General features: G+C 43.6%; 2 protein-coding genes across 25 annotated transcripts; one reads left to right on the forward strand and one right to left on the reverse strand.

The window, feature by feature from the left end:
• Positions 1-32285: 32285 nt before the first annotated feature.
• CDH20 (cadherin 20) lies at positions 32286-310476 on the forward strand. 10 transcript variants are annotated; one of them, XM_053248507.1, is made up of 13 exons: positions 32286-33050; positions 170796-170950; positions 219874-220248; positions 243843-244137; positions 254776-254895; positions 265639-265806; positions 270219-270406; positions 280431-280684; positions 287779-287915; positions 292265-292386; positions 293120-293237; positions 305933-306184; positions 308898-310476. In XM_053248507.1, the coding sequence occupies exons 3-13, from the start codon at positions 220000-220002 to the stop codon at positions 309395-309397; spliced, it is 2403 nt and encodes an 800-aa protein (XP_053104482.1). In that variant the 5' UTR covers positions 32286-33050; positions 170796-170950; positions 219874-219999; the 3' UTR covers positions 309398-310476. The 10 variants fall into 10 exon arrangements, with proteins under 10 accessions (XP_053104482.1, XP_053104481.1, XP_053104487.1 ...); XM_053248508.1 differs by lacking the exons at positions 32286-33050; positions 170796-170950 and adding exons at positions 191076-191123; positions 194052-194130; XM_053248506.1 differs by lacking the exon at positions 170796-170950.
• A 165317-nt stretch (positions 310477-475793) lies between these two features.
• RNF152 (ring finger protein 152) lies at positions 475794-543703 on the reverse strand. 15 transcript variants are annotated; one of them, XM_053247229.1, is made up of 5 exons: positions 535940-536193; positions 534208-534332; positions 524154-524252; positions 523068-523204; positions 475794-477184 (listed from the first exon to the last, which is right to left on the reverse strand). In XM_053247229.1, exon 5 carries the CDS (start codon positions 477010-477012, stop codon positions 476401-476403), a length of 612 nt encoding a protein of 203 aa, XP_053103204.1. In that variant the 5' UTR covers positions 477013-477184; positions 523068-523204; positions 524154-524252; positions 534208-534332; positions 535940-536193; the 3' UTR covers positions 475794-476400. The 15 variants fall into 15 exon arrangements, 12 of the variants coding, with proteins under 12 accessions (XP_053103204.1, XP_053103206.1, XP_053103202.1 ...); XR_008306424.1 differs by lacking the exons at positions 475794-477184; positions 523068-523204 and adding exons at positions 511543-511901; positions 514738-514832 and having other exon boundaries at positions 535940-536271; XR_008306423.1 differs by lacking the exon at positions 475794-477184 and adding an exon at positions 520435-520626 and having other exon boundaries at positions 535940-536271.
• Between the last annotated feature and the right edge of the window lie 33013 nt (positions 543704-576716).

Genomic DNA, 576716 nt, shown 5'->3' on the forward strand with positions numbered 1-576716 from the left:
CAGTTTTGTATAAAGGCATTATAATATTAGCAGTTTTATTTTCAGTCCCCTTCCTAATGATCCCTAGCATGGAATTGGCCTTTTTCACAGCTGCCACACACTGAATTGACACTTCCAACGAGCTATCCACCATGAGGCCAAGATCCCTCTCCTGGTCAGTCACCTGGTCAGATCCCATCAACATATACTTGAAGCTGGGGGGTTTCATCCCAATGTGTATCACTTTACACTTTACAACATAGAACTGCATTTGCCTTTTTTTTTTCTTTTTTTTTTTGCCCACTCACACAGTTTGGAGAGATCCTTTTGGAGCTCCTCACAATCTGTTTTGGATTTCACTACCCAAAAGTGAAATCATGGTGTGGGACCACTTTGCACTCTGCCCTGGTGACCCAAACCATGCTGTCTGCACCCACTGCTGGACACAGGTCAGTAGGGGTAAGGACGCCTAGCATGGGAATGCTGCAGCACCTGCAGTGGTGTCACCTGGGGGGCCCTGCTCCTGCTGGCAGCAATAGGCCTGATGAGTGGGGGCACGATGCTCCTGCTCCCAAGCAGGGGATGTTGCCTGCACAGTGCGTGCAGTCAGTGGGAAAGCTGTCTGGTTGCCCAGAGTCTCATCTCATCACCTGGGCCATTGGGGAGATGAACGCTTTGGACAACCAGCCATTGCAGGTGGTGGAGAATGCTGGCTTCTGCCAGCTGCTCTGACTGCTTGCCCCAACTACCAAATCCCTTCCTGAAAATCCTGACTACTCCCAACGACCAAATCCCCTTTAGCAGGCAGGTGTTGCAGTCCCTGTACCGGTCATGCAGGAAGGCAGTTTTAGGGCTGCTGCATGAACCTGAACCTGACAACAGCATGCACTTCATGCTGGTCCACTGTGGATCTGTGGACCAGCCCCAGTGGGGGTCATGCTGCTTTCCTGTCTCTCATGGTGCACTGGTGGGGACAGGAGAGCAAGGGGACATCTGTTGTTGGTGACATGGCCAGCTATTCCCATTCAGTGAAGCACAGGTGGGCTGTGCTGCATGTGGGGGTGCTGGACACCAACTACATTGCAAGTGAGCTGTCAGTGGCCATGGAGTGCCAGGTGGGGGAATGGCTGTCCGGGCAGCCAAACCTTTGCTGAAGCTTTATGGTCAGTGACAATGCCGCCAACATAACAAAAGCAGCTGAGCAGGGTCAGTTTGTGCCCATCCATTGTGTGGTGCACACTCTGAACCTGGCCCTTCTTGGACTGTGGCCAGGCAAGACATCTCTGCTGCAGGCTCTTGGATCTTGCTGCCGCACTTCTTTTGAAGTGCCACAAGATAGCAGCTTACTTCCACCAGAGTGAAAAGGGTAGGCATATGCTCAGGGAGAGGCAGCTTGAGCTGGGCCTACCTGGACCCCTGATCCCTCAGGATGTTACAACTTGGTGGAACTCTACTTTTCTTTTGCTTCAGCATCCACAAGAGCAAGAGTCAGTCAGCCATGCCCTGGCATGGAGGTGTGCCTTATATGTGTGTGACCTGTCCAGTCAGAGGTTGCTTGGCACTTGAGCCATGCCTTGTGGCCACAAACAGCTTGTGTGTCAAGACAGCAAGACTGAGCCAGGCTTTGCCCACCACTCTTCTCTTTGAGAAGAGAATGGTTGATCTCCGGACCACACTCACCTCTGAGGAAGCAATCGCCTTGGCAGGTCGGCTGAGGACTGGAGCGGTGGATCAGAGCAGGACACCCTTTGGTAAATCAGCAGAGCATGTTTTGTCCTACCGATGTGACCCAAGCATGAAGGGCGAAGTGGTCACCCCTGACCAGCTGCGCAGGTGAAGCCTCCTGGTTGTGGAGGCTAGGCAAGCTGAGGATAGGAGGCTGGGGTGTAGGCAGGAGAAGGGTGCTGGAGAATCTACTGCTAGTGTGCAGTCCCTAGCAGTCCCTAGCACTGCCCATTCTCGGTCCAGCAATGGGGTGTCCCTAGCAAGGCCAAGTGAGCTGGCAGTGCTGCCTCCACGTGGTTCATGGAGGGGTTCCTTGGCACCTTGCCAAGGGGACACAAGGAGCCCACCAAGTCCTACAGCAGTGCTGAGCTGTGTGTGCTACAGTACCTGCAGGAGCCAGTGGCAGACCAGGAGATGGAGCCAATCCAGTTTTGAGCAACACATCACCAAGTCTAGCTGGATTTGGGAGTGGTTGCTGGATGGTTCCTCTCATGCCTGCTAACCACAATGTGAGGGTGTTTTCCATGGCCAGGGGCATAGTGACACCCCATCATTCACACTTAGCTGCTGAAATGGTGGAGTGGCTGGTCTTCCTGAACACCATCCTCCCCCTGCTAGTCTATCCAGAGCTGGCCATGGAGGGTGAATGACTCATGGTCACCCCCACACACTGCAACTCCACTAGCAGATCACCCCACCCTGGGCAACCCCAAACCCAGATTTGTCACAGTCTGCCCATTAGTATGGCTGACACATGCAAGCACACACACATGGCACTGCCATGGCCAATAAGATGATGGACTGGTGCCCTGACCCATGTGTCAGGCTGTCAGCCGGGGCCCAGCACCAATCTGAGGTCATGGTATTGTCTGGATGCAGGCAGGCAAAGATGTACACTAGTCAGAGAAGAAAGAATACTTCTCATGGTAAGACTCTAGAAGCTCTATTACTTTCTTGTCAGACCATTGGTCCATCAGGCCATGACTGCTCTGTCCTCTCTCTCTGTGGCAGAAGGCATGATGAAAGGAAGGAAGGTTTGATTTTGTGGTTTTCTCAGTGAGTAACTAAGTGTAATATGCTTGCTGTGCTATTGCTTGCTGCTATAACTATCTGGTTTTGCTGGATCTCAGATTGACAAAAGCAGCACTTCTGCCTGCCATCCTTGAGTTGTGGTTTGGTCTGTTTGTGAGATGGTGTTGCAGTGAAAAATTGACAGTGGCAGCTCAGCACGCACGCTCTCTCTCTCTCCCTCTCTCTCTCAGTACTATTTTCTTGATGATTGCTGTGAGATGAGCTCCATGTCTGGTCTTGAGAGTAACTTTACTCACTGCTCTGGTCTGTTCTTCAATCTGCATTCTACATTGCAAGGTGTACTCACTCAGTCAAAATGTGGCTGAAGACATTGCTGTAGTTTTGCTTACGGCTGTGCTTGCTGGCTGCTAAGGGTGATGCTGTGGCAGCTGTTGCACGTGGGGACAGAGTCATAATTGTGTGAGGGAGAGCAGCTTGTGTCAGTGATGTTCTTTGTTGGGAGGAGCTGTGTGTGCTTCTGTTCTACACAGTTGTTTTTCAAGAGAGGGTTGCAAAATGTGTACACTACACTCTGTTTGTTTCACCCATAGGGAACAATAGGGAATTTGAATCACTTCATTGTCCCCCATGGGTAGCTCCTAGAGACACCAGTGGTTTGGGTAATATGGCATAATGGGTGCTACCTAACACCAATCCACACAAAAAATGGGCAAGCGAGCAACTGTACAATTTTTAAACTTAAACCCCCATAGGATTCTATGGATTATTTTTTGTGAAAGTTTTTTTTTAAAAAAATTGCCCGCTTGCTCATTTATTTGGGGGGTTGGGGAGTAGGTAGCACCCATCATGCCCTAACACCCAAACCACTTTGGTGCCCCCAGGACCTAGCCATGGGGAACAATGGAGTGATTCAAGTCCTCCATTGTTCCCTTTGGGCAAATGTTAGCCGTTTCATATATACGTATGCATTTGTTTTCTACTTTCTCCTTTGGCCTACCTCTTGTTTAATTTTAGTGTTTTGGAATCTTCTTTGGCATGGAATGGGCAATTGGAAGCAGTAATGGAGAGGATTACATTTTCCTTGTTCACAGAACATGTAAGAGACAACCTACTTCTATTAGTTTTTGTAAGAAAAGTTCTGTGGCATGATTAATGATATATTTTCATACTGTAATTTGTACTGACTCTCCAAATCAAAAGTTAATAAAGTGAAGGGTGTGTGAAAATGGTTACAAAAATGGCAAGAACATGTAAGTAAAGGTTAAGATGAAATGTTAATCATGATGATTTCCCCAAGCATTTTAGCTCCCGTCGACTGGGCTTAGAAGACGAAGAAGAAGAAGAAAAGCCTGGTACTGTATTACATTTCCAGATAATGTATACATTTTAGTGGCTCAAAAATACCACAACACAGTTTTTTCAAGCACAAGACACACCAGCCCTCTTGCTTTTGCAGGTATGAAGCTGAAGCAGTTAAAATGGAATGCTGAGGTTTGATGGGGCAGGTTGGATGGCAGAAAACAAATAACACAATTGGAAACATCAAACCCCAGCCTGAAATCAAATGAGTTGAGTACATACATGAAACAGCTGAGTACATACATAAAATACTATGTATGAGTAGATACATAAAATAGTTGTAACTGAGCTTTCTTCTCTGTTGTTTCTTGAGTTTTGTTATTTAAATAACCTTTAACTCATCCGTCATTTTAGTACTCCAGGAAGAGACAAGTATATTGAAGAGATAAGCCAGTTTTATATATAAATGCTCTTCCTAGCAAAGTTTTCATTGTAGGGGAATGTGTAAATAGCTTGAAGCATACCAAATTCTCTTGTTCAAACAGTAATAGCAAAACAATGTTGCTTTCATCTTTCCCCCAAGCCTCTAAATTTTAAAACTACTCAGCATGGTCTTTATTATTTACTCAGTTTTGCATGGATTTAAATATCTGTGGATTCAGTGGCAGAAAGCACTTCAAGAAGCATTAGAAGGATATTTCATTCAAAGTGGAAGTTTCTCTTAGCAAGGTGCCAAGTCAATTTTGAAAACTGGCATGAAAGAGCCCCCCAATTCATGATAATATTTTTTTCTAAAGAAAAATGTGAGGTGGGAATTAGATCCCAATACATCTGTATCTAATGCATGTATATGAATAACACAGGGATAAGAGCCAGCATGGTGTAGTGGTTAGAGTGCTGGACTAGGACCGGGGAGACCCGAGTTCAAATCCCCATTCAGTCATGACACTAGCTGGGTGACTCTGGGCCAGTCACTTCTCTCTCAGCCTAACCTACTTCACAGGGTTGTTGTGAGGAGAAACTTAAGTATGTAGTACACCGCTCTGGGCTCCTTGGAGGAAGAACGGGATATATATGCAAAACAACAACAACAACAATAATAATAATATAATAATATATACTTTTCCAAGGGGACTCACTATCCCCTCTGTTGTTTGTAATCGCCATGACTCCACTTTCACAAATACTAAAACAAAACAGGCCTCAGATACCAAACATCTAAAACATCAAGTAAAATAAATCATCTGCTGTACATGGATGATCTGAAGTTGCATGGAAAGTCCCAGTCAGAAATCGAATCACTGCTAAACACTGTCTGTATATTCAGTAGTGATATAGCAATGGAGTTTGGACTAGACAAGTGTGCTGCATTAATAATCAACAGAGGAAAAATAACAAAAACAGAAGGAATAGAACTGCCCAATGGAAGCTAGATCAAGAACCTGGAAGAGAAAGAACATTACAAATACTTAGGCATTCTCCAGGCTGATAACATTGCACACACTGAAGTTAAAAGAAAAATTGGAAGTGAATACATCAGGAGAGTTCGAAAAATCCTCAAGTCCAAACTCAATTGTGGGAACACCATACAAGCCATCAACACCTGGGCTATACCTGTTATCAGATACACTGCAGGAATAATAGACTGGACCCAGGCAGAGCTAGAGACACTAGATCGTAAGACCAGGAAAATCATGATCATCAATCATGCTCTGCACCCCCGCAGTGATGTCGATAGGCTATAACTCCCTCGCAGCTCAGGTGGAAGAGGAATGCTGCAAGTCCATCAAACAGTAGAGGAGGAGAAAAGAGGCCTTGCAGAATATATCAAGGACAGTAAAGAAGATGCACTTCAAATGGTCAATAATGAGAAACTATTCAACACCAATGAAAGAAAGCAGGCCTACAAGAAAGAACAAGTCAAGAACCGAGCAGAAAAATGGAAAAATAAGCCACTGCATGGTCAATATTTGCACAATATAAGTGGAAAATCAGACATCACCAAGATCTGGCAATGGCTTAAGAATGGCAACTTGAAGAAAGAAACAGAGGGTTTAATACTGGCTGCACAAGAACAGGTACTAAGAACAAATGCAATAAGAGCAAAAGTGGAAAAATCAACCACAAACAGCAAGTGCCGCCTTCGTAAAGAAGCAGATGAAACCGTGGACCACCTAATCAGCTGTTGTAAAAAGATCGCAAAGACTGACTACAAACAAAGGCATGACAAGGTAGCAGGGATGATACACTTGAACATCTGCAAAAAATACAAGCTACCTGTAGCCAAACATTGGTGGGACCATAAAATTGAAAAAGTGGTAGAAAATGAAAATGCAAAAATATTATGGGACTTCCGACTACAAAAAGAAAAACATCTGCCATGCAATACACCAGATATAACTGTAGTCGAGAAGAAAGAAAAACAAGTCAAAATAATCGACATAGCAATACCAGGTGATAGCAGAATAGAAGAAATAGAAATAGAAAAAATCACCAAATACAAAGATCTACAAATTGAAATTGAAAGGCTGTGGCAGAAAAAGACCAAAATAATCCCGGTGGTAATTGGTGCCCTATGTGCAATTCCAAAACAACTTGAAGAGCACCTCAACACCATAGGGGCACAGAAATCACCATCAGCCAATTACAAAAAGCAACTTTACTGGGAACAGCCTATATTTTGTGACAATATCTATAATAACCAACAGTATTGATGATAAAATTCAGCCACCCCAGGTCCTTGGGAGGGACCCGATGTCTGGATGAAACAAACCAGTCAGTAGCACCTGTCTGACTGTGTAAACAAGTAATAGTAGTAGTAGTAGTAGTAGTAGTAGTACAACACCGTTCTGGGGTCCTTGGAGGAAGAGCAGGATATAAAATGTAAATAATAATAATATTAATTGATAAAACATCCATATAAATGAGAGTACTTTCACACATGAATTACAACAATTTCACACATGAATCACAACATGTGATCTACACAACATGTCCATGTACAAGAAACATAATGGAGCTTGCTAATCAACAGTCCAATACTCTACAGATGAGTGCTGTAGTAAATGTAATTATCTTTACTCATCATGTTCACAACATGGACCTAGTCAGCATTTTTCAATCCATGAACCATTTGCCACAACACAGGCGATTCCCACCAGGCATAGGCAATAATGCCACAACATGCCACAACACAGGCGATTCTCTCATAGACGATCGCCAGGATGCACCTGCATGTGGGGGCAGGAAAGACAGGGTAAACCTTACCTTCCCCACAGATGAACAAGTTGAGAGTAGTGGGAGAATGCTCCACACTCCCACACGAGCAGCCCTGCTCCGTGAAGCTCTGTGAAGCACAGAGCAGGGTGGAGGGATCTGCGGCTGGAATTTGTTGTTCCAGCCTCCAGGCATCCCACAATGCATCGGGCGGCACAAGCATTGCATGGGGGGGGTGTCTCCCATCAGATGGGCACTCTATGCACCCATCTCTGTGTTTCATTGGACTTAACTCAGCCCGAGGAGACACACAATACCTGGCAGCCAGGTTAAGGGTTTGAGCGCACCTGGGTTATTTAGGAGGGTTAGGCAGGAAGGAAGTGGAGGGATTCACAAGGATCCCACCGCTTCTCATAACTAGCCTAACCCAGGCTGGGCTAGGCTGGTTGTGAAAACAGCCTCTTAGTATGTCCAAGAGCTGGTTCAAAGTTCTGTTCAAAAGTTCTAATCTGGGTTCAGATCCCTGTTCAGTCATGAAATTCACTGTGTGCCTCTAGGCAAGTCCTTGTTGCAGAACCCAAGGTACTTTATACGGAGCTTATAATGATAAAGTGAGAACGATATAACTTAACCTACATTGAATCTTTTGAATAGGGTAGGAAGAACCCAGAATCAAGATTCTACGCAGATAAATCCTTTGCCTGGAGTGCTCTAAGTCCCAATGTATACTAATTATGCCATTGATGCATATGAGGAAACAGAGGATTCTGCACAGGAGTAGCTTGCATGGCACAGATCGATCTCCCAATGCTGCACCCATAGAGCGATCTGGGGCACATAATTAGTGGGGAGGGTCTAAGCCACACCATTCAGGATGCAGTTTACAGCAAGGCATTTAGACTTTAGTGTGTGCTGATATCAGCAGTGCTTCCCAGAGGCCTGCCAGAACCTACTACAATGGAGATCTTCCAGAACTATATGGAACTGACAGCAGAACTAGGCAAATCCACTCAAAATTTTGCAACAGAATTCTACTCCTGTGAACTTTCCAAAATGGCTATCAAATTTCCTCTGGGGTAAAATTTGGTGTGACTCCTAGAGGAATATCACAATATATATAATTTCTGTATTCATGCTTTCACTGCCCTTTTTTGTTCACTCCTCTCCTGTACACTGGCCAATCCCTGTTCTCACAAATGTGCTATAGAAAAAGCATAGGGTCAGCAATGAGTGCCACTTGGGTTGCCAACTCTGACTGGAGCTATGCCTTGTTGGAAATTTTCTGTGGTGAGAGAATCCCTTTCTCAATATAGCAGAGTGCACAGAGGCACAACACAGCGGTAGATTAGTTAGGCATGCATATGTGCTGAGAGTAAAGTAACTTGGAGCCAATTCATAGTTTCAAATCAATATAAAAGGCATTTATTAAGGAACTCCATTCTAGATAGGAAAGTGAGGATTTAGGATCTCTAATCTATCTATCTAACTAGATGCAGATGGATTCTGCATCCTCTCTGCACATTTGGTGCAGGGAGAGAGACTTGCCATGTTGCAAGGTAGGCGGGCAGGTAGCGAGAGAGAGAAGGAGGAAGGAAGTTGAATCCCCTAAGATTAGCAATCTACATTTCAAAGGGATAGCATCAGAGCAGTGGAGAAGGGATGACAAATATCTTGACCCTCTAGCCCTCTGACTTACTAGTCTGTCCTTCACTGTCTGAGGCAAAGAGGCAGCGTAAAGTCCTTTACCTTTCCAACACCCCCTCTTGATGTCTCGTGACTCAGCTCACAAGATTCATGTTCTCTCTCAGCTTTTCAAAGCAGGGTCTTGGTAGTGGCTTAGTGAGTATGTCTGCAAACATTTCATTTGTCGGGCAGTAGATCAGCTTGATTAGTCCATCCTTCTGCAGACTTCTCACTACATGGTACTTCACATCAATATGTCTGGTACTCCTCTTTTCATCTTCTTGTTTGGAGAGTTGAATGCAGCTTTGGTTGTCTTCATGCACTGGTATGGGCTGTGGTACCTCTGTACCTAGGTCCTTCAGTAGTTGACACAGCCATTGTATCTCGTGACAGCCCTGTGCAGCTGATACATATTCCGCTTCAGTGGTTGATGATGCTACTATGTCTTGTTTTCTGCTTGACCAGCTTATGGCTCCATCTCCATAGAAAATTATGTAACCACTGGTGGATTTCCTGTCTGTTATATCTCCACCCCAGTCTGCATCTACATATGCTTCTAGTTTTGGTTGACTGTTAGCTGGCAGCTTGAGCTTAAAGTGTGCAGTACCCTTTAGGTACCTAACAAGTCTCTTAATTGCATTCCAGTCCTTGACTGTTGGTGATGCAGTCTTTCTACAAAGTAAGCCAACTGCAGTGCTAATATCTGGCCTAGTGAGTGTACTAATGTATAAAAGCTTACCCAATGCTTCACGATATCTATGGTTGTCAGATAGTGGCTCCGTTTGATCTTCTTGCTTTATGTAGTTCACTTCCATTGGAGTTGGTGTAGGATTTGCATTTTCCAGTCTTAGCAAATTTATCAAATCTTTAATTTTCTGTTCTTGGTTGATCAGGAAACTTCCATCTTTCTCTCTTTGTACTTGAATGCCCAAGTAGTGTGCAGTGTTGCCAAGTTGCTTGACTTCCACTTCTCTGTTCAGATGATGCATTATTTCCTTGCTGTCATCTGGATTTTCATAGGCAAGAATCAAATCATCAACAAATGCCAAAATGTAAATCCACTTGCCATCTATGCATCTTGTGTATAGACAGGGATCCGCGTTGCTTCTTTTGAAGTTTTCTTGAAGCAGCATATCATTCAGTTTTATATTCCATGCACTGGCAGCCTGTTTTAAACCATAAATGCTCTTTTGCAGTTTGCATACATTGTCCTCTTTGTCTTTCTCTAAGAAACCTGGTGGCTGTTGCATGTAAATATCTTCTTCCAGTTCACCATGTAAGAATGCAGTCTTCACGTCTAGGTGTTCAACATGCATTCCTTTGCTAGCAGCAATACTTAACAGAGTCCTTACTGTGGTATGTTTAACCACTGGTGCAAAGGTTTCATCATTATCTTCTCCATATTTCTGTGAATATCCCTTTGCTACTAATCTGGCTTTGTAGCGCTGAATCTCACCATCAGCATCATGTTTGAGTTTGAAAACCCATTTGCAGCCTATAACTTTCCTTCCTTGAGGTAACTTAGTAAGAGTCCAGGTTTTGTTTTTCTGTAGAGCCTCAAGCTCTTCAATTGCAGCTTGTTTCCACTTCTGGGCTTCTGGTTGTGGTAGCTAGGATATTTCCTCCCATGATGAAGGTTCTGGTTGTTCCGCTGTTCTTGTGAGGTAGGACAGCCTTGGAGCTGGAACACCTCTGTTTGAGCACGTTGATCGCCTCACCTCACCCTCTGTGGTCTCTTCCATTACCTCAGGTGCGTCTGGTGGATCGCTGGGGGTCTCTGTGTCGAGTGTGGTTGGTTCTGGATCTGCTGTCTCCTCCTCCTCAATTCCTCTGCGATCAGGAAGCATAATCCAGTCATCAGGGTGCTTGGTCTGGTTGCTTGCTTCGGTATAGGCCCCCTCTGAAGGTGTAGCTCTTTCATTCTCATCAAAACACACCGCTCTGCTTATGGTTATCCTGCTGGTGTCAGGATCCAGAATTCTGTAGGCTTTGGATTGTGCTGCGTAGCCTACAAAAATCCCTTTTGTGGCCCTAGCCCCTAACTTAGTCCTTTTTTCCTTTGGGATGTATGAGTAAGCCGTGCTCCCAAAGACACGCAAATGCATCATGGACAGCTTATGATCATGCCAAAGTTCATAAGGTGTTGTTCCTATAGGCTTTGTGTGCATTCTGTTTTGTATGTATGTAGCAGTCATGATGCCATCTCCCCAGAATTTCTGTGGGAGGTGTGCATCAGCAAGCATGCATCTTACCATGTCCAGTAGAGTTCTGTTCTTTCTTTCTGCAATTCCATTTTGGGACAGGCAGTAACGTACCGTAGTTTGATGCATGATTCCATGTTCTCTCAGGAACTGCTGTGTGGCATTGGACATATATTCTCCTCCATTGCCTGTGTGTAGGATCTTTGGCTTACAGCCAAATTTATTGCTTGCCATCACCACATATTCTTTTAATTTCTCCAGCATTTGTGATTTTTCCTTTATTAGAAACACACACGTGTATTGTGAGAAATCATCTGTTATAGTTAGAAAATATTTTTGATCACCTATGGTTGCTGGTAGTGGTCCAGATATGTCGCTGGGGATCAATTCCAAGGGTTTTTCCATCTTCCTTTCACTCTGCTTTGAATATGGCTTGTTTACTGCCTTGAACTCAAGACAAGAAACACAGTTAGTTACAATGTCACATGGTACAAAATCAATGCCATTAGCTAATCCCTGTTCCTTCATGTTCTGGATTGATTCAAAACCTCTGTGTCCTAGCCGTCTATGCCACAGTTGCGAACAGTTTTCATGCAGGCACGACTTGGCAAGGTTCACTTCATTAGGCTTGTATGCCTCAGGTCTTTCTCTGTTTGTAGAGTGCTCTTCCACACAATAAAGCCCTTGAGATTCAGAGCCTACAAGGCAAATTTCTCCATTCTGGGTAACAACACATTGTCCATTTTTAATATACAGTTCACAGCCTTGTTTCTCTTGCTTGGATATAGAAATCAAGGAGCTTGAGAAGTCCGGGATATACAAAACATCTTTAAGAAAAAATGGTTTAACAGATCCATCCAGCAATTTGCAATACAAAATTCCTTTGCCTGTCTTATTGGCTTTAATGTAGTATTATTGCCCAAATAAACAGTCTCTTCAGGAATATCAAACAATTCAGTATAGAAACTTAGATTTTTAGAGATATGCACAGACGACCCAGAATCCAAAATGAACTTTTCATCACCTTGCATTTCATCACCTTGCATTTCATCACCTTGCATTTCTGTTTAAATTCTCCTTAGTAGAATCTGTAAACTTGAAATCGTTATCCACATTCTCTTTAGTAAAGTCAGCCCTTCTTGTCTGATTAGAATCCTTTGTCTGATTCTTGGGACAGTTCACCACCCTGTGGCCAAATTCGTTACATAGAAAACATCTAAAGGCATTACTCCCAGTTGGCCTCATTTTTGCAGTCTCTCTACTGGCGGTCATGTGACCTCTCTCTCTGGGCTGAGTTACTTTGGTGGCAACGTAATCAGATCTCTTTGTATGTAAATGTGGGGGCCCCATGCAGTTTCCTCTTGCAGCATTCCCTCCCCATCTCGGGTTACGTCTGGAATGATCAATTGTTGCTTTAAGAGCAAAGTTACTTGCCAATTCACTCTCATAGCATGAGTTCAAAATCTCTTCTGTTTGCCTCTGAACACAGTGTTTCCACAGCCTTTTCAAAGCTTAGATTGGTGTGGGTTTCCAATTGGCCGATTATACTGCTATAGCTGGGAGGCATGCTCAGGAACAGAGATTCCAGCTTCTGACTATCTGTAAATTGTTCCCCTGCCTCTCTAAATTGAAAAAAGAAATCTTCCAACATTCCTACAAAAGTAGAAAAACAGTCCCCCTCTTTATATTGAAGATCCTGCATTTTCTTTCGTAAATTAAAAGTGTATGCCCACCCTTTTTTCATATGCAAGGAATCTAGCTTGCTTAGCATTTCCTTTGAGGTTCCAAGTTCACAAATAGAATAAAGGTAATTTTTACTCACAGAAGCTGTAATCATCGCTCCAGCTTTTGCATCTTGGCGCAACCATTTCTCTTTGAGAGTTTTCTCAGCATTTGTGGATCCATCTGGCGGGGGGGGGGGTGGGTCTCCTCAATAACTTGGTGGAGTCCTTCTGCTTTCAGTGCAATCCTCAGTCTGGTTTTCCATTCCAAACAGTTGTCTGCATCCAGGATAGTTAGCCTGAGTTTTCCCTCCAGGTAAGTAGCCATTCTCACCGGCTCCAAAAGGCAGTTGCTGTAGATTAGCAATTCAAAGTGTCCATGCTAGATCTCAATGGATCTCCTGGAACAAACCTAACTCTCTAGTTGCAGCACATGCAGCTCAAAATACTGGGCTCCCATAACCTGTTGGAAATTCTCTGTGGTGAGAGAATCCCTTTCTCAATATAGCAGAGTGCACAGAGGCACAACACAGCGGTAGATTAGTTAGGCATGCGTATGTGCTGAGAGTAAAGTAACTTGGAGCCAATTCATAGTTTCAAATCAATATAAAAGGCATATATTAAGGAACTCCATTCTAGATAGGAAAGTGAGGATTTAGGATCTCTAATCTATCTATCTAACTAGATGCAGATGGATTCTGCATCCTCTCTGCACATTTGGTGCAGGGAGAGAGACTTGCCATGTTGCAAGGTAGGCGGGCAGGTAGCGAGAGAGAGAAGGAGGAAGGAAGTTGAATCCCCTAAGATTAGCAATCTACATTTCAAAGGGATAGCATCAGAGCAGTGGAGAAGGGATGACAAATATCTTGACCCTCTAGACCTCTGACTTACTAGTCTGTCCTCCACTGTCTGAGGCAAAGAGACAGCGTAAAGTCCTTTAACTTTCCAACATGCCTTGAGATATTTTTCTTCATATTTTTCAGAATATCAAGCCACTAGAATCTATAAGATTGCTTTCAATAGTCACCTGGTCATTGATGTTAACCCTGATGTCAGATTGACACATTGATGTCAAGCCCTGCTAAATGAGCAATGAGGCACCTATTAAAGTCATGATTTGCTTGTATGTAGCAGGGGGAGAGTAACTGGCCTTATCCAATCCCAGCACAGCATCCTTCCTTTGGCTGCCATTGGTATCTACCTAATGTTTATTTTTAGACTGTGAGCCCTTTGGGGACAGGGAACTATTTTATTTATTTATTTTTCTATGTAAACTGCTTTGTAAACTTTTGTTAAATAGCAATATATAAATAATAGTAGCAGTAGTATATAAATAGTAAGTAGTATACGTTAATTCCTGGAGACTCTGGCCAATCCTGGAAGGTTGGCAACCCTAGCACCACTACTTAGCCCTATAGACCTACTTTCCCTATAGGAGGAGAGCAGGTCTTGTGGTAGTACGCATGACTTGTCCCCATAGCTAGGCAGGCTCTGCCCTGGTTGCATATGAAAGGGAGACTTGATGTGTGAGCACTACAGGATATTCCCCTCAGGGGATGAAGCCACTCTGGGAAAAGCATAAGGTTTCAAGTTCCCTCCCTGGCTTCTCCAAGATAGGGCTGAGAGAGATTCCTGCCTGCAACCTTGGAGAAGCCGCTGCCAGTCCGTGAAGACAATACTGAGCTAGATAGACCATTGGTCTGACTCAGTATATGGCAGTTTCCTATGTTCCTATGACCATTGATTTTGAAGTCTGAGAGTGTCATAAATCTGTTAGCTCGGCTAACCAGACAGGATTTACAACCCCCCTTCAGCACTCCGTGTTCAGCACTAACTTCTGTGAGTTAACACAAAGTGGCTGCAGAACTACACAAGTGAAAAATAAAAGGCTCACAAAGAAAAACAGTAAATGAATTAAGTCCCCTGAACTGAATTAGGTAACCCCCTCTAACAATAACTGAGTAATAAGTGAACAGAAAACACAGAGCAAGGAATGAAAATAGCGAAAGACAACAGAAGCAAGAAATTAACAGAACAAAGCAGGAAAGCATAAACAAGGCAAACTGGAACTCGGACAAAGGTTTGGAATTCAATAGCATACTGTCTGCGGACCAGTGAAAGTTGCAAACAGCACCTGAGCAATTGAGAGACTGCCAAATATATATGGCTCAAGAGAACCAGCAGCCAATCAGGCTTCCCTGAGTCAGCACTTCGGCTTCCTCTCTAGTGATCTCCTGCACCTGCGTGACTTCCACTGAGCCTCCCTCTTGAGCCGTCTTCTCAAGACAGGTGAAATCCCAGGCTCCTCCTCATCAGAAATCATGTCTGGCAGCTGTTGCAAATCCTCAGCTCCAGAGACTGGTCTCCCAGCCAACTCCTGTTGCTGTGCCTCTGAGCCCTCACTAGCAGGCAAATCCTCCTGTTCCTGCTCTGACTCTTCTGAGTTAGAAGTCTGAGCCATGACAGATAGACAAGGAAGCTGAATGTATTTGTGTTACATTTCTTCCGTGGAACTCAAGATTAGGGTTGTCATATTCTGGCTTTCCAAATCCTGGTGCCTAATTTGCATATTATGCAAATTGGCTTGAAAATAATTTTTGAGCAGAATAGTGACTACATGCTTTGTTCTATAACTCTGCTTCTACAAGGACTAGAGCATAGCGGGGTTTTTTTGTTTCTAATGAAAGCTGAAATCTGGGTGAATCCAGGTGGGCTAAGCAATCTGGGTGAGATGCTTAAAATCTGGGTGAAACCCGGAATTCTGGGGGGCATGGCAAATCTACTCAAGGTAGTATACCAAGGGGGGAGCATCCAGACAGAGCACCCGTTTAAGTGTTTAATTAGATTAAGGTGAAGTGCTCTTCAGTACCTTGCCAAATTCCTTGGAAAATGGTATAGAGAAAGGCTTATTTTAACCTCAACACTAGAGCTGGCATTTAGACCCTGAACCACCATTTCAGGCAGGCCTATTCCTCACTTCTCAGCCTATCTCCTTACAAACACTTACACATCACACCTTGTGTATTTCCTGCCTGTGGCATATCACCAAATGGTGTCAATGAAGGAGCTATCATGCAAATTAGTTTCCCCTTGTCTGCCATCAGCCATCGGAAAGCAATGGTTAAGTCACTGGCTTCAAACTACACAGCAAGCACACCTTTTGGGACCTGGATGGAGCGTAGATGGAGGGGTAAATTCTCCTTAACATAGCTCTACGATCTTCCCATGTCAGAAAGGGAAAACACGTTTCCTTATAAAAGCTGAGAGAGATCATACAAGAAGTTTTAGTTTTTGGTTCTTAGTTTCTTGTGTGGGGACTCCTGGGAAGAAGGAGTCCAACTCGCAAGCTCCAGAGTTCTTGAAACTGTGCAGAGTTCTTTGCCATGCTGGGCAGGGATTGTTGCAGCCCTGCAGCTATCCTTGCAACTAAGATTAACCAACCTCCTGGATGATAGCAAACATCATCAGCCAGGAAAACAGAGACAGTAAAATGCTTTTGCCTCTTGAATATTTTGTTCTTTACATTCTCATTGCCTGTAAATTGCTCCTTTACTCTTTTATCAAATAAACTATATTTTTAAATTATTGCTGTATCATAAGGCTGACTGTGCTGAGTTAAATACTGGGAAGAACCTTTTGGGAGGATTACTCCCTTTGGGGCTAAAAGGGGAATCTCCTGCACTAACACACTGAACGTTTCCTAGTGTGCTCTGGGAGAGCTGGGTTATGAATTTCCAGGTAACCTGCTTCCCTGGCAAGTAAATGGCTGATGGTGGCAGTGTAAAAACCTGTTTAACAAAGGAATTTAGAGGTGCCTAGTCAAGGTGTGACTCACCTCAGGCCTCCCCCTTTCTCTACAGATGGTGAGTAGTGTCAAATTGAACATCAGCAGCTACTAGGTGTACCCACAACTTTCCAACTTAGTCCACTTCTAACATATTTTCCTCTGCATTCTCTTCTTTGCATGTATAAAGCAACGTTTCTTTAGAAAGGCAATCATAAACACATTACTCAAAGTTCTTGCTATAAAAAATGACCCAGTTGAAAGGCAAACTCTAAATTGTTGTATGCCAGCAGCATTTTTTATTAAAAAATCCTTATATAGACCTCACTTTTGAATATACAAAATATATGCTAGTGTAGACGTTAGAAACTTGTATTATATGAAGTTATGTTTTTAAAAAACCCTTCATGCTATAGATTATAAAATTCTCTAGGGTGTTCTGTATTGTATATATAAGCATTGCTTTAGGTACTACAGATTATTCTAAATTATAACCTAGAGCAGTAGACAGTATCTGCATTTTATTTTCATGGTGCTATGACGTACAGAATAATCAAAGCACATTCACAGCAGCCTCGACTCTATTAAAGCTGTCATATATATTTTATTCTGGCTCATTACTCCCACCCTTGCTACAATGTAACTTTTTAAAAATTGAGATTCAGAGATTTGACAGTAATGTGGCTTTTATTAATTTACTAGTGAAATATCTGTAATTTTAATAAGTAGTGGGTGGGTGGGTAGAAGAGGACCTGCATTTTGCAGGGACCATGTGCGTGCGTGTGCGCACACACTCATGCATGTGTGTATGCATATTTGAGTGTGCAATTAATCACATTACACATTGCACCCACTGACATCTTTCTGCATAACTAGAACTCAAGTAGTTTTTGTTTTTCGGTCACACTATAGTTTGAAGAAAAGATGAAACACATACCTTCCCATATTTATGACTTGCAAAATGCTCAACATTACAGCATACAAGTAAGTAAAAGTAAAGTGTGCCGTCAAGTCAATTTCGATTCCTGGCGCCCACAGAGCCCTGTGGTTTTCCTTGGTAGAATACAGGAGGGGTTTACCATTGCCTCCTTCTGCACAGTATGAGATGATGCCTTTCAGCATCTTCCTATATTGCTGCTTCCAGATATAGTACCAGCAGGGATTTGAACCGGCAACCTTCTGTTTGTTAGTCAAGTATTTACCCGCTGCGCCACTTAAGTAGATGCCCTTATATCACTGAGATCCCAGGGAAGGAGAAACATATGTGATAGCTCTGCTCACAAAGTCTCTGTCAGCAAAGCCTGGGCAACTCAGTGTTGCAAGGAAGGGTAAGTCCCCCCCCCCCCCCCATTACACTGGAATCCTCAAGTGCAGCCCCTGGTGGCGCAGTGGTAAAACTGCCGCCCTGTAACCAGAATGTTACAAGTTTGATCCTGACCAGGGGCTCAAGGTTGACTCAGCCTTCCATCGTTCCGAGGTCGGTAAAATGAGTACCCAGAATGTTGGGGGCAATATGCTAAATCATTGTAAACCGCTTAGAGAGCTCCGGCTATAGAGCGGTATATAAATGTAAGTGCTATTGCTATTATTTTCCATAGGAATGAATGGCAGTCCTTCACTAAGCTGGGAAAAAGTAAATAGGTGACTTAGGTAACTCTTTGGGGCAGAAACTAAATATCATTCAGTTTTATTTTTTATTTGTCCCCTAGATTGGGAGCCATTAGCCCATTTCAGACATTAGAAAAATGGGACAATGGCTGATATCCAGAGAAATGGAGCAAGGCTGCAATGGGAACTGCATCCTTGCAGTGAAAGGCCACTCTTAATGCTGCTGGAGGCTTTCCCACTGCCACTGTACTCATGCGTGCAGGAGTAAAGTGATTTTGGGTGATCTTCTCCGCTTCTAGAAGTGCTCTGTGCCTTCTGAAACTATGTCCCTGGGGACTGCATGACTCTTGGATATATTTTCAGAAAGGGCAGAGCACTTCCAGAGGCAGAGAAGATCACCCCAAAATCACTCTCCCTTTGCATGTATGGGCATAGCAGCAGTGGGTAAGCCTTTTGCTGTGACGAACTCAGCTTCCATTGTGCCCTTGTTCTGTTGTGTTGGATGTTAACCACTGTACACATGTACAGAGTCCCTAAGAGTGTGCTCAGAAGCCTCATCCTCCACTGCTGATGCGGTGCCCAAGCATTTCAATCACAGGATGAATCTGACCAGATGAACAAGATTTGTCTCTGCAGACAAAAACTGTGGACAGTGCAGGTCTGAGCATGTCAAAGCAGGGTTGTAGATTAAAAGCATATGCTTGGGGATGCTGGCCATGAGTCCAGAATCTCCAGTTTTCATCCCCATCTGAAAATGGCCATTGAGGACTGACATTCCCCAATGCATAATTATTCTACCTGGCATTCTAGTTGTTGGTCATATTGTAATATGAAAAGAAATGGAATTGATTTGTACATATATTGGCTACAATTCTGCTAAAGTTAGTTCATAATTATTTCCCACCAAAACTAATGAAAGATTAGCTACAACTCACTTAAATCTCATTGCTTGCAGTGGTAGTTTAACTTATTTTTATTGCTATCAGTCATAGGCCATTACAAAAAGTAAAATTAGCAAAGACTTACATAATTAAAATAGAATCAATGCAAATCAAATTTACAAACATTTGTAGCAGTAATTTAACAGAAGACATCTGTATAAAAATTATTTTCTTCTGCCAGAGAGCAAAAGTAAAGTATCATTAAAACAAAAATGATCTCCACAGCTTATTGCAGCTTCAGAAGAACAATCTTAATGAACTTTGCTTGGGTTCCAAATGCAGCTGAATGCAAAGGATATAATTAAACTACTCTTTTGTCCTTTCTATTTAAAGATTATATGCTTAAACTTCCACAACAAACTTCTTGCCTAGCAAGAGTAGAGCCAGTAAGCTTTCTGAAAGATATAACTAGCTTTACCTGGATTGGGGCCATAATGTGTATGTATATCCAGGATCTTTAATTCATGGGTCAACAGCCAGACTAAAGAAGGACTGGTACAGTGATGGGGTGTGTGCACTATGAGGTGTGTATGCTAATTTTCATCGATCTCCCCTTCCCTCTGAAACCAACTGTGACTCCTGGTCAAAAACAGAACTCACAGTCAGCTTCAGAGGGCAGGCTAATAACATAAGTTAAAACACAGCTCTGATAAATGAAAAACATAGCAAAGAAACAAAAGCAACAGAAAGATGGCAAAAGCCAGGTTTAAAGCTGTTTTTAAAACATAGCATCTAAAAATTATGGGCCAAATAAAAGAGTTTTTGCTTGGAGCTGGAAAGACATCAGACTTGGCACCAGGTGATAAGGATGTGCAAACAGGTTCAACGTTGAATCTGTTCGATTTGATGGTTCGGGATCGAACCGAACTATCCCCTGTTCAGTCCAGCCCCGGACAAACACCCCCTGACTGCTCGGGGGAGTTCACAGACTTTTAAAAAAATGTGTGTGTGTGTGTGTGTTACTTACCCCCACGGGGGAGTTGTTGGAGGCAGCAGGGGGGGTCCACAGAGGTCCCCCCCCCGCTGGCCTCCTGTGCAGCCCAAACTGGCCCATTCAGCCAGCTTTTCAGCCTGTTCAGGCCTTCCACCTCCGATGCGGCAACCATTTTGGAGGCTGCCACGCCTGCACAATTGGCCTCTGAGTGGCCTGGGTCACGCAGAGGCAAATTGCAGGTGCTGCAGCCTCCAAAATGTTTGCTGTGCCAGATGGGGGCTGAAGAGCCAGCCAAATGGGCCGGTTTGGGCTGCAAGGGAGGCCGGCGGAGGGAGGGGGAACCTCTGCAGTCCCCCCCCCCCACGCCACCTCTAACAACTCCCCTGAAGGGGGTAAATAACCAAAAAAACTGTTCATGAACACTCATACCCCAGACTGAACTGAACTGGGGGGGGGGGTTCAAGGGGGTGCTGGACTGAACTGGCCTGATCCAGTTCAAGTCCAATCCAGACTCAAACCGAACCGGGCCAGCCGGTTCCATGCACACCCCTACCAGGTGAACCTCTCCTGGGAAAAGAATTCCAAAGCTAGGACACTAATTGTTAAGGTGCTCTTTCAGTTGCCTGCTTGCCTAACTTCTGAATGTGTAGGAATCCAAAGAAGGGCTTTTGAGGAAAGTCTTAACCAGGAAAGTTCATGAATGTGATCTTTGAGGCAATCTGTTCTAAGCTATTTCAGGCTTTAAAAGTTAAAAACAGCACCTTGAATTGGGCTCAGAAATGGACCAGGAGTCAGTTTCTTAGCTGTGGTATTTTTACTAATCACAGTTTCTGAGCCATCTTCATGGGAAGCCCTATATAGAGTCCATTGCTGTAATCCATAAAGTATGATACCAAAGCATAAATAACTGACATATTCATGCATATTATTTTCCTACTCTTTTATTCTAGGTGTCTCTCTCACCTTCCAGTATTTAGATCCTTGTAGGAGCACAGTGAAAAAATGGGACTACGACTAAATGTAAAGAAATCTAAACTAATGACAACATGTACAGCAACCAGCCTCAGAATTGACAATGAAGACATTGAAGTGGTGCATAGCTTCTGCCTTTTCGGATCAACCATCAACAGTAAAGGATCCAGCAGACAAGAAATATGCCACAGACTAGCACTTGGTAGGGTTGCAATGAAGGCCTTGGAAAGGATATTTAGATGCTGTGAAGTGTCTATACCTACAAAGATTAGCACAATAGTTTTTCCCGTGACACTCTATGGATATGAAAGCTGGACTTTGAAGAAGGAAGAAAAAGCATCGATGCTTTTGAACTTTGGTGCTAGAGAAGACTTTTGAGGATACCATGGACAGCCAGGAAAACAAACAAATGGATCATAGAACAAATCAATCCAGAATTTTCACTTGAGGCACAAATGACCAGGCTCAAACTACCATACTTTGGACACTTTATGCGAAGATCCAGATCTCTTGAGAAGTCCATAATGCTGGGAAAGGTCGAAGGAAAGAGAAGAAGAGGACGACCAGCAGCATGGTGGATGGACTCGATTACTACAGCAATGAATGCACTACTGAGAGAGAGGGCAAGTTGAAGACAGATCATCCTGGAGATAATCTATCTATGTGGTCACTAAGAGTCGACACCGACTTGAGGGCACTTAATCAATCAATCAAAAGACATTATCACATAACATAGCAGTTCCTGATTAATATCATTTCTAGTTTTCATATAAGTTCACAGAAAATTAAAGATTCCAAACTCACATTCATTCATAGTGTTCTCTTAATTGCTGTATTGATATCAGACCAATATTTCTTTGCAATGGGTCAAGTCCATCATAAACTGTGGAATTTCCATATGTTGCTTTCTCTTATTTATTTTGCCAGTATAAAAGATCATAAGTACCAGATATTTTATAGAATTTTTGACATGTAGTATGCTATTTAGTCATGACTCTTGTTGCAATTTTCTCTTAAATTAGTGTAGAGTGAAAAGTTGGCACTGCATATATTTTCCCAGATATGAAAATTTAGCCCGTCAGCTTATAATACAACTTTTCACTCATTCAGTATTTCAGTGTAATTCATATGTATTAAAAAGAAGGTATTTTCTCAATCATCATCAATTCTCTCACTTGAAAACACTGTTCCTGTATTTGCCCTATATAGCTTGTTATCTGCAGATCTTCAACCCAATGTGATCTCTGCTTGGTCATAACTCTAGGCAACATCCAGACTAAGTTAGTCATGACTAAGTCCCATTGAAATTAATGTCATGACTAACTTGTCTCATTGATTTCGATGGTGCTTGATTATAATGTTTGTCTCAAAGAAGGGGCAAGCATTGGAAAACCTTGAATTCTTCTCCAGCTCACACTAAAAATCCAAACAGGAGAAAACTTCCTGGTTTTTCCCTCCACTGAAGAGCTACCCTTGTGAAAACTGTAGGGAGCAAAAGCCCTCCCCCACGAGGGACTCCTTTACACCAATGGTCCAATGTTATGAGAGGGCTTTTGCCCTTGCCAGCCCAAGTTTCTCTGGGGGGACCTCTTTAAGAAATACTGTAGCAAAGCAACAGAAAGATGTCACTGTTGCCTTGCCAATGACTGATGTTTGAACTATGCCTGAAAAAACAAGGAGAGAGACTCAAAGGGCCAATACCAAGAGACCCTTGGTGTAAGGGCCTTGGAGGGCTCATCCTCCAGTGTTTCCAAAAGTATTCCTTCATAGCAGTCTTTTAGCAAAGCAATGGTGAAACTCTCCACAGCTCTGTCAGGTGGCTGGGGCAGTAGCTGAATGTCACATTGACTCGGAAAAATGAATTTATTTCCCTTTTTAGCCTACTTTCCAGTAGGCTTATGAGATCACCCAGCATTCTGTGAGTGTGTCCGTATGTCCCCCCCCCCATTAACTTTGCAATGCCTGGACCAATATGAACCAAATCGGGTAAGTTGTAGGGACACATAAAGACACCTTATCAGTGTAGTTTGTGATGATATCATCCACCCCAATCCAAGATGGTGGATGCGTAAACTTTTGAAGAGCAAGTGGGCTAACTTGTGAACCGCTTAACTGATTTGAACCAAATTTGCTACAGCTGTTGGGATACATAGGGAAACCTCAACAGCATAGTTTGCAATAATATCACCTACCCCAATCCAAGATGGCAGACACATAAAGTTTTGAGGTGCAAGTGGGCTGACTTGTGAACCGCTTAACCGATTTGAACCAAATTTGCTACAGCTGTAGTGACACATAAGGATGCCCAAATGGCATGATGTGTGGTGATGTCATCCACTCCAATTCAAGATGGCAGCCACGTGAACATCCAAGGTGCAAGCAGGCTAATTTCTGGACTGTCTAACCAGTTTAAACCAAATTGCGTACAGATGCACTAAGTGACACACAGGGACACCTCAATGGCATAATTTGTGATGATGCCATCCACCCCGATCCAAGATGGTGGACGCATACACTTTGGAGGCTCAAGTGGGCTAACTTGTGAACCACTTAACTGATTTGAAACAAATTTGCTACAGCTGTAGGGACACATAGGGACACCTCAATGGCATAGATTGTGACAATGTCATCTAACATGATTCAAGATGGAGGACATGCAAACTTTTGAGGCACAAGTGCACTAACTTCTGGACAGTCTAACTGATTTGAACCAAATTTGCTACAGCTGTATGGACACATAGAGATGTCCCAATGGTGTAATTTTTGATGATGTCATCCACCTTGATCTAATATGGTTGATGTGTGAACTTTTGAGGCTTAAGTTCACTAACTTGAGGACTGTCTAACCCATTTGAACCAAATTTGATACAGTTGTAGTGAGTGACACACGGGGACACCTCAATGGTCTGTAATAATGTCATCCACCCTGATCCAAAATGGTGGATGCATGAACATTTGAGGTGCAAGAGATCTAACTTGTGAACCTCAATTTGAATCAAATTTAGTCCAGTTGTAGAGATAGTGAAAGGAAAGTAGGTTGATTAGTTCTTACTAGAACAACTTGTTCTTAAATAATTGGATTCATTCCCAAATTTATCCAAGGTGGGCAGGAAAAAGCTTGGCCATCTCTAGCTGAGACCCTAAAATGCAAATGTGAGCTTTACTTGCAGAGAGTCAAACTATTAATATGTTGGGTTCAGCTCTGCTTCAGGCCCATCAGTATTTTTTAACTTTTAAATTTCAGTTCAGATTTTATTTTTTAAAAGTGCTTCCAGTTCAGATACATTTCATATAGATTAAGGTCTGGAGAACTTTCAGCCCACCAAACAGAAGGCAGGTCATTGGCCAAGGTATTGTGATCTGCCAAATGTTTAAAATGTCCCTCATTTTTTCAGTCTCAGGCACCAAAAACAAGAAGCTTATTTAATGGCTGGAAGCTTTTCACATAGGGCTTTTGAAGCCCTTTAACTCACATTTCCTTCGGAATGGCGCAAGTGCATTCACATATCGGCTAGATTTACCCTGAAGTCCCTGCAAGTTATCAGGGAGCACTTCACAAAAAATTCAGGTTTTTCACTGTGCATAGTGTAACTTGATTTATATCCATGGTTTAAAAAATCCACTATTTCTGTTGATTTTTGGGGACAATTTCGAGTTCGCAGTAAAGCCTCTCCATAAACTCGTGGTAAAACCCGCTGTGTGTAAAAGCCACAGATGGGGCTGCATTTGGCTTGGCAGGTCACAAGTTGTGCAGGCTTGGATTAAAATCAAAATTGCAATGCAACTAATAAAATTAATACAATGATAAATATAACCTGAGAAAAAATGTTGATATGCTATTTGTACTAATACTACATCCTCCAGAAATCTGTCAATCATATTTGCCCACTGAGAGGACAGGGTGGCTTTCTTTTTACATTGACTTGCATAGTAGAACAAACAAAAACCACAATTTAGCTCTCTTCAGTTTTGTCCCTCCCAGCAGCAAACAGCAATCAGATTGTCATTATATAAGTCTGTGGCACAGTCACATTCAGAATGCAGTGTATAGGTTTTGTTCACTCACAACTAATAGAAACAGGGAACTGAAAAGAATACGCAGATCAACTAAAATGACCAGGGGTGGTACACATTAATAGGAAGAATGTGAAAAATTTGACACTTCCTTAGCTTGAAAAAATAAATCCAAATAAGTGGAGATATGACAAAGGTTTATAAAATTATGGGCAGAGGAGATTTTTGCTTCTGTTGGTGTCTGAATCTTTGGGGGCTCCCAATGAAGTTCATAAAGTTTCTGGACTGACAAAAGGAACTACTTTTCATGTAGTGCATAATTAACTTAAGGAAGTACAAGATGGCCACTGTCTTAGACAGTTTTAAATAAGGATTACATAAAGTCTTTGGCAGACCTATCCTGCTGGAATATTAACTATAAGGGGTTCACTTGAAGGGGGTTTGTTCAAACTGCCCCTCTCACTTTCAGTTTCAAATACTACTTTTATATAGTATTTAAATAATGTGTGAGGGGGCAGTTTGAATGAACCTCCTTCATGTGATTACCAAATGTGCAAAGTACACCAGGAGGAGGAGCAGGACATGTATGTTCTTATTTCTAATTACATATGGGTGGGAAAGGTGCAGACATACTGGCTGAATTCCAGTGTAACATGAAACTGGAGGCTGGCAAAACCATGGTTTCAATTCTAAACTATAAATTGCACCACAGACATCCGTCCAGCTGCGGTCTGTCAACTTCCAGTTCCAGGAGACGGGAGCCCCTCCCTGCTGCCCCAAGGCCGATCCCAGTTCCATGGCCAGACTGTGGGCAAAGTGTCAGCACGTCAGTGGAGCGGCTGCAATTGGGAATCCAAGGGGGGCCCATTCTAGTCCAACATCTGCCAAGACTGGGAAAGGTGTTGCTGCAGTACCCTTCCCCAGGGCTTGCAGGGACATAGTATCCTGGCTGGGTGTCTGCGGCCCTCTGGCCCGCATGTGTGCCTCCATGCCCTGTCACTCTCATGAGAGAGCAGTCCTAATCTGTAATGGAAGGGAACTATCTAGAAGCCACAGGAAAATTCTGATTGCTTCCCTGGATGGTTCTTCTCATGAGTCAGACTTGGAGAGCAAAAATCCCCCCTGGAAAGGGCTGGGCCTCCCTTCCCCAGCCTTTCCTTGTGAACAATAGAACTTGGCTGCTTCAGCTTCCTGCTTGGGTCTGCCTCTCTGCTTCCCCCTCTTGTTCTCCTGCTTATGCTTCTACTTGGGGTGTTTGTGCTTGTGGACACCTATGACTGCTCAACCCAAGCAGCTGGGTGGCTTGACAGGATGACTGGTCTGGGATGGGGCATGTTGGCATCCCTGTAGCCTGGCAACTCCAAAGTTGCATGGCTGACAGGACCCTGCATATGATATTATTCGTCAATATATCAAAATTATGTGCATTTGTAATTATAGGGGGGGCGGAATTTTGTACCAATAACTTTGGTACAAGAACCAATAACTTTGGTACAGAAGCAATAACTTTTCAGTGGATACTAATAAAAGATGGAGCCCCAAATCTTTTATCGTACCTTTATTTCTGTTTAGTAAGAACCCCTGCAAATCTTAAAGTCTATATTATACTGTGCTTATGGTGATGAAGCCTCTCACTGGTAGGTTGAGCTCCTGTGTGGTATTCACAAGTATTCCAGTTGCTCTGAGAACAAAGCTATCAGAATATTTGCAGTCCAACTTCTGGAAAAGTTGTCAGTGGGGAAAATTGTTAGTTTAGCTGTGTTGGGCCTTCCCACTGGCAATGGGAGGGCCCAGTTATTCACCCAGTAACAGGGCCAAGAAGATGGAGGCCGCACCGCTCCTGGGTATAGTAAAAGTTGACCAGGACCTTCCCCAGTTGCTGGAAGAGCCAGGAGACCCAAGAACTGATGAACCATGGGTGGGCCAGCATGGCCCAGCAGGTTGCCTCCTGGTGGCGAAGAGGAGAAGGCAGGTAGATTGGAAAGGGCAGAGTCAGAGGGTGATTGGGATTGCCCTGATTGCAGGGCTCTGTTTCAAGTTTGGATGGCAAGGGATGAGGACATCTGGAGAGATGGGAGTGCTCTGGCCCTAGAGACTCCTGGTGAGGAGTGGGCTGACCCCTCTCCCTGATGGAATAAGAATAGGGTGACAATTAACCCTCTCCCTGGCATTTCTGAGGCTACTTCAATAAACTTTGAACAGGAGCAGAGGATAGGAGGTAGTTGGAAACAGTGGACACAGGCAAGTGTGTGACAAACTGGGATTAAATGTGATAAGAATCCCTAAGGACAGAAGTAGCTTATTAAAGCAAACTGATGACTAGGAAGATGTCCCAGGAGATAAGGAAGCTAAACTATTGAAGCAAGATAGTTGAAGAAAGGGTGCAAAGTAGGTGATAGACCGAGAAATAGGAATCTGAGGGAAGCAGAAGTGAAAGAGAAAGTTTGAAGAAAGTGGAAGATAAAGAACTAAGACAATAGAAGGCTAATAGGGTGCTCTGAAGGAGAAAATCTCACTGTTCTTAAATTGAGGGGTACAGTATAATATGGCAGAATTGCTAGGGTGGCTGGTGATGGTCATTGCCCCATTAATTTCAATGGAACTATTACAAAGTAATTTAGTCCGGATGTCAGCCAGGGTTGCAAAAAGGCAATGAGACAAGATAGGTAGTGAAAGACCGGAGGAAACAATGAAGGTATTCTCACAATCAGTGGAAAACGGGCTAAGGGAGCTTAGCCCGCTTTCCACGGATTGTGGGAACCACTGGGCTCGCAGGCGAGGCCGGTTTCCCCCAAAGCAGGTAACCCACTCAAATACCCCCTCCCCATAAATGGGATTAGCAGAGCGAGTGCTCCGCTAAACCCGTTTTTTGATCATGTATTGCCACAGTGCGGCTCTGCACCACAGCAACACATGAGGACACCCCTGGCCAGGAGGCTGCAAGCTCAGGGGTCTCTCTGGTATGCTCCATGCACTCACGGGGGGCATCCTGGAACTTCCAGGGGGCACACGGCCCCCGATCCCTGCAGCCCCTGCCGGCTCTGTGACAGAGCTGGCAGTCGTGTGGGTGGCCAATTGTCTGCAGGTAGAGTGGGCCAAGCCCATTCTCCCTGCAGACCTCATTTCGGCAAGTCTCACTGACTATGAGACTTGCCTCAATGACTAGTGAAGAGAGGAGGACTTGATAAAATAGGAGTCAAGGGGAAAGGAGGGACTTACATTCAACTTAGAGACAGGAGTGGCTGTGCAATATTAGCAGGAAGGAAGTGGGCAGGAAAGGGAAGTTCGGTGGTCTGCGAATTATGCCCTAAAGGGACAAGGATCCATTACATCTAGGTCCTGATAGAGTTGCTGCACAGGAATGCTGTGCTTTTAAAAAGTTATGTTGAAAGGGAATTCTTCCATTTGTTACTTCCATTGTCACTTCAACATTGTGACCTGGTGAGCACAAAGAATAGTGAGGGCCAAGAAGCACTGGTGAAGGAGGAGATGACTGAATTTCCACCAATTCTTTCACTGTAGGCATTTTTTCTCTTTCAGCCCTAGGAAAAAAATGGAAATATGAATCTAATAATTTGGATTCAAACTTCATCCTCTAACACAGAAATATTTATAAGTAGTATGACATAGGGAGTCTAGGATCAGGGATTCTCAACGTTGAGTCCCCAGATGTTATTGGACTTCAACTCCCAGAATTCCCAACCAAAGGCCACTGTTGAGAATCCTTGTGATTCACAATGTTGGATGGCATGTTTACTTAGGGTACGAAAACAGTAAAATATATAAAGATTTTTTGAATTATTATGTAAGAAGGGGCTTAATGAGGGTATGGTTAAAATATAAAAATTGGTTAGAATTGTTTGTATATTAGAACAAAAAATTTCGTTATGGTTACCTTTGATTGAAGCTTTATTGCGTAAAGAATCAAATATGTATAGTAGATGTGTTGAGGTATTTACAGAGATTCTTAGTATTTTTATGGGAAGGATTGTAAGTTAAAAAGCTTAATTGAAATATAAAATTTGCTTAGAGACTGGTTTTAGTATAGATGTTGGACATAATTACAGAAAGGGCAGCCTGGGAAAAATTATGGAAGAATCATTTAAAACTTATTGTTTGCTATGCTTTGAAGGTGAATTATTATAAAATGATTTATATGGTATCTGACATTAAAAAATTGGCATTAATGTATAAAAATGTTTTAAACAAACGTTGGAAGTGTGGGCATACGGAAGGTATTTGGACCTGTAGGAAGGCTAAGGCCTATTGGGACATGATATATAATGAATTAAAGAAAGTGATTTTTCCCAAGAAGCCAGAATCCTTCCTGCTGGGAATAACACAAGGAGTAATTTTTACAAATGGTTTGACTTTCTTCATGTATGCATCGACGGTGGACAGAATGATATATGCATAGAAATGGAAGAGTGTTGTAGTTAAAGAATTATTTTCCTATTATTGATCTTACAGCAGGATTTGTTTTGAAACGCAGGTTGGGTAGAATAATGATTTTTTTTCTTTGAACTTTAAAGGTTTAAATTTATGTTTTTTATTACTATTATAATAAGGGTAAATTTTATAGTTGTAATTTCACGAAGAGAGGTGAGCGGGAAGTCCATTTTTGTTTATTATGATGGTTATTATTGTTGAAAATGAATAAAAATTGAATTTGGAGAATCCCTGGTCTAGATGGTTGTCATAAGAAATTATTACTATCTGACTTTAGAAAAAAGTTGGCCACAGGTGCCTATAATGCAAACATACATGTCTTGCCATGATATTTTGAACTTTGCACTAATGAATATCCTTCCAGAACTCAGTGGTCAGGAGATGCAAACTTTGCTATTAGTATATTTAAGTGTTCAGTCTACAAACAGTATTGGGTTTTCAAAAAAATAAATCTTAAGAATTATATAGCATCAGGTGCCTAGGAAGTCCCATTCATGCCTTTTCTCTCTTTCTGAAGAATAAGAGGAGAAGGGAAATTACATGAGCAGGGCTTCCAGAGGACTGGGTGTAGTCACAGATGCCACAGCTCATATCTTACTTCAAAGACACACCTGGGGCAACAGGGCTGCTTCATGCAGAGATTTTTAAACATATGAACCAGGTGCTGTAGCACTTTTAAAAGCCATTTTGTCTTCCTTCACATTATATTTATGCAAAGTGCTCAAAGTCCTCACACCATGGCCCCATTATTGCAACCCAATCCATTTTTACAAATACCTAATCCCCTCTTTGTGTGTGTGACTTTGATGCATCCCTCCCCCTTGATATTAATGTAATTATTTCATACATATAAAAGCTGCATGAACAAACTTATCTACATCTAGATATCAATCAAATCCTATACTACAAGTCTTTTAAAGTGTCTAGTTTTCATTTTCAGAAGACAGATATCAATGATGCTGTCATTATACTGATTAATGAATTAATGCTGATTTAAATAGCAGTTATTGTATCCCCAAAATGCTCTGTAATCAGCAGCAGAAAGTGGTGACAGACACTTCTCACTTTAGCACAGCAGTAGCACTGAAAAGGGGCATCCTCTACTGAACCCTTGCAGGTTTATTGTGCAATACTCCTTGTTTTCAGCACAGCAGTGGCACTGAAAACCAGAAATGCCTACTGCCACTGACCCATAAGCCTGTCAGGCCCTGACAGGTCTACCAGACAGTGTAGGATGGCAGGGTCCACTCTTTGCTTTCAGCAGCTCTGAAAGCAAGGAACACCCATCATTGCTGCTGATATCTGCTGCCTGGTGAGCTTGCCGGTGCCAAGGAAAGCACCAAACCACCATTGACTGGTAAATGGGTGGCCACCCTACCTGCCAACTGCAGTAGCAGTGCCATGACCACTACCATGTCTACTCGTCCCATGGCCATTCATCTCTCTCTTTCTGTGCCTTTCAAAAAGATTGTACATGGGACACAGAGTGGAAGTGTGCAGGAGGGGGGAACAGAGGCACTCTTACCTCTGGACTTCCAGGCCGAGGTCCAGGGCTTCCACAGCCCCTGCCCCCCTCCAATCCTCTTTAGTCTGTCCCTGGTGGTATGGTCACCTGGCTGAGCATGATGATGCTTAGTTTTCAGGAGAGAGGGGCCTCCAAAGGCCTTTAGGTCCAGGCTCCAAAATTACCTAGGTGCACCTCTGGGGGCGGGGGGAGAAGGAGGAGGGCAGCTGTTGACACCAGGTAAGGAAATAAGAGTGTGGGGGAAATTAGCTGGTGGAGTTGGTTTTTTGGGACAACTTCAAGTTCGCAGTAAAGCCTCCCAGTAAACATGTGGTAAAGCCTACTGTGTGTAAACGTCCCTTGAAATATTTTAATGGTCAGCTCATTTGCTTATTTCCATAGTCCCTGCTTTGCTTTCCCAAGATTAGCAGAGCAGTGTCTGTTCCTATACCAGGTGAATAGTACTGAATATACAGCTAACTTTAATCCCCTTGATTGGGTAACAATTTCTCTAGGGGCCTCTTTATTTACGGGGGCACATTCCCACACAGACCCTCTTCTGGGTGTGAAGGAAAACTGCTCCAAGCTTCTGGAAAAAAAAAAGAGTAGGATATACATGAAATAAGCAAATAATTGGAAGTACTGTCATAAGAGACTGAATCATGCTACAGAGCTAAGTATGACTGAATAGTTCTTTGAACAAAACAGTTTTGCAAAGGGAAATGGTAAAAAGAAATCAAAAATATTTCATTTGGAGTTGAGAGCAGAAGCTTGCATTTCTGGACCGTACTGTGGAAAGATGCAACCATCAGCCTTTTTAATTTAATTCAGCCTAGAATTTCTGTATTGCAGAATTAGCAACTTTCCAGTGATGGAAAGACCTCAACCACAGTCACTTTACATGGTATACATATCAAAATATGATGGGGTGCTATTTTTGGCAGCCAGGCCAACTGTAAGTATACACACATACACAGACACACACAAAGGGTTCTTTGGCACTGCACGGGCTCTGTCTGCTCCTCAAGGTGCCAACTGGCCATTAATTACTTTCAGCTGGTGGGGTTCCAGACAGCTCCTCCAGGAGGAAAGAGTGCACATTCCTGGCATCAATTGGCTAATTCAATTTACTTCAGCAGCGTTCGCTTCTGTCAGAATATTCATGAGCAGCGGAATGAGTACCACTGGCTCAGGCAGACAGCAGCCACTTAGAACATGGGCAAGCCGGGAGAAAAGAGGACGGGAAATAACAATGATTGAAAGAGCGAGAGAGAGATGCTTCGCTCCTATTTCAAACTAGCTTGAGCTAAAGGAGGCTTCCTCATCCTTCTCCCGCCTTCCTAAGGCAAGCTTTTTCGGAAGCCAAGGGAAGAAACTAAACAACACTCACCTCGGCAGAAGCCGCATCTCTGAGGCAGAGAACTAGAGAGGGGAAAACCTGCGCTACTTTTTCAAGAGGCGATGGAGGGAAACGGGCCTGTCCAGAATTCAACTTGACTCCCCCCGCCCCCCCGCACTCCGCCGGGAGCAACAGAAAGCGGTTTCTTTTGGGAAGCTCACTTAGTCCAGCGACAGAAGGCACCGAGAAGAGGGATAGATTCTCTAGCCGCGCGGCTGCTACAAGGTTTATTGGAGGGCAGGAGGAGGAAGGAACCCGCCGAAACTCAACCTGCCTCTGCTTGGAGGGAAAAGGGGAGGCGTCTGCGGTGGTCAAAGAAGTGCCTGTCCGCAGAAGGGAGCTGCGTAAGGCGCGCGCCTATTGCGGCTCGAGGCTGCGCTGCGCTGGAGTTTTTGCCGGGACCTCGTGAAGTCAGCCTCGCGGCTTGGCGCGCTGAGGTGAATGAGAACGAGGCGTCGCTGCGACTGCGGTGAGGTGACCGGCTTCGTGGGGAAGCAAGCAAAGCTGGAAGAGAGGCGTGCGGGTGGAGGCTCGCTCTGCCTCCTCTCACCAACTCAGCTTGGGGCAGGAGGGGACGCTGGCTCGACAGGTAAGGAAGGGGCGGGTGGGCGCGCGCGCGCAAGGGCTTTGAAGGGGCAGGCTCGTGTCCTGAGGAAGGATGTGCGTTGGGTGGCGCCCGATGAGTGCGGGCGGTTGTGGGGGACGTCGGTTACCGAGCATCCAGCGCGCAAGGGAAACCTGCGCAAGGCGAGATTGGAAGTGGAGGGTCGTATCGTAGGTCGAGGGAGCGCGCGCGCACACGAGCACACTTCCAGATTGGTCCCCGTTGTATTTTTTACGAAGTAAAAGTACAATGCAGATTAGTTAACCCTGAATGCCCTTTGTCCGGTTGTATTCTTCTTAATAAGGGGAATAGCCAAAGGTGTACTTTTGAAGCCATGTTCATGGGAGGATTTTAATCCGCACTAGTGATTGTTCTGTGGGTGATGATTTACTCCGACTTACTGAGCATGGTGTCTGGAGTGGAAACTAGGTATTTAGGTATTACCGCTGTGCTTTGAAATGGGTGCTGTTTGGAGCCCTTGCTAAAAGGGGGTTTCCCCTTAAGAACTTTGAGGACTTCTACTGGGAAAGGCGTATTTAAGTGCTCAATCCTATGCATGTTTACTCAAAAGTAAGCTAGTTGAGTTCAATGAGGATTTTTCTCCAGTAAGTGTATAAAGGGTTATACTGTAGATTCTGGAGACCAGCACATGGGAAATTGTGTGTGGAGGAAGAGTCTAACTTGATATTATTGTTAAGAATATTTATATGTGTTTCCACCACCACCCCTTCCCACCAGATCACATAATAAAAGTGAGAAGATAGTCCCCTGTCTTAGAGAGGCTCACAGTCTAAGAAGAAACACAAGGGGGACACAGTAACAGCCACTGGGAGGGATGTTCTGTTGGGTTGCATAGGGACAGTTGCTCTCCCCCTACTAAAAGATCTTTCTTTGCCCAGTTAGCAGGGGTAACCAGATAATGGGATTCCATAAAAGTGGGAGTTCTGTGAACATGTCTGTCTGGAATGCAGAATTAAGTATATAGGGGTCTTCTAGTGTGACTGCAGTGTAGTGACTATTGATTAAATAAAGCTGTATGTCTGGTATTTTCTAATGCAAGGACAAAGGTATGGAAGTCCTATATAGAACAATGGAGAACTTGTTTTGAGAACATGGGATTTGAGTTCTGCATACTGGAAAAAGAATGTAGCTGAGGTGATCAGGAAAGACTTGAAGAGGGGATCCATATCTCTAGAAGGTGGTCTGTTCCACAGATCAGTGGCTGGTCTACTATGGTTGGTGGTGCCATCTTGTATGAGGATCTTTGTAGGTCAAAAGAGAGAGAGAGTACGCATAGGGAAGCTTTATATAGAAGGGAAACCCCTTTGTGCACACTGAGCATCTCTAAAAAGGAATGAAGATGATAGGACAGTTAATTTTTAAAGATCACTGAGCAAGGCAGGATAAAGTGATGAGTCGTCTATAGAGTGAGCATCAGTAGGAGGTTGGGTTTCTGTTCAGAGAAACTCTAGGGAGGTGGCTCTGTATAAGAAGCCACCTAAATAAACGTACAAATAAACATCATCTTGTCTCCTGTCCTGACCTCTTCAATAAAAGAGCAGGAAAAGTTATGTGGACAAAATTCCTACAGAAATCTGTGATAGAACATTATTTCTAAGAGGAGTGAGGGTCAGTGTTTAAAAGAGTTGGGTGGGGGTTGGATGGGGTGGCATATTCAGGAAGGAATATGCATCCTCATGACAGAAAGTACCTCTAGTTCTTAAACTAGATAAATAACTCTAGTTCAGTGTAAACTTGTGAAAATTAGTGAATTTTTGGTGCTTTAAACAAAACCAAGGAACTCCTCCCCTGCCCCACACACCTTTGTCTTTTCCTTGTTCCCAGAATAAGTTTATATTCTTTTCAGTCCATTTGAATTGGTGACAATAGCTGATCATGGCCAGATGGTTCTTCAGATTTGGGGATATGCTTCCTCACCCCCAAGCCCCTCCCCCCCATGTATGAAGGGAGGAAGGTAGTGGAGAGGAGGGGGTTGAAGTAGAAGAAAATAAATGTTTAAAAGATACGGAAGGAAGAAACCCAGTGGCTGGGGTATAAATCAAGAAGAATATATGGGGCATTGATGAGAATAGTTCTTTTCACCCTTAAAAAAAAAAAGTGCCCACTTTAGAAAGAAAGAAAAAGAAGGCCGATTATTGGCATCCAACTCTGAAACCAAGGCAGCTGATGCCGAGAGGAGCCAAAGGGTGCAGTTCTTCTTAGTTTAAAAACAGCAAGGCATTCTTTGCCAAAGATTGCTGTAAACACTGAATAAAGATTTCATTGTGAGTTGGTGTGACTAGAATAATTAGTCGGTTAATTGTTCATTCTGATTCAAAGGTGCAGTAATCAGTGAGACATAGTTAAAAAACCAGCAACAAGTGAAAGAGAGAGGCAAGCCAATTACTTGTAATATTTATCACCTGTCATTACACTTATCATCTCCTTAGTGTTACAGAACCAAGAAAACTGAACTTGTTTTTCTTTCAGAGGCAAAACTTGGTGTGTAATGTGATTTTTGTTTTTTATATGTCTTGCTTCTGTTGCTCTCTTTCAGTTTGATGTGACATTTCATGGGTGTGTTCTCTCTCTCTCTCTCTCTCACACACACACACACACACACACACACACATGGAGAAAAATGTAAAGGTGGCTATAGAATGAGCATCTTAAATGGATTGACTAATACCAATTAATATATTCTTCTTCTATGCTCACTTTATTGCCAACTCAGCAGGGATGAAAGCTAATGGTGCCAGCTTTTGTGCTGCTCTGACACTCTTCAGGCAGACTTGCAAGATTCAAGCAGTAAACTGTTGGGTGTTTTTTTAACACTGTAATTATTGTGTCTGAAACAAAGAGATTGCTCTATCAAACACCCAACTAGCATTCTAAAAAGTTCTTACAGCATTAGTTATCCTATATTACTTTAAAGGAGGGTGAATGCATGTTTATTAATGCCTTAGGAGGATGACTTTAAACCATCAAAGAAATTAATGTTATGTATACAGTACCATCAATGAATATAGTGCTTTAAAGCATACTTTTTAATATAAAAAAGGCAGGCCCGAGCCCCAATAAGATTACAATTTAAAATTAATTTAAACTGTAGGGAATTTCAAAGGGAAAACAAAAAGAGAGGGGAGAGGCAAGAGTTATGGGGAATGAGTGGGAATGAATGCAGATACATATAGACTTCATTGGGGATGAAGTTGGCTGTTAAAATAGGACATTGTGCAAAACGTGGGTTTGGATAAGCAATTTGACTGAAAAGAAATTGCACTCTAGACAGCAGGCTGTAGCTTCCTGACATTTACTAAAAAGAAAAGAAACAGAAATGTAAGTGAAATGTGACTGTAACCCCATCTACCTTAAGCAGCAACTGTCATCTGTCTGTGGACATCAGCAGGGCACTACAAGGCTCTGGGAGAATCATTCAAACAATTTGCAGCAAGAAGGTGTCACTCAAAAGTTCATGGGCTGCAGGCAATTCTCAACTGAATACCCAACTCTTCTGAAAAGCATCTGTCATTAAGAACATTTATGTTAAAATGCACTACAAATATAAATTTCAACCAATACATCAACATTAATTAACAATTAACAAAAGCATTAATTTAAATTAATAAAAATTAATTTAATAAAATTAAATTAATAAAAGTAATTTAATTAAAATCATTAATTGATATAAGGCTTGAAAAGAGTTTTATTTGTGGGCTTCTGCTATATTGTACTTTCCAAGGAGAATGAACTGCAAAGGAGTAGGACCATGTCAGAAAAGGCCATGCTATTGTTTAATATTACTCAGCAATGGAATCTGAAGCTGGTCTTTCTCAGACGGTATTAATGAGCAGGAAAGCCTGCATGTGGCGAAGCAGTTCGTAAGAGTCACTAACCGTTTAGGGCATTAAAGGTTAAATCCAGCATCATAACCCAATAACCTAGAGGCAGCCAGAATAGTGCTATCAAAATATGGCTCATTTTTGTGATGTACAGCTCCCACCAACAGATTGTATTGGTTTATTTGACCATATACAGGTGGACTTCATCACTCTCTGTCCTGACATGGACACTGAGCCTCGGTATATGTGGTTAAATAAAGGGTTAAGATCTGAATATCCATGGTTCCTAGGTGGCCGGAATGTTCTCAGAGGTCATTTCAGGCCACCATTTTGCTGAACAGAGCGATTTTGTGGCTCTTTCCTTTAAACACATGATTTTTCACAAAAAATCAGCTGAATTGGGGATTTTGTGGTGCATTGCTGGACAGCTGGAGATCATGGCACAGTACATTGTATCACTTTTTTCTGCCTTTTAAAGCTTTTCTTTTCTCTCTCTTTTGGGGCCTCTTTTGCCCTCCAGAAACCTAAGCCCTCCCCCACTGTGTTTTAAAAGCCTCATTGAGTCACTCCTCTACTCCAGCCCAGAACAAGAAGCAGAAGCCAAACCAGCCAGGGGAGTTAGGGGACATCTCCAGCCTTCCAGGAGCAAGGCTAAATTCCTAGCTGCCTTCCTGACCAGGAAATGGGTTAGGTGTGACCATGTGTACAGTGGAGGTCTTGTCCCCTGCAGATTTCAGCTGGGCTGGTACTGACCTCTCTCCTCATCTCACTTTTTCTGGCCACATGGTCTTTGACGTGAAGCAAAATATTAGTCTGGAAAGCAGACTAGAAGGTTTGACTTAATCTAAAAGCCAGTATTTTCAAAGAGGAATCTGGCCTATTTTCTGAATGTTTGAAATTATCAAGCAAGCTGCATTAATAAGGTAAATAAACTAACTGCATTATTCATAAGTATTTAATGTATAGAAAAATCCTTACTCCCCTGATAACGTTCTTTGCCACCCCTTTGCTCCCCCAAGATAGTTGATCTAGAGTTGCCCCGGTGTACTTTGAGGGTAGCCTTACATTGGACATCAAACTATTTGCCATGTAATTTAGTTTAACAAAATTACTTGTGGACCTTAGAATTCAAATTTTTGGATGCTGTTTTCTGATGTCACAGTGGGCCTGCATAGGCAGAAGTGTTGTGATCCCTCTGGGACATCAAAGCAACTAAGCCATTGGCATCCAGAGATGCCATGACCCATCTGCCAACTCAAGGCCCATTGTGACATCCAACTAGATCAGCGAAAGGCAAAGCAGGAAGAGAGGTCATGGAGGAGATTTTATGAGAATGAAAATAAAATACAGCTCACTATTTTATTGATGGGCTCTTTCCTATTTTATAATAAGCATATACAAAGTAAGACATGGGTGGAACTGGATGCATCTAATCACAGAACACCATTCAATGAAGTTTAGTCTTTGTTTGTTTTTAATTACATGATTATTTCACATCCATTTTTGAAAACTCGGCCAATTAATCTTTGGTATAACTCTAGTGACAGAGAAGATTTCCTGCCAGAGATTAATGTGGCTTTCATTTTGCAGTGCAAATTCAGGGAGCTCATCCACAATGCTGTGTCATGCTTAATGGTGTGGTAGTTCACAGGTTTTAAAAAGAGCCACAGTTGTCATACTTGTCAGTTTTATGCGTAGAAAATTGGGAAGTTGCTAGCGAGGAAAAGAAAGCAGGAGGGCTGCAGGCACACATCCATCTTGCAGCCTGAAAGTAAGTTTTCTTATTATTTGAGTGTGGCTGAACTTTGACACTATTCAGTATGTTGGAGAAGGGGAAGTCACAAATTGTCTCAGGAATAACTCAATTGTTTTCTTTAGGCTTTTTGGCCTGAAGCAAGCCAAATAACAATAACATGTACTGTATATAATCCAGATTCCACAAAGCACATGAAGTTTTCCCAAGACAGCAGGTTGCATGATTATGAGAAGAGATATGAAGCACGTAGGGCTGCAGTCCTTTGGTAAAGCACTACACTGCCTTTTATTTGAACTTCTGTGCCCAAATGCTAAAAAATGTAGTGCAGTGATAAGGCATAAAAATAAAATGCAACTCTTCAAAGAAACCTCAACCCCCCCCCCTCGCCCAACAACGTATTTTGAGGGAAAGCTTTGGGTTTCTTGTTCATTTTGTTGGCACAAAGTGTTTTAAGACAGTCTTCTACTCTTTATCATCCAAACAAGCTGAGCAGATTGAATCAACCCAGTTAGAATAAAAGTGCAATAGACCACACACCTTAAAGCCTATTTATGTCCTTATTCTGGACATGTTACACACTGTACATGCCCATCAGCTATAGAAATATATTTCTAGTAGGTTTCCCCCCCTTTTTAAAAAAGTGAGGATGTATATCTAATGAAAGTATATTTAATCTTAGTTTGTAAAAATTAAATTATATTCTAGATATGTTTCCTCTCAGCTGTGGAAAAGAGTAGAGGCAGTTGGGGGGAGAAAAACCCCAAGGAGGTCTTCCTCCCGTCCTTACTTATGAGTTTATAATCTGAGGTGGGAAGGGGTTACTGTCTTCTTTAGCCTAACAGAAAAAGATGTCCAGAGAATTCCACCAAATGTTGTATCAGAGGTTCAGCATCCACAGCAGGTTGCTAGCCCAGAAGCATCCAGCAGCGAAGGGCAGAGGCAGCAAGGAGAGCAAGTGTGAGGGTGATGGGTACTGCCCACCCACTTGCTCTCCTCACCGCTGCCTCCTACTGCTCCTGCTGCCACCTGCTTTGGTACATTATTATAATGTTTCCGCGCCATGCAGTGACATCATTATAATGTGCTATGGCAGGCTGGCTGTGGCAGGAGCAGTGGGCAAAGGGGGCAAGGCAGGTAGCAGTGACTATTTGCCTGCCTACCTGCCACCCACCCATCAGAAGGCACCTGCCTGCATGAGGTGAAGGGGCCGGGGCAGGTACCAAATCCTCAGACTGGCCCTGTCTTTCATCTTGGTTGATGTTCCACACTTGGAGCTAGACTATGGAATTCCCTCTCCCAATCTGCCTATTAGTGACTTTGCTCAGTACCTACAGGGTTAAGAACTTCCTTTTTCACCAGCCCTTTGAACTGGGCTATGTGCTCTGCTGTAATGTGGTGATTTGTAATGTGTTATGGGTTTTTATTCTCTCTTCTGGTTTGTTGTTGTTGTTAATGTTTTTTGTTGGTTTTTTCATTTTGTTTTTGTAACTTTTATTGTTATTGTAAACTGCTTTGGAGAGAGCAGAGCCCATCCACTGTTTCATAACAAAGAAGCTTCTATTAAGGCTTTTATAGATAAGGAGTCACAAATTCTATGAAGTCATAGAATTCATAGGTGATTCTCTTTATTTAGCAAGGGGAGAGTAACTGGCCCTATCCACCCCCAGCACAGTACCTCCGGTGACTGTTGCTGGCGCCTATGTTATGTTTCTTTTTAGATTGTGAGCCTTTTGGGGTGGGGACAGGGGTTCATTTTATTTATTTATTTCCCTGAGCCATTTTTGGAAGGGCGTTGTAGAAATTGAATGAATGAATAAATAAAATAAAATACATCTGTGGTGTCATGCTATGAACTGCTGTGCTGGTAGAATAAGGTTTGGCTTACAGATGTGCAAAACATTTTAACACTGAAACATTTCTCAATGAAATGGGCCATTTTGAGTGTTCCAAGCTTGAAACAAAATATCCTTTAAATAAAGGGCCTATTCTGATCCAGAAACAAAGCAAACACATTTTGAATCAAAACATTTCACCTTTTCGAGTGCCATTTTGGAGACCTGTTTTTTCCTTGCTGATTGGTTTTCCAGCACTGGCTTCTGATCGGTTTCCAATCTCCTTGCTTCTTGGCTTGTTATCATGTTAATCAAAAGTGTTGACCTGGGCAACTGTGCCCCCATTGGCTTGGGGGGAGGGGGAGCAAAGGCAGGAGTTTCAAAATTTATTTAAAGGGACTGGGAGGCAGAGAGAGCCCTTATAGTGTGCCTGTCTTGAAGAGGATACATCAGGAGAGGAGGAAGGATCAGAGACTGCAGCAGCAGAGAGCAGACTGGTGGTGGTAGCTGGGCCTGCTTGGCCTGGTAGAGAGAAAGACAGAGAGTACCTGGTGGCTTATTTATCTCCCCGCTCCGCCGCCCACTTTTCATCTTCTTCTGTGGATTTCTTCTTCTTGTAGCCAGCAACCGGTGGCTTTAATAACTAAGATGCAGTGCTCACTGCTTCCTGCCCCCCTTTTGCAGCCCCAAGCTGCACCTTTGCTGTTGCTGTGTGCCCGGATTGGACTTCATTTTTAAAAATTTTTGTAACCTGGTGTGTTCTGTGATTTGTGTCTGGTGCCCAAGCCTGCCAGGTGCTCTCTTTCCCTGGTGGTTCCCCCCCCCTTCCCAGCTTCTTTAATTTTATTTTTTTGAGTTGGTTGGTGGGTGCCTGCCTGGTGCCCTCCTGCCCTACCCCCAACTGTCTGCTTGGCTTGAGTACCACTGAGAGCAGCACCTGGCCAGACTCCAGCAGGGGACCCTGGAAAGTAAGCCCCCCCCCCGCACCAGTTTTGGTTAGGGTTCTTTAAATAGGGCCTATTTTGGTGAAGGGATTAGGTACTAGGCAAGACTGTAGTACAGGAGGGGTGGGTTAGGAGAGGCCCCAGTAATTCCCTTTCCCTTCCCTTTGACATACCCTATTATTACTTGCTCCCCTCCACCGCCACCACCCCCATAAAGCCTACTTCTTTATTTGAGATGATTTGTTTTCCCCCCTAGCTTCTTTGTGTGCACTACAGTGCTATAGATAGCGCTGTGTTTGGCACACAGAGCATAAATAGGCCACCCTTGACCCCATACCCCTTTTAAAAATACCTGCCTTAAAGGTGCTTCTTCCACCACCCCCATCAGAGTTAGGGCTTTAATTTTAAAAACCACAAGATGTCCAGGAGGGTGCAAGGCAGGAGCAGAGTGACAGTCAGAGGGAAGGGTGATGCTGGTCATATAGCAAGAGGGGCCTACTCCCCAAGTAATCCACAGTGCTGTGGCTGTGCGCAGGCTCACCTTTCTGGAGAAGGGTAGTACTGCAGCTGAGCTACCTGTGGTGGCTGAGCTAGAATTAGGAGGGAGGTCCTCCCCTGTCAAGGAAGAAACTCTTCCTATGGCAGTAGAGGAGACTATTGTGTCAACTGCTAGCCCAGCTAGATCAGTCTCATGATCCTCCCCAATCTCCCTTGGCAGTGCACCCCGCCCCCCGTCTGAGACTTAGGAGGAGCAGGAAGAAACCATTTCACTTCCTGGACCTTCTCAGCCCTGGACCTTGGTTGGTGGTGGTGGCCCCCAGAAAGAATCAGCAGCCCCAGTATCAACTGAAACAGAGCCAGACCAGCTCGTATGGCAACATGGTGTGGGACCACTTTGAGCTTTGCCCTTGTGACTCAACCCATGCTGTCTGCACCCACTACAGGGCACAGGTCAGCAGAGAAGGGCCCTAAGCATCTTGTGGCATTGGGGATACTGAAGCACCTGCAATAGCATTACTGGGGAAGGGGCTGCTCCTCCTGGCAGCAGTAGGACTGGTATGCTCATAATTAGCAGCACGGTACCTGCTCCTGCTCCCAAGCAGGGGAAGTTGCCTGCATGGTGGGTGCAGTCTGATCACCCAAAGCCTCATCTCATCACCTGTGTCATTGAGGAGATGATCACTTTGGATGACCAGCCGTTCCACACGGAAGAGAATGCCAGCTTCTGCCAGCGGGGCTACTGCTTGCCCCCAACTACAAGATCCCCTCATGTACCACCTTTAGCCAGTCTGCTGCTGCCATGGCTACTCTTGTGGACAGGTGCTGCAGGATAGCAGCTTACTTCCACCGGAGTGAAAAAGATAGGTGAATTATCCTGGAGAGGCAGCTTGAGCATGGCCTACCTGCACACCTAATCTCTCAGGATGCTCTGACCAGGTCAAACTCCACCTTTCTCTTGCTCCAGTATCTGCAGGAGCAAGAGCTGGCTATTCATGGCCTGGCAAGGAGGTGTGCCTTGGAAGTATGCGACCCATCCACCCAGGATTAGGTGCTCTTTTCCAAAGTTGTCTTGGCACTCAATCCATCCTTCGTTGCCCTGAACAGCTTGTGTGCCAAGACAGCAACGCTGAGCCAGGCTTTGCCCGCTGCTCTTCTCAAGAAGACATTGGGTTAGCTCCAGTCCATGCTGAACACTGAGGAAGCAATCACCTTCGCAGGTCAGCTGTGGACTGGAGTGGTAGATTGGCTCAGGACACATTTGGGTCCATCGGCAGAGCCTGTTTTTGCCTACCTATGTGACCCAAGGATAAAAGGCAAAGCACTCTCCTGTGACCAGCTGCCTAAGGTAGGGCCCTCCTGATTAAAAAATTTAGGCAAGCCCAGGAGAGGTGGATTCAAGAGTGCCTACAGCTAGTGCCTACCATCTCTTCCCGGCCCAGCAGCTTGGTGTCCCTGGCAGGGCCAAGAGCTGGTAATTCCACCTCAATGTTCCACCCAGTGGTTCACTGAGGGCTTCCTTGGCACCTTGCCTGGGGTACAGGAGGAGCCCACAAAGCCCTGAAGCAGTGCTGAGCAGTGTGTTCTGCAGTACCTGCAGGAGCTGGTGACAGGCCAGGAGATGGAGCCAATCTAGTTTTAGGTAATACCACCAAGGCTGGCCAGACTTGGTGATGGTTGCTGGATGGTTCCTTTCATGCCTGCCAAACAGTGTTCAGAGTGAGAGGGTATTCTCCGTGGCCAGGGATGTGGTGATACCCCATCGTTCACACTTTGCGGATCACTTGGTGGAGCAGCTGGTCTTCTTGAAGGCCAACCTCCTGCTGCTGGGCTATCCCATGCTGGCCATGGAGAGTGAGTGACTCATGGTCACCCCCACCCACTGCAACACCACTGGCAGTTTGCCCCAACCCTGGCCAACCCCAAAATCAGATGTGTCACAGTCTGCCTACTAGTTCTGCTGATACATGCAGACACACACAAACACCACCGCCATGGCCCATTATGAGATGGACTAGTGTCCTGATCCATATGTCACTCTGTTTGCTGGGGCTCAGCACCAATATGAGGCCTTGGTGTTATCCAGACACAGGCAGGCAGCAGTGTTGTGGGATATACACTCGAGGAGAAGAAAATATAGAGGAGTTCTTCTCATGGTGAGTGTCTAGAAGCTTTGTTTCTTGTCAGGTCATTGGTCCATCTTGCTCAGTATTGTCTACAGTACACAGAATCAGATTTCTCCCAGGTTACAGGCAGGAGTCTCTCCCCCAGTCCTATTTCTGGAGATGCCAGGGAGGAAACCTGGAATCTTCTGCACTCAAGTAAGCATGCAGATGCTCTTCCAGAGCAGCCCCATCCCCCGGGGGATATTTTAGAGTGCTGTTCACATTTCTTCCTGTTTGGAGTCTTCAGACAGCTGAGCTCAGAGCTGAGCAGCCCAGGACATGACCTCTGTCCTCCTGTCTCTCTGTGGCAGGCAGGATGGAAGGAAGGAAGGTTTGAGTTTGTGGTTTTCTCAGCTCTGACTATAATATGCTGTGCTATTGAAGCTATAACAATCTATGAACAAAACAAACAAACAAACACATTTAACAAATGTTTAACCTTTCCCCCCCAAACCCCCTATGAGCGTTAAACATTTGTTTAAAATCCTGCTTGTACATTTATTTTGTGGGTTGGGTGGTGGGTAGCATCTATCATGCCCTAGCACCCAACCCACTTTGGTGTCCCTAGGAGCGAACCATGGGGATCAATGGGGTGTTTCGGGTTTCCCCCATTGTTCCCTATGGCGGAAACATTCAAAATGTTTTGAGTTTTGTTCCATCGAAACAACTGGTTCGAATGCTGTTTTGATGAAACTTTTTGGCCATCTGTGTGTTTTTCCACACTCAACACAAAACAGGGACATTTGCACAGTTGTGAGATGACATAGCAAATAATGCAAATTATGTTGTAAGTAATTTTAGCTCTTTGAATCTGTAGGATCAAAAGAAAGATTGACTAGCCTTACATTACTCTTTTCTAATAGAAAACTCAGTGATGGTGATTTTCTTTGGCAGTGGTTGATGTTTTGCAGTTTTCATGGTGCAAGTTTCCACATTGCCTATCAAGAATAGGCTACATTTCACTGCACAATTAGCCACTGCTTGCCCTGCTGTGGTCCCCTTGCTTTATTAGCTTATGCTGTTTGGTGTAACAGAGAAGCAGTCAATCCAATACGGATAATCTGCTCGAAGGCTGTATCATGTGCACGGGAGGAGGGAGTAAAATCAGATGTGTAAAAAGTCACCCAGGCCCTGTCATCCTAACCATGCCCCCTGCATCTGATGTCAGATGCAGGGGCATGGCCTTATGTGGAAATGGAGCCATGCAGCCCTGTTCACAAGGTGTTTCAGCCAGCTCTGGCTTTGCAGTATGACTGGGAGCTCCTCTCTCTACCTGGAAAGACAGAGAGATGCATTGTCAGCCAGTCTAGGAACCCAGTGCTGGCTGAAGCTTTTCACAAACTGCTCCATTTGTGAGATGCTTCAGCCAGCACTGGGTTCCCAGCCTGGCTAGGAAACATCTCTCTGCCTTTCCAGAAAGGGAAAGGTGCTCCCTGCCAGGCTGGAAACCCTGCGCTGGCTGAAGCACCTTGTAAACAGGGCTGTGTGGCTTCATTTCCACATATGGCCACACCCCTGCATCTGACTTCAGATGCAGGGGGCATGGCTAGGGTGCCAGGGGAGGCTCCAGAGAAAAGGCGGCCCAGATTTTTTGGGCCTGTCTGCACAGTGGTGGCTCTGCCCCTGGGTAAAATCCTCACATTTAGAACTTGGGGTTGTGTGCACTGCTCTCCTGTGCTACAAGTTACAGTTGTCAGTGGATAAACTGACCCTGTACCCTCAAACTAACCCTGCACTCATGCAAACATGGTGCACTAGCTAGTCAGGAGCCTGCACTCCACTAGTGTTGAGCTGATGCAACATGGGTTAACCTTTGGAGTACCTTCTGCTGTGAAACTTCTTCCTCAACTGCATATGTTGCAGAGAATGATGCAGAATTATCCACTGTCTTTGTGAGCATTTACATACTGCTTTTCAGGTGAACTTCCCAAAGTGGTTTACATAAAAGCTTAAATAAAGAACAATACATCAAGCAACATATTTAGATCTTATATGGTGAGCTCTTAAGGATCATTTCTTTCTCTCCTCCCCTCAGAGCAAGTTGGTCCCTGGTTGTTCTGTGGTGGCAGTTGTGGGAGGGAGCGGCCATCTCTACTGGAACATGGGATCTGGATGGTGGCAGCCCCCAACCTGTGTCTATTCTTTTCTTTCTGTGTTCTCTCCTCAGAGCAAGATGGCTCCTGGTCCATCTTGGTGGCAGGGGCAAGGGAAGTACAACACTTGTGCAAGCAGACCAAGAGCACAAGAAATTGAGCAACTGAGCATCCTCTAAGAACATAAAAACAGCCCAGCTGGATCAGGCCCGAGACCCATCTAGTCCAGCATCTTGTTTCACACAGTGGCCCACCAGGCTATGTTATTTTTTTGCATGTGTATATCTTTGGTCATTGATGGTGCCATCAGCTCTGACAGAACTGATGATCTATTGAAGCTGATTCCGTGCTCTTCCTTCCTCCCCGCCTTGCTGGCCAATGATCAGTGCAGTAAGCAAAGATCTGAAGTTGGGCCAAAGGGCATTCCCATCACATATCAGATACAAATAGTGCCCTTGGCTCAAGCATTCTTTAATATTAACAAATAAAATATATTTTAAAGTCAATGTAGGTTGTAATCTTGTCTCCTCCAGGCAAACTGACTGATTTTTGGAAGAGTTAATAGCCAACCATGGGTTCAGGATTGTCCAGAGCAAAGGGAGGTGTAGCCCCTGAAACTCCTCAACTACATTTTATTTATTTATTTTTATTTATTGTTAAATTTATATATCGCCTTTCATTAAAAACAATCACAAGGCTGTTCACATAGAAAAAATTAAAACAAGACTATAAAAATTACACAACTAAAAATGTCATGCCATGGGGGTTTCACATGTGTGCCTAGGTAAACGGAGAGTTCTCTCAATTTTCTCCAATTGAGGTAACTGTAATAACACAGTGGCTGCCTTCAGACATCACATTTAGACATGTTCCAATAGACCCACAGTCATGCCATGGGGGTTTCACATGTGTACCTAGGTAAACGGAGAGTTCTCTCAATTTTCTCCAATTGAGGTAACTGTAATAACACAGTGGCTGCCTTCAGACATCACATTCAGACATGTTCCAATAGACCTACAGTTCCATGCACCACCTACCTGCCTCCCCCCGCCCGCTTTCCTGCCCACTTTCAGGTATTTGGGAGAGCTGCCTTTCTGCAGTCAGTTCACATTTGCTGAAATAAGGAGGAATATGGGAAGAGGGATATACTTATAGAGGATGATTTGTGGACAGAAGGGAAGAATGCTTAATTTCTCCAATGCATGGCCATTCTCCTCTGCAGTCCCCTTGCTGGTTTCCCCCTAACTGGACTCGCTTCCAGGTTTGCAACCTGACTGAGGGAAAACACTTTTAAAATAACTTGGGGGCATTTGCAGGAGAATAATTGGAGGACAGAAGGAATTAACTGCCCCCATTTTGTTGACCAATTCTTGGTGCAAGTACCCCTCAGCTTTCACATTTGTGTTATAAGGGGGCAATGGTGCCAAGAACCTCACGTTTCCTTCATAACATGTAAATTTGGTCTTCCTTTGGGGAGGGGCCTTAGCTTAGTGATAGAGCAGGGTTTCTTAACCTTGGCCCCCCGATGTTGTTGGACTACAACTCCCATCATCCCCAGACATGGCCTTTGTGGCTGAAGATGATGGGAGTTGTAGTCCAACATCATCTGGGGGGCCAAGGTTAAGAAACTGTGTGATAGAGCATATGATTTTTCAATGCCTGCAGAAGGTCCAAAATTCCTGGCATTTCTGAGTAGTATTGGGAAAGACCCCTGTCTGAAATCTCGGAATGCCTCTACCAGTCAGCATAGATAATACTGATCTCGATGGAGCAATGGTCTGATCTCGATGGAGCAATGGTCTGAGGCAGCTTCATATGTCCAACAGGAAATTATTGCAGATCTAGTTCTGAGCGATTCTTTGCATGTCAAGGCCTTTTGTATTTACCAACAGCATGTGGTTTGGAGGAATAATGGTACCAACCCCAGTTTGAAATCTTGGATCTCTGAGTAAATTATTACTTAATATACTACTACTACTACTACTATGAATATTTATTAATATGAAACACTTCACTAAAATTACTTCAAAAACCAGTTGAAAGAGCAAATACTGCCTTTTCTAACAGCTTAAGCTGCTCCCCACCCTCATGGTAAAGGTGGTGGAAAGCTGATCTCACATGACGTGCACCAGCAGATTGGCACAGAGGCAGAGGTGGCATCTGCCTACGGCTGCAAAATTTGAGGAGTGGCGGCTCCTCAAATTTTGCCATGCCTCTGCCTCTATCAAAAGCAGCAGGCAGCAAGAGGAAAGTCTCCCTCCTGCCTCCTTTACTTCATTTTTTTTTTTTTAGCCGTGGCAGTAGCTGCGGGGAGGGGAGAGGAAAGTCCCCCTCCTTTACTTCACTTTTTTATTTAAAGGCAGGGCAGTGGCAGCAGTAGCTGATGTGGGGAGGGGGAGTGACTGGGTGAGGGGGAAGTTCTCTTTTGTCCCCTAAAATCAGTGGCAGGATGGGGCATGGTGGCGGCCGCTGGCTTCAGGGAGGGTGAGGGTGGGTGTGAGGAGAGGAGAGTTCCCAGGCTTTTAAAGGTAAAGGAGGGAGGACTCTGCTCTCGAATGAATGAATGAATGAATGATTACGGTCAGTGACCGATATCAAAAGCAAGACTATACAATTCGTTTTGCAAAATACAGAAAACAAGGGGCAGAATTAGTGAACCAATAATTCTAATACCATTTACGCAAACAATTTAGATCTAATCTTGACTGCTGCTGCACAAAATTTAGCCACATTCAGTGTTATACATTCACTACAGTCTGCTAACAGAAAAGAAACATACCCGTCCCCAGTTCTACCAAGGATATTCAGTAAAAGAGGGGCAATCAGTTCAGAACGAATATCCTTATAGAATAAACAATGTAACAAAACATGAGTCACCGTTTCTACACCTTGGCCACAAGGACAAATCCGATTGTTAACAGGAATTTTCTTATACCTGCCCTCTACTACAGCTGATGGACTCTCCTCTCCTCTCCTCACACCCACACTCGCCCTCCCTGAAGCCAGCGGCCTCCACCATCACCCATCCCGCTGCCAACTGTAGCGGCCATCTTTTAGGGGACAAAAGGGTAGAACTTTCTACTTACCCGGCCACTCCCCCTCTGTGCAGCAGCTACTGCCACCGCTTCCCTGCCTTTAAAAAAAAGAGAGAGAGAGAAGTAAAGGAGGGGGACTTTCCTCTTGCCCTCCCTCCCCGCAGCTATAGCCACTGCGGCGGCTTTTTTAAAAAATGAAGTGAAGGAGACAGGAGGGGGACTTTCCTCTTACCCCCCCCCCCCGCAGTACTTCCTTTTTCCTTTTTCTTTTTGAAGGGCAGCAAAACCCTTTTTGCCCATAGGCGGCAAAAAGGTTAATCTGCTCCAGGACATGTGGATGGTATTGTTAAGAAGGCATTATTTGTCAGGGTGACGTGGCACAGGAGAGTTGTCCCTTTGGTATGTTTATTAGTTAAATTGATATCGCAGTCAGGTCTTTTCCTCCTTGCCCAGTTACAGAAATAGTACAAAAGACCAGTTAAATCCATATAGGGTAGTTTTGGAAGAATTCTAATGCGTGTTTCTTAAACAACCATACTTAAATAGTAACAGATGTGCGTGGCTTGCTTAAAACCAATAAGGATCCATTCCTGGCAAAACCTCATTTCACATAAATTATGTAGACACTGCACACATGCAAGCTGTATCTGCATTTATGTATGCCAATAAATTTCAGCATTTAGCTCAATATTATCTTGTGGAAAGGAGAGGTTTGAAATGTTCAGTACATCTTCATAATGAGATTGCTTTGTCAAAGGCATAATTGTTATTCATGACAAGCAAATTCACAATCACATTCCATCCCTGTAAGTATACCGTCTCAGGCCAATTATGGCTAAAATACTGCATGTGTCAACTAATTAAAGGGTAATTAATAAAATGATAATTTCATTCCATAGCAATGTCTACATCTGATTGTTGTAGCAGAATATGTTGGGCAGATGGCTGAATGGTCAAACACAGCAAATTATTATTGCAGCAGTTGTACAGAACATCTGGGAAGAGTATTGGCCATTAACCCATAAGCCTTTGATGGCTGATTCACAATTTACTTTTTGTACTTGGGTATGGATAACTGAATACAAAATACATTTGCACTGGGTCAATCATGAATCATGCAGGCATGCCTGAATAGTCACTTTTCTCCTCAAAATGCACAGAAGCATGGGTCAGATCGTTTCTGATTGATGCTTCCATTTATATTGCTGGGGAAAGCACCCATTTATAGATACATGCATCATTCACAATTTAGGTCTGCTTAGGTCTCCAGGGTTGGACAACCTTGCTCTTTCTATGGCCAGAAAAAGGGAGCTAGCAGGAAGAAACCCCTTCTCTCCTCCACTATGTCATTTTCCATCAGCAGCAAATCCCAAGTTGGGTGGAGGCAATGCAACACACTGCTTCCTCACCAGCCCAAACTGGTTCTCAGCATTTCCTTGACATAATCTGTCTTCCTCCTTCTCCAAGTCTTGATCTGTTCCTTCTGTCATGTTGCTCCATATGCCTACAATATGTAATTGACACAATGTGAGTTCATTTTGTATTCAGTTATCCATGAATTTGTTGCTACACTACACAGCAGAATAAATAAAAGTTCCTGGATCAGGAGTGGACAGATTTGAGGGCTGGAGGGCTACATACCTGCAAGAATTTGAATTGTGGGCTGGCTCCACCATCCTTGTCACCATCCCCTGGCCAATGTAACACACTGTTTCCACACCAGTCCAGGCTGGTTCTCAGCATTTACTTGACATAATCTATCTCTGCCTCCTTCTCCAAGTCCTGATCGGTTACTTCTGTCATATTGCTCCATATACTTACAATATGTCTTTGAAACATCATGAGCTTATTTTGTATTTAGTTATCCATAAATTTGTTGCTACACTACACAAAAGAATAAATAAAAGGTCCTAGATCAAGGGTGGTATATAAATATTGGTTGAAGAACTGTATATAAATGGTTGTCATCATCGTAATAGTAGATCAGGAGTGGGCAAACTTTTGGGCTGGAGGGCTACATTCTAGGGTTATGCATGACTAATGTTCGCAGTGTGGTCCAAATTCAGACCAAACTTCCGGTCTGTGAACTGGTTTTGCTCCGGCACACACCTGGGCTCTATGCATGCATGGAGCCCATTTGCTTGGTCAGCATGGTGTTGCTGACCATGAACATGGCCCCCATGCACACGCAGAATCCAGGTGTGTGCCAGAGCCACCATGCTGCACCACAGGCTGATGGGGGGAGCACCACTGCACCTGGAAGCTTCCTCGAGCGGCAGCACCACCAGCTCAGTACCATGAGCCGGCGTGATGTAGTGGTTAGAGTGCTGGACTAGGACCGGGGAGACTTGAATTCAACTCCCCATTCAGCCATGGGACTTGCTGGGTGATTCTGGGCCAGTCACTTCTCCCTCAGCCTAACTTACTTAAGTATGTAGTACACCGCTCTGGGCTCCTTGGAGGAAGATTGTGATTGAACAGGAAGCCAACATTAACTAAAGAGTTTGATACTTTTTACTTACTAATCTTATCTTCTTTCTTACTTACTTATCTACTTAGTTACTTATCTTCTTTGGAGGCCTTCAGGAAAGCCTTAAAGACCCATCTTTTTAGCCTGGCTTTTAATGATATCTAGTTTTAATTTTAATATGGTTTAATATGTGAGTGCATAACCTATGAATATTTCTTCTTCACTTCTGCAATCTAATTTTTCTCTTAGTTGTTTAAAAATATATGCATATGATTTGCATCGAATACCCTAATATGCTTTAAGTTAGGTTTTGTACAATTTCACAGTTCAAAGGTGTTACTCATTTAGTTTTAGCTGAAAGTCTATTCTGCAAATAGGTTGCAGTCATTATAGCTTCTCCCCAGTATTTGCTTTTCAAACCTGAGTCAAGAAGCATACTTCTAGAAGCATAGTTCAATCAAAATTCTGTTATTGCTCTCTGACACTCCATTTTCCTTTGGAGTATAAGGTATTGTTCTCTCATGTTTAATTCCTTGTTCCTTTAAGTATTGCTCAATATCTTTCCCAGTATATTCCCCACAATTATCAGTGTGCAAAGTCTTAGCTTTTCTCCCAGTGTTTTTCACACACTCTAGCCACAGATCCTTTAAGTTTTAGCAACACTTAACTTTTCTCTATGAGTAGGTAAGTGTAAGTATAGTGAGAAAAATCATCTATGAAAGTCAGGAAATAGATATTCTTTACTGGGAAGGGCCCACAAATATCACTGTGAATAGAATACAAAACCTCACTGGATTGCCTTTCTGTGGTTGATCAATATGTGCCCCTTTTGCTTTTGCTTTGAGGCTCTAGACATGATCAATGTGTAGGAGGGTTCACCTACACATAAGCAGAGAGCCATCCCTGGAGCCTGCCCCTCCAGCGTCACGGAACCAGTAGAGGCAGCAGAGATCAGGTGTCACCCAGCCCCCAGAAGTCTCAGGATGCCCCGCGCAAGTGTGCGGGGCATTCTCAGGAGACCCCGAGGCTGGGAGGCTTTTTGTAACTTCCCAGTCAGGGATCTGCTCTGAGGTGCTCTTACCCCTGGACTTTGGGGCCAAAGTCCAGGGCCTCCACACCCCCTGGGCCCCTCAAATAATCTTTAGTCTGTCCTGGGTGGTGTGGTTTATACCCTCAAGAACCTACATGTTAAAAATGATGCTTAATATGCATCATGTGGGGTGGCCCTCCAAAGGCCTATAGGTCCAGCCTCCAAAATTACCGAGGTGCACCTCTGGGTCTACTTGTGTGTCACTGTGGCATGGAGCCATGCTGCAGCAGCACACAATCAGTAAAATGGGGTTAGTGGAGTGCTCACTTCACTAACCTCATTTTAGGGGAGAGGTTCTTAGGCGGGCTAGCTGCTGTTGAACCTCCGGGCTTGCCTGGAAGCCCAAATCCGGAATGCTCAAGCATTCCTTGCTTGGGTGCCCAAATCAGTGATGCCATAAACTTATGGAATCTTTGCACACTCACTTGCAACATTAGCTTCCTCTCTTTTGCAATCTATTTCATACAGTTGATCATCTTTCAACATGCCTTTCATTAGAAGTTTTCTTCCTTTGAAAATAAAGCAATGGTCCTTTCTGAAAAGAACTCTACATCTATGCCTTGTAGCTGTTTTTACACTCATTAAACTGTTTTGCAAACTTGGAACAAATTATGCCTCTGGAATACATACTTCATTCACTCTATTTGTACTAAGATTACACTTCATATAAACTGTCACTTTTCCTTCTGCAAAAATTTGCTGCCCATTACCATGTTATATAGGTCTTTTATGTTCCATGCTTATCTGAGAGAAATCTTGCAAATTATTAAAGAAATTTGAAGTAGTTCCACTATCCAAATATATTTTGTTTTTACACAGACTTGCATCAATTCTGCAGATGATTTCTTTTGCAGCACACAGTTTTTCATCATTCTCAGAATTATTTTCACTGCTTTCACTTTTGCATAGGCAAATTTGTTTAAGAGAGTCAGTTTTTTCTGGAATTTAGCCTTGTTCTCTTTTCTTTATTGAGAATAATTCCCTTGCTTTTTATTAGGACATTCATTCCTTAAATGCAAGGTGCTTTCACATATAAAACATTGCCTACCATCAGCATCTTTATAGGCTTTTAAACTGATTCCTCCCTTCCTGTTCGCTATTTCAAATTAAACTCTAGCAAATGTTCCTGCACAAAACAGAAAGTCACATTTTCTTTAATTTGCAGAAAAATGACAATATTCTCATATTTTTTAGGTTATTAAAACTTTTTTGCTGGTTGAGGTATATTTATCTCTTTCAGTTCCAACTCTCTCAATGTGAAAGAGAGCATATGTGCTCTCCAAAAACGAGCATATGTGCTCCTGTAGACACTCTCCCTCTTTGAATCTTCACCACCACCACTACTAATACTATTACTACTACTACAAATATTTATATACTGCTCTTCCACCAAAGTTCTCAAAGAACTTTACATAGATCTACCTTTAGGCAAGATATTTAAGTCCATTTGTTGCTGTTTCAGGCATATTTATCTCCTGCAGTTCCAATTTGTTTAGTATTCCCCAAAATGAGTCCATGTCCTTCTGCAAACATGCTCCCTCTCTGAATCTTTTATTACACAACAGCAGCATAAGAGAAACTTGACTATTCGTGGTTCTTTGTTGAAATACATCCTTTAATCTTTCCCAATCTCTCTTACTGTATTTTTGTCATCTATATGATAGATTAACTGATCACTTACAGCCAGAGACCATCTTCAGTTATGTGGTTGTTTCTATCTAAGCACCCTCCATACAATAGGACATTACCTTGAAAAAAAGATGTTTGGCTTCTAGTGTGTGTTGAATTAGGAGAACCATATATCAACCTCTGCAACGTTTCATGGGAGCCATTTGGACCTCTTCCTTTTATTCCTAAATAGTCACAGGAATTTGCCACTCTAAACAGAGTTTGGATTGGCAGAAATTTCACTGCACTCTTTTGTGTATTCTTTGTATATTGCTGTGGTGCTTGCCTAGGAGAGTTCTCTCTCTCTCTCTCTCAAACATTCATCTCTTTTCCTGGCAGCTTTGCTGTCCAGCAAAACAGTCCTTAGAATTGGAGGCCAATTTACCACATTGGCACTTCCCTTGTAGACTGATGGAATAATTAAGCCCTGGAGCTAAGGTGTGAATGCCTCAGGCCTGACAGTTTTTACTGCATGATTTCCCTTTTCATATAACATATTTTATCAGTATCGAATCCTACCCACACAGTGCTGCTGTAGGTCTGCTGATCTAGTCACATGAGCAAGACCTATATGATACTCATGTGACTAGATCAGCTGACCATGTGGGTAAATTGTATGACCCTTACTACTGTGTGCATGTAACCACTAGGTAAGCCAATTATCAGGACTCATTTAGAAGACCAAACTCTGCTGGGGTGGGGCTCCCACTGGTAGTTTAGTTGTTTCTAGCATCCTGCCAAGTGGTATGGAGGAGTTTAGCATACTTCAGGTTCAGGAGTGGTAAAATACTTGCTGGTATCAGTCCTCCTGCCCACTCCACCACGAATGTATATAATGACAATCTTAACCAAGCTGTAGTTGACTGCACAGCATGAACAACTCAATGAGAGGCCAGTCACCTGTAATGTCTGCCCACATGCTGAAAAGAACTTTACCATGCCCACTCCCCTGCATTCCCATTCCATAGTGGGGACATGATCAAATTATCTGCAGGTTGATGGGCACTACAGATAATTAGCTCCTCATGTGGTTGTATGTAGCCCATGGAGAGTTAATGCTATGTAAATGTTTATCTCTATTCACCCTCAGAAATGAGGGGGTGGTTTCAGAACTTCTTATTCATAGGGATGTACACGAACTGGTCCGGAGGCCATTGTAGAGGTCTCCAAACCAGTATGAATGTGGTGCAGTTTGAAGGTTCGGTGCCGGGCGGGGGTGGTTCTTTAAGGGTGGGGGGTGCACTTCCCCACCACCACCACTTTCCCCCCGCCGGCACTCCTTTAAAAAAAAAAACTTCTTGGAGCGGGGGCATACCTCCCTGCAGGCAGGGGGAAAGCAGCGGGAGAGGTAAGTGCACCCCCCAGCGCCAGACCACAGAGTGTTCCATGCACACCACTACTTATTCATTTTAAGCTGAACCCTTTGATTTGTGCCTGTAGTGAGAATGGTTATTCCACATGCCCCAAAGCGACACTCATTTGTGGCTTTAAAAAAAACTGTTCTAAAACTTTACCAACTTGGCTAAGTGCCATGAGCGTTTCAATATGTTAATCCACTGATACAGATCACCGAGTACATATTGACATGATAGATCATACCAGCAAAAGAAGCAATGTGGTTTCTCATTTCAAGGCTCTGTGGATGAAAGGAACATTTCGCACAATTCCAATAACAATTCAGTCTAGACATATCTTTTATGCTGTAATTCAAATACTTTTTTGTAGCTTCAAATATTTGAGATCAAGGTACACAGGCAAATGTGTTTTTAAGCTTAAAATTTCCTTCCCACTGCTTCTTAGAAGCTTATTTATTTTCATTCATTTAAATAAGCAAGTCCTCTCCAAGGGGCTTCCAAACACACTTAAAACAAATGAAAATGTCTGACCCCAAACATACAGATCAGAATGTTCTTATATTCTTTGTAAATCACAGTAACTCTGCTATTATAAAGAACAAAGTTTTGAATGAAGAAGAGGGGAGGGGATGCCAACATAATTTACTGTTTAACTGATTTTAAGGTTTTAAAATGTAATTTTAATGGAGCTTTATTGTATCTTAACTTTTGTAAACCACCTTGGGATGCCTTTTGAAAGGCGGTATAAAAATTGAACGATAAATTAAAAAAAAAATTCTAAAAAGGCACTGCAATATCACATCATTTCAGGGGTAAAACCAACCTGCCTCTCAATGGTCTAACTCTAAAAAGGCTTCACAGCTTTCCTGAAAGAATGTAAAACTAAGAGCAGCTTCACACAGAAGTGAAAATCAAGAGCTCAATGTCAATATGAAATGAAATTCCAATTGACATTTCTTGGGCAGTGCTCGCATTTAAATGTTAATTACTTTTCCTTGGAAAAAGTCTGCTGAAATTATTTAATTTCCAGTTCTTTGTTTTGATAATGTATTTGGCTAACATCCTAACTAGTGCAGTACACACACACACACACACACACACCACTAATCACCATGTTTCCAATGTGTGGGCAATGCCTTGGGCAAAGGTGCAACTATTTCAATGCATTCCTCAAACTCCAGAAGTATTTTGTTACAGCAGAAACACATCCCTGACCTTCATTTGTGCTCTAGAAGCTTTGAAAGCACAGGGGCTAGCACTGTGTGCATGCTATTAGAAGCATGCAGTGTTAGGAGGTCAACTTTGTTTTCTGTAATCTGACACTGCAAGTTTTGGTTTATCCTCTCATTTGGTTGTAAGCCATGGCCATAGTTAGAAATTGGGACCACAGTGGTTTAGTTGTTGATAGGACCAGCAGAGTGCACACAAGGCTTTGGCTGAGTAGCACCTTTTGAATTAATTTTGTCTCGTATACGTTTGGAAGCTACAAACAAATAGTTACCAAAAGTCTTGAACACATCAGTGAACACTTGAACTACTATCTAACAAGTGAGAATAGATTGGAATAAGGCCTGAGTCAGCACTATGAAAATCATACTTCTGCTACTCACTTCAAAGGACCTGAAATCAGGTGATAAAAAATGTTGCTGTATTTGTACAGTGGCTGAGATGGTCACTCTCAGAAAACCTATTTCCTCTTTAGAACACTTTCTGCATTATATTTTCTAGCAGCATTTGTGGCTAAAGCCTCCCTTCTAATGAGTGCATGGTTATTTCATCTAGTTCCTGGAAATAGCAGGCTGTAGCAGTGGTAAACATTTTAATCGCAGAATTAGATACTTCCATCATCTAATTAAAATCTAGAGCATGATATATGAACAAGTTTTCCTAGCATAAATGAGGCCTGCAGACCTTCTAACTTTAGCACTCAATGAACATACGACAGGAGGGAAACCTCCCTTCCTCCCCACTCCCACCACAATTGGATCTTCATTTTAATATTCTATGGATGTCCAACCATCACAAGCAAGCCAGAGTCCTACTCAGCCTTCTTCCCCCACCCCACCTTCTGCATGTTTTCATGTAACTGAAGAAGAAAGCAGGTGATACACATGTAAGGGATGGGATAAAGAAATATTTAGGAAAAAGTGATATTGTAACCATTAAATATATAAAAATGGCCCAGCAAATATCAAGCATTCAGTTCCACTGGTCTCACTGCTCCTAAATACAATCAATGGAACTCAGTCAGCCTAGCTTAACATTGGCTAGATTCCATGCTCCATTTAACTATTTAAGAAGTGAGTTTTTCAGACCTATGGTGAATAGAAGTAAGACTCACCTCCGCCCCACCATACATGTTTATCAGGTAGAGCTTAACAAAACTGCTACTCTGGTAGGTCTTACAAATAGCAAAGATTAACTCTATGCACAGGTACAATCTACAGGAAATAAATGGTAAAACTCTCAGTGATATTAATAGATTTAGACTGTACATCAAAACACCACTGTTGAAGATTAAGTATCCTTTCCTTTGTATGTGATTTCCATGCAAGTCTCATTGAAATATCATAGCATTGTGCCAAGGGAGAGCTATGAATGACCAAGTCTCTGGTTCAGCTCTCACTTCTGCTATGAACTCATCACCTGGCCTTAGGCAAGCCACTCTTTCAGTCTTAGTTCCATGCCCCCACCTTAGTAATATGGGAATGATACTGGGCTACCTTTCAGGGTGGTTGTAGAATTACCAAGAGGGTTAGTGAAGCACTTTCAACACATTAAAGCGCTATATAAATCTTATTAATGTTGGGCTTTCAAACAACAAAGAAGGTTTCAAGCAAAATAACATTTAGACTCTTTAGGATTCCCTTAAGTCAATATCAGAACCAATCTGTATCTTAAAATGACAATTCATATAACATTCCAGTAAGTGCCCTGCAATAACTGATGTAGTAATAATGAGCAATGAACCATTTGACAAGGTGTGATAAGAAAGCAGCTGCATATTATTGCATTCAAGAGAAAAACAATATTATTCAGAGATGCTCATCTTTGTACAAATATAAAAAAGATAGTTTGGCCTCCTAAACATGTTAAAAATCCAGTGAGGTAATAGTGCCAGGGGTGTGTGTGTGTGTGTGTGTGTGTGTGTTTGTGAGAGAGAGAGAGAGAGAGAGAGAGAGAGAGAGAGAGAGAGAGATTCTGCCTCATGATGAATAAAATTAGCCATTCTGTATCCTTTTCAGTTCTATACACATGTAGCACTGTAGTATGCCAACATCTGCATGATTGATCTTGAGAATCTTCTGATTAGCTACCATTTAATCTCATCTGTGTATGTTTGGTACACTGATGATATGTTCTTTATTTGGTTTGATGATGTGGAATCTCTCAAGAACTTTCATCAGTCCTACAATCGACTTGAGTCTGACTGCTACACTAGCCTCCATGTCATGAGCCATTTCCTGTAACTATGAGGTCCACTATCTTATAGGGATGTGCATGGAACCGGCAGGGGCCGGTTCAAAGGCAGGGGTGGGACAACTTTAAGGGCAGGGAGGGTGCACTTACCCCTCCCTACGCTTCCCACCCACCAGCGCTCTGTTAATAAAGGCTCCATCGGGGTGGCAGCATAACTTCCTGTCGTCCCATTCCCTCTTTGTCCGGAAGTGGCGTGTGTGCATGCATGCTTGTTGGATGCATGAGCGAGTGAGACATGCAAGTGCCAGGCATGTGCATATGCACCCAGAACTTCCGGGCACTTCCAGCCAAAGAGGGAATGGGGTGGCAGGGACGTATGCTGCCACCCCGGCAAAGCCTTACTAATGGAGCGCCGGGGGGGAGGGGTAAGTGCACCCTCCCCTTCCTTTAAAGTTGCCTTCCCCCCTGCCTTCGAGCCTCCGAATCACCCGGTGTTCGAACCTGTTTGGAAGCCCATAAAAGGGCAGGTTTGTGCATATCCCTACTATATTACAGTCAAGCAGTGAGATACAAACTTTGCAGGTCAGAACCAAATGTCTGCAAAACAAGCTACATAAGAAAACAACAGGACTCCCCTTGTTATTTACAACTTGAAATTAAAGGTAGTGCAGCAAATCATCATTGACCTGCAGCCTGTCTCTCAGAGAGATGGCACCTGAGAGAAGCAGTATATGGAAGATCCATGATAACCAGCAAATAGCCCCCACAACTTGAAACGACTGTTCACTGGTAAAAATGACTGCAGTATACATCATCAAAAAGACACAATAATTTGCAGTAAACCAGTGCCAGCTTGTATCCTTGTAGTTGTAGTGTCTTCCCAATTTGTTTTTCTGAAGTTTGTTCTTAGAGTGTTCTGACAGAATGGAGAAAGGGAAAGAGGCAGGAGGATAGGGTAGAATGGAGAGGAAACAGAAAAGAGAAAGAAGACCAAAACTGGAAGAAAGGGTCTAAGAAACAACTTAATGACCAAGTTTTGCCCCTTTGTCCTTCTTATCAGGAGCAAGATACAAACACCAGTTATGACCTTAGAATATTGTTACAGGACCTAACAATGCAATCTACAACATCCAAGTCTACTACATAGGGGTGTGTGTGTGTATACACACACACACTCATATAGATATAAATATAGATATATATCCATCAGTGGTTATGTATGCGAGAGCAGTTCATCTGTAAGAAATAGTTTTTGTTATGTTAATATTTGGGTCCTTTATAAATAGCTTCATAAGAAAATTATTGGATCTAATAAAGCAGTAGATACAGGCCAAGCTAACAGATGACATTCCCTGCTACCACATCCTGGCTCAATGGTCAGAATTAGTCTTTTAAAACCTCCTTTTCTCAGTTAGAACTAGTACAAGAGGCCCTCTTAATTCACAGGGGTTCTGTTCTTGTCTATAGGTATGAATACGGAAACTGCAAACAAAGAAACTGTACCCCTATGGAAGTTCCTTACACCAAATAAAGGGGCCAAAAATAAGAGTGGCAAAAATAAGAGGAGAAAAGCACAGCATCTTGCTCTCCAGCAATGCCCCCCAACCCGCACCCCCCCCATTGGCTGAATTTTGGTTGAATACTCGCCAAAATAATTGTTTTTAAAGAGCCCCAAAATCACTCCGCGCTGTAAAATGGTGACCAGAAATTACACCGGAAGTCATTTCGGGGTCATTTCCAGCCATTTAGGAACCGCAAATAGATGGATTTCTCCTGTGTTTTATACCATGGATAAATAAACCAGATCTCTAAGACCCATCTGTGGATATGCGGAATCGTGTTGTTGAAACTGTGGATAACGAGGGCTTCCTGTATAGCACCTGTTCACCTCATTTACTTATTCAAATTTAAAAACTGCTTTGCATCTTCCCTAACTGCTGCAGGAATTCTCACCCAGCAGTCGTGAGGCAATCCCTTACAGTGCTTTTTGTGGGTCCAGAGTCCATGTGTGTGTAATTCCATTTGTATTTAATTAATAGGTAGAAATATTAGTAGCAAAAGAAAGCAGACATTAGTGGAAATAATGATAAGAAATTAAATATATCTACCTCCTAAATTGAGGGAGCTAATTCCCACTGTTATTCCCTCACTTACTTACTTACTTACTTACTTATTTATTTTATATTTTTTTATATCCCGCTCTTCCTCCAAGGAATCCAGAGCAGTGTACTACATACTTGTGTTTCTCCTCACAACAACCCTGTGATGTAGGTTAGGCTGAGAGAGAAGTGACTGGCCCAGAGTCACCCAGCTAGTTTCATGGCTGAATGGGGATTGGAACTCGAATCTCCCCGGTCCTAGTCCAGCACTCTAACCACTACACCACACTGGCTCTCTTTTGCCACCTACTCGTTCAATAACAGAAATATATGAACGGAATTGTAATGCAATACAGTTTGGTTAAGGGTTTGCTGGTAGTAATTGTTAATATGGTACTGTCGCTTTAAAAAGGAAAGCCTAGTGGAACTCTGGGGAAAGGGAGGGAACCCCCTCCCCCCCACACACACTAGTTCTAGGGTTGGCCTAGACAGAGAACAACAAGCTTGTAAAACTATCTGCCGAGATGTGAAGCAATAAAAGTTTGACTCCGCACCCCCCACCCCCAATAATCTTGCACTATGGTGTAACAAAGACAATCTTCAGGCAAAAAATGACAATTAAAGGAAGAGAATGAGATAACGATCAGGGACTTCTCTAATCATTTTAAAGTGAATAGCCTGCTCTCTAAGACTATTTGAAGAACTTCAGCAAGTACTTATTTGAAGACATTTAAGCGAAAAGTCTCTAAAGGTCTGGACAATAAAATGCTGTATGCTATTTCCCAACTGAGTGCTGCTTGGCATTTCCTAACAAAGCTGAAATTACAACTGCAAACAAAGGGAAAGAATTCACTTGTTAATTCAGTTTAAACATTTATCCAGAGAAGCTTGTTATTACTGAATCAACTTCATATTTACATAAGTGTTTATGATCTGTAGAATTCTTTATCTCTTTAAAACTTGCATCACAAGATGACTGTAAAATGCTTCTCAGTAGCTTTGCAGTTGATGATCTGAGACTGAAACTAATTAAACCAAACACAATTTCACCTTTCTTGTTTTTGGAGACAATACCAAGCTATTTTTAGTATATATGCTAAGATCATGCTGCGCACCAGAAACCTGGTCCATGACAAGCACAAATTGATCAAATAGAATGACGACATCGTATGTAGAAGAGAATGTCTTAAAATCTGTAACTTTTGAATGTGTCTTGGTGAATTCTATTCTTGGTGTAAGCATTACATTTCATAGAAGCATTAATCACGAAAAGTGAACAATAGGATTTTATTTTTATTTATTTGGGTTAATGTAATAATATGCTGGCAAATATTAATGAGGCTTAAATTGGCACCTGCCCCCCCATTTCTTTGTAATATGGGGAACATAAGAACAGGTTCATATCAAATGTTTAGCTAATCTAAACAATCCAGGATGTGTGTTTGTGAAACTAATCTTGAAATCACATACTTTTAGTCACAGAAAATATCTTCTCTATATAGAAAATGCACAGGTAGTACATGGCAAGCCCCACCCCTACTGCAGCCGTGACCAATGAAAACACAGGCCCGTGCCCGCAGGAGAAGGAGACAAAGTTAGGAAGTGGCCGTAGTGGACGGGATTGCAGTGGTGGGGATGTGGCTGGTGGGGCATGGAGCTCCAGTGGCACAGGCGGCAGAGAGGGGAGACTGAAGCAGGCATGGTGGAGGAGATGATGGTGGGGATGTGGCCAGCAGGGCACAGTGCTGGTGGCGGAGAGGGGAGATCGAGGCAGGGATGGCAACAGAGATGGTGAAAGCTCCTTCCGTGGCCTCTCCTGTCACCCAAATTATAGGTAGGGCCATTTTTGGCCCATTGGGGGGGGGGTCTGCATGCATGTGAAGAGAGCCCCCAAATGGGCCAAAACCCGCTCGACCTGTCATTTGGGCAGCAGGAGGGCCCATGGAAGGAGATTTTGCCGCCTCCGCCACCATCCCTGGTGGCAGGGGGCAATTTAAGGTGGGGGGAGAAGGCAGAGCAGGGGGCCAAATCGACCCCTGGGGATTAGAGGCAGGGAAAACTAGCATTCAGATGCTCTGCGCTGGCCCAGCTAGTTAAATCATATTTTATACCACCTGATACATACATCTCTAGGTAGTGATGTCTGTCATTGGAGAGATGAATGGTGTTGTGTATCCCCCCACTTCCCCTGCCATGTTCGTGGGATGGGGTGGATTCAGGGCTCTAGTGAACAAGATGGGCTAATGACAAGCAAAATAATGAACCAAAAGAAAGAAGCACTTGGAGCCAAACTAGACATGACAAGGGAGCACAAATGCATCTCTACCTATTTAAATTTATCCTGTGACTACAAATAGTAGTCATGGGAGAATGCAGTTAGGGTTGGCAATTCTAACTGAAGCTACTCTTGGAAATTTCTCTGCCCCCAATATTTTTCACAATATCAAGCCATTAACTTCTCAAGGTTAATTGTTGTAACCTGCTCTGAGACCATGGGGTGTAGGGCAGGATATAAATGCAAATAAATAATCTCAGTTGTGATTATGGCATGGGAAGAGAGGGGAGAGGGTTAGCTCTTTACTCCATGCTGGTTTCCTGATGAAAATAGCACACGCTATGTACCCTAGTAGAATAACATGACTATGCATATATGATTTTCCCACAAGAGCAAACAGCAGCTTGGGGGTACAGATTTCATCAAGAAAATGGCATGGGGAGACAGGTAGAAAACAAAACACTCTCACTCCTGCACTGTTGTCCTAATCTGTATTTTATTCCCTCATAGTGGCTACTGGAGACAGAGATGCATTCATGTATTATCTAATTTGGTCCTTCAAAGTTTAGCCATGGGAGTTGTGATGACCAACCAAGAGGTGGATCTCCCAAGTTCTTTCTTGCTTCTCACTAATAACAGTGGCACAGATAATGTGAAATGCATTGCAGGTGCTGTGTGTTAGTTAACTCTGTCATGATAGTTGCACCTCTGGGCAATTCTGCTCTAGTGAAACGTTGCACAAATGAATTTGTGCAATGCAACACCCTTTGGAAATAGGCTTCCTTTTTTGCAACTGCATTCGTGCAATATTATGCCAGAGCAGAGCTGTCCTAGGTCACAATTCCACTAATGGAGTTAACATGCACACAGCAGTGTGGGTGTTGGATTGGCTAGCTTGGATGACTTTAAAAGGGGCTTAGACAAATTCATGGATGACAGGTCTATCACTGGCAATTAATCTGATGGCTATAGGCCACCTCAAGCAGAGGCAAGATACTTCTAAATACCAGTTGCAGTGGAGCAACAGCAAGAGAGAGGGTATGCCCTCACCTCTTACCTATGGGCTTCTAAGAGGCATCTGGTGGGCCACTGTATGAAACAAGATTCTAGACTAGATGGGCCTGATCCAGCAGGTCTGTTCTTATGGTGGTGCTCCAACCACCCACATTGCATTATGCAGTATGTGAGTCAGTGTGTGTGTGTGTGTGTGTGTGTGTGTGTGTGTGTGTATGTGACGGAAATAATTTTTTCCGTGTCCTCTATGGTTACTTCTGTAGTTTTATCAAGAGAGGTCTTTTTCCTTAGCAAGTGGTTTTGAAACTGTGTTTACGGGATCCCTTAGAAGCTTCTCTAGGGTTCCTGAAGGAGAACAACAACATTTCCTCAATGAGCATCTCTACCAAATACGTTCTGCACTTTGCAGGCACACTAGCATTAGGTATTTCCTAAGGTGCACTCTTGGTTAGAAGAGTGTGACACTCTGCTGTCTGTACATCCTCTGTAACTTGCAGAGTTTTGTAGTAGATAAGTAGCTGTCAGAAAGGTTTCATGAAAAGAGGAAGTTTGAAAATCAGTTATTTAATGCAATGAACTGAACTGGTCATCTGAACTGACCTTTGCAATGCCAGGTCAGATCAGAATAAGACCAAAATTGTCCATGACTTGATCGTGGATGAGGGAGCTGACCTGGCATGTATAACTGAGACCTGGTTGGGGGAGACAAGTGGTCCAGCGTGGGCTTAGCTTCTCCTTCTAGATTACTCTGTTGTGGAGCAAGCTAGGGGAAGTGGGCAGGGGCAGGGTGGAGTGGCTGTGGTCCATAAGAATACCAACTTCCTTACCAGTGCCCCTGTGAGACAGTTGACTTATATCAAGTGTGTATTCTGAGGCTGGGATCTAGGGGATAGATTGGGTATTCTGTTGGTGTACAGAATACACCTATGCTGGCCTTGGGCCGAAATAAACCAATACAGTATACAGAATACACCAGTCAAGCCAGGCCCAAAGTGGATATTGAAGTCCCCCCTCTTAAAGCCATCCAGGTAGTTTGCTGTCACCACATCTTGTTGCAGAGAATTCCACAAGTTGATTATGCATTGTGTGAAAAAGTACTTCCGTTTGTTGGTCCTAAATTTCGTGGCAATCAATTTCATGGGATTACCCCTGGTTCTAGTGTTATGGGAGAGGGAGAAGAATTTCTCTCTATCCACTTTCTCCACACCATGCATGATTTTATAGACCTCTATCATGTCTACCCACAGTCATTTTCCCCCCTAAACTAAATACAGGGGAAACTCGGAAAATTAGAATATCGTGCAAAAGTCCATTAATTTCAGTAATGCAAATTAAAAGGTGAAACTGATATATGAGACAGACGCATTACATGCAAAGCGAGATAAGTCAAGCCTTAATTTGTTATAATTGTGATGATCATGGCGTACAGCTCATGAAAACCCCAAATCCACAATCCCAGAAAATTAGAATATTACATGGAACCAAGAAGACAAGGATAGTAGAATAGAACAATATCAGACCTCTGAAAAGTATAAGCATGCATATGTATTCAGTACTTGGTTTGGGCCCCTTTTGCAGCAATTACTGCCTCAATGCGGCGTGGCATGGATGCTATCAGCCTGTGGCACTGATGAGGTGTTATGGAAGACCAGGATGCTTCATTAGTGGTCTTCAGCAATTCTGCATTGTTTGGTCTCATGTCTCTCATCCTTCTCTTGGCAATGCCCCAAAGATTCTCTATGGGGTCAGGTCAGGCGAGTTTGCTGGCCAGTCAAGCACAGTACACTGTATACTTTTCAGAGGTCTGATATTGTTCTATTCTACAATCCTTGTCTTCTTGGTTCCATGTAATATTCTAATTTTCTGGGATTGTGGATTTGGGGTTTTCATGAGCTGTACGCCATGATCATCACAATTATAACAAATTAAGGCTTGACTTATCTCGCTTTGCATGTAATGCGTCTGTCTCATATATCAGTTTCACCTTTTAATTTGCATTACTGAAATTAATGGACTTTTGCACGATATTCTAATTTTCCGAGTTTCACCTGTATCCCCAGGTGTTGTAGCCTTGCCTCATAAGGAAGGTGCTCTAGGCCCCTGATCATCTTGGTTGCCCACTTCTGCACCTTTTCCAGATCTACAATGTCCTTTTTTTAGATGTGGTGACCAGAATTGTACGCAATACTCCAGGTGTGGCCGCACCATAGTTTTGTATAAGGGCATTTTAATATTAGCAGTTTTATTTTCAATCCCCTTCCTAATGATCCCTAGCGTGGAATTGGCCTTTTTCACAGCTGCCGCACATTGAGTCGACACTTTAAATGAGCTGTCCACCACAAACCCAAGATCCCTCTCCTGGTCAGTCACAGACAGCTCAGATCCCATCACTGTACACTTGAAGCTAGGATTTTTCATTCCGATGTGCATTACTTTACACTTGCCCAAATAACCCAAAGTGAACTCTCTTACACTGTGGTTATTGAGTTGTAGGGATGCGCGAGTTGTAGGGATGCGTCATGACCCAGCCATGCAAATGGCTAGTGCACATGTACGGTGGCCTCCAAAATGGCCACCGTCAGCATCGAGAGGCCAAGAATGAGCTGAAAGCGGCCTGAAACGGGCTGTTTGAGATAGGGGTGGAAGCCAGTGTGGGGAGGGGGAACCTCAGGAGAGCTCCCTGCAGCTATGGCATCCCTGAAGCCCCTGCAATGGCGGTAAGTCCACCATTTTTAAATTTAAAAATATTTTTCATTCTCCCACACACACAGAGCCAGGCCCGAACTGGTTCATACTCAAGCTGAACCAGGCCTGGCTATAGTGTGCACAAAACTGGACTGGACCCGGTTCCATTCAAATCCGGTTCTACTTAAACCAAACCAGGTTTTCCAGGGTTTTGCATACCCCTACTGTTATCTATATCATCCTTACAAACAGGAAAAAAGCCCAAGTGAGTGTGGCCAAATGGATCTCTTTAGCAAGCCAGATGATGGGCTTATCAAGTGGTTATTAAATGCACACTGTGGTAAATTGCATCTTGGTAAATTGTCTGTACATCCAAGGATGAGGAGGGTGTGAAATAATTAAGTATAACAGCAATGAATGCCTCTAAAGCTAATAGAAAAGCTTTTGGGGTGGGGGTGGGATTTCATAAATCCAAGCAAACATAGTAAGCAAACTATTTGTAAACCATTTTATAAGCATCTGCAAATTGACTCTTTGCTGAACACCACATTTCTTTTGAGCATTTTTCAGAAGTTGAGATGAGCTGTACAGTGCAACATGATGCTGTCTTAGCATTTCACTCTGTCCTCCTTTGCTCCCAATATTGTTTTATATGGCTTGCATTACAAGTTTTGGAATTACAAAAAGTGCTGTTTGATCTTCTTTTCAAAACAAGGGATTTTTAAAAAAGAACTTAACATATTGTCATATTTCTATTCAAATAACATTTTAAAAACATCCTACAAAGCAAAAAGATCCTGTTTCAAAAATAAAGTAGTACAAAGTGGTCTAGACAAAACTGATTGTATTACAAGGTGATGGGTTTATATGGCTTCTGTAAAATGTTGCTTTCTATCGTAAGGATGATTTCTGCAGTGAATAGGAAATACTACACTCATGTACGCATTAACCCAAGTCACAGGAATAATAAAAAAAAAAGATAAGCAGAATCCTTAGTTTCCTGCAGAACAGAAACTGCAGTTCACAATCTAGGTAAAATCCTACAAAGTGAACTGCGAGTATGGTAAACATTATAACTGATTGCATTGACTATGGAAACCTTTGATTGCCTCTCCATCTGTAATGGAGACAGGAAGTGCTGCCAGCCCTCGCTGGGTACCAAAGACTGTTCTATAGTTGGGGGCCTATGCTATGCCTATAGTTACTGATCACCTTCTGCCCTATAGTTGGGGTCCTATGTTACTGATCACCTCCTGCTATCACCAAGTAACACTTGTCAGTATGGACATGGGCCCCTTTACCCACTCAGGGCTGGTTACCACATTCCTTTCTTCAGGTTAGACCTCCTACCCAATGTGTGGGTGTGCAATGTATAAATAAAGTGCATGAACAAAGATTGTAAGCACCTTCATTCTAATCTTAAACCAAAGGCAGTTTAATATTTTAATTTTGTTGGTGTATGTTTTTTTTAAACACACTGAGGTGATTCTCACGATGGAGAGAAATGGGGCTAATGGAGCCCAACTCAGTTTCCCCTCATAATAGGAACCACTGGGCTCTCAGGTGAGCCTGGTAGTTGAATGGCGGTTAACCTGCCTACAAACCCCTCCCCTAAACCAAGGTTAGCGGAGTGAGTGCTCCGCTAACTGTGTTCTGTGGATTGTGTGCCACCGCAGCGTGGCTCTGCGGTGTGGCACCACATGAGTAGTCCCCCTGCCAGGAGGCTACAAACATCCTCCTGGCACGGGGGTCTTCCCAGAATGCCCCATGAGCTTCTGCAGGGCATCCTGGGACTTTTGGGGGCCAAGCGGCCCCCGATTCCCACCTCCCCTACCAACTCTGTGACAGAGCCAGTGGTCATGTGAGCGGCTGATCCAGCCACCCAAGACTCAACATTTGATAGTGTGTGTGGAAGTGGGTCAAGCCTGCTCTCCCAGCACAAGCTCTGCGGGCTCTACACACCAATTGTGTGTAGAGCCTCACTATCTTCTGTTGCTGGTGTGTGTGTGTGTGATTTTACTTCTATAATTTTACAGAACATTACGACGCTCAATCCACATCATCTTATCCATCATGCCCAACATTGTGTTCTGTAGCTTAACACAAGTTTTAAGAGATGGTTGTTTGTCAGAATTAAACAATAAGGCTATTCTCACGATCGGTCAAAATCGGGCTAAGGGAGCCTAGCCCAATTTTGGCAGAAGGTGAGAATCACCGGGCTTGCAGGCGAGCCTAGTTTCTCCAAAGTGGGTAACCTGCTAACTTACTCCTCCCCTTAGACGAGGTTAGCAGAGCGGCAACACACAAGGAGTCTCCTGCCGCGGCAATGAGCCACAGCAACACATGAGGAGATCCCCACCGGGAGGCTGAAACAAGCCTTCCAGCCCTGGGGGATCTCTCGAGGATGTCCCGTGCACTTGTGCAGGGCATCCTGGAACTTCCATGGGCCACACGGCCCCTGATCCCCGCAGCCCCCATCAGCACAGTGATGGAGCCGGCAGTCGTGTGGGAAGCCGATCTGGCCACCCAGGGTTGCAGCCTGGATCATCTGCTGACCTCATTTCAGCGAGTCTCACCAATCATGAGACTCGCCTCACTAACTGACAAAAGTAAGTAGGAGGCTAATCTTTCAGAGGAGCTATTCAATAAATGAAATTTCCGTAGACAAGCAGTGTACCTCACAATAATGGATTTTGAGGAAGCACAATGGGAAAAGCATTGCAATAATCCTACAATGTACAGATTCCTGTACAGATCCCTGGGGGACCCAACTTCTTACTTCCCTCCATTGTGAAAACTCTCCATTTATCCCTACCCTCTGGGACTGTACTGGGACCGGTGCTTTTTAATTTATTAATCAATGATCTAGAAGCTGGGGTAAGTAGCGAGGTGGCCAAATTTGCAGATGATACCAAACTCTTCCGGGTAGTGAAATCCAAAACGGATTGTGAGCAGCTCCAAAAGGATCTCTCCAAACTGGGTGAGTGGGCAACAAAATGGCAAATGCAGTTCAATGTTAGCAAGTGTAAAGTGATGCACATTGGGACGAAAAACTCCAACTTCAAGTATATGCTGATGGGATCCGAGCTGTCGGTGACTGACCAGGAGAGGGATCTTGGGGTCATGGTGGACAGCTTGTTGAAACTGTTGACTCAATGTGCGGCAGTTGTGAAAAAGGCAAATTCAATGCTAGGGATCATTAGGAAGGGGATTGGAAATAAAACGGCTAATATTATAATGCCCTTATACAAAACTATGGTGCAACCACACTTGGAGTACTGCGTACAATTCTGGTCACCACATCTTAAAAAGGACATTGTTGAACTGGAAAAGGTGCAGAAGAGGGCAACCCAGATGATCAGGGGCCTAGAGCACCTTTCTTATGAGGCAAGACTACAACACCTGGGGCTTTATAGTTTAGAAAAAAGACGACCGCGGGGAGACATGATAGAGGTCTATAAAATCATGCACGGTTTGGAGAAAGTGGAGAGAGAGAAATTCTTTTCCCTCTCACACAACACTAGAACCAGGGGTCACTCCATGAAATTGATTGCCAGGAGGTCTAGGACCAACAAACGGAAGTACTTTTTCACACAACGTGTGATCCACTTGTGGAACTCTCTGCCACAGGTCGTGGTGACAGCCAACAACCTTGATGGCTTTAAGAGGGGTTTGGATAACTTCATGGAGGAGAGGTCCATCAATGGCTACTAGTCAGAGGGCTGTGGGCCACCTCCGGTCTCAAAGGCAGGATGGCTCTGAGAACCAGTTGCAGGGGAGTTATGGCAGGAGAGAAGGCATGCCCTCTACTTCTGCCTGTGGCTTCCAGCAGCATCTGGTGGGCCACTGTGCGAAACAGGATGCTGGACTAGATGGGCCTTGGGCCTGATCCAGCAGGGCTGTTCTTATGTTCTTATATTCTTAATGTACTCCACTCTGTTCTCAGAGGTTTCATATTAGTGCTCAGAGTAAGTTGAAAGTGAAACATGACAAAGGAGGGTAAGAGCACTCCACCAATATCAGTACACAAATTTTTGCAATAGGCTTGAGATGCTGTTCACTAAAAGTATTAATCGGTTCTACTTAATTTATATGAAAAGCAACTTTCCTCTCCTTAGAAGGAAAATAAATTAGCCATTCAAAAGATATAAACTGGGTTCAGAGGACTAATGCCAGGTATACTTCAGATAGCTATCAGTTTCTCCTGTACACTCTATTAGATTGCTACATTTATGTCATTTTTAGCCTACTTTCCAGTAGGCTTTTGAGATCACCCAGCATTCTGTGTGTGTGTCTTTGTGTCCCCTACTATCAACTTCGCAACACATGAACCAAATTTGGTACAGTTGTAGGAACACATAGGGACACCTCAGCGGCCTAGTTTGTGATGATGTCATCCACCCCGATCCAAGATAGTGGATGTGTAAACCTTTGAGGTGCAAGTGGGCTAACGTGAACCCAGAGGCGTAACTAGGGAAAATAGCGCCTAGGGCAAGCACTAAAATTGCGCCCCTGTCCAAACAGGAATGATGGGACTTGTTGTCAACAATATTTGGAAATCCTTGTTGAAAGGAACACTGTACCATCTAGACACGGTTGTTGATCAAAACCTGAAAACATGAGCCATCTCTGTAAAAGACTTAGAACAACAGTCAGGAGTTATGCGAGGATTCCAAGTGTCATTTTCTCTGTCTCATCTCATTCTTTTTTAAAAAACATGACTTTGTCCTAGAGGATCACCTGCCCAAATAGCCACTAGCAAAATAGGGGAAGAAGGTGGTGGTGGGGGGGCGTAAATGATTCCTGCCAGCCTTTGTCTTATGATGACTGTTGGCTCATGGTGGGGTATATGTGCATTCACCACACTAGTGCTTACTTTGACATCAAGAGGTAGGAGGATACATTAGTTTGCCACACTAGACAGAGGCAGTTGAAACAGGAGCAAGACAGCCAAGTTCTGCCAGGGCCAAAACCAGCCCCTGCCAGACTAAGAAATCATTGTAATTTGCCCCTTCCTGTCACAAGCAGTGTGCTGTTCTTTTATTATTGACTAACTCTCAAATATCCCAGTCATGGATGGAAAATTCACGGTCAATTTACAAGAGACACATTTTCTACTGTGCAGGTGTTTCTTCTGTGCAGGTGTTTCTTCTGTGCAGGTGTTGTGTAGTGACCGCCAGGGGCATAGCAAGGTTGGAATGGGCCAAGATGAGAATTTAAAATGGGCCCCCAGCCCCTCAAAGTCCAGGGCCTCCACATACCCCAGGCCCCCAAGATTTAAGTCTGATCTTTCAAAATAAGTATGCTGCCTGGAAATACATTTCACTGAATACACACATGCACACTTCACAGTATATAGTGATATACACTGTGTACTATATATTTGTACTACTTTTAATGCCTAGAACACACTAGCAACACTAATTATTAAAATTACCCCCTCGCTGCAGATTAGCAAAGGAGCCTTTCAACCATGCAGGGTGAGCCTATGTTTGTTTTCTCAGAATTCTGAACAAATTCAGTCAAGTTTGATTCCAGGAGGTTTTTCACATGAGGCTTTTAAAGCCCTTTAACACACATCTCCTCTGGAATGGAGGTGCTGCATTCACATGTTGGCCAGATTTACTCTGAAGTCCCTGCAAGTTATTGGAGAGCAGTTCACACACAAGAAAAATAAAATAAAAGCACAACACATGCTTCACAGTTCTCACTCAGACCTTCTGAGTTGCAAAACAACTTGAACATAAGTGCATTTATAAATGAATGAAAGAATGAATGAATAAATAAATATTTGTTCCAGAAGTTTTTGTAATTTTCTGACATGAAACAAGCCACTTATAGGCCTTTTTAGATCGTTTTTGTTTTTAAAGCCAGCACATTTTTCAGCCTGTTTTAAATTAAATATTCAGAGACTTCTCAGTCTCGCCCCACCACCCATATCAAAGCCCTATGGCAAGCAGATCCCTATATATGGGGGTAACCACAAAAAGGAATTTACAGCCTACCTTGCAAAATCTGTGCTGGATAGTCTGGTCTGCTACAGGGAGGGTCTGCTGCAGGGAGCTCTGCCAGCCTCCTTCCTGGCTTGCTGGGGCCTGCCGAGTTCAGGCTTCAGGGAGGCCTACTGGGAGGCCTCTCTGGAAGCCCCGCCCACCTGCCGATCAGCTGAGAGGCGGGGAGAGAAGAGCTCTGCAGTTTGCAGGCTGCTCCGATCCTAGGCCTCGCCGATCCTAGGCCGGAGCTGGAGGCAAGTGGCTGAGTGGCCCTGGGGCTGGGCAGGTGGGCAATGGGGTGGGGGTGGCAGGAACTGGCATGGTGCCCCCCCCCAGTGGCGCCTAGGGCACGTGCCCTGCCTGGCCACCCTAGTTCCACCTATGCGTGAACCGCCTAACCGATTTGAATCAAATTTGCTACCGCTGTAGTGACACATAGGAATGCCCTAATGGTGTGGTTCCCTAATGGTGCCCTAATGGTGTGGCCACCAGTACAAGATGGTGGCTGCGTGAACATCTGAGGCACAGCAGGCTAATTTGTGGACTGTCTAACCAACTTTAACCAAATTTGGTACAGTTCCGTGGAGTGACACACACACAGACATTTCAATGGCATAGCCTGTGATGATGTCATCCACCCCAATTTAAGATGGCAGATGCATAAACCTTTGAGTGACACACAGGGACACCTCAATGGCATAGTTTGTGATGTCATCCACCCTGATTCAAGATGGCAAATGTGTAAACTTTTGAGGCGCAAGTGGGCTAACTTATGAACCATTTAACTGGGTTTATTTCCCCCTTTTTAGCAATAGCAATAGCAATAGCACTTACATTTATATACCGCTCTATAGCCGGAGCTCTCTAAGCGGTTTACAATGATTTAGCATATTGCCCCCAACATTCTGGGTACTCATTTTACCGACCTCGGAAGGATGGAAGGCTGAGTCAACCTTGAGCCCCTGGTCAGGATCGAACTTGTAACCTTCTGGTTACAGGGCGGCAGTTTTACCACTGCGCCACCAGGGGCTCAGAGATTGTCCCATTACTCATTCCCTTTTTTTTCTTTTAAAGATCTTTCCATCCCACCCTCTACATTTTAAAATAATCTTTCCATTATCTGCCCCCCCCCCATCAACTGCATACTACTGTACTTTTAGGCAGCTACTGCAGACACAGAAGAGGTACAGCAAGGTCACAATCCCTGCTCTGACTAAACGTCAAATTAGACACATAGCTATGCTCAGTTTGCTATGGTGGCTTGACTGGTCCAGCAGGTAAGGAGAAATGCAGGTGGCAGCCATCTTTGCTATTGGGAGAAGCCTATTTTCCCCCCTCAGTAATCAGGCTATTTGACATCTGCTGTGATGTATGTGAGTCTTCAGTTGATTACCCTCTTATAGTGGTGCTTCAAAGGTTAATAATTCAAAAAATACTGAATTTTCCCCCAAAACAACAAAAGCACATCATGCTCTATGGTCCTGAATGTGATGCCTTTTAAAAGACAACGGGGTTGGGGAGAGAACATAGATTACTCCTTGCTGAAAACAGGTTGCTTACACTTGCTGACGTCCTGACTAACAATGCATGCACATACTTCGAGGGACTTCAAGGATGCTCTGGGTGCCCTCACACAAATCACAGGAACATAGGAAGATACCCTATACTGAATCAGATCATTGGTACATCAAGCTCAGTACTGTCTTGTGCTTAATTGGTTTGTGGATCAGACTGCCTGTTAGCCATCAACCTTAGCTTTCTATTCCCCATCATCACCACGACCCCAACACACACTTACACACAGAAGTCCCCACATATGTCAGCCCTCCTGCAGTATCACCTCTGCTTTTGTAGCCCCCATCCCAGCTTGGATTGCATGCTCATTTTCTGCAAGGAAATTCTCATTTCTGCAAAAGACTGAAAACCCTCTCTCCTTCCCACATCTTCCGCCTGAAAAGCCTGAAAACTGGTATTTCCACTCTTTGCCTCTGCGTTGAAGGAAAGGCAGCTTCCTCTTTGCATTTGAATTGCTTCCATCATGTTAATGTGAAGACTTACATCAGTGCTTCACTGCAGATCTTGCATGGACTTTGGGGTAAATCTGGCCAATGTACAAACACACTCACTCCCTTTCAGTGGGGATTGAAAGTAACAGTCCTGTGTGGGGAAACTACTGGAGATGTCAGGGATTGAACTTGAGACCTCCTGCATGCAAGCAGATGCTCTACCGTTAAACTATGACCCACCATTCCCTAAGGGAAATATCTTACAACAGACAGTGCTCACATGTTTTCATACGTCCAAATTCAAAACAAGGTGAACCCTGCTTAGCAAAGGGGACAATTCATGCTTGCTACCACAAGTCCAGTTCTCCACCCCCAATCACCCTCCAGTTCTCCACCCCCAATCACCCCCAATCACCCTATGTGTTGCACAAGACCTTTAGTGCTTATAACTGAGAGAATGTGTTCAGGGCTAATATTGGTGGGATACAGTTTTTACACTTTTCATACTATGTACCTGAATAATATATTATATACATATACACACAAAAGATATATGCATGCACACAAATACAGAATGGGGAGGAAGCTTTTTAAATGATGTTGCCAAAAAGCAAAGAAAATGTAAGAGATTATACCAGATATAAATCCTGAATTCAGTCAGGATTTAGGTATGCTTTGCTTCCCTTGCAGCCAAAGGACATAGGGTACATCGCAATGAACTGTATTTTGTCACAGTAAAAGTCATTATAGCAAGATATTCATAACCTGAAAGTCCTTGTTAGGTATTCATAGCTTACATTATTTAGATAAGTAGGCTCAGTGGCGGCCAGTGAGGGCAATGCTGGGGCGGGGGCAGCGTGGAGTACATTTTAAAAGTCATTGAGGCAGGTCTCACGATTAGTGAGATCCGCTTTTACAGGGAGAGCGGACTAAGCCTGCTCTCTCCGCAGATGATCCCGGCGGGAGCCCTGGGTGGCCGGATCAGCTGCCTCACGATTGCCGGCTCCGTGACAGAGCCGGCAGGGGCTGGGGAGCTTGGGGGCTGCGTGCTCGCACAGGGCATACTGGGGAGACCCTCAGAGCCGGGAGGCGGCTTTTTGCCTCCCCTCCACGGGTCTCCTCGTGAGTAGGCATGGCGCGGAGCTGCACCATGGCTACTCACAATCTTGAAAACCAGGTTTGTGGAGCACTCGCTCCGCAAACCTGGTTTTAGGACAGGGGTACTTGAGCAGGTTACCCTCTCTAGAACCACTGGGCTTGTAGCCAAGCCCGGTGGTTCTCACAATTATAGAAAATCCACTAGCCCGATTTTCTGCAATCATGAGAATAGCCCCATTATCTGTGATACGCCAGCACCTGCCAGCTGCTGCAAGCAGTGCCGCCCTACCTGGCATGCCACAATCCTGGCACTCACCTGGCCCTGCACATACGCCCATGCTAGTCATGCAAATGACCACTGCATATGCGCAGAGGCCAGGTGAGTGCCAGAGCCACTGCAGCCACCGCATGGGATGTCGGGTGGGGTGCTGCTGCTCACAGCAGCTTGCAGGTGTCAGCGGTATCTCAGGTGATAACTTTTTAAAGGTACCTCTCATCCCCACCCGAGCGCCACCCTCACTGGCCACCATTGGCTGACATCCAGACTGATGATGTGGTCGCGTGATGAACAAAGATGCACCCATGCAAGAAGGTCATGTATCTGAGCAGATTTCATAGTTTCATAGTTCATAGCCTTTTGGAAGGGCGGTATAAAAGTTTTAATAATAAATAAATTAAATAAATAGTTGCACCATTTCTTGAACTCTCAGTCCATTTCCATAAGCATTGCACATGCACAACAAGGATAGTGGATACTTTTGCATAACTCCCTGCAACATATATGGACTGAAGAAGACATTTCACAGCAGGAGACATTCTGCACCTTGAGCAAGCACACCCTCGTGTTAAACTGGTGCTACACTAGTCTGGAACACTTTTTTCTATCAGTCAGTGCAGTACCACCAGGCAGTGCAGTATCAGTCTGTATGTCAGCCATAGTTCTCAGAAAATGAAGCATGCCTCAGTAAAGGGGTGTGAGCACTTGCAAGCACAGCACACATCAGGAATGTTAAAGGATTCCAAGAACCAATATGTGCCATTCTTGGAAAAGAGTGTGAGCCTTACAAATCGTCTTTCATAATCCTACCTCAGTGACATTTCAGTAGGCTGAAACCCCTTGTTCCTGATTTAAGGTGGTTTGCTGTGACTGAGAATTTTTGAACTAGCTTATCTTCTGCAAGTCAATTCAGCTGAATGTGAGGCAACCCATTAGAAAAGTGAAATGGGTGGCAAGAAAAGAGGCTTGCAAACTTGTCTGTCTTTTAATTTGGCACATTGGACTAAGTGGCCCTATGTTTGGGATGCCTTTCCTTTATGTAGGGAATGCTCCCTCATTTGCCCTGTGAGACTATGAACAAAAGCCATGGCAAATGGTGCCCTTTGCATTTTCTCACTGAAGCTGGGGGTGGGGGTGGGTTGGCTGCAAGCACACTGTAACAGGGTAGCAAACAAATGAAACAGAAAACTCGGGATCTTTTCTGGGCTGGCTGGATTATCTGCATTGTGGTGGATAAAAGATAAATGCAGATGTGCAGTATAGGCAAATTCACCCTGCAAAATGGTGCCAACTGTCACAGCTTCTAATTTAAGGAGTGGCTTTCATTCTGCAGCACAATATGCATGCCACATACATGAGCACCAATGCAATCACCATCCAATATGATTCCTTGGAATGTAGACGTGTACTGTGGTGGGTACACATGTGCAATAACACCAGAAAAAAAATCAAATTTTTCTGGCTTTGTATTGTTCAGTGCTCATCTGTAAAACTCTGTCCATTGGCAACCTTGCATTGAAACTTCAAATAATGCATCTGAAACATAGCCGTGTTAAACAAGTCCATACAACATTTCTAAGTGGCTGCAATTTTGGACTGTAAACACAAAGACTATACTTCTCTTATTGCAGTATGCTAAACCTCACCTTTACAGATATGACAAATATTTATATTCCACTTTTCAACAAAAGTTCCCAACGTGGTTTACATAGATATAAATAAATAAATAAAATAAAATGGCTCCCTGTCCCCAAAGGTCTCACAATCTTAAAAAGAAACGTAAGACAGACACCAGCAACAACCCCTGGAGGGATGCTGGCTGGGGATGGATATCTTTGCTTTATTAATCAAACCTGTTGATCATAACAAAGTTTTTTATTTTTGTAATGTTTTTCTTTTTTTAGAAGTCACAGACATCCTTGTACTATTTAGACACACTTTTAATAATCAAGAAATATTTGAAAAATGAAAGATGCCTTCATTGCCAAGCAAGGGAAAGTTCTTTCTCTTCCTCTCTCATTTAATATGGAATGAAAAAGCCCTCTTACTTCACTTCCTAATATTTTACCATCTGCTTTACTATATAATACTTGACCAAGCTGGTTAGAAGCAATGACTGCATTGTGACAGTGCAGAGCATGATGGTGACGAATATTTATATACTGCTTTTCAACAAAAGTTCCCAAAGCGGTTTACATAGAGAAATAAAAATAAATAAAGATGGCTCTGTCCCCAAAGAGCTCACAATCTACAAAGAAACATAAGATAGACACCAGCAACAGCCACTGGAGGAATGATGTGCTGAGGCTGGATAGGGCTAATTGCTCTCCTCCTGCTACATAAAGAGAATCACCACTTTAAAAAGGTGCCTCTTTGCTGTCCGGTTCCTGGCATTTGCTCGGCCATTCAGCCATGCAAATGTCCATGCCTAGTTCCAGGCCTTCTGTACTTAGATTCAGCAAACTAATCCCTGCCAGTAGCCTGACTGGTTGCTGTTTTCTCACTTCCTATTGGCTTCTCCTCCTTCAGTGTAATGTCTCAGCAGGCACCAGATGGTGCTTACTCTTTGCAGTTGAGCTTGGTAGGTGTCCTTTGTGCTTTAGACCTAACCCAGCTTCGTGTCCCCTGGCTCAAACCCAGTTACCAGTTTCTTTTTCTTAGACTGAAATCTAATATCTACTGGTTTCCTGACCTGGATCCAGTCCCAGGTCTTCAAGAACTGACTTTAGCTTGTCTTTCCTGATTTCATCTGTTGTTTACTGAGTTCATAATGTGTTTTGCAGTGTGTCACACAATGACTCAAGCTGTTGCAGCACATGTTGGACAGCATGGATAGAAAAGCAACATTGCCAATTCAGCAATGTCCATATAATGAGGTCAAAATAGTGCAAACCTATACTCTCAAATAATTAGATTCTTTGCTGACCTGCCCATTAAAAATATTTTAACTAATCTGCTATAGAAGCATTTAAAAGAAAAGCATAATCTGCTGAAGTGGTATGAAGAGCACCAAGTCATTAATGAGAAAGAAAGAAGCCAGAAAGACTGAGTTAAACAAGAATCTGTTTTGTTTTAATTCATATGTGATTGATTAATCAATATTTGAGGGGGTTATGAAAACCTAACTTGCATGAGAGAAGATTCAACACAGGATAGTGTAAAAATAATATTGCAGTGAGCAAGGATAGGCAACTTGTTTAGCACTGAGGGCTGCTGTGGAAAGTATCATGAACATCTGCATTTGCTTTTTGGGGCAAATGCTGTTTAAAGACTAGCATCAGCAGTCTGCATGGTTGCACTTGCCCCACCTGTAAAGGTAAAGTGTGCCGTCGAGTCGGTGTCAACTCCTGGTGACCACAGAGCCCTGTGGTTGTCTTTGGTAGAATACAGGAGGAGTTTACCATTGTCTACTCCCGTGCAGTATGAGATGATGCCTTTCAGCATCTTCCTTTATTGCTGCTGCCCAATATAGGTGTTTCCCATAGTCTGGGAAACATACCAGTGGGAATTCAAAATGGCAACCTCTGGCTTCAGGGATGGATCCACCATTGGGCAAACAGGTTCAAAGAACCCGGGTCACCACCAATCAGGGGCCGCAACTACATGTCCCCCGGGTTTGACATCAGACGCAGGGGCATTATTTTGGTCCCACATGGGGCCGTGCAGCCCCGTTTGGAGCTGAAATCAGCCCACACTGTGTTGTCAGTGTGGCCAGAGTGACTCTCCCTGTCTTAAAGGCAGTGAGAGCCGCTCCTGGTCTTGCTGCCAACGCAGAAGGGCTGATTGATCTCCCTCCCAAATGGGGCAGCGCGGCCCCATTTAGGAAAGAGATTGGCAGGGAGAGTCGCTCCTCTCCTCTCACCTTGACAAGGCAGAGAGAGTTGCTTCGGCCCCCACTGCCCAATGCAGCACGGGCCAATCTTCTTTCCAAACAGGGCCACACAGTCCTGTTTGGAAGGGAGACTGTGCCCCCGCATCTGACGTCAGGTGCAGGGATGTGGTTAGCTGGGCCCCACATCTGACGTCAGATATGGGGGCGGGGCCAGGGGGCCACAGCGGCAGCTGCACACAGGCCATTGCCAGCCTTGCTCCGCTCCTGTCTGGCTTGATAGTCAAGTCATTTCCCCACTATGCCATTAGGTGGCTGCCCCACCTGTACCTTTGTAATAAACAGTTCTGATTACATAGGGGGCCACAAATTTGCAGTCCTCTCAAGGAAACTGCCTGGGTTGGAACTTCCTACCACTTGGGGAAATGGGAAACATGAAGCAACACTGATTCCTTTTCCTTGCTTTCTGTCTGCTTCTGATTTTAACTCCTTTAAAAGATTGGCACTACATTTATTTTGAACAGCTTTCTTCTGCAATGTATGTGTGTCTGTGCGTCTGTGTGTCTCTGTGTGTGTGTTTTATGTTCCTCTTGCACCATCCATTGTGCTTATATATAGCACACATCTTCACAAGCCATAATAGGAGTAAGAGTTGAAGGGAATAACTGGATAAACTCTGCAGCTGTCGTTTCTGGTTGTGGCAGCAAATTGGTGTTTCATTGTAAGAAGATGTTAATTTCAATCGGAGCTGTGGCTGTGTTGAGAGGAGCATGAAAGGAATTCTTCATTATCTGTATCAGTTCTGCTGTCCCCAGGGACAAGCTCAGAATCTTCAGATCACATATGGCAAGAGTGCTGTGATAAAATATGCATCAATAAAAAAAAGTTTGTGATTTACAATAATAAAAGAGGGGGAAAGTTTTAGAGCCTGCAATAATTATCTCAGACTTGGCAGTGCCTCTTCTCTCCTCACTCCCCCACCCCATCCCCTTCTTTTGCTGTTCTGTAATTTGTTAGTTTTATGTACTGATAGATACAGGCATGGTAAACAGGGATGGGAGTGACATTGCTATGCTTGACTGGTGAAAATGGAGGGTCCCTTGTTCTTCCCTATGAATTCCATCCCAATACAGCTCAATCCACACATCATTTTAAGCCAGAGTAGGAAGGGTAGCTCCAGAGGAGGGTATGGGTGGGCAAATAACCCACACACAGACATGGCAAGTGCCATTTCTGTTTCAGAACTCTAATATGTGGACATAGCTTCCCACCCAATAAATGCAATTTGCTAGGGGTGTGCATGGTCCGGAGTCCCCCCCATCCGGCACGGGGGGGGGACTGTTACTTTAAGCGGGGGGTGGTAGTACTCCCCCACCCGCCGCTCTTCCCCCTCCAGCGCTGTTCCTTTGAAGAATCTTCTTGGGGCGGCAGAGTTCCTCCCCGCCGCCCCTGCCCCCGTTGTCGTTGCTTAAGGTGCAAAAGAGACGAGCAAAAGCGGCGCACATGCATCCTGTGTGGTGCATGCGCTCGTCTCTTTTGCACCTTAAGCAACAACGACGGGGCAGGGGCGGCGGGGAGGAACTCTGCCTCCCCAAGAAGATTTTTCAAAGGAACAGTGCCGGAGGGGGAAGAGCGGCGGGTGGGGGGGTAAGTACTATACCCCCCCCGCTTAAAGTAACACTCCCCCGCCCAACCGAACCTCCAGACCGCCGGACCGGTCTGGAGGTCATTCCAATGGCGCCGGACCAAAACCATGCACACTACTACAATTTGCCCCTTCTATAACCCCTCCCCGAATTTATTTTCTGGTGCTGCCACTACAGAGTAGAAATGATTTTCTTTACATTAATCCCATTGAAGTCCATAAAGCTAAACTGCCATGAACTGGAATACCCCGACTCATGGTTTGGGTTATAGCATGATTATACAAAGGCAGCACCAAGATGTGCATTGCTGCCCTCTTCATTGAGGAATTGTCCTGTGATGGGGGACCAGCAAGGACAGTGGCGGCCCCCCACCCCCAAGAATTGGTCTGCGGGCCACAGGTGTACCACTCATTTGCTATATAGCACAGGGGTGAGCAGAACAATCCTAACAGCTTCATTTGGAAGGATATCCAGCGGCACTTTCATTTTATTTTGTACATATTTTAACTTGAAAGGATGAAGTTCAACACAACTAAATTATAATTATTGTAATTATATTATTACAATTATTACAATCACTCAATTATAGCTTCACCCCTGTGTTATTGTGAGAATCCCATTTACATCCTCTAGCTCCTTCAAATAAGGGTAAGATGCAAATGTGACAAATGATCTGGATTCCTTTTGGTTGCCTCATCTTGCTGCTCTCTGAATTTAATAGGCATTTTGAAACTGAAAGCTACCTGGATGTTGTTCTTAATGCCCCTGCGTTTTGTTGGATGACACTAATGATAATAGGCTGTCAGTTTATTTTATTTTTTGCTGACCATTCAGGCTCCAGTTCTAATGATTATGACAAAGTGGAAGGAGGGAGAGATTTACTTGGGTAATGAAAAGACAGGCCAGGCAAGAAACAATGTGAATAACCACTGATTAATTTGTATAGCTATTTAAAACAAACAAACCAAAAAACCCCTCTGCAGTCTGAAAGTTGTTCTGTTTTTGCTACGATATGCATATCATCTTAGACCACATGTGAGGTCTAAAGATATACCAGTTGCATAGGCTCCCAACTGTCCCTATGAGCCACGGACTGTCCCCATTTTCTGGATTCTGTCCCTGGTAAATCACTGTCTTTATTTTGTCCCTTGGCCAGTTCAGACAATGCTTTCAACATGTGATTAGATTCCTCTACATGTGAACACCTGAATGGAAAAACATTCATTCTCTACCTTGGATTTAAATACTAGATGTGATATAGGATTTAGTATGGTGCGGGTCTCACAAACGTGTGATTAGAAGTCCTATCCTATCCACCAAGGTCCTATCCACCAAGGAAAAGCATGGAAGTCACCCCAGGGGTGTAGCTATAATTGAGTGGGTGGGTTCAAAGAACTAGTGGGCCCCAGCTCCAGAGGGCCCCCCAGATCCACCCCTCCCTATTTTCTTCATTACCTCCCTCACTTCGAGGGGCTGCTGGGGAGAGGGGCGGACATGGACCCCCTCTCCCCTAGCTATGCCTCTGAGTTCATCCCCTAGTCTCTTGTCTTGATTCCTCCACCGTCCAGTGCACTACTAACAGCCTCTTGGGTCACGCTCCCCAACCACACTTCATTTCTGCCTGCTAGAATCTGAGAGAGCCTTTTGCCCAGGAAGATCCCAGCCAGGTTGGGGGTGAAGGATTGAAACAGAGAGGTTACAAGAGGAGATACCCCAGGATGCGAGGGGTGGAGGAACCAGACCACCAGGTAGATCCTCTAGAACATAGGGGTCACCCCTGGTCCCTTTCCTTCTCTTCACCACCTTCCAGCACTCCACTTACAACTGCAAAACATTGTCTTTTAACTCTCCAGCAGAAATATGGGGTTGTGGGCTTAGGAACTGTGAGGATCTTTTTCTGTAAAAGGGGTTTCCCCAGTTTGGAGCTCACAATTATCTAATATGCTGCATAAAGCTGCTTGGGCCTCACTCACTCACTGATATGAAATTCCCAGACCAAATCACAAAAGATAGAAACATGCTGTTTTTTGCATGTAGGTTTCAGACCTCGGCTAGACTACAAAAAAAAAAATCAAAAAAAAAAAAAATCCCAAACCCCAGAAAAATTCCTTACTTTTCAATTGAAAAGCATGGAGAATGGAAGCTCATAGAGAAAGGAAAATACTAGAGTCACAGAAAGAGATAAGGTGTTCATATTTGGAGGAATGCTTGCAAACTGTAAGCCCTTTTACTAATCTCTCTCTCTCTCTCTCTCTCTCTCTCTCTCTCTCTCTCTCTCTCTCTCTCTCTCTGGGCTGCACAATTTGATCTCCAAACATGCCCTTTTAATTTGTGTACTTCAAGCTAGCAGGCAGGTAAACATGTCTCCAGAGAAGACAAAGGAGTGAAAGCTCTCAATTCTGCCTTAGAAAAGAATTGCATCTCATCAGCTGATTATTGTGCAAGACACTATTGTTTTACATAGACTGGGTAGCCCAGTTTTTTTAAAAAAAACCCTAGGCTAAAAGTGAGGTGCATCCTTCTGCCCCACCTCTCCCAGTCGTGTGTATGCTCGGGCTGCCTGCAGCCCAAGTGTCCATAGAACCAAGCAGCAGGAGCACCCAGCAGCAGGGAAATCCCCCAATACACTATGTTCCTTGCTCAGTGCATTGTGGGATGTGGGAAGCCGTACCCTGCTTTCCTCCCCGCCCCCTCACCGTTCATTGATTGCTCATGTGCCAGATGTGTGGGTGTTTAGCACAAGTGATCGAATAGTGAGTTGCGGGCTTGGACACAATCCTTGATATGAAAATTGGTTTGTACATGTGCACCCCTGTTTTCATCTGAAAATGTTAGAGGGTATGGGTTTGGTTCATCTGCCTTGTGATAATCTGGAATAATGTGCTCTGCGTGCTCTTTATTACCTGCTTTCAATTCGTAGCATGCTTACAGTCAGAATTGTACACTCCCAACTTGCTTGTCCACACCCCCTGCACATTCAGAGGCATATCCTATTTTTCATTAGTGAAATATTGGAGGGATATACAGTTGCAGATTCTTTCTCTCTTGTAGGCCCGTGTCACAGAGCACGTTTAACTAGACAGTGAAATATCAATTTTCCAAAGTTGAAAGTAAGCCAAAGCAGGTTTATTAAAATGAACATTTTCCAACAACAGAATGCATGATCTGTGCTCCAGTTTTAAATTAATCCTAATTTATTTTTATGATGACCCTAAGCCAAATAACCTCAATAACCATAATTAATAATCACTCTAATGGCTGTTTCTGCCCTTCATTTTTCAGTATAGTCCAGAAATAGTACTAATTTCTTTTTAGATTTTCACTCCCATCTCTATTCCTGCTTGAATTTCCCTGTTGTGTTTGGGTGGCTTGTAAAACAAGCGTGGCTTGTCCTTGGATTCCTTGGGGAGAAGTTGAAGCCAAAACATGCATATGGCCTTGGAAATCCATGTCAAATTAGGATCTGCATCTCTGCTTCTGACCAACTGGAAGGCTTTGTTTTCTGACACAAAGGACCAATTTCTGTCTTTAGTTCTATCAGGGAAATCAAGCTGATGACTGCACAGGATGCTTCTAGTTATGTATGATTTTGTTTTCTGGGGCAGTGAGGAGGTGTTATTTTTTTTTCAGCACAGTGGGAAAGTACTTTTATTGTTCTTTGTACAATTCCTGTTCTATTTCTTTGTATAGTCATCTTTGAACAACATACACTACTTACTTCCATATCTTGAATCCTAGCATCACATAAAAATAAACTGCAGCACTAACCATTTATATTGTCAGATATGGTATGCAGAAGTGTCAACAAATCTTTAAAACCCAACTACAGACACTGACCTTAGTTTGTCTTTCCTTGTTTCATCTACCGCTTGCATTCAAAGTAATATATTTTGTAACATGTCGCAGAGACTCAAGTTCTTTTTCCACAGAGACCGAAATGGATTATACCTGAATTATGTAATCGCTGGGGGGCTCCGTGAACATTTATGCAGAAAAGTGGAAACAAATAACAGAAGGCTGTGCAAAGGATATAAATGTGTGATGTTTAGATCCCTAGCTTGAATAACTTTGGCTCCTAGGCAATCTCATGGCAAGACGTGTGTGTGTGTTTCAATCAACATTTCTAATTAGTCCAGATGAAATTATCCCTAAACTTTCAAATCTCAACTCTCATTGGGAAAAATTATATGTTTAAAGTTAACCCCTGCTAAGTTGTGACTCTCTTATATTTAGCAGACGGAGGGCAACTATCCCTTCTCAACCCAGCACAGCATCTTTCCAGTGGTTGTTGCTGGTGGCTGGTGAACTCTGCATGAGGCTGCCATTCTCAGTAGTCCCATGTTTCTTGTATTATTATACCCTTGAATAGTTCCATTCATCTATCGGGCCATTCTTAAGCACCGGCTCTACAGCCCAATCCACTACTTCAATTGATGAATGCAATTTCTATTTACATATCTTGCTTCTGTAACTGCATGTTACAGACATTGAATAATGAGTAATAGGTCAATGTATATGTGAGAATAAAACATGCATGGAGAAAAATCCAAGCAATGCAGTAGGTAGAATGCTTTCTCAGAAGCAGTTGGTGATAGGTAATACCACAGTTGGTGATAGCAATTGGTAAGCTTGCTCCTAAATAGTTAAACTTTAATATGCTGGTGAGGCAGCCTGCTCTAATCATTAGCAGACTGGAAAACATACATGTTTGCAACCCTTGAGTGTGAAATTATAGCCCCTTTCAGATATTATAAGAACAAAGGGATGCAAGGAGTGGTATTGTTCATGCATGACCTCCATATGTTCATAACAAGATCTGAAAATAGCTCACCCTACCAAATACAGCCGTATGTGCATAAGTCTCACTCCATACAACTGGGACTCCTGAATAAAAGGGTTCTGATCATGCAAATAATCTCTACATGCATACAGTTGTATTTTCCCTCATGCATTAATTTATGTTTATTTATAGTTCAAATTCTATACCGCCTTTCATAAAGCTCACCCCAAAGAAGTTTACAAAAATTAAAATACATAAAACCCCATAACAATCACATTAAAACATTAAAATCAGTTAAAACAATAAGAACCATAAAAACACCAAAAAGCAGCAGCCATTAAAAAGACAGACAGAATAGCAGGAGAGCTGAAAAACCTGGCAGCGCCTAAGGAGTAAAAGCCTGAACAAATAAAAAGGTCTATAGTTTTTTTAAAAGCAGACACAGATGTCAAAGAGCGGACACTCACTGGGAGATCATTCCAGAGCCTAGGGGAAAGAACAGAGAAGGCCCTGTCCTGCATGCATGACAATTTAGCCTATCTCAGTGTTGGCATGCAGAGCAAAGCCCCTTCTGATGACCTTGTTCGATGGGCAGAAACCCATGGGAGCAGGCAGTCCTCCAGGTATCCAAAACCCAAACCATTAAGGGCTTTAAAGGTAATAAGCAGCACCTTGAATTGCCTAACTACCTAGTGCCTTTGGAGTCAGGAGGTATATAAATTAAACAAATAAATGAAATAAATTTGATCCAGAAACAAATTGGCAGTCAGTGCCACTTTTTCAAAATAGGTATAAAATGCTCCAAGAGAGGATTCCAGAAAGTACTCTGGCAGCTTCATTCTGCACCAACTGAAGCTTCCAAATATACCAAGGGCAGCCCCACATAATTGCATGCATTGGTTATAGTTTCTGGTGTTTTTCTAGAAACTTTTATACAGATGAATTGGAGAGGGGAGGGGTTTAAAGCCTATGTCCAGTCCCAGAATGTAGCAGGAAGATAGTGGACTTCAGAAATTCCTATTAAGTAACAGAGGAGTTGAAAGAGGAGAAAGGAAAGGTGATCGAAGTATCAGAATGCAAGAAGAGGTTTGGTTTTATGCCTGGCTCTAATACAAAGTCTCTCCTTAAGTTAATAAAATGTGTCAAATCTCATGCATACTATTGTTTTATATTCAATTGTAGAAGTCTCAGAGTAATTTCACTTTAATTTCACTTTAATTTAATTTCGCAATTGAAGAACCCCCACCGAAAGTGTACCTCTCAATAACATTATAGTAGGTTGTGAGCCAGTGACCGTTTTTGTTCACTTTAAAAATTACTATGCATGGACTCTTGTTTGAGGCCCTTTATAAATAATAAATATTATTATTTTAAATGCAGCTAGAGGTCCTATTCTTTCTCAACAGGAGGAAGCTTGCTCATACCTCTTACTTGCTAACCAACTATGATGTGCTACTCTGACACTTAATGTAAAGTGTGTGCTCTAATTTTTATTTGGTGGATGTCCAAATATATGCCTGATTTTAATCTTAAACCCTGTAATTTAGCAACGGCCTGAATTTAGTGATGGAATTCTAAAATCAACTGATTATCCATAAGTTGTTCTCCCCCCCTCCCCACTCCCTTCCTGTTACAAAACTGTTTCCAATAATCCCAAGTTTTCTATCTGATCTACAGCACTTCTTCTGTTTGTTGCCTATGTGAATTATAGCAGGAAGGGGTCAGTCTTAGAAACTGATAGACATACAAGCACTGGCCATACACCTTAGTTCAATTCTTCCATAAGTCTTTCACTCCCTTTCTCAGTTTACATTGGCCATCTTCAAACACCATGCCAAACCAGAGGCAACCATGCCAGAGGTTCAGGTTTCTGGTCGTCCGAATGTGGGAACCCGCGGTTGCACAAGAACAGTGATCCAAGGTTAACTACCACAAACCTGAATTTGAACCCTCAGTTGCTCTTCGGTTTTGGGTTGAGGATAGGAAGCTCCTCCCTCTCTCCATCCCTGATTGGCTGTTCTTCATGAGAAGGAGGAAGCCGATGCAGCCAGGTCTCCCCCCGCCCCATTTCCCAGACTCGAGATCGGATTGTCTGGAAGCACAGCAGGGGGAATGGGGTCATGGACCCATGGTTTCCCATTATGTGCAAGGGTGCCCATAGTGATAACCATTACATTAATATGCTGTTGCTCACTGATCTCTTCACTTTGATCACTTTATCTTCATGTATTCTAAAACCACAATATTTTCATGGAAATATTCATTTAACAAAGGGCCAGTTCAGACAAATTTCTAAGCTATCCCTCATAAAAGCTTACCAGGGTGGTGTACAATAAAAGGTAAAAGCAACAACAGAACTAGCACAAATAAACACATGATGCATGCTCATGTGCCTGTAGAAAGTGAGACTGTAACAATTTCCACAATTTCAACAGCTCCAAAGTGCAATTACAGGGAGGTGTGATCCCCAAACTGCTTCATGGAAGGACGTTGGCAGTTGTACCATAGATATGAACATGCTCAAATACAATCTGCAAAAATGAGCAAAGTCTTTAAACAAATTATATACACATATGCATAAACTGTACCATCTCATATACCATGTACTGAATTTTAACCTGAGTACACTCTGTTGTTATACTGGAAAATTTATTTGTTTATTGTTCAGTCTATTTTTCTGACTGACTGAAACACTCATGATTATGGCTACAGATGTTGTAGTCTGCTTGTGTAAGCAAACTCCAGGAACCTAAAATAGATTCAATTAAAGCAAAATGCCTTTGGTATACAGGATATTTATCAAACCTCCCAACATGTCCCTATTTTCCCATTCAGGTGAATGGGAAAACAGGGACATGTTGGCAGGTATGAATTATGGGTGTGGCAGCTCCAACTGAGCTCCAAATAGTGAGGAGATTCAATGGCCCATTATGTTCATTCCATGGGGGCATGATTTCCAGTCTGAGATACTGTATTGGCTTACAAAATCATGACCATGGAAACACAATTTGGCTAGGTCCTCCATGCTCTAGTCCACTACCTATGTAGACTGATGGCAACAGAAAAATCTGTGGATTAGCATGACAGCTGTGTTTAAGAAGAATTTGGTAATGTATGCCTCTGAGCATATGGTGAGTGATGTTACCTGCACAACACTTGGAAACATTAGCTAGTGGAGCAGCAGCATGCACACATGAGGATTGGGGCTGTCGTGTGAGGACTCCCAGCGTGTCCCCTCAGAGCCTCTTCACAAACGTGTTTCATTAGTCAGGATGTCTGCCATTAAATATTATTTTTATTGATATTTGCCTGGATCTCAGAAATTAATAGCCTATATATTTAAAACCAATAAAATATAATGTACATATGATTTAAAAGATAAGCAGTTATTATATATATATGTGCAAAAAATGTTAGAGTGGGGAAAATGTTCATTTTCTGAACATGCCCCTGCTTCTTACTTTTCCAGACACTGCTTCTCTTGGATTCTCTTGGAGCTCAAGAAATGATGAAAGTGGGGCATTACAGTTGGAGTTTGTATCTCCCTCACCCCCACATCAAGACCCTAAACTACTGGGCACACCTCTGCATATCCTAGAGGTATTGCAACTTGTGTTCTCACTGGCAAGCCATTCTCCTGCAGTGGTTCGGAATGTGCAATTAACGCTCTGCAAAATGGCTCCTTTTTCATTGGTGGTTTTGCAGATTGGAGGGCCAGTCGCCATCAAAGGATATGGGAGGGAATTTTTATCATTAGAACAAGCAGCAACTGTTACCACAGTCAAGTTGTAAAAGCTCAGACTAAATCCCGTTGTTGACCTCTAAAGGGACCTACTATAGTTGTTCTAAGCAGCTATGATAGTGGGGAGCAGAAAGCATAACAGGAAGTACCTTGGTGGAAGACATACTTTGTCCTGCCAACATGTCCCTGTTTTCAGATTCACCAGAATGGGAAAATAGGGACAGGTTGGCAGGTATGCGTTTTTTGGAAGGGGAGCATTTCAAGTTAATATTGCTATTCTGATACAATGGTAGCTACTTTAACGTAGTCTGTTTGGATTGTGGATGATCACTTCCATGTCTGGAAACAGCCTAATCTTTGGTGTTAGGAAAATATTGTTGCAGTTCAGATATCATGCAGAACCATGGTTTAATCCTGATTCCATGCAACATTCCTGAGACTCAAGTTCATGAATTCTCCACTCCCCTTGGTGCACAAGGAAAGGTTCTACTTTCAAAGTTGGTTTCTGGGTTTGCCACGATGGCTGAACTCAGCAAATCTTGGCTTCTTTTAACTAGATTTTGAAAACACACCAGAGAGCTAGAATTTGCCAAGTTCAGACATCATGGCGAATCCTAACTTGTTTAAACCCAGAATTGGAACAATAGGTGTACTGTTAATGAGACAAAGGGAGATGAATGTCTCCTGGCCCACAGCCTCTGAGGGGTCCACTGAGGGGCCCCCAAGGCCAATCCTTGCCCTCTCTCCAGTCTCGTAGCCAGGTGTGTGAGTTGCAGTCTCCCCAAGCAGGTTCTCTGTGACTCTCAATTTCCCTTTTATCAATGGGAGCGGAGGAAAGTGGCATCAGCAGCAGCAGAAAGGCTCCTTGAGCTCCTCCCACACTCAGCAACTGAGTGCTGTTAGGACAGAGCTGGCACTGGAAGCTAGCAAGCTGTTCAAGTGGAAAGGAAAGTCAAACAACTATTATCTGTGTGGTTTTTGTGTGTGATTTGGTTTTTTCCCCTTCTGCTTCCCACATTTATGGAGGGTGTTTGTGTGAAAGAGAATGTTTGTGCCTGAGCTATTTTTAACTTTTTAAAAAATGATTTTAAATGGTTGGGTTCTTCCCTCTAAGTCCTGATGACCCATGTGAAGTGATCTTCTTCCAACTTGCAATGAGTCTTTTACCTCTCTGTGGAAAGAAAAGAGGGGGTGGTGGCAGGGGTTTTTAAGAGCAGAGCTAGCCTAGCATCCTTCCTGATCATTTGCTAATTTTAAACTGGTTTGCCTGGATATCCCTTCATCAGCCTTTTCCAAATGAAAAATATTGCTGTTGTGTTTTTTTAAATCCCACCATGCTACAGCCCTGAGTAAAATTGTTAATCTTGGAACAGAAGCTTCTTTTGGAACCCACAGGAGGAGAGCTGGTCTTGTGGTAGAAAGCATGAATTGCCCTCTTGTAAGCTGATACTGTTGTATTATTTGGTTACACCTTGTAAGTGTTGTCTCCTGTCCTCGGTTAATCTGCTGCACTATATTACTAGTGTCCTTAATGTTCTTCTGCAGCAGAGATATGGGGCCAGGAGAAGGAGAGGAAGGCAGTGAGGGGCCCATTTTAAAATCTCATCTCCAGGCCCACTCCAACCTTGGTACACCCCTGATTGGAACCAGAAACCTTCTCCCTTCATGCACATGTTTCAGGCTCAGGAATGTTGCACACAACCATGATTAAACCTTGGTTCTATGTGACATCTAAACAGGTCTATCATGACCTATATTTTCAGCTCCCTGTGTTGGGGAGATGCACAGTCTGTGGGAGATTGTAAGGACAGCCTTTCTCAGATCAAAGTATATGTAGTTATCTCAGATAAATTACTTTTAGTAGCATTCAAATGTTAAACCGTAAACATATGTAAACATGGCATTGAGGTTAGGGACCTCTGGTTCGTATGGATAATATGGATGAACAATTAAGACAATATCTTGTTTTGTCATCACAAGCTTCAAATCCCAATTTAGTTAAAATAAATATACTTTTTCTTTGCAAGATCAATACTCTGAGAATGATGGTTCAGTGCTGAATGTTGATTTCATTTGTAAGAAAGGTCTATAAAATTTCATTCAACTGTGCTTGAAGCATGTTGGGTGTTTTCTTTTCCCCCCAACCACTGAGAACATCCCAGTGGAAACTATTAAAGATATTTTATTGAGTAAAAGGAAGTCTGTAGTTAACACAGTAAAGAATATGCCTTTCTACTATGTCATGTCTTATATAAAATGGTCTCATGGACATTCTACAAGCCTTATAACTTGTAATAGATTAGATGGATTGCTCTATTTTATAACAATTGACAATATCAACAAAAGATAAACTGAACTATTTTTTCTCGAATGGGAAGAGTGCAAAAGGTAGGGCTACCAACTCTGAAGCTATTTTTGGAGATTATTTCCCCTTGGTATTTTTCACAACATCAAGCCATTAAAATCTCCAGGACTGCTTTCAGTAGTCATCTGGAGCTTTCCTAGACAGCAGGCTTTTCTGTGGCTTTTCTGCAAGGCTTTACTGCGAGTTCGAAGTTGCCCAAAAAATCTGACACAAAAAGTGGATTTTTTTTTTACCCTGGATATAAATTGGGCTACACTCTAACGCATGATGAAATAACCCAGGTGTGTGAAGTGCTCCCCAATCGCTTGCAGTGACTTCAGGGTAAAATTGGCTGATAGGTGAACGCATCTTCTCCATTCTGGAGGAGATGTGAGCTAAAAGTCGGATGTGAAAATCTTCCTGGAGGTTGGTGCTGATTCTTAGAGTCTAAGACAAAAATAGTTGGATTATTTCACGAAAAAGAACCTTGAAAAGAGTGGAATAGTATCAAGTTGTTTGATCTTGCTGGTCAGAAAGATGTGAGTCTTTGGACATTTGGACATTTTTCATTTTGGACATTTCATTTTGGACATTTTTCACTCCGGATTTCCACAAGGGTCTTTATACAACAACCATTTTAGGGATGTGGTTCGGCACTGGTTTGGCTCTGGTGGGAGAGGAGTGGCAAGCAGGATCTTTAAAGAAAAGGAGAGCAGGTCCTTGCCTGCCCTTTGCTGCCACATGCAGCTTCCTGTGGCAGTGATGCTGCCCCAAGAACTAGCGCATGGTGCCAACACACACTTGGCATCCGAGAATGTGTGGGTGCCATTTGCATGGTCAGCATGGTGGTGCTGACCATACAAATGACACATGCATGGATGCTATGTGCATGCCGGCACCACATGCAAGTTCTTGGGCACAGCGCCATCACAGCACAACTTGCTCTCCTTTTTTTTAAAGATCCCGCTCACCACTCCCCATGGCACCAAACCAGTTCAGACCTCATCCAAATCAATTCACCACCAAACCAGTGTATGAACTTTGGTTCATCCACATGGCTAATCCATTTTCATTCATTGTTCACTTATTTCAACTAAGTTACCAGGAACCAGTTAATATTATCAGTTAGGACAATAGAATTTTAAAGATTTCTACAATAAACTGCTGCTTTCATATGAACAAGATATATAATATCTTGTTTGTGCATGATGCAGCTGCCAGATTGATTTCTGGGACTGCTCGGAGTGCACATATTACTTGAAGGCATTGCACTTGAAGGCACTGCACTGACTGCCAGTCTGTTTCTGGGTACAATTCATGGAACTGATAATTACCTTAAAAACCCTAAATGACTTGGCACCTGGGTACCTAACGGACCACCTGCTCCCAACTGAATCTACCCACCTGACTAGCTTGGCTGGGAGGGCTCTGCTCTTGTGCTGACACCTGCTGAGGTCCATTTGTCAAGCATGCAGAATTGGGCCTTCTCGGTAATTGTCCCCAGGCTATAGAACTCACTTGTGGCTGAGATCTGCATGGTTCTCTCTCTCCCAGCCTTTAGCAGGAAATGGAAGATTGCCCTTTTTATTCAGGCTTTTGGTCAAAGAGTTGTCCCCTGCAATCTTTTTAAATTGTACCTGTTCCATTTTGAGGTTGTATTTATATATATATATATATATATATATATATATATATATATATATATATATATATAGTTTTTATCTTTTTGTTAACTACCCTGAGGTCTTAGGATGAAAGGTGGTATGAATCTCTCTCTGTCTCTGTCTCTGTCTCTGTCTCTCTCTCTCTCTCTCTCTCTCTCTCTCCATCATTCAGACACTCGTGTAAATTGCCCCAATTTGTCATGATTGCTATTAACAGTATTTTGTAATTCATAGTGTTACATTACACTTTTTTATTGTTTATTCCACTATATTCAATGGGACTTACTGTCAGGAACATCTGCTTAGGATTGCAGCCTTGTGTATGTATATTCAACTTTGCAAAAGTTTATTGTCAAAAATTTCAGACATGTCAATGAAAGTTTGTAGGGTTTGTGGTTTTAGTCAAAGGTGGTCAAAGCTATACATTTTGTCAAAATAATGCTTCCCAGGGATCAGTGGAATCACCTGGATATGCTCTCTAAAATGTTTTGCAGAGCCAGATCTTGTAGCTGGATATCCATCAACTTCATATCCCAATTCCAGAATTTTATTTTAGATTTTGAAGACTGGCATTATGATTAATAAGGCAGTTGGTTTCACCTGAAGTTTACATCCTTACCAAATTGTGCTTAAAGTGAAGTTTGAAGGCATGTTTGCAAGTCTTTGCTCAGGTAAAACATCTGAGGAATTTTGAAGGAAGCAAAAAGAGACTCAATAAGATGAGCAAATTGTCACAAAGCGAGAGAAACATTCCACAAAATCCTACTTGAAGTATGCCTTGGTTTACTGTGTGGGACTAAATCATAGCAGAATGCTAGTGGGTCTACAGGTGAGATTCATAAAAATGCTGAATAAATTTATCAGACTCAAATGCAAGTACAGTAAAATCAATTCCTAATTTTTATATGCTAAGAGCTCTATGACATAAAAGGTTCATTTGGGATTTATGTCAAATAATTTCCAAGTGAGAGGTGAATGTGAATAATAAGAGAGCTTCGTGATGTTTAATTTGGGAAAAAATGGTTTTTGCCTTCTAATTCTAAACAGTCATGTGTGCCTTGGAGAATTCACCTGTTATATTTGGTTGGGGAGATTCACCTTAGAAGAAAAGTGCATGACAAAAATTAGTTCAGGTATAGCAAAAACACTGCCTAAAGTGCAGCTGAACTTTTTGCATGAATTCTCTTTCAAAAAGTGAGCAAATTCAGCATACTTCAGTTAAAACTGACCCAAGGCAACTCCTAATATATGCAGAAAAACTTCTGAGACAAACTTCAGGAACAAATCTTCCCCTCCAGGATCACTTGTGCCAAAGAATTGCTACATATTTTAAGTTTGCTCACTACAGACAACCCATCACTTTTTTGAAAATCTCATCCGCTATTGTAGAAATTCCCTGGTCATTAAACAGAAAAACCCTTTCAAAAGACTTTGCATATAAAGTCTAAGGATGCATTCAGAAGTCATAGGTCCCATGTTAAATACATTGGCTTTGTTACTCAATACCTATATGTTTAATGCTTAATAGCTTTTGAGGAGTACCTCTACTCTTTTGGGGCAGAAGCAATATTCAAACTAGGATCTGATTCTCAAACAGTAAGGATCCTGCATGGTCTAAATGAGACCCACATTTGTTACAGGAGCCATTTGCCAATTTGCCTAGAACAGACGTTAAGCTAACCAGCCTGTAATTTCCCAGATTGCCCCTGGATCCCTTTTTGAAAATCGGTGTTACATTTGCTACTTTCCAGTCCTCCAGTACAGAGCCTGATTGCAGGGATAAGTTACATATTTTAGCAAGGAGGTCGGCAATTTCACATTTAAGTTGTTTGAGGACTATTGGATGAATGCCATCCAGCCCTGGTGATTTGTTAGTTTTCAGTTTTTCCATAGAGTTTAGAACATCATCTCTTGTCTCTTCTATCTGACTCAGTTCTTTAGCCTCCATCCCGAAAAAGCCTGGTTCAGGAACAGGTATGTGCTCAGTATCCTCTGCTGTGAAGACGGACACAAAGAACTCATTTAGCTTCTCTGCAGCCTCCATTTCCTCCTTAATAATCCCTTTCACTCCCTCATTGTCTAATGGTCCAACAGCCTCCCTGGCAGTTTTCCTGCTAAAGATGTATATAAAGAAGTTTTTGTTATCCCACTTTTAGCTAAATGTTCCTCAAACTCTCTTTTTGCCTCCCTTATTGTCACCTTGCATTTCTTTTGCCAGAGTTTGTGTTCCTTTCTGTTCTCTTCATTTGGACAGGCCTTCCAATTTCAGAAGGAAGTCTTCTTCCCTTTTATGGCTTCCTTGACATTACCTGTTAGCCATGCTGGCATCCTCCTGGACTTAGTTAGCCCCTGCTAACCTAGCAAAGAGGCACCTTTTAACATGGTGATTATCTTTATTTAGCAGGGGGAGAGTAACTGGCTCTATTCACCCCTACTTTCCAGTCCTCCAGTAAAGAGCCTGATTTCCCTCTTCCTCAGACCGATGTCCTCCTTCCCCAAGACCTTCATTCTCCCCAACAGCAGAGAAACTATCAACCCTGGAGTGGGATGCCTCTACCATGACCCTGAAGGTCACATTCACATGCCTCTCTGAGCATGTGCACATGTGCACGTCTTAGAGGGAGCACTGTCCCTAAGGGGAATATCTTACAGCACACAGTGCTCACATGTAGTCACCCATCCAGATGTAAACTCTGCTTAGCAAAGGGGACATTTCATGCTTGCTACTGCAAGACCTGCTCTCCACTTAGGATTGCCACCATCTAAAAATGCCACAATTCTGGGTGTTTTTTTCTGGTGGGGCAGAAAACAAAGTGGCTGCAACACTACTTGCATTAGTTGTACAAGTTGAGCCAGGGAACCACTGTGGTTTAACATTGACTGTGTTACCTGCATAGTAAGGTAGTGTATATGACATTTTAGAGTGCCAGGGAGGGGGGAAGGCAGGATAGTACCTTCTTTCCCCCAGGCGATCTGGCGTGGTCCTGTGCTGCGTGGTGCTTTTGCAAGCCGTGTGGCATTCTGACGGCCAGGAAAATGCATCCTGGCCTCCAGATATCCCACAAATCACCACACAGTGAGTGCAGCACATTGAAGGATTCCACCATGGTAAACATTCCAGGTAAATGGTCAGGTAAAAATCCCAGGCTACCCAGGAGGCCAGCTCCAGGATTGGCCTCAATCCTGGTGCTACACACAAACAGCCCTACACAGGTAGGGCTGCTCAAGCCTGGGTAGGGCTACTCGTGTGAACAGCTTCACTGTATCATTTCCCTGCCCTAAGGATGATTCCTCCACCAGCATAAATTCTCTAGTAGATGCAGAACTGAAGTGGGAGTGGAAATGTTGGTTTTACACAATTCATGGGTGTGTCCATGTAAGGGACAGCAGGATTTTGGAGTTTTGCTGCAGTTTCCTAAAATTACTATTTACCACAGAAAGGGACTAGCTCTACTTCTTTTGAAATTTTATGCAGTGATTAACCCAGATACTGCTTGTAAAGATGGCTCCTGTAGAATCTTGGTTGTTTCTGCTGGTAATGAGGACTGGGCTGGAGCCAGAAATGTGGGGAGAGGGGCTAAGTGAATGTCCTTTTTAGCCATGGCCTCATCACCCCACCCCCTTGACTCCAGTAGAGTATCCCACTGGTCCCTGGGAAAAACGTTCTCTGGATATAATTAGGCCTTTTGATAACCAACCCACAAAACAAAGGTTATGGTCATGGTGGATTACTATTCCAGGTGGCCAAAAGTTTCATTTGCTGACATCATTGCTGCAAACAAGGTGGTCCAGTTCATGACTGCAGGTTTTGCGAGGGAAGGTCCTCCTAAAGAACTAGTGACTGACAATGGGCTACCTTGTTTGAAATGGAGCAATACTTGCATAACCATGGGAGAACACACAAGACTGTTCCCTTGTACCATCCTTGAGGGAATGCCTTAGTGGAAAGACTGAACAGATTAGTGAAAGTTTACAACTGGCTACTACACAACAATAACCCAGGAAAGAGGCAATCCATGGAACTCTGTTTACTTATTGAACTATACCCCATTCTACTACAGGGAAATCACCTGAAAAGGATTTGATCTTGCCTCCAGTTTTGACCTTGCCGATGAGGCTGATGAAAGTGATGGGCAATCCTCAGTATCAGAAGAACAGCTCTGGTGCCAGAGAACCCAAGACTTAGGAGAAGTGTGCATGAGAGGAGACCACCTAAAAGCCTTCAAGACTTTGTCGCTAGATTTTTTGTTGTTATAAAGGGAATTTTTGTTGTTGTTCTAAAGGGAAGGAATGTGTTGTATTCTATCCAGTAATCTTTTGCAGTTTGTTTGGACATTTGTCCCAGTGGGGATCCTGTAGAAAGTATCAGGGAGGAGTCAGAAATGAAAAGGAAGGAGGAGGAGGAAAATAGAGTTGTTGCTGAAAAAACCTTTAGTTAAATCTACATAAGATTTCCTTGTGTGTATGAGGAAATTTTTATAGAGACAGCAAGATGAAGATGCTTATGGTGGCTGACATAATGCACAAGCCTGACAGAGACAGGATGGACTTGCACTGCCACTGCTGTAGTTCCAGAAGCAGTGATGCCACCGCAGAGAACTGTGGTTGTACTACAAGAGTTACTGTAGTTTTTCTTGTTTGTGACAATGGAAAAAAATACGGTAATGCTTGTAGTGCAACTGCAGTTCTCAACAACAGCACTGGATCTACAGCAGCAGTACCTCTTGTCTTTGTAGGGCTTGTGCATCATGTCAGCCCCTGTTTTTTTAAAACAATGAAGTCTTCACTCTGTAATGCTCCACAAAGGGCCGTCTTTGCTCTGCCTCATCCTCCACTTATGAACAGCAGCAGCAGGAAGCTCAGCATGCTTTCTTGAAGTTACCACTTGCCTTGTGGTGGTGAGGAGAACAGAAAAAGGAGAGTGCTACTGCCTGCCATTCAGCATCACACACGGGTGCTGCAGGAACTTCCTGCATGATAAGAGTACACATACTACAGTAAGAAGGCTGCTGCCTGCTGCTATCATACCATAATGTAGGAGGTGACTGCAGAGTGATCTAGGGATGTGCATGGAACTGGTTTGGACGTTTCAGTTGGAATCCAGATTCTGGGTTCAGACAAGTAAAAGAGGATACCCTAGTCTAAGGATATGGGGTGTGGGGGAGGAGTGAAAAGATCCTTAGTACTTTTTATTTCCAGGCCACTTTGGCACCGGAGACATCAGGGGGGTGGCAGCGGGGACTCATCCAAGCCCCCCACCAGCCTCTCAAATGGCAGCCTGGGCTGGCTGTGGTCCGGTTCTGGCCTCCAAACAAACACAGAGGCCTGAACCGGGCCACAGCCAACCTGGGCTATCTTTGGGGAGGCTTGGAGGAGTCCCCGCCACCGCCCCCCACTGCCTCCAATGTCTCTGGAAACGCGCTGCCACCGCAGCCTGAAGATAAAAGGTACTAAGGACCCTTTTGCCTGCCCCCTGGCCTTAGGCTAGAGAATCCCTTATTACTTGTATACCCCAAACCAGCCCGTGAACCGGTTCTTAGAACTGAGGCTGGTCTGGTTCGAATTGAGCCAGCTCACACATCCCTAGAGTGTGCCCAGGATAGATGATAAGAAGACAAGCAAAATATGTGATGATTGTGGAAGAGTGGCCTGTAAAATGCACTTGACCAGCTCCCGGGCCTGTGATGATTGCCTTTAGGTCAGTCATAGTGTATCCTTTCAGCTGAAATGCTGAGAACTGAGATGTTGCAGTATGGATCCTCATTAGCGTGGGGCTGAAATGTTCATTTTTCTTACCTCACAACTGATGTTCTCAGTGAGTTGTGCAGGGCACCATGTTTGGGATGGGCGGGGTGTCACTGCTGCACTCCCCTCAGTGAAATGTTAAATTATTGTGGGATCTGTGGTCTGAAAAATTTGGGGGACATCTAGTGTAAACAATGAGACTATTTGGAAATAGGTAATCCTGCTCGTGTGTAAAAAATCATGTGTCTGGATGAGGGTTAAATACCTGGAAGGCCACAATACCTGTGTTTAGCATGGGTGGTTTGTACAAATCATGTAGACTTGACCTAGATCCAGCTATGATATATGAGTGCATGAACAGTGAACAAGACTCATTCAAAATAATGATAATAAATAATAATAAACTGTATTTGTTAGCCACCCCATAACAAATTGTTCTCTGGGCAGCTCACAATATAACATTAAAACATCCAATAAAACACATATAACACATCAAATCACAACACACCAAAAAACCCAACAACAATACAAAACAATTTAAAACCTTGTTTTTTAAAAATCCGTTCTAAAAAACCCGAGTGAGCAGAAAGGTCTTCCACCTGGCATCTAAAAGAACAAAGTGATGGTGCCAGGCAAACCTGTGGAGGCTCTTCCATAAACAGGGTGTGATCACCAAAAAGGCACTTTCTCTAGTAGCCCCCTGGCTCACCTCTTTTGGCAGAGACACTAGAAGCAGGGCCTCTGAAGAAGATCTTAAGGTCCAGGTTGGATCATATGGGGCAAGGCACTCTCTCAGGTAACCCAGTCCTAAGCCATTTAGGACTTTAAACGTTAAAAGGAGCACTTTGAATCGGGCCCAGAAATGGACTGAGAGCCCATGAAGCTGACAAAGCATTGGTGTAATATGATCAAAGTAGCCAGTCCCAGTTAATAATCTTGCAGGCTTATTTTGTACCAACTGCTGTTTCCGGACCATTTTCAAAGGCAGCCCCAAGTACAATGCATTGCAGTAATCCAAGTGAGAGGTTACCAGAGCATGAGTAACTGTGGCCAGTCTATCTCTATCTAGGTAAGGTCACAGTTGGCATATCAGCCGAAGCTGATAAAAGGCGCTCTGTGCCACAGAGGCCACTTGAGCCTCTAGCAACAATGCTGGATCGATGAGCAGCCCCAAAGTGTGAACCTGGTCCTTCAGGGAGGAGTGCAACCTCATCTAGAACAGCCTGAACATCATTCACCTGGGCAGAGGAACCACTAACCAACCATACTTCTGTCTTGTCTGGACTGAGTCTCTAGTTCAGAAGCATGGGATGAAGGGAGATAAGTCACAGATCCCAGCATGGTAGCTCCTGGCATGACTATAGGAATAGTATGAGGTACAAGTATGGTGAGTTGTTCTCTCTGTTCCAGTTTGTAATTTTTCCACGGCTTGGCTCTGCCAGTATTCTGATTTCATGTGGAAGTTTCCTGTCATCTTTTTCAGAAGTGACACATATACAATTAGCTCTTGCCAGAGTTTGTTGCATAAATTTGTTTTGCTTTTAAGTAAGCCATGCATGCATATGAGTAATTGTGCAGAGAAGACATGGAATGGGGGATTAGATGCATATTAACATGTTGAGGAAGAATGCTAGCAACCATACAAGCAGTTTTCCAGGTGGCTAACAACATGATTGAAAATGGCTCAATAAAATTTCTGCAAAGCGCAAAAGCTGGTTCAATGCTACCTGCAGCCTTTCTTTATATATAAGTGTGGTCTCTTCATGTGAACAGTGTAATGTATGTTCCAGGAACATGTAGGTCTCAATTACAGTGAATTCTGCCATCACCAAAGTTTCAGCAAGTGTCTTACTGTAGCATTTGCAGAAGTTGCTGTGCTGGGTGTTTTCCAGATTATGGGATTTGCGCGGCTTAACATGTTGCCAAGTGCAATAGTATTAGGCAGCAGCTGGTAGGGATATGCATGGAACTGGCTCCCTTTGAGCTGATGGTGAGGTGGGGGTGGCTTTAAGGACGGGGGTTGCACTTACACCACCACCACCCGTTGCGCTTCCCCCTCTGGCACTCTGTGTATAAATAGTCCAGCAGTGTGTCAGCATACCTCCTTGCTGCCCAATTGTTTCACTAACCGGAAGTGCTATGCATGTGTCGTCCGTGCGCAGGGGTGGCACTTACGATCACTTACAGTCAGTGAAACAAAGGGGCGGCAAGAAGGTACACTGCCGCCCCGCCGGACTATTTATACACAGAGCACTGGAGGGGGAAGCATGGCTGGGGTGTGTGTGTACCCTCCCCCATCCTTAAAGCCACCCCCACCCCCACATTCGAACCGTTTCAAATACAGGGCTTCCAAACCTGTTTGGTGTTGTAAGAATAGAACACCGAACAGGTTCGTGCACATCCCTAGCGGCCAGAAACCGTGAGCACAGCATTTTTCAGTGTGTTTCCCAATGCATCATGACAGGGTTGTGGCCATTCAAATAGCCCACCACTGCAGTGGGTTTTCCGGGCAGGGGGTGTCCATATTCCACCGGAATCGCATTCACTGCCCTCTCCTCCTCCTCCATTTCAGGCCAGTGGGGTCACAGAGCGGGAATGACATGACAACTTTTTAAAAAATATATAATTTTTCTCTAGGCTTTTTTTTTTTTTTTTTTTTGGCAAAACGGCCACTGGGGGAGCACCATGGCACAAAGTACAATCCCTTGATTGCCTCTGTATTAAGGAAACAGAAAGGGATTGTGCATTTGCACAAGAACCCGAGCAAAAAAAAAAAAATTAAATCATATAGGGAGAGAGGCTTTAGATATTAACAAACCCTTGAATTGAAGAATGAGCCTCCATACCACATAGCACTGAGAATAGTTTGCAGGGCTTCCTTGTAGTAAACAAGGGGTGGGGGAGTCTGTTGCCTTGCAGTAAGCAAATGTTAAAGATTAACCACCAGTCAGCCACTCACCTTGACAGGGCCTCGCTGCCTCCTTCTCTTTCCATGCCCCAGCATCACATCCCGTCCCCTGGCTGTCTCCTCTCCTGGCTGTACCCCACCCTATCCCCCAAGGGAGGCGTTGGGCCAGCAGCACTGGCAGCGGGGCAAGAAGGCAAAGGGAGGTGGCAGCAGTGACTCTTGGGATCCTGCAGCAAGTGGGTGGAGAAGGCAAGCACAGCTGGGGGCCAAAAAGACATCCACTACATTGCAACGCACAAACTATGGGGCAAGCCTCCTAAAAATGGGAAAATACAGCTACTTTCCTGCAATGCATTTACAACGTTATAATGCTAAAACGCATCAAAAATATTCAGAACAAGGCATCAGAATATGAGCAGCACCCTGCTGACAGTGCAGCGACCACGATGTCGAAACACTGGCAATACAGAGGGGTACTTCATGGACATGTTGCGAACCTGTTGCAGGGAGTAACCTGGAAAACACCCAAGAGACCCAGGAGTTCCTGGAAAGAATGGTAGTTCTTGTTTAAATGGCAAATGGATTCACTCTTCTTCCAATATCTCAAAAAGGCATCTATAAATGAATTGTTGGTAGTAAACATAGTTAGTTTAGATTGATCATTTTAAAAAACTGATGTTTATTGATTAATGTAAACCACTTTGAGAACTTTTGTTGAAAAACGATATATAAATATCCATAGTAGCAGAAATAAAGGAAACTTTCTTCATGCAGTTGAATATTCCTGAGTGGGGGTGGGGAAAGGGAATGTCCAAAACCAATATCTGAACTGGCCCTAAACAGTGGATTTTCCTCTTTAGAGGAAACATAAGTATGAGCTATCTCTTGATGTTCTCCATTGGTGAAAACAAGGTTTGGAGTTTCCTGATATTACATGTGAGCTTAAATACCAGAAAGAGAAAGGTGCCCAGAGATAGGATGTTTCTCATAATTTCTGCAAGAATGAAATTATTTCGGACATGTTCCTCAATGGGTGTCAAAAAGTACACAATTTCCTTGCAATATTAGTAGGTAGGGACATTATTAGCATGATAATTTTAAAGGAGACATGGAAGCTCTACTCACGATCTGTGGGAAGAGCTTGCCAGTGGTCTGCGGGGAGAGCGGGTTTGCCCTGTAGACGAGCACTCACCTGTTGCTGGGCAGCTGGATTGGCCGCCCAGATGAGTGACGGCTGTCCCACGGGCACCTGTGCCTCGCCACACCTCATTCGGGCAGTCCGGGTGTCGGGTGCAGGGAAGTGCTGCTGAACGGCACCCCACCCCCGGAGCCCCAGTAATGCACCGTGCGAGTGTGCAGTGCATTTCTGGGATCCTCCCTGCATCCCTGTGTGTGCACCACAGCTGCAAGCAGCCACAGCTGACACACGATCAATTAACCCGATGTTTGGGTGCACTTGCACCCCAAACCTGGGTTAAATGGTGGGCTACTTAAGAGGGCCTGCCACCATGCTGCCACTGGGAGCCATGCAGCTCCCGGTTGTTCTCATGTGCAGCAGAAACCAGGCTGGACTCCCTTAGCCCAATTTCTGCTGCGCATGTGAATAGCCTCTAGGTGTTATATCTGGAGATTTGGTGCAGAATGCTTAGAACATTGGCATTAGCATTGTATACAAAGGTATGTGTTCTTAGCTTTATATAGGAATTGTAATTAGCAAGAAAGAACACATTGTACTCAAGACCATCACAAATCACCAACTCTGACTTAAGATGGTACTCTTGTGTGTACATCAAATCCCTTTCATTATATCAGCTTCACAAAGAAGTTTTAACAGCGAGTGATCAAACGGTTCTTAAGGGTGTGCCCACTTCTGAGTTGGATAGCAATTAACTGGCTTTGTTGTAATGTGCAGCAGCTATCTCATACAATCTTCATTGTGATTTTGCTTTTGGCTGTCTACTCTACCCTGTCCATCCTGCAGACAGGTGCAATCACTCCTGTGATCGAGTTCCTGGCTTCTGTGCATGTTTGGAAGCAGTGTCCTTAATCTACCCTCTCCCCAAAGTACAAAATACTCATCATCATTCCATCTGGTTCTTGCTGTATTCAGAATGGTAGAAATAGACACAGCCTGAGATTTCAGTTGATAGCAATGTAGGCTGTCTGAACCTGAAAGTTTTTGAAAAGACTTTGCGATGTCATGTTCAGGCAGCTCTGTTTTATATACTGTGTTTGATTCTGTGTCTTCAGGCCTCCCCTTTATTAATCATTAGCTTGAGGGTTTAGCTTTCAGCCTGGCTTCTTCCCTCTTATTCCTTGTAGCTGTAGGCATGGGGCTATTATTGCTTTCCACTTCCAGGCTTGGCCTTCTTGGCCTTCTTTCCTGTAACTGTTGGATTAGGCAGTTCCTCTTTCATCTTTTTTAGACTTTGCCCTTCTCTTTTCCTTTAGGCTTTGACTTATTCTAACATTTAAGGCTTTCATCTTCACGGGCTGGCCACATTTCACATGCCACCTAGTGGAAGTCTCAGAATCTTCTGTTACAAACACACAACTTTTTTTCTTTCCTGATACAGCCAACATTGCAACAGACACTCTTGCCTCCTAGACTTTTCCCCTCTGGCTAGATTGGATAGCTGTTTGCTCCCTTAATTAGAGGCAAGCCTTTCAAGGCAAGGTATAATCCGCATTTGACAAAGTAAAATGTCTTGAAGTTGGCAGATACAAGCAAGGAGGTGGAAATGGGACATCTTAAAAGAAACCAAGGTCTTTTCGGTTGTGGCCCCTCAGCTTTGGAACACCCTCCCTGAAGAGCTTCACCATGCTCCCTCCCTCACTGTTTTTAAAAAACAACTAAAAACACATCTTTTTAAAGAGGCTTTTTAATGCTCCATCTTTGCTTATATCTGGTAGATTCTATAGTTTTTAGTTATTTATAATTCTCAATTTTAGCTTTTAAAATAACTTTCAATTTGAAATTTAATACTGATTGTGGTTTTTAGCCTGACTTTTAACTTGTTTACTTAATCTGGTTAATTTTATTACTTTTATTTTACATTGTATCTATTTTATTATTGTGAGCTGCCCCAAGCAGTAGTGTACTGGAGGGGTGGGGTATAAATATTTTAAATAAATAAATCGCAAAGGAAGCATCTGAGAAGTTCATAGGAACATCGGAAGCTCCCTTATACCAAGCCAGACCACTGATCTATGTAGCTCAGTATTGTCTACACAGACTGGCAGCAGCATCTCCACAGTTGCAGACAGGAGACTCTCTCAGCCCTATATTGGAGGTGCCAGGGAGAGAACTTGGAACCTTCTGCATGCAACCATGCAGATACTCTTCCCCGAGTGGCCCCATCTCCTAAGGCAAGCAAAAAAGGAGACAAAGCCTCAAGGTGCTGTGAAGCATTTATTGAAGCCCAATGCATTTCAGCCTAGAGGCATTCTTCAGGGGCATTAATTTCTTACAAACTTGTAAGAAGACAAAGGCTACTGGTTCAAGGTCTCTTTGAAATATCACAAATTATTGCCCCTGAAGAAGACCTCTAGGCTGAGATTTAGTGGGCTTCAATAAATGCCTCACAGCACTGTGAGGCTATTCCCACGATCAGGAGAAATCGGGCTAGGGGAGCCTAGCCCAATTTCTCCTGACCATGAGAACCACCGGGCTCTCAGGTGAGCCAGGTGGCCTCCAGGCGGTTAACCCATAACCCTCCCCTTAAACCGAGTTTGCAGACCGAGCGCTCCGCAAACCTGGTTTTTAAAATCGTGAGTAGCTGCAGCATGGCTACTCACGAGTAGACCCCCAACAGGGAGGCTGAAAAGCAACCTCCCAGCCCGGGGGTCTCTCCAGGATGCCCTGCGGACATTCACACAGTGCCTGCTGGAGCTTCTGGGGGCCACGCAGCCCCCAAACTCCCCAGCCCTGGCCGGCTCCATGACAGAGCTGACAGTTGTGTAGGTGGCCACTGCGGCCACCCAGAGCAGACTGTCTGCTCGTCTGCGGGCTCTTCTCACAAACCCCCTAGAGGCTCTTCACACTAATCATGAGAAGAGCCTCTGTGTCTCCTTTTTTGCTTGTCTGGTTGGGAGCTTCCTGTATGTTTCATCTGCCCATCCCCTAAGGGGAATATCTGGCAGTGCTCACACATGTCTCCCATTCAAATGCAAACCAGGACAGACCCTGCTTAGCAAAGGGGACACTTCATTCTTGCTACCACAAGACTGGCTATGTTCTCCTGGGGTTCAATCAAACAATTGAACTACTGCATTTCACGTGAGGCAAATTATCCACAAGAAACTTTGCAGAGACATCATGATTATTATCCTCAGAGAATTATCTAAGAATTATCCTCAGAGAATTATCCTCAGAGTCCAATTATCCAGTGAAATTTGCATGCCAAACTCCTATGTTCTATCTAGGTCATCCAGAATATCAGAAAGTAAAACATGTTCCTTTGGGGCCTGAGGTGCAAAGCACATCTTCCTTTTCTCATGTGGATGCTGCTGAAAACACCCTCTCCTGATGACTGATCCCACTACCTGTAGTAGCATTCTGGAGTACACCCTGGGTTGGAGAAATAATGTTGTGAATCTCCACTGGGTACGTATTTCATGTTCACAGTAGCCACTAGGGAAGACCCAGATACTCATAACAAGATGGCCCCATTAGACATGGAGAGCATAGGTACATAATGGTGAGGGGGACCTCAGTTGCTGTGGAGAAGCCATCAGGTTAGCATTTCCCAAGCAAAAGTGCCATGTGCTTCCACTCTAAAACTTGATATGTGCTTAGGATGTGGCAAAAATGTGACTTTCTGCTATAATGACAATTAGCTGGGCTGGGCACAGAGCATCTCTGCCTTTAGTTTTGCCTGCCTGCCACTGCTGATTTCGTTCCTAGCCCACCCACCACTGCTGTTTTCTTCCCCCGCCTGCCCGCTGCTGCTGCTGTTTTCTCCCCCCACCAGCCCCCTGCCTGCCGTTTTCTCCCTCCCCCGCCTAACCCCCACCACTGCCACCGCTATTTTGTCCCCCCACCCCACACCACCGTTTTGTTTCCTGCCTCACCTCTGGCACTGCCGCTTTCCTCTTCCCCTGCTGGCAGCTTGCTCGCGGATTCTCGCAAGAGCTGCCATGCATGGGATTAGCAACGGGTATGCCTAAGAGAAATATATATATAAAGAAGATTATATTACCTCAATATTGGAGTCATATAGGCAAATTTAACTTATGCATTCCTATGAGAAGGCCACAAAGCCAGATGCCCTTAGGTAAAACAATTTCTATAATGTAACATGCTGTCTTACTTCTGATTATGTTTTTTTTTTTTCCTTTTAAGTAGATGTGCAATTTATTATAAGGGAATATCTTGTACCAGTTCTGTAAGTCCTCTTGCAGATGTTCTTTGCTTATTTCAAGGGTCTGTTGGTGCTGTTAGCTTCTTGTCATGTCAGAATCTGTAATCTGGTTTGCATGCAGTATTAAATTATGGGTGACATGTGGACAGTGAAATACTTGCTTTTGCAAAATTAATGTGGATGTTTACCACTTGACAGCTTTTTCTGATACATGTGCCACACTTCTCTCATGGTAGTCCTGTAGATGTATCAACTGATGCTATTCAATGTATTTAAAAAAAGACACAGAACACTTCCTGTAATTCCCCAGTCTCTAACATAATAGCATGTAGTGTCTTGTTTGGTTTTTTTTAGTTGCACATTTTGCAGCATTTGATGCTGAAACTTGCACTATAGTAGCAGTGAAACCAGATAGTGCGGGGGCAAATTCTAAAATTGTTTTGGGGGGATATTAAACATATGCAGAGCACCAAGGAACGCAAGCCGTTACCATGGCCACATTCTCATGTAATGGCAAACTGGAGTTAAATGTGGCCAAGGTTTCAATTCGTAATTCCAAATAATGCTGCAGACGTTCGCCAAACCGCAGCCTGCCAAACTCCAGTTACAGGAGAGGGGAGCTCCTCTCTTCTGCTCAGCCTCTGAGGCAGATCCTAGCAAGCTCCATGGACTGACTGTGGGCAAAGTGCCACTACTTTGTCACCCAGTGGGGCAGCTGCATTTGACCAAGATATTGAAGGGGCCAATTTCGGAGTGCTCTGCCCACCTTCAGCATGGAGAGGGCATTTAAAACCATTTAAGTGCCCTGCCATGCCATGGCAGCACTTCTTATGCAAGCAGTGGCACCATTGCCCCCTCAAGTAGCCCCACACCCCAAATTCTTGGGGGAGGGGGTCTAGGGGGGTAGTTATTCCACTTTAATTAAGGGAGGGAAGGGAAACATTGAAACTTCCTAGGAGGAGATATGGAAATAAGGGAGGGCAAAGGATGCTGGGGATGCTGCAGGCTATGGCCACCATAACCTTAGATGATGTTGCGAGGGGTGACACCAACAAAATAGTCCATGTGGACCTAACTGAAATCTGCTCTCTGACAGTTTGCTGGAAAGCAGGTTAGCCCTCTTAAGAGAGGGCCAGTCTACTGGGGAAGGCTGTGCCCATATAACAGAGCCTGCAGTCGTGTGGGCAGCTTATTGGGCCGCCCAGCCACGAGCGGCTGCTTGTCTGCGGGAGTGCTCTCCCTGCAGTTAGCCCCAAAGCTCTTCTCACTGATCGTGAGAAGAGCTTCATTATCTGCAACCTTCTCCCAAATCCCCCTAAAGCCTTGCATGCACCCGGAGGACATCTAGTTGCACCATGTGCAGATGAATGCACGGAGGGGAGGGAGGAGACACTGGGAAGGACCTTTAAACCCATTCAGAATCCAAGGTCCCAGTCCGGTATTGCACTGTATGCAGACCTGTGGGTGCAGGGAATCGTGTGAGAAGGGAGCCCCCATTCTCCAGCCAGCCCAGGACAGCAGAGTGGCCATTCCAAGGCACAGACAAGGGTGCACATGTCAACATGGGCGGTTAGGCTGGCATGGGGCACATTTACACAGCAGCTTGAACCCAGTCCACAAGGAAAACAGTCTCTGGGGTACCCCTCCCCACAGCTTTGCTCCACACAGCTACCTTGCTTTATTTAGAGTCCCCATGGCCTGACACTCTCATGAGGGAGGTGTCCATGGGAGAAGGGGATGTATTGCCATCAGGCATCATATCTGAATTTGCTTGGCAATTCTCTCCCTTCCCCTCTGATGGTCCTTCTCATGGGTTGTGTGGGAGTGTCCCCATAGCCTGGCACTCTCATGCCTGGGCAGTGCGCCCCAGGTCAGGTGGCTGTATCTTTGAAGAAGGATTTCAGTTTACCCATACCAATCCTGGTGACCAGCCTAGGTCATGAGTAAGCCTTGGGAGCAAGAACCCCTAATAGGGGAAGGGGCTGGGAGCCCCCTTCCTCAACCTTTGTGTTGTGTCTGAATGCAGCCTTTGAGTACTTTACCTTGTGTTCCCTTATTAATTCTATTACTTCACATGTACAGTTTATAGTGCTTCTTAAGTGCTCAAAGCATTTCACATACTTTATCTCAGCAATCTTTACAAGACAATATTATTCCCATATTGCTTATCAAGGGCTGAGGCTGAGAAATGGTGGCTTGCCTAAAGCCACCTAGTGAATTCACAGCTAGAGGGAGATTAGAAGTGGAGACTTCCTGACTCATATTCTACACCAACACTCTTTTTGTGTTTTCTTCTCCCAGCCGAATTAAAGCAAAGCTGATTGAATTGACTGTGTGGAAAAGGCCTGAAACTTTCCCTCATGTGGACTGTTCTTTTCATGGTTGTTCAGCAGTCCCTTGTGACTGCAGGCAACTAGCTGAAAGATCCATGGCCTTGGATCAGCTTCTGGAGCTATGTTTGGCTCGGTGCTCCAACAAAAAGCTAAGCTTAGAGATCTCTGCTGGAGGGAAGCATGGGCAAATAGTCTGTCGGATATTCAGGGCACTGGTAAAGGCAAGCAATATTTCTCTGGGACAGATTTTGAAAAAATGGAACTATTTTGGAAAATGCAGGAGTTACTACCAGGAGATATTTCCTACAAGGTGGGGGGGGGGAATCTATCTCTCTGTAATCTAGATATGGAGCATAAGTACTTAGGTCTACTAACCTCAGTTTCTTCTCTTCCAACCATATTATGCTTTTCCCCCATTTGGCACAAATCAGTGTAAAACAGATGTTGCTTTATACACACTTGAAAACCATCCAGCTATGGTTTGTGTGAGCATAAGGCACTGTTGTGCACAGGGACACTAATGGGAATTTCTTGTGCAGTTGCTGCAGAATGGATGGAGTTTCCTGCAGCCATACCCTGCTCCAGCACATTCACCTATCACCAGGTATAATATCTATCTAGGTACATCTACACTGCAAATGGTGATTTGGGTTCCCTAAGGAAAAGTGCTATTTTAAATAGTATAAATAACCTCATAGATCCTTCTTTCACAAAGTAATGCTCAACAGTTTGGGAACAACTTACTAGTTACATAATCCTGTTATTTCCAGAGTACTGTGACTACCTTAGGAAAGGAGGAACTATGAAGTTATTTACCTGTATTGGAGATTATGATAATGGTATTAGTAGAAGTCTGAGAATCAATTTTTAAAAATTGTGGTTCTACTTTATACATGTTTGTTTGTGATCACATTCAAAAGGACTAATCCTGTAGTCTTCATAAAGCTGCAATTTTAGAGCCATTTGCTTTAACCTTTTGCAATAAGGCCATGATTTCTCTGGATTTTAAACTATATAATAAAAATATTTTGAGCCATTTATCAGTATGCAGTTTTAATTCGTTGTTACTCTCAACAACTGCAGTTGAAATTCAATTTGTATTGATGGTGCCAATACTTTTGCAGTTTAGATGTACGCCACCATTGTGGTTTAGCTATATTATCTGGTGACCAGCAAATATTTATTTTGAATTCTGGACAGACATAAAAATGTAATGTATAAAGCTGAAAATCCAGACTGTGCAGTCTGAGACTTACCATATTTTGGATTATTCATATGCAGTCATGGCAAGTTACATTTTGAGGGTTTTGAATGCACGATGTTGAAAACTGATCAAGATAGTTCTTCTGAGTGGATTCTATAAGTGAGATAACAATCACCAGTGAGAATAAAGCAAACAATGAGAAGAGGGTAAAAAAGTAAGCCATCTGAGGCTTCAGAGAATTCACTTAGAGTCTTACGTGTCAGGAACCATTGTGCTTATCATTTGAAATCAGACTCCCCGCTTTATCTCTGCTCTCTATCAGCCGTTAGACCTTGGCAATGAGCAAACAGCTTCTGAAGGATTGTCGGTTTGTAGCCAGTGCAGGCAAAGCGTCCCTGTCAGGAATGGTAATATGTGTCGACAAGCGCACATTAATTTTAGATTATTCCTTCTGACAAGGCTGTTGATTTGGAGTTTTGCTGCAACTGTTGGTTTAGGCAGGCACAGAAGGAAGCTGGAGGCATTAACAAAACTCAGAAGGGCTCTTCTTGAGTGGGGTGGGGAGGCACATCAATATCCTGATGAAGAGTCCTCCTAAATTTGTCTAGAGTTCAGCTTTGTACTTGGAAAATGGAAGTTAGATAGAGATGTGTTTCAGGGTCTAACAAAATGGAATAGGTAACCATGGCAATTTAACCTATTCAAAGGGAGAAAACAGGAAGGGCAATATAGTGTGCCCCCTCCACCCTACAAATTTTAAAACAGAAGCTGCTTCACTTATCTGAACTTGCATGTGTATGTTATTTTGTATGTGACAGGGCAACAAGGAAAAGTTACACATACACATAAATATTGATAATAAGTGTTTAATCAGAATATACATGAGTGTTGGATTGTCTTCAGATTGCAGTTCCAGTTTCATTCTACACTTGAAACAAGAAAGAAACGAACTAACTTCCATTCTTCTGTATTATCATGATGCTCTCTAAAGGGAAGATGTGATGGCAGAAGTCATGGAGACTGGCCCATATCTGGCTCTAGTTGTACTGTTTTGTGTGGCTAATGGCTTTCAGCGAGGATACATACATCCTCATCTGCATCATGCATATCCCTGAAGTTCAATGGGGATTACCACTGCAATGCACATCGTAGCCAGAGGCACATGCAGATTCCCTTTGCTGGAGTAGATTTATTGTCTGATAAGTTCCTAGTAGTAATAGTGCACATACTGAGATTAGCAGCCAAAATCCAAAAAGCTATTTCAGGTCCAATTATCTGGGTGTCCCCAGGAGATTTTTGACTTTTTCTCTTTGAACAACAGAGTACCATGCAGAACCATCTCATAAGATGCATTTCAAGAATGGCTTGATATGCGGTATGGAGGAGGCAATAGTTTGAGAAAAGCAAACCCCATTGGGCTCATGGAACTAGTTGAATGGTTCTTTGGATCCTGACTAGTATTTTGCATTCAGGCTTTTTCTAATATTTGGATCAGAATTTCAAATGCAAATAGAGCTTTCTCCCAGTCAGAAACCGGGAATCAGGTTTTTTTCAGAAGGCTGAGGGAACAATCAAGTATCCCCAACACCTTCCTGAGCCTGATACTCAGACTCTAGATCCTGGTGCTAAACTTGAAGCTTCAGCCAGTCTCTACGAGTTCAGTGGTCAATTGGGAGTCTCAGGACCTTACACCCTTCAGTGTTTCATGATATGAGCTTCCCTGTTAGTACCCATTCCTACTGAGCCTGTTTAAGGTTCCTCTTATTGATTCACTTTAGCAGCTTTCCTAAAATTAAATAACAACCTCTGGGTTTTTCTGGCATTTAGGTATTTGGCAGTTTTACCAGTCATCTTTAATCGCTTCTTTTTCCCAGTGCAGCTCTTTCTTCATCAGCTCGATATTTCAGCTGGAATTCATTTTAATGCCCTAATATGCAAACACATTTGTGACAAAATTGACTCAATATTTAAACTTGTTCAATTTCAAACACATTTTATGCTTCAGCTGTTTCAACTTGTAGATTATTTGAAATGTGGAGATGATTCCAAAATTAAACAGGTTTAAGCATTCATCCAATTTACTTAAATATTGTGTGGCATTTGTTATTCAAAAGTTTTCTCAGTTTCTTTTTCCTTACTTTCATTCTTCTGATTTTGTACCCATGGCTGTCAGAGCCAGACCTGAAAACTGGAATGCTAGAGGTGGTTCCAGCTGAAATCTACCTATAGACTTAAAAAGGCGCTTGGCCCTTGCAAGCTTCACTTTTCTGTACTAACTAGTGACCATAAGGAGGACCAGATTGAGACTGTAGCAGGGAAAGGGGGGCTTTAAACCTTTGGCCCTACTGTGGTCCTGATCCAGATTGTCCCCCCACTCCTGGCTGCTATTTGATCCAGGAGAAAAGTTCCCACTGTATTATTATTATTATTATTATTATTATTATTATTATTTTACATTTATATCCCGCTCTTCCTCCAAGGAGCCCAGAGCAGTGTACTACATACTTGAATTTCTCTTTCACAACAACCCTGTGAAGTAGGTTGGGCTGAGAGAGAAGTGACTGGCCCAGAGTCACCCAGCTAGTTTCATGGCTAAATGGGGATTTGAACTCGGGTCTCCCCGGTCCTAGTCCAGCACTCTAACCACTACACCACGCTGGCTCTCAGCTTCCCTCCCAGGGCAAAGAACTGTGGAGGACCCTGACCTGGACTGGGACTATGGCAGGTACAAAGTGTTAAATTCCCCCTCCCCACACACCATAGTCCAAATAGGGCCTCCCTTAGCTGCTGCTTAACTCTGGGAAAACTAAACCCCAGGACCAAGCACCTCTGTTACATTAATAAACATATAGTTTGACCCTGAGCTCTCTGGGTTCTTTCAAGGGTCAACATAGTTGCTGGGCCTCTGAAAATCCTGCCCCTGTGCTGCAATCACATGCCCAGTTTTTCCTAGATGGAACACCTATCAAAGGTCCCTTCTTGTGTAGCATGCCCTGCTAGGCAAACATTCACCTGCTCTTCACAAACTGAGAGGAGGAGGTAAACATTTGCTCAGTCCGTGAGAAACAGAGGGGTAGGTTAAATTTTTAGTGCTCCCTTAACCCCATTTAATTGACCATGTGTCAGCACCGACTGCTTTCAGCCGGTGCTACAACACTGACAGTTGCCTGCCTATCGCTGAGGGGATTCCCACAATGCACAGCACACTCACACAATGCATTGTGGGATTTCCAGGGGCCAGGACAACGCGTCCTGACCAGTGCAGTTCCGCGCTGCCTGGGGCAGCAGCAAATTGTCTGGGTGAACGATTTGTGGACCCAGCAACAACATGAGGGTCATCTGCATGGAAAGCGAGCTTCTGCTGCCTTCCTCACTGCCTGCCCTCACGCCTTCACACACCACCAAACAACAAGGAAGAACCACCAAAGCAAACAAAAAGAAATGAATTGGTATGTTTTGAAATGAATTTTTGGATTCTTGCATATGGCTCTTAAGCTGAGGGCAGAATATGACTTCATGCACATTTGCCTATATTCCACATTGACCAAAACATACATTTAAAATATACTTTTCAATAAGGAAAGTTCCTTGGAAAACTAATACAAACCATATTGCTCAGGAAAGCTGCAACAGGCCACCTTCTGCCTTATAACTCCTTTTGGTACCCACAAGGTGGTCAACCAACATATATCCATATACAGAGAGCAATATAGTAGCGAGTCAATTTTTCTTTTTCTTTTTTTAAAAAATGACAAATATGGAGATACGAATACAATGAATATTTATATACCACTTTTCAACCAAAGTCCCCAAAGTAGTTTACACAGACATAAAGAAAAAAAGAAAATGGAAACATAAGATAGACACCAGCAACAGTCACTGGGGGTGGATATGGCCAGTTGCTCTCCCTCTGCTAAATAAAGAGAATCACCACTTTTAAAAGGTGCCTCTTTGCTCTCTTAGCATGGGTAAAAAACGATGGAGAAGAACAGAAAACTAGTCTTACTACCAATTTTCTGTATATGGAAATGGCTTTCATGAGCACATGCATTTCTTGAAATAACAAGTAAATTTTTATTTTATAATGCAATAGATCATCTAATGTAGTTTGCTCATTTATTTGATAAGTGCTGTGTAGTGTTAAGTATTTACATCAATAATTTATTGCATATTAAATTATGTGCAATGATGAAGTCTGACAGAGTGTGTGTTATGTTACCATTATGTGTGGTGTGTAGCTTTATAAAGCAGACTGAATTAGAACAATTACACTGTTTAACATTTCCCCTCCAAAATAAGCAATATCCCTCTGGGATCTACTGTTTGCCTATGCGATCTGACAGATTAGAAGAAAGGTAAAGTTGATGATTATTGCTTTCAGAGGAGGTACAGATATAGAAACATAGTGACTCATTAAGTGCCTGTGTTCACCCAATAATGGGCAGGGGTTTGTTTTACGTTAAGGAGACAATCAGAATGAGGGCAGGGGAAGCCTACTAGCCCATGAAACAATAAATAAATATTCTCATTTATATTTCATGCAGAATTGTAGTTTATAAATATGGTAGTTTAAAATGTGTATCAGAATTTAGTGGAATAACTGTAGATTCTATATCAATTTGGCCCCCTCTTCTTCTAGACCTTTAAAAATAATTTCTCAGTGGCCTTGCTCCTGAGTTGTAACCCCCACCCTCACCCCCAAGTGCCCTATAATTACTAGAAACTCAATCAATTCTGAATAGTGAAGAATTAACCATTCGTTTACAATGGGCAATTCTGTTCACATTGCAGCTAAAAGTTGTTTCCCACTGTACTGGGCAGCACAGAGTACACTAGTTTTCTGCAAGAGTGATGTAGTGATTAGGGTATTGGACTAGGACTGGGGAGTCCCAAGTTCCAGTCTCCACTTAGCTATCAAGCTCACTGAGCTAACCAGTTGCCTTCTTTCAGATTAACCTACCTCACAGGGATGTTGTGAGCATAAAATGGAGGGGATCATATATGCTGGCCTGAATTCCTTGGCAAAAGGATGGGATACAAGTGCAATAAATATATAAAATAATCATTAACATCTGAAAGGCAGGTGTATGTTCCCAAACTCTCAGTGACCAAATGCAGACTTCATAATCCCAGTCCAACATACCATGGTGTTTTGTGCTGATATCAAGTGCTGATATGTGCTCCCTCCTCCATTTTCACATCTAGCTGCAGAGGCGTAACTAGGGAAAACGGCGCCCGGGGCAAGCACTGAAATTGCGCCCCCCCGCCGCCGCCCCCCAACATACATCTGACTGACACACATGTTTCAGAAAACTTTTATTTTAAAAATTTAAAAAATTACAAAAATTACCAAAAATTTCAAAATGCACTACATACTTAGGTTTTTCCTCACAACAACCCTGTGAAGTTGGCTTGTATCTCAAACATCAGAATTATGATGCAATGATGATGATTATGATTATGATGCCCCTCCCTCACGCCCTGGTTCTGTTCCTGACTTTCCCTTGTGAGTGACTGTATTTTAACAAAACGAAAACCAAGGACTCCAAAGTAATTTGAGGGACTAGGGTGATAGTGCTAAAGACTCCTTATTCTCCCGCTGTTAAAGAAAGACTCCCCTTTTCCAAAACCGCGCGCTATCTACACCAGAAAAGGTTTCAAATGGAGGGGGAAGCATTTATGCATTTATGCTTTGTTTTATGTTACGATTTCAAAGTTAGAAAAACTATAAAAGGGCCATTTTAGAGAAGATACGCACTGCCTTAGTTGCAAATCCTGCTTTTTTGAGATTCCCTGCAATTGAATAAAGCGATAATATACACCTTTGCTATTTAAATTGGTTGGAGAGTATTTATGACAATAAAAAATGAAATGGCATTTCAGATGCAACATTGGTTGCCTAAGACCACTCAGATTTAACTAATCTTCATCACATTGACAAAAAGAGCAATTAAAATTAAAATCCATGACTAAAACCAAACCACTTTGGGGTTGTTTTTAATGAAAGGTGGTATATAAATTTAACAATAAATGTTTAGAAGTATATACTTTCACCCCCTGCCCATCCTACAATTAATTCCAGCTTATTTTCAAAGGGCTTCAAGTTTTATTTACAAATTGCTTGGCAGCACCAATGTTTATGTAATCACTAATTGCTCCTAATGATAGTTTTACTTATTGTTAAATTTATATACCACCTTTCATTAAAACATTCTCTGTTCATCTGATTTTCAGTCTGGTTAATTAAATCGGTGGAGGTTTAGACTTTCCTAATGGGCTGAAACAGCTAATCCATTTTGATGATGACATATAATTAAATTAGCTTGCATTACATAGTGAAAAAGTCCAGGAAGGGAGAGATGGGGGGATGTGGACAGAGGCGTAACTAGGGAAAACGGCGCCCGGGGCAAGCACTGAAATGGCGCCCCCCGCCCCCCCCCCCAACATACTACATTATACTTAGGTTTTTCCTCACAAGCGCCTGCCGCTGCCGCAAAGCCAGGCCACTGACTGGCCGCCAGGTGCCAGAAAAGCAATGGGGGGGCGCGGGCGGCGCAGAAGGGACCGCTCGTGGGGGAGGGGGCACCGACGCGCCCCCTTGACTGCTGCAGCGCTGCTGCACTGAGCAGGAAACATTTGTATTAACAAAAAATTAAAAAAATATTTTTTTGTCATGGCGGCGCCCCCCACGTGACCAGAAAAGATGGCGCCCGGGGCACGTGCCCCCCCTGCCCCCCCTATAGTTACGCCTCTGGATGTGGAATCCAAGGTTCCACATCCCCCCATCTCCCCCTCCCTGAACCTTTTCAGTTAAAACATGGTTAGATTATAGGGGAGGAAGGACTTGAATGAGCAAAAAGGGGAACTGGTTTGGGCATTCAGGAAGTTGTTCAGAAGAGGGAGTTGTTCAGGAAGTTTGCTCTGGTGCATCTCCTCTCGACGCATGCGCGACTGGTGGCGGGGCGGCGGGGCGCGCCGGGGAGTGAGAGTCAGAGACTTGGACTACGAAGACGCCGCAGCACCCAGTGCTGGATGAGCAATGCTGGGGGGGGGGCGCCGGGACTGGGGGCGGGGGACTGCTCTGAAAAAAAAAATCGAAAAAAAATTTTTTTTCCTTTTTGGCGCCCCCTGCCAAGTGGCGCCTGGGGCACGTGCCCCCCCTGCCCCCCTATAGTTACGCCTATGTCTAGCTGTAAGGAAGGAATCTTGGTGTTCTTTAAATCGTTTTTCCTCAAAACATCTTGAGGAACTATGTTCCATACAAACCAGGATATCAAACCATGGTTTGAGTCTGGTTTAGTTATCCTGGTTTATGAAATGCATAAACCACAGCACATTGATTTGGATGTGACATGGCACTGTGGTTTAAAGAACTAGGACTTCTTCCTTTCAGCTGGGTAAGTGAGGGTAGGAGGTAGAGTGAAGGCTTGTGTGAAGGTAGAATGAAGGTAGAGTGCAGTTTGTTGGCCTGGGATTGTGATGTCTGCATTCAGCCAGTGACATGCATGAGGGAGCTGCAATTGGCTATGGTTGCTTAGCATGAGTTTATTGCAGGTATGGAGATGTGCACTTCTATATTCAGTTTTAGAATGACAAAAGAATATTATGCGAGTATAAGTCACTCTGAAACTGTTTCTTTCTGATTATATAGTCTCTGTCACTATACCTGATATATTTTATGTTGGACATTGCATTCAATTTACTCATTATTTTCTGGAATTAATTCCTTGCATCCTGTCCTTTGCTCTCTGCAGTAATATCTTATTCAAAGATATGGATTCACTCTGCTTCACTCCCATTCTTGACCCCAGAAAAGCATGCATGAGGGTGTAAAAAAAACCCATTCGTGTTTCAAATAATTCTTGAACTGCGGACAAAGGAAATGCATGGCTGATAGGATGTTAAATTTTGTTCTGTTCTTAAAAGTTACATCATTGTATAGAGAGAAATTAATTTTTTATATGTTCGCTGCAAACAAACAAAAATAGTATTGAAGCTAAAAACATGTTGGATACAATCACAAGATATATTTCTACACATTCACCCTCTCCACTCCTGCCCCATAGCTAGTTACATCCCCTGCCCCGCAGTTCCTGATGCCAATTTTTACTATGAAAATTAAAGTTAAAACAAACATCATGTCTGGGTGGCTTAGTGTCACCCAAACACTAAGTGTGTGTGCAAACATTACAATATGCACACTGGAGTTTGTTTTTTTCTTTGTGTGATACCATACATCAGGATGCACATCTATATTCAGTATCATGTAGTACCAGATGCAGGTAACACATCAGCAAAAGATGTACCAGTACCACAGTATATCAGAAGCAGATGTGCAGCTGAATTTATTGTACTGGTACTAGACACACACATACAAAATATTTCCATTTTCAAGATCAGTGTAAACCAACCTTTCAAATAGGTGTTTCTGCTTCAGACTTCCTGGCTGAGACGGATATATAGGGAATATGGTTAGAACAAGCTAAAACTCACATACAATGAAATAGAAAATGTTATCATTGTTAACCACCAAATAAAACCATTGATTCCCTTGCATTATCCTGTCATGTTTAATTGAATTGCATTTTCCCTGTTTCATCCTTAATCAGTTCATGCTGAATCTTTATGTTGGTGAAAAGAATGGGATAATGTGCTATCTCCTTGCCAGAGTCTTAAACACAAGCTGCCTGAGCCAAGACATGTCTTTATTGGACTTAATTAAAGCAAAGCACACTCAGAATACCCGATAAAAGTAGGTTTTTCAGTATTGATCAGACTGCATGATGAAAGAATAGACCTGCTTCCTGTAAGGTGTCTGTTTTTCTAACCTGTGAACAGGCATTCTTTATCAATTTCTGTCTGAATGGACATAATTTATAATCCAGTGAGGTAATAAGATAAGTGAATGGGCATCTTACTAAAGAGTGATTTAAAAAGGGGGGAAACGTTTTTTAAAGCACAATGATAATAAAAACATAAGGGTAAAAAAACCTGTTGCTTGCAGTTTTGCTCCAACTGTTAAATGAGAGGAGAGAGAGAAAATGGAAGTTAAAGGGAGATGCCCTATCTGTAACAACAACAACAACAACAACAAATATTTATATACCGCTTTTCAACAAGTTTCCAAAGCGGTTTACAGGTGAAACTCGGAAAATTAGAATATCATGCAAAAGTCCATTAATTTCAGTAATGCAAATTAAAAGGTGAAACTGATATATGAGACAGACGCATTACATGCAAAGCGAGATAAGTCAAGCCTTAATTTGTTATAATTGTGATGATCATGGCGTACAGCTCATGAAAACCCCAAATCCACAATCCCAGAAAATTAGAATATTACATGGAACCAAGAAGACAAGGATTGTAGAATAGAACAATATCGGACCTCTGAAAAGTATACAGTGTACTGTGCTTGATTGGCCAGCAAACCCGCCTGACCTGACCCCATAGAGAATCTATGGGGCATTGCCAAGAGAAGGATGAGAGACATGAGACCAAACAATGCAGAATTGCTGAAGGCCGCTAATGAAGCATCCTGGTCTTCCATAACACCTCATCAGTGCCACAGGCTGATAGCATCCATGCCACGCCGCATTGAGGCAGTAATTGCTGAAAAAGGGGCCCAAACCAAGTACTGAATACATATGCATGCTTATACTTTTCGGAGGTCCGATATTGTTCTATTCTACAATCCTTGTCTTCTTGGTTCCATGTAATATTCTAATTTTCTGAGATTGTGGATTTGGGGTTTTCATGAGCTGTACGCCATGATCATCACAACTATAACAAATTAAGGCTTGACTTATCTCACTTTGCATGTAATGCGTCTGTCTCATATATCAGTTTCACCTTTTAATTTGCATTACTGAAATTAATGGACTTTTGCACGATATTCTAATTTTCCGAGTTTCACCTGTACATGGAGAAATATTAATTAAATAAATAAGATGGCTCCCTTTCCCCCAAAGGGCTCACAATCTAAACAGAAACACAAAACAGGCACCAGCAACAGTCACTGGAAGTGACCCCAAGGGTGAGTGAGCCCTTCCACAAATATAACTTAATAAGAACATTTAAAGACCTTCTGTCCCAGCTCAGAAAAATGTCATTTCTACCCACAGGGCATTGGGATTTTTGTTGCTTTTCTGTTTGCTGATAATTATAGGGATTGTATCTTTGCCAGAAGTGTGAAATCCATAATCATTTTTTAAACAAAGCCCTATGATTAGGTCTTAATGATTAGACCTTGTAGAGCCTAACCTACAAACTGATTTCTCTCCATTTGGTTTTGCTTTCATATGGACTTTAATTACTTTGTACTTCACTATATATAATAGTAGTACCACTGAAAATCCTTGGACTCTCCATGATGTACTGCTACACAACTAGTGTGATGTAATGGGCAAAGTGCTGGGCCTGGACAAACCCAAAGCTCAGATCTACACCAACCAGAAAGCTCACTAGAAGTTGAACCTCTTTGCCTTTCTTGGCTTACCTATCTCACAGAATCACAATGAGAATAAACTCCATTTATACCACTCCTTGGATGAAAGCGGTGTGCAAACACAGTAATAAAATTATGACTGAATCAAGAACCTTTTGACACCTTGTGGCCTTTTTGTGCCATGCTTAAAGATACTTGAGCAAAGACTGTTAAATATGTTATTGTTGCGGTTCTGCTTCTGGTAATGTGCAGATCAGCTCAGATCAATCTGCTTCACGTTTCAGATTTAAAGACCTGGGGGTCCTGGATGAACTATTTTATGCTGTTAATACGTGTTTATCAACAATTGATATTTTTTCACTTGAAATTGACACAGTAATCTAATGTATGCCAAGTAATATAGTCAGTGGTGTAGGGAGGACATATGCTGCTCGTGTTTGGCCCCCCACCCCACCCCGTGCAGCTTCCTTTCTTTGTCAGATGTGTGCATGCAGTGGCAGCAGCCTCCCTGACTGAGCAGTCTGAGGTGGGCTGCTTTGCCCCCACCACTGTGGACGAAAAACCAGCCAAGTGCTGTGCTGGCCACTCAGAAGGCCACTGCACATGTGTGGAGGCCTGTGGAGTGGTGGGAGAAGGGCAGCCTAAACTGGGCTGCTCCGTCAGGGAGACTGCCACCACCACATGGGGGGAGGGATGCTGATGGATACCTACTGCAGCAGCAAATAGAAAAGGACACCATGCGGCAGCCTCACTGGCAGCTGCACACGGGTTCTTGGAACCCGCACATGTAATAACAGCTCTGCCACTGAACATGCAATAACATTGGACCCAGTGTGTCTCTGAGGGCATATGATACAGCACATGCTATTGCTGATACTAAGCAGGTCTATATGTAACTGGTCAGTGTCTGGATGGATGACTGCATGGCAACCTCATGTAGCCTACCTTGAGTTCCACAGTAGAAGAAAGATGGTCTATAAATGCAATAAATATATACATGTATCTTTGCTCAGATTTTGTTTTAAACCCGAATGTAACTTCTAAGGAATTGAGCAAGGAAAAGAGACTGCTGGACTTAATTTCTGTTCAAGATGCCTCCCCGCCAAAAGTAATAATATATTTTCCTCCACCAGAAGGAAGGTTGCTTAGGGTACAGTTTTGAGCAGCAAAACAGCAGGAGGGAAAGGGTTAAATAACATCCACACTGTTCACCTGATAAAACATGCATTATCCTAAGGCCCATCTGTCTCTGTCTCAATATAGATATAGATACACACACTATTAAAATGACTTGCAATTTGCAAGCATGTTTCTTGTTCCACAAAGTCCAGACTTTCAGTGTGTAGAAGTGTTCAACAAACCTGCCAAAATGTGTTCAAACCCTGACTCCAACCCTAGTGCTAACCCTCACGCTTATGATAACCCACACACTAACCCTAATTTAATGCTAACCCATGCTTTTCCAGTGGAAGAGTTTTTACACATTTTCCAGTAAATTAATGGATTTTTCCAGACTTTTCGATTTCTTTTGGTAGTCTGGGCAAGATCTGGAACCTACCTGTGAAAATGGCATGTGGGAAAGTTATGGTAGCATGTCATGTTGAGTTCAGGCTTCAGAATTCGATGATACAAGGGAGCCTCTACAATTTCTGACAGTTTCCCCTCACAACTGCAGCGCTGCATTGCATACCATTCCAGAAGGTTCCTCCCACCCAGCCATCAAGAATGGCTTTTGGTGGGCATAAAAGACTGCAGTAGGAAAGGGTTGATGGAAAGCCCCTTTGCTTATGCAGAATTCTGCTCATTCTTCTTGAGTTGCAAACCAAGCAGGGTACGTCCTGGTTGCTTATGAATGGAAGACTACATGTCTTGAGCATTGCATCCCCCTGAGGGGATGGAGCCAAAGAAATTCAAGTTTTGTTGAATTTCCCTTCCCTTTCAAGCCAACAGAGACTCTTAAAATTTGTTCCTGTTGCTCAGGAAGTGCGCAGGAGCAAAAAGAAAAAGGAAAAAAAAGGCGGGGGGAGTGCTTCTCTTTGGAAAATCAAAATTTATCTCCCAAATTCATATTTATAGAAGCTGTAATACCTCCAGTGAAAATATTGCCAAAGGTCAATTAAAAACAAAGTTTTTCAAACAGTGATCCCTTTCCTTCTACTTTTTGAAAATTCTAAATCTTCCATGTTTTCACTTACTGAAACTAAAATACCCTGATGTAAATGAAGTTTGATGAAAATCTGGATAATGTTATCAATATAGAGGGCTATGCCCCCTCTTAAGAGTAATTTTTTAAAAAAAAAATCTACCTGTGGATAAAACTCTTCCATGTTTAGTCTGCCTGGATTATCTGGAATATGGCTATAATTCATGTATATTGTTTATAAAATCTCTCATTCTTATATGTATGAGGCAGCCATCTATTTTTTGTGGTGAATCCAAATGACAGAATTGCAAATATTTGTCACTTGATCAAGGCCAAGCTGGATGTTGTTGCTTTGGATGGCTATGCCCTTATTGTTTTTTTGGGGAAATGTTTCGAGATGTGTTTGGAACAGTGTTCAATATGATATCTATCCAGTGTATTTGGGGCAAACATTTATTCTCAATTTTTCATAGGGATGTTTAGGTAGAAACAGTACATTTGTGAATATACTGCATTGCACTGCATTGCAAGAGGTCAGATTCTGATCACCATAAAAAAAGCATACAATAGCAGAAATGGTATAATAGCTTTAGTTTCTTTAATACTGGGGAGTAAAGTACCGATCACTATGAACAGAGGTGTCATAATTTATTTTTAGAAAATGTTATTAACTTGCTAAAACATGACATGTTTGAGCAATGTTGTAGGTTTTCCCCCAACTGAGTCTCAGTGGCCTTAAGTATCATTATGAAGCAAGTTAGGAATTCCCATCAAGAAAGGTTTTAAGAAATAATTTTCTTCTACTTCTCAGATATGGGAAATCATAAAATAAAGAGATTAACTAAATCCTTTGGCATAAATTCAGGCAAAGTGTACCTGTCAGTGTCTTAATTAAAGAGAACATGAAGGCTTATAAAGCCTTATCAGATGGAGGGAAACAGTGACTGAAGGTGAAAATATCAGATTAGAGTAATGCACCTCTGTTCCAGAGCTCCATGTGCTCTCTCAGTGCACATATGGATCTCCTGTGCAAACAGACTTTCCCATTCATTGGAAAGGAAGCCAATGGCTAAGTGCACCAAGCTGCTGCTCGGTGAACTGACGGATAAAAAAATGTGTATGCAGAAAAGTTCTGTATGTGTTGGAGCAAAGCAGGCACAACAGTCTTAGCTTTTGCTGAACTTCCCTGATCTAAATTCAAAAGAAGTTTGTTTTTATACTTGATAGTGGGCTGGTTCAGCCATCTTACTTGGTTAAAGCAGGGCTCCACTTGATGTCTGAACCGCAAGGGTGCACACTTCCTTCTCCCATGCCCACACGAGCATCTACTTTTGCTCTTGGTTAAAGTAAACCAAGTTTGGTCATGATGTCTGAACCCATTGATTCTGATTATTCTAGCCTACTTACTTCAGATGTCACCTTAAGTGGTGCAGTGGGGAAATGCTTGACTAACAAGCAGAAGGTTCTCAGCGAATTCTCACTGGTATGTTTCCCAGACTATAGGAAACACCTATATCAGGCAGCAGCGATATAGGAAGATGCTGAAAGGCATCATCTCATACTGTGTGGGAGGAGGCAATGGTAAACCCCTCACGTATTCTACCAAAAGAAAAGCACAGGGCTCTGTGGGCACCAGGAGTTGAAGTCAACTTGACAGCACACTTCACTTACTTCAGATAAGCCAAGATTTATCTAAGGTTTGCAGTAAGTTGCAGATCTCAGCTTATTTGGCTAGAATAGATTGAGATCAGTGGGCTCAGATGTCATGATAGATCTTGATTTACTTTATCCTAGAGCAGAAGTGGATGCTTGCACAGGCATGGGAGGGGTTCTCATGCACTCTCGAAGTGTAGAGAAGTTGCTCAGAGCCTGGTTTTGACTGAGGTCACATGTAACATATGAAGCAGCCCATAGGTGTCATTTACTAGATCCTTCCAACTAATAGGATCAAAGCTCATGCAAACTGACTTGCACAACCAAGCATACACATGCATGCAAACCACTAGATAAGTCTACACTTATGTGTAGATCCCCACACACACAAACACACTTTGAAACGTATTTGTGAGATCATGCAGCATGATATGGAAGCTTTGTGGTGGTTGGTGTGTTTTGTACGTGCAACTCACCACTTGATGCCACAGCAATGAAGCATTGGTAGCATTAGAATAGTAAAAGACAACAAAAACTATTTATTCTGCCATGTACAAAAGCCATAAATATTGCAGGTGGTGCAGAGGGCTGAGAGACAGTGGTTGGCTTTTAAGGCCATCTAGTGCACTTATAGTTGAGGAGAAATTTAAATCATGGATTTCACTGATCATGCCTTTAGCCAATATTCCATGTCACCCTCTCATAAACTCTACTTTTTATAGGAATTGATACATTTCATAAGTTGTTCTAAAGTATGTCTGTAGGGTTTGAGGCTCTCCAGTCTGCAGAATAGTGTTTTGTTTGAATAATTTCACTAAGTTCATTTCCAGAATCAGTTCTATAATGGATCAGTGTAACCTTCCCCTGGAAGTATGAATATTGGTATTAGAATAATTAAAATACAGATGACTAGTGACTTTTAAAAATGTGTATATACCTGCTTCATGCTTGTATGTGCCTTTGTTAGTAATGGAAATTACAGAGAAACTCTTTTTTCTCTGCCCTGTTCTTTATTCTGTCTATCATGTTGTTGAAAGCGCAGGAAAATGAAGAAGGCATATTGATTTGGGATTTCTCTTGTGGATTAGCAGGGTTTATGTCCACCCAGGCTTGACCTTAATCCAGAAAGGCCATAATGCTGAAGAATTCATGAAATGAATTATGAGTAGTCTATCACCTCAGTGGTTTCTCGCAAAAGCAAAACTAAATACGTATGAGGTTCCTATTTGTGGGAATGTGTTATTTCCCCAATTTGTTAGACAGCCTATTGCAATATATAAAGTATAGTCTGCTTTAAGACTATGTAATCCCAGGGGGCTGCCTAGAACAACATTCTGAAGTGGGCAGGCCGTGCTTTTCCTGAAATATTGAATGGAAGGTATGACGTTTTGTTTTTTAATCCTTCCCAGTTTCATCTTGGTATGTGTATTTCTATGCTCAGGAAGAGCAAAGGGCAAAGCCAAGATACAGGTTCCATGTGACGTCTGAAACAGGCCATTGTTTTACACCTTTTGCCTCTTCAGCTTCCTGTACACTTCTTCCTCAAGCAACAGATGCAGAAGTGGTCCTCAAATGGCAATAATAAAGCGCCATCTCCTCTGAAGAGGTGTCAGTCTGCTTTCCTGATCTCATCTGCCCACAACAATTCACACACATCCTGTGAACATGCACTTCAAAAACCCACTTTTCCACAGACCAGTCAAAATTTACAAATGATGCTAAGCTACATTTTCATACCTGATTAGACAATATTCTCCACAGAGAAAAAAATCCTTCCCAAAATAAGCTTTTGCTGATGGGGGCGGGTATCTCAGTCATTATGCATCCAGGAAAGAATGCTGTCCATAGCATTAAATATCTATTTATTTATAATGCTTATTAGGGATGTGCACGGTCCGGAGAAGTCCGGACCGGCACCGAAGGGGGGCCTTGTTTTTAGGGCGGGGAGGGCTTGCTTAGCCCTCCCGCCTCCTTGCCCCCGCCAGCGCCCGTATTTAACATTATAGGGGCGCTGGAAACCAGCCGCCCCCCCCCCCCCGCCGCCGCCACCGCCGCCGCCGCGAAATCACTCTTAAAAACATCCAGCCCTCCCTCCCTCCCAGCTAGCTGCCCGCCCGCCCCCCCACCCACCCACCCAGTCGCTCACCCGGTCGGTAGATACTAAGCGAGAGGAGCTCCGGCACAGAGCTCCTCTCGCTAGGAAGGCCTCCGGGAGAATGGTGGCTTGCGTGCGCGCGCATGTGCGCGCCGCAAACCACGCCGTTCTCCGGAGGCCCGGTCTACCCGCCGGGAAAGGGCCGGGTAGACCGGGCCTCCGATCGCTGGGTAGACCGGCCCTCCCTCCGGCAGCTAGCTGGGAGGGAGGGAGGGCTGGATGTTTTTAAGAGTGATTTCGCGGCGGCGGCGGCGGCGGCGGCGGGGGGGGGGCGGCTGGTTTCCAGCGCCCCTATAATGTTAAATACGGGCGCTGGCGGGGGCAAGGAGGCGGGAGGGCTAAGCAAGCCCTCCCCGCCCTTAAAGATATACCCCCCACCCGGACCCGAACCAGCCCAGTCCGAACCGGTCCGGCAGTTCGGCCATTCTTTGGAATGGCCGCCGGACCGGTTCGGGCACACCACTAATGCTTATATCCTGCCTTTCACCTAGATAGCCTAGACACCTAGACAGGTGGCTTCCTATTATTATTCCAGCATGTGAGTATCTGAGTCATAGGACCTGTCTACATTTTAAAGTTCTGGTTCTGCACAACCTTCATCAGTGTAGAATTTGAATAGAAAAAAATAGAAGTATGTTTATGGTTTTCATTTCCCTTTTTGAACTGCCTGTCTGTTGATGTTTCTATTTCTTTTTATTTCTGATAAACTACAACTCAACAATAAACCCATGTGCCCAGATGCTCTGTAGATATATTGTGCTGACTAGAAGTGGGCAATAGAAACACTGGAAATATCCACCTCCTAGGGAGAGAAAGGCTTGCTCATATAATGTACCCTCCTAAGCCATATCCCGAATGATATCCTCTAATTTTGGAGAAGCTGATGACAACAACCTGCCTCTAAGGCTTGGTATCATAGGCGGCCTGCTGCTTCTCTCATTGTGATGTTTCCATACAGCTATGCAGCAATGGACACTGGAATGAGAAGCCATATGCCTCATTGTCATCTCCATCCTAGCCTGATGGAAGATTAAAGTCCAGCAACCAGAACTGGAATTCAGCCCTGGCACCCCAAAAAAACAGCTTTCACAACAACAAATATATTTTTTTCATGTTCCTTATCAAGTATCATCATCTCTAAGTATGACCCCACCCCTCATCTGAGAAAGACCCCGAGGTTGACACCCTATTGTCCAAGACAGCCCCTCAGCCTGACACTGAGAAGATGCTGAGGATGCAGCAGAAGCACTATGCAAGGACCCCCTGCTCTAGGACTCAGAGAAACCTGTATTAACAACAACAACAACAACAGCAACAACATATTTATATTTATATATGTCAGCTACCCACATAACTGGGTAAAAGTGTAAGCTGAACATTTACAAAGAGTTTCTTTTAATTGCTTTGCTTATAGTTAATTTAAGCTGAACTTTCCAGCATCTTTGGTAAAAATTGATCTGTTATATCACGCAGGAATTCTAAGTAGCCATAACAAAAAATTCTTTTAGTGTTTGATAGGATTCCAGAAACTATAAAGAGTAGATGGATACACATTTAAAGTTGTACATGATTTTTTCCCTACTCCATCCCAAACATAGAGAATCATTAATCATATTTTATAATGTGAATTAAGATTCTTTGAAAGATCACCTCACTGTAGGATGCCTATAAAATTATATAAAAAGATCTTTTCTCATGGGTAATTATTCAAAATGTCTTTTAGAGCTGTCACTACTAAAAGGTCATAATCAGAAACCACACAGGGATATCTGGCTTGCTGGAATTGTGAAAAGAAATTGTGGCATAGCTCATATGCCTCCATATGAGAATGGCTGCTTGTTATGTATTATTTACATGCACATATTACAACTGTACAGAGAAACCCCGTTCAGGCTCAAGGACCCTATTTTGCTATTAAAAACATAAATTTGGAGTAGATGGTAGGGCAAGACAGAGGCCACAGCCTCAAGGACCCTATTTTGCTATTAAGTATATAAATTTGGAATAGGTGGTGGGGCAAGACAGGGGCCACAAGACAGGGCCACAGTTAATTGTGGCTGGGGTTAAGAACATAAGAACAGCCCTGCTGGATCAGGCCCAAGGCCCATCTAGTCCAGCATCCTGTTTCACACAGTGGCCCACCAGATGCCACTGGAAGCCTACAGGCAGCAGTTGAGGGCGTGCCCTCTCTCCTGCTGCTACTACCCTGCAACTGTTACTCAGAAGCATCCTGCCTTTGAGGTGGCCTATAGCCCTCCAGCTAGTAGCCGTTGATAGACCTTCCCAATTCTTAACTCCAATTCATGCCGCAGATGTTCATCAAACCATGACCAGCCAACCTCCAGTCACAGGAGAGGGTAGCCCCTCCCTGCTGCTCAGTGAGGCTGATGCCAGCCAGCTCCATGGCCCAACTGTGGGCAAAGTGCCACTGGCTCGGCTGCAATTGGCCACAATCTAGAAGGGGCATGCTAAGCATGATGATTGTGCATTTTTTGAGCACTCCACTCGCCATCAGTAGGGAAAAGGCATTGGAAACCCTTTAAATGCTCTGCAATGCCAGCACTGCTTTTGCCAGCCATGGCACCACCACCCACCCACCCCAAGTAGCCCCAGACTCCAAAAGCACCACACAAGCATGAATTCCCCAGTGGTTTGGTGGCTGGGGGGGAATTCCACTTTCATTGTGGGAGGGGAGGGGGAATCCACATTTGCTAGAAATGGGATATGCATATGGGGAAGGGCAAAGGATTCTGGGGAATCTATCTCATCATAACCTGGAAGATGTCACGAGGGGTGAGCCCAGCAAAGCAGTCCTGGCAGACCCAGGTGAGTTGCTGCTGGGTGGGCTGGCAGTCGCATGAAAGAGCCAGTCTACTGGGGATGTAGACTGGTCTTGCCCATAAAAAGGCAAATCCCCGCCTGTGGAGTGTGAGCTCATGAGTATAGACGGCCCACTTAACCACCAGGGAATCAAAGGGGGGTCCCACTTTAGTGGGGCCCCCAACTTACTTTGTTAAAAAATATAAATGATTCTACACTAAATTCTCCCAGCCCCAGGGCAGCGGGGTCAACTGCAGGGGCCACAGGCAAGGGAGCATCTGTACACTGGTGTGGATGACCAGGCAGGGGGCTTGTTTCCATGGCACCTTGGCTGCTGTCTCTGGGATCAGGAAAGCAGTGTCTTGGATACCCCTGCCGACCACTTTCCAACACATAGCAGCACAGCACAGCTCTCCTTAGGGCACCCATGGCCTGACGCTTGTGAGTGGGTGTAATCCTCATGGACTATCACATTGAAAGAATCATTCCAAAAACTGGATTGATCCTGATCCTGCTGGCCCTGCTCATGAGTAAGCCTGCGTTGTAAACCCACCACCATCCAGGGGACGTGGCTGGGCCCCACTTCCCCACCCTTTCTTTGTTTTTTAAAAAATAGAACAGGTCCCCCTTAAACCTCCCCACCCTGTTCCCCTGTGCAGACTTTTGTGCATTCAAAGGCCATCAAGATGCTCCCTTTGTCCTTGCTCGGGCGCATGCGTGGAGGGGAAGGAAAGGTTGACACTGGGATGGACCTATAAACCCATTCAAAATTCCCGGGCCATGGTCCCTCATCATGCCATATGCAGACATCCCACAATGGGGATTCCCAGGAGAGGAGAGCCCTTGTTCCCCAGCTACCACCCAACATCAGGGTGGCCATTTCAGGGCACTGGCAGGGGTGCACATGTACACATGGGCAGGCGGGCGGGCGGCCTGGCTGGCAGGCAGACAAGGGCAAGAAAAGTAAAGCAGTCTCTGGGGTAGCTCTCCCTGTGGCTCACCTACACACAGAAACCTGGCTCTCTTTTGAGTGTCCGTGGCCTGACACTCTCATGAGAGAAGGGGATGTTTTGCCATCTGTATTCATTTCAGATTTGTCTGGGCAATTCTCTCCTCCCCTCTGATGGTCCTTCTCATGAGTTGTCTGGGGCTGTCCCCGTGACCTTTCACTCTCATGCCCTGGGAGACTGGATCTTTGATCATGGCTGGCCATGGTCATGAGTAAGCCTGCGGGGCATGTACCCCCCCAAAAGGGGAAGGGGCTGGCTGTCCCTTCCCCAACCTCTCTGTGAAGAAGATAGAACTTGGCTGCTAGGGAATTCCTGCCAGTGAGCTGCCTTTCAAAGCCTGCCAATAGCAACCCCACCCAAAGCATTTGCATGGATGGTGCGGACAAGGGACTACAGCGCAGAGCCTTAAACCCATTCAGAATTCCTGGGTCCAGCCTGGCATGGCGCTGTTTGCAGATCTCCAGGCAAGAGGATTCCCGGGAGGAGAGAGCACCTGTATCCAGCTTCCCTGGGAGGGCGGTGTCACCCATGGAGGGCACAGGCAAGGTTGCACATCTCCACATGGCTAGGCAGGCTGGCAGGGGGGATGCTTTTGCAGCAGCTTGGCCATGGTACCCAAGACGTAGAAAGCTGTCTCCGGTGCACCACTCCCAACAGCCGCCATCCAGAAAGTAGCCCCAAAGGCCTTACACTCTCGTGAGAGGGCTGTCCATGGGAGGAGTGGATGTTTTGCTATCAGTACAGTTTTTTGCTCATCAGTTCTCCCCCCTCCCCTCTGATGATCCTTCTCATGAGTTTTCTGGGGCTGTCCCCGTGGCCTGACACTCTCTTGAGCTGTGGTTTTTGGTGCAGGCTCTGATGGTGAAGCATTGCTAATCCAGATGCCTGGCCCTGCTCATGAGTAAGCCTGGAGGCACGAATCCCAAAAAAGAGGAAGGGGCAAGAGGGGCCTTCCCTAACCTACATGTAAAAAATAAAATTTTGCTGCTCCTGAATCCCTGCTTGTGGCAGCCCCTCAAAGGTGAACAGGAGTGCCACCCCCCTGAAATATTTGTTCCCCGGTCAGAGAAGGTGTGCCCTGCACATGCTGGCTGTCCCTGCCATGAGGGGGCCATTTGCCAGGGCATACCCACTTGCATGGATGGTGTGTGCATAGGGCATGGGCACTGACCTTTAAACTTGTTCAAATCTCCCGGACCGGGTCTGACCTGGCACCATATGCAGATCTCCTGGCACATGGATTCCCTAGAGAGGAGAGCCCTGGTTTCCAGCTGGCCAAGAACAGTGGGCTTGCCTTATGTGGACCACAGGTAGCCCACATAGGTGTGCGGGCTGTGAGGGCACAGGGTTTGACAGCAGTTTAGCGGCAGTCACCGAGACCAGGACAACACTAACCCAAGTGCCTGTCCCTACAGCTTCACATAGCATCCTCCCTCCCTCCCTAGGCTTCCACTCTTGTGAGAAAGCATTCTGTGGGGTGATGGGCTAGGTCTCCATCACGATGATGTCTGAGATGGGACATCACTGGTGGCTTTTCTCATGAGCAAATCTTAGAAAACCAATCTTCCCACCTGAAGAAGGGGCTGGCCGCCCCTACCCCAACCTTTATGTGCAAAAAGTAGGACTTTTCTGCTCTGACTTTGCTGCTTGACTATACCCAACCCCATGGATCCCTCCCTCCCCCCAGGTATTCACTCTCACCCTGGTGCTGTGATGGGGTGGCCTGCTCATGTTGCCACTTGGAATGTTAGTGGTTAGCATACATGACCATTACTCCCTACTTGGGGAGCAAAGCACTTCTTGCCCATCTTGTTATCCTGCCCGCTTTCCCCCCTGCTTGCCAGGTGGGGTTTGCAAGCGACTGAGTGGGAATTGGGGCTGCCCCTGAGCAACTGTGCAGCTTGACAGGCTGGCCAGTCTGGGATGGGTCATGGTAGCGTGTCCTTGTAGCCTAGCAACTCCATAGCCACATAGTTGACAAGTGGGGCATGGTTGATTTTCCAAGAAGCTTCCAGTTAGAAGTGCCAAAAACATGGAGCAGCCACATCCTCGGTCAGGTCTGTCGTGCCGCCTCTATGGTTGGCATTTGGAAATCAGTGCAAAACTGTAGTTATAACTGTGCAAGGAGTCGGCAGCAAAGTAATGCCTCAGTGGCAAAACCTCAGTTGTCAGCAGCAAACCTTATAGATAACTGAAGGTTCCAGTTGGAGTTGGGCGAGGCAAAACAAAGTTAACTTTGGGGCCATAACCATGGTTTATAACCGTTATATGCATTTGGGCATAACAGAGTTACAATCTTTGCCAGGTTTAACTGCAGTTATCTGTTACATCTGAATGCAGCCAGGGATTAACGTGCATTTTTTACTTTAAAAAAAACAAACCCAAGGAAAGGAAACTGTTCTCTTTCAGGTCTAACTAGATTTTCTGCAGCCTGAGAATTAAACAGATGGTGTGCAGCTGAGCAAGCAGTGTGAACAAGCTCTACCATGATTCCTGCTTACAATTTTCTGTCAATTGACATATGCACTGCAAGTGAATAAGGGAAAGCCCAAGAGATTGTGATTCCATCCTACTACTTCTCTGCCCATCCTGTTTTTCCCCATTTGTCAATTTTATGATTTCACCACATCTTAAATGAAAAGGTAACCTTACCCACACTAGCTACTAATGTTGAAGCCTCAAGGCCAGTGTATAACAATGTGAAGGCTCCCTTACTGGCACTGTACCAAGTTCCTGGTATCTGCACTAAGCTTGCAAATGGTCTCATGCAAATGGTCTCAGACCTCTGCTCTGTTCTTCTCCTTCCAATTTTATTTATTTTTTAAGAGGTGGCTCACAGCAACAAAATCAACCCAACAAATAATGAGCTAAAATGTAATGTAAAACAACCGCAACACTAAAACAAACTCCACCTTCTTCCAAAAAAACAAACAGAATCACTGCTCAAAGGTCCTTCTAAAATGGAAAGTCTTTGCCAGATTTCTGAAAGTTTGGTTCTGTTCCACTTATTGTTCTGTGGCTTTACTTGGTCCAGTGTTCACTCCTCCTTCCTTCCAGATGAACATGGACAAATTGTCAATACTGACATACATGCAGTTTCCCACTACTTTAATTTCCTTCCACTTAAAAAAAAAAGTCTTTCCTTACATGTGTGATCACTGATGAGTATGAGCACACACAATTATGATCAGATGAGCAGCTTAAAATTCCTTTCTTTTTTTCATTTTTTCAAATTTTAAGACAAATGTACATATATTGAAATAAGATTCCTTTCTGTACTATACTTTACACACTGGTGTAAAATCATGCACACAACCAAACAGGGGAAGTTTAACATGAATGGACAGAAATAATAGCAAACTGTGTATGTGCTATGGTCTCTACAAAGTCAGAACATCAAAAAAAATTATTTTTAGTGGTTCACATGCTGTGTAGTGAGTCACTGAACTCAGCAACAAGCACACTGGCTGCTTCCAAACCCCTTTAAACCCCACTGGCACAGCTAGAGTGCATGAATGCATTCTGCTGCTCATTCTCAATGAAAGTAGCAGCAGAAGTGCAAGTACATACTCCTTAGTAACCATGGAGCCTCCCTGCCTTTGCAAGGAGAGCCAGCAGTGCTTAAAGAAGCTCAGAAACAGCAAGCACACCTGTCACTTATTCATTCATTCGATTTCTACACTGCTCTTCCAAAAACGGCTCAGGGCGGTTTATGCAAAGAAATAATAAATAAATAAGGTGGATCCCTGTCCCCAAAGGGCTCACAATCTAAAAAGAAACCTAAGACAGACACCAGCAACAGTTACTGGAGATACTGTGCTGGGGGTGGATAGGGCCAGTTACTCTTCCCCTGCTAAATAAAAGACACCTTCTTGGGAACTCATCATGCAGTATGTGAGCCAATACCTTTATATACCACTTTTCATCAAAGCAATTTACATAGCAAAATGAATGGGAATATGGAAATTGATGAATTATGAGTTTCTGATGAATAGAGATGTCTATAGAGAAGGCAAAGTAATTCAGAACCTCAAAATCTGGATGGAAATTTGGATGAGGGCAATGACTGTGAAGGCTCTGTCCCATGTGCTCGACAGCCAAGCCCATTCCTTGAAACTTCAGTTAGTTCAAAATGCGGCATCCAGATTGGTCTCTGGGCCGGGGCAACCCAGAGAGACCATATTATGCCTGTCTTGAAACAGTTACACTGGCTGCCAATATGTATCCAAGCAAAATGCAAAGTGCTGGTTATTACCTTTAAAGCCCTGAATGGCTTAGGTCCGAGTTATCTTAGAGAGCTCCTTCTTCTGCATGATCCCCACCGCACATTAACGTCATTTGAGGACGTCCATCTCCAGTTACCACCGGTTTGTCTGGTGGTGACAGAGGCGGGCCTTCTCTGTAGGTGCTCCTGGGCTAGGTAATGCACTCTCAGCAGAAATCTGTAATTTGAGTTCATTACTGTCTACAGCTCCACCCAGGCAACCCCAAATTGGTAGGGTTTACTGGGTTTTTTAAAATGTTTTTTTTAAAAGATTATATCCTGTTTCAATGCAATGAATAGGAATCCCTCCCCTATTCATATAAGTACAACAGTGTGTGACCTGACCTACTGACCTTAATTGCTGTGAATGAACTCAGAGTTCACAGTGTTCATTGCACTGAAACAGCTATAATCTTTTAAATATATATATTTAAAAACCCGTAAACCCTACCAACTTGGGGTTGCCTGGGGGGAGTTGTGCCCATACCTGCTATGCCTCCAAACGCACTTTGGGGTGCCAAGGCACCCCACAAAGGGGGGATGGGGCTGCCTCAAATCCCCATTACTCCCTATGGGAGAAATGCAAAAACTGAAAAAATCTTCAAAAAATCATTAATAATTGCAGGAATGTCCAATTGCTTTGGGGTTTGGTAGGTGGTAGGCACCCCTGGAACATAAGCAGCTGCCATATACTGAGTCACATAGGCCCATCTAGCTCAATCTTGTCTACACAGACTGGCAGTGGCTTCTCCAAGGTTGCAGGCAGGAATCTCTCTTATCCCTATCTTGGAGAATATCTGGGAACTTGAAAACTTCTGCTCTTCCCAGAGCAGCTCCATCCCTCGAGGGGAATATCTTAAAGTGTTCACACATCAAGTCTCCCATTGATATGCAACCAGGGCAGACCCTGCTTAGTTAAGGGGACAAGTCATGCTTGCTACCACAAGACCAGCTCTCCTCCTAAGAGACCTTAAACAAGCCACTGCTGACCACACATTTCCAAATAGCCAACCTCGATGAAAAAACCACTCTGGGTGGCTGATCTATTGGTGTTAACACCAGGCTGCTGCTCTTGTCTGCATACAAAGTTGCTGCTGATAACTGTCTCTTAATGCTCTGTATTAGCCCACTTTGTCAAATCTGCAGGGAATATCTAAATGTTCTTACTGCTGGTGGGGCCTCAGTCTGCTCACCACAAGGCTGAGAGACACAAGGACAAGAGCCCTTGTGCTCTTGCCCTCAGGCTCACACCTCTGGCATGAGCAGCAATTTTCTAATAGTCACCTGGAAAGGGAAGGAAGCAGCGACAAACAGTCAAGCCTCCACCCAGCAGAACTTCTTCCTTTCCTTCCTCCAGGCTCTGGTATGAGTAGCTCTTATCTAATAATCACTTGGAGTGGGGAGGAGCAGAGACAAATAGTCAGGGCCTGTTTTCCCCCTAAGGTTGTGTGTGTGTGTGCATGCATGCGCTCACATGCTTTTTTAATGTCCGCTCAGCAAATTTAAGATCCTGCTTGGGTTTAATCAGGAAGGTCCCACTTGCACATGCACATGCACACACATGGCTTTGATACTGCCGCCCAGAACAAAACCCATTCCTCACACAGATGAAAAAAATTAGAGAGAATACTGGTCAGGGCCCCACCCAGCAGAACTTCTTCCTTCCCTTCCCCTGTACTTTTTGCAACAATACAGTATCAGGAATCTAAAGAAAGGCCTTAGGAATTTAGTGGGTTCCTACAATAGAAAGTGGTCCTTCAAACTACTTGGGCACTAGGCCATATAGGGCTTTAAAAGTAAGTACAATATCTCGAATTAAATCCAGAAACAAAGTGGAAATGAGTGGAGCTCTTGTGAGATTGGTGTTATATGCTCCCCGCATTGGACACTATTTGGTCAACTATTTGGCCACTTCTTTCTGAATCAAATGCAGTCAGCTCCACTTCCAATCAAACTCTTGATTGGATTGGTAGTCCAATCAAGGGTTTACCAGAGCATACATGTGGCCAGGTTACCATATGTCAGAGAGTATAGCTGACAAACTATGGCTTGTTTCAAGGAAGAAAATTACAAAAATGTCTGGAACTGAAGCCCCCTTGGACCATCGTTCCACCCCCATGTGGAAGGGCTTATTTGGCTTTCCCTGCTCAGCAATGCACACACTCGCAGAGGAAGCTTCAAAGACCACTTCACCACTCCTACCCTATGTAGGGATGTGCAAAATGATTTGAGAACAAAATGATTTGAGCTTGAAACAGCACTTTAAAGCTCAAAATGAAATGCCCTTAAAATAAAGGGCCTATTTTGAGCTCAAAACAAAACAACATTTCAAGTGTTTTGAGCACCAGTTTGGAGGGCTGTTTTTCCCTTGCTGGTTGGTTTTCTGGCACTGGCTTCTGAATCTCCTTACTTCTTAGTTGAGTTGTGTGGAGGAATGAGGCCTAGACCTTTTGGTTTTATAAAGAAGCCCTTGTACTGAAAAGTGCATTAATATTCCTAAACTACTTTTTTGTATAAATAGGATTTTTGCGTAGAAATGCTTGATATTCTCTGTGTAAAGAGAGCTGACAAGGTCAAACGTTCATGGCTTCTGTGAAGCAATTTCCATTTGTGGATGATGAAATATACTGGTTTGATTTTTGTGGGAATGAGAGGTTTGATTTGATTGGTTACATTGTAAAAGAATGGAGAGAATTTGAGTTATGCTGATTGGGTTGTTTAAAAATAGTTAAGGACAATTTTTGTATATACTGTATAGGAGGCTGCTTTAGCAGAGAGTTTGTCAGAGTCAGAAGAAGAGAAGTGTGCCATTCAGTGGAAAGTTGAGAAAGAGAATCCAAGATTTACGTCCTGGAGTTGTCTGCAGCAGTCAGAGTTGGACAAATTGAGGAACAGAGCTGGGCAAGGAGACAGAATGAGACGAAAATCTATTTTATTATGTTTTTACTCATCAAGGTTTTTTACTTGTTTTATGAATTTTAACTGTTTTGTATTGTTTTTATATTATGTTTTAACTGGTAGTTTGTATACCAGGTGATATAGAAATATGACAAATAAATAGATAAATAAATAATAAGTTGGTGAGTGTGGTGTGCGGATCAGTGAAGAATTCAAGGAAGGAATTACACAGTACGAAGAACTGGTGCTGTAACCACAGTGGTTAAAACAATTGCAGAAGAGTGTCGTCTCTCTGCAGAGCTGAAACTACCCACAAAAAGAACCAGACTGGGCTGAACCTCAGAACTGTGAAAAAGAACAGGATCTGAGCAGTAGCTGAGCCAGGCCAGCAGCGGCACATGTCCAGCTGCCGCTGCAGCCCCACACCCCCTGCCCCCTACATCTGATGTCAGACTCGGGGGCTAGCCAAGCCCCTGTGTTTGACGTCAGATGCGGGCAGTGTGGTCTGGCTCCCACACGGGGCCTCCCGGCCCCATTCTGGAGTTAGATCCAGACCAGCGCTGCATTCACATTGCAGCCAGGAGCTGCTTTCCCCTGCCTTAAAGGCATGGAGAGCCTCTCCTGGCCATGCTGCGAATGTGGCGCCAGCCATATAACTCCCGAATGGGGCTGCGCAGCCCAGCCTGCGCAGCTAGATCAGGGCCAATGCTGCATTCGCAGTGCAGCCAGAAGTAGCTCTCCCCGAGGGAGAGCCACTCCTGGCCACACTGCAAATGCAGCGCTGCCCATTTAACTCCCAAATGGGGCCATCTGGCCCCGTTTGGGAGCTAAACCTGCCCACTCCCGCGCGCATCTGACGTCAGACATAGGGAACGTGTCGGGCCCACGAGGCCCATTATGCATCTGTTTTATTTTTGCTTGCAACGTGGTACATACTGAGGCTGTTCACATGAGCATGCAAAACTGGGCTAAGGGAGCCCAGCCTGATTTTGCACACTTGTGTGAACCACTGGGATCACAGCCAATCCTGGTGGCTACACAGCAGCAAACCCACCTGTGAAGCCTCCCAGTTAAATGAGGTTAAGGGAGCAAGCACTCCCTCAACCTTGTTTTTTTATTGTGTGGCAGCAGCGGCTGGCACACTTCTGGGGGGACAGGATCCCAGTAATGCACCATACACTTGCATGGTGCATTATTGGTGCTCCAGGGAGCGGGGCAATGCACAGCGGCGCATCTCGCCACCCCAACCCCAGGAGCTGCAGTGGGAGCTGCTACTCATCTGGGCGGGCAATCCACCCACCCAGGGACTTAGAGGAGATTGCAGGGAAGGTACGTTAAACCCGCCTTCTCCACAGACCAGCCGTGAGCTCTTCTCATGGATTGTGAGAAGAGCTCTACTGTATTCTGTGTGAACTAGATGACTAGTGCATGATGTTGATGTGAATGAATGTGGGTCAAGGTGTGGTGGATCCATCCTAATATTTTGCTGTTAAATAATATCCTAAGTTATTGAATAACTCCCCAGCCTAATATATGTCTATGATTTGAAGCCTCACTGAAGGCAACTTGTTGAGTCCAAGAGACAAATAAGGTTTGAAATGGGAGCTGGAAGGTAAATAGCACCATGGGGTGGGGATCATTTTCTGTGTGAGATTGACTAGTCACAACATATTTTTCAAGGTCAACAGATTTTACTCAAGTATTGGTAAGGTTAAGATGTGATCATACACTTCCTCTTATTGGTTTACAGGTTTCCTGCTGAATGTGCATACGTGTGTGTGTGTGCGTGTGTGCGTGTGTGTGTGTGTGTCTGTGTCTGTGTGTCTTTTTCCAGAGGCAATCTTTTTTGCTTTTTGGTGATACTAGAGTATGACTGCAGAAAAGACACCTCTGTAGGTGTCAGTTCTGTGTAACAGAACTGGATGCAACATGTACAGAAGAAATAAAACAACAAAGAGTCTTGTGGCACCTTAAAGATGAGCACATTTATTATAGCATATGTGAATTACAGCCCACTTATCAGATGTGTGAAATGTAAGTAGGCAGGTATATACATCGGCACAGAGGGGCGAAATAAAAATCGGTGTCAAATTATAGGAAGTGCAAGGGAAAAAGGCTTATGATAAGCTTAAAAGTGTACAAGATAAGCCTGGTGATAATTCACAGCAACACTAATTGGTTATGACAACATCTTTCTAGCAGTACTAAATTAATTAACTGTGTAACATGATAGAAAGGTTGGTTCTTATTCAGACTAACGACAATAGAATCAAACATTGTTATACGCTCTAAATTCTAATAATCAAAAATTTAATAATTCATTGAAAACACTTTAATCAGAATAAACTGAAGTGTGAACTCATAGCCAGCACTAAACACAGGGAAACAGCTTGAGGCTGGTTTAGCTATTTCTGACCTTATGTGAATGTCATCAAGATACTCTTCCTTGTGGTTATAACCTCATGGTTTGAATGCTCAACACATGAAACTTCCAAATGTTTATGTACACCAGTATAACATATACCGGCAGTGGAGGGGTGTCTGTGTGTGTGTGTGTGTGTGTGTGTGTGTGTGTGTGTGTGTGTAAAAGCCACATGTGGTTGTGCATTACGCATGGTGAGGTGCATTTTAACATTACAATTCCATATAAAGGAGTAGTTTATTGACTGCAGTTACTTACTAGATCGACTTTCTGCCCCGGCTGTTAACCACGGTTAATTGAACCTCAGATTTCTGGGTGGTTGCCGCCAATTCAGAAAGCGTCCCCACGGCCTGCCAGCCATTTCTGTCAGCAAGCCGGGGGTGGGGAGGAGAGGCCGTGCTCGTGGTGTGGGGCACCCTGGGCGGGGGGGGGTTCTTCCCGCTCCCAGCTCTTGCCTTTTCTGTGCCACCACTCCTGTGAGCATGAGGCACATTTGAAGGCAAGAATGACTGCCACTTACCTGCCAGAAAGGAAGGCGAGCTTCTGCCTTCCCTGCACCCCTCCAGAGCTGCAGACGGAAGGTCATGCGTACAACCTCAATTTATATTGAAGAAGTAACTTCTTAACTGGTAACATTTAAATCAAACTGTAGTTACAGACTGTCTCTGGTGAGAGAAGGCTTCTATTTATCCTGTTCTGCTGAAATTATCATCACCTGTGTATGACACTGTTATTAAGGTTTGGAAGCAATCATCCTATGTTGATGCCTCGTGATATCTCTATTTACAAACAGAATAGTCATTTCCTGCAATGTTACTTCAGAAATAGCCCACAGTTTACCTTTTATATATGTTCTCCAGTAAAGCCTATTGAAATGAGAGGGGGTCTTCTTTCACTAACATCAAGTGGATGTGTTGCTGGGGCTTGTGATGCACTGAAAGGTTGGAGCCAATTTGTGAGGCTACTAGACTCTTGTTCATTGTGGGATCTTGAGTACTGCCGATCCAGGAATGTGAAATGGTGACAGTATATGGCACTGATTATTGATTATTAATCATATACACACTTATGTGGGAGTATTATATTGATTAGAGTGGAACTTATTTCTGAGTAAAAATGCATTGGACTGGACTGTAGAAGTTTTATTGGCCAGATGGGAGTTTTGGTGAGCCAGTTGATAATGCTTGCTGCTGCCAGGATTTTGGCTTGGAAGCAAGGGTGGTGTGGTATTTACTGGAAGCAGTTTTCCAATCACAGGAAAAACTAGTTAGTCCCAGTTTAAGGCTAGCAAGGATGACTTCAAGGGGTTGCAGGTGTCCCCCCCCCCCCCCCCCGCCACACCACCACAATATTTCCCGTTTTCCCCATCCACCAGACTGGAACTTTATAGCAAAATGCCAAACAAGACAATCATAATATATTATGGTCCGCCCTATATCTTGAATTGGGATCAGTTTTATGAAAGGCAGTATATAAATTTTAATAAATAATTTTAACTTGGCAAAGAGGCACCTTTTACCGTGGTGATTCTCTGTATTTAGCAGGGGGAGAGTAACTGGCCCTATCCACCCCCAGTACAGTACTTCCAGTGACTGTTGCTGGTGTGTGTCTTATGTTTCTTTTTAGAATGTGAGCCCTTTGGGGACAGGGAGCCATCTTATTTGTTTGTTATTTCTCTTTGTAAACCGCCCTGGGCCATTTTTAGAAGAGCGGTATAGAAATTGAATAATAATAATAATAATTATTATTATTATTATTATGCCTCCGTTTTTTAACGCTGCCTCATTCACTCACTCCTATACCCCAGAACAAACAGCAGCTCCTCCAGCCTCCCAGGAGCCAGACCAACTGCTTTGCTTCCTTTCTTGCTAGGAACTGTAGCCAAAGATTGGTGGGACCATAAAATTGAAAAAGTGGTAGAAAATGAAAATGCAAAAATATTATGGAACTTCTGACTACAAACAGACAAACATCTGCCACACAATACACCAGATATCACTGTAGTCGAGAAGAAACAAAAACAAGTTAAAATAATCGACATAGCAATACCAGGTGATCGCAGAATAGAAGAAAAAGAAATAGAAAAAATCACAAAATACAAAGATCTACAAATTGAAATTGAAAGGCTGTGGCAGAAGAATACCAAAATAATCCCAGTGGTAATTGGCGCCCTAAGTGCAATCCCAAAACAACTTGAAAAGCACCTCAACACCATAGGGGCCACAGAAATCACCATCAGCCAATTACAAAAAGCAACTTTACTGGGAACAGCCTATATTCTACGACGATATCTATAATAATAACAGCAACAATAGTGATAATAAAATTCAGCCATCTCAGGTCCTTGGGAAAGACTTGATGTCTGGATAAAACAAACCAGTCAATAACACCTGTCTGACTGTGTAAACAAGAAATAATGAATGAATGAATGAATGACTGTTATTTGTTAGCCATCCAATGACAAATTGTTCTTTGGGTGGCTTACAACGCAACATTAAACATGAGATAAAAACACACCAAAAATTAAATCATAACAGACCAAAAATGGCTGGGGAGGGAGAAACAACACAAAACAATTTAAAAGACATTGTTCAAACAATCAGTTAAAATCAGATCAAAATTTAAAAGGCCTGAGTGAACAAAAAGGTCTTCATTTGGCATGTAAAAGAACAGAGTGATGAAGCCAGGTGAACCTCACTGGGGAGGCTATTCCATAAACAGGGTGCAACCACTGAAAAGGTCTTCTCCCTAGTAGCCACCTGTCTCACCTCGTTTGGCAGGGGCACTCGGAGAGGGCCTCCAAAAAGATCTTAAGTTCCAGGTTGGGACATATGGGCAACACTGTCTCAGGTAATCTGGTTCCAAGCCATTTAGGACTTTAAAGGTTAACACTAGCACTTTGAATTGGCCCAGAAACGGCCTGGGAGCCAGTGTAGCTGACAAAACACTGGCATCATAACCCCTGCTAACTTGGCAAAGAGGCACCTTTTAATGTGGTGATTCTCTTTATTTAGCAGGGGGAGAGTAACTGGCCCTGTCCACCCCCAGCAAAGTACCTCCAGTGACTGTTGCTGGTGTCTATCTTGTGTTTCTTTTAGATTGTGAGCCCTTTGGGGATGCACTTAAAATGGTCAATAACGAGAAACTATTCAACACCAATGCAAGAAAGCAGGCCTACAAGAAAGAACAAGTCAAGAAACGAGCAGAAAAATGGAAAAATAAGCCCCTGCATGCTCAATATTTGCACAATATAAGTGGAAAATCAGACATCACCAAGACCTGGCAATGGCTTAAGAATGACAACTTGAAGAAAGAAACAGAGGGTTTAATACTGGCTGCACAAGAACAGGCACTAAGAACAAATGCAATAAGAGCAAAAGTAGAAAAGTCAACAACAAACAGCAAGTGCCACCTTTGTCAAGAAGCAGATGAAACAGTGGACCTCCTAATCAGCTGTTGTAAAAAGATCGCACAGACTGACTACAAAGGCATGACAAGGTAGCAGGGACGATACACTGGAACATCTACAAAAAATACAAGCTACCAGTAGCCAAGAATTGGTGGGACCATCAAATTGAAAAAGTTGTAGAAAATGAAGATGTAAAAATATTATGGGACTTCCAACTACAAACAGACAAACATCTGGCACACAATACACCAGATAGACAGTAACTGTAGTCGAGAAGAAAGAAAAACAAGTGAAAATAATCGACATAGCAATACCAGGGGATAGCCGAATAGAAGAAAAAGAAATAGAAAAAATCACCAAATACAAAGATCTACAGATTGAAATTGAAAGGCTGTGGCAGAAAAAGACCAAAATAATCCCAGTGGTAATTGGCGCCCTGGGTGCAGTTCCAAAAGACCTTGAAGAGCACCTCAACACCATAGGGGCCACAGAAATCACCATCAGCCAACTACAAAAAGCAACTTTACTTGGAACAGCCTATATTCTGCGATGATATCTATAACAACAGCAACAACATTGACAATAAAATTCTGGCATCCCAGGTCCTTGGGAAGGACTCAATGTCTGGATAAAACAAACCAGTCAATAACACCTGTCTGACTGTGTAAACAAATAATAATAATAATAATAATAATAATAATAATAATAATAATAATAATAATAATAATATGCTCAAAATGTCCAGTCCCAGTTAATAATCTTTCAGCCCTATTTTGTACCAGCTGCAGTTTCCAGACCATTTTCAAACACAGCCCCACATACAGCACATTGCAAGAATCCAAGTGTGAGATTCTCAGAGCATGAGTAACTGTGGCCAAGCTATCTCTGACCAGGTATGGTCATAGTTGGCATATCTGCCAAAACTGATAAAAGGCGGTCTGAGCCACAGAGGCTACTTGATTGACAGTACTGCATCAATGAGCACCCACAAACTGTGAACCTGTTCCTTCAGGGGGAATCCAACCCCATCTAGAACAGGCTGAATGATAAATAAATAAATTCACCTGCGCAGAGGAATCACTGACCAGCAGTACTTCTGTTTTGTCTGGACTGAGTCTCAACTAGTTCACCCTCATCCAATCCATTACTGCATCCAGGGCACCAATTCAGGGCAGTCACCACCTCACCTGCATCTGCTGAAAAAAAGAAATACAACTGAGTGTCATTCGCATACTGATGACACCTCAAGCCAAATTTCTGGATGACTTCTCCCAGCAGTTTCATATAGATGTTAAACAGCATAGGGGAAAGAATGGAACCCTGTGGAACCCAAAGCACAACTGCCAAGGAACCCCCCAGCACCATCTTTTGGGAATGGGCCTCAAGGTAGGAGCAGAACCATCTCCAAGCAATGCCACCCACATCCAACTTGGCCAGCCTGTCCCAAAGGATAACATGGTCAATGGTATCGAAAACCCCTGAGAGATCCAAGAGAATTAACAATGTTGCACTCCCACCGTGTATCTCTCGCTCTGCAGAGGTCATAGGGTGACGAAAGCAGTGTCTGTTCCAAAGCCAGGCCTGAAACCTGATTGAAATGGATCTAGATAGTCTGTTTTCCTCCAAGAGTGCCTGGAGCTGGTCAGCCACTACACACTCAAGCACCTTGCCCAGCAAGGGAATATTGGCCACAGGACTATAGTTTACTTCATCTGAGCCCAGACTGGGTTTGTTTAGGAATGGCCGAATAATAGCTTCCTTCAATGGAACTGGGACCACTCCCTCTCTCAATGAGACATTTAGAACCTGCTGGACGCAGCTAAAAATTCCCTCCCTACTAGATTTAATAAGCCATGAAGGGCAAGGGTCAAGCATGCACGTGGTTGTCCAAACTTGACTAAACACCTTGTCCACATTCTCAGGCACCAATAATTGAAACTCCACCAGCAAAACTGGATCAGGTGTTACTCTGGACACCTCTCCCAAAGATCCTGTCTCAGCCATAGTGTCCAATTCATAGTGAATGCAAGCAACATTTCTCTCAAAGTGCTGTGCAAATGCATCACAGCATGCTACTGAGTGTTCTAATAAAACTTGCCCGGGGCCAGATTTCAAAAGGCCACCCATAAAAGCCCTGCTGGAAGACATTGTGAGGATGCAATGGTGGACGAAAAAATATTTATTCTGTTCTAGTGATGTGCCCGGACCAGTCCGGAGGCCATTCTACAGGCCTCCGGACTGGTCCGGACATGGGCGGTTCGGGGTTCAGATGGATTGGGGTGAGGGGTTCCTTTCAGGGTGGAGGAGGGTTTACTTACCCCTCCCGCCGCTTTCCCCCCTCTGGCAGAAGGCGGAGACGTGAAGCGTGCGTGTGACGTGCGCACGCGCAAAAGGCTTCTTGAAGCCTTTTGCAGCCAAGCAGGGAAAGGGGTGGCAGGGAGGTATCCTGCCGCACCGATTACTAACGAGAATACATGTGCCAGAGGGGGGAAAGTGGAAGGAGGGGTAAGTAAACCCTCCCCTGCCCTTAAAGGAACCCCCCACCCCAGCGCCGGACCACATTTCCACGGTTCCATGCACACCCCTATTCTGTTCCATCATTGCCACAGAGTAGGCTTGATAATGAACTCTAACCTGTGTTCACTCAGACTCGCCCCAGGTTTTCATCCACTTGTGTTAGTTTGTTTTGCTTAAACAGTAACTGAAACATAATTTTTGCACCTGAGTATTCCCATTCATTGCTTAGCTAATATATCATTAAACAAACTGTTCACTCCCTCAGATATTAATTTTCATTTTGTTTGATGTACTCAGATCAACAATGTACAGGTTCAGTTATGGCCGTCTTGTTTAAATGAAACCTATAACTTCAACATTATTGCCAAATTTCAAAATACATTTTGGCCATTTACATTAGCCTACAATAAAAATTTTATATTATTTTTCACTAGATAATAGGAAAGACCTGATAAAAGCCAGTAGTTATCAGCATCCTGACCAACGCTAGGGAACTTCTTCCTGGGAAATGTTCAGTTGCTTGGAAGTAATGAAGCCATGGACCATTTTCCTTCAGTTATAATTAGCATTGGTTTGATCACTTAATAGTAAGAAAACCCATCTTGAAACTAATTTCATTAGTTTCATTAATAGTATAAACTAATGGTCATTTTTTTTAAAAAAATCATTTTTTTAAATCAATGCAAATGTTTTATTTCACTGGCTGGAAAAAGAATTCCCCAAATAGATTATGCATTAAACACATTATAAATCTCTCAACCATAAATTAATAAAAGTATGTACTTTAAACATTGTAGATTGCTAGCTAGATAGAAAGCACTTAATAATGTCATAATAGTGCTTAATATCACAGTGTCATTAAAGCACTAAGATTATGCCTAAAATTTGTCATGTGTTGATGTGGAGGGCTGTGGCTGGGATCAAATTCTCAGTTTAATTAATGTTATCTATTTCTCTCTTCAAAAACCTTTTATCATAACTATGTTGAGTTTCATTTCTTTATTTTTCATCCAGTACACAAACAGATATGATGGAGTTCCCCTTTTGTTTCTCTTATTGGGATTTTGTATAATTTTGTTTTATGTTTGATCTTCTGTTTTCTGATCAATGATCAAAATAAACGATTCATTCAGATATGATAGAGGTGGCAAATTGAATGTCCATAAGGAATTGTAAATTATAGAGAAAGGAAGAATTTGTCCATTTTCAAAGTTATGCTGTGGACTACAGTGACGGAGGGACTACCTCTCACAACCACCATCCCATGTTGCTTCAGGAAGGATGAGCAAAGCCAGTGTAAGCAAGCCCCACTAATTCATAATGTCCTGTGAGAAACAGATTATATTTCATTGTCCACACTTTGAACTAGATGGCACCAAGGTCAGAGCAATGCGGATGTCTTACCATCAGGATTCAGCCAATGCCAGCTGTTCCCAGCTGCAGGCCACTGAGAGGTTGTGAAAAGGGGGTGGGGCGGGGCAGGTGGGTTCAATAAATGGAGCTATACATGGCCCACAGTGGCAGGGTGAGACGGGGAAAGCAAGAGCACATTTCACTACAACACCTGGGGCTATTTCGTTTAGAAAAAAGATGTCTGCGGGGAGACATGATAGAGGTCTATAAAATCATGCATGGTGTGGAGAAAGTGGAGAGAGAGAAATTCTTCTCCCTCTCACATAACACTAAAACCAGGGGTCATCCCATGAAAATGATTGCCACGAAATTTAGGACCAACAAACAGAGGTACTTTTTCACATAATGCATAATCAACTTGTGGTAGTAAGTTTATTGCCATCACAGACCAGATTAACAATTAATAACAATTAATAGCATTAATAAGAAAATTCAAGAAATTTCAAAGTTTACAAAATTACAAACTGTTCAAATTACTAATACAGTCTTTACGGAGCTTCGACACCACAAAACAGAACTTTGCCACATTATCTGAAATTACAGGTTAAAAATTCATCAGCATAATTTCCAAATAAAATTGGTCTGTGTGACCAGGATAAATGGCTAAAATAGGAACAATAAATTTGGTGCGAGCGTTCTTATAAAATTGGCAATAAAGAATAACATGGGTGATAGACTCTATATCCCCTGAGCCACAGGGACAACAGCGCTGATCATAAGGAAGTCGTTTGAATTTACCATCAAGTACTGCCAAAGGGAGAACGTTCAATCGTGCGAGGGTCAGAAATCTCCTAGATTTTGGTATCAAGATCTGGTCTAAATATTCAGTCGGTTTATAATTAAAAGTTTGAAAACCTAAGTATATTCCCTTGGGTAGCCGTGCGGACTTCTCCTGCAAATGTATATCTTGGAGCCGTTGCTTCACAAAGCAAAGCGCCTGCTCTAATCCTCACCCAATAATAGCTTCTTGAGACATGCCCAAGTGATGCAATTTTAATTTCAGAGCTAATTTCCATTTGGAAACAAAACTGTCTGATAACACTAAAGGGGCAATACCAGCCGGAAAGAAGACCAGGCTTAACCAAAATTTAATTATGCAAAACCATACCTTTGCTTTCAGAGTGGTGACCCCTGCTTCCCTACAAAGGATGGCATTTGCTATACCCCTGGGTACTTGAAAAATAGCCCTCAGGAATTTAGTTTGTACTGTTTCAAGCTGAGAGAAATTTTCCAGAGGACCAATCTGCCCCCCATAAAGAATTTGGGATATATCTTGGCCCTCAACAATTTTATAACCGCTGTTATGAAAAAGGCACCCCTAGAGTAATAGAAGGACTTAATCAAATTTGCCGTCTGTTGAGCACCTTGGGAAATATAATCAAGATGAGCTTTACGTGTTCCAGCTTGGTGGAATACCACCCACAAATACTTAAAGACACCCTTTCAATACTATGCCTGTTTATCGTCCATTTAAAGATTTTGGGGTGCTTTGAAAACACCATTATCTTGGTCTTAGAATAATTGATCTCTAAAGCCTCCTTCTCAGTATACTTACCTAAGGAAGTAAAAGAACGACTGAGACCTATCCTGGTTTGAGTAAAAGGGGCAATATCATCCACAAAGCAATAATGAAACATGTTGCCAACAAGTTTGGGGAGGGTGCAAATCCATTAAAATGCAAAACTATTGAGCTTATGTAAAAATTAAACAAAACTGGGGCAAGGATGCATCCTTGCCAAACTCCATTATAGTTTGGAATCTCAGTCGAGAGGTGCCATTTTCTAGAGCATTGTATTCTGAGACAGGTATTACGATGGAAATTGTAAATTAATGAAAGTAAACGGCGGTCTATAGATAATTCCTTTAACTTCAGCCAGAGTTTGTCCCTAGATATGGAATAATCAACTTGTGGAATTCTCTGCCACAAGATGTGGTGATAGCCAACAACCTGGATGGTTTTAAGAGCGGTTTGGATAACGTCCTGGAGGAGAGGTCTATCATCGGCTACTAGTTGGAGGGCTATAGGCCACCTCCAGCCTCAAAGGTAGGATGCCTCTGAGTCCAGTTGCAGGGGAGTAACAGCAGGAGAGAGGGCATGCCCTCAACTCCTGCCTGCAGGCTTCCAGTGGCATCTGGTGGGCCACTGTGTGAAACAGGATGCAGGACTAGATAGGCCTTGGGCCTGATCTAGCAGGACTGTTCTTATGTTCTTAAGAGCAAACATGGGTTCTGCTAGCCAATGTGAACTCTAAGCGGAACTGAACACAGTCTCATGGGAAGCAGAGAGATTCCCATAGAACTGTCAACATTGCATGGATATATTTAAGCTAGGGAAGGGAAGCACCGAAGTTGAGAGAGGCATTCTTGGAGATGACCCTAGATCCTGGAGAGGAGCAAGGTCAAGTGATGAAGGAGCCCAGAGAAGGAAGGTTAGGATGGAATAAAAACCCCTTCCCTTCATTTCTGAAGTCTGTGGTGGAGGAAGAAGATAGGAGCCTCATAGCTAGACTCTTAAATTCATGATGAAATTTGTCAAGTACTCTTATTTAGTGTGCATATTGCCTATTGTCAACAAAAGGTTGTCCAGCAATAGGACCAGAGGCGTATCTAGGGAAAATAGTGCCTAGGGCAAACACTGAAATTGCACCCCCTGTCCACACATCTGACACCCATCTTTCAGATAACTTCACCGTAATATCAGCTGAAAAATACAAGTCAAGCTCGTTAATCTTTTAATATTTCAAAAACTATTTAGCAGTGGACATAGCCAGACCAAAAAAAATGCTCGAAAACTACAAATTTCAGTATGCTGGGACTCATGAAATACCCAAATACAATGTGGAGGTGTACTTGGAAAACTAAACGGAAGTGCCTGTCTAATTCTATACTATCCATTGTAGCATCACTATTACATAAGTTTTAAAAATAAATGAAGATTTTGACTTTTCCCAGATACTCTGAAAATAATTAAAGGATATGCAGAGTAAACTGTGTCACTGCTTGGAATATATTCTAATATTTCAGAAAGACAGTTAAAATGAGAGAAAGAGAGCAAGAAACTCCCAGTGGCCTTAATACTAAGGATTTCACATGGATTCAAAGACAAACTCACAATTAATAGCCATATTATTAAGACATCACATTTAACTCACTTATCACAAGAAGCAGAGTAAGAGCAAATGAATACAATCCTAGCTCATAAACTTCAGCCCAGTATTCACAAGCCCTGATTCTCTTTACATAGTGCCAAACTAAATATGTGTACAGTGACTTATATTATATTATATTATTTATTTATTTTTTAACCTGTAGCCCCTTTGGGGGGCTTCCTAAAAGCCATGGGAGGGGTGTCTGCAAAGGTTCCCCCTCCCCCTGCTGGCCTCTAGGGCCTCGCAGGGACCATCTGAGCATGTCCGGTGGCCATTTTTTAGTGTTTTTAAAAAATGGCCACTGAAAACAAAATGGTCACCGTGCATGCTCAAATGGCCTCTGTGAGGCCTGGCATGGCCTAGGGCCTCACAGAGGCCATTTGAGCATGCATGGTGGCCATTTTGTTTTTGGTGGCCATTTTTTTTAAAAAAATTAATTTTAAAAAATAGCGCCCCCCTTCAAGTGGCTCCCAGGCACATGCCCCACCTGCCCTTCTCTAGATACGCCCCTGAATAGGACTTTCCCTCTATCAGAGACCTGGTCTACACCTCAATTAGAATGAGATGATAGAGTACTGAGGTAGTAGAAGGGACTGTACCACTTCAGGAACTCCACATTATAAACTCTTTGAAAATAGACCAGCACAACAAGCAAAGTGCTGAGCTAGATTATTTCTTCCTGGTGTGACATGTTTCTGTTTGTAGGGAGTTAGTATTCAAAAGTGATATCCTCCCACATGTGGTCTGAATTGGTTGGATCTGTAGATCCATCTGTGGTTGCACAGCCCTCAAGGAATATTTTTGGGTGGTGCAGGTTCTGGGGAAAGAAGAGATCAATGATCAACTCCATGGAAATCTGGAAGGTTTCTGCAGCAGGGACATTTCTTTCCTTTGCATGACTGCATAGTTAGTGAGAATGTCGGCCAGTATCTAGAATGTTGGCCAATATCTAAGACATAGATACCATTTCGATTTGGGAAGGTCTTGATTTCTAAATTGAGATGCCTTTTTGATTTTAGAAGATGAAGTAATATCCTAATCTCAAGTGTGATGTCTAATTTTAGTTATTCTGTGATTGGAGAACTATACCGAGCAAGAATTGACAAGTAGCTGGTACAGCCCCTGCCCCCACCAACCTCCAAACTTGAGAATTCCCAAAATTGTTGTAATTGGGGAAAAGGAAAACGTAATGGTGATAGATATAATGTGAGAGAAGGTGTGGCACATGGCACTAGCACTGGATACTTTTTTTTTACTGCTATGCAACTATTGTATTTGTTGAGAGGTGTGAGGAAAAATATTAAAACCCTCACACAGCAGAGTATGCTCTGGTGGTAAAGAAGTTTAGCCAAGAGATTATCATGAGACAGTAGGTTGAGTTCAAAAAACAAATAAAGGTTTATATTAATAAATTAAAACATCATATGCTGAGACATAAAACAATATATCCAAACAGGCACTAACCTTCAACAAAAACAGAACACTTCTAACTCCAAGTGACCAAGACAGACCTATTAACATCTCATCATGCCTCTAGTGGCCAGGAAAGGTTATGGCAGTGCTAAGAGCAATGCTTTAAGAACATAAGAACATAAGCACAGCCCTGCTGGATCAGGCTCAAGGCCCATCTAGTCCAGCATCCTGTTTCGCACAGTGGCCCACCAGATGCCGCTTGAAGCCACAGGCAGGAGTTGAGGGCGTGCCCTCTCTCCTGCCATTACTCCCCTGCAACTGGTACTCAGAGGCACCCTGCCCTTGAGGCTGGAGGTGGCCCACAGCCCTCTGACTAGTAGCCATTGATGGACCTCTCCTCCATGAAGTCATCCAAACCCCTCTTAAAGCAATCCAGGTTGTTGGCCATCACCACATCCTGTGGCAGAGAGTTTCACAAGTGGATCACGCGTTGTGTGAAAAAGTACTTCCGTTTGTTGGCCCTAGACCTCCTGGCAATCAATTTCATGGAGTGACCCCTGGTTCTAGTGTTGTGTGAGAGGGAAAAGAATCTCTCTTTCTCCACTTTCTCTACACCATGCATGATTTTATAGACCTCTATCATGTCTCCCCACAGTCATCTTTTTTCTAAACTAAAAAGCCCCAGGTGTTGTAGTCTTGCCTCATAAGAAAGGTGCTCTAGGCCCCTGATCATCTTGGTTGCTCTCTTCTGTACCTTCTCCAGTTCAACAATGTCCTTTTAAAGATGTGGTGACCAGAATTGTACGCAGTACTCCAAGTGTGGTCGCACCATAGTTTTGTATAAGGGCATTATAATGTTAGCCGTTTTATTTTCAATCCCCTTCCTAATGATCCCTAGCATGGAATTTACCTTTTTCACAGCTGCCGCACATTGAATCGACACTTTCAACGAGCTGTCAACCACAACCCCAAGATCCCTTTCCTGGTCCGTCACCGACAGCTCAGATCCCATCAGCATATACTTGAAGTTGGGATTTTTTGTCCCAATGTGCATCACTTTACACTTGCCTACATTGAACCACATTTGCCATTTTGTCGCCCACTCCCCCAGTTTGGAGAGATCCTTTTGGAGCTGCTCACAATCCGTTTTGGATTTCACTACCCGGAAGAGTTTGGTATCATCTGCAAATTTGGCCACATCGCTGCTTACCCCTAGATCATTTATGAATAAATTAAAAAGCACCGGTTCCAGTACAGATCCCTGGGGGACCCCACTTCTTACTTCCCTCCATTGTGAAAACTCTCCATTTATACCTACCCTCTGTTTTCTGTCTTTCAACCAGTTAGCAATCCACACATGTACTTGTCCCTTTATCCCATGACAGCTAAGTTTCCTCAGGAGTCTTTGATGTCAAAAGCTTTTTGGAAGTCCAGGTAGACTATGTCAACTGGATCACCTTTATCCACATACTTGTTGACACTCTCAAAGAAGTCCAAAAGGTTGGTGAGGCAAGATTTACCTTTGCGGAAGCCATGCTGGCTCACTCCCAGCAGGGCCTGCTCTTCTAGGTGCTTTACAATTTTATCCTTGAGAATGCTTTCCATCAATTTGCCTGGAACGGACGTTAGGCTAACCGGCCTGTAATTTCCCGGATCGCCCCTGGATCCCTTTTTGAAAATCGGTGTTACATTTGCTACTCTCCAGTCCTCTGGTACAGAGCCCGATTTCAGGAATAAGTTAAATATTTTAGCAAGGAGGTCGGCAATTTCACATTTGAGTTCTTTGAGGACTCTTGGATGGATGCCATCCGGCCCTGGTGATTTGCTAGCTTTCAGTTTTTCCAGACAGTTTAGAACATTATCCCTTGTCACTTCTATCAGACTCAGCTCTCTAGCCTCCATCCCTAAAAAGCCTGGTTCAGGAACAGGTATATGCTCAGTATCCTCTGCCGTGAAGACAGATGCAAAGAACTCATTCAGTTTCTCTGCAACCTCCATATCCTCCTTAATAATCCCTTTCACTCCCTCATTGTCTAATGGCCCAACCGCCTCCCTTGCAGGTTTCCTGCTTCTGATGTACTTAAAGAAGTTTTTGTTATTCCCCTTGATACTTTTGGCTAAATGTTCCTCAAACTCTCTTTTTGCCTCCCTTATTGTCACCTTGCATTTCTTTTGCCAGAGTTTGTGTTCCTTTCTGTTCTTTTCGTTTGGACAGCCTTCCAATTTTGGAAGGAAGTCTTCTTCCCTTTTATGGCTTCCTTGACGGTACCCGTTAGCCATGCTGGCATCCTCCTGGACTTAGTGGTACCTTTCCTCCTTTTGGGTATACAATCTAACTGGGCTTCTAGTATTGTGGTTTTGAGCAAACGCCATGCACTCTGGAGCAAAGTGACTCTCCTGATTTCCCCCCTCAGCTTTCTTTTCACCATACTCCTCATTTTGGAGAAGTTTCCTCTTTTGAAATTTAAAATGTCTGTGTTTGACATCCTTGGTAATTCTCTCCCCGCATGTATGCTGAATTTGATGGCACTGTGGTCACTGTTCCCTAAAGGGTCGATGACACTGACATCACGCACCAGGTCCTGGGTGTCACTCAGAATTAGATCCAAGGTCACCTTCTCTCTGGTCGGTTCCATGACCAACTGTTCTAAGGCACAGTCATTTAGCGTATCTAGAAATTTGACCTCTTTGTCCTGACTTGAATGTGAATTTACCCAGTCTATGTGTGGGTAGTTGAAATCACCCATAATTACAGCCCTGCCTCTCCTTGATGCCTCCCTGATTTCCTCCTGCAACTCCCAGTCACTGTTGGCATTTTGATCCGGAGGGCGATAGCATGTCCCCAGTAGCACGATTCCTTTCCGGCCTTGTATAGTCACCCACAGGGTTTCTGTGGAGGACTCCAGTCCACTTAGGTTTTCTAGCTTGTTAGATTCTATCCCTTCTCTAACATACAGTGCTACCCCTCCTCCAAGGCGTCCCTCCCTGTACTTCCTATAGAGTTTATACCCAGGGATAACAGTGTCCCACCGGTTCTCACTGTTCCACCATGTTTCTGTTATGCCCACTATGTCTATTTCTGCGTTAGCAACCAAGCACTCCATCTTGGCTCGGAGGCTTCTGGCATTGGCATACAAGCACCTATATACTGAATCTTTCCCCTGATGTATGCTATTCCTTTGACTCTTTGACCTGCTGGCACAGCCTCCCATCTGCTCTTTATGAGGTTCTGCTCTGTCCCCATCTGTTTTATTTGAATTCTTTGCAGCCTCACACTTTAAAGGATGGCTTTTGCCAAACGGGATACTGCCCAGCTCCCATCGGCTATTCCCCAGGTGTCATTTTAAAAGCTGCTCTGCAACCTTTTTGATTTTAAGCGCCAGCAGTCTGGTTCCATCTTGGTTCAAGTGCAGCCCGTCCCTTTTGTAGAGGCCTTGCTTGCCCCAAAATGTGTCCCAGTGCCTAACAAATCTAAACCCCTCCTCCGGGCACCAACGTCTCATCCACACATTGAAACCCCTCAGCTCTGCCTGTCTCACTGTACTTGCGCGTGGAACAGGTAGCATTTCTGAGAATGCTACCTTGGGGGATTTCAAAATGCTACCTATCAGCCTAAATTTGGCTTCCAGGACCTCCCGACTGCATTTCCCCGCATCATTGGTGCCAACGTGCACCACGACAGCTGTCTCCTCCCCAGCACTGCCTAGGAGCCTGTCTAGATGCTGCGTAATGTCCGTAACCTTCGCACCAGGCAGGCAAGTCACCGTGCGGTCAACACGCGGGTCACAAACCCATCTCTCTATCCCCCTAATGATCGAATCACCAACTACAAGGAGGCCCCCACCCCCCAGAGGAGTATCCCCTGTGCGAGAGGATATGGGCTCATCATCCATAGAAGGGGTCCCTTTTAAAGGAGCATTTCCCTCTTCCGCAGACCAATGTCCTCCTTGCCCAAGACCTTCATTCTCCCTGACAGCAGAGAAGCTACCAGCCCTGGAGTGGGATGCCTCTATCACATCCCTGAAGGTCTCATCCACATGCCTCTCTGTCTCCCTGAGCTTCTCCAGATCCGCCACCTTGGTCTCAAGGGAACGGATTTGTTCCCTGAGAGCCAGGAGCTCCTTGCACCGAGCACACACTCATGACTTCTGCCCATGGAGCAAATAGTCACACATGTGGCACTCTGTGCAATACACTGGGAAGTGCCCCTTCCCCTGCTGACTTTCTATCTTCATACTGTCTTGTTGGCTGTTTACAGTATTCAGAGATAGTTTATTGTAAGTCATTTAATATCTGTTTATTAGAAGGATAGGTCTCAGCTGTAATGGTTAGCTATTTAACTGTCCAAACAGCCTTTCCAAAGAATATGGAAGGAGGGAGGGATATGGAGGGAGGGCTATGTACTTACGTTCTCTTCTCCACCAGGCTCCTTGTGATCCTTGTGATCGCGGGGGCTTGTTCCAGGCTCCCCCGCACACTTCCCGCAAAACTCCTGCAAAACTCCTATGTCCTGTTTGCTATCCCTGTTCACTATATTCTGTTTGCTATGCTCTCGGGCCTACACCTCATATGTAGAGTAGGCTTCCAACTGTCACACAGGATGTGAGTCAAAGGAAGGAATGTGGGGCACCTCCCAGCCCTAGCTGACTCCACCCCCACTACTAAGTAAACACTGCCTTTAGGTAACCCTAAGAACTCCTAGCCCTGTGATATGTTAACCCTAACAAGTAACCCTAACAAGTAACACACACAGAGATAGAGAGACTAAGACCTACCCCTTAGAGAGAAACAGCCCCTGCAAAACTCCCCTCTTAGTTTGTTTGAAGTGGAAAAGGCTAGATGTTTAGAAGGGCTTGCTCAGCTTCTCAGCTGTGTCTGCTCTTCCCAGAGCTGCCCTCCAACTTTAAAATCCCCACTTCTAACACTGCTTCTCATTTCTCGAGCATTGATCAACAACTCCCAGGGATGGATTAAGCGTTTTGCTGCCAGTAGGTAGCCAAAGATTTGCCACACCAGTGGCAAGGGTTCTCCTTCCCTTTGCAAGTACAAGGGCTTGAAGGGGAAGAGTTGAGAAATCTATATTTTTAACCTTTAAAACTGCCACCTCACAGAGGCAGTGCTGCAGCGAGAGCTCCTTGTGGACCCACCCACCTCCCAAATTATGATGGTGTGGGTGCAGGATGAGATTGGTGGCAGAGAGGACAGCAAGAGAGATCCTGACAGGGGCCCGCCTGCCTCCCAAATGATAGAGATCTGCGCGTGCACAGAGGCCTCAAATTGGCCCAATCTCTGTCATTTGGAGGCAGGCAGGCCCATGTTAGGAGCTCTCTTGCCACCCTTTCTGTCATGGATGGTTGACAGGGAGGCGATACTTTTTTAAAAGTTAAAAAAAAATTTAACTATCCCCTGCCCCACAAGATCTGCTGCTCCCAAAGATCTGCCGCCATAGAGAAACCAGAACAGAAAAATAATGCTGCCCATAGCCACGGCAGACACACACACCCCCTTTCAGGCTGCTTGGTTCCTTCCTGCCCAACCAGTCTCAACTAGTTTTCATGTCACCACCATCCTGTCCGTCCACCCCATCCCTGTGTGCATTCTACACACACACACAAATCTCAGACACTCAGGCACACTGATTCTTATTTATGTTTCTAAAATTTGCTGCCTGGGGAATTTTGCCTCCGTAGGCAGCCGCCTCTACTGCTTCTCCTTTAATCCACCAGTGACAACTCCCATCATCTCTTGCAATACTAGAAAATGATCTCTTGGCAATGGCTTTGTGAGTCCATCAGCAATCATATTTTCTGTTGGACAGTATTTTAACTCCATAAAACCCTTTTCATGTACATCATGGACATAATGGTATTTTATTCTGGATTTTGTCTTCTTCATTTGTGAAAGTGAAATACAACCTTGATTGTCCTCAAACAATTCAGTTTGGTTCATCAGCTCCAAAGTCTTGCAACAATTTATGTATCCATGCCATTTCCTGGTAAGCCTGAGTGGCTGACACATATTCTTCCGTAGAGGAAAGAGCAACAATGCTTTGCTTCCAACTGCACCAATTAATCATTCCACCTTCATAAAAGAACAGGTATCCACTTGTGGATTTATGATCTGTTCTGACTTCTGCCCAGTCTGCATCCACATAACCCACTAGGCTAGGATTAATACTTGCTGGCAACCTCAGCTTTAGATGAGTTGTACCTTTTAAGGTACCTACCAGTATTGTAATTGCAATCCAGTCATTTTTGGTAAGTGCATTCACTTTCCTGCTTAAAATTCCCACAGCTCCTGCAGTGTCTGGTCTTGTTACTGTGGCAATATATAGAAGTTTCCCATTGCTTTCCTATATTGCTCATTGTCTGGAAGAAGCTCGCTGTTTGCATCTTGCTTCAAGAAGTTAGCTTCCATTAGAGTGCTGACTTCCTTGGCATCCGTAAGACCTAGAGAGTCTCACAAGTCTTTTAGTTTTGTTTCTGATTAAGAAGATAACCTCCATTTTGTTCTTTCTATTTGTATTCCAAGATAATAGGAAATGTTACTCAGTTCTATTTGTTTTTTTAAATGCTTTACAATTTCATCACTATCTTCTCTGTTTTGACAATCAAATCATCAACACATATTAATATATAAGTCCATCTATTGTTTCTTACTACTACCACTACTACTACTACTACTACTACTTTGATGAATATTTATATACTGCTTTTCAGCAAAAATTTTCCATAAGGGTTTACATAAAGAAAGAAATAAAGATGGATCCCTGTCCCCACAGGGCTCACAATCTAAAAAGAAACATAAAATAGACACCAGCAACAGCCACTGGAGGGATGCTGTGCTGGGGGTGTATAGGGACAGATGCTCTTCCACTGCACAATAAAGAGAAGCACCACTTTAAAAAGGTGCCTTGTTGCACACATCAGGGTATGCTCTGATGGTAAAGAAGTTTAGCCCAAGAGATTATCTGAAGACACTAGGTTGTGTGTTGTTGTTTTTTAAGGTTTATTAAGAAACTAAAACACCACATACTGAGAGAGACATAGAATAACATACCCCAACAGGCACTAGCCTTCAACAATAGAACAGTTCTAACTTACTCTGACTGACCAAGACAGACCAATTAACAACTCATCATGCTTCTAGTGGACAGAAGAGGCAGTGCTAAGAACAAAGCTTTAGAAGTCTCACCTCTAACCTTATTATCTACATATACTGTCTTTATATAGAATTCAGCGAACGTGTTTAACTACTCAAGTAGTAAGTCTCCATGATATCAATATAAACTTATGATTACTGAAAAGGAACAGTAATCATGCTATTTTTCTAATATTTCCTCATCTATTCTTTATTAAACCCCCATTTTCCCAACTACACAAAAACCTAGTTCCTACTGTACAAAATGTCTCCTGCTAGTCTTTAAAGACGTATCTATTCACCCAGACTTTTAATTAAATATTGTTTTAATACTTTTAACATTGTATTAAAATATTGTTGTAAAATTTTTAATTGTGGTAATGTTTTAACTTTTTCTCTATCATTTATTTTGTTTTAACTAATGTTTTAATTCTTCTGTTATTTATTTTAACTAATGTTTTAACTTTTTCTGTTGTTTGCTTTGTTGTAAACCACTAAGAGGCATAAGTTTTGGATGTATATTTTTGGTATAAAAATATGTTAAATAAATAAAATAAAAATTATCTCCAGCCACTATTGATAAATCAATCAATCCTGTTTCCCAGGCCAATACATGCTTGGGCACTCTGTCCCTAATAATTACTTAGCATGACCATGCTGAGTGTAGGCACGGAAGGGCTAGTTGAGTTCTAGGGCTGCTTCAAATCAAAAAGATTATAAAAGGTTACTTATGCTTAAGTCCCATGAAAAATCATGGGATTTAAGTTAATCATACAACTAACTTCAGTGCCATTAATTTCAGCAGGGAGAACAGCAAACTTTTGATTGTAGCCCTAGTTTTCTACTTGCAATAAAAAATAATAAAGAGCATGGAGAAAGCTCTGAAACATGCTGTATTTTCTATAAAAGGTTCCAAGAACAGTTCACAATAGAGTAATTAGATCTTAATTAATTCTGGCTCAACAATGTTATTTGTTTCTTCATATTCTATATTTTTAATATATCTTTAGAGAGAGGCAAATGAATGCTTACAGCAATTCCATAAAAAATAATGAATTAGGTCTAAGGAGAGGAGAGCTGGTCTTGTGGTAGCAACCATGACTTGTTCCCTTAGCTAAGCAGGGTCTGCCCTGGTTGCATATGAATAGGAGACTTGATGTGTGAGCACGGCAAGATATTCCCCTCACGGGATGAAGCCGCTCTGGGAAGAGCAGAAGGTTTCAAGTTCCCTCCCTGGCTTCTCCAAGATAGGGCTGAGAGAGATTCTTGCCTGAAACCTTGGAGAAGCCGCTGCCAGTCTGTGAAGACAATACTGAGCTAGATAGACCAATGGTCTGACTCAGTATATGGCAGTTTCCTATGTTCCTAGGTCTGTTTTTCCTTTCCATGTATTTTAATATAAATGTGTGATATTAAGCTCTTCAGACTCACTGCATTTCTTGGGAAAAGATGACCTGTTCGTGCTGAACATTATATCCCTCTAATATAGTTCTTTGAGAAGTGATTAATTCTGGTTACCCAACACTCACCATTCTATGTCCAAAAAATACCTCTTATTTATACTTAATTCCATACCACATAGGCTATTCCACACCAAATAGAAACATTTGTTGCACAAGCAGAAGTAAGCCAATCTTAACTGACTTATGGATTAGAGCAGTGTTTCTCAATCACCGGTCCCTGGACCGCTGCCAGTCCCCAAAGGGTTGAGTGCCGGTCCCTGACTGGGAGTCAAACCCCCCCCCCCAACAACTATAATCAAGGCACTCACTTCCTCAGTTTTGCACATGGCACGGAAGAGGAAGAGTATCACCTTCTTGTGCCTTGCATCCACGTGCTGCTGAGATCTTCCTACAGCTATCTTATTCCCTATCTTTACAGCTTCAAACTGTATGCGGTGCAGGGGCATGGAGGAAAATGTATGGCAGTGGGTGCCACTTGAAGGGCTGCTGGTTCTTGCATGCTCATTGTTTGCAGCCAAAGGTTGATTGATTGAAACCCAGCTGCCTGTTGTGGTCGAGGCGCCTTGAGAGGGAATGCTGTTTCCCTCTTGCATCGGTGGGGTGTTGTGGTCCCTCTGCCCCCTGTAACCCCCTGGTCTGCACCGCCGATGGAAGATGGCGGTTCCCTTTGTGACCTCGCCGGGGGTGGAACCTCTGGCCGGGATCATGCCGTGGTGAGGGCTAAGTGGTGGAGGGAGGGAGGAGGGCCGCCTTGGCTCGGGCTTTGCAGAAAGGGAGTCCAGGTGGACCTTCCTCGGGGGAGGGGAAGCAAGCATGCGTACCAAGGATGGCTAAGCGGCGGAGGGAGGTGGCAGGGTGTGGGGAAGAGGCAAATTAACCATTTTGTGCGTTAATGCAAAAGGGTCATTGGTTGAATGGCACTGGAATGAAGTGATCCTGGATATTTGATGCCCAGCACGGTTCGTGTCTGATCCAAACCGATTTGAAAACCAGCTGCCTGTTGCGGCCAAGGCACCTTGAGAGGAAACGCTGTTTCCCTCTTGCATTGGTGGAGTGTTGTGGTCCCTCGGCCCCCTATAACCCACTGGTCTGCACCGCCGGTGGAAGATGGCGGTCCCCTTTATGACCTCACCGGGTGTGGGGGACAACCTCTGGCCAGGATCATGCCACGGTGAGGGCTAAGCAGAGGAGGGAGGGAGGAGGGCTGCCTTGGCTCACCTCGCAGGTATGCACGGGCAGCATGTGGGACCACATGAGCTGCGTGGCCCCAAAGGCAGGCTGGTGTGATTGGCACACGCAGGGGAGTTGGGAGGGGGGCACAGAAGCACGTGTTGTGAGAGAGGATGGGGGAACACCTGCTACACTCTGGTGTGCAAGCACAGTGGCGGCAGCTCTTGGATCCAGGCGACCTTCCGAGTGCGGTCCGTGCACCATTGCCTCACCCACCCTGAACAGTGCCTCGTCTCCCCAGCAAGGAAAATGAGGCATCCACCACTACAACGCCCCACGCCCTCCGCCATCTCAGAATCACCCCCTTCCCTTTAATGCCAGGTCCCCACTGCTCTTCTTCACATTTTCTTTCACCGTTAAAAAAAACCCCATTCCCAGCACCTGCCATGTAACCATTTTTAAGGAGTTTTGGAGGAGCTGCACGGGTTTCATTAGGTCCGCCTCACAAAGTGCACATCTAAGAGCAGGATCCAGATTAAGTCAGGTGATCATGACCAAGCAGCATTGACACAAATGAGAGATGACTAAATTAATCTCAGTGGGTGGTCGTGACTAACGTCGTCTGGATCCGGCCCTGTGACTACACAACTCCTGCTAAAACTCCACCTCCATCATGAGAGGGTTAAACTGTAGATTTCCGGCTCTACTGAACTTGCCCAGCTCTCCTCTCCTCACCTCCTTTTTGCTTTGCTTGACATCCAGCCTGATGAAGCATTTTGGGGAATTCAAAAGCTTGCTTGTGTGTTGTTTTCATTGGCCCCATATAGCTTTTGAATTTTTCTAATGGCCCAACATCCCCTCTCCATTGAGTAATCACAACCACCTCCACCCCCACCCTGCACATACTGAAGACATACTGGAGACCCAGGCTTTTAGATTCAGGGGTTCTCAACCTTGGGTACCCAGACATTGGTGGACTTCTATTCCCATAATCCCCAGCCATAATGGCCAAATGCCATTGTGGTTAGGGGTTATGGGAGTTTAACTGAGGGACCCAAGGTTGAGAACCCCTAATATTGCGTGTTTGCAAAAGATTCCAAATTTAATTATTTTAATGGTTATATTATTTTAATTGTAGACTGCCCAGAGATGCAAGTTTTGGACAGTATAGAAGTCTGATAGATAGATAGACAGACTTGAAACCCCTTTACTAACTGCTGGTCCGGGAAACTGCGCATGAAGAATGTAGTGGTCCTTGAAACTCTGCACGAAGAATTTAGCGGTCCTTGACTCCAAAAAGGTTGAGAAACACTGGATTAGAGGAACTATACTCACAAAATTGTTTTGAAAGATACCACGTGCTACAACATTTCTGAAATAATATAACCATCTTTGACAGTTTGCTCTGCCCTCTACACAATTCCAGTGCTACAAAAAGATAGGCTATGAACACTATAGACCACAACACAGCACTCTATACATCATGATACTTCAGCACCATACAGGTGAAACTCGGAAAATTAGAATATCATGCAAAAGTCCATTAATTTCAGTAATGCAAATTAAAAGGTGAAACTGATATATGAGACAGACGCATTACATGCAAAGCGAGATAAGTCAAGCCTTAATTTGTTATAATTGTGATGATCATGGCGTACAGCTCATGAAAACCCCCAATCCACAATCTCAGTAAATTAGAATATTACATGGAACCAAGAAGACAAGGATTGAAGAATAGAACAATATCGGACCTCTGAAAAGTATAAGCATGCATATGTATTCAGTACTTGGTTTGGGCCCCTTTTGCAGCAATTACTGCCTCAATGCGGCGTGGCATGGATGCTATCAGCCTGTGGCACTGATGAGGTATTATGGAAGACCAGGATGCTTCATTAGTGGCCTTCAGCAATTCTGCATTGTTTGGTCTCATGTCTCTCATCCTTCTCTTGGCAATGCCCCATAGATTCTCTATGGGGTCAGGTCAGGCAAGTTTGCTGGCCAATCAAGCACAGTACACTGTATACTTTTCAGAGGTCCGATATTGTTCTATTCTACAATCCTTGTCTTCTTGGTTCCATGTAATATTCTAATTTTCTGAGATTGTGGATTTGGGGTTTTCATGAGCTGTACGCCATGATCATCACAATTATAACAAATTAAGGCTTGACTTATCTCGCTTTGCATGTAATGCATCTGTCTCATATATCAGTTTCACCTTTTAATTTGCATTACTGAAATTAATGGACTTTTGCACAATATTCTAATTTTCCGAGTTTCACCTGTAGACCATGATACTTCAGTTTAGCAAACTCTTTAAACTCCTATAGTGTTCTCAAAGTGTTCCAGGAGAAAAGGTAAACAGAGTCCTGATGGATCAAGCTAAAGATTCATCTGTTTTGGCATCCGGTTTCAACAATGACCAGTGAGATGCCCCTGAAGTTCACAAGCAGGGCAAAAAGTCAATAACACTCCCATGCCCCCCAGCAACTGGTATTTAGAGCTTTACTGCCTTTGAGTTTCTGTTGAAGGCCATTTGACTGTCATAACTAACAGTTAAAGGTAGAGCTGTCCTCTTCCTCACCACATTGAGATGATGAATTCCAGAAGTTAGAGTTCTTCAAAAAAAGGTATACATTTCTGTCTGTGCCAAACTACTGCCAAATAATTCCATCTGGTGAACCTGCATTCTAATATTGTAGGAGAGGGAGAACAAAGAGGATTCTACTGTATTTATTCTCACAATTCTAACACTTCTGTAACTCTAGGTCATGTGTGTCCTTCACTTAAGCAACTATTTTCCAAACTTAAACATCTCAAACATTTTTTGCCATTCCTCATAAGGAAAGGGAGAGTCTCCAGCCCCTTGATCACAATAGTCCCCCTTTTCTGTAGCTTTTTCCAGCACTATGATGTTCTTTTTGAGACCAGAACAGCACACTAAATGTGACAATATCTAAGATTTATCTAAAGGCATTTTGATTCTTGCAATAATACCACTACAAGAGAAACATACACAGTTCTCTTTAAAGAAGAATATATTTTTCAAGTCCTGGACTATTTATTTGTATGATTATGACTAGAAAAAGCAACTCTTCATTCATAGCTGAGGAACCCTTATCAATCTCATCTTTCTGCAAGTATGCAAACAGTTTCTTCCAGTGCAGCAGTGTGATCTATTTGGAGAGGATGGCAGTGCAGAACTCTGATATGCTTTATCCCTTGCAGAAAGAAAGATGTGATCCTGCCATTGTACCCCCAGGCCCCCAATGAAGACAGGACACGCTTAGTTGGAGTAAATAAGGCCCACTTTTATTATTGTACAGAGGTAACGAAACTTGCAACGGGGTCCCAATTAACCAGATTGCGGGTACTCATCTCGCGTGGTGGCCCTTCCTAGTGAAGGGCACCCCACACCAGGGCAAAGGGCTGGGTCCTGATTTGATCAGGCTCCAAGTCCTGACCTCCTCTCACCATGGGGCTCCACCCTGCCAAGGGGGTGGTGGTCCGACACCCCCCCCCCAACCCAAGCCATCAAAGCTCTGGTGAGTCGCGCCCACCCCCTGATTGGGGGCCATTCCCAACCTTACGGGCCGTAGGCTGTTCCTTGACCCCGCCCCCCTTACCCAACTGGCCTTCCAGCCAAACACTGATCCCTGAATCTACCTACCCAACACCCGCACTCTCCTGTAAAGTGACCAATCGATTCCCTGTGCCTACCTGCCACACGGTGTCCATCGGTAACTATGGCTACCAATGGCTCAGCTCCTAAGCCAGAGGACCAGGAAGTGCCATTATCAAGAAAAGAGTAAATGCTGTATCTTGAGCTGGCAAAATGTTCTAGGAAAACACACCAGGAAAGAAAATTCTAGGAGAACTTCACATGATGCCAATGTTTATCCTTGTGGGGTGGAGAAGAGTGTGTTCACTGTGCATTTAAATATGTGAACCGAAAAGAGAAATAAAGAATTCATCAGTAACCTCTACAGAAGTACCAAATATCTTTGTTCGTGGGAGTATAGCAGCACTGATTTTGCCAGACCCACCCCAAAGTCTATATATATTCCTAATATTTCTCATAAGTGGGCCCTAGTTCTAATGTAATTATGTTATCTAGCTCTGTCCCTCTTTGGCCTTTATGTTGTTATGCTTCCAGAATAAAATATTTGCATGTGTCAAGCCCTTGAGTGCCCTGCGTGCAGTCACATGCTGCATGAAATAAGAGTATATTCTTTGTTACTGCCTTACACAATTCTGAATGGGCAGATTTTTGGTTAACCTACAAGAACACTTCAACATTCTTCATCAGATTGGGAAGACTGTTTCAAAGTGTTCATGATGCAATATCATTTCACCCATGAAAAGCAGCATGTCCATGACATGACTCTGCACTGGCTGTATCCAATCTATTTCTACGCTATATTGTCACCAGTTAAAATTGGTCTTGTTCTTTAGTTCCTTCCATTTTCCAGCTGAAAGGGGAAGGGAAGAGATAAGCTACAGTTTAATTTGTTCTGGCAATTATTAGAAAGTTCCCACTGTGAGGGAAGCCATTGCCTACTGGTGTGGAAGGACACTCACCCATACAGGACCCAAACAAAAGGAGAAGCTGCTTTTCTACATGTGTATTCAGGCTTGTGTCGACATATTGGCTAAAGAACCAGCCCATTCGACTCCTAATGGGGAAGAAAGAGAGAGAGAGAGAGAGAGAGAGAGAGAGAGAGAGAGAGAGAGAGCAGAACCTAACAAAGAAAATAATATAAACTATCAAATGAGATGTAAAACTGAAGAAGTTAGCAGAAATTGTGAAATGGTGAGAAGAGAGTGGAACCTGTTTATGTATTTACTTCAGTAGATCACTATAGTGATTTTATATGTGATTTAGAGCTATATTAGTCAATCTTTCATTACTGATAAAGGTTACTGTAAGATTAATTTGAAAGTGTGAATAGATGAAAAAATGTGTTTGGAGGCAGGGTACAAGTTAAGACTTTCCACCTCTTTTTCCGCAAATCAAAAATCCACATTAATTCAGCCTTTTTAAAGAGGCATGTAAGGATAATATATTTCTGAGAAGCTTTCTAAAATATAATTTTGGCAAATCCCAAGTATTTTACTTTATTAAAAAGCCTTGAAATAGTGAAAAGGTGAAGGAAATATATTGGATGATTATGAAGAAAGGAACAGGTTATTTAAGAAATTGCTGAAGTTGCAGTTCTTTTTAAATTGGCATGCGAGTGCTTTTAAAAGTGTGATGACAAGGGTAGCTTTTTCCTTTTTTCTTTATTCTCAGCTCCTGACCAAAATAGGGGAGAGAACTTTTCCAATGAAATCACTTTAAATTCTTGGTTTGTTCTGTTTCTGCATGAATTTCCTGACTCTCCCCCCGCCCTTAACTAGTTGCGGTTCTTTTTAAATTGGCATGCGAGCGCTTTTAAAAGTGTGATGACAAGGGTAGCTTTTCGCTTTTTTCCCTTTTTTCTTTATTCTCAGCTCCTGACCAAAATAGGGGAGAGAACTTTTCCAGTGAAATCACTTTAAATTCTTGGTTTGTTTTGTTTCTGCATGAATTTCCTGACTCTCCCCCCTTAACTAGTTTGACAATTGTTTTAGCCATATGACATCCCAAAAACGGTTTTTAGGAAGAGCTATCAAAGTTAAGTTCATGACATACAAGCAGCAGACCCCCATTGTGCTAATAACATACATTTCAAAGAGAAAGCAGTGATGTGAATTGAAAACTAACAAACAGAATCTACCTTTCTAGGAAACAGTGACCTCCTCCAAAAGCGGTTGAAGTGACAAGTAAAACTTCGATCAGTCATCTTGTTTAGAATGAAAAGCCTTGCAGCCTTATGCCTTTGGGAGGATAAACTGCACATGTTTAAAAACTGTACAGTGTTTTACATTATGCTTAGTATAGTCTGCCCTTTGTTCCTGCAAACAAGCTTAGTTCCATGAGAAATCACCAGGATCTATCCACCCTCTGACAATTTCTCAGTCTAGTGGTCCAAAATTTAAAAAAAAGGTTTTGGCTAGGCAGAAAAGCAAAGAATGTTATGAACCACTTCCAAAAATGCAAGAAGGAACCCAGCCGAAATAAGTTGATACTGCATTTAGCAACCAATTTGCTTAAGCTTTCAGACCCTGAGGAGAACTTAATAAACTGGCTCCACACTGCTCTTAATGAGATATTTTTCAGGAAGCATTACTTAATTAACAATACTTTGAAAGGGCAGTGCAACTGAGATGCAACTTTTTGTGAAGTGGACGAGCTGGACAAGCATGGAATTTAGAGGATGTAGCAGCCAGCCACAGTTTCAGATTCAGATTGTGTGTTATGTGTGTAGACCTAACTTCTGCTTAGTTTTCACATCAAAGCATGAATAGATTGGCCAGAAGCAGCAGAGGGCTGGGCTTGTTTTTTCAGTAGTGGAGACGATGAATTTTTTACATGCACAGCTTCTCAAAAAGGAGTGAGATAAGCTTCATGAGCTGAAATTCTCTCTTTTGCACTACTATGAAAGGTGCAGGAATGCTTCCCTTTGTAGCATCTGGTCACCTCTATTGCATGAACTATTTTCTGTTTTACTGAATGCAAACCTAACTTCTGCTTAGTTTTCACATCAAAGTTTGCAAGTGCTTTCGCATCATGAGCTATGTATATATTGTTACAAATTATTTTAACTGGCATTGCAGGCTTGAATTAAAAAATGATAGGGACATCCTGTTTTCATCAAAACAGGGTGACCGTTAACCCCATACATGCATTATTCATTTCTGATCCTCTTAGCATAAAATGGTATCCTATTGTTCTCACCATCCATCCAAGTGGCTTGTGTTCCATCAGCATCTTCCTCATGAATGGCTTCTGTATACCTTGCCTCATGGACTGCTGTATTCATTCAGTATCTATGGCTTCAGTGGAAAGGGAGGCAAAAGCTTCAGATTAAGAATTCTCTTGTAGGTTTAAGATGATGCTTCCTGCCTGAAAGTTGATGGACTCTTAAATTACAAACGAATCTCTCTCTCTCTCTCTCTCTCGCGCTCTCTCTTGCTCTCTCTCTCTTTCTGAAGCTATGGTGTGATGATAAAAAGAAAGAAGTGCTGAAGTTCCTGTCAGATAAGCTGTCGAATGAAGTATCTACTTAAAATAACCCTAGTTGAAGCAATAAGTGACAGGAGCACAGAGAAAAGGCCAACATAGTGACATCAGTAAAAGAAACAGAAAGGTATGATGCAATGCAATTTTTTGTATGCACATCTTCTGAATCTCTCCTTTTCCAGCAGACAATTTGCTAAAATCCTTTCAGTCATTCAGAAATAAATGTATTATTGACATTTATAAGATCCAAATGCAGAAATAGGGCTTTTAAAGTCTGTTTCATCCAGCTTGATCCTAAGTACGTTTACTCAGAAGTAACTCTTACTGTAGTCATTGGGACTGAATTGCATAAGATTGCAATCTTAACTCATTTAAAGGGCTTAAGAATAGAAGTGTAAAATTTCTGGACTTTGGGACAAGAGGATTTTTTTAAAAATCCTATTCCTTTTCTCATGGAAAAAATGGAATGGGGGGATGGAAATATTTTCAGTGTTGCTTGGTTGTCAATTATCAGTTGATATAATGTCCTTTGAGCTCAGAAATAATATGCAAAATACAAAAAAGTGTCATAAATACAAGAGTGTCATATGTGTAAAAAAGAAATTGGGATAGTAATATGTTCTGCTGTATATTTAAAACAGACAATACTACCAGATTATTTTCATAAGATATACATTAGTGTAATAATAGTGTGCCCAAACTTAGCTCTATAGAAACTATAAACCAATAGAGCCAGCAGTTACCATTACAGTCTGAGAAGGTAAATGTGGATTCTAGTTTCAACAGTATCTTGAACTCTTGTTTTATGATCACATTAATCTGAAATTTAAAGATTTGAGTAATTGACACTATTTATTCAGTTATTTTATTTGTCAGCCTGTGTGTTTTCCACAGTTTTAGTTCACATATTGCAGATGGAGGAGTTTGAGTCAATTAGAAGAGGAATCAATTACTGTGTCGTACATATACCTCCTACTATGCTATGCAGGCTATATAAGAATCGAATTAGATATGTCTATGTCATATATAAACTGTTTGAATTTTTTAAAGATATCTGTATTGATTTAATTATATTTAAATTCCAGCATTAAATTCAACATTCAGTTGAAATATCCCTGCAGTAGATCAAATGTTATCAACATAAAAATAAAACACAATATAAATATAAATAATTTAAAATGAGATTGGGTGGTGGCATCAAATCCTTGGCAAAGTGGTGTTCCATTGTCAGAAGCTTGTTCCATCAACAGAAAGAGACTTGCACTTATGGAAGGGGTTCTTGTGTCAGCACAACACTCCTTCTGCCAGCAAACACAGCCCATTACAAACATACCTCACAGTACATACTAGATATAATAGCAAGCAGGTTAAAAGAGGATACACAATCTACTTCAACAACCCGAGGAATTTGAAGGGGCAATGGAAATATTGGCAGCATTACATGATTATCAGTTATTACTTAGTAATGTCCTTTGTGTTCAGAAATGCTACTGCAACCTCTACTACAAATATTTCTATACTGCTTTTCAACAAAGGTTCTCAATGGAGTTTACAGTAGCACATAATAAGTAATAAATAAGGTGGTTCCCTGTTTCAAAATTACCTCACAATCTAAAAAGAAACATAAGGTAGACACCAGCAACAACCACTGGATGGATACTGTGCTGGGGGTGGATAAGGACAAAGTATGAAATAATATCATTTGCATGCAAGGAATTGGGATGATATTATGTATATACTAGTATCATTCCCAGCAGGATAGTCTCATTCCCAGCAGTCTCCCAGCCTTGACAGCAGCAGAGCAGCTCAGGAGCCAGGGGAAGAGTTGGTGGCGCACCCACCCCTGGTCCCACAGCAGTGCACCACCTCACCACCTCTCCCCTGCCTGCTCATTCACCAGGGCCAGCTCCTGGCCCTGACAGCAGCAGAGGGGCTCAGGAGCAAGAATGAGTGGTAGCAGGGAGGCGGCAGGTGGTGCATGGCAGCAGTGCCCATGCCCCTGACCCCACAGGGGTGCCTTGCCACAACTCCTGCCACCCCACACCCACCCGCTCATCAGGGCTCCACCACACACCCTCATTCCCAGCAGGCTCCAGGCCCTGATGGCAGCAAAGGGAATCAGGAGCTGGTGGAGTGATAGCAGCAAAGAGGTGGTGGCGCATCCACCCCGGTCTCACAGCAGCACTCCACCTTGCCACCGCATCTGTTGCTCTTTCCCCTCACCCTCTCCTAGCTATAAAATATAAATTAAATAAAAAATTAATTAATTATTATTAAATTATATTTGAATATTGAAAACTTAATTATTTAAAATTAATTGATTTTAAACTAGACTTTGGCCCCCCACACACACCAAATTATGGTTGGTTTTGGCCCATCAGCGCAATATATATATATATTTTTTAAAAAAAACATTTTTTATATGGAGCCCAGAGCAGTGTACTACATACTTAAGTTTCTCCTCACAACAACCCTGTGAAGTAGGTTAGGCTGAGAGAGAAGTGACTGGCCCAGAGTCACCCAGCTAGTATCATGGCTGAATGGGGATTTGAACTCAGGTCTACCCGGTCCTAGTCCAGCATTCTAACCACCACACCACGCCTGTTCTTCTGTATATCTAAAACATATAGAGCCACCAGACTTTTATCTGGTTACTTGACTATCCTTTTTAAGTAAATAATATTAAAAGGTTACTTACTTATTGGCTAATCTTTGGGTAATTGCAAGGAAGTCATCCAGGTGCCCTTCTCTAGGGAAAGAGTTCCATTGTTTGGGGGACAGCAAAGATGGGCTCTTTGCAAGTCTCCATTAGTGGTGGTGGGAGGAGGGGCATAAGGGACCTTAGAAACTGCCTTATACCAAGTCATACCATTGGTCCACCTAGCTCAATATTGTCTTCACTGACTGACAGTGGCTTCTCCAAGGTTTCAGGCAGGAGTCTTGGGACTAGTGATTCATGAGTACAGCTCAAGTCAGGGATTAATTCTTTAGACACACCGGTAGTTGGGGAGTGAAGGCAGGAAAAACAGTATGCATGTTGCTTGCCCTAAGCTAGCCTTCCTCCCTAGATTCCCCAGCAGATGGGCTGGAGATACTATTGGCAGCAGTTGGGCTATCAGACGCTTGATAGCCCATGCCAAGACTTGTAAACAGTGATCAATAAAGCTATGGCTATTGCAGTCCAAGTAGTTGTCAAGTCTCATCTTTCCTCCCCCTTGTCTTGCCTTGGTCCCCACTGTGGTCACAAAGCATTCCAGAGATAAGGCATCACCACAAAGAACACCCAAGGTCTAACCACTCTTGTTTATCCCTCCAAGACTGAGGGGACTGTAAGCAGGACCTTCTTTGAAGATCATAATGCAAGAGAGGGAACATAAGGAGGAGGGATTCCTTCAGATCTAAACATTTACATTATAAAGAATTATGGAAGTATTAAGAGCAGTGGTAACAGTATGAAAATTAAGTAAATTTATCTTATGCTTATGTGAGCTTTTCTTTAAGCCCCTAGAACATTTCATTATTTTAAATTTAGCAGGCTATGAGAGAGGAACACATTTCCGCCCCAAATAAAGTTTTATGGAGTGGTTTCCTACATCTCCAATTAAGGCTATTATTTTTAAATCTATTAATCTAATTTTTTAATTTAGATTTAGATAAGACTTATAGCTCAAGGCTCCTCCCAGGAGCATGTTGTTTCTTATGCAAACTTTACTCAGCCTAAAACTTACTTAAAATTACATTTCTGAGTCACATAATGACATCAAAAAGTCAATTTATAGAGTGACTGCCCCTTAAGATGTTACCTGAGTTGGCACAGGAGCCACAGCAGCATGAGCCCCTCTTGCACCACTCTGTTAAGGTTGAGTGGTGTAGGTGACATGGAAGGAGCCTAAAAATGTAACGACTCCTCACACCACTGTTGCTTCACCCAGATGTTAGTGGAGAAAGGAGTCACAATGTGGACTTTTCCCTTGTGACTTGGATATTTTGTTATTACTGCAACAATGTAAAAACAATCACTGCAGCAACTACCATACTACTGAGATAACATGGGAAGGAGCCTTGAACTTCAGATACCATGAATCAAATCTAAAGCAGTGGCAGGTACATGAATGTGGTTTATGAATATGGTACAGCTTCTCTGCCAAAGAGTGGTGTTCATTCTGACAGCACCCTTCACTTCTTTGGGCAGAGAAAGGAGTGTGAAGAATTAGCTCTCACACAGGTGTTGGTGCCAGTGCCCCACTACACGCAGTATCCTTCTTTTGGATAAGGAGACTACATCCCCAAAAGCAAGCCATATGTAGAATCCTCTATCTAGGTACAGGTCATCCTTGTATGTTCAGAAGAGGGCACATGCTTTTAAAAAATACCTTGTTCAAAACCATAAATTCTCATGTAGAACGCCCACTGACACCATGTGTGAGAGTTGCACAAGGGTAGGGTGATGTGCTTGCACAACTTTCCTTTACTGAGACTAGACACCGGAAGAGCCCACCTGGATTATGTTGTGCAACACTACTTATACAGCGGATTGACTTCCACTGTATATTTAGATTGCAATGAAACAGAAATACTTTGTCTTTTCTTTTGTGTTAAAGAATTCTTCAGCTCACTTAACATCAAAGTTGTCCCTCTAAATAAATATTGGAGTGTCATTTTATCTTGGGTCATGCCTTATTATGAAGTATATAATCAGATTGATATGGTACTGCATATGGAAGTATGCCTGTTCTTCTGAAATATGCCTCATAGCGAAATAAAATCGGGATATATAACAATGTGTGTATTTCTTTGAAGAAAGAAGCAAATTACAAGGGCTCAATGGAGCCCTGCTATGCTAATTAAATGGTAGACACCAGTCTTGTCTTGAAATACTGAATAAATATAAAACAGTGAAGAAAAAAGTTTTACTTCTTGATAACTCTTTTTAGTTCATAATACATTCTTTGTGTTAATTCCCATACAGTCCCATTCAGCACTTGTAACATTAAATATATAACTATTAAAACTTGATTAAAATATACACATAACTTGCAACTGAACTTTTAAAAAAAGTTGTGTATGTATGCTTAAAGGTAAAGTTGTGCCGTCGAGTCGGTGTCAACTCCTGGTGACCACAGAGCCCTGTGGGTTTTTTTGTTAGAATACAGGAGGGGTTTACCATTGCCTCTATGAGACGATGCCTTTCAGCACCTTCCTATATCGCTGTTGCCTAATATAGGTGGTATGTTTAACTGGTAGATTTTCAGGGTTAGACTTTGGGAATGAGAGAATTTCAGAGCTGGGAAGCAGCCACCAATAGTGGCTGACATACTGAGGAAATTTTCTCAAAGTAATCCCATCAAAATTAAAAGGACACGTTAGGCGATACCCTTTTAATTTCACTCAGACTGCTTTGAGAAATTTTCCTCTGTATGTCAGCCCTCGTCATTAATTGTACCTTTTTATTTACTTACTTATTTATTTATTTATTTATTTATTTATACATTTTATACCCCACTCTTCCTCCAAGGAGCCCCGAGCGGTGTACTACATACTTAAGTAGCTTAGGCTGAGAGAGAAGTGACTGGTCCAGAGTCACCCAGCAAGTATCATGGCTGAATGGGGATATGAACTTGGGTCTCCCCAGTCCTAGTCCAGTACTCTAACCACTACACCATGCTGGCGATAGTTAATAATAGTCAAACAAAGATGTCAGTCAAGGGACCAAGCCTCATTTGACTACAAAAACAGTGGGATGCACAGGAGTTAGTCACTAAAGGCTTACTCATCTATGCACTCACTTGATTGCTCAAAATTCAGATTTAAAGATTCAGACAAGCATTGTTAATACATGCAAGTTTAGGATGATTTAAGGGAGTCTGACAAAAGAATCCAGTAGGTGTGTGTATGTATAAAGGGCTATTAAATAACCTGTGTATATAAATGTCTCATTACAGATCAGACAATCACAAAAAATATTCAGGGCACTTCAAACCACCTCAAACAGAATGGCCCAGTTCAGATGTAATTAAGAGCCAGGATTGACTCCTGGCCAGAGGTACACCTAGGAAATTTTGAAGCCTGGACCTAAAAGCCTTTGGATCCACCACACCACCCCCTGCAAGTTAGGCCCCACATATTTCTTCCCCCACTCTGTGTCTAAAGCAGAGGTTACACCCGGCACAGGTCACAGTCATGCTCGGCCTCCCGGTGTAGCATGGGCCGGCAGTGCAGCGTGGATTAAAGACTAAAGAAGATTTGGACACACACACACCCCAGGGGTTGTGGAGGCCCTGGACTTCCACCCAGAAGTCCAGGGGTAAGAGCATCTCTGATCCTGGCTTTGTGTGATGTCCCCTAGCCTTTTATTTTAAGGATTTTATCTGAAATGTGTTGGGCCTATTACAAGGTGAGACTTCAAAGGTTCCCCTCTTGTTTTTGTTACCAGATGCAGGTAATATGTAGAAGTCCAGATCAAAAGGTCACCCTAATCACATTATTACTTACCTACATCCAGGTTGCCAAAATCCAGCACAAAAAAGTAGCAAGTGTAGAATAGCATGTCAGAGACTGAGCTGTGAGCCAGGGAGCCCTCACACTGCACATCTCATCTCAACCACAAACTCACTAGGTGGCCTAAAGGAAGTCAATGTTTTCTCAGCCTCAGCTGCTATATACAATACAGAAATAATAGTACTCACAATACAGGACTGTTTTAAAGGCCAGGGAGATCATATATTTCAAGCATTTTGAACATTTTTTTAAAGTACCATGTCAATGCTAAGCATTATTGCCACAACAGTGTCGGCAACTACTTGGGAAAGATGGCTATGGCACAGAACATAACACAGGACTGCAGGACCCTGTGTGATCCAACCTTCCACAGGTTCTAAAGCTCTGGACCATGCAAGGAGAGTTTTATATGTGTGTCTCCCACTGCTGCATTAACAATTAAACTGGGCCAAAGGCAAAATTTGTCAAAACCCACAACCTGACATGGTTAAGGCACACCAGTTCCAACTCCTGATAAAATGTGAGCATCATAACTAGAACTGTGTTCAGTCACATTAGTTTATTCCAACTCAGTGGATTACATAACTGTTTGCCTCAGGGTGGCAGTTCTTTGGTGTACAAGGCAGGAAAAATGAAAACTTCTATTCCATATGGCGTTTAAATTGAAACTTCAACCACCATATGATCCTCATGAGACACTGAGTAATACAGAGGGCCATTTTCCTAGTACTAACCTATATTAGTGTGCATGAAACTACTTTGTATGCTAGTCCTCTGTATAAATCCTGTCAAAGTCGAGGAAAATTTTATAACTTCTGCTGTTCAGAAATAAGGGAAAGTGGTAACATACCACTAAACATGATGATTTCAATGGCAATTTACTGAATGTTTACATTTACACTGCAGTAACTTAACACCAGGGCATTTTTCCCACAGCAGGCTTTACCATGGGTTTACTGAGTGTTTGAAGTTGCCAAAAAAAACCAATTCAAAAATGGAATTTTTTTTACCCTAGATATAAATCGGGCTACACTCTAACACTCAATGAAAAACCTGAATCATGTGTGAAGTGCTCCCCAATAGCTCACAGGGACTTTGGGGTAAGTCTGGCTGATATGTGAACACACACTCTCCATTCCAGAGGAGATGCACGCTAAAAGCCCTGTGTGAAAAACACTCTGATGGAAAAGGTTGATCCAGTACTCTGGATTAGGGATGTGCGAAACGTTTCAGATACAAAATGTTTTGTACCCAAAACAGCCTGTTTCGGGTGTTTTGTAGACAAAACAAAACACCCATTTTTCCAGATCCAAAAGTTTTGTATACAAAACAAAACGTCCCTGTTTCGGCTACAAAACGTTTTGTTGTTTCGGACCTCCATTTTGTGGTGATCTCTGAGTCAGTCTCCATTTTGTGTTTGACATCTCTTTGAATTTCCCACCCTTCCAGCCTTCTGATCGGTGACCTAAATCATGGGCTGACCTGCTGACAATTCCCTCCTTGTTCCCCATTGGTTCTTTTGCTTCTTGCCACTCTTTACTGACCCCACATTGGCCAGGGGAAGGATTGCTAACCCATGGGGTGCTGGGTTCTGTTGTTTCTGTGGTGTTCTGAGTGTAGATTCTCTGGTAGCATATGAGAGTGGATTCTTGTTTTTCACTGAAAATCTCATATGCTACCAGAGAATCTACAATGAACACCTCCGAAACAACAAAACCCAGTACCACACAGACTTGTGGGTATAGGGGTGGTTGGCACCCTATGTGCACTACACAGCCCCTCACTCTGGGCAACCCCAGTGCCCCCTAAGTGGAATTATGGGTCTGCTGAAACCTAAACCTCCATTATTCCCTATGGGAGAAATCTTAGACACGTAAACTTCATCAAATCACAAAAGATCAGCCCTTTTCCCAATTTCTTTGAAATAATTCTGGAAGTTTCCTTGCCCCCATTGGGCACTACCACCCACCACACTCTGCTCTAGGTCATCCCTTTCCCCTTGATTTGAAGTGATACATTTGCTGGAATCTCCATTATTCCCTATGGGAAAATTCTTAAAGATGTGTAAACTTAAAAAATTCACAAAAAACCAACCCTTTGCCTAATTCCTTTGAAATTTGGCTGCTAGCTTCCACCCATTGGACACTACCACCACCACCCACTCTTTTTGCCCTGGGACCCTTTTTAAAAATCCAAATAGATTCGGATTCGTATTTGGAAAATTTGGCTACAAAACAAAACAGGGCTGATTCGGATTCAGAAAATTTGGGTACCAAACAAAACGGGGGTGTTTCAATTTGGATACAAATCGAAACAAGAAAATTCCAAAATGCACACCCCTACTCTGGATATGTTTGGGCTTCCTTGCTCACTTCTGTGGACACACACAGAAACATACATACACTTCATCCCCTCCAGTGGAGTGAATTAGGAGCCTTGAAAAACAGAGGACTAATATTTGCATAGTGAAACTTTTACAGCTGCAAGGAGTCACTGGTTTGAGACATATGTGTCTAACTGGCAAACAGTTTGTATTTTACTGAAAATACTAGCTGACCCCACACAGAGCATCTGTGCAGTTGTGCACTGAGCCTGTGGCATCCCCCCCGCAGCTCCCCTTACAGTTCTCTCGCTTGCTCGCTCTCCCCCCGCAGCTTGCTCGCTCACTCTCTCCCACGCAGCTCACTCGTTCGCTTTCCCCCCACAGCTCGCTCACTCTCCCCCACAGCTGACTCTCCCCCAGCAGCTCGCTCACGCGCTCTCCCCCCCTCAGCTCGCTCACACGCTCTCCCCCCACAGCTCGCTCGCTCGCTCTCCCCTGCAGCTTGTTCGCTCTCTCTCCCCCCGCAGCTCGCTCACTCTCCCCCCACATTTTGCTCACTCTCCCCCCACAGCTCGCTCGCATGCTTCCCCCGCAGCTCGCTCACACACTCTCCCCCCCTCAGCTTGCTCGCACGCTCTTCCCCCCCCACAGCTCACTCTTTTGCTCTCTCTCCGTCCACTCTCCCTCTCATAGCTCGCTCGCTCACTCTTCCCCCGCAGCTCACTCGTGCACTCTCCCCCGCAGCTCACTTGCTCTCTCCCCCCCAGCTCGCTCGCTCGTGCTCTCCCCCTGCAGCTTGTTCGCTCTCTCTCCCCCCCGCAGCTCGCTCACTCCCCCCCCAGTTTGCTCACTCTCCCCCCACAGCTCGCTCGCATGCTTCCCCCGCAGCTCGCTCGCACACTCTCCCCCCCGCAGCTTGCTCACACGCTCTTCCCCCCAGCTCACTCATTTGCTCTCTCTCCGTCCACTCTCCCTCACATAGCTCGCTCGCTCACTCTTCCCCCGCAGCTCACTCGTGCACTCTCCCCCGCAGCTCACTCGCTCTCTCCCCCCACAGCTCGCTCGCTCGTGCTCTCCCCCCGCAGCTTGCTCATTCGCCCCCCCCACAGCTCGCTCACTCGCTCGCTCACTCGCTCACTCTCTCCCCCCTCAGCTCGCTCGCTGTCTCCCCCCGCATCTCGCTCGCGCTCTCTCCCCCCTGCAGCTCGCCCCCCCCGCAGCTTTCCCCATTGGGTGGGCCACCTCCTTCTCCCGACTGGTAGGGCTTTGCCTGCTGTCTGCCCACCTCTTCTGGCCAGAGGGGCTTCACCTGCTGGCCCTCCACTTCTGCCTCCTGGCCGCCATTATTTCTCTCTGCTTCAATGCTGGAACTCTTGCACACTTCCCATTGCTTCCATCCTCCTCACCCTTCTTGGTTGTGGCTGCAGCATTGCTGCTGCCTATTGGCCAAGCTGCAGCCCCCTATTCCCAGAGACCTCCGCACCTTCACCCGAGCCCCGCTCTTGCTCCTCCCTCCAGGAGCAGCAGCAGTGGTTGACCGGGCCGTTCCTCACTGCTGGCACCACCATGGCCGCTCATTCTCCTCAGGCCGCTGAGAGGCCCGGGTCCATCCCTTGCCTCCTTGCCTCCCTCTGACAATGGCCTCGGTAGCCCCAAACAGCAGCAGTGGTTGACTGGGCCCTTCCTTGCTGCTAGTGCTGCCATGGCCGCTCATTCCCCTCAGGCTGCTGACAGGCTCAGGCCTGTCCCTTGCCCTTCCTTCTGTCTCTCTTTCCCCCTCCCTTCTTTTTCTTTCTCTCTCCTCCACTTGCTCTTCCCCACTCTTTCTTCCTCCTCCCTTCATATTTTTTCTCTCCCTCCCACCCTCCCTCCCTCCCTGAGTGAGTTAACAGATTTTGTTCATCTTGTTTCCTCATCTAATTCACACAACGGCAGCCGCCTCCTCCTGAAGGGGCTCTTTCCTCCCTTACAACTCGTCTTTTTGCAGACCACTGCTTGCTATCCTTTTATATATATAGATTCCTCTCCTCTACAATCAAGAACATCTTCCGACCAGTAACAGTTGCATTCCAACTGACCTTAACCATCACGGGCTCCTCCTCCTTATCTGCATAGGGAATCCCCACTGCCCAGTCACCACAGTGCCATAGGCTGCTCCTCCCTATCTGCATATGGAATCCCCACTGCCCAATCACCATGGTGCTTCTGCTCTCACAGGCTCCTTCTCCCTATCTGCATATGGAATCCCCACTGCCCAGTCAGGTGCTTCTGCTTGCAAACTCTGTCAGTCAATCGCCTCCTTTCTACCACGTCCCCACGCATGGCCCTGGCCCATCTTGGAGAATTAATAATATAGATTAATACAGGGGTTCTCATCCTTGGATCCCCAGGTGTTGTTGGACTAAATCTTCTATCATCCCCTGACACAATGGCCAAACGTTTATACATTATTTTCATGGATTATGTGTAGCATACTTCAAAGTAGAAATTAACCAGGGAGAAAACTATGTGCATGCCAACAAGGATTTTAAAAGCAACTAGCTGGCCCAGGCACAGAGAATCTGTGCCTCTAGTTCTCCCTCCCCCGGGTGCTGCTGCCACTTGCTCTCCTGTCGTCATTGCCATTTTCTTTTTCCCCCCATGGCCGCTGTTTTCTTCTCCCCCTCGCCATTTTCTCCCCACCATCATTTTCTTTTTCCCTCGCCGCCGCTGTTGTTTTCTTTTCCCCACTGCCACTGCCATTTTCTTTCCCTCCTCCGCCCGCATGCCTGTCTGCTGCTGCCTTCCTCTGCAGCAGCTAGAGCTGCCACACATGAGATTAGTTGAAAGAATAGAGGATACACGGACCAAAGGAATAAAACGTATATTAGGTAGTATATATACCATGTATAAGAGTCTATTCACACACACAACTTTCAAGAAACATGGATAAAATAAACATATATAATGAAACACACAATTACTAAAGAAAATGTCTGTGTTCTAGACCCCAAAAGGTATGGCTGAAGGTCAATTTGCTCTTAGTCCTTGTACACAGAGATATATAAAGTCCTTCCAGATCTTTTCTCTTACTAGTTCTTGTTCAAGTTGTTGCTAGGAGCAACAACTTGAACAAGAACTAGTAAGAGAAAAGATTTGGAAGGACTTTATATATCTCCATGTACAAGGAGCAACAACTTGAACAAGAACTAGTAAGAGAAAAGATCTGGAAGGACTTTATATATCTACATGTACAAGGACTAAGGGCAAATTGACCTTCAGCCATACTTTTTGGAGTCTAGAACACAGACATTTTCTTTAGTAATTGTGTGTTAAATTATATATGTTTATTTTATCCATGTTTTTTGAAAGTTGTGTGTGTGAATAGACTATTACACATGGGATTAGTGATGGGTACGTCTTGGAGAATTATATATATAGATGCTACCACATACTTACCTTGAAATGTTGACAGAAGACTCAAACACCTGACTCTGATGAAGGTAACCTACTTTATTTTTCAACCTGGAACAAACAAGGTGATTTAAAGCCAATTAGCATCAGATGTAGTGTAGTTCCCATGCCACATCCCATGCCCTATTGTCTTCCTATTCCTCATTAGGGATGTGCACGAACCAGTCCAGAGGCCATGACAGAGGCCTCCGAACCAGTTTGAATGTGGCCCGGTCTGGCGGTCCAGCATTGGCAGGGGGTGGTTCTTTAAAGGCGAGGGGGTTGCACTTATCCCTCCTGATGCCCCCCCCCCCACAGCTGCCAGTGCTCCATTTTTTGGAAGTGATTTTGGAGCGGCAGCATTCCTCCCTGCCGCCCCTGCCCCCGTCGTTTGCAGGAAATAACTGAAGTAGCAATTGTGCGTGCACCCACCGTGCACATTGCACGTCATGTGTGCACGTCACATGCGTGACGTGCGCATGCAGCGTGAGATGTGTGCAGTGGACACTCACGCATGTGGAGGCAGGCACATGCGTGATTGCTACTTCCGGTATTTCCTGCAAATGACAAGAGCAGGGGAGGCAGGGAGGAACATTGGCGCTCCAAAATCATTTCCAAAAAATGGAGCACTGGCAGGGGAAGAGCGGCGGGAGGGGTAAGTGCAAACCCCACACCCTTAAAGAACCACCCTTCACCAGCACCAGACCTCACCTCCGCAGTTCCATGCACATCCCTGTTCCTGATCCCAAAATTCTTGTCCTTTATTCAGTTTCCTCTTCTCACTTGATCCCAGTTTGTCCGACTTTCTCCCTCTTCCCATTTTGGTTTACATTGATAAGCAGTTTAATTTAAAGTTGTATTGCTTAGAAAAGGAGACATATATAAACACCAAATGAAATAATAATTTTAAAAAGCAGTGCTGTGGTAATGTGCTGTCATAATGTCAATTAGCAACCCTGCAGGCACTTTTTAAAGTGGTGACTCCCTAATATATATTAGCAGGGAGAGAGAACTGCCTGTACCAACTCAGCATAGCATCCCTCCAGTGGTTGCTGCTGGTGTCTACTCTTGTTTCTTTTCAGATTTTGAAGCCCTTGGGGACGAGAAACCATTTTATTTCTTTTTCTGTGTAAACCACTTCGGAAGCTTCTTTGAAGAGCAGTGCATACGTATTTATTATAATAATAATATAGTTTCATATAGCTGTAAGGAAAAGGCAATGCTTCAGAGTCCTGTGTTTTCAGCGTAGCTTTAAAAGAGGTACTAATCAGCACTTGCAGCTGAAAGACTCCTTTCTGAATCAATGATACATCTCTCTGATAAAGATTATCACACTCTGGATTAATGTAATACTCTGTTAAGGTACCTTACCATGATCTAGATATTAGAATCACTTGTCTAGTGTGTATTCCACTAGGGACAGTTATGATAATCTTAAACTCTGGCATTTGACAACTCATGTTGTCAAACTAACTGAGCAAGTCACAGAATTATCATCCTTCATCATCCTTCATGTAGTGTCATTTTCAAATCTCCATTCATCCACTTATTCACAAGTAATGTGTATATGTTGAGAAAACAGAATTCCAACTCACAAAAAAAAAGTATTAGAAATAAAGGTAGTCCAATACTAGCAAATAAGCTGTATTGGGTTGCATTTGAACTATATTCCCTGCCAGAGGTGCCCTTTGGACTGGACTTCCAGGAGGAAGTCTGATCCTCCACACTGGAGGGGTGGAGCCAAAATGCATCAGATAGTGAGGGTGGCTAGCCTGCAGCCCAATCATGGATCTCCTGTCATGTGCAGCTGCAGGGTGGGGGCTGAGGGCTGAGCCTCAATGCTTGCAAGTCACACTGCAAAGGTGTGTGGAAGCAGCTTGCCTGCTCCAGGCCTGTCCAGGCCCAGCCTGGGCCCTCTGCCTTAGCTGCTGGTGCCACAGAAGCAGATGGCCATGGGCTAGATGCAGGCAGGCCCACTCGGATCGCAGCCCCACTTTGGCGGCGCATCACAGGAGATCGGCAGGCGGGCTGTGAGCTAGCAGCAACTGCCCTCAGTGTTGTGTACTCCGCCGCCTGCTGCAGGCCAGCAGGCCCCCGTGGGACATTTGGGGGGCCGCAACCAAAGAAAACCACAGGGCTCTGTGGGCGCCCGGAGTTGAAATTGACTTGACGGCACACTTTACCTTTACCAGACTACAGCCCATGCCCACTGCAGACATGATTCAGCTAATTTAAGTGGCAGGACTGTCCGTGCCAAATGTGGTATGTGAAGATCAGTGGGAAGTATCTTATTCATGATTTCTTCTAAAAATACCCCCTCCCCCCAAAAAAGGTTTCCATCTTTCCTTGAGCATGTTGTGGTGTAAGAAATAGTGCATTGCAGCTTATATTGTGGCGATGACAGGGGCTCCCCACAAATGCCTTTAGGTCCAGGCTCCAAAATTACCTAGCTACAGCTCTGGTCCCTGTTGACAACCAAATACTGTTGCATCATCTGTTACTTTCACCAAAAATCTGCTTGGCCCAGGTTGAGAATGAACCTAGAATTCCCAAGATCAATGACTGATTAGTTAGATTATGGGTTATTGAACTTATGGGGAAACTGGCATATCAACTTGAAACAGATGAGGATGCAGACAAACTTATTTTTAAAAAGATGACCTTTATCTGTTAACTTTTGGAAGACTCGTGGACAAGAATATAGTTTTGTAGCAGCTGAACAAGTTGCTCAGCATATGTTTCAAATGTGATTTATTTGAAAACAATTCAACTTTTTTTAAAAAAGCAAGTCCGGGAACTAATGCTTTTGAAAAGGTATCAAAGATACCATTGCTGTAATTAATTTAAAGGCAAAAGAAGGCCATGGCATATAATTACAGATTACAGAAATCAGGGTATTTTACCTTGCAAACAAAGAAGCTTTTGTACAGTGTCCATTGTAGTCTTTTCCATTATTTTCTATTGGCAGTACATTGTGTCCTTAGTGAAGATTATGGCAATTAGGAAGGGGTCTGTTTATGTACTATCCATTCCTTTATAATGAATAAAAGAAGCTCCTATCACATCAGCCACATGCCTGACAAAATTTCAGAATGAGAAAAAGGGATAATGGTGAAAAGGGGTTAAAGCGCTGAGCTGGCATTCTGTGCATTGGTAGTAGATGGCAAGAAGCCACAGCAACCATCTGATCTCAGAAGCCAAGGAGGGTCAGAACTGATATCAGGTGCTGTAGGCTTGTAGATTCCTGCTCTAGCCAGGGGGGTTGGACTTGATGATCTCTGTGCTCCCTTCCAAATCATGAGATTCTATTATTCTAGTTCTAAAGGGGTAATCTTCATATAGGTCATATAGGTCCAACAAAACAAGACATCTAAAGGATGGGACCAAAGCAGTATTTATAATAGTCATCTTACAAGCCCAAACATAAAATAGTGAGCCGAGCTTGTCACTGACCAGTGCCACTTAAGAAAGAGCTTCTTTCCTTGCCTGCAAATTTTTTATATGTAGCAGATTTTGCTTTTTGGATTAGGTCAGTGGTTGGTGACCAATCAGTACAGCTGCAGATTTTGAAAATATTGATTTTAGATGTCATAACTGCACAGAGACCAGGGGACAATGCTTAATTTTTTCATTGTGCCTTAATTTACAAGGAATTTAAGTAAGGGGAAAACCCCATTCAGGTTCTCCAAATTTCAGTTTTGCATTGTGAAATCTGGATCTCAAGATCCATTTTAAAAATTGCAATGTTGAAATGTATTCCAAATTCCACTTCAAACAGTGTATTTTGCAATAGGATTTTAATAAAATGAATTGGAGCATATGCTGTAGCACCAAGCCCAACGTGAGTCCCAGAGACTGGTTTGCAATCCCTATGTGATCTGGTGGTTAAGATGGGCACTGAGTAACATTTGGGGCTTCAATAAACCAGATGTTGAAAGACCTCCCTTCTTTGCCTTGGAGAATTCTCACTGTTTGAGTCATCATAGGGACTTTTCAGATATTTATTTCAATTTTTTAACATAATTTTTCTGCATGGCTGAGCATTCATCCATCTTTCTGGTTCTTTTCCACTTAACAAGTCTTTTTTAAAGTGGATTTTTCCTTCCTCATCACCAAAAGCCTGAATGCAGGGAGAGAGAGAAATCAGGAGCCTTGGCCATCATACATTTGTCTAACATTAGATTTTCACCATCTCACTTAAAGCAAACAACATACAAGCTGCTAGTATGGCCAAAGTTGACCCTGGAGACCCATGAAGGAGCTGCTAAGAGAATCTCTCCAGTTACTGAAAACAATAGGTCTGGGACCATTTTAGCAGCCTGAAAGGGGAAGGCAAATAAAAGTCCACAGTGCACAGCCTCTGGACTTGGCTGATCAATGCCAGCTGCCCCCAGCCTCTTTCAGATCGCACAGCTCCTGGAGTCTCCATCATATCTGAGAAATGTAACAGCCCTAAAAGCTCTAAGAAACACCTTTCCTCCTGCCAAACCAAAGTGAAAGAGGGCAGGGATTGATATATACAGAGTACCAGAAAATACATTTAAGACTTCCGGGGGGGGAAATCCACCCACATTCCTCGCTGTGCTTAGAATATCAGTATAACTTCCGGGAAATGCAAGAAAAATAATCCGTTGCCACACACTCCATAATCTCAACCAACCACAGTAGAGGCAATTAGAAATAAAATGCACCAAAGATAGAAACAGGAATATGACAAATCATTTTTGAGAGCCCAAACAAAAAATACATCCAAATAACGAGTGACAGCCAATTGGGGCTTAGGCAGAGCTTGTCACTGACCAGTACAACTTAAGAAGAAGCTTCTCCCTTGCCTGAAAGTTTTTATATGTAGTAGATTCGGTTCCAGTTGGAGAACAATCAGTACAGTACAGTTCTTGAAGATATTGATTTTAGATGTCATCACAGCACAGAGACTGTTTCTCATACCTGTTTGTTCTTCATACACTCTGGTTGAAGCATGTCCTTCTGCAGACTTTCCTAAGGAGCTTCTAACAGCACTTGTATTATTCTTAAGCAGGAGGAGGAACCATGCTGCTGCAACCGCCCTCCTCAGACTACAGGTACCCTTTTGCCCACCCCATTTGGATTTTTTTAAAGGTAGGCAGGGTTTCTTCCTCCCCTCCCCCGCTTGTAAAGGGGAATCCTCACCAGAGTCCCCTTTACAGGCATGCCCCGTCAAACCTTTGAACCAGTTCTGAACCAGATTGCCCGGTTTGACCCGTGGCACACCTAGGTGATACTGGTGTCTGGACTGCACTTCCGTGAGCCCCACACACACACACACTGCCAGGCTCCCTGCTGTGAGCCCCCTCCCCTGCTGCCAGCTTCCTCCCGCCACAAGGCCGAACCACTGATTTTTTCAATAATCCTAGCCGCCGCGGTGGGGGCTGAGCCAAGCAGGCTTCCCTTTCCTTCCCCTGTGGCAGCAGCAGTAGTGGGAAGAGTGGGAGCGGCCTCTGGGCCTGACCGGCCCAGTGGCCCCTGAGAACTGCGAGGCGCACCAGCGCGCCTGCACAGTTGCAATAGAGCATTGCGACGCTCAAAGGCAATCGGACCCTATTCTGTATAAACCGGAGATAGCTCTGAAAAGCAAAGTTTGTTAAATCAGACCCTAAATCAGACCCCCAAAGTTTGTTAAATCAGACTAAACTGGAGAAGAGATCACTCTAAAAAGCAAATTTGCTCTCAAATGAAATCAGTCCGTATTCTACAGGGAATATAGGAGAAATAGCTCTGAAAAGCAAGGTCAGCACTCTCTCAATCAGTCTCAGAAAACAGAAGAAATCAAGCAACAGCTCTCTCACAGTCTTTCCACTCTCACTTTGCTCACTCAAATGCAGCGTGCCTAGTGGGCAGGGGTTTTATGGGGCCAGATCTGGCCACACACACACACACACCCTTGGGAGGAAGCTCTGGGCTGCCCATTGCCAGAGCCACCACCTCTTCCCTTCTCCTCCTTCCTCTTCCAGCTCTGTCTAAGTTTGAGGTCACAGATCTCGTCAGAAGTCTCACAAGAGGGGAGTCTTTCTTGGACTCTCATGAGATTTCTGATAAGATCTGAGATCTCATTGGCAGACGGAGCCAGAGGGGGAAGGAGGAAGAGGAGACAGCCTGGCCAGGGAGAAGGAAGTGGTGTTGGCAGGAGTGGGGGGGAGACGGGATTTTTTAAGGCCTTCGCATGAGACTGGGAACCAAAACAATACCCAGGGCAGTTGGCAGGTATGCAGCCATAAAAGAAGCATACTAAGTTTTCCCCCGCCACACACACACCCTTCTTCTTCTCTAGTCCACATTTAAAATACAGTTTGGTAATATGTTTCACATTGTGGGAAACAAAATAAGAATATTGTATACTTCATGATTGTATTAAATCTCAGGGAAACTGGTGGGTTAGAAGAGTAAGAATGAGAATATTCAGTAATTAACGTCAGATTTCAAACTTTCATCCATTGCCATTTTCTTTTCTTATCCCCAATACAACTGATATTATTTCTATATACAGTACCCAAATAAATTCCTCCTTTCTATAACTGGTGTTTCTGTTAGATTCCAGTATAGTCTTTCTGAAAGCATGTGGACTGGAGTGAGCTGAAGATTGAATGGACAAACCCTAACATGACCCACAGTCTGCACAGTCTACTATAATGTGTGCCGAGTCAGGTTTTATGTGTTATAATGCTTCAAAAACCTGCAAGCCCTATTTGATCAAAGGTGACAATGGGGCAAAAGAAATGAGTGTGTACACTGGAGATCGTAACAGCCTTATCATGCCACCTTCAACTGCCCTTTAAGCAGCAGCAAGAGAAGTAGCAAACAACAAGACAAACGGCTGTCATCACCACCTTCACCTACTGCAGCTTCACTAACTGGGACTGCACAACATCTCTCTTCCCTCACAGAGGCCAGAAGGTCCAGCTGCCCTGTGAGCAGGAGGAGGAGTGTCATCATGGCTGCTCTGGGAGCTTTGCTGGCTGAAGAGCAGGATGATAATGTGTAAATAGTAATAATAAGTTCATTCACATGATGATGATTATTAGGATAGGAGAAGTCTCCCACTCTCGATAGAGATCTGCACGCACCCCCGTTTTCTGATCATCTGTGATTTAGAAACAAGGTTGGAGACACCAGCTGTGATTGTATGCTAAGCAGCAGCTGGGTCAGATCGCTTTTCCTCCTACCTCATTAAAGACCTGGATACAGCTGCTGGGTAGGAGGGAGCTCTCCGATCCAGCTGCTGCTTAGCACACAATGAGGTCATGCACACAGCCTCGCCAGGGTGGGCAGGCAGGCTGCAGGGAAGGTAGGAACTCACCTGCCTTCTCTGGCAGGCAAGTGACCACCACCCTTGCCTCTGCTGCACCACACACCCATACGAGCGGTGGTGTGACAAAGGGAAAGGCTGAGAGCAGAAGGACTTCTCCCTCACACATCCCAGGGCATGAGCGCAGCTTGAGTGTGGCTGCTTCTTCCCCTTAGCTTGCTGCTGGAGATGGCGGCAGGCCAGGGGAAAGCTGTCTAACCCAGCGGCGCTGGCTCAGACAATCGAGGTTCACTTAACCTCAGCTACATGCAAGGTTAAGAAGTGGGGCTTGGCACAGGGGCAGCACCAGGAGCAACCTTGCTCTCAGCACCTCGCACATGCCACCTCAACCAGACTGGGCTGCCCTAGCCTGGGTTAGGCTGCATGTGTTAATACCCTTATTCATTGCTGGCACCTCCAACCTTGTTTCTAACTCGAAGACAATCAGAAAACAAAAGGGCATGCTTCTCCTACCCTAACTGTAATCATGTGAATGAGCCTCCTCCCTTTATAAACCATAATCTGTCTCCAGCCTTTGAAAACCCTTTCATTATAGTTTCAGGAGTACTGTCTTCCTAGATTCTCATTGGAATCCTTCTCACCATTGTGACATACATCTTCATCTTCACTTCTACAATATCATTCTGTTCTATGTTTAGAGTGGAATCCTCTATGCAACAGTGCATCTTCTCCAGGCCATTCTCAAAGCTGTTTAATAGTTCTCAGGTAGGTAGAATAACGTGCAAAAAAAAAGAGGGACCATGTACACTGCCCTTGGAGGAAGGACCAGATATTATGTTAAAAAAAAAAAAGATGATGATGATGATAGTAATAATAATAATAATAATACTCGATGTCTGGATAAAACAAACCAGTCAATAACACCTGTCTGACTGTGTAAACAAGAAATAATAATAATAATAGAAAAAGACCAAAATAATCCCAGTGGTAATTGGCGCCCTGGGTGCAGTTCCAAAAGACCTTGAAGAGCACCTCAACACCATAGGGGCCACAGAAATCACCATCAGCCAATTACAAAAAGCAGCTTTACTGGGAACAGCCTATATTCTGCGACGATATCTATAACCATTGACAATAAAATTCAGCCATCCCAGGACCCTGGGAAGGACTCGATGTCTGGATAAAACAAACCAGTGTAAACAAGAAATAATACTAACTAGGTGAACCCGCACAGAGCATCTGTGTGGTAGTTCACTTCCTTTTTGGGGTTAGTTGGGAAAATTTGTTTGGCTGGTCCTCCCACGGCTCACTCACTCGTTCTGTACCCCCAACAACAGCTCTCTTGCTCGCTCTGCCCCCCCCACCGCCTATCTCGCGCTGTCTCTCCCCCCGTGCCTCTCTCGCACGCGCTGTCTCTCCCCCCCGTGCCTCTCTCGCACATGCTGTCTCTCCCCCCACGCCTCTCTAGCTGGCGTTGTCTCCCCTTCCCCGCGCGCCTCTCTCGCTTGCTCTGTCTCCCCTTCCCCGTGCGCCGCTCTTGCTCGCTCTGTCTCCCCTTCCCCACGGGCCTCTCTCGCTAACTCGCTCTGTCTCCCCTACCCCGCACACCTCTCTCGCTCACTCTGTCTCTCCCCCCGCACACCTCTCTCGCTCTCTCTCTCTCCCCTTCCCCGCGTGCCTCTCTTGCTCGCTCTGTCTCCCCTTCCCCACGCGCCTCTCTTGCTCGCTCTGTCTCTCCTCCACGCGCCTCTCTCGCTTGCACTGTCTCCCCCTCCCCGCCCGCCTCTCTCGCTCGCTCTGTCTCCCCTTCCCCGCACGCCTCTCTCGCTCGCTCTGTCTCCCCTTCCCCGCACGCCTCTCTCGCTCGCTCTGTCTCCCCTTCCCCGCGCGCCTCTCTCACTCACTCTGTCTCCCCTTCCCCGCGTGCCTCTCTCGCTCGCTCTGTCTCCCCTTTCCCGCACGCCTCTCTCGCCCGCTCTGTCTCCCCTTCCCCGCGCGCCTCTCTCGCTCGCTCTGTTTCTGCCCCGCACGCCTCTCTCGCACGCTCTGTCTCTCCCCCGCCCGCCTCTCTCACTCGCATTGTCTCCCCCTCCCCGCCCACCTCTCTCGCTCGCTCTGTCTCCCCTCCCCCGCGCGCCTCTCTCGCTCGCTCTGTCTCCCCTTCCCCGCGTGCCTCTCTCGCACACTCTGTCTCTCCCCCGCATGCCTCTCTCGCTCACTCTGTCTCCCCCCCATGCGCCTCTCCCGCTTGCTCTGTCTCTCCCCACCGCGCGCCTCTCTCGCTCGCTCTGTCTCCCCTTCCCTGCACGCCTCTCTCGCTCGCTCTGTCTCCCCCTCCCCGTGCGCCTCTCTCGCTTGGCCTCCCCCCGTGCCTCTCTCGCTCGCTCTGTCTCTCCCCCCCCCACCCCGCGTGACTCTCTCGCTCACTCTGTCTCCCCCACACACACACCTGCCTCTCTCGCTCGCTAAAGTCTGGGCTGCGGAGGCGCCTGATTGGCTGTCACACCAAGGAGGAGGAGAATTGTCCGGCCCACGCTGCGGCCAGGCCAATCAGGCGCCTCCGCAGCCCAGCCAATCAGCTGGGCTGCCTGGACGCATTTTCCCCAGGCACACCTAGGAGAAATATATATATAGATAATACTAAAAGTACCAAATCCAGTCAATAACATCTGGTAGACTGTGTAAATAGATGATGATGGTGATGATGATGATGATACAATGACAACAACAATTTTATTTGTTAGTCGCCTCATAACAAATTATTCTCTGGGTGGATCACATTCACATTAATTTTAAAAAGAAATCTATACTGCCTTTCATTAAAATAATCTCAAGGTGATGTACAAAACATTTAACAATATAAAACCATTAAAACTACACAATGAGAATTAAAATGGAATATAAAAATACAAATCTAATCAAAAGTTTAAAACATCCAATGAAAAAAAGTTTAAAACATCCAATGAAAATACATAAAACATGACAAATCACAAAACAAAACAACAAATACAAAATACAGTAGAAAACATTTTAAAATATTGTCTGGAGGAATAACAATAATCCAGATAATGCTGGGTAACAATTCATGAGGCTAGCATTCAGATATGTACTAGGTTAACACTGGCAGTCTATGCACTCTGTATTGCTTTTATATTTCATGTTCTTGTAGAGCTGGTTGAACATAAGTACCTTATTTGCACAAGGATACAGATATACTGGGGCTCTGTTCTATTGAGAGCACTTTTTATTGTGCACAAATTCCATGTAATCCCAACATGCTCTTGGGATATGAAAAGTACAGGGTGATTTCAGAAATATAAGTGATCTCTTTTTTCTCTCTGTCTGTTCCAAATATATTTATACAATATAAAATTTGACTGAGCTTTGGGAAAGAAGAGAGGCTGTGTAAAACCATCTTCTGAAAAGAAAATAAGCCTAGGTTACAGCATACTTGCCTTGGAACATATCATTAGAGATTATAATTCACAATCCTGGCTATGTCAGTTGCATGGTATCTCCACGCCTTTCCTCTAGTGAGGCTGCCACTGAGCTAAAAAAAATAAAATCTGGCAGGTTTTCATGCAAAAATTCTGAGGTGACATTTGAAGCTTGAAAAAAACCAATTTCTTCAGTATTAGGACCGTTTTGGGACAGATGGGGTCGACGTCATTTCCTTCTGCTTTATTCTTTTAGCCTGAAAGACTGCTGAAAAGGCCATGGACTCCTATTTCATATTCCCAGAAGCTCTTTGAAGCCTGGATATAAGAATGAGGTAGATAGTTCTGTAGCACCTCAGATAGTTATACATACACTCTAAGACTCTTATTCTCCCCCTCCCCCCCCCCCCCCCAGGTTTGATTTCACAGGTAGCTGAAAATGTTCTCTATCTTGCTGGCTAATAGTATTCCTTCATGGAGCTGAGGCAATCAGCAAGGTCAGGACCAGATAGTATAGATGTCACTTCTGGCCAGCAGTTATAAATGTCAGTTTCAAGAAAAGATAAATTAGCCCTTCGGTTACTACATATTGCAGCACTACAAGATGAACTAGCAGCAAAGCTTGGATTTTGTTCCTAGACCTACCCTACATATAAATGTAAATGCATAAAATAAAAAGTCAGTACGTATGAACAACTTGAATGCTTGCTTGTACCTGGAGGTTATGAGAAGGAGATAAACTGCAGACAGGTTGACAATTTTGGAAATAAAATAATCTCCCCCCGCCCCCACCTTTTCAAAAAACTATTGGCAGACAGTGGATTTGGGACTAAGGTTGCTAGTGCCACCTTGAGACCCATCCTGTTTTTTAAGCAGCCATACAGCTATGAAGGAGGGTGCCACATGGCAACAACCCTATTTAGCCCAAATGTGAATGTGCTAAACAGGGCTGTGCATCACATTGAACCAAGAGTTGGTTCCAAGATGACACAAGTCCTATTGGAGCATTTTGTTCCCCCTGGAAGCAATTCTGGCAAAAAACCAAAGCCCAAACCCTCCTGTAGCAACAATAGATTTGATGCAGTGTCACACTGAATTAGCATTGCATCCGATAGGAGAACTGGGGTGCTCACTTTTCAAGAAGATCCGGAGGTCCATGAAGAAAATAGCTGCCCAGAAGGCAGCCACAGCAGCAGCAATTCAAATAGCCACCTTTCCCTCCACTGATCTACCCAGAATGCACCAAGACAGGAAGCAACATCATTACATTGTGTCCTTTTCCCAGTACGTTACTGGAGTGGGGGGTGATATTGGCTGTGCTTTGGAAATGTAGGGTGCAGCCATCCCCCCCCCACCCCACATTTATGCACCAGGAAAAGGACACAACATCATTATACTGCTTCTTGGCCTGGTGCATTCTAGGACGCAAAGCTGGAGGGAAAGGTGGCATTTTGAAATGCCGCTACTGTGGTTGCCAAAAAGGCAGCCACTTTTTTCAACGAAGCCAGCTCTTTACCTTCCTCAAACCAATCCATAACCATAATCCATAACCAATTCAGTAACCATTATCAACTCAATGCAGTCGTCTCCATTCTCTGCATTGTTAACATGATGTGAGATTGGTTAGAATCAGGCTGATAATTTGACTCATGCTCTACTGCCCCTACTATGCATCCCTCTGGGTGGGTTTCTTAGAGCTAATGTAAGTTTCACAGTGGCAAAACCATGCAGACTGTGCAGGGCTGTGCAGTTGTATCAGTCTGATAGGAATGTCAGACTGATTTGCCCACTATCAGGCACTATCAGAAGGACTTCAGACACGACAGCAAGGAGCCCCAACAGTCAGAACTCCAACTAAAATCCCTGTTGTTGTCGGAACATCTTCTACATCTAACATTCCTGTCAGGCTGCCTACATTTTAGGAACTGCATGGTAGAAATCCAGGGAAGGAGGGTGAGGTAACCCACTTCAGGAGACACCCCCCCCCCAAAAAAATGGTCAGAGGGTCCCCTACAGGGGAATTTCTGGTTACCCCTTCCCTGCATTTCTGGCATGCAGCCCTTCAAAAGCACCTCTGCTGCTGATTCAGCAATAAATAACATTTGATTCAGCAGCAGCAGTTGAAAGGCTACATTCTGGAAATGGGAGGAAAGCAACCTTCATGAGGCACCCCCAGGATCAGACAGTCCTCTGTGGGGGCTGCCTTCACCCTCTCCCCAGTTTCCAAGGTGCAGTCCCTTTAAATCCACCCAGAAGCTGGCTTTGAGAGAAAGTTTCTCCAAGCTAGCCCCTGGGCTGCTTTAAAGGGACTGTTCCCCCAAAATTGGGTGGTGGGGGTAAAGGCAGTCCCCTGCCAGGGACCCTCTGGCACTGGGTATCCCCCATGGAAGCTGCTTTTGCAACCCCACCTCCTGGTTTTGTGGATTCAGTCTTTAAAAATCACTCCGGGATCCAGCTTGGAGAGCAAGTCTCCCAACTGCACTCTTGAAATTGGAGGGTGGGGGCAAAGGCAATACCCACCACAGGGGGCCATCTTGCCACCACCACCCCAAGTTTCAGGGGTGCAGTCCTCAAAAATGAGCCTGGGCAGGGGCATAGCCACCATTGTGTGACCTCAGGGAGATCCGCTTCTGGCCACACTGCAAACGCAGGGCTGGCCTGGATCTAACACCCGGATGGGGCCTGGGAGCTAGATCACACACACCCCTGCATCTGTCATCAGTCGTGGGTGTGTGGCTAACCTCCAAATCTAATGTCAGACGCAGTGGGCAGAGTGAGCGGGGCCACCACTGGTCTGGCTCCACTAGTGACCTTGGGAATTGACTGGGAACTACTTTCTTTCTAAGCTGCCTTCCGGGCTGCTTTAGAAAACTGGGGGAGGGGGACAAAGGTAGCCCTGTGCTGGGGAACCTCTGTGGTCTGCCAATTTCTAGAGTGCAGACCATGAAAATCATCAATGTAATGTCAGTAAAATGTCAGAATTCTGATCCAAATCTGACCAAACAGTTTTGCTGGGTGTATTTCTCTTTCCAGTCAGGTCAGGTCAGGTCAGATTGGATCCAATATTTTTAATGGTGCACAGGCCTAACCAGTATAATGAATGTTTTATTTATTATCTTAGTGTGAGGTATATAAGGGTTTGTTTGTTTTTCCTGTTAGAGAAGTTGATTGCTAATCATCATGTGCAGCACAAAGCTATGCATATTTACTAGGAAGAAAATCCCAGTATCTTTTTGGGCTTTGGGGGCTTTCTCTTCTATCTATCTATCCATCTATCTATCTATCATATTTATATACTGCCTTATATATGTATCTCTAGGTAGTGTACATAATCCAAAATATAACAAAGACAAAACAGAATAAAAACAAATAAATCACTTTCACAAAATAAAAGCAATTAAAATACTTTCACAGAACAAAAGCAATAAAAACAAAACACTTTGACAGAATAAAAAAAAATTAAACAAATTAGTTTTTGTTAAGAGCCTGAAAAAACAGGTATGTCTTAAGGGTCTTTTTAAAAACAATCACAGATGGAGAAGCTCTTATTTCAACAGGGAGTGCATTCCAAAGCCTTGGGGCAGCCAGAGAAGGACCAGACGAACCTGTGGCAATGATAACCCAGATAATAGGCGGCAGGGTTCACGACAAAGGAGGCTCTCTCTTATGTACCCTTCCTTATGTGCTTAGGATTGCAGCCCTAGATGTTTACTGATGCTAGCCATAGCTAAAGCTAACCAAGCTCCTTCAGAACTACTGCTAGAGAGAAATTCACTTTGAAGTGAGAAGGGGAGTGAATGCTCATCTCCAAAGCTGGTTCCTGATTTGCAAACCAAGATTTCCAGGGAGCTAGTGTTTTGTCTGGCACAACGGGGAAATGACTTGATTATCAAGCCAGAGGTTGCCAGTTTGAATCCCCGCTGGTATGTTTCCCAAACACCTATCTTGGGCAGCAGCAATATAGGAAGATGCTGAAAGGCATCATCTCATACTGCATGGGAGGCGGCAATAGTAAATCCCTCCTGTATTCTACCAAAGACAATCACAGGGCTCTGTGGTCGCCAGGAGTAGAAAATGACTTGACGGCACACTTTACTTCAGTTTTTTTACTATCCTGGACCACTCTTAAAACAAACATCCCCGTGCAGCCTTGCATTTACATCTGCCAAGGATACTAGTCTACCTGCTCACACATACCTGTTTTATTTGTAACACACTGGCAACCTGAAATGGAAAAAGAATTAGCTGTCTTCTAGGGGACAAAATAAACCCTGCCTAGTCCCCTGGAATCAGTTCTTACTCATCACAGACTACCAGGCAAGGGGTTATTTGCAAAGCCTGTCCTGCTGTATCAAGATGCCTATACAGTCTGAAATGCCACTGAACTGTCAAAATGACACCAACTCTCCTGCTTATTTGTTTGCTTGTTTTTTAAAGGAAACACAGAATGAGGTTGGAGGCAGAGAAAGGGCAGCCCCTCTAGAATTTGCCACCCAAAACACCTACTTCATTTTGCTTCGAGGTGAAGGCAGAAGTTACTTCAGCACTTTGATTCTTATACATTTATAATCTATTCTTATAAGCCTATATTGGAGCTAGTGTAGCATAGTAGCTGAGACTGAGATATGAATCTTACCTTGCTGTGAACTTACTGGAGGCCTTAGATATGCTACTCTATCTCAGCTTCAGGCTCTAATATGGGGGATAATCTAGGAATAATAATATTGGCCTGCTTTACAGGATTGTCATAAGGATTACAAGATAATGTACATGAAGTGCTTTATACATGCTAAAGTGCTGGATGCATACTAAGTATTACAATTATTAATGTGGATTTGAAAGTTAAAACTGACTTCACTTTTAAGAATTATAAGGTCAACTGAATTGCTAGCGTGTGGACTGTACGTGATATGTGTTTGGCAACTCTCTACCTTTTAAAGGAAGTTTGTTGAAACACTCTCGGCTGGTAAAAGTAATTGATAAGGCCCTTTATAGAGAACTTAGAAACAAAACACCAGATACCATGCATATGGGTCTGTCAGTATTCTTCGGGGGCTTATAGGACATAACTTTTCTGTCATTCTGTAAGAGGTGTTGGTTGTGGTGTTGTGTTCGGGGTTTTTTGTTTGTTTATTTTTTTAAAGGAGATGAAATACTTTGGATTTTGAGTGAAATGGGTTGCTGATATGTCCCAAGATAATCTTTTGACTTATCTGTGGTTATAATTTTTTGACATTGGATTGTATTCTCAGTTAATGTGTATGCACTATATGGCACATTGTCAAGTTTCATTGTATTTTTCCAATATCTTAATAAAAGAAAAAGTAGTTAAAAACCTAAAACCAGTCTCTTTCAATAATGAAAACATTCTCTTTCCATAATTAAAACAAATGCCTCAGGATATGATCTTTAAAGAAACTTGCACTATCATCCATTCATCCAGCCAAGATAATAACCTCCAATATTTATCCAGTATCCAAGGACATTGAAGCATCATGCAGTTCCTGCCATACATTATTGACTGCCTTCTTCCCAGTGCATTCTTCTGCTTTTTGCAGGTGTGTGGGTTGCTTCCACAATGCAAAGCGACAAATGACTTGTGGGTAGAACATGGAAAGCAGTGGGCAGAACACCTTACTCAAGAGTGCTGGCAGGGAAGGCTCCAGCCTCCCATTTAAAACTGAAACCTTCTCATCAATTGAAGGACTGTTGTGGATCTGTCAGATGCAGAGGGCTTAGGTTAAAGCAGGAAGTTAAAGGCATCTCAGTTTGTGAATCACATATTCCTATTATATCTGTTCAGACTCCACATGAAATATCATAGGGAAATGAGATCCTCACTTCAGTTAGGGCCAAATCAGACATAATACCTGACTAGATATCTCATATTCAACCACAGGGGAGGAGGGGTGGGCTTCAGATCAGGGCCATGGTACTATTTTAACAAACCTTCCCTCAGGCTCATCAGGGGGAAACTTGCAGGTATCATTTTATATCTATATGTTTCCCATCATTGGGTAAATAGCAGCTCTGGTAGAGGACAAATCAAATTAGGAAACCTATCCAGGAAAGAAAAGTTAACATATCCTTTCATAGCCCTGATCTGAAGCAGGGGCACATGGCTACAGTGACCAATTTTTTAAAGTGCGAAATTCACTCAGAAATATCTAATATCACTTTGACCTTTCGGTATAGCCATAAATCCTATTGAACAAATGGAATAAATGAGTGACATCTAATTGAAGACCCATTCATTTCAGTGAAACTGTCACAAGTAACTTTAGTTAGAAAGTGAAACATACAGGTACTAGAGGTGCACATTTGTTTCATGAAAATTGAAACAAATGTGGTCCATTCATTTCTGCTAAATCAAATGCCCGAGGGTCATATAAGTCATCCTTCACTTTTGGTTTGGGTGTGGGGAAGTGAGTTCCACATTACAGATGAGAAAGATTTGGGGAAGAGTTTGCAAATTATCTTCCTTCTAAACAGATGATGGAGTCCATATCATTTGGTTCAGTTTCTATATCAACTGAATTGAAATATCAACAGTTTATTATATCAACTGATAAACAGGGGGTTCTTTTCTGTGGAGGGGTGGATAGCGAATCTGTAAATAAGGGGCATTAGGTCTATGGGAATTTAGGGATTAGGTTCCTGGGCTGCTCAAAATGGCCAGAAATCAGCCAAAAACTTCTGGTTTTGTCCCCCACCCCCAAAGACCCCTACCATGCTGCAGAGTGGTCCAGGGCATCCAGGGGGCCAAAAATCAGCCAGAAACCAACTAAAAATAGCAAACTTGCCCCATTTTTTCAACTAAATGAGCCATAAAACGGCTCCCAAACAACATGGTGGCCGGAAATGACCTCCAAGGTAACTTCCAGCCGCCTCCAACCCACGTATATACAGGTCTAAACCTTCCCCCCCTCCACTTTTTCGCACATTCCAAGGTCAGGTGCGAATTACCCGACTGCAGATACATGAAACCACGAGTGCTAAACCTGCGATTAACAAGGTCCTCCTGTAACTGAATTATATTGATTGATAGACTTGAATTCTGTCAATTGAAATATAAACAGTTTATTATAAATCTGTTCCTTGCTACTAAAATCACTATGTTCAGGAGCTGGAAAACTCCTAAACCACAATCTCTTTTTTAGTTTACACAATATGGACCGCCCTCCCTTTTACTTGAATGTAGTAATGCTAAAAAATTTAAAAGTACTACATTTTTTAATGTAGTAGCAGCTGCAGGGGCCCCTGAATCACAGCGGCCATGGCACTGAGAGAAAGCTAACCCCTTTCCCCTATGCAATTTTTCCAATCAAAATCCCTGAAGCTTATAAATCCATGTAGGAAAAACATAAAGGTACTAAACAGGTGCAAAAAAAAATTTTTTTAAATTATTTTCAATTTTTTATTGTTCTGTTCCTTTCGTTCTTGAAAACTTATTTTTCAGTTATTAAGTCACCCAACCAAATTTGTTTTGTTATTTAATTCATTTTCGTTATCCATTTTTGCTTTCAGTGGGGGAATCAGATGATGATGATTATTGGCTGACATAATCCACAGCCCTATAGCAACAGAGGGGCTGAGAATCCACAAGAAGCCTTCAACATCCTTGCACTGAAGGCATCTTTGTGCAGCAGACAAGGAATGGAGGGAGAGCAATGTTCGTGTCTCTCCCTTCCCACCCAAAACAACAACAACAAATATTTATATACTGCTTTTTAACAAAAGTGTCCAAAGCGGTTTACATAGAGAAATAATTAAATAAATAAGATGGATTCCTGTCCCCACAAAGGGCTCACAATCTAAAAAGAAACACAAGATCGACACCAGCAACAGCCACTGGAGGGATGCTGTGCTGGGGGTGGATATCGCCAGTTGCTCTCCCCCTGCTCCATAAAGAGAATCACAACATTTAAAAAGGTGCCTCTTTGCATAGTTAGCAGGGGGCCTTTCCAGTGGTATAAATATATTTCTGAGGGCTGCACAGCCCTTAGGAACATATTTATATCACTGGGAAGGGCTATCGAAGGAAACAGAGAGAGGTGAAAATCACTCCCTGCTACCCCTCCATGCCTTGTCCACTGTGCAAAGAAGCCTTCAGTGCAGGGATGCTGAAGGCTTCTTTCAAATCCACGGGGCTGTGGATCATATCAAACATTATTTATTATTGTTGTTGTTGTTATACACTTTTCAACAAAGACATTCTCAAAGCTGCTTATATAGCAAAAGAAATAAAAGTAAGAAAATGGTTCTCTGTCCCAAAACGGCTCATAGTCTAAAAAGAAACCCAAGGTAGACACCAGCAAAAGGCACTGGAGGTATGCTCTGCTGGTGCAACAGATGTAATTCCTCTCAATTCTGTATTTTACACCTAACTGACATGAAATTTTCAGGTTCTCTACCATTCCTCCTAGGGATCAGACCTACAGTATCACCCTTCAGACACATGAGGAAATGAGTCTCTGTTTTATAAGCAACAAGACCATGTGCAGCTCACCTAATCCTCCTGCATGCATGCTGTTGCACCACAGGACTATGACTTCTGAGCACTTCTCGCACTCTGGAAGTTTTCTGCTGATCGAAAACACATCACTTAGTACTCGGAGGTCTTAGTCCTGTGGGCTGTGGGTGCATCCCCATAGAGCCTCTTTACATGTAGTCTTCATTAGAATATCAGACAGTGTCTGGAGGTCATGGAAGTTTGCTCCCTGATTTTGTAAGAGAAGGACTTCCACTATAGGGAAGGTGTACAATTGGCCATGGCCCAGATAAATCTGTTCGGTAAACAAGAGCTGGGAGAACCAAGAGGAAGTATAGGATTGGCCCCATTGCTCCAGCCAATGAGCCACTTTGGTAAAGTAGAACCTGCTTTGGGAAAGTCTCCTGCCTGACCTATAGTGGATCCAATAGTGTAACATCATCTGCTGCTGTACCCCATCTCTGCTTCTCCCATGTCATCCACTGGTACTAGAAGACTTTGTTCTAGCTGGTACTAGCAGATTTTCAGCAGCAGACTTGGGTACATTTCTGAACAATGTTTTTATTAATCAATAATTAAAATTGTAAGTTTAAGATGAAACACACACAGGGACCATATGCTTTAATATTATAGTCACTCAGCATAACTGAGTGACTATACTCAGCAGCAGAATGAAAGGCAGGGATTTGGAGATCACCAGACACTATTGTAGTTCAGTGTCATCAGTCATGATGCACCATGCTTAATAATGATCTGGCAACATTATAACTCATTGGCGCTTGGATGTTCCAGGTTTCTAAACTGCATAGAAGGAATGTCCCCAAGTTTAGTGCTGCCCTCCTCAAACAATCACTGAAGCCAGGGACAGCAGGAGGTGTGGCTAAGGAGTGTGTTTGCTAGCCTGAGCACTCCTATTTGTCCTCTGTGGGGATCAGCATGCCCAATTTTCAAAAAGGGCATACATTCTCACCTTTAAATATTAACCTGTGTGTGATGCTAGCACACACACACACACACACACACACACACACACACACACACACTTCTAATGAATAAAGAATACAGATGCAGTGACTGAGCACAGAGATTCACAGAGTCAGGCCTAACTATTAATATATCTTTCTAACTACAAATAACTGAACCAACCACATGGGAATGGGGAAGGTAGGGAAACACAATGTAGAATGAACTGAAAATATTTAAGAAGCAACTGATTGGAACCTGGCTTTGCTCTAAGGCAAACAGACTAACAGGGAACATATTACTTTTCCTCTAAAAGATCTACACTGTCTACCAATAGGTTTCCAGGCAAAATACAAAGTGCTAGTTATTATCTATAAAGCCCTTAATGGCTTGGACCCATGGTATTTAAGAGAATGTCTTCTTTGTTATGAACCCCATTGCCTATTAAGATCTTCAGGGGTTAGGGTCATCTGAGGGTGCCGCCAGCTCGTCTGGTGGCGACTCAAAGATGTGCCTTTTCTGTGGTTGCTCTGGGACTGTGGGATGCACATCCTGCTGAGATTAGAGCTGCTCCATCCCTGTTGACTTTTAGGAAACAACTGAAGACACATCTTTTCAGCCAAGCTTTTTAGTTTAGTTAGCTTTTATGGGTATTTTAATCTGATTTTATGTTTTAACTGTTAAATTCTTTGGTTTGGTTTGTTCTTGGTTTGTGTTATGCTGTAAACTGCCTAGAGACTTTGGTAGTGGGCGGTATACTAATTAATTAATTAATTAATTAATTAACAGTCTCCAAAGAGAAAGAATTCACAAAAAAACAAGCTTCTGGCTCTTTCTTTTACAGACTTTCAGCCCCAACCCCCAGCCTCTCTGATTGAAGGTTTCTTTGCAGAAAGAAGACCAATCATAATGTTGGACACATTTGCTAAAATGTATTTGAGCTGAATATTCTAAACTGCCTAATCTCCCTTCCCCTCTCTGCAATCTCTATCTGATAAATCTGGCTACTGAAGGAAACTAAAAATGTATGAACAACAAATGACAAAAAACACCAGGTTTTTCTATGGTACACTTAGAAAAAAGGCTAATGGAGACATACCTCTACTTGCTGGGGATGACACATAATATACAATAGCTATCCTGATTTGGATGGGCTGTACTGATGGTATTCAAAAGCATGTGGTATTGCCATTGATCCATTTACCTTTCCAGTCACATCCAGTGCTCATGTGGGGCTGCTAGGTAAGAATTATAGGACAATGGTTTGACCATTAAAGTCAGGGGCGTAACAAGGCTGGAGTGGGCCCAGAGACAAAAAATTTTAATGGGCCCCTCGCTGATACACACACACACACACACACATACACTTCATATGTGACTTGCCTCTGGGGGGGGGGGTTCGAGGTGTGGGGGCCCCCAGGCAGCCGCCTCCCCTTGCCTAATAGTAGTTATGCCCCTGATTAAAGTATATATATAGGATTAACAGCAAAGGAGAGTTAGGAAAGCATGAAAAGTAAGCTCTTTAATGAAGAAAAGTACTTACCCCCTGCTCTCAGTTTTAAATATTGCAACAAATTAAAGAGCAAAATAAACAGTTCACTTAAAGCATACTCTGCACTCTGCTTTAATTTCTTCCCACTGTGTTCATTACCAAGCTGTTTGCTTTCTTGGAGGCAGGATAAGGATGAGAGAGGGAAAACCTTTTAAAAAGAAGTCATTACATATGGAAGTCAATCTCCACTAATGTATTCCTACAACAGGGTATGTGCTGCTACAAACTGCTTACTATGTAAATATATATATAAATCAAATCTAAGTATAGATACATACATATGCAATTTTATAAATTTGATTACATCCCTCTTTCTCCTTCTCACTGCCTCTTGACTCAGCTAAGCACATGGTGTTGCAAAATACTTCTCCCTGCTGCTTATGCCCTGTGGAGACTTCCTGAAGTCCATAAAGTTCTGCAGGCAGATCTAGGCAAAGTATTCAAAATTAAGACTTAAGATAGGCCTGACAGCTGTAACTGTCATATCAAATATTCAAAGGCGGTTAATGATCCTGATTAGAGAAAGTTCAGCTCTTGGAAAATCTAAAACCTGTCTAAACAGAATCCCTCTGAGTCCCCACAACCAACAATTCATTACCATTTTGCTTTACAGCTCCCATTGTTCAAAACACAAAGACCAGGTTAGAATTTCCTATTTGTCAAGGTGAGGGAGAAAGATTCTGTATAAAGACACCACCTGATGGTGCAGCGGGAAAATGACTTGACTAGCAAGCCAGAGGTTGCTGGTTTGAATCCCTGCTGGTATGTTTCCCAGACTATGGGAAACACCTATATTGGGCAGCTGCGATATAGGAAGATGCTGAAAGGCAGCATCTCATACTGCACGGGAGATGGCAATGGTAAACCCCTCCTGTGTTCTACCAAAGACAACCACAGTCACCAGGAGTCGAAAACAACTCGACAGCACACTTTACCTTTACCTCTATAAAGGTATAGAATGAGAATGAAATCCTTAAAAATAAGGAGGGGGCCCCAACAGTCACAAAAAGTCTTCTGAAAGGGGTTATTAATAATTAATAATAAACAACTTTAATTGTTAGCTCCCCCATAACAAATTGTTCTCTGGGTGGCTTACTACACAACATTAAAACATGTGATAAAAACACACAACATATTAAATCATCACATGCAAAAAGCGGGGGGGGGGACAAAGTACAGTACAAAACAATTTAAAAGATTTTTTAAAGATAGTTGAAATCAGAACAAAATTTAAAAGGTCTTTACCTGGCGACTAAAAGAACAAAGTGATGAAATCAGGTGAACTTCACTGGGAAGGCTAATCCATAAATGGAAAGCAACCACTGAAAAGGCCCTCTCCCTTGTAGGAACATAGGAAGCTGCCAGTCAGATCATTCATCCATCTAGCTCAGTATTGTGTTCACAGACTTGCAGGGGCTTCTCCAAGGTTGCAGGCAGGAATCTCTCTCAGCTCTATCTTGGAGATGCCAGGAAGAGAACTTGGAACCTAGATGCTCTTCCCAGAGTGTCTCCATCCCCTAAGGGGAATATCTTACAGTGCTCACAGTTCTAGTCTCCCTTTCAAATGCAACCAGGGTGGACCTGCTTAGCTAAGGGAACAAGTCATGCTTGCTCCCACAAGACCAATTCTCTTCCCTTGTAGTATTTCCAATACTTGTACTCCCTTTAGTAGCTCTTCAAATACATGAAGGGCTATCACAAAGAAGAGAACAAAGACTTGTTCTATACTACCCTGGAAGGCAGAGTAGATCTAATGGCTTAAGTTATTGGAGGGTAGTTTTTGGCTGAACATTAGGGGAAACCTCTTAATGGTGAGAACAATACGACACTAGAACCAATTACCTAAGCCTGGCCATTGTGGCTGGGGATGATAGGAATTGTAGACCAACAACATCCAGTGACCCAAGTTTGAGAAGCTGACCTAAGAGGTAATGGGCTCCCATCTTCAAGGAGAGCTGGATAGCCTTCTGCTGGGGATGCTCTAGATCTGGATTTCCTGCACTAAGCAGAGAACTGGGCAAGTGTGCTACAAGTCTTCCTCTTCCCCTATGATTCTGACTTTAGCAGTGCAACAGTCAAGGGGCATTGGTCAGTAGAAAAGAGAGGGTATTTCCAGGGGGATTTTATTGCATATTATGGCATGTGAAAGATTTGGGTTTGTAGCCATTTTAAAGAGACTACTTGGGTTTTTTTTTAATGTATTTTTCAAGACTCATGTAAAACAGTCACTGATGAAAGTGATTCATGGCATGATTAGAACTTTGTAAAACCTTTGATGCAGACACTAAAGGTGATCTTCTGATCATGTCAGAATGAGCTTGCCTTTGATTACAATCAATCTAAAATTTCCACCAATCTCTTAATAAGTTCAGATGTGTCTCTAGTGAAAAGCCATTGTGACTCAATTTCTCAATATTACTTTGAGGTAAAAATTAGATAAGAGTAGCCACAATCCAGAAAGATCCTTTGGTGTGTACAAGCATTTGCATGTACCCAGCTGGACAGTATTTCTAGGAGTGTGAAAGCATGTTTTTTCCATCTTGTTTCTCCTTTCATTTTCCTTAATTAAGTCCCCATTCTTTAAGTTATTCTTTCATTTATTTTCTGTTCATTTTATTACCCCCATCTGTCTTCATGAATATTATTTTTAATCGGTCTTCTAAAGCTGTTTTTCCCCCACTGCTACAGCAATTCTCTGCACAGCATTTCCTGGTAGGTATCATTTTGATTTTCTCAATATGGTTAAGAGATGCTATGTGGTTCCAGAGCATTGTCGAATAAAAATGTGGCTGCCATCACACACACACACACACACACACACACACACACACACATGCACACCCCACCCCCAGTGCCCCAGAAGTCCACTGCATCCAAGGCACTGTGGAAAAATAAAAATGGCAGCTGTTTCCAGAGGAATTCCCTGGAAAGAGAAAGCTCCCATGTATGAATGGGGTTCCAAAACCCCATTTGTATCTAATTGCACTTCATTCATTTGGAGGTACATTCGGTTCAGAAAGAAAGAAATAGGGCCCCAATTTGGTTCAGTTTTTTACTAGTTCCAAACAAATACACACCGCTATGCATTCTTTACCATGAAGTTCTTTGAATTTCAAGTGTGGCATATGATGTGGTGTTAAGGGCATTGGTGTTAAGGTCATTACCAACACCCTACTTGCAAGAACCTTTAGTACAGGAAGATGAAGTTAGATCAGCACTCTGGTCATTACCAAGTCGGAAGGCTACAGGAATCAATGGAATAGCGACAGAAATATGTCAGGCAACAGAAGAAGAATCAGTCAAGGCTCTAACTAAACTATGCCAGCAAATTTGGAGAACAACAGAGTGGCCAACAGACTGGAAGAGGTCAGTTTACATACCCATACCAAAGAAAGGAGACTTAAAAGATTGCGCAAACCATCGCACAATATCCTTAATTTCACATGCTACCAAAATATTCTTCAGGATCATCCAACACAGATAAGAGCCCTATGTGGAAAGGGAAATGCCGGATGTTCAAGCTGGTTTCAGAAAAGGCTGAGGAACAAGAAACATCATTGCTGATGCACGCTGGATAATTGAGAAAGCCAAAGAATACCAAAAAGAAGTCAGTATGTGCTTTATTGACTACAGAAAAGCCTTCGATTGTGTCAACCATGTCAAGTTGTGAAATATCTTTAAGAAAATGGGCGTCCCAGAACATCTAATTGTTCTCATGAGAAACCTATACACAGGGCAGGAAGCTACAGTCGAGACAGAACATGGTGGAACAGACTAGCTCCAGATTGGCAAAAGAGGAAGACAAGGCTGTATACTTTCTCCTTATTTATCCAATTTATATGCTGAACATATACTGAGAGAAACTGGATTGGAAGAAGATGAGCATGGTTTTAAAGCTGGAGGAAAAAACATCAATAACCTGTGCTATGCTGATGACACCACTCTGATAGCTGAGAATGCAGATGATCTGCAAGCTCTAGTAATGAAGGCCAAGGAGCACAGTGGGAAAAAAGGACTACAACTAAATGTAAAGAAGACTAAACTAGTGACAGTGGGTACAGCAACCAGCCTCATAACTGGCAATGAAGACACTGAAGTGGTGGATAGCTTCTGCCTTTTACGATCGACCATCAACAGTAAAGGATCCAGCAGTCAAAAAATACACTGCAGACTAGCACTTGGTAGGCTGCAATGAAGGCCTTGAAAAGGATATTTAGATGCCGTGACGTGTCTATATCTACAAAGATTACAATTGTTCGGACCATGGTTTTCCCCGTGACATTCTATGGATGCGAAAGCTGGACCTTGAAGAAACAAGTTAGAAAAAGTATTGATGCTTTTGAACACTGGTGCTGCAGAAGACTTTTGAGGATACTATGGACAGCCAGGAAAACAAACAAATGGATCATAGAACAAATCAATACAGAATTTTCACTCGAGGCACAAATGACCAAGCTCATACTAACGTACTTCGGACACACTATGTGAAGATCCAGCTCCCTTGAGAAGTCCATTATGCTGGGAAAGGTTGAAGGAAAGAGAAGAAGAGGACGACCAGCAGCAAGGTGGATGAACTCGATTACGACAGCAATGAATGCACCACTGAGACACCTTAAAGGGCAAGTTGAAGACAGATCATCCTGGAAAGAATCTATCTAGGTGGTCGCTAAGACACCAACTTGACGGCACTTAATCAATCAATCAATCAATCAAAAATATGTTAAATATATAAAATATATACCCACACAAGAAGGTCATGTAGCTGAGTGGATGCTTGTACTCTTGGTCTGCTTACACAAGTGGTGCAGCTACACAATAAGGGTAGCTGCTAGCTTTCATTTCCTGCAACATATATGGACTGAAAAAGAACACATATGAAAAAAGCAGGTGTGCCACAGGTTGCTCAAGCATACCTTGTTGCACCAGAGCAACACTAATCTGGAACACAAGCTTCCAACCTAGTGGAACTAGCTAGCACAACATCTATCTATGTGGTTGCTAAGAGTCAACACCGACTTCATGGCACTTAATTAATCAAGAGCTACTAGTTGGACGCTGATTGCATCATTTTTTTAAAAAATGGACTTTTATCCAAAGATTACAAATCTGTTTTTGCTCTTTAAATGGATTTATTATTCTCAGAAGAACAGGCCTTTTGCAGAAACTGTGAGTTTTGTTCCTGCAGCTCCAAATCTACTGAACCATACAGAGTCTGTCATAGTAAATAATGTAATACAAGGGTATGTACACAGTGTAGAATCAGCTGTTGATAAATAACACATTACAGTCAGTTTAATAAATACGTTATGCTGATGAGGTTATTTTAACAATATATATCTAGGTCACTATAACAATGCCCAACTTGGCGTGCAGAAACTCACACTGCACACCCCTTTGCAGCCAGTTATCTTGTGGTTCCCTGTATTGATTCATACCTCCCAAATGTCCTCAGTATGAGAAACACTAGAAATTATTTTTATTTTAAAATTATTTTTGCACAGCAACATTGTGCTTAATTGTTCTTCTTTAATGTATGGGAAGACCTATCATCCCATGCATGTAGGCAGAAGCAGGGAATACTTTTGCTTCTGCCTTACAGCCTTTGAATAGTTGGTAAGGATATCCCAGGGTGGGAGGGCCTCCATTTTTGAAATACACCTAAACATAACTATGTTGCTAGTTAGAGGGGGGGAGCCCGTTTTCTTTATTAAATCGCACATGGATTATCGTTAATGGCAAAGTTCGGTTCTATACAATTGCAGACCTCCCAAAACCCAAAGATTTGTTATAACAATCAGCTGGATACTGGCATATAGGAAATGTTGCTAGGGTAAATACTGCTACCCCCACTTCTCTTCCTCTAGTGAAGCTCTAATGCATCCCCTACATACCACACAAATAAAAAGTCAATGCAAAGGGTGTTTTGTTTTTAGTTTTGTTTTTTTAATTGACTATAAGAGTATGTGGATTGGACTGTAATTGCTTTTTACTACCTAACTAAATGGCCACATTAATCATGCATGCATACATACTGCATCTTACCTTTGCTCTGCTAATTAATCAAAACAACTAAAAAAAAATCATCCTGATGTGGGAGCTTGATCCTGTAAATCTGATGAGTACTCTCTGCATCCAATCTACCAAGGCACTAGAAGTTTCTCCTCAAGTTAATGCTCCCATTCACATTAACATGCAAGGTACAGACTGCTTGATGTTTGGCAGGAATAAGCAAATACTGCACACACGAGACAGATGATTTTCAAAAGGCTTGTGTAATCCAGTTAATCAAAACCAATGTGTACTTATGCCCTTCTCAATGAAATCTCTTCTCATGACGAATGTCAAAAGATGTTATGCAGCTGGTTTTGTGTAAAAAGCAGATTTTATTTTTAGGGACACTCGAGGTTTTTATTATAACTGGGTGCAAAATATTTTTACTGTATTTTAAATCTTGGTAGGCTCTGAGACAATTGAAAGTTTGCCTTCCCTTTCTGAGCAATATTTGTTCAATATTAGTCATAATTTGACACTTTTCAGTGTACAGTCCTGGTAGGTGGAAAACTAGATTCATGGCCCTTTTGTTAATGGAGTCAAGGAAAGAGGGCCAAGATCACAATCTCCGCCTGCCCCACCCCCAGCGTAGCCTTCTGGCAAATCCTGTTGCCATAGATTCTATCCCTTTCACACATTTGGACTGGCAGAACCCACAACTTGGCTAGGGAAGAAAGTCTTCAGGAGGGCCAGATTTGGCCCAGGGGCCTCCCTGGTGTATGGAATACTTTAGAATTATTTTTCCATATTTATCTTAACTGGTGCTTTCTGCATACCTTCCTTAGTACAATATGGCCCCTTTGGTTGTATCTAAGCTAGAGAGTTGCTGAAGGAAGGGTGATTTTTGCTGATCCCCTTTACCCTCTCAAGCCCCCCATGCTTCAATCCACCCCTCAACCCTTTGCAGCGGGGTTTGGGAGAGTGCAAGGGGGCTGGAGAGGGAGGGGAAGATTGGCAACAAACAATCAAAAAGGCAACCCTTGTGATCATAAGATCTTCTGCTGCTCATAGAAGACAACATTTGGATACAGTCTCTTGTCTCCACAAATCCATAGTGGTGCATAAATGAATGGCAGCTACATTGGTTTTAGCTAAAAGATGAGTGTAACTTCTCCTCAGAGAAGTTCCAGAAGAGAAAGGTTGGAAAGTGTATTTCCATGGAAATCTAGCCACAACCACTTATCTCTACACTTGCTCCCCAACATTTTTCAGCAGTAAAAATAGAGGCATACCTGGGAATGTGTAAAGGCCAAAGGGCATGGCCAAGCAACACGGAAGGTGTGGTGTACGATTTTCAGGGAGCATGGCCAAGCAAGCTGGGAGATGTGGTGTACCATTTGGACTTCAAGCATGCTGCAAATGAAAATAGCAAGTAATAAAGCGTGTGCAGAGTACAGTATTTCAGATAATAAAAAGAGATGAGCCAAGGCCATATCTTCCAATGTTTTACAGATGAAAATAGAGATACGTAGGTGTAACAAACAATCCTTTACCAAGGATTGCTGCCCAGCTTCCCCAGCCATTATTACATATTGCTGAAGACTAGATTTCACCCCACTTTATGCTGTGCACTGCATAATGCCTTCGTGTTGTGCATGCTGTTTCATGTGGGTGCACTAGAAAAACAATGCGTCCACGCACCAACAGAGATTTAATCAATAATCTAAAAACCTTTGGTTTAAAATGAGAGTTAAGCTGCTTTACATTTCCATTCATGCTCTAAAAATAATGGAAATCGCAAGTTAAGGTGCCCATCTTAACTTCCATGCTGTATATGCTGTAAAGACTTTGTACAGTCTGGTAAATGCTGATAAAAATGGGGCTCCATGCACCCACACTTTGCCTTGATCTTTCATTTGGACATTGGGCTGGGGAGGAATGCATCCAGGCAGACATTTAGCAGGTGCAAGTTTCCCTAATCACTTCCTAGAGATGTCCCTGATGAATTTCTGCCTGATGCATCTCTGATCAAAGCAAAGTGTGGGTGCATGGAAGCCTCATTTCTAAAGACATCATTATATACCAGACTGTACAAAGTCTTTACAGCTTATAAAGTATTGAACCCCAATGACTCATATCCCAAGATTACTGTACCATGAGAATAGTAGAACGGTTATTTCATAACTTTGAATGTATGTCTGTTGGAAGCTCAGTAGGAATAGCCCATATTAGGCTGAGAATTGAATACAGGGGTGCGCAACTAGATGAGAGCCAGCACAGTGTAGTGGTGAGAGTGTTGGACGAGGACCGGGAAGACCTGAGTTCGAATCCCCATTCAACCATGAAACTCACTGGGTGACTTTCGGCCAGTCATGTATCTTTCAGCCTAACCTACCTCACAGGGTTGTTGTGAGGATGAAAATAACCATGTACACCATTCCGAGCTCCTCAGAGGAAGAGCGGGATATAAATGTGAAAATAAACAAACAAACCAACGGTCCTGCTTGAATTTAAGCAAGGAAAATCAAAGGAGGTATAGCCCACAACAATCAGGTCCCCACTGTGATTCTTCTCACACACCCCTTACACAAAAATGTTACCTTGGAGAAGCTAAAGGTTGAAGAGTCAGTGGAAGAGATGGAAGAGGCAGCAGAGGTAACGGGACGCCCATAGTCATGCAGAGCATCTTTTCCCCACCAAGGCTCCTGAGAGTTGACTACAAGTCAAGCAATTCAAACATAATTTGCCACTTCTTGCAAACAAGAATGCCCTACAGGGCCTCCTGTCTGTCAGGAAATGATGGATGAAGCATCATGCCAATACATATAATTTCATGTAGATAATTTCAGCTTTCTGTCTGTTGTGGAAATAGCTTAAGAATGTTGATGCATCTGTCAGTAACTGAGTCAGTGAGGTTCATGGACTCAAAACTAAAATCCTATGCAGTTATCTGGGAGAGAACACCACTGAATACAGTGGGGCTTACTTCTGAGGCGACATGCATAGGCTTGATCTGCACAACAAGAGGAGTATCACAAATCTTAAGCTTCTTCTACACACCTCTTACTCAAAATCTGAACATCATTCATGTTTGCCTTTCTCCCTCAAAATCTAAAATGTGTATGCTGCCTTATAACAGCAGCTAGCATGCCAGTACAACTCAATCCAGAGGCGCTCTACTGTGACGCTTTTAGTGGGTTCTTTGCGGACAAAATATCCTGTATTCGGGCTGACTTGGACCCCACTATTTCTGCAGGGTCTATGAAGGAGGTGTCCAGTGATCCCTCTTGCAGTGTTAGGTTGGATCAGTTTAATCTGTAACTCCTGAGGATGTGGACAAGCTGTTTGGGGCTATGCGGCCTGCCACTTGTTCTCTTGACCCTTGCCCGACTTGGCTGCTTCAATCTAGCAAGGAGATCATTGGAGGTGGCCTAGTTAATATCATAAATGCATTGCTGAGGGAGGGTAGGGTACCTCCATGTTTGAAGGAGGCAATAGTTAGACCTCTTCTTAAGATGCCTTCCCTGGATCCCTCAGCGATGGATAGTTATAGGCCAATCTCCAATCTCCCTTGGTTGGGCAAGGTGATCGAGAGGGTGGTGGTCAACCAGCTCCAGGCAGTCTTAGAGGAAACTGATTATCTAGATTATCATTTCAAACTGGCTTTAGAATGGGCTATGGGGTTGAGACAGCCTTGGTCAGCCTGCCAGATGACCTTTACCGGGGAATTGACAGAGGGAGTGTGACTCTGTTGGTTCTTTGGATCTCTCAGCAGTGTTAGATACCATCGACCATGGTATCCTTCTGGGTCGCCTGGAGGAGTTGGGGATAGAAGGCACTGCTTTGCAGTGGTTCCACTCTTATCTCTCGGGTAGATTCCAGATGGTGGAGCTTGGTGACAGTTGCTCCTCAAAACAGGAGCTGTTATATGGAGTCCCTCAGGACTCCATTCTGTCACCAATGCTTTTTAACATCTACATGAAACCGCTGGGTGAGGTCATCAGGAGGTTTGGTGCTGGGTGTTATCAGTATGCTGATGACACCCAAATCTACTTCTCTTTTTCATCTGCATCATCAGGAAATGGTGTTCATTCCCTAAATGCCTGCCTACAGGCAGTAATGGGCTGGATGAGGGATAACAAATTGAAGCTGAATCCAAGCAAGATGGAGGTGCTCATTGTAGGGGCTCAGAATCTTAGGAATGAGTTAAATATCCCTGTGCTGGATGGGGTTACACTCCCCCGGAAGGAGCAGGTACACAGCTTGGGAGTACTTCTGGACCCAGGCCTCACCCAGTATCTCAGGTGGAGGCTATGGCCAGGAGTGCTTTCTACCAGCTTCCTTGAAGAGGACAACCTCAAAACAGTGATGCACCAGCTGGTAACCTCCAGGCTTGACTACTGCAATGCGCTCTACAAGGGGCTGCCTTTGTACGTAGTTCAGAAATTTCAGTTAGTTCAAAATGCGGCAGCCAGACTGGTCCCTGGGGCAACTCGGAGAGATCATATTATGCCTGTTTTGAAACAGTTGCACTGGCTGCCGATATGTTTCCAGGGAAAATACAAAGTGCTGGTTATTACTTTTAAAGTCCTGAACAGCTTAGTCCCAGGTTACCTTAGAGAGCACCTTCTTCTGTATGATCCCCACGCTAAGGTCATCGTTGCTGCTCCTGGACTGTGGAATGCACTTCCTGCAGAAATCCATAATTTGAACTCTTTATTGGCTTTTAGAGGAGCCCTTAAAATCTGTTTGGCCTAGCCTTCCAGGGCTTTTAAATTGTTGTAAAGGGTTTTTAATGTACCTGGTTTTTCAGGGTTTTTAAACTGGTTTTATTGTTTAACTGTTGTTTTATGGTATTTTAAAATCTTTGTTTTAATTGTAGATTGGTTTTAACTGTTTTTGATTTATTTGTAAATTGCCCTGAGCCATTCTGGAAGGGTGGTATAGAAACTGAATAAATAAGTAAATAATAAATAATAAATCCAAGACACAACTGGCATGAAATGTTACATTACGGGAATTATTTCCCTCAAACTTAAGAACATATTAAAATATAACAACAGCCATGCTGGGTCAGGCCCAAGGACTATCTAATCCCACATCCTGTTTCACACAGTGGCCAGGGGCGTATCTAGGGTGGGGCAGGCAGGGCACGTGCCCCAGGTGCCACTTGAAGGGGGGGCACCATTTTGTTAAAAAAAATTAAAAAAATTAAATGGTTGCTGAAAACAAAATGGACACTGCACATGCTCCAATGGCCTCTGTGAGGGCCTAGGCCATGCCAGGCCTTGCAGAGGCCATTTGAGCATGCACAGTGGCCATTCTGTTTTCAGCTGCCATTTTTTAAAAAAGATTATTTTTAAAAATGGCCACCGCACATGCTCAAATGGTCCCTGTGAGGTCCTAGAGGCCAGCGGGGTGAGGGGGAACCTTTGCAGACACCCCCATGGCATTTAGGAAGACCCCCGAAGGGGCTACAGGTAAACAAAAATAAAATATATATAATATAGCACTTAGCACTTACATTTATATACCGCTCTATAGCCGGAGCTCTCTAAGCGGTTTACAATGATTTAGCATATTGCCCCCAACATTCTGGGTACTCATTTTACTGACCTCGGAAGGATGGAAGGCAGAGTCAACCTTGAGCCCCTGGTCAGGATCGAACTTGTAACCTTCTGGTTACAGGGCAGCAGTTTTACCACTGTGCCACCAGGGGCTCAGATACTGCAGTAACTGTGGGGTCTAAATCCAAGTCGGCCCGAATATGACACTGTACACATATTCAGATTGGCACTATGTACAGAGAATCAGGGCTTGTGAATACTGAGCTGAAGCTTATGAGCTAGGATTGCATTCATTTGCTCTTACTTTGCTTCTTGTGATAAGTGAGTTAAATGTGATGTCTTAATATTATGGCTATTAATGGTGAGTTTGTCTTTAAATCAGTGTGAAATCCTTAGTATTAAGACCCACTGGGAGTTTCTTGCTCTCTTTCTCTCATTTTAACTGTCTTTCTGAAAGACTAGAATATATTCCAAGCAGTGACCCAGTTTACTCTGAATATCCTTTAATTATTTTCAGAGTATCTAGGAAAAGTCAAATTCTCCATTGATTTTTAAAACTTATGTAGTAGTGATGCTACAATGCATAGTAGAGAATTAGACAGGCACTTCTGTTTAATTTTCCAAGTACACCTCCACATAGTATTTGGATATTCCATGAGCCCCAGCATACTGAAATGTGTAGTTTTCCAGCATTTTTTGGTCTGGCTACATCCACTGCTAAATAGTTTTTGAAATATTAAAAGATTAACGAGCTTGACTTGTATTTTTCAGCTGATATTATGGTGAAGTTATCTGAAAGATGGGTGTCAGATGTTTGGACAGGGGTCGCAATTTCAGTGTTTGCCCTAGGCGCTATTTCCCCTAGATATGCCTCTGACAGTGGCCCACCAGTTGCTTCTGGGAAACCCACAGGTTGGAGCTGAGGGCATGCCCCTGGCAACTGGTATTTAGAGGCATCTTGTCTCTTAGGCTGGAGATGGCCTATAGCCCTCAGACTAGTATCCATTGATATACTTGCCCACGTGAAGCACCCTTAGAGTGGGTAAGGATTCCCGTGTGGCATCTAGAAATGTTTCTGTACAATACAAGCTCTACTTACTAGTTCTGAAATTACTTCCTTTTACAAAACAAAAGCAGCCATGCTTGCTATTAATTGGTTGCAATGCCTTTCTCCCTGCTCATTGTACCTGACCAGGGGCATAACTACTATTAGGCAAGGGGAGGCGGCTGCCTGGGGGCCCCCATGCCTTGAGGCCCCCCCCCCCGAGGCAAGTCACATGAGGCAAGTCACATGACTATATATTGTGAAGTAAGTGTGTGTGTGTGTGTGTGTGTGTGTGTGTGTGTGTGTGTGTGTGTGTGTGTGTCAGCGAGGGGCCCATTTTAAAATTTTGTCTCTGGGCCCACTCCCGCCTTGTTACGCCCCTTTACCTGACTATCACTTTAGCCAGAAAGCAACATTTGGATTCCCTGCAAACTTCTGCCTCATCAAGAAGTGGCTTCTGGACATTTTCTGAGCCCCTCTCTAGACAGGGTGCCTCCTCTGTTTCTAGCAGTGATGACAGAATGTCTAGAGCCAATAAGACTAGTCATCTGTGCCTGAGGTGCTGTGTAATTGTGGGAGTGAATATGTGTGGGATGAATGTGTGAGGAGTGTGAGAGAAAACACAATAATGTCCCTGCTGGACTAGATGATGAGACCTGCATTATTTCCAACAGCAGTTAGCAAGATGCCTCTGGGTACTCACAAGAAGAGCATGGAGGTGATTTCATTATTTGTAGTTTCCCCCCAGTTACTCAGGTATGCTACCTCTTATGGAGGCTAATCATGGATGACTTTGTCTAAATCTTCCTTAGAGCATGCTAAGCCAGTGGTTTTCACTATCTCTTGTGCTAGTGAATTCTATAAGCTAATTATGCATTGTGTGAAGAAGTATTTCCTTTCTTGAGCTTACTGCCAGTCAGTTTAATTGGGTGACCCTGAACATCTTTCTCTCTCCAAATCCATAATTTGAAGAACCTCTATTATGTCTCCCCCACTTAGTTGCATTTTTTTCAAATGGAAAACACATTAGCATTTCCTCATGGTCTAATACCATGAGACCCAAAACATTTTTGAAAGGGATATTAGTATATGTGTGGGATGAGATAAATGGATACAGAGGAAAGGTATGTTTTTTAAAATATATATATATGTATGTGAATATTCATAGGTTTTCACTTGTATTTCCTTTTTTTCCTGTACAGCAGTACAAAGTAATTTCATAACAGTTTTGCTTCTTTGCAGGGATTTGGTTATGAGCATGATGAGGCAGGCAACTCCTGCTGTTTTTTCTTATCATCTTCTCTGGATAAAACAATTAAGTGGTCAGTCAAACCAGTAACCCAATTTTATAATGGAAGGTAGAGTGAAATCTCAGTAAACTTCAAAGACTTTTTAAAAAGATCAGTATTAAACTTTCTAAAGAATGTACTTGCCCTGAGAGGTCTCAAAGACACCTTCCGACCTGCCCCCCACCACCCAAAAAGCATCTGAAACAGAGAAGATCCTCTGTGTGCTTCAGCTTGTGCTTCATCAGAGTAGGGAACTGCCGTGTCACCTCATTAAACCCAGAAATACAGTGAAAGAAAAGACTGCTACAAAGCATGGCCTGGAGTGAGGTCACCAGCTAATCTAACTTCATGACAACAAAAGGTCTTTGACTGATGAGAAAGTGTCCTCTGATGGAGGTCGGCATTCCTTGGCCCAAAGGAGTCTTTCAGGCTCAAGGAGGTACAAATTTGTTAGCTTGACTCTCTGAGGCATATGCCACAATAGCATGTGACTCTCCACAATTCTGAGACCTTTTGTGGATGATATAATGATTAACTCACCATTCAAAGTTCTAGAAATGTCACATTAGCTGCAGTGGCCAACTCCTCAGAGAGCAGGCAGCAGAGTATGAAGCCTGACTGGAAGCAGCTGTAGGTTGGGTGCTGAAAGAATAATTCAAGTCAGAAATAATTTACAGCTGCTAAAATTAAATCAAAGTATTTCAATATTTCAGTAATATCCATGTGCATGTATACATGTGTGAAGCGACAAGGATAATTTTGCAAAATTTGAAAAAACAGAGAGGTGGACCAAATTGATACAGGGTATTAGTTATCTATTATAAATTTTATGAGGTGAATCCCTCTAAATATTATCAAAGGATTCTGGTCATAAATATTTCTTTTAAGATGTTCTGTTAACTCAAGCCAATCAATATTACAGTGAAATCCAGTAGCTGCCTTAGCAATGTGGCAAAGTTTTCCTTTCCTGCTTCTCAATCATTGCCTTCATTTGAGAGAGCAGTACTGCAGGCTATTGAGAAAGAGACTTTCCTTTTTATGGAACAGGACTATCTTGTTATCACATTTTTATGAGATATCAAATACTCCATGACACATCTTTTTGAGTCTTCTCTCTTTTAAACTATGCTCAGCATTCCTTGTTAGAAAATTGAACGATAGCTTTTATTTTACTTTACAGGAGGTCATTATTCTTAGAGTGGACAGCTTCAGATTCCTAAGAGACGACTCCTGGAAGTTTCAGAGGTCCACCCATTGGATTCTTTAAAGGACCAGCATTAAGTTTGGAAACAATCCTGGTCTGGCAATGTGGATTTCACACAGAATGGGCAGTGCAAAGACTTGGCTTGGACTCAGTATGTCCTTATGTGTTTGCTTAATGATGAACCTCATCACAATGGTATTATCTGAGAGCACCAGACCACCCAGCAAAAGCCAGGGAGATAGCCTGTCAGACAACTTGCTTCTGCATCAGCGAATGAAAAGGAGCTGGGTATGGAACCAATTCTTTGTTTTGGAAGAATACACCGGCACGGATCCTTTGTATGTGGGAAAGGTAAGTGGCTTGGCATGGGGTGGGGTATTAGAACGTTGCCATATTACACAAATAAATGCATATCTATATGGTTTATAAGCTATGTGTTATTCCTATAGCACCATTGGTAAAATTTGTTTGTTTATTTGTTATTTAACATGTTAACGTTAAATAACAAAACTCACATCTCTGGGTGGTTTACAACAAGCAAACAAACAAAAAGTTAAACATTAGTTAAAATAAATGACAACAGAAAACTTAAAATGGTAGTTAAAACAAAATAAATGATATAGTAAAAGTTAAAACATTACAACAATTCAAATTTTAAAATAACATTTTAAAACAATGTTAAAACTGTTCAAACAATATTTAATTAAAAGCCTGGGTGAATAGATGTGTCTTTTTAAAAGTTGTCAGAGATAGGGAGGCTTTTATTTCAGCAGGAAGCTCATTCCAAAGCTCTGGGGCAGCAGTGGAGAAGGCCCGTCCCCAAGTAGCCACCAGACGAGCCGGTGGCAACTGCAGACAGACCTCTCCTGATTATCTCAATGGGTGGTGGGGTTCATAACGAAGAAGACGTTCTCTTAAATACCCAGGGCCGAAGCCATTTAGGGCTTTATAGGTTAGAACCCAAACCTTATATTTTGCCCAGAAACCTATCGGCAGCCAGTGTCGATCTTTCAATATGGGAGTAATATGGTCTCTCCGAGATGACCCAGAGACCAACTTGGCTGCTGCATTCTGAACCAATTATAGTTTCTGGACAACACACAAGGGCAGCCCTACATAGAGTGCATTGCAGTAATCCAGTCTGGGGGGTACCAGCAGATGTACCACTGTTCTGAGGTTGTTTATCTCAAGAAACAGACTTAGCAAGCGTATCAGCCGAAGCTGATAGAAGGCACTTCTGGCCACTGCCTCAACCTGGGAGACCAGGGAGAGGCTCGAATCCAGAAGCACCCGCAGACTGTGTACCTGTTCCTTCCGGGGAAGTGTGACCCCATCCAGAACAGACAGATCAAACTCATCTCTCTAGTTTCAACCTCGCACAATGAGTACCTCTGTCTTATCTGGATTCAGACTCAGTTTGTTATCCCTCATACAGCCCATTACTGCCTCCAGACAGGCTTTTAGGGAAGTTATGCCATCTCCTGAGGATGTTGACTTGGAGAAGTAGATTTGGGTGTCATCAGCATACTAATAGCACCCTGCACCAAATCTCCTGATGATCTCTCCCAGCTGTTTCATGTAGATGTTAAACAGCATTGGAGAAAATATGGAGCCCTGAGGGACACCATACAAAAGTTCAGATTTTGAAGAACAAGAGTCCCAAAGGGACACCATCTGGAACCTACCCGAGAGTTAGGAGTGGAACCACCGCAAAGCAGTGCCTCCCACTCCCAACCCTCTCAGACACTCCAGAAAGATCCTGTGGTTGATAGTATTGAAAGCTGCCGAGAGGTCCAAAAGGACTAACAGAGTGACACTTCCTCTGTCAATTCCCAACTGGAGAGCATCCATCAGGCCAACCAAGGCAGTCTCCACCCCATAGCCCACCCCAAAGCCAGTCTGAAATGGGTCTAGATAATCAGTTTCCTCCAAGACTGTCTGGAGCTGGGAGGCCACTGCCCTCTCAATTACCTTGCCCAGCCATGGAAGGTTGGAAACAGGCCTGTAGTTGCCAAGGTAGGCTTCTTCAAAAGCATTCTAACAATTGCCTCCTTAAAGACAAGGAGGCATCCTGCTTTCCCTCAGAGAAGCATTTATAATCTCTACAAGGCCTTCTACAACAACCCCCCTGCCATGTATAAGGGTCAAGAGAACAGGTGGTAGGTCGCACCATTCCAATCAGCTTGTCCATATCCTCAGGAGTCACAACTTACTGGATCCAAGTCACTAGACACCTCGACAGCAGATGCTGAAGTTATTGCAGAGACAAATCTAAGTCGACCCGAATAGGAGAGATTTTTTCAACAAATAATTCATTAAACATGTCACAGCAGGTAATCGATTGTTCCAGATTCTGATTCAAGGGAAGAGGGGCACATACTAGCCCTCTCACAACCCTAAACAACTCAGCCAGACGTGAACTTGTGGATGCAATACAGACAGAAAAGAATCACATCTTTGCTGCACGTATTACCTGAGCATAGATCTTCAAATGCACTCTATGTTGTAATCTATCAGTTTTGAGTCAAGTCTTTCTCCACTTGCACTCCAGTTATCTACTTCGCCACTTCAGCCCCAGTAGTTCTTCCATATACCAAGGGGCCAATTTTGAAGTGGGTTGGAGAGGACGCTTAGGAGCGATCATGTCTACTGCCCCGGTGAGTTTGCTCTTCCAGTTTTCTACCAGGGCACTGTCATGGCTCAGACTTCTGACTCAGAAGAGTCAGAGCAGGAACAGGAGGATTCGCCTGCTAGTGAGGGTTCAGAGGCACAGCAGCAGGATTTGGCAGGGAGACCAGACACTGGAGCTGAGGATTTGCAACAACTGCCAGACATGATTTCTGATGAGGAGGAGCCTGGGATTTCACCTGTCCTGAGAAGGCGTCTCAAGAGGCAAGCTCAGTGGGAGTCACGCAGGTGCAGGAGATCACTAGAGAGGAAGCCAAAGTGCTGACTCAGGGAAGCCTGATTGGCTGCTGGTTCTCTTGAGCCATATATATTTGGCAGTCTCTCAATTGCTCAGATGCTGTTTGCAACTTTTGCTGGCCACAGACAGTGTGCAATTTGAATTCCAAGCTTTTCCGAGTTCCAGTTTGCTTTGTTTATGCTTTCCTGCTTTGTTCCGTTAATTCCCTGTTCTGGTGTCCTTCGCTCGTTTCATTCCTTGCTTTGTGTTTTCTTTTCACTTATTACTCAGTTATTGTTAGAGAGGGGTACCTAGTTCAATTCATTTACTATTTTCTTTGTGAGCCTTTTCTTTTCCTTCTTGCAGTTTCGCTGCTGCTTTCTGTTATCTCACAAGGGAAGTGCTGAGGGGGTTGTAAATCCTGTTGGGTTAGCCGAGCTAACAGATTTACGACAGGCATCAACAGGATCACCAGCAGAGCCAATACTAAATCCCTCCAAGTCTTCTTGAAATCCTATTGGATCCAATAAGCTTCTCAGGTGGACCATCCTAATAGGTCTCTCACCTCTGCGAAGGTCGGAAGTGACTGTGAGTCCAATCTTAACCAGGTGGTCTGTCCATGATAATGGGGAAATCACAGGAGTCCCCACCCACAAAGCACCACCCTGATCATAGTGGAACACCAAATCAAGCGTATGACCAGTAATGTACATCAGGCTGAAGACCACTTGGGATAGGCCCATGGTTGTCCTGGCTGCTATGAACTCCTGAGCCGCCTCAGACAAATTGGTCCTGAAATGAACATTGAAGGCCCCCAGCACCACAAGCCTGGGGAACTCCAACACCAAGACCAAGTCCGTCAGCTCAGTTAGGGATTCTGTTGAGCAGTGGGGCAATCGGTACACCAACAGAAGTCCCAATCTACCCCAGTCCCCAAACTTAAGTACACACATTCAATATGGTCCAACACCTCAACAGGGATCCTGGTAAGGGAGATACTGTTCTTATCTGAGTAATATAAGCAAAGTAATGAAATTAGTAAAAAGGGCAAATAAGATAGACCCCTGTCCCCAAGGAATTTGCAATCTATATTCAATTGTTGGGCTATTCTCCCACTCCTGGAAGCTTTTTACACAGGGCTTTTAAAATCGAAAAAGTTGAAGAAAATGAAGATGTAAACATATTATGGGACTTCCGACTACAAACAGACAAACATCTGCCACACAATATACCAGATATAACTGTAGTCGAGAAGAAAGAAAAACAAGTTAAAATAATCAACATAGCAATACCAGGGGATAGCAGAATAGAAGAAAAGGAAATAGAAAAAAATCACCAAATACAAAGATCTACAAATTGAAATTGAAAGGCTGTGGCAGAAAAAGACCCAAATAATCCCAGTGGTAATTGACGCCCTGGGTGCAGTTCCAAGAGACCTTGAAGAGCACCTCAACACCATAGGGGCCACAGAAATCACCATCAGCCAATTACAAAAAGCAACTTTACTGGGAACAGCCTATATTCAGCGATGATGTCTATAACAACAGCAACAACATTGACAATAAAATTCTGGCATCCCAGGTCCTTGGGAAGGACTCGATGTCTGGATAAAACAAACCAGTCAATAACACCTGTCTGACTGTGTAAATAGATGATGATGATGATGATGATGATGATGATGATGATGATGATGGAGGGGTGCATTCACATTTCAGCTAGATTTAAAATGGTCTCACCTTGAACTGTGAATAATGTCTGTTTCGAAAGGCTGTCAATGATATGCTTTTTTCCAAAAGATCAGCTGTAATAATTATCAGCTGTAACTGATGTTGCTTTACAAAATATTTATATAGAAACAGCTCCTGCGTCACAGCACAGACAGGTTATAGGGATGCAAGAAGTTTCGGTGGAGAAAGAGACATTGCAGTTGAACAAATGTCTATGGTTGCAGACAAAGCAAAACCAAATGAGTGTTGACAGCAGATTTTTGAAAGCAGGCAACTTCAAGTGACTTCACTTAAGGTCGCAAGTCTTGCTTCTGATTTACTCAAGAGCGACTGCAGGCAATTCATAATAAGGGAACCTGGGGCTTGAACTACATGTTATATGGTCAGCTGCCAACCAAAACAGTGGCAGACACCCACACAAATGCTACACTGTTGCAAACATGTTGTGCTAGCTAGTTCCATTAGGTTGGGAGCTTGTGTTCCAGATTACTGTTGCTCTGGTGCAACAGGGTATGCTTGAGCAACCTGTGGCGCACCTGCTTTTTTCATATATGTTCTTTTTCAGTCCATATATGTTGCAGGAAATAAAAGCTAGCAGCTACCCTTATTGTGTAGCTGCACCACTTGTGTAAGCAGACCAAGAGTACAAGCATCCACTCAGCTACATGACCTTCTTGTGTGGGCATATATTTTATATATTTAACATATTTTTGATTGATTGATTGATTAAGTGCCGTCAAGTCGGTGTCTTAGTGACCACCTAGATATATTCTCTCCAGGATGATCTGTCCTCAACTTGCCCTCTAAGGTCTCTCAGTGGTGCATTCATTGCTGTCGTAATCGAGTTCATCCACCTTGCTGCTGGTCGTCCTCTTCTTCTCTTTCCTTCAAGCTTTCCCAGCATTATGGACTTCTCAAGGGAGCTGGATCTTCACATAGTGTGTCCAAAGTACGATAGTATGAGCTTGGTCATTTGTGCCTCGAGTGAAAATTCTGGATTGATTTATTCTATGATCCATTTGTTTGTTTTCCTGGATGTCCATGGTATCCTCAAATATCTTCTAAAGCACCAAAGTTCAAAAGCATCAATACTTTTTCTAACTTGCTTCTTCAAAGTCTAGCTTTTGCAACCATAGACCATCACAGCGAAAACCATTGTCTGAACGATTCTAATCTTTGTAGGTATAAACACGTCACTGCATCTAAATATCCTTTCCAAGGCCTTCATTGCAGCCTACCAAGTGCTAGCCTGCAGCTTATTTCTTTACTGCTAGATCCTTTACTGTTGATGGTCGATCCTAAAAGGCAGAAGCTATGCACCACTTCAGTGCCTTCATTATCAATTCTGAGGCTGGTTGCTGTACCCATTGTCATTAGTTTAGTCTTCTTTACATTTAGTTGTACAGTGGTCCCTCGACTTACGAACTACTCGACATCCGAATTTTTCGACTTACGAAAGGAAAAAGTGGCCACACGCTTACGAATTTTTCGACATCCGAACGGAAAACTGCCTCTTTGCCCCCGCCAGAGGCCGTATTTTACAGAATAACAGGGCGCTGGAAACCAGCCGCCCCCCCCGCCGCCCCCCCCGCCGCGAGCAGATTAAGCCCAAAACTACTGCTACCACTGCCGCCGCCGTCGCCCGCCAGCCCTCGGAGGCCCGGTCTACCAGGCCTTTTCCCGGCGGGTAGACCGGGCCTCCGGCGATCGGTGTCCTTTGTGGTGCGCGCATGCGCACGCGCAAAGCTTCAGTAGCCGGCAGGACTTAATAGAGGGAGGAGCTCTGTTCGGTAGCTCCTCTCTTTGTTTTCAACGGCATCATCGGGTGAGGACTCGGGCGGGCGGGCGGCTGGGAGGGAAGGAGGGCTGGCGGGCGGCGGCGGCAGTGGTAGCAGTAGTTTTGGGCTTAATCTGCTCACGGCGGGGGGGCGGCGGGGGGGCGGCTGGTTTCCAGCGCCCTGTTATTCTGTAAAATACGGCCTCTGGCGGGGGCAAAGAGGCGGGAGGGGTAAGCAAGCCCTCCCCGCCCTAAAAGGAAGGCCCCCCTTTGGTGCCGGTCCGGACTGCTCCGGACCGTGCACATCCCTAGCATTTTGCATGCCTTTAAAGTGCACTTGATAAAGAGTTTTGCACATAAAACTGGGTGTCTGGGTCTTTTTCCTAGGCTCCGGAACAAATTAATCTGTTTCCAATGCATTCCTATGGGAAACCGCTTTTCGACTTACGAACTTTTCGACCTACGAATGTGCATTCGGAACGTATTAACTTCGTAAGTCGAGGGACCACTGTAGTCACATTTTTTCACTGTGCTCCTTGGCTTTCATTACTAGAGCTTGCAGATCATCTGCATTCTCAGCTATCAGAGTCATGTCATCAGCGTAGCACAGGTTATTGATGTTTGTTCCTCCAACTTTAAAACCACGTTCATCTTCTTCCAATCCAGCTTCTCTCAGTATATGTTCAGCATATAAGTTGGATAAATAAGAAGAAAGTATACAGCCTTGCCTTACTCCTTTGCCGATATGAAACCAGTCTGTTCAACCATGTTCTGTCTGGACTGTGGCTTCCTGTCCTGTTTGTTGGTTTCTCATGAGAACAATGAGATGTTCTAGGATGCCCATTTTCCTAAGGGCATTCCACAACTTGGCATGGTCGATGCAATCAAAGGCTTTTCTGTAGTCAATACGCACATATTGACTTCCTTTTGGTATTCTTTGGCTTTTTCAATTATCCAGCGTGCATCAGCAATGATGCCTCTTGTTCCTCAGCCTTTTCTGAAACCAGCTGGAACATCCGGCATTTCCCTTTCCACATAGGGCTCTAATCTGCATTGGATGATCCTGAGCATTATTTTGCTAACATGTGAAATTAAGGATATTGTGCAATGGGTATATAGACTGACCTCTTCCAATTTGTTGGCCATTGTGTCATTCTCCAGATTTGCTGGCATAGTTTGGTTAGAGCCTTGACTGTTTCTTCTTCTGTTGCCTGCCATATTTCTGTAGCTATTCCATAGATTCCTGTAGCCTTCCGACTTGGTAATGACCGGAGTGCTGATCTAACTTCATCTTTCCATACTAAAGGTTCTTGCAAGTAGGATGTTGATATCCCTGCTGTACAGAATTTCAGTATACTCCTTCCATCTCTGTTTGATCTTCTCTGAATCAGTTACTATCTGTGTTTTGGCATTCCTTAATATACCAATTCGAGGTTGGAATCTCCTTCTGAGTTCAGAGATCTTTTGGAAAACTTTCCTTGTTTTTCTGTGTCTACTTCCATCCTCAGGGTCTCTACAGATATCATTGTAGTAGTGTTCCTTGTCTCTTCTAGCAGCTTTCTGAAATTCCCTATCAAGTTCCTTCCTGAGGATTTTATCTTTCTTGACTTTGGCTTCTCTCCTCTTCTTGACAATTTCCACTGTCTGTTCTGACATCCATTCTTATACTACCCAAAACTTTCATCTCTGGGAGGTTTACAATTAAAATCATTTAAAACATTAAATCAATGAAACAATTAAAATCATTTAAACATTAAAAATCATGAACATTAAAATCATTTAAAACCAACATTAAAAATTACCATAAATCTAATTAAAAGCCTGGGTGAATAATGTGTCTTCAGTGCCTTTTAACAAGTTGCCAGAGATGCAACTCTTATTTCAACAGGGAGTTTATTCCAAAGTCCAGAGGCAGCAACGGAGAAGGCCCTTTGCTTGTTGCTCTAGTGCAGTGTTAGTCTGGATATCAGCCACTATCTGTGCATTTAATTCCACCCCCTTCTATAATTGCTGGTCCTGACATATCAGTATTGTATATTTCCACACCCTCTTGCTGTGAAAATCAATGAAATGTGGCAGAGACAGGGAAGCATACAACATTGTGACATCAGGTCATAGGTAAGCTGGCCTAGCCATTCCAGGGCAGAAGGTTTAAGCACAGTGTATTTGGCAGGGTTACGGTCAGTGGAACCCATAGTTCCATCCTGATTCTCTCTGACCAATTATATGAATGATTCTTCATCAGTAAAAACAAGGATAGTGTGAATGTTAAGTAATATTGCTTCCTTTCCTCATAGAAACAATGCTAAACAATAGTGGAGAATTAGGTACAATCTGCTCTTTACTTACATTTTACCTTGTTGGAAGGGCTAATTTTAGTTCTAGCGGCGTAGCTAGGGGAGAGGGGGCCAGTATTCACCCCTCTCACCAATGGCCCCTCAAAGTGAAGGAGATGATGAAGAAAATAGGGAGGGGTGGAGCTGGGGTCGCTCAGGAACGCAGGGGCCCGGGTTCTTTGAACTCATCCACTCAATTATAGCGACACCCCTGAGTTCACACCAATTATAGCAGAGCAAGCATGTATGAGAAGAACAGGCCCATTAAAGAGTATCTTGAGACAGACATTTAAGGTTCAAAAGCAAATAAGTTTTATTGGGGAAGTTACATACTTGGATACAAAAGCCTGTGCCCCTGAGCCCTCTATCTTCATAGTGCTGCAGAGCAGAGAGGGATAGAAAGAAGCCACGTGGCCAATGGACAATGCAGGCAGAGCAGGAAACAAGAAGGAGGAAATGAGAGACCCCTGAGATTATCTGTTTACCTATAGAGATAGCTAGAGCAGAGGAAGAGACAACAAGAGGAAGACCCTTCCTCAGTATAAATAAGTTCAATAAAGAGGAAGACCTTTCCTCAGTATATGCCGCAATGGTCACTAGGACTGTGCAAACACACAATGCAACTGGAGCCGTTTCTCCAACATACCTAAGATCATTCAATGTTATGAATTGTCTGTTTTCTAACAAAAATTTCTTCAGAGTTTAGTAAAGGCAAGAACAACTTCACAGCAGTTGCTATGATGGATTTGTTTCTAACCTCTACAGATTGATGCTCTTTACTGAGGAACTCTTAAGGACCTTTCAAGCAATCATTATATTCTGCAATTAATGCACAATTGTTAGCCATTCTTCCCTCGTGTTTAAGGATCTCTTAGAGGAACGTCTCATTTTACCAGCACACAGCAGCAATATTTTGTTGCTGAGAAACTGTGCCCCCTCCGACAGTTTGTCCATTGAGATTTGTGTGTGGATTATTGCTGAATATCATAGATTATTCCTTCCTTCATGACTGCTAGTGCAAAACTGTGAACTCTTAGTTTGTTTCTCATGAACAACATTGTGTCAACAGTGATTATATACTCCTTCAGTTTGTTAGTGCTACTACAGTGCTAGAGTTCTAGTCTGACATTATTTTTTTAACTGAAAAAGAGCAGCAAAGCTATCATTTTATGGGTCTGATATGTCAGAACTTAGAAAGACAAGGCACACCTACCAAATACCAAAATGAAACACAATAGCACTCTTTGAAATGGTTTTCTATTACTTGACAATATTATTGCCCAGTCCACATTTGACCAGTTTGCAAACAAAAATATCATTTATTTATTTATTTAATTGATTGATTTTATATACCGTCTAGTATAAAAATCTCTAGGCAGTGTACAGAATTAAAACATAAAATATAACACATCTAAAATTCAAAAAAAGATAACAATTATAGATAAAAACACATTAAAAACACATTAAATTTTAAAAATAAAATCTCAGTTGAATGCCTAGGAAAACAGGTACGTCTTCAGGGTTGTCCTGAAAGCAAACAGAGGAGATGCTCTTATTTCAGCAGGGAGCGTGTTCCAAAGCCCTGGGGCAGCTACAGAAAAGACCCGGTCCCGAGTTGCCACCAAACGGGTTTGCGGCACCCGTAATCAGACCTCTCCAGATAACCTTAATAGGCAACAGGGTTCACGACAGAGAAAATGCTCTTTTAAATACCCTGAACCTAAGCCGTTAAGGGCCTTATAGGTAATAACTAGCACTTTGTATCTCATTCGGAAACCTATCAGCCGCCAGTGCAGTTCTTTTAGAATCAGTGTTATATGGTCCCTTCGGGTAAACTCAGAGACCAGTCGGGCTGCCGTATTCTGTACCAATTGTAGTTTCCGAACTACGTACAAAGGCAGCCCCACGTAGAGTGTATTACAGTCTTCAAGTCTAGAGGTTACCAGCATATGTACCACCATTTTAAGGTCACTAGTCTCCAAGAATGGATGTATCTGGCATATCAGCCGAAGCTGATAGAAAGCACTCCTGGCCACAGCCTCAACCTGAGGGTTGAGAGTTTGGGATCCAGGAGCACTCTCAGACTACAAACCTGAACTTTTAGGGGGAGTGCGATCCCTTCCAGAACAGGCAGATCTAAACCATCTCTCGGATCCCGACCCCCTAGAGACAGTACCTCCATCTTGTTTGGATTTAACTTCAGTCTATTCTCCCTCGTCCAGCCCAATATTGCCTCCAGGCAGGCACCTAGGGGAGTCATGCCATTTCCTGATGCAGTTGGTATGGAGAAATAGATCTGTATGTCATCAGCATATTGATAGCATCCCAGACCAAACTTCCTGATGATCTGTCCCAGCGGTTTCATGTAGCTGTTAAAAAGCATTGGAGACAGTATGGAGCCTTGTGGAACCCTACATTTCAGCTCTCACTTTTCAGAGCAATAGTCTCCAAGTGACACCATCTGGAATCTGCCAGAGAGGTAGGAACAGAGCCACTGTAAAACAGTGCTACCTGATCCCACCTCCTTCAAGTGACCCAGCAGGATACCATGGTCAATGGTATTGAAAGCCACCAAAAGATCCAAAAGGATCAGCAAAGTCACAAACGCTGTTGATCGCCAATTGGAGATCATCCATCAGGCCAACCAAGTTCGTCTCAACCCCATAGCCCACTCGAAAGCCAGACTGGAAAGGATCTAAATAATCTGTGTCATCCAAAACTGCCTGGAGCTGAGAAACAACCACTCATTCAATCACCTTACCCAACCAAGGAAGATTAGAGACAGGCCTGTAATTAGCTAACTCTGAGGGATCCAAAGCAGGTTTCTTCAAATAAGGTCTAATAGTAGCCTCCTTAAGACAAGGAGGCATCCTTCCCTCCCTCAGCAAAGCATTTATGATATTTACCAGACCCTCTCTGATACATAGGAACATAGGAAACTGCCATATACTGAGTAAGACCATTGGTCTATTAGCTCAGTATTGTCTTCACAGACTGGCAGCGGCTTCTCCAAGGTTGCAGGCAGGAATCTCTCTCAGCCCTATCTTGGAGAAGCCAGGGAGGGAACTTGAAACCTTCTGTTCTTCCCAGAGTGGCTTCATCCCCTGAAGGGAATATCTTGCAGTGCTCACACATCAAGTCTCCCATTCATATGCAACCAGGGCAGACCCTGCTTAGCTATGGGGACAAGTCATGCTTGCTACCACAAGACCAGCTCTCCTCTCCTTAATATGACTCTCAGGTGAAATAAGCCAAGTTGGGCAAGGGTCAAGAGAGCAGGTGGTAGGGCGTATAGTCCAAACCAGTTTGTCCATGTCGTCAGAAGTAACAAACTGGAAATGATCCAATTCAATCCTACAAGAGGAGTTGCTGGGCACCTCTATAATAGACTCTGCCATAACTGTGGAGTCTAGTTCAGCATGAATACAAGATATTTTATCTGCAAAAAAGTTGTTAAACACATCACAGCGAGTGACAGATGGTTTCAAATTCAAATTCAAGGCAGAGGGGGCATGAACTAGCCTTAAACAACTCAGCTGGATGTGAATTTGCAGAAGCAATGCAGGCAGAGAAGAACCGCTTCTTTGCCATCTGCACTGCCCGAGCATAGATCCTCAAATGAGCTCTGTGTTGCAATCTATCAGATTTGTGCCAAGACTTCCTCCACTTGCTCTCTAGTCGTCTACCTCGCCGCTTCAGCTCCCACTAGGGATGTGCCCGGACTGGTCCGGAGGCCATTCTAAAGGCCTCCGGACCGGTCCGGACCTGGGCGGTTCAGTTCGTGTGGGGGGGGTTGCTTTATGAGCGGGGGGATGGTTTACTTACCGCTCCCGCCGCTTTCCCACTCTGGCGCCCATAATTTTAGTAGTAATTGGGGCAGCAGGATACCTCCCTGCCGCCCCTCCCCCCTTTTTGCTATGAAAAGCTCCCAGGAGTCCTCTGCGTGTGTGTGCACGTCACAGAGATGTGAAGCACGCGCACAACGTGCGCGTGCACAGAGGACTCCTGGGAGCTTTTCATAGCAAAATGGGGGATGGGGCGGCAGGAAGGTATCCTGCCGCCCCAATTACTACTAAAATTACGGGCGCTAGAGCAGGAAAGTGGCGGGAGGGGTAAGTAAAACCTCCCCCTGCTCTTAAAGCAACCCCCCCACCCCTGTGCCAGACCACAGTTTGGCGGTTCCGTGCACACCCCTAGCTCCCACAGTTCGTCTGAGTACCATGGGGAAGACCAGGAGCCAAAGGAGGAAGTCCTCTGGCATCCCACAATGCATTGCGTAAGGAGTGTGGTGCATTGGGGGATTTCTCCACTGCTGGGTGCTCTAGCTACCCAGCTCTGTGGATGCTCAGACTGCAGGCAGCCCAAGTATTCACACAACTGGGTAGTGGGGCAGGGTGCACACTCACGTCCTGCTACCTCACTTTTACTGGGAGTTGAAGAAGTGTGCAACGAAATGGAAATTATTTTTTAAAATACTCCTAAGGTGCAAATCAGCTGATCACAATTGCACAATTTTGCATCATGCATAAATCTACTAGGTGACTGTGTTTTTCAAGATCACATATGACCATGCTTAGCAAGTACGAGAGACCACTTGAGATTGAGCCATTATTTCTGGAATTAAACTCATATACTGTAAAATATATTTAGTGAAGTCCTTCATTCAGTATCAACTCAGTAGCTGGCTAGGTTAAAAAACAAACAGTTTTAATACATCACAGCAGAACAAGAAAAGTTTTATCATATTTCTTAATGGATCGTATCCTGCCCCCATATTATTCACAAAATGATGTCATTGATTTTAAATACAGTTCTTTTCTAGGGCAGAAACTCAACATTGATTATTTGATTCAGTGAGGTGTAGCATCTATACCACCTAAAATACAGTACTGTATATATAAAGGCATAAATATACATATATTTATTTTTTCTCATTTGAAAAAAATCACAGATGGACACGTGCATGATGTCAAAATTGCTGTAATAAGCAGTTTTGAAGATAAGCATGCATGGATTTATTTTTGCAAACATAGCATTTTTTGGCCATTTTTGCAGCAATACCTGCCCATGCAAATAAAAATATATGCTAATATTGAGGAGCATGCTTATCCAATTTTTATTCTGTTGGGACTCTCAGTTCTGAAGAGAAGTGCCTGAATTTGACCTTAAAAGCTTCAGTACTTCTTGAATGTGGCTGAGACAAAAACTACTGAAACAATACTACTAGACAAAAAACTTGCATCAGGTTAATTATGTCAAAAAGCCCATCCCATTCTCAGCTGTTGTTGCAAACACATTGATATTGTTTCATTGCTGTTCTTCTCAGCACCATTTTTCATTTTCTTTGCCCTCACGAGTCCTTGGCCTCAATTTACCCACAGCACAATTTAATCATATTGGCTGTGGCAAGCCACATGATTTTTTCAATTATACCGTGATGCTACATCTGATGTGATGCTCTCATGGACGCTAATAAACAAAATCATGTGAGTTGCCACAGCCAATCATATTAAATGGCAGTGTAGGCAGATTAGTCTGAGGATTGTAGGGAGAAAGCAGAAGAAGGGAAATGGCACAGAAACAGCAGCAAGCAGGGGAATAAGAGGGTGCCAAACACCATTAAAAACATGAATGGTTAATGTATTTTACAGTAATTTGTTTGACTGCATCAGAAGTACTACTTTCAAAGTGCATATCAACATTAGAGAATGTCCAGCAAGCTTTTTCTTTCTAGACGATTGGGTCAAACCATCCTAAAAAAGATAAAGATTTAATTATTGTGAATCAATACACAAAGCTATAATAATGTCCTCCACCAAAAATTCAGTTCCTGCCTTCTTGATGGAAAGTTGCTCAATTAGAAAGCAGAAAGTAAAGGAAGCTTCCTTTTAAAAATATGAATTGTTATTGGTGATTGGTGAAAAGAAAACCCATCTTGATTTGGAATAGCTAATGCAATATATTTTTGAAAATATCAGAAAATAAGTCTTATAATTCTGGGCCCATTCTGAAGTCCAGATCACATTGTGCTCCTGATGACATAATTGAACTTAAGGAGATGCCTGAAGGGCAACCTTTTCCCTCTGTGTGGAGGGATCAGGAGTTGTTGACTAGGCGGGTGAGGCTTCACTCATGGACAGTGTGGCCGCCCTCTGCTGCTTCCAGCACAGTGGGAAAGTGAGAGCAGGGCCTTCTAAACTCAACATGCTGCTGCCAACCACAGACAAGAAGGGTAGGAAGGAAAGCAGGATTCTTCAGGACAGGCTCATGCAAAACAGAAGTCATCTCATCAGCATGATTGCCGGCCTTGTCAAGGGTTATTTAAACAGGTAGGGGATGATGGTGAGGCCCCGGAGGTGCCAGACAAGGAGTGACACATCCATCAGGAAAGAGAACATCCCAAGGAGTCAGAGGTGTTACAGGCTGTGGGCACAGTCCTGTTCAGGGGGACGGGGGCTGTGGTGCTAGAACTACCCCACTTCCCATATACATACCTGTCATCATGTCCCTATTTTCCTTTTCAAGTGAATGAGAAAATAGGAACATGTAGGCAGCTTTGCATATACACTCAGGCCCAGCATAGGAGAGGGAGAGTGCAAAAGTTCTAGTACCTAACCGGGGCATAGCCACCATTGGGCGACTGGGTTCAAAGAACCCTCAGGGGCCGCAGCTCACGGTCCAGACACGCCCCCCCACATCTGACATCAGATGCGGGAGGCCATGGTTTAGCTCCCAAACGGGGCCACGGGGCCCTGTTCGGTAGTTAGATGGTGAGTGCTGCGTTCACAACGCACCCAGGAGCGGCTCTCCCTGCCAGGGAGAGCTGCTCCTGGCCACGCTACAAACACAGCGCTGGCCTCGATCAAACTCCCAAACAGGGCTGCACGGTCCCGTTCGGGAGCTGGACCATGCCTCCCATGTCTGACATCAGACATGGGTGTGGCTAACCACCCACATCTGACATCAGACGTAGGGGGCGGGGCAAGTGGGGCCGCCGCCATGGTCGGACACAGGCCACCGCTGGCCTCCCTCCACTAGTGTACCTAACCATGGCTTGGTTCAAGTTACTGTAGGTTCTGTTAGGAAAGAAAATGACAACTCTAAATATAAGACAAGTAGGCAGCCCCCCACCTGTCCCTCTCACCTGGTCTTCTGTTGTATTTACTATTCTGGCCCAGATGTTCAGTTTTAAGATTTGAGCCTTATAGCCAGCTCTGCTTGGCTGTTCACTGTTCTAATTAAGCATCAGTTTAGGATCTGAGCTTTCATTACTGAAGGTTTCTGGATTTGATTTGATTTTTTAATGAAAAGCAAAAATATGCATTTGGAAAGTGTCGAACAGAATGCACAGCAGGGGCATCATTATGGGGTGCCCTATGGGGCATGGGCCCCCAGTCAATTGCTCAGAGCCTTGAATCTTATCAGCCATCTCCCTCCTATATTCAGAGGCGTTCTTACCCCTGGACTTCAGGGCCAAAGTCCAGGGCCTCCACAGCACTTGTGGCCCCTCAAATCCTCTTTAGTCTATCCTGGGTGGTGTGGTCGCCTGACGGAGCATGGCGATGCTTAATTTGCAGGGGGCTTCCAAAGGCCTTTATGTCCAGGCTCCAAAATTACCTAGGTGCACCTTTGCCTATATTATATTGTTAGAGGCTTTTAAAAAACATATGCCATTGTTCGGGGGCGGCACTTGGTTAGGTTTAATTATCAGTGGGGGATGGATTTGGGCCCATGCTCCAGATCATTTAAGTACTTAGCCAAATGCACACTGGCCCCAATTGTGCACGAAATTCATACTGCAAATGTGGAGTATTATAGAAAGAGAATCCAACCTGACATTTTCATAAGCAGCATATCTGTTGAGAAAGAAGGCAGATAAAAGTCTGAACTCATATTGCCTGAACTCAACAGAATTTTCTTCTTTGGAATACAGATCTCAGATTGTGATACTACCTTGATTGCAGCATAAAAATGCTGATTCTACATTGTTATTTCAACATTTTAGTCATCTTTTGATCCATTCCAGGGGAACACATTGCTGGCAATGAGCTTAGAAGAGATTCCTTAGCTAAACAGAAATATATGGAGTTTTGTGATGTGTTTCCTCAGGCACAGCTGCAGTATTGCTGATTCAGCGTATGACCTACACAAAGTCTTCTGAATTCAATAAAAGCAGGAGCAGAGTTGATGTAGGCCAAAAGCAGGATGCTGACAGGTTGAAAAGAACAACATTCCCCAAAGATTCATTGAGTCATAAGGTTAGGTCTTCTGCTTGGCATGTCTTGGCATTCATGTCCTGCAGTCAATGAAGCCTCACTGACACAAAGAAAGTGAGAATTTGATTCCTTGTTGGAATTTAAGATTGATCAGATGAGTGGTATGACACAGTCCGTTTGTTTATGAATTGGGAGTGGGGGGATCCCACTTTTGTACTACCATTTCTAATTTAATCATAAATGTCCCAAGAGATGTGGCTGTACCAACATTTTTTAAGCAATAGTATTTCATAGCCTAGGTTTCCTTTCCATTTTTAAGCATGTTGTCTCCTTGGCAAACTGTGTTTCATAAATGTACCGTTGGGATTAATTTACCTTGCAATCTCCAGATTTCATGCATTTTGGACAGCATGCTATATACTAAAGATATATGCAGTAGAAAATGCTATGGCTTATTATTTTATGGGATGTAGGGAACTGAGCATCAGTTCTGTCCTCACTCTCAGCATTGATTGATTGATTGATTGATTGATTGATTAAGTGCCATCAAGTCAGTGTCGACTCTTAGCAACCACATGCCCACACACAAATTGACAATGCTCACACACAAATTGGCAAAAGCCAGCATCCAAACTATCAAGTCAGTTAACTGGATAGGGATCAAATTGGAGCTCACAGAATTCTAAAATGGACCCCATCATTATTTTGTCTTCTTTGTATAGCTCAGAACACACACACAAACATGCACACTTATCACTACAGGTTGATTCAGTAGATGCCCAGACTTTGTTCCTGGGATGTGAGTAGAAGCATTTCAAAGTTGCTTAGTAACTGTGCAAAACATTTTCAACTGATTATGGGCCAGTTTGGCCAAGACCCCACAACCAGCCAGCCATCATATGAAAAAGAGCAAGTGGGTATATGTCTCCCCACCCCACCCCCCGGCCAGAGTGCTGCTTCCGCCCCTGCATATTCAGGAGAGGGTGTGGAATACCGTTATCCAGTTCTCAAAGCTTCTTTTACTGCTGATAGTGACTAAGAGTGAAACTATACTTCTAGGAGTATCGGGAGTAGCTTGGCCTACTGAGCTGGGGTGTGTGTGTGTGTGTGTGTGTGTGTGTGCCAATCAAGATACAGTTGCCTCTGGTTCCAAAAGCTCCTTTGCTCTTCTCTCTCTCTCTCTCTCTCTCTCTCTCTTATTCTGCTCCACCCCCAAGTTAACAAGAGCTGCACTGCTGGCAGGCTGGCCATTGATCAGGTAGAACTCTGCAGGTCAATGATTAATCAATTATGAATCAGCCCACATGGCTCTACCTGATGAATGGTTAGCCTGCAAGCAGCACAGTTCTTGTTAACTCCAGGACAGGGTGGAATGAGAAGGAGAGGAGCAATGTTGCTGCTGGGAACCATAGGCAGCTGCAACTTGTTCAGCATCCCCCAGCTCCTTAGGATGAGTTGCTCCTGTCTGGGACAACTCCCTGGCTGCGACCATGGGAAATAGCAGTGTGATCTGTTCCTCCTTAGAGACTTGAGGCTTATCAATAGCACTGATATACTATTACAAGTTGTTCTGGTAAGAACTAATCTGCCTACTTTCTTTTCACTATACAGTCATCCCTCGCCAATCACAGGTTTCCCATTCACGGTTTTGAGTATCCATGACTGGGAAATTGTGGCAGGTCTCACCAACTGCGACCCAATTGGTGAGGGTTTTTGGCAATTTTGAGTTTTTTCATGATTTTGGGAGGTCAGGGGATGATTTTCAGGGATTTTTTCCTAATTTTTACTATATTTTTAACTGAATCATGTCCACGATTCCCCAACCCTCATTTGCTATTGATCTCAATGGCTCACCAACCGCAAATTCGCCAACTGTGAGATTTTCTCAGAATGGAACCCTCACAGTTGGTGAGGGATTTCTGTAATCTTAATTGATAATTACTATCCTCACAAGTTAGCCCACTTCAGCCTTAAACATTCACACATCCGCCATCTTGAATTGAGGTACATGACATCATCACAAACTACGTCATTGAGGTGTCCCTACAGCTGTAGCAAATTTGTCTCAAATCGGTTAGGCAGTTCACAAGTTAGCCCACTTGTGCCTAAACGTATATGCATCCACCATTTTGAATCAGGGTGGATAACATCATCACAAACTACGCCATTGGGGTGTCCCTACAACTGTACCAAATTTGGTTCAAATTAGTCCAGGCATTGCAAAGTTGATAGCAGGGGACAAACAAAACAGATGCACAGACAGAATGCGGGGTTATCTCATAAACTTACTTTCCTTAAGGAAAGTAGGTTAAAAAGGAATTGGACCTTAAAAACTGACTTTCATGGCAGCTCTTACTGTAAGGAAAGCTAGTCATCTGTGATCACCAGCCAAGTGGTGGGCTGAGCATTACTATCAATGGACATTATTATCAAGTAGTAGGCTGAGCATTACTATTCCCACTATCAAAATTTCCAAATATGGCAACAGTTGGCTTGCTGAAGGACTGGAGGCCACAAATGACCAGCTCTCCATGTCACAGAGCCACTGCTGTGTTAGTATTTTAAGTGACTACCATATTGTAAGTGGCCGCCCATGTGATTTCACCTTGGTGGGCTCTTCTGAAATTATCTTAAAAGCATAGGAATAGCTGAAGTGCATGGCGTATAGTGCTGCTATAAGGCTGCTCAGCTTCAGCCCTCCTGCCTACAACTCCCATAATACCTGGCTATTGGACACTGTGGCTGGGGATTATGGCAGTTGTAGTCCAAAAACTGCTGGGGGGCGGCCCTAAGTTGAGTAGGCCTGGTATATCTTAATATATCTTACTGAGAGAAAAACAGAAGAGCTCCCTCATCTGCTTCTTTGAGTTCTTTTATTTATTTATTTATTTGATTGATTTCTATTTCTTCTTTTGGGGAAGGGTAGGACACAAATGTGTTTAAGAGATAGAGAGAGTGTGAGTGTGTCCCCCTGCTGTGCAACACTGATAATATCGAAAGATGTAAGATGTGTGGAAAGAGCCCACAATACTACTCTTTCCCATACCAGTGGCATCCTTCCTAGGCAGTGTTCCCTGTAACAGAGATTCCTAGATGTTGTTGACTGCAACTCCCATAATCCTCAGTCAAAGGCCATTGCAGCTGAGGATGACAGAAGTTATAGTCAACAGCATCTGAGAATCCCTGCTACAGAGAGCACTGGTCTGGGGTGTTGGAAGAAGCCATATGATGTTTTCCTCTCATTTGGCCTGGATCTGCTGGAGTGGGACAGGATGTTGCAATGGCATTCTGAAGTTTTTAAACTGGTAATTAGTGTTTTGCTTCATTATTCAAGAACACTACTGCTACAATCCTAAACAGACTTATTGATGGAAATAATTCTATTGACCTCAGGAGAAATTACTTCTGAGTAAATATGTGCAGGAGTGGACTTTTTTGACTCCAAGGATTTTTCGTTCTAGGTTTTTCTCCCCATCTTTGCACATATGGTTGTTTTTTTAAATGGCAGATTTTATGGGGAGGTAATCTTTCTAAACTTGTATTGCTGTTGCTACTTGTAGTTCCATAAGCCATTTGATCAAGCCCCAAGTGATTTTCCTCTTAATATTTTTCAATTATTTCACAAGGCAAAAGTGTTTAACAGACTTGTAACTAATTGAACCATTCTTCTTGCCTTTTGTAAAAGATAATTGATACTGCATTTTGCTTGTCTATGTTCTGTTGTCTCCCAAATTATCAATGCCTGCTCAGAACTAATTAGTCACCATGCAGTGCGTTAATTCGCTAATTCCCTTTAATATTCTAGGAAGCATTATCGTCTGTAGCAGCTGTAACTGGCGTGCATATTCAGATGTTCCAAGCTGCTTACCTTGGCCTGCTCTTTCACAATGACTAGGTTATAACTTTCTCATTTCCTGATCATTAAGCTGCATTTTTTCTTCTTCCATAGTCTTCATAAATTCCTATGACATCAACTCACTGCCATAAGGCTGTGCTTTCCTTCTTTAGATTTTAAACTTAGGTTAATAATGAAATATTAATTTTGGGTAGGGGAGCCATCTAAAATATGCAAAGAAGCAGTTGCTTATTATTGTATGAAAAATACAAGCCTATTAGTACCTTCTTTAAAAATGAGTGTAGTAGTAGTAGTAGTAAATCATTTTATTATATTTAAAATTTTAATACTGTCCCATATGCAAGTCCCTGAATGATTCACAATTATTAGCTAGCTAAAGCCTATCAAGTTTTATAGGTTGGGGAAATGGGTAGGGGAATGAGAATTTTCAGTCATTTCCCTAACTCCCAGTCCTCTGCTTCTCCACTCCTACTAATCACTCTCCCACCCACCAGGTAATGGAAAGAGTATGGAGTAAGGCAAGACTTCATTTTCCAGACTTGGTCTTTTATTCCCCTGACTGACTCCAGACCATCAAAATAATGAAAGTTCATTCTCTCCATTCCAATTACTTTCTTCCCCATCTTTGTGGAGAGAGTGACAGAAAACAATTTCCCCTCTCCCAAAATCCTAGAGCTGCCTTCAGTAGGGGAAGGAATGGTAGCCAGGTCACACAGAAACAGGTTTGGACCCCACCACAATGTGATCCCCAACTGCAGCACTTTACTTCCCCCATAGTAGTGAATAATAACCATTCACTAAATGTGTCCCCTGCTCTTGGTGATATCAATGAAAAGCCCCCTTTAAACTGTACCTCAGATTGCTTGGGTTTTGTTTTTTTTAAAAAAATTGCTCCATAAAACCAAGCCAGCCCCTGAGTTCTGTTCATGAGTATACTACAGTATGGCAGGAAGTTGCAAGGATGGTATAGAATGTTTGAAATTGGTTTTGACAGATACAACACCATCTATGTACTTGGTGGTTTAAATATAAACTAAGAAGACAGATCCATGCTTCACAGAGCTTGCCAACTAAAGTAGACAGAGACACTTGGGCAATCTGGAAAAAACAAGAGGAGGGAGTGGCATAGGTGAAAAGCTGTTCCATGCATGTGAGCAAAACAATTATACGTACTTAGGCTTTGTTTCACTTGATAATATAGACTAGTTACGTAAACTAGCAAGTTTTTAAAAAGGAATCATTCTCTTCCAACTCTTAATCCCTGCTAACTTTTAAGAGGCACCTCTTAAAGTGGTGATTCTCTTATATTTAGCAGGGGGAGAGCAGCTGGCCCTGTCCAACCCCAGCACAGCATCCCTACTGTGGCTGCTGTTGGTGTCTATCTTGGTTTTCTTTTTAAACTGAGTCCTTTGGGGACAGGGAACTATCTTATCTATCTATCTATCTATCTATCTATCTATGTAAATCACTTTGTAAACTTTGGTTGAAAAGCGGTATATAAATAGTAGTAGTAGTAGTAGTAGTAGTAGTAGTAGTAGTAGTTCTTCTACACTTCATTCACAAATATAATGAATAGCACCTAACCCTTGGAAATCCAGATTTTTTGAATTACTAAACTTTCTGGCTGGCAGGATGAGAAAAATTACTCAAGTCATCCCATTGAAATCAAAAGTACAAGTTAGCCAATTATTCTTTGAGTAACTTTCCTCATCATGTCAGCAACTGTGTGCTCCATCATGCAGTTCCATAACAATCATATGTAAATTACACTTTATTTTATCCAGCCTCTGTATCGAAACAGTGATGTAACAAGAGTGGTGGTCTGTGTCCAAGCTTTTGGGCCCACACTGGCACAGCCCCACCCTACCTGCCTCGGCTCACCTGCTGTCACAAACCAGCTGCCTACCCACCTGGCCTCTGTGTCTGCTGCTGCCACTGACTAACCACCCGCCTGTTTACCTGGCCTCCACGGACCCTGGAAAATGTTGCTGCTGCCACATCGCTACATACTAGGGATGTGCACAGAACAATATTTGTGTTCCATTCTGAACTCAGAGCAGAACACAAATACGCAGAATGTTCCAGTCAGAACCAGTTGACCAGTTGTTCCAACTGAATGACCCCATTCTGAGTCAAAACATTCCAGACACCATTTTGGACTCCAAAATGGTGTTCTTCTGGTCTCTACTCATGTTAGCCATTTGCATGGTGGTGCTGACCACGGAAATGGCGACTGCATATGCGCAGAAGCCAGAAGAGTGCCATTTTGGAGTCCAAAATGGTGCTTGGAACCAATGGAATGTTCCAACTCAGAATGTTCCAACTCAAAACGGGGTCTTCCATTTTTAGCTTGGAACTGGCCTGTCATTTGAAGAGTGTTCTGTTCCAAGTTCAGAACACTCAAAACACACCCGTTTCAAGTCAGAATGTTCCACTGACAGAATGTTCTGCACATCCCTACCACAAACCACCACCTGCCTGGCCTATGCAGGCACTGTCACTGGCCACGATGAGGTATACCTGTAATGTTGTTGCCAACTAGCACTGGGCACCCCCTTTGTGGTGCAGCAACAGCAACTTTTTTTCAAGGCCTGCGGAGGCCAGGTGAGTGGGAGGGTGGCTGGCCTGTCTGTGGCAGTAACAAATGGTGGGGTGGGTGAAGGCAGCCATTGGCAGGGGCCCTGGTCGATGACAGGGCCCTGAGGGCTCCTGGAAGCATGGCAGCCCATGCTCATGGTGGATACTGGTAGCCACATCCCTGATCCAAAGGGTTGAGATCAAGAACAATAAAAACAGAAGATCTTTGAACTTTGTCATGAATTTCTCCCTCAACCAACAATCCAAAGTGATGCTTCTGCTGACCTGAAAAATCTCGGTGGCAAATTCCACTTCTACCAGTAGAAGTTCTACCCTAGCCTCACCCCATCTGTAAAGTGTGAAGTGCAGCTCCGATTCTGTTATGAATAGCATATGCATTAGAATGTGTCTTGTCAATAAAAAGAAGTTGTATAGACATGATAATATCTAAGTTAGTAGGCTTTCCCTACCATAAAATCAAATGTGTCCTGAACAGCTCCCTGCATATACTTTGTGCTAAAGTCCCAACCACATCTGGTTACTTTTTGCAGCTCCATTCCGATATGGACAGAGGAGATGGATCAATCAAATATATTCTGTCAGGAGAAGGAGCTGGTGTTGTGTTTACCATCGATGACACTACTGGGGATATCCATGCCATTCAGAGATTAGACCGAGAAGAGAGGTCCCAGTATACCCTGAGGGCTCAAGCCCTGGATAGACGGACAGGCAGGCCGATGGAACCAGAATCTGAATTTATCATCAAGATTCAAGATATCAATGACAATGAACCTAAGTTCCTGGATGGACCATATGTTGCTTCAGTGCCTGAAATGTCACCAGTGGGTAAGGGGAGCTTTAAGAACACACTTATGATGTACAAAAATGATGTACTATGTGAGCTGTAATGTTTTTGGTATTTATTCTAGCTTCTTAACAAAAAAAATGCAAAAGGGACAATGGAGAGCCTATTAGTGCTAAAGCTCAGTCCTTAATTTCAGGTGATCAGGGCACAATGGGGAGGGCAGGTAAGAGAGCAATATTCTAAACAACCACTCTCAAATTGTGCAAGTGTTAGAATAATCCATGCTCTGTGCAAAATGAAGGGTCTCCTTTGTTTTTAATATTTTTAATTGCCTTTTAAAAAATTTGCCACTTGACTATTGTTATTATTAGCTGCCTCCAGTGGCAGTATGCTGGAGGGACAGGGTGGAAATGTTTCAAATCATAATTTTGTTGCTGCTGTTTTTGCCCCATCCCCATCCTCATCCTCTGCTTTCGCTAGGAATGTAGATTAAGGGGAGAGAAGTTGGGGAAAGATCAGGAGAAGGTTTTGATGAGGTTTTCTCACCAGTACAATTGGCTGTGGAGTTATTTATTTTATTTTATTTATTTATTTAACATATTTGTATACTACCCCAAACGCAAGTCTCTGGGCACTTTACAGTCTCTGGGTGGTTTCTCTCTCTCGGGCAACCTGGACCTGAGCCATTCAGGGCTTTTTTTTTTTTTTTTTTTAAGAATTTTTGCTTTTATTAGTAATAGAAATAAAACAGGTTACAACTCTGAGACTGACATAGTCATACATGAATAAGAGCAATGGCTTATCCCCTGCTTTAAAAACAAGAAGAAAAAAGACACAGTAATAATATTTAAGTATACTTAAATGAGTAAAGGTAAGAAAAAGAGAGTAGATCTAAAAAAAAACCCCCTATATCTAATCATCAAGAGAGAGAGAAAATTTAAACCTCTCACAGAACACTCCCCCTGGACTTAATTAAACTATTAAGAACAAGATTAATCAATGGAGAAGATGATGAAAATGGAAAAAACACTAGTTCTGCCATAACAGAAAAAGTGTATGTGTTGTAAACACAAAACCACATATCCACCAATATCCTATAATCAAAATTCCATCTTATCCCATACAGGTGTACAAAATGCCATAATAAAGTAAATGACAGAAATCAGTTAAACCTTCAATAGTCCTCCTCTTCATTTAACTAACAAACAAACAAACAAACTGGAGAGATAAGTGGAGAGATATTCTTTTATGAAGAGGTAGACTAACTTCAGCCGGCTCTGATCTCTGTAACCCACAACTGGGAGAATAGACTATTAAGCTATGACACTATGATCTTTCCTCATACATACACATAGTCCTTCTCAATTTACTTCTAGTTGTTTGCATCACAACAAGTAGTTCATTCGACAGTTACTATTATAAAGTTTTCATAACGAACAATAAAAGCGCATAGAGGAGAAGTAAAATAAAAGAGATATAATAAAGAAAGAAATGGGAATGATAAAGATATGTTTCTGAAAAATTGAAACTAGATTTCAATTAGAAACTAAAGCTATCTTCAATTAATTGTTCAAAAATGCTCAAACTAAGACTTAGAAATACCAATAAATAAATAAATAAATAAAACACTGAACTTTCCAAATAGAATATCGCGATATATAATCCTTTTAAAACTATAATGTCATATCATAGAATATAGCCAATGATCTTATTCCTTAAGTTTAAAAATATTATCAGTATTGCAGCCACTTATTTCTAAAGGTTAATTCTAGAGGTCCACTCTCACCTAATTTCCCCATTTTTAATATATTCTTGTTTCTTCCATAAAAAGGAAAGAAAAATCAAAAAGAAACAAAAGACAGAAATATGTGGCAGTTCCTTAAGCCATGAAAACTATCGGGTTTTAGTTAAGGCCAATTAATGAGGTATAATATTTAATTATACTCAGAGTTAAAACCTATAAATGAAACCCTAAATTAATCACATAAATTATCATTTCTTCCATGAAGATATGTGACCATTCCTTTAGTCATTAGAACATTCGGGCATATCATAAAGAATCTTCATTTTTGAATAGGTTATTTCAATATTAAACCCTATATAGAGCTCCCTACATCTCGATGGTTAAGAAAAAAGGGGGAACAATTAACACTGGGAATACATTGAAAAGCCAATTAATAAGGTATATTATTTAATTATACTCAAAATTAAAACCTGTATATGAAAACCTAAGTAAATCACATATCTAAACATACACACACACACACACACACACACAAGAAGGAGGCCTCAAAAGGAGATGAAAGGAGAGAGAGAGAGAAAAAATCAGTATTAATATCATAAGCTCAGAAGGAAAGAGAGGTAAGAGAGAAAAGATAATTCCATTATACTAACAATATAGCAAGGAGAAATAAAATGCTGATAGATACACCACTAAAAATGTCGGGCATTTCATTCGTCCCAGCACCAAGACAAAAAAACCTGGTAAACATCTCAGCTGCAACTCACATAACATAGAGTTAACATGAAATCTTAAAAACAGTGTCCAGGGACATTCTCTCGTTAAGAGGAAGACTAAACAATGCCAGAACTTTGACTTCTATGCCTGGAAAAAAAGGTTATCAAGTTTCTATAAAGTGAAATTCCTTCAGTTAAAATCCTTCCGCATAAATCTCACCATAGCCGCTTATCCAAAAGCCAAATAGTTCTAATAAAACAAACCCAAAAGACATACAACTAAGGCAAATAAACTTTCAGATAAGATTAAAATAGACCCATTTTAGTGAAATCTTCTTAAATTATCTTAAATTAAAACATGACTTAACAGTCCCCCCTTTACCAATTTCCCCTCCCTGTATTTTACAAAAAGTACCATGATTGCAACACTCGATAAGAACAAGAGTAATAAATCACTACCACTCCAGCTCAGCTGAGTAACAAGTTTAGGAATTCTTCAAAGTAAAGTCAGAGTCCCGATACGAAATGTTGATTGACATTAATTGCTATTAAGGTCACTAGCTATTAAATAGAAGTTTCATCAGTGGTGTTAAACTAACAAAAGAAAAGAGAGGAAAGTCCTGATTCCGATAAAGAAAGAAAGAACATGGAAAGACAATCTTCCTCTGTCAAAACAGCGAGTTCTCTCCAGTCATTTTCATTTCCCCAATCAGAGCTTCAGATAGTTAGCAATGGGAAGATAATTGTCCAGCCGTAAAACACTTTGTCAGCCATGCAAAGAGAAGGAGCTATAAATCAAGGAAGATCTTTCAAAGTCCCAGCAAGCAGATCCTCCTGAGATTCAGATAAACTAGATCTTTCCAACTAGGACTTTATAAATAAAACATAAGCTGGTTAAATATGTAAATATGTGGCATTGCAAAACAATTTTTTTTTAAAAGATCCATTAAAAAGCTGTTTTTCTCTCCAAGCCAGTCTTCTTCTCCATTCCTCTTCTCCACTGCAGATGCCGTACATTCCTGCTGAAAAGTTCAAGGGGGGTTCTCAGAAAATATGAAATCCATAATCATCTCCAATGAATACTACAAGTGGATTAGAGATCAAGATAAAATAAGTAATTGCTGGAGCCTCAAACATTTTAAAAAATTCTTAAGAGTAAAACTGAAAGTTGATAGCATTGGAATGCTGAGCTCTCTAGCGAAGTCCATAGAAAGATTCAAAAATAAAAGATAGTAGAAAATAAGCAAAAATTAACAATAAAAAAGCCATAGATCTGACAAACTCACAGCCGTAGTCATCTCAGGGATTTATTAGAGGAAAATAAGTAGGAGTACGTGTAGCAAGATCATCCTTAACGAGGCTGGTGGAAACCTCTGCCGTTCAGCCTGATGCTTAAAGCAGAAAGGTCTCTCCCGGGGGGGGGGGTCATCCAGAGTCCTCCAGACTTCCTCAAGCCTAGAATCTCCCCAGACTCCTCCCCCCATCGAAGGGGGGGGGAGCTCTGCACACATTCCAATCTTCATATTGAGAGCCAGCGTGGTGTAGCGGTTAGAGTGCTGGACTAGGACCAGGGAGTTCCAAAAGACCTTGAAGAGCACCTCAACACCATAGGGGCCACAGAAATCACCATCAGCCATTTACAAAAAGCAGCTTTACTGGGAACAGTCTATATTCTGCGACGATATCTATAACAATTGACAATAAAATTCAGCCATCCCAGGTCCTTGGGAAGGACTCGATGTCTGGATAAAACAAACCAGTCAATAACACCTGTCTGACTGTGTAAACAAGAAATAATAATATGAAGATAATTAGACCAAACGGGAGTAGAAAAACCCGAAAGGTTAGTCAGGTGCTTCCTTCCAGGATGCCATATTTGCTCTCTCCTGTTCAGGGCTTTAAAGATCATAACCAGCACTTAGTACATTGCTCAGAAACATATTGGCAGCCAGTGCAACTGTTTAAGAACAGGCATAATGTGTTCTCGCCAAGGCATCCCAGAGACCAATGTGGCTGCTGCATTTTGAACTAACAAGTTTCTGAACTAGATACTCCCTACATAAACTGCATTGCAGTAGCCCAGCCTGGAGGTTACCAACTGGTGTACCACTGTTTTGAGGTCATTCTCTTTAAGAAACAGGCAGAGTTGTCTAATAAATCACAACTGATAAAAAGAACTCCTGGCCACAGTCTCAACCAGCGGGTGAGATCTGGGTCCAAGAGCACTCCCAAGCTACAATCCTGTTCTTTCTGGGGAAGTGTTATCTCATTGAGGACAGGAAGTTATATCCCATCTTGCAGATTATGGCCCCCAACAATGAACACCTCCATCTTGCTTGGATTCAGTTTATTATCCCTCATCCAGCCCATTGTTGCCTGTAGGCAGGCATTTAAGGGTCTAATACGATGATGACAAGGAGAAATAGATTTGGGTGTCATCGGCATACTGATAACACCCAGCACCAAATCCACTGATGACTTCACCCAGCGGTTTCATGTAGCTGCTAAAAGGCATTGGTGACAGAATGCAGCCCTGACGGACTCCACATAGTATCTCCCTGTCAGTATCTGGCCACCTGGCAGGGAAGTTCACAGTATCAAACAGAGCTGCAGAAACAAGATACGGCTCGGACACAGTTCTTCTTTATCGGGCTTGGCTGCTCTGAATCATCTGCCTCAGCCGTTTCTTGGAAACTGACAGCCAGGCTCTGCCCCTCAGACACCCCGGCATTGGCTGAAAAGTTGACAGCTTCCCCTTCCTCCTTGCTGTCTGAGATCGAGGGCGTGATTGAGAGCAACTGTCACCAAGTGCCACAATCTCATATCTACCCAAGACATAGGAGCAGAACCACTGTAAAACAGTGCCTCCTATCCACAAATCCCTCAGATGATCCAGAAGGATACCATGGTTTATGTTATTGAAAGCCACTGAGAGATCCAAAAGAACCATCAGAGACACACTCGCTCTGTTAATTCCCTGGCAAAGGTCATCCATAAGGCTGACCAAGGCCGTCTTAACCCCATAGCTTCTCTAAAGCTAGTTTGAAATGGAGCTGGTCAGCCACCATCCTGTCAATCATCTTACCCAACCATGGGGGGGTTGGAGACTGGCCTATAATTATCCATTACCAGGGGATCCAGAGTGGGCTTCTTAAGAAGGGGTAGGGATGTGCAGGGAACTGGCTGGCCTGGTTCAGTTTGAGGCCAGACTGGCCTCAAACCCAACCAGGCCAGTTCAGTTCAGCACCCCCTCAAACACCCCGACTCCGGTCCAGTTCGGTCCAGCGGGGTTCGCGGACCATTTTAGTTTTTTAAAAAATTACCTTTACTTCCCTTGGGGGAGTTCCTGGAGGCGGTGGGGGGTGTCCGCAGAGGTTCCCCCTCCCCCCGCTGGCCTTCCTCATGTCCCCCTTGGCTGGTTCGGCCTCTCTTCAGCTGGTTTTCGGCCTTCACCTGGCTGCCCGGTGGCCATTATGGAGCATGTGCGCCTGCTCACTTGGCCTCTGCATGGTCCTGGCCTGTTTGACGTCGAACCTATTTGCACACCCCTAAGAAGGGGTCTAACCTCCGTGTCCTTCAGACAAGATGGCATCCTGCCATCCCTCAGTGAGGTATTAATAATACCAGCTAGGCTAGCTCCAACAACCTCCCTGCAAGATAAAATCAGTCATACTGGGCAAGGATCCAAAGAACAGGTGGTAGGCCGTACTGCTCCAAGCAGCTTGTCCATGCCCTCAAAAGTCACAAACTGAAATTGATCCAATCTAATCTCACAAGAGAGATTGCTGGACACCCCGCTAACTGGGCCTGCAGAAATACTGGAGTCCAGATCAGCACAAATGCGAGAAATTCTATCTGCAAAGAACTCATTGGATGTGTCACAGTGAGACATTGTTTCTGGAAACAAATCTAAAACAGAAGGGGCTTGAGTTAGGGGTTTGAACCTCTAACAATCTGGAACAGCTCTGCTAGTTGAGAACTTGCAGGCACAATACACACAGAATGAAATTGCTTCCTTGCTGCATGTATTGCCACAGCATAGGCCTTCAAATGGGCTCTACACTATGTCTTATCAAGATGAGTCATCCTCCATTTGCACTCCTGTCTACCTTGCCACTTAAGCTCCCATAGCTCTTCCATATACCATGGAGCTAATTTTGACATGAGTCAGAGAGGACAATTAGGAGCTATCATGTCTATTGCCCTTGTAAGTTCTCTATTCCAGGTATCCACCAGAATCACCAGCAGAACATCAACAGAATCACCAGCAGAACCAACTCCAAAACCCTCCAAGACCCTTTGGAATCCTACTGGATCCGAGCCTTTGTGGGTGGACCATTCTAATAGGCCCAGCACCCCTGCAGGGGTCAAATGTGACTGTGAGACCAACCTTAATCAGGAAGTGGTCTGTCCACGACAATGGGGAAACTTCAGAAGACTCCACCTCCCTGATCCGAGCAAAAGACCAAATCCAGCATGTGACCATCAACATGCGTGGGTCCAAGAACTAATTGGGATAGGCCTATAGTTGTCATGGCTGCTGTGAACTCCTGAGTCACACCAAATAAGCCAGTCCCAAAGTGGATGTTGAAATCACCCAGCACCAAAACCTGGGCAACTCCAGGACCAACTCAGCGATGTGTGCACAAGTGCCGGGTACTTCCAGTCACTTCTGGACCGAAGAGGCAATGGGGCGGCAGGGAGGTACCCCATTGCCACCCTGCCACCCTGCCAGACTATTTTTAAAGAGAGTGCCAGTGGGGAAAATGTGGTGGGGGGGTAAGTGCACCCTCCCCAGTCCTTAATGTTACCCTTCCTGCCTTCGAACCGGCTGAACCCACCGGTCTTCCAAACCTGTTTGGAGGCCTGTAAAAGGCCTGTAAAAGGGCCTCCAAACAGGTTCATGCACATCCCTATCAGGGAGTGGTTCCAACTTCCCACTGAACCTAATCATGCTCCTTTGTAATGCTGGTTCCATGCACGTCACTACCCCTTGAGGCCTGAGAGCTGACAGGGCAGCTGAAAGGGAAAACAGTAATTAAATTACTGGACTCCCTTTGCCACTGAAATCCTTTCACCACTACTGTAATAGCCACCTCAACCTCATCAGACTTGCCCTCTGCACCATCCTTAACAAGAGAGTCCAGACACATCCCAATGAACTAACTGGCACAAACCACTAAAACAAAAGCAAAGCAAGAAACTAAACTAAAACTGCCTCCAGTGTAACTTGAGTGTAACTTCCCCTCAGAAATCAGTCTGAGGGCAGAGGTTACTGTAATTCCATGCTGTCTATTGCTGGAGTGGGAATTCTCTCCAAAGGTGGAAGACTGAACATGGGTCCTCCATACTTCCTCCTTTGCCAGCAAATTTCTGTAGACTGAACCCAGGAATGACTCCAATGAGTAGCGGAAGCTCCCCCCGCCAAAAAAAAAAAAAAGTTTCCCAATCTCCCATTCACCAGATTGGAACTTTACAGCAAAGTGTCAGCCAGGGAAGTAATAGTATATTATGGCCCTCTAGCTTCAATTCCATGCACACACACACACAGACACCCCACACACACCCACACAAGTCCTTCTATGCTGCCTCATCATGGCCGGGGGTGTGTGTGTGTGTTCCTAGGAGGGATGAGTAAGTATGCCAGGAAGTATACTCCCAGTAGGATCACCCAAGGTGTGAAGATCATCCCAGCCACCCAGCTAAAACAAGCAGGCGCCTATATTGGGCAGCAGCATTCAGCAGCATTCATATACTGGCCCAGCCTCCAGAGATCCATGCTGCTCGATGCAGCATGGATTATGTGGGCATGCAGCACTGCAGATATGCCTGGAGGTCATCTGGGGGGAAGGTAGGTGCCTCCCCTCACTCCCACCCACCCAGCCGTTTGTATAGTCATAATGACTTTTTGGAGTCCCAGCCTCTAGGACTCCCAGCCTCTAGGAATCCCAGCCCCAGCCTCTAGGAATCCCACAATGCCCTGCGTGACAAGAGCAGGGCATTGGGGGATTCTCTCGTGAGTCAAGGGCTCTAGGTGCCTGATTCTGTGTATGCTCAAGCTGCATGCATCTCAAGAATACACATGACCCTGTACCTGGGATAAAAGTTACTCTTATGCCCTTTAACCCAGGTAAAATCCTGGGTACAAAAGCTCGATCCCGGCACTGCACATGAGCAGCCCTACCCAGTTGCTCAAATGCATAGCCTTAGTAAGAGGAATCTAGTCTATTTTCTGAATTGCGTGACAAATGACCGGTTGAGAGATTTGGCTGTCATTGGTATTGAAAACAATTTGTCAAAGTCTCTCGATCTGAGGAAAGTTGTAAACAGATTTGCTTCTTGTCACAACAGTCATATTCAGCTTCATTAATAAGGTAACAAAACTAACAACATTAATTACCTTACCTCTTCAAGTAATTAATGTATAGCAAAATCCTCACTCCCCTAATAATGTTCTTTGCCATGCCTTTGCTCCCTCAAACTAGTTGCTCTAGAGTTGCCTCTAATTGGACCTGCACAATCTGTGTCCTGCCAAACTGAATATAACCCACTAGCCATGTATTGATGCCCTGCCAGATGCTTGACAACCTCCTGTCTTGATGGCAAAAACCAGGAAGTTTATTGTCCTGGCTGGTGGACTGTGTTGGGCTTGGTGGGTTACAACTTTTGCAGGCATATTGTAAACTATGGTTGTAAACGCCATGCTGAACCAGGGTATGCGGCCACCTAACATCAGTATCCCATACTACGTAGTGCCAAGAGCCAGGAGGAGGAAACCCTGAAGACCTGTTGGCAACAAACTTTGTGCTTCATTGGATTTCAAGCTATGTAGTGAATGATCCCCCAGGCCCCATCGTCAGCCATTGTAAATTAAAGTAGTCATGAGCCTTAGCCAGTTTTACACCAGGAGCTAAAAGAGATGTTGACTGCCCATATATCAGAATAAGACAAAGGTAGTTTTAAAATACCTTATATTTGGAAAGCTTTATTGGATAAGAAATCCACTGGCCTTTATGTCAGATCAAGTACAGCACAAAATATAACCTCCAGACCCTTTGCAGTTTATAAAACAATATTGAAATCCTGCCCTCCTAATGTCAAATGTTGTTCACATTGACTGTTTTATCATCTAGCAAGACAGATATGCTACATACTTATAGTTTCACATTAATGTTTCTTGCTTTTCTCACTGTCTCCTGTTCTGTTTAAAATAGCATAGGCCAAACAACATACATATCTACTTTCTTGTATTGTGTGTGTGAGCTCTTTCTCTTTTTCCCCTTTCCATTTGTTGTCACTTTTTCTCCAACATAAGCCTGCAAGTTCCTTGGAATGGTGATTATGTGTTTGTTCTGGTTAGCACAAGTAATATTCATTGTTCTGTTCATATGAGGGATGAGCAACATGCACCTCATATTAGAATAGCATGCATCCAGCGTTTGTCTTCCTTTTTAAGTGTCTAGTCCCCAGTTTAGGGAAACTGCTAAGGAATACAACAGGATATATGCTACTCCCTCAATGCAACCAGAGTTAAGGACTTTTGAGTTCTCTTGAAGTTAGTGGGAGAGAATCTGAACACATGCTGGGCTCTGCTACTAATATGAATGGGACTTTTAAAACCCAGCAGCTTTGGCTGGATCACATTTTTACGACATTTGCTAGAATGGCAGAGGTATTGGATCAGCATTATGCAGGACAATACATGTTGATAGAATTGTTCTGTTCCAGAACAGAGACAACTGCAGCCCTCAGGAACATATTTTTTGGAGTCACATTTGACTTCAGAGAGAAGGAGACTGACAAAAATCACCCTGCCCCTTGAGCACCAGCATAGAGCTAGCTGCAGCAGGACTTCATTAGTCTGGATGTTATCCAACTTCTTTTTTGATTTACTGAGTGTGTTTTTAAACCATGTCTTAAAGTTGCAGGATTTAAAGGCTAGAAAGAAGGTGGGAAGTAAGCACCATGTGACTATTAACAAACCACCCACATGTACTGCTTCTCTGCTAATAATTTACTGACCCACTGATGTTAGGTGGATTTGTGCCTATGACTCCCATTAGTGCTAATGAGCTGTAGGTGTAGATCCCTGAAGCATCAGAAAGAGAATAGGCTTCTAAGGTTCTGTGCAGCAGAACAGTTATAATTCACTAAATCTGGTTAGATCCATGTCCTGCCTTCACAGCTATGAATCTAACAAGGTTCTATGCTATTTTTGTCAGGCACCTCCGTTATCCAAGTGACAGCAACAGATGCTGATGATCCTACCTATGGGAACAGTGCCAGGGTAGTCTACAGCATTCTCCAAGGACAGCCATATTTCTCTGTGGACTCCAGAACAGGTAATTACATTCATGAGAAAAATCAGCCAATAATGTGACATTTTCCATTAGCTTTCATTCAGTATTCACCTTAGGCTTCATCTTCAAAATCCAAGTCATCAGTGACTATGTACCCCATTGTTTCTCAATAAGGTACTAGGAAGGTAAAAACATGAATGAGGAATAGTGTGTCTAATCCAGCAGCAATTTTAGGCTGGTGCCATTAAAGGAAAAAAAATATTAACTTTAATTGGCATTCTATCAAACTCTAAGAAACAAATCTTCATGAATAAAATGAAGTTTAAAACAAAATACACAGAATTGATTGGTATGTTGAAGAAGCTAGCAAATATAGTTTAACAGATTTATGTGATGTGCAAAGCAACACAATCTTCTGCATCAATCACCTGATTTTGCCTCAGTGGCACTGGCTCTACTATGTCCCTCGGCAACCTCATCATAACAAACATATGTTATTATTTATTTCTTATTACTTAGTTTTGTATAACGTCCATCATCCTAGGTCTCCAGGGCCATGAACAATAAAATCAATCTAAAAGGTCAGCCAATAGTCAGCCATAGGGATGTGCACAAAACCTCATTTGCCCGGTTCCGTTTGAGACCGAACTGGACTCGAAAAGAACCGAGCATGTTCCATTTTGGCAGTCCGAACAAGTGGGCCTGGCTCAGCTTGAATTTGAGCTGGTTTGGGCCCGGTTTAGGGGTGCCAGGGACATTTTAATGAAGGGTTTTTTTTTAATTAGTGGTCTTACTGCCTCCAAGGCCTTGGAGGGGTGGTGCTGCTGCTGTAGGGGAACTCCGGCAGTTCCCTATCCCCCCACCAGCCTACACCTAGAGTCCCACAGGCTGTTTTGGCCTTCTCTGAGCTCACTGTGGCCATTTTGGAGCCTGCCACACATGTACACAGGCCATTTGCGTGGCCAGGTCATGATGGCCACGCGAATGGCCCTTGCGCATGTGCGGCAGCCTCCAAAATAGCTACCACAAGCTCAGAGAGGGATGAAACAGCCTATAGGAGATTGGGGGGAGACAGACGGGGAGAGGGGGAACCACCGGAGACCCCGTGCAGCTGCAGCAGCACCCCCTGAGGCCTTGAAGGCAGGAGATCTGCCATTTAAAACAAAAACCCTAGACCAGCCCGGGAGGTTTGGCTCACCCTCAAGCCACACTGGCCCAACTCAATGGTGAACTGGCTCGAGGTCAAGCCAGTTTGTACATCCCTAGTCAGCCAGTCTTTGGCCAAAAACCTGAATAAAAGAGGCAGTATCCGGACATCTATGAAAAATGGGGAGGGGAAGGAGGAAGCAGTATGGATCTCAACTGAGAGTGAGCTCAACAGCCTAGGGGCAATCACCAAGAACACCCTGTTCTATGTGCAAAATAAATTACCTCAAACAGGCATCAGCAGGTGGAGAAGCCAGGGAGGGAACTTGAAACCTTCTGCTCTTCCCAGAGCAGCTTCATTCCCTGAGGGGAATATCTTGCAGTGCTCACACATCAAGTCTCCCATTCATATGCAACCAAGGCAGACCCTGCTTAGCTAAGGGGACAAGTCATGCTTGCTGCCACAAGACTAGCTCTCCTCTCTTCTCAACTAGTTATATCTGGTGTATTGTGTAGCAGATGTTTGTCTGTTTGTAGTCGGAAGTCCCATAATATTTTTGCATCTTCATTTTCTACAACTTTTTCAGTTTTATAGTCCCACCAATTTTTGGCTACAGGTAGCTTGTATTTTTTGCAGATGTTCCAGTGTATCATCCCTGCTACCTTGTCATGCCTTTGTTTGTAGTCAGTCTGTGCAATCTTTTTACAACAGCTGATTAGGTGGTCCACGGTTTCATCTGCTTCTTTACAAAGGCGGCACTTGCTGTTTGTTGTTGATTTTTCTACTTTTGCTTATTATTATTATTATTATTATTATTATTATTATTATTATTTTGCATTTATGTGCCACTCTTCCTCCAAGGATCCCAGAGCAGTGTACTACATACTTAAGTTTCTCCTCACAACAACCCTGTGAAGTAAGTTAGGCTGAGAGAGAAGTGACTGGCCCAGAGTCACCCAGCTAGTATCATGGCTGAATGGGGATTTGAACTCGGGTCTCCCTGGTCCTAGTCCAGCACTCTAACCACTACACCATGCTGGCTCTTTAGTCTGGCTGCTTCACTCTTCACTAACTGTGGTTTCTGAATATTTCTCAATGATAGCTGATACACACATGGTGCAAAGGCACTTCTGCCTACCGCTACTACCTGGCTCTCCAGGAACAGTACCAGATCCAGAAGAACCCTCAAGCTGCAAACGCTTTTTCTTCAGAGAGAGTGCATCCCCATTCTGAGCAACTTTTCTACTGACTACTAATACTTCCTTTGTGCCTGGATTACGGTTCCGCTTGTTGTCCCACATACAGCCCAATATTGCCTCCGGTGCCCAATTCAGAACCTCCATCACCTCCCTGGAATCAGAAAACATAATGATACAATTCAGTGTTGTCTGCAAATTAATAACACCACAGCCCAAATCTCCAGATGATAAAAACATAAGAACAGCCCTACTGGATAGATGAAGCATCATGCAAAAATATAGATACAGTATAGAAAATTTCAGCTTTCTGTCTGTTGTAGAAATACCTTAAGTACCTTAAGCACCTGTCAGTAACTAAGTCAGTGAGGCTCACAGACCCACATTAAAATCCTATGCAGTTATCTAGGAGTAAACCCCACTGAATACAGTGGGACACTTCTGAGAAGACATGCATAGGATTGATCTGCACAATGAGAGAAGTATCACAAATCTTAAGCTTTTCCCACACACCTTTTACACAAAATCTGAACATCATCAATGTTTACTTTCCTCCCTCAAAACTCGGAACGTGTATTCTGCCTCATACCAGCACTCAGCATGCCAGTACAATGCAATCCGAGGCATAACTGGCATGAAATGTTATCCTATGGGAATTGTTTCCATCACACTTAAGGACATATAAAAACATAAGAACAGCTCTACTGAATCGGGTCCAAGGCCTAGCTAGTCCAGCATCCTGTTTCACACAGTGGCCCACCAGATGCCGCTGGGGAGTTCATAGTCAAGAGCGGAGGGCATGCCCTCTCTCTTGCTGTTGCTCTCCGGCAACTGGTATTCAGAAGCTTTGTGCCTCTGAGGCTGGAGGTGGCCAAAAATCAGCTAAAAAGCAGTTTCAAACAACACAGAGACAAGATTGAACCCCACAGGACCTCACAGGCCATGGGACACAGAGGTCAAGCAGTAGTCCCCCAGTGACATTTTCTGAACTAAATTGTCAAGCTATGACTGGTACCAGTCCAAAACTGAGAGGCTCCAACTGAGAGATATGGTCCAGAAGGCTACTATAGTCTATGGTATTTGGAATCAAAGGTAACTGAGAGGTTGAGTAAAACCAGCTCATTCCCCCTGTCCAGCATCTGGTGCAGATCATCCACCAGAGTAACCAAGGCGATTTCAGTTCCAAATCTGTGTCATCCAAGACCCCCACAGTTGATTGCCACCTTTCCTTAAAAGAGGAGATTAGAACTATTAAGATTGGTGTTACTGAGAAAAGACGTCAATAAAAATCTTACCGTGGCCTCTTTCAAAATACATGGAAATTAACCCTCTCTCAACAAGGTATTAATTTTAATCTCCAGTCTCCAGTTTTACATAAAGTACAGGAAAACGCCAGTATTCACAAGGGTTCCATTCCCAGCTAGTGAATACTGAAACCATGTATACTGAGTAAATGGGGCAATGGAATCACCGGGGTTAGGTTCCTAAGGTGAGATAATCGGCTGAAAATGGGGGGGGGGGGGTTTAAAAAAGAAATTTGCCAAAAAACAACCCCCAAATTTTTTTTAAAAAATTAAAAAAGGTAAAGTGCCCGACCATGCTCTGTGGGTCTCCAGCAGTCCCTCAGTGCCCCCAAAGGCCAAAATGACATTTTAAAAAAAGAAATTGGGCAAATAACAGCCCCAATACACCCCCCAAAAAAGGCATGGCAACATGCCCTGCCATGCTCCACGGGTCCCCAGCAGTCCCTCAGTGCCCCCTAAGGGCTGGAAATTGGCTGAAAACCAGCTGAAAATGAGGGGGGCATGCTTTTGATGAAATGAACCATTAAATGGCTCTCCAAGTCAAAATGGCAGCTGGAAAGGACCTCTGAGCTCGTTTTCAGCCACCCTCAACCTACAGATTCGTGGGTTTAACCCCTTTTCTGCTCTCCTCCCCCCACCCCCCACCCCCCACCCGCGTGTATACCAAGGCGGGAGTCCATTACCCAGCCACGGATATTCTGAACTGTGGGCACTGGACCTGCGATTAACGAGGTTTCTCCTGTAAATTCAGATGACTGAGAGCTAAATAGTTAAACTGTATGTCACAAATTCTGTTACAGAAGACTGGGAGTCACATTTAAAGCCGGGGGACCATATCATAGGCTTGCAAAAAGATATTAGTTTGATCACCCATGATGAGTAAGTATTGCCTACTGATGGCAAGGTAATCTCTAGCTCTGCTTTCATCTTCACCATAATAGGAGTTCCAGGGAGATGGTGAGGAACCAACTATCAATATTCTCCATGGTAATTGTGCCAGAAATGACCAGCACTTCATGTCAATTATATCAGGGTGTAGAAAGATCAACTGAGATCAGTTGCCTCTATCAGTTTCTAACTGAATATCATGAATCAAACCTACAAGCACAACCTCAACCCCATGAAAGGATTAAAACCAGCCTGACAGGAGTCCAGAAAATTGGTATTGTCAAGATGTGTGTGAAGTACAAAGCAGCCTTTCACTCAAATGCTTATTGAGTTTGCCCTTAGTTTCCCACAAGAAACAACAGAGTGATTGTGTCTTCAAATAATTATTTGCAAATTATTTCTGAAAGAAATGAATAGCAAACACATTCAATAATAGACTACAAAATAATCCAGTGGCGTGTAGTAATTACAGTTTTGAGTTTTGACGGGGGGAACTCAAAGTTAAAATCCCTTCAAGCTGCTGGAATGGCCTTTGTTTTATGTACTTTTTAAAAAGAAATATTTATATTCCAAACCTTCACAAACCCATTTCAAACTGGCTTTAGAACAGGCTATGGGGTTGAGATGGCCTTGGTCAGCCTGATGGATAACCTTTACAAGAGAATTGAAAGAGGGAGTGTGACTCTGTTGGTTCTTTTGAATCTCTTGGCGGCATTCAGTACCATCGACCATGGTATCCTCCTGGATTGCCTGGGGGAGTAGGGAATAGCAGTGGTTCCACTCCTATCTCTCAGGCAGATTCCAGATGGTGGAGCTTGGTGACAGCTGCTCTTCGAAACAAGAGCTATTATATGGAGTCCCTCAGGGCTCCATTCTGTCACCAATGCTTTTTAACATCTACATGAAACCTCTGGGTGAGGTCATCAGGAGATTTGGTGCAGGGTGTTATCAGTATGCTGATGACACCCAAATCTATTTCTCCCTATCATCATCATCATGAAATGGCATTCATTCCCTTAATGCCTTACCCTAGTATCTCAGGTCAATGCTATGGCCAGGAGCGCTTTCCATCAACTTTAGCTGATTCGACAGCTGCATCCATTCCTTGAAGAGAACGATCTCAAAACAGTGGTGCATCAGCTAGTAATCTCCTGGCTTGACAATTGTAATGTGCTCTGTGTGGGGCTGCCTTTGTGCGTAGTTTGAAAACTTCAGTTAGTTCAAAATGTGGCAGCCAGACTGGTCTCTAGGGTAACCTGGAGATACCATACTATGCCTGTTTTAAAACAGTTGCATTGGCTACTGATATGTTTCCTGGCAAAATACAAAGTGCTGGTTATTACCTTTAAAGCCTTGAACATCTTGGGTCCAGGCTACCTTAGAGAGTGCCTTCTTCTGTATGATCCCTATCGCATGTTAAGGTCATCTGGAGAGGTCCGTCTCCAGTTACCACTGGTATGTCTGCTGGCAACTCTGAGCCGGGCCTTCTCTGTAGCTGCTCGTGCCCTATGGAATGCACTCCCAGCAGATATCCATAATTTAGGCTGGTTGTTGGCCTTTAAGAGCCCTAAAAACCTACTTGTTTGGCCTGAGCTTCCAAGGTTTTAAAATTGTTTTAAAGTATTTTAATTGGTTTTGAATGGTTCTGAACGGTTTTAAAATTGTTTTGTTTTAAGCAGTGTGTTAATGGTGTTTGTTTTTATGTTTTTAAACTTGTTGTATACTGCCCAGAGCCTTTGGATGTGGTGGTCTAGAAACATCATACATACATACATACATATATACATACATACATGTCCCAGGGCACATGGCTGATGTGAGGCTAAAACATCACATGTTTCGATGAGCGGCAGGTTTAAAATATAACAAATAATAATAATCCAATACAAGTCAGTTCAATGAAGACTTGAAGCACATAGAGATTTGCTTTAAGTCAAAGGAAGTTGAACATGTACAAGACTTTACCTGAATCCACAAAGGACTGGAAGTTAAAAGATTGTAAGTAGGAAGGTTGCTGTAGTGTTTCATGTCTTCCTTTGGGTTTGTTTTGATTCCCACCCCCACCACCGTATATTAACTTGCAATGGGTGCTGTGATAATACTTAACTTGTCATGACCTGACTAGTGACTCAGAGTCTGAGAAGGCATTGGCAGGACCAGCACTGTACCCAGTCTGGCCCTGATACCAGGCCAGAGCTTGAGAGAGCTCCAGAGTTGCAGTTCCCCAAAACAGCAGAGCCTGAGGGGCCCCCGAAACCCAACATCTTCAGAACCAGAGCCCCCCACCCCTGAGGAGCTGCCTCCTTCCACACTATCTCACTCCCTGATAACTCCACATCAGCGCTCAGAATAGGCTAAGCAGGAAAAGTCAGAGAGGGACGAGGATTTCCAAACTCCAGGCCAGAAGGTTTTTTCCTCTCTCCCCCGGCAAGGGTATTTAAGAGCCTCTGACTGATCTTAATGACTGACTGCTGTTGAATGTACTTGTCCATGATGCTGCAGCCTGTTGGAGACCCAGCTCCAGATGGCATCGACCTTTTGCACCAGTAACCCTAATGACCACTAGGGGCATTGGGAGCAGAGATAGATAGTGAGGGTCTCCTTCTCTTTCCTATTTATCTCTGCTTCTATGACCCCTCTATTAATAGAATGTACTCAGGAACTTCCTGAAAGTGACTTCCTCTTCTTCCCAGAATGCTTCTAGCTCTCTTTCTGAGCACCATGCTTCTATAGATCTCTCTCTGACCAACATGTAGCGAGCTGTTAGATATAGGTCTTTTCTATCACCATATACTTCTGAATAAAGTAGATTAGTTTAACCTTACATGAATCTCCATACTTATCATTTGCAAGCTGTTGCCCGCAAGACTCTGTTAACTTCTGATGTAAGGGAAGTGAGTTAGCTCCTGAAATACTCTGCTATATAAGTAATTACCCCCAACACAACCCACCTTACCACACTGCTTTCGAGACCTTGTGGGCTCTTGACCATGAGTCAAGGCAGGACAAAACAGAATTATTGTTTCATCACAACCACAGATTATGTGTCCACTAAAAGTTGCAGCCACCGCCATGCTTTTATTGCTGAGCTTTTGTGTTCTTTGTTTCATTGTTTTGCTGGATATAGGAGAAGTGAGATAAAAGTTCTGGGGGTGGGGTGGATACTAAGCTATGAATATCAAGAGATCATCTATTCTACCAGGGCCTTGGAGTTAGATATAGAAGGGTGATAACTAAGTATTATCTAAGGTCCCAAGAGGCTTAGCCCTAGGAGTCCACATTTCTCCATCCAGGAACAATAGTAATCGGCAAAGGTAATTGCACTGGGAAGCTCTTGGAAGACTGTATCAAAGAAACCTTGCTGCCACCTCATGTTCTGTTTCAGTAAAGCTCTCTGAAAAGAAAATTGCCTTCACTGACCTGGATGTTAACAAGGGATGAGGGAATCTTGCCTCCCACCCACTCACCCCAAAACAGGTCCATCTTCCTGCACACTGGCATCACATCTTCAGGACACAGCTGCAAGAATGGCTATGCATTTTTTTCCAGTGCAGATCCAGATCATTTTGTGCATCATATCTCCATTCAAGAGCATCTTGCTCTCCATTCAAGGGCAAAGACATTTCTTGAAAGCAGTATAATGCAGATCTGAATCATTCTTGCACAAACAATTTATTTAAATGCACAATAGCCTCAACATCCGGTTATCAGTTTTTCATGGATCTGGCAATAATATACTGAAAGCCCTATCTATTTCCAACTGCACTTAGGTATTTTTCACACTGAAAGGAGAAAATCACTGATACATGTTAACATCCCTAAAGTTAATATGTAGGGAGTTGAACCATTACAAATCTGAGTACAGGTTCATCAGTATTTTTTTAAACTTGTTCAGACACTAACTTTAAAAAGGGGTCAGTTTCCCAGACTATGGAAAACACCTATATCGGGCAGAAGCACTACAGGAAGATGCTGAAAGGCATCATCTCATACTGCATGGGAGGAGGCAATGGTAAACCCTCCTGTATTTTACCAAAGACAACCCCAGGGCTCTGTGGTCGCTAGGAGTCAACACTGACTCAAAAGCACACTTTACCATTACCTTTAGACATTTGGAATCAGTTTACTGGTTTAGACTGGTTTAAATACAATTCATGCAGAATAATACATAGTTTAAATCTGCTAGAAAGTAACATAAATTTGCATTGTTGTGTGTATGCCACACACCCCTTACACTTAGGGCCAGCATCATCATATGAAATCCTTGGGCACTAACACAAAATTTCGGCTCATGCCTGCGCTGCCACTGAGCCATTTAAATGCTTCCCAGTGGTGTTATTTTGGAGGCCAAGTTATTGTGCGGAAATCGGTCTGGTGCTCCCAGCCACACTGGCACTGAGAGGAGCACCACTGCTGCTCACTATCAATGCTGGGTAATTCTAAGCCTGTGAGCTGGGCCCCTATGTGGATGGGTCCTGGCAAGCTTAGCAGTTGGTGATGACAGCCCACAAAGCTCCTTTCAGCACCAATGCAGCTGGAAGTACCATTTTAATATCCCCACAATGCTCCAGATCTGGCGTAGCACAGGCCTTGAGCATTGTGGGGAATTAAAAGGGCACTTCCAGTCATGCCAATGTTGAGGAGTGCTGCTTACCATAGTTGTCACCGCTGCACCTGTAGAACAGCAGCCGCCCCTGCCATTTGCCACCTGGCAGTCCCACCTGCACTCAGTACCATTATGACAGTTCCGTTGAAGAGAGTTAAAGTTAAGGAACTGTGATTCTTCCCAAGGCCTATTTACCGATATGGTAAATAGCTTCTGCATCATGAGACTGCAAACTTAATAAATAATCAAGCAAGTAATATGTAATTATTCTATTTTTAGAATAAATAAAAGAAGAAAGTTTCTTTTGCTAGTGGCCAGAGGCCAGCCACCTAGGGAGACCTCAGGCTATCAAAGTGATTATTTTATTAACTCACTCACTCACCCACTCTTTCAAACTGGGCTGCCTTTTCTCTCCTCAGATCTCACAGCCTTCCTTTTTAAAATATAATTTCCCTTATCCCTAAATCCCCAAGGCTCTAGCTTCTTTTTCAAAAAGAGAACGAAGCAAAAGAGAAAAGAACATACCCCTCTTTGTGATGAATGGTAGAATGCGCAACAAGGAGGCACTGAAGTGCCAATGAAACACAACAAGTTCCCAGCCTCAGTTCAGGAATGCAACATGCATGCCTTGTGCGGGTCCACTGCTTCTGTATGAGCAAGTCTCTACCTGATTACCTACCAATTTATCTTTCTTCTCCTCTCTTTATTTTTAGAAGGCTCACTGGGAAATATAGTGTCCCCAAATACAGCTGGAGCTGAGGAGCCCTCATGAATTTGAACCTAAAATCTCTCCTGAATAATTTTTTTGTGAATTAATTTGCTTATTTATAAGCTGTTTTGTTTTTTTTAAGCTGGTCATCACTTGTTGTGCTTAGGAGTTCATTTCCAAGTCATGTTCAAGGCAACCAAGAGATGTTAGGATCAAATTCAATTCTGCTTCACTGAAGAGGGATGGCCGGGGGGTGGGAGTAGGTTCAGTTTGACTCCTGCCTACCAGCTAAAGAATTTTAACTGTTTAATCAACTGCCTTTTAACTTATCAACTAATGCAAGTTTTTGTTAATGCACGTACCATCCAACATTTCAGTAGAGAAACTTTTTAAAAAATATTGAAGGAAGTGTGAGAACATTTCAGAAATAACAGCTAACAGCCAGTCATTTTTAGAGGAAAATGCTATTTTTAATATTTTCTTTTATATTCTCCATTGCAGAACTGAAATAACCTCAAAAATAAAACTGTGCCATTATCACTCAACCTAAAATTTCCCCTCACTGCTTCAGATTACCCAGACTTGAAATGCTAGTATACAAGAAGAGAATAAGCTCTTTCCTACCAGAATCTCTAAAAGAAGCAAAAGGAGAAGAATCTGAGCCAAAAATCTCCTTTCCCTGATTCCTGAGTGAACCCTGAATAGCACTTCTTTACATGAATTCAGAGTGATTTCACTAGAGGTCAGCGTCTAGGCCAGGATGACTTGAGAGAAGAGTCTGTCCTCATTCTTTATAGGCCAGTGGCAGATCTTTCTGGAATGTTTTTTTAAAACATCATTTTCAGACAAACAGAAGTTATTAACGTATAATGTTGTGTGTATTATGCACATTAAATCTTTTTTGCTTCCCCCCACCCCTTCTGCCATATTCATAGGCTTAATTAGGACAGCACTAATGAACATGGATAGAGAAGCAAAAGAATACTACGAGGTGATTATCCAGGCCAAAGATATGGGTGGACAACTGGGAGGACTAGCTGGTACAACTCTAGTCAACATCACACTCTCAGATGTCAATGACAATCCACCCAGATTTCCACAGAGTAAGTATTGGTATGCAAATTTCTGGGTTGCTGCCAAATTGAAAAGAAGTAACAAAATGCCTGCGCAGTGAACATTTGTATCTGTTCTTTTTATTATTGCCACTCTTATTTACAGTGATATCAATGTGCATTGTACTTTCCAGAGTAACAGGAGGAAGACTGTTGCCAAGCAGCTTACAATCTAACATTTTCACACAGGGTGGTGAGGGCGGGGGGGGGGGGGGGCAACACCAGGAAGAGAGAGAGATGGAGGTGAGATTGCCCAGGAGGTGTATTCAGTTCAGTTATACATACTTGGGCTTAGCTTTGGATGGGGATATGAGATAACAATTATGCCATCATCTTCAAGAAAAGTGTGTTATTTTGAGGAAGGACTGCTGAAAGAGAGAGGCAACATCACATAAGTAGTGGGGAAGCAGGGGGAAACGACAAAGTCCTTTGAGAGAGCAAGAGACCTTTAGAGGGCCGAGGATGGTGGGGCTGGTGCAGAAAAAGTCACAGGCAGGGATGTATTGGGGATATGAGAACAGTCTGATAAGGAGGGCAAGGCCATAGAGATCTCTCAAGAGGAATTTGTGCAGGACTTTAAGGGTTTTTAAGTGCAGGGATTTTGAGGGAGAGCCATGAGAGAAATGCATGCTTTTGGCAGCAGAGTTCTGTTCAGAAGTGAGAGGGCTGAGGTGCAACTACCAGAAGACAAGATAGGAGAAAGTTGTAGTAATCAAGATAGGAAATTGCCAAAGTATAAACCAGAGTTTAGTGAAATGCAGCATGTTGTGTTAATGGGTTGAATATAGGGGACAAAGGAGTGAGAAGATTCAAAGATAAATCCAAGACTTTGTGCCTCTTTAGATGATGACAGTGGACTATGTCCAGTCTAAGCAGGGCTCTTCCTATATTCTTAAGTATTGAATAGGCAGTTGAATGGAGTGGGAGAGTGAGTGTTGGGGTATAGATGGGATGTTATAGCAAGATGGACGTTGATGAGGTCACCCAGGGGGGATGTACAGGGAGGGCCGAAAACAGGTTCTGAGGAACCCCAATGGAGAGAGGGAAAGCAAAGGGAGAATTCCCCCATGGAAATGTTGAATGGGCAGTTTGGTAGACAGGAAGATCAGCAGCTGATGACAGAGTCATGGAAACCTATAGCCTGAAGGAAGTCAAACAGAACTGAGTGGTCAGTTGTATCAAAGATGACAAAGAGTTGAGAAGGATAAGGGCAGAGTAGGGACTTCTGGATTTGGCAGTAAGTAGATCATCAGAGATTTTGATGAGAGCAGTGCAAGGGGTAGAAGCTGGCTTGTAGGGGTTTGAGTTGGAGGAGAGAAAGTCAAGACGGCAAGATTTTGTCTTGACAGAAAGTCAAGACAGCAACACTCTAGGAATTTTCTCTTGGAGAGGAGAAATCAGGGAGTAGTTTGAAAGGCAGGATGGATCAAGGGATAGTTTGTTGAGAGTGGAGACCGGTGACCTGTTTGAATGCAGTACAGAACAAACCAGAAGAGAAAAATATGTTTGTTATGTGGTGGAGTGAAGGAATAGCGGTGGGGATGAGAACAACCAGGACTCAGGATCAGGGGGATATGTGGAGCACTAGAAGAGAACAGGCTTGTCAACATCAAGTGAGGCAGTTAAAAAGAGATGAGAGAGGTTTAGGAGAAGGCAGAGCAGGCAGAGTGAGGAGGGCAAGACCAGAGCAGATAGTTTCATGTTTATTGTTGGAGGAGGAGGCAGTCTTGAGTACAAATGAGGAAAGAAGAGACATTATGATGGGGCTAAGTAGGGCATTCTGATAGAGACAAGCCACTGAACATTCTTAAAGACATTTTAAACTTTAGGATGTTTTCTGTTACCTCTTCTTTCCTGTTTACTTGAGGATGTGTAATCTTCCTTTACATCTTCAATTGAAGGGAATTATACTTTACTGGGTTTACCTGGATCCAAGACTAGGTTTTTTCCAAGTTTTTAAATACTGGAAATTAGGAGATTGTCTTAAATTCAGAGTGCTGTTCCTTTTGAGTAAATGCAGGTATAACCTGTATTTAACCTCTGCTTTTTAAGGGGAGTTAATCTTAAATTCAGAGTTGTCTTCAATTTGGGTAAATATGGGTGTTTCTGATACGTGAATTTGTAATAAGAAAAGGAATCCTGTATTCTGCCTTCACTTCATTACATTAAACGCATAGTTTTGCCCTCCATATTGTTTTTCTTTAAAGCTGAAATAGCAGCCATGGATGACCTGATCATCTCAGGGCTACAGTGGGCCTCAAAGGAGTATTTAATCATTTACCCTCACGTCACAAAACTGTTCCCACAAAGCTGCCCTGAGATTACCCCTCTCTGGGCCTAACAGCAACTTGGGGCAGGGAATCATTTTCATTGGGACTGAAATTCACGGGATTCATGGTTAAATGCCCCCTCCCCGGTTGGCATGGTCCCACTCCCAAGCCTGATCTAACATTGTTCCAATGGAGGCTCCTAGTGGGGAAATGGCAGCTCTCAGCCAGTGGCTGCCAGAAGCACAGCTACTACTGGTGAGTTTCCTTCTTCAACCTCCCCGAAATTGCTGAGCTGCTTTTCCTATGTTGCTACTTGCAAATGAGGTAGCAAAATGGGGAGAAGGGCATTCAAGACAGCCCTAAATGTAAGCGGATCAAATTTTTGTGATGTTTGATTTTCAATATAAAACTTGCCATGCGAGAAAGGTAGAATGGAAGGGTCTGCAGAAAAAAACAATTCTTGCAGCCATCGTTTTCTAACAGATTTGGTTATATGACATCACTGAAGGCAGATGAAGCCCTTCTTTTCCCTTACTGTGAACAAGGGTTTGAAAGAGGAAAGACAAGCAGGCCACACTGACAGAATTATTGTCTGCCCATGCTGCACAACAAGACTTTTGCCAAGATGCTTCCCAACTTCTTGTTGAGTATACTGATGCATGACTCATTATGGACAGTGAACAAATATTTGAATACACAAAACCTTACTTGGAATTCTAGACCCTATTCTCAATGGATTTATTAAAAAGGTAATCCAGAACAAGCCTGTTGAAAACCAACAGAATGACTCCCACTAGCTATCTCCACTTACTACTACAGGATCAATAATTTTCAGACTGGTAACCATATTAGTCTGTAGTAGCAAAAACAAGAGAGTTCTGTTACACATCGAAGGCTAAAACATTGACTGTGGGATACGCTTCGGAGAGCTACAGCACACTTTGTTAGACTTGATGCTCTATCTTGTGAACTATTTGACATATTCCAATGACATAGTGGGGCTGAGAAGATGAATTTCTATTATTCTCATGGAAGGTCAGTAAGTTCTATTTGACTGGCAATCAGCTTCATATATACTTTCCAAGTCTTCTACATTTTATAATCTAGTACCACATAACTCATCTGTTATATTTTAGCCATTTCAGTTGCTTATCTCTTCAACAAACTTACTTTTCAAAATATTCCCACTTCATTTGCATTTCAGTAAAATTATTATACACTGTTATTTCCCCCTGATGCTCATACTCTAAGAATTTATGGTAAGCAATCATATAATTCTCAGTGACTCTTGTCTCCCTGCTAACTGAGCAAAGAGGCACCTTTTTAATATGGTGATTCTCTTTATTTAGCAGGGGGAGAGCAACTGGCCCTATCCATCTCCAGCACAATACCCCTTCAGGGCCTGTTGCTGGTGTCTATCTTATGTTTCTTTTAAAATTGTGAGCCTTTGGGAAGGGGGAGCCATCTTATTTATTAATTATTTCTCTATGTAAACTGCTTTAGAAACTTTTGTTGAAAAGTGGTATATAAATATTTGTTGTTGCTGTCAAGAAATCACAAAACAAGAGATGGTAGGAAAAGGAATCAGTTCAAACTACAGTGCATTCATATGGGTCAAAGGGGACATTTAACACTGTAGATTTATCTTTCCTCAGGCCTGCCATTAAAGAAAATCAGTTATGCACCAGCTTTGCTCTCATTTCATTTCAAGTTGCCACAGGAAGCATGGATGCTTTGATGAGAACCACTTAAATATGCTCCCAATGTGCTGGAAAGCTTATTGGACCTCAGCAATGAAGGTTTCAGTTTGTTTGGGCTTTCTCCACTGGAGCAGACCCTGTGCTTTCCTAGCCCAGCATAAGAACATTTCAAAACTAACTCCCTATAGAAGTCTTTATTTGTTGGCTGTGGTTGATATGTTTAATTTCTGTAAGGTTTTTAATTTACTTATATATTTAGTACATGGTCAAGCCAAAGTTAAGTTCTTTTAAAGCCCATTGATTTAATTTGCTTAACTGTCCCATGGGTATTAGTGTGGGGCTTGCAATTCCTTAAGGTTGGCTGGATTGCTCCCTTATTTATGTTTTGTTCCATTCATTTATTTTTCTTTCCTCATTAACTTCTTTTACCCAGAACATTATCAGATGAGTGTATTGGAGTCAGCTCCAGTCAGCTCTACTGTGGGCCGTGTTCTTGCTAAAGATTTAGATGAAGGCATTAATGCTGAAATGAAATACAGCTTTGTGGATGGAGATGGATTGGATGCCTTTGCTATTACCACTGATCTCAGTTACCAGGTTGGCATCATCACAGTGAGAAAGGTAATATGCGTATATTTCTCAGCAACGTGCAACTTCTACTGCTCACAACTGCTATGTTTGTTAGCTATCTCAATTTCTATTGCATTAAAATAGTAGTAGCAGTAGCAGCAGCAGTAGTAGTAGTAGACGACTCCTACTGCTACTACTATTTTAATACCATTCCTTTGTTTCCTTTATATACTGCTTTGGAATGCTGTCTTCTTTATATACCAAAATATTATAACAGTGTATGAACATCTCTATTAAATTTCTGAAAAGATTCCTAGGGGCTGAACGTGAATTGAATATATGAAGCTGCCTTATACTGAATCAGACCTTCGGTCCACTTAGTATTGTCTCCATATTGTCTCCAGCTGTTGGCAGCAGCTGTCCAGGGTTTCTAGCAGTGGTCTTTCTCAGCCCTGTCTGAAGATGCCAAGGATTGTACCATAACTGTTTGCTGCAATTATGCTGCAACTAATTGAAAGAAGCATTTCTCCAATCCAGGTGAAACTATTTATAACTAAAGCCCACTGCAATGAAATTTCTTCCATTGGCCTCAATAATAACAACTAACTTTACCTGGATCAGAACCATTACGTTTTTAGGAAAATATATAAACCAGTTAATGTGTCTAGCTTAAAATGTAGAGCATGAATGCAACAAACATGTTTGTTAATGTATATCTTATGGCATAGTTATCAGGGTGATGTTTCTGGATGGCCAAGGCTTCTTGTTGAGCCTGGCAAACCTGGATTTCCTACTGCTGAATGTATAATGCATCTCTCAATATGAAAAGTAGGGGTTAATACCTTGCTCTGTTCTGCACAGTTCTTACTGAAGAAGACACAATCTTAAAATGAGAGTATTTATAAGCCATTGCATTGTGTTAAAAATGCCATTAAGGAAAGCAAAAATGAACTTATTCCAACACAATAGCCAGGTTCAGACGTAACACAAAACCAGAGTTAGATGGGGCAGAGGTTGGAACTCCAGTACATCAGAATTTGTGCAACCGTGGTTTTATGCCAAAAGCAACCTGGGGTTTGCCTCACCAAACTCCAATTTGAACCTTCACTTTGCACAAAGATTTGCCGCCAAGCCCTCCAGTTTGGCCGCCCAAGCATTATGTCCGAACCTGGACACTGCCATAACTGAGGTTTCATGCTGATTTTCAAACTGCAATAATAGAAGCAGCAGTGCAGATGTGCCTGAGATTGCAGACGCTCCATGCCTGTGGCACTTCTTGTTGGCCACCTCTCCGAGCAGCAGGCCTGCTCCTCTTGTCACCTTCTCAGCTATGGAGTTGCCCAGCAACAGGGACACCACCACGTTGCATCCATGAATTCTCAGCCTGTCAAGCAGCACATTCAAACAAGGGCATTCCCTCTTCCCACTCTGTCCCTCACTCCCCACACCTGGTAGGAAGGAAGGAAAGCAGATGGGATGACTGGACAGGCATAAAGTGCTTTGCTCCCTGAGAAGGAAGCGACAATGATGTATGTTCACAAGCACAGACACTACAGGTGCCAACATAAGCAGACCTAGGGGTCACAGCTGCATGGTCCTCCCCAGTAGACTGGTCCTTTCACGAAAGGGCAAGCCCACTACAGTGGAGCTGGAGTTTGGTTTGTTGACTGCTTGCCAGGGTGATGCCTCAAAAGAGCATCCTAAATCATGGTGGGACAGACCCCCTAGGATCCTTTGCCTTGCCACATCTACATATCCCCTCCAGTGTTGCCTCTAACAGGGGGTCCCCAATGTTGTTCCTACCAAACCCATGTCCCCCAAGTATAGGCTATTGCAGCTGAGGATGCTTGGAGTTGTAGTTGTAGATTCTGAGAATCCCTGTCAGAGGGAACCCTGATCCCCTCTGAGGAAGTCATCATGTTCCCTTCCCTTCGCTGAGTAGCAGGAAAATAATGCCCCCACTCCAAATCATGCTTGTGAGGGACTATTTGGGTGTAGGGCTCTTTGGGGGAGAGGGTGCCATCACTGTCAGAAGAAGCACTGGCATGACACTGAAAGGGATTTAAATTTCTCTTTCCATGCCGAGGATAGGCAGACCACTCTGAAAATATACAATTGCGTTCGGAACGGCCCCTTCAAGAGCATGGCCAATCGCAGCCACTCCACTGATGTGCTGACACTTTGCCCACACTCTGGCTGTATAGCTTGCTCGGATTGACCTCGGCAACGGGGCAGCTGAGAGGGGCTCCCCTCTCCTGCAACTGGATGTTGCTGGACCATGGTTGGACAAACATCTGCGATGTGATTCACAGTTTCAAATTGAAAGCGCGGATTTGCAAATCTCCAGTTTCATGTTATCTCTTATCCAGCCGATATTTGTCCCTGAATTGAGACAGCTGCTTCAAGGAGTGCAGTGCACATTTTGTTTTTATCAAGATCTGTGCCGATTAAAAGGATTCTATTTTGCTAATATGCAGCACTAAACCACCCATTCTGGAAGAGTAAAGAGCTTATAACCATTCAATGGTTAGAAATTAAATTATCAGCAGGAGGCCTCATAATGTTCTGTAAGACCATGCAACTGTTTCTACATCCACTTTTATGAAAGTTCTTTGGACATTCCTAGGTCTCACTTTGCTGTTGTCACTGTTTCTTTTCAATTATCATTTTATTGTTACACAGTAAAAGTGCACATTAAGTATAACTGCAGTACGATTATAAGCATTGATTTCCTTCCTATGTAAAATATACCAAGAAAGGGGCATGAAAACTCAGCATGGAGCAGGGTTTCATCTGCAAAAGGGGGGTGTCAGCATGTTGCTTTTCAGTATTACATTTGTTTTGTGATAAAGCCCCGCTCTAAGGTTTTAGCAATAATAATAACAAAGGAAGCCAAGCCAAAGCGGAGCATATTTGAGTCTCATTGATTTCACTGAAATAGTTAAGCATGCATTTAACTGTCTCCCACTGAAATCAATGGAATTAACTGTGCTTAACCATGACTGCAATATATCCATTTAAAAATACAGAAATTCACAGTAATGTGTTTCCTATGTGCTCCAAGTATTTAACACACGTTATCTCACTAATTCTTTACAAGAACCCCATAAGGTGAGCTATTATTGTTATTATATTACTGGTAGTGCTGATGTAAGACACAACAGCTTGCCTCAAGCCATCCAGTGAGTTCATGGCTGGATTGAAATTTGAACCAAAGAGTTCCAGTCCATGCTCTTAACTATTATCCTATCATACAAAGAGATTACTGAGTAATACAAAAACTTTCAGTTTAAGAAAATTTTTCACTTGTTCTCTAAAAAGCATAGGAATTGCCAGTTAATTATATACCTGAATTTTTTAAAAAATCATTTAAAGGAATATTAAAACAGAAATGTGCTATTTGATGCCAAAAAAAAGTTGCCAATACATATTTTCTAGAGTTCACATTTTAAACAGCGGACTCTCCACCATTTCACATCAGATCTGCACCAGATCTGGAGGGATGGTGTCATTTGTCACCATCCTAGATGATGTAGGGTGTGCAGAAAATGCATTTTGCATTCCATTCTGAATTTGGAACAGAATGCGAAATGTGTTAAATGTTCCATCAGAACAACCAGTAGAGCCAGTTGTTCCGACTGAATGACCCCATTCCATGGGACTGTTCCGGCCACCATTTTGGAATTCAAAATGGCAGCCCAAGTGATCAGAATGTTCCTATCAAAATGGGGTCATTCTGTTTCAAGCTTGGAACAGAACTCTCTTAAAACAGGCATTCTGTTCCAAGCTCAGAATACTCGAAATACCCCATTTCGAGGCAGAACACCCTAATATCAAAACATTCTGCACATGTCTAAAATGATGTCTGCAAATGTTCAGGCAGACACAGGTGTACTGTGTCTATTCACAAGTAGACACCAAAGCCTTACTTGTAAATAGGCAGACCACACTTAACTTGCTAATAAACAATGTGTCTTACTTGTGAGTAGACCTTGCCCCCCCCCCACACACACCCATCCTGGAAAATGTATATTTGGTCCCATTATTGTGTGTGAGTACCCAAAAGTAAGCCCAAGTGAAATCAGTAAGTTCTAGGCTTTACTGAGGGGCTGTTGGACAAGGGATAAGAGAGCTAAATTGTTGCCTAATATTTCTCCTTGTCCTGATCCTGTATTCATTTACTCAGACATAAGCTTCAGTGAAATCAATTCATTTACACTTTTGAGTAACTTCTTCCAAGCTTTGTAGAGGAGCTTTGCATCCTTGCTTTGGTGGGCTGGGGGAGGAGGAAAGAATGCTCATATTCTGGCCTTAGAGTCTTTGCTGTACTGCACAATCACAAGACTTAATGGAGGAGGAACAAGAGAGGAGCAAACCACAACAAAAATACCTTCAAATCCCTCAATAGTCCTACTCCTTTAAGGATGATTGCATTAGATGCCTTTAGATTATTACATTATTTGTGCTGGAAAAAGCTTGTCAGAACTTGACCCCCTCCTTTCTATGAGCTGATATTTAAATTGTTATATCTTAGCCATTTTTCAACAGATCTCCATCAAACTTGGAGTGGTGGTAGCAGTTGTCACCTTATTGATATGTACAAAATTTCAAGGAAGCTGGATAAATCCTATAGATTTTATGAGTGACAGAAAGTTCAGGTCTTATAATGGTAGAAATGCTGTTTTTAACCCCTTACCACAGGCTCCACCATGCCTATATAATAAAAGCAACAATAGTTGAGCAATAGGAGACAGAGCATACAAAATCATCCTTCAGTAAAACAGCTCATATTTGAGATAGCACAGATAAGCAGGACAGTTTTTAATTTCTGCTTGTCCATGGGCCAAGGTGGCACTTGTAACAGTTTGATGTAACAAGGTGAGTTCCACAGATTGGGGATGGCTATGGAGAAGTCACCAGTGAAAGTGGAGGAACACAAGAACAGCCTCCCTAGTAGACATTATGAACTTAACAGATTCAAGCAGGAAGAGATGGTCCTTCTGGTATCTTGGTTCTAAGCCATTAAGGACCTTAAATACAATAAGCAGCACCTTAAATCACACTCATAAGCCTACTGGAAGCCAGTACAGCTACATTGTATGTACTTACAGACAAATGCCCCAATGGAGATCCATGGGCATAAGGAAGCTTCCATAGGAGTATAGTTCCTCTAGCCTTAATCCTTCCCCATAATCCTCCCCACTACTCCCTTCCCCACCCCCAAACAAAGCAAAGCACCTTCCTGTTGTACATAAAGTGTAATGGCTACTGCACCTAATAAGAAAAATTTGAAATTTTAGGTTGAGGCTATGGCCAGGAGCGTTTTCTTGTAACTTTGGTTGATATGACAGCTGCATCCATTCCCTGAAGATAATGATCTCAGAATTGTGGTGCACTCTCTGGTAACCTCTAGGCTTAACTACTGCGATACCTGGAAGCACAGGCATTCTGGTACTACTAATCACGAATAAATACTTTTTTTACAGCACTGCTGGAGTAGAAACTAGATCATATATTTTTGCAGTTCTTTGTAATTGTCCAGACAACCTTCTCCCATACCTCGCTCATAACCAATAGGATATACAGCCTATGGCTGCTTTGGACCAGTTTGTGCAGTTAAAGACTGACATTCTGACTAAGCATGTGACCACATGCTGGAAAGAGATCATCAGGAGATTTGGAACAGGGTGTTATCAATATGCTGATGGCACCCAGATCTATTTCTCCATGACATAATCATCAGGAAATGGCATACCCACCCCCAAATGCCTGCCCACAAGCAGTAGTGGACTGGATGAGGGATAATAAATTGAAACTGAATCCAAACAAGGTGGAGGTACTCATGGTAGGAGGTCATACTTTGAGGGACATGATAGTTCTGGATGGGGTTGCACTCCCCCCCCCCCCGAATGGAACAGGTACGTAGCTTGGGAGTGCTTCTGGACCCAAGCTTCACTATGGTTTCTCAGGTTGAGGCTATGGCCAGGAGCGCTTTCTAGTAACTTTGGTTGATATGACAGCTGCGTCCAGGGGCGTAACAAGGCTGGAGTGGGCCCAGAGACAAAATTTTAAAATGGGCTCCTCACTGATACACACACACACACACACACACTTCACAATATATAGTCATGTGACTTGCCTCTGGGGGGCCTCTCAAGGCGTGGGGCCCCCCAGGCAGCCACCTCCCCTTGCCTAATAGTAGTTACACCCCTGGCTGCGTCCATTCCTTGAAGATAATGATCTCAGAATTGTGGTGCACTCTCTGGTAACCTCTAGGCTTAACTACTGCAATACATGGAGCTCTACATGGGGCTGCCTTCATATGTAGTTTGGAAACTTCAATTGGTCCAAAATAAAGTGGCTAAATTCAAATCAATCAATCTTTATTACTGTCATAGACCAGGATAAAGCATCATGATTACATATTACATATGTAATTGATTACATATCAATTACATATTAAAAGTATTACATATTAAAAGTATTAAATACTGTCCACCAGGTTTCCGTGTGTTCCATCAGCCCTGGGGGAGGCAGAGTGGCAGTGATTTTTAGGGGAAATCTCACATTGATTAGGGGCCCTGCTCTGCAGGCAGCAGGTTGTGAGTGCCTTTTTGTGACGCTGGGTCGTCGCAATAAGCTTGGGCTGTTGCTTGTGTACCGGCCGCCCCGTTGCCTGGCCTCAGCCCTTCCTGAGCTTCTCGACCTTGCTGCTAGCCTGCTGGTTGTGAACTCCAGGTTTTTGATTCTGGGGGATTTCAACCTGTTGGCCCTGGGCAAGGGTTCAATGATGGCCCGGGATTTCATGGCCTCCATGGCAGCCATGGGCTTGTCGCAACTTATCTCTGGCCCGACTCACGTTGGTGGTCACAGTTTAGACCTGGTTTTTGTCTCGGAGCAGTGGTGACATGATCTTAAAATGGGGAACTTATCCATCTGTCCCTTGCCATGGTCTGATCACTCCTTAATTGGTTTGCGGATCACTGCCATTCCTTCCCTTCACAGAGGCAATGAACCTATTCGTATGGTCTGCCCTAAGCATCTTATGGACCCCGATGGTTTTCAAAGGGCACTTGGGGATCAGCAATCTGATAGGCAACTTGCCAGCGCTACTCGTTGAGGCTTGGAACATCAGGGCTATGAGGGCGCTTGACAAGATTGCTCCTAAGTGGCCTGTTAGTACTCGTGGATCTCGACTTCCTTGTTTCTCTGAGGAACTTCAAGGGATGAAGCGAGCCAAAAGACACCTAGAGTGCTGCTGGAGGAATACTAAGACAGAAGCCAACCGAGCACAGTTGCTTGCCCATGTTCGGGAGTATACAGTGGTGATAAGGGTGGCAAAATCTGCTCATTTCTCTGTGCTTACATCAGCAGATTCCCATCCAGCAGCCCTTTTCCGAATCACCTGCCCATTGCTGGGAAGGGATGATTCTGGTGATCTTTCATCTGGCTGCTGTGATATGTTTGCCAGGTTTTTTACTGATAAAGTTGCTCGCCTTCCATCGGAGTTGGACTCCAATTGCTCGGTATAATAGAGGCTGGGTCTTGTGATATGATCTGGGATCCCTGTGAGCTTGTTGAGGCTGATGATGTGGACAGGATTCTTGCCAACGTAGGCACAGCTACCTCTAGCCTGTACCCTTGTCCCTCCTGGCTCGTTAGGGCTGCAAGAGGGAATGTTCTTTTCTGGCTTCGGGAGACAGTTAATTCTTCTCTTTGGGAGGAGTTTGTTCCAAAGAGGTGGTGGTCTGCCCTCTCCTGAAGAAGCCTTCTCTTGACCCTGACAATCTGGATAACTTTCATCCAATCTCCAATCTTCCTTTTTCTTGGTAAGATTTTGGAGAAGGTGGTTTGTGCTCAGTTGATGAGAGTCCTGGAGGAAACTGATTTTCTGGACCCTTGCCAGTTGGGTTTCAGGCTGCAGCATAACACTGAAATGGCATTGGTCACTCTGTTGGATGACCTTTATTGTAACCTTGATGTGGGAAGGGCACCTCTCTTGGTTCTCCTTGTTCTCTCAGCAGCTTTTGATACCATCGACCATGCTATCCTTCTGGAACACCTAAGTGGACTGGACCTTGGGGGCACTGTTATTCAGTGGTTCCGGTCCTATATCACTGGGCAATTCCAGTTGATGTTGTTTGGGGGTGAGTGTTCTGCACCTTGGCCCCTTTCTTGTGTGGTTCCACAGGACTCAGTCCTTGCTCCCATTCTCTTTAACATCTACATGAAGCCGCTGGGCCTGGTCATCCTTCGGTTTGGGGTAAGTTTTCATCAATATGCTGATGATATTCAGCTTTATATCTCTACCCCTGGCCAAACAGGTGATGCCGTTCATGTGCTGGCTCAGTGCCTAGAGGCTGTGAGGACCTGGATGGGCCAAAACAAGCTCAAGCTCAATCCCTCCGAGTTGCTCTTGTTCAGTTTGCGATCTGGCCAATTGCCGTGTGTGAGTTTATCTCTTGACAGGGTTGCATTTCCCTTGAGAGAGACAGTTTGTGATCTAAGGGTCCTTCTGGACTCACAGCTCCTGCTTGAACAGCAGGTGGAGGCCGTGGACAGGGGTGTGTTTGGCCAGCTTCGGCTGGTTTGCCAGTTACGGTCTTTTCTCAACCAGCAGGCCCTGGCAACAGTAACTCATGTCTTTGTTACCTCTCGCTTGGATTACTGTAACGTGCTCTACCTAGGGTTGCCTTTGAAAATGATATGGAAGCTTTAACTAGTCCAGAATGCTGTGGCCCACCTCCTCATGGGTAGCCACAGATTTGAGTGTTACACCTCTTTTATGGTCACTGCACTGGTCATCTGTTCACTTCCAGTCCAATTTAAAGTGCAGGTTCTCACCTACAAAACCCTTATGGGTTTGGCACCTGTAAATCTCTGAGATCACCTCTCTCAGCCAGTTGTATTCCGTCCTGTGAGGTCTTCTCAGTTGGCCCTCCTTAGTGTCCCAGGCCCTGGTATGGTGTGTGGTGCCTCGGCCCATAGGAGGGCCTTCTCTGTACTCGCCCAATTTCTTTGGAACAGCCTTCCCCCCCAGATCCGTTCAGCCCCCTCCTTATTGGCTTTTAAGGCTCTTCTCAAGACCTACCTTTTTCACCAAGCTTTTGCCCTTTAATTTTTTCCCCTTTTCCTTTCTTTTTAAATTATTGTTATTGTTTACCGCCTAGAGTCTTTGGAGGAGGCAGTATACAAGAAATTTTAAATAAATACATATGGTAATGAATATAATAGAAAGGAAAGGGGGGCATAAAAGGAGTAAATAGGAATATTTAAAAAAATAAAAGACATAAAAAGACAAAATGCATAAAAACCTAAGTAATAAAACTATTGATAGTCAGTTTTGAATGAGTAGAAGGTGGAGCCCACCCTGAACAGTGGCTAAATTGGTCTCCGTGGTTTCTCAAAGAGACCATATTATGCCTGTTTTAAAACAATTACATTGGCTGCCAATAGGTTTCTGGGCAAAATACAAAGTGCTGGTAATTACCTTTAAAGCCCTAAACAGCTTAGCAGTGAGTTACTTGGGAGAGCGCCTTCTTCTCCATGATCCCCACCACACATTAAGGTCATCCAGAGAGCTCCCTCTCCAGATGTCATCAGCTTGTCTGATGGCGACTCAGGAACGGGCCTTCTCTGTAGTTGCTCCTGGGCTGTGGAATGCGCTCCCTATAGACATTTGTGGTTTAACATCCTTATCAGCTTTTAAATGAGCCCTTAAGGAGCATTTTTAGCCTGGCTTTTAGTAATCTTTGAATGGTTTAAATTGTTGTTTTAACAGTTTGTTATATTTTCTCATTATTGTATTTATTTTTGTGAACTTCCTAGAGGCTTTGGAGCCAGGTGGTATATAAATAAGTAATAAGTAGTAGTTATAATACTTGGGAGGCATGTGATGTAGCAGCAATGTGAAAGTGCCAATGTTGTGGTGATACCATGTTTCTAACATTCATTGATGTAAATGACTCATAATGTTCCATTTAATTTATCACACACTTGTTAAGGGGTTTTGGAACTGGGGGTACAATTTCATAAAGTTTGGGAAATAGTCTCCTAAATCTTTCTTCTTCTTTAGCCCTTGAACTTCGAGAGCAAGAAAAGCTACACTTTAAAAGTAGAGGGTGCCAATCCCCACCTGGAAATGCGTTTCTTGAACCTAGGCCCATTCCGTGACACTGCAACTGTGCATATCAGTGTGGAGGATGTGGATGAGCCCCCAGTGTTTGAGCCCAGCTTTTATTTTGTGGAGGTACCTGAAGATGTGGACATTGGAACCACCATACAAATGATTCATGCCAAGGACCCTGATGTGACCAACAACTCAATCAGGTTTTGCTTTTCTTCTCTCTAATAGCTACTCTGCTGACTCCTAGGGCTGTGCTTGTTGCTTTACAACTTGCATCATCTTATCCAAAGCAACAAGCAAATGATGCAAACAAACAAACACAAATAAATGCTTAGATGACAGGAAGTTGTACAGCCTATTACTGTTTTGGGGCCACTTTGCGCAGGTAAAGACTGACATGCTGACTAAGCATGTGACCACATGCTGAAAAGACAGAGGCATCTCCATTGCAGAGAGGACCCTCAGCTCTGCAGTGCTTATTGCATGGGAGGGGGCAATTTTCACTAATCTCTCCTTCACCCAAAAGTGCCCTGTGCCACCCAAATCTCTCCATGGCAGGGATGCAGTTTCCCAGCATGTGGGTACACAGCTAGTCAGGATATTGGGCATTGTCTCCATCTACTTGTCCTTTGTTTCAGTGTCACTTACTAAGACTGGTCTCTTCATCACATCCAGAGTTAACTCATGCATCAACTCAGCACAGACAACACAGGGCCACTGTTAATGAGGAGACTGCAGCTCACTATGCAATTTCAAATGTAAGGCAAAAGGCTGCTAGTGATTGATGCAGCTAAAATCACCTTCCGCACAATCCCTCCCTGGGGATGCCTTACGTTGAACATCAGGCCCTGCATGGATGCAGCTGCAGCTTTGTAGAAGTGATGCCTATGACCAGCTGTCACAATTGCAGAGATCACTGCCAGGAAACTAAAGCTGTCTCTTCAGAGTGGACTTTGCATTCTTCATGGTAATGAACCCCCATGGAAATATTGCGTGAAGAAAGACTCTGGCACCATCGACCAACCCAAAATTTTATCTTTGCTTTGAAACTGAATATTGAGCTGCCCCCTCTCTGCTGAGAGTGTTGTGTCCACTTCTGTACTTAAGTCAGAGTTGCACCCATGCACAAAATGTTAAACTATGCATTATGGCAGTTTGGTGCTGAGCAGGTAATTTCCACAAAGCTACCATGATAATGTTACGGGAACAGTTATGTCTGCATTAGCACAAATAAATGATCTGAATGATCATTTCTTTATTTGGAAAGTTGCATTAATACCCCCTGAGTTTAGTACTCTTTGAAGTCATCTCACTGAAGTGCTGACATTTGTATTTAAATTCCCAGTCTTGTGACTATTAAGAACATTTTGGATATAGTTTACAAGATTCAGTTGTTTTACTCCTCTTTTTCAATGTTTAATTTAATGCTAGCTGCTTTGGGGTTGAAATGAAGGGAGATGTGTGTTCTGATGTACTGAGCAGAGCAGCCCACTGTCTTTGAAAACTAACCTTTTAAAGAAGGAAAGGGTCCAAGAAATAGAAGAGTATTGGGCGAGTAGGATGTGCTTTTGCAGCTGTATCGTTTTTGTTTTGTTAAAAGGCTAGATGAGTGGCTTCTTTGCTGAAGTGTTATTGCACTGGAGTGCTCATCTTCTGAAGGAACTTTGGGGGCAGGGTTAAGAATTCCCAACATAAAATGGGAATTGGAAGTAGGGGTAATAGTTGTATCATTCATCACAGGCAGTATCCAATAAGTGCCCATGGCACTTAAGAAACCACATTTCGCATGCAATACTGCTGAAAACCACAACAGAATGTTACTGGAGGCAGGGGAGAAATTTCCTAGCAAAAAATGTGGTTTGTGAGAGAGAAATGTGATATCCTTGTAACAAAAGCAATACTTTGAGGAATTGTGATTGACATGTCCCGCAGCATAATCTGTGGAGTTCTGAACCACCCATGCCACTCTTGGTGTGTAAAGGCATTATCCTTTAGGCAGAGATGCAGGTTTTGGGGTGGTATATAAATAGATTAAATTAATAGATGATGATGATGATGATGATGATGATGATGATGATGATGATGAAGCACAATACAGCTATTCTGTTACCAATTAGCATTAAACAGCCATACATTGCATTATTCCCAATGCAAATTGTGTTGCAGTGTGCAAACGAACAGTGCTAAGTAGCAGCAGAACAGCCCTGTTGCATAGCAATATGAGCACATGTTTTTGACACCTACAATGGCACAGGCAGTTCAGAAGTGCCTATGTATTTTGTGAATGCACAGATACATGTTTCCTTTTTGCATAATGTTCTCCATAATGTCTCAACTCGTCCTGGGCACAAGAGACTTTGAAAAAGTATCTTTGCTCTTAAAACTCAGAATGTCTGCTGGTTGATTGCAGATGTGCACACCTTTCTGCAGCTAGTTTAAGGATTCACACAGTATGTGAGATAGTAGAGAAGGCTGGCTACCTTAAGTGGCACAGCGGGAAAATGCTTGACTAACAAACAGAAGGTTGCTGGTTCGAATCCCCACTGGTATGGGAAACACCTAAATTGGGCAGCAGCGATATAGGAAGACATTATCTCATACTCCATGTGAGGAGGCAGTGGTAAACCCCTCTATTCTACCCAAGAAAACCACTGGGCTCTGTGGGCACCAGGAGTCGAAATCGACTTGACAGCACACTTTAGAGAAGGCTGGGGGTATTTTCCTGGGAAACTGGAAAGAGATGGAACCTCTTTCTTTGTACCCTGGTAAGTGCATGAATGTGTTATTATGCACTTCTCAAAGCAATAAGAAGTTCCACCCCCCTCGTGCTGGAAGATAGTTTTAAATCTACCTGAGGAAATCGTATTCATGATATGCTAGGCAGGTATGGTCTCTCAGTTCAGCTGTTAAGATCTTTGGGTCCTGATAATGCTAAAAGGCTGATTAAGCAGCATATAGCAGATGTTGAAAAACAGTGTGATCTTGCACAAATTTCTGCAAGTAACTTTTCTGGTAGTTTTACAAATTACCCCAAACCCGCAAAATATTTATTTAATTTAGCTACCAAGTCTCAGAGAAGAGCCTTCTCTCTTGCACAATTTAGTGCTTTACAGCTGTAGTAGAAGGCAGATATAAGAAAATCCCTATTAATAATCGGATCTGTCCCTGTGGTCAAGGTGTAGAATCGGTGGCTCATGTTTTACTGTATTGCTTATTTTACAGGGATATTCGTTCTGAATTGATTTCCCCTTTTTTTACTGAATATCCATGTAGAACAGAGAATGGGTATGTTCAGAGGCGTAACTATAGGGGGGGCAGGGGGGGCACGTGCCCCGGGCGCCATCTTTTCTGGTCACGTGGGGGGCGCCGCCATGACCAATTTTTTTATATTATTTTTTAAAAAAAATTGTTAATACAAATGTTTCCTGCTCAGTGCAGCAGCGCTGCAGCAGTCAAGGGAGCGCGTCGGTGCCCCCTTCCCCACGAGCAGCCCCTTCTGTGCCACCTGCGGGCCCCCCCCCCTTGCTTTGCTGGCGCCTGGCAGCCAGTCAGTGGCCTGGCTTGGTGGCGGCGGGCGCTTGTGAGGAAAAACCTAAGTATAATGTAGTATGTTGGGGGGGCAGCGGGGGGGGCACGGTGGGGGGGGCGCCATTTCAGTGCTTGCCCCGGGCACCGTTTTCCCTAGTTATGCCTCTGGGTATGTTTCTTTTCTGTTAGCAGATTTTAGTGAACGCAGAACACTGAATGTGGCTAAACTGTGTGCAGCAGCAAGCAAGATTAGATCCAAATTGTTTGAGTAAATTGTATTAGAAGGAATTGGTTAAATAATATTTTCTTGTATATGTGAAATGAGCTGTATTGTGTTGTTTCTGTTATGGGTCATAGACTGTAATAAACATTCATTCATTCATTCATTCATTCATTCATTCATATGAAGCTCAAGAGCCAATGCTACCAAGTTTAGTTTCATTAGAATGAGAGAGCGCACTGGAGGTAGCTTTATAATATTTGCTTTATTTATAAATATGTAAGTGTGGGCAAAGAGGTTATAATGCAAGGTACTAGATCTGATACCCCCTATCAGTTTTCAAGAAGGAGACCCAGCACACCAAGGTGCTTCATGTCTCACACACACCAGCCCCCTCTTCGCAACTGAAGGAATGCTACCTTCTCCAAGCTCTGATCTCATTCAAAAACACAAAGAGATTCCCAGCCAGAGACCATCTCCTAACCATTTGTTTCCATTGATGAAACCAACCATCCTAGACTGTTCACCAGCAATCACCTAACAAAGGATCGTCCAGCCACTATAATACCACCTTTCTGCCCAAAGCAAATCAAAATGGGCAGACCAACAAGAAATCAAAAACAAAGGAAATCAATTGCTATTCATATGTTACAAAGATATTCCACCATCACCAATACATGGTTTCCCCTGTAGATTAAAACTATCCCCCATTGCAATTACCAGTGGTTTAGATCAGGGATCCTCAACGTTGGGTCCCCAGATGTTCTTGGACTTCAACTCCCAGCATCCTCAGCTGCAGTGGCCTTTGGCTGGGGATTCTGGGAGTTGAAGTCCAAAACATCTGGGGGCCCAACGTTGAAGATCCCTGGGATAATGCCTCTTTCCTTACAGATCATAGTATTACCATTGGTATGTCAAATAAATTGCAAAGTCAGTGGCTGACATCCAGTATTCCCTCTAACAGGGATTCCCAGATGTTGTTGACTACAATGCCCATAATCCCCAAGCAAAAGTCACTGCATCTGGAGATTCTGGGAGCTGTAGTCAACAACATCTGGGAATCCCTGTTAGAGGGAACACTGCTGACATCCTGACTAACAATGTGCTACTGCAACAGAATCGCATGCACACACACAAGCTGCACGGATGCTCACATCACTGCATGGATGCTCAAAGTTGTGCAGACTCTTGCACTCTTGGTCCACTTGCACAAGCACCATGCTTGCACAGCAAGGATATTGGAACAGGGGCTGACATCCAGATCAGTAGAAGACTGGGATATATACAAGGTTGTGCAACCTGTCACACAATGTGCTGTGCAACACATCAAGCAACCTGTTGTGCAGTGCATTGTGCAACTTGTCAACATCTTCCACTAGTGCAAGGACTAGTCTGGAACAGATGGACTAGTTTGGAACAGATGCTCCTTTCTTGGCAAGTCCTTACGCTAAGGGCAACAGCATTGTGCTAGCACAGCACTAGTTCAGAATGCAAACTCTCGACTTGGTGGAACTAGCTAGTGCGACATTCTTGAGCTTGCACAATATGGTTGTGCAAGCACAGTGTTAGTCTTGATGCCAGCTTGTATGTTTACATTACCATACAGGTGGCACTTGTCAGCCGCAGTACCAGCAACCGCAGTTTCGCGTATCCATGGAAGGATGCTAGAAACCCGGTTTCTTTATCAAATCAAATACTCTATTACAGTCACAGACCAGTTCAATAGTAATACATACACAGAGAAGCCCAGTGGTGCAAATATAGGCTATAATTTGCCTATTTGCTGTTGCCAAGTGGCCAGAAATGGCTTCCAGTGTCACTTCCGGCTGCCATTTTAGAGACCGGAGCCATGTTGAGGTTCTTTTAAAAAAAACAAAAAAAAGCCAATGGCTCGGGGGGGGCATTTCTGGAGCCCTGCAGCCCTGGAGAGCAAGGTACTGGGCAGTTCTACTCTTATTTCTCCCCCCTTCCCACATGTTAGACATTTTTAGGCTTTTTTCCAAAACCTAACCTCCAAATTCCCATAGAATTAAGGTTTCATTATTCATAGTTTCCATATTCATACTAATTAGCGGGAGCAGAACCCCTGTGAATACAGAGGGCCACCTGTACAGCCTTAGTGATGTGGAATTATAACTCAGGTTAATTGCTTATGTATATTGATATTAATAGCACTTCTGTCAAAAAGTATTTTGGGATTCTACTTACTACTTCAATTGAAAATGGCAATATTACATGTGACAATTAAATTCCAGAAAGCCAGGCCATATGTCCAAAATGCTTACTGAATAATCAGGAATCTCTCAAATCTTCCTATTCCCCATTTTCTTGACATCGAGATCGCCCATATTGAGAGATGCTGACTGCTGAAAGCATGGCCTGATTAATTCAGACTGACTCAGGGAGATTATGTAAACAGTTCAATGGACCCAAATGCTGGGGACCAGTTATTAATAATAGGCAAACATGTCCAGAGAAAGCAGTACAAAGCCTCCACCTGTGCTGCCTGACATCCGTGATGAATGCTGCACCACTAATCACAAGGCCATATTCCATTCCATTTCAGATACAAGTTAGCCTTAAACTGTCACAGGAGAAATTTTTTAATAGACCTTTGCAAGCAAGATCAGTATTTCACAATCTTACAAACCTTTTTATTTATTTATTTATTTATTTATTGCCAATTTCCTTAATAAATCTAGCACCCTAGGAAACATATTTATTTTGAATGGGATGGAGACCGTTGGTGATTTTCTCCCCATTCATATACAAAGGGGGGGGGGGATTCCCCTTTAAGCCACCTTATAGTGCTGTATACCATGAATTTTTCTTTGTCCTATACTTCTCCACCATACTAACACATTGTTTACAGTATGTAGCCCTTTCCCTGTATTCTCAAAGCACTTCGCTCACTAATCCTTATAACAATCTCATGATTCCCACATGACAGAATAGTTTCTGACAGATTAGTGGTTTCCGCAAGGCTACCCAATGAGTTCATAGCTGAGCAGAGTGAGATTGAAGCAGGGATATATTTATTTATTTATTCATTCATTATCATTATTATTATTAGCCCACATGTTGTGCAGTGACCCATGGGAGGCTTCCTCACCACCCACACTGCTGCAGACATTTTTTTTTTTTAAAAAAAAATCAATATAGTTGTGCGAGTGCTGTTCCGCAAATGCCTAAAATTTTGCAAACACAGTTGTGCGACACTACAGCCATTGGAAATATTTAAAAAAATAGGTGATTGTGCAACTCTCAGGCATATTTATGGAAGAGATACAGACTTTCACAGGGAGGAGAGAGAAGCAAAAATTTCTTCCCCCTCTGTGCACATTGGTGTGTGGAACAAGCTTTTACCACAGCTGTTCTCCAGCCTCTCTGCAAGGGCAGAACCTTTCTTCTACCCTCATATGTGAGCCAACATCCAAATTATTGAGCTGAGCCCAAGAATTTAAAAAGATTAATGGTCCTAAATTGAACCCAAATTTGCCATGGCTTAACTCCCTGCATTTAATATCTTCTAAATGTGTGTTTTTACAGATATTCCATTGATAGAAGCAGTGATCCTGGACGCTTTTTTTACGTTGACATTACAACAGGTGCCTTGATGACTGCAAGACCTCTGGATCGGGAAGATATTTCGTGGCACAATATCACTGTGCTGGCCATGGAACTGAGTAAGGCAAACAAAAATGGTGGATAAAATAGGAAAAGATAGGACAGCCACTGCTGACAGGTTTATTTCCACTGGCTGACATGTTCTGCAGCATAACACAGGTGGTTCTTAGCCACCCGCACTGCTGTAGCCTCCTAAGCGGTGCAGATACTTAAAGTAATACACCCACACTTTGGTAAGTTTACATAGACTGGAAATAATATAACTAGCCCTCCTGAAGTACAGGCATGCTGCTTCAAGTATTTGCGCTTTTGTGTAACACCACCAGCAGTTCCTTCAGAGCCTGCAGCCTCATGGGCAGCTAGAACACCCTGCAGAACATGTCGGTATCTATGTGGCCTGGTGCACATTTAACACTGGCTTCCCTCTCCAAAGTTTTTATTATGTTTTATTTATTTTCAACACAGAAATTCAATAGATTTATCAGTACAATATAAGCATATTGCCAAGCCCAATTATTTCCCTATATATTCCATCTGCCGCTTTCCTATTATGTTGTTATGTTATATTATATTTCCTGTTATGCTGTTGTAATACTCATATACATTTTTCCCCTGTATTTCAAATGATGCCACTAAGGAATTCTTCTATTTTGGAAGTAAAACAAAATCCACTCGTGCAAAAGAGGAAGAAGAAAAAGAAAGGAAAGGAGTTTGTTCAGGCAGTTCTTCAGAACCTCTTCCCATTCTGATTTAGAACGCATGCATTCTAGTTCCCAGTACCACTTTATTGGATGTGTTTAATGGACCATCTGGACCTAAGACCATTCAGGTCCCTGAGAAGATCCTTCAGACTCAACCACTCAGAGAGATCTCTGCTGCAAATGTGAAATATTTCTTCCATTTCATTTCCATAGCCTGTCTCATTCTGGGGCCTCCTAGGTTTGTCTCTTAAAGAGGCATTATACTACACACTTAACTTTGGTTAAGAGCCCAAAAGCAGACTACAGAATTGTGAGCCCCATTTCCCCATCATCTCCACTCTTGGGAGAAAATGCCCCATCAGCACCATCACCGTAACTGCAATTAAAGGGCACTTGGGCACCAACTTTAATCATCAATAATATTAACCAGGGTTCCCGTTTTAGCCAGGATTTAAAATCAGCTTCCACTCTCAATCACTTAACTGCAGTTTAGAGAAAGCCAGTGTGAAGTCTACACCTCCCATATGACATGCATATTTATATGCACAACAGTGGAAGCCACATTTGGTGTCTGATTGAGAGAATGAAACTAGCATTTAATTTTTATGCTCCTGAGGGGGTCTGCAGATGAAATGTGAAGAGTTGTTTACTCAAATCATTAGCATTCAAGGGAATTCTTGTTAAGTTCTTTTTCTTTCTTTCTTTTGTTTTTGAAATGCCATTCAGATAAGAGTCTGCACGCTCTTTTTTCCTCTCTCTCCAAAAACTATTAGTAGCAAAAACAGATGCTCGGAATATTGCAGGGCTTATCAGAGTAGAAAGCAGCATTATCAGGAAGGATTGGGTGGCTCAGGGAATTGCTAATGAGAGCAGAGCCTTTTGCTTCTAGGTCACTGGTTCAAGCCCTCCTTGAGCCAGTAGCGAGCGACTGTCACTACCATCTGCTTTCTCTTTTAGTGACCTGTAGAGATGATTCTGTAATGCATCTGCATTGGGAGTAGAAAAAGGCTCTTGCCAAGTTCTCATATCTCTACCAAAACTCAGTTTGCAGTTACTACTGCTTTAAGGACTACTGTGACATTTCTTTAAATCCCCTCTGTTGCCATGCATTTCAAAGTTTTGATCTATGAAAACGCTCTGGAACAAACTACCATGGAAGCAGCTTTGCGCTGAAAAAGTCACTTTTTTCTTTCCCCCAAAATGCCTAGTGGAAGTCACTTTTGTGACATGACATTATCCTACTGTGTGTTTCCCTGTCCTTTCTCACAGCATAACATCCCTTCACATCACTTCACACAATGAGGTTTCCTAGAAATCATGGGGAGAAGATGGGAATAACTAGACATGGGGCTGCCATTCTCCATAGTAGACACAGGGCTGCCCATAAAAAAATAGCAGCCCCTTGTTTAGTTCTCCATGTATTCTGGCTCCAAACAGGGAATTGGCCTGGAAGACCTCCAAGGTCCCTTCCAGCAATTAAATTCTATTATTCTATTCCCCCATAATGTGTCATGAAACTTGCCATGTAATTTGTCATCATCACACTGTGTCAGGAAAGGTAAAACTTACTACTACTACTACTACTACTGCAATATTTATATACCGCTTGTCAACCAAAGTTCTCAAATCGGTTTACATAGAAAAATAAATAATACATCAAGAAGGTGGACCCCTGTCCCCAAAGGGCTCACAATCTAAAAAGAAACATAAGGCAGATACCAGCAACAGCCACTGGAGGGATGCTGTGCTGGGGTTGGATGGGGCCAGTTGCTCTCCCCCTGCTAAATAAAGAGAATCACCATTTTGAAAGATGCCTCTTTGCTTAGTTAGCAGGGGTTAACTTACTGCATAAAGATGTCATATTACACAGTGTATTCTACCCATTAATGCTTGTGCAGGTTGTGTGGGCTTCGGTTTCAATAGTATGCTACAAATTATTTGTAATCTGGATGTGATACATACATGGCCTGGTCCAGTCAGTCTGGGTACCCTTATTACCTCTCAAAGAAGTTGGCAAGGCCAGGAGTGGGTTTGAGACCCAGCAGAGATCACATAGAAGTGCCAATTGCTGTGATTGCACAGATCATGGTGGCTTCTTGTATAGGTACATAGGAACATAGGAAACTGCCATATACTGAGTCAGACCATTGGTCTATCTAGCTCAGGATTGTCTTCACAGACTGGCAGTGGCTTCTCCAAGGTTGCAGGCAGGAATCTCTCTCAGCCCTATCTTGGAGAAACCAGGGAGGGAACTTGAAACCTTCTGCTCTTCCCAGAGCGGCTTCATCCCCTGAGGGGAATATCTTGCAGTGCTCACACATCAAGTCTACCATTCAGATGCAACCAGGGCAGACCCTGCTTAGCTATGGGGACAATTCATGAATGAAGGCTCTGGTTTATGTACTTGGCACTTCCATGCAATCATCACTGAGTCGTGTGCCCATTGATGGCTGTATGCAGGGCCACGTGCACTTGCCTGAAGACTCCAAATATCTGAAATGAGCCAGATTATACATTACTGAAGATGATACTTGTTTTCTAAATTATTTAACCGGGAAATATCCAGAAATTATTTTAGTCTAATGACACGCAGCCTAACCCAGGCTAAGGAAGCCCAGCCTGGGTTAGGCTGTGTGTGTGAGATATCGGTATCGATCCTGGCAGGGCAGCATCGCCTTGCCCCATTTTTAAACCTGGCTCATAGCCAGGGCTTGATCAAAGCCCTTAACCCTGCTCTGGGTTTGTGTGTTTGCTGGGGCTATGTTTAGCTCCAGCAGACACAGAGATGGGCACCTAAAATGCCCATCTCCTGGAGAAAATCCTTAAATTCATTGTGCATGTCACACGGTGCATTGTGGGATCTCTGGAGGCTGGAACGGATTGTCCCAGGCTCCGGGGCTCATCTGCTCATCTGGGAACACAGTCTGCTCTCCCAGAAACAAGCCATCGCTCATCTGGGGGAAAGTTAAGCTTAATCAGCCTTCCCCCCCCCACCCGCTGCTGCCCACCCACCGCTCCGCCCACCTGGTCGTGTGAGCCAGTGTTTCTCAATGTTTTTGGAGCCATGGACCGGTACATTCTTCGTGCACAGTTCCCTGGACCAGCAGTTAGTAGAGAGGTTGCCCCCACCCCCAGGCATGCTCCCAAAATTAATTTTGGGCCAGCGGGGGCCTCCACCACCAGGAGCTTTCCAGAGCTCATTTCCAGGCAGCCCTCGCTGCTGGATAACATTCATTTCAAGGAAGCAAAATGAACATTATCCAGCAGCGAGGGCTGCCTGCCTAGAAATGAGCTCCAGAGAGCTCCCGGCACCGGCAGCCCCAGCGGCCCAAAATTGTTTTGGGGGGACTTTTATTAGGGATGCCCCAAGGACCAGCATGGGTTCACGGACTGGCGGTTGAGAAACACTGGCGTAAATAACCTCTATAAGACACACTTTTATCAGTCTACGTTAAAATTTAGAGAGACATTTGTCTATTTGGATTCAACTGTTCAAAAAGTCAATACAAGAGATATTTTAATAGAAAAGACTGGCCAGGGTTTCCTAGGTGCATAAGTAATTATTTTAGAGCTTCTGGAGCTCAACATGAACACATGGTTTGCCAACCTACTCTTCCTAGGCAGTCTGATCTCCACTATGATTCTCTGAGGTAATTCACACCCCGAGAATTAACTCTCTGATTTTAATTTCTTCTCCCTTCTTCCAGACAACCCCTCCCAAGTTGGCAGTGTTCCAGTCACAGTAAGAGCCCTGGATGTGAATGACAATGCTCCAGAGTTTCCCAGGTTCTATGAGGCTTTTGTGTGTGAAAATGCAAAACCTGGACAGGTGAGAAGTTAAGAAGAACACTATAGGGAACTGGCACCATCTTCTGTGCGAGTTCTCTACTGTATAGCTTTAACTAACAATCATAAAAGAGAGATTGGACTGTACTGCTTGTGGGCCCATTTGTTAAGGCTTTGTGCTATTCTCAACTGAGTGAAAACAGAGTCTATAATGAAATGAAAGTAGCAACTCATATCATGGCTCAGAATTCAGCAGTGCATTGATAAATGATAGCAGGTGAATCAGTTGTTTTACACAGACAGACACAGACACACAAACCATGCAGAACAAAATCTGACATGGAGCAGATAAGGGACAATTCATCATTGATCTCTCACCCACATTGAACAAAAAGCAATAAGTTGGGCTGAATTTGCAAGGAGGAAACAATTTAAGGCACAGTAACTCTTAAAAACTTCAATAACACTTTGTCCACATTGGACAGGCTGACACGCAATTGCATGTTATTACAAAAATGCACCACAGACCAAGTCTGAAAAGTCATAAGAAGGCAATACAGGAAGTTCTGGAATGAAATTATTTGGCAATGACCTTATGCGGACTCCCTGTAAAAAGTGAGTGGAAATGATGACAATTCCAGATTAAAGAATGTGTGGAAGCAACCCCAGTTGCTCAAGCACTGTGCTGGCTTTGTGTTCTGTGTAACCGTTAAAAGCTGTTTTCTCCCCTGCTGGAGCTGTCATCAGTCTCTTTGTTTTGCTCTTGTGTCCTACAGTTGATTCAGACAGTAAGTGCAGTAGACCAAGATGACCCACAGGAGGGACAGCACTTCTACTACAGCTTGGCTCCCGAGGCAGCTAACAACCCCAATTTTACTCTAAGGGACAATCAAGGTAATTGGTGGGGACACCCATTTGTTATGCTAACTAATGTCTTCTGCAGCAAGCCGGACTTGAGAGGTTCTGACTTAACGCTACGTCACGAGACTGCCATTGCACCTAATGCCAAGTGACACCTGCTCCTTAAAGGCAGCAACAAAATGACATATTATTTTACACTTTTTACAGTTATGCAGTATTTGCCCCCGTATACATATTCCCTAGTGACGGGTTCTTTTATTTTGAGGAAATATGCCAGTGCTGTGCAAAGCTAAGCCTTCTTGTCATGCTGTGGGCATCTTCTGTGAATAGGGTTGTGTTCAAAATGAGATGCTTTAAAGATCAAGCTTGCAACAGGATTTGGTGGGGGGGGGTCAGAGAGGAATTTATCTCTCTTCTTTGTATCTCAAGTTTCCCTCCCCACAAATCACCCCACACACACAAGATTATAGGAAAGGACATGTTCCTGTTATTGCAGGTTTCATTCTTCTTATGTCAAGTGCTGTTTATTTTAAAAATGTAAATGAGTTTTTAAGGAAAGAGCCTTGGCCCAGAGGTAGGATTATTTCTTTTTGTAATGGTTAGACTAGAGGAAATGTTTCAAGAGGCCAAGAGGAGTCATGGTAAAACTGGTCAGAAATAGGGAGTTACCTAGTTGCCTGGGCAGAGAGAAAGAAACATCTACTTCCATCTTCATTATCACTGTCACTTTTCAAATGGGATTGACAACCAGAATGAAAGAGAAGCTGAATCAGACATGTTGGTGTGATATTTCAAGGTATGTTTAGCAAATATAAGCCACTCATGCTAGAATTAGGCCTGATTCATATTTTACTTAAGTGACATGGCAGCTGCCAAAAATTGGATGCTGTTACCTGTAGTAAGTTGTTTGAGGTAAGTGTAACCCATCTGGAAGAACTCCAAGATCCCTTCCAGCCCTAAAATCCTATGATTCTTCTCTGTCAGGGATGCAAATTTCTGCACTGAGGAGGGGAGGGGACTAGAAGACTACCGAAGTCCTTTACAGCTTTAAAATTCTATGTTTGCCTCATGGTGGCACGGGCTTTATCAATGCCAGCTAATCACTTCAAAGAGGGGAACTAATTTATCTTATCTAAGATCCCTCAGAATGCTGTCCTCACATTTGGGGGAGAGAAAGAATAGAATATAGACACGTGCGTATGGTAGGTGGAGATGGTGAGGCACAAGGAAAGAGGAGACTGCCAGTTCTCCCTTTTGCCTTCCTTTCTCCTTCATGGAGCCAACTCTGTGAGATTCACTGCCATCAGCCCACTTAACTTTGAAACTACTTAGGCTGAGTGGGTTTGTTGTGGGGGACACAGATGGCCCCTAGTCTCACTCCCCAAAAGAAGATGAGTACAGGGGCTAAGGGGGTCTTGATTAGGCATGTGTTGTAAGTGCATCCTAGCAATATGAGTGCAGATGGTCTTTGGGTGGGGCTTTAGTCAGCCTAGCCCCTCCATCCAGGCCCATAGAAATGCCAGGCCCATTTCTAGTGCATGTGTCATTGAGAGATGCCTGGCAGCAGAGGCTGCTGCACTTGTACTAACTACAGAGCATTTAAGGCAGTGGAAGAGGTTGTTCTTCCAAGGGGCAAACCTACAGGTTCTCTGCATCATGAGAGGCAGAGCCTCCGTAGCCTCCCACAGCCTTTTACTTTTCCCACAAGGATTTGGCCTGAGTGAGGAAATAAGCAGCATGGAAATAAATTGCACTGCAGCAGCACCTAGTGGCAATCATAGTTATTACTACAGAAAAAGTGGGAAAAGCTAGGTGTTCACCTCACCAAAAAAAAAAAAAAGCATTTCATGTTCTGTGGATATCTTATCACATCACATATTGTTATTTCAGATGGGTTTTTTTGGATCCTAGTCCGATCCTAAAAGAAAGCGGCTGACCAGATTGCTACTCCAAGCCCTATTTAGGTGTTATTTTCAGTGCATGTACAATCTGCACATTGTGTACAGTTATTCACATATTATATTCAATGCACAAACAGCAATATACTTACTATCTGTACTTTGCATTTGAGGAAACCTGTACCCAGATTCATTTTAAAGTGAATGTACAGCCGTTCATCCAAGCCCTCTTCAGGTGTTAGTGAAAAAGCAGGGACACAGTACTCACATACAGCATCCTGAGCACCCACCCTGAAGCCCCACACCACACTGACATGCTCAGAAGCCCCACCAACTCGCTGTCCATGTTTACAGTGGCTGACATGCTGTGATGAAAAGGTACAATGATGCATGGAGCAGAAGTATGTTTATGTAAATTAGCTTGGAACACAGTGGAGTTGTCAATCAAAAGTGGCAATTAGTGTGTGACATTTGGGAGTTAGGAGTGGAGAGAGACGGAGTGGATTTGGGAGTCTGGTAAGAAGCACTCTCAAAAGGGACGTGCTCTAAGACTCAAAGATTTAAAACTATCTGCAATGAAGACTGGGAATAAGACAGTCTATAGTAAAAACTGGATGAAGACTGTCTGTAATAAACGCTGGGTATAGGACCTACTAAAACAAAGACTGGGTAAGAAGTAGTCTCTGATAAGGACTGGGTGAAAAGGACAGTTCCAGGAAGGGTATAAGTTTTAAGAACTAAGTGTAAAAAAACCAAGCTCTGTGTAAAGAAACAACGCGTGCGTGCACAGAAAGGCCCAAAATTGGGCGATAGCTACCATTTGTGAGGTAGGCAGGCATTGGCGGCAGAGAGGGCGGCAATACCCCTCTTAAACCAAGCCTGCCTACCTCCCAAATAGGAGGGATCAATGTTCACTTTGGGACCAATTGTCCGGGGCGGCTCAGGAGTTCATAGCGGCCATGACGACTATGGGCCTATCCCAAGTGGTCTCGGGGCCGACGCACCTTGCTGGTCACACGCTTAATTTGATCTTTCACTCTGATCAGGGTGGTGTTCCATGGGTGGGGAATCCTGTGATTTCCCCATTGTCTTGGACGGACCACCATCTGGTTAAGGTCGGACTCACAATCATTTCCCATCTTCACAGGGGCGAGGGATCTATTAGGATGATCCGCCCGAAAGGGTTATTGGATCCAATAGGATTTCAAGAAGCCTTGGAGGGATTTAGTGTTGGCTCTGCTGGTGATCCTGTTGATGCCCTGGTGGAGAATTGGAACAGCAAACTCACTGGGGCAGTAGACATGACTGCTCCTAAGTGTCCTTTTGACCTGCTTCAAAATTGGCCCCTTGGTATATGGAAGAACTATGGGGGCTGAAGCGGTGAGGTAGATGACTGGAGCACAAGTGGAGAAAGACTCGGCTTGAATCCAACAGATTGCAACATAGAGCTCATTTGAAGACCTATGCTCAGGCGATACGTGCGGCAAAGAAGCGATTCTTTTCTACCCGTATTGCATCCGCAAATTCACATCCGGTGGAGTTGTTCAGGGTTGTGAGAGGGCTAGTATGTGCCCCTCCTCCCTTGAATCAGAATCTGGAACCATCGATTACCTGCTGTGATGTGTTTAATGAATTCTTTGTGGGGGAAATCTCTCGTATTCTGGCCGACTTAGACTCCGTCTCCACAATTACTTCAGTGTCTGATGTGGAGGTGTCCAGCGACTCCTCTTGTGTGATTAGGTTGGATCCAGAGGCGTAACTAGGGAAAACGGCGCCTGGGGCAAGCACTGAAATGGCGCCCCCCACCGCGCCCCCCCACTGCCCCCCCCAACATACTACATTATACTTAGGTTTTTCCTCACAAGCGCCCGCCGCCGCCGCCAAGCCAGGCCACTGACTGGCCGCCAGGCGCCAGCAAAGCAATGGGGGGGCGCAGGTGGCGCGGAAGGGACCGCTCATGGGGAAGGGGGCACCGACACGCTCCCTTGACTGCTGCAGCGCTGCTGCACTGAGCAGGAAACATTTGTATTAAGAAAAAATTTTAAATTTTTTTTTAAAATTTGGTCATGGCGGCGCCCCCCCCCCCACGTGACCAGAAAAGATGGTGCCCGGGGCACGTGCCCCCCCTGCCCCCCCTATAGTTACGCCTCTGGTTGGATCGGTTCCAGTTTGTGACTCCTGAGGATGTAGACAAGCTGATTAGAATGGTGTGGCCTACCACCTGTTCTCTTGACCCTTGCCCGACATGGCTTATATTATCTGGCAGGGGGGTTGTTGTAGAAAGCCTGGTAGAGATTACAAATGAGTCTCTGAGGGAAGGTAGAATGCCTCCTTGTCTTAAGGAGGCAATTATTAGACCTCTTCTGAAGAAGCCTATATTGGATCTCTCATAGTTGAGCAACTACAGGCCTGTCTCCAACCTTAGTGGCTGGGCAAGGTAATTGAGAGGGTGGTGGCCTCACAGTTCCAGACAGTCTTGGATGAAACTGCTTATCTTGACCCATTTCAAACTGGCTTCCGGGCTGGCTATGGGGTCGAGACTGCTTTGCTTGGCCTGATGGATAATCTCCAATTGGCAATTGACAGAGGAAGTGTGACTCTGTTCGTCCTTCTGGATCTCTCGGCAGCTTTCGATACTATCGACCATAGTATCCTTCTGGAGCGTCTGAGGGGGTTGGGAGTTGGAGGCACGGCTTTGCAGTGGTTCCACTCCTACCTCTCGAAGAGGTTCCAGATGGTGTCACTTGGAGACTGCTGTTCTTCTTTTGTATGGTGTTCCCAAGGGCTCCATATTGTCTCCAATGATGTTTAATATCTACAGGAAACCACTGGAAGAGATCATCAGGAGATTTGGTGCAGGGTGCTACCAGTATGCTGATGACACCCAAATCTATTTCTCCATGTCAGCATCATTCGGGAGAGGGCATAACCTCCCTAAATACCTGCCTGGAGTCAGTGATGGGCTGGATGAGGGATAACAAACTGAGACTGAATCCGGCTAAGACGGAGGTACTCATTGTCCGGGGTCGGAACTCGATAGATGATTTTGATCTGCCTGTTCTGGATGGGGTCACACTTCCCCAGAAGGAACAGTTACGCAGTCTAGGGGTGCTTCTGGATCCGAACCTCTCCCTGGTCTCCCAGGTTGAGGTGGTGGCCAGAAGTGCCTTCTATCAGCTTCGGCTGATACGCCAGCTGCGTCCATTTCTTGAGGTGAACAATCTCAAAACAGTGGTACATCTGCTGGTAACCTCCAGACTGGATTACTGTAATGCGCTCTATGTGGGGCTGCCCTTGTACGAAGTCCGGAAACTACAGCTTGTCCAGAATGTGGCAGCCAGGCTGGTCTCTGTGTCATCTCGAAGAGACCATATTACTCTTGTACTGAAGGAGCTACACTGGCTGCCGATATGTTTCTGGGCAAAATACAAGGTGCTGGTTATAACCTATAAAGCCCTAAACAGTTTGAGCCCTGGGTATTTAAGGGAACGCCTTCTTCTGCATGAACCCCACCACTCACAGATCTGCTGGAGAGGTCCGTCTGCAGCTCCCACCGGCTCATCTGGTGGCCACTCAGGGACGGGCCTTCTCCGCTGCTGCCCCGAGGCTTTGGAATGCGCTCCCTAGTGAAATAAGAGCCTCCCCATCTCTGACAGCTTTTAAAAAGTCTTTTAAAACACATCTCTTCACCCAGGCTTTTAATTAATGTTATTTCAGTGGTTTTAATGCTGTTTTAAAATATTATGTTAAGATTTTTAAATTGTTGTAATGTGCATGTCCCCCTCCCCCATTTTTGTCTTAACGAATGTTTCACTTTGTTTTTATTCTGTTGTAAACCGCCCAGAGATGTAAGTTTTGGGCGGTATAAAAATGTTTTAATTAATAAATAAAATAAATAAATAGATGACAGCTCTTGCAGAAAACGCACAGAAGATGTGTGCACAGAAAAGCCCAATTTTGGGCGATAGCTGTCATTTGGGAGGTAGGCAGGCTTGGGCAAGGAGGGGGATCGCCGCCCTCTCTGCTGCCACGCCACCACACTGCTGCGCGGCAACAGTTTTATGGTTTAAAAAATAGATTTAACTCCCCGCCCCCTTCCTCCCTTGCTGCAGGGGTGGCAAAGAACTTAATCCGCCCCGATTCCTCTCAGCAAACTTCCCCATGGATGCAAGGTCATGCTACCAGGATAAGAAACCCAAAGTGTCCAGAGGCTTCATAACAAACCAATGGTGGCAGCAGTGAACAAGCCTAGGTAACTGTAGAGATGAAAAACATCTGGAAAGTATACTTAACTCACACAGCAGAATCAGACCCAAAGACCACACATGCACAGTGTTATGGAAATGTTACACTGCAATTGCGGAAGCAGCATCCCTGCTGGTTTCCCCACTTGCCACCATGAGAGAAACCTGTGGAAAGACGGCTTCTGCCATTGCTGTTTCAAAAAGGTGCTGGGGCTGCCTTTGAAGTCCACAGCAGCCCCAGGGTGCAGTATTAGGGCTGTGCGGATCTGTGCATCATGTGGCTCATTGTAGAGTCAAATGCTGGAAATGTGGACAAATTCTGCCAGTGATTGGAATGCTAGAGTGCTCAGCTTTCTTCAGTGTAAAGATTCTGTCCATGATTACAGCATGTATCTCTGTAGACAACTCTGGGCAGCAGACCGTGAAGCTCCTGAACACATCAGCAAGGGGGCAGTGCTCTTGGGACACTACATGCACATACAGTGTCCCTGTTTTCTTTTTTAATGTCTGGAGAAGGCTACAAAGACATGTACTTGTGTACAGACATCTGCATGCACATACAACATAATGTCTGAATATGGTTTAGTGCTGAGCTGTTGTTCTATAGAACTCTTCATTCAGGTAGTTGATCAGCTTGCCATTGTACATAGTGGTCTCCTATTGCTCATCACAGTACCCAGCTGAAATCGTGGATCATCTGGCTGCTTTGCAAAATGCCCAACAGTTGAATAGAAAAGCCTCTGAACTTCCTTGCAGGTGCTGTACACTAAGAGAATGTGCCCCATGATTTAGATAAGAACGTTGCTCAAGGGTCTTAATCTGGGGCAGGGGGACTTCTCCTGGAGTTCTGTGCCTTGCAGACAACCACTGAACATGAGAGCTGGTCTTGTGGTACCAAGCATGACTTGTCCTCTTAACTAAGCAGGGTCTGCCCTGGTTGCATCTGAATGGGAGACTTGATGTGTGAGCACTGCAAGATATTCCCCTGAGGTGATGGAGCCGCTCTGGGAAGAACAGTAGGTTCCAAGTTCCCTCCATGGCATCTCCAAGATAGGGCTGAGAGAGATTCCAGCCTGAAACCTTGGAGAAGCCGCTGCCAGTCTGTGAAGACAATACTGAGCTAGATAGACCAATGGTCTGACTCAGTATATGGCAGTTTCCTATGTTCCTATGAGGACGTCCAGGGCTGCCGCCTGGGAGCGTATCAGTATAGGATGCATGGCAAGCCAGCAGACTTTCCTTTGATCTCTCGATACGTTGGTCCTCTATGGAGGACTAATGTAATAAACTGAGCTTAATGCTCAGAGGATTACATGTTTCATGGTTATCATGAGGATTCATGATTAAAAGCTGGGCATTAAATGGAACAAAACTGTGATTTAAAAATCTACAAATGAATTGTTTTTAAAATAAATTATAAATATTAGTGGAACTTCTCTCCTTAGATTATAAAATGGGCATTCTTAAAAGGATGCTGCTTTCCCGAAGCAGAGGGTCTCCTCACAGCAGCAGGTTCTGGCAGTCAACTGCTCATATCAGTTCTTTGGAAATGGCTGCCAAGGTCTCCAGGGCATTGCCTTGCTGGAACACACTGTGACCTTGTCTTCCTTTTCTGAGCATGCAATGCTGATGAAGTTGAAAGAAACCATCCCTGCAACATTTGGTGACCCAGGCTCACTTAATCCTTGAGACATTGTGCTGGAGAAAAATAAAAGGAGACCTAGGAAGAAGTCTCAGCATCAGTTGTACTTGTTTCCTATCTAAAGCCACATACTGTAATTTGGAATGACAGCAGTGACTGGGTTGTTGTGGTTGGTGTGTGTGTGTGTGTGTGTGTGTGTGTGTGTGTGTGTGTGTGTGTGTTTTGCAAAACACCAGTTTTTAGACACATGCATCTTACCAGTCACTACAGTAGACATTTCATAGGTGCAGGCCAGTCATCAGCTACTTCTGCCCTTGGCTGCTTATTGTACATCTAAACAGTAGCATTGAGACCTTTCAGTTTTTTTAATGGAGAACTCAGAACCATGCATGAGAAATATTTGGCTGCTGCTAGAGAGAATAAAGTAGAAACAGTAGCTTTGATAGTTATTATAATCAATGCAGTAATTCAAAAAGATTATTTGCATTGAACAATGCACATGTATAGTTACATACCATCATAAAATAGATCATGTTCTAAATAGCTTCTCACTAATCCTTCTGGGATGAATTTTGCATTTTTAAAAAAATGATTTGAAGCCCACCAATATTTTTCAGAATAAGGTTCACAAGACCACTTTGTCCCAGTTTATGTACTACTACTGTAGTACAGCTAGCTACCACCAAAAAACCACTTCCCTATAGTTGGGACTATCTCATAAGAACATAAGAACAGCCCTGCTGGATCAGGCCCAAGGCCCATCTAGTCCAGCATCCTGTTTCGCACAGTGGCCCACCAGTTGCCGCTGGAAGCCACAGGCAGGAGTTGAGGGCACACCCTCTCTCCTGCCTTTACTCCCCTGCAACTGGTACTATAAGAACATCTCATTGCACTAAAGTGTGCAAACACTGATAATGTAGATCTGGACAAGTCACATGCTCAGCACTTGCAGGTGTTACAGCTATAATATAGAACCCTGGCCATGCAGAAGCAGGTTGGTTTGTTTTTCCCTTAATGGCTGCCATGTCATGAACAGACCTTTGCCATGTAAATATCTCACAATATATGCTTACATCCTCTATCCTGTATTATGAAGAGGGTGATAAACATAGGGGCTGTTCTTGGCTGCCCATGGGAATCAGCAGGATCTGACCAGCTCCTGGTGGCACCTCAGTGACAAACCCATCTAGGGAGCCTGTCTCTTAAATGAGGTTAAGGGAGCAAGTGTTCCCTTAACCATGTTTCCATCACCATGTGTCAGCACCTGGCTGCTTTCACCCAGTACTGACTGGAGGGTTCCCATAATGCACCACGCACTTGCGAGGTGCACTGTGGGATTTCAGAGGCCGGGATGTGTCATCCCGACTCCCATATCTCTACGCTGCAGACACACAGTGCTACTTGTCTGGGAGTGCGTTTTGTGCTCCCAACAGAAGAACTTGGTCGGCTGGTGGGAAGGTACATTTACCAAGCCTCCCTGCCCCTCCCCGCCTCATCATGAGAATAATCTCATAATTTACATCTACCTTTCATGCCACTTTGACACGAACAAGCCAGTGAGGTGTTCACACAATGGAGGAAAGGGAGCCCAGCTCGGTTTTCCTCCATCGTGAGAACCACCAGGCTAGCAGGCAAGCCCAGTGGTTCAATGGTGGCTAGCCCGCCAAAGTAGCCCTCCCCTTAAACGAGGTCAGCACCATTGGTTGTTTTTTTTTTCTATCATGAGGTGGCGCCGAGCTGCAGTGTGGTGACTCACAAAGATACCCTCGACCAGGAGGCTACAACAAGCTTCCTGGTGCCGGGGGGCTCCCCAGAAGGCCCCATGCACTTGCGTGGGATATTCTGGAACTTCCGGCCCCCGATCCCTGCTTCCCCAACCGGCTCTGTGCATGTGGGCGGCCAATCCAGCCACCCAGGGATGGCTCAGTGATTGTCTGCAGGGAGGGATTAGTTAATCTCTCCCCACAGACCTACCCGGAAGCTCTTCTCACTGATTGTGAGAAGAGTTTCAGTGTCTCTTAAGATATGGAACACTGCAAGGGCTGTTATTTTTTTTTCCCTTTAAAAAACAAACAAACAGGAGTACTTGGGATGTCTGACATTCATGTCTTATCCCATCATGTTATTTGCAGACAATACTTATGGCATCAAATCAGCATGTCATCTCATGAGACACACAAAACAAGGTTTGGCACAAATGCATTGCACTTGAATTGTCAATTTGTCAACGAGTCTAGAGATTTCCATAGGGGTGAACTGGATGCTTGCCCTGACATTAAGCTAGTCAAAAGAGTAAAAGGATGAGGGGAAACATAGCTGATGGTGGGAAGTTACCCTCTAAGAAACCACCTTGATTGTATTGTGTTTCATCTTTTTTAGAAAGGCAATTAACAACAGCAGGAGACTTGCACTAGTCCATTCACCAGTACAAACATATGCTATCCAACATCTTAGAAAACAGACTCACTTATTTTATATTAAAGAAAGCAAGGGGTATTATTTGATCTGAATGTATTCAATTTTACACATCCTAATATTTCAGGATTATGTCTTTCTGCAGCTCTTTTGCTTTCTACTTTCTCCTACCCTTCCAAAAGTTTATTTCCTCTTCCTTGCTTCTTGCTGTCCCCCCACCCCCCCACCCCCACATTTGTCTTCCTCTCTCTTTCTGACCATCCTCATTATCTCTGCCTATATTAATACTCTCTCTGGTGGTGTGGTGTGGTGTCTCTAACTTGAACTTTTAATTTCAGTGGGACTGCTTTAAGTAATTTTCCTGATTGTGTCAAACAGTTTCATCCGGATTGGGCCTTGAAACTACTTCAACAAACTTTAAATAATAATTAAACAATTAAGAGAGCAAGGGGTTTGTGGTATGAAAGTGAGCAAGCCACTTCCAGGGATCTTTTTTGAAACTTAACTTGAACATATCTAGAAAGCTGCACATCTGTGACAATTAGCTGTTATACCTTTGTAGGTCTTTAGAGTCATGAAACATTTCTCAAAATACATGTTTCAAAACTTCAGAATGTACACAAGCAAAGTTATCAGAGTCACTTCCAAAATTAGGTGCAACATTATTGTACTCGGCAAACAGGCACAGTTGTCAGTGAAGTTCTAATGTTTGGTACAAACTGAGTATAGATCGGCAACTTGTACAAACATGACCTGATCTCACAAGGGAGACCCTCAATGCATGTGCAGAAACAGGTCTCTATATACTGTTTCAGGTCCCATGTGCACAAAAGGATGCTGTGGCAGGGCAACACATCCTACCTCTAGGTCTCCAGAAAGTGCTGCAGAAGGGAGTTTGGCGGTGGCAGCTGCAGCAACTCATCCTTGCAAGAGCTATGGAATACTTTGCCATGGGATGTGGTGATGGCCACCAGGTTGGATGGCTTTAAAAGCGGCTTAGACAAATTCATGGTGGACAGGTCTATCATAGGCTACTAATCTTATGGCTGTGGGCCACCTCCAGCCTCAGAGACACGATGCCTCTCAATACCAGTTGCAGGGGAGCAACAGCAGGAGAGAGGGCATGCACATACCTCTTGCCTTTGGGCTCCCCATAGGCATTTGGTGGGCCACTGTGTGAAACAGGATACTGGATTAGATGGGCCTTGTGCCTGATCCATCAGGGCTGTTCTTATGTTGTTATTATATTACATTATAATTACATTTATATCCTGCCCTTCCTCCAAGGAGCCCAGAGCAGTGTACTACATACTTAAGTTTCTCTTTCATAACAATCCTGTGAAGTAGGTTAGGCTGAGAGAGAAGTGACTGGCCCAGAGTCACCCAGCTAGTTTCATGGCTGAATGGGGATTTGAACTCGGGTCTCCCCAGTCCTAGTCCAGCACTCTAACCACTACACCACACTGGCTCTATCTGTTCTTATCCACACAGGATTCCCGCACTAGTTATACAACTCCAACATCAACTCCAATACTATGCCAGGCTTCAGTTTGAAGGCTGGGCCACAGAATCATTTCCCCACTGCCCTGAGCTATGGCCCTTCTGTAGAACTTGTTGACAGCATGGGATGCAGCTCACCTTCTGCATTGGAAGTATGGGGGATTTGAACCCACAACACCTCATAAAGACACCAGTATTAAACACTTGAGCACCATTTTCCTAGCAAAAAGGCTGATAACTTGAGCTTGCTAGAAATTCGACCCAGGACTTCTTACATCCAGAATAAGCAGCACATTCCTAGATTAAGCCAACAACACCTACTCTTATATCTCAAGAACAAAAAATCAGAGGTCTGGCAAATATGTTCCACAGAGGCAACATGTTAACCTCAGTGGTCCACATTTATCTTGCTTTCTAAAAGATTGTAGTGAGATCTGAAATCTGAGGAGGCATGTCTGTTGGAACTGGTGTCACCTCTTTGTAATACAAAGTAGAACATGTAACCTCAGCAGACATGTGCTTCTCAAATATTATGTAACTGCTGGGTAACAGTAAAGCAAGAGCTAGGGGTGCATTGACAGGTGAGACCTAACTCTCCTCTGCTCACTGATTCTCCCCTGCAGTCCTCTCTACCAAGCAGTTTCCCTCTCCCCCAGCAAGCCTTACTTTCTGTTTTTGAGCCCAGCTGCAGGAGGAAATGTCAGGGTGAAGGGGGTAGGGTGGGGATCAGAAGGCAGGGCACTTCCCCACACGCCTATTTTTTCATCCCCTCAAATCTCCTTCGCCACTCCCCTTCACCACCTTAATGCTATGTAACAAAAACAGTTCTTGTGGCAACCACAGATGCTTTTGCCACATAGCATGTGATTCTGCCCATAATCTCAAAGTGTGCATTTTGTAGCAAAAGACCAAAGTAAAAAACTATTGAGTGAATGGGATTGATACAAAATAATTAAATAGCATCTACAATACTTCTACCTTTACATTGTAAATAAACCTTGGCTTCTTCATATTTTTCTTTTACTCCAGATAACACAGCTTGGATTTTAACCAGGAGATCAGGCTTCCGGCAGCAGGAGCAGAACACCTTTTACCTTCCCATCCTGATAGCTGATAATGGACGCCCCATGCTGAGTAGCACTGGGACTGTAACAATTCACGTTTGCAGCTGTGATGACAAAGGTCTCGTGATGTCCTGCAATGCCGAGGCTTACATACTCCCTGTCAGCCTGAGCAGAGGAGCACTGATTGCCATTCTAGCCTGCATCTTTGTCCTACTAGGTAAATAAATGTACCATTTCTTGAAGGAAGGGCAATGCTATTTGTTCTTCAGGCACTAGGAGGGAACTATAGGCAAGGTGATCCGACTCACTGCAGAGTGCCAATCAAAGCAGTGTGCTGGAAATCAAGAGTGAGCTTTGGAAAAGGCCATTTCCTTCCTTTTAAAATAGCACTTTAAAGTTCTTATTTCATGTAAACTACTCTTTCCATTTATATGATTTGCAGATTACGTAGGTATCCACTCATCGAAGGCAGTTTGGCCACCGGTGATGCCTCCAAGTGATGCCTAGTGATCATTCACCATGATAGGAAGAATTGCTTGTATGGCAATGAAAATGAGTTCCCCTTTTTATAATTTACATTTTGCAACTGGGGCTTTTCTGTTAATGGAAACTACAGTTTGCACAGCCACCTAATGGCACAGCGAGGAAATGCTTGATTAACAAGCAGAAGGTTGCTGGTTCAAATTCCTGCTGGTACTATATCGGGCAGCAGCGATATTTACTGAAAGGCATCATCTCATACTGTGCGGGAGGAGGCAATGGCAAACCCCTCCTGTATTCTACCAAAAGAAAACCACAGGGCTCTGTCGGCGCCCGTAGTCTGTTTCATCTGCTTCTTTACAAAGGTGGCACTTGCTGTTTGTTGTGGATTTTTTGACTTTTGCTCTTATTGCATTTCTTCTTAGTGCCTGTTCTTGTGCAGCCAGTATTAAACCCTCTGTTTCTTTCTTCAAGTAACCATTCTTAAGCCACTGCCAGGTCTTGGTGATATCTGATTTTCCACTTATATTGTGCAAATATTGACCATGCAGGGGCTTATTTCTCTATTTTTCTGCTCAGTTCTTGACTTTTTCTTTCTTGTAGGCCTGCTTTCTTTCATTGGTGTTGAATAGTTTCGCGTTATTGACCATTTTAAATGCATCTTCTTCACTGTCCTTGATATATTCTTCAAGGCCTCTTTTCTCCTCCTATAATGTTTGGTGGACTTGCAGCATTCCTCTTCCACCTGAGCTGCAAGGGAGGTATAGCCTATCTACATCACTGCGGGGGTGCAGAGCATGATTGATGGTCATTATTTTCCTGGTCTTACGATCCAGCGTCTCTAGCTCTGCCTGGGGTCCAGTCTATTATTCCTGCAGTGTATCTGATAACAGGTATAGCCCAGGTGTTTATGGCTTGTATGGTGTTCCCGCCATTGAGTTGTTGTTGTTGTTGTTGTTGTTATTGAATAGTTCAAGCAAGTTTCCCCAGATTTCTGACCATTGATCCAGTTTATTTACTTTTATGAGGGCCCATTTTTCATGTGCCGCCAACTCAAGCAGGTCATGCACCCAATCCTCACTCCTAGGGGGAGTGGGAGATTTCCATTGCTGCAGTATTAATCTCTTGGCTACCAGTAAGCTTTGCCATCTTTGCACATTGGGACAGTCCCAGAACATATGCGTTAGGTTGGCATGAGGATTATTGCATCTCCAGCAATTACTATTTGAGGCCATTTTTAATCTCTTAAGGTGTAGAGGGTTCCAATATGCCCCGAAAATAATCTTCTGTTGGATAAGATGCAATTTAAGATCCATTGTGCTACATTTAAAGGTAAAGTGTGCCGTTGAGTCGATGTTGACTCCTGGCGACCAGAGGAGCCCTGTGGTTTTTCTTTTGGTAGAATACAGGAGGGGTTTACCATTGTCATCTCCCACACAGTATAAGATTATGCCTTTCAGCATCTTCCTATATTGCTGCTGCCTGATATAGGTGTTGGGAAACATACCAGTGGGGATTCGAACCAGCAACCTCTGACTTGCTATTCAAGTCATTTCCCCGATGTGCCATTAGGTGGCTTTAAGCTACATTTAACACTACCTAAAATATCTTGCAATTGCGCTGGTGACAGTTTATGTGTAAGTTCCAGGTTCCATTTGTCCCTCCGTATATCCAAGCCAGGGTCCATGTCTCCATGCACGAAGGCATACGGATATTTATTTAGTTTTGAAAGAGGGAACATCTCAATGTACTGTAGGAGATTGGCAGTGGGGATGTTTAAGATAACTGGAGCCCAGTGCTTCCCAGCCTTCTTAAGGTTGCAATTCTGCTAGCTCCACTTCTGCCCATTCTGGCCTTTCCCCTTCCATGCTGGATCGCCAATGTTTGGTTTGTGCAATTAAAAATGTGTTATGATACAATCTAAGGTTCACCAGGTTAAAGCCCCCTGTGTTTGCAGCTAGCTGGAGTTTGGTATAAGCAACCCGAGGCCTGCTGTTTCCCCAAAGAACACGGCTCTGTCAATTTGTCTGACGTATCTTTGAGGACTCTTAAAGTATAAATACATCTGGGCATAATATTCATCTTTATCACATTTATCTTACCCCACAAACTCAGAAGGAGGTCAGTTTGTACAATTCTAATGAGGTCAGGGGCCTTCAAGAAAGTGCCTGTTGGGATTTATACCTGCAGAACTGAAGCTGCCCGCCCATGCACTATAATTAAGTGAGACTCTCACTACCAGAAGGTGATTTCAGCCAGCTGTAGCTTAGCACCAAACAGAAACATGTAGCAGGTAGCTAACTCCAGGTGAAATTCTACAATAATGTAATGTATTCAGAAGCCCATCAGCTTTGGCATTCTTTGTAGCTAGTTCACTTACTGATGGACACTGTGACAATGAATGAAAGAAATACTCTGTCAAAGCCTGTGTTTTTGCTTGCTCCCTGTAGTGCTGGTGCTGCTGATCTTATCCATGAGAAGACACAGGAAGCAGCCGTACATCATTGACGAAGACGAGAACATCCACGAAAACATTGTCCGATATGACGACGAGGGGGGTGGGGAGGAAGACACAGAGGCCTTTGACATTGCTGCCCTGTGGAACCCTAGAGAGGTGCAAGTGGCCATGAAGAGCAGGCAGGACATGATGCCAGAGATTGAAAGCCTCTCCAGATACGTGCCTCAGGCCTGCACGATGGACAGCAGTGTTCACAGCTACGTGTTGGCCAAGCTCTATGAAGCAGACATGGACCTCTGGGCACCTCCTTTTGACTCTCTCCAGACCTACATGTTTGAGGGCAATGGCTCAGTGGCAGAGTCGCTCAGTTCCTTACAGTCTGTGACTACGGACTCAGAGCAGAGCTATGACTATCTTTCAGACTGGGGGCCTCGCTTTAAAAAGCTGGCTGAAATGTACGGTGCCACAGAAGGGAATGGGGCCTTTTGGTAACAAAAAGGAAAGGGTGGGGTACTTGGTACTCCATGCAGCCATCCAAATTTGTACTCCTCAGATATGAGGACACGGGTGAGATGGCCTCCTACAAATAGCAATATGGTGCTTAAGGGAGAATGCAGAAGAGGAGTGCAAATAAATAAAAGCTCTCTCTGGATCAGCTTTACTCAGTTACATTAAGCTATATTTGTAAACGAAGACAAACAGAAAAGGGGTGGGGAGTATTTCCTGGTGGGTTTAAAAAAAAAAATAGCTACACTTGAATGCTTCACTCCTGGACTAGAATGACATTATCCTCTTTTATTTTGTTTTTAAACATGACAGCTTATTAAGTTCTTTACATCTGGGTGTGAAGACCTGTAATTTTCAGTTCAGGAGGAAATCGTCCGCAGAAAGCCTTCCCCCAGTGGATTATGCCCTCCTTTCCAATCTCCATTTATAAAGCAATTGCTTGCTAGCAATTCAAGAAGGCACAAAATGAGGGGGGGGGGACACACGTAAAGCCAGTGAAACTCTGGTTTCTGTCACCAGCAAGAGTCCTTGAGTCCTTCAAAAGGGCCTGACTTTTGCCACCTTGCACAGCAGAAGGGTCTGAGTGGGGTGGGGAGAGCAATTGAGTGGCACTCATTGAATAACATCTGATCCATGTGTCATACACATTAATACTAATATCCAATTAATGTATGTTGCATCTCTCCTCAGCTTTCAAAAAACGTGGTTCAGAATTGAGCCAGAAAAAAGATGCCTCTTTTTGCACTGTAGATATTTCTTCCATGTGCCAAATGTGAAAATTAGATGCTACAAATGAAAGCCAAATAAAATGCAAATTATTTGATAACTATATGGGTTGGAGGGGCTTTCCCAAACTATGCGAGATCAAACTGAGGGAAGTTTACACTGTAGGTAACCTACTTGAACAAATGCAGTATTATAGAGGAATAAATGGATGTAATAAATATTCCATATATAAGTTTTGTATATTTGTTAATAATTTTGGTAATAAATATCATGTACTGGATACAGCTCAGTACCTTAGGACCTCTTTTAATAAAAGTTAAACTGAAGGAAAACCTGCAGATGATGGACTGGATGTATTGTATATGTATCTCTGAGAGACGCCTCAGGCCTGCTGACCACCACAAGCACCACCCCATGTTCCAAATTGTTGGGGAGAAGCTGCCGAGCAAGAACAAGCCCTCGTGAAGGCTGAATTCTTAGTTCCTTCAGCAGCAGTCTCTCTTTGGAGCAAACCATGCAAGCCCCCTAAATATCAATGGGATTTAAGCAAACATTAATAAAAGGGTCCTTAGTTTAAATGGAGTAAGGGCTGCCAGATATTGCAAACTTCCTACATGCATGTAAATTGATATCTGTAGATGTGACACACACTGGGAAGCCATGCCTAACCACAGCACATATATACATGGTGGGTGTGCACACATGTAGGAGCACTGCACGGCAAGTTTGACTATTTTCTGAGCAGAAGTGGTACGGGCTGTTGATTGTGTTCCACAGCAAATACAGAGATGGGGAGCAATCAGGAGAGGGGATGCAGCAAGTCAGAGGCTTGAGTCCTTTTCCTCTGCTGCAGTCTCGATCAGGGCAGCTTCACTCTCAGAGAAATAGTGACAGGAGGGGCCCAATCCTGATCAGGATTGGGATCACAATTAAGGGGAAATGTTAAAGCCTCCCTCCGCCCCCACCAGGGTCCTGAACCTGACTGAAGCCCCAGCGGCTGTTTAAAAAACAAAACAAAACACACACTCACACTCACAGGCAAATGTGATTAATATCATGCCCAGTCTGGCCCTTAAGCATAAATATTTAATAATATTTGGAGCGCACATGAAATACACTTGCATTCTCTTGTGTGCTTGCATCTCATAAGCAATAGTATCCACTCTGGCTGACATGATGCATACCGTTACATACTCTGTAACACTGCACCCCTGGGCTGCTGGAAACTCTGAAGGCAGCCTGTTAGGACAGGCAGTTGTGGAAGAAGCCCTTCTGCAGTTTCCCCCATTTGCAACCATGGGTGGAACTGCGGAAGCACTGCCAATGCAACTGCCCGTTCTTAACTGCATCGGAGCTGCCTTCCAAGTCTGCAGCAACCCCCGAGCACAGCGTTACAGAGCTGTGATGCTGTACATCATGTCAGCCACTGGAGCCAATGCCTCTGAATATTTCTGCATTACACATTTCCAGTAGCTTTTGGCTCGTACTAACCTTTATTCCATTTACTTGTGCAGTAAACATGACTACCTTGATCCAGCTCTGACCACGCTTTTTAAAAGGTATGTGTGTGACTAGTCCAGTTGCTCTAGAATGTGGATGGGGATGTGATTCAGCTGCTCCCTGCGTAAGCAAGAGATCCTGAATAGACAACTATATTATACTACTACTATTTATATACCGCTTCTCAACAAAGTTTCCAAAGCAGTTTACATAGAAAAATAAAGAATAAATAAATAAGATGGTTCCCTGTCTCCAAAGGGCTCACAGTCTAAATCAGTAATATAAGGTAAACAACATCAAGAAGGTAAGGTAAACAACAATAGCCACTGGAGGGATGTGGTGCTGGGGTTGGATAGGGCCAGTTGCTCTCCCCTGATAAATAAGAGAATCGCCACTTTGAAAGGTGCCTCTTAGCTGAAGAACTAATGAAAAGCCAGGGTCAGAAGGTTCCTTAGGAAAGTTCTGAATGATCATTGCTGAAGTTGTGCATTGTTATACATGAAAATAAGCATTGTGTGACATTTATATAGAGAAAATTGATTAAGAACCATCCAAGTTTGTCACAGTGCAGACATGAGCCCCAAATGACACAACAGCCATCTAAGTGGTGAATGAGGCCCCCATTAAGCTCTACAATCAGATCATTAACTTAAACAGTGAAAGTAGCAGATGTGCAGGTTGGGGGGTGGGGATCCATATTCCATGACATATGCCCTGAGCTAAGCAGCTCCCCTGTGGCATGTTGGATTACAAACAAGAAGCTGTGTCCTGATTTCATGTTGTGCCTTTGGCTTTAAGGAACTGGTGGTCAAAGCAGTAGAACAATGAGGCTTGAGTTTTACATTTCAGTAGTTGCTGCCAGGACTAGCTATGTCAGGAAATCATGCAAAAATTCCAGGAAGGTCCAGCAGAAATATCTCCCTTTGGGATAGGCAGGAGGCTGGCACTTCGTTAACTCTCGATTGGCTTGGTTCTGGCCCACCATAACACACAGTATGAAATCATGCCATTACTCAAGACCTTTAAAGCCTCCGTGCTATCACTTGCTCTTTGCAATCCATACCCTTTTCCAGTGTTTCTCAGCCCTTTTCACTCCATGGCACATTTAAATTTGTAAATAAATAAGAGAGGAAACTGCCGTGGCAAAGAATTTTTTCCCATGATGTGGTGGCATAATGAAATTTATTCATTTATTTACAGCCAGCTCCAAAAGCAGAGGGTCTAAATGCCCCACTTTGGGAGGCAATTCACCCCATAACATAACATAACATAACATAACATAACATAACATAACATAACATAGGAGGACACATCACCATTGGTGCATAAAGCATCAAGCTGGTTCCAAAACTGAGACATCTAAACTTCCCTCCTTTGGAGTCAGATTGCTCGCTTATGCAGTAGGAGGCACATGCCCTTCCCATTGCATTGTGGGACATGTCAGAAAGGTGTACTGCTTGGGAGACGCAGCCCTAGCTGCAAGACTAGATCTGCCTTTATCTATATATATAATTAAGGCATACCTGTGGCTAATCCCATGCATGGCAGTTCTCCAGAGAGTTCATGAGCAGAAGCACCTGATTGGGCAGTGGGGATTCCATATGCAGATAGGGAGGAGGAGCCTGTGGCACCATGGTGATTGGGCAGTGGGAATCCATATACAGATAGAGAGAAGGAGCCTTTGATGTTTAAAGTCAGTTGGAATGCAACTGTTACTGGTCAGAAGATGTTCTAGATTGTAAAGGCAAGGAATCTATATTATCTATATTATTAATTATCTAAGACGGGCCATGCGTGGGGACATGGCAGAAAGGAGGCGATTGGCTCACAGAGGAGGTGGAGGTGATTGGCTGACAGAGGGAGAGAGAGTTCTGGAGCAAGTTTGACAGTTGGCTCGGGGGGCGCCGTGAAGCGGCAGGGAGCTCAAAGGGTGGGGGCAGCTTCAGGAGCTGGACCGTTGGCTCTGGGAGCTACGGGCGGCAGATGGTTGGCTGAGCTGTGCCGTGCAGCGGCAGGAAGCAGGGAGCTCAGAGGCTGTCAGGCGAGTGGGCGACAGTCCCTGGCAGTGGCAGGAGGAAGCAAGGACTGCGAGACAGAGATAGAAAGACAGAGGACAGGGAGAGAGGAGGCTGTGGGGAAAGCAAGCGGGAGCGTTGCGGGAGGCCGAGAGCGGGCGAGAGCGCTGCGGGGGGCCGAGAGCGGGCGAGAGCGCTGCGGGGGGCCGAGAGCGGGCGAGAGCGCTGCGGGGGGCCGAGAGCGGGCGAGAGCGCTGCGGGGGGCCGAGAGCGGGCGAGAGCGCTGCGGGGGGCCGAGAGCGGGCGAGAGCGCTGAGGGGGGCCGAGAGCGGGCGAGAGCGCTGCGGGGGGATAGTGAGAGAGAGAGTTGCAGGGGCGGCGAAAGCGAGTGAGAGGGTTGCAGTGGCGGCGAAAGCGAGCGAGAGAGTTGCGGGGGCGGCGAAAGCGAGCGAGAGCATTGTTGGGGGGCCAGAGCATTGTGGGGTGTGGCTAGAGCATTGTGGGGTGTGGCTAGAGCATTGTGGGGGTGGCAAGAGAGTTGTGGGGATGGAGAGAGATTTGTGGGGGCAGAGATCGCGAGCGAGAGAGTTGTGGGGGGGGGATGCCACAGGCTCAGTACACAGACCGCACCGATTTTCAAAAAGGGATTCAGGGGCGAACCAGGAAATTACACGCTGGTTAGCTTAACGGCTATTCCAAGCAAAATGATGGAAAGCATCCTCAAGGATAAAATTGTAAAGCACATAGAAGAACAGGCCCTGCTGGGAGTGAACCAGCATGGCTTCTGCAAATGTAAATCTTGCCTCACCAACCTTTTGGAGTTCTTTGAGACTGTCAACAATTGTGTGAATCAAGGTGATCCAGTTGACATAGTATACCTGGACCTTCAAAAAGCTTTTCACAAAGTTCCTCATCAAAGATTCCTGAGGAAACTTAGAGGTCATGGGATAAGGGGACAAGTACATGTGTGGATTGCTAACTGGTTGAAAGACAGGAAACAGAGAGTAGGTATAAATGGAGAGTTTTCACAATGGAGGGAAGTAAGAAGTGGGGTCCCCCAGGGATCTGTACTGGGACCGGTGCTTTTTAATTTATTCATAAATGATCTAGAAGCAGGAGTAAGCAGCGAGGTGGTCAAATTTGCAAATGATACCAAACTCTTTCGGGTAGTGAAATCCAAAACAGATTGTGAGGCGCTCTAAAAGGATCTCTCCAAACTGGAGAAGTGGGCAACAAAGTGGCAAATGCGGTTCAGTGTTGGCAAGTGTAAAGTGATGCACATTGGGACGAAAAACCCCAACTTCAAGTATACGCTGATGGGATCTGAGCTGTCGGTGACTGACCAGGAGAGGGATCTTGGGGTCGTGGTGGACAGCTCGTTGAAATTGTTGACTCAATGTGTGGCAGCTGTGAAAAAGGCCAATTCCATGCTAGGGATCATTAGGAAGGGGATTGAAAATAAAACGGCTAATATTATAATGCCCTTATACAAAACTGTTGGGAATTCTCTCTTTTAAGAGAATCCTTTTTTCTTTACAGCAGAGTGCACAGAGGCACAACACAGCAGAATTTAGTTAGGCATGCGTGTATACTGAGAGTAAAGTATCTTGGAGCCAGTTCATAGTTTCAAATCAATATAAATGGTATTTATTAGAGAACTCCATTCTGGATAGGAAAGTGAGGAGATGGGATCTCTAATCTAGCTAGCTAGCTGGATGCAGATGGATTCTGCATCTTCTCTGCACACATGGTGCAGGGGAGAGAAGCTTGCATGTTGCAAGGTAGAAGGAACAGGAAGAGGAAGGGAAAAGAGGAAGGAAGCGGCTGGAAGGAAGGAACTCCCTAAGATTAGCAATCTACGTTCCAAAGGGATAGTGTCAGAGCAGTAGAGAAGTGATGACCAATGTCTTGACCCTCTAGCCCTCTGACTCACTAGTCTGTCCTCCTATGTCACTGAGACAAGAGACAGCGCAAAGTCCTTCACTTCCAACACCCCCTCTCGATGTCTCGTGACTCAGTTCACAAGATTCATTTTCTCTCTCAGCTTTTCAAAGCAGGGTCTTGGTAGTAGCTTAGTGAGTATATCTGCAAGCATTTCATTTGTCGGGCAGTAGATCAGCTTGATTAGTCCATCCTTTTGCAGACTTCTCACTACATGGTACTTCACATCAATACGTTTGGTACTCCTCTTTACATCTTCTTGTTTGGAGAGTTAAATGCAGCTTTGGTTTTCTTCATACACTGGTATGGGCTGTGGTACATCTGTACCTAGATCTTTCAGTAGTTGACACAGCCATTGTATCTTGTAACAGGCCTGTGCAGCTGATACATATTATGCTTCAGTGGTTGATGATACTGTTATGTCTTGCTTGGTGCTTGACCAGCTTAGGGCTCCATCTCCATAGAAAATTATGTGACTGCTGGTGGATTTCCTTTCTGTTAGGTCTCCACCCCAGTCTGCATCTACGTATGCTTCTAGTTTTGGTTGACTGTTAGCTGGCAACTTGAGCTTAAAGTGTGCAGTACCCTTTAGTTACCTAACAAGTCTCTTAATTGCATTCCAGTCCTTGACTGTTGGTGATGCAGTCTTTCTGCAAAGTAAGCCAACTGCTGTACTAATATCTGGCCTAGTGAGTGTACTAATGTATAGAAGCTTACCCAATGCTTCACCATATCTATGATTGTCAGATAGTGGCTCAGTTTGATCTTCTTGCTTTATGTAGTTCACTTCCATTGGAGTTGATGTAGGATTCAAATATTCCAGTCTGAGCAGGTTTATCAAGTCTTTAATTTTCTGTTCTTGATTGATGAGGAAACTTCCATTTTTCTCTCTTTGTACGTGAATCCTCAAGTAGTGTGCAATGTTGCCAAGTTGCTTGACTTCCACATCTCTGTTCAGGTGATGCATTATTTCCTTGCTATCATCTGGATTCTCATAGGCAAGAATCAAATCATCAACATATGCCAAAATGTAAGTCCATTTGCCATCTCTGCATTTCGTGTACAGGCAGGGATCAGCTTCACTTCTTTTGAAGTTTGCTTGAAGCAGCATTTCATTTAGTGTTGTGTTCCATCCTCGGGCAGCCTGTTTTAAACCATAAATGCTCTTTTGCAGTTTGCATACAAGGTCCTCTTTGCCTTTCTCTAAGAAACCTGGTGCTTGTTGCATGTAAATGTCCTCTTCTAGTTCGCCATGCAAGAATGCAGTTTTCACGTCTAGGTGTTCAACATGCATTCCTTTGCTAGCAGCAATACTTAACAGAGTCCTTACTGTTGTATGTTTAACCACTGGTGCAAAGGTTTCATCATAATCTTCTCCATATTGGTGTGAATATCCTTTCGCTACTAATCTGGCTTTGTAGCGCTGAATCTCACCATCAGCATCATGTTTGAGTTTGAAAACCCATTTGCAACCTATAACTTTCCTTCCTTGAGGTAACTTATTAAGAGTCCAGGTTTTGTTTTTCTGTAGAGCCTCAAGCTCTTCCATTGCAACTTGTTTCCACTTCTGGGCTTCTGGTTGTGGTAGCTGGGATATTTCCTCCCATGATGAGGGTTCTGGTTGTTCCGCCGTTCTTGCGAGGTAGGACAGTCTCGTCTCTGGAACACCTCTGTTTGAGCACGTTGATCACCTCACCTCACCCTCAGTGGTCTCTCCCATTATCTCAGGTGTGTCTGGTGGATCACTGGGGGTCTCTGTGTCTAGCGTGGTTGGATCTGGATCTGCTGTCTCCTACTCCTCAATTCCTCTGAGATCAGGAAGCATAATCCAGTCATCAGGGTGTTTGGTCTGGTTGCTTGCTTCGGTGTAGGCCCCCTCTGAAGATGTAGCTCTTTCATTCTCATCAAAATACACCGATCTGCTTATGGTTATCTTGTTGGTGTCAGGATCCAGAATTCTATAGCCTTTGGATTGCGCTGAGTAGCCTACAAAAATCCCTTTTGTGGCCCTATCCCCTAACTTAGTCCTTTTTTCCTTTGGGATGTATGAGTAAGCCGTGCTTCCAAAGACATGCAAATGCATCATGGACGGCTTATGACCATGCCAAAGTTCATATGGTGTTGTTCCTACAGGCTTTGTGTGCATTCTGTTTTGTATGTATGTAGCAGTCATGATGCCTTCTCCCTAAAGTTTCTGTGGGTGGTGTGCATCAGCAAGCATGCATCTTACCATATCCAGGAGGCTTGTGTTTTTCCTTTCTGAGACTCCATTTTGGGATGGGTTGTAAGCTACCGTTGTTTGATGCACGATTCCATGTTCTCTCAGGAACCGCTGTGTGGCGCTGGATATATACTCCTGCTAACCCCTGCTAACTGGGCAAGGAGGCACCTTTTACCATGGTGATCCTCTTTATTTAGCAGGGGGAGAGTAACTGGCCCTATCCACCCCCAGCACAGTACTTCCAGTGACTGTTGCTGGTGTCTGTCTTATGTTCCTTTTAAGAATGTGAGCCCTTTGGGGACAGGGTTCCATCTTATTTGTTTGTTATTCTCTGTGTAAACCACCCTGAGCTATTTTTGGAAGGGCGGTATAGAAATCAAATTAAATAATAATAATAATAATAATAATAATAATAATAATAATAATACAACTGACAATAAAATTCAGCCATCCCAGGTCCTTGGGAAGGACTCGATGTCTGGATAAAACAAACCAGTCAATAACACCTGTCTGACTGTGTAAACAAGAAATAATAATAATATACTCTCCTCCATTGTCTGTGCACAGGATCTTTGGCTTCGACCCAAATTAGTTGCTTGCCATGGCCATGTAGTCCTGGAGTTTCTTGAGCATTTGTGATTTCTCATTAAGTAGAAATATAACTGTGTATCATGAGAAATCATCAATGAATGTGAGAAAATATTTGAAATTACCTATGGTTGCTGGTAGTGATCCAGCTATATCACTGTGGATCAGCTCCAGAGGTCATCTGGTCTTCCTTTCACTCTGCTTTGGAAATGGCTGGTTAACTGCTTTGGACTCAAGACAACAAACACAGTTAGTCACAATGTCACATGGTACAAAATCAATGCCATCAGCTAATCCCCTTTCCTTCATGTTCTGGATTGACTCATAGCTCCTGTGTCCCAGGAGTCTATGCCACAGTTGCAAGCAGTTTTCATGCAAGCATGATGAGCAAGGTTCACTTCATTGGGATGATATGCTTCAGGTTTGGACCAGGCTGGTCTTCCTCTATCTGTCTTTGGCAAGGTTGCTCCTGTACACTGTACAAGCCTTTGCATTCAGAGCCTACAAGGCAAATGTCTCCATTCTGTGTAACAACACATTGTCCATTTCTAGTATACAGTTCACAGCCTTGTTTCTCTAGCTTGGATATTGAACGCAAGGAGCTTGAGAAGTCAGGGATATACAAAACATCTCTCAGAAAAAAAATGTTTAATTGATCCATCTAATACCTTGCAATACAAAATTCCTTTGCCTTTCTTCATTGCTTTAATTGTAGTATTATTGCCCAAATGAACAATCTCTTCGGGAATATCAAACAGTTCAGTATAGAAATTTAAGTGGTTTGAGATATGAACTGTCAAACCACTGTCTAATATGAATCTTCCATTGTCTTGTATCAGGGAAACACTGAAATTCTTGTTTGAATCTCTTTCTGTAAAGTCAGTTTTCCTTGTCTGATTCTTGGGACAGTTTGCCACCTTGTGGCCAAATTGGTTACACAGAAAACATCTAAAGGCATTAGTCCCAGTTGGCCTCATTCCAGGAGCAGTCATGTGACCTCTCTCTCTGGATTGAGTTCCCTTGGCAACAAAGCCAGACCTTTTGGTATGCAAATGTGGGGGGCCCATGTGGTTTCCTCTTGCAGCATTCCCTCCCCACCTTGGGCTTCCTCTGGAATGTCCAATTGTTGCTTTAAGAGCAAAGTGATTTGCCAATTCACCTTCATAGCGAGAATTCAAAACTTTCCTTCTGCTTGCCTCAGAAGATATTGTTTCCACTGCTCTCTCAAAGCTTAGAGCAGTGTGGACTTCCAATTGGCCAATTATATTGCTATAGCTAGGCGGCATGCTTAGGAACAGAGCTTCCAATTTCTGACTCTCTGTAAATTCCTCCTCTGCAGCTTTAAATGCAGCAAAAAAATAAATAAATCCCAAAGCAGTGCAACATGGCTGGCAAAACAGTCCCCGTCTTTATACTGGAGATTCTGCATTTTCTTTCTCAAGTTAAAGGTGTATGCCCACCCCTTTTTCATATGCAAGGAATCTAGCTTGCTTAGCATTTCCTTTGACATCTCAAGATCACATATAGTTGAAAGATAATTTTTACTCACGGAAGTAGCTATCAGCGCTTGAGTTTTAGCATCTTTGAGCAGCCACGTCTCTTTAGCAGTTTTCTCAGCAGCTGTGGTTCCATCTGTGGCGGGGTCTTCCTCAGTTACCTTTTGCAGTCCTTTGGCTCTCCATGCAAGCCTCGGTCGGGTTGCATTGTTGATAATTACAAGTAATTGTCTCGGTTCAGGATAGTCAGCCTGAGCTTTCCCTCTAGGTAAGTAGCCATCCTTACTGAGCTCCATAAAAGGGCAGCTGCTGTAGATTAGCAATTCAAAGTGTCCACAGCTAGATCTCACTGGATCTCCTGGAACAGACTTAACTCTTTAGTTGCAGTACACACAGCTCAAAATACTGGGCCCATAACCTGTCGGTAATTCTCTCTGGTAAGAGAATCCCTTTTTCATTATAGCAGAGTGCACAGAGGCACAACACAGCAGAATTTAGTTAGGCATGCGTGTATGCTGAGAGTAAAGTAACTTGGAGCCAGTTCATAGTTTCAAATCAATATATATGGTATAGAATGCCATTCTAGATAGGAAAGTGAGGAGTTAGGATCTCTAATCTAGCTAGCTAGCTGGATGCAGATGGATTCTGCATCTTCTCTGCACACATGGTGCAGGGGAGAGGAGCTTGCATGTTGCAAGGTAGAAGGAACAGGAAGAGGAAGGGAAGGAAGTGGCTGGAAGGAAGGAACTCCCTAAGATTAGCAATCTACATTCCAAAGGGATAGTGTCAGAGCAGTAGAGAAGGGATGACCAATGTCTTGACCCTCTAGCCCTCTGACTCACTAGTTTGTCCTCCTATGTCACTGAGACAAGAGACAGCGCAAAGTCCTTCACTTCCAACAAAAACTATGGTGCGGCCACACCTGGAGTATTGCATACAATTCTGGTCACCATATCTAAAAAAGGACATTGTTGAACTGGAATGGTGCAGAAGAGTGCAACCAAGATGATCAGGGGCCTAGAGCACTTTTCTTATGAGGCAAGGCTACAACACCTGGGGCTTTTTAGTTTAGGAAAAAGACTACTGCGGGGAGACATGATAAAGGTCTATAAAATCATGCATGGTGTAGAGAAAGACGATAGAGAGAAATTCTTCTCCCTCTCCCATAACACTAGAACCAGGGGTCATCCCATGAAATTGATTGCCGGGAAATCTAGGACCAACAAACGGAAGTACTTTTTCACACAATGCATAATCAACTTGTGGAATTCTCTGTCACAAGATGTGGTGACAGCCAACAACCTGAATGGCTTTAGGAGGGATTTGGATAACTTCTTGGAGGAGAGGTCTATCAATGGCTACTAGTCGGAGGGCTGTGGGCCACCTCCAGCCTCAAAGGCAGGATGCCTCTGAGTACCAGTTGCAGGGGAGTAACAGCAAGAGAGAGGGCATGCCAACTCCTGACTGTGGCTTCCAGTGGCATCTGGTGGGCCACTGTGCAAAACAGGATGCTGGACTAGATGGGCCTTGGGCCTGATCCAGCAGGGCTGTTCTTATGTTCTTACACTCTGTGCAGGGTCAGCTAGTCTCTCTCTCTATAGATAGATAGATAGATAGATAGATAGATAGATAGATAGATAGATAGATAGATAGATAGAGATAGAGACAGAGATAGAGATAGAGATAGAGATAGAGATAGAGACAGAGATAGAGATAGAGATGAATAGTGGGCAGGGGTCGTGAAGGAGGAAAGGGCCCCTTCAGGAGAAGGAGGCTGCTGTTGTGTGAACTAGATGAGGAAAAAAGATGAACAAGGTCTGTTAACTTAGGAAGGGAGAGAGAGAGAGAGAGAGAGAGAGAGAGAGAGAGAGAGAGAGAGGAAAGGAGGAGAAGAAAGACAGAGGGGAAGAGCGAGTGGAGGAGAGAGAAAGAGAGACTAAGAAGGGAAAGGAAGAGAAAGAAGGAAGGGTGAGGGGTGGGCCCAAGCCTGTCAGCAACCAGAGAGGAATGCGCAGGGCGGCAGCAAGGAAGGATCCATTAATCTCTGCTGCTGTTTGGGGCTACCAAGGCCATTGGTGGATGGAGGGAGGCAAGCGATGGGCCCAGGCCTGTCAGCGGCCTGAGGGGAAAGAGAGGCCATGGTGGTGGCAGCAGCGAGGAAGCACCCGGTCAACTGCTGCTGTGGGGAGGAACAGGAGCAGGGCTTGGGTGAGGGCAGGGAGGTCTATGGGGATAGGGGGCTGTAGCTTGGCCAATAGGTGCCAGCAATGTGGCAGCCATGACCAAGAGGGGGGTGGGGGTGGAGTATAGGGATGGAGGAGGAGGAGGAGGAGGAGGTGGAGGAGGAGGAGGGCAGCTCAGGTAAGGGTGGAGAGATCTCTGTGGTGAGGGGAGCTGTGGCAGGGCGTGAGGGGAGCAATCAAGTACTAACATGCAGATGCTCTGCACAAGCTGTGGCCTAGTCTCATTGAGATAACAAGCCATGCTTGGGGATGTAGTAATCATACTTAGCATTCATAGAGTGTTTTGAAGTATTCCACATTGATAATCTTGTTGCAATTCCTTGTCAATTAAGTAATGGTTATTATCTCCACCTAACAGCTGGGAGGTGTTAGGCTCAGAGTGGGTGGCTTGCCCTACACGGCAGAGATGATATTCAAACCTGAGACTCCTAATGCAGCAGCTGCTGGTTGGGCTCTGCAGAGCTACTGGCAGGGGTGGCTCCAACTGGGCTGGGTTCCTCTCTAGGCAAAGTAGAAAGGAAAGAAGGCCAGCTGGGGCCCCCACGATGCACAGTCAAGCAGAGCACACCATGGAGGCCCCACTGGGTTGGAGCGCAGCTGCTTCGGGGCTCGCAGCAATGGAGATAGGAAGACTCCAGGCTGGTATCTCCATGCTGTTGCCACAGCTTCCACCTCACTGGGCCCCACATCTCCACACTGCCACTATTACTGCTGCTTCACCCCACCAGGACACCACACACCCCATTTGTCCTTCCCTAGGGCTAGAGTTGGCGGGAGGGGAGTCATGGGTACTTACAAGAAGGATTGACAGCAGCCGTAGGAGGGCAGCAGTGGCTCCCCCGCCCAGCCTCCCCCAGAGTAGCCTGGGCTAGTGGCTGCCCATTTCGGGCCTTCTCTGGCCCAGTTCAGGCCACCACACATGCATGGAGGCCTTTTACATGACCATGGCCTCCACACATGCGTGGAGGCCCGAACTGGGCTACTGCTGACCTGGGCTACTCTGGGGGAGGCCAGCAGAGGTGCGAGGGAGTCACTGCTCCTCCCCATGACTTGTTGCTTGTGCCCCGACTCCTTGTTGCTAAGTGCCCCTGACTCTCCTCCCTCCCCCTCTAACCCTAAACCCACTGCCCCCCTGCAGCCACCAACACTGACAATCCTTCTTGTAATGTTAGCAGCCACGCTTATTCTACCCGGTTCCCAGGAGCCTTCCTGTTTGTAGCTGCATCTCCAGGCTTGGAGATTGCACTTTGGATATGCTCAGGAGCTGCACCATAATGTGAGCAATGTCAGTTTATGGTACACATGGGGACAGGTCACTTAGCTGGCAGTGGGCTAGTCACCTCTAGATCTGGCTGCAAACAAAGCAAATTGCAACAGGGATAAGATGTACCTCTCTCCTCATGTGGGAGCCCCAACTAAGTAGACTCGAGATTTAACTATAGTATGTGAACTGGCATCCAAGGCCACTCTAAACTTAAGAGTGAACTACCTCGCTCCACTCCCTCTTTTCACAGGACATAACAACACGCTAACGTGCCAATTATGCCAAGCAGGGAGAAAGTAGATAAGACGGTGAAGTAATGTTCTTCCCATCACAAAGGAGATGAGTCAGTGATGTGGACCTAGAGGTGTACCCATTGAAATTATTGATAGGATTACTGGAAAGCCCTTCCCAGCACAGATATTCTTTCATGCACCTGCATCCCAATCAGCAGGCAAACTTCACATTGTTGTCACATGGAGGAAGAACCATCAGTAACAATGCATTCCTCACAAGTCCACCCAGACAATTTTAGACAGCAAAGCATGACAGTAGGAATGTGCCCCCAAGGCACGTTTTGGGATACAAGTATCCCCAGTTCCATGACTCACTGTGCTTTCTTTTGCTATACACTGAAGACTCCAACAAGAACCCCAGCAAGCAACCTTGATGCTCCCCTGTGCCTCTCACTCGAACTGCCAACCAATGCTACAACAAGTGCTCCCTTGGTCTTGCCACCTGGGACTCCATTGCAACAAACACTCTCTTGTGCTCCACTCGGGATTCCATCCAGCCACCTTTGTGCTCCCTCGTATGCTATACTTGGCACCTCACTGAGCATCCCTTATGCTCTCTTGCAACCTACAAAGAGCTTGGAATCACTATCTGGATCAGTCCTTGTGCCAATCCATCCAGCTTGCCCCACACCCCTAGGAAGCTGGACCCCCAGAGAAACCTTTCTCATGGGTACCTCTCCCTCTGTTAATCTCTTCACCCCTCCTGCTTCCCATCACGCTGAGGAGTAAGACTTTGCAGTGCATCCAGAAACCCCTGGGTTTCGTCATCCAGAACAGGTGCATATGAGCCTTCACCTCTCCTCGGGCCTCTTAACTATCTCTGCTCCCCTTTCTTAACTATACCCCCCCCACTCAACATTTATCTCTCAAGCCTCTTTTCTCTTAACTACCTGGGATCTCATACAAATTAGACTTTAAGCTAAAATGCCTCATAGTAGTGAACTTATCTAGAAACATATTTTTAATTGCTTTAATCACACAGTTCTCTTCCTGTATCCCCCTCCTTCAAAATAAATTCTTCTTTTATATTTGAAACAATAACTTTGTCTCAATCCAGTCATTTCTTGAGTACAAATGTTTGCAAAATTAAAACTGGTGGAGCAGACCACCTTAAAGAGTTAATTCCTCCCCAAAGTCCAAACATTGGGATGCTGACCAAACATCCCACGGTCAGTTCCATTAAGTACCCCTGCCTCAGCTCCCACCCCCTCTAGCTCTAGGGAAGCCCTGCCTCTAGCTCTAGGGAAGCTCTAGGGAAGCCCTTTACCAGGAGACCCCTGAACCAGTCCAGTTCAAACTCAGACCAGCACCCCCTTTGGGCTGAACCCTGAACCTGAACCCCACAACCCCCCACCCCACCAAGTTCAAATTGAATCAAGATTCAAACCAGACTGAATCGCACATCCCTATCTACATCACATTCTAGTTTCCTAAATGGAAGTATTTTGCATATGGGAGGAGCTTTCACCTTCCTTCTGGAGTAGTACTCCCTTCTGGGGTAAGGTTTACCCCTCAATGGTAACTAGGTGTCAGCATGCAGGCAGGAACATCACTCAAGTAGATTTATGTGGACTGCCTCCTTTTGGAGAGATGTGGAATAATCATCACGCATTAAACACTACAGATGGAGCTTTATACTACCTGCCATCACCTCAAACACATGACTTTTCAAATGGAGATACTCCACATGATCAGTTGTGAATTAATGAATGTTGAGTGGTGAGACAGTGAGAGGTGGACATGTACATATGAATCTGTCATCAATATTAGAACTAATTGTGCATTGCATCCACAAGCTCACATCCAGCAGAGTTGTCTAGGGTTGTGAGAAGACTAATACATGCCCCCTTCTCCCTTGAATCATCACATAGAACCATCAGTCACCCACTGTGACATTTTTAATGAGAGTTTTGCTGATAAAATACCTTGGATTCAAACCAAACTGGATTCCGTGGTTAATGCAGAGTCTAAAATGGAGATATCAAGCAACTCCCCTTGTAGGGTTAGATTGGCTCAGTTTCCGTTTGTGACTTCCGAGGGCGTGGACAATCTGCTTGGAGATTTTCGCCTTACCACCTGTGTTCTTGACCCTTGCTCTATATGGCTTATACAATTTAGCAAGCAGGTTATTAGAGAGGGTCTTATTAGTATCATTAATGCCTCTCTGAGGGAGAGCAGGGTGCCTCTTTGTCTCAAAGAGGCAAATTGCTAGACTGCTCTTGGAGGAACCTGCATTGGATCCCTCAGAGTTAGGCATATATAGGCCTGTTTCCAACCTCCCATGGTTGGGCAAGGTGACTGACCACGTGTCAATGATTTTAACGAGCATTTTGTGTAGTTTTGTCTTTGTACTCACAATGTTCTCTCTGTGAGTAAAGGCATTACTCTCAGCTTATAGAAATCAGAACTGAGGGACTATGATTTCCCAAGGCCACTGAATAAATTCAAGGCTAAGCAAAATTCTCGACCTTGACCTTCCAACTCCATGTTCACCATTCTGTTTGTTTTTTAAAATCATAATCCACTTTGAATGCTTTATGGCAGAACAACAGCCTAATAAATTTTGTAAAGGAATAAATAAATTCAATCCCCTGCATCCCAGTATTAGAGAACTCACACAGAACTGTCCAAGTGGCAAATACAAAAATGACACTTGACCGAATTGACACTGGTGGTAATCACACTAACGTAATCACGTGTACAATAATATGGCAAATCCAGGTCTTCAGCTTATTAAATAAATAAATAAATAAATAAATAAATAAATAAATAAAATTAAACATCTTTGTATTCCACCCAAAATGCAAGTCTCTTGGCAGTTTACAACAAAACATTAAAACTATTTAAAATCATCATACTATTAAACCAGTATCTAATTAAAAGCCTGGGTGAACAAACGTGTCTTGACTGCCTTTTTAAAAGTTGTAAGAGATGGGGAGGCTCTTATTTCAGCAGGAAGCACCTTCCAAAGCCTCAGGGCAGCAATGCAAAAGGCCCATCCCTGAGTAACCACCAGACGAGCCAGTGGCTACTGCAGACAAACCTCTCCTGATGATCTCAACAGATGGTATGGTTCATAGTGAAGAAGATGTTCTCTTAAATACCTGGGGCCCAGGCTGTTTGGGGCTTTATAGATTATAACTAAGACCTTGCATTTTTCCTGGAAACCTATCAGCAACCAGTGTACATCTTTTAAGATAGGAGTGATATGGTCTCTCCAAGATGACCCAGAGACCAACCTGGCTGCCGCATTCTGGACCAACTGCAGTTTTTGGACTATGTACAAATGCAGCCCCACATAGAGTTCATTGCAGTAATCCAATCAAGAGGTGGTCAACAGATGTACTACTGTTCTGAAGTCATTTATCTCAAGAAACGGGCACAGCTGGCGTATCAGCTGAAGCTGATAAAAGGCATCTCTGGCCACTGCCTCAACCTGTGATACCAGGGAGAGTTTTGTGTCCAGAAGCACCCCCAGACTGTGTACCTGTTCCTTCTGGGGAAGTGTGACCCCATCCAAAACAGGCAGATCAAAATCATATCTTGGGTTCCGACCCTGCACAATAAGTACCTCCATATTATCTGGATTCAGCCTCAGTTTATCTCTCATCCAGCCCATCACACCTCCAGGCAGGCATTTAGGGAGGTTGTGCCTTCTCCTGATGCTGTTTTCAGAAGAAAAAGATGTGGGTGTCATCAGCATACTGATAACACCCTGCAACAAATCTCCTGATGATCTCTCCCAGCAGTTTCATGTAGATATCTCCCAGCAGTTTCATTCAGATGGAACATCGTTGGAAAAAAACCTCTTATCGCATCAGCTGACTCTTGTCCAGCTGCCTTATTCCGAATTACCTGCTCCCTTCTTAGGAAAGTGGATCCAGTAGATGTTCAATCTGGCCGCTGTGATCAATTTGCTTGATTCTTTGCTGATAAAGTCACCCACCTTCGGCTAGAGTTGGACTCTACTTCTATAGGATCAGGTCAGATAGAGGAGATTCTACCCTGTGGTGTTACATGGGACACCTTTAAGTTGGTCGAGGACATGGACACAATTCTTTCGGGTATGGGTGTGGCAACATGTTGCTTGGAACCTTGCCCCTCCTGGCTGGTTAGAACAGCTGGTGGGAATGTTAATTCTTGGCTGCGGGAGTTGGGTAACTCCTCGTCACATGAGGGTTTCATGCCAGCAGCCCTTAAAGAGGCGATAGTTGGCCCTAACTTGAAGAAACCCTCCCTGGACCCTGAGGTCCTTGACAACTATAGGCCGATCTCTAGCCTCCCTTTTTTTAGCAAAGGTGTTAGAGTGGGTTGTATGTGCCGAGCTCGAGAGGGTCTTAGAAGAAACTAGTTATCTCAATTCTTATCAGTCGGGCTTCAGGCTTCAGCATAGCACAGAGACAGCACTGGTCGCTCTGATAGATGACCTTCTTCGGGACCTTGACGAGGGTAGTGTCCCTCTCTTGGTCCCTTTAGATCTCTCAGCGGCTTTTGACACTATCGATCATGCTATCCTTCTCAACCGCCTACGTGGGTTGGGTATCGGGGGCACCGTCTTACAGTGGTTCCGTTCTTACCTTAGTGGGCGTGTCCAGTTGGTATGCATTGAGGACAGGTGTTCTGACCCATAGCCACTCCTTTATGGAGTTCCCCAAAGTTCAGTTCTTGCTCCTGTCCTTTTTAACATCTATATGAAGCCACTGGGTCAAGTCATTTCCCAGTTTGGGGTGAGATTTCATCAATATGCTGATGATACTCTGCTTTATATTGCCATCCCATACCATTCTGTAGATGCTGTTTCTGTGCTTACTCGATGCCTGAAGCTGTTAAGGTCTGGATGATTCAAAACAAGCTCAGACTGAATCTCACTAAGACTGAATTACTTTTATTCAGCCCTCATAACGGCCAACAGCTGGATGTGAGCCTTGTTTTAGATGGGGTGGCGCTGCCCTCAAAAGAGCTTGTTCGTGATTTGGGGGTCCTTTTGGACTCGCACCTCCTGCTTGAGCAGCAGGTGGGAGCTGCGGCCAGAAGTGCTTTTGCCCAGCTTCATCTGGTTCTCCAATTACGCCCTTACCTTGATGGGCAGGCATTAATGACAGTGACCCATGCCCTTGTTATCTCCCGTTTAGACTGTTGTAACCCTCTCTATCTAGGGTTACCTTTGAGGACAATCTGGAAGCTGCAGCGGGTCCAGAATGCAGCGGCTCACCTACTCATGGGTGCCAGAAAATATGGCAGGATAGCACCTCTTCTACAGTCATTGCACTGGTTGCCTACTCGCTTCTGAGCTCAATTTAAGGTCCTGGTTCTGACCTTCAAAGCCTTGCGGGGCCTGTTGCCTGTCTACCTACAATCCCGCCTCTCCCATCCAGTTACACCCCTTCCAGTTAGATCAGCTCAGATTGCCCTTCTGTTGGTCCCTGATTTCCGAGATGTTCAGGGCTCTAGGACCTGTGAAAGGGCCTTTTTGGTCTCTGCCCCACTCCTTTGGAACTCTCTCCCCCTACAGATCCAGCTAGCACCTTCTTTACTGATCTTTAAATTGCTAATGAAGACTTTTCTTTTTCGCCAGGCCTTTGCCCTGCAGTTCATTTTTCTGTTTTTGGTAGTTGCTTTAGTTCTTTAATAATTTTTAATTATTAATGTAATGTAATTTTTAATGTTGCCTGTTTGCCTGTTGTTGTACACCACCCAGAGTCTTCGGAGTGGGTGGTATATTAAATGTCATAAATAAATAAATAAATAAATAAATAAATAAATAAATAAATAAATAAATGTTAAGCAGCATTGGAGACAATACAGAGCCCTGAGGGACATCATATGAAAGTTCAGATTTGAAGAACAGTCTCCATGAGACAGAATCTGGAATCTGCCCATGAGGTAGGAGTGGAACCACTGCAAAGCAGTGCCTCCCACCCCCAACCCCCTCAGACGCTCCAGAAGGATACTATGGCTGATAGTATTGAAAGCTGCCGAGAGGTCCAAAGGACCAACAGAGTCACACTTCCTTTGTCAATCCCCAATTGGAGATCCATCAGGCCAACCAAGGCAATCTCCACCCCATAGCCCACCTGAAAGCCAGTCTGAAATGGGTCTAGATAATCAGTTTCATCCAAGACTGCCTGGAGTTGGGAGGCCACCACACTCTCAGTTACCTTGCCAAACCACGGAAGGTTGGAGACAGGCCTATAGTTTGCTTAACTCTTAACGCAGGCTTCTTCAAAAGAGGTCTAATAATTGCCTCCTTAAGGCAAGGAGGCATCCTGCCTTCCCTCAGAGAAGCATTTATGATCTCTACTAGGCCTTCTACAACAACCTCCCTGCCAGATAGTATTAGCCATGTCGGGCAAGGGTCAAGAGAACAAGTGGTAGGCCACTCTGTTCCAAGCAGCTTATCCACATGAATAGGAGTTCCACAAACTGAAACTACTCTAGCCTAACCACATAAGAGGAGTCTCTGGCCACCTCCGATTCAGATACTGCAGTAAATGTGGGGTCTAAATCCAAGTCGGCACGTATATGAGAGATTTTATCCACAAAAAACTCATTAAACACGTCACAGCGGGTAATAGGAGGTTCCAAGTTCTGATTCGAGGAGGGGCACTTATTAGCCCTCTCACGACCCTGAACATCTCTGCTGTATTGAAGAGCTGGTCTTGTGGTAACAAGCATGAATTGTCACCTATGTTAACAGGGTCTGCCTGGTTTGCATTTGGATGGGTGACTATATGTGAGCACTGTAAGATATTACCCTTAGGGGATGGGCCATAGCTCAGTGCTAGAGCATCTACTTTGCATGCAAAGGGTCCCAGGTTCAGGAGAGACTCCTACTTGAAACCTTGGAGAGCCTCTTCCAGTCAGTCTAGAAACTACGAGTCCACAGTAGCTCCACTGCAGTGTGCAGTGGCTCCATACCACTGCACATCATGCCAGCCAGTGGCCGACATCTTGACTAATGGTGTGTCTTGCTTCTAACAAAAGCATGTACACAGTGCTAGCCTCCCTGCCTCCAAATGAGAGGCATTCTTGTACAACTATTTTTGCCATTCTCTCCTTGCTCAGGAAGTGCTCTTTGACCCCTGAAACATGTCTCTGAGGGCTATATGGCCCTCAGGAACATGTTTCCACTGTCAAAGAGCCTTTCCGGAGCAAGGGGAGAGCAGCTTTGGATGCAGGAAGGCTAGTGCTGTGCATGTGCTTTTTTACAAGCACACACACACCATTAGTCAGTATGTTGGCCACAAGGAATGGTCAGCACTGCTTCATACTTCTTGTTCTTCAGACCTGTTTTTCATATGACAGAGTTGCAGAGAAACAGAACATTCAAAGCAACTGCAACCATTATCTTTGCGTCATAAGACCAGCAAGTTATCAAGAGTCTTACACAGTCCTCAAGGAAGAGTATCAACTATACTCTTTCCCTATTGTGTAGATCATTATCATCATCATCTGAAGAACGTCCAGTCGGTGTTACTGTATCGACTATCTGCATCTGTATAGAAGTAGCTAAGATTCTGGCTCATCTAGTTACCACAGTTACAGTCATGATAAGTGTGCCTTAAAAAAGAAAATACTGTAGCATCAGATATTCAAAGACAGCAACTGTTACCAAACAGCTGCTTCCCCTAAGGAAATGAATAACAACCACACAAAGGTCAGACAAGGATCTTCCCTCTGCCAGCAACGGATTTGTATTTGAATGCAGAAGCTCTACAAATGGGTAGTTTTATATGTACTGTTTCCTATACAAATTGAAACTAGGAAAGGGGCCTGAAAATTGACACTCGCTGTAAATATAGAATTCTGAATAGAACTTAAGTTGAGGCTGTATTATTAATTGACTTTTCCCTCATCCCAAGACACCTGGTTTTGTAAATCCACTGTGTACCACCTTATATTGCCATCTCATTGGATCTTTAGCCAATGATGCCCTTGCAGTCAACAACAATGGTAGCATCTTACCACTGTGCAACAGGAAATACATCATGGAAGAAATGGCGTTGTTGATAATGTTTACAAATACAGCTGTTGTTTTAGTAGCTCTGCCTCCTGTGCTGGCTCTGCTAGTCCAGTTGGATTTCCTGCTTGATCCTCTTGATTGTGGATGACCATAACACTGATTCAGGGTGCCAATTATTCACAAGCTCACTGTTGTATGAACACCCTTGGTCCCTACCTCTACTAGATGTGCAAAGATTCAACTAGCGATTTCTACTCTTCAGATCCCTGAACCAAAAGTCATTCCAAACATACCACTAAACTTTTTCCTTGCTGTCAAAACCTCACAATTCTGTACTTGTCAACAGCCTTTTGCAAGTCTTCACGGTTATTGCAGTAGATTATAGGTGGCCCTCGTTATCCACAGGGGATCCATTCTGGCCTACAACCATGGATAACGAGACCTTAAGTCAATGGGAATCTGGAGGTTAGGTTCCTTGAGATTTAAAAAAAGGGCTAATAAAGTGAGGAGAGAAAAATAAGTGAAATAAAATATCGTGCCATGCTCTCCAGATTATTATTATTATTATTATTATTATTATTATTAGATTTATATCCCGCTCTTCCTCCAAGGAGCCCAGAGCGGTGTACTACATACTTAAGTTTCTCTTTCACAACAACCCTGTGAAGTAGGCTAGGCTGAGAGAGAAGTGACTGGCCCAGAGTCACCCAGCTAGTAGTTTTAGGGCTGAATGGGGATTTGAACTCGGGTCTCCCCGGTCCTAGTCCAGCACTCTAACCACTACACCATGCTGGATCTCCCCAGTTGTCCAGCCCCCCAGCCCCGCCAACCCCCACCCCACCCCAATCCTCTGATCTTCTGCAAAAAAAATTCATAGAGGGTTGATGTTGTTTTAAAGAAAGAGCCACAAAATGGCTCTGTCCTGCAAAATGGTGGGTGAAAATGACATCGGAAGTCATTTCCAGCCACCCAGGAACCACAGATAGGCAAATTTTGCCTATTTTTAGAATTGTGGATAATGAGGTCAGGTCTCCATTGCCTGACCGTGTATACATGAAACTGAGAGTGCTGGGACACAGATATCTGGCACACAGATAACGAGGGTCACCTGCATCTGGTGTCATATTGAGGTTTTGAAGGAACGCTCTGTCGGGTTTTTTTAGTACTCAGGAAATCTGACAAGTCCAAAATGTATTGCCAATAACCATGAGAATCCAAAAACAACCAACAAACCGTGTGAATGCAGAAATAATCTATATAAACATAAAAATTCAAAAAACAATCAGTTAAATATATAGAATAGTATATTTTAAAATATGCATATAATGTAGTTCATATCTCAATGGGTGTGCCGTAAGCCAACAATTCTGATATAAGCATGAGGATAAATAATGTACATGAAGAATATCTCATTCATAATAAACATACAAATTGAACATGTAAAAATTCATAGAGCAAATGGTTGTGTTCCAGTAATGGATAACGCCAACAGTGTTCATCCTTCTATGTACATAGAGGTGTAAATATCTTCAACTTCATCTGAAGTAGATGGAGATGATACTTTGATTCATATCCTGTGATTAGCCCTTGCTGGTTAGTCCTTAGTCCTTAAAAATGTCCAGATTTCAGTAGTTTTCGCTTAAGCTTCTTCATGAAGGACTAAAGGGTGAAAATATACCATCATACATTATGCAGTAAACAATGTAACACATATTTTAAACTTAGATAACTTCATGAAATGTTTGTGTTAATAACCATGAGAACAGCAAATAACTGAAAAAGAGCTGACTGCTTTTATTGCATGATTATTATTATAATGTGCATTCAAGAACATGCTAGCACTCTAAACTCTTTTTACTCCTCAACAAACAGCAGTGTTATCAAAATAATCCAACATTACTTTGAAAATCAGGAGAATAGCTCCTCTAAAAGGCACAAATAAATGAAGAGAGACCATTCACAAGTAGACTGCAAAGGAACTGAAAAGCAGACTATGGATATCAAACTGAACTTCATGGATTGTTGTCTGAATTAGTATTGGTTGTTTGGTGTTCTCCTATGGCCTAGAAGAATTGTGGAGCTATCAGTTCAAGGGCAACTCTAGAGGGCAGTGGGCAAAAGGGAACAAGCACCATCTCAGACAAGTAGTTTGCCTTCCCCATCCCCATCCCTTCTCAGCTCTATTTCAGAAATCGAATAAGTGGGACACAGCTTACCCACCCACAATGCACTTTGTCCCTTCTGTGCTCCCCCGCCCTCAATTTTTTTTCTGGTTCCGCCATTGCATCAATAACAACTAGAGATTAGGGGTGTGCGCAAAACCGGTTTGCCCGGTTCGGTTCGAGTTCTGACCAGACTTGAACCTGACATGTTCGGTTTTGCACACACCACCATCCCCCAGCTTGGCTCCGGTCCAGAGTTGCACACACTCTGCCGGGCCGAGGTCATTCCACCACCTCTGGGGAGGGGTGCTGCCATGGCCATAGGAGGGTCTCTGAAGCTTCCCCCTTCCCCCACAGGCCTCCCCTGGTCTTTTCTGGGCTGGTTTGGCCCATTTGGGGGCCTTTCTGGCCCTCTCCTGGCTCAGAGTAGCCATTTTGAAGGTTGCTGAGAATGCACACGGGCTATTTGCATGCCTAGGCAACCAATCAGCCCAGAAAAGACCGGGGGAGGCCAGAGGAGAGAGGCAAAGCTTCAGAGACCCCCCTGTGGCTGTGGCAGCACCCCACAAAGGTGGCAGAATGACCTGGGTCTGGCAATGAGTTTCAACATATATCTTTTAAATGTTTCAAACCCCAGACTGATTCTGAGCTGGCCCGGGGGGGGGAGGTTCGGCACGAGGTCAAGCCAAACTGGGCCCAGTCCAGCTTGAGGGCAAGCCCTCGAGCCAGCCCACTGATGGTAAACTGGCTCGACCTCGAACTGCTTCACACATCCCTACTAGAGATCAGGCTAGTGGTGGTCAGTCATAAAAAGGTGGCTGCCTCGCTGTGGTTATGCACACCTTCAGCACCCCATCTTATTCTAACACTGGTTTGTTTTTGTTTCTGTTTAAAAAAAACACCCTCTTGTTTACGCAGATATTTTAGAATGGTAAGAAATTAGTTTAAAGGGGCCAAAGGGCAGAGGCTAAAGAGGGAAGCAGTGTGGTTTAAGGAGAAAGTGCCCAAGAAGCAGGGCTAAAGGAGACCAATAATACTCTGTTGCCCAAAGGCCCTAAAAACTTGGAGCTGGCTCTGGTATTATGGACTTGTTCAGAACTATATTTACTAGCTGTTTATATGAGTTCTATTTTGCCAGTTTGTCTTCTGGGCATCTGCATGAATCACACTCCTCCCTCCACCCCCAAAGGACACAGTTTGTGGATTGTGGGAGGGAAAATGAGACACATTTTCAACTTTGCATCAGATGGACAACAAACAGTAATTGAAAAAGAAAAAACATGTTTGGTTTTTTTCCTTCAAAGACACAATGGCAGCACCTTTTCAATGGCTACAACCACTCTGGACACCTGATAGCATCTCTGGACACCTGATAGCATCTCTATGGCATCAACCCATGAGAGGTTGCTGTCAGAAGCAGAGCACTAAATGGCACTTTCCCCTCTGCTTTCTCTTTTGCTTCTGTCAAAAACCACACCCCAAGTACTTCTTTCTTGCAAAACTCTTCGGTCTGTTTTCTTTGGGAAGGGAAGAACAAAAGCACCATGGTGCCATTTCACTTGTTTTCCCCTGAAGGCCATCCATGGGGGATGGGGGTGAGTGGCTCTGGGTGGGCCCAGCCACCAGACCACCCAAGAGCTGGCCCACACTGCCACCTGAACCAGCCCGCTTCACCCACTTCCATGACAGCAACAACCCAGATTAAAACAAAAACAAAAAACCACATCTTCAGGGATGTCAACCGCTTGTCAGCTTTTGTGTGCTGCTTTTTGTTGTTTTATTGGGTGTATATCAGGCCACCTAATGGCACAGCTGGGAAATGTCTTGACTAGCAAGCCAGAGATTGCTGGTTCAAATCCCCACTGGTATGTTTCCCAGACTATTTGGTATGTTTCCAATTTGGTATGTTTTCCAGACTATGGGAAACACCTATATCAGGCAGCAGCGATACAGGAAGATGCTGAAAGGCATCATCTCATACTGTGTGGGAGGAGGCAATGGTAAACCCCTCCTGTATTCTACCAAAGACAATTGCAGGGCTATGTCATCACCAGGGGTCAACACCGACTCGATGGCACACTATCTTTATTTCTTAATAGTTTTTTATTTTTACTATTTGCATTTAGTACTTGTACTGTTGTTTTTAAAAAACAAATTGGTATTTTTATAATATGTTGTGAGATTCCACCTTGGGATTATTCTTAATGAAAGGCGGTATATAAATAACCAAAATTTAAGGACCAAGCCCTTCCTATGTTTACTGTTCCATGCACAGATGTTTTCTACCATGATCTCTCCAACAACAACTCTCCCATGGATAGAGAATTATACTAGCCAGCTAACACTACATGTACCAGGCTGAGTGTGTCAGTCTGTTCCTTTAGAACCATTTACTCTAAACACAAAATGCATATTCAGTTCTTTTGAGATACAAGATGGATTTTAAATTCTACTTTTGCTGAACCACACTGCCACCGAGTGGTGAAGTGATATACTTTCCATATTGTTACTAGATTCCATCCTTGACTTCCACAAGCCTATCAAAATCATAAATATACAATAGCGCAGAAGTATGATTTGAAAGGCTTCATCGGTTAAACATGTTCTTTCAAACCAATTATTAAAATGAGTTTTCTGTCCTGTTAAAATATTGATATAGGAGAGCTTTTCTTTGGCTAATTGAACCATTTATAACTAGAGAATGGTTTGGGAGACTGTGCAACTTGTTGAAACTGACTTTTTGAATACAACAGTGAAACTTCAAACTATTAATTAGATGAGTAATACCATGAATAGCAAATGAATATGATCAAAATGATAGGTTCTTGCTGTGGTTTCCCCTGCTTTATCAGCTATGAGCTTTTATTGGCTGTGATAACCCCATAGGCAAAGCAGGTGTTTGTACGTGGGTATCATCTAATGGCACAGCAGGGAAATGGCTTGACTACCAAGCCAGAAGTTGCTGGTTCAAATCCCCACTGGTATGTTTCCCAGACTATGGGAAACACCTATATGGGGAAGCAGCAATACAGGAAGATGCTGAAAGGCATCATCTCAACTGCGTGGGAGGAGGCAATGGCAAACCACTCCTGTATTCTACCAAAGATGACTACAGAACTTAACACGGACTCAATGGCACCCTTTACCTTTACATGTTGTAAATCAATTATTATGCTTTCTAAATTTTTAATTAAAGATTTTTAAAAAGAGAACTTCCTTTCTGACAAGACTGTCCCATGGTGGAAGGTTTCAATACGAGTTCCTCCCTCTTCATAGTTTGTCATTGTTCTCAGAAGGCAGGTACCAGTCTCCATTTTGTAGAAATGGGGTGAACACAGAGAATGTCTTGGAACAAACAGTAAGTAAGGACCATGTTTACTAACACCTCTCCAAACTCTGAAGAACAATGCCCAAGTGACCTTGTGTTCAGGGGCGTAGCAAGGTTGGAGTGGGCCCAGAGACAAGATTTTAAAATGGGCCCCCCCCTCAAAGTCCAGGGCCTCCGCACACCCCAGGCCCCCAAGGATTTAAGTCTGATATTTCAAAATAAGTATGCTGCCTGCAAATACATTTCACTGAATACACACACACACACGTCACAATATATAGTGATATACATTGAGTACTATACATTTGTATTACTTTTAATGCCTAGAACACACTAGAAAGATAAATTATTAAAATGGGCCCCTCGCTGCAGATTAGCAAAGGAGACTTTCAACCATGCAGGGTGAGCCTATGTTTGTTTCCTCAGAATTCTGAACAAATTCAGTCAAGTTTGATTGCAGGAGGTTTTTCACAGGAGGCTTTTAAAGCCCTTTAAGACACATCTCCTCTGGAATGGAGGTGCTGCATTCACATGTTGGCCAGATTGACCCTGAAGTCCCTGCAAGTTATTGGGGAGCAGTTCACACACAAGAAAAATAAAATAAAAGCACCACACATGCTTCACAGTTCTCACTCAGACCTTCTGGGTTGCAAAACAACTTGAACATAAGTGCATTTATAAATGAATGAATGAATAAATAAAATTAATAAAATACTGTTCCAGAAGTTTTTGCAATTTTCTGCCATGAAACAAGCCACTTATAGGACTTTTTAGATAGTTTTTTTTAAGTCAGCAAATTTTCCAAGCTGTTTCAAAATAAATATTCAGAGACTTCTCGGTCCCTCCCCCCCGCCATATCCAAGCCCTATGGCAAGCAGATCCCTATATATGGGGGGGGGGCGGGAAAGGTAACCACAAAAAGGAGTTCACACTCTACCTGGCAAATGCTGGTCTGGGTTAAGCAGGGCAGCAAGGGGTCTTCTGCTGCAGAAAACACTCTGGCTGCCTCCTCCTTCCTGGCTTGCTTGGGCCCTACTCGAGTTCAGGCTTCACTGCGGCCTACACGGAGGCCTCCGTGGAAGCCCCGCCCACCCGCCGATCAGCTGAGAGGCGGGAGAAAAGGAGCTCTTTGCAGCTGGGCTGCTGCTTCGATTGCGGGCCAGCAGAACAAGCAGGAGAGACGGCGAAGAGGGCAAGTGGCTGAGAGGCTATGGGGCTGGGCAGGGGGCAATGGGGAGTCACATGAGGTGCCTCTGGGGTGCCCCTCCAGGCAGTGGGGCCCCCAGACAACTGTCTCCCCTTGCCCTATCATTGTTACGTGCCTGCTTGTGTTTTCTATGTTAATTTCTTCTGCACATCTTGAGATTTTCTTCCATTTCATTTATAATAAATTTTGCCCACCCTATGCCATGTCAAGTCATGTGACCAAGTAAAAAGATTAACTTCCAAGACAATCTAGGCATCCCTTTTTGTTTGGAGGTTTTGATAAAGCATCTATTATTATATTATTATTGTTATTTCTTGTTTACACAGTCAGACACGTGTTATTGACTGGTTTGTTTTATCCAGACATCGAGTCCTTCCCAAGGACCTGGGATGGCTGAATTTTATCATCAATACTGTTGGTTATTATAGATATCGTCGCAAAATATAGGCTGTTCCCAGTAAAGCTGCTTTTTGTAATTGGCTGATGGTGATTTCTGTGGCCCCTATGGTGTTGAGGTGCTCTTCAAGGTCTTTTGGGACTGCACCCAGGGCGCCAATTACCACTGGGATTATTTTGGTCTTTTTCTGCCACAGCCTTTCAATTTCAATCTGTAGATCTTTGTATTTGGTGATTTTTTCTATTTCTTTTTCTTCTATTCTGCTATCCCCTGGTATTGCTATGTCGATTATTTTGACTTGTTTTTCTTTCTTCTCGACGACAGTTATATCTGGTGTATTGTGTGGCAGATGTTTGTCTGTTTGTAGTCGGAAGTCCCATATTATTATTATTATTATTATTATTATTATTATTATTATTATTATTATTACTATTATTATTAATTCGATTTCTATACCACCCTTCCAAAAATGGATCAGAGTGGTTTACACAGAGAAATAAATAAATAAATAAGATAGATCCCTGTCTCCAAAGGGCTCACAATCTAAAAAGAAACATAAGACAGACACCAGCAACAGTCACTGGAGATATTGTGCTGCGGGTGGATAGGGCCAGTTACTCTCTCCCTGCTAAATAAAAGAGAATCACCACGTTAAAAAGTGCCTCTTTGCCAAGTTAGCAGGGGTTAACATCTAACCTCTATAATTTCCAAATGTCTGCCACGGATTTGTTGTCCATACTCCAAACCCCATACTTCCCTTCCCTTAAGAGAGGATTTCAGAGTTTAAAGAGTAGAACAATTTAAGCGTTTATTCAGATATACTCAGTCTGCCTACAGAAAACCACCATCTCAGAAGCTTGATTGCCCTTTAAAAAAAAAAAGTGCAATTATACTCAATGGAGGGCCAGGCCTTTGCTAGCTGGTTGGCTTTCCAACGTCCAACTGTTCTGTTGAACAGTTCCTTTCCTTTCCGCAATGCTCATGTCAGCCAGTGACATCTTCTGACCATCTTAGAAACTGACACTAACACTTCAGGCACAGTTAAAAATTACAGCTGCCCAAAATGGGGAAAAAACAAACAAACATGACAAATAAAACCAAAAACTGTTACCAACTGCCAAAGGGAAAGATGAGGTAACGTAAAGTGTGCCGTCAAGTCAATTTCGACTCCTGGCACCCACAGGTACAAAGAAAGAAAGAGAAGTAAATGAGGGAGGGAATGAGGACTCATGTAAGGTGAGAGGGAGAAAGATGGCACATCAAACCAACAACTCTTCCCCATCATTCTGCCTATCATTTCTGAGGGGCCTTCACCAGGGGCGTATCTAAGGATAGGGCAGGCAGGGCACGTGCCCCGGGCACCACTTGAAGGGGGGCGCCATTTTGTAAAATTAAAAAATAAAATAAAAATGGCTGCCGAAAACAAAATGGCCACCGTGCATGCTCAAATGGCCTCTGTAAGTCCCTAGGTCATGCCAGGCATTGCAGAGGCCATTTGAGCATGCGCTGTGGCCATTTTGTTTTCAGTGGCCTTTTTTTTTAAAGATTTTTTTTAAAATGGCCACTGCACATGCTCAAATGGTACCTGCGAGGCCCTAGAGGCCAGTGGTGGGAGGGAGAACCTTTGCAACTGCTCCCACCCAGCCTTTAGGAAGCCCCACCAAAGGGACTACAGGTTAAAAAAAAATTAAAAATTAATATAATATCAGACACTGTACACATATTCAGATTCGCACTATGTACAGAGAATCAGGGCTTGTAAATACTGAGCTGACGCTTATGAACTAGGATTGTATTAATTTGCTCTTACTTTGCTTCTTGTGATAAGTGAGTTAAATGTGATGTCTTGCTAATATGGCTATTAATGGTGAGTTTGTCTTTGAATCAGTGTGAAAATATTAAGGCCCAGTGGGAGTTTCTTGCTCTCTTTCTCTCATTTTAACTGTCTTTCTGAAATACTAGAATATATTCCAAGCAGTGACACAGTTTACTATGCATATCCTTAATTATTTACAGAGTATCTGGCAAAAGTCAAATTCTCCATTGATTTTTAAAACTTATGTAATAGTGATGCTACAATGCATAGTAGAGAATTAGACAGGCACTTCTGTTTAGTTTTCCAAGTACAACTCCACATAGTATTTGGGTATTTCATGAGCCCCAGCATACTGAAATTTGTAGTTTTCCAGCTTTTTTGGTCTGGCTACATCCACTGCTAAATAGTTTTTGAAATATTAAAAGATTAACGAGCTTGACTTGTATTTTTCAGCTGATATTATGGTAAAGTTATCTGAAAGATGGGTGTCAGATGCTTGGACAGGGGGGCGCAATTTCAGTGCTTGCCCTAGGTGTTTTTTCCCCTAGATACGCCTCTGGCCTTCTCTAGTACCCACATAAATACCATAGTGGTGGCAGCCAAATGGAACTTTTCATAAGTTTAGGGAGATCCTTACACCCCCACTTTGGCCGCAATAACCACACATGTTGTGGTTCTGTCCTGAATATTAGAATGGGTAAGCCTGTAAGGTGCATGCCACCCCCACTGCTGTCCCCTCCCAAACACACAACATGAGCATATCCTCCAGTGAAAATAGGGATCGGCCTCTGAATGTGGTGTGCCAAGCAACCTGGGAGGCATGGCATAAAATGCTGACTGCATGCATGCCATAAATGGAAAGCAGGTAATTGCGCATGCAGAACTGCAGATTACCAAAACAGATAAGCCAATCCTCCAGGATGTTGCAGATGAAATTAGGGGATATGCCTGTAATTACCAATTATCATACCAAGGATTACTGCCTAGTCTAACCATTTGCAACCATAACTGGTTTTAAGTGAGGGGTTGGCATTTGAACTACCCATATATTGCTGCCACAGCCATGACCTTAATTACTAAACAACCTTCTCCTCTAAAACACTAATTGAGTCATGATCTCACAGCAAATCTCAGTTTGCCTGCTGTTTTCCTGCTTGCTGGGGCACTGTAAAAATAAAAAAATAAAATGCACTTGTAATTAACAGAGGACCAGCAATATAATCTGCCTTTCAGCCCATGACGGGCAAAAGTTCATTTTAAAAAGAACCTATGAAGAAGTAAGTGCTAACTGAACAGGATACAGAAATAAGAAGCTGGAAAGAGCATGCTTTCGCTGGCTTGAACTGGTATTTGGCCGGCCACTGCAAGAATGCTGGACTGGATGAACTCTTTGGTCTGACTCTGATACAGCAGGCTGTTATGCAATTGAAGCAATCAGTGGGGGGAAAGAAGAAATTTGAAACTTATGAAAGAAGAAACACATCCACCCTAAACTTATGAAAGAAGAAACACATCCACACAACCAAGTTTCTTCACTCTTTATGGTCATATAATGATAAATATTAATGTCAATATTATAAATATCTGGACAACAGTTATGTTCAGGTGGTAAGCTTGGAGGTCTTTCAACATTTACCAAACTAGAATGCAGACAGACGTCTCGTGATGGAAAGAAAGTGAAAACAGGAAAATTAACTTGTGCTAAAGAGACAAGTTGTATGAAATCACACTTCATCAGCAAAGTGCACAGCCTACTATATATGCTATGTTGATATCTGCCTGCCCATTGAGACTGAAAGACTAGGGCTCACTAAGTGGATTGGAATTCATGAGATGGGCTACCATGTAAGGTGCTTAATCCGCTGCCTTATTAGGTCAGAGAGCTAGAGGGCTGTGTACGAAGAGTGAAGATCGTTGGTTCTAGGAGTTCCAGAATCCATATGGAACTGCAGACGGGGATCCGTTTTAATATTTTGCTGACATTGATAAAATATCTAAAGGCAATTTCTGACTTATGGCAGCTAACATATAGCAGCACAGTGTCAGGCAGTAGTGCAGCACCCATGCTTCTGTGCAGGCTGGAAGCTGACACAATGCTGCCACAGCTATGCAAGAGTGCAAATCCTGAAAAATGAACAAATGCATTTGCACAAAGATACAACCATCAAACTCCCAGGGGACAAGGTGGGCTCCTGGCCCTTCTTCAACTCCAGAATGACTGGGTAGGCACAGAAAAGGTCAGCCTCAGGAACAGCCAGGGGAGGAGGTTAGTTTGTCACCTGAGTCCTCCTCCTGGCTTGCTGCATGCAGCTGGTTCCTTCTCCTAGAGAACTCCTGGCTCCTCTACTCAGAAGTAGCCCCTCATCGTCAGCTGGCTTGGCTTTAAATGCCCCAGTGCAGAACTGACAGGGCTTAAAGCCTACTTCCAGCCCCGCCCTCTTTCTGTTTCCTGCCCTGTCCAGCCTAGCTCGCTCTCTGAAGTTTCCCCCTGCATTGGACCCCTCTCACCCCTGCCACCCCTTGAAGGGAACAGAAACCCCCACAAGAGTAATGCCATGCCCTTCTCCAGACTCCACAGGGCCACACAGGGATCCAGGTAACATGGCATCCCAACAACAACCATTAGAAATAATGGCTGTACAGCTCTGTCACCAGATTTAGCTTTTTTTAAGCCAAATTTTGGGTTACGGTCCATTTGACTCACGAGTATACCCCTTAGGTTCTGGCCACACTGCTTTACAGTCATGCAAGTGCATTGGTGTAATTTTCTGTTGTGCAGTTGCGCCAGCATTGTGTTTCTGACCCACACAGCAGCACGAGAAGTGTGCTACGGCCCACCTAACACCTCACACCATGTCAGCCAATATATGGCACATCTGGATTTTTAACAGTATTTTTGTTACACTGACAATATAGCGTAACAAAAATGCTGTTAAAAATCCAGTTGTGATACATTGCGAGTGAGGGAGTGCGATGTGATGCCTTGCGAGATGTGATGCCTTGCGAGTGAGGGAGCCTCAAAGAACACAGCCATAGATAACCGAGGCCCTGAGCTCCTGGATTCTTCTGTGCCAGACTGAGTGGAGTGTGTGTGGGATCTTGCCTTATCTTCAGCTAGGTTGCTGGGTGGTGCAGGCATCCACAGTCCCAGTGCAGCCACTTCTCCCCACCTGCTGCAGTCCTCCATGAGCTCTTCACAAGAGCTGGGGAGATGTGTGTGTGAGGTCAAGGAAGTGTGGCCAACTCCAGCACTTTGTTGTCTGGGGTAAGATTGGCTGAGCTGCCTTGCTCTCTGCTGCACTGGCAGACCTTTAACATCGGTATAGCAAGCAGAATTTCAACAGGTGCAATTGTCCTTATCCTTAATTTGGACTTGTACTTTTCCCCTTTGTGTTTGCGAACTGCAATCTATGATGCTGGGTGCTGAGCTTAGCTGGTACCAGACCTAGCACTGGCATGGCATTTGTTTGCCACAGCAAGACCCAACTATGGGATGTATAAACTAATATAGATAAACAGGGTCAAAGGGCTTCTCTCTTGTTAAGAATATCATTGGCTGAAATTGCAAAATCTTAAATTTCTGGGCCTAGTTGACAGATCTGAGGACTTAAAACACACACACTCTCTGGATTCCGATTGAAATAGCAGAATTGCTCTGGGTTTTCTGAAGCATCCTAGACCACCACACATCCAGCGACTGGCACTAGGTACACAGCTGGACCTCGAGGTCTACATGTCTACTGCACTGCTCCTGGAGTGGATAAGATCCTCCCACCTGACCTCTCACCACCACTCCCATGCAGTCATCCAAGGAGGCAAGGAGCACAGAATACACATTAGGAGACTGTAGTAGACAGCTCCTAGGACCCCTCTAGAGCCCCTATATTTTATTGGTCATATGAACAGATTATGTGGATTTGTAATTAATCCAGATTAATCCATTTTTATTGGATTCATTGTGAGTTGAGCAGGGATGTCTGCCTATTATTATTATTGAAGAACAGCAGAGAATTCTCGCATATCAGCAACATGGAAAGAAAGGGTTCCATATCAGACAGATTTGGGTTCCAGTATCGCGCACACGTGCGTGAGAGAGAGAGAGTGGGGGGGGAGGTAGAAATAACAAATTTTATATTGTGTGGTGTTGAAACACACATGGAACATGTTGAAATACTGCCTCTGCCCATACGAATCTGTCTGCAAGCTTCAGTCCTCAGAGGAGGCCTTGCTGTGTGACCCTGCCTACTTCTACCTCACAACAGGCAATAGAAGTCAGCACAGCTAGGTAGGTAAGAGACTTCTCCAGCCTCCCAGGAGCCAGGCCAACCCTGCAGCTTCCTTCGTAGCCAGGAACTGGGCTGGTGAAACCATGAGTGTACATTTATCTCCCCATGTGTCCTGGTTTCTCTTCCCTTTCAGCTGGCCTAGTACTCGCCCTCCACCCCAGTCTTTCCTGCTACATGGTCTTAGGTGGGAAGAGAAAACTAGCCTGGAAAGCAGACTGGAAGGTTTGGCCTAATCCAAAGAGACATTTTGAAGATTTCTAAGAGGAATCTGGCCATTTTCTGAATAAATTTGAAAATGTCAAGCAAGCAAGCATTGACAACTGCAGCACGTTTTATGGAACAAAATGCAAAGAAAAGCACACACTCAAGCAACAGGTATATTCAATTTCATTAATAAGGCAAACAAACAAAAGCTTTATTTCTGTAAGTATTTAATGTATAGCAAAACCCTCACTTCCCTAGTAACATGCTTTGCCACCCCTTTGCTTCACCAAACTAGTTGTTCTAGAGTCGGCCCAACATCCAATCCAATCGAAACAGTTATAGAAATAATTCTGCTGGTGCTGGTGCTGGTGCTGGTGCTGGTGGTAGGAGGAGGAGGAGGAGGAGGTCTGAGCCAGCGTGGTGTAGTGGTTAGAGTGCTGGACTAGGACCGGGGAGACCCAAGTTCAAATCCCCATTCAGCCATGATACTAGCTGGGTGACTCTGGGCCAGTCACTTATCTCTCAGCCTAACCTACTTCACAGGGTTGTTGTGAGGAGAAACTTAAGTATCTAGTACACCACTCTGGACTCCTTGGAGGAAGAGAGGGATATAAATGTAAATAATAACAACAACAACAACAACAATAATAAATAACATCATAGTTCAAAGCCACAGCTAAAAAACCTTGTTACTACCTCTAGCAGCAAGACAATGCTGGAAGACACATACATTTAAAAATATGCTTTCTAAGGGAAAGTTTTTATTGGGATAAATTGGAAGACACAAATTACAGAGTAGCTCAAGTGACTTTGCTGGCCAGTTTAAATTAAGCTGGCTCTTCAATAGCTATTGCCTTATTATTACCTATAATAAGTGCTCATTAATCAACAACCATCGAAGCTTGATAGCATGCAATAATGTGAAGAATTGTCTGCAAGTCTAAAATAGAGATGTGCATGAATCACGATTTGATATGCGATTCGGAACACATCCCCAGCCCCTTTAAAACAGCGGAGAGCAGGTACATACCTGCTCCCCCTCCGCTTGCCTCCACTGCTTGAATTGGCAGCGCTTCTTCCAGCTATTTTTGTGTGCCAGAAGCACTCTCCCCCAGCTGCCCTCATGTGACACCAGCACGCACATGGCTGCCACGCATGCATGGGAGGATCACTGCCAATTCAGGATGTGGCAGCAAGTGGACCTGCTCCTCTCTGTTTTAAAGAAGTTTGGGATGTGTTCCAGATCACATGTCAAATCATGATTCGTGCACATCCCATGTGTAAACAGCAAGAGCAGTGGACATTCAATAGACTTTGTCTAGATAAAATGTGATCATTCCATACTTGCTTCAGATATTTTATTTATTTTATTTTATTTATTCGATTTCTATACCGCCCTTCCAAAAATGGGTCAGGGCGGTTTACACAGAGAAATAGTAAATAAATAAGATGGATCCTTGTCCCCAAAGGGCTCACAATTAGGGGTGTGCATTTTGGAATTTTCTTGTTTAGATTTGTATCCAAATTGAAACACCCCCGTTTTGTTTGGTACCCAAATTTTCTGAATCCGAATCAGCCCTGTTTTGTTTTGTAGCTGAATTTTCTGAATCCGAATCGATTTGGATTTTTAAGAAGGGTCCCAGGGCAAAAAGAGTGGGTGGTGGTGGTAGTGTCCAATGGGTGGAAGCTACCACCCAAATTTCAAAGGAATTAGGCAAAGGGCTGATTTTGTTTTGTGAATTTTTTAAGTTTACACATCTTTAAGAATTTTCCCATAGGGAATAATGGGGATTCCAGCAAATGTATCACTTCAAATCAAGGGGAAAGGGATGACCCAGAGCAGAGTGCCCAATGGGGGCAAGGAAACTTCAAGAATTATCTCAAAAGAATTAGGAACATAGGAAACTGCCATATACTGAGTCAGACCCTTGGTCTATCTAGCTCAGTATTGTCTTCACAGACTGGCTGTGGCTTCTCCAAGGTTGCAGGCAGGAATCTCTCTCAGTCCTATCTTGGAGAAGCCAGGGAGCGAACTTGAAACCTTCTGCTCTTCCCAGAGCGGCTTCATCCCCTGAGGGGAATATCTTGCAGTGCTCACACATCAGGTCTCCCATTCATGTGAAACCAGGGCAGATACTGCTTAGCAATGGAGACAAGTCATGCTCAGCCACAAGACCAGTTCTCCTCTCCATTGGGCAAAGGGCTGATCTTTTGTGAATTGCTGAAGTTTATGTGTCTTAAGATTTCTCCCATAGGGAATAATGGAGGTTTCAGCAGCCCCATAATTCCACTTGGGGGGCACTGGGGTTTACCAGAGTGAGGGGTTGTGTAGTGCACATAGGGTGCCAACCACCTCCATACCCACAAGCCCTTGGGGTACTGGGTTTTGTGTTTCTGAGGTGTTCATTGTAGATTCTCTGGCAGCATATGAGATTTTCAGTGAAAAACAAGAATCCATTCTCATATGCTACAAAAGAATCTACACTCAGAACACCACAGAAAATAACAGAACCCAGCACCCCATGGGTTAGCAACCCTTCCCCTGGCCAATGTGGGGTCAGTAAAGAGTGGCAAGAAGCAAAAGAGCCAATGGGGAACAAAGGAGGGAATTGTCAGCAGGTCAGCCCATGATTTAGGTCACCTATCAGAAGGCTGGAAGGGTGGGAAATTCAAAGAGATGTCAAACACAAAATGGAGACTGACTCAGAGATAACTACAAAATGGAGGTCTGAAACAACAAAACGTTTTGTAGGCGAAACAGGGACGTTTTGTTTTGTATACCAAACTTTTGGATCTGGAAAATGGGTGTTTTGTTTTGTCTACAAAACACCCAAAACAGGCTGTTTTGGGTACAAAACATTTTGTATCTGAAACGTTTCGCACATCCCTACTCACAATCTAAAAAGAAACATGATAGACACCAGCAACAGTCACTGAAGGTACTGTGCTGGGGGTTAACAGGACCAGTTACTCTCCCCCTGCTATATAAAGAGAATTACCCGTGTTGACTTCAGATATGAAGTCAGCACAGAGTGTTGTAAACTAAAGTGATTTCTATCCTAAAGGAAATGCCTCTACTAAGACCCAAAAGAGTTAATTATAGTAGGTCTATAAATTGAACTCAAGGCCATTAGGGACATATTCTGAAGTCAAAAAGTAGTTTTGGAGGAAGGAGAGAGCAGTTAATATTGCCCCGGCCTCCATGCACATTTGCCTGCTTGCTGAAACCACTGGGCTGAATTCCACTGCAGATTCTTGCATAGTTGAAGCTCCTGTTATGACTTCTAACATAAGATCAGCCAGTTACTGCAAGTCTAAACAAGGGATGTGCAAAAGGATTGCCTGGGAGTTTTATGTGGACAAAGTTTTGTACATTTTTAGAGGCAGAAGGTATACAATTAACTCTGTTTCTATTTCTCCTATCATTGCTTGCTTCATCTAATTCTGGGCTACGTTTTCTTATCTTGCCTTCAGCAGCCTTTAATCAGCAATCCTACAAAATGCAATCAGTATCAAACAGCCTGATTGCAACAAATGACTTCATGATCACCACAAGATAGAAAAAGCATATCATTCTGCCCACTCTCTACAGGCAGAGGAAAAACAAAGACATAGACAACTACAATGTCCTGATGAGCGAAGTGGCATTTGATTGGCTGTTATGTAAAATGACCTGAACATAAAAGCCCATCAGAATCCAGCTTTCCAATAATGCCACTGTGGGGAAATTCTCATGCACCCATTAACATTCAGTGTAGAAAACGACTATGCCTACCTCATTAATCATTTGGTGCAACAGAAACAATTTCCCTTGAATATTATTTTGGCAGTAGCAGATCATTACCCTATAACAAGAAGCTACTCAATCGTCATTACATTTTGGGTATATAAGTAATTAGAAGTGAAGTGGATATTGTAAAATTGTTTTGAGGCGCCACATTGGGAGAGATGATTGACATAAATATTTGCTCATTATGTCTCCCTCTCATTATGTTCTGTCTGAAGTTGCTGCACTGGCATCATCAAGTGTTATTTCAAATCAGATCTAACTATTGGGTTAAGCTGGTGGCAACACAATTAGGGCAAGCAGATGCAAAGGAAGCGGACGGGGCTCCTGTACTTTTGAAGACTGTTTCCCAATTTCCTGAAGCTCAGGAGCCCTCTTCAGACATTATTAAGCAAAACTCTGCTTACGCTTACAGCTCGGAAGTCCCACTCCACTGCTGTCACTCACCCCCTCCTGCTGGGTGAATTATTTCGAGGCTAGGGTGCTGCTTGCCTGATAGCTGGCACTTCTGTGAGCAGCAACCTCGGGTGATCCAGGCTGCTGCTCACAAAAGAACTGGCCGTTATGCTTATCGCACTTTCCCCTTCAGACAAACGATATCCAAACCATGAGCACCCAGCAGGAGAAGTGAGTGAAAGCTCCAGGGCAGGACTTCCTCCCCACTTTCCAAGCTGTGAGTGGGGCTCTGCTTAATAACATCTGAAGAGGGCTAAGGCCCATTTCTGTTCTGAACAAAAACTCTTACACCCCAAAGGGGTTACTTTTAGGGCTAACTTAGGCATGGTGGGGACATTCATGCCCATTTTTTCACGTCATCATGTGAATATCTTCGTCTGTAACTTCAGCTATTGCAGAATGTGGCAGCCAAGTGCCTAAGCGGGGCTGGCCCGTTGGACCTGTAACACCGGCATTGGTTCAACGGCACTGGCTTCCAAATCATTTCTGGCCTCAGTTCAAAGTGCTGTTTATTATTTTTAATGTTCCAAAATACCTGAAGGACTCTCCACCCCTGTAGGTACCTGCCTTCTCTTTGGGGTCATCTGAAGAGACCGTCTTGCATACGCCGCCTCTGTCTACAGACTTGTTGCTGAGCATGTGAGAGATGGCTCCAGCCTGTCCCAGGAAATGTCTCACCCCTCACCCCTTCTATCTGCAGCTGTTGAAGCTGCTTAAAATGGTTACTTGTTTGAAACTACTTTTAATTTGCACTAATAGTTCTAGGAGAGAATCTCCCTCTTTTGTCATCAGTGATTATAGTTGCCAAATCTGACTGAAGTTATTCCTAGAAGATTTGCTCCCAATATTTTTCACAATAATCAAGCCATTAACATCTCCAGGGTTACTTTCAACATTTCCCTGGAAATGTATGGTGTTGATTCCTGAAGACTCAGCAACCCTACTTGCAATTATACGTTATTAGTTATTATTGTTTGAAGCAAATTATCGTATGCTGCCTCGGCTATAGGACAGAAAGGCAGGATAGGAATATTTTTAAAACAAACAAAATGTCTGCCCCATCCACATATAAAGAGGCAGCTGAGAGGTCAAAATTTTCAAAAACAAGAGATGTATTGGTGAGGAATTTCATTCACCACCACCACCACCTTACCTTCTCCTGTTATGTGACTTGAAGCATTTTTCATCCTAGATTGGCTTGTGTCTGGATTCAGCACCAAGTTAGGAGAAAAATGCCTCCAGTGATGGATTGTAAAAGGACCATCCACGCCCCGCAGGAGAGCAGATCCTGTATTTCTGCATGAGTTACTGTTCTAGACACGCCCCTTGTGAGGATGGGACACTCTGACTTATCTCTGCATCAGAAGTAATTTAATTATCCAATCAAATGGGGAGAATTAGCCACTCCCAACAGAGGCCGATTAGAAGGGGACAACAGAAAAACAGCACTCTGCAGCTGTATTCTATGGGAGCACTGTCACTCTAGGTGTGTGGGTGAAGCATCAAACTGTAAAACCTCCCGACAAAGTGTAAGCATTTCCATTGGAATTTGCCTCATTCTGAGTCAGACCACTACACTGGCTGGCAGCAGTTCTCCAAAGTTTCAGACAGATCTTTCCCTGAAGAGGCTAGGAGCTAATATGAGACCTTCTGTGTGCAAAGCATGTGCTCTATCCACTGAGCTATCTAGTCTACATCATCACAAAGGAGAGACAGTCTGCACATGCTCTAGGGCTCTCTACCCTTAAGACTCTGTTTTGAAAGATGTCTTTCCTAGTGGCAGGGAAGAATTCTGCACATGCTGAGAGGCACTAGGTGGCATAGTATTTGTAAACAAAAGGTGGTGCACGGCAGTGACAGCACAGGCCACAAACGTCCAGGAGTTTGCACTGAGTCCATTGCATTTGCAGATCAGACAGAGGAAGATCCTTTAATACTTATTACTTTTTAAGCACCTAAAAAACAAAGATGCTGCCCAAATATGGAATTAATGACAAGACCATGCCTGTAAGTTTGCTTTCTAGATAGACAGACACATAAGAACGGGGGGGGGGGGGAGAGGAGATAAACACTGGCCTGGTGTTCTGTAAAGCTTTTGAGGGCAACTGGATTATCTGGGGTCTTCTAGAATATTGCACATGCTGCAATTAGCAAAACTCTCTCTGTTACTTGCTACTGTTCTAAAATTGGGGTTCCCAAACTTTTGGCCATTGTGGCTGGGAATGCTGGGAGTTGTAGTCTGTCCAACAACATCTGGGGATGCAAGGTTGGGAACCCCTGTTCTAAAACATGAATGTTTCAAATACTTGACTATTCTTGACAATATCTAATAATATTTATTTTAACCAGTCAATTGATATATTGGGGTCAAGTAGGGTGAACACTGGTCAAATGCCAGCCTCATGTAACAAGAAAAATGAAAGTTAAGAAGAGACTAAAATTAAAGAGATCACAAGAAGTGACTAATAACAATGGGAAAGGGACCAATAGGCATCATAAGACTCTCTATATTTTTCTCCTTCCTACCCTTTGAGAATTTCAGATGATAACAATGTATCTGAGCTTCAGAGGAATCGTGCTGCAGATGCTAACTAATACTTCTGATTAATTTTCTATAGCACACTGAGCTGTGGGCAGATGGATTAAAGAACCATTTGATCTTGAAGGAGAGGTTTAAAGTTGCTATGTTGAATAAGTGCCCCGGGGACACAATGGATTATCTCATACAAAGGATTAAGAGAAGAAAGGGCATTTAAATATAGATAGAAAGAAAATTGTGTATTTATCTTTTTATGTATGCACTTCAGGTTTGAGAACATACTGGTGCCTGGGCTTATATTTATATACTTCTGTCCTATACTTTTGCATATACAAAGTTATACCGCTTAAACTGAGCAATTGCTTGGTGTAGTTTATACAGTTATTTCTCTACTTGTTTATAACATTTATGTTGCACCCTTCCTCCCAGAAGCCCGGGGCTGCATAGGAAGTTCTTTATCTCCGCTTTTATCTTCACAGCAGTCCTGTGAGGTAGGTTAGGCTGAAAGAGGGTGACTGATTCCTGGTCACCCAGTGAGTTTCATGGCTGAGTGGAGATTTGAAACTAGGTATCTCCACTCCACCTTAAGTGGCACAGGGGGGAAATGCTTGACTAACAAGCAGAAGGTTGCCGGTTCAAATCTCTGCTGGTATGTTTCCCAGAAATAGGGAAACACCTACTGTATATCGGGCAGCAGCAATACAAGAAGATGCTGAAAGGCATCATCACATACTGTGCGGGAGGAGGCAATGGTAAATCCCTCCTGTATTCTACCAGAGAAAACCACAGGACTCTGTGGGCGCCAGGGGTTGAAATCGATTGGACAGCACTACCTTTACTTTACTTTATCTCCAGTCCTAGTCTGACATTCTAATCACCACACCACACTGGTCATGTTGGAGAGTGTGAGAACATCCTCCTAATCACTCACACAACCATCAGTGTCAATCTATGTACTCAAATTCATCTGCAGGTACACCACCCTATAATAGGCAGATTACAGGAAGGAGACTGATTTGAATGGGAATCTAGGCTGATAGGCCCCAATTCACATTCAAAGATATAAGCAAAGGTAAATGTTCCACACTATGCATATCATCTATGTGCCAGGGCCATGTGTATTTAAGGGTAAAATTGTGCGGTGGAATTGGTGTTGACTCCTGGTGACCACAGAGCCCTATGGTTGTCTTTGGTAGAATACAGGAGGGGTTTACCATTGCCATCTTCCATGCAGTATGCCTTTCAGCATCTTCCTATATCGCTGCTGCCTGATATAGGTGTTTCCCATAGTCTGGGAAATATAGACTATGTTTACATTTACATAAACACAGACTATGTTTATTACATACCCCACTGGTATGTTTCCCATAGTCTGGGAAACATACCCAGTGGGGATTCAAACCGGCAACCTCTTACTCACTAGACAAGTTACTTCCCTGCTGGTATTTACTCAGTTCAAAATTGAGAAGCCATTAACATTCTTATTGGCCTCATAGGGGGAGGGAAAGATGCAAGTAGAGATGAATCTTCAAGCACATGTGCAACAGCTGAAAAGATGAAGCTATACCCCAGTCCCTTTATAACACAAAGAGCTGATATGCAACATCCCCATACCACAGAAATTCTTATGGCACACCCTTCTGAACAACCACCAGACCTTTTTAGATTCAGAATTTGGCTAGGAAAGTATTTTTAAGACCCTAACATCTACATGTTTACCTTAGTATGGCTCTTCTCATTATCCACAATTAAATCATCTAGCATCGCACTATCAAGAGGGCAGAGCCAGGCCAAGTACAGACCCACCCATTAGATCTGGGGATCCATTTCATTTGGCCCCATTTCAGAGTTTACAGCAAGGCCACAGACTCCAAAGTTAGGGCTGCAATGGGTCGAAAAGGCTCCTTACACCAAATAGACAACTTGGCAAGGACAGTCACATCACCACCTCCCACTTTGCACTATCTGCCAACTGAGCAAGGAGTGCCTCTGTTTGCATTATTTTAAAAGAGTGGGGTGTTTTTTTTTAAAAAAAATTTAAATTGGTGATTCTCTTGGTTTAGCAGGGGCAGAGCAACTGGCCCTAACCAACCCCAGCAGAGCATCTCTCCTGTGGCTGCTGTGTGTGTGTCTTATGTTTCTTTTTAGATTGTGAGCCCCTCTGGGGACAAGGAACCATCTTATTTATTTATTTATTACTTTTCTATGTAAACCACTTTGGCAACTTTTGTTGAAAAGTCATACATAAATGATCATAGTAGCAGTAGTACTACTACTAATACTTACTGGACACAGAAAGCAGGGGACCCTATACAAGCCCAGAAAGGTTCTGGGTCTCTTAAATCTTTAGACATTGCCATGCATGTGTGGCATGTTCAATACAACTGGAAATCCTGGAAAGCATCATTCCTATTGCACCCAACCATTAATGATGCACCATGCACACAAAGCAGAGTCCAAGGCCTCCTTAGACCATTGTCCCTCCTGTGATGGATGGGGCTCTCTCTGCTGGCTTCACCTCACACCATGCTATGGGGAGGGGGCACTGGATGTCAGAAAGTCCAGTTGTGCTCCCATTAACATAATCAAAAGTGCAGCAGGGCAGGGGCTTATCTAGCGTGGGGCAGGCAGGGCATGTGCCCCAGGTGCCACTTAAAGGGGGGTGCCTTTTTTAAAATGAAATTCTTTTTTAAAAAATGGCTGCCAAAAATAAAATGGCTGCCATACATGCTCAAATGGCCTCTGCAAGGCCCTAGGCCATGCCAGGCCCCGCAGAGGCCAATTGAGCATGTGTGGTGGCCATTTTGTATTTGGCAGCCATATATATATATATATATATATATATATATATATATATATATATATATTTAAAAATGGCCTCCACACATGCTCAAATGGTCCCTGCAAGGCCCTCAGCCCAGGACAAGCTGCAGCGGTGAATTAAAAGGCTAGTGGGGGGAGGCGAAGCTTTTCAGACCACCTCCCCACTGTACACATATTCAGTTTGGCACTATGTACAGAGAATCAGGGCTTGTGAATAATGAGCAGAAGCTTATGAGCTAGGATTGTATTAATCTCTGCACACTTTGCTTCTTGTGATAAGTGAGTTAAATGTGATGTCTTAATAATATGGCTATTAATGGTGAGTTTGTCTTTGAATTAGTGTGAAATCCTTAGTATTAAGGCCCACTGGGAGTTTCTTGCTCTCTTTCTCTCATTTTAACTGTCTTTCTGAAAGTCAAGTCAAGTCAAATTTTATTTATGGTCCTAGACCAAACAATCCATACATGCAAAAGGCAAAACAAATGTATAAGAAACTCTATAGATTATCCTTATACATCTTAAAAACAATATAGCAAAATTTATCTACGGAGATAAAAATTAAAACATCCTCATCAGAAAGTAGAAATTTAACAAGTTGTTCAGCAGATTGATCCATCTGTTTACAGACAAAAGGTAAAATTAAGTGCTCTCTCGATTGCCTATGTGTTTTACAGGATAATAGAATATGCTCAATAGATTCTATTTCCCCACTGCCGCATATACAGTAGTGTTCTTCCAGGGGAATACCACTGTATCTCCCAGCTAATAGTGCAAAGGGAAAAGAATTTGTTCTTGCCCTTGTAAATGCCCACCGAAATTTGCTCAATGTAATATGGGACAAATAATTCGCTGGTGAAAGATCCCGTCTAGTTCTTACTAGAATATATTCCAAGCAGTGACACAGTTTACTCTGCATATCCTTTAATTATTTTCAGAGTACCTGGGAAAAGTCAAATTCTCCATTTATTTTTAAAACTTATGTAATAGTGATGCTACAATGCAGAGTAGAGAATTAGACAGGCACTTCTGTTTAGTTTTCCAAGTACACCTCCACATAGTATTTGGGTATTTCATGAGCCTCAGCATACTGAAATTTGTAGTTTTCCAGCATTTTTTGGTCTGGCTACGTCCACTGTTAAATAGTTTTTGAAATATTAAAAGATTAACGAACTTGACTTCTCAGCTGATATTATGGTAAAGTTATCTGAAAGATGGGTATCAGATGTTTGGACAGGGAGTGCAATTTCAGTGCTTGCCCTAGGTGCTATTTTCCCTAGATACACCTCTGCAGCAAGGTCTAGAGTAGTGTTTCCTGTAACAGGGATTTCCAGATGTTGTTAACTACAACTCCCATAATCCCCAGGTCACTGCAGCTGGAGGTGCTGGGAGTTGCAGTCAACAATATGTGAGGATCCCTGCTAGACACTAATCTAATGGCAATTCAAAAGACGTTCTTTTTAAACCTAGCAAGTGTATGGTGTCCCGTGGATGTCCTTCAGATTAATTCATTTTTAAGGGACCATTCCAAATATGGAATGAGGCTTCCTACTTCATTTTATTCCGAGTAAGCCTGAAAATACAGAATAGTGAAATGTTTCATTGGTATTAATTTATTTACAGTGCACAACTTAGCACTTACATATTGCTGTCCTTATTTTTCTCAGCAGCTATTCAAAACCTGCGGCCAAAGACAGGCCAAACAGTGTGGCCTCATTAACACCTAAGAGAGGAAGTATGTTCTTGCTTATCCAGTCTAATGCCTGGTGTGGGAAAGAAAAATCTGTAAACCCACATCTTTCAATGAGGGGCATTCAATGTCATTTCTGTAGAGTTTTGAAAATGCAAGGTCTAAAGTCCTGTTCTCTGCCAACAGAACTGCTTTCCTTAATGATCTGTTTAATGGGGATTCAGCCGAGGAAGATAATTTTGCCGCTGCCAGATGTAAAGATTTTGCAGCCACTGACAGAGGTCAAGGTTTGCAAGAGTTTTATCACGAGATTGAAAAGTGGGTAGAGGGACTCGGGAGTGCCCCCAAAATGGACCACTTGAGAACTACAGCTCCCCAGTCTTCTAACTAGAAGTCCTCCGTCTGGAAGCTCGTTGATCTTGCTAAAGTTTTTAACAATTTAACTAAAGGTTTTTGGCTCTTTTGAAAAGTGTTGGTGATGTAAAGAAGAAACAGTGAAGGACTATTTAGTGAATGTCCCTGCAAGATTGAGTGGGAGCAGGGCAGCAAACTATCCTGCCCCCAGGGGAGGGTTATCTGGTCACACCCTGAAGAATGCATGGATGCCTTTAAGCTCCTTTGTGCACAACATGGGACTAAATGCTCAGGACCATTCCATCCCCACTTTCCTGCATAACAAACTGGACTCCGTGTGTGCTGCACACAGCAGGTGAGAGTGGGTGTATAGCAGGTTGCACCCAAGTCCATGACTGGGGAAGGGGAAAGTGAGAGAAGCTGTTCCTACCTTATCTTTGGCTGCAATGGGGAGTCTAAAAGGTATATATTTCTGATGTATCCTGTCCTTCCTCTAAGGCAGGCTTCCCCAACCTGTGGCCCTCCAGATGTTGCTGAACTACAACTCCCAGCATCCATAGCCACAATTTATTGTGACTGGGTATGCTGGGAGTTGTAGTTCAGCAACATCTGGAGGACCGCAGGTTGGGGAAGCCTGCTCTAAGGAGCTCCCCTTTTGTAATCCTCACAGCAGCCCTGGGAGATAGATTAGGTGAAGATGCGTACAGTGACTGGCCCAATATACTCACCCCTGCTAACTTGGCAAAGAGGCACCTTTTAACGTGGTGATTCTCTTTATTTAGCAGGGGGAGAGTAACTGGCCCTATCCACCCCCAGCACAGTACCTCCAGTGACTGTTGCTGGTGTATATCTTATGTTTCTTTTTAGATTGTGAGCCCTTTGGGGACAGGGAGCCATCTCATTCATTTATTTATTTCTCTGTGTAAACTGCTCTGAGCCATTTTTGGAAGGGCGGTATAGAAATCAAGCAAACAAACAAACAAACAAACAAATAAGGTTTGTGGCTAAGCAGAGGCTGGGGTCTCACTCATCTATGTCCAAATGCTGCACCACACTGAGTGGTGCTACAACACTACTACACTCCATCTGCTGCACTCTATACTACACACTGGTATATGTGCATTCTCTAAGTTGCAACCTGGAGAATGGCCTCTGGCACTAACCTAACAACAGGTAGCTCTTGTACTACTATCAGGATCAAAATCACTCTCCAAATAGGATGGCGGACAGACAGGGAACATGAGTTCTACATTTTCCATATGAAAGTTAGTTCTCTGGTAGGAGCACGTTGGCTGACCCAAGCGTGAGAAACTTAGTAGTCATGGAATAAGGGGACAAGTACATGTGTGGATTGCTAACTGGTTGAAAGACAGGAAACGGAGGATAGGTATAAATGGAGAGTTTTCACAATGGAGGGAAGTAAGAAGTGGGGTCCCTCAGGGATCTGTACTGGGATCGGTGCTTTTTAATTTATTCATAAATGATCTAGAAGCAGGGGTAAGCAGCGAGGTGGCCAAATTTGCAGATGATACCAAACTCTTTCGGGTAGTGAAATCCAAAACAGATTGTGAGGAGCTCCAAAAGGATCTCTCCAAACTGGGTGAATGGGCGACAAAGTGGCAAATGCGATTCAATGTTGGCAAGTGTAAAGTGATGCACATTGGAATGAAGAACCCCAACTTCAAGTATATGCTGATGGGATCTGAGCTGTCGCTGACTGACAAGGAGAGGGGGCTTGGGGTCATAGTGGACAGCTCGCTGAAAGTGTCGACTCAATGTGCGGCAGCTGTGATATAGGCCAAATCCATGCTAGGGATCATTAGGAAGGGGATTGAAAATAAAACAGCTAATGTTATAATGCCTTTATACAAAACTATGGTATTGCCACACCTGGAGTACTGCGTACAATTCTGGTCACCAAATCTAAAAAAGGACATTGTAGAACTGGGAAAGGTGCAGAAGAGGGCAACCAAGATGATCAGGGGCCTAGAGCACCTTTCTTATGAGGCAAGGCTACAACACCTGGGGTGTTTTAGTTTAGAAAAAAGACGACTGCGGGGAGACATGATAGAGGTCTATAAAATCATGCATGGTGTGGAGAAAGTGGAGAAAGAGAAATTCTTCTCCCTCTCCCATAACACTAGAACCAGGGGACATCCCATGAAATTGATTGCCAGGAAATCTAGGACCAGCAAACGGAAGTACTTTTTCACACAACGCATAATCAACTTGTGGAATTCTCTGCCACGAGATGTGGTGACAGCCAACAACCTGGATGACTTTAAGAGGGGTTTGGATAACTTCATGGAGGAGAGGTCTATCAACGGCTACTAGTCAGAGGGCTACAGGCCACCTCCAGCCTCCAAGGCAGGATGCCTCTGAGTACCAGTTGTGGGGGAGTAACAGCAGGAGAGAGGGCATGCCCTGCCTGTGGCTTCCAGCGGCATCTGGTGGGCCACTGTGCAAAACAGGATGCTGGATTAGATGGGCCTTGGGCCTGATCCAGCAGGGCTGTTCTTATGTTGTTAAGAGCAAAAATTAGAAACAAGCAAGTAAATCAGAGTTCCCCATCATGAAGCATCCTTGCTGTAGATTACAGCAAAAGAAAGAATCCCTTTACAGGGTTCCTGTCATTTCCCAGGTAATTGTTTCTCATCTATCTCGACAAGACAGTGTCACCCAGGTCATTGCTCAAAATTCTGACAGCCAGCTTCAAGGCAGGAAGAAACTGAGTGCTTGGTTATCCCCCCCAAAGAGATTGCTCCGTAATTAGTACTTTATTAACCTTTACTTTCAAGCTGCCCATATGCTGCATACACTCTGCCATATGGTACAAATGAATTAAGCATTCCTTCATATTAAATATTTGTATTTATTATTTCTACAGCACATCTTAATGTGAACAAATGCAGAACAGTGGCTGGAACACACTTAGGTTGCTTCCCACACTAGCTTTTCTCTGGAATTGCTATCCTTGTTTAATTCACTTTTGTACTGATCATCCGGATGAGAGCGCTACTAGCCCATCGCATTCCATTGCTTCCTGAGTTGTCCTCTCATACCTGATGTGTGCCAACCTAAACAAAACTGCAGTGCCAGTCTGTTGAGTGCAGACAGGCAAAGCACTACTGAGAACATAAGAACAGCCCTGCTGGATCAGGCCCAAGGCCCATCTAGTCTATCTAGTCCAGCATCCTGTTTCCACACAGTAGCCCACCACAGTAGTCCACCACTGGAAGCCTACAGACAGGAGTTGAGTGCATGCCCTCTCTCCTGCTGTTACTCCCCTGCAACTGGTACTCAGAGGCATCCTGCCTCCAGGGCTGGAGGTGGCCTCTACCTTCTTTCATAATTCTGCCCCCCAACTGGAGGATGAGGCAGAAAATTCAGGGGACAAGACAGGGTGGCGACAACCTAAGATCTAGACCTCACATGACCCTTTACCACTGGGATCCTCCCTCCCACACACACCCACACCCCAGAAACAATGGAATCCCAAGCAAGCACCTATACCACAACCCAAAGACATAGCCCTGACTTCATCCTCCAACTCAGAAGAGTCCCCTGAGGGCAAACCAATCTTAGGAAAGATCCCCAGCATTGCCAGACCAGACACTTGAGAAATTGGGCAATGCCCTTTAAAAAACAGATCCTTTCCTATGGGGCAGAGCCAATTTACCCTGCCTGAGACTAGGGATGTGCACGGAACCAGTTCAGAGGCCCTTTATAGGCCTCCAAACCGGTTCAACGGTGTGAGGTGTCTAACTTTAAGAGTGGGGGAGGATGCACTTACCCCTCCCGCCACTTTCCCCCCACCAGCGTCCATTTTCCCCCAAGCCCATCAGCGTACCTCCCTGCCACCTCGTTGCCCCAATATGACCGGAAGCACGATGTGCCTGTGCCAACGCATGCAGGCATGTTGGAGACTTCTGGTCATATTTGAGCATATTTGGTACAATGCTGCCCTGATGGGCTTGGGGGGAAATGGACACCGGTGGGGCGAAAGCGGTGGGAGGGGTAAGTGCACCCTCTCCCACTCTTAAAACAGCACCCCCACCACCATCAAGCCTCCCCACTGTAGTTCCATGCACATCCCTACCTGAGACTATTAAAAAACAGCAATCTGCTGCAAGAAGTTGCTGGAACAACAGTCTCTTCTATGTTTATTGTATTTTATTTATTACATTTACATGTTGCAGTACCCAGTTTTGTTTACTCTGCTTAGCACTCGCCAAGGTCCTGATTTTGGCCCTTTAAGCTTTTTCTAAGAACTGGTACAATCCTGGATCCCTGCCTTGCAGAAGCCCTGGAACAGAATACCCTTTTCCCAGCTCCAGGTGGTGCTGCAGATAATCTCCATCCCCCACAGAACACAGCTCTGTTTCCTCCAAGTGTATGCCTGAAAGTTCAGTGCTACCCTATTTGGTTCCACTTCCTTGTAAAGTGCAGAAGGAAAGGAGGAGAGAGCTAGCATCTTCCTCAATTAGAATCTGGAGAAGGGGAAGGGGAAGAGCCTACGCTACCACCTAACAGCAGGCCTGCTCAACTTTGAACTCCCCCCCCCAGCTGTTATTGAACTATAACTCCCTTAATCGCCAGCCACAGTGGCCAATAGCCAGGGATTATGGGAATTGTAGGCCAACATCTGCCGGAGGTCTGAAGCTGAGCAGCCCTACCTGGCAGTTTTCACAGCTGATCAGGTTTACAAGCACAGTTAAAAAAAAAAAGTCAATGGTTAATTCTCATTTCAATCTGTAAGAGATTTTTACATCCCTCTCCTAAATTAGGGGAAACAGAAGGATTCAGAAGTCTAGGTTCTTGTTCAAGTCTTGGCTGCTCAATGACCAATTGAGCCCAAGGAAACAGACCACATAAGTAAGGAATCCAAAAGTGTATTCTCACAATGCCTTGACAGTGTTGGAAGTGAAGGACTCTGTGCTGCCTCAATGACAGAGGAGGACAGATTAGTGAGTCAGAGGGCTAGAGGGGTCAAGACATTGGTAATCCCTTCTTTCTACTGCTCTAACTATCCCTTTGATATGTAGATTGCTACTCTCAGGGACTTCCTTCCTTCCTGCCACTCTCTCACTTCCTCCCTTCCCTCTATCACACACGCTCTCACCTCTCTCTTTGCACCATGTTTGCAGAGATGCATGCAGCATCTCTCTGCATCCAGCTGGCTAGCTAGTTTAGAGATTCTATCTCTCCACTTTCCTATCTAGAATGGAGTTCTCCAATAAAGACTCCTTATATTGATTTGAAACTATAAGCTGGCTCCGAGTTTCTTTTGCTCTCAGCAAACACACATGCCTGGGCAGACTCCGCTGTGTTTTGCCTCTGTGCACTCTGCTGTAATAGAAGGGTCTCTCTTACCAGAGAGAATTCCCAACAGACAGAAGTAGAGGTGTACAGCAGTTTGTGGTTGCAATCATTACACACTTGGTGCAAAAAGATGAAGCAACCTGGAAGCTGTCTAGGACAGCAGAAGAGGAAGCTAGCGACCTCTGCCCTCTGTGCGCTCCATCTTATGTATCCCTCCTCGGTCACCTTTCATCTGCTTAATTCACCCCTTGTTGATTAACTAATGATTGGTCAATATCTCTAATATATTTTATTAATTGGTTGGAGTGCACCACTCTAATGTGAACTGACGTGGATCGACATCAATTGAATTAACATTGCACAGGTATATTTGACAGAAGGTTTGGTTGGCATGCGTATTTATGATATGAAAAAAGTAAAATACATAAAGATTTTTTGAACCATTATGTGAGAAGGAGTTTAATGAGGGTGTGGTTAAAATATAAAAATTGGTTTGAACCTAAAACTCCGTTATGGGTATCTCCGATTGAAGCTTTATCACGTAAAGAAGTAAATATGCAAACGGGTTGGGGTACCTATAGGGATTTGGTACACTTTCACAAAAAGGATTGTAAGTTAAAAAGCTTAACTGAAATACAAGATAAAGTTAGAGATTGGTTTCAGTATCATCAGTTAAATGAGATGTACAAGAAGGATCTTAAAGTCGGATTTGAGGATCAGATTTCAAATTTTGAGAAGTAATTATGTCAAAATGATGAAAAATTAGTTTCTAAAATGTATAAACTGCTGCTTCTGGAGGAGACAAGAGAGGAAGTGGTTAAAACGACTATGATAAAATGGGCTCAAGATGCGGGGCGTAATATAGAAATGGCAGCCTGGGGAAAGTTATGGAAAAAGGATTTAAAATTTACTGCATGTTATGCTATTAAAGAAAACTATTATAAAATGATGTCTAGATGGTATCTGACACCAAAAAAATTGGCATTAATGTATAAAAATGTTTCAAACAAATGTTGGAAGTGTGGACATTTTGAAGGCACATTTTTTCACATGTGGTGGACCTGTGGGAAGGCTAAAGCCTATTGGGATATGATATATAATGAATTAAAGAAAATATTTAAAATGACATTTCCTAAGAAGCCAGAATCCTTCCTGCTGGGAATAACACAAGGAGCTATTTCTACAACCAACTTAACATTTTTTATGTATGCCTCTACAGCAGCTAGAATTACATATGCACAGAAATGGAAGTCTAGTGAACTGCCCTCAAAAGAAGACTGGCTGATAAAAATTTTGGAATATGCGGAGATGGCAAAACTTACAGCACTATTAAGAGATCAAAATCTGGAATGTTTTAAAGAAGATTGGAAACCATTCTTCTTGTATTTAAAAAATTATTTCCCTACTATGGACTTGACAGCAGGGTTTGAAATTTAGTATAAATCACAGGTTGGTTAGATTAATTATGTTTGTAAGGGTTTGAACTTATGTTCTGAATTACTATTATGGCAAGGGTAAATGTTATAGTTGATGAATCACGAAGAAATGTGAGCGGGAAGTCCTTTTTTAATGTGTGCATTTGTAATGAATGATAATAATGCTATTGTTAAAATTAATAAAAAATGAATTTGAGAAAGAAAGAAAAACATTGCACAGGTATAAATCCACCTTGTACTTTTTAGCCTATTATCTTCAAAGCCATGTTCCCCTTTTTGATCTAAAAGGGAATTTTGTGGTTAGCTACATCCACACCAGCCATCCTGTATCGTGCTGGTTCAGAACACACACAGCGAACATCCTGCTTTCAGATACAGAGAAGAGAGAGAACACTTACTTGCCTGCAGAGAGGCCCAGAAGCCTGCATTTTCCTGAAACTCTTGTCAAGTCCAATGGTCAAACTGGCCATCAAAAGAGCCCAGCCCAGGGTTCTACAAACATCATTTCACTAATGTAGAAGTGCACAAATAAAACATTTTTTAAAATAATGTCACAATGGTGGAATTAAGGAAACAAGTAACTAAAAGTTGGGGAAGGAGGCAGGCAGGAGGAAACCACTTCAGTAAATGATTGATTACAGGGTTTTTCTAGACAGTGGCAAGAATCTGGCGGAGTGGTCACATGCAAAGAAGAGTCCTGGCGCAATTTCCACTGAGCCACCTGCTGGGCAGCTCTTGCTGTCTGTGATTAAATCTCATTCACCAGAAAAGGAGTTTGAAAAGTGGTGGTTTAATCATGGAAAACAAGAGCTGGCCAGCTGGCAGCACAGCAAAAATCACACCAAGAACCTCGCCGTCAGATCCTGGAAGAAAAGACAGTGACAATCTGCAGGAGTGTTTCGATTTTCCTTAAGCACTTGCCTTGCATTTATTTGCAAGCTGTGTTTTTAGCATGTCTTACTGCCATCTAGAAAAGCCCCGAATTGGCTTCAGCAATGTCAAGAGAACCAGGAGTTACTTGAAAACATATCAAACAGCAAACCTTCACTGACTGCAACTCTAAGTACGGTTAGGGAGTCCATCCCACTGAACACAATGAGAATTATTTCTGAGTAAACATACTTAGGACCTAAGGTTGCCAATCCCATTTCAACAATGACTGCCCACAAGGGCCTTTGCCATGGGGATGGAGTTGTAATAGGAATACAGCACTATATTACTGTAAGTGTCATGTGGAGCCATAATTACAATCCAGCTGAACATGCAGGAGCAATACCTCAACTGCACAGGAACTCTAGTGTGGAAGCAGTATTGCTGAAACATGACAACTCATGGCTAAATCCAATCTGCTAGCCAATGGGGCAGATGAGTTTTCTACACTTCTTCTCGTCTATTTCCACGTGAATCCCTGATCCAAGAATCTGCTGGGTACTGCAGAGCATATACAGAATTCCTGGCCATCAACTTCCCCATTGACCTCAATGGAGGGGCAGCTCCATGCAGAAGCCCCTTGGCATACCAAAGCTGTCCCTTCAATTGAAGTGAATGAAAAAGTTCTTGCAGGCAAGAGATCAATGGACTTCTTATAGCTACCAGTTTGAATTGGGTTCCTCATATTTTGGGAGGGGTAAAACCAGTTGTAGAATCCAGAGGAAAGAGTTGTGGCATGCAAGGACAAGGCAGTTGAGTAGAATCAGGAATAATAATGGTTTAGTGAAATAGATACTATGTACAGAGAGGCAAGTGCAGACTGCTTTCAACGCTCTTGCTGCTGGTTGTTTGTTAGCCCTGCCTCCACTCCAGGATTAGAATAAAAATAACTAAAGCACCATTCAAAAGCTGGCCTGGACCACAGAATGTATTAACCAAAAACATCACACCAGTATTGTTCATGAAGTTAAAGCAAGGATCCAAGATCCCATGCAGTACCATGTCAAATCCATATTTTCTTCTTTGTCTACCCACTAATTCTTCATCATCATCATCATCATCATCATCATCATCATCTCATTTCAACAAAAGTTCCCAAAGCAGTTTACACAGAATGAATGAACGAATGAATGAATGAAATACAATGAAATGAAATGAAATGAAAAATAACATAAGGCTCCCTGTCCCCCAAAAGGCTCACACTCTAAAAAGCAGCCAGCAATAGCCATTGAAGGGATGCTCTGCCTGGGGTTGGATAGGGACAGTTGCTTTCCTCCTGCTAAATAAAGAGAACCATCACTTTAAAAAGGTGCCTCTGTGCTCAGTTGGCAGAGGCCCTATACAAAGCTGCCTGATACTGAGTCAGACCATTGGTGCCTCTGGCTCAGCACTGTCTATGCTGACTGGCAGCAGCTCTCTGGGGGATCAGACAGGCATCTTCCCCATCATATTCAGTACTATGCTTTGCAGTGGTTCCGCTCTTACCTTTCAGGCAGATTCCAGGTGGTGTCACTTGGAGACTGTTGCTCTTCAAAATCTGAGCTTTTATATGGGGTCCCTCAGGGCTCCATACTGTCTCCAATGCTTTTTAATATCTACATGAAACCGTTGGGAGATATCACCCGGAGATTTGGCGCTGGATGTTATCAGTATGCTGATGACACCCAAATCTATTTCTCCATGTCAGCATCATCAGGAGAAGGCATATCCTCCCTAAATGCCTGCTTGGAAGCAGTAATGGGCTGGATGAGACATAGCAAACTGAGACTGAATCCAGACAAGACAGAGGTACTTATTGTGCGGGGTCATCACTCGGGAAGCAATATTGATCTACCTGTTCTAGATGGGGTCAGTGGCGTATCGGGGGGAAACGGTGCCCAGGGCAAGCTCTGGCCCTGAAATGGCGCCCCCCGCCCCCCGCCCCCCCACCCCTACATACCTGTGCCGCCGGCGTGGCGGCGCCCCAGGTGGCAGATCGCCGGCGGTGGCGGCAATTCAGCAGCGGCGGGTCTGCAGGTCGCTCTGCCTGCACTCCTTGGTGGGCGATCCACCGCCACTCGGGCCGCTACACTACAGCCAATTGCCGCCAGCCACCAGTCACCAGCCACCAGACCTGCCGCCACCACACGCACGCTGCCACACTCGGCGGGTGATCCAGGGGTGGGGGGGGATGCCACTTTTTGGCACCCCTCCACATGACCCGCTGGGGTGGCACCCAGGGCACGTGCCCTGCCTGCCCCCCCTATCGTTACACCCCTGGATGGGGGTTACACTTCCTCAGAAGGAACAGGTACGCAGTCTGGGAGTGCTTCTGGATCCACACCTTTCCCTGGTGTCCCAGGTTGAGACAGTGGCCAGAAGCGCTTTCTATCAGCTTCGGTTGATACGCCAGCTGCGTCCGTTTCCTGAGGTTCATTATCTCAAAACAGTAGTACACTTGTTGGTAACCTCCAGACTTGTTTACTGCAATGCGCTCTATGTGAAGCTGCCTTTGTACATAGTCCAGAAACTGCAATTAGAACAAAAAGCGGCAGCCAGGTTGGTTTCCGGCTCATCTCGAAGAGACCATATTACTCCTTTATTACAGGAGTTGCACTGGCTGCCAGTAAGTTTCCGGGCAAAATACAAAGTGCTGGTTATAACCTATAAAGCCCTGAACAGCTTAGGCCCACGGTACTTAATAGAGCGTCTTCTTCTGCATGATCCCCATTGTCCACTGCGTACATCGAGGGAGGTTCGTCTGTGGCTACCTTCATGTTGTCTGGTGGCCACTCAGGGACAGGCCTTCTCTGTTGTCGCCCCGAGACTTTGGAAGACACTTCCTGTGGGAATCAGAGTCTCCCCATCTCTAGCGGCTTTTAAAAAGTGTCTAAAGACTTATCTTTTTACCCAGGCCTTTTAGCTTTTTAACTTTGTAACTTTTTTTTTTTTTTGGATTATTTATTGATTGTTTTAAACTGTTTTTGGTATTTAATTGAGTTTTTGTTTTTGTTTGTTGTGAACCGCCCTGAGACCTTGGGCTGGGGCGGTTTAAAAATGCGCTAAATAAATAATAAATAAATAAGTAAATATGCACAACTGTTGTCTGAACAGGACTTCTTTCAGTAGAGATCAGAAAGAGCAGTGCCTTGGGAACCTGAACACCTATTATCTCTCTTTCTGCTTTAACCTAATCAAGCACTAGCCAGGTATCCAATCCACACATTATGTCAAGCACATCATCAGAAAGAGAAAAAAGAACAGAATAAATATTAATATACCGCTTTTCGACAAAAGTTCCCAAAGTGGTTTGCATAGAGAAAATAATAAATTAACAAGATGGTCCCTGTCCCCAAAGGGCTCACAGTCTAAAAAGAAACATAAAGCAGACACCAACAGCAGCCACTAGAGAGATGCTGTGCTGGGGCTGGATAGGGCCAGTTGCCCCCCCCCGCTAAATATAAGGGATTCACCTCTTTAAAAGGTGCCTCTTTGCTCAGTTAGCAGTGGGGCCCACTTGTGCCTCAACTAACCCCCTTTGGGGTCCCATTCTGAATCACACACCATCTACCCCAAACTGCTGTTTGCCCTAAAAGAAAACTCCCATTGGCAAAAATGAGAGCTTTCCTCTGGGCACAAATAGCAGTTGTGAGAGGCCCAATATGGATCAGCTCTCTGGTGGGGGCACAGGATTAAACCTTCCTCTCTTACACCACAATTCACCTTAGTGATTTTGTTAGCCTACTTTCCACTAGGGTTATGAGATCACCCGACATTTCATGTGTCCATGTGTGTGTGTCATCCCCCACCCCCCGCCATCACCTTCTCAGTGCCTGTACCAATATGAACCAAATCCGGTACAGTTGTAGGGACACCTCAACGGCAAAGTTTGTGATAATGTCATCCACCCCGATCCAAGATGTCAGACACGTAAACATTTCAGGCACAAGTGGGCTAACTTGTGAACCACCTAACCGATTTGAACCAAATTAGGCACAGTTGTAGTGAGTGACACACAGGGACACCTCAATGGCATAGTCTATGATTATGTCATCCACCCTGATTCAAGATGGTGGACATGGGAGCATTTGAGGCGCAAGTGGTCTAACTTGCTGACCTCAGTTTGAACCAAATTTAGTCCAGTTGTAGGGATAGTGAAAGGAAAGTAGGCAGATTAGTTCTTACTAGGACTTGTTATATTTTTCATCTGTATTGGTTACACAGAGTTGCATTTATTTATAATTTTGTATTTTTATGTTTTAAGAACATTTTTCTATTTATTTATTTTTTAGCCCTATGTAGGGCCTCCTACATAGGGGGCAAAAAATATGGTGATAAGCTTCATAAAGTAAATGACTAAATGATAAAATGAGCCAGAGTTTGTCTTGGTGTTTTAAAAAGGTAAAGCAATCATAATACCAAGAGTCTTCAGAATTAAACCATGTTAAGATCTAATAAATCACATTATGGAATTATTCAAGGCAAGCTATATTAAGACATAGTGAGCCTTAAGAGAGACATCCCTGGATTCTTATTTAATTTTATGGCCACATGCCAAAGATTAGAAATGAACAAATGCATCCATGCACATGAATCTCACCTTGATAGTGTTCCATACCAAAGGAGCCGATAAAAATCAAGCATAATAGTTTGGTGCTGCCACTAGATGGCAGTGCTTCAGAATATTATATCAACAATCAGACAACAGGATGGATGGATTGCATTGTTTTCCATGGGTACAGCATATTTAGGTAGGGATAAGAGTCTGCAGGGTGCCACTTTGTAAATTAGTGAATGTCTGAACAAAAAATGCCACTACTCACCATCCTGTTGTAATGCAAAACTAATCCAATAAGTGAACAAAAACTATTCTGAAGTTCCTGACCATGTTAACTTTGTCACTAGGCAATTTGCCATATTTGTAGAGGAAGGTTCTGCCTATCTCAGGATCCTTCCCTGAAACTCCACCAGTCTCCCAGGTGTCACAAGCCCCACACCAAAAGGGCTCACCTCACAGTTTAAGAACCCAGGGCTCACAAAGTTGAGGGGGAAAGGACCCTTCTAATGGCCTCATATTCAAACATATTGGTGCTTTCATTAACTGCCATTACAGGACACTAATGTTCATAATTACCCAATTCAAAATACCAGTGTCTCCAGCACATAATGCTTGGATGTGTTATGATAGGGTTCAACAGTTCCCAGGTGCCAGTTCGCATGGCATCTGAGCCAAGTGATGGACCAACACAAGCAGGAGGAACAAACAAGCAAGGTAGAGAGGAGTGCCCCCATGGAGCAGAGAACAGTCTGGCTTCTACATTTTTGGGCTACAGACAGTACAGTCAAAGAAAAATTGTTGAGTTCTGAATGGTGAATCAACTACTATTTCCCCCAGAAGGTCTTCTCCAGCTCTGAATGTTACACAAGAGTTTATGTAACATACGAGTTCAGTAGCCCAGGGGTTTAAAGCCATCTGCTTTGTAGGCCCGCATGCCAAAGTTCTTTAACATAAACCCCATACTCTTGAAAGAAAATTCTTGTTTACCATTGCAAAGCTGTGTAACCTACAGCACCGGCTATTTTGCAGGCAGATGTGCAGACGTTTTTTCATGCCAACTGCTTACTCTTGATAACTCTTGTCGACTGCTGTGAGATGTGCACTCAGACCACTTGGACAAACATCTTCTTTGTTTGGATCAATGAATGTGCTCATACTTTATGGTTGTCCCCCATCCATAACTAAAATTGTCTCTTGTTTCTGAGTGCTTTTGTTTGGGAAGTTTACTACTACTACTATTTATAGTTGCTCTCCTGCTAAATATAAGATAATTGTCACTTTTTAAAAGATGCCTTTTTGTTAATTAACAGGGAGTAAGGTACAGCAGTTGAATTTTAGGCAGTGTACTGCTATAACTGATGCTGTGAGGTGGGTATAGGACAGAAGAAGCCAAACTACAATTCCCAGGAAGCAATGTGATCATGCACAGAAGAGCAGCACCAACTGCTTGCATACACCACCATTACGAGCCAGAAGAAAACAAGCTAGAAAAACAAAACAAAAAAAACCTCGTTTATTATATTTGTAGACTGCCCCAAACTTCCATCTCTCTAGGCAGTTCAAAGAAATACAAAACAAATTAAAACAGAAATTAAAACCTTAACAAGTTAAAACCACAAGTATAGTTAAAAGCTTGGGTGAATAAATATGTGTCTTTAGCACTTTTTAGAAGTTTCTAGAGATGGAGAGGCTCTTATTTCAGCAAGGAGGGCATTCCAGAGTCTTGGGGCAACAACAGAGGACCCATCCCTGTGTAGCCACCAGAAGAGTGGGTGGTAACTGCAGATGAACCTCTTCGGATGATCTCAGGTGTTAAAGAGCATTGGAATCTGTAGATGTAGATGTTAAAGAGCATTGGAGACAGTATGGAGCCCGGGGGGTGCCATATAAAAGTTCAAGTTTTGAAGAACAACAGTCTCCAAGCAACACCATCTGGAATCTGCCTGAGAGATAGGAGCAGAACCACTGCAAAGCAGTGTCTCCCACTCCCAACCCTCTATGGTGGATAGTATCGAAAGGCACCAAGAGATCCAGAAAGATCAACAGAGAGACACTCCCTCTGTCAATTCACCATTGGAAATCATCCATCAGGCCAACCAAGGCAGTCTCCACCCCATAGCCTGCCCAAAAACCATCCTGAAATGAGGTCTAGATCATCAGTTTTCTCCAAGACTGTCTGGAGCTGGGAGGCCACCACCATTTCAATTACCTTGCCCAACCATGGAAGACTGGAGACAAGCCTATAGTTGCTTAACTCTGAGGGATCCAGAGCAGGCTTCTTCAGAGGAGATCTAATGATTGAGGTCTAATGAACTCTTTCTGAAATTTCCTCCAAGAAAGCTCATAAATACAGAGGTGATTCCAAAATGAATGAAGGGGAATCTACCCATGATTAGGGGTGTACATGGAACACATTTTGTGTTCTGTTTCAAGCTCGGAATGGAACACAAAATTCGTGGAATGATCAGTTGAGCGGGTTATTCCAACGGAATGGCCCCGTTCTGTCGGAATGGTCTGACCCCATTCTGAGTGCCACTTTGGATTCCAAAAACTGGCCATGGCAGTTATTTGTGTGGTGGTGCTGGCCATGCAAATAGCTGCTGCACATGCATGGTGGCTAGAAGAGTGCCATTTTGCATTCCTAAACGGCACTCAGGACGGGGTTGGAACATTCTGCCTAGGAACGGGTTATTCTGTTCCGAGCTTGGAACAGGCCTCCATTTTAGGGTTGTTCTATTCCAAACTCAGAACACTTGAAACTGCCTGTTTCAAGGCAGAATGCTCTGACCTCAAAATGTTCTGCACATCGCTACTCATTAACTACATGCAAGCTAGAATTGGGCTATGATGAAGAGATGAAGCGGTACACCAGTAGTCCCTGCTTCAAATCTTGTCCATGCCATGAACTCACTAGATGGTCTTAAGGACATCAGTTTAGGGACAGCACTGTTGCTCAGTCACATTGCAAGGTGTATTTCCAGGCTTTAACATGCCTTGATGAATCCGTCTGCACAGCCATGGGTTTTTCACTCTTGTCTTTATTTATGGAAAATTGCCTCTGATGAAGCTTTTCGGCGAAACAGTTATTATCCCGGGCCGGCTGTTGTTTGGCCATTCTCCTGGCACTACTCGGCTCCTATCGTCCGCTGTTATCAGCCACCTCAGAGCATGTTGTCTGTTCCGTTTGAAAGTATGCATCATCAGCTGAACGTCAGGTATTCATGACATCTTCCTGAGCACATCGGTCCCTCCCTCTGGATTTGAGCATTCACCATTTGCTCTGCATGTACTTTTTATATTTCCATATTTGAAGACATTTTGGACTCCATTTGAACATTTTGGACTCCATTTGGACATCTGCACATATGGTTTTGCATATTTTGTTACTGCATTTTGTAATTTTATATGGCCTTATGTTTATCCATGTTCACATGTGTGTTACTGATGTGGCTGTCTGCTATAATGTTTGTTGATAGCTGGTTTTTCATTTTTTCATAATACATTTATATATTATTCCTTATTGCATTTATTACTTCTTTTGTCCACAGGTTTCTTGCCATTGTTTTTGCTTTGCACCCACCCACAATACTAGCCTGTTTTACAGGGTTGTTGTAAGAATCACTAAACAACATATGTCAAGCACTTTACTTTAAAATGCTAGATAAATGCTATGTATTTTTGTGCCACAATCATTTCCCTCTCCAATAACCATTTCAAAAAATACTTCTCTCATTTGCTTCAAGACCTTGGCAAACATGTCACAAGGGTCACCCTAATATCAGACATAGATTATTATTTCAGTCATATGGGTTAGAGGTCGACAGCAATGGTGCAGGGCAATCCATAGATTAGACACTACAATCTTGTTATGCTGGATTATTTGTGCAAATAAAGAAAAATTAAGTCTCACCGTAATCATCGCACCAAGATTTTTCAACATTACAAAGGTTGCCAAAAAATATGCCAGAACCTGTGCAAAACATGTCAGACTCTTTGTCAGTTAATTGACATACCACTTTGTCTATCTAAAATTGTTAATCAGCAGCAGCATTCTTTTGGGGGGGGGGTAATGTAATCTCAGTGAAATAAAGCTCTTCAAAGAAAGCATTGGTTTGAAAGAGCACAGGTCAGATTCGAGGTAAAATTCAATTTTCTGTATCAGCCTCTTCCATTCAAATTAAAACATCGAGGGTCTGACCTTCTTTATGATTTGGAATGAAATTGAGTGCAAACGATACAAATCCTTAATGCCTCATTCTCACTAATACCTGTCTCTTTTTGGTGTGCACGTCGGGGGGGGGGTGTCCCTGTACTTTAGATTTAATATAAAAATATGTGTAAACAAATCTCCAAATGAATTATATTATATAACACAGAGAGAGCTGTCCCTAGGGGGAAGGGGCCCAGGAGAAATGGGAGTGCAGGGGGCTTTCATGCTGCACAGACCATTCGAAATTTAAAGAGCCCTGTGCCACCACCGTTCCCCCATATGCCCTTGGCTAGACAAAGTGGCGGCAGCATGGAGGTTCCTGCCTGGAGGCTCCCCACGGCGGCTGGCCCAACCCCTGGCTCCCACCGCCCTCATGGCGTGCCCTGCTTGGCTGTCTGCAGAAGTGGCTCCTGCTAGGCTACTCTCCTCTCTGGGCAAATATGGGAGCCATATTCCAGAAAGGAATGCAGTCTAGCCAGAGCGGCCACCGTGCACAGCTGAACAGAGGGAGAACACCCCAGGGGCCAGGCTGCATTGGAACACAGCTGCTGCAGTGAGAAACGCCCCTTGGGGCTGGCCGTGGTGGGATGTCCGTGCCATCACTGGTGCCTCTGAGCAGCCAGGTGTGCCCCAGATGGGGAAGGGCTGATGGTACAGAGCCAGGGGTGGCATAAGAACAGCCCTGCTGGATCAGGCCCATGGCCCATCTAGTCCAGCATCCTGTTTCACACAGTGGCCCACCAGATGCTGCTGGGAGCCAACAGGGAGGAGTTGAGGGCATACCCTTTCTCCTGCTGTTACCCATAGGTATGGGGCTGAGACCTCGATTCCTCCCCACAAAGGATAGTCCTGATGACACGTGTGCCTGTATCAAGACTGAGCAAAAAGGCTACCTGATAATTGAATAAAAGACAGTTGTCAACTGTACACTGAGACATATTGGTACTGTTTCTATTCATTCCATATCTTCCTTGTTTAGCAGGGATGCCACAAGGGGGCAGGAAAAGCACTACAGTCATCCCAGGCACAAAACTCAGGATTAGGTCTAGAACCAGCTCCCCCAAATTTAGGCTTCATACTAGATGAGAAAGATTATACCTTCCAGCTCTTCCTATTTACTAGGGACTGCCCCTGTTACCAGGATTTCCTGGTACCTATCCCTAGTAAAACATCAGCCATCTCCCTGCCCCAGTTTTGCCTTTTGGAGATATTTTGGAGATACCATTTCAAAGTATTAGTCATCTGCACACACATGCACTGGAATTCTTCAGATTTCAGCCCCTGCCCAGATTTCAAAAAAACAAATCTTGGGGTGCGGCAGAGGCAGATATACATCTTGGCTCTAATGATACGCATGTGAAAGCAGGTTCATGGACAAAAAGTGACAGTGTATTGCTTACTTTTTACCAGGGAGATCAATTCCCTGCTTTAGAAGCCAATATAAGAAAAGCTCCTGCAAAGTAAATGAACAGGAGCAGAGAAGAGCATAAGCAGGGGTGTAGCTATAATTGAGCTGGATGGGATCAAAGAACCCAGGCCCCCAGCTCCAGAGGGCCCCCCAGCTCCACACCTTCCTATTCTCTTCATTATCTCCCTCACTCCACGGGGTCACCGTGGAGAGGGGTGAACACAGGCCCCTCCCCTCTAGCTATGCCCCTGAGCATAAGATGACCCCTTCTGGATCTGATCAAAGATCCAACCAGACCCCCTTGCACCATTCGGCCTACATCCCAGTGCAAAGGAAGAATCTCAAGATGTACCTGTTTCCCCAGGCTTTTCGTTGAAATTGAAATTTTAATATGTTCTTGCCTACTGAGACTGCTTTTATTTGTGTTATCAATATTTACTGTTTTATATTGTTTTTATATTAAGTTTTAATTTGTACACAGCCTAGAGATTTCTAGGCAGTACAGAAATGCAATAAAATAATATACATACATACATACATACATACATACATACATACATACATACATACCCACCCCAGCTGGTCCAGCATCTTATTTCCTACAGTGGCTCACCAAATGCCTCTGGGTAGTCCAGAGCAGGCAATGGGGGCAATAGGCCCCCCTGGTGTTGCTCCTCAGCAACTGCTATGTGGTGGCATACTGCCCCTCAGTGATGGCCCAAGGTGACAACTTGCTGCCACCTCCCTTTTTTCAAGCAATAGTAGCAATAGCTGCCACCTGTCTCTTTCTCTTCTGTTGTAGTGGCAACAGCCACATGCACCCTCCTCCCTTGCCACTTGGCTGATAATTATAAGGGGGAGGAAATGTAACAGGAAATGTGAACCGGGCATTAGAGTACTGTAGACGATCTATAGAGCATCTATAGGACTCCAATATCCTTTCTACAGATTACTGTAGATGTGAAGGGAAGGAAGAGATCAGGAGAGGAGAGGAGAGGCTCTTTGCTGAGTAGGGACTTCATTGCTTGACAAAGAGCTGCTCAGGTGGTGGGGGGTGGCAGAGGGAGACAGGTGAGGCAGTGGGGGGGATCTTGCCATCCCGCTAGCATCCCAGTAATTTGTCACTTGAACTGACTTCTTCACCTCGCCTCATGGAAGAATTGCATTTGCTGCATCTGAACCTGGAAGCAGCATACAGCCATCATGTCTAGAAGCCATTGATGAGACTTTAGCAATGTATAATACTGTGGTGAAAGGGAAGATCTCAGGTAGTGGTTTCTGGTGTGAAAATAGGGGTGTTAAAAATACACAAGAGTGTCCCTAAATGTCAGAGAGAAAGGGCAGACAGTGAAGGGGTTGTACTGGTCAGGTTGGAAGCAGCAAGACAGATACCCAGATTTGCAAACAGCCTGATCCTGCATGCCTTGCCCTCTCCCAAACCTCATCTCCCAACCTTCAGTTCTACACAGTCTTGTGCAGCACTAGCCTCTGACAACCTTTCACACATCAGGCCACACAGACTCACAATAAAGATGCACACATCTTTTGATTCATGCATTGACTATAATAATGTTCATTTTCTATATAATAAACTCATTTCTAATGACAAACTTTTTAAAAATCCACAAAAAGCTCAATCCTATTTATCTTCTTGGACTGCAAGGAACAGTGATTTGTGTTGTGGTAGCTAAAGCACCACCCTATACTTAGCAAGTAGGGCAGAAGTGTCCAGCTGTGCCCCCATTTGCCATTTTAAAAAACAATTTTCACTATTTAAAAACAAAGCTGAATAGCAATGCTGACAAAAAAAAAAAAAAAAAAGACAGCGGAAAACTTACAATTCTGGTAGATTAACCCAACAGCTTGCAGTAGACTATTATTGCTGAATGGCTTATATATTCAGTAATCAAAGTTACCTTTGGGTGGAAATTTATGGTCATGGCAAGCAGGGCAACCTTAGGGCAGGGCAAGCAGGGCAACCGCCCCAGGCCCCGCTCTTTTAACTCCCATTAAAATTAACTGGGAGGGGCCCCAGCACTGGTTGAGTTGCCCCAGGTCCTGCACCCTGCCAGAGATCTCTAAGGACAGCCTTGTTTATGGGGGTCTGTCTGATGCACCTTTCAGCAAAGGGAGAAGCTTGAAGGATAAGCCAAACTTGCATTATCATCTACTTGTTTGTGTAGCCCAAGGAACATGTATGAGTTGATACGGCTATGGTATGCACATTTGACAAGTCAGGTCTTTTTGTCTTTTCTATAACCTCAAATGGCAGGAAATCATAGAAAATGTTGCTCTGTACCACCATCCTCATCACAGAGAAGAAACATTATGTTCCACACTTGTACACCAGTACAAATCTGTACACAGGTACAGTTATTCACATATGCTGAACACAAGTACAGCAGTATACTTCATATCTGCACCATGCATATGAGAGCCCTGCACCCAGGTTCACTTTTAAAATGATCACGTGTGCAGTCACTCACACAAAAACGATGTATGAGTGTACATACATTTGTACACTCATACAACATAATGTCTGAATAGGGATACTGTGGTACGGGTTTTCCATACCACTGTCTTGAAAGACCCCTACCACCCAGTCACAGGTGGCAAAAGGCAGGGGTGTGTGTGATAATTTACAGGCATTGGCAAATGCTGAGGGCAAACTTGCCAATACTCCTTCTGGCAGATACTGGTGACTGCCATTTTTTCTCCCCAGAATACCTCTCAGAATGACACTACATCATAATAGAGCATTGTTCCTGGAGCGTTCTAGGGGAGGAAATGGTGGATGGCTAGAGGAACACTGTTAAGTTGTTCCCTCCCCCGCCCCCAAAAAGAGTGAATTTGCCCCCTTTCACCCCCAGCACTCTATGATTCAAGCTTAATTAATTAATTAAAGCCAGCATGGTGTAGTGTGTTTGACTAGGATTGAAGAGACCTGATTTCAAATCCCTGTTCAGTCATGAAATTCACTGGGTGACTCTAGGACAGTTACGTATCTCTCAGTCTAACCTATTTCACAGGGTTGTTGTGAGAATAAACATAACCATGTATAGCACTCTGAGCTCCTTGGAGGAAGAGCAGAATAAAAATAAATAAAGCCTTAGTTTTCCATGCAAAAGAAAAGAAAATGTATCTCTTTAGAACTATAAACATATTTGGTGAGTTTCCAAATTACTTCTTTGACATCAAGTCTCAAAAAATGGGATTGCATCATGTGCCATTCTAGGCAAAAAAAAAAATTAATTTCAGCCATAGCTATTTCAGCAAATTCCAGATCCTGTAGTTGTAAAGGGGTGGGGGGGGGATAGATGCAAAATGCACAAATCACATTTTTCCCTCCACAGGCCTCCAATTCTGAATAACACCACTTACTAGAAAGTAAATCTCATTTTAAATTCAAGTACGACTTCCCTATGGGCTCCTTTGTTTAGGCACAGACCATTAAGAGCTTGTTCACAGGCCTTTTGAAGTTCAGTTACTAACACCTATATGGGGCCCCGAACTGAAGCCGAACTGAAGCCGAATTCAACAACAGACAATGCAATAAGCATTACACCGGGGCAATACTAAACTGGCTATGGTTAGCAGAAGGCCCTCCTTCCTTTTAGTAAAATCATTAGGCTAACAACCTATGACTGCCAAAGTTGTTCCTCCTCAGCTCAGTCTCTCTGTCTCCTTCCCTCTTCTGTCTATGAACTGGTTACCCAATTCCCATTCTATTGAACAACCATGTAGGTGTCATGCCCAGAGGAGATGCTTTGAGGGACATTCAGGTGAAACACGGAAAATTAGAATATCATGCAAAAGTCCATTAATTTCAGTAATGCAAATAAAAAGGTGAAACTGATATATGAGACAGACGCATTACATGCAAAGCGAGATAAGTCAAGCCTTAATTTGTTATAATTGTGATGATCATGGCGTACAGCTCATGAAAACCCCAAATCCACAATCCCAGAAAATCAGAATATTACATGGAACCAAGAAGACAAGGATTGAAGAATAGAACAATATCGGACCTCTGAAAAGTATACAGTGTACTGTGCTTGACTGGCCAGCAAACACGCCTGACCTGACCCCATAGAGAATCTATGGGGCATTGCCGAGAGAAGGATGAGAGACATGAGACCAAACAATGCAGAATTGCTGAAGGCCGCTAATGAAGCATCCTGGTCTTCCATAATACTTCATCAGTGCCACAGGCTGATAGCATCCATGCCACGCCGCATTGAGGCAGTAATTGCTGCAAAAGGGGCCCAAACCAAGTACTGAATACATATGCATGCTTATACTTTTCAGAGGTCCGATATTGTTCTATTCTTCAATCCTTGTCTTCTTGGTTCCATGTAATATTCTAATTTTCTGGGATTGTGGATTTGGGGTTTTCATGAGCTGTACGCCATGATCATCACAATTATAACAAATTAAGGCTTGACTTATCTCGCTTTGCATGTAATGCGTCTGTCTCATATATCAGTTTCACCTTTTAATTTGCATTACTGAAATTAATGGACTTTTGCACGATATTCTAATTTTCCGAGTTTCACCTGTATACTGCCCTCGAGTAAAGCCAATAACTCTCCCTGACAACAGTGGGGCCCAGTTTTTACAACAGTGGCCCATTACTAAGAAAAAGCAGAAGACATGAATCTTTAGTGTAACCCCCGCTTCAGAGATGCAGGTTGTATAACAGCCATCAAAGCCCATCAAGATCAAGTTTTAAAAGGAATCAGCCATCAGCTGGCATAAACTGATTAAGATTCCTTGCTCTTTACCTTATGCTATGCATTCCCTCTTTGCCCATCAGCTGTTATACTACTGCAGTGGTTAGCTATAGTTCGCTGATATGTTGTCTGAAGCTCTAGATAATAAATACCCGGACTAGTCAAAGGCTTGACAAAAATGACAGGCCAAATGATGGGAAACAGTTTGTGTTTCATCTTTCTCACTCTCCGATTACGCTACTCTCTTTTCCTTCCCTCTGTTTTCTCTTTCCTTACGGCAGGAGAAGGCCTATCCTACTCCTGTTCCTCCTCTGAACTTTTTTTATGGCCCTCCACCTCTCCATTCTTTTTTTATTTTCCCTCCCTGCATCCCCTTTGGTTGTTGGTGTCAGTTTTTGGGTTTGTGTGCCATGGCATTCATTCATTCATTTGCTTTTTTTCCTTTCTGGGCAGCTGTATTTTCAACTGTAGTTTGGAGTGTTAGTGATGTTGTTTCTTACATGGCCAACGAATATCATTGGTCAACATTAGGAAAAGGAAAGGAGGTGGAGACCCGAAACATAGTAGAACTAGAACATTGGTGGCTGCTTGTCTTTACAGAGGCCAGACCCTCCATTGAAAACAATAGTACTTATTTTAATGGTAATTAAGCTTCTGTGGCAGTTATTATATGGGGATGGAGGGTTTTTCAGGTCTACATTTCCTAAATCCTTAAATATCCCAGAAGGTAAGAGGAAGTACAGGTTTTGGAGTGTGAGCAACCAACCCACAGCATTCACTTGGCAATTATATATGTTAGTGCCACCAAAGTGCATGGTACTATGCAGCAGAGCAACTATGGTAGGTGCCTGCCTCAAGGAATTTGCAACCTATGATGTAAATATTCAGCTAATCTACCAGCCTAAAAAGAACAATTGAGGTCAAGGTTAAACAAGGCTAAATACACACAACACTTGTTTACCTTAGCTGGTTGGCAGGGAGAGAACTCTGCTTTGAATCCCACAAACCACCACAGCTTCACTCAAAATACAGTTGGGCTTCATTCAGGCCAGAAGCTGTTTAGAAAGCCAGAGTTCAACCCTGGAACATATGCCTGCACCCATGGCGTTTTCCTCACCACTCAGTAACCACAACCACCACCTTCAACCCACAGTTCTAGGATGTGGGGGGCAGGGCTTCCAAACCAGAGACTGCATGTGGCTTCTGGGCAGGATATAGTTTCAGTGTGCCCCTGTTATTAGAAATGAGTCACTGGTCTTTGGGATGCCTGAGGCCCAAGAAGACATTTCCAGTGGCCTGGCACTCATTTCAGCCCAGTAGCACATTCACTGCCAAGCCGGTAGTCATATTACCTTACTTAGATGTACACAAAAGGAACAGAATAGACAGACTGCTTTATGTATAAGTAAGATCCCAACCCCAGTGCCTGACTGCCTATTGCTGTCCCTATGCAGGTTTCTGGCTTGAGTCATCCATCATTATGTCAAGCAGGGAGCCTGCTGTGATGCAGGTAGAACATCTCTGCTTAGCTCTTCTCTGGTTTCTGAAACCAAGCAGAGCTGACCATACGCACCCCACCTCACACTGCTGTGAATGTGATCAGAGATGAAGACACAGAAGGTTTGTGGAATACAGAAGCAAAGAATACCAAAATACTGGTACGTACCAGAGAGGAAATATACCACAAGTTTTCAACTACCAGCAAGTTTCTGGGCCCAATTCAAATTGCTGGTTTTAATTTTTACAGCCCTAAATGGCTTGAGTCCTGGATAAATGAAGGCATGCCTCCTTGTTACGCCTCCCAAGTGTTGGTGGTGCCAACAAGATCCATAGCCTTTTCCATGACGACAAGCTCTCCATGAAACATCTTGGCCTTCCCATGTTCATCCAATTGATTACAGCCTTGCTGTGTAGTTGATTATTTGTAGTGCTGAAAGTTACATGTATGAAATTGTATTTTTTTCACCCATGCTGTTTCATCCTGTCATATTTAGATTTAACCTGTTGTATTTTATCTATAGCCACCTTAAGTGGCGCAGCAGGGAAATACTTGACTAACAAGCAGAAGGTTGCTGGTTTAAATTCACGCTGATATGTTTCCCAGACTATGGGAAACACCTATATCAGGCAGCAGCAATATAGGAAGATGCTGAAAGGCATCATCACATACTGCACAGGAGAAGGCAATGGTAAACCCCTCCTGGATTCTACCAAAAGAAAACCACAAGGCTCTGTCGGTGCCAGGAGTTGAAATCGACTTGACGGCACACTTTTACCTATTTTATCTATAATGTATTCTATGAATGGTTTTGTAAGCTACTTTGGGGGCCATAACTGGGTGGGAAGCGATATGCATGTATTGCTGCAATGGTGATCCTAGTCCTGCCAGCTGCATCACTCGCTGGACGTACAGTTCCCTTTCCATCTGCACAACAAATCTCCCTCACTGGATCAGGGTGATAAACCACAATCCAGCACAGAGTTAGACAGGGCCAGCCCTACCATGCAACAGGGTGAAGCAAATCACTTTAAGCTGTGAATCTGAGAGAACTGTAGGTTTCAAGCCATCCACCCCCACCCCCGCCACAACTCTGCATGCTCAGATCCGACTAACCTGCTCTAGCCAGCCCAGTTCTGTGGGCAGCAACACCACTCTAGTCCAGCTCTATGGGTGGAAACCTCCTCGCCTTTCTTCTCCCTGCCCCCTCTTCCTCCCCCATAGCTACAGCCACTGTAGTATGCGCAAGTGTGCTCACTCACCATCAACCTAACACCAAACAGCAGAAGTGGTGTGGCAGAAGCATCCAGGGAATGGGGTAGGTTGTGCAGGGGGAGGATAGGGGACAGCATTTGCTCCTTGGCTTCAGGCACCAGCATATGTTGGGCCAGCTCTGGAGTTAGGCAGGCTTAAACCCATTTTGATTTCAATGGGGCTTAAGTGTACATAAGAGCATTGGCTTTAAGTGTACACAGCTGCAGACTCTGGGCTGATCCACACATTTCTCTGCACTTGATTACTGTATACTTGAATTCCTTATGGATGTTCAATAGGACTATTAATATAGGAAGCTGCCATATACTGACTCATTCTCAGACCATCCAGCTCAGTACACTGGCTGGCAGTGGTTCTTTTGTAAAGTAAAGTTGTGCCGAGTTGGTGCCAAATCCTGGCGCCCACAGAGCCCTGTGGTTGTCTTTGGTAGAATACAGGAGGGGTTTACCATTGCCATCTCCTGCGCAGTATGAGATGATGCCTTTCAGCATCTTCCTATATCGCTTCTGCCCGATATAGGTGTTTCCCATAGTCTGGGAAACATACCAGCAAGGATTTGAACCAGCAACTTCTTGCTCCCTAGGCAACTTACATCCTTGCTGCGCCATTAGGTGGCTGGTTCATTTGTAGCCATATCTATATGTGCCAGGGAGTGAACCCAGAACCTTCTGTGTGCAAAGCATACACTCTGCAATTGAGCTAGCTCTCCTTTCTGAAAATGAATAAATACTGGCAGGGGAGGGAAGGGTACTAAACAGTCATAGTCTCCACTACCAACCCACATGCATCCAATAAATGTCTGTAAAGAGCTCCCATGGGTGCACTTATATATGTGGAGGGATCTCCCCATGTGATCAGGAAACCTGCCTTTACATGGAGAAAGCACTGAATATAGATGTGGCCGTGGCCCTCATTATCTGCAGTCCCGGTTTCACATATCCGCTGTCAGGCAATGGAACATAGGAAGTTGCCATATACTGAGTCAGCCCATCGGTCCTTCCAGCTCAATATTGTCTACACAGACTGGTAGTGGGTTCTCCAGTGTTGCAGGCAGGAGTCTCTCCCAGCCCTATCCTGGAGATGCCAGGGAGGGATCTTGAAACTTTCTGCATGCAAGCATGCAGTTACTCATCCCAGAGCAGCCTCATCCCCCAAGGGGAATATCTTACAGGGCTCATACATGTAGATTCCCATTCATATGCAGCCAGGGCAGACCCTGCTTAGCAAAGGGGACAATTCATGCTTGCTACCACGAGACCTTGTTATACGCGGTTCAAAAAATAGTAAAAATCTGTGGTTCTTAGGTGGCCAGAAATGACTTCCGATGTAATTTCTGGTTCCCATTTTGCTGAAAGAAGGCATTGTGTTGCTCTTAGTCAAAAACAAAAAAATTCCGTGATTTTTCATGGAAATTCAGTGTAATTGGCATTGGTGGACACCTGGAGAGCATGGCACAGTACTTTATTTCACTTATTTCTGCCTCCTCCCCACTTTTTGTGCTTTTTTGGCCCTCCAGGGACCTAACCCCACAATTCCTATTGACTTAAGATCTTGTTATCCGCAGTTTTGTTATCCACAGTTGTAGGTAAGAACGGAACCCCCACAGATAACAAGGGTCAACTGTAGAAGCTGTAATGAACTTGTGTACTTCCCAAAGCCAATGCAGTACAAGCCAATACAGTTATGTGCATTTCATCCTCATGGAAATAAAAATTGTTCTAAGCATACATAACTCCAGGGCTGGCCCAAGACATTTGGGTACCTGAAGTGGAGAGCCAAATGCTGCCATCATCCCCCACTTACTTCTCTCTAACCCCCTTGCCTGAATGTTCGTACCAGGCTGCCTCTGCTATTCATTGGTAGGTTGATGGTTGATACACAGAGCAAGAGTAGCCATGGGGGAGGAAGAGGAAATGGAAGAGGAGGCAGGGAGAGAAGGTGAGATTTCCACCCATAGAGCTGGGCAAGAATCGTGCTGCCCCATGCATATTGGCTTTACCCTACTGAATGTCTGCAGAGACATTCAACTATAGAGAAATAAAGTGATATGGGGTGGTGTTAAAGTTCTTTCTGTGGTATTATAACTGCAGTAGCCCATTCACAAATGCAAGCTATTGTTTGATGTCGCAGTCATCTAGTGACATATTTGCATATATGAACCAGCCCCTGGTACTAGCAAACACCAGTGCACTTAAATCTAGCCTGTACAAACATACCAGAAGTTTTCTTGTTGCTGTTTTGGATAATTTGACCTTCCTTTTTTACATCTCAATTTAAAAAAAGAAGAGCCTGAAAGAACCTTGAAGTATCCCAAAGACCACATTGACAGGTACCAAAAGACAACATGAATAAAGCATAACCCCATAGCTTGCAAATATTACCAACTTGGAATTATCATCAAGAACCGTGGCAACAGCCAGCAATTAATTCACAATTATTCAGATTACCATAGAAACTGGACCAGCATATAAGAAATTATCTATAATTCTTCACTTCAAACATTCGAATGTAGTCTGTAATTTACATAGTAATTACCCAACAGTAAAAACCACAGAAATATTACCAAGTTTGGATAAACCTGTGAAAGTTCCTGACATAACTAAATGAAGAAAGCCAAATAAAAAGCATGAATGCTCTCTTTATGAATCTGCCAGCAGCCCTTTCCACATTATAATGAATTGCATGGGTGGGAGCTTTAAGCTGCACTGTTGTTGTTCACCCTGCAGAACTCTTGTTCATACACCATATCCCATTGTAATTCAGTAATTGAAATCTTCATTCAGATATTTCAATGCTTGCCCTCTACACAATCTATAGCAGATTGAGCCCATAATCAAGAGGTTCCATATGTGCCTGTGAAACATAGCTCTCCCAGGCAGGCGTTTTATGAACAGAGGAATCTTCTGCGTGTGGTATGGAATCCTGATGTACATTTAGGAGCTTAGGAAGTCTATCTATCTATCTATCTACTGTATCTATCTATCTAATTTGTATACCGCCCCAAACTTTCGTCTCTGGGCAGTTTACAATAACATAAAACCAGTTAAAAACACATACAAAAACTTAAAAACACTTTAACAATTTAAAAATAACCAGAGATTAAAACCCAAAACTATTAGGAAGCTGAGAAAGCCTGGGCGAAAAGATGGGTTTTCAGGTGTTCTTTGAAAATTGTCTGAGATGGGGAGGATCGTATCTCAGCAGGGAGTGCATTCCACAATCTTGCGGCAGCGACTGAGAAGGCCCGTCTGTGTAGCCACCAAACGAGTTGGCAGTAACTGGATATGGACCTCCTCAGATGACCTCAATGGACGGTGGGGCTTGTAATGAAGAAGATGCTCTCTTAAATACCCAGGGCTTAAGCTGTTTAGGGCTTTGTAAGTTATAACTAGCACTTTGTATTTTGTCTGGAAACCTATTGGCAGCCAGTGTAACTCCATCAGTAAAGGAGTAACATGGTCTCTCCGAGATGACCCAGAGACCAACCTAGCTGCCGTGTTCTGAACCAACTGAAGTTTCTGGACTACGTACAAAGGCAGCCCCACGTAGAGCACATTACAGAAGTCAAGTCTGGAGGTTACCAACAGATGTACCACTGTATTGAGGTCATTGATCATGAGGTCATTGAGAAATGGGCGCAGCTGGAGCATCAGCTGGAGTATCTAATAGAAAGCACTCCTGGCCACCACCTCAACCTGAGAAACCAGGGAGAGGTGTGAATCCAGAAGTACTCCCAGACTGCAAACCTGTTCCTTTTGGGGAAGTGTGACCCCATCTAGGACAGGCAGATCAAAATCATCTCTAGAGTTCTGACCCCACACAATAAGTACCTCTGTCTTATCTGGATTCAGCTTCAGTTTATTCTCCCTCATCCAGCCCATTACTGCTTCCAGGGAGGCATTTAGGGAGGATATGCCAGCTCCTGAAGAAGTTGACATGGAGAAGTAGATCTGGGTGTCATCAGCGTACTGGTAACACCCAGCTCCATATCCCCTGATGATCTCTCCCAGCGGTTTCATGTAGATGTTAAAAAGCATTGGAGAAAGTACGGAGCCTTGAGGGACACCATACTCAGCTCAGATATTGAAGAGCAACAGTCTCCAATTGACACCATCTGGAATCTATCTGAGAGGTAGGAGCGGAACCACTGTAAAACAGTGCCTCCCACCCTCAGCACGCTCAGACGTTCCAGAAGGATACTATGGTCGATAGTATCAAAAGCCACCAAGAGATCCAAAAGGACCAACAGAGTCACACTTCCTCTGCCAATTCCCAATTGGAGATCATCCATCAGGCCGACCAAGGCAGACTCCAACCCATAGCCCACCTGAAAAACAGTTTGAAATGGGTCTAGATAATCAGTTTCCTCCAAGACCACCTGGAGCTGAGAGGCCACCACCCTCTCAATTACCTTGCCCAGCCATGAGAGGTTGGAAACAGGCCTATAATTGCTCAACTCTGAGGGATCTAATGCAGGCTTCTTTAGAAGAGATCTAATGATTGCCTCCTTAAGACAAGGAGGCACCCTGCCCTCCCTCAGAGAAGCATTTATGATTTCCACCAGGCTGTCTACAACAACCTCCCTACTAGATTGAACAAGCCACGTTGGACAAGAGTCAAGAGAACAAGTGGTAGGCCTTACTGCTCCAAGCAGCTTGTCCACATCCTCAGGAGTCACAAACTGAAACCGATTCAGTCGAATCACATAAGAGGAGTTGTTGGGCACCTCCAGCTCAGGTATCAAATTAATTGTGGAGTCTCCATCTAGGTCGGCCCGAATCTGAGAGATTTTATCTGCAAAAAACTCTTTAAACACATCACAGCAGGTAACTGATGACTCCAAATTCTGGTTCAAGGTGGGGACAGATACTAGTCCCCTCACAACCCTGAACAACTCCACTGGACGTGAACTCATAGAGGCAATACGGGCAGAAAAGAACTACCTCTTTGCCGCACGTATTGCCTCAGCATAGATCTTTAGATGTGCTCTACGTCGCAATATGTCAGATTCGAGTCGAGTCTTCCTCCACTTGCGCTCCAGTTGCCTACCTTGCCGCTTCAGCCCCCATAGGTCTTCGGTATATCAAGGGGCCAAATTTGAAGTGGGTCGGAGGGGATGCTTGGGAGCAATCGTGTCTACTGCCCTAGTGAGCAACTTGTTCCAATTCTCAACCAGGGCATCAACAGGATCACCGGCAAAGCCAACATTGAATCCCTCCAAGGTTTCTTGGAATCTTACTGGATCCAATAACCTCTTCGGGTGGATCATTCTAATGGGCACCTTGCCCCTGCAGAGGTGGGAAGTGGTTGTAAGTCCAACCTTAACCAGATGGTGGTCCATCCATGACAATGGGGAAATCACAGGAGTCCCCACCCATGGAACACCAAATCAAGTGTGTGACCTGCAATATGTGTCGGTCCAGAGACCACTTGGGATAGGCCCATAGTTGTCATGGCTGCTATGAACTCCTGAGCTACCCCGGACAGATTGGTCCCGAAACTAACATTGAAGTCCCCCAGCACCAAAAGTCTGTGAGTTCCGCGACCAAGTCTGTGACCTCAGAAAGGGATTCTGCTGGGCAGCGGGCAGATCGGTACACCAACAAAAGTCCCAATCTACTGCGACGTCATCTACTGAGTCAGATCACAGGTCCATCTAGCTCAATATTGTCTACTGGCAGTGGCTCTCCAAGATTGCAGGCAAGAGTCTCTCTCAGCCAGCTCTACCAGGAGATGCCAGGAACTGAACTTGGGAACTTCCATGACCACATGCAAGCATGCAGGTGCTCTTCCACTGACCGATGGCCCCATCTCCTAAGGGAAATATCTTACAGTGCTCATATCTGTTAAAAAATTTAAATAATAATAAGTAGTCACCCATCCAAATGAAAACCAAGGCAGACCCTGTTTAGGCTAAGGGGACAACTCATGGAAGCTACCACAAGACCAGATCTCCTCCAGCTCTTTGCTTTGGTAGGAGAGAACGGAAAGCCCTAGAGGACTATAGATCTTCAGATCATGCCTGAAGGTGGAAATCCTAAAACTTATTGAGTGTGTTCTATGGAAATTAGTGACTGACATAATCCGCAGCCCTCTGGCAATGGAAGGAGGACTGTTGAGAGCTGTGGGTCTGCAAGAAGCCTTCTTTGTGCAGTAGACCAGGCATAGAGAGGGGGCATATTTTCCAGGCATATTTTCATGTCCCTCCCCTCCCTGCAAAAGCCCTGTCCACTTGTACAAAAATGTCCCTGAGAGATGTGCAACCCTCAGTAATATATTTATACAAGTGGACAGTGTTTTTGGAGCTAGATGCAAAAATCGCTCCCCACAGTGTCCAGTCTTCTGTGCAAATACGCCTTTAGAGCAGTGACACTGAAGGCTTCTTGCAGACTTACAGCCCTCCTTCCATCGCCAGAGGACTGCAGAGCATGTCAGCCAAAAAGACTAAAGAGCTTTGGATCTTATATGCATGTTGGTACTCAGTATGGTTCTCAGTATTCATATCCAGGAACAAAATACTATAAATTTATCATCAAATGTGAAAGGTATGAGTATGATCCAAAGATGGGGCATACGTCCCATTTTTTAAAAGAGACAGAAACGGATTAGAAGCATGCTAGCTTGTTTCTAGCTGCCACACCTGGAGGTTTTTAAAGAGAGAATGCAGGCCCCATGACCCATCCAGCAGAATTCTAGAAGGACCTCCAACCCCCCCAAGAGTAGAAGTGGGGACTACAGGGGGGTGCAGTGAGGAAGGAGGGATGGGAAAGCCTGTTGCATGAACTGGACTCTGTCATACTCCCTTACATACAGCCTACTGAATGATTCACAAGACGCAGAAGCAAATAACTGAGAAGAAAACCAACCCATCAGAAGAATAATCAATGGTAGTTGCATGTTGCAGGTGCTTTCCAAAAATATAGGTCATAATCCATCCAAAGCAAAGCACTTCCATGCTTCAGTTATTTCAATGGAAGAATTAAACATACTTAACTCCCTTCCACTGAAAGTGCTTAACTTTGGCTAGACTATCGCAATATTTTGGGAAAGGCTTCAAATAATAGGTTACTATTAAATACATGGTTAGAAAACATTCTTGAAAGGGTAATACAAGCATGTCCGAAACATTAAAACCTTAACCACTGCTCTTTAACATTTGACAACAGCACTTTTGGCATTACTCCCTTTCTTTCCCAGCAGAGGCATTGATGGTACCTAAAAGACCAGTGGCCTTGGCCCACAGAGCCCTCCCATTTGATGATTAAATGCTATTATGGCTCCCTCATTAAAAATTAGGTATTTTAAAATACATTTATAAAACACTATATAACAACTTAGCTGAATGAAGCTGTAGGAATCTAGGAAATCTGGGAAATAAGTAATTCTACAGAAAGCTCAGTTGTTATAACTGCATTGTAACAAGAACATGCCCTGCTGGATCAGGCCCAAGGCCTATCTAGTCCAGATTCCTGGTTCACACAGTGGCAAACCAGGTGCCTCTGCGAAGCTCACAGGCAAGAGGAGAGAGAATGCCCTCTTGCTGTTGCTCCCCTGCAACTGGTATTTAGAGGCAACTTGTGTCTGAGCCTGGAGGTGGCCTACAGCCACCAGACTAGTAGCCATTTGATAGACCTGTTCTCCACGAATTTGTCTAAGCCCCTTTTAAAGCCAGCCAAGCTAGTGTGTTAAGAGTAAGTACTAGGGGTTAAGAGAGTGGGGCATGGGGTGGTTGCCCTGCCCTAAGGACAGCCCTGGCTTTCACAACATAAAGACAAATCTCTGTCTGGGTATCTGAACTGTCCAATAGCATTGAAAGGACTCGGTATTAAATGTTATAAGACAGACACTTTAGAGTTTCTAGATCACGTTCTCAGCCACTCTGGGATCACAGTGCTTTAAAACCTATTTGCTTAAATTAGAGGGCACCTGTTACGTGTTATGGTGCAGTACAGGTGGCCCTCATCATCCATGGGGATTCCGTTCCCACCAGTTGCCATGGATAATTAGGCCTTAAGGCAATGGGAATCGCGGGGTTAGTTTCCTCAAAGCTAAAAGCCTTCTTTAAAAAGGCAAACATAATAGAAATAAAGTGCTGCACTGTGCTCTGTAGGTCTCCAGCTGTCCAGCTATGCCCCCCCCAAACCCTCAATTTGGCAGATTTTCTGCAAAAAAACCCCAACCATGGGCATTTAAAAAGAAAGAAAGCGAGCAAGCAACAAAATGGCTCCATTTAGCAAAATGGTGTCCAGAAGTGACCTTGGAGATCATTTTGGGCCACCCTGAAACCATGAATACACGAATTCCTACTGTTTTTTAAAAGTGTGTATACTGATGTTGGGTCTCCATTGCCTGACTGCAAGTACGCAAAACTGCAGGTGTTGGGACCGCAGATGACGAGGGCCACCTCTAATATTCTAGAGGAATGACTTTTGAAAACTCAAAAGAAAGAGCACCCCAACACTCTCTCAGAAGAAGAAATAATTCCAAGGCCGCATTCATTTCTTTGTAAGTTGCTTGGGCAAAGATACAAAATCAGCTTCCAATAACACGTTTGCTGACAGATTTGGACTCGGACGTTGAACCGAGGGTATACAACTGGGGAACATAATGAGAAATTTGACGACATCTGCCTGCATCCTGGTGCCAACCAGCATAGATGAGAAACTGCAGCCCCACTCTATTGTGACGGTATCTCTACCAGCAAATATTGCTTCTGTTTTCCATTGGCATAATCTTGTGAGGTTTTTCTTATTCTTTCCACTGTCTACATAACATTAACTAGCTTATGGTTCTAAATCTTAATATAGTACTGTGCTACAGCCCAAAGGACTTGGAACCCTGCTTCCTGGGAAACCAGTTCTACCTCCAATACGATGAAGCAATTAGCTGTTCAAATTGTGAGACTCTTTGGTAAGCCCCGTAGTGGCCTTATGGGACAAATCCGCCCCCTCCCCCCCACCCTCCACAACAGCATTTACTTTAGAAGCACAAGTTGCTGTCGGTAATGAGTAACTAAGTTGTCATTTATGCTTAGGAACATTTGCTTTATGCAGCTGTATAATGGGTTTTAGCAAAAGCAAGCCATGTAATGTCAAACTGGCAAATGAGGCTCCCCCCTACCCCTCGCTTCCTTGTCTTTACTAAGGAAGGTGCACTTGACTGGCTTTCCTAATGTTTATCTTTGCTGCAAATAAATTCAAGAAGCATTTCTGACAAGAAAGAGGATAGAGGAAGTCTCGCTTGTGTGCTGAATGGTCAAGATCAACTTGGTCCAGCAGTGCCTTGCATCTCACAGGAGCCAGACAGTGATCAGTTGATAAACAGGATTCTAGTTACCTTCTGATCCGGCCCCCATGTAGAGTAGGTGTGGGGGGCATCAAGAAGCTCAGGAGCCACTGTTGGCTCCCAGGCATATTTGAAGGAGCCCTCCAGGTTTGGGGGCTTGGAGATGCACCTCCTGATAGGGATGTGCCCGAAATGCGATTTGGATTCCAAATCACGGGCATATCCCTTTAAAACTGAGGACTTACACAGCCCCTTTAACATGGAGGGGAGCAGATCCATACCTGCTCCTCCAATCATTGTCGTAATTTCGGTGCATCCCCACAAGCTATGCCTGTGTGCTGGCAGGGCATTCCCCACCTGCCCCTGTGCTACACTGGCATGCACATGGCTCCATGCATGCAACCATGCGCACACACAGAGAGGTCATGTGCATGCTGACATTGCATAGGGGCAGCTAAGAGATGGCCTGCTGGCACGCGGGCATAGCTGTGGGGAGTGCAAGGATTATGGCAAGCGGAAGAGGTGCAGGTATGGATCTGCTCCCCTCCACAAATTCAGATTTTTGAGATTAAAATCTCTTATTCTATGTAATCCCTCCACCCTACAAACTGCTATTTTGTGACTGGTCTCCAAGCCACCATTTTGTGACAGACTCTGCCTCCCAAAGTTGCTAGTTCCTGCTGGTAGTTCCCAAGACTCTGACCAAAAAAGAAAGTTTCTGAAAACCTTAAGTCCGCCCACCTCTGATGCAGAGGACATCCACTACCCATGGCATGGCATGCCTGTTTCCACTAGCCCCACAACAGAACATGCAATTCCCACCAGTGCACTTAAATTCCAAAGTGCATAGGATGAATTTAATCTGGAAATTAACTGTGTGGTTTCCGCCTACATGTGTTGGGTCTTACGCACATTATGTAGCATTAACACATTTTGTTCCATTGGCCTCACCCATCTACACAGGAAGTGGGACTGGTGTGCTGAGTGGGAAAGAAGAACAGGCACCTTTATACGCCAACGCCTCCACTCAACTGGCCAGCCCTACATTTTGAAAGGCCTTTATGGACTGTGGGATTGGTTTGAATGACAGGCATATAACCTGGAAGTAACTAAATAGAGTGGAGTGCACAAGGTAGAGGGGGGAGGGAGTTCACAAGCATAGTGATTGTTCCCATCAGTGTAACCATGGTTTGCCATTAATAGGGATGTGCACACATTGGTTCAGCCGTCCTTTTATGGACTGTCGAACCAGTTTGGAAGGTCTGGTGTTCAGCTGAACCGGCAGTGGCAGGGGTTACCTTTAAGGGAAGGTGTTCATACCCCCCCACAATTCCCCGCCGGTGCTGTGACCAAAATCACTGCTGTGGGGCGGCAGCATATCCTCTTGCCACCCCGGTCAGTGTCAGACTGGAAGTGGCCAGTGCACGTGCATGACATAATTTTTTTAAAAAAAAATCAGACCACCACCAACAGCAGCAGCAAGGCAGACACATAAGGGAGTGGTGAAGCCCCTTCTTAAGCTACACTACATGAGAGGTGGGCTGCACTGGGCTTATGCAGGCCTTTCCCTCAGTTACTAAAGTAAAGGTAAAGTTGTGCCGTCAAGTCAGTGTCAACTCCTGGCAATCGCAGAGCTATGTGGTTGGATACAGGAGGGGTTTCCCATTGCCATCTCCTGTGCAGTATGAGATGATGCCTTTCAGCATCTTCCTATATCGCTGCTGCCTGATATAGGTGTTTCCCACAGTCTGGGAAACATAAATCAGTCTGGGAAACATACCAGTGGGGATTCGAATCAGCAACCTCTTGCTCCCTAGGCACATTACTTCCCCGCTGCACCATTAGGTGGCTCCTCAGTTACTAAGCATTCCCTGAAAACAGGTGGACGTGATTTGCCTAGGGAGCAAGAGGTTGTTTGTTCAAATCCCTGAGGGTATGTTTCCCAGACTTTGGGGAAACCTATATTGGGCAGCAGCAATAGAGGAAAGTGCTGAAAGGCATCATCTCACACTGCACGGGAGGATGCAATGGTAAACCCCTCCTGTATTCTACCACAAAAACCACATGGTTCTGTGGTCAGGAGGAGTCGACACCGATGGCACAATCTTTCCTTTCTTTCACACTGACTTCAACACTGAGGGAACCAGTCAGTTACAAAAAAGCAAAAACCGTTTCATCCCACACGTCTGTCTATCAGCCTATTTGTTATAAGCTGAAAACTAAGCTCATTCTCAACCCTTACTCACTGATAAAGAGACTGCTCACAGATCAAAGGAGCCCTTGGTTGCCTTCTGCATTTTTAGTGTGAACAGTTCGTCTTAACTTTTGGCTTTCTTGAAGGAGCACTCAGACACATTCACATAGATGCAAGAAGCAGTGGCTAGTTGAGAGATACCATAGCAAAGGATCTATCGCTCAAGGCAATGATTCTCCTTGTCTATCACCCCAATTGGTGAGGCTGAAGAAGAAGCCAGTTGTTGCCTTTGCATGTTAGGTATTAGTTGTCCCCATTGTTAAATGTAAATGGCAAAGCAGCTCATCTCAAAAGCCTGAGGATGAGATCAGGTAACCCCTATCCCAGGCAGAACAAATGCAGAGTTTGGGTTGCTGGTGCTAAATTGTCCTCATTGTCAGAAGTGATCAGCAGGCACTGCAGCTGAGGGATGGAAACCTAGTGAATGGGCTGCCTTTGGATGTACTTCGGAAACACTGGTCCAAAATGCAGTGACTTTCTCAGAGAGACCATATTATGCCAGTTTTAAAACATCTGCATTGGCTGCCAGTAGGTTTCTGGGCAAAATACAGATTGCTGGCATGCCCTAAACGGCTTAGGACTGGGTTACCTGGGAGAGTGCCTTCTTCTGCATGATCCCCACCGCACATTAAGGTCATTGAGAGAGTTGACTTTTTTGGTTAACTATTGACATCTTAAAATAGTGGGTGGAATCCCGAGTTTTATGTTGGTCTTGTGTACATTTCCATCAGTTTATTATAGGTTTTTGTGTTTATAGTTCAAGGCATTATGTGAAGACCTTTTATTTCAACTTTAACAAACCTGGATTTGTACCACAGATTATCACCAAAGCTTTCCTTCGCCATATCATGATGTGTTTGGGTCCTGCCCCTTCTTACCTCTTAATGATATAGGTTTGCTTCTCTCTATGTGAGAGTCCTGTAGGAGCAGAGTACTGAAATAGAACAAGATAAACCACAATTGTGAATTCAGACATCACACAAGACCATGGTTAGGACAAACCAAATTCAAGCACTGAGTTAAAGTTGTGATTTGACTGCCCAAAATAAAACCACAGTTTGACTGGTACAAGTTCAGACGTACACACTCACCACACTTAGGTGAAATAAAGCATAGGTCCATGCAATGTGCTAAAAGGCAATAAAAATAGTTTTACATGTCTGAGTTGTGCAATCTTCCCTTTTTTGCCCTAGGATAAGGGAATACTGGACTCCGCCCAACTGGGCTTCCAGACCTACCCCCCTACTATATGTTACTTAAGCTGCTTCCTTCCTGTCCTCGGAAAGGCTTGGATATTCTGCCTCTCCCGCCATGTACTTGTCACAGCTAGAAATTCCAAGCCACAGAAGGGCTTATAACCTTGCCTGTTGTCATGTCCTTTCCTCTGCAGTAAAGGTAAAGGTAAAGTTGTGCCATCAAGTCAGTGTCGACTCCTGGCACCCACAGAGTCCTGTGGTTCTCTTTGGTAGTATACAGGAGGGGTTTACCATTGCCATCTTCCGCGCAGTATGAGATGATGCCTTTCAGCATCTTCCTATATCGCTGCTGCCTGATATAGTTGTTTCCCATAGTCTGAGAAACATACCAGTGGGGATTCGAACCAGCAACCTCTTGCTCCCTAGGCAAGTTATTTCCCTGCTGTGCCATTAGGTGGCTCCCTCTGTACTGAGAAGCAAATTCAGAAACCTCCCAACTGCAGAGATATTTTGTCCCTGTGACTGGGGAGGTAGAAACCACAGGACATGTACTTCTTTTTTGCCCCTTTTACTGAGACATTTAGGCCAAGTTTATATTTCCACTATTTCACAGGTAACCTGGCTGCCCAAGCCATGTCTATACCCGGTTACTGCTTCCAGATGAAGACCCAGCCTTCATGTATAACACCACCAAGTTCTGCATGGCAGCGTGTAGGATCTGCCAGAGCATGACTGCTAGGCTCTGCATTATTTTAAACTGCTGATTATACTATTATTTTTAGCGTTCCTATTTAGATGTTTTGTTTTATATATTCTGTTTTAGCCACTGCTTTTTGCATTTTATATATTCCACTTTTTACATGCTTAGATTTTATAGCTCCCCTCTTTAAGGGTAGCAGCCTTTTCGTATCATATTATAGCTTTATAGCATTGGAATAGAATTTTAAAAGAACATAAATTTGTCTTAATCATGCTCTACTGCTTTGTATTGTGCTGGTCTTGGACCATAATAAAGAGGATTGATACTTAAAGTGCATGATGGAGAGAAAAGTGCACCCACACTCTTCAGTCACATAAGTGACACCAGCTCAGTAAACGAGTGAGCTGGCCCTATATCATCGTGAATACTGTTTTAGTCATCAAGGATAGATAATGCAGACAACAAGAGACCTTGGCCTATGAATTACCTGTCAAAGGCCGGGTCCAAAGAAGGCATGTTTGCATGCATGAGAGGGTTCTCTATGTACAGATGAAACATCACTTGCTATATCCACTGCTGAAGAGATGCTTGATTCAATTTAAAACAGCATTTAATGTCTCAAGCAACATATTGTATTTGACCAGCAAGGGCACACTAAGCAAGCAAACAAAAGGTTCATACAGAAATATTTGCAGTGTTTTGAAATGATACATTTCCAGAGGATGTCAGGAACTTTGCACTTTTTTCTTTGATTTGGCTCAGCATTTGTTTTCCATTTCTATTTTTATAGATTTATGCATCATTGTTTGCGGGTTTACATTTGTGACTTATCTCTTTTGTCTGTTTACATGAAAATAATAATTAAAAAAATAGCAGGCACTACCATGAACACAAGCAGCAGCTCTGGTTGCACATGATGTTCTCTTCTACGCAGGCTTGATCTTTCTTTGGCTCTTGACCAAAGGAACTGGAGTTCACAAAATCCAGTGTTTTCTGGTGAGCAGTGTTGGACTTTGATCCAGGTTCAGATGACAGACTTGGACTCACTGGACCGAGCTGGGGAACTCTCTCTGCACCTTAGATGCCTCCATGAACTGAAACAGCAGTGACCCATTGTCATGGGGTTTTGTGACTTTAAAAATAAAGATTAAACAAGCCCTTTGTACATTAAAAATGCTGTCTAAGTGGAAAAGGTTTACGAGCTAGTTAAACAAACTAGATGAAGCTCCTCAGCAGCATGTCTTACAAGTGGAACCCAAACTACCCCATTTGAACTGTCTTGCTACACAGTTTTTGTGTCAAATAGAACTGGCATGAGAACATGATTTGAATGAGGGGATAGCCCCTGGATGTCTTTTCCATGCTTGGGCTCAACCATGGGAAGTATTAAGTATAAAAGTGAGAGGTATGCTCTGAATATGTGCAGAGTACATTTCCTTCTACTACCAAGCAAGCTACCACAACTCTTTGATCATATGCAGGTCTCCAAGGGCAGAGGGTGAATCCATGTAGGCAACCATGTGCCAAGTCATCATTTTAACAGGAGGATATCCATATAACCACATTGCAAGCCGTTACCTGTATTGCCATGACAAGTGACACTCCTGCAAGTGACAAAGAATCCAGGGCAGTGTTCAAGGGTCTCCTCAGAGAAGAGGTTTAGCTCAGTGGTAAGTTCAGCATGCCACACATCCCAAGCATCTCCAGACAGGACTGGGGAGGATCCCTGCCTGAAATCTTAGAGAGCCACTGCCAGTCAGTGTTCAATCATGGATCGATGGTTTTACTCAGAATAAGGCTGTTTCCTATATTCCTAAAATGCAGTATTTGACTGAAGAAGAAGTGAATGGGAAAGGGTGAACATTCACACTACATCTCTACTCCAAACTGATCATTTCCAAAGTGAATTAAAAAGCAAGAGGGAGCGCGGGGATCTATGAAACCCATGTGTGTGTAGAAGGTAATAAGCACTCCTGTGCAAAACTCAATTTATTTATTTTATTTATTGTTGCATTTATATACCACCTTTCATTAAAAACAATCGCAAGGCAGTTTACAAAAGTTAAAAAACAGACAATAAAATGACAATAAAAGTATTAAGCTAAAAATATAAAAACAAACCAAATTTAAAATCTATAAAATACAAGCATAAAAACAATACAACAGGTAAAAACACACAGAAGCAGCAATGTGATGTGCTAGTGCCCAGACCCAGGACACCTCAAGGTAGGAGCCAGTGGGGACTGCTACACTGGCAAGGACCCTTTTCTGTTGTGAACCAAGCCTGATTTGTACACTAGATATGCTCCGGAGCTAGCATATGAAATTCGGCTGGTTTCAACAGTGTCGCAAAGTGACCAGTTCTTTTATATGGTGACCATGTATAGTCTGGTTGCAAAGGTAGAAAGAAGATCAAAAACATTCCTAAGTGATTCGATGGTCTTTGTTATAGAAAGTTGCTCATCAGAATAAAGTTCAAAACAGGTCATCTAAGTTAAACATGTCTCTGATTCAGTGTGCCTAGCTATCATATGTGTGTGCAATCAATAATGGCAGCTGTCTAATAAATCCTAATAAAGCATTTAGAGAGAAACAGAGAGAGAAGGAGGAAGGGAGGGCTTGGGAAGGGAATGGCAGTGATTAGTAGGGGGGAGGGAAGTGGGGAGCAGGCTAGGCTGTGTGTTGGATAGGCATCTCACCAGGCTCACAAAGAAGGCTTCAAGGGATTTGTTCATTGCTGGAGCTTGAGAGCGATGCCGGCTTCAGGTGCAAGGAGCTGGTGCTGGGTTTCACAGACAGAGTCAGCCCTTGATTCTTCGCTCCGCAGCAAGAATCACTGAGCAGTCTCTTGTCTGCAGGTTCCATGCTTCTGCTACTACGCAGCTAGACAGCAAGCTCTGGGATCGCTCATGAGCAAGTATTGCTTGTTTAGGCAAAGACTGCTACTTGCCATGTCCAGAGACTTCCTCCTTATAGTGGTTTCATCCTTTGATGTCCATTGAGTCTCCTGGATCACAAAAGGTGTCCATTCTTGTTATCCTCTGGATATTGTCTTTTAATTATCAAAGTTGCTCCGGATATTAAGTCAGTCAGGGTACACAGGATCTGAGCTCTATCTTCTGTTAGCTGTTTGTTTGGGAAGGACAGAACAACAGAACAACATTGTTCAATTGACATTCCCCAAAGCAAATCTGCATCTTCTGCCACCTTGTCCCCAAGAATGTTAAAAGTCAAAGCTGTTAGGAAAGAAGGAAGAAGCCAAACTATATGTGTTAGACAGCAATTAAATTACTTCTTGTGTACATCCATGTGATTTTAAGAAGAAGAATGTTTAAAGTAACAGCAAAAGGGGTGCATATTTGAGGCAGGTTAATCAATACATTTGACAATGGGTGACATCATGATGAGCAGGCGGTAAGGGATTACCTGAGAGCAAGTTAATTGTGTCTTCACAAACACTGAGAGACAATGCTACCTTCACAACTCAATTAAGAGGCAGTCAAAAGAGTTAATCATTTCACTCAGAGTTGGGGGAGGCCTCGCATTAGTGTTTATCTGAGCTGAAAATTGCTATTGAAAATAGGCCTGAGTTCTGAACCAAATTCTGGGTCCAATCCATTAACTTTGGCCATGCTGGCTATAACATTTTCCCAAGTGGTGCCACATCAAAGTGCTTGCATGGCAATGGTATAGGCCAGGATGGTCCTTGCCAATGCAGCAACCCCCACTGACTCCAACTTTATACTTCCTAAGTCAGATCCTGCCACCAGTACAATAGGGCTGTGTGAACAGAAGCACACTAAAGGTAAAGTTGTGCTGTCGAGTCAGTGTTGACTCCTGGTGCCCACAGAGCCCTGTGGTTATCTTTGGTAGAATACACGAGGGGTTTACCATTGCCATCTCCCACGCAGTCTGAGATGATGCCTTTCAGCATCTTCCTGTATCGCTGCTACCTGATATAGGTGTTTCCCATAGTCTGGGAAATATACCAGCAGGAATTTGAATTGGCAACTTCTTGCTCCCTAGGCAAGTTACTTCCCCATTGTGCCATCAGGTGACTCATTACATACCAAAGTTTACACTGCTATTTTGGTGCAGAACTATGGGACCACCTTTTCAAATGTAAATACACTAGTTGGCCAAGCCAAACACATGGGTGTCTCATCACACTTTGATGCACCACAGTTACAAATGTCCCTTGTGATCATTTTGGAACCAACCATGGATTGACAGACTTCAGTGCTTCTTTCTGGGAGGCTAGGCCAGTTTAACAACATTAGTATCTGGAATAAACTGGATTCGTAATTTACCTTATAATGATCACATTTATGCTTTGAAATGGGGAGCGGTAAATCCATCCCTTTAACAACTCCTTGGGCCACTTCCCATATATACCTAATTTAACTTCCAATCTATTCTGTGCATGGGTGCATAACATGATTTATTATTTGTTTCATATTTATACACCACCTGATGTGTGTACCTGTAGGCGCTGCACACAAATATAACACAAATACAGAACAGAGTAAAAACAAAACCATTCCACAAAATAAAAAGTTAAAACAATTTCATTGGATAAAAAACAAAACAGTTTAAAATTAATTTCAATTAAAAGCCTGAGAAAACAGGTGTGTCTTGAGGGTCTTTCTAAAAGCAATCAGAGATGGAGATGCTCTTATCTTGACAGGGAGCATATCCCAAAGCCTCAGGGCAGCCACAGAGAAGGCCCAGTCCCAAGTTGCCAAACAAGCCAGTGGCAACCATATCCAGACCTCCCCAGATGATCTTAATAGGTGGCTGGGTTTATGACAAATAAGGCACTCTCTTTAGTACCCTGGAACCAAGCCATTAAAGGCTTAATAGGTAATAACCAGCACTTTGTATTTCGCTCTGACACATAGTAGCAGCCAGTGCAGTTCTTTCAGAATATGTGTTATATAGTACCTTCAAGTTGTCCCTGAGACCAGTCTGGCTACTGCATTCTGTACCAATTGTAGTTTCTGGACTAGATACAGAAGTGATATAGGAAGATCCTGAAAGGCATCATCTCATACTACATGGGAGGAGGCAATGGTAAGCCCCTCCTGTATTCTACCAAAGAAAACCACAGGGCTCTGTGGGCACCAGGAGTCAAAATCAACTTGACGGCACACTTTACCTTACCTCCAGAAGTGGGTGTAACTGATATATCAGCTGAAGCCAATACAAAGCGCTCCTGGCCACTGCCTCAACCTGGGAAAGCAGAAAGTTTTGGATCCAGGAGCACTCGCAAGCTACCTGATGCAGACAGTATTCTTGTATGTAGCAGTCTTCCAAAAAAGGAGGGCAGGATAGTCATACAGATGTACAAATGTACTGCCCATGCAACCCATTACAATGTATGCTTGCTGGGAAGCCATACATAAGGTCTCAATGCCCCCCCACACACCAAGGATTCATCATTAATTGTCTGAACTAGCTGATCTCTTCTGGCTGTGAGTACAAAAAGTATTGCTAAAGTTTATTATTAAACAAAAAACTAATCTGCATTAAGAAATGTTGAGTACATACAAATGAAAGTGAATTATGGATTATGGCAGGAAAAGGCTTATAAATGGCACTGTGACTTTTCTGCTTCTCTAATGTATTCCCCCTCCTAAGCTACCCTTAGGAAAGCATCTGGCATGTGGTTAGTGTTACAAATAGGTCACAGAAGCAAAATGCATGCATAGCCTACATGGATAACACATGCTATGCATTTGCCTGCTGGCCAGCAGCAATTTACTACTTTAAGATGAAAGTATGGGATCCCTAGGAACTGCAGAATAAATATGAAAAATCAGCAACAGCCATAGGAAACATACAAGATGTCCATTCTTCCTTCAATTCAGTTCAAAAATTCTATTAGGGCCCAATTTGAGTCAAAAGAAAGCCAGAGAGAGAGAGAGAGAGAGAGAGAGATCCAATGTACATTCTCAGGTCTAGCTCAAGCCTGGTGAGAGGCAGAAGGGAGCTAAGTGCAGTGATTTGCAGAGTATCCTGCACTGTCTCATGGGACCCAGAAACATACATTCATTTGGTGCAGGGCTCTACCCCCAGCTTGGCTGGCCCCTGAACAGAAGAGCCAAGATGGTGATTCTGGCTCTTTGTCAGTGGGCCCTTTAATAGAGCTGGACCTTGGTACCTGTCCAGCACTGCCATACTCTAGCACTGTGGATGTACGTTATAGTCAGAGGTTCCAAATTTAAACAGGCATAGGAAATGTAAACACTGAATATAGCACCCCTGTTAAAATTGCTACAGACAGGACTTCAACAATCTAGGATTTTTCATGTCTATGATGTCCTTCCTTTCTCTCATAGGCACATCCTGAGGATTCTTTTATTTTCATTTTCATTTTTTTAAAGGACCAGCAGATATTTCCCATGTAACAGTGTTTCCTTTGGTCCACAGTGCTAAGGTGTTTCCATGCCCCTACCCCAAAAGAACACAGTGTATAAACCAGATCCTAGCTACATTTCAAAGACATAATAGAACACCGGTTGTAAGTGTGAATCATGATTAATATCATTTTGCCATATTAATGAAAGACAAATAACTGAAAAGGAAGGACATAACTGAAGGTTCTAAGCTTGGGCCTCAATGATTTAGTCCGTAGCACTGAGTATTTTTCAGAGGTGCATCTTTTCAGTTAATGCTGTGTCAGGCTGAACATGCACAAACTGTAGTTAATCATGAGCTGCACACACGACTGCATAAAATGAGCTTTTAGAAGGAGTGTTTCTCTGTAGCAAAGACTGCTCACCAAAGAGGATGCACTGGGCCAAACTATACAAAACATTAAACCTCATAGGCTCCAGCTGTTCCTGTTTACTAGGGGCAGTCCCCATTTTCTGGATTCTGTCCCAGGCAAGTCACTGTCCATAGTTTGTCCCGATTTTTGACTCTCTAGGATGCCTTTTTTTCCCCAAATTCAATTTTTATTGATTTTAACAATAATATTATTATCATTCATAACAAACAGAATAAATGAAAATGGACTTCCCGCACACCTCTCTTCATGAATGGTCAACTATAAAAATTTACCCTTGCTATAATAATAATTCAAAACATAAATTTAAACCCTTACAAACACAGTTAGTCTTCCCAACCTGCATTTCTAAAAAAAATTTCAATTCCTGCTGCAAGATCCATAGTAGCAAAGTAATTTTTTAGATACAACAAAAATGGTTTCCAATCTTCTTTAAAACATTCTAACTTTTGGTCTCTTATCAGTGTTGTAAGTTTTACCATCTCCGCATATTCCAAAATTTTTATCAGCCAATCTTCTTTTGAAGGCAATTCATTACTCTTCCATTTCTGTGCATATATTATTCTGGCCGCCGTGGAAGCATACATGAAGAGTGTTGTTATTTGTAGAGATTACTCCTTGTGTTATTCCCAGTAGGAAGGATTCTGGCTTCTTAGGAAATGTCCTTTTAAATATTTTCTTTAACTCATTATATATCATATCCCAGTAGGCCTTAGCCTTCCCACAGGTCCACCACATATGAAAAAAGTACCTTCAGAATGCCCACACTTCCAACATTTGTTTGAAACATTTTTGTACATTAATGCCAATTTTTTTGGTGTCAAGTACCATCTATACATCATTTTATAATAGTTTTCTTTTAAAGCATAACATGCAGTGAATTTTAAATCATTTCCCCATAACTTTTCCCAGGCTGCCATTTCTATATTATGCCCCACATCTTGAGCCCACTTTATCATAGTCGTTTTAACCACTTCCTCTCTTGTCTCCCCCAGAAGCAGCAATTTATACATTTTAGAAACTAATTTTTCATCATTTTGACATAATTCCTTCTCAAAATTTGAAATCTGATCCTCAAATCCAACTTTAAAGTCTTTCTTATAAATCTCATTTAACTGATGATACTGAAACCAATCTCTGACCAAATTTTGTATTTCAGTTAAACTTTTTAACTTACAATCCTTTTCCTGAAAATGTAACAAATCCTTATAGGTACCCCAACACATTTGCATATTTACTTCTTTACGTGATAAGGCTTCAATCGGAGATATCCATAACGGAGTTTTAGGTTCCAACCAATTTTTATATTTTAACCACACCCTCATTAAACTCCTTCTCACATAGTGATTCAAAAAGTCTTTATGTATTTTACTTTTTGCGTACCACAGATACGCATGCCATCCAAACCTTCTGTCAAATCCCTCCAAGTCAAGAACTCTAGGGTTTCTCAATGTTATCCATACTTTTAACCATGTCAAACAAACAGCATCAAAGTACAACCTTAAGTCTGGCAAGGCAAGACCACCTCTTTCCTTTGCATCTGTTAAATTCTTAAAACTAATTCTTGGTTTTTTCCCCTGCCAAACAAACTTAGTTATATCCTTCTGCCATTGCTTAAAACAAGTCGAAGTGTTGATTATGGGAATAGTCTGAAAGAGAAATAACATTTTAGGCAAGACATTTATTTTCACCACTGAAATTCTTCCCATTAAAGACAAATTCATTTTAGACCATCTTTGTAGATCAATTTTCACCGAATTCCATATTTTAACATAGTTATTTGTGAACAACAAGGAGTTATAACCAGACCCCCAGGTATTTAACTTTCTTCTCCACTTTCAACTCACTTATTTCAGAGAATCTGTCCTTGGTTTCCTGATCCTTGTTCATTTCCCGCCCCCTTCATGTAAGTTGCTAGAGTTTTCATTCTTCAGGATTCAGCTCCCTCCCCAGAGTCTCTATAAATTGTATCCCCAGATAGATAGGTGGATGCATTGTATTTCTAGTGAACCTACATGTAAATGGGTGCACAATATCAGCAGTGTAGCAAGGCTGTAGTGGCCTGTACTTTATGGCAGCCCCCTGCTGCTGCAGTGCCACCCCCATAAGCCTCCACTGGTCTTGGTTTACTTGCTGCTGCAGGCTAGCCACCTACCTGGACTCCATGGCCCTTGCCCATTGTTGCTGCCGCCACAGACCAGCCACCCGGCCTCCTGTTACCGCTGCTGGGTGGTGACATCATTAGGACACGTTGCTGCCAGCAACAGCAATGTCTAGCAGGGGCCAAGGAGGCCAGGCGGGTGGCCATTCTGTGACCAGAGCAACAAATGGCAGGGCACATTGTTACGGTCCAGGCCTGATTTATATACTAAATATGCTCATTAGCTAGCATACAAAATTAGGTCTGGCTCATAGTGTCCCCAAGTGACCAAGTTCTTTTATATGGTGACCATGTTGGAACTGGGTGCATGGAAGAAAGGAGACCAAACCAATCCTCAAAGATTCAATGGGCTTTATTGAGTATAAAAGAACAACAACATCAATCAAACTGAGCAGAAAGCAGGACACTCTATCAATATATTACTAACAGCATCTAAACAGAACATCCTAGCCAGCACCAATATTCAGCGTGTTCCTAACTACCATATGTGTGTGCATTAAATCTTCCTAAAGCCTAATACAATTCAGATACAGGCAGAAAAGAGGGGAGGGGGGGAGAAGGCTGAGGGCTGGCCAGTATCCTGAATAATTAAAAAGACATTGTCCAGAAGGTAGCAGCAAGTTGTTACCTTTTTGAGGACCCAGGAAAAGATGAGATTTGAATAGACTCTATGAGAGAAAGAGATCAAAGAAAAATTACACTATAAAGAAGCAGGCTACTGGACAGAGAGTGAGCAGTCTTGTGCCTACGGGGAATCTTTTGCCTAGAGCTGCTCAGCAAGGATCCCAGAGTTTGCAGCTAAGCCGCGGGGCAAAGCAGGAACTCTGTCCATGGACAGGAGCTGTCTGTGATTTCTACTGCGCAGTGAGAAGTCAAGACTTCCCCAGCCATGGTGCTCTGACTGTCAGCCGTGATCTGAGCAACTGCAACAACTCCTGTCTCCAGCCAGAGGCCACGCTCCTTCAGCTGAAAAGATCTCCGCTCTCAAGTCTCTGATCCTGGTAATATGCTGCTCCATTACAAGCCTTGGGCCCCCCCATCCTTTCCCCTCCTTCTCCTGCTCCCTTCCCCTCTCCCCCTACTAATTCCTGATCTCCCTCAAACCATGCCAGCCCTCAGCCTTCCTTCCCCCCCTCTTTTCTGCCTGTATATTAGGCTTTAGGAAGATTTAATGCACACACATATGTAGTTAGGAACACTGGTTGAATACTGGTGCTGGCTAGGATGTTCTGTTTAAATGCTGTTAGTAATATATTGATAGAGTGTTCTGCTTTCTGCTAGACTATATGTTATTCTTTTATACTCAAAGCCCATTGAATATTTGAGGATTGGTTTGATCTCCTTTCTTCCATGCACCCAGATCCTACATGGTCACCATATAAAAGAACTTGGTCACTTGGTGACACTATGAGCCAGGCCTAATTTTGTAAGCTAGCTAATGAGCATATTTAGTATATAAATCAGGCCTGGACCGTAACAACATGGAAATGGCAAGCTGCAGGAGCCCCAGGGGCCTATGTTTACAGAACACGAGTGAACACTGCTGGATACACCCCTGAACAACAGTAAGGCACCATGCTGTGCACAGCATATAGAAGATGGAACTCAACTTTAAGTAGTGTGGAATAGTAGTGGGTAGGGGGCTCGGGCAGTAATCTCTGGTATGAGAGTTGATTGCTACAGGTGTATCGTGATCTGTGCAATGTTGGAGGGTATGTATTTGGCTCATCTTTCACTTGGTAATCTGAAATAATGTTTTACCTGTTTTCTATCTGTGGCATGCTTGTATTCAAAATGGTATGCTATGCCTCCTAGATTGCTTGGTCATGACCCTACACATTCATAGGCATGTCCCTATTTTTATTGGTGGAATGTATGGTGAAATGTAAAGACAGTATGGTCTGTCTTTAGCAGATCAACAGTGGACCAGGAGTGGTCATTCTGTCTTTAGAAATTAGCCACATGGGGCCCTGATCCAACTTGGGAGTATGGCAAGGAGGGGATTAACACTTTCTCTGTGGTGTTTTCACTCCAAACCCCACTGGCTTGAATGGAAGCCACAGGTTCATTAAAAGGAATCCAAGAAGTACATACCTGCCAACATGTCCCTAATGGGGAAATAGGGACATGTTGGCAGGTCTGGAAGCAATTATTTCGAGTCTTCAAAACGACACTAATAGGAAATAAGGTTTTCTTTTTATGTGGAGACTTTAACATTTACAAACGTTCCCTTTCCCTTAAAGCCAAATATACTCCCCCTTTGATCTCAGTATTCAGATCCCAGTGTTCCAACTGCTGTAGAGCAGCCATTTGAATTCAACACCAGAAGCTGTGGACCCTTGCATGGCAGACCTCCCACTCCTGCCTGCTCCTCCCAGTCGTTCTGTCCCACGCTGGTCTCCTGAGGGTTCACCAACACAAAGGCTCTTCCCTTCACCTCTCTATCCCTTCTGCCTTCTTTCTGCTCTCCTCTCCCTTCCTCCCCAACCTCCTTATCTGCCTCCTTCCCAACATCCCACATCCTCGGCAATGATTGCTTAGACCCTGTTGCCTGGAGACTCCCCCTGACATCAGCCCACCAAAGCATCAATTTGCTCCCTGAAGAGGCTATTTGCTGCAAAGGCCATGCATATTAACATTTTAGTAAATAAGAGTTTAACATCACATGCAGTTTGCCCTTTGTTTAAGCAGAGAAATACATCTATTCGGCCATACAGCTTTTTAAAGCATGATAGAGAAAAGCTGCAACTGAGTAAAAGCCCACTAACAAAGTATAAGTAATCAGGTTTACACTGATTTGCATTTCTCATTCCTCTATTTCTCTAAATGCTTCCTCTATATGTGAAATATATTTACTGAGCAACATTCTTTCTATGAGAATTTTATTTTATTTATTAATTTAACGTATTTCTGTACCACCCAAAACTTGCATCTCTGTCAATGTCAGAGAATGTTAATACATCCTTGTCACAACAACTCATAATATTCTCAAACATATGAATATCAATTCAACCTATAAACCTACTGACTGAACAGAAGAATGTAAACTATTGATTGAATATTTACTTAACTGCCGTATGGCTGTCCTCTTGAACTATTAAATCATATATGACATTCAGACATAATCGACATTTCCTGACACTAGAGAAGTGAGGATTATTTATTAGTCTGCCATATCATGAGAAAACATCAGCTGGCTAGTACAAGACACATTGTTACTGGTGTCAGACCCATAGCTTGAGTGCATCTGAGTCTTGCTCTATTCTGGCCTTTGATTATTACTTCAGGACTCTCTCACTAACCTAGCAGGCATTCACCTTTAAAATTAATCAGTTAAAGACAGTCTCTTATGCACATAGCATAATTGGTTTTCCCGATGACTGGTAAAACCCACCACCACCCCTCGGCCTGCAGGCCAACTCTAATGATGCCTTCTGAAGTGATTTAATGTGAACATATAGGGCAGTTACAAACATACCCTCAATATATGGGACTATTGATCAGTACATCTAATCCAGACTCCTTGCCTGAAATCTCTCTCCTTGTCGGCATCTCTATATATCTGCTTCCATGACCCTCAGAGGGCTTGGAAGGACATCCATCTACTAACAATACCGTTATGCTGCCTGGGTTGCCTCTCTTTCCCAGGCAATGAGAAGTTTCAAACAAGGGCAGGAGGCTGCAACACATCTTGGGTTCTGGTTCCCCTTGCAAGGAGAGGCAGAGGTGCACCTAGGTAATTCTGGAGCAGGGACCTAAAGGCCTTTGGAGCCGCTGCAAGTTAAGCATCTTTTTTTTTAACATGTAGGTTCTTGAGGGCACAAACCACACCACCCAAGACAGACTAAAGAAGATTTGCAAGGGCCCAGGGCGTGTAAGGCCCTGGACTTCAGCCCCACGACTCTGAGGAGAGGTGACTAGCGTTTTAGAGTTTATCTTTGCAATATTTGGTGTATTTACACAGATTGCACATTAGATTATGTTGGAAATAAGCAGAGCATTCCTGAAAGTCAGCAACAGATCTCATCCGTTCTTCAATCTAGCTGCTCAATTCTAGCCTCCAAAAATCAATCAGCCTCTTTCTTTTCAATATTTGTCTGCCTGTTTCTTCACTGCCCATTTACCACTCTCCACTATTGTATTACAATACCTGTTTATTCCAACAGTTTATACCAAATGCTTTGTTCTGCTTGGAGGGCTATTACAAGTTGCAAGAACAACTTGGAAAAGGCAACTTGGGGGAATTTGTGTTGTGCATGTTTCTTTTTTCTCTCACCCTTTCCAAGTGTTCATTTGTGTGCAGTGAATGTACATGATAGGATGAGGTGGCAGTCTCCAACCCGATCTAGATGTATACATCTGAAATAATAGCCCTATTCATGCATTATGCTGTACAAATATATAGAAGTCTGTACACTAGTACTTTTTTGTGAATGACATTTATTTTAAAAGTGGACCTGGGTACAGGCCCCTCAAATACATGGTTCAGAAAGGAAGTGCACTGCTATACATATGTTCAACATAACATGTGAATATTAGTATCCTATGTACAAAGGTATAGTAATTATACCTGTGCTGAATGTAACATCTGATTAAGACTAATGTCAGACCTGGCAGGTACAGTGGCACAAGCAGGAGCTCCTTAAAGATATTCTAACAGTCAGCCTTTATTATTCTGCTGCCTGCCACCATCCTCGACACTGTCCATTGTGTGCACAGAAATGCCCGAAAAGACTATCTCTCTCCCCCAACCCTGGACTCCACCTCCTCTCACCATCTCTCTTACCTTTTATTCAATATATAGGGCCAAACTAGATATGACATGGAACTGAGGCCTGAACTAGGAAGTGGTCTAGAAGTGGTCTCTGGTCCTTTTAGATTAAAAAAAAAACGAGCAGGGGGAGGTTGTCAAATCCAGCCTGGGACTACAGTGCATGGCAAGCAGGGGGCTTCTCCCACCCCACCACCATGCTGTTTTTGCATCAAAGATAGCCAAGTGGCTACTGGCAGCATATGTGAGAGAAGTGAAAAGATGGAATACGTCAGGAGTTCTCAAACTTGGGTCTCCAGATGTTGTTGTATTACAACTCCCATCATCCTCAGTCACAATGGCCTACCATTGTGACCATGGATTATGGGAGCTGTAGTCTAACATCTAGGGACCCAAGTTTGAGAACCCCTGGAATAGGTGATATAATAATGCTACCCCTGACAAGGAGTTCTCATCCTGGCCAGCACCTTCACTGATGATCCTTATCTATTCATTATAAGTATGTCATCAATATTTATGCTGAAAGAGACACAGAGATGTCATTTGCATATGGCGAATAGCAGTCATCACTGAAGGCAGAAAGCTGGGTGTATAGGCCATCATGCGACATTCAAAACAGACCATTTCATATTGCAACAGTCAAACTAATACTAGCTAATGAGGGAGTTCTCACAAGCAGCCAAGACCGGGCTAGAGCATCTAGGCCCAAGTTTGGCTGCCTGTGAGAACCTGCGGGAGCTGACTGGCTTCCGGCAGCACCTCAGCAATAAACCCACCTAGGGAGCCCAACTCTTGGATGGGGTTAAGGGAGCGAGCACTCGCTTGGCCATGTTTACTTGACTCTGTGTTAGCACCGGTGGCTTTCAGCTGGTGCTGACACACTGACAGCCACCTGCCTGTCACTGGGGGGATCCCCACAATGCACCACACACTGATGTGGTGCATTGTGGGATTTCCAGGGGCTGGAATTATGCATCCCGGACCCCATGCCTCTGCACTCCCTGCGGCAGCGGCAGACCATCTGGGTGTGTGATGTGATGCCCAGACAGTCCTCGGTGATCATCTGTGGGGAAGGTGGGCTTCTGCAGGCTTCTCCACCTGGTTGTTAGAACAACCTCAAAGTGTGCTAGAGAGACAGCTTCAATACAACAGAGCACATTGATTTCAGAGCTACTAACAGTTACAACTTGTGCCATTCTGGAGATGCATTCCCATTAAAATTCCATTAAGTATACCTAGCTCTCTGCTGGCTGAACCCACCAAGTGAAGTTATGGCCTGTTTTGAAGGATTCTCAAGAAAGAAGAATACCAAGCAAGAATGTTCAGGGGGAAGGGCCATAGTTCCCTAAACATTCTCGGAAGAGCATCTACTTCGTACACAGAAGGTTACAGGTTAAATCCCTAACCTTTCATGTTAAAGAGACATAAGAACCCACAAAGACCTGAGACATCAGAGGCTTGCTGCCAGAGTAGACAGTACTGAACTTGTCAAACCAAGGGTCTTATTTTCATGTGGTTGAAAGTGTTGGGATTTTGCCACATACATTGTCTCGGTTCTTTGTATGGGACATGATTCTCTATGTGAATATCTCTATGTACAAGCTTGGGGGTGGAGTCGCAGTTCGTTTCTCTGCTCCTTGCTTGTTGCCTTGAATTCAAACTGAGAAGTGCTTCCTCTCTCTATGTAAGAGACTGTTAGTCTGTTTATTGTTTTCTTAACCTATGTTTAGTTAGTAATAAATATCAAACTCTCATTTCTTAGTTAAAATCGGTTTCTTGTTCAGTTACTTATAGAGAATAAGTAATTACTCTGCAACAGAAAGGGATCATACAAATTTTAAAAAATCCTTTTGATGGAGCACACTCATGGTTAAAGAGTTAACTTCAATAGCCAAGTCCTGTGTGCTCCTGTGGAGCGTGTCATAATAACCCAGAATTTCTGGGCTATTCCAGTTAAATCACTGTGGTTAACCAGCATTTAACTGGGATCACTAATTATTGTTCACAATTGTTAATCACAATCTTTAATTGTAATCCGCCCTGAGCCATTTTGGAAGGGCGGTATACAAATAAAATAAAATAAAAATCACTAACCAGGTTAACACTTTAACTGTGGTTGTGTTTATTGTGAGAATGTGGCCAAAATGAAATAAACACTCTTAAATAATCAGAAGATAGAGGTACAAATCTCTTGCAGCAAAAACAACAAAAAGTGTTTTGTGTCACCTTAAAGACCAACACATTTATTGTAGCATAAGCTTTTGTGGACTACAATCCACCTCACCAGACGCACAAGTTCCACTCATGTTTGTCTCCATACCCATGTGTATATCTACTGCAGTCCATGAAATCTTATGCTACAATAAATTTGTTAATTTCCAAAGGTGGCACAAGACTCTTTAAAATGAAAATAATAAAATATTTTGCACTAAGAAACTACAGGTATTTGGGGTAGGAAGTGGAGAGAGAAAGGTGAACACTCTTTGGCAATGTATTTTCATGCAGTCTGATTTTTCCTTGGTTTTGGAGGTTAAAGCAGCCCCTTCAGTACCATATGATTACATTCAACCATGATTATGAAAGCGATGTTTCTTAAGTTCCCTGTTAGAAAGGTTTTAATACAATATAGGTCTATACAAAGATATAGCGTCCGTTTCTTGAGGTGAATGACCTCAAAACAGTGGCACATCTGCTGGTAACCTCCAGACTGGATTACTGTAATGTGCTCTATGTGGGGCTGCCCTTGTACGTAGTCCGGAAACTACAGCTGGTCCAGAATGTGGCAGCCAGGCTGGTCTCTGGGTCATCTTGGAGAAACCATATTACTCCTGTACTGAAGGAGCTATACTGGCTGCCGATATGTTTCCAGGCAAAATACAAGGTGCTGGTTATAACCTATAAAGCCCTAAACACTTTGGGCCCTGGGTATTTAAGGGAATGCCTTCTTCGGCATGAACTCCACCACCCACTGAGATCTGCTGGAGAGGTTTGTCTGCAGCTGCCACCAGCTCGTCTGATGGCCACTCAGGGACGGGCCTTCTTGGCTGCTGCCCCGAGGCTTTGGAATGCGCTCCCTAGTGAAATAAGAGCCTCCCCATCTCTGACAGCTTTTAAATAGTCTTTAAAAACACATCTTTTCACCCAGGCTTTTAATTAATGTTGTTTTAAAATATTATTTTAAAAAATTTCAATTGTTGTAATGTGTGTGTGTGTCCCCCATTTTTGTCTTAACGAATGTTTTACTTTGTTTTTATTCTGTTGTAAACCGCCCAGAGACGCAAGTTTTTGACGATATAAGAATGCATAAAGAAAGAAAGAAAGAAAGAAAGAAAGAAAATAAGCTATAAGAACATAGTTTTGCCAAGGAGAGGAAACAATAGACATGTAGTGCCAACTGCATGTTTCATAGTCTTCATCAGTTCAAAGCAAAAAGTATCTAAGAAGGTATTTTCTGTAGAATATCACCTAAGACTTTTTCTATATATTTTCTGTAGAATATCACCTAAGACTTTTTCTTGATGGATATGAAATAGCTTTTAAAGTAACAGTAAGTTACCTCACTGGAAAATACAAACAGCAATGTAATAATAAGGGAATGATAGAAGAGGAGACTAAGAAGTTTTTTACAACTTACAGCTGTTGTCTTTGTGAAAGATTCTCTTTTTAATTTTTGTTTTCCTTTTACAAATAGCCAATATTTGAAAAATACTCATTTGTTGGTCTCACTAGAAACAAAATGAAGAAACAAAACTTAGCAATGGCTAATGTACAAAAACTTTTGTAGAGAACAAACAAAGGTCATATTCTGTTTAGTTTACTCACTAAAATGAAGAGTTCTACTGTGCTCTCTTGAATATGCTTGATTTAGCAACAGCTGTACCTAGTATTCTTAAATAGCTGTAAGGTCTCCCTTTCTTAAAGAAACATATCCTTCCATGGTATTAACAACAACAAAAAACACCCACCCACCACCACCTATCAGAGAGATCCATCTTATTTGAGCCTAGGAAAAATATACATTTAGTGAGATACAACCTTCTCATTTCCTTATGAGATAATGTTTTCTATACATTCGTCTACACAATATTACTTTATCCAGTGACACCAAAATCACTATACTCATGACAGTCATGAAAATGTTTAATTAGAACCATATCACCTGAACTGTTCTTAAATCTACTTCTATTTTCTTGAATCCTTACTTTGAGTGCTCGAGTGATATACCCAAGCTAAGTTAAGCCACAAGGCCAAATTAATATGCACACCACATTGCATGCATTACAATTACCAAATGTGTAAAAAGAAATGTTTTCTTCAAAACAGGATGAGTATATTGTATGCCTTCACGCACATGTTTACATAGCAAGCAAGAACCACATTGGTAAGTACCAATAATCCCTGGAACACACTTTGCTTTACCTTGTCCTATATATGGCCTCACTAATCGATTTTTAAAAAGATGGACCCCTTCTATATCCAAAGTTAGGTTGTTAGGGGAGGATGTCACTGAGGATTTACCTCAATACTTTGTTGACCTGTTCTATATGCAAAGAGATAAGACACAGGTATCTGGAATATTTTCTTTCCGATGTGGTTTACTGATAAAACATACAAACACTGAATTCTGGTTGGCAAACAGAAATAAGTATATGATTGAAAAAGTGGCTTCCTTAGATTTTGTGGAAACATATATGTCAGAAATATTTCTTGAAACATGTTGTGGGTTTTTAATGATAATCCCAATGAAATGACTTTGTTTGTAAAATGGGTACGATTTTGTCATGAGGATGGTCTAAATAAACAAACATAGGCACTTAATGGCTCTGGCAATAACACAGTGTGTTTATTGGCTTTTAAGGGACACTAAATTCCAGCCCGTGTCACAGGGTTGTTTGTCTTTCTAATACCCAGGCAAAGCACAAGCAAAGCCCTCCTCCCCCTCCCAACCTAAGCCTTTCCCAGCCCACCTCCCCTCACCTGCTTTTGGCAACAGGACTATCTTCACAAGAAATGTACATGATTTTCCCATTGCAGGAAGCCAATCTTCCTTTTGAACTGACTGATGCGTAAATTTAAGAAAGCCAAGGAAGCATTTGAGGTTAATGTCAGCAAGGTCTTAATTTCTGTTTTCTGTCCTGCAAAGGACAGCAAGCAATAGTATTGTTGTCTCCTGTTAATTTTACCCAGGCTGTCTCGCTTTCTGGGGAGATGGAAGAACACCAAGATACGGCACTAGAAGGGGGCAACACACTCTCCGTGTCATGCTTTAGAAACACATTACCTGCTGTGAGAGTAACAAATGAGTTTGTTTTGTTGCACATGGCAGAACCAGGACAAACTGGAAGGGAACATCCAAAAACATTTTCTCCTTTCTCTTTGTCCAATCTACTGTTAGTGTAAAAAGCAGGACTGCGCTGACTTGTACTACATGAACTATATTTGTATAGTTGTATATAGACTTGTATATAGTTATTTTAAACATTCTTATTATAGCAATTAACTCTCTGCTGCTCAGTCCCTCACTATCTTTATTATAGTTAACCCACTTTGTTTACCAAATATGCCCTATATGGTTAACTATCAATATTAAGGCCATCATAGCAAATGTCATCTCGTCCTCTCTCTTTTTTTGTTCAATGAGAAATCTCAACAAATTAATGTAAGATAGTTTCTCTTACAAGAGAAAATTTGCAAGAACAAAGTTCTAACTCAGAATTAGAACATATAGTATCTTAAGACTGAAGCTCATTTCAGATTTCACATTAAACCAACTCTGAGGAAGCAGGGGCGTAACAAGGTTGGAGTGGGCCCAGAGACGAGATTTTAAAATGCCCCCCCCATTCAAAGTCCAGGGCCTCCGCACACCCCAGGTCCCCAAGGATTTAAGTCTGATATTCCAAAATAAGTATGCTGCCTGCAAATACATTTCACTGAATACACACATGCACACGTCACAATATATAGTGATATACATTGAGTACTATACATCTGTGCTACTTTTAATGCCTAGAACACACTAGAAAGACAAATTATTAAAATGGCCCCCTCGCTGCAGATTAGCAAAGGAGACTTTCAACCATGCAGGGTGAGCCTATGTTTGTTTTCTCAGAATTCTGAACAAATTCAGTCAAGTTTGATTGCAGGAGGTTTTTCACACGAGGCTTTTAAAGCCCTTTAACACACATCTCCTCTGGGATAGAGGTGCTGCGTTCACATGTTGGCCAGATTTACCCTGAAGTCCCTGCAAGTTATTGGAGAGCAGTTCACCCATAAGAAAAATAAAATAAAAGCACCACACATGCTTCACAGTTTTCACTCAGACCTTCTGGGTTGCAAAACAACTTGAACATAAGTGCACTTATAAATGAATGAATGAATGAATGAATGAATAAAATAAATATAATACTGTTTGTTCCAATAGTTTTTGTAATTTTCTGCCATGAAACAAGCCACTTATAGGACTTTTTAGATAGTTTTTTTTAAAGCCAGCAAATTTTCCAAGCTGTTTTAAAATAAATATTCAGAGACTTCTCAGTCTCACCCCCCATATCAAAGCCCTATGGCAAGCAGATCCCTATATATCCAGGGGGGCGGGAAAGGTAACCACAAAAAGGAGTTCACACTCTACCTGGCAAATGCTGGGCTGGGTTGGGCAGGGCAGCAAGGGGTCTTCTGCTGCAGAGAACAGTGGTGGCCACTCTGGCTGCCTCCTCCTTCCTGGCTGGCTTGGGCCCTACTCGAGTTCAGGCTTCACTGCGGCCTACACGGAGGCCTCCCTGGAAGCCCCGCCCACCCGCCAATCAGCTGAGAGGCGGGAGAAAAGGAGCTCTTTGCAGCTTGTCTGCTGCTTCCATTGCGGGCCAGGAGAACAAGCAGGAGAGACGGCGAACAGGGCAAGTGGCTGAGGGGCCTTGGGGCTGGGCAGGGGGCAATGGGGAGTCACGTGAGGTGCCTCTGGGGGGCCCCTCCAGGCAGTGGGGCCGCTAGACAACTGTCTCCCCTTGCCCGATCGTTGTTACGGGTGTGTGAGGAAAGGAGGTGTGATGTCTGAAGCTATGCTCTGTGATCAGTCAGTAAAGCACAATCAGAAATCAGGATGTGAAGCAAGTTTGTAAAGCATGGTTTTGTGGAAACAGCAGTTTACTTTGGTGTCTGAGTGGACAAACCATAGTTACTGTTATTGCTTTGCCTCCAGAGAGTTTGTTGAACCACAGAAATGGGAACACTGAGAAGACAGAAAAATGAAAGCAGCTATGCAACGTTCTAAATCATCAAATGCATTTAAAATAATATGATTACTGCCAGTTTCTGATTCAGGTTCATTGAAAAGGACCTGCTCTCTGAACAGGAGTGCTTCAATTGGAATTCACAGAAGTTCCCTATAGATAGCACTTACCCATACAGATATATGCAAACATTTGTTTGCCCTCTAAGCCTCTCTTATGAATGGTGTACACATTACCGCCACCACAGAGAGCACTTCTAAATTACCAGCGTGTTGCAGTGTTTAGAGTGCTGGATTAGGACTGGGGAGACCCGAGTTCAAATCCCCATTCAGCCATGATACTTGCTGGGTGACTCTGGGCCAGTTCCAGTCACTAACCTACTTCACAAGGTTGTTTTGAGGAGAAACTTAAGGATGTAGTACACTGCTCTGGGCTCCTTGGAAGAAGAGTGGGATATAAAATGTAAATAATAATAATAATAATAGCACCTCAACACCATAAGGGGCCACAGAAATCACCATCAGCCAGTTACAAAAAGCAGCTTTACTGGGAACAGCCTATATTCTGCAACGATATCTATAACAATTGACAATAAATCCAGCCATCCCAGGCCCTTGTGAAGGACCCGAAGTCTGGATAAAACAAGCCAGTCAATAACACCTGTCTGACTGTGTAAACAAGAAATAATAGCTGATAACATCGCACACATTGAAGTTAAAAGAAAAATTGGAAGTGAATACATCAGGAGAGTTAGAAAAATCCTCAAGTCCAAACTCAATGGCGGGAACACCATACAAGCCATCAACACCTGGGCTATACCTGTTATCAGATACACTACAGGGATAATAGACTGGACCCAGGCAGAGCTAGAGACGCTGGAATGTAAGACCAGGAAAATCATGACCATCAATCATGCTCTGCACGCCTGCAGTGATGCCGATAGGCTATACCTCCCTCGCAGCTCAGGTGGAAGAGGAATGCTGCAAGTCCATCAAACAGTAGAGGAGGAGAAAAGAGGCCTTGAAGAATATATCAAGGACAGTGAAGAAGATGCACTTCAAATGGTCAATAACACGAAACTATTCAACACCAATGAAAGAAAGCAGGCCTACAAAAAAGATCAAGTCAAGAACCGAGCAGAAAAATGGAGAATAAGCCCCTGCATGGTCAATATTTGCACAATATAAGTGGAAAATCAGACATCACCAAGACCTGGCAATGGGTTAAGAATGGCAACTTGAAGAAAGAAACAGAGGGTTTAATACTGGCTGCGCAAGAACAGGCACTAAGAACAAATGCAATAAGAGCAAAAGTAGAAAAGTCAACAACAAACAGCAAGTGCCGCCTTTGTAAAGAAGCAGATGAAACCGTGGACCACCTAATCAGCTGTTGTAAAAAGATCGCACAGACTGACTACAAACAAAGGCATGACAAGGTAGCAGGGATGATACACTGGAACATCTGCAAAAAATACAAGCTACCTGTAGCCAAAAATTGGTGGGACCATAAAATTGAAAAAGTTGAAGAAAATGAAGATGTAAAAATATTATGGGACTTCCGACTACAAACAGACAAATATCTGCCACACAATACACCAGATATAACTGTAGTCGAGAAGAAAGAAAAACAAGTCAAAATAATCGACATAGTATTAGCAATACCAGGGGATAGCAGAATAGAAGAAAAAGAAATAGAAGAAAATCACCAAATACAAAGATCTACAAATTGAAATTGAAAGGCTGTGGCAGAAAAAGACCAAAATAATCCCAGTGGTAATTGGCGCCCTGGGTGCTGTTCCAAAAGACCTTGAAGAACACCTCAACACCATAGGGGCCACAGAAATCACCATCAGCCAATTACAAAAAGCAAGCAGCTTTACTGGGAACAGCCTATATTCTGCGACGATATCTATAACAGCAACAACATTGACAATAAAATTCAGCCATCCCAGGTCCTTGGGAAGGACTCGATGTCTGTATAAAACAAACCAGTCAATAACACCTGTCTGACTGTGTAAACAAGAAATAATAATAATACTCCCATGACATCTATCACGACATGGACATATTCTCGGCAGTGGCTCAAGGGAGCCTGGAGTTGCTAATTTTTCTCTACATCCCTGCAAGGGCCAAAAAATGGTCTACAACTGTGTGGCAAAACCCACTCATTCTGTGTAAGAAGACATTGCACAAGGGCAGTCATCCTAATGAAATGGCAACCATATCAAGTGATTCAAAGTGGCTTCCATTACTATGGTAGCCATAATGCACACAACATTTTAAAGTGAATCTTGCAAAAGTTGTGTTTGCTAGTTTTTGGCTAGCTATGCTTAGAGAGGTGACTAAGTTGGGGGTGGCACAGAATAAGAGACAGGTTTGTTTGTTTCATACATTCACCTGACCAAGGATCCAATACACATGGTGAAAACGCATGCACATACTTATGCAGGCACCATTCTTGTAATCCTTTCCTATCTTTTTTTAATGAGTAAGGCTCACACCAATTGGGCTTTCACCCATGTCACCCACATACATCACATGGTGTGTTGTGGGGTAGGTGAGCATGGTTACTCCCCCACTCACCATACTAGATCATCAGCCAGCTGAATGAACTAGCCCACCACAAATCTTCACTACTGTGTACAATAAATCAGTCCTGGCAGAACTGAATGTCTCACAACCTAGGGACAAGGGAGCACAAAACACTGGCTGATATGATGCAGTCAGAACTGCCTCAAGGCAGGGAGACTTCAAAGTAGCTTCCCTTTAGGCTTGATGGGCAGGGCAGCACCTGGGGAGGGAGACAGGGAAGCAGCAAACAGTGCTTTTGAAGGAAGAGAAGAGAAGCAAAAATCACTTCCTGGTCATCTTCCCCACATGCTGCCCTACTCTGAAGGCTCCCCGCCTTGAGGCAGCTCTGACTGCATTGATGGATCACTGCCTGTCATATCAGCCACTAGAAACAAATTCATATTAACTGTTTTCTAATAACTACAGATGAGTAAAAAAAAATTGAGGGGAAACCTAAAGCCATGGTTGCATGCAGAATATTTGCTTACATTTTTTTCCCACACAATCATAAGGCTGAAAGCATGTGAAATTACAAAATAATTCTAACAGTGTCCTTATTTTTTAAAAAGTTAAATTAAAAAATTTAATGCAAAGGAAAAAAACTCTTGAAATTTATATTTGTAGTCTGGATTGATTTTATTTATTTCTATATATTCAGGTGGTTACCGGTAATTGCCCCTATTTTCTTCAAGATGCTTGCAAAGTGTGTTTTTACAATTTCATGCAACAATGCTGGATACGAGTGAATTTAAGCTAACATCTAATAAGGGTCAACTCCTGGTTAATTTAAAAGAGCACATTCTTGTCAACCATTTATGTCCTCTTCCGACTGTATGCAGCACAAATGCCAAGTAGATTACCTATATACATTCTGGCTCAGTTCCGACATACAAGTCAGCTGGAGTTAAACATAGCCAAATTCCAATTCTTAACTCCAAATCACGCTGCAGACGTTCACCAAACTGTGGTCAGCCAAACTCCAGTTGAAGGAGAGGGGAGTCCCTCCCTGCTGCCCAGCCACCGAGCCACATCCCTGCAAGCTGACTGTGGGCAAAGCAGGTCAGCGGAGCTGCTGTGATTGGCCACAGTCTTGAAGGAGGGGTGTCCTTTGACCTTAGCTAGCTTCCTCAGGCTATGACAGCTTATCCCCTTCTTCACTCTACTCCTAGTGGCTCTCCCCATCCCTGCCTCCCTCCTCATCCCATCACTGCCCAGGTGAGAAAAGGGGAGCCCCACACTTCTAAAAGAAAAGAAACACAATGGTTTGAGAAAGAGAAAGAAAGATAGGAAAGAGGCACTTCTGCCTTGACGAAGTGCAGAGATGAGGAGGAGAACGGGGGACAACAGGAGGCATATCATGACATGCGAGGATCATTTTCCCATGTTATCCACACCGATTCAAGATGGCAGACGTGTAAACTTTAGAGGTGCAAGTGGGCTAACTTGTGAACCACTTAAGCGATTTGAACCAAGTTTGCTACAACTGTAGGGACACACAGGGGTGCCCCAATGGTGAAGTTTGTGATGATGTCATCCACCGCAATCCAAGATGGTGGATGTGTGAACTTTTGAGGCGCAAGTGCACCTCAACTTGAGGACTGTCTGACCAATTTTAACTAGTTGTACTGAGTGACTCACAGAGAAACCTCAATGGTGTAGTTTGTAATGATGTCCATCCACCCCGATCCAAGATGACAGACGCATGAACATTTGAGGTGCAAGAGATCTAACTTGTGGACCTCTATCTGAACCAAATTTAGTCCAGTTGTAGAGACAGTGAAAGGAAAGTAGGCTGATTAGTTCTTGCTAGAACAACTTGTTATTTTAATCTAATAATAAACCCTTGTTGGTGAAGTGTGCTGTTTTTCCATTTTCTGCCTTAGCTACATGCCTTTGGAGGCCTAGCACTGCTCAGCCCTTCTAGGGAGGGTTTTGCCACTTTAACCTCCCCTAGGAATCTTATGTGGAAAGAGTGGTTTGTCCCACATTACAATAAAGTGGATGATGGCAGCCTACCGTGAATCTCTTGCAGTCAATGATTCAACCCCAGTGATCTCCCACCTCCTCCTCTGGCTCTGGCATGACAGAGGTCAAACCATTCTCTTTTGATTCCTACAGAAAAGAAGAATTGTAAAGTATCTGCACTACTATCAGTACAAGGAGACACGAGGGGACATATGTCTAATTAAAAGTGCTTAAAGAATAAGCACGCTGTTATCTTAGCAGAATTCTAAATTTAGATAATGCAATAGTGTGCTGCTGAACTCGGATACAGCTGGAAATGGCCTAGGGCAAAACAACTGTTAGAGGAGCACAATTAGAACAAGCCAGTCTATCATCCCCATTTTAATTCCTTTTCTATGGCATATATAATAATGATTGCTACACAAACAGCTACACTAGACTGCTAGATTACAACCTCATTGAAGGGGGAAGGGGGAATTCCCTACTCTGGATACAGAAATCTTCTCCTGGGACACAATTAAAAACCATACAAACTATCACAAGAGAGAAAAACAAGGTATCTATATATCACAAGAGAGAAAAACAAGGCCTCAGCTGCTGCTAAAGCAGCATTTTATATTATTTATTTTATGTACTGCCTGACTCCAAAGGCTCTAGGCAGTTCACAAAGATGTATACAATAAAAACAAAATCAAACAAACAAACCAATTTAAAACATTCAAAGATTACTCAAAGCCAGGCTAAAAAAACATGCAAGGGCTCTTTTAAAGGTTAATAAAGATGTTAAGCCACCAATATCTATAGGAAGTGCATTCCACAGCCCAGGAGCGACTACAGAGAAGGCCCACTCCCGAGTCTCTGCCAGATGAGCCAGCAGCATATGGAGACGGATCTCTGACCTTAATGTGCAGTGAGGATCTTAATGTGCAGTGAGGATCATGCAGAAGAAGGCACTCTCCCAGGTAATCCGGTCCTAAGGTGTTTAGGGCTTTAAAGGTAATTACCAGCACTTTGTATTTTGCCAAGAAACTTATTGGCAGCCAATGCAGTTGTTTTAAAACAGGCATAATATCGTCACTCCAAGAAACCCTGGAGACCAATCTAGCTGCTGCATTTTGGAATAACTGAAGTTTCTGGACTACATCCAAAGGCAGCCCCATGTAGTGCGCATTGCAGTAGTCAAGCATAGAGGTTACCAGAGAGTGTACCACAGTTCTGAGATTATTCTCTTCATGGAACAGACACAGCTGTCGTATCAACCGAAGCTGATAGAAAACACTGGCGATAGCCTCAACCTGAGAAACCAGTGTGAGGCCTGGGTCCAGAAGCACTCCCAAGGTGCGTACTTGTTTCCTCATGGAGAGCGCATTCCCATACAGAACAGGAAGATCTATCATTATGACCCCTTACCATGATTACCTCCATCTTGTTTGGATTCTGTTTCAATTTATTATTCCTCATCCAATCAATTACTAACCACTACAGGGTTAGTAATGTAGGCATGAGCCAGCATGGTGTAGTAGTTAGAGTGTCAGACTAGGACTGGGGAGATACAAATCCATGTTCAGCTATGAAGTTGTATGGGTTGATTTGAGGTCAGTTATCCCTCAACCAAACCTACCACAAAGGATTGTATAATAATAATTATGCATACCATCCTGAGCTCCTTGGAGGAAAAGCAGGAGATAAACTTTAACAATAATAGTAATACCTTTTTTTAAATGGGAAAATTTTGGAGCATTTCATCCAGTTCTTCTCTTCATGCTAATAGTTCAGGATGTGAAGGGGAGAAGAAGGTGAAGATGAGTAGGATGAATTGGGCTCCTTGACAGCTAGGTGGGAAAGGATATTTCAGCAGCCTCTCATGCAGGGGTAAGACAAGCGGCATCTGTTGAAATGACCTTTTGCTTCTGGTCATCCTAATCAAGAGGTATTTTTGTTTCTGAGGAATCAGAAACAGGTTAAACAGATTAACAATATGCATAAAGGGGAAGGGAGATTGTGTCTTCTGCCCTCGCTTTTGACCTCCACACACTGACCATACCTTTACGCACAGTTCTTGATCTCACAGATGGATTCTATAGATATAGAACTTGTACACAAATAGGCTCTGTAAAGGATGATGAATACATCAGTGCTGGGAGCAGAGACAGCTGGCATCGTCCCCCTCACCCTCTTCATATTGACTACACTGTACACTGGCCACTGTTGACCAGGCTGCAAGCAAAATGGCTACCTGGCATTGGCTTCCTCCACCTCCATCTGGAACATGGTGTTTGGAGCCATCTTTGTTAAGTTGGGGTGAACACTGAACCCTTTTCCTACAGCCAAGAACTAAAGGATTCTTGGCTTGACCAGTGTCACTGATCAAGGCAGTAAGAAGCCTGCATTGTCATGGTTTATGCCTGGTTCTCTTTTTCCACTTTCTACTTTAAATGCCTGTAAACTCCCATTTCCTTAAATAAATATAATTTTGACTTTTTATTACTATCATCTGTGCTTCAGAATAAATTTGTGCTCTCCCTGCTTACATCAGGGCCAGACCTGTGCTACAAAGAACTTCTGTGTAGGCTGAACTGTCCCTCAGAGAAAAGGAGTTCTATTATAAATGTTTTGGTCTAATCATAAACAGAGGAGTTACTTTTGGTTCTTTATCAGATGCATCCTGGCAGCTGAAGTGATGGTGGAGTCAGCTAAATAATGTTTTGAGTTTTATGTAAATAAAATGGTAGCTGTAATCTGAACAATTACAGATACCTATATTGAAATGATGGTAATATGCACATCTCTTTAAATCTGGTTGGTGATTAATCAACTAAAATGATCACAAAACAGTGTTGCATCAGCTGGTAACCTCCAGGCTTGACTATTGCAATGCACTCTATGTGGGTCTGTCTTTGTAAATAGTTCAGAAACTTCAGTTAGTTCAAAGTGCAACAGCCAGACTGGTCTACGGGGCAACCCAGAGAGGCCGTATGATGCCTGTTTTCAACAACTGCATTGGCTGCCAATATGTTTCTGAGCAAAATACAAAGTGCTGGTTATTTTATTTATTTAATACATTTCTATACCGCCCAAAACACAAGTTCTCTGGGCGGATTACAAAACAATAAAAACAGCCAATAAAAGATTAAAACATTTCAACAATCAAAATTAAAAAGTTAAAACTATTAAAACACAATTAAAACAGTATCTAATTAAAAGCCTGGGTGAACAAATGTGCCTTGACTGCCCTTTTAAAAATTGTAAGAGATGGGGAGGCACTTATTTCAGCAGGAAGTGTGTTCCAAAGCCTCAGAGCAGGAATGGAGAAGGCCCGTCCCTGAGTAGCCACCAGACGAGCCGGTGGCAACTGCAGACAAACCTCTCCAGATGATCTCAATGGGCGGTGTGGTTCATAGCGAAGAAGAAGTTATTTTAAATACCCAGGGCCAAAGCTGTTTAGGGCTTTATAGATTATAACCAAAACCTTGTACTCTGCCCAGAAACTTAGCAGCAGCCAGTGTAGATGTTTTAAGATAGGAGTGATATGGTCTCTCCCAGAGACCAATCTGGCCACCTCATTCTGGACTAACTGCAGTTTCCAGACTACGTACAAAGGCCGCCCCACATAGAGTGCATTGCAGTACTCAAGTCTGGAGGTGACTAGCAGATATACTACTGTTCTGAGGTCATTTATCTCAAGAAAGGGATGCAGCTGGTGTATCAGCTGAATTGGATAAAAGGCACCTCTGGCCACTGCCTCAACCTGGGACGCCAGGGAGAGTTTTGTGTCCAGAAGCACCCCCCAGACTGCATACCTGTTCCTTCTGGGTAAGTGTGACCCCATCCAGAACAGGTAGATCAAAATCATCTCCCGAGTTCTGACCCCACACAATAAGTACCTCTGTCTTATCTGGATTCAGTCTCAGCTTGTTACCTCTCATCCAGTCCATCACTACCTCCAGGCAGGCATTTAGGGAGGTTATGCCTTCTCCTGATGACATAGAGAAACAGATTTGGGTGTCATCAGCATACTGATAACACCCTACACCAAATCTCCTGATGATCTGTCCCAGCAGTTTCATGTAGATGTTAATCAACATTGGAGACAATATGGAGCCCTGAGGGACACCATAGCGAAGTTCGGTTTTTGAAGAACAACAGTGCCCAAGAGACACCATCTGGAATCTGCCCAAGAAATAGGAGTGGAACAATCGCAAAGCAGTGCCTCCCACCCCCAACCCCCTCAGATGCTCCAGAAGGATACTATGGTCGATAGTATCGAAAGCTGTCGAGAGGTCCAAAAGGACCAACAGAGTCACACTTCCTCTGTCAATTCCCAATTAGAGATCATTAAACACATCACAGCAGGTAATAGATGGTTCCAAATTCTGATTCAAGGGAGGAGGGACACTCACTAGCCCTCTCACAACCCTGGACAACACAGCCAGACATGAACTTGCGGATGCAATACAGGCCGAAAAGAATCGCTTCTTTGCTGCCCGTATTACCGGAGCATAGATCTTCAAATATGCTTTATGTTGTAATCTGTCAGATTCGAGTCGAGTCTGCCTCCACTTGTGCTCCAGTTGTCTACCTCGCTGCTTCAGCCCCTGTAGTTCTTCTGTATACCAAGGGGCCAATTTTGAAGCAGGTCAGAGAGGACGCTTAGGTGCAATCATGTCTACTGCCCTGGTGAGCTTGCAATCATGTCTACTGCCCTGGTGAGCTTGCTGTGGCCTTCTCCACCAGGGCATTAACAAGATCACTGGCAGAGCCAACAAGAAATCCCTCCAAGGCTTCTCGCTTCTTAGAACCTTATTGGATCCAATAACCTTCTCGGGGAGACCATTCTAATGGGCCCCTTACCCCTGCGAAGGTGGGGTGTGACTGTGAGTCCAACCTTAACCAGATGGTGGTCCGTCCATGACAATGGGGAAATCACAGGAGTCCCCACCCACGGAACACCACCCTGGTCAGAGTAAAAGACCAGATCAAGTGTATGACCTGCAATGTGCGTCAGTCCCGAGACCCTTTGGGATAGGCCCATAGTTGTCATGGCTGCTATGAACTCCTGAGCCGCCCCAGACAAATTGGTCCCATAGTGGACATTGAAGTCCCCCAGCACTTCTGGGAGTCTGGGAGACTCCAACGGCAAACCCGAGACTGTCAGCTCAGTTAGGGACTTCACTGGGCAGCAGGGTGATCGGCACACCAAGAGAAGTCCCAGTCTATCCCTGGTCCCCAAACTTAGGTACACACATTCAATATGGTCAGACAATTCCACAGGGATCAGACACTTCTTATCTATTTAATGGTTATCACTTTAACGCCATAAATGGCTTGGGTCTGGGTTACCTTTAGAAAGCACCTTCTTCTGTATGATGCCCATCACACATTGAGGTCATCCAGAGAGGTCAGTCTCCAGTTACCACTGGTACATCTGGTGGCGACTCAGAGCCGAGCCTTCTCTGTAGCTGCTCCTGGTCCATGGAACACACTCCCGGCAAATATCCATAGTCTGGGCTCATTGTTGGCCTTCAAAAGAGCCCCAAAGACTTACTTGCTTGGCTGGGCCTTCCAAAGTTTAAATTGTTTTTAAGTATTTTAATTGGTTTTAAATGGCGCTGAACTGTTTTAGATTTGTTTTTATACTTGGGCTTTTGGCTAAGAAAGCATTCTCTACTAAAGTCATTTGTTTTAACTTGCTTGTTTTAAATGGTGTTTGCTGTTGTATTTTACTTGTTGTCCACCGCCCAGCGCCTCTGTATAGGGCAGTGTAGAAATGTAATAGAAGTGCAACCGCCCTGAGCCTTTTGGAAGGGCGGTATAAAAGTTTTAATAATAAAATAAATAATAAATAAAATGATAATAAATAAAAACTATTTAATTGATGGCTTACGAATTGGGGTGAAAGACACCAAATGTTATATTGCCACATTTTTTGTATCTCTGTTGACATCTGAACATATACATTTCACCAAGAAAGGGGGATTAGCCTCTTAAACCAATGACTGCTAGAAGGTTTTGCTAATCTATCTCTAAGAATTACCCACATACCTCTGTGGCCCCTTTAGCTCCAGAAATGTTACATGCTCAAATTAAAAAGCCAGCTGCATTGGAATACATCTGATTATTTACCCCATTCTAGGAAATCAGCTCTCTAGATATTTACTACTGTTTAGCAGGAATGAGAGCAATATTAAAAGAGGAGTGCAACATTAAAAGAGGAATGCAAGAGCACTTGCATTCTATGCAGGAAGGCCATTATGAAAACCTGAATCCTCATGTGTGTTTTTGGTTTAGATCAAAGTACTGGGATCCTGGAAAATGCATATATCAACTAATGCTTCCAATACTGCATTCACCTTAAAAATGCAAACAGAATTGCAGCATCTGCAGGATGCATACAGCCGCAGAATGTAAACCAGAGAGCACAGTATATTTAAATAGGTACTTTATAACTACTAAGAGGCATGGACAGCATAGCTTACCAAGCTGAATTATGTATGCACTTCATTATATGTTAATATGCTTTAAAAATTAATAACTTTTCATTTGGAAGAAGAGAGACTGTGCTGCCTGGATATTACAATTGGGAACAGAAAAGCCATACCCAACTTCCAAGTGTGCCATTCAGTATGCTTCTCATCACTGTTGCATTGGTTTGCCCCTTCATCTACTGCAAGGGAAAAGACTGCCTATCTAACCCTTGTCCTGATGCCTGAAGTCTCTACTTTTCAACTTTATACAGAGAACCAAAGAGAGGTTCTCAGGAAATGCTGGTGTTTTTGGCAACCATCATGTCGAGTGCAGAAGCACAGGGTCATTAATGGGAGGGTGTCACCAATATAATACAGTATAATGCGTAAGACATGCTAGAAAGTTAATTGATATGCTGCCAGACATTTCTAACTTAAATAAGTACTTGAAAAAATAATTAAATTTCATGCAAATGAATAAACTCTGCTTTTTAACACAAAAAGACAATTTTAATTATCTGAAAATTTAAAACAAAAGTCTTCCTACACTATTTTTCTCAGGTTACTTTATCATAAACAACAATCTGCATATGGGGCTGCCCATGAGATAAATAGCACCCTGGGTGAGGAATGCCTTCAGCCCCCTTACCTTCTAGTTAGTATTGCCAAGTTGGGTAGCTTCTGCAGGTTTGTAAAATCTAACCATGTAAGAGACCCTACTGTTCCCAGCATTCCCCAGGAATGCCTTGAAAAAGTAAATTTGCTGCTTTGCTACCAGTGCTCTCCTACTCAAGTCCCACAGGCCTTCTGCACCTTCAATTTTCTTCCCTCTTTCCTGGTCTTTGCCTTCATCTTTAGCTTCTCCTTTCCCAGATGAAGAGCACTTCCTTTTTCAGATCAGGCTGAGGAAGTAGGATCTGTTGGGAGTTGTAGGCCCTAGGCTACAGCAGAAAACCAGCAGGAGCAGCATTGGGCAGTACGTGCTGCCTACACGTGATAAGAAAACATGGTAGTGTGAGTTGCTGAGCAATCAACATTGAGGCATGTTTGCACCAGAGTAAAACCCCTTTTTCCTGAGTTAAAAATCCACTCAGAGGCAGGTAAAAATACAAAGAACAAAAAGAGAAAAACTTATTCAAAATACAACAGACTGCTTCATTCTGAGGCACTCTCAGCTTTGAGTCACAGGTAAAAAGAAATATTCAGTACTTTACCAGATTACTTCCAAAAACCACTCCAGCTGGTGTTTGGAGTGGCACGCTTTAAAATCGTGGTTACCCAGTGGTGAGAATAATTCAAAAAGCACCTGTTAGCAAAAAAAAAACAAAAAAAAAACCCGGTTGGCAAAAAGCACCAGGTGCAATAAACCTTTAAAAGCACCTTTACAGGGTACAGAGATTTCTACAGATCCCTAGTTGGATAAAAGGGCTCAGGATCAGTTCCTCTTTGTTATGTTACAGATAAAAACACAATAAACCAATTGTAAGGATTTGCAAACGCACAAAATCAAAAGAAATCTAACACAGGCTACCTAACACACGGTTTCCTGACTAAAACTTTCCCTGAAGCCAAAGCCCTGGCTTCCCTCCTGAACTCACCAAATCTATGGTAGAGACTTCAGGCCCCTGTAGAGCTCCTAGTTGCTGCCATTGCCAGGCCAGACAACCTGTTGTTCGCCCTGCCTGGCTCCAACTGAGAACAAAGAACCCCTTTCACATCCTACCACCAGGCTCCCACCATATGCTGAGTGGCTGATCTCTAGAGGTCACTGCCTGATAGGACAGGGTTCACTTCTGGTTCATTCATTAGGGGAGGGGAAGGCTGATCACCACAGAGGGGGTTTCTCTTCTCAGCCCCCCAACCTCTTTCCTTTCACAGTCTCTTCACCTTCGAGCTTCCGCTTTTTAACCAGCCTTAACAATTCCAGCTACGTAAGTTACACCCAATTCATTTGTTTGATCAGGGATTTGTTGAAAACCTGTTCCTTTGTGCATATTTTTTTCTCTTTGAGAATTGCCATTGCCCCGATATATAGGGCTGTAGAGTCACTGCTGCCTTGCCAGTCAGTTATGTAATACAGTTTAGGCCAACACTACTATAACACATGGCAGGGACGGGTGTGGGGAAGTATGTAATTGTGCAACACTGAAGGACCAGACATTAAAGAGAATCTACTGTACTTTTTGCTGCATCATCCAGAAGATAACATATTTACAACTGTACTCCCACAAAACACACACACAGACTCTGTGCACACTCCAAGTGTAGAAGCAAAAGATGCATGCACATACATCTTTAAAACACTTCTGTACGCATCTGGGAAGCTTGATTGTTCCAGGTTTCCTAGGCATGTATACATGGGTGTTAGGGGTATGCACAAAACTGGAAAACCTGGTTTGGTTCAAGTAGAACCAGACTAGAACCCAAACCAATTCTGGTCTGGTTCTGTGCCCTAACTGGTTCGGGCCTCCCCTCAGTCTCCAGTGGCCCATTTTGGGCCATTCTAGGCCTCTGTGCCGGCAGTGGCCTCCCCCTGGTCTCCAGTGGCCCATTTTGGGTCATTCCAGGCCTCTCTGTGCTGGCAGTGACCATTTTGGAGGCATCTGCATGACCAGATCAACCCTCCAAAATGGCCACCATCAGCACACAGAGGCCCAAAACAGCCTGGAAATAGCCCAAAACAAGCCATTAGAGACCAGGGGTAGGCTGGCCGGGGGGGGGGGGGGGCTTCAGCAGACACACACTCCAGTGACTGTGGCAGCACACCCTGAAGCCCTGCAATGGCAGTAAATCCACCATCTATATATTTATTTATCCTAGGCGTACTCGTCACTAATCCCATGTGTGGCAGCTCTTGTGAAAGCAGCTGCCTGGGGATAGTGATGGGGACAGGAGACAATATTGGTGGCGGGCCAGCCTGGCCCTCGCCCAGCCGCTGGTTGGCCAGAGGAGGTGGTGGGCCGGCCTGGCCCACCTGCTGGGAGGAGGCAGCAACGGGAAGAGGTGGCAGCAGAGGTCCGGCCTGTTCCTGGCCCAGCTGCTGGTTGGCCAAAGGAAGTGGTGGTAGGCCGGCCTGGCTCGGCTGCCTGCCAGGAGGAGGAGGCAGTGGCAGGCTTGGCCCTGGCCCAGCTGCCGGTTGGCTGGAGATGGTGGGCCGGCCTGGCCTGGCCACCCACCCGGAGGAGGTGGTGGCAGGCCAGCCTGGCTCTGGCCCGGCCACCGGTTGGCTGGAGGAGGCAGTGGCAGGCTGGCCCTGGCCCAGCCAGCTGCTGGGAGGAGGTGGCGGGAGGAGGTGAAGGGCTGGCCGGAGCTGGCTACTGGGAGGAGGGGGTGGGAGGAGGCCAGAAAGCATGGGGGGAGGAAGCGGGCCGGCCAGCTGGCCCACCAGAAAGCACAGGGGGCCCCAAGAAGTGGGTGGCAGGGGGAGGGGGAGTGGCCAGCCAGCCAGAAAGCCAGGCATGCCAGCGTGGTGGGCAGGGGGAACAGCGGCGGTGGGTGGGTGGGCTGGCTGGAGGCACAGATACTCTTCGCCTGTCCCAGCTAGTTGTTTTTTTAAAAAAGTCACTGGACCAGCAGGTTTGGCTCAATGGCAGTAAATCCACCATTTAAAAAAAATTTTTAACTGGACCAGCGGGTTCTAAGCTGAACCGGGCATGGTCTGGCTCGAGGGCAAGACCTCAAGCCAAGCCAGTTCAAGTGCAAGCCAGCTCGGCCTCAAGCCAGCTTGCACATCCATAATGGGTGTTTTAAAATGTGTGTATATGTATACTTTCAAACATTTACACATTTGCAGTATTAAACAGTGGTATAACAGTAGAGATTCCAAAGCAATAATAATGTGTAGCACAGCCCTTGGAGATACTAAATACTACTTGGTGGTTAAATACCATAGTCAGGTATTAACATTCTAGCATAATTACTTTTGTTACTTGTGTTATCTTATTGGTTAGAAGTATTATCAGTTACCCCTGCTAACTGGATAAGAGGCAACTTTTAAAGTGGTGGCTCTCTTATATGTAATAAGCACAGAACAACTTTCCCTATTAAACCCAGCATAGCATTTCTCCAGTGGCTGTTGCCAGCATTGTGTGTACATGTGCAAGAGAGTGAGAGATTGCAAGTCCTTTTCAGACCAGTGTTCCCTCTACGGAATGCGCACATGTGCGCACTCACAAGTTTTTTGATGTCCATTCATTTAATTTTTAGATCCCACTCAGGTTGAATCAGGAATGCCCCATTCTGAATGCATGTGTGCGCACACTGCCTTGATTTTGCCACCCAGAACAAAATTCGTTCTGCACACAGATGAAAAAAAATTAGAGAACACACTGTTTGGGACAGGGAACCAACTCCTATTTTATTGTGCTATGTACACCACTTTGATAAATTTTATTTTGTTGGAAAGTGGCATATAAATATTTTTAATAATAAAAATGATCCCACAATAACAACTATTTAAAGTGCTAAAATGCTATTGGGGAATTAACAATATGTTGCCTAAAAATCTGTTTATCCATCCGTAAGCATGATGGGGAAAGGGATATTTTTGCATTATGCTTGGAAAAAAATTTCCCTCGTGATACATGGGGCTGCCCTTGAAGAATATTCGGAAAGTTCAGTTTATGCAGAATGCAGCTGCCAGGGTTCTCTCTGGAACTGCTCACTTGGAGCATATTACACCTATTTTGAAAGAACTGCACTGACTGCCAATTTGTTTCTGGATTCAATTCAAGGTGCTGGTTATTACCTTTAAAGCCCTTAATCGTGTGGGCCCTGGATACCTGGACCGCCTGCTCCCAAGGATTTCTGCCTGCCCAACAAGATCGTGAGAGGGGCCTTTGCTCCATGTGCCAACATTGAGAATGGCTAAATTGTCATGTACACAGGACATGGCCATCTCTATTGTTGCCCCCAAGCTCTGGAATGATCTCCCCATAAATGACTATGTTAAACAACATAGTTGTTTAAAAAACAGCTATAGACATTTTTATTTGTTCAGGCTTTTACACCTTAGAGGCTACAAGTTTTCTCAGTTTCCTTGCTTCTATTTATCTTTTTAAAGTGTGTGTGTGTGTGTGTGTGTGTGTGTGTGTGTGTGTGTGATGGTTTTTAATGTTATTAGGTTTTAAATGTAACTTTTATGGAATTCTATGGTATTTTAACTTTTGTAAAACACCTTGGGATACATTATGAAAGGCAATAGAACAACTGAATAATAAATAAACAAACATTCTGTGTTCTGGAAAAGTGGGCAACACCCATCTCTGCAGTGTGTTTGGCTAGAAGTCAGTGTGTGTCCTCCTGGTATAGTCCTCTTTGGCATCTCTATTGGAGAGACAGAAATATGTTACATCATGTTGAGAAGGAAACTCTGCATAGGATTCCCGAGTACACTTCGTAGGCAAAAATGCAAGTAGACACTTCCAAACTTCAGAATGACCACACAGAATAGAGGGAGATTTCAAGGTTTCCAAAGGTGTAGTTTCCTAGAAAGACAGATCTCTTAACTTTATCAGCAGAGGAATCAATATTTAACTTCAATTTATCAACAGGGGAATCAGTAGTTAAGTTCAAATTATAGTAGCTGCAGTGCCAGGGCTGTAAGAATTTCCCCCCAGTGCTAATTATGTGAGTGCTGGCTGCAGTGTGTGGTGTAGGAAAACAATACACAAATGCTTTAACTGTCATTTTACATGTTCCATGACTGCACCAAAGGGTGCGTGTGTTTAAATTAGACTTGGAAAAGAATATTCTCCTGCATTATTTGGAATGGGAAATAAAATTTCAGGGAATTATTCTACCCATTCTATTAAGTGCATTGGAAAATATTCTTTTACAAGTCAAGTTTAAATGCCCCCATAACATGAACACATGATCATACAAAACCGATAGATAGGAGTTACAACTTGGGATGGATACTGTAGGTTTGTTTATATATTTACCGCCTTCTCCATGAAATAATCTTGAAAATACACTTCTTTGCTAAAGCTATAGGCAATACCATATACAAGTTTCAAATAAGGAGATCTTTTGCTTCTGCTGCAGTTCTGTTGTACAGCAAACCTATTGTTTCCCAAGCAATATTTCCCTGCGGCTGGCAGCTGCCAGTATTTAGCCATTGGCTATTATCTGTGACATTTCCATTTCCTCAAAGAGGAAACAAAAAGGTTTTCCCTGATTAGACTCATGCCCTAAATGCCGCAATCAGAGTCTACTTTTCAAATGCATTGTCAATGCCCTAAGTAAGTATTTGACACAATGGAAATGTAGGGAGGCATGTGATTTCTAAAACGCATCATAGATTACATGGGCTTTAATATCTGCCGTTAGGCCCAGTCAGTGCACATGCCAAGTGCTCTGCATCTCCAGATGGGAAGAAAATGGATGGGTAGCCTATAATTTATCTTTTTAAAAGGCCAGAAACCTGCTTCAGTCTTGGAGGTCCTTGAGGAGCACCCGTTACGCCAGCAGCATTTCATTACAACTGTCAGATTCCAAAGTGAGTGACAGCTAGAAAACTTCATTATGTGTGTCAGCAGAGTCGCAGCTAACTTTTGATTAATATTTAGAAATGCACATCTGCAAAACCAACATTTTTATTTGCTTTGAAAATGCTTTGGAGAATACCCTATAGCCCTGTACTCATTTATGGGATGAATTGCTTCTAGAAAATTGCCTTCTCCTTCCATAATCCTGCTGCTTTCCTAGATAAATACATTTTAAATAAATGTTTATATGATGTGTGTACCTAATGATCGCAAGACCTACAGAATGACTAGATTTTGCCAGTGTTTACAGAACCCCTTTTCAGACAGAATAAGAAATGTGCATGGGGGATACGGAAGCATGTGTGCTGTCCACCCCCAGCAGTCTGGAGACAGTCTGCACACATTCAGCAGTATGCATGTAAAGTTCTTTCTGAGCCAGTTCAGATAATGCTGTCTCCTGTCCCCACCCACCACACGATGAGGAGTGTGTGTGTGCATGTCTGACCTCGACAGCACACTCTTCTGCTCCATATAATCATACAGGGAGAAGACCATCCAAAGACACCTCATTGTACAACTTAAACATTACTTTAAAAATGGGTTTAGATTGTGCACTGCGGTGGCTTGGACATTCTGCCTTCCACATGATTATGTGCATTCTCATGCCCCTCACTGCCTGATTTGGTAGGGCTGGTGGACATGACCATCCAAACTGGCCTTCTGAGCAATCAGAAACCTTGTTTTTCATACCTGCATATAAGTTCTCTATAGAGCTTCAAATGAACATGCATAGGTCCAGGTTGGACCTATGCAACCTACAATCCCCATTTGTGCTCAACAGAGAGAGAGAGAGAGAGAGAGAGTGAAAAGAACAGCAGAGGTCAGGGTATAAGTCTACAACCATTCACTCGTTCTCTCCCCTCCCCTCCCCACATACACACTCTCAGCAAACACATGAGGCATATAAAAACTTCATGGGGATAATTTCCTCATGCAGCAAAGGGAATGATTTGGCAGTTTCACTGAGAACAGAAACAGAGAAAAGGAATGGAGTAACACTATCAAGGAGTGTTTTTAGGGTAACAGAGGAAGTAAAAGTAGAATTGGCAGCTTTCTCTCTGATCCTAGTAATAGCCTGGGTAGGGCTGCTCGTGTGGAGCGCCAGGATTGGGCCTGATCCCAGCGCTGCCCCACCGGGTAACCTGAGTTTTCCTCCCCGCGCTTTTACTGAAGTAGAAGGGCATGAGCGTCAGCGTGCCCTTCCACCACAAAGCCGCCCAGGTGGCTAGAACAACCAGCAGTGCCCCAATGCACGGTGCTCCTCATGCGGTGTATTGTGGGATTGTGGGGGGCCACAGCCTGCTTTCCCTCGCCACTCTCAGAGCCATTGTGCACCAGTCGCGTGGGCATGCGGTGCTAGAAAACCGAAGCGTGGCGTGTATCATGTGAGGGAAGGCAGGAGGGCTCCTGCCTTCTGCCCAGCCCAGGTAAGTTTTGGTCGTGTGAACGACCTTATTGGTTGACATGACGAGGAAAATTACACAAAGTAGACCCATTGAAATTAAAAGTCAAGTTCAATGGGACTACTTTGAATAATTTTCCTCATCATGTCAGCCATTGTTTAGTTTATTAATAATAACCCTAATAGTTGAGAAATCATCATACTGGAACTCGAATCTGCAACAATGAGGAAACAAGAGCTTACGCACTGGCCATGCTCCCTGATGTCCACACAGGAAAATTTAAAAAATATATATTTACATTTGTATACTGCCTTTTGCTGGGGGGGGGGGGAATATGAGTGAATTGCTCCATCAATCTTTATTACAGTCTTTGACCAGCATAAATTAGATTACATTAAAACAGCATTGAGGCAGCATTAAAACTGGCTATGCCCAGAACTGTGAAGACAGTAGAGAAACTAAAAGCTATACATTGTTATACAGCTACTGTTAAGCTGCTATAAGCTATCTTAAAACTACAGTTAAAAGGGGGAAATTAATGTAAAATGGATAAGACTATAAAATGCTATGGAGTTTTAAACGAAGACAGTAGAATATACTAAAAAGGGTAGTCGGTCAGGACCCAGTGAATTTTACACGCTGCCATGCAAAATTTGGCAATGTATGTGTTATAACAGGGTTAGAGTCAGAGAGCAGGAGAGATGTAGAAATGGCTTGAGCGACCTGGGTCTTGATGAACAACAAAAGAATGAGGATGATATGAATGCCTCCGTAGAATGGGCAGTGGGGGAGGACATGTACTGTTGTTTCAACTTGCCCCAAATCACAGGAACACAGGTGCAGGAGCGTAACAATGATAGGGCAAGGGGAGACAGTTGTCTGGGGGCCCCACTGCCTGGAGGGGCACCCCAGGGGCACCTCATGTGACTCCCCATTGCCCCCTGCCCAGCCCCATAGCCTCTCAGCCACTTGCCCTCTTCGCCGTCTCTCCTGCTTGTTCTGCTGGCCTGAAATCGAAGCAGCAGGCAAGCTGCAAAGAGCTCCTTTTCTCCCGCCTCTCAGCGGATCGGCGGGTGGGCGGGGCTTCCACGGAGGCCTCCGTGTAGGCCGCAGTGAAGCCTGAACTCGAGTAGGGCCCAAGCAAGCCAGGAAGGAGGAGGCAGCCAGACTGTTCTCTGCAGCAGAAGACCCCTTGCTGCCCTGCTTAACCCAGACCAGCATTTGCCAGGTAGAGTGTGAACTCCTTTTTGTGGTTACCTTTCCCACCCACCCCCATATATAGGGATCTGCTTGCCATAGGGCTTGGATATGGGGGGGGGAGGGACCGAGAAGTCTCTGAATATTTATTTTGAAACAGCTTGGAAAATTTGCTGACTTAAAAAAAACTATCTAAAAAGTCCTATAAGTGGCTTGTTTCATGGCAGAAAATTGCAAAAACTTCTGGAACAGTATTTTATTAATTTTATTTATTTATTCATTCATTTATAAATGCACTTATGTTCAAGTTGTTTTGCAACCCAGAAGGTCTGAGTGAGAACTGTGAAGCATGTGTGGTGCTTTTATTTTATTTTTCTTGTGTGTGAACTGCTCCCCAATAACTTGCAGGGACTTCAGGGTAAATCTGGCCAACATGTGAATGCAGCACCTCCATTCCAGAGGCAATGTGTCTTAAAGGGCTTTAAAAGCCTCCTGTGAAAAACCTCCTGCAATCAAACTTGACTGAATTTGTTCAGAATTCTGGGAAAACAAACATAGGTTCACCCTGCATGGTTGAAAGTCTCCTTGGCTAATCTGCAGCGAGGGGCCCATTTTAATAATTCATCTTTCTAGTGTGTTCTAGGCATTAAAAGTAATACAAATGTATAGTACTCAATGTATATCACTATATATTGTGACGTGTGTGTGTGTATTCAGTGAAATGTATTTGCAGGCAGCATACTTATTTTGGAATATCAGACTTAAATCCTTGGGGGCCTGGGGTGTGCGGAGGCCCTGGACTTTGGTGGGGGGGGCATTTTAAAATCTTGTCTCTGGGCCCACTCCAACCTTGCTACGCCCCTGCACAGGTGTTCCATGAAAGGGGTCTTCCTGTATCTGCCTTCTAGCACAACCAAAGGAAGAGCACCACAACTGGCCTGGGAGAAGGCCCTTCTGTGCTTTGGGGCTTCTAACAGCATGAGGTCTACAGCAGGAGTTGTTACATATCCTAGTCTTTCATTAATGAGGAGGTTTGGCCGCTAAGAGGGGAAGGGAGAGCTCCAGCTGTTTATGTGGTGATAGAACATGGTATGAAGGTATTAGAGTGAATTGGTCCAATACCTTCATACCATGTTGTACCACCATTAAAGTGTAAATATCTAGCCTGCAGGATCCACCCTGCTGAAGTCCATGACAAATTCCCACTACTAGCTGACCCATACAGAGCATCTGTGCGCTCTTTGGGGCCAGCTGTTCCCCCCTCCCTCCTGCCCCACTCTCCCTCCCCCTCCCGCCCTTCTGCCCCACACTTGCCCCTCTTCCCCTCCCTCTCACCCCACTCTCTTGCCCCCTCTCCCTCCACTCTCTTGCCCTCCCTCCCCTCCCACCCAATTCTCTCTTGCCATCCCTCCCCTTCCCACCTCGATCTCACCCTCCTTCCCCCCTCCTGCCCCACTCTGTCCTGCCCTCCCTCTCCCTCCCCATCCCCCACTCTCTTGCCTTCCCTCTCCCCCACTCTCTCTTGCCTTCCCCTCCCCCCTCTCTCTTGCCCTCGCCCTCCCTTCCCCTCCTCCCTCCCCGCCTCGCACTGAGTATTTTACCTCCACTGCCACAGGCCCTCCGTACTGGCAGCAGGTGGCTGAAAAGGGCCCCGCCACCGCTGTTCCTCCTCTCGGGCTGCGGACGTCCCACCGCCAGGTTCCCTCCCACCCTGGCCTCCCACAGGCGCTTTGCCTCCATGGGCGACTCCGCGGCCACGCCCGCTGCCATCTCGCCTCCGCAGCCGGGCCCACAGACCCGCCGCCAGACCAAGTGCCGCCTCCGCGGCCCGTCGCTTGCCTCTGCAACCGGGCCGCTGCTGCCGCTTGCCTCCCAGGCCAGGCCCGCCACCGTCCATGACTGGGCCTGCCGCCACCGCCTCTGGCCTCCTGTCCTGGATGTGCCTCAGCCTATCAGGTGCCTCCGCTGCCCAGCCAATCAGCTGGGTTGCCGGGACGCATCCCTACAGAGGCGGAGGCACGTCTACGAGAATTAAACATATAGATTATTAACAGAAGAGATTAGAGTGGCTTATTTTCAGTGACAGCAGCTATGCATGAGGAGGAAACAAGGCCGTGATGTGCAATTACCTGGGACTGAGGAACAAATAATCAGTTAGAATAGTGGGAGGAAAGGAAACACTGAGCCATTTTTGGAAGGGTGGTATAGACATCAAATAAATAAATAAATGCAACACATCAGGAAGCACCTGTTTAAAGAGGTGCTTCCTGTTGCAGGATTTGTGACATTGTTTTGGAATGAAGGTTGCCCTTTCTCCCATACCAGCCCTTCTATTTGATGAGGAATAGCAGCAATTGGAACAAAGACAAGCACCATTTCAAATGTGTGGTTTGCAGGGGATCCATGTTTTAGAGAGTGCTGATCAGCCTCATATGTCTTCTAGCTACCTTTGTTTCCTAGCAGAAGCGGAAAATATTCTTTGATCTCAAGAGATACATTGATGTGAGAGCCCCCCACCAAAAAAGTCATAACCATTGAATAGTATATCAGTCTTTATAACATGGTACTTCTTCCTATATGAGCAGAAAAAAACTGTATTGCTTTATGGTATATGTGTACATACATGACACTTTAAAATCCTAGCTGATGTTCTAACGAAACACTTGGAGAAGGGCACTGTGCTAGCACAAAGCTGTTGTACTAGCTACATGCGCAAAGGCTGGAGATTGCATTCCAGACTAGTGTGCTATTGCAAGCATGATTGCACAACAGCGGCACATTTCATCAGTTTTAAAGGGAACTTTTACACAAGAGTGCAATTTCACAAAACCCCTGTTTTTGCACACCTATGCAATTTCCTTGCACTAGTGCAACATTATGCAAGTGCTTTATGAGTGAGGATGTCAGCCACTGAATTATGCCCCTGCCCTAAGAAAGGAATTGTTCACTGGCCACGCTGTCATTGCTGTGTGATTTTCTTTCACAATTTTGGAAGTGGAAAACCAAGGTGAGGGGTTAGGAAAGTGTGAGGGTTTGGAGCACAGAATGGCTCATATTTTTGTGAAAGAAATGAAAAAAATTAAGTATTGGACTTGTAATAAGCGTTTAATATCAAGGGGAAACCTCCAGACTAGTTAGCCATGATTAAGCTCTATTGAAATAAATAAGACTTAGGCATGAGTAACGTTGTCTGGATGCTGCTAATCTAGGATTTAGCAAATCCTAAACTATAACCACAATTACAATTTGCTTGTATTCTTACATTTGTGGTACATAAAAACACACACACACACACACACTTCTGGCATACCGATGAGAAAGTGGCTGACAACCTGACTAAATTGACTTGAGGAAGTCCCATTGAAATTAAAAGGACAAGTTAAGTCTAACTTGTCCTTTTAATTTCAATAGGACTTCCTCAAGTCAATTTAGTTATGATGTCAGCCAGTGTGTACAAAAAGGGGATTTCTTTCTTAAGAACTAAATGAAAAGTGATTATTAATATTATAATGGAAAATAACTTACAGTCTTAAATACAGGGACATCATAATATTTTATGAGATTCCCTGTGCTTGGAGATGTAAGCAACCCTATTTAAACCCTAAGTCTTAGCAATTTAAATACAGTCTGGTTTTAAAAAACAATCTTGTCTGCATGCTGCAAAGCTGACTTATTTCAAAAGCTGGGGATTCCCCTCCCCCCCCCTTTTTCAGGCCAAAATGAATTATGATTAGCATTGATTCAGTGTCTTTATTAGGATGAGAAATAGCCATTCATCAATCAAAGAGCAACTCTGGTATTAAAAAATGCATTTGTAAATGCAAAAAATGCAAGAAAGCAAAGCATTTTGGTCCTGATCTAAAATCCTCACACATCAATCAGGTATACCCATGAAATGGATTGGCAGGGCAGTCAACTGTGGTGGGTAGGGTAGTGTGCCCACTGCGTCCTAAACAGGTGACTGGCACTGCCAAGACCGACACTGCTGATAATCTGATAAGGGCTGTATATGTTGACACAAACTGGATCACTGGGCATACTGCTGAGGATGAAAGATGTGAATGTCATCCGCCTACATGCAGCTCTTCCCACAAGGGGACCCATGTAGAGAAATCTGCTTTTGCTTTAGATGACCCTTACTGGATCAGCATTCTAATATGAGTGCCAGTCTTGTACTGGTCTTTTCTGTCAAATAACTTGTTTTGGGATATGAGAAGCCAGTAGGTTACATAGGAAACTGCCTTATATACCAAGCAGACCTTTGGTCCATCTAACTCAATATTGTCTACACTGAGTGGCAGCAGTCCTCCGGAGTTCCAGATGGATATATCTGGGTCCTACCTGGAGATCCAGGGATTAAACCTGGAACGTTCTGCTTGCAAAGCAGATGTTCTTGCACTGGGCTACAGTGCTTCCCCACTTCCAGCTCTACCAGACTCCACACTTGGCTAGCCAGATTCTTGCCAGATTCTGCCACAGACCAACACATTCCATCCTGGCTCTGCTCCTAATTCCCCAGTCCTGCCTGGACTGGCTCTGCCCCTGAGCCCCACCCAAGGGACCAATGCAATTGAAACCAAAGTTGGCAACACTAATCCTCAAAAACCACTGGTGCTCAAGCATGCTATCTAGTGTGTTACTGTAAACCTCTGTAACAAATAGTGACAGTTCATGGTATTTATGAGTGATGCACTCCTTCCCCACAGAAACTCTAATATGGAAGTCAGGCCACATCTTGCAGAGCACATTCCATAACAGAAATTGCCACATTATGTTCATTAATCACAAGACAGTGACATTTCAAGTGGAGGGCCCAAGGTTATGGGATTTTCTGAAATTGTAAGTGACAGTAAGATGTGTCAGTCATGAAAAGAAAAAAAAGAGCACAAGTTGTTAAGCACTCCTCAACATACAGCTTGTGTAAATATGACAGGGATGATGGCATTCTCTCCAATACCAATGGCACCATTCGCACCTACCAGGAGAATATTTCACTCATTTGACATGATGGCAAGTGAAGCTACATACAACACAAATAACTCACAAATGAAGTCCCTCTTCCTAGGCTTCAGGACTTGCTACTTCATGACTTGCTTGAGTGTTGAATTTTATGTCCTGTACACATACAGCTTGGTAACCTTAAGACTAAACACTGCCAAAGGGCTATCCTTAACAATTATACAACGTTGCTGCTGATATAAATGCAGTGGCTGTCATTCAAAGTTTTAACCAGGGCTGAGCCGAAAGAAAAGATCATTTTAATGAACGTTCAATCTCCTTCATCAGAATCACTTCACTCTGACTGGCTTTTGTTTGCCATCAATGAACCCTGATTGACTACAGTCACCCATGTGACCAGTCGAGGAACCATGGCCCTCACTCTGTTGGCTTTGTTTGTCATTAGTTAGGACGGTTCGCTCCTGGAGCAGGGGCAGAGCCACCATTGAGGTTCAAAGAACCCGGGCTGCCATGCCTCGTGGCTCCAACATGCCCCCAATATGCCTCCTTTTAAAGGCAGGGAGGGCCACTCCTGGCTGCACTGCAAATGCTGTGCATGCTGATTTAACTCTCAAACAGGGCCTCATGGCCCTGTTTGGGAGCTAAACCACAGCCTCACATCTGACTCCAGATGCGGGTGGGCATGGCTAAATGCTCCCTGCATCTGACGTCAGATGCAGGGGGTGGGGCTAGGGAGCCGCAGTGGTGGCAGAACCCAGGCCACTGCTGGCCTCCCTCTGCTCCTGCCCAGGAGTCTTATGGATCCTAATGAGTTCCTGATGGCTCTGGGGGATTTTCCTGCTGAGAGAGCATACAAACCTGTCAATGCTCTGGTCTCCCGGCCTCTGGCATAATGTGATAAGACAGGTGACTGACACAGTTGCACCTAAGCACCGCTCAAAACCCACTGAGCAGCCTCATAATATACAGGAGAGTTATGGGTGATTAGGCAGGCTGGTAGACAGCTTGATATAGTAATATGCCAAACTCCGAATGAACAGTTTTTGATCCCAGAACTCAGAATGAACACATTAGAACAGATCACAGGCAATATTAGGGCCTATTCTGTGGCAGTGATCCTGGCAAAGAAATCTGACTTCTCTGCCAACATTGTATCTGCTCAATGTCATACAGTGGAGCTTTTTTTACTGTTTCAGGGGCTACTAGGTGAGGGCCCCAAAGATAATCAAAACAAATCTTCATCAGCCCACTGTGACCAATATGTATTACTTTACTTTGATTCTGATGTTTGATTTTTTTCAACCTGAAATTCAAAATGGGCAAATATTTGGGACAACCCTAGTTTTAACCTTTGAAACTAAGTAGTTCAGGCAGCAATCCAAAGCACACTTCTTTAAGTGTAAGCCTCACTCAAACAACTGGTCCCTTCAAATTCAACATGCATAGGATTTGGCTGTAAGGCCTTAAAAACCATAAAAATGAAAATAATGTGGTAGGATATAAGGGCATACTTCTGCCCTTATATCCTACCACAATATGGAAGATTTATTGAGACAACTCTTTCTTGATGCTGTTCATGCAACATGACAAGGGCACATAGGGAGATAAGCTATGGAGTCCCTCCCTGTTGGAGATTTGACAGGAGTTGGTGCCTGGATCTTTTTGAGGCCATCGAACACTTTATTGTTTAGGCCAGCTTTTAATAGTCAAGATTAAACCACAATTAGACAATTAACTCACCTTTGCTTAATTATATTATATCATTTAATATAATTACCTTTGCTTTATTATATTTCACCCTCTATATAGGTAATAAATTAAATTATGGGGAAAGATTAAAACTAGTGTGATCCACCAAACATAGACTTTGAACCCAGAAACCACAAATGCCACTTCCAACATCTGCTCCCTTAATATAGGTAAAATGGCAGAAAGAGTGAGCAACCTAATAGTCAGCTGAATAGCTGGACAAAGTGTATATTGTAAAGCACTTTTCCTGTCAGAAATGCTGTATACCTTGGGCAGCATCCAGATTAACTCTGCCCTTGTTAAGAGCATTTATCATGCACAACTATTTTATCCAATCCCCCTCTTCCTTCTGCTACCTCTAGTTCCCGCAAAAATATGTCCCTGAGGGCACAGAGACCCTTGAAGACACACATTAGGGCAGAAGAGGAAGAGGGTAGAATTGGGAAAAATAGTTGTTGCACACAAAATGTAATGCGAGGACAAAACAACTTAAGTGCTGTCCAACATTTTATTTGTTGTTATTATTGGTAATAGAACAACTCAAATACACAGAAGAGACTCTTGCTTCATTAATTCATTAATGCATTAATTATTTATGAATGACAGCAATCTACCTTAGTTTGGCATCTTCTCCCCACCCCAAGAATCAAGATGTTTGAAGTCTAACCTAGCATGAAGTACACCATTTGTTCAAATTATAACCCCTAGTACATCAAATTTACAAGCTATTTCTGTTGCCTGTTCCTGTGTTATTTTGGTTATAGTACCACAAAATACAAGTAATTTGGAGCAATGAAATTAAAATAAAACATCATCAAAAGGAAATGAGAACTGGATCATACAGATCACCAACTGGAAATTCAAAACAGCCTCTCTAAAACAGAGCCTTGAAACAACCCTCAAATACTCCCTGATCCTGTAAACAACCCAGCAAACACTCAAGGAATTAATGGATAGCCCATCAGTCTTGGCTTCCCATTAACCAACATCCTGGCTTAATTTGCTCACATGGATACAACTCTAAACTTATGCAACAATACATACAGTAGCTTCTTGTTTTTATTAACTGCTATATTTTATTACCTCTCAAGGTGAACTGTTATCTCTGCAAAAGATTTATTTCTCAGATCAATACATCTTGATACCCATGTCAAATTCATACAATGGGCTTAGGCTCACTGGAAAACAAGCAAAAGGTGCAGTGAGCAGAATGCTTCATTATTTGGTTGTTGGCCAGGCTCCTCTTGCATTACAGTGAAAATGTAGACAAACAAAACAAATGCACTCAAACATTACATGGTTGGGTTATTACATTTCGATCCATCACCCATAAGTTTTGGATCTTATAGAGCTACTCAGTTTGGTACTACATTGCTGAATCCCTTAGGAAGACCCAGTGAGATGTATCGGACAACATGCTAAAATTACTACGCATTTGTATGATGTGTTGACTATAGTAAGCAAGACATGGCAGGTGAGATTAAACAGCTCATTCATAGTGTCAGTCTGCTTGTCAGTCACAAACATTGCAAATTGAAGCCATTTTTTTGCTCAAGAAGTCACTGAGTAAGTTGAAATCTGCAATATCAGTTTGCTTATCACAGACCACAGGGCTACTAGCCAAAGGCTGGACCACAGAAGGCTAAAGGATAGGAGAAAAGGGCATGCTTACACCACAGACCAAAAGTGTGATTTACTTACACAGCTGTGACTACAATAGAATGGGGGCTAGAGATCTCTCACTGAGAATTTGCAGCATCTACATAAACTTCAGTTCCCAGAATTCTTTGGGGGAAGCCATAAATTTGAACTTTTATATGTTTTAAATTGCTTTAACTGTTTTGTTTTGTTTTAATGTTGTAAACGGCCTAGAGACTTTGGTAGTGGGAGGTATATAAATATGCGGAATAATAAATAAATAAATGACAGTTACACTAGTGTGAAAGCCTGTCTGCTGGACAGGTAGGTAAGCCTGTCTGCTGCACATATTTCATGAAGTGAAGTGAGGAGTTTCAGGACCGCACCAAGTTGATAAGAGTAGTAGTCTTGAAGATCCCCATCCGACTATTACAAAGCGGTAACTTTCTAATGTTTCCACATGAGTAAAGTGGCCTTTTAATTAACAAATGTTTATTTACATTAACCGAGTTACAATTTTTTTATTCACATTAACATTCATTTTTCATTCAGTGTCAGCTTCACATCAGTTTCTCACGGTGGATCTACAGTTGCAACCTGCAAAATGACCCAAAAGGAGAGGTTTCAATATTTGCTGTTTTGCAAGTAGTATGTCACAGCATCCTAGGGCTTCAGCTAAGCACTGAAGCAGGGGTGGGTGGGGGAGAGAAACTTAAAACATAAGCCTTCCCACAGCTTTATGTTTTTTCTGCTGTCGTACTTAAGCCATCCACTACCTTGTCACATGCTTTGTTCTGTTTTTGTCTAGTTTCTTTTTTCAATCAGTGGAAACATCTTTAGAAGTTTTTTCTTTTGCTCAGAGCAAGGTTCTTACTTCCTGATCATTGTCTCAATAGTATAATGCTTATTGCAAATCCCCGGTGTTACCTTGCATTTATGCTGCACCACTAAATGTAAAAGTATGCCAGAATTGACTGGCACAGTAAGTTGTGAGTAAGGCAGAGAAATGTATGAGCTTCTTTGACTTGGTCAGGTGTCCATTTAGTCCTGATTTAACAGGAGGATTGTAGGAATCCTTCCCCTGGTAAAAGGGCATCCATCACTATAAGAATGTCCTTCCCCTGGTAAAGGACATCCATCACTGTAAGGAAAACTATGCATGGCAGGTGGAAGAGGCGCTTAATTGTCTCAGCGATTTAAAGTGGGGGAGCACCAAAAGAGAAGTGACCGTCAGGGGAGCAGGAGAGGAAAATTACTAAAGCAGCAGTCTTTTGGACAGGCTCAAGAGAGAAGAGCCAAGAGCACTGCGGCAAAAGAGGAGTTCACATTAATCAAGAGGAGAGATAGCCAGCAAACAGACAGGAGCTTCACATACATAGAGCTAAATCTGGAAAAATCAAACTGGAGAAAGAACCTCCACATACATTCATTTTAAAAGGCCTGCACTTCAGCAGCATTCACTTCCCTGCTGCAATACTTGCTGCAGACAAACTGGATTGAAAGGAGAACAGTGAGCTTTGAGAAAGTGACCCTTGAAATTCACAACCAGAAGTCTCTCTAAAATATCTGCTTATCTGCAGAGACCCAGCTAAGCCAGAAGCCTTCAACAAGAACTAAAGCTTCGAACACTTAGCTGGAGTCTTCGGCAATGCTTCTCCTCCCTGTTGATTTGCAACTCATTCTGTTGCGGATCAGCAGCCCCCACTGGGACACACTGGCCTTTCCTCCAGAGAAGAACAGTGTCTTCCATTCTCCCCTTAGAGTCCTTTGCAAGCCTTGTTAACGAAGGTAAAGGCTGCAAAGCAGGGGCATGGGGAGAATGGAGCAGGGGTGGATGAGTGTCCCCTCAGCCACCAGGGCCTGGGGGAGCCACCAAGGCACCCCCTAACCCGCGGCACCCCCTGCTCCCAACCCTCCTGCACCCAGCTGGCAAGTTTGCCAACTGGAAGTGTGAGACTTCTCCTTCCCAGCCAGCGTTTCATTGAAATGCTGGCTTGCTCTGGGCTTTTTTGCTTGCCCGACTCTTATTGAGGCAGAGAGGAGGAAGACTGAGCCAGCCAGTGGACTGGAAATTTATTATTATTATTACATTTATATCCCGCTCTTCCTCCAAGGAGCCCAGAGTGGTGTACTACATACTTAAGTTTCTCCTCACAACAAACCTCTGAAGTAGGTTAGGCTGAGAGAGAAGTGACTGGCCCAGAGTCACCCAGCAAGTATCATGGCTGAATGGGGATTTGAACTCGGGTCTCCCCGGTCCTAGTCCAGCACTCTAACCGCTACACCACACTGGCTCTCCTTTCCACACTGGAAAGGATCCCTAGTGGCCACTCCTGCATCCATGTGGATGCAGGTGGCATGGTCAGTGCCCAGATGAGGCCATGCAGCCCCACTGCTGAGTTTCCCCACCCAGGGGCGTAGCTAGCCCGCCGGCGGCCCGTGTGCGGCTGTGGCGGGCGCCCCGATAGCCCCGTCCCCTGCATCTGACGTCAGGTGCAGGGGATAGCCACGCCCCCGCATCTGATGTCAGACGTGGGGGGCGTGGTCTGGCTCCCGAACGGAGCCTTGAGGCTCCATTTGGGAGAAGCAACTTAACTGCTGAAGGGGCCGCACCGCCCCTTTGGCAATTAGACAAAGGCTGGTGCTGCGTTCGCAGCGCAGCCCAGGAGCGGCTCTTCCCTGCAGGGAAGAGTCGCTTCTGGGCTGCGTTGCGAACGCAGCACCAGTCTTAGCTCCTTAGCACGGCCCCTTCAGGAGCTAGTTAGGCTGGCGCTGCGTTCACAGCGCCAGCCAGGAGCGACTCTTCCCTGCCTTTGCAGGGAAGAGTCATTTTATTTCATTCATAATAGGAAGAACAGAGTGTCAGGCCATGGTATGGGAGTACATGATACAGCCACCTTGCTGAAACCAAGCAGGGCTAAATCTTATCCGTATCTGGATGAGTGACCATCTTGCATGCTGCCTTGATACGAGTTCCATTATGAAAGAATATAAAGGTAATAGATAAACAAACAGTGCACGCATCACCCTCTCTGCACTCTTCACAGTTAACAGTGTTTGTCGGTATGATAGTGGTTGTTCTCATGGTTGGAAGGCTGGGGCACCTCAGCCTTCCAATAATACAGTAGAAATAGCTGCTATAATGCTTGAGGCATTTGCCTCTTCAGACAAATGCTGTAACTGTGGGGAGGGTGATATTTCCTGGCACGTCAGCACCAGGACAGGACATCCAGACATGCTCTGGAATGCTGCACACGAATACAGAGTCCCCTTCCCCCCCATAACTGAACAGACATGTGTGTGTGTGTGTGTGTGTGTGTGTGTGTGTGTGTGCGCACGCGCGCGTGCGTGTGTGCGCGCGATAAAAAGAGAGCAAGATTTAAAATGAGACTTGGCAAATGTGTGCAGTGGACATGCTCTGGAATTCTCCAAGTCTTCAAATCTTATTACTAATTCAGTCCAGGTCTCCTAACATGACTACATTTCTGCATTCTCTCAAAGGCATGTTCTTTTTGTACAACTGAAGCAAGCTTCCCAGGGAATGGTGCAGCAGATTCTACAGCAGTCATTTGGTTTGTAATCATTATGAATCTAAATGTACATCCCAGTAAATGTGGAAGAACCCATGCTGATGCTTGTTTAATAACTGGCAAAATTGCTAGGATAAAGTCTAAGCTGTAACTATTAACAACCTAGGATTATCTAATGTCTGCTGAAATAGCTCTGTGTACGCTGAGTCAGAGAGGAAGAGAAGTCCATTAAGGCTGATACATACATTAGCAAAGGGAACAGCAAAACCTTGTCTAGCCTGAGTTTTTTACTACTGTTTGCTTTTGGACTGATTCATCAAGCATTAAAACATCCTCTTAGGTGGGGGTGACACACAGTTCAGCCCATTCAAACACAGTTTGATGTTCGACAAGTCACATTCCAAAATGCTTTATGGAATTAAATAATATATGAAACAGTTTCAAACCATTTTTGAACAGATCATTCAAAATTCATTTCTGTATCCTCCAGGTGTTCTAAGGTTTCAGTTCTCATTTGGAATATATTAACACGTTGTCCTTCCCAAGGTTTTAGAGCAGCATCTCCTGCTGCTCAGCAACCCAGTCACAATGGCCAACAACATCTCTGGGGACCCAAGATTGGGAACTTCCTTAATTAGAGGTTTCTTAGACTTAATCTGAAATTGGTTTGATTCCCCTGCCCCTCAAACCCAGCAAATCTCAAAGCAAGCAAATCAACAAGGGTGATTTGCTGGCCAGTTGCAATGCTGGGCAGTTCATTTAAGCCCAGGATTCCCAAACGGTGTGCCAGGAAACATGAAAAAGAATGTGGTGTGCCTCGAGAAAATCAAGCTGCCATCTTGGATGCATCTTCTGCATTTTGCCTATTGAACAGGGGAAGCCCTGTGCAACACTGATCTTCCCCTCTCTGCCAGTATATGGCATCATCCAGGGGCAGGGAAGATATTTTGGAATTCCATGATGCAGCTCATGCCATAGCTGACAAGTGCAAGCAGATCCCAGAAGCATCAGTATTGTCCAGAAAGCATGGCTCAATCTCTGAAGCTTAACTGTCTGGAAGGGGAAAAGGAAGTAGCCTCTAAGAGGCTATATTAAATGGGCTATCGTTGCAGAACTGCAAAGATAATGCTTGCCCATTTTTCTGGGAGGCCTGTCCTTAAGGCAGACTTAGGCTGTAACCTCAGGCAGCAAATTGGCTGGGGCGGGCACCCTGTGCCTCCACCAATCACCTCAATCCTGCCACCCCTCCTGTGCCTCCACCAATCACCTCAATCCTGCCACCCCTCCTGTGCCTCCACCAATCACCTCAGTCCTGCCACCACTCCTGTGCCTCCACCAATCACCTCTGGCTGCCAGCACTCCTTTACCTGGGGCAAAACAGCCAATACCACCACTCCCTCCTCCTACTCTCCACTGGATTTTTAAAAAATGACAGCATGTGAAAGAGAGAAGAGATAGCCTTTAACATTGGAGATGTAATATGTTGCCACTCCTCTCCTCCACGTTACCCCTTCTTCTCTAAGATCCAGCAGCAAGCAGGAGAAGCAGCAGCAGCAGTGGTGTGACCACTGGGTAACAGAAAATGAGGGAAGGGGGTGTACATCACCTGGAAGGGAGCATGGCACTTCATTAGGCACTGGGGGTAGAGGCTTGGGCTGGCCCCATAGAAACATATTTTTGCCCTCAAGTATCAAAAGTTTGGGCAATACTTATCTCCACTGTGCAATCACAACCATGTTAATGATGAATGAATCATTTCTCCCTAAATATCAAGCCCTTCCTCACACACCAGTTCAATGCAAATGTGTTTGTGCCACACAATGAAATAAGAGCCTTGTTCGCACAACAAGTGTGTGTGGAAGCAAGAATTGGGGCTGATTAATTTGCAGGTCTGAACAGAGCCTACATATGTAAACTCTAGGGCCTTTTGCAGGGTCTCCAGCTGCATGGAAAGAGCCTACAGAAATAATTTGTATTCACTTAAGCTCTGTTCAGACCTCTAGGATAAGGTATGCAGGTCGAGGGCTAGTGCCAAGAGGTGCAATCCATTTCCTTCCCACACTAATTCTATACAGGGCCACACATACTAGTGTGAAAGTACAAGCTTTTCCCGTGAAAGAGAAGTGGGCATTGTGGCACTAAAGCTGTAGGTAGGCTGACCACCACACTTACCATGGAAACAGCTTGTTCATATTAGAGCTAAGTAAAAACTAAAGTTATACATCTCAAACTTCTGGGAACTGAAGCCAGCACTGAGGTGGATAGGCTCTGACACAGAATGGCTTTACCACATTTCTTTCTGTACTGCCACTCAACAGTCATGTTTGGTTTGATGCCCTAAGTGGCATCACTCACTTGCTTGGGGCTGGAACCCCTTGGTTCATACCACAATATAAATTGAAATAAGTTAATTGAAACAGATGTCAAGGTATGTAACACTACTGTGCACAACTTGTACTAAAGGACAACAACATGCCTCTTTCTCTGTTGCAGCCCCTGGACTTAGGAATGCGCTCCCTGTTGAAATAGGAACATAGGAAACTGCCATATACTGAGTCAGACCATTGGTCTATCTAGCTCAGTATTGTCTTCACAGACTGGCAGCGGCTTCTCCAAGGTTGCAGGCAGGAATCTCTCTCATCAGCCCTATCTTGGAGAAGCCAGGGAGGGAACTTGAAACCTTCTGCTCTTCCCAGAGTGGCTTCATCCCCTGAGGGGAATATCTTGCAGTGCTCACACATCAAGTCTCCCATTCATATACAACCAGGGCAGACCCTGCTTAGCTATGGGGACAAGTCATGTTTGCTACCACAAGACCAGCTCTTCTCTCCAATAAGAGCCTCCCCATCTCTGACAACTTTTAAAAAGGCACTGAAGACACATTTATTCACCCAGGCTTTTAAATTAGATTTATAGTTTTAAATAATGTTAAAACTGGGTTTTAAATGTTTTTAATATTTTAAATGATCTTAATTGTTAATTGATTTAATGTTTTAAACTATTTTAATTGTAAACCGCCCAGAGACACAAGTTTGGGGTGGTATAGAAATATTTTAAATAAAATACAGGAAGCTATGCAAGTGGGAGCAGGGGATTCAAAGCTGACTTGCATATGCTTATATATCACTCAGTAAATCATAGCGGAAGTGCTACCATAGAAAATTATTGTGTTTGAGAAGACATCAGGGCGCTTTCCAGACTAGACCACATAACGGGGTCAGGACGCATCTCGGAAGTGTGCTTCCACACTTCCTGCATCCTGACACCACAGTCCCTATGCAGACAGCACGGTACCATTCACATTTCCAATGCCTTGTTTTGAATTTAATTGCTGCGAAATGGAACTACGACATCATACAGCCGGCCTGGAAAAGTTGCTGTTTTTTCAGGTTGTTAGTTTCTGTGAGACTGCTCCTCCTGCTGTTTCCGTTCTGAATGCGACTTGCGCGAAGGGAGGCATTTTGCTGCTAATGAGATGCTAGTCTGGAAAGCAGTGAGGTGCTATAAAAACTTTGTGGTTGTAAAGGAACCCCACTGGAGTTTGGGCAGTTTTATTCATTCATCCCTGCTCCAGTGCAGTGTCCGGTAGTCACTGCCACTATTCTCTGCTTCCAGAGAGAACTCAAGTTTGGGTTTGAGCCAATCTTTGGAGCAGGGCTGCTCAACTTTGGCCCTCCAGCTGTTTTTGGACTACAGCATCCATAATCCTCAACTGCAATGGCCAATAGTCAGGGATTATGGGAATTGTAGGCCAACATCTGCAGGAGGGCCAAAGTTGAGCAGCCCTGAGGATCCCCTCCGTCTCTGCAGAATGGGAGCCAGGCTTAGTTCACACCTTCAGGTAAGTTTCCCTTTAAGTAGCTCAACCAAGCGGTCAGCTCATGGGGAGCCACAACTCCAGAGTCTCTGAACAACACACAAGTGGGGTGAGAACGTTCTGTCTCTAAAAGATTACTTTATTAATCTACAGGAACCAGGGTGTGTAGGGGAGCAGGTAGGCATTAGGAAAATAAAGCAAAAGTCATTTCTAACTCCTAACACATTCTAAAGTCTAAAGCAAAGCACTTACATATCTTGGTGAAGAATGCTCCAGCAAGTAAATGGGAAATAGCTGACCTTTAACAAAGGCAACACACAACCTTTAAAGAGTTTCTTAGGCAAAGCACCCTGAAAGGCGGTAAGCAGTGTTCCCTCTAGGGCGTGTGTGTGGTCACACAGTTTTTGATGTCCGCTCAGTTAATTTTAGATCCCGCTCAGGTTGAATCAGGAAGGCCCCACTCTGAATGCATGTGTGTACACACTGCCTTGATTCTGCTGCCCGGAACAAAATTCATTCCGCACACAGATGAAAAGCACTGGCGGTGAGCCCCTTCCACCAATCATAAGTAAACCATGAGAGCTCAGGTTGACAGCTCCTCAGCTAATGAGGAGGTGAGATGCCCCGGTGGGTAGAGGCGACTATGGGACTGACACCTGTTCATAGTTCAAAGAGTTTTGAGTTACCATCCTCACCAGGTAGGTCAGGTGAAAAGTTGTCAATTTCTCCTATGTTAGACAGGATTAGGGGACTGATGAATGCCAGGACAGGTGGACACTGGATATGATGCTCTTGCTGCTTCAAAATATTGGAGGCTACCTCCCATCATGCAGGCAGTTCTTTGACAGTGGTGCTTGATCCAACATGACCTGTTCTCTCTCCCTCTCACACACACACACACACAGAGGTCATCACTTGATGCTGCAAGTTGTGTGCCTGCATGTCCAAACACCCGATCTAAAATTCTTATGCCTGTTTCAATACTGTATACTCAAAGCTCTCTCATTCAAATGGATTGGTGGCCAATCAGACATCTGAATAAAAGTGGAGTGCTATTCTCATTTATTTTCTGGTCTATATTGTTACATAGGAGGCAAACAGTTAATTTATATCACAGGGAACCAATTCCCACAATAAGGGGTCAAAGACTCATATTTGATTTGCAAAATTATAAAAGCACCATTTTGCTTCAGCAGCTGCAGTAAAAATGACCATGAATCAGTGATATATTGTTGCAATTAATGTTCTAGCCTCACCTGCCATCAATTAATTAGTCTGAGCAAAGGATCATCTTGAGAGCAATTTGTGTTCTAGTGTTCCAACCCATTGCACAAATCAATAAAAACAATGCATTCCGTCCTCCTTCCCTACCACCTTCCAATTTCCAACAAGTTTCTAATACAAAAATTTACTTCTTGCCCATACAATAGGGAAAGATTGTGCCAATTTCATTCCTGGTGCTTTATTTTCTTTTATTTTAGTTGGCTGAGTTACACCAGTAATTACCATTTGTTCTGCTTCATTTTTTTGGCATGAACTGTAGCAAAACAAAAAACTCTGAAACAGATGGGTGCAATATCCTGTATTCAGAGCACCAGTGTGCCACAAATCAATGCAACCTCACGGCTTAGGACTAGCACCTTCCAATCAATATCATGTACGCAATAAGGTATTGTCACATAGGCAAGCAAGCATGCTGTATATAAGAACGGAGCAAAGCTTATTTTTGGATGCTATTGATAAGACAAACTGTCACATGTGAACTCTTTGCTCTCTCAGGTGTGGAGTGCATTCTCCCATTCTGGCACCAGAGAGAACATTACACATGGACAAAGCTCAAAACAGCATCTTGTCAGCCTAAAATGTCAACCCCACATTCCTGATGCTTTGAGCAAAATATTTGCTTATAAGAACTAACAAAAAGCACCCAGAAAAATATTTATAACAGATCAAACCAACAAAAGAGCATAAGAGGTACTCCAGATTTAGGCTTGCCTGGGACAAGTTCATTTTTAAAAAGCTCAATCCATTCAGCCAAGCAGCAGACCAAACTAAGAAATGGAATTAAAAGATAGCAAAACCTGTTTTCCGTGCCATTGCTACACAAAGGTTAAACAGACAACAGATTACACCAGGCTGAGCATAAGTCAGTCCATAAAATCAACAAAAATTGAAAGGAATTATCTTATGGAGGACCACAGGTTCAGGCTACAGTCTTACTTTATAATCATAAAGTAAAGGTGTCGATTCCTGGTGACCACAGAGCCTTTTAGTTATCTTTGGTAGAATACAGAAGGGGTTTACCATTGTCACCTCCCCACAGTATGAGATGACGACTTTCAGCATCTTTCCTATATCGCTGCTGCCTGATATAGGTTTTTCAGTGGGGATTCACACCGGCAACCTCTGGCTTGCTAGTCAATTCATTTCCCCGCTGTGCCAGAAGGTAAAGTGTGCCGTCAAGTCAATTTTGACTCCTGGTGCTCACAGAGCCCTGTGATTTTCTTTTGGTAGAATACAGGAGGGGTTTACCATTACCTCCTCCCATGCAGTATGAGATGATACCTTTCAGCACCTTCCTATATCACTGCTGCCCAATATAGTACCAGCGGGGATTTGAACCGGCAACCTTCTGCTTGTTAGTCAAGCATTTCCCGCTGCGCCATAGTGTATGGTTATAACTCATTATCCCAGACATCTCTGAAGCTAAGAAGAGTAAAGGCTCCCAGGAGTGCTCCAATTTACAGGGGCCCATTTTTGGCAATGGCCCCCTTAGCTACTGACAGTCACATAGCCTGCCAGAGTGGCTTATTTTTTCTCATTAAATAGGGCTTCAGCCACTGAGTTACATAAATATTAAATCTTACAGATAACAAATTGCAAATCCACAAGTTAACCCAATATTAAAAACTGTAATTTGCCAATTATTCAAATCCAATCAAATATTTCAGAGGACATAACTTCAAAATTCCTTAGCTGTCAAGGGAAATTAGGAGAATCACATTCATCCCAGTGACCCAAAAGGCACATGAAATATTCAGATGAGATTAAGCTTGGGTTTATAGCACCTATGGAAGAAGACAGGCCTGCTAAGAGTGGTGGAGGCAATCGGTTCCTACCCTTGCTGCCTGCTATACAAACATCCATTTCTTCTGTCCTTCTGTGGGCTCTGATCAAACCAGTTCGTCAGGTTTTCTATGCGCTTCAGGCTAAACTGGAGAAATCCCAATTCTGTGTTTGAAGAGTCTCAAAGGCGGATTAAAAAGAGGGTGTGTGTGTTGTGTCTCTTCTCCTCTGTCTGCAAACACAACTGTTGCAGCTATATGGGCTGGCGGTGTCAACAACAGAGGTGGTCAACCTGAGGGTATCCAGCTGTTGATTAACTGCAACAACCATCATCCCCAGCCACAATTTATTGCAACTGGATGGGAACTGTAGTCCAGCAACAGATGGGGAACCTCAGGTTGGCCATCTCTAGGCTATAGCAGTAAGCGTCACTATTTTTAAAGCACTATTTTTAGTTTTGTTTCAAAGGAACATTTACTTTGAGAGCCATTTCCCCATAGGCTGATGTCTGCAATTGCTGCACTTACCCCAGTGCCAGTGGGAGAGGGCTTTAAGAGGAACAGAGCCCTGTCAAGACCCAGTGCCATCTAAGAAGGTGTGCACAGACTGTTGGGAAGCATAGTCCCACCCAGTGTCTTCCCCATAGAGATCTCTGGAAGGCAGTGGGAAGACCTACCTGTACACTTTCAATGTTCCATGTGCACCTTCCAAGATGGTGCTGGGGCTTGAGAGGGCTCCATTTATGCTCTACCAGCATGGGGGAAAGCGCAGCATTCTGCACAGGGTACAGTTGTCTCTGCATGGTGCCAGAGGAGTTGTGCAGAGTATATGAAGCTTTGCACAAGCCTTAAGGAACACTTAGTCAGGGAGCTGCACTTAAGGTCAATGGGAGCCACCACTGGCTCCTGGGCCTGGCAATGAAGAATACTGGTTGAGAGCATCAGTGTAGCCTCTGCTTCTGCTGTCTTCCTCAAACAGTTTTTCAAATATTTCTAGCTGGCGTGGGGAGGGTAATGCATATATGGCCATTTTAAAATAGAGCTACCTGCTCATGTCCACTTGATCACCCCACACCCCAGATATTTTAAACAAAATTTTAAAATCCATGTTTTAACAGTGAGTCAGTAACTGAAATAAAGCATTTTGTGGCTTAAAACCATTTCTTCTCAGCCTGTCCTCATACAAGCTTTTTCTTGCTGAGATTAAGAAATAAATAAATCAGTGCATTTCCTTCATCTTATTTACTTCAGGCTAAACATTCCCAGCTTATTCTGCCTTCCTTTGTATAATTTGCCTTTAGCCTTAAAACAAAAAAATCAGTCTTGTTGATAAAAAGCCTTTCCAGTCTGTCAATATCCTCCTTGAATGTGGTATACAGAACTTAACAAGCCGCCTGAGCGGGTCTGTCTAGGAGAATATAAATTACATCCTGAGCCATAGAAACAAGGCTCCTGTCAGTATAGTAAGATGGCACACAAGATTAGACATATGTAGCTGCTTTATACAGAGTCAGACAACCAGTCCATCATGCTCAGTATTGTCTACACCAGGGATTCTCATTGTTGGGTCCCCAGATGTTAGTGGACTTCAACTCCCATAATCCCCAGCCCCAATGGCCTTTGGTTGGGGATTATGGGAGTTGAAGTCCAATAACATCTGGAGACCCAACTTTGAGCAGCCCTGGTCTACACTGACTGCAGCAGCTCTCCAGGGTTTCAAACAGAGGTCTTTCCCAGTCCCACCTGAAGATACCAGGAACTGAACCTCAGGGTTCAGTTCAGAGCATGCAAAGATGCTCAACCCCTGAGGGTGCTCTACCCCTGAGCCATGGCATCACATTATTGAGTCATCTACTACAACTTCTAAATCTTTGTCTCATCCTTTAAATTGATGGGACAGGTGTTGCATCATGGGTGTTATACCATAGCATCTTTGCTAGTTAGTCTGAGCCTTGCCCATCCTCATCTCCTTTCTGTTGCAGAACAAAAAGAGAATCTGAACCATGCTGGGCATAGCAGTCAAAGCAGGAAGTTGGGTGATACAGGTTCCTTTGGGAACCTCACTCAGTGCTTTGTTAGCATTTAAATCCGTGTGCCATTTTCTGAGTCAATGTTGACAAAAAAAAACAAAGAATAATACAAAATGAATGAAAGTGTTTTCCCTGTGCAAAAACATTGCAATCCTAATGCCAGCTTGTGTTTTGTGTGTGTGTGTGTTTTTTAAAGTAAAACACCAATACTACAACCTGAATCACGATTACACTTGTTACAGCAATGCTTCACCCTACTGGGGTGCAATGCCAATGCAGAGTATCAACAGAGAACAGTTTCTCCTCTCTCCACCCTCACCACTAGGGCGGTGAGGTCAGGGAGAGGCATGCACACAGACGTTTGCTACTCAAACAGTAGCAAATAGTAGCTCCAAGGAGCCCGGAGCGATATACTTGGTTATGCATATCCTTGCAAGAACCCTGTGAGATAGGTTAGGCTGAGAGAGAAATGATTGGCCCAGAATCACTCAGGGAGTTTCAGGGCTGAACAAGGATTTGAACTCGAGTCTCCTAGTCCAACATTCTAACTACTACACCATGTTGGCTCTCCATTTCTGGGGAGCATTTCAGCAGTAGGTTCAAGTCCCCTGTTTTCTGCCAGCTGCTGGACCTGCTCCAAAAATCAATGGCGGTCTCTGGGGGGAAATGCCCATGCAATAATAATAATAATAATGAAAAAGTGGGGGGGGGAGCAAGGAAGGGCAGGGGAGAATAGCACCAATATGCCAACAACAAGGAGGGAACAACACAAGATGCTAAAAAGCAGTTAGAAAGGGCTACCCAGTTTATGGGGAGGAAGCCCTAAAGTGATTACCTTCCCGCAGATGACCAATCTGACGTCCCTGGGCAGGCAGATTGCCCGCCCACAAGAGCATCGGCTGCTGCGGGTAACTCCGAGGTTCAGGGTGCCGGGACGTGTCGCCATGTGTCGCCCTGCTCCCTGGAGCTCCAATAATGCACTGTGCGAGTGCACATTGCATTATGGGAATCCCCCCTCCAGGGGCGTAGCTATAATTGAGCAAAAGGGTTCAAAGAACACGGGCCCCCGGCTCCTGAGGACCCTCCAGCTCCACCCCTCCCTATTTTCCTCATTATCTCCCTCACTCTGGGGGGCCGCCAGAGAAAGAGATGAACACAGGCCCCCTCTCCCCTAGCTACACCCCGCCCCTCCCCTCCCCTCCCCTCCCCTCCCCGCTGCAGCTGACACACGATTTAAAAAACAGGGCTAGGAGAGCACTCACTCTCCTGACCCCATTTTGAAGGGTGGCTTGGTAGGCAGGTTTGCCACTGTGGTGCCGCTGGAATGGGGCCCAGTCCTGGCGGTTTACACATGCATGCAAAACCGGGCTGGGCTCCATTAGTAAATAGTGTAAATAGCCTCCTTGCAGTGTTCCTCCTTTCTCTTATTTATTTTTTTCTTGTTTCTCATTGGAGGTGTTTTGCCCTGCCCTGCCCTGCCGGCCTGGTGACATACAATGCAGGGGGCAGGGTGGGGTGGGGATCCTAGCCGAACCAGATTCCGGTCTAGCCATTCTTTCTTAGTGCTGTTAGGAACCAGAGCTCCCAATTTCAAGTAATTTTCATAGTACAACTATTAAGATATCGAAGGTGCACACAAACGCCTGTGTGAGGGTGAGGGTGAGGCATGCACAAAGACGTTTGCTACTCCAGTGCAAAATGTGTACCTTCTAATGAGCTGTGAGTGAAAGACCACTGATGTTCCTTTGCTTTGCCAGTAAATAAAGCCTTTCTTCTGCTGGGCTTTGTTCCTTGCCAATGTAAGCAACTTGTTCTTTCCTATCATTTGAACATACTGGGAGAAATGTCATTAGTGATGTAAAGCCCTGCAAAATGACACATAAAAAGCAGTGTCATAACCATATTACAAAGGAGGAGTTTGAATTTATTCTTTAAGCGTAAAACTGATTTCAGCCTTGCATTAGCTGTCAAAACAAACCAAGTAGGAACATTAAAAATGCATTGGAAACCCCCGTTGGTCTGAATTTCAGTGAAGGAATTATGTGTCATTCACATTAGCTCAATACCCCCAGGCTCCCGTAGATCCAAATCTGTGAAATCCTTTGGTTTACAAGGTCCAGATCCTCAGAGTACTGCTATCCCTTTATGCATTGAATAGACAAGAAATGCCTTCAAGTGTGTCATCTTCTGTCACTGCAGCAGCATGATGGTGAAGGACACACACTCTTTTCTGTGCAACTTATGAGAAAGAGCTCCAACTTCAATCTATAGATTCTCCTTGGAGCCCCAGGATTTGGGGCTTTGGGGCTAAGCACCTCAGTAAACACCCTCAATCTGAAAGAGGCAGGACATTAAACCAGTTCTCTCATGCTACCTCTGATCTTTTGCATCCGCTGTGCAAAATGTTTGAATGGTAGTGCTAAGTGGGTTGTCAGTCTTTGCTGGCTTTGTGGCTCGGTCAGATGGCTGACTTCACCCCTCTCTGGAACCAGCCTTAGACTACAGCAAGGTGGTCTTCCATTATCAATAATAGACTATGTTAGTCTCTTGCAAAAAGAGGAGAAGGAGGAGGAAGAGTCTTGTGGTCCCTTACTAACAGATTTACAGACTAAAACAGATTCTAAATAGAGGGGTCAAATGGCCATGAATGATGTATCGAAGTGGCTAAAAAAATATAATTACACATTTCAAAATAATAGTTAAGGGCAACCACAGTTAAAATAGCAGAAATAATAAAAATCATAATCAGAAGAGAAACAGTCAGTGGAAAACCCCTTCTGAAATAAAAAGTTTTCATCTTCCACTTAAAAACAGAGAGAGAGAGAGAGCCATCAGGATTTCTTTAGGAACAGAGAAAGTCACTGAACAGTCCCTGTTCCTGGTATCCATCAAATGGCTTTTATTTAAGCAGGGCCAGAGGACAGGGCCTCTGTAACTCATCTTAAAGAACAGGCAAGTTCATATGAGAGAAGGCAGTCCTTAAGGTAACAGGGGCGTAGCTAGGGGAGAGGGGGCCCGTGTTCATCCCTCTCTCGGGTGGCCCCCCAGAGTGAGGGAGACAATGAAGAAAATAGGCAGGGATGGACCTGGAGGGCCCTCAGGAGCTAAGGGCCCATGTTCTTTGAACCCTTTCGTTCAATTATAGCTACGCCCCTGTTGGTTTCAGATTGTAACAGCTGTTAAAAGATGCTGAACTGGTCAATAGTGTTAGATGCTCCATTCGGCTCCCCACTTCCCCCCCCCCGCCCCGCAACATTCTAGCTTTCAGCTTACCCCCCACTAATATCCCATTCTCCCCTAATAACATTACCCCACATTCAGCTCCCCCCACCCTAACATCCTAGCTACTATATTTGAAGCTTCTGAACAGCCTCCAATGCCATGTAGAAATGGAATTGCCACAGACTGTATTTCACCCAAGACTTGCAAAAGGCAACCCATGCATCCCATAAAGGCGACACTAGCCCACGAAAGCTTATGCCATAGTAACCCATTAGCATTTAAGATGGCAAAAGACATGTTGTTTTTCTCTCTCTTGCCTGACATTCAAGAGCCTTGCATGTAATATTTGCTAGTTAAGGTTGGATTTCCTGCATGGCTACCTGACTTTATTCAAAGCTCTCTCAGCAGCCCTGGTGCACACAAATCTAGGCTAAGTTACTGATATGGAGTGTATGGGACGGGGAGGAAAGAGCACACTAGTCTATGCAAAATCATTTTAAAGAATTTTAATCATAACAAATGGGTGTTTTGAACAGTTCTCAGAAAAGCCAACATGTTCACATTTACAAAGAACACGACGGAAGAGTCTGGCATACAAAAATACCATATTTTAAAATATATGGTGATCAGAATAGGAGGGGGGAGAAAAAGCTCAGGGGGCTTCCTAGACACCATCTATGAACAAGCAAAGAATGCTTTTAAGACATTCAGATTTATAAACAGCCATTTGATATATCCCTACCCACCCATCCCCATTACAAAGTCAATATTTGGCAGCATTTTGACAAGACAGTCCAACAGCTCATATATCTGGAGGGCTACTTAGCCCTTCATGGCAACAACAACAAAAAATCCACGTGAAGATAAATTATATACATTATTGCAAATGGAACATATCAAAGACTTCGGTTAACAGCCACCAAGCAGTAGAAGCCTAATGAGGACAAGGAATGCATCATGTGATTTTAACACAAGGATAGATGCCACCTCTGCACATACAGTAATCCTTGGAGTGCCCCCAAGCTAATATCAACCTTCACAACTTATCACTTGCCAACTAACAATGCTTGAAAGGCTCTTTGGAAATGTAGGTGTTTTGAGGGTGGGTAGGCTGCATGAAAGAGCAACATAAAAGCAGAGATTTAAGGGAAAGTAACACACATTCTTTTTCTATAGACAGTTAAATAAAATTGAAGCAGGACAGAAAACATTAATGGAGGACAAAGAACTAATGCACCAAATTAATCACTTTTTAGTCCTATCCATTTCAATATTAAGCATGCAGCTAAAATCAAATCTCAAAATTAGAAATAGTTACCTTTGGCAGAATCATGCCTTACAATTTTCATGGCAGTTGTCAATCAGTGCTGACATAATCACAAACAACTTTCTATGCATCACCCAATTTAGATGAGTGCTTTGATCCATTAGTTTTAATGTTTACACAGGGCTCCAGAACACACATGAAGCTCGCTCTCTGAGCAGGGGCTTCTCCATTTACTCCTTGAAGGAATATTCCTCAACATGGAAATGAATAGGATTCTGCCATTTCTCAGATGCTGTAACAGATTCCTGCACTGAGCAGAGAGTAGCACTAGAAGATCACCAAGATCTTTCAAAGATCTCCAACTTATGGACTTTTAGAAAGAGACCTAAGTCTGTGTGATTCCCATGACTGTGTGATTCCCATGTTCATGGAGTGCTCTGTGTCAATCCTCCACTGACTGTTGGATCAAAGTAAGTATATTTATTATGGTTCACTGAGCAGCATATTATGTAGAATTATTATTTAAAGAAACTATGTATATGAAATATTCCCAGCATAATCACTGCAACTAATCATTGTAAAATGTATTCAAATAAATTAACAGCATGATCTCCAACATGACTTAAAGCAAACTGTGAAATCTCAGCAAACCCTAAGCACCATGCTTAGATCAGGCTGCAGGTTAGCAAGTCAACACAAAGTTAAGCCGTCTAATCAGTGCATGCTTACTCATGGGTTCAATTGAGCTTACTCCCAAGAAACTGTTCATAGGATTGCAACTGTAGTCAGTTAGCAGCTGGCCTAAAGTAAAGGCTTCAACACTGTATTGAAACTTTCTTCTTTGATGGCTGCAAATTGTAGGGAAGAGAACTGCTTTCTGGCATTTGCTTGCACCAGTGAGGGAGTTCCACGCACCCTTCTCTGTGAACATTTGAGGACATCAATACAAAACATCTGACAACCATCAATGCAAAATGCAAAAGTAGTCCACGACTCTCCCCTGTCCACTTCCAGTCCCCCCCCACCAACTTACCAATGGGTCCCTTCTAAAAACTCAGAAGCTCCTCTAAATTACAAACAACAAAAAGACATTACAACATTTGTAGCCTATCTGCTGAAACACCAACCTAAACTTGTTATGTGCCAGCTCACATGCTTACTCAGCCCAATGATCCTCTTCCTAAGGTGGAGAAACAGATATGTACTCTCTCCACATGCATAACTATGTATGATGTGGGAACTCCAGGCAGGGGTCTTTATGTATCTTTGTTGAAAAGCAGCTGAAGAAAGAAGGGGCATCATTGCTTTCCTCACACATTTAAATAGTTACAGAGCAGATGGTACAAGCATGACCTGAATTAAGAATAGCTGTGCTTGTTTCTTTTCCCCCTCATGCAAGTTTATCTTCTTAGGCAATTGCAGGAGGGAATTAAAATAAAACACAAAAAAGCAAGACCACAAGCAGGGGCAAGGAGAGAACAGAGGAACACCTAAAACCCAACACAAAAACCAAGCAACATGCAAGATCAATCTGTTCTGCTCATGTCCTTTCTTTGAGCTTCCAATGGATTTGAAGTGCCTCCGTTTATGGCACTGCCATTTGTTATGCACAGGACATCCAGCTCCAAAGACCTTATCACAGATGTGTTTGCTGTAACAACAAACATCTTGAATACAGTGACCAGAGGCTAGCCAGGAACATTTGTGCAAGCGTCACATACTTAGTGTTGGTTGCATACAAGGCCATGGGGATATCATGAAAGAACTCTTTGAGCCTCTTTGAGGCTTTCATCTTAAGTAAGACCACATACTTGGTCTCTCTAGGGTTCTACAGCCTGTTTCTGCATATTCAGATAACCAAGGGCCAGTTCAGTCAATACTTTACTGGCTCTTACCATTAAAAGGGGGACGTGCCAAGAGCACGCCCATTATGACATCTTCTGCAGACATCCAGATGCCCTCCTGGCGTGTCCCTTTATTGCATGGGAGCCAGAGCTGTTCATCTGATCGGTCTCTCTACAGCACTCTCCAACAACTTCTGCTAACATCCTGAGCCCTCCTGGCAAATCCCTTTATCCCTTCTTAGAGCACATGTAGGGTGTCCATTCAGATGAATAGGGTAACCCCACCGCCATGTGGCAAAAGGATGTGCCTGGAGGGTATCAGGCAAGGACATTATCTTTTAAGGTACTTAAAAGATCCCAAGCCACAGCCCTCCTTTTGATAATTAAAGAATCATAACACACTCCCAGAATAATTACATGTTTAATACAGCACCCATGAAGGTGGAAGCAGCAGAGCTAGCTGAGGCTAGGAGCTCTCTCCCATGCTTCGTGCAGGTGCCTCCACTGCTGCACTTCCTTCCTGGAAGAGGGAGATGGCTTACGAGATTCGGGACTCTGGAAAATTTATTGGAGGCCTGTGCCCTATGGATCATCCCCTAACGGAGCCCCTGGCATTGAGAGATCCATGGAAGATGACACTGCAGGTACATTCTCAGCACACCCCTTTCTGAGCCCCATGTGTATAAAAAGCAGTTAGTTGCTTCCATTTGTTGTCCACACTGATTTTATGCACAGCAAGGGGTGTGTGCATGTGTGGTTACTACCTGGTTGGAACTCTGGCTAATTTGATTCACCTTCTCTGCCAGTATTGTTTCTGCAGTCCAAGTGATGGTTTGGGCCTGGTAATCTGAGACCCACCTTTTGCTCATACTGTAGCAATGCCAGCTTGCAGGAAAGACTGCCAGGGAGGGGAGAAAGAACTGCACCTCTTCTTCCAACCCACTGCAGCAGCAATAGTGTCTACATGGACAGGGTGCCAGAGGCATTTCCTCCTCTTTATACAAGCTCTGATGTTGCCATTGCTACTATGAGCAGTTCCTTCTTCACTCATAGTGGCAGCAAAGCTGAAATGGAACAGGTGGGGAACACCAATATTTCCAAGGCCACCTTCAATTGCTCACCCTCCATCCATCATATGACTGACATTCTAATAGTACATAATCATAAACTGTTAATAATGATGCCACTATTTTGATGATAAGACCAGAAGTATTTTGTTTGTGAACTCATTGAACATAGCTAGTGTGGTGTGTTGGTTAGAGTACACAGCTTGAAACACAGGTTCAGATTCACATTCGGCCATTATGTTTGCTGGGTGACCTTGGGCCCATTGCTATTTCTTATCCTAATCTAGCTCACAGGGCTGTTGTGAGGATCAAATGAGGGAGAGACCATGTATGGCCCTGAGCTCTTTGAAGGAAGAGTAGGATAAAAATAAAATAAAGTTGTGCTACTTTCCCCCTCAATGTCACTGCAAAATTGTTAGTATGTCACTCTGTAGAAATCAAAGCTCAGCTTTGAGAGAAGTGCAATAGTGTGTGTGATATCTCCACCCCGCCCCCTTGCTTAGTGACTGGAAATTCCTCTTCCTCATTCTGAATGAAGGGGGTCACAGCTTAGTGGCAGAACACAGGTCTTTGCATGCAGAACATGCCACATTGAATCTCAGGATCTCCAGTTTTAAAAGAACCTCAGATTACAGGGCTGGAAATAGGGTTGGAAGCAGTGTTCCCTCTAAGGCACGCTCACAAGTTTTTTGATGTCCGCTCAGTTAATTTTAGATCCCGCTCAGGTTGAATCAGGAAGGCCCCATTCTGAATGCACATGCACACATATTGTCTCAGAACAAAACTTATTCTGCACACAGATGGAAAACATTAGAGAGAACAATGGTTGGAAGGTCAGATTCATCTACGCACCAGTGATTTTTGAGGTGGGGCCTGCTGATGTCATAAGACTTCCAACCCTTGAGGGAGAGAAAAATCTGGTAATCAGGGAGAGCCCAGTGGTAGAGCCCAGTAACAGCCCCCAAATGGCCTGAGTATAACTTTTGCCGCCTATCGGGGCGGGGGGCGGGCTGGAGAAACAGGATCATTTGGGGCAAACTGGAAACTCTGTCTGTGAAAGATCTTATCAAAACAGACAGTAGTAGGATAGCTGGACCAATACTCCAACTCAGGATAAGGAAGTATGTGAAGAGGTGCAACTCCAACAAGGGAAGCACCAATCAAACAAGATCGGTTTGTCATCTGGAATGACACAGGACAACTTGGTACAAAAAGACAGTTTCCAGAAGCCCTGCAGATACCACAGAAGTCTGGTGAGCAGAGTACACATTCATTTACTCCTCCATGCATAGTTAGCAGTCAACTCACCACTAGAAAATACACACTGCTCAGGTGAGCATCCACACACAGAGCTCATGTTAACCAGTTGTTTAATCTGCACAGATTGTAAGACAACCGAACACAGGTGCTGTTCAGGTGCTACGTTGTCATTTAATTGAGCTTCTTGAGCAGCATGATCTTCAAAATTATCAGCTGATGCAAGCTCCACTGTGGACTTGGGGTTGTAGTGACCAACCCCTCCCCCCCATTTTGCTTTTAGGAGATATTGGTCATGGACAGCATCCCCCAAGTCTGGATACTCCTGTGTCTAATCACTGCTTTATACATTCTATCTAATGTTCAATTGTTTAAATTTATATATTTTAATAATATGATTTTTGGTGCCAGAGTGTCCAGACACTTCAAGTATGTGATTGGTAACACAAACAGAAGTACATCCATGCATTTTAAAACTTGTTAAAATCAAAGCAGTTAAGGCAAAATAACCTCCATTCCCCTACCACTTCAAGGTCCTACTTCAGCTTAAGTTAGTTGTAACTAACTCCCATTGAGAAGTTGCCACTAACTTTAGCCAGGCTGGGGCTCCCAAGGATGAGACCATGCATATATTTTGCTGACAATCTACCTTAAAATTGTTATTTCTGTGTTCTTGATTTTTGAAAAAGAGATCTTCCTGTTTTACTTTATATTAAAAGTATACTGTTCCCTTGAGCCAAATGTCATTGTTTGTCTGGTGAAATGCATAATGGACATGTGACTATTGCTATTGAAAAGGAAAAAAGAACCTTTGGTGCTCAATGATCTCTGTGAAATGTATTTGCAAGAACTACCACTCTGCACCAAACGGCTTAACTCCTAGCATTCAAAGCTTTTCAAGGAAACAAGCATGATGTTTATTTGTGTGTAATTCATCATGACAAGGAGGAAGTTGCAAGATCAGGGGTTTTAAGAACAAGAGCAGAAAAAGGAGACAAGCAGCTACTGTCTCACAATGAAAGATCATAAGCAGCTTTTTGGGTTCCTGCAGTTGGCTTCTTTAACAATAAAAGACACCAGATGGATCAAGCATCAGCAGTAACAAATACAGACAGCAGCAGCACTGATAACAGTGCTACTGAGAGAGAACTTGGACAGTGGCTGCGTGTTTGTTCTGCACAGATCATCTCCCAAAATCAAAATGTTGCCATCTTCTTGTACATCACCAAAACGACATTACCAATTACTGGTTAGTTACATCCTGCAGCCATTATTACTTCATTAAATTAAATCAGGCAGTCCTGTTTAACCCAGGTAAAAACAAGACACATCGGGCAGAAGGCTAATTCTGCATACAAGCTAGTTTTAATCTAATACACTGCCCAGAGATGGCTGTTTGGGGCAGTACATACATGTAAGGATAAAAAATAAATAAATGAGACAGAATCACAAAGTTTTGGTGAGCCCCAACACTGAAAATGCAGCCCTGCCATACCCATGTGTTAAGCCACCACCAGCATCTCTTAACATGACACTTCCTAATCCCTTTAACTCTCTCCTCCTTCCTACCTCCAAGCCATCTTTATCTTCACTTTGCTGCAGCACACACCACTCCCAGCACACACCCTCTTTTTTTACTAGCAATACCTATTCAGCCCTGTCATCCTAGGACCAATTCCATTTCCCCACCGAGGTTCCTCCATGCTCAGATGCACCCCGCCATTTATAGTTTGGCAACATATTGCTCCTGGACATTTTCTATGCTACTCCTGCAGTTGTCTCGTTATCGAGGGGAATGGAAGAAAAGCATTTTGGCCCACCACAAGTATGTGTGATGGCTTCAGCATTAACTTCAATGAGATATATGTTCTAAATATACCATCATCAATCTAGACACAGAAACACAGTGAATAGTTCAAGTAACAGGACAGGGTCATAAGCGCATGTACAGGATCTATATGCATAGATCTATAATCCATATTCCTCATTTTTAAAAGTTCTAAGGTCCTAATTAATATTTGTTCACATCTAAACTGGCCTCAGGCAATTTACTAGTGAAATTTACCAATTGCCTAAAATCTTATGCCTTTAAAAAAACCTTTTTATTGTTTTCATCAGTGACTTCTGCATACTACATTGCACTGACTTCAGAATATCAGTCAGTAGCCATGGTGGAGAAAACAGGGGCAGTTACTTATCTGCTATAGGGAAACATTGTTCTTCCAGATGCAAATCCTATGTAAACCCTGGAAGTGTGTTTGGTTCAAAAGAATGCTTAGCAAAAAGTAAAAAAGAAACAACTTGAAAAATAAGACAGTCGACTGAGACAATTATTGATACCTTGATGGAAAGCATCTATTGAATATTTATTAAGCATGTCATTGCCATCGTCTAAAAAAATGCAAATCCTTGTTTGAAGAAGATATGAAGAACTGCACCCAAAATGTCAGCTAGCTTATCCAACAGCTTGAAAAAGTGTTAAGTAATTTGCTTTGACTTGGGTCAATATTAGTTAGCAAAGTATTGTCTTGTTTGTATAGAAAGGCCAGGGATACACAGAGAGAAAGGCAGGTGAACACCATCATTTGTGAAGCCTAAGGACTGTATGCCATCAAGAAAAGGTCATATATATTGAAATTTGACTGCAGTCCTGCAACAAATTCCTACACGTGATACATACTATATAATAAGAAGCCCTTTGTACTCAAATTCTTACAATTGCTTGCTGCATAGCACATGAACTGAACTGTCTCTATGGATTTCCCAAACAAATATCTAAAAATAAGATTATGAAGCTACACATCTTCATGTCCAGCTGGCAAGATGCAGTATTGTATAACAAACAACTAGGCAGAGTTTATGAAATATAGCAGAAATGCCCCTTCTGCAAAGAGGCATATTGAAGCTTCTGTCCTACTGCCAAACTAGCATCATGGTATTATGTTAAGCTACAAAGTCTTGACACAACAAAGGCCCAATATTAGAACTTGGGGCAGGGGGGATGAAGATCCAGTTCATACTGCATTCTTGGTATGCACTGGATTAGCACATAAGCCTTTCCAGAAGTCAGTTCACATTTTTTATTGGACAGAGCTTAACTGAGATTACCAAGAAAGTACTGAGAGTATTGTGGATGCAGTCACAAGGACCATGTACCCAGCCTTCATTACAGCTCATAAGTGGAAAGAACCCAGGTTTGCCAAACATGCCTGACACACAGTGTGCCCAATCTCTAAGCTCTGAAGCTGGATTCATACATGCAGCACAGTGATGTGGGAATGGAACAGTAGAGTCATAAAATGGTAGAACAGGTGCGTCATATTGAAAGTTGAATTACAATTCAGAATTCCCTCCTCTTAAAAATACAGACACACAAAGACCACCCTGCAAGCAAAAAACTAGCATGGCAGGAAAAGGTCTAGATTTGGTCATTTCTTCCTAAACTGTTAATGTTTGTCTTTGTTTTAAACATGCACACACACACACACACACACACACAGAGGAGCATTAACAAAAGCTATTTCTGCAACTGAGGTCTGTGGTGGTTCTGTACATTCTACCCTTTCAGGACTCTATCGCCTAATTGTGCTGCACAGGTAGAGCAGCTGATTAGGTGAAAAGGGCTGGCCCAGGCACGGAACATAATTGAACATCTCACCAGTGTTCCCTCTAACAGGGATTCCCAGATATTGTTGACTACAACTCCCAGCATCCCCAGCTGCAATTGCCTTTGGCTAGGGATTCTGGGAGTTGTAGTCAACAACATCTGGGAATCCCCGTTAGCGGGACTCATCAGCAAGGTCAGCCCCTGTCTGATAGGGACACTTCATTACAGGCCTCTCTCTGCAGCCAATCTTGTTCTCCTTTGCAGCCTAACTCCCAAAATGCTCCATACCAAACAAAAGGCCCCAGGGTTAGCAGCAGCACAAGGTACCCTTGGGCAGTTGCTGAGGGCACAGAGCCCACTTTATCCGACCCCCTGGGGAGGACTAAGCTGATTGGGATCCTCCACCTAAGACCCCAGACAACTGCAAGCATCCCCAACCAAAACCCCCAAAAGTAGTCTTCATCGGGTTTTGTTTTTACCTATATCTTGAGTAAGAAGTACTGACCACTCTTCTGGAATCAGCCAGCCTTTTCCACACTGATGTAGAAATACACCTAGTAACAACTGCAGTGGAACAAATCAACTTCCCTAAACTAGGGAGAGGGATGGTGCCGTTTTTGTTGTGTAACAATAACAGTCGTTGGTGTTGCTTAATTGTTAAGATGCAATATTAAGAAAGAGAGAGCAGCCTGGAACAGATAGATGCTAGCATGCCCAAGAAAACCATCAAGTATCCCTGGGGCACACAGGATGGTAGTAACTCTGTAAGGTGAACAGAGCATTTTCTGCATGCTTTGCCCTGAGGCATATGCAGTCTCCAGATCCAGGTGTCAAGTTTCTATCTCTACCCACAAGAGTTGACAATCCTAGCTGTTAAGCTCAGCTTTAGCAGAGTTTCATAAATTTCTACATGTGAAACTACAGGGTGCATGTGTAGTTACTTCATAATGCCTCTCCACCACAGGCTCTGGTGAGCAGAGAAAGGTCGTATGGGTGGTGGCAGAATAGGGTTGCCATATTCTGGCTTTCCAAATCCAGGTGCCTAATTTGCATATTATGTAAATTGGCTTGAAATTTTTTTTGAGCAGAAGAGTGACTGCACGTTTCGCTCCATAACTCCGCTTCTACAAGGGCTAAAGATTAGCTTTTTTTCTTTTCTTTTTTTTTTTTTAATGAAAACTGAAATCAGGGCAAATCTGGGTGGGCTAAGCAATCTGGGTGAGATGCTTATAATCTGGGTGAAACCCGGAATTTCGTGGGGCATGGCAACTCTATGGCAGAACATCACCAGATGGTAGCAGCAGTGGTGGCGATTGCTTCCATGCCCACTGACCTATGAGGTTCTACTCTGTCTTGCCCCAAGCTCTGATCCCCTGGCTTCAGCTCAGGTATCAGAAGTTTTTGAGAACAAATCAGCTTTCCTGTTGTTATGGAGGACGGTAGTTGCCCCTTGGTTGGTCATTTCCTTATACTTGAAGCAAAAGTAAAGTGTGCCCTCAAGTCAGTGTCAACTCCTGGCGACCACAGAGCCCTGTGGTTTTTCTTTGGTAGAATGCAGGAGGAGTTTACCATTGCCATCTCCTGCACAATCTGAGTTGATGCCTTTCAGCATCTTCCTATATCCCTGCTCCCTGATATAGGTGCTTCCCATAGTCTGGGAAACATACCAGTGGGGAGACAAACTGGCAACTTTGTACTTACGAAACTGGGATTGAAGCAGTCACAATTTCATTGCATTGTCTTTTGGAACTCTGATACTACTTCTAAAGAGAGAGAGTATTACAGTACCATACAACATGCTCTAGTTCATGTCTGTGTCAGCTCACATAGAAGGTTTAATATTATAATCACATGGACCAAGGCAAGAAAGAGGGAAGGGAGGAGGGGGACCCTGTTAGTAATGTATTTAAAATTGAATTTCAACATACACATGTTGGGGATTTTTCATATTTCTTCACACAATGTTCGAGTACAGTTAAATCTCTGAGGAAGGGCAGGGGACTGGTCATTATAACAAGCTGTGACAGCACACAAAATGCATAGGTTTTTTCTTTAAACATACATACATACATACATACATACATACATACATACATACATGAGTTCTGCTGATACAGTACTATATTTTCCGGCCTTAATTTCAAGCAGAGTACCTTCTGGACATGTTCAGTATGCCTTTATATCAGCACTGAAAACCACAACCAGTCTTCTGATCCATTGGTATTTTAACACTAATTTTAACACAGCCCAAGGGGAAAAATCATTGCAAGCTTTTGTGGGCTGAGGGAGCATTACAAAATAAGATTCTCCAACCATGTGTCTTCCTAGATTCTGATGGCAGGAGTCTATATTACTTTTTTACAGGCTCTCTACAGATTGCAAACAAACAGTCTTCTTTTGCTTAGAGGGATTTGTTCACCAGCAACCAAAATTATAGAAACACCTCAAGAAGCACAGTCCAAAAAGGTCAAAAGCAGAGCTAGTGTAGATGCAGCTTGACTCCTCTGTATCTGGCACTCAGGCTTTAAGTGGATGCCAGATTCCTAATTGAGAATTTGGCAAGAGAAAGTAAAGCAGAATTGTATTTGTAATTCTTTATTTTGCATCTGACCCTCGCTTTAAGGACTTCTGAGCAGCATGCATGGGATTCTCAAGGCTTAAACCAGCTTAGCTTCATAGGGCCATTTCACAAGCTACATTGCAAGAAAACTGGTACTGTCATTGAGCCATAGCCAGTCTCTGCTCTCCAGTGAATGTAAGATACATATTTTTCCAAGCACCTATTTGTTGCAGTCATACATTATGCTAAAGAAGTAATGTGTGAAAAAGCCCAGTAATGGAGGTTTGCAAAGCAGCATTCAGATCATTCTCTGTGTCTCTGCAACTGACAAATTGTCATCCTTTCCATCTTACCCCCCCCCCCCGCAATTTATTTAAAAATGGCTTACCTCTTTCTCTGAACAATACTTGTGGTAAAGCTTCAACAAAACCATTCCACAAAACACCAAGGGGACGGAGGGGGGTGGATTCAAACAACCCAAGGACCATCCATTCAAATGTTACATGACCTATAGACACTGCTGTACTCAAGTTTTTTAAAAATGTGCTCATGTATATGGAAATGGGTTTTCAACATCAAAAGCATGAGAGAGATTTAATTTTATGCCACATGCATTAAGGATTAGAACATCTCCCTATTACAATTCCTCTGGCAATGAGCAAAAAGCCTAAATGTAAACCATGACCAAAAAAATGTTAGTAGTGCACACTTGCAAGAATTATAATTGCCAGGGGATGGGAGGGTGTAGGTGGAGCATACATGGAGCATCTTTTTGGTATTCGTCCTACACGTGATAGTAGGCAATGGACAATTTGCTGTAGCTTTTTAACAGCAAAATGTAATACTGCATGTTATGTTAGATCACCTTTTTAAGCATACAACTGAAGGCAGAATGGATTATGAAGCTGAAGATCAAGAATAAATCTCATACAACATACACAATGAGCCAACTTAAGTTTAGAAACATTGCAGCAATCCCACTGACCTCATAATGATCCCAAGCAACAAGTTATTTGGTTAGAACTGTATTATCCAACAATACCCATATGGCATCATATACTCATATACACAAGAATTTGAATCAAAGGAAGTCAGTAGCCAAGATTCCACCCAGTGAAAATGCATTTTCATTAACTCCTCTTTTTGCTAATGCTTTTGCAACACAGCAAGCAAGTCAATGGCATGTCTCAGTCTGTACTATGAACCATTCTCTCTCTCTCTCTCTCTCTCTCTCTCTCTCACACACACACACACACAGACACAGAGGAATTTCAGGCTGAGACTTGTTTACATGAGTTTTCTTCAGTTAAAACACCATCTTAACTTGTTTCAGCCTCCAGTTTGTTTACATCTGGGGTAAACTGACCATATTCCAAGAAAAAGGACTTCTGTTCTTTTAAGAGCTTTGACACATTCAGCTGCTATAGAAGTTTTTCTTCCCACTGTGATGGGAGAAGATGCTATTGTGAAACTTTGGTTATCCCACTGGCACCAATTTAATCTTTTCCCCCTGAGGTAAGAACAGCCAGATTAGGGTCTCCCAGCAGATCATGCTCCAAATCTACAAGAGCCCCCAATTTGACTGCTATTAACTAAAGAAAACAAAACTAGCAGGGGCACTTTAAATAAAAATAATTGCAATTTGGCCAAGTCATGTTTCTTTTGGCATATGGTTGCCTTAACTGAAGGGTTCCCAAACTTTGTGCTGATCCACTTCCTAAGAGCCCAGCCATATAAACAACAGGACTACATAGTGCAGCACTGGTTGAACTTCAAACTGAGGAAAGGGGTCTTCATGTTTGAATATTCTCCCTCGTTTTAAAAAAAAAAAATTCCTTGTACACAGAATACAGGCATGTCAAGAAGAAGGGTTCTTGCCTAGTTTTCTCCCCGACATGCTAACTATTAATAATATTTATATAACATCATACAAGAATTAGAAGCAGGGAGTGTCTTGTAAAGGGAAGCATTCAAACACGCAATCTCTCACATGCAACCTGAAGTAGCACAGTCCAACAAGAGCTGCACTAGGTTATTCCTGTTTGTCTAGCTTGGCCTGGCTCTAAGTTAAAGGGGAAAGGAATCTGTTTGAGCCTCCTGTACAGTCTCAAAATAATATAGACGCCTCATCTTGCCAAGATTATGTATGAAATGGGTCTAGAAGCATACAAAATAAAGGGCTGTGAGAACAGGAACATGTGGGCCTGTGGAGTGGTAATCAAGAAACAAATCAGGAGAAAGGGGGAAGAGGTTATCCCAAAGGCTTCCATCAACACCGAACAAATGGAGAAGCACACAACTGCCAGCACTATATTAATGTGAAGGAAATGGGGAGTGAGTAAAAAGTTTACCTTCTTGCGCAGAAAAAAATGGGATTGAGAAAGGCATAAGGGTACCTCCATTTGCTCGTTCTTGGTTAGAGAGAACTGTGCCACTTTTAGGTCGATGGGCTTTCAATCCAGGAGCTAAGACTACAGTTTCGATTAACATGCTCCTGGCTTTCCTTTGTTTCACCTTAAGATAAGTAGTCAAACATACAGTCCTTTTCTTGTGCAGAGTTCAAAATTCCCAACAGACAGATATTAACCCAAGAAAGTCAGCAAGCTGGTGAACAACCTTGGTAATCCTGGTTGTCCAGACAGTCTGCCACTTAAAGCAAGTTTCACGCTTTTTCTCACATGATCAGTCACAGCAGGCTGTGCCCTACCAGTTTCAAAACTATACTCCCACCTTGCTTATATTACATTTCCCCCAAATAATAGTTAAGTTTTGCTGAGTTGCATGAAAGGATTCAATGGACCGATGCCCATCTTCAGAAGTCAGGCCAATTCTCATCTTGGGAATTCATATCCATCTAACAGGGTTTTGGATAGGGAGACAGTCTTTCCACTGAACCTCCTTTAGGAGATAATTTCCCCTGGTTTTTTTTTTTCCTTTTTCTTTTTCTTTACAGTACTGGATTATCTTTATTGTCTGCCTCCATTTCACTATTTATCCCCTTGTATAACAAACTTTTATTGTAAATTGTAAATAGTAGGAGGTGCCACATAACTGCTTTATTTGTACTCTGTATCATAGCCATCACCTCTATTAGCATCTCACAGTTGCAACAATGAATAAGAAGCTTCAGAATTACATTTAAGTTATCCTTCCTTCAATAATGCAGCTTCAACTTGCATTCAAAACAACAGGCAACCTGATGTGAACAAAAGCTTTCAAAAAGTCATTCACTCTGTCACTCTTACAGAAAAAGTCAGCCTGTACCTTGGATTATGCCATCTCTTTGCTGATTCCGGAAGCACAGGTTCTTGAGAAAGATACCTCACACACCCATTATGTGCGCTTGAAACAGCATGTCAAGCTGTTTTCATTTTCAAGTAGCATTACATATATACATTTTGGCTACATATCTAGCTATCCCTCCTAGTTCCCTTTATTGCTTCTCTGCTTGGGTCTCATTTCATTTTTTTTTTTAAAGTCACTTAAACTACAGGAGAATAACAGAATGTTCACATACACACACACACACACACACACCACCCAAAACATCCAATGCTTTTTTTTAAAAAAAGTTTCCTTTCTATAGCTATAATACAGATTTTTAAAACTGTTTAATTAATGTGCAATTTAAAAGATACAAAAAGCCTTATTGACTAAATGACTACTTTACTTTTCACAATTTCCCCCATTGCTGTTTAAAAATAAAGAGTTATGCTTTTGCTACGTCTGGAAAAGTACTGGGTAGCTTGACTTCCATAATTCTGATGTTTACTTCTACTTGAACATACAGCATTTTGATTTGTAAATCGACTACTCTGTTGAGGGAGAGAGGGAGGGAGAGATCATGTCCTATACTTGTACAGTAGAACCAGCTAAATAGACATCTTTAATCTCCTAACATGATGATATCATTGTAAAATTACAGCTCATTTGTTAAGTGATTATGGTGATGCATGCAGTCTTCCTTGATACCATTACCAGCAGATAAGCATTGGACGTGCCCCACATTCCACTAACAGGTCTCACTGTCCTACTTTTTACAGCAGACGCCAGACTATTCACCAGCTTGCCCAGTGTCAATGACTCAGTACTGCAGAACAGTCCATATGACAGTGCTTAATCTTGTGGCCTCCTGCCACCACAACCACCCTCCCAAACCCCTAAAATCAGCCCACAGGAGTATGGCCATGGCAGCCTCCTTTCAGCCGCAGGAGATCACAGTGAAACGCTTGGAGATGCATGACATGTTGTGGAGGACAATGCCAAGGAGGAAGACCAGGACGCAGGCCACCAGGATGACAGTGCAAACCCCTGACCAGGTGGAACTTTTCACTATGCCCCTCCTATCTTGCTCCTCATCTCCTGCATCCTGTGGGTTCCCAGCTTGCAATGGCTGCTGCTCAGCTGGGATTGTCACCACAGTGACAGACTTCTGTTGGCTGCCTGGGAGGAGGCGACATCCAATGTCTCCTGGCAACAGAGACCTCTCCTTGGAGATTGGTAAGGGCAACATATAACACCCATTGCTAGGAAGTTTGATGAAGACTGGAGTGTGCTCTGAAGTGTGGGGTATTGCAATCACAGCAATAACCTCTGGGTCGTCTGGCAGCTGGGAGACAGAAAACCCAGGTGGCAGTTTAGTGATACCTCGGCACCATGGACACCTCAGGTCCTTCTGGCTGGTCCGCATCTGCTGAAGGCAAACTGAGCAGCAGGTGTGTTTACAGTCCAGTAACTTTGGCCTCCGTCGAGGGCTGTAGTAATTGAAACAAATCTGACATTCCAGCAGAGTGTCCTGGGACAGAGTCTCCATTATTGTCCAAATGCTGAAAAGAGTGAGATATCACGTTGTCTTGCAGTCCAGTATAAAATCTGACACCCAGAGTCGCTCCTGTACTCCCACGATGACTACTTTGTATTCTACCACCAAACGAAAGGAGATAAGAAGTCTGTAGGGAAGCATCTGACTGGGCGTCCGTCAATATCTGAGAGGAAAATTTAAATGAACAAAATTAATCATAAGAGGTCTCTTGAAGTACTGAGGAAAAAAACCCAACACATCTTTTAATTAATGCAGAGGAATAGAAACGAATTCTTAAACTTTATTTTAAAAAAACTAGCATCCTAGGGATTTATCAGGCATAAGTATTGCCAAACCAAGGATATTAGCTTCATATTATGGGTCAGGTGCATTTTGAGAGAGAGAGAGAGAGAGAGAGAGAGAGGCAGCCTTAGGCTCATGGTCACCTTTGATTATTATAAAGATATTTGAAGAAAGTTTTTCAGACTAACAGCCTGGCCCTGCATGTCTTTACTTAGTCAGTAACAAAGAAAAAAGGAAAAAAGTGGGGGTGGTTTTGTTCAAGGGCACCTAGAACTCCATAGTTAAGCAGGAGGGCTGCTCTGCCATCCTCCACTTTTTGCTGCACCTACTGCAGAAAGTATCAGCTGAAACATTTATAACTTTAAGTGCACAAAACCCTAAAACTTCAAGAGTCGAGAAGTAGAGGGCACTGGGCCAATTTGGATGATACTGTTTGACCAGCCATGAGAAGAATGTGTGAATACATCTCTTCTCCAAACTGCACCTTTGTCCCCACGAAGTTGCACAGGGGGGTGGAGGATGTAGAATGTTGGAACTCCTCCATATCATGTGATCAAAATACTTTAAAGTACTATTTAAGCACTATTAGGGCCATTCTACCCACCCTCCATGACTATGTGGGGAGGGTGTGTCAGATAGAGAGGGGTAGATAGAGAGGCATGCATGTACATGCTCCTCCTCACAGGTGGCTGGTTGACAGTATCATTCAAATTCACCCATTGGTTATTCAGCTAGTATAAAGACATAGCCATTATGAAAAACATTGAGGACTTGATGATTCCCCACCCCCACCCCCAAGTGCTGATATTTCATTTGTAGGATAGCATGTCTCTTATTTAGTATTAATGTGCAGCATACATAATGACATTAAAGTTTAAAAAAAGAAGAAGAAAATATTCCAAGGAAGTAGTGGAGTATTAAAATAAAAGGTTGTTATACATTTCAAGAAGAGTAGCAAAATGGAAACAGGCTGGTACAAAACATAAAGCACAATGAAGTGGCAGAATGGACCGTACTACTTCAGAAAGTAAATGGGGGAATCACAGTTGTGAATGTTCTTCCACGTTTGTTTGTTGTTTAAAAATCCTCTTTACAAATAGGAATCTAGACCAGAACAAAGGAACAGTCTCTCCCAGCCTTTCACCCTGCTAGTTTCCTCCATGCAGGGAAGAATTCTTTCTTTTTTAACGTGAGTGAGCATTCAAAACTGTGATTCCTCCACCTGTAATCTGAAGTGGCACAGTCAGTTCTACTACCTTATTCTGCTGCAAGGGGCAGATCCTCGTATGCTAGGTGCACAGTTTGTGCAGCACACTGGAGGAAAGCCAAGAAGTAGTAGGTGGTGCACTTTGTACAAACAGTTTTGTTTCTCATGCAAGAAAGCCAGAACACAATTATTTCTCAGCATTCATCTTTCAGTTGGTACCAAGTTACAGTCACATAAATGATTCAAACTTCATCTGAGGCTAAATAGTGCTGTTTCCTGTTGATCTCATGTTATACGACACAGTTTCAATCTTAGATATGCAGTCCAGCCCTGTAAAACCTTCTGTTGCTGAGATGCACCCAGGATGCCAAGCCAGCCTTGTACTGAACTCTGCCAAGTTTATGATAACCCCTCAGTTTTGATGACTCTAGGCAGAACCCAATAACTGGTGTTTCTAACCATCTGGTGCACAGCACTCAAGGCTGCCATGCAGTGTACAGCCTCTAGAGGTCAAAATTCTGACAAACCTACCCTTCCCTAGTTGTGGTAGCTCCCACATTCTCTTTGTTTTTATGCATGTGATACCCAAGGCTAATGGCAACTCTAAGCATACCACCATAGTTTCAATGAAACACAAGTATGAACTCTGCACAAGAGACATAAAGTAGCAAGTCAGAGATATTTCTTGCCATATCCCCACCACCTGAGTCATGCAAGTGGAAAGAAATGGATAATATCTCCCTGCCCACTGAGCCTGGAGTACCTTCTACATTTAACATGTGAATGAAGCTTTTGTGGAACCCCCATTTTGAACAATCACAAGACTCAAACACATATGAATCCAAACACAGACACTACTGTGACAAGCTGGCAGCAACACCAAATAAATGACTGGGCTTAGTTTCCAAAGGCTTTTCCTAAACGGCTGGAGTAGGTTTCTTCTTTCTTCCACAGCATCCCTCTACAATGGATTTAGTAATCTAAAAACCTTCAGTTTAAAATGAGAGTTAAGCTGCTTTACATTTTCACTTGTGCTCTAAAAAGAAAGGAAATTGCAAGTTAAGGTGCCCATCTCAGCTTCCGCACCATATAAGCTGTATAGACGTTGGACAGTGTTATATGATGATGGTTTTAGAAATGAGGTTCCATGCATCCGCACTTTGCCTTGATCCAAGATGCATCAGGCAGGAATTCATCAGGGGCATCTCTAGGAAGTGATTAGGGCAACTGCATCTGCTAAATGTCTGCTTGGATGCATCCCTCCCCAGCCCAATGTCCAACTGAAAAACCAAGGCAAACTATGGGTGCATGAGGGCTTTTTTGAGGCTCTCCCTAAAAAAAAAAAAGATCATGTATTTCTGTAACTGTTTGGCTTCATGAAAGAAAGGTTGATGTTTCAAACAGTGTTTTACTCAACATGCATGCACAACAGAGAGGAGAGAGATAGAGAGAGAATGCCAAATAAAACATGACAAAGAACTGTTCCAAAGGTAATCCAGATGCTGAAAATTATGTGTGGGTCTTTCTCTCTCTCCCCACCCATCACAAAGTTCTGCAAAGCTTTACAGAACTAGCCGGGTTTCATAGGAGGCATAGCTGACTTCAGCAGCAGTCAAAAAACATTGTTTTATCATTAGTACTTTGAATTATCCGATGACAGCCAAGAAAATGTTGCTGACAGAAGAGACCCAGAGCTAGTGAAGACTGCCAGGGGTATCCTTAGGACTCTTAAAGGACGGAGAAAGGGGAGGGCTGGCAGGCAGTGACACTCAAGTGAGACCAAAAGACAGAGACAACCAGAATCATGATTAATATCCTTGGCTAGTGAAGATTTGATAGCAGCTGAAAGCTCTGCAGGGCTGAGCTATATCTATTAATGCTAATAAAAGCTAACGGAGTATGAAAAACCATGGGCAGAAGACACCAAGCAATAGAAAGAGGTGCATTAGCAGCAAAGGGGAGTGGAGGGAAAGAGAGAGAGAGAGAAAATAACTTGCTTGTCATAGACTTTCCTTTTCTCTGATGCACATATTCATTGTTAACATGCAGAACTGGATCCCATAAAGATGGTAACAAGAAATATATAGACATCTTGAGGAAGGAAGATAAAGCACGCCAATGTTGAGAAGCAGAATTAAAGACTACCCTTGCTGCAGCAGAACATAGTTCATGTATGCAAGAAAGTCAGTGTAGAACTTCTAGCATTTGAATTTGAACCTGAGACTCTTACTGAGGTTAAATTATTGAAAATTTTTCTCTACACAAGCAATTTCATATACAAGACTTGAAAGGAGCATTTGCTTCAGTCAGTTTTGTAAAGCAAATGTACATTGCCCCTGCCATAATATACTCTGAGCCCTTTCTCACGATCAGTGAGAAAGGGCTTGGGGCACGCAGAGAGGAAGGCTTTAAAAACCTACCTCCCCCACAGACAACTGTGCTGACCATGCGCCCACATGGACACCAGTTTTCCCCAGCAACACGGAGAGTCAGGGGCCAGGACGCATCGCCCCACCCCCGGCCATCACTGAGTGCATGATGCATTGTGGGTATCCCCTGGGGCCAGCCAAGAGCCCCACAGTCTCCAGCCCCAGCTACAAGCAGCCAGTGGTGGCAGACAATTTAAAAAAAATTGGGGCTAAGGGAGTGCTTGCTCACTTAACCTCATTTAAGAGGCTGGCCTCTTTGGCAGGTATGCCGCCACGTAGCTCCCAGTGGTTCTTATGATCCGCCAAGACGGCTTGGCTTTCTTAGCCCGGTTTTGGCTGATCGTAAGAACAGTCTCTCCAGCAGCTTGAAGAGAGCCTCATTTTGATCTAAAACAAACAAGCTTGCAAACAGCCACTTTCCTGGCTGCTAGCAGCAAATAAGGATAATCTTGAGGCAACCAGGCAGGGAAACCTTTGTAAAATGTTAAAGCCAGGCTGTCAATATGCCACAAAGGATTAGTCATGGACATGTACGAGAAGGCCATCTAGTAAATATTTTTGTGGGCAAGTAACTCTGAGCAGGCCGCAGAGATGGTTTAACTGCAACCATTTTATTACATCTGACTGAGGTCTGATTGAGACAATCTGCTAAACTGTTTCAGGATTGTACAATACTGTATGAGACCGAATGGTTGACTGTCCCCTACAGCATACACATAAATACTTCCTGTGCATAAAAAGATTCTGGCTTTGCCTTGTTGCCAACATGCTAGTTTTCTATATGCAGATTATTTTCCCCATGGGGAGGCATTCAAACAACAGCTTATTCCCCACTTGCAATCTTAAATGCTACAATCCGGGGACACAGTTTTACGATGTACTGAACTGTTTATCTAAACCTGATCTGGGAGTTTACCTCTCAATACCTTGCTTTTGGACTTCCCAAAAGCATTTGCCTGGCCACTGTTGGAACAAGATTATGAACAAGGTGGGCCCTTCATCCAATCCAGCAGTAAAGTTTCTATCAGAATGCCAAATCAAACCTGTTCCAACATAGAACAGGCCTGCAACCATCGCTGACCTGCAACTATTTTTTCTCTGGGGACTTGTAAATAATTCTGGAGGATTTTAGCCATTTTTACTCATTACCTGATCAGGAGGCAACTGCTTCAGTTTGCAACTTAAGAGAGGCAGTGGACTGGCCACCTCTGCTAACCCAGAACTGGGCCCATCATGCCCCCAAACATTTCTTGGTGGTGGTGTGCTAGCTGCTGCCAGCACACTCCTTACCCTTTTCCTTTTCTTCACAGCCACTCTGGCTGGCCAAGAAAGGGAGTAGAAGGAAGTGTAATAAGTAGGGATGTGCACAAACTAGTTCGTGCGCTCCCGGAAGGCAGGGAGGGGGTTACCTTTAAGGGGCAAGGAGAGTGCCCATCTCTGGCCCGCTGCTTTCCCCCACTCTCCCCAAAAACGTTGGCACGGGGCTGCAGCATACCTCCCTACAGCCCTAGTCAGTGTTGTGCACATGCGGCCATTTCCAGTACGACGCTGACTGGGGGTACGGGGAGGTATGCTGCAGCCCTGTCCCAATGCTTTTGGGGAGAGCGCCGGTGGAGCAGGGATGGGCACCCTTCCTGCCCCTTAAAGGTAAACCCCGCTGCTTCCGAACCAGCTCGAACGCCAGCATTCCGATCCGAACCAGTTCAGCACTCCAGAAAAGGAGATTGTTCGTGCACATCCCTAGTCATAAGGCTAGTAGAGTGCTGGGGATGGAAGAGCAGGAAGTGATCTCGGTTGGAGGGGCAGGAACAGCTGCAAGGCACATGAAACAAGAAGATCTAAGGAGCTTTTGCATTGTCTTAGGTGTCAGCGAGGCTTGGGCCACCACTGTATCCAATTTAACTGAATTCTAACAGGACATATGGTTAGACAAATCAAAACAAGTTGTTTTGAACTGAAGCAAGCTGTATGTTCAAAAAAGGTAAAGGTAAAGTGTGCCGTCAAGTCAATTTCGACTCCTGATGCCCACAAAGCCCTGCGGATTTCTTTTGGTAGAATACAGGAGGAATTTACCATTGCCATCTCCCGTGCAGTATGAGATTATGCCTTTCAGAATTTTCCTATATCACTGCAGTCTGATATAGTACCAGTGGGGATTTGAACTGGCAACCTTCTGCTTGTTAGTCAAACATTTCCCCGCTGCACCATTAGGTGGGAAATGCTTGACTAACAAGCCAAAGGTTGCCAGTTCGAATCCCCTCTGGTACTATATTGGGCAGCAGCAGTATAGGAAGATGCTGAAAGGCATCATCTCATACTGCATGGGAGGAGGCAATGGTAAACCCCTCCTGTATTCTACCAAAAGCACAGGACTCTGTGAGCACCAGTAGTCGAAATCGACTTGACGGCACACTTTATATGTTCAATACAATAATTTAAATCTGGTCAGGCTCAGAATCACTAGATGGTCTTGTGGTAATCACCTTTAAGAGTTCTACTACTCTATCACTAGAATGAGTAATCATGCACATGATGCTAATAATCTGGGATCTGATCCTTTTCAGTTGAATTTTCCCCCACATCAACTTCAATACTTTTGAGTTCTGGAGACAATACAGACAAATCTCCCTGCAGTTCTACTTAAGGTTTAAGCTAATTTTTTAAGCTATACTATTCCTGAAATTTAAATGCCATTCACTACATAGCATGCCAGCCCCAAGCCATAAAATAGACTGCTAACATGGTCACGATTAATGCTGAAGTTGCAAACTTTGGACAAGCTACTGCATTCATATACATCATTATTCTGCAAGGTTAATATCACACTTTCAGCAAGACAGCCTGGTAGAATGCTTCACCTTTACCCATGCAAGGTTCATTAAGGAAACTCCCCAAACAAACCATTACAGACCATATATGATTTATGACAATATTTGTTACCCTAAGGCTGTAGGGGGAGGGAAAGAAGGGAGTTCAAAAGGGTGGAAGGGGAGAAGGAAGGTGGCATGAGTTCTCAACAGCGAAATTCATTATCAGAATCATGTGCACTAAGATCAACACAGCAAGTGTCTGTCTGGAACTTTTTCAAATTCACAATAGAAGGAAAATAATGCAAGTCAACATGTTGCCACCAAGAGCTTGGGAATGGAGCTTGGGTTTCATTTATCCTGAAGCTAAAGGGATTTGCTGCTGTTTTTAGCTCATACAGGTTAAGTGTTTGCTCCAAATATCCTCCACAGAGAAAATGGCACACCTTATTTATAGGCTTTCTTGCGGCTCTAATTGCCAATACTATCTCAGCAGCATACAAACATGAATGCATTTATTCCCCTCTGTAGAAGGAAGGACTGTAAACAACAGCGACAAGAAGAAGGGAGATTTATTCTAGTCATTTTCTGACAACGCTGTAAACAGCAACCTGCCTTTGGTAAGTGAGAATCTCCTCTAGGTGACTAGGCAGGGAAGCTCAACAAAAAGCTATTTTGTTTTTCCTTTTATATCACAAATTACTCATGGGCAGTATGTTTGGGCAGGCAGCTAATAAAAAATGTGAGAGTTAGTAACTTTTTGTGTACTTATTTCAAGGCTGCTTTGAGACTTTTGCATCTAAAATATGTAATTAGGCCAGAATTATATTTGTTTACAACAGCATTTAAACTATTTTAACATAATATGTAGTGGAGAAAAATGGGCAGAAGGGTGCTATATCATCCACTTTTGTTGGTGACATCCGGTAAGCGGAGTAGCTCCCAGGAGTTCACTAAAAGTGCCATTCATTTAAGTTGTTTCACCCTTTACTATTGCACTGTTACCTGTCTTAAACAGAGGTGATTTCCATTCCTTTTACAATTCTATGAAGCTCTACACACGATCGGAGTTTGGCGGGGAGAGCAGGTCAAGCCCACTCTCCTCGCACACGAGCAGCAGTTGAGCCCTTGGCGGCCACATTGGCTGCACACACGACTACCAGCTCCATCAAGGAGCCAGTAGGGGCAGCAGGGATCGGAGGCCACCCGGCCCCTGGATGTCCCAGGATGCCCCACAAAAGTGCACGGGGCCTTCCAGGGAGACCCCCGAGGCTGGGAGGCTTGCTGTTGCGTCCTGGTCGGGGATCTACTCGCAAGTTGCCGGAGTGCAGAACTGCACCGTGGTGACTCACAATCAGTGACTGCGATCACTGATCGTACAATTTCCGGTTGTATCTGGTAAACGGGGGCAACAGGGCAGCAGGGCGGTATGCTGCCGCCCCAATGAACTTCGGAAAAAAGGAGCGTCGGCGGGGGAAGAGCGGAAGGAGGAGTAAGTGCACCCTCCCCCGCTCCTAAAGCAGCCCCCCCGCCATCGAACTGCCCCCGCCTGGTTCCATGCACATCCCTAATAACCTCTGTTTCACTTGAAAACTCAGCTTCATGAACAGCACTTGTCTGCCTGGCTTGCCATCCAGTTTTTGTATTCTTTTCAGAAATACCAGCCATAAATACAGTAGATGGATGAAGATTCTGAAAACAAAATCTCGATCAAAGTAAATCTCTTTACAAACTCACTCCTCACCAATATAGGTCACAGACTAACGGAGCTGGAATCAGCTTGAATCATGGCATGTTATAGTAGCCAACCTCTTACAGAAGAGTTCTGAACAACTCTCAAGGTGAAACAACTTAAATATATATCGTACCTTGCAATGAGTTCAGCAGTCCAGAGAAGACACACACACACACACTTCACACTGTGCTGTTCCATGCTACAACCATGTTCTGTCTCATGCTCACCAACACTGAAGGAAACGAAGCTCCATAAAACAAGAGGTTTAACTGTTTGCCACTCTGCTCGGTTTTCCTGTGTCTGTGAGCAAGGTTGCTAAACTTACTCAATCATACACAAACATGATTTCCTGAGGAAGTGCCCCCCACCCTTTTTTTTTTCCACTGAAGATAACTTAGCAGTGATCTTAAGCTTTTAGGCTGAAGGATATTGCTTGTTATATAAATTAATCCATACTAGTGAGAGGAAAGGTCTCTGATTTTTCATTTACTTCATTATTTGGCATTCTAAATACAGTATGTACTTAGTAACAGGATTCCAACTGACAGATTCCATAAGCGGAGTTTAGTTCTTTCTTCAGCCCATAATTCAGTTTACCAGAATAATGAAGGGAAGTCAATTGCTTAGATATACAGATTTGTAAGTGTCTGTGTGTGCACACAATAGCCCAATCTCCAAGCTAGTTCAAACAATACCTCCACTAAGTTACATATTGTCTGAATTGGCCCCTGAATGTCCTACTACAATGGTTTTCAAAGCTTTCTACTTCAAAGAATGCTTTCCATGTCAACTTATCTACTGAGGATCCTCTGTGTGTTTCAGAGGATTCTGGAACATGTCTTGGCACATACTGCATTTGCAAATGGCATTGGCTAGGCTTGCTGGAGTTCGCTATCACCCCCACATGGAATAAGGATGCACCTGAAAACAAGCCCAACCCTCCTTCTGCAGTAGCACATCCGAGGGAAATCTTAAAAGAAAACTTTTTCTACTGTTGCCAAAAAGCTTGTCTGCCATTACTAATATTCTTGTTGATGTTCCCATGAACATCATTTGAAAACCACTGTTCTACTGCACTGGGCTTCCTTTAACTGGTGAGTCTTGATCCTCACATCCGAAGCAGAGAAGGGCCACACCAGCTGCATAAACACTTACCTGTTTTAAAGTTTTTGTATCTTTTTTTAAAGAGGAGGAGAAAAAAGGGAGAGAAAGGAAGTGTGTCAGTGAAAAACAAAAATGAAGAAAGGAGAATGAAATGCAAGCCTTCAAGTCTGGGTGTTCTTGTTCAAGCAAAAAAGATAGAGGTTGCAGAAAAGGAATTACACCATCCTCACACCTGAGGCACAATTCATCCTTTTGCTCTGAAGGTGATAAAGTCACTACAAAATGATTAGGAAAGGTTTCTTAGAGGAAGAAGGCCTTTGCCATATCCACATGATTTATCAACCATTGAAGTGTAACAAGGAGTGAAGGGGGAAACCACCAAGTTAGAAGTAAAGAGCCAAAGAAGGAAAAGGAAACAACATTTCAAAACTAGAAGCCCACCTGGACAAAGAAGAGGCAGAAGGAGATGTGATAACAAGAATGCAAGAGCATCTAGGCACTGCTACAGATGTCCCTTGTGCTAGTTATACTCTTCTATGCTAAAGACCTCCTACCTCACACAGATTATGACTGAGGAGCATATGAGGTTGCAAGGGAGGAAGAAGGGGAAACACTTTCTACAGATTTGAAAAGGGCTGGAGAAACGTTCAATAAATCTTCACCAATTCTAAGCATATCAACCTCAACAAATATCTGAAGCAAAAGAAGGTGGATCCTCATAGAGAGAACTATTATTCAGGGATGAAGTGTAGGAATTGTAAGGAGATATCGTATTCAGAGGGCCACTTTTCAGGCTACAAATCAAGAACATGAGCCCATGCTTCCAAGTCAGGGCTGCACAACTTCGGCTCTCCCGCAGATGTTGGACTACTGCTCCCATCATCCCTGACTACTGGCAACTGTGGCTGGGAATTGTGGAAGTTGTAATCCAAAAACAGCTGGAGGGCCAAGGCTGTGCAGCCCTGTTCTAAAGTAATATATGTTTGCAAATATGTCTATGCATTTAGGTATAAAATTAAACACCCATTTAAGATATGCCTTTGACATCTAGCCCAGTAGCATCAGTCTTCACTGAAACTATATATGCTCAGCATCTCCCTGGCAGAGGTTTTTCCCATCCTACTAGTCAAGATCTAGGGAACTGAATTCCATGACCATCTCATACATTAGAAGCACTACTCCGTCATTGTAACGAGCTTGCAAATATTTAAATTTAGTCACACTATCTCCCTAGTATCACATATTGATTTTCACAATAAATACACTTTAATGCTTTACCTATACTGTGTTGTATATCAGAACTGTAGTACTAGCTTTATTGTACACACCTGGTAGAACTTCTTTGAGACATAAGGAATCAATATTCCTCTATATTTGGAATCCCACTGACATTCTTTGGCCATAGTTAATTAGCTACACTGCACATTCAACACACATGGTGAATGCTGGTGAGGGGGAAAACAGTGTAAGAACTGAAGAACATCTGCAGTACTGTATATTAAACACTCAGAGAAAGAACATAAACACAATTAAGAATTGGTGCCTAGTGCATGTCAGCAGCCAAAATTCCACCCCCAGCAACCACAGAGAGTTGCAAAAGCAAGATCAAACAACACTGGTCTTTGCCTTGAGGCATGCTCATTCAGAAAGGGTTATGACACCACTGTTATACAAGACCTATGCCTGAAGATTTAAGAATCATAAATTCCAGTTATGGATACTAAGTCAAGTCTGTGTTGTACCCAAGAAATGGCCAGTCTTTTGTAGAGTCAAGTTCAGGATGTAAGCTGAGCAACTACCATATCGATAATTAGAGAAAGTCAAGACATCTTGTCAGAGAACCAGTTAAGAGGTCAAGAATGGAGAAAGCTGTGGCAAACCAGGGACCAAGCTAAAATGGACAACAGGAACAAAGGATCAAGACAGCCAGCAAAGGTCAAACCCAGATAGCCTCTTTAGGAATAAAGCTGGAACTTCTGGGTCAGTGTGGGGGTGGGTGAATGGGGAAGGCAGAAACAACACAAGCAAGAAGAGCATAAGGAAGGAAACTAAAAGGACTAAATGAAGAAGGCAGTTCAACCTGTTAACGGCCTAATCTGTTGCATAATCATGCAACCAAACTATCTTGGAAGGGTGAGAATAATAGTGTCTACTGTGGGGGCTACCATATTATTGCTAGCATGTAAAGACTCAGGGCGATGCTGGATGTGGCATTAAAGTTGTAAATAGCAGCCATGGAGGGATTATTTAGATCAGCACCATGATAAGAGAATGGTGTGAATCCTTCTCCCTGCCACTCCTGAACCATTTTCTTGATGAAAATCAGACCTCTAGCTACTGTTTGCCCTGTCAGGAAAAACATATGTGCACATTTTTATTTTGTACTGTGGTAAATGGCAGCTGGGAATAATATTTTCATCAGGAAAAGGATTAAATCCCCCTCTGGTTTGAAGTCCCAGTCTAGATAAGAGCACCCACAGATGCTATTTATTAACAGTGTAAAGTGATAAGAGATGTTTCTATCACCACACCACATATAACATTTAGAATGGATACTGACTTATACTATCTGATCCTGAACCTAAAATGACCATTGTCAAAGTTGTATTCCTATAATGCAGCCCACACTTCCCAACCAGTTTTCCTAGATTATTGTTGCATGTTATCTTTATTATGTAGATTCAGATGTAGCCATTACACTTCAGTGCAACAGGAGCTATACTGAAGAGAGAGAGAAGAGGGTATGGCCAAGTGTTCCTAAAAAGGTTTATATTGTAAATGTAGAAGGCTTTCGACATTTCAAGCAACCAATCCTCAGGGGGAAGAACCTCAAACATTTTTCAGAATATTTCAGTTGTACTGTATTTGATCTGATGGGAGTTTCTCCTCCTAGCTCTTTTGATATCAAACCAAAAGCATAATGCATAATAATTCCCTCAGCTATCACTATGGTATAGACTTCATCCCCACTCTCCCACTACACAAAAATAAGATTCTGAGAACTAGTTAGTACTTGCTCCCAAGTATTCACGCTGGTTTTAGAAACAGGGAGAATAAGAAAAGTCTACATAGGTAGCAATTAGTACTAGGGATGTGTATGTTTTAGAAAGAGCCGTGTGGGGCTGCAATGTTCCTTCCAGTAGCCCCGACTGGTGTCGGCACACATACAACCATGGCGCACATGTGCCAGCCATTTGCGTGGTCAGAAACACAATGCTGACCATGCAAATGGCTGGCACGCAAGAGAGTGTATGAACTACTCATGCACATCCTTAATTAGTACCATATTTCATCTCTCTATTAGTCAAAAATTCTCACTCTCAGGAGCAGTACAGTGTAGGACAGTAGGAACAGAATGGTGTGTCATATGGTCAGTGGCAGGGGTAATACATCTGTGCTTGTGTCCAAAGGAAACAATGAAGTCATAAATGGTACACCCTGATAAAGAAAATATCTAATAAGTACTGACTGCACAAGAAGCTAAACTGAGTGATTCTTCACATATTATACATGTAATGACAACACTCAAAACTTAAGTGAACTTTTCACATTTAGGTGTACAAATGTGACAGGTGTTTGGAACATCATACAGGTACACTCATGGAGCTAGGATTTGCTATGGCTCCCTGTTGATTGCACTTTCCGTGGCATGCCTGTTACTTTGTAATGTCTGAAACATCCCAAAGGATAGCTTTATGTACCTTTCATAACACCCTTCCTGAGTTCACATAACATTACAGCAGTTGCATGCATTCCTAACCAAACTGCACACTCTCATTTCAACAGGTTTGCATGAACCAATACAAATATCTGCTAAGCACAGCCAACTTTACCAGTAAGTGACCAGAAGCAGCTGGCATTGAAGAAAACATCTTTGCTGTGGCAAATGCAGAGGAGAACTACTTCTACTTCCCACCAGAGTCTTGCTGCACAGAAATAGCAGGGGATGAAGGATAATGGTTCAAGGCAAGGAAGAAGTAGGCCACAGATAAGACATATCAAGGGCAGTGATGATGGAGAAGTCCAGTGTGCTCAGGGACATGTGGCACACAAGAGGTGTGAAGTACAACTGTTGTCAGCTGTCTTTCTATGAGAGCAGGAGCAAGTTAAATATCTTAGCATGGGTTAGCTGGCAGTTACTGCTGCAGAAATGGGGAGATTACAGAAGTTACACTTTTGAATCTGGCCCTGATGGAGTCAACCAACCCTCTCTTCCCATCCCCATTCTACTGCAGGGCAACTGCTATTCCTCCACAGAGTTCCTCAATTTGTATTAAGCAGTACTGAAGCAAGCTTTCTGCCCACATTGTATCCGCATCTAAAAGTAGTATACTGTTGAGTCGATGTTGACTCCTGGCAACCACAGAGCCCTGTGGTTCTTTGGTAGATAGTACATAACAAACTGTAATGCAATCACAGACTGCAATGCTGAAGAGCAGCAATCTGCTTCCGAGAAGGTGGTGTTGCGAGACTGCTGCAGAGGCAGCACTGGCTTCCTCAATAAACTACAGAGCAGCAAAACACTTTTGGCATTTTCAGCCACGTAGATGTAGCTTGTGTCCCAAGAGCCTTGCCTTTCAGAACCGGAGAGGCAACACATGAAGAGTGGGAGAGGCATAATTGAGTGAGGGTCAGTTCGTGCAGTCAATTGGTTTTGGCTGAAGACAAATAAAAAGCTCCCTGAGCTGCTAGGCTCCTGTTCTCTTAAAAGCTACAGGTAAGAGACGTAATGGGAGAGCATTTATATTTACTGCTAATGTTGCAGATCAGGTTATGACTAAGGTACATACATACTAAAGAATATTTATGTCAAACAAAAAAACCCAGGCAGGTTGCTACACATATACACATTAAAAAATACTTACAAAACTAAGAAGTTAATTGCCTATTAACAAACCACATCTGGTTGTAACTCAACTCTCCATACCATCAATCATTCAGTTTAAATATTCCCATTTCAGTGCAAGTCGCATTTCAATTTTTCAGTGGCTGCATTTGATTCCCCCCCTTATCCTGTTTATTTACTGACTGCAGTTGTGACCAAGTACTGAAAGCAAACAGAATCATTTGTGCAGGTCTGGTGTGTGTTATTAGGAATTCTGAAAATCCTTTCATTTTTAAAGGAGAGTTAAGTTGTAGCTGAGAGTGCTTTTATATATTATGCACTTGTATCTTTCTCCACTGGAAAAAAATGGCTGTGTAAGAGAAAACAGGTTTGCTTTAACCAGGTTGTAAGAGCTTAGTGGACCTCGAACAGTTTTGAATCAAAGTACAGAAGTGCAGGAATTCAACAAGCATTTGTAATGCAGAAAGGAAACCTGCTGCTAATAAATCAATAGTGCTGTGTTAAGCAACAGTGTCAATGCATTTTTCATTCTTATTTTTAAATGGGTAAACACAGCCAAAACATTAAAGTGGTGGCAGCAGAAAAAAGCAGTGAAAGCAAAAACTCAGTAGGTGTAGTGTGTGGAGCACATGCATCAAAGAGACACCCTGGCAATAGAGACAAAAATGAGATGCTTAACTGCTGTGAAATGGGCAAACAGCTAATGCAGAAAGCCGCACACAATCTTGCAGGGGACTATGAATCTATACAGGAATTTAAGAGAAAGCTTTCAAACTGGCCAAAAAGTGGTCTTATATAGATTATGCTTGCAGAAGAGAGGAGCAGTCAAAGAAAAATATTCACTGGAGTATTTTCTTCAAATCTCTCTCTCACACACACACAATATATTCCCCACAGGTTTTGCTTGTTGATTATAATCTGCAAGGGATGACAGGGCATATACTATCAAAGCAAAGTCTTTAAAGCTTCTCCTTGAATGGTCTTGATTTTTCTGCCTTATTTTACCAACATGGGCTCTTTTGTTACTGATACTGTTTGCCCCTTCCCCAATTTCCAGAGATGCTGGCCAGCCTCCATTAACTTCAACATTTGATTTCCATAATCTGACCTAGATGGGGTTGCCCTCGTTTACCACTGCTTGCTGTGTGTCTGTATTTTCTCCCAATGGATATCCTGGCTTCTTACCTTTCAGTAGCTATGTCCTTGCCCTAGGATGGGTTGGGACCTCTATATACTTTAATGATCAGCCTATACCAATACACCCCACTGCAGTCTCATACTGTCAACTATAGCGATCCTCTAACCATGCACTAAACCTATATAAAGAGGGAGCATGTAGAAATCCTACAATGCCAAAAGGGCTGCAAAACAAGAATATGAAAATCTGCAAAGTTGCTCATGATAAACAGATTTAGTTATTTGTCACAATCTAATCCAGCCAACCCACACTCCTCTTCAAGGAGGATGAATGGATAAGTACATAAATCAATATGATCGCTAGGGACTCTGATCCTGAAGACCTCAGTTAAAACAAATATGCATTAGATCAATTTGCAGTGCCTTCTTGGTCTTCACTCTTGAAAAAAAAAGAGTTAAACTACTTGCTTAAAAAGAAAAAAAAGCCCCCTCCCATAGTCTATTATCAATACAATTATCTAAAATAAAAATAATTATAACAATCAACTAGTGGCACTATAAAATGCACTGACTCCTGGAAATGCTGACTTTTCACTACTTGAATGGGATACTGTTCTTATCTCACATACACAGATGTCCTCTTCTGTACCTGGAGACAAAGAAAATGGATTGATCACACAGATTGAACTAGATGTGTAATCAAGGTCTTTTTTTGGCCCCACTTCAGTCTTTGCTCCGTTTCTGAGTGAAATCACATAACTTGTGCTCTGTAAGGGTATTATAGGAAGCTATGGCTGGAACAAACTAGGAAATGCAGGAAGGAATCTATGCCCAAGAAGGGGATGAGGGAGTACCTAAACCCACAGCGTCCTCCCAGTCACCAAATCATGCTCTGGTGACCAGCTGCTGGGATGTCTGAACCAAGCCTCTGGTTTTGGGGAAGCTCCTGTTCACCCATTTCAGTAATCTTTTGATAGAACAGGTTGTATAGGTGTGTGTTCATCATCTGTGATGTGTTTGGAATCTGACATTTCATGCAGAAATGAGGTTGCTGAAAGCCTAATTTTGTATCGGGGGGGGGGGAATCTAGCCCTTAAATGATTGTGGACTAGATAGAAATAATCACCAATTACAATGATTATAGTTATAGGGAACTAATGGTAATGAAGTATTACGTGTGTTATTTACTCAGGAACATATTATCTCTATATATAATTCTCCTGGGTGTGCCTTGAAATGTGCGTCCCAGCACTCAGCTTATTGGCTGGGCAGTGGACAGGCCTGATTGGCTGAGGCGCACCCAGGAGGATTGGTTGCCGCCATGGTGGCGGGCCCGGCCATGGAGGCCAGAGGCGGTGGCGGGCCCGGCCCGGCCACGGAGGCAAGGCCCAAGATGGGGGAAATAAAGGGGAGGGCAGAAGTGGCAGTGGGGAGTAGAGGCAGCTGGGCCCAGAAGCAGAGACTAGGGCAGAAGGTGGGGGGAAGAGGTAACCGCCAGCCCCAAAGAGTGCACAGATGCTCTGTGCGGCACTGGCTAGTTTATATTAATGCTCTTTAGAACAGAAATTTATCTCATTCATTAACAACCCACCATAAGGCACTGCAGATATTGTGAACTATTCAGACATGGAAATAACAACCAGTCTAGTCAGTCTAGAGAAGGATTCCCCACCAGATAATCAGACAAAGAGGTTTTTGTAAGCTGAGAACATGTTTTAGAAGTTGATCCCTTCACACACACCATTTTCAGGCTGTTTATATGCCTCAAAACCATCAATCTGATTCCAGGTAGGTATGCTCATTAAATAATTACAAATAAGTCTATATACAAGATAATCTGTTGCAGAGATATAGCCCCTGGGAGTATACACTAGCCCTCTTCAGACATTATTCCCTGAAGAATAACTCATGCTTACAGAGCTGAAAGCAGGTAGGAAGTTCCACCCCATCACTGTCACTCCAGGCTGCCACTCATGAAAGTGCTGGCCACAATGGTTACAGTGCTTCCCCCTTCACACAAACAGCACGATAACAGTGAGTGGATGGCTGGAGGTGGTGAGTGACAGCACCAGGGAGGGACTTCCTATCCACTTTCAGTGCTATAAGCATGACATGAGTGGGGCTTCAGACAATGTCGTCTGAAGTGGGCTACTGTAAATGGGGCTAAGACACCAGTTGCAATCCAAAGCAGTTAAACATGTTGAAACGAACTTATTTAAATGGGCTACAGCATGCTTCATTTTATTAGACTGTAGCCATTATGTGCAAATTTGAAAACTCCTGGGTTGTTACAATAACTCTTTCCTTTTGACTTTCCCCCCTATACATTTTGACATAGTTTCCTCTGCTAACTGGGCAAAGAGGCACCTTTTACCGTGGTGGTTCTCTTTATTTAGCAGGGGGAGAGTAACTGGCCCTATCCACCCCCAGCACAATACTTCCAGTGACTGTTGCTGGTGTGTGTCTTATGTTTCTTTTTAGAATGTGAGCCCTTTGGGGACAGGGTGCCATCTTATTTGTTTGTTATTTCTCTATGTAAACTGCCCTGAGCCATTTTTGGAAGGGCGGTATAGAAATTGAATTATTATTATTATTATTATTATTATTATTATTAAACATAAAACAAAACATATAAACATAAAACAGGAAATATATCTGACTTCCCCTTTTAAAAATGTGAGGTATGTTATGTTATTATGACAATGATCATGATTTTTTATGCTTTATTAATATTGATAATCATAATCAGTATTGTTTCATATGCAAGGTCTTCACTTACAGTACATATATGCCTCTTGTCTTTGAGATAGACGCTTTCCTTTTGCATGGCAATGAAGTATTAAGTGTGTTTACAATCATTAGTTCTGCAAAAGAATGAGCTACACCCTCAGGGGAGAAAGGAGGAAATGGGTTCAGCCCAATGCCATCCCACAATACACTGATTTATATAGAAACAGCAATGAGCCCAAGCAGATGTTCAAAAAGAGAAGCTGGTCTTGTTTTCCTAATTAGCAGAACGATTGTTTGGGGCCTATTAGAAATCACAAAAGCAAACACAACTGATTGCCTATGGGTAAAACTTAGACTAGACTTTATAAAACACATATACATTGTGCCCTCTATGCTGAATTATGCTTGTGACATTGTCCCTAGAAAACAACAGTGTTCATCTGAACCTGTACTACCCTCAGATTTAATTTCTCTTTTATTACTCACTGTTTCACTTCCTAAGAATATGCAGTTCTTCCTACTCATATATACTGTGGGTTTTTAAAACCCACATTTTTTTTCATAAAGCATCTACACATTTTGCCAAAAAGGAGATGGGGAACCTCAAGATATTATCAAGTAGCAATAGGCTCCAGGTATCAACAGGCTTCAGCATAATGAAGTACCCAGGTTTAGCTTCTACTAAAAAAAAAGAAAGAAATTAAGTAGGCAACTAAAAAAACTTCTAAGGGAATAGATGCATGAGTGTGATCATGCAAATCTACCCTTTCAAAGAAGACTTAAATAATGAAGCAGGAGCAGTAGGAAGAGGGCACAATACCATTAATTCAAAAGCTTGTTCCTCGCCACCAGAAGGACAGGATTTTTCACAAAAATACATGAAGTAGAGAACAAACAGTGACAGATTCTGGGACGTGGACTGCACCTCCTTATTTCATGCACATCAGCAGCAAATGAGGTAACAATCTGACAATCTAGATACACATAGTTGACATCATGGATGCTTTCTTTAAAGCAGTTTCATTTGGAGAATGGCCTGACTCTCCAGCAGAGATCCTTATTTCTAGAGAGTGCAACATTGCAATGGACCTTTGTTTTACTTATGTATAAGATAAAGAACCAGAATGAGAAGAAAAAATAGGCACTTTCAAATGCAACAAATTGTTTATTGTTTCAGCCAAGTGATTATAAACAACAGGTTACTCACCTGTAAATTTGGTTCTTCTAGTGGTCATCTGTACTTTTACACAAATGGGCTATGCGCCTGCGCAGAGACCTCATCGGAATCTAACAAGCTCAGTTCTCCTGCTTTGGGCGGGAACCCTGCCCCCAGCCGCTATATGCGGCTGAGCCACTCCTCATCCCCTCAGTCACAGAGTCCAGCTTCAGTGAACCCTGCAGGGAGGATGGGAGGGCATACTGAAGTACAGATGACCATTAGAAGAACCAAAGTTACAGGTGAGTAATCTGTTGTTCCTCGCTAAGCACATCAGGGTTGGAAACCAAGGCCTCCTGGGCCACCACGGGGCGATCAGGATTGCCCTGGCCCGATCCATCCTCAGTTTGCGCAGGATCCTCGGAATAAGGGGAAATGGGAAAAACACATAGAGACGAGGGCCTGTCCAAGACAGGACAGGACATTTACAAATATGTCCTTCAGAACACCTTGATGCAATGCCCACTTGTGGGAGACCACTGTAATTCTGCTCTGAGTGTCCACCTGGACATTCAGCGCACCCTGAATATGGACTGCCTGAGGCGACACGCATGTACCACACGCCAATGCCATAGGTCCGGTGCCAGAAACAGCAGGCTCCTTAAGGACGTGCCACCCTGTCAATTGACATAGGCTTTTGTCGTATTGTCTGTATTAGCACGGAATGAACCCCAATTAGAGGCAGGAAGCCTTTGAGAGCGTTGAAAATGGCCAACAACTCCAGATAATTGATGAGTCCTCTCCTTGGGGGACCAGTGTCCACTCAGACAAAGTCTGTCCAGGTGCGCTCCCCAACCAAGCTCCAAAGTGTCTGTCGTGACCACACAGCGGGTTCGAGGGGCTTGAAAGGGAGTACAAACACTCAAGTGCCGAAACTCTGTCCACCACTCTGCCACTGCCTGTACCCAAGGAGGGTGTGTGCGCTCTAGATGGCCTGGATCCTGAAGGGGATCAAACACATCCAAAAACCATCTCTGAATGATGCGCATTCGAAGACGCGCTTGGGGTTAAACGTATGTACTTAATGCCATGTGGCCAAACAGGTGTAGTATGGAACACATATACCACAATCCTGGACACCAGTCATGCCCTCAAAACTCTAGGGCACAGCCCAGGTGTCTAACCGTGATGACCCACTGGTCTGTAGTCACTTTGTCCCAGCTCGCCAAGAACGCGACCAGGCGGGTCCTGAAGCACCCCCAAGTCATTGTTTCTTCTGGAGGATATTTGGGCACTGTTTTTGAAAAGCTGGCTTTTTGGGCTGGCCACCCAATTTTTATCTTGGTTGGAACTTCTTGCCATGAAGGGACCGTTCTGAAGGCGACTGTTGCTGGGTTGGGGCCTTTCTCAGTTAGTAAGACGACGACTTAGCAGTCCTCTGTGTCTTGCTAGTTGGTGAAGCATATGACATGGACATATGACGATTGTACCAATGAAGCCATCTTCACTGACTGCTTCAGCGACAAGGCTTCTGAACAGAGAGCCAGATCCCACAGGGCTGTGTGCAGGCGAGAAGCCCTATTCTTGCGAACCTGCTTCGTGAAGTTATGGCAATTAAGACAGGTCTCAACAACGTGGGATTCCCCCAAACACAAGAGACACTCGGTATGAGTATTGGGGAAAGGGATCTTAGATCAACAGCGGATACATTTTTAAAAGTTTGTCGTGTCCGGCATAAACGCTGAAGGCTGGCTGGCCACCACACTCCATCCCGGCCGGGATCAGAGCTCCAAAGTAGAGGGGAAACCACAAAAAACAAAACACAAAGAAAACACTACTAGACGGAGAATAAAGAAAAATTAGAAAGAAATTTAAAAAGCAAGGAGAAAACAACAAGGGGATAGCTGAATCCTACTAGTTGCCGAGCTGCAGACTCCACAATGTTCACTGAAGCGCTGGCGAAGAAAGACTGAGGGGATGAGACATGGCGCAATCACATATAGCGGCTGGGGGCGGGGTTCCCGCCCAAAGCAGGAGAATTGAGCTTGTTAGATTCCGACGAGGTCTCTGCACAGGCGCATCGCCCATTTGTGTAGAAGACAGAGACCACGTCAAAGAAGAATTGAACTATGAGGACAGAACATTTTGCTCTGCACCCAGCTGCATAGTAAGCTACACTGAAATTATATGCATGTACATGCAAATAAATTTGCGATTAACTTTTAACACTGGTGTGCCCCATCAACTCAGCACATCATCAGATGCTAATTTAAGGTTAAGGTCCCATTGGCATACACTGAATACAGCTAATTTCCCCTCATAAAGTACTTTGGGATTTAACATTCTAGCTCTCTTGTGAGCTGGGCAAATTTCACCAGAAATTGCTGCTGCCTGGAGAAAATGACATATTCAAATCCAGCTACTTTAGTATTCCAAGATTATGCCAATAATCCATTCAACATGCTATAATAATCCCAGCATGCCATAATAATCCCAACAGGTCTCCAATTAAAGAGATAAGAACCAACGGGGGATGGTTGGGGAAGACTGGAGACACGATTATCCAGCTACTGTGCTAAACAATTCTGGAAGTTCATTGGGGACACAGCCCAGAATGTGAACACAGGACACTGAGGTTGAGGCTTCTTGCAAATACAAGTTGAAGTACACCACTACCTCTGTTTAATGAGATGTACTACTCAGGGGTTCCTCAGCTGGAAATGTCACACTAAACATAGGGAAAGGGAAAGTGTGCCGTCAAGTCAATTTCGACTCCTGGAGCCCACAGAGCCCTGTAGTTTTCTTTGGTAGAATACAGGAGGGGTTTACCATTGCCTCCTCCCATGCAGTATGAGATGATGCCTTTCAGCATCTTCCTATATCGCTGCTGCCCGATATAGTACCAGCGGGGATTCGAACCAGCAACCTTCTGCTTGTTAGTCAAGCATTTCCCCACTGCGCCACTTAAGGTGACCCCACACTAAACATAATTGTGTCCATTTTCCACAGAAAACCTATGACTCAAGTTGTGCCTTCTCTGTAGTTGACACCCATTCTCTGTGGAGGAGAGCTGGTTATGTGGTAGCAAGCATGAATTGTCCCCTTTGCTAAGCAGGGTATGCTCTGCTTTGCATTTGAATGGGATACATTTGAGCACTGTACGATATTCCCTTTAGGGCAGGGATGCACAGCTCAAATGCTCTGGTGAGCCAGAGCCAACCATGACTTAGTGAGCAGGGGCCAAGGTCCATCTTCAGCACATTATTATTACATTAAAATTAATTAGCAGTATTAATGAAAGCAATAGCTACTTGTGGATAATCCCCCCACATCAAGGGACCCACAGTTTTAAACAAGAATAGTGGTCAGGTCCTCTCCCTGCTCTGTTAGTGGGCACCTGGAGTGCATGGGATCCCCAAACAAAAACCAAGTCCTCTCCTCTCCCTAAATCACTGTTGTGACTCACATGCTAGGATTGCATAGGGTGGCAATGAAGGCAGTTTCTAAAGATGACAGGGAAAGGCCCCCCTCAGAGAAGGGGGAACTGACTGAAAGAGCAACCCCCTGCCACATGTACTTTGTCTGGCTTCAAGTGGCAAAGTGCACTGAGCTACTGCTGCGTTGTCAGGGGGACAGTCCAAGAGCTCTTTATAGCTCCTGCTATTGCTGCAGGATATTCCCATTTGGGGGCCAGCAAAAAAGTCTCCATGGGCCTTTTGTTATGCGGGGCTGCCTTAGGGGATGGAGCTGCTCTGGGAAGAGGATCTGCATGCTTGCATGCAGAAGCTTCCAAGTCCTTTCCCTGGCATCTTCAGATAGGACAAGATTTTTTTTTTTAATAGGACAAGATTTTTTATTGAACCAACAAACTACCAAAGCATACAGTACGTTGCCAAAGCACAATTATATACAAAGTGGTTGTTTGTACATGATATATCTACAAATATTTACACACAAGGATTTGGAAACCCACAAGGTTATGAAGTATATGCAGGTAGTACTGTAACTCGGGGGTGGGGGAGTTCAAGGCACATCAGGTAATGGGGGGGGGGGTTATGTCCGACGTCCATTTCCACAATTTGTCCCATTGCTGTTAGATAGGGCTGAGAGAGACTCCTGCCTGCAACCCTGGAGAAGCTGCTGCCAGTCTGTGTAGACAATACTGAGTTAGATGGACCAATGGTCTGACTCAGTAGAAGGCAGCTTCTGTGTTCCTATGGAACTCCCTTCAACCCAAGAGGTGGTTGGCACCCTTCCTGCCTATATTTAAATGCAGCTACACTTCTCTGTTTGGGTTATAATGCATAACATAACTTCTTCCACCAGTCTAGCCTCCAGTCTCTCAGAAGTTTATCAAAAACTGTTAAGGTAACTCTGCATTTCCAAATTTTTGCTGACTCCCTGTGCACTGTGATTTTATTTTAATTAATTGATATTTGTCTGCCTCCATTGTCCTGCTTTTATTGTGTTTTGTGGCTTGATTATTATGTTTGTTAATTGGTATGATATTAGCTGCTTTGAATTTCCATGGGGAAAATAAAGCAGGACATAAAAACATTTTAAAAGTTGACCAAGATGTTTGCATACATTTATTTCCTTTACCAGAAAGAGAGAGAGAGAGGTACAAGTAAGTGAGAATCTGTTGTAGTTTCAAAATCTCTTCTAGTGGTTTTGTAGTCACTTTTGTTTGAGTCAGAGTCTCCCAGAAGTATTTTTAAATATCATACAAGCAACTCCACTTCTTTTGACAACAATGTTTGGCTTTTGCCTCAGCCATATCTTACCAGTTTGGCGGGGGAAGAACATGATATACACTTGGCACATACACATCAATATATGTTCCTTGCTCAAAGGTAGATTTTTGGTACTCCAAAGGCCAGACCATTTGGTAGTTCATATTAAATATGCTGAAACGTCTGTTGCATTGGGAATACCTCAGATGACTGACCTAGGGTTGCTCTGATAAAACCCAGAGATATGATCATTGGTTTTGGTCATGTTTCTACACTCTAGGAGTTCTATAGACCAGAGATGATCAGCTTCTAGATTCTCAGGGGCCACTATTATTCTCCAGGAAGAGGTCCAGAAGTCAGAAGCACATTTGCAGCACAAACTAACCTCCTCACAAGCAGTTCAGGGCTCCATAACAAATTTGGTACCACCTTGCACCAAAGGCTCCTCAATTAAATGATACACTTACTCAGGCACTGATTACATAAAAATCCTAAAGAGAAATACATGAGTGTGGACTCCCCTCTGACAATGTGAAATTTCCCTTGCAAGTGAAACAAGAGGCAAACATGTTTACCATATCCTTGACTAAAGTTGGATAGTGTCACCAGGGGAAAGGTAAAATAGCTTTGGGCACCTCATCCAGCCCCACAGGCTCCAGCTGGCCATCCCTGGCTTAATACTTAGTTGTTTGGGAGCAGAAAGCTAAACATTTGAGGTGTGCAACTGTTGCTCTTTGTGAATTTGATGCAGGAATAGTGATTATCTCTTACAGTAGTCTGCTTTCTCTCCAAATGCTCTGCTTGTACATTTGTAAATAAACAGATCTTACAGAGTCTCCTGTATTCTCCTTCTGACAGAGCTTTTCTGAAATCCCATTCAGCCTTTTCACTACCAAGATAGGGTAGCAGGAACAGGGAAACTTTTATACTCCTTGCCCAACAGGAGAAGTTCATAACATGAAAGAGAAAATAAAAACCTTGCCTGTGTGCAAAGGGAAGGGGCGGAGAACTGCTCAACGTCTGCCAAGTCAGCAAACTAAGGGTTAACTTTTAAAATGTTCCCTTGTTTAAAATTAATGGGATTGCACAACCCCTTAAAATATACCATCTGCCCCTTGGTACTCTTTGCAATAGGAAATTAAAAACAGAAGAAATGACACTTAATTTTCATGAGGCTGTTTTGGGTCGAGAGGAAATGCAAACCACACTCATGCATTGGATCAAAACAGCTGCCCGAGAATCATGTGGAACACACTGATGCATGATGCACTTCTCCAGAAGATGCACAATACCAGATACAAAAAAGAATCATTAGTAACATAAACCACAAGTGCAACATAAATGAGCAACGTAACATATAGCTCAGATAGAGATGGGAAAGCTCCTCTGTCTTTTTCATGCCTCTCCCATGCTTGCTTGCTTCAGTTTATAGGTCATCCTACCGTCAAATAAGAGTCACCTTAAGTAGCACAGCAGCGAAATGCTTAACTAACATGCAGAAGGTTGCCAGTTCAACTCCCCACTGGTATGTTTCCCAGACTATGAGAAACACCTATATCGAGCAGCAGTGATATAGGAAGATGCTGAAAGGCATAATCTCATACTGCATGGGAGGAGGCAATGGTAAACCCCTCCTGTATTCTACCAAAGAAAACCACAGAGCTCCGTGGGCTACAGGAGTCAAAATTGACTTGATGGCACAATTTACCTATACAGTCAAATAAACTCAGGGTGGCTGACAACAGAACAGTACAAAAATCTTATAATTACAATTAAACCACACTACACTACAAATAAACAAATATGAACACAAAGAGTCAAGTTCACTCCCCAAAGGCTTTCCTTAAAAGAAACCCGTTTTTTCCAATCTTTTAAGCATCACAAGGCAGCTTCTCTGGCGAACGTTTCTAGGCAGGGAATTTTCACAACACAAATGTCTCCACTGAAAAAATCCTGCACCTTTTCACCACCTTTTTTGCCTCTGAAGAACTAGGTGTCCTGAACAAGGCTTCCCCTAATGCTGACCTTATGAATTCAGAGGACTCACACATGTGAGACTTCTTCAGCATCGGAAGAGTCAAATTAATGGGAAATACTGTAAAGTTCTGGGGAAGTTTAAAGCCAAACTGCACTCGATGTTCATTGTCTTATTTAGCCCTGTGTGTACATTAGCTGGGTAGTTTTGGATCCCTGCTCCCCAAGTACTAGCTGAAGGGATCAATCCACTATAATCCTGCTCTAGGTTGCCCCCCTGCCAGCTGACATTAAACAAAGTAAAATTATGCAGAGCCAAATGACATTTTTGTCACCCTTAGTCTTTGAAACATTTGCTACATCCTTTAGTTATGAGCAGTGCGCACATATGCGCGCTTACAAGGCGTGCAAACATGCGTGTACTCACAAGTTTTTTAATGTCCGCTCAGTTAATGTTAGATCCCACTCAGGTTGAATCAGAATGCCCCACTTGAATGCATGTGCACATACACTGCGTTGCTACAGGTGGCCAGAAGAAAATTCATTCTGCACACAGATGAAAAAAATTAGAGAGAACACTGGTTATGAGTGTTAGGAGTAAATGACATTATCCAGTTCAGATATTAACCCCTGCTAACTGGGCAAAGAGGCACCTTTTAATGTGGTGATTCTCTTTATATAGCAGGGGGAGAGTACTGGCCCTATCCACCGCCAACACAGTACTTCCAGTGACTGTTGCTGGTGTCTATCTTGTGTTTCTCTTTAAATGTGAGCCCTTTGGGAACAGGGAGCCATCTTATTTATTTGTTATTTCTCTGTGTAAACTGCCCTGAGCCATTTTTGGAAGGGCGGTATAGAAATCGAAATAATAATAATACATGGATACTAAAATGTTTAGAAATAACTGGTGTCAGCAAAAACATTCAGATATTTATTTAAAAAAGCAATGAGCATGTGGAGTACACAGTTAACAATGAATGGCAAGACACTTGGACAGGTTAGCATCCCCTCTGTTGTTTGTAATCACCATGACCCCACTTTCACAAATACTCAACAAAACAGGCCTCGGATACCAAACATCTAAAACATCAAGTAAAATCAACCATCTGCTGTACATGGACGATCTGAAGTTGTATGGAAAGTCCCAGTCAGAAATCGAATCACTGCTAAACACTGTCTGTATATTCAGTAGCGATATAGCAATGGAGTTTGGACTAGACAAGTGTGCTACATTAATAATGAACAGAGGAAAAATAAGAAAAACAGAAGGAATAAGAACTGACCAATGGAAGCAAGATCAAGAACCTGGAAGAGAAAGAACATTACAAATACTTGGGCATTCTCCAGGCTGATAACATCGCACACACTGAAGTTAAAAGAAAAATTGGAAGTGAATACATCAGGAGAGTTAGAAAAATCCTAAAGTCCAAACTCAATGGCGGGAACACCATACAAGCCATCAACACATGGGCTATACCTGTTATCAGATACACTGCAGGGATAATAGACTGGACCCAGGCAGAGCTAGAGACGCTGGATTGTAGGACCAGGAAAATCATGACCATCAATCATGCTCTGCACCCCCGCAGTGATGCTGATAGGCTATACCTCCCTCGCAGCTCAGGTGGAAGAGGAATGCTGCAAGTCCATCAAACAGTAGAGGAGGAGAAAAGAGGCCTTGAAGAATATATCAAGGACAGTGAAGAAGATGCACTTCAAATGGTCAATAACTCGAAACTATTCAACACCAATGAAACAAAGCAGGCCTACAAGAAAGAACAAGTCAAGAACCGAGCAGAAAAATGGAAAAATAAGCCACTGCATGGTCAATATTTGCACAATATAAGTGGAAAATCAGACATCACCAAGACCTGGCAATGGCTTAAGAATGGCAACTTGAAGAAAGAAACAGAGGGTTTAATACTGGCTGCACAAGAACAGGCACTAAGAACAAAAGTCGAAAAGTCAACAACAAACAGCAAGTGCTGCCTTTGTAAAGAAGCAGATGAAACTGTGGACCACCTAATCAGCTGTTGTAAAAAGATTGCACAGACTGACTACAAACAAAGGCATGACAAGGTAGCAGGGATGATACACTGGAACATCTGCAAAAAATACAAGCTACCTGTAGCCAAAAATTGGTGGGACCATAAAATTGAAAAAGTTGAAGAAAATGAAGATGTAAAAATATTATGGGACTTCCAACTACAAACAGACAAACATCTGCCACACAATGCACCAGATATAACTGTAGTCGAGAAGAAAGAAAAACAAGTGAAAATAATCGACATAGCAATACCAGGGGATAGCAGAATAGAAGAAAAAGAAATAGAAAAAAATCACAAAATACAGAGATCTACAAATTGAAATTGAAAGGCTGCTGCAGAAAAAGACCAAAATAATCCCAGTGGTAATTGGCGCCCTGGGTGCAGTTCCAAAAGACCTTGAAGAGCACCTCAACACCATAGGGGCCACAGAAATCACCATCAGCCAATTACAAAAAGCAGCTTTACTGGGAACAGCCTATATTCTGCGACGATATCTATAACAACAACATTGACAATAAGATTCAGCCATCCTTGGTGCTTGCGAAGGACTCGATGTCTAGATAAAACAAACCAGTCAATAACACCTGTCTGACTGTGTAAACAAGAAATAATAATAATAATAATATCACACAAAGACAGAATTGGATATTGGCTTCAAACAATATCCCAAAGTATCAGATATAGGAGCTGCCTCTTCTCCTTCAGGCACAAGGTAGGATTCTACTTCTGATCCTGCATTCGAACAAGTCAGAATCTCTCGTCTGATACAGTCCCAGCTTCAGATCCTGGTTCGTTTTGAAGAATTTGCTGGAATACGCTAGGATTGCACAGTGGATACATCACAAGAACTCCTGGATCTAAGTGAGGATCAGAAGCTGAATCCCTTGAAGCACAAAGCCAAGGGAATGTCACACAAAGCAGAATTCAATCCTGGCTCTGTATGGCATCCGAACCAGGCCGAACTTGGTGCTACGGCGATCCCTACATCTCACTGTTGTTACAAATACTAAGCTTATATATACCCAACACAGATGTAGCTTTCACTAATGCAGGACTGGAAGTGTAAAAAAAGTAAAAATACTCATTATGGCTTGAACACCATCTCAGAAATTACCTATAACCATTTCTAATTGATCACTGACTTCTAAACAACATCATGGATACAAAGCATCTACTAGTGATCTAATATCTGGTGCAGATCTCCAGGCTTGGCCAACCGATGACATTTGCCTAAGGAAAAAATACAACATTAGAGTGCAGAGGCACCATGGTTGCCATCTGAGTTTGAAATACAATCAACACAATGGCACAAAAGCTATGTTGCATTAATCAATTCAAGTCCGTCACACATGGCTGGAGATCTTTCAACCATGACTAAATAAATATATTATGCTGACTACTCCTTTCTACTGTCTTCATGCCCTGCTGAAGACAAAAAGGCATTGGTACTACAAATACAAGGAAAAGAACTGGAAAGACTATGATAAATTGAAGTGGGTGTAGAGGGCAGGCAGCCAACACTGATAGAGTTAACTGGGGGAAAAAACATTTGACCTTGATTGACAGACTGGAGACCCTAGGTCATGACCCAACGGTCAACCAGTTGGGCAGGACTAAAGGGCTCCTGGGGGGCTTCTGGGAAGAAGAAGGGTGTGCCCAGGTGAGGAAGGAGCAATGGACTCTTGCCAAATCCTCGCAGGGTGAGTTTTGCAAATCCCTGGAGGTCAGGAATTGCAGAGAATTGGTCTCACTTAAGTCTGGTGAGGTCCAAGGGAAGGAATCCAAAGCATATGGGTTTGAAAGTTTAGATTTTGGAAAAACTGTTTTAAGACTTGCATTAGAAGTTATTTTCTTTTGTGTGTGTTGTTTTGTATCCCAAGTATCTGCTTCTTGTAACTGACTATCTTCAGCCCTAACTTAAGGACTGATTAAAACGCCTGAGAACGTAAAGGCATTTTAAATACTCTTGTAACCACTAAGCTAATATTATCTGCAATAGCTACACACGAAACACTGAACTGGCTTATTCTCTTCTTTTCTTTTAAATAAGAAATCAATAAATTGTTCTCTTTGTTTTTACAAGCCCTCTCAGAGTATTTGACAGACTGTGGGAGAGGGGGAGGGGAAGCCTCTAGTTCACATGCCCTCAACAGAATAGCAAAGCCTGCTACTTCTCCACTTCAGCATATATAAGTGGTACCATGTTTTTATATTTGCCTGCTAGAAAAGTAAAGAGGGGACAGGAAGTTTTAATGCTCCTGTTCCCGTCAGAGGTAACTCTCTAAGCCAAGAGGTGCTTGGTGGCAGCAAGACAATCTACCAAAGATTCTTCTTTTTCTTTTAAAGTAATTTTAAACCCAGTCAGCTCGCCAGGTAACAGGGAGGAGTGACTCAGCAATAATTCCTCCCACATGAGCGGGAGGGGTTTCCCTTACAGTGGGGTCCTCTCTTCAGATGGAGCCACACAGGCAATTTAATTCAAATTGTCATTTCTGGAGATTTTGCTGGCAACTAAAATTCAAGGGAAGGAAAATAAAATTCACAGCACAAATGACGGTGTAAACCAGGAAGAAAATCTCTTCTTGCATCTTCTACCACTCTTGCTGCAGCCACAACATGACAGCAGAAAGGTCATCTTTTTGCACCTAGAATGCTTTCTGAGCAACCACAGTGATCTTTTAACAAAAGCCACAGAAATATATAATCATGTTCATATAAGCCAGCCTGAATTCATGGAACTGTGGGTAAACATTAAACTAAGCCTACAAATGTTACCAGCCCTGATCGTCAGATGCACAGATTTATTCTAAATGTTTGTGACACATCTACAGGGTAAAAACAAAGAACCAATTTTGAAACACTTCCCTTCTTGAATGCCTGGAGGCCATTCTTAATTGCCACAGGGATTAGGCAAGCGCCTGGTTACAAGCCTGAAGTGCAACCTACCATATTTTACGTACAATAATTCAGGAGGTGAGGAGATTGAGGCTTCCTCATTTTTGATAGGGGCTTCAGAGCTTCTTCCTTGTATTTTCAAATGTAAGGGAGAGAACACATGCCTTCTTTACAAGCAAAGCAGACATCTAGAAAGACTGCCCATAATAGACAAAAAATAGGTAGGCCACATCCTTTTCTCCTGAAAGCTCAGCTGAGTCACAAAAAAGCAATCTGAGAAACAATCCTAGCAGTATCGGGAATGAAAGGATTAGATGCATCCAAACACCATCAATGCAAGAACAGATCTTTGCATGCAATCCATGCCCTTTATTATGCAATGAGCCTTCCTATTTTCATTTCCTGTCCCATCAGTTCACTTCTAGCCATGTGTGCAATGCTACCAGAGTGCAGGCAGATATACTGTACTTTTGTCCTGCCTGTACCAACCCTCCCCACCCCCCACCCTGATACTAGGCTTCCACTCAGCTACCTCCCATCTTTTCCAGGGGTCAGACGATCTCACTTCGAGAAACTCTGACTTGTACCATCAGCAACACATCTATATACTTCGGCAGAAAAAAGGGAGAGCAATTTCACAACAAACAGTGTCAAGGTTTTCATCATACAAGGTGTCACAAGGCAGCGAATGTTCTGCCACTCACTTTTAGAATTCATTGCTTGCTCAGCTAGAGGTTTCAGCAGCAACTGTGATTATGCTGTACTCTGCCATTTTTTGTTAGGAATGAGAAAGAAGCCCCAAAGAAAAGAATGACTTTCACCTCCTGCCCTTCCTGAATATTTACCTACGTTACAGTCATAAAAATGTGACAAGCAAGCCTGAAACTAGGAATATTGACAAGTACACAAGACAGCAACCTTCAAAACTCAAGGAATCCCACCATCATCAGCTTTGACGATAAATCTTGAACATTTTCCTGCCAATTAGTTCTAGATCTCTAGTACCAATTCAACATTATAGTATTTGTCTATATTACTAGAAGTTGGGGGCTAAAGCCAAATAGGTTTTAGGAACTGTTGGCAGCTGGAAGGAAAATTGGATCTTCCAGAGTATATTCCTAAGGACCTGGATTTGGCAAGATACTCAGCACCTTCATCTCTTAGAATGTGAAGAAGGCAGCAACATTAGACTTCTTTGCGAATTCAGATCTTCCCAAATAAATAGATAATTTGATAAATGTTTTCTGTGCATTTCTCTTCCCCGCTTGTTGTACAGGGATAAGCATGAATAAGACAACATTGTAGGGTACACATTAGAACTGAGTGGGTCAAAAGTGTGAAGAACAGTTTAGCTTGAAGAAAGAAAAAGGTTAGTCTTCACAGCTACAGTTCAGTGCAATCTGTATATTTGCACCTCAAGGAAATTCTCACTTGCGTTTTCTATACTTGATGAGCAGGGTCAATGAAAGAATCCTGGATACATTTAAAACTCTAGCACCGTTAGATTTCTACCTCCCTCTGCAGTTTTATAATCCTACCATCCATCAACTTTGAAAGAATATTAATACTGACACTGGATGATGCCTGCGTCTCGTGCTGAGCTAGCTTTCCCAAAGATCTCTGCCACTGCCATCCAGGATAGATTGCAAGAGGTCACAGAAATGGTTCAGACTCCACCCCTCCTGCTGCAAAACGGGCAGGCAGGAATACAAGCAAGCACAAAAACACAGTGAACAGATTATATGTTAACCTGACCATCACTAGGATGCCCCGGTAAAGCTAGTACACATCCAAATCTGAACCCAGCCCCTCTTGCTGCTTTCCCTAAATCACAATTCTTAGAAACATGGGCACAATATTGTAAGAAGGCAAAATGAATATCAAAACATTGTCTTTACTATTATCCATCTGTGTATCAACACAGCTTTTTGTTTGTTTGCATATGCATAAGGGGGCCCCACTGAATTCAACATGACACTCCCTAGCATATCCACATGGGACTGCAAACTTAGACCCAATTCAGACATAACACCAAACTGCAGGTAGGCATATCTGACGTTAAGCACTGAAGCTGAGAATAGTACCACACACACTCTAGTAACTGAGGTTTCATTATCTCCACCCGCTGCCTACAGTCGTCCCTCCCACTTTCAAGTCCTCCCAGGCAAAATCCAAGCATTCACAGTGCTGCTTGCATCGCCATACTGTGGGCATGGCGACAGTGCTTCAGTTACCCAACAACCACTGACTACATGAGAGCAGGGGTATGCTCATAGTGTTCCCTCTCATCTTCTTCTCATCCAGCCACCTTCTGCAGGCCAAAGAGAAATCAACCTTTTCCTTTGCATGGTGGCCGATTCCATTCAGCATATACCTAATATATAGAGAGAGCCTTTGGATAGGGCAGTATGGTATAGAAGTGCAATAAATAATAAATAATAAGAAATAATAATATGTAGACAGGTGTGTTTATTGTAGGACAACCTCTGCAAGGCAATCCTACAAGGTTGTTTTGGATAAGGTGCCAAGGAAGCAAGAGAAGGCACAATTCTTAAGACCCTACTTTCCCCTGTGCCCTTATGCCCAGTTCTGGTTCTGTCCCTTTAAATGATGAAAATCTAGGAACATTTTTGCAAGACAGCAAAAAGACAGGTGAGGTGATGAGTTGCTAGGCAGCAGAAGGTGGACCATTTGCTCCAAGAAACAGCCAGTTGGCTGCCTAGAACAAACACATTTCTGAACTGCTCTGAGCCCTCATTTCTGTGGTCACAGAAGGAGTTTTAGCACAAACCCTTTTACAGCAGGTGCTGAATTCAAATAACATGATGGGGCCAACAGGCCCTCAGTTTCCGCAACCTAACCAACTTAAAACTGAGAGTACACCATCAAGCTTTTGGGGCACTAATGGAACCATGGTTGGGAAGAAATCCAATTATATGGTAAGAAACACCATCCTCGGGTACGTTTAACCGCAGTTTGGCATTATGTCTGCATTGGCCCATTCATATGCACAAGTCCCACTGAAATGTATAGAACAGGTTAATTTTAACTAATTAAAATCCTGCCCTATTGATTTAAGTGGGACTTAAGCATGAAGAACTTTCATGTAGGTTGTTTTATTACACATGTATATAAACTTGAAATATTAGTTTTCTAAACAGTTCTTGTGGAATGGATTTACTCTGCCTGCTTACTGTAGCTTATGTTTAATTGAGGAAGCTGAGTATTAAGGGCACACTTGTTTATATTCTGGTGCTATTTTAGTTCTGATGAGTTACTCAATGAGGAATTAAGAGGACTTTTTTCCTTGAAATAAAGAATGGTGCAGTTTTGTTTATTACACTGTAAATTCTCACACTACTTCAGTATCTCTGAAAGCACTTACACATAGGGCTTTGCATATGTAAATACATGTATATTTAATCAGGTAATTTATTGATTAAAAATTAATTTAAATATATTTAAATCAGTCAATGACCTCAAGGTTATATTTTTACAGCTATAACATGTTAAAGAGGATTCTTCAGCTCAGCAAACAAAACACTATGTTCAGAAATTTGGTTTTTCATCAACATTAGTTCATTGGATGGATTTGTACCACAAAGCTCAAGCATTGTTAAACTGAAAGATTTCCCAAAAGGAAGGTGGCAACCTTTTAAACATCTACATTAGAGCCAATTCACACTTTCCAGCAGCAAGCTGCATTTTATATCAGTGTCCGCTGAGGGGAATCCACAGAACAACAGTCAGCAGTTGATAGCCCCTGGGATAAATCCTGCTCAACTCGAGGTGCCAACCTAGAGGTGGAAAAGGTAGAGAAAAGGAAGTACCTGCAGTAACAGAATTTGCTACGAGATACCTTTAATTTATTTATTTAGTTAGTTAGTTAGTTAGTTAGTTAGTTAGTATACTGCCCTTCCAAAATGGCTCAGGGCAGTTATAGAATAGGACTGTTATGATCCTCTGTCCCCCACTGTCTTCTCAAAGTGATTCCCTAGGAAAACGAGTTGCAGCCCAGAGGAGTATAGTATGAAGGAGACGTGTCTAACTTGCAATTGATAAATGCTGTGGAACCATGGACACCTGTACCTCTGAGTGTTCCCTTACATGATGCTACCTTGAACCAGTGTTCCCTCTAATAGGGGTTTCCAGATGTTGTTGACTACAGCTCCCAGAATTCCCAGATGCAATGGCTTTTGCTTGGGGATTATGGGAGTTGTAGTCAACAACATCTGAGAATCCCTGTTAGAGAGAAGACTGCCTTGGACATTTTGTGGAGAGTTGGGGTAAAAGGGAAAAAAAGTCTAAATACATTTTTTCAAATATTTGAACAGTGATATCTCCCCTCCATATTGCATGCAATTCCCTTAGGGGACACTGATATAAATAAGAACACATCTGTCACATGTGAACTGGCCCCTAAGTGTCAAATGGCACGTTATGATAAGCACATGATTGGCCCTAGTGTGTTTGTTCCTTCCCACAAAAGCAGTTTGGGGGGAGGGGGGAGACGCCAATCCAGATCAGTACCATGACAGGGACAAGCCCCACCCCCACACCCAAACTGCCACCAATGTCATAGTCCCAATACCTTCAGCTTCAATTTGGTGAGGCCAATCATGTACATGTAACATGGTGTTTGGCCTCAAGTACTCAAGATTACACAAGTCATATGCAAAATTAGCAAAGTAAAGCGTGTGGCAAGGCTCTTTCCCCCCTACCATTTCTCTGTCCCTCCCCCTCACCACCACCACCTCCACCAGTTCAATGGCAGATTTACAGATCAGTGTACGGATTTTAATCCATATTAGTAATCATGAGTGTCAGAAAGTGGCACACCATTCTGGATTAAACACTGTATAAGGATGTGATCTTGTGTCTGTGGGACAAGACAAAACAGAAGATATTGGGTTCAACTTGTGTGTCCCCCCACCCTCGCCCCCCCTTAGCATATACAGTGAGGGAAATAAGTATTCGATCCCTTCACAAAAGATGTCTTAGTACTTGGTGGCAAAACCCTTGTTGGCAATCACAGAGGTCAGACGTCTCTTGTAGTTGGCCACCAGGTTTGCACACAACCCAGGAGGGATGTTGTCCCACTCCTCTTTGCAGATCCTCTCCAAGTCAGAAAGGTTTCGAGGCTGATGTTTGGTAACCCGAACCTTCAGCTCCCTCCACAGATTTTCTATGGGATTAAGGTCTGGAGACTGGCTGGGCCACTCCAGGACCTTCATGTGCTTCTTCTTGAGCCACTCCTTTGTTGCCTTGGCTGTGTGTTTTGGGTCATTGTCATGCTGGAATACCCATCCACGACCCATTCTCAATGCCCTGGCTGAGGGAAGGAGGTGCTCACCCAAGATCTGATGGTACATGGTCCCGTCCATCGTCCCTTCGATGCGGTGAAGGTGTCCTGTCCCCTTAGCAGAAAAACACCCCCAAAGCATAATGTGTCCACCTCCATGTTTGATGGTGGGGATGGTGTTCTTGGGCTCATAGGCAGCATTCCTCCTCCTCCACACACGGCAAGTTGAGTTGATGCCAAAGAGCTCGATTTTGGTCTCATCTGACCACAACACTTTCGCCCAGTTCTCCTCTGGATCATTCAGATGTGCACTGGCAAACTGCAGACAGGCCTGTACATGTGCTGCCTTGAGCAGGGGGACCTTGCGGGCACTGCAAGATTTCAGTCCTTCACGGCGTAGTGTGTTACCAATTGTTTTCTTGGTGACTATGGTTCCAGCTGCCCTGAGATCATTGACAAGTTCCCCCCGTGTAGTTCTGGGCTGCTTTGTCACCGTTCTCATGATCACTGCAACTCCATGAGGTGAGAGCTTGCATGGAGCACCAGACCGAGGGAGATTGACAGTTGTTTTGTGTTTCTTCCATTTGCGAGTTATCGTGCCAACTGTTGTCACCTTCTCACCAAGCTGCTTGGCGATAGTCTTGTAGCCCAGTCCAGCCTTGTGCAGGTCTACAACCTTGTCCCTGACATCCTTCGACAGCTCTTTGGTCTTGGGCATGGTGGTGAGTTTGGAAGCTGAGTGATTGCTTGCTTCTATGGACAGGTGTCTTTTATACAGGTACTGTAACAAGCTGGGATTAGGAGCACTCCCTTACAGAGGGTGTTCCTCATCTCAGCTCGTTACCTGCATATAGTGAAAAGACACCTGAGAGCCTGAAATCTTGCTGGTTGATAGGGGATCGAATACTTATTTCCCTCACTACAATGCAAATCCATCGCTGACTTTTGGGCACTTGGCTTTTGAGGGTTTGTTTGTTGTTATTCCGTCTCTCACAGCTACAATAAACCTACCATTCCAGTTATAGCCTGGTCATTTCTGTGTCAGGGGGAAACGGACAAAATCAGCAGGGGATCAAATACTTATTTCCCTCACTGCAGGTCAAAGAGAAAACAGAGATCACAGTGCAGCCGTGAAGCTGCAACATAGCTTTAAATCCTCATGGGAGGGAGCCAAGAGACCACTTCAGCGAGTGGTCTCTGACAGAACACAAGAATCTGCAACTGGAGAAACCCAGGAAGGTACAGGTACATACACATAAATGATTGTTCATGCCTAATAAGCTCTTTGGATCATGACCCTTAGTTTTTACTATCTATGTCTTCACTCTTACCTGCTTTTCTTGTTGAAGAGAGACAAACTCACAGTTAGGAAGGGAGTTCTTTGCTAGACAAATTCTGGAAGAAGAATGCTCCAGTCCACAGAGTTCTGGGGGTTGAACAGCAAACACTGGCAATTTACAAAACGATGGGTAGTGCAACTAGCTGGCTCAGATTAAAAGGAAACAAAAGAACATCCAGTTCTCTGGGATCTACAAAACAATCTCTGTAAAGTTTGGAGTTGGGGGGAATAAAAAGAGAAATGCAGCCTCCCTTTTATCTCAGGCTGCCTCTACAGCTTAAACACTTCCTTAAAACCCAATTGCCAAGCAGATTTCATGAGAAATTCTTGTAGCTGAGAGGTGATTATCTCCTTATAATTATGCCAATCTGCACCAACAAAGCTTTGTCAGTAAAGAATAATACAAATTGATGAGCTTATAAGAAAATCAACACCAGAACAGAGTATTAGAAGTATTTCATTTAAATGCATTTCTCCTAAACATCTGGAGCATACTGTAGAGCTGCAAGAGTAGCTCTATAGTTAAGGTGTGAGACTTTCATCTTTCTATCATTACAAAGCTTTAAAATTCTATTTACATTTTTTTGCACTGGGCATGCCATTGTCATTGTCCTAGAGTGTAAAACACAGATCTACCATGAGAGATTACAAATTGAAAGGTTAAAGCAGAAGTTCCATGTTGCAATGAACCTCACCAAGTTAAACGTATGAAATAATGTGAACCCAAAGTGCAGGAAGGATTGGTTGACGCTGCAGAAAGGAGGAGAGAGGAAATATGACATATTTTAAGGACTCCAGAAGAAGAAAACCCAGCAAAGCAACCCTTTATTTATGGGTTGTTGTTGTTGGTGGTGGTGGTTGGAATAAATAAATGCAAGCAAGCAAACACTGCTCAGAGCAGATCAGCTAAGGCCCACTTCACAATAAACTTGTGATCTATTCACTAATGGTGAATAGAAATGACTTCTGTTGAGCAGGTTAGGAGGTATTTGTATGGTGCAATAGTTAGTTTCAAACCAGGATGAAGGGAACCGAGGTCCACGGACAACTGAGACTGAGACAACTGAGAGCCAGTGTGGTGTAGTGGTTAGAGTGCTGGACTAGGACTGGGGAGACCCGAGTTCAAATCCCCATTCAGCCATGAAACTAGCTGGGTGACTCTGGGCCAGTCACTTCTCTCAGTCTAACCTACTTCACAGGGTTGCTGTGAAAGAGAAACTCAAGTACGTAGTACACTGCTATGGGCTCCTTGGAGGAAGAGCAGGATATAAATGTAATAATAATAATCATTATTATTATTATTATTTCTTGTTTACACAGTCGGACAGGTGTTATTGACTGGCTTGTTTTATCCAGACATCGAGTCCTTCCCAAGGACCTGGGATGGCTGAATCTTATTGTCAATTGTTATAGATATCGTCGCAGAATATAGGCTGTTCCCAGTAAAGCTGCTTTTTGTAATTGGCTGATGGTGATTTCTGTGGCCCCTATGGTGTTGAGGTGCTCTTCAAGGTCTTTTGGAACTGCACCCAGGGTGCCAATTACCACTGGGATTATTTTGGTCTTTTTCTGCCACAGCCTTTCCATTTCAATTTGTAGATCTTTGTATTTGGTGGTTTTTTTCTATTTCTTTTTCTTCTATTCTGCTATCCCCTGGTATTGCTATGTTGATTATTTTAACTTGTTTTTTTGTTTCTTCTCGACTACAGTTATATCTGGTGTATTGTGTGGCAGATGTTTGTCTGTTTGTAGTCGGAAGTCCCAAAATATTTTTATATCTTCATTTTCTTCAACTTTTTCATTTTTATGGTCCCACCAATTTTTGGCTACAGGTAGCTTGTATTTTTTGCAGATGTTCCAGTGTATCATCCCTGCTACCTTGTCATGCCTTTGTTTGTAGTCAGTCTGTGCAATCTTTTTACAACAGCTGATTAGGTGGTCCACGGTTTCATCTGCTTCTTTACAAAGGCGGCAGTTGCTGTTTGTTGTGGACTTTTCTACTTTTGCTCTTATTGCATTTGTTCTTAGTGCCTGTTCTTGCGCAGCCAGTATTAAACCCTCTGTTTCTTTCTTCAAGTTGCCATTCTTAAGCCATTGCCAGGTCTTGGTGATGTCTGATTTTCCACTTATATTGTGCAAATATTGACCATGCAGGGGCTTATTTTTCCATTTTTCTGCTCGGTTCTTGACTTGTTCTTTCTTGTAGGCCTGCTTTCTTTCATTGGTGTTGAATTATTATTATTATTATTTGCACAATATAACTCCCATTCAAATGAAAACCAGGGGTGGATCCTGCTTAACAAAGGGGACAATTCATGCATGCTACCACAAGACCAGCTCTCCTGGAACAAAGGGGTAGCAAAGAACATTAGTAAGGGAGTGAGAATGTTGCTATACAGGGAGACTGTGTCATCCATGGATTCATTATCTGCAGATTCGTGTATTCGCGAACGGGAAACAGACACCCGACCTCAGCATACGAGTGAAAACGTGGGGGGGGGGACACACGCCAGCCTCACATATCTGCAGGCTGGGGGTGGCCGGAAATGACCACGGAGGTAATTTCTAGTTGCCATTTTGTTTCTTGAAGCCTCGAAATGGCTCAGCTTAAGGAAAAAGAGAGAGAAAATGGCATTTTTGACCGATTTTTGGCCAATCTGGGGGCATTCACAGCATGACTGGGGGGAGCAGCAAAGCCCGGTAAAGAGCTTTCCCCCTCATAGACTCGTTTCACTCTGAAATTTGGCCGATTTTCAGCATTTTTTAGCCATTTTTGAGCTGAATGGGAACCTAACCCCCATGATCCCATAGACTCCAATGCCTTGATATTCGCGGTTTGGGTATCTGTGGCTGCAGCCAGGAACGGAACCCCCATAGATATTGAGGTCAACCTGTACATTAATTACCTTACCTCTGTAGGTATTTAATGTTGTCTGTTTATTTACTTTATTAATGAAGCTTGCTTGACATTTTCAAACTTATTCAGAAAATGGACCTGATTCCTCTTAGAAAATACTGTCTTTTTGGATGAAGCCAAACCTTTCAGTTAGCTTTCCAGAGTATTTCTCTCTTCCTGTCCAAGACCATGTGATGGGAAAGACTGAGGTGGAGAGAGTCCCAGATGCTCTAAAATCCACAGGGGAAGTGAGACATGTTCTCACCCAACTCAGTTCTTGGCCCAGAAGGAAGCTAAGGGGTTAGCCTGGCTCCTGGGAAGTTGGAGGATTCTCCTACTTACCTGGCTGAAATGGCTCCCACTGCTTGTTGTAGGGTAAAGGAGTGAGTGAATGAAGCTTCTTTAAACAACTGAGGCATTTAAAAATACTTAACTGGAGCTACAGGAACATAATATGACAACTGTATTATCTCACACTTTGCTCTAAAGTTTCAGTCTGATGGATAGGGGAGTGGGGGGGGGGTACCCACCATCCCTTGAAGTCATTCCTGTTGGGGTCAAATTTCCACTCACCCAAAAGCTCAGTGGGTGAACTTGGACCAGTCAATCTCTCAGCTAACCTAATCACTGGGTTGTTGAGAGGATAAAATGGGGAGGGGCTGAAACCATGCATGCTTGTCTGAGCTCCTTGGAGGAAGGACAAGATAAACACATTGAGCAGAATGGAACACAATAATTTGTAAGATAACCTGTTCCTTGTTTTCGGGAGTCTGGCTCATTAAAAGTCTAACTTTTGTGGACTTAATTCCAAGAATAACTTCTCACATGTCTAGGTGTACACCTAAATTATTTTAAATGTACACTTGAAACTGTCAAAGTATGGATGTGAAAACTTGTGTTTGCAGAGAAATGTATTCTATACAGGTGCACTCACTGAAGAACCAGAATTAGCCAACTCACCCTGCAGAGTGCACACTTGGGTGGCAAAACTAGAGACTGCCAGTATGTAGTGTGCAAGTCAGCCTCAACTCAATAAGAGCATGATAACACCTAGTAAGGATCTGCAAATCAGCTCGGTTGGAGCTGGGCTTGACATTGAACTGGCTCGGTTCAAGAGGTTCAGGGTCAAACCAGACTGTCCTTGGCCAGTTCAAGTTACAAGCAAACCGGACCTGGTTCGAACCAAGCTGGTTTGATATCAAGCCCGGCTCAAACCAAGCTGGCTTGCACACCCCTACTAGGTATTTCTAGGTGTTTAATTTTACTTGCATCATGCCCTTATTGAGTTGAGCCTGACTGGCACATTACATACTGGCAGTCTCTAGGATTAGAACTGGTTCAGAGCTATACTGGTAAAGGGGAATCCGGTGAGGATTCCACTTCACCTGTACAGGGGCGGGAGCAGGGGGTGCTGTCCTAAGTATAGAGGGGGTGGGAGCCAGTGGTCCTTCTAATTTTTTTTCATTTCTGTATGGAATGCGTTTTGTTCTGGGCAGCAGTTTCAAGGCAGTATGTGCGCACGTGTATTCAGAGCGTGGCCTTCCTGATTAAACCTGAGCACGCCTTAGAGGGAACAGTGGTGGCAGGAGAGTAAATCTGTACACACAAGTACAAGCCATGGCTGTAGTGGCGGGGAGTGTGGCTGCAGCTCCCACGTTCCCCCGCAAGCCTCCCTCTGAGTAGCCTGGGCTACCAGCAGCCCATTTTGGGCCCCTGTCTGCACATGTGCAGGGGCCATTTCATTGGCCTCCATGGATATACAGAGGCCATTTGTGAGACCCAGCTTGACCAGGCCAAAACCGTACCAGGCCGGGACAAATCCAGCCAAACTGGCAAAACGAGTTTTGTGCACATCCCTAACACCTAGTAATTTCAACAGGAGAGTTAAGCACCTCTATCCTACAGAAATCCATAGGATTGGAGTGTGCTTACTTTAGGCAGCATCATGGCCTTAAGCAAAGAAGCACACAGAACAGCTATTGTTATCACTGCCACCTCTTGCAGCATAGTTTTCCAGCAGCTTCACGCTTTAATGGGCTGATGATGTTTTAATTTTGGAGAGGACAGCAGAAACAGGCAAGAGCTCTCTCTATTCCTCCTTTCCATTCAACCTTTCCTTAATCCTTATTTTCCTCAGCCAATGAAAAAACAGCTGAGATATTATGCCACTCTTCCCATTCCCCAGTTTAAAGGGATGGTAGCAGCAATAGGTGTGCCAGTTTCTGCCTCCCCTGCCCCCCACCCCCAAATAGCCTTGGAGACACATTAGCAAGGGTGGTGGCTTTCTTACCTGATGCTCAGGACTACACTAGTCCACTAAACAACTTGATGTGCTCCGACCCACTATGCAAGTTTATACCACAGCGGAACACATAAACTACAATGGAACCATATTTAGGTTTGGTATCAGTTTGGCACATTCTTCTTGGTGTTAATCAGAAGCAAACTAGAGCAGCTCAGCACAAGCAAGTACATCACATCCATATTTGACTTACAGAACAGTATGGCAGATTAATTGCACCACGAGTCATATAGCTATGGATCACTACAAGCATCACTGCAAACAAGTCTTTCTTCAGGCTACTACTTTATTTTACATCTATGTTCAGATACTTAAAATGTATAACTCTTTATAATGCAGGTTGAAGCAGATCAGCTGCTGCACCTTTTCATTATCAGTAAGATCAAAATACTACACACATTTCTAGCAATGTGCTACAGAATGCCTACAGCTGTTCTGGTTAGACTCTAGCATTAATTTTCAGTATATATTTGTTAGTTATTAAAAAGCAGTGCTTTCCACCAAGACCTCTTTATTGTGCAAAGATAAAATATCTACCAGATGCCACAGGTTAAAAGCAAAACAGTTTCAGTGTAAATACACCATCTTCTGTTGATAATACAGGCTGAATGTCTCAGCAGTTCTGAAATTCCTTCTTGAGAGATAAACAGTAGGTGGTGAGGGGTGGGAGAGAAACATCACAGCTGCAGGGGGGAAATAATTCAAAGACTAATGAATTTCATAGCCACAACCATCTCAATATTAATATCTGGTTTTAACGTATCTATATACATTGCCTCCTTTAATTTACGCTTCTGCAAATTTCTTTCAACTATCAGTACAGAGATTGTAGTTCCAGCCACTCATCCAGCATGCCTCTCTTTCATATGCACAGACCATGGTTTGGCACAACTCCCATTATATTGCATATCAGACAAATGCTCACTATAGCTACTGTATCTCTTAAAGGTCTTCCCATTTCACCTATATAAAAGGAGAAGCATTCCAAACACTCTGTCTTATAGATTCCCCCCTTTTACTACACCAACCTTCTCTCCTAATACAGTGTGCAGCACACCCATAACATTGAAACAACAAGTGGCTGAGCAGGGAACAGTGTACTCCTGATATTGTACCATATCCAGGTTTACAATTCCCTTTGCTCTTGCCACAAACTCTGGTTATCTGTCTGTAGTTCCTGCATCCTGCAAATACACACAGCTTATTTTTAAGATTATTGATATGCCTCTTTTCAACAACAACAACAAAGTTCTCAGTGTGGTTTACTTAGAAAAAATAAGATGGTTTCCTATAGGGATGTGCACAAAACAGATTTTGTGTTTCGTTTCAAGCTAGAAACGAAATACAAAATGCTTGAAACATTTAATTGAAATTGCTGGCTGTTTCAATGAAACAAACTCGAAACATTGTGAGTGTTTCGAACACCATTTTGGAGGGCTATTTTCTGGGCAGAACTAGTCTACCGATTGGGGACAGCGGGTAGACCAGGCCTACACTCCAGACTTAACGCATTGGCCTGCCTCAGAGACCTGGTCTACCTGCTGCATGAACTGGGTAAACCAGGTTTCCAAGGCGGGCCAACGTGCCAAGTCTGGGGCAGAGGCCTGGTCTACCCACCTCATGCGGCGGTAGACCAGTCCTCCAAGGTGAGTCAACATAATAAGCCCAGAGTAGAGGCCTGGTCTACCTGCCCATCCCAATCGGTAGACAAGCTCTAAAACAATCCTCTAAAATAGCCTTCGAAACTGGGAAAATGTGTTTCAAGCTCAGAAGAGGCCCTTTATTTTAATGGCATTTTGTTTCAAGCTTGAAACACTCGGAATGGCCTGATTCAAGCTTGAAATGTTTTGCATATTCCTAGTTTCTTGTGCCTAAACATCTCATAATCTCAACAAAAAAAGGTAGACACAGCCACAGTCACTGTGAGGGATACTGTGCTGGGATTGAATAGGGACAGTTGTTCTTCCTCTGCTAAATATAATTGCCACTTTGAGGGTGTCTCTTAGGAATGCAGGAAGCTCAGCTGCCTTCTACCAAGTCAGACCATTGGTCCATCTAGCTCAGCATTGTCTATACTCATTGGCAGCAGCTCTCCAAGGTTTCAGGCAGGAGTCTCTCCCAGCCCTAACATACAGCGGACAACACTAATATGTAGTCTTCCATCAGGAGGACAATTCATGCCTGCTACTACAAGACTAGCTCTCTTCCCTCTTCATCCAGTTAGCAGAGACTAAACCAGGCCTGCTCAACTTAAATCAGAATGCTACAGATGCCACTGCAAAAGTAGTCAGCATTCAAAGTGAAAGCACAGACAGATAATTATAATGTGACTCACTGACAAAAATGATCTTACAGTTTGTATATTAAAATGTTGTTTGAAATTGATACTTATGTGTAAGACACCCATGGCCAGTTGTCTCAAGGCAATTTCAGTTCTCTGGGAGGGAAAGCTAGTTGATAACAATTTTTCTTGGCATAAACTGTGCAACTATGCCAAGTGCATGCATTGGACAAGAGGCACAAAGTCACCAAAACTGGATATACCCATATAGATGCCCATTTAAGACTCGACCTCTGTACTACCTTCATTGGAGCTCTGGCCTTCCTTTCCTGATTAGCTGCACCAGCAGTGGGCATTAATTACCATCAGCCAAGTCTCAGAGGCTCTTGTGAGAGGGGAGGCTCTGGGCTTCTGGGGCTTATAAGGAAGGAACTGCACCAGAAGCATAACTGGCAGTGTGGCCAGTGGTAGGCAGCTGCCAAAGAGGGATCAACCTTGGGGCTGGGCCTTCAGTGTGGGACTGAGGACTGGGACAGAGTATATTCTTTTATGGCTGCTTTAGAATCTGAAGCTGTTGCCTAGATAGCTTCTGTTTATCTGAGTCTTGAGTGAGATTAGTCTACAATGTGTCTAGATTTGTCTGGAGATGGGGAGACGGGGGCATGCCAACTGATTATGGGGCGGCTATTCCAGTGGTGGTGGGGACTAGAAGAAGTAACGTTAGCAGGTCAGCAAGATGTTACAGGGGAAGGGAAACAGAAATTTAATAGCTGTTTCCCATTCTAGATGTCCTGCCAGCTCTTTGACCTCGGGGAGCAGTGCCAACTACCCATAGAGCCTCACCTTGCTAGTCCAGAATAAATCAGAAATCATCCATGATCTGATTATAGATGAAGGGCTCAACCTGGTATGTATCATAGAGACATGGTTTGGAGAGGGTGGTGGTCCAATCTGGTCCCAGCTTCTCCCTCCAGGGTACTCTGTTGAGGAGCAGGTGAGAGGACGTGGGTGGGGAAGCAGAGTGACTGTGGTCTATAAGAACAACATATCCCTTACCAGGATCCCTATCAAAGTGTCTGACTATATTGAATGAATGTACTTAAGTTTGGAGACCAGGGATAGATTGCTGGTGTACCGATCACCCCACTACCTAACAGAGACCCTAACTGAACTGACAGATTTGGTCACAGGCTTGGCATTGGAATCTCCCAGGTTTATGGTGTTGAGGTACTTCAGTGTTCACTTCGAGACCAATTTGTCCAGGACAGCTCAAGACTGGCCCTGACAACTATGGGCCTATCCCAAGCAGTCTCAAGACCGACTCATATTGCTGTACACACACTTGATCTGGCCTTTTACTTTGATCAGGGTGGTGTTCCATGGGTGGCGACTCCTGTGATTTCCCCATTGTCATTGACAGAGCACCATCTGGCTAAGGTAGGACTCCCAATCACCTCTCACCTCTGTAGGGGTGAGGGGCCAATCAGGATGGTCCACCCATGAAGGTTATTCGATCCCACAGGATTCCAAGAAGCCTTGAAAGAATTTAGTGTTGACTCTGCCAGTAGTGCTGTTGATGCCCTGGTGGAGAACTGGAACAGCAAACTCACCAGGGCAGTAGCCATGATTGCTCCAAGGTGTCCAACCCTCTTCAAAATTGGCCCCTTGGTATATGGAAGAACTACAAGAGCTGAAGCGGCAAGGTAGCCAATTGGAGCATTAGTGGAGAGAGACTCTACTCGAATCCGAAAGATTACAACATAGAGTACATATGAAGACCCATGCTCAGCCAATACGTGCAGTAAAGAAGTGATTCTTTTCTGCCCATATTGCATCTGCAAGCTCACATCAAGCGGAGTTATTTAGGGTTATGAAAGTACTAGCACATGCCCCTCCTACCTTTAATCAGAATTTAGAAACATCAATTACCTGTTGTGATGTTTTAAATAAGTTTTGTGGATAAAATTTCTCTTATTCAGGCCGACTTAGACTCAGACACCACAATTATTGCAGAGACATTCTGAAAGTCTGAAAGAGAAAAGAACCAACTCTCTTCAATTGTATAATAGCTTCCATTCCTGGTTAACTAGGTGTTACTTTTACTAGCCAGAGGATTGGATGAGTGGCTACTTACAAGATTCCTGCATTTCAATAGTACGGCATAAAAAATGCCAAGTCATGAATGGGCTGATTCTCATAATCCAGCAACTGTAGTTATGTTGCCAAGTGTTGAGCAGTGGAGGGAGGAGGTAGTGCGCACACTCCCAATTCCTGGTTGTATGCACAGTGAAAATGCCCAGGAAATGATCATGTGTGAAGGTTCAATCGTGGTTGCTTGGCATGGGCAAGCAACATCAGCCACCATACTTCAAAGCTAAAATTCCTGATGCTGGTTGCCCATGCCAAGCAACCACAATTGAACCTTACACACAGTCACTTCCTGGTCATTTTCACCATGCAGATAACTAGGTATAGGGAGTGCACACACCTCCTCCTCCACCTGACATTCAGTGGCATAACTACCATCGCCAAATCATGAGCACTGGCACTTAGTCATCATGTCAAAATTTGAAACACAGTCAAAGCCTTATTTAGAGTTTCTATAAGGAACAATATTAAGTTCTGTTTACAGAAATGGCTGCAAATATGAACAAGAGAAGACCAAACTCCAGCTGATAATTGCTGCTTCCCCACAGTCATATGGCCTGCAGTGATCTCCCCTTCCACCCTTCTTGGAGATCACAAGTGGGTTTCAATTTATTCTTTACCTGCTGTAAAAAGAAATTGCATGCAAAATGTGATTAAACAGTTTAAGGGCGGGGGGAATGAAATCATCTCCCACTGAGCTGTCACTTGCAAAATTTCTCTTTATTCAGGTTTCTTCTGTGCTTTGCAATTAATTTTACTGAGTTAATCTGGTTGTTTCAAGATGAGTCAACATTTGTAGAGACCTTCCTAGAAATAGCATGCTGCTGTTGTTCAAGAACTGCAGTAAACTATTATTGCTAATAAAAGTGCAGAGATTTGACAAGAGAGAATTCCTATCACATAAAAATCAGATTTTCAAATGCTACTTGTATGTCAACTGGTTAGTCTGGATCAGGGTGCATAATAGTTTATTTTTAAAAACAACAACACCTGAAGTTGCATTTTTTTGTTTTTTAAAGTGAAATTATATTTTAATTTTAACAACAACCTGGCTTAAAATGAAATCGGAATCTGATACAAAAACATACTGTAGACTTCAAGACTATATCAAGGTTTTGAGTAATCATTCTTTTTTGCTTAGAAAAGTGGCCTTCAACTCAGTCTATTAAATCATGCCTTGCAGTCTAATCTTTTCTTGCAGTCTAACCTATGCGAATTTACTCGGATACACCTTCCAATGAGTTTGGATGGTACTTACACTCATGAAATTCTGCACAGCATTGCAGCCTGCACTAATGATTTAAATGAATACATCTTAATATGTACCGTTACCTTTAGAGCAGTGGTCCTCAATCTTATAAGCAAGTTCAGCCACAAACAGGCATCATGCATGATGCCTGCAGTTACTCCACTCCCCTATCACTGGTTTTCCCTATTCCAAACTCCTCTCATTTCTTTACATACATCAGTGGGATAGTACCATAATTGCTCCATTGACCCATACAGATAAATGGGAAGGGTTTGCAATAATGCACAACAAAGACCAGGGGGGCTTATTTGTTTCTTGCCAGGTCCTACTTGCTCTAGAGGTCCGGGGAATATTTTGCTCTACCGCCTCCAATCCAAAGTTTTTCCTGCTTCTTACTGCTTCTCAGAAATTATTCTGTCTCCTGGAGACCTTCTCCCTCTTTGCCCTCACTTCCATCTCTCTCTGCTTCGGTGACTGAGTCAGGCCATTGCAGCTGCATTTGAAAATTGTACTTTAGAGGTACTTCAGTGAGACAGCAACTCCAAATCAGTCAGCAGATTCTGGCTATTTTAAATATTTTCCAGTTTCAAGTTTGCTTATTCCCCCACCTTTTTCTTCTTAGGACGGTATAAAATGTCAGCCTACTGTACTGGGTACACTTGTTACCCCAGAGGATTAGTGCGATATGTACTGAGCTCTACATTGTGAGAGATTATTTGGAAGAGTCAGCTCTGCAACAGTCACAGTGACTAATACTTGGAAAACATCACTGATCTTTTAAAATCTTTCTACATAATTAGTTTTTTTTTTTTCCCCTTAAGTTGGGGACTTCCAGTGTAGACTTTCAGTTTACATTGTTTACTTTGACAGTCTGCACAAGAGGGCTTCAAACCCTCCTCCTTCCTTTATAAAACTGAGCAACAGAGCTAATTGAACAGTTATTTGTAGAGAACGTGACATTAGCAAGGAAAGCAATTCCACATCTGGATGAAAACCAGGCATGGAGCTTTTGCAATCTGGAGAATGTGCATGTACTGTAAAAGAAGATAACCACTGGAAACATTCTAGGTTGTTGCATGCCTCCACCCTTTGCAAGTGCTTAGAACATCCAGGTGAAAATACTCCTCACAAATGGAGAGCAAGTGAAAAAGTTCAAGGATCTAACCAGTAATTCCCAGACGATACACTGCAAGGGTGGGGGGGTGACACAATTATAAGCTCCTGGGAGCTCAAAGTTCACTCATTACATCTCTGAATCAGTGCCAATATAGAGAGAACACAAAACAGTCCATTCCACATAGACGGCAGCAGCAAACATCACTGCCTTACCTCCTTCTGATCAGAAAGCCACCCAGATCAGTGACTCATGCAGACACTCAAGGAGCCCTTTCTCACAAGTACTGAGAAAGGGCAATAGGGTTTGCGGGTAGGATGCCCTGAAGAGCTTACTTCCCCGCACATGAGTAATTCCCCTTCCTTGGGTGAGTACCAGCTGCTGCCAGTAGCTCAGAGGGTTGGGATGCCAGGACGTGTTGCCCCGCCCGCCAGAGCTCCAATAACGCATCACGCAAGTGCGCAGTGCATTATGGGGATCCCCTCTCCTTCCTCCGAGATCACTAGGGTCTGCTAGCCGCTGACAGACGACCAAAAAATGAGGTTAAGGAAGCACTTGCTCCCTTGACCTCGTTTTAGAGGGAGGCTCCATAGGCAGGTTTGCTGCTGAGGTGCTGCTGGGATCGGGCCCAATCCCTGAGGTACACATGTGCATGCAAAACCGAGCTGGGCTTCCTTAGCCTGGTTTTGCACACACATGTGAATAGCCGCAAGGAGTCTGTTCCTCAGATGGCAAGTAGGTCTTACCCACTAACCTTTTTAGGCATAAGGATGAAGTTCCCCTCCAGTTTTAATTTGGGGTGAGGGAATTCAGAAGTTTGCAAAACACTGGGCAATACCATATTTACATGTCTTCACTGAAAAAGAAGAACACAAAAAGCAGGAACAACAGACTGCAATTTCTATCCCAGAAAAATATAGCAACATGTCACTTCTTAAGTGTAGCCCAAGTTTGCAAACATTCTCTCCTTGCCACCTGAATCACTATATGCAGTTCTGATCAGGCAGTTCAAAAATTCTCTCTAGAGGAGCAACATCCACTCAGATGAAGAGAGCATCCCAAAGAAATTTTAACACTGCTACTGCCCAAGTGAGGGACGACCAACTTCTGTATATATTTCACCAAGCAAAATGACTCCCCACTCTCAGTCACAAGTAGTCTAGCTCCATTACAAAGCTAGGTCCATCTAGCAGTAAAAATTTCACCATTATGTAGCCTAAGCATACCTAAAGCACTAAGTGCAAAATTCCAAAAAGAAATGGATTATTAAATATCTCTTTTTGATTGAAAATATATTCTTCTTTTAAGAGCAAAACTGTGGAAAAACATTTTACATCTCAAAAACAGTGCCTCCAGGGGCCAGATAAAATTGCATCAGAAGTCAAATCTGGCCCTTGGAGCCAAGAAGTAGGCTGTCTCAAATGCCTGCAAGAGTGGTAAAAGGGATGGGAAAATTTATTTGCAATTTATTCTATTGCTATTCCACTTGGGGGCAGCAACATGGAGTAGATGACCATAGCAGTGGCACTAAAAAGGTTTGCTACCCTCTCCCCAGGAATCTTACCTATCTGCCATATAAGTATTATACATGCATGCAAAATGTGTCATCATGTTTCCCTCTAAACAGTAACGATTTCAAATATATTGCATATGTATGCAATGTATGCATATTAAATGCAATCAGTCTATACAATGGGCAGTAATATATAAAGGCCACCAGGGAAGCAGAAGCAGGCTGTGAACATGGAATTCAACCATCCATGTAGATCCTTTAATCAGATTTAGGGCAGCTTCACAAAACACATGACAAGTACAGTTGATGCAATCCGCTAGTTCCCAGCAAGAACATTCTCCCACAGTAAACCACAAGTTCTGGTTCCAGTGTGTCAAATAAATCCACCAACATCGGGTTGCCAAACTACACTTCTCCCCGCCACCCAACTTCAAATCTTGGTTATACAGATGCTCACTCCTCACCGCCCCCATCACAAACCTCTTTCCTTTAAAACATTTACTGATGTTGAAAGCTCCAACTACGGTGAGCGGAAAGAAGATGTACCTATCCCTTCCTCCACTCTTGATGCTGGTATTTTGTGGTGATGTACTACACAGGCCCAGGCGCAGCCATAAGGGGGGGAAAACAGGTACACAGAAGAGTACCGAGTCCCATTCAAAACATACCATGAAGAGCACCAAAACTGACACTTCTCCACTAGCAGGGTTTTCAGGACAAAAGAGGCTCTGACTCTCATTAGTTTCAAAGGGGAAATCCCCCTAGTGGAAAAACTTCCATTTTGGTGCACTAGAAAGGCTTTAATATAAGGGCTTGGCCCCAATGGCTCTTGGGAAATATAGTTTTCTCAAAGGCTACTAAACGGTCAGCAGCCCTTGCAAAAAGCACATTTCCAAACAGCAGCTGAGGCCTATGCAGTGCACTAGTTGGTAAGCTGAAGAAAAGAGAAATGGGCCTCCCTCCTTTCATCTCATCACTGCCTGTAAGTGTCATTTAAAGAGAAAGCAGAGAGGGCTTGAGGGATCTGGGACATGCATCGATAAGCCAAGGATTGCTCTCCGGCTCACCTTTTGATCCAAGTCAGAGACCAATTTAGGGCTCCACAATGCTGAGCTCATCTTTGAGATGAGCATTATGAGTTCTGGGGACTGAGCCCAGTGAGTTTCACCAGTCAAAACTCCCCTGTACCTGCTAGTGTTTTTTCATGTTTATAGTATGATGCACTTACCATAAGCATATGCCAAAATATTTCAGCACAATTCTTTATTTTTAGCCTACTTTAGAGTAGGCTTATGAGATCACCCAGCATTCAGTGTTTGTGTCCATCCATCCGTATGTGTCCCCCCACCTTTCAACTTTGCAATGCCTGCACCAATATGAACCAATAGGGGTGTGCATGGAACTGCACAGCTGCGGTCCGGCACTGTGGAGGGGGTCCCTTTAAGGGCAGGGAGGGCTTACTTACCCCTCCCGCCGCTTTGCCCCCTCCAGCACCCGTATTTTCTGTAGAAATTGGGGCGGCAGGATACCTCCCCACCGCCCCTTCTGCCTCATTGCAAAAGCCTGCAACAAGCCTTCTGCGCACGTGGCGCGGCGCTCGAGCTTCACGTTTACCCGACGCGACGGGTAGACCGGGCCTCCGACCACCGGAGGCCCGGTCTACCCGCCGGGATAAGGCCGGGTACCGGTGGTCGGAGGCCCAGTCTACCCGTCGCGTCGGGTAAACATGAAGCTTGAGCGCCGCACCGCGTGCACATGCGCAGAAGGCTTGTTGCAGGCTTTTGCAATGAGGCAGAAGGGGCGGTGGGGAGGTATCCTGCCGCCCCAATTTCTACAGAAAATATGGGCGCTGGAGGGAGCAAAGCGGCGGGAGGGGTAAGTAAACCCTCCCCACCCTTAAAGGGACCCCCTCCACCCGGACCGGACCGGCCAGGTCCAAACCGCTCCGGAGGCCTTTACAATGGCCTCCGGACCGGTCCGGACCCACCCCTATGAACCAAATCATGTACAATTGTAGGGACACATAGAGACACCTCAATGCTGTAGTTTGTGATGATGTCATCCACCCCAATTCAAGATGGCACACACATGAACATTTGAGGCGCAATTGGACTAACTTATGAACCACCTAACCAATTTGAACCAAATTTGCTACATGTGTAAGGACACATAGGGATGGCTCAAGGGCATAGTTTGTAATTATGTCATCCACCATGATTCAAGATGGCAGACACATGAACATCTGAGGTGCTAGTTAGAACTGACTGGGACCAAATATGGTGCAGTTGTAGGGACACATAGGGACACCTCAAATGCATAGTTTGTGATTATGTCATCCACCCCAATTCAAGATGATGGACGCATTAACGTCTGAGGTGCAAGTGGGCTAACTTATGAACTGCCTAACCAATTTGGACCATATTTAGTCCAGTTGTAGAGATAAGGAAAGGAAAGCAGGAAGATTAGTTCTTACTAGAACTTGCTTAATATTCTAATTGGAATTTAAATTTCACACTCAAAGCAGAGCAACATTTTATATCAGCAAACATTGAGGCGGGTCTCACAATCAGGGAGAGCAGCCGTAAGGGGGTTTGTGGGAGAGCAGGTTTAGCCCGCTCTCTCCGCAGACAATCGGAAGGCAGCCATGGGTGGCCAGGTCGGCCACCCACACGACTGCCAGCTTGGAGCCAGCAGGGGCTGCAGGGATCGAGGGAGGCGCGGCCCCTGGAAGTTCCAGGATGCCCCGTGCAAGTACGTGGGGCATCCTGGAGAGACCACCGAGCCCGGGAGGCTGCTTGCAGCCTCCTGGTCAGGGGTCTACTCATGTGTCCCCGCGTGCCATGGCAACACATGAGCAAAAAGATGAGGTTAACGGAGCACTCACTCTGTTAACCTCGGCTAAGGGGAGGGGTATTTAGGGCGGCTAGCTGCGGTGAGCCGCGCAGTTCCCATTGCAGAACACGATTGCCCAAAAGAAGGCTTTTGGGCGATCGTGAGAATCATCTCATTCTTTGCCACACACGTCTGCAAGTAAATGTCAACACAGTGTATGTATACGGAGGAGACATCTGTGGGGAGCAGGAGAGAGAAGATTTATCCCTTCCTTCCTGTGCTGCTGATCCTCCCCTGTAAATGCCCCCTCAAGATCGCTTTTCCCTAGAGCCAATCTTGGAACTAAACGGGAGGCAAAATAGCAGAAAGAAAGGAAAGGGAAAGGAAAGGAAAGACCCAGGGGAGGAGAGGAAAATTGGTGGGTGTGGTAAGGTCAAGCACCCCTTTCCTGCCTGCTGATTCTCCCTGCCCTATTAACAGTATGACGCAAACACAAGGAAAAACTAGGTTAGTGTCATAATGAGTAGTTCCTGCCATCCTATACCAAGACAGAAGTAAACAGACACTGTCGTATTCTATTTCCCCTCAGGTTTTTTAGCTGCAATTTAAGTTGAGTTTTGTTGTGCTGGCTTTAGCGCTACTTTGTTTTTAGTTTAAATTATTATACTGTATTGAGCATATTCTTAGCTTTGTATATATTAGTTGCCTTGCAATAAGCTTTTTCTTTTCTTATTCTCCCTCAAGAAGCGCAGGATATAATTTTAAAAAAACAAACAAGTGATGTCTTGTGGCCTGTGAGGGGCACAACTCAGCATGCATATAAACTTTTAGCACGCGAGCTACCTCCTTGACTAAATCAGATATAAACACGTGCTAAGATTACCTCAGAGTTCTATAAACAAAAAGAATATCTCACATCAGGAAGAAAGCCATACCAAAGAGACTCTACAACTGTTGAAATCAATTAAGACAAGAAGCAAAAAATGATTAAGCAATAACTAAATATTATGAACTAAATCATGAACCATTCTTAATTATTATCACAATTTGTTTTAAAAATAAAATCCTGCCTTTGCTACAGGGCGCATGAATCAAGTTCCCAGGCAGTCCCCCATCCGGGGCACTGACCCTACCCAGACCTTAGATTTTGCAAATGATTATGCTGCGTTATGTGCCTTGATGCCCTTTATTCCCATTAAAGTTAATGGAAATCACCTTCATTGACTCTGAAAGGGAAGACATACACCCGTTTTCTGTCTTGTAGCTTCCAGATATATAAAACACACCAACTTATCAACAGGCAATATACAGACTGGATCCATTAACTTTATCAGGATGGGCATATCCTCTATATGCCTAAATTCACCACATTATAGACAATTGCCTACAAATTTTGTGATTGTCCAAAAACATAGAGATACATTGGTGAATGATGACAGTCACTTAAACGTGTGTCAATATTCACTAGTATACAACTGAAAAGTAGAGAAATGGATAACTATTTTCAGATATTCACAGTGTGTCTGAAATTGCTGGCATACAAATGTTAACATTGACCAAATTTTGGAGACCCACAGATATATAGACAGACAGACAGACATTCCTAGAGCAGAAGGCCACTATTTTTCAGTGAGCTCATATGAATTACATCCACACTTTCCTCAGTGTGGCCTGAACATCTTTTCCATTTTGATCATGCAATCTGCCAAGAACAGGTCCCTCGCAACTCCTATCTATTTTCATGCTGGTTGTGCTGGAGCAGTATTCAGTGGATTGCACCCGAAGTTTCCCTTTCTCTGCTTTCCTTGACAGCTGCAGAAATGTCACCTTGGAAAAGCGGCAGCTGTTACGAATTATCCACTTAGCTGAGCTCTCCCCTGAGTTCTTTAATTTTATTGCAAATGAAGGCACAAGGTGGGAAGGGAACACAGGAGGAGTGGGGGAGGATTGTAGTTTTTTGGAGGGGTTGCATAGGTGCAGGTCCTAATTGCAATCTTTATTAATAACAGCTCTATAAAACTGCTAGAAGACTCTCCAAAATTTCCCCACAAAGGTTCCTTTTTAATAGTTCTAATAAACAAGGCCAAAACAAACTTAATGAATATGTAAATACAATGACAAGAAGAGTGCTTAAAGAAAACCAGTGAGAAGAGATTTGATGATAATCCCTAACAGTGCTACATTATCTCTGTCACAGAGACCCACAGTCTCTGTAGGTTCTTTCCAAAGGCCTCCTAATTCAGCATAGGTACAAAGGTTGAAAAGGAAGACCTGTATGTCCAGGATACCCTTGAAAGCTTGAAGATATAAACATGTATGTAAGTCATTCCTACAGAAATAATTCAAGAAGTCATGAGCAAAATTCTACCAAACACACAACTGTCACTTTGAAGAAGGGCAACTTTGCCAAGACAATGATGAAACAAACTCATGAATTAAAGGGTTTCGGGTTTGTTTTTTTAAAAACAGCTCTCTTTGCTCTATTTCCTTCAGCACATATTATACAGATTCACTCCTTATATTCCCCACCCCTACACTCTCAGCAACTTTACTGCATTCAAATCTTTTACCAGTTTTCAAGTATATTCCAGTCAAATATTGAATTGTTTCCAAATAAAGTCACTCCAGTGAATTGCATGTTGGAACAAAACACTCTACCTATAGTCATTGGTGTACATTTTAAAATCCCATTTGCTTCCCCAACAATCTTTTCAACAAGACAATCTATTTTCCCCAACATTAACAAAGCCAAAATTTGTTACCAAAAAACAGATGGACCACGAAAAGAGATTTAAGTAGCTTTGGATGGGGGTGGGGGAATTATTGTCCCAACTGAACAAAACAAATAAGCTTATAAAAATATATTAGCCCTCGACATCCACCAGATTTCTAGATGTATGCCTCTTTGGGCAGGCATTTTAAGAGAATAAGAGACCAGTCACTACTTCTGCTTCATTTTTGCTTTTTGTTAATGAACTGTAGGACTCAGCATTGCTCACTTAAAAATCAATGGTGATGCAACCGCAGACATAAAACGGAGTTCAACAGATCTCCATGCATGGCAATGCTCCAGAGATAGCAGCATTAACACAGCAACAGATATTGAACATATTTTTGGTGGCATTACCTGATTCTCTCATTGCGTCTCGTTCAATCCTTTCTGCATGATGATATCAAGCGGGAAACGGTTCAGCTGTTTGCAGGCAGGAGGCGACAACCAGGAAGCACCATTGTGACAGAGCTTTGTTCTGCCTGCAGTGAATTAGAGGAAGCCAGGGTTAGACACAACAGCAGCAAATTAGGAAATCAAAGCGTCCTTTTTTAGCCTGCATATGAACATATATTGGAGACGAGAGGGGGGCACTGGCAGAGCATATACTATCGCATGTTGGCATATTTCTCCATTTAAAATGAGTACGTAAGTTCGTTATCTTCCCTACAGCTCTTTCAGGAAACAGCCTACCCTTTAGCAATTCCCTCAGCGCCAGTAAGAGAAACAGACACCCCATAGCTATTACAGATTACAGTTGATGTAGATGGAATATAGTTTGTCTAGATGCAACTATATACAAATACAGCCTCTGTTCAATCAGATGTAGTTGCCATCACCTCCACTCCCTAGCAACCTAACCAACTGCCAGCTGATTCTTTTTTTTTTTAATGTAAAGAGTGTGTGCAGGTTTTTTTTTTTTTTAAGAAAGAAAGCCTTACCCCTCCCAAAGGCAAGGAAACATGCAAACCCTTCTCTTTTTTGTGACCCGCAGTGCTCATCTCTACCCCCAAGCTCCTGCTCTTTTGCTTTGCCCTTCCAGCGATCACTTCACCCCTGTCAAGCAGAATCGGCCAAATGAAAAGACCCAAACATCTGTCTCCTCTTCTCCCGGCCCCTCCTCCTACAGAAGGGGGGGGTCCATGCTGGAGATAACGAAAAGAAAGCACACCACCAGCAGACCCCCAAGCTGCTGCAGGGTGGTTTACAGGCAACTAGCTACCTTTAAAACCGGGGCGGGGGGGCCGCGGGTGTTTCTCTTGAAAGGAATAATACCGAATACCCTCTTCACCGTAGATGGAGAACAAGGAGGGGGGCGGAGGGGTGGTTCTTTCGCCGATTTGGCTAAAGCTTGAGGAGGCATCTGAGGACATCTTCCATCACACCGAGCCCCTTTACAGCCTTATCAATGCTCCAAGCCATTCCACAGAGCCTCCCCTCCTCCAGTCTGCAGACCCCATGCATGCCTCTTCAGGTAGTTATTTGCACATTACCTCTCTTCCCTCCCCCCTGCAAATCTAGTAGTCTATGAAACCTTTAAACGAGGGGGAGGGGAAAATATGTACGCCATCCTTGCAAGGACACAGGATAAAAATGTAATAACAAGATACAGAAAAGTTGGGGAGGGCGAGTAAAAGGCAAATGTGCAAAACTGATTTATTCTTAACCAATCTTGTTCATCTTTCAGTCTTTTTTAAAAGCTCCTTTATACAACCAGTTCTCCCCCCCACAGCAATATAACCTCCCCCCGCGCACAATGCTAGCCTCATTTGAGTGAATTACTTTTTTAAAAAAAAATTGAAAGCAAAACAACCTACTTGCTAGCATGAAGTGCATTCAACAGTTTGGATACAAAGGCTAAAAGGTTTAGGGGTGCAGAGGAAATCCAACACTCACTAACCTTTTTTCCTTGTGTGCGTGGAGTGTTTGGGTTTTTTTTTTCCCCTCCACCCACCCCCATAACTTTCCTTTTTGTCAAAGCGTAGTGCATGCCCCCTTCTATCAAGCAAGCGGGAGCAGAAGCCGACTTTAAAGGGGATGTGACTTTGAGACTGGATATTTTAAAAAAAATTGCTTGGATAGTTCCTACCCATTCATGTAGCCTCCAGCCTCTCTGGCTGCCGGCTGCCTTGCCTGTTCCACCGTCAGCAGCAAATTGAAGACGGGGTGGCGGCGGGGAGCTTGAAATGTTCGGCCAGCGACAGGAGGAGGGGCGGGAGGACTCCTCCTCCTGCGCGCCCAACACACAGCAGCACCGAGCTCTCCCTTGCTGAGAGAAGTCGTTGGAGTTTGGCCCCACTCTCATTCCCTGCAAAGGGGGCACTTGCAAGGAATTCCCTCCATTTCCGCAGACTCTGCCAACAACAGATAAGCCACCGCAGAGGTGAATGACAAAGCTAAGGAAGACCCTGCGGGTGGGTGTGTGTGTGTTTTTCAGAATCTGTGTCATGGTTTAATTACTTACGTTGTCTGATAATAAAGTACCAATGAGAGCAATAAATCGGAACGTCGTAAACTCAGTTGTTCCCTCCTTTTTTTCTAATAGATGCTACATGCCGTTACAGCTCAGCTGTGTGACAAGCAGAAGCTCAACAAGTGACTATCTCCCCACCACTGCTGCTCTGTACCTTTTTGTTTTTTAAGTTGCTGTCTATACACTTGCATCCAGTGCTGGAACATGTAGAATAACGAAAGAAAGAATCCAAAAGCCAAACTAGAACAAAACCATTATTTAGGACCAACTAAATATCACAAGGTCGTGAATAAGCTTTTGAGTTCTGTAGAACCCTTCATCAGGGCCATAACAAGGCTGGAGTGGGCCCAGAGACAAAATTTTAAAATGGGCCCCTCGCTGATACACACACACACACACACACTTCACAATATATAGTCATGTGACTTGCCTCTGGGGGGGCCCTCGAGGCGTGTGGACCCCCAGGCAGCCGCCTCCCTTTGCCTAATAGTAGTTACGCCCCTGCTCTCCATTATGATGAACGTTAAGCAAAACAAAGGAAAGGGGAGGCAAATTTGGGCACGATGGGAAAACGCCAAGATTTGCAGTTTGAAATTGTATAAAACCTCCTGTACTCTTTTTTAAGACAGACTAAATTTGATTAGGACAAGAAAGAATTCTGCAGCACTGCAGACTAACACGTTTATTCTAGCATACGTTTTTGTGGTCTACAGTCCAGTTCATCAGATACATGAAGTGTTATCCTCAGTTGGCAAATATATCAGAATAACACTTGATTAATCTGATTAGGTTGACTGTAGTTCATGAAAGCTTATGCTACAATAAATGTGTTAGTTTTTAAGGCCACAAGAGTTTTTGTTGTTTTGGTTGCACCTCTGGAGGCTGTTAATTTCATTAGCCTTTGCTAGGTGTGAGAGATTTTGGAGGGCTACGGGGACAAAAAACCAAAAATAGTTTCCTCATGTTTTTTAAAATATAAAATCTAACAGATACTCAGATCTGTCTCCAGCACTAATCAAAATACATGGGGCACTTGTAAGGTACAGAGCAGAAGTAAAAAAGAAACATGGTAGTCTTTATGTTTGCTAAACTGGAGATTAACTTTAGGTGTTAAACTAGATAAAGGGTGCCTTTGACCATATCCACAACACATTTCTCTCCAGAAACCTCCCTTTTCACAAGCTAAGCACTGGCTAAAGTTGCAGGAAATGGTAACTTCCCCTGTTGACTGTGGTGAGAGAGTATCCTACCTAGATCATTCTCCCACAGAGTTCCATCCTCAAGGGCACCGTTTGTACAGGTTTCCATGTGGAGTTGCCACCTTTTTGCTGGCAAGGCTTTTATATATTTTTATCAGCTATGTCCACAATCAGAAGTTCAACAGGTGACACTCTCACCACTTCATCTCTGTGCTGGGAAAAGCTGCTACTTGCTGAATTTGACTCTACCACGCAGAGGCGCTCTTACCCCGGGACTTCCAGGCCGAATTCCAGGGTCTCCACAGCCCCTGGGCCCCCCCAAATCCTCTTTAGTCTGTCTTTGGTGCGGTGGAGTTGCCTGGCCAAGTATGATTATGCTTAATTTGCAGGGGAGTGGGGCCTCCAAAGACCATTAGGTCCAGACTCCAAAATTACCTAGGTGCACCTCTGCTCTTTGTCATCAGCTGGGTTGTTGAGAGAGAACCCTTATACAGTTGCAACTCCTGTTTACAAGACCATTTATCCTAGTTCATCCCCAAACTCATTCTGATTTGTTTATGCATCCAGTCCACATGATGAGTAGCTCTCAGATATGACTCCTATGTGACTATACAGAAGGGTTTCGAGTAGTTTTAATGTAGTAGACATAATGATGTAGTGGTTAGAGTGCTGGACTAGGACTGGGTAGACCCAAGTTCAAATCCCCATTCAGCCATGATACTAGCTGGGTGACTCTGAGCCAGTCACTTCTCTCTCAGTCTAACCTACTTCACAGGGTTGTTGTGAGGGAAAACTCAAGTATGTAGTACACCACTCTGGGCTCCTTGGAGGAAGAGCGGGATATAAATGTAAATAATAATAATTAAAAAAATAATAATCTTTATTACGGTCGTTGACCAGCACAAATAATAATAATAATAATAATAATAATTAATAATAAAAAATGTAGAATTGGCCATGGATCACAAAATTGGCCTTGCAAAACAAGCTCTTTAATCTTAGTTATTTGTCTTATTCATTTAGGTTAGTTAATAGAAAAGCTACTTCTCCTCTGTCGAGTTTCATTAGCCTGAGAGATGAAGAATTAATTTTAAAAAAAATTGTTTGTTTATTTATTTATTTATTATTCGATTTCTATACTGCCCTTCCAAAAATGGCTCAGGGCAGTTTACACAGAGAAATAATAAATAAATAAGATGGATCCCTGTCCCCAAAGGGCTCACAATCTAAAAGAAACGTCAGATAGACACCGGCAACAGTCACTGGAGATATTGTGGGGGGGGTGGTACCAATCATAAAGCTTGGGTGATTGTTTTTGTGCTTGTACTCAAGGATAATTGTGCACCCTGAGTGATTTCTCTAGGACTTCTTTGCCTAAAAGTCAGCTTAAATTTTTGAGCTGTTTTCATATTTCCTTAAGAACTGCAAACAGATAATAAGGAATTAGTTCAGGATTCCCCTTTTCCAAAAGACGGTGGTGGACAAAAAGTTTTAATACCCTATTTGACAAATTCAGAGAATCTGCAAACCTATGCACATTTACCACATAGAATGGCACAGCGGGAAGTAACTTGCGTAGTGAACAAGAGGTTACTGATTCGAATCCCTGTTTGGAAACACCTATATCGGGCAGCAGCAATATAGGAAGATGCTGAAAGGCATCATCTCATACTGCGCGGGAGATGGCAATGGTAACCCCCTCCCATAATCCACCAAAGAAAACCACACAGCTCTGTGGTTGCCAGGAGTCAACACCAACTCGATGGAACAACTTTGCTTTGCTTTAAAAACACTTGATAATCGGCAGCTGAATCTGTAAAACTGACTCTCTTGAAAAGTATTACATTTGAGGTGATTTTGGATAATACGAAAGTTCTACCCATCATCATAGATATGTGATGGTCCATTCATGCATCTAAAGCCATCATATTATGTAACAGTTATCTAGTAATAAACATGCATGTGTGGAACCAGCCCTGAATTCTGCTTAAAATAATGAGGCATACTTCCAAGCACACACTGGTAGAATTCCACTGTTCTGTTCGATATAGCTTGCCTTTTGAGAAGCAATCAAAAATAGTTACAACCGCTTCCGCACACCAGCTAATATAAACACATGAAGCTGGCTTAAACTGAATTCAACCATTGGCCCATTTAGGTTAGTATTGTCTACACTGACTGCCAGTGACTCTCCGTGGTTCCAGAAACCACAGGTTTTTCCCAGCCGTACCTGGAGATGCCAGGGATTAAATCTGGGGACCTGCATGTTAAAGGTTCCAATATCACATGTTGCTTGTTCCCAAGCTGTATGCAGAACATGGATTTGCCTAGTTCACACATGACAAGTCCTGCATTGTTCTAAAGTTAACCACCAATGGAAGTATAAAGCATTCCATTGCCCTCACTTGGAGAGGGGAGTACATGAGTGCAAGGTTTGGAATCATCATGCTAAACCATGATTAAACCATTTGTTAAATTCTAAATATACTATGAAAAAGACCACCAGAATATATTTCCTGGAATAAACATGTAATTTTTAAAAAATTCTTATTATTTCTGATACTTAGCGTGTAAATTTTGTAGCAAATATTAGAGCATTTTATGTTCTGAGACATGGTGTCTGTTTGAGGCACAGTTCATCAAGCCTGAGTCCCCAAACTTGTTTTCAGTGCCATGGAATATATGAAATAATAACAAAGATAAGCATCACAAAGATGAGCTTGTGCAGAGTGAATTTCCTTCACCACAGAGTCTTTCCTTCTCCACATATCAGGGCGATGCAGATCTTTCAGATCAGTAGATGTGACCTTTGTGCTGGTGCCCTGAAATTTTTCTGTTTAGGAATTAACCACCAGACGTGTGCCTCTTCAACCCAGTGACTGACTGTTTGCCCTGTGCAGAGAGGCTATTGCTTGCTCAGAACTGCTGATCTGGGCAAACAGCCCCCAGGATCTTGCTGCATGCCGAGAAATAGGCTGATCCAGTGTGCATAATCTGATGGAGGATCCTGCTGTAAGCAGAAAAGCAGAGTTTCTGCATGGATGAGATGAGCAAAGCTACTATTCTGCTTACATATGCATAAGGTTTTGTGCATATGGAAGAAGGCAAGAGAGAGAGGGGTGCTAGAGCTCTGGCTTGCATGCAGAAGATCCTAGGTTCAGTCCTTGGCATCTCTAGCCAAAAAGGAACTGTTAGCTGACAAAGATGTCAATGCTGAGTTCAATGGGTCACAGTTTGACTCAATATAGGGAAGCTCTGTATGTTCAAAACTTGGGTGGGTTGCCCATCTCTGCAGCATAAGGCTAATTCTGAATACAGATATGAATGGTTACTTGTATCTGCCTCCCATAGCATCTTGTAAGTAGCAATAATTACTCTTGTAATGTTTCTGCACTAGTCTAGGCTATAATTTTATATATAAAAATAATGAATTTATTAGAATTTTAGTTTGATAACTTTTAACATCTGTAATAAGAAATGAGAAATTTGAATGTACTACAGAATGAATGGATTTTTAAAAACAAAAATATTGTTTTTAAAATAGCCACAATTTTTTTAAAAGAACATACTTAGAAGGAGGAAGACCACTAACCCCTGATACATCTTATCCCATTTTTGAAAGTCCAGAAATTCATTCATTTCTGAAGATCTCTATAGAGTTTGACAAAAAGCCCACTGGCTCTATTGAACTGACCTCACATGCAGTTCAGTATATTCCCCATGGACATGGATCCTGTGCAATCCTAGCAGTTGCCTCCATTTCAGTTGCAAGGGGGAAAACAAACAAACAAAACCAATCCAGCAGCATGAGAGTCCTGCTGCTTCTAGAAATAACATCTAGAGCAGACTTGCATATAGAAAGGATGGTGGCTTCTGTGTTTTCTTTTTTACTACTTCGCTGAAGTCATATCAGTTGACATTGATCAGATTTGATTGCATGCCATGAAATATGCTGAAGAAATCACCCTTCTTTTTAGCCTTTCATGGGCCTGGCTGCTCTATCAGCACAAACTCAGGACTCATCTCTGCTTTGTCCTTTTTCCTAGGCTTCTTCAGGTCTTATTGCTGACCATCCTATGCCCACCCAAAGCCATAATTCTCCTTGTTGGAGCTATAAACAAACAAACAGTTGAAGAATGGATTTACTACCTAGGCATGCCCAGGGCAACATTTTTACAGGCCATGTCCTGCATGATGCATGGAAGAGCAAGCAGGCCTTCTACAATATTTTATTTATATTTACATCTATGTCTAATTTTTTCACCATCAAGTCCAGAAAGCAGCTAATGATATAACAAAAAAGTCAGCTAGAAATGAAGTGTCTGTCTCTGATGCACAAAAGGCTAAGGGGACCTGGTGAGGTTAGGGTACTCCAGCAGTTAAGGTTTGCAGCTAAGGGAATGGGTTGTGAAAGATTCCCCACTGTGATAAGATGTCAAGATGCATGGAGAATGTAGGTCAGGACTTAGCTGCAAGGTCCTGTGGGTGGGAGAAGGGAGCTGATGTCTGAATCCAGAGTTTTCATCCAGAGATGAATGACAATTTCACCCAGGCTCCCAAAATTCTTAAGGCCAAACCAACCCTCTTGCTCTTGCCTGATTTCCCCTCTTGTAACAAGACTGCCCTTTCCCTCTCCTCTATCCCTGGGCTTTAAAAACAAACAAACAAACTCCAGTCCTCTCATTCACAAGTTAATGCCCACTGGTGATAGGTTCCTTAGAGTAGCCTGCTTCCTTTTAGATGCTCCAAGCAACCACTTTCCCTCAGGAAATGTTCAGCTTGCACAAATTCTGCAGGGATGACATATAAATATGTCATATGCAAAATGAATGGACCATATTTGGGGACTGCAGCCACTCAACCCAATGGTATGAACTCACAAGAATTCACAATTTAACTATTCAAAATATGGGTCTTAAGACTGACAAATTATAAGAAAGAAAAAGAATTCTAAGCATGCTGCTTTTATGAAAACCAATACTGCCTAATTTTTACATGCTATTTTGGTGATACAGACTGTTCAGTAAGGTCCAATTCTACTCCATATGACTTTAAAAGGGCTGGGCATAGCTAGACAGGGAGAATAAACATTTTATAATAGTGAGGAGGCATGTCAGGAATGTTCCTGCAGGCCATTCCCTTGACTTGTTTATGTTGCATATTAAGGGCCTAAATAGTAGTTCTTAATAAGAAACAGAGCTGAATTCATAGGACTATTGACTTTATCTTGGATAACCTATATATGTAGTTTTATAAAACTCATACGCCAGTGGTCACTCAGTGTTAACTGTTCATTATTAATTTTTAATATAGTTATATATATTAATATATGCAACAGCACTTTTCACTGTACACAGTGCTTAAAAATTATTTTCCAAAGTTCACATCTATTCAAGCATGAATCCTAAGAGATTATACTGGCACAGTAATCCCATTATAGTTAAAACTAGTATGTTTAAGCCCGTTATAATAACGGGCGCTAGCTTTTACCCTCCCTTTATTTATTTTTCCTTTTTTTGGTTTAATCTTTCTGTCTGTTTCTTTATCTCTCTGTCTCTTACTCTCTTTACTGTTTTCCTGTATCCCCCCCCCCTTTTTGTGTTTTGCTATTTCTTCTCCCTTGCGTTGTTCTAACATATTCATGAATTTTTATTTTTATTTTTGGTTTAAGTAATTTTGTGTATTTCTCCCCCCTCTGCCCTCATAGTATTTATTTATACACCACTGTGAGTGGAAAAGGAACTGTGAGTGGAAAGGAACTCTCTCTGCTTGTGAGGGCTCCCCTGTCGGCTGGTGTGCTGTCTCCCCTCAGGGAGTTGTGACTGCAGCCTGATATCATGGTTCTCGTTAGTAAATTTTGACAATGTGGTGACAGTCATCATCAACGTGCTGTGCTCTGTTAAGCTTGCTAAATAAAAGATCAAAGTTTGCTCCACTGTGAGTGGAGAAGCACTTTCTCTGGTTCTGAGGGCTTCCCTGCCGGTTGGTGTGCTGACTCCCTTCAGGGAGTTTAGACTCCTGGCAGTATTTGGTTGTAAATCACTAATAGAAAGCCACTCCTGGATGTTATGAGCTAATTTTGGCAATGAAGAGCCAGAAATAAGCGTCCTGTTTTGCTCTCGGAATAATCTCCTCTAACGGTGAAGTGGAGACTGTTAGTGAACTCGGCTGCTGCGTGTGGCCATTATTTCTGCAGGCTGTTTTCCCGCCCTTAGTTGGAAGGGGTGGGGGGGAATTTCGCAATATGTGATTGGTTGGCCGGGGAAAGGGTAACGAAATGGCGGCTGCACTCCACTCCATGAGCTGGGCTTACTGTGTACTTTTGTTTGTGCTTGTGAAACTGTGTGTTATGGCAGCCCGCCCTCCCAAGTCCTCCTTTCCACCACCCCCTGACACGGACGGCCATTTTCTTTTAAATATTATCAAGAATGACTAAAAGGGCTAAAATGCCCCATTAAAATGCCCCCGCGGCTGCCGCCGCCAACCAGCCACCCCCCCTCCAAGCAAAAACCCACACTCCCACGTTTTAGGGCCAAAACGGCCCATGAGCATTCCCCCGGGGCTCCCGCTGCCGAACTACCGCCAGCCCTCCCAGCTGCCCAGACCTCTCCTCCCCGGGAGCACGTCCTAAGATCGCTTGCATGACCAATGTAGAGAAGGAGAGAGGAGCGCTCGTGCAGAGCTCCTCACTCCTTAAAGCCTCTTCCTGCACTGCCGCTTTGGCCGAAAAGGACGCAATAGGCGTCCTTTTCGGCCAAAGCGGCAGTGCAGGAAGAGGCTTTAAGGAGGGAGCTGCTCTGCACGCGAGCTCCTCTCTCCTTCTCTACGTTGGTCATGCAAGCGATTTTAGGACGTGCTCCCGGGGAGGAGAGTTGTGTTGGTAAGCAGGTTTTGGCAGCTGGGAGGGCAGGCGGGCGGTTGGCGGCGATAGCCACATGGGCATTCGGGGGCATTTTCAAGGGCCGTTTTGGTCCTTAAACGTGGGGGTGGGGGTTTAAAGCTTGGAGAGGGGGGGCGGACGGTTGGCGGCGACAGCCGCGGGGGCATTTTAATGGGGCATTTTAGGCCTTTTAGTCGTCCTTCGCAATATTTAAAAGAAGATGGCCGGCCGTGTCTGGGCGGCCGTGTCTTTTTGGGCCGTTCTGAGCATGCGCTCCGCGCATGCTCAGAACAGCCCAAAAAGACACGGGCAGCACAGCCGCACGCCCAAGCATTTTATGGTATAGGATGACCACCATTCTACCATTATAAGCCCTGAATATTCTATTGCTTATAACATCTAAACCCTCTCTCCAATCTGCCGGAACATTTGCAGACACCAATTAGGTAACAAGCAACACCAACCTACCAAATGAGGTGCAGATCTGATATAAAATGGCTCAGAGGCAGCAGTTTAAAACTTGGCCTTTAAACTCTAGAAAACAAGTGTTGGCTGTGTGTGTGTTTTGCCATCAGGTAATGGCGCAGTGGGAAAATGCTTGACTAACAAGCAGAAGGTTGCCAGTTCAAATCCCCGCTGGTATGTTTCCCAGACAGAAACACCTATATCAGTTAGCAGCGATATAGGAAGATGCTGGAAGGCATCACCTCATACTGCGTGGGAGAAGGCAATGGTAAACCCCTCCTGTATTCTACCAAAGAAAACCACAGCACTCTGTGGTTACCAGGAGTCGAATTTGACTTGATGGCACACTTTACCTGTAATATATCTTATGATTTTGAAATGTTGTTTAAAATTCAGGTATAAGCTGCAGTATAATTCTGTGTTCTGAAAAAATCCATCCAAAGATTTCCCGAGTTGTTATTTATTTGTTTGTTTGTGTGTTTGTTTGTTTGATTTTTATACCGCCCTTCCAAAATGGCTCAGGGTGGTTTACAATTAAAACAAACCAATAAAACAGTAAAGAACTAAAACAAAAATTAAAAACAATATAACAACAATTAACAATTAAAAAAACATTTTAAAACAACAATTAAACAATCGCAGTAATTAAAAATCCTGAAACCGGGTTAAAATATCAAAACCGATTTTAAAACCCTGGAAAGCCAGGCCAAACAAATACGTTTTAAGGGCTCTCCTGAAGGCTAATAGAGAATTCGAATTACAGATTTCCGCAGGGAGTGCATTTCACAGCCCCAGAGCAGCTATAGAGAAGGCTCGCCTCTGAGTTGCCACCAGACGAACTGGTGGTAACTGGAGACGAACCTCCTCAGATGACCTTAATGTGCGGTGGGGATCATGCAGAAGAAGGCACTCTCTAAGGTAACTCGGGCCTAAGCCGTTCAGGGCTTTAAAGGTAATAACCAGCACTTTGTATTTTGCCCAGAATCATATCGGCAGCCAGTGCAATTGTTTCAAAACAGGCGTAATATGGTTGTACCGCTCCAGGCAGCTTGTCCACATCATCAGGAGTCACAGATTGAAACTGATCCAACCTAACACTGCAAGAGGGATCACTGGACACCTCCTCCATAGACCTCGCAGAAATAGTCGAGTCCAAGTTGACCCGAATACAGGAGATTTTATCCACAAAGAACCTACTAAAGGCATCAAAGCAGAGTATCTCCAGGAGCTGATTTGAGGCAGAAGGAGCAGATATTATACTCCTCAGAACCCAGGATATGCGAACCTGCAGACACAATGTGCCACTGACCAAAAACTCTTTTTTGCTGCACGCACCGCCATAGCGTAAGTCTTCAAATGGGTTCTATGCTGCATACTGTCAGATTCAAGCCGAGTTCTCCTCCACTTGCATTCCAGTCCCCTACTCAGCCGCTTCATCCCCTGCAACTCCTCGGTATACCAGGGGGCCATCTTAGAAGCAGGCCTAGAGGGACGCTTAGGAGCAATCATATCTACTGCCCTGGTGAGTTCTCTATTCCAGGTTCCCACCAGGGCATCGACAGAATCACCGGCCGCACCAACATAAAAACCCTCCAAGGCCTTTTGGAAACCTACTTGGTCCAACAGCCTTTTTGAGTGGACCATCCTAATAGGTCCATCACCCCTGCAGGGGTGGATTGTGACCGTGATACCAAACTTATTAGTCCCTGAAGTCCCCATAACAGTAAAATCAACAAATGGTGCAGATCAGCAATTTTGCCCCTTGCGTGTTCTGAAGCCAGAGTTGGGTGGGGCAAGTCCTGGAAAGTGAGTTCCTGGTTCTGAATGTGACTTCCTGATAAGGAGAGTATGCAAGGACTCTGGAACTTCTATAGTTGAACAAACATTACCTTCCCCCACATTTTCTTTTTATGGGCTTTTGTTTTTGCCCTCTACCAAGGTGGCAGGGAGGGGATGGGGTTCTCAAGGCCACACAGGCCAATGGTAAGATGGCAAGGAGACTTTGCAAGGGCAAGTGAGGTGGTGATGATGTGGCAGGGGGCCACAGAATGGCAAATAAGGTGGCTTTATGAAGACATGTGAGAAGGTGGCAGATGGACCTGGGAAGGCAGAGGAGGTGGAGGGCCTTGTGAGGGCATGTAGGGCAGTGGCAAGGTGGTGGGAGGTCTTCTGAGGTAGAAAATAGACTTACAAGGGCACATGAGACAGCAGCAAGGTGGTGGTGAGTCTTGTGAGGGTATGTGTGATGGCGGCAAATGGACTTGCAAGGGCATGCGAACCAGAGCAGTCAGGTGGCAGGGGGCCTTGAAGGTCATGTGAGACACAAATGGCCTCACAAAGTTACAAGAAGTGTCAGTGTGATGCCTGGAAGCCTTGCAAGGGCACGTGATGCAAAGGCGCGGTGGCAAATGGACTTATGAGGGTACACAAAGCAGTGACACGATAAGGGGCTGCAAGGCAGCTGCAGGATGGCAAATGGATTCATGAGAGCACCGGAGGAGGCAGCAAGGTGGTAAATGGATTTACGAAGGAATGCCAGGTAGCAGCAAGGTGCCAGGAGCCATCAGCAAGGTGGTGGGGCACACAGAGCAGTGGCAGAGTGATAAATGAATTTATGAGGGAACAAGAGGCAGCAGCAGGCCTTGTGACAGCACACCAGGCAGCAGAGAGGTAGCAGGGGGCCTTGTGAGGGCAGGCAAGGTGGCAATGAGCCAGCAGGGGACCCTGCAAGGGGGGGCTTTGTAAGTGCATGCGAAGTGGTGGTGAGCTGGCATAGGGATTTGGGAGAGAATACAAGGCACTAACAAGGTGGGGAAGGAACTTGGGGAGGCTTGCCGTGCTGAAATGAGGTGGTGGAGGAATAGGAACATAGGAAGCTGCCATATACTGAGTCAGACCATTGGTCTATGTAGCTCAGTATTGTCTTCACAGACTGGCAGCAGCTTTTCCAAGGTTGCAGGCAGGAATCTCTCTCAGCCCTATCTTGGAGATGCTGCCAGGGAGGGAACTTGGAACCTTCTGCTCTTCCCTTGTGAGGGTGGTGGCAAGGTGGCAGAGGAACTTGCTAGGATGCATGAGGTGGCAGCTAAGTGGCTGGAAGCCTTGTGAGGGCACTCAAGGCAGAAAATGCCCCAGATAGCGGGAGGCTGCTTTTGACTATGAAGGTTCTCTATCAGAGTTATAGCACCTCTGGTTATGGAGGCTCAGTTTAGCCCACATGGGTAAGTGCCACAGTTACACTTCTCCTCCATGAATGTATGTAGTGCCCTTTTAAATAGGAAGATGAGAGCCCTCCTAAATTGGAAAAAAATGTCCATCTATTCCAGCATCCTGTGTCCCATAATGCCCAGTTAGTTCTTTCTGTGAATCTCCAAAGAAGTGCAGAAAGAACACACCACCATCGCATTTTCCCCATGAACATCTAGAATTCTGGGGTAGACTGCCTTTCATCAGCAGTATACAGCCTATGAATATGGAGACTCAGGCAGCATGTGTAAGAGCCACTGTTACACTTCTCTTTCCCACAGTACCGTCAGATTTTCCATTTCAAAAAGCCTGGAATTTCAGTAATGCAATGACTTTTCATTTTAGATTAGAATTAAGATGCTTTACATTTTCAAAAATTAGGCTGCATGCACCCATATTTTGCCTTGGTATTTTAACACTGGGCTCGGGAGGGATGCATCCAGGCAGAAATTCAGCAGCTGCAGCTTCCACAATCACTTGCTAGAGATGCCCCTGAGTGCATGCAGTCTAATTTGTAAAGCATGGTTTATAAAACTGTACAAAGTATGTACAGCTTATATGATGCAGAGGTTAAGAGAAGCACCTTAACTAGCAATGTCCATGTTTTTTAAGCACAGGTGAAAATCTTAACTCTTGTCTTAAACCAAAGGTTTTTGAATTATACTGAATATGCTCTGTTCCACCTCTCATTATTTGGAAGAGAGCCCTTGTGTGAGACTTGAACCTGGACAACCTGAGTTAAAACTCTTGCTCAGCTTTGCCCAGGAAGCTCAACGAGCAACTCCTTCGGAAACTGGTAGGAATGGGTATGTCTTGATCTGATGATCTTACTACACCAAGTGCTCAGCTTCGACAGGGCAGCATAACATAGTTGTGATCCTATGAACTCCCAGAAGCAAAGCAACATAATAGCTGCAGAAACACGCATTAATGTAGCAACCTGGGTGGTCGTTCCCACATTAGCCCTGACAACTCCACGGCCACCCACCAATCAGGATGTTGCAAAGCAAGGACACCCCAAAGTTAACCATACATGAAGGGTAGGGCACTAATCAATTCATGGTAATGACAGAAATGCCATGATGCTGCCATTCTGTCTACACCCGCTTCCACCCACAGTGCACTAGTGCTTTGTCAGGAAGAGCCCATAGTGCCTCCCTAGAGATTTTCCCTGGCTCAGTGATGTGGAAGGCAGCAACTGACACCTCTAGCCACAAGCCCCAAAGCTCCCATAAGAGAGAGAAAGAGAGAGAGAGAGAGATCTGAAAGCCCTGGGAGCCCAAACATAACCCCCAACCTGGAAAAGGCAGGGAGCCATATGCATAAGGAAGAATTTACATAACAGCAGGAAGTTTCACAGGAAACAGCACCATGAGCTGCCTGGTAGCTCAGCAGGAAAAGGTAAGACAATGGAAACAGAAGATATGGATCCAAGTCTTACCCCAGAGAGAAATCCACAAGGCAAAGCCAACCTTTTCAGTGTCAGCCAGCAACAGTTGAAACAGGAGCAGATTGTAAACCTGAGGCTGATGAAGAATCAGCCTCAGGTCTCTTGCTCCTTTTGCTTTGAACTGGCTTGGCCTTCTTTTCTTTTTCTATTAGATTATTTTTATATTGCAGAAACAGCTGCCCTTGCAAGTTGCCGCTTACTGGAGACCAATATTTCTCAGACCTGTTCAGCTATACCATACACCAAAAAGATTGCTGAGGGTAACAAGTCACCTCCCTCCCTCCCTCCCTCTCATTACAGAGACAAAACCCAGACACATCCCTGTGCAAGCCATGACAATTCTGTTGCAGAGGCTTTAGCTATTCCGAGTCAGTTTTGTTACTGAGTGTAATTTGAAAATAAAATTAGAAGACAAAAATATGATTAGCAATAGCACTTACATTTATATACCGCTCTATAGCCGGAGCTCTCTAAGCAGTTTACAATGATTTTAGCATATTGCCCCCAACATTCTGGGTACTCATTTTACCGACCTCGGAAGGATGGAAGGCTGAGTCAACCTTGAGCCCCTGGTCAGGATCGAACTTGTAACCTTCTGGTTACAGGGTGGCAGTTTTACCACTGCACCACCAGGGGCTCATTAGCCTCTGATGCTTTTTAAAATCTCCCATTATGTACCTTTAACCTAATTTATACCTCACAGTTTGAATCAACGTTGTCTTTCTGGTGGACAGTTAAAAAAAACCCACCTCAGACACCCTGCCAAAGCTAAACTTCCATCTGTCCACTCTAACCGCCACACTAGCTGGGCAGCCATTTTGGCAGTCAACAATATTCATTGTCGTTTCAGATGCAATCAGCTCACAGAATTATGTTCAATATGGCATTTGTTTTATGAGGGGAAAATGGAGAAAAGTGTTTCCTTCCATCTCTTTCTGATAAAGAGAAGTCAGACCCTGTAGGAGTAGAAAGCTAGGATCATCCCCTCATACTCACAGAGGGCTATTCTCACAAGCAGCAGAAACCAGGCTAAGGGAGCCCAGCCCAGTTTCTGCTGCTTGTGTGCTGCAATGAGAGCTGCGTGGCTCCCGGCAGCCAGCCCTCTTAAATGCCCCCCCCCACCGTTAACCAAGATTAGCGGAGCATGAAAGTAGGCCCCTGATGAGGAGGCTACAACAAGCCTCCTGGGGTCAGGGGGCTCCCCAGAATGTCCCACACTCTCACTTTTGGGACTTCAGGGGCCAGGAGGCTCCCGATCCCTGCTGCCCCAACCAGCTCCATGATGGAGCCAGTAATCGTGTGGGCATCCAATATGGCCACCCAGGGCGAGCTGCCGGCTCATGTGCAGGTAGAGCAGGTCAAGCCCACTCTCCCCGCAAACCCCCTTATGGTGCTTCACACTGCTCGTGTGAAGCGCCTCACAATAAGTTGAATATTGGCTTTCTGTAGTGACAAGAAGTTCCACTCTGTTTGTCTTCCAACTGTCTTGTCCATTTTGATAGATAGCCCAAGTTGAGATAGTGAGTTTCCCATACAAAACAGGCTTCCTCATTCTCATATCTGTATGGTGCCAAAAAGATGTGATTAATTGGTTATTTGTGCATGGGGAGGGCCTTTGTTTAAAGCAACTTACAGCAAAATGAAACATCCATAAAATAATGTAAAAAGCTAAACATTAAAACCAGAAATTTAAAATCTAGTGAAGCTATTCACACACACATGCAAAACCAGCCTAAGAGAGCCCAGCCCGGTTTTGCACGCATGTGTGAAGCCCACCCACCTGTGACGCCTCCTATAGTTAAATGAGGTTAAGAGAGCAAGCGCTCCCTTGACCTCATTTTTGTGACTGTGTGATTTTTGTGATCGTGTGTCTGCTGCGGTGGGCACACTCGGGGGGAGGGGGATTCCAGTAGGCAGTGCTTTATTGGGGCTCGGGGGGGGGGGAGGTAGCACACCACGCAGCAGCGCTTCCCTGCACCCAACCCCCGGAGCTGCCAGGCGAGTCGCGGGTGAGCAGCAGGAGAGTTGTCACATGTCTGGGCCAGTGATCTGCCCACCCAGCAAAGGGTAAGTGATCGTCTGTGGGGAGGCTGAGCGAAACCTGCTCTCCCCGTTGACCTCGAACGTGAGAAGAGCTCCACTATCTAGCAAAAAGCAAGGGGTTGTATTCTATCTAGTTAACTTTTGTGTTTTGTGGTTTATATGTTTGTTCCAGTGGGGTTCCTGTAGAGAGTATGGGTGGTGGAGGCAGAAAAGAAAAGGGAGGGAGAGGAGAAGGAGGAAATGGAGTTGTTGCTGAATAAACCTTTAATCTACATAAGTTGTCTTTGTGTGTATGAGGAAAGCAGCTATAAAGCACAAGGGAACTATGCCACAGCATGAACAAAAAAGCAAATCCCATCCATTCTTCCTAGCCACCAGGCCTGAACAAAAAAGATGAGCCTTATATTTCTTCTGAAAAACCAGCAAAGAGGAACCAGGATGTCTTCTGGGAGGCTGTTCCAAAGCCTTGGGGCTTTACTGAGAAGGCCCTCCTTCCCAGGGCAGTTCTCATTACTGCTTATATGCTATCTCTATTTGGAAGGCTCAGTCCCCGTTTTCTGGACCTTCCAGTCCAAACTACACAAGATGTTAAAGCTGGCTTAACCAGGATGTAGACTACATATACATTCAAATATACACACACATAATTTTGATATGTTTCATATCAAAACAAAATCAGCTGCTGAGCCCCCCCAATCTTGTCTGGGTTTGTGGTAGACTGCTATTTTGCTGCCAATAGCCACTTCAAGGGTTGATTTTTAGCATTAAAGTGGTGCAGGAGAAAGTGTTAACTAAGACTGGGAAACTGATGGTCAAATCAGCGCGGGCCAATTTGTCCTAACTCACCCAATCGCCGCATTCAGGTGTAATGGATAATCGCCATTAAATGTGGCTGAAGTTTTGATTTGGAACTCCACGCCGGAGATGTTCGCCAAACCGCAGCCCATCAAACTCCATTACCAGGAGAGGGGACCCCCTCCCTGCTGCTTGGCTGCCGAACCAGATACCAGCAGGCTCCATGACTCAGCTATGGGCAAAGCATCACCACATCTGCCATCTGGACATGATTGACAACGATCTCCAGTGTGTGTATCCTCCATGCTCAGCTAGCTCCAGCTTCACCACCCAGCCTCCTCATGCCAATGACAGCTTAACCCCTTCCTCACTGTATTCTCAGCTATGTTGTCTCAATAAACCTGAAGCAAAAAAGTGGCTCATGGGGCTAATACTTGGGGGTGGAGGGGTACACATCTTCAGAGGGGTTGGGGGTTTCTGTTCTTGGGTGATTTTCAAGCTTCACCACATGGCATGGCATAGCATGGGAGCGTATCCAGTCTTGGTTACCACGGTTGGTGCTGCTTGCCTTCCTTCCCTCCATGGCTGCTCTGAAAGGGTAAGCTGGTTCCATTCGCAGCAACACACCCAGCAGCTAAGTGCCACATGCAAGGGGTATCCCATGTCCCTCCCTTCACAACTCCCTGTCACCCCCAAGGGGGAACTAATAGCGCTCTCAGCAGCACACCAACCCCACCCCACTAAGTGCTCATCACCCCATGGCCATAAATGGTAGGGGGATCCCATGTGCCTTCCTTCTCCATCTTACAACCCCCAGGACAGCCACTGCCCTCTCCGTCTCCATATGGGGGGACATGTATCTTATTTATGTCTATTTATTTATTTATTTTTACAATTAAATCCCACTCTTCCTCCAAGGATCCCAGAGCGGTGTACATGGTTATTTTTATCCTCACAACAACCCTATGAGGTAGGTTAGGCTGGGAGTTAAATGACTGGTCAAGAGTGACCCAGAGAGTTTCATGGTTGAATGGGGATTTGAACACGGGTCTTCCCGGTCCTAGTCCAACACTCTAACCACTATACTATGCTGGGAACACACATGTAGTTGCATTCCCAGCTACACCCAGCCCCACAAGACTTTCTGGAACCTCCATGGCACATGCAAAGGGGGTCCCATGTCCCTTACTTCCCCATTCCACACCCCTAAGTTGCTCGCCGCCTCCCTGCCACTAGTCAGGTGTGAGTGGGGAACTCTTCACACTTTGACTGAAAAAGAAAACAGAGCTTTGGTAAAGAAAGATTTAACTTTATTTGAAAACATATGCAAATAAAATAAATAAAACTTTATTTGAAAACAGGGCTCCTGTGAGCTGGGAAGGGGGAAGGTGCTTGCTTTCTCCAATGCAACCTGCTGCCACAGGTGTGGGCAATTGCCTCATGCACCCTTCAGCAGTTTAAAGGATGGAGAGCCCAACTGACACCACACAGCTGCCTGCCTCGCAAATGCACCGGAGGGAGATGTTCCAAGGGATGTCTTGCATGCCTACAGCCCGCAACGCCCTCATGCCACCAGTGATCCTCAGGGGGGTGCCACCACCACCAGCCTGGCATTGTCATCTCTTCCACCTCCCTCCTCATCCTCTGGATGTTAAGCCGGGCCCATGGGCTCCTCAAGCAGGGTGTCTCTCCCCTCATGTCTCAGATATTGTAGAGGATGCAGCAGGCCACAAGCATGTTGGGCACCACATCCTCCTCCACATCCAGCAAGGCAGAGAGTGCACGCCAGCAGGCCTTCAGCTTCCCGAATGCCCTCTCCACCACCATCCTGATGCAGCTTGCTGGTAGTTGAAGTGCCTCTCCATGCCATTCCTGGGTGCACAGTAGCAGGGGACCATCCACTTCTGCAGGTTGTACTCATGGTCCCCGAATATCACCGGCTTCATCATTCTACTGCCCACTGAGATGGGCAGGACATTGACCCAGATGACAGTGCAGAGCATGGAGACGAGTTAGAAGATAACACGGGGGCAGCACAGCAGGGGAAACATGTGATTCTGGCTTTCAAGGGCTGCATCTTTTTCCAATCTTGCTTTTTAGAAGAGAGCCTTAGGTGTGGGTGCATTGCCACCCCCTGCCTACCACCTCATATCTGCCCTGCACCTGCTGTTGGAATACACCTGTTCATCAGGCAATTCCTTTCCCACGCCAGGCGTTCCTTCTGGCTTTGGGTGAGGAAACTGCATGGCTTTCTCTGCAAGGGGCTTAGCTGTCTTGAGTACAAAACAAAGTGGACGGCTTCTGTGTGGTGTTGCCCCCTGTTACAGGGGGATCTGCTGGGGTGTGGTGTGTACTGCCCACCCCATACCACCTGTGTTTTTGAACACACTGCCACCTGCTTGGATGAGGTGGCAAGAGATGTGCATCCACAGTCGACAGTGCCTTTCCACCATGCACCGCCCCCTACCAAAAATGCCCAAGTCATGCCCCAAGGAAGCATCTTTATATCTCTACCCCTGGCCAAACAGGTGATGCCATTCATGTGCAAGTTCAGTGCCTAGAGGCTGTCAGGACCTTGATGGGACAAAACAAGCTCAGGCTTGATCCCTCCAAGATTGAGTTGCTCTTGTTCAGTTTGCAATCTGGCCAATTGCTATGTGTTAGTTTATCTCTTGATGGGGATGTGCTTCCCTTGAGAGAGACAGTTCATGATCTGGGGGTACTTCTGGACTCATGGCTCCTGCTTGAACAGCAGGTGGGGTGTGTGGCCAGAGGTGCCTTTGCCCAGCTTCAGCTGGTTCGCCAGTTACGGCCTTCTCTCGACCGGCCCTGGCGACAGTAAATCATGCCTTTTGTTACCTCTCACATGGATTACTGTAACACGCTCTACCTAGGGTTGCCTTTGAAAATGATTCAGAAGCTTCAGCTAGTCCAGAATGCAGTGGCCCACATCATGGATGGCCATAGATTTGTTAGTGTTACACCTCTTTTATGGTCGCACTGATTGCCTGTTTGCATCCAATTTAAAGTGCTGGTTCTCACCTACAAATCCTTTATGGGCTTAGCACCTGCATATCTCCGGAATCTCCTGTCTCGGCCAGTTGTATCCCATCCTTTAAGGTCTTCTCAGTTGGCCCTCCTTAGCATCCTGGGCCCTGGTGTAGTGTGTGGTGCCTGGGCCCATAGGAAGGCCTTCTCTGTGGCTGGCCCTCTTCTTTGGAACAGCCTTTCCCCCCAGATTTGTTCAGCTCCCTCCTTGGTGGCTTTTAAGGCTCCTCTCAAGACCTACTCTTTTTGCCAGGCTTTTGCCCTTTAATTTTTAAAAAAAAATTATTGCTATTGTTATATTCACCGCCTAGAGTCTTTGGAGGAGGAGGTATACAAGAAATGTTTAATAAATAAATAAATCTTCCCTGAATGGAAGTGGCTTGCAGCCAGGAGCGGAATGAGGGCTGTGTCTCTTTAAAGTTCCCCACACACATCACTGTTGCCAGGCAGAATGGGGATGTCATGGGCGGGGCTTGTTATCGGAGAGCCAGCCAGCGAAACCCACAGTGTGCATAGTGTGGCCACATCTTTAATGGGTCTGCGCCACTGCCTCTATAATTGGGGTTTGGAATAGGCATAAAACTGCAGTTATAGCTGCACTAGGAGTTGAACTGTGGCAAAACCACAGTTGTCAGCAGCTAACTTTAGAGATAACTGAAGGTTCAAAGTGAAGTTTGGTGAGGCAAACCAGAGGTCACTTTCGGCCCATAATCACGGTTTTGTGCATTCGGATGTAATGGAGTTACAACCTCGGCCATATTTAACTGCGGTTATCTGTTACGTCTTAATGTGGCCACTACCTGATTCGAGTTGAATCAGCCCCAAATCAGCCAACTTGGATTCAGTATGAATTTCACACACACACACACACACACACACACACCTCTGTACTTACCGGGCCTGCAGGAGACCAGGGAGGCATTTATTTTGCTTCTGGTAGCAAGTGAACAGTAAACATGGTAAGTACCCTGCACCCAGTAAGTGAGTACCCTTTCCCCAGGATGGCAGGGAGGATGGGAGGGGGGTAGGACTTTGTGCTGCAACTTTCTAAAAGTGAAGCAAAGATGGGTTTTGTAGTTTATGAGTTTTACCTCCAGAGGTGCTCTTTGGGGCTGAAGTCCAGGGCCTCCACACACCCTGGGGGCCTCCAAATCATCTTTAGTCTATCCTGGGTGGTGTGGTGGCAGGGGCCTTGAAGCAGGGGCGGGGGGCTCCAAAGGCCTTTAGGTCCAGGTTCTAAAATTACCTAAGTGCACCTCTGCTTACTTCTAATCTATTAGTAGTCTAACTTACTTAAGTTGTTGAGCATGCCCAGTGGGGTTCTCTTTGTCTGATGGGCTGAGCATGCTCAGTATGTTTATCTCTTCATTTTGTGAGCTGTAACTGTGAGCCACAAGATGGATGCTTCTTGAAGTGTCTGTTCTTGTAAACTTCTTCGTTAATTTAAAAACAACACTGTCTGGACCAGACATGGTTACTACTATGCTTTACATATTTAACATCCTAGTTTTGCTTTAGAGATTTTGGGATGCTTTTTAAAACAGTATGAGTTGCCATTCTTCAATTTTCATACCCCTCCCCTGGATCTCTAGAAGTTAGTCGAGGGGAGATTTGTCATTAGCACACAAGCATGCATTCACATGAACACTAAAGTTCTATGTAGTACACAGCCTGCAATTTTACATGCTTCAGTTTGTCAGATTTATGTTGAATGACTGATACTGTTGCATGCTCTTTGGTTCTCCTTTGGTTTCCTTCAAATGAGAGGGTATTGGAGACTTGGGGCATTTCTTTATTTACACATATACAAACAGAACTTGTGGAGGCAAACAGGTCTTCTGTTTACTCACGCACACAAACACAACCCCCTCCCTTCAGCTAAATATGCATCACTTCTCTGGTGGCTATCTCCCTCCAAATACAAGTGAGAACCATCAGCTGGCCATCCTAGATTATTAACCAATTATCTGCCTAACAAAAGTAGTGATCAGTCAGCAGAGATAACAATACTATAAGGCAATTATGTTTTTCTAGTATATCTGTAACTAAAATAACAAATATTCTCATTTTTTAAAACTGACACAGGAGAGAGTGCTGCAGGATAAGCAAACAAAAATGCAGAAGACAGAAAATAACCCCCCACGATGTGTAATAATTTGAAGATGGACACTCTGGCTATGATCTTTAGTGTGAGAATAGAGGAGTACACAAGTACACAAGGACTCCCTGCTTTTGTTTACAGATATTAGAGGGCATGCTGCTGTAGAAGTCCATACAGAGCTGAGGAGACTGTCAATCAGAACAAAGCTGTTTAAAACTGCTTCATAACACAATGGATGCTAAAACAAGTTTGGGGTTTTGTTGTTATTTTAGGGAATTTTATTAATAAACCTAGAAGGCTGGTCATATTTCACCCTATTTCATTCTCTCTTCATTGTGGTCTCCCATCCCTCTTGATAATATTTGCTATCCAGGACTCACATTGGGTCATTGCCATATTACCTGGAACAATGGTACATGTATTTTTAATTCTACTGAATGCATTGCTGATTTTACTGTTATTGGTTCTTATGCATCTTGTTACATGTCCTTAGTTTAAATTATTTTTATATGGAGATTATTATACTGTTATACTAATTTTAATTGAAATGTTCGATACATTTTATTTCCCCAAATGAATCAGTTCTGCTTTTTGCATATTGTAAGCTACTTTGAACAAAATTGTGGGAAGTGGTATATAAATTCCACCTAATTACCAGTCCAGACTTCAGGTGATAGCAACTCCAGGATTAGGAAAAGCTTACCTAGAGGCAGACATCTGGAAAAGAAGAAGGTTTAACTTCTATGTGCTAAATGTATTCTTTCAGTGCATCTCTGAGTCTCCATTCCTGTCATGTTGCACTGTTGCAGATGGCTTCTTCCAAAAAAAGGAAGCCAAACTCACCTGACCGTGTAACTAGTGGAAGAAAAATGTCAGTCCTTCCCTTCCCTTATTATGCAAGGATCTGAAACAACAAAAAGAAAGGACTTGCTATTTTTGAATTTTAAAATGGCACAAAAAGGGAGTCTCCTCTGTGAGTTCAGTGGATGTCCACTGGGAAGCTAGATAGAAGCAGTGACTTAGTTCTGGCTTCCTCTAGGAAAACTGCAGGGCATTGGCACATTAGCCCACTCCCATTCTGTGAAGCTGTACTTAATTTCATAGTATATAGCAGTGCTGTCTCATTTATGAAATATGCACAGCAGTTATACATATGGCTTTATTATTTTCAGCACTCAAATCGCAATTAGTTATATCATCAGGCTCACATCGCTAAAGCAAATTAGGCACCACTTACCATACAGAGCTACCTACAATTTACTGCAGGCGATAGCTATTTACATAATAACTATAGGCCAATTTATAGTTTGATAATTTGAGCCACTGGATTTAAATGTCACCAAAAAATATCTAGCAAATTCTCTGCCTGGCCTCATTAGAGTCGCACGTGTGTGTGTGTGTGTGTGTGTGTGTGTGTGTATCCAAGATTTTTAAATTCTGACAATTAGCAAATGCATGTGCATCTGCTGGTAAGCTCAATATTAATCCACTGTATGGCAGATCCCCAAGTTTACAAACACCTTTGTCAGTGGATAGAGAAAACCTGTGTTCCAACTATATTAACCTTGTCACCACCTGCACTATACGCAACAAACTTCAAGTGTTTTCTGCCCTTGGCTTCAACTGTTTTTGTTGATTGATTATGTGCCGTCAAGTCGGTATAGATTCTTAACGACCACATAGATAGATTCTCTCCAGGATGATCTGTCTTCAACTTGGCCTTTAAGGTCTCTCAGTGGTGCATTCTTTGATTCTTTGTTGCTGCACCTTGATTCTGCCATTTTACAAGGAGCCCCGAGACATGTCATTACTGGAGTGCTTGACAGCCATACACATTTCTTTGGTGTTCTGGGAAAGTTACATTTCCTAGAGCCCTTGATACTTGGGGAAATGCCATAACAATATTACAGCCAGCACCAAGCAACAAGGCCTCCCTGTCACTGCTGCTGCCAAAGAAAGGGAGCGGGACTAGGAGGCCCTCTGTTTTTGTAACAGCTCCTGCCACCAGCTCAGATAAGATGAGTAAGTTGGGGGCAGTGGGGCAGGTTACAAGGATTTATGAGGAAGTTCTGGAGGAGATTTTGGGGAGAGTTGTTCTGATGTTATGCTCTTGAACATGTGAGAGTAGAATGGGGTCTGAATTAGGCCCGAAATTGGTTTTGGAATGAACAGAGCCATTTTGGGGAAATAACTCAGTATGTTGAGTTTAATTCCAAACAGAGCCAGACTGGGGTGTGGACAGATGGAAAGCGTGGGGAGCAATTCCTCACTTAAATTGTGCGGTAGGGGGAGAGGAATGGGTTATTGGGGGGGAGTTCAGTAAAATGAGGGGGGACTCCTCAAATGGTTAGAGAGGATCTGTACCCGACTGAGAAGAGGATGCTTATCTAATTAAGGTGCTTTTAGTACCATTGACGTAGATGAAATTTCAGACATCTCTGGATTGACCTCTTAGTTGCTCTTTCTCTTTCTCGTGCATCTATTGACTCCTTTCTTCAAATCTAATTTGAGTCTCTTACTGAGTGTTGTCTTCAGCTAACACCTTAAGTGGCACAGCAGGGAAGTGCTTAATTAACAAGCAGCAGGTTGTGGGTTCGAATCCCCACTGCTAGTATATCCTGCTACTAACCCCTGCTAATTGAGCAAAGAGGCACCTTTTAAAGTGGTGATTGTCTTAGATTTAGCAGGGGGGTAGGAACTGGCCCTATCCAGCCCTAGCACAGCATCCTTCCCGTGGCTGTTGCTGGTGTTTGCCTTATGTTTCTTTTTAGATTGTGAGCCATTAGGGGACGGGGGCCATCTTATTTATGTATGTATTTTTCTATGTAAACTGCTTTGAGAATTTTGTTGAAGAGTGGAATATAAATATTAGTAGTAGTAGTATATCAGGCAGCAGCAATATAGGAAGATGCTGAAAGGCAATGGTAAACCCCTCCTGTATTCTACCAAAGAAAACCACAGGGCTCTGTGGGCACAAGGAGTCAAAATCAACTTGACAACACACTTTACTTTAAAGTACCAGTAGAATCTGTGGATACCAGAAATGCAGTCATACATACAACTGCAAAGTGGGGAAACATCTATTTTGATTGGAGTGGAATAGCTCTCTCTGGGAACTTGATGCAGGATTGAGAGTTGTGCCACCTGCCTTAGGAATCTGTGTGATCCCAAAGTTATCTGCTCCTATAGCTGCAAATAAACAATACAAAGACACCACAAGTCTCCAGAGCTCTCTCATCTAAAGGAAACAAAAGCCTTCAAGCTCTGTCACTGGACTCTCACTTCTCAGGGGAGAGGAGAGTGCATAACAATATTGCCTTCTGAAGTTTATATTTTGGAGAGGGGAGTAGCATGAAGTGTAAACACATTGTCTTAACACAATACGAAGCTTCAGGGACTTATGATTATAATCCTAAATCTGATGCTCCCTGTGGCCTTGGGTATGTCATTAATCTGCTCTGGTTCTGTGTTCTCATCCATGAACAAGATAACTTAAAGCCTGCCTCACCCCACAGGTGCTGTGAAGATTAATTAAACAGTAAAGGGGAGAAATAAGAGATGTCAATTTTATTTTATTTTTTCTCCCTAGTAATGTCACCAAAACCTTATTAAAAGTAACTTTTAGAATGAACCAGTTTCAAATGGAGGCTATTTACTGTCATTAGGATTTTATTTTCATTTTCATGTATTTATTTTATTCATGTATTTATTTTATTTGCATATATTTGTTTGCAATGTTTGGTTGATCAATTTGTTTAGATGGATTGATTTTAAAAGATGTTAACTAACTAAATTTGGAGCACACACAGCTCCTGAAGCTGGATAGAATGCTTCTTAGTAATTGTGTGAGCTTTCTCACTATTTATTCACTTTTGAATTTTCTGTATTGGATGGGCTACAGTATGTAATTGCATTAATTAAAACAAAATTAAACATAAAGGTCCAGGTCTAGTCTTTGGCATCTTCTGTTAAGGATTTCAGGTAGGAGAACTGGAAAGGAACTTAGAAGTTAGTCTTGCTGTTAAACTAACATCTAAGTCTTTGTAGAAGTTTGAGGGTATAGATGTTAGAAGTTAGATGTTACGGGTTAGATTGGTATGTCTTAGTATTAGACTGCTGCAATTATCCTGCAGAGTTGACCAATGGACAAAACATACAGTTATGCTCCTAAACACCACAGCATGGTGTGGATTAGGGAGGGCGTGTTTGCTTGCACATGATGCCAATTTGTTTGCTCCTGCTTCCAAATGAATGCTAAAACTCAGGAAATGCCCTGAGAAAAGGCAGATAGTTGGGGGACACACCCAGACTGACCTCAGGAAGCTGTTAGACCACAGGGTCCCATGCTGGATGAAGCCCTCAGCAGATAAGGCACTCTCTTAAGTATCCTGGACCTAAGCCATTAAGCGCTTTATAGGTGGTGGTGGTAGTAGTAGTAGTAGTAGTAGTAGTAGTAGTAGTAGTAATTAAAAAGGAGTGTGTGGGTATTCCCAGTGCAAGTATCATGTCAACATGTTCATGTCTGCCTCTTCTGCATGGGGTTATACTTCCCCGGAAGGAACAGGTATGCAGTCTGAGGGTGCTTCTGGATCCAAGCCTCTCCCTGGTGTCTCAAGTTGAGACAGTGGCCAGAAGTGTATCAGCTTTTGCTGATACACCAGCTGTGTCCATTTCTTGAGATAAACAAGTTCAGAAGAGTGGTATATATACTGTTAACCTCCGGACTGGATTACTGCAATGCACTCTATGTGGGGCATAGAGTTGTAATGTTTTAACGTTTTCTTAATTAATTAACTTATATGTTGTAATGTTTTAATGTTATTTTGTTTTGCTTTGTTGTAAACCACCCAGAGGTGCAAGTTCTGAGCGGTATAAAAATATGTTAAATAAACAAACAAACAAATAAAACAAGGCTTATGGTTCAGTTTGTCTACTTTCTAATAAGCTCCATAATTTTGTAATATTTGTCTTTTGCGGGTGACATGGAACCCTGTGTACCTGTCGTACAAATCAAGGTGTCCTTGATTTGTAATCAGACAAAGCAGCTTTAGAGATCAGTTAACAACTGCAGCATTACTTCATAAACTAAGATAAGCTGAAACTTACAGCAATTTATGACATGTGAAGTGTACTCTTAAACATAGTATCCAACCCTCAGCATGCTGTGTCCATAAACAACAAGGATAGAGAACGTGCTTTGTTACATTTGTAATAACCTTGGACCTTGGGGGGAAGAAAATCACAAACATCTTTTATTTTTAGAAAAACAGGGTGGTGCACCTTAGAACACTGCTGCTAACTCTATAAACATCCTGAATATGCCTTTTTGCCAAAGGCATATTCAGGATGCTTGAAGTATAAACAGACTTTTTGTAAGGAAGCCATTTTAAAAGCTGTTGCTGTTTTTCTCAGCTACTATGTATGTATGTATGTAGCTATCATATTTATATACTGCCTAATATGTATATTAATCCAAGTTACAAAATAAAGAATTAAAACACTTTAACAGAATAAAAACAATTACCAGAATAAAATAAAACAATTTCACAGAGTAAAACCATTAAACAGTTTAAAATTAGTTTTAATTAAAAGCCTGAGAAAAGAGGTATATCTTAAGGGTCCTTTAAAGAGCAATCTGAGAAGGAGAAGCTCTCATTTTGACAGGCAATGTATTCCAAAACCCTGGGGCAGCCACAGAGAAGGCCTGGCCCCGAGTCACCACCAGATGAGCCAGCGCCAACCATAACTGGACCTCCCTAGATGATCTTAATAGGCAGCAGTGTTCATGACAAAGGGGGCACTCTCTTAAGTATCCTGGACCTAAGCCATTAAGGGCTTTATAGGTAATAACCAACATGTTATATTGTGCTGGGAAACATAGCAGCAGCCAGTGCAATTATTTAAAAATTGGTATTATATGGTCCCTTCGGATTGTCCCAGAAACCAACCTGGCTGCCGCATTCTGTATCGGTTGTAGTTTCTGGACTATGTACAAAGGCAGCCCCACATAGAGTGCATTACAGTAGTCTGGCATGGATGTTACCAGCATATGAACCACTGTTTTAAGGTCATTTACCTCCAGAAAAGGGAGTAGCTAATGAATCAGCCAAAGCTGATACAAAGAGCTCCTGGGCACTGCCTCAACCTGAGAAACCAGAGAGAGTTTTGGATCCAGGAGCACTCCCAAGCTATGCACCTGATCCTTCAGGGAGAGTCTAACCCCATCCAGAATGGACAGATGATCTAAACCATCTCCTAACACACCCCACCAATCAGTACCTCTTTCTTATTTGGATTCAGCCTCAGTTTGTGATCCCTCATTCAGCCCATTATTGCCTCTAGGCAGGCATTTAGGGAAGTTATGCTACTTCCTGATGAAGTTTATAGGGAGAAATAGATTTGGGTGTCATCAGCATATTGATAACACCCTGCACCAAATCTCCTGATGATCTCTCCCAGTGGTTTCATGTAGATGTTAAAGAGCATTGGAGACAGTATGAAGCCTTGTGGAACTCCATACAGTCTTGCTTTGCAGAGCAACAGTCTCCAAGTGACACCATCTGGATTCTACCTGAGAGGTAGGAACGGAACCACGGTAAAATTGTGTCACCTAATCCCACCTCCCTCAGGCAACCCAGAAGGATACCATGGTCGATGGTATCGAAAACTGCTGAGAGGTCCAAAAGGATCAGCAGACTCCCTCTGTCAGTACCTAATTGCAGATAATCCATTAAGCCAACCAAGGCAGTCTCAACCCCACAGCCCACCCAAAAGTCAGTTTGCAATGGGTCTAGATAATCAGTTTCCTCCAGGACTGTCTGGAGCTGAGAGGCCACCACCCTCTCAGTCATCTTGCCCAACCATGGGAGATTAAGATGGGCCTACAGTTGTTTACCTCTGAAGGGTCCAATGTAGGTTTTTTTCTCAAGTATGGTCTAATGATAGCCTCCTTAAGACAAGGAGGCATCCTACCCTCCCCCAGAGAAGCATTTATGAAGTTTACCAGACCTTCTACAATAATCTGGTTATTAGATAAAATAAGCCAAGTTGGGCAAGGGTCATGAGAGCAGGTGGCAGGACGCACAGTCTGAAACAGCTTGTCCACATTCTCAAGAATCAAAAACTGAAAGTGATTCAGTCTGACCACATACGAGGAGATGATAGATATCTCCATAACAGACTCTGCCCTAATTATAGAATCTAGCCCAAATACGAGAGATTTTGTCTGCGAAAAAATCATTAAAAGTGTCACAGTGGGTAACTGATGGTTCCAAATGTGGGTTCAGTGGGGATCGGGGCCATACTAACCCTTTCACAACCCTAGACAACACTGCTAGATGTGAACTTGTGGATGCAATGAGGGTAGAAAAGAATTGCTTCTTGGCTGTGCATATTGCCAGAGCATAGATCTTCAAATGTGTTCTGTGTTGTAACCTGTCAGATTTGAGTCTAGTCTTTCTCTATTTGTGCTCTAGTTGTCTACCTCACTGCTTTAACTCCAATAATCCTTCTGAGTACCATGGGGCTATTTTTTAAGCAGGTTGGAGATGACACTTAGGAGTGATTGTGTTTACTGATTGTGAGTTCGTTATTCCAAGTTTCCAGAGCATCGACAGAATTATCGACAGAGCCAACTTGAAACCCTTCCTAATCTTCTTGGAATCCTATTGGATCCAATTATCTTCTAAGGAGGACCAACCTAATGGGTCCTTTATCCCTGCAGAGGTGGGTTGTGGTTGCAAGTCCTACCTTAACCAGATGGTGGTTATTGTAGAGCATATGTATCCGCTGAGTTATAAGGCCTGATCTCAGTGAGCATCTATATATGGGATTTTCCAACTTTGCCTTGAGGTTCATTTGCTCTCATCTGAAAATAGAGTTGGAGAGTTTGCATTTGGATTGTTGCCTTTTAATGCACAGAGGCTCTGGCTGATCAGCAGAATTCTGTTGGTACACAGATATCGTGCTTAAAAATGTGTTCTACCTGTTACACAGCTGTTAGAAATGTAGAGGCTGTCAAATAATTTTTTTTTTAAAAGAGGCAATCCAAATCTGGATGGGTCCTGTTCTGAACAAATACAGTGTTGGATAGAGCTTATTCAGACTCTGCTTTTAAACTCAAGTACAACAAGCACCTCTGATCACAATGCCATCCACTGTGAATGTGCATTTGTATGGCCAAGTTTTTCCATAACAAACATGGAAGTGTTGATAGGGACACGATTTCACGTTCATGTTTATTGAAGGATAATGCAACTACAGTATTCACGTGATAATGCCATGCACATCTTTGCCCTTTACACGTAGCCAGTTTTTGTTTCCATTTCTTTAAAAAAATGTGATTAAGGTAATAAGGTGGTGAATTGACTCTACATCCCCTCCAGAGTTCTTCAGCACTTGGGCGTTGTTGGTCCCCTGAGTCTTTCTGATAGTGATTTCTTTAATAATGCTGTCCTGTTTGGACCATCTTCATTGGAGATTTTGCAGGTCTATTATCCATGAGAGGACTCCTCCAAGACTAGTGATGCAGGTGAACAAAATTAGGGGAATTCAGAAAGCCTTAGCCCCATTACAAGCTGGCTGTGGAACTTTCTAAATCCAAATCCAGCATATAGTGTATTAACCAGCAGAGAGGAGGGCGAGCACTCGCTAGAGACAAGAGAGGTCTTTCCAGCCTGATTCAATTTGGGAAGCAGAGGAAAGTACAAATTTCTTGCAGGGGTGTACAGAACTGGGTGCAATTTGAACTGGCCCGGTTCGACTGGTTCAAACTTGAACTGAGCCAACCTCAAAAAGAGGTGGCGGCCAGTCCAAGTTCAAACCAAACTGGGCCTGGTCCATTATGGACTAATTTGACCTGGTTCAATGGGCTGTGCTTTTAAAGGAGAATCTGGTAAGGATTAAAAGGCTTCTAAGGGCCGCTGGGCAGTGGTGAGAGGTGGTGAGAGGGCACCTTACTGCCACCACCAGCTCCTCTAGGCTCCGGTGCAGCCCCCAGCTGTGCGGCCCACGTGGCAGCATGGTTCCTGCCTCTGTGCATGCATAGTGGTCATTTGTGTGGCTGTGCATGCTGGGGCCATGCTCCGTGTGGGCTGTGCTGCTGGGGGAAGTGCTGGGGTTTAGAGGAGCCACCTCCGAGGCCGCCAGTAAGTCGTCGCCCCCCTGGCTGCACTTAGAAGCCTTATAAAGACTTTGCTTGTAAAGGGGCATCCTCACCAGATTCCCCTTTGCAAGCATAGTCCGTCGAATTGGTTCGACCCTGTTCAATCGAATGGACGGGACCACTGGTCAGTTAGACTGAACTGGTTTGTGGTTTGATTTGGTTTGTGGTTTGTAATTTGGTTTGTGGTTTGATTTGAATTTGGTTCCAATTCAAACCAAACTGCAAAAAAAGGTTCTGTGTACACCCCTAATCCCTTGCTTCCTAGCAGTAAAGGATGCTTCTGAGCATTTTTAGAAGAATCATTTCCAATTAAAGAAAGGCTGGAAAAGCTTTTCTTTTCTCTAGCAAGCCCTCTCCCCACCACCACTGGTAACCTCTCCTCTGAGAGATGGGTAGGAAAGGGTGAATATGCTTCACCCATTTGGTTTTTCCAAGTTTTTCTCAGAAGACCTTAAAAACATGGGTGCAGTTTTTAGCACTTTTTCAAAACTCAGGAAAAAAACCCAAATCATTTATGTGGTAAACCAAGGGGAGTTGCCCATCACCTGCAAAGGGTAACTCAGAGGATGAGTTACCAGAATCAGCACCTTAGACTCAGCAACTTATAATGGTTGGCTGAAACATCTGAATAATCAAAAAGCCACCACCTGCTAGAATGAAGGCTAACACTAAGTTTGTGTTATGAACAAAACTCTGCTATATGGTGTAGCAATCTGGGGCAGTTCCAAGAAAGATGAAATTGGTATAATTCAAAACAAGTTCTTACATGCACTCCTTGCAGTTTTGCACAATACTCCAGGTGAGCTGCTCAGAACTGAAGTAACTTCTCAGAACTTCTTTACAGACATGTATCCATAACATCATGATTCTATATTGGCGGGCAGGGGGAGACCTTATACCAATAGGCAGATCACATTTAGCAAATCCTTTTTTCAAATTTACAAGTTGGGTCCAATCCTGTAACTGATGCGGAGTTATTCAGTTTCCCCCAGGGGCGTAGCAAGGTTGGAGGGGGCCCAGAGACAAGATTTTAAAATGGGCCCCTCGCTGATACACACACACAAACACACTTCACAATATATAGTGCACTCACACTCACATGCCCATTATGAATACGGTGAATATCTCGTTCACATTGAATCTAGTTTTTTTACTCTCTGCTCCTGCCGATCTCTAAGAGACTCAACATAATTCATAGGGGGTGCAACATGGGCAGGTGGGGAGTCATGTGACATGCCTCGGGGGGGCCCTTGAGGCAGTGAGGCCCCAAGACGACTGCCTCCCCTTGCCTAATGGTAGTTATGCCCCTGGTTTCCCCAGAAATAATATCTCAGGATGTTTCTGACTGCAAAATTGAGATGTAGCTTTTGTAGAATATCCCAAAATGGATTTTGACCACCTGAAGAAGAATAAGATTTCAGTTTGATATATTAAATTTAACTCTGACAATAAGAAGGAACAGAAGTCAGTCGAATACTGAGAGAAGTGTGTTGGGATTCAAACTTGGGTGAGTTTAAATTTCACACCTGCTGGAAGGCGCACGCTCTCATTTCTTGACATTTTACCAACCTATTCTGCACTTCCAGACCGGGCAGCAGTCATGTTAACCTGTCAATAGTCTTCTGTTGCTGGAGAGAGGAAGCATTACCTACAATACTGGTTCATTGCATATCAAAGGATTCCAGAAGATTCTGAAATGACTCCAAGTAAGATTAAGGTGGATAAGAAAAGCTTAAGTCTTTTCACCATGTTTTTCAATTTTAAAAAAAGAGGAATCAAGAAAAGTCTTTAAGTGTCACCTGCATTGAAAAGAGTAATAAAGTATTGTCCGGTATTGTACAGCTTGTCCTGAGGGGCTTTAATGGTTGCCTTTGGAAATCTTCCAAGAACAGACTGTCCCCAGCAATTGAGGGTCACTTTTCTTTATCCTTGATTGCCCAGCTTGCTCGCCATTGACCACTACATTGTAAATATGTCATAAACAACAGAAAATCATTTATATAAATTTAGATAAGTTGGTCACATTGAAAGATATATCCTATTATTTTTATACTGATAACACACTGGACAGAGGAGGAATCTGGGTGTTTATTGTTTTCTGTCCACATTTGAGAACTTGGAAGGTTTTTTGCCCCTGCAGCACCAGGTATTGTCACAAATGAAAAGAAACTGCATTTATGATTTTCCAGAATTCCGGGTAGATGTGACATAGCTTTTGGAGCTAACACAAGCCTTGAGGCTGATGGTTCCTAACCTGATACTCTGTGCACTAACACAAGTAAAGTGAAAAAATCAGAATAGCCGATAGCTGTCAGGGTTGGCAGATAAGGATTATGATATATTCTGTTGAGTTGAGTTGGTTTTATGAAGCTGAATGGGATGGCTCACACATATACGTTTATCATTTGATGAGTGCGCTTATCAAAAGATGATGTGTACATTTGATTGAGTCATCAGACATCCGAACACCACAGACAGAACATTTGTTTCGTCTCATTTCCACTATTATTCCAATTGTGAGCACATTCAGCTGTGGTTCATCATGGGCTGAATACTCCAGTCTGGAACAGTCAAATCACATATGAATGTGTGTGAACCAAGCCCGTTTATTATTAATTAAGGAGCATTCAGTAGAGATTTAATGTTCTGGAATTTTATTAATATCATATAAAGGACATGCCAGATGGCATCCATCCAAGAGTCCTCAAAGAACTCAAATGTGAAATTGCCGACCTCCTTGCTAAAATATATAACTTATCCCTGCAATCAGGCTCTGTACTGGAAGACTGAAAAGTAGCAAATGTAACATCGATTTTCAAAAAGGGATCCAGGGGTGATCCAGTAGTGATCCAGTAAATTAAAGGCCGGCTAGCATAACGACCGTTCCAGGCAAATTGATGGAAAGCATCCTCAAAGATAAAATTGTAAAGCACATAGAACAACAGGCCCTGCTGGGAATGAACCAGCATGGCTTCTGCAAAGGTAAATCTTGCCTCACAAACCTTTTGGAGTTCTTTGAGAGTGTCAACAAGTGTGTGGATAAAGGTGATCCAGTTGACATGGACTTCCAAAAGGCTTTCAACAAAGTTCTTCATCAAAGACTCCTGAGAAAACTTAGCAGTCATGGGATAAGGGTACAAGTACATGTGTGGATTGCTAACCGCTTGAAAGACAGGAAACAGAGGGTAGGTATAAATGGAGAGTTTTCACAATGAAGGAAAGTAAAAAGTGGGGTCCCCCAGAGATCTATACTGGGACCAGTGCTTTTTAATTTATTCATAAATGATCTAGAAGTAGGGATAAGCGGCGAGGTGGCCAGAATTGCAGATGATACCAAACTCTTTTGGGTAGTGAAATCCAAAATGGATTGTGAGGAGCTCCAAAAGGATCTCTCCAAACTGGGGAAGTGGGCGACAAAATGGCAAATGCGCTTCAAGTGTAAAGTGATGCACATTGGGATGGAAAACCCCCAACTTCAAGTATGCGCTGATGGGATCTGAGCTGTCAGTGACTGACCAGGAGAGGGATCTTGGGGTTGTGGTGGACAGCTTGTTGAAAGTGTCAACTCAATGTGTGGCAGCTGTGAAAAAGGCCAATTCCATGCTAGGGATCATTAGGAAGGGAACTGAAAATAAAACAGCTAATATTATAATGCCCTTATACAAAACAATGGTGGGCCACCCCTGGAGTACTGCGTACAATTCTGGTCACCACATCTTTAAAAAAGGACATTGTAGAACTGGAAAAGGTGCAGAAGAGGGCAACCAAGATGATCAGGGGCCTAGAGCACCTTTCTTATAAGGCAAGACTACAACACCTGGGGCTATTTAGTTTAGAAAAAAAGATGACTGCAGGGAGACATGATAGAGGTCTATAAAATTATGCATGGTGTGGAGAAAGTGGAGAGAGAGAAAATCTTCTCCCTCTCCCATAACACTAGAACCAGGGGTCATCCCATGAAATTGGTTGCCAGGAAATCTAGGACCAACAAATGGAAGTACTTTTTCACACAATGCATAAACAACGTGTGGAATTCTCTGCCACAAGATGTGGTGACAGCCAACAACCTGGATGGCTTTAAGAGGGGTTTGGATAACTTCATGGAGGAGAGCTCTATCATCGGCTACTAGTCAGAGGGCTACAGGCCACCTCCAGCCTCCAAGGCAGGATGCCTCTGAGTACCAGTTGTGGGGGAGTAACAGCAGGAGAGAGGGCATGCCCTCAACTCCTGCCTGTAGGCTTCCATTGTGAAACAGGATGCTGGACTAGATGGACCTTGGGCCTGACCTTGGGCCTGAACAGCAGAGCTGTTCTTATGACATATGGCAACCCTGACTGACATCTAGCCTCATCTCAGATGTGAAGAAAAGCCTTCAACATCATGTGCGTTCCCAAGTTCTTTAATTCATCAGAAGTTCTCTATGTTAGGTTGTAACTGGCCTTGGGATGAGGAGACTACTGATGCTGAGCAAAATGAAATGATTGCTTTCAAAAACTGCATTAACCCAGCTCCTGCTTTAGACCTCAGCTCTCTCTTCTTTCTAATGATTACCAGCCACTTTTCCTCTAGCCCTTGCAGTCTGCCGCACACACCGGAACCGTCTGAGGTTTGAGCAAAACAGCGGGTAGAGTGATATTTATCTTCACCTATGACCCACACCAAGCACAAACCTTTAGAGATGACAGCCGGGTGCAATTTAGACCGTCTATCTTTTCTGCCACGTTGGGGCAGCTACTTAAAATATCAATTGCTTTGGGAGGGGCTGCTCCCCAGTTGTCCTGACTCCCAGAGTGCAGCTGCTGCTCTAAATTATCCCCATCTTACCATTAGTCCCTGATTAATTTCTAACATTCTTTATTAATGCACCAACAAACACTGGCACGTGGAGAGGGGGATACATTGTAATTCCAATAAAAGCTGCCTGTGTGAAGTAGTCTCAGACTCCTGAAATGTCCTGTTGGGAAGAACAGCTCCAATGAGACGGTCCCTTCTTACTTCTGGCGAAGGAACAAGAGCATCTGTTCCATAGTCTGCCTCAGTGATTTTAATTACCCTTAACTATTCCTCATCTACTAATTTGCCTTGGAGGGCTTGGAGGAAAAGGGAGATGAGGATGTAAGAGATTAAGATCTTATAGTTCTCCACTGCTTTATATGTTCTGAAGTCACCACAACGCAAGCTGGGTATAAACAGTTTTGTTGCTTTTTATGGGCAAGTGCTTTGAGAGCCACATAAAAGGGTGTGAAGTTAAAGTCTCAGACAAAGTCAAGTTGTGGTTTAAGAAAGAGAGGTTAATTTGGTGTTGTTACATTTCAAAGCAAAACCTAAGTACATATGGCTGCATTCCTCCCTTGTTCTCTTTCCTCTACCTCTCTCCTTCCACCCCTCCCTCCTTCCTCTGTCAGGGGTGGCAAGTTGATCATCAATCTGAGGAACCTGGCTGTAGTCAGCACCACAGGTTTCTAAGACCAGGAGGAATTCTAATGGCCACTTATGTCACCTGACTCCTTCTGACCCGAAAGTTGTTCACACAGGGCTCTTAAAACCCTTTAGCGTGCATCTCCTCCGGAACGGAGGGTGTGTGTTCACGTATCGGCCAGATTTACCCCGAAGTCCCTGCGAGCTTTTGGGGAGCACTTCACACACAATTCAGGTTTTTCACTGTGCATTAGAGTGCGGTCCAATTTATATCCGGGGTATTTTTAAAAAATCAACTTTTTGCGTCGGGTTTTTGGGATAATGTTGAGATGACAGTAAAGCCTCACAGAAAACTCGTGGTAAATCCTGCTGTGTGGAGAACTCCCTGGTGTCTGAAAATGCACCCCGTCCTCTGGTGTTTGAAAAACTACCAGTACCCATCCACAGATGTGGTACTGAAGTGCAACAGAGAGCATAAAAGCATCTCCTTCTTCCAGAAAAGTGGCACAGGAGTAAGGCATCTGGATCCCACTGCTCCAGTCTCCAGTTTCAGACCCTTGGCATCTCATAGCCACCTCTTTCCCCACTATTCCACCTAAATCTAAATTTCAATTGTAAATTCCTTGGGCAGGGACTACCTTTTGCTTATGTTATTCTGTAAAGCATCAGGTACACTGATGGTGCTATATAGAGATGTTCAACTGCATACAGCTGGCAGTATCTAGAAATAACCAGGCAGTTAATGCTGTCCCATGAATAAGTTTGGACTTGGATGCAAATCTCTGCTCTGTCATAAACTTTGAGCCACTTCACAAATTATATTTTTAAGGTGCACCTCTAACAAGTGTTGCATTTATATGCAAATATGCAATGAAAGAATACAGATAACTGCATTTGTAAACGTGTGTTCTACCCATACATTTGCTACCGTGCTGGGATTGGCCACAGCTTCAATGGCAATAATGGGTTTACTGCATCAAAATGTGCATGGGGCCCTCACACAGGACTGTGTCTTGCATTATTTTATACATGTATATTTTATGCTTGGAAATTGGTTCTTGAGGACAAAATGTAACAAATGACCTGGCCCTTGGTTGACCTGACCCTAGGGCAAGTAAGAGATCAGATATGGACTATAACACTGCTTCATCTATATGAAAAACTGCCGATGGTCTGGATACACTCTAAAACACTTACAACATGGTGAGGAGGAGATCTTGAACAAGTCAAGGTTAAATGGTCTGTCCTGGCCACCTGCAAGGCACAGGCAAGGCAAGGCAAAGATAAAGCAGGACAAGTCCACAGGAGCTTGGAGCAGGCAGGAGCAAGTTAATTCAATACTCCTTGGAGGCTGAGCTCTTAAGTACTCCTGAGTAGAGTACCCCTCCTGCGCTCAGCCTCCCTGCCCAGAGAGGGAAAGCCTTAAAAAGGAGCAGCCTTCTAGAGCCTAGCATTCTTCCTACACTCTATTATTATTATTTGATTTCTATACCGCCCTTCCAAAAATGGCTCAGGGCAGTTTACACATGGAGATAATAAAGAAATAAGATGGATCCCTGTCCCCAAAGGGCTCACAGTCTAAAAAGAAACCATAAGCTAGACACCAGCAACAGTCACTGGAGGTACTGTGCTGGGGGTGGATAGGGCCAGTTACTCTCCCCCTGCTAAATAAAGAGAATCACCACATTAAAAATATCCCTTGCTCTTTGCCAAGTTAGCAGGGGTTATCCTGGTTCCCCCAGGATCTAGTCTAGTGTAATAGTCCAGGGCCAGTGAACATCCTGCCTCCTCAGATTCTGGCCCAGTGTCACAGTTTGTGATGGTTGGCAGCAGCACCAGAGCTGTCAATCATCTTTTGATGCCCAAGGAACTGCCCTCCAGGTGGGATTCCTGAGGGAGGGGCTTTAGAATGGAGCACAGAGTGACTGCCTAGCTGCAAGCTCAGGGTGTCCGATAGGGCCAGAAAGAGCCAGAGTTAGAGGGGGCTTAGAGAAGCCAGGAGATAGGGACTGACAGGCCTAGAGAGGATCTGTAGTGAGATGGGGTATGTTCTGGGACTGGTGGGGTTCCAGGGAGGGACTGGGTAGGACAGAATCGGTGTCTATAGGAGATAAGTAATCCATCTGTGGCTGTCTCAGTCAAACTATGTAACTCTCTGTCCATATACCCTGTGTAGAGTGTCTGCAAGGGGTGAGGTCTGTGTTGTGAACAAAACCCTTACATCATACCTTATACACACACTGTAACCAAGCCTTGTTATAGTTGTTGTAGAAACCATCAAGAAGGTAAAGCCCTGCTTTAGCAGAGGGAGAAACCTTTAAGCTGCTTGTACATAAATAAACTTAAATCAACTTGACTGTTTTATTCTAAAGTTAACTCAGTGGTCAGTGTGTTATACCTTTTCCGCATGCAGCCCTCAGCTATACTACTAAGAGCTTGTCAGGACACACACCTAAGCCAGAAGAGCTTAGTGGTGGCAGTGAAAGCTTGATAAAGGGAAGTAGAGATGACGAGAACATAATTCTCAGTAAAACTGGTCCAATTAGTTAGACTGGTCCAAGGTTCTTAACCTCTCTAGTTTTGGGAACAGACCCACCTCACCACCACCACCGCCCCGCTCTCTGTGTGTCCCAGTGTGTGTCCCAGTGTGATGGGTTCGGCTCATCACACAGTCAATGGCTGGGGTTAGTACTGGTCCTATTTCCTCAGTGTCTGAGCTGCAACAGGCTGGGTCATGACAGCAATGGTGTTAACAGCCATCTGCCTCAGAGGTGCTGTGCAGAGGACTGAAGCCTAGATTAACACTTTAAAAAAATGAATATAAATTAGCACTGAGGAACAAAATGGAAGAGAAAGTGAAATATCTGGTTTCAAGTGGCACTAAACGGCTGAGGTGACAAGAAGTTAGCTTAAATTCCCACTGTCATGGGCTTTCTAACTTATAAACACTTACCAATACTCCTTTTAAAAGGCTGTTTCTCAGTGAAATAAAAAAAAACACTGCTGTTTGTGCAAAGTTCTCCTGAACTGTATTAAGAGATACAAATCACTCTCTCAGGCAATTCTTCATCTTCTGCAAGGAATGAAGATTAAAATTAAATTCCTAGAAATCTGCAAGCATTTCTGAATAAGATGGAAGGAACTCAGAAATATCCTGAGGCAGAACAAGAAAAAGGCTGGTTTCTCTTCTTACCTTTTTATTTAAACATATTTCAGTGCAAAGCAATATGAGCTAGTGTGTTCTGCAGCTGCACATACCTGAGGCAATTGGAAAATATACTTTTCGTTTGTACTAAGTCTCTTGATTACCTGCATGAGAAAGAAAGTTCTTTCCTTGGGGTTTCTTTTACACTCTGTAGTGAGGCTTGTTGTAGTCACACAAACTCTATTAACAAAGGCAAACAGCATTATCAGGAACAGCCATCTGCCCCCAATGGTGTCTGCAAAGTTGAATCTGCTGGTCTTATTCTATGATGGTTGTCTGCCTGGTCAGAACCCTTTGTACCTAATGTAAGCTGCATATAGATGGCCATTTACCAAGTGAACCTGCTAGAGAAGCACCACGGGATGCATGTAACCACTTGGTCAGCTAATCATCTCTATTGCCCCGCCAACCAGAGGCAGCTCTTTCATGAGTTGTGATGAGGCAGGCACCTCAAGTGGTAGATTATTGGGATGCATGCCAGCCAGCAAGATGCCCACTGCTGCAGCCATTCTGATTTGCACTAAGCTTGCAAGAAGCACAAAGAAATATGAAAAGGCTGCTGGCAACCTTCCCTCCCCCTCCCTCCCTGTGCCACTTTCACAGCTTGGAAGAATTGATTTTGAACAGGGGCCAGCTCCCACCAGGGTCATAGGGCAAGGCAGCATTTTACGCTTCGCCTCAGGGGCTGCAAAATCTTGGGCCACCTCTGCTGCAAAGTGATGTGGAATATCTTGTCATGCTTCTAAGCCTGATCAGAAATTATAAGGAAGGAAGGGACTACTAAGATTCTCCACACCACTTGGTAAGACAATAAAAGGGCTGTTCAGGCATGGTTTCTGAACGGATGGAGAGGGAAAAGCAGGATGAGTCTTACTGACCTCACCCACCCCCACATGCTTCAGCATAACTTCTGCAATGTGCAAATTATTAGGAGTGTGCACAAATCAAAAATTGAGATTTGATTTGAGATAAATCGAAACACAGGGGTTTTGATTCAACTTTGAATCCAAACTCCCTGAAACAGGCCTGATTTGATTCAGACTGGTTTTGATTTAAGTCAATCCAAATTGATTAGACCATCTTTTATGTATTTAACATATTTTATACCGCCCAAAACTTGTGTCTCTGGGTGGTTTATAACAAAACAAAATAAATGACAACAAGCTTAACCTGTGCAGAGCATTTGCGTGCTAGTACTTGATTGCTCCCCTCATCCACTTCCACAGCTCCCTCACCTCAGAGTTCTCTCCACCCTCATGTGAGCTGCGCTCCTGCTCCTCCTCCTCCATCCCATTGCTTTCATCCCCCTCATCTCCTCACCCCACTTGGTTGCTCCTCCATCCTGTTGCTCCATCCTCCTCATGACTCTCTTGGTCATG

Source organism: Hemicordylus capensis, chromosome 4 (assembly GCF_027244095.1).
Source record: "Hemicordylus capensis ecotype Gifberg chromosome 4, rHemCap1.1.pri, whole genome shotgun sequence".
Lineage (NCBI taxonomy): Eukaryota > Metazoa > Chordata > Lepidosauria > Squamata > Cordylidae > Hemicordylus > Hemicordylus capensis.

What these genes read in the sequence shown, in the direction of transcription:
- RNF152 (XM_053247233.1), bottom strand. Translation starts at nt 477,012, where the DNA reads ATGGAGACTCTGTCCCAGGACACTCTGCTGGAATGTCAGATTTGTTTC.
- CDH20 (XM_053248507.1), top strand. Translation starts at nt 220,000, where the DNA reads ATGTGGATTTCACACAGAATGGGCAGTGCAAAGACTTGGCTTGGACTC. An exon ending in ATCCTTTGTATGTGGGAAAG is followed by an intron (nt 220,249 to 243,842) that starts GTAAGTGGCTTG and finishes TACTTTTTGCAG; the next exon opens with CTCCATTCCGATATGGACAG. An exon ending in AAAATGCAAAACCTGGACAG is followed by an intron (nt 292,387 to 293,119) that starts GTGAGAAGTTAA and finishes TGTGTCCTACAG; the next exon opens with TTGATTCAGACAGTAAGTGC.